The sequence below is a fragment of the Crassostrea angulata genome, chromosome 8 (assembly GCF_025612915.1).
Source record: "Crassostrea angulata isolate pt1a10 chromosome 8, ASM2561291v2, whole genome shotgun sequence".
Lineage (NCBI taxonomy): Eukaryota > Metazoa > Mollusca > Bivalvia > Ostreida > Ostreidae > Magallana > Magallana angulata.
Genome location: NC_069118.1, coordinates 36,429,359 through 36,997,374, shown reverse-complemented (window position 1 = coordinate 36,997,374; position 568,016 = coordinate 36,429,359). Strand labels below are relative to the sequence as shown.

General features: G+C 33.6%; 28 protein-coding genes and 3 long non-coding RNA genes across 38 annotated transcripts; 13 read left to right on the top strand and 18 right to left on the bottom strand.

Moving 5' to 3' along the window:
• Positions 1-20,586: 20,586 nt before the first annotated feature.
• Positions 20,587-23,732, bottom strand: LOC128160221 (patched domain-containing protein 3-like). Of its 2 annotated transcripts, XM_052823518.1 has the most exons (3): positions 22,658-23,732; positions 22,368-22,574; positions 20,587-22,273 (listed from the first exon to the last, which is right to left on the bottom strand). In XM_052823518.1, the coding sequence occupies exons 1-3, from the start codon at positions 23,322-23,324 to the stop codon at positions 20,730-20,732; spliced, it is 2,418 nt and encodes an 805-aa protein (XP_052679478.1). In that variant the 5' UTR covers positions 23,325-23,732; the 3' UTR covers positions 20,587-20,729. The 2 variants fall into 2 exon arrangements, with proteins under 2 accessions (XP_052679478.1, XP_052679480.1); XM_052823520.1 differs by having other exon boundaries at positions 22,368-23,731.
• Positions 23,733-24,380: 648 nt separating this feature from the next.
• On the bottom strand, positions 24,381-26,821 carry LOC128158705 (uncharacterized). The gene is made up of 3 exons (XR_008240030.1): positions 26,694-26,821; positions 26,387-26,462; positions 24,381-24,509 (listed from the first exon to the last, which is right to left on the bottom strand). It is a non-coding gene; the product is annotated as an uncharacterized LOC128158705 (long non-coding RNA).
• Positions 26,822-26,974: 153 nt separating this feature from the next.
• LOC128160924 (uncharacterized) lies at positions 26,975-29,460 on the top strand. Its single transcript, XM_052824213.1, has 7 exons — positions 26,975-27,110; positions 27,404-27,466; positions 27,633-27,674; positions 27,971-28,009; positions 28,424-28,483; positions 29,201-29,293; positions 29,407-29,460. Exons 1-7 carry the CDS (start codon positions 27,030-27,032, stop codon positions 29,458-29,460), a joined length of 432 nt encoding a protein of 143 aa, XP_052680173.1. The 5' UTR covers positions 26,975-27,029.
• Positions 29,461-34,561: 5,101 nt separating this feature from the next.
• Positions 34,562-39,002, bottom strand: LOC128160431 (cysteine and tyrosine-rich protein 1-like). Its single transcript, XM_052823748.1, has 4 exons — positions 38,795-39,002; positions 36,834-36,924; positions 35,365-35,564; positions 34,562-35,169 (listed from the first exon to the last, which is right to left on the bottom strand). Exons 1-4 carry the CDS (start codon positions 38,853-38,855, stop codon positions 34,982-34,984), a joined length of 540 nt encoding a protein of 179 aa, XP_052679708.1. The 5' UTR covers positions 38,856-39,002; the 3' UTR covers positions 34,562-34,981.
• A 173-nt stretch (positions 39,003-39,175) lies between these two features.
• LOC128160432 (uncharacterized) lies at positions 39,176-43,216 on the bottom strand. The gene is made up of 4 exons (XM_052823749.1): positions 43,060-43,216; positions 41,769-41,853; positions 40,168-40,334; positions 39,176-39,534 (listed from the first exon to the last, which is right to left on the bottom strand). The coding sequence occupies exons 1-4, from the start codon at positions 43,154-43,156 to the stop codon at positions 39,371-39,373; spliced, it is 513 nt and encodes a 170-aa protein (XP_052679709.1). The 5' UTR covers positions 43,157-43,216; the 3' UTR covers positions 39,176-39,370.
• A 597-nt stretch (positions 43,217-43,813) lies between these two features.
• Positions 43,814-49,669, bottom strand: LOC128160430 (proline-rich protein 2-like). The gene is made up of 4 exons (XM_052823747.1): positions 49,504-49,669; positions 48,518-48,596; positions 45,044-45,216; positions 43,814-44,162 (listed from the first exon to the last, which is right to left on the bottom strand). The coding sequence occupies exons 1-4, from the start codon at positions 49,556-49,558 to the stop codon at positions 44,002-44,004; spliced, it is 468 nt and encodes a 155-aa protein (XP_052679707.1). The 5' UTR covers positions 49,559-49,669; the 3' UTR covers positions 43,814-44,001.
• A 2,929-nt stretch (positions 49,670-52,598) lies between these two features.
• On the bottom strand, positions 52,599-60,504 carry LOC128159702 (uncharacterized). Of its 2 annotated transcripts, none has more exons than XM_052822882.1 (4): positions 60,364-60,504; positions 56,150-56,231; positions 53,249-53,421; positions 52,599-53,114 (listed from the first exon to the last, which is right to left on the bottom strand). In XM_052822882.1, the coding sequence occupies exons 1-4, from the start codon at positions 60,416-60,418 to the stop codon at positions 52,948-52,950; spliced, it is 477 nt and encodes a 158-aa protein (XP_052678842.1). In that variant the 5' UTR covers positions 60,419-60,504; the 3' UTR covers positions 52,599-52,947. The 2 variants fall into 2 exon arrangements, with proteins under 2 accessions (XP_052678842.1, XP_052678843.1); XM_052822883.1 differs by lacking the exon at positions 60,364-60,504 and adding an exon at positions 57,600-57,627.
• LOC128159703 (uncharacterized) lies at positions 56,565-60,060 on the top strand. The gene is made up of 7 exons (XM_052822884.1): positions 56,565-56,839; positions 57,153-57,215; positions 57,333-57,374; positions 57,677-57,715; positions 58,416-58,475; positions 59,360-59,452; positions 59,566-60,060. The coding sequence occupies exons 1-7, from the start codon at positions 56,759-56,761 to the stop codon at positions 59,617-59,619; spliced, it is 432 nt and encodes a 143-aa protein (XP_052678844.1). The 5' UTR covers positions 56,565-56,758; the 3' UTR covers positions 59,620-60,060.
• A 5,657-nt stretch (positions 60,505-66,161) lies between the features above and the next one.
• On the bottom strand, positions 66,162-71,398 carry LOC128159780 (uncharacterized). Its single transcript, XM_052822977.1, has 4 exons — positions 71,239-71,398; positions 67,459-67,546; positions 66,980-67,155; positions 66,162-66,809 (listed from the first exon to the last, which is right to left on the bottom strand). Exons 1-4 carry the CDS (start codon positions 71,288-71,290, stop codon positions 66,643-66,645), a joined length of 483 nt encoding a protein of 160 aa, XP_052678937.1. The 5' UTR covers positions 71,291-71,398; the 3' UTR covers positions 66,162-66,642.
• A 2,726-nt stretch (positions 71,399-74,124) lies between these two features.
• On the bottom strand, positions 74,125-78,515 carry LOC128157649 (uncharacterized). Its single transcript, XM_052820214.1, has 3 exons — positions 78,359-78,515; positions 74,688-74,927; positions 74,125-74,565 (listed from the first exon to the last, which is right to left on the bottom strand). The coding sequence occupies exons 1-3, from the start codon at positions 78,411-78,413 to the stop codon at positions 74,405-74,407; spliced, it is 456 nt and encodes a 151-aa protein (XP_052676174.1). The 5' UTR covers positions 78,414-78,515; the 3' UTR covers positions 74,125-74,404.
• A 3,635-nt stretch (positions 78,516-82,150) lies between these two features.
• On the bottom strand, positions 82,151-89,179 carry LOC128160072 (uncharacterized). The gene is given in 4 exon segments (XM_052823338.1): positions 82,151-83,420; positions 83,543-83,773; positions 89,108-89,135; positions 89,138-89,179. Coding segments are annotated over 4 exon segments (579 nt in total). The 5' UTR covers positions 89,165-89,179; the 3' UTR covers positions 82,151-83,127.
• Positions 89,180-89,484: 305 nt separating this feature from the next.
• Positions 89,485-91,546, top strand: LOC128158841 (uncharacterized). Its single transcript, XR_008240048.1, has 3 exons — positions 89,485-89,601; positions 90,825-91,105; positions 91,314-91,546. It is a non-coding gene; the product is annotated as an uncharacterized LOC128158841 (long non-coding RNA).
• A 112-nt stretch (positions 91,547-91,658) lies between these two features.
• Positions 91,659-125,740, bottom strand: LOC128158840 (trichohyalin-like). 2 transcript variants are annotated; one of them, XM_052821809.1, is made up of 51 exons: positions 125,617-125,740; positions 124,538-124,741; positions 123,790-123,942; positions 123,323-123,530; positions 123,046-123,113; positions 122,219-122,397; positions 115,781-116,056; positions 115,340-115,568; positions 114,632-114,821; positions 114,267-114,438; positions 114,002-114,153; positions 113,497-113,708; positions 113,087-113,207; positions 112,408-112,498; positions 112,032-112,284; positions 111,753-111,877; positions 110,720-110,923; positions 110,399-110,589; positions 109,738-109,863; positions 109,334-109,490; positions 108,943-109,056; positions 108,594-108,704; positions 108,210-108,363; positions 107,982-108,099; positions 107,660-107,834; positions 107,275-107,465; positions 106,416-106,619; positions 106,197-106,320; positions 105,891-106,004; positions 105,258-105,373; positions 104,893-105,065; positions 104,363-104,570; positions 103,880-104,035; positions 103,441-103,596; positions 102,744-102,929; positions 102,234-102,396; positions 101,794-101,954; positions 101,096-101,316; positions 100,703-100,860; positions 100,396-100,535; positions 99,928-100,120; positions 99,695-99,837; positions 99,380-99,581; positions 97,530-97,609; positions 97,235-97,420; positions 96,252-96,380; positions 95,353-95,502; positions 94,969-95,073; positions 94,429-94,524; positions 93,358-93,372; positions 91,659-92,117 (listed from the first exon to the last, which is right to left on the bottom strand). In XM_052821809.1, the coding sequence occupies exons 2-51, from the start codon at positions 124,714-124,716 to the stop codon at positions 92,088-92,090; spliced, it is 7,758 nt and encodes a 2,585-aa protein (XP_052677769.1). In that variant the 5' UTR covers positions 124,717-124,741; positions 125,617-125,740; the 3' UTR covers positions 91,659-92,087. The 2 variants fall into 2 exon arrangements, with proteins under 2 accessions (XP_052677769.1, XP_052677770.1); XM_052821810.1 differs by lacking the exon at positions 93,358-93,372.
• Positions 125,741-137,588: 11,848 nt separating this feature from the next.
• Positions 137,589-159,420, bottom strand: LOC128160062 (histamine H1 receptor-like). Its single transcript, XM_052823327.1, has 2 exons — positions 158,718-159,420; positions 137,589-139,478 (listed from the first exon to the last, which is right to left on the bottom strand). The coding sequence occupies exons 1-2, from the start codon at positions 158,952-158,954 to the stop codon at positions 137,958-137,960; spliced, it is 1,758 nt and encodes a 585-aa protein (XP_052679287.1). The 5' UTR covers positions 158,955-159,420; the 3' UTR covers positions 137,589-137,957.
• Positions 159,421-174,812: 15,392 nt separating this feature from the next.
• Positions 174,813-178,614, top strand: LOC128161698 (GTPase IMAP family member 7-like). The gene is made up of 3 exons (XM_052825063.1): positions 174,813-175,198; positions 176,896-177,108; positions 177,198-178,614. Exons 1-3 carry the CDS (start codon positions 174,976-174,978, stop codon positions 178,196-178,198), a joined length of 1,437 nt encoding a protein of 478 aa, XP_052681023.1. The 5' UTR covers positions 174,813-174,975; the 3' UTR covers positions 178,199-178,614.
• A 3,674-nt stretch (positions 178,615-182,288) lies between these two features.
• Positions 182,289-186,965, top strand: LOC128159709 (GTPase IMAP family member 9-like). The gene is made up of 4 exons (XM_052822890.1): positions 182,289-182,598; positions 183,867-184,019; positions 185,050-185,241; positions 185,404-186,965. Exons 1-4 carry the CDS (start codon positions 182,442-182,444, stop codon positions 186,408-186,410), a joined length of 1,509 nt encoding a protein of 502 aa, XP_052678850.1. The 5' UTR covers positions 182,289-182,441; the 3' UTR covers positions 186,411-186,965.
• A 5,019-nt stretch (positions 186,966-191,984) lies between these two features.
• On the bottom strand, positions 191,985-202,935 carry LOC128159670 (ADP-ribosylation factor-like protein 8A). Its single transcript, XM_052822840.1, has 6 exons — positions 202,733-202,935; positions 197,287-197,367; positions 196,820-196,893; positions 195,574-195,735; positions 194,738-194,808; positions 191,985-193,518 (listed from the first exon to the last, which is right to left on the bottom strand). Exons 1-6 carry the CDS (start codon positions 202,853-202,855, stop codon positions 193,472-193,474), a joined length of 558 nt encoding a protein of 185 aa, XP_052678800.1. The 5' UTR covers positions 202,856-202,935; the 3' UTR covers positions 191,985-193,471.
• Positions 202,936-203,162: 227 nt separating this feature from the next.
• On the top strand, positions 203,163-210,833 carry LOC128160425 (dipeptidyl peptidase 1-like). Its single transcript, XM_052823742.1, has 8 exons — positions 203,163-203,403; positions 204,147-204,238; positions 205,113-205,318; positions 205,534-205,692; positions 206,225-206,334; positions 208,228-208,359; positions 209,068-209,239; positions 209,676-210,833. Exons 1-8 carry the CDS (start codon positions 203,250-203,252, stop codon positions 209,998-210,000), a joined length of 1,350 nt encoding a protein of 449 aa, XP_052679702.1. The 5' UTR covers positions 203,163-203,249; the 3' UTR covers positions 210,001-210,833.
• A 3,933-nt stretch (positions 210,834-214,766) lies between these two features.
• On the top strand, positions 214,767-226,462 carry LOC128159848 (pleckstrin-like). Its single transcript, XM_052823057.1, has 10 exons — positions 214,767-214,911; positions 218,725-218,880; positions 219,132-219,257; positions 219,375-219,427; positions 219,563-219,654; positions 220,076-220,248; positions 220,391-220,537; positions 220,634-220,714; positions 221,203-221,278; positions 221,685-226,462. The coding sequence occupies exons 1-10, from the start codon at positions 214,867-214,869 to the stop codon at positions 221,846-221,848; spliced, it is 1,113 nt and encodes a 370-aa protein (XP_052679017.1). The 5' UTR covers positions 214,767-214,866; the 3' UTR covers positions 221,849-226,462.
• Positions 226,463-227,729: 1,267 nt separating this feature from the next.
• Positions 227,730-238,439, bottom strand: LOC128160923 (uncharacterized). Its single transcript, XM_052824212.1, has 7 exons — positions 238,323-238,439; positions 231,803-231,881; positions 231,640-231,705; positions 231,441-231,545; positions 230,243-230,410; positions 228,146-228,313; positions 227,730-228,052 (listed from the first exon to the last, which is right to left on the bottom strand). The coding sequence occupies exons 1-7, from the start codon at positions 238,437-238,439 to the stop codon at positions 228,015-228,017; spliced, it is 741 nt and encodes a 246-aa protein (XP_052680172.1). The 3' UTR covers positions 227,730-228,014.
• A 7,588-nt stretch (positions 238,440-246,027) lies between these two features.
• On the top strand, positions 246,028-272,243 carry LOC128158990 (uncharacterized). The gene is made up of 27 exons (XM_052822012.1): positions 246,028-246,128; positions 246,402-246,550; positions 246,754-246,864; positions 247,097-247,341; positions 247,515-247,678; positions 249,037-249,322; positions 251,287-251,990; positions 252,324-252,417; positions 252,505-252,540; positions 253,116-253,193; positions 254,279-254,305; positions 257,050-257,118; positions 257,391-257,471; positions 257,558-257,680; positions 257,830-258,066; positions 258,235-258,407; positions 262,228-262,400; positions 262,663-262,773; positions 262,955-263,199; positions 265,210-265,373; positions 265,629-265,914; positions 267,168-267,889; positions 267,985-268,084; positions 268,802-269,038; positions 270,619-270,738; positions 270,879-271,127; positions 271,290-272,243. Exons 1-27 carry the CDS (start codon positions 246,045-246,047, stop codon positions 271,502-271,504), a joined length of 5,283 nt encoding a protein of 1,760 aa, XP_052677972.1. The 5' UTR covers positions 246,028-246,044; the 3' UTR covers positions 271,505-272,243.
• Positions 254,372-256,006, bottom strand: LOC128158991 (uncharacterized). Its single transcript, XR_008240081.1, has 4 exons — positions 255,855-256,006; positions 255,491-255,587; positions 255,021-255,113; positions 254,372-254,859 (listed from the first exon to the last, which is right to left on the bottom strand). It is a non-coding gene; the product is annotated as an uncharacterized LOC128158991 (long non-coding RNA).
• Positions 272,244-272,574: 331 nt separating the features above from the next.
• LOC128158989 (uncharacterized) lies at positions 272,575-284,719 on the top strand. Its single transcript, XM_052822011.1, has 6 exons — positions 272,575-273,237; positions 274,435-274,467; positions 279,321-279,653; positions 281,106-281,342; positions 281,819-281,894; positions 282,965-284,719. The coding sequence occupies exons 1-6, from the start codon at positions 273,165-273,167 to the stop codon at positions 283,224-283,226; spliced, it is 1,014 nt and encodes a 337-aa protein (XP_052677971.1). The 5' UTR covers positions 272,575-273,164; the 3' UTR covers positions 283,227-284,719.
• A 1,728-nt stretch (positions 284,720-286,447) lies between these two features.
• Positions 286,448-308,021, bottom strand: LOC128159974 (nucleolar protein 8-like). 4 transcript variants are annotated; one of them, XM_052823209.1, is made up of 18 exons: positions 307,780-308,021; positions 307,336-307,463; positions 304,457-304,583; positions 301,662-301,724; positions 299,180-299,258; positions 298,884-299,031; positions 298,184-298,252; positions 296,532-297,563; positions 292,703-292,813; positions 292,204-292,323; positions 291,907-292,018; positions 291,581-291,695; positions 290,628-290,726; positions 290,271-290,491; positions 289,807-289,906; positions 289,042-289,121; positions 287,274-287,356; positions 286,448-287,109 (listed from the first exon to the last, which is right to left on the bottom strand). In XM_052823209.1, the coding sequence occupies exons 3-18, from the start codon at positions 304,578-304,580 to the stop codon at positions 287,038-287,040; spliced, it is 2,628 nt and encodes an 875-aa protein (XP_052679169.1). In that variant the 5' UTR covers positions 304,581-304,583; positions 307,336-307,463; positions 307,780-308,021; the 3' UTR covers positions 286,448-287,037. The 4 variants fall into 4 exon arrangements, with proteins under 4 accessions (XP_052679169.1, XP_052679166.1, XP_052679168.1 ...); XM_052823206.1 differs by lacking the exon at positions 307,336-307,463; XM_052823208.1 differs by lacking the exon at positions 307,336-307,463 and having other exon boundaries at positions 307,852-308,021.
• A 5,295-nt stretch (positions 308,022-313,316) lies between these two features.
• LOC128159385 (uncharacterized) lies at positions 313,317-317,180 on the bottom strand. The gene is made up of 3 exons (XM_052822451.1): positions 317,128-317,180; positions 313,867-315,187; positions 313,317-313,547 (listed from the first exon to the last, which is right to left on the bottom strand). The coding sequence occupies exons 2-3, from the start codon at positions 315,177-315,179 to the stop codon at positions 313,415-313,417; spliced, it is 1,446 nt and encodes a 481-aa protein (XP_052678411.1). The 5' UTR covers positions 315,180-315,187; positions 317,128-317,180; the 3' UTR covers positions 313,317-313,414.
• A 960-nt stretch (positions 317,181-318,140) lies between these two features.
• LOC128160287 (E3 ubiquitin-protein ligase HECTD3-like) lies at positions 318,141-321,287 on the top strand. The gene has a single exon (XM_052823577.1). The coding sequence runs from the start codon at positions 318,287-318,289 to the stop codon at positions 320,810-320,812; it is 2,526 nt and encodes an 841-aa protein (XP_052679537.1). The 5' UTR covers positions 318,141-318,286; the 3' UTR covers positions 320,813-321,287.
• A 1,640-nt stretch (positions 321,288-322,927) lies between these two features.
• Positions 322,928-345,572, top strand: LOC128159052 (serine/threonine-protein kinase pakF-like). The gene is made up of 14 exons (XM_052822091.1): positions 322,928-323,086; positions 325,542-325,727; positions 328,203-328,307; positions 330,867-331,084; positions 332,298-332,467; positions 333,520-333,733; positions 335,076-335,137; positions 336,104-336,218; positions 336,658-336,776; positions 337,758-337,974; positions 338,396-338,461; positions 340,963-341,121; positions 341,981-342,044; positions 342,136-345,572. Exons 1-14 carry the CDS (start codon positions 322,969-322,971, stop codon positions 343,530-343,532), a joined length of 3,210 nt encoding a protein of 1,069 aa, XP_052678051.1. The 5' UTR covers positions 322,928-322,968; the 3' UTR covers positions 343,533-345,572.
• A 2,045-nt stretch (positions 345,573-347,617) lies between these two features.
• On the bottom strand, positions 347,618-374,575 carry LOC128159442 (dihydrolipoyl dehydrogenase, mitochondrial-like). Its single transcript, XM_052822538.1, has 14 exons — positions 374,419-374,575; positions 371,546-371,609; positions 369,966-370,045; positions 367,096-367,234; positions 366,555-366,655; positions 364,084-364,227; positions 362,351-362,452; positions 359,112-359,333; positions 356,280-356,416; positions 355,118-355,179; positions 353,362-353,489; positions 352,292-352,429; positions 348,008-348,097; positions 347,618-347,921 (listed from the first exon to the last, which is right to left on the bottom strand). The coding sequence occupies exons 1-14, from the start codon at positions 374,446-374,448 to the stop codon at positions 347,856-347,858; spliced, it is 1,503 nt and encodes a 500-aa protein (XP_052678498.1). The 5' UTR covers positions 374,449-374,575; the 3' UTR covers positions 347,618-347,855.
• An 8,289-nt stretch (positions 374,576-382,864) lies between these two features.
• On the top strand, positions 382,865-515,527 carry LOC128159380 (early endosome antigen 1-like). 2 transcript variants are annotated; one of them, XM_052822442.1, is made up of 35 exons: positions 382,865-382,965; positions 387,257-387,298; positions 390,157-390,255; positions 392,507-392,613; positions 395,443-395,590; positions 397,232-397,295; positions 399,246-399,352; positions 402,200-402,286; positions 402,370-402,428; positions 404,025-404,165; positions 405,224-405,292; positions 406,042-406,147; positions 406,228-406,314; positions 412,256-412,338; positions 413,763-413,856; positions 425,930-425,983; positions 444,753-444,983; positions 449,869-450,003; positions 451,010-451,138; positions 451,239-451,361; positions 460,835-460,963; positions 470,634-470,756; positions 471,603-471,698; positions 471,892-471,981; positions 475,578-475,736; positions 476,708-476,797; positions 480,087-480,218; positions 481,959-482,054; positions 483,528-483,617; positions 487,559-487,742; positions 490,333-490,387; positions 494,456-494,576; positions 499,095-499,193; positions 510,284-510,413; positions 514,530-515,527. In XM_052822442.1, the coding sequence occupies exons 1-34, from the start codon at positions 382,930-382,932 to the stop codon at positions 510,410-510,412; spliced, it is 3,594 nt and encodes a 1,197-aa protein (XP_052678402.1). In that variant the 5' UTR covers positions 382,865-382,929; the 3' UTR covers position 510,413; positions 514,530-515,527. The 2 variants fall into 2 exon arrangements, with proteins under 2 accessions (XP_052678402.1, XP_052678400.1); XM_052822440.1 differs by having other exon boundaries at positions 511,137-515,527.
• Positions 456,056-459,117, bottom strand: LOC128159381 (uncharacterized). The gene is made up of 3 exons (XM_052822443.1): positions 457,903-459,117; positions 456,886-457,033; positions 456,056-456,584 (listed from the first exon to the last, which is right to left on the bottom strand). The coding sequence occupies exons 1-3, from the start codon at positions 458,180-458,182 to the stop codon at positions 456,362-456,364; spliced, it is 651 nt and encodes a 216-aa protein (XP_052678403.1). The 5' UTR covers positions 458,183-459,117; the 3' UTR covers positions 456,056-456,361.
• A 14,383-nt stretch (positions 515,528-529,910) lies between the features above and the next one.
• Positions 529,911-557,846, top strand: LOC128159578 (COMM domain-containing protein 7-like). Its single transcript, XM_052822706.1, has 9 exons — positions 529,911-530,062; positions 530,619-530,672; positions 537,606-537,708; positions 538,731-538,787; positions 540,206-540,243; positions 550,842-550,932; positions 553,670-553,719; positions 556,873-556,921; positions 557,674-557,846. The coding sequence occupies exons 1-9, from the start codon at positions 529,922-529,924 to the stop codon at positions 557,748-557,750; spliced, it is 660 nt and encodes a 219-aa protein (XP_052678666.1). The 5' UTR covers positions 529,911-529,921; the 3' UTR covers positions 557,751-557,846.
• Positions 557,847-568,016: the final 10,170 nt, after the last annotated feature.

The window sequence follows — 568,016 nt, the reverse complement described above, 5'->3', positions numbered from 1 at the left end:
GGTTGACAATGGTTTTCTCGCTTTGCGTCGGTTGACAATAGTTAAATTTTCTCGGGGTGTCAATTTCAACTCTTGCCCTCCTAAACAGACACTATTCATTTTATTATACTGCATGTCTTAATTTTAAAAAAACTTAAATGCTTTTTATATTTGAATGACGTGAATGCTATGGCGAACCGTACCTGTATATCTGTATATTATTTTTAAAAAACTTAAATGCTTTTTATATTTGAATGACGTGAATGCTATGGCGAACCGTACCTGTATATCTGTATATTATTTTTAATGAAATATGTTCGTTTTAAAGAATATTTGTATACATGGTTACACGTTAAACTATTCAATTCAGTAAAACTCCCTTTTTTAAAATCGCTAGAGAAGTGTACAAATAAATTATGTAATTTTGGTTTTATATTCACCCAGTAAATTGAAACTGATATTGTAATATGATCATCTATAATCAATTAAGTATTTCTATTAATATTTCATTGTGTATTTCATCAGACATGCAATTCTAGTTAAAATGCCTCGTATCATGTTCAGTTATTTATTGTTTACTTGTCAAAGACCTGTTATAGGCGTGATTTACCAAAATACTCATGTTTACATGTTCTGAGTTATCGTTCGTGTTTACTGGATATAATGAGGACTTATTTAGCATACCTAGTACAAATGGGGAGGGGGTGTGATTTTACAAGATAGAATTAGACTGCGTGTCGAGTTTAGCTGTCCGGATTGGCGCAAGTTTATGCATTTAATATTTATTAATTCAGTACAAGTTTTAAAACGGTGATAGCCCCGGGTTTCAGGTTGTATTGGTTGGAATGGTCAGCATCTTAGTATGTGTTGTGACATTGATATTTTGCCATCCTGAATAAAATGTTGTGTGTTAGAAAAACGGTGTTTTTCGTTTGTGGCAAGGACCGCTCAACTTGTTACAATATTGTTCATTGTAAATTTTCTGAAGGGGTGTAAATACAAAATTTAGAGTATGTCATATTTAGATTTTTGTGTTTGCACTCACTCAGTTTGTGAAAACTGTGACTATCTGAATTTTGTATTCGCACCCATCCAGCCAATAACAGTTTACAAAATGATGAAACGCTAACATGTACTCTTTCGTGAACAATGCTGTAGTAACTTTTATCTTGAAAGCCGATATTTTTTAGTGTTTCATTTGCTCCGTTAGGATAACTTCTCACATAGCTTAATTAATATCCTCAAATCGCTAATTTTTCCAGACATAAATAATTCTGCTCCATGGATTCTGTAGCAAGTTAGCAACCTAATTTTTGTACAAGATGACAATAAAATAATTTTGCCTTAATAGTTTCTAAATTGCTTTGATCAAAAAAAATTTAAAAAAATTTACTAACAGTAATTGTTTTCATCAATAAGGTAATTTGATTTTTTAAATAGAAATATGTATAGTAGAAGATCATAAAACAGCGTTGGAGAAGATGGTTGACCTTCCTATCACAGCCACCTACATTATTAATTTGATTGAAACATTTTTTATTGAACGAAATGTTGAAATTATTGAATGGATTGGATAATAGACATAGCTATAGGCCATGTTAACCCTTTTAAACATACAAAGTCAAGAAGAAATTACCTATGGTCATAAGAATATAGTATTACAAGTTTACAGAATATTATTGATATTATGTTTATAAGAAAGGGGATACTTGAATATGAAATAATGATCTGAACATTTACCGTATATGTTTGTAAGACATATTGTTGGTAGATATGTTCACTCACACCTACATTAACAAACCTATCACCTTCATTGATACAAACATAAGAATGAAATTTTCATGATCCAGTCCATTTGAAAAGAACAGTGAATAAAAGGGAACAATATAAATGTAATAAGTACTAAAACATGTTTAAACAGTGTAACTTAAGGCAATCAAAAGCGGTTGGGAGCTTTAATATAACTATAAACATGGGAAATAATTTTAAACTTTTATTTTTATGAAAAATCAGAACTACCATAAAAAAAATAGTTCATATCAAAAGGTACACTAATGTCAAAAATTATTTAAAAAGTTCGTCTCTTTGTTGCGTGTATCTTGGACAGCCAGCTAAAATAAAATAAAATCACATTTCCTTCAGATTCAGACCCACAATATAAACATCGACTCTTATCGATTATATTTACATTTTCCAGTGTCTTTGCCTGTAATAACACTAGGTATCCATTTTGTACTATATACCGTAACTACACAACTTCAAATTAGGTCAAATTGAGGCGCCAGCGGGGTTGGCTTATTTATATTTAAATATTTAATCGTACGATGGTTTAAAATTATATAAATATAAGTAATAAGGAATCATTCTTTGAATATTATGAGGTGATGCGTGACCAAATATATCATACAGCCCTTTGGGCTTTATTGGATTTGATCACGCCCCGACCGAAATTATCACCTCATAATACTCAAAGAATGATTCCTTATCCCTTATAAAAAATCCTTAAATAATTAAGCTTTATACTAACTTTATTCCGTAATTGACGTAAAATAATTTACATGTAGACGGAGAAAAGCTATTGTAATAAGTAGTCAGATATAGCGGTAGATAGTAAAACAGCTCATTCGACCTAAGATTATATGCATGTTCAGTTGGAAATTATGGTTGAATTAAATCTAACATATCTTGTGGTGCTAAACCATTTATAATCTTGTAGAATATACTGATTAGTTTATATTTATCTCTTCGAGATTGTAAGGTTTCCAAATTAAGCTCACGTTTTAAAAGAACTAACTCTGATCCCTGTCAATGTCCTGGTTGCTCTGCTTTGAATTTGTATTTCGTTTTATGGATAGTTGACAGTTTGTAATTGTCATTTATCCATTTCAATTTGTACATGTTTAAGCAATTCGGAGTTTTCCTTGATACAGCTGCTCCACACATCACCATATTCCAATCTAGATCTGATAAATGACGGATTTCAACAAGTGTTTATCTATTAATTGCATGTTCGAGTTTCAACTTTTTGCATGCCTTTTCATATATACCATTAATATAATTACCGGTAGATCAATCATCCCCCGACTGTATATTTAGATGCAAACCTACTTTTTTAAATTGTTAACATTTTTGCTATAGATAATATATGTTTTTAGTTTTGAGAAAATATATTACGCCAGTTGCCTATGTTTCTAATTTACAGGTAAATAACGGAATTGAAAACTCAAAATAATAGAAATGAATTGCATGTTTTAAAAAGAACTATTACTCTGCATATGCAGAAAATTGGATGGTGCTTCAATAAAGTTAATCTGGCAAGTTTATGAAAAAAATACTGTTAAAAAATTAAAAACATGTGTAAATATGTATATGCTGTATATATGTGTATACTATATTAAAAAAAGAATAAAAATATTACAACCACTTATTTATTACTGTGTCAGGGAAATATTCTAACTTCAAATTAAGCACAGGTACGTGACGTTATATATTTTTGTCTTATATATATACCCTTTTACAATAAAACAGTATAGAAGATACACATTTTCATTTATTAGAAAAATATACGTCATGTGCCTGTCGAATTGAGCTCTGTTGAATCGCCTAAAAAGTAACGATAACGGGCAAAATATTTGTTAAAAACATTTATCAGAGATTATGACAAGTTAAAACTTTAAATTCTGTCACACGAGGAACGAAAATCAATTCTGTGTCAAAAAGTATTCTACCCCGACTCGTCAGCTTCATTCCGAAGCAAACGGCCATTTTCTTAGCTTTATCTACATAGTATTGTAATAATAAATGGATATCATATTTACAGTCTTAAAATTAAATGATTAATCGGACATATCAACCTAAAAGAAATTAGCCCGTCTGCATATGTATCGGAAACTATTAACATTTTAAAACTGAAACTTTTGGATATGTGCATGATCGTACATTTAAACCGTGTAGAGTAAGTTCCAGTTCAGATCAAAACTCTGAGGTTGGGGTCAATTCTCAACAGGATAGAAAAATCTTTCTCATATCGTTGAAAAATGACCCCGGGTATAAATTTCACGATTTTGGTCTCAATTTTCAACGTTGAAAAATAACCCCTCGGTCAATATTCAACGTTGAAAAATGACCCCCGGGTCAATTTTTAACCCGGGTCAATATTCTTCGTTACACCGGCATATTTTTGCTACGGAAGTGAACAGAATAGCAAGGTTTTATAATTCTCTCTCTCTCTCTCTCTCTCTCTCTCTCTCTCTCTCTCTCTCTCTGTGACTTGTATGATTTATACTTTATCGTAAATAATGTTACAATGTATGTTTTCATTACAATATAAAACCGTTAAAGGTATACTTACCTGTGTAGATGCAAAAGATCTTAGTACTAACAGTTACAAAGGAGGATCTAATGATGAACGTTAGCACGCCTGTGACGAAGGTAGTTGTTATTGCTATCCTTTTAAACATGAATGGCCTACGTTCCACATTAATGAAAGATGAAATCGGATGTGCATCCAAGATTCTGGATAGATTTAACTTGTCGCAAAGAATGGGTGAAGTTAAGCCTACAAAAAAACCCTCATAAATCTACTACTCTTGAATTTATTGAATCAATGTGTCTATTGGGTTTAAAATAAGTATATATATATATATATATATATATATATATATATATATATATATATATATATATATATATATATATATATATATATATATATATATATATATATATATATATAGGGGTGTCAATTTCAACTGTTATCCTCCCAAACAGGCACTTTTTATTTTGTTATACTGAATGTCTTAATTTTCACACACACACACACACACACACACACGCACACACACACACACACACACACACACACACACACACACACACACACACACACACACACACACACACACACACACACACACACACACACACACACACACACACACATAAAATATAACAAAAAGCCGATTAAAAACTACCGATTTCATTGTAAAACCTCTCTCTCTCTCTCTCTCTCTCTCTCTCTCTCTCTCTCTCTCTCTCTCTCCGTGACTTGTATACTCTATCGTAAATAATACAGTCGTTTTACCGGTAACGAATATTTGCCAGTATCGAATAATAAAAGTTATTGGTGGAAGACGAAGTTAAGGTTTTAAAAACCTTAGCTGGGTAATTACGGTATAATACAAAAATAAATATTCTATCAGTGCGTGAAGTTGTTTGACATTTGCACGATTATTTACCGAATTGTTTGTATTATAAATTGTTGTATTTAGAAAAGGTGGAAGGTTAAAAAATGATTATTGTTGGAATTATAACAATGAATTTATTGATATTGTTGAAAACTTCAATTATCTTGGTATAACTTTGAATTTTAATGGCAGTTTTCATAAAACGCATAGCGTTTTAGCATCACAAAGTAGAAAAGCGATGTATTGTTTATTGTCCAAAATGAAGCCATTACAATTGAATGTTAATATATAAATAGTGCCTGTTTGGGAGGGTAACAGTTGAAATTGACACCCCGAGAAAACTATTGTCAACCGACGCGAAGCGAAGGTTGACAATGGTTTTCGAGGGGTGTCAATTTCAACTGTTATCCTCCCAAACAGGCACTATTTATTTTGTTATACTGAATGTCTTAATTTTTAAGAAAATTGTACTGCTTTTATAAAGGAATAACGTGAATTCTACAGCGAACCGTACGCGCATAATTTTCGCGCATGTAACAATTTGTAATGTTACCCGTTGCTAAGTGCGTTGCTAACGCTGAGGGTAATAGAACGGATTATGAACTGCGTCTTAACCAGTCAGATTTCAGTATTTAACATGAAAGTATAACAATACAAAATTGTCACCGTTTGATACATATACTGATAGCATAGTACATTATGGTTGTGAATTATGGGGACAGCACCCAGCAAGTGAATTAGAAATTATTCATTTAGATTTTTGTAAGAAATTATTATGTGTTAAGAAAAGTGTTACATCAATGATGGTATATTTTGAATTGGGGCGTAAACCACTGCAGTTTGATAGAAATTATAGAATGTTGAAATATTGGATAAAGTTAAAGATTAGTGATAATTGTATTTTAAGCAATATATATCAAGATATGGGAAATGAATGTGAAACACAGTTAGCCTGTAATTGTTGGCTCTCATACATAAAACAATTGATTAACAATTTAGGTTTTGGATATTTATGGAACTGTAAAGAACAATTTAATGAACATGTATTCCTACACGAAGTGAAGCAGAGGTTGACCGTCATGTTTATACAAGAAGGACATGGCTACTTTGAAAATTCTCCTAAATGTATAATGTATAAGCACTCATGTAATAATTTTGAAGTACAAGAATATTTAACAAAACCAATACCAACTGTATATGTTCAATTTATAAGTAAATACCGTTTATCCTCTCATCAACTTGAGATTGAGCGTGGCAGATTTTATAATATCCATAGAAATGATAGAGTTTGCAAACCATGTTCACTATCACAGATTGAAGATGAGTTTCATTTTATTTTAATCTGTCCATTTTATAAGGAAATAAGAAAGTTGTATGTAAAAAAAATATCATTATGAAAAGCCTTCTGTTTTAAAACTTATTCAATTACTTTCAACTAAGATAATCAAAGAGTTGTGCAATTTGGGAAAATACCTATATAAATGCTCAAACTTACGATAAAATTATAATTAGATTTTGTTTTGATAATATATTCTTCATTATCCTGTTTACTTCTGTCATGTACATTTTGCAGACTGCTATGTGCACATGCAGTCTAATACAAGATTGTGATGGTCTTTCTTTTTTGTTTTTTGTTTTTTAAAAATGTTTTCATATGTTTGTTCACTTATGTATATATGTTCAACCTATGAATCGTATGGTTCTTGGTAATAAACAATACAATACAATACAAATTAAAAAGGTGACCCAGATATGAACTGCTTGAAGTGCAAGGCGAAAGAACGAAAGTGTGAAAACAATTAAGCCTTAAACTATGAAAATTAGTTTGTTATTGACCCCTTTTTAGTGGATAATTAGTAATTATAAACCATTTAATAAGATTATGCATCATATTAAATAATAATGGAGCATTGAATAAAATTACTACTTCAAATAGAACCACGTGTAGTATTCCTAGTTACGGTTCACTGCGACAGAACTTATATTGATAGATATTCGAGCAAACAAAGGCAAATGGCAACTTCTTATCATCAATTACTATTATAAAGTATTTTCATGAAAATTCAATATTATAAAGTAACGCAAATGAAAACTGTCCAAGTCCAGTTTGAATTTGACGGGAAAACGGTATGATAAAAATAACGATCATATTATTTGTTTAAATGACATATTCCCACAATTGTTTTTCCATCTTCATTTGTAAGTCTATTAACATGTACCTGTAGTTTATTTTTGAAATTAATTCGCCTCAAAATATTCGGTCAGAAGTGATAGAGGGCGCTTGATCCGATACTGGAAAACGAAGTCGAAACTTGGAAAATGGAGGGGGTGTTGAAATTACTGTCTCTGTAATTCATCCTTTATATTTTCGGAAGTTTGATACTAAGTTTAGATGGACAAAGAAACGTGATTTAAACAAGAAATAAAAACTTTTGGAAATCCGATAATAGTTGTAGCATGCACGACGAAACCGCATACTGATTCGTTACTGATAAAACGACTGTATTACAATGTATATTTTCAGTACAATCTATAAACGTAAAAGTTAGCTTACATGACTGGATCCCATATATTATTGTGTGACCAATTACATTGGATAATTTATTGACGAACAGTGCCAGGCCTGTGAAGAAGGCAGTTGTTATTGCTATCCTTTTTAAGCTGAATGGCATCACCTCCTCATTTATGGAAGCTGAAAGTGCATCCACGATTCTGGATAGATTTATCATGTCGCCAAGAATGAAGGTAATTATGCCTATGAAAATGAACCCCAGACTGTGTAAGTCTATTACTCGCACTTATTGAATAAATAGGTTTATTGAAAAGGTGTAAATATTACACACACACACTTAACTTACACATTAAGGCTATCACCATGAAGTCAAATGTTGGTGAGTCAACCATGCACGCAAAGATATATCCAAGAGGAAAACAGAGTAAAAATAAAAAGATCGCTACCAAAACTAAATTCATTCTATGCAATCTGTTAATGCTGATGAAAGTCCCAAAGAACGCATGTCCGAATAATAGCAGTAATGTTACATTAAAATATAGGGTTGCATCGTGTCTGCTGACCATGTTGTCCGATAGGATATGTTCTCCCCTATAACTTAAAATTAACGGTTCTTCCTGCATGTATTGATGAACTGTCCACTGGAATGTAAAGTGTCTAGTTATAATATCAGAATTCGATGTTTTCATATCTAGTGCCAGTAAAAACAATTGATAAATTAATTATGCAACAGACAACTGCTTTCCTGTGTAAAAAAAAGTTACGGTAATAGAACTTGTTTATGTTCATATTTCGTTACACAACTTTTAAGCTTTACCATTGGTGGATACATCTCCAAACGCTGTCAAATAAAACCTAGTTTGTCTATGAAATGAAGACAAGAAATTAAATTCGATACACTAATACTTATGTTTTTTGGTATAGATAAGAAATTATCCGCTGACGGCAATTACTTACATCGTATACAGGCTCGTTGTTCTCCACACCTATCCTTATTTGATATTGTAACATTATGGTGCCCTGATTCCGTTTATTTTAATTCTGTGTGAATGCTTTCGATGTCTTAGTGTTTTGCCTGTGTCACCCCTGCGAATGTGTTCGGAATGTTTTCTTTATCGTTGCTAAGTATGTAATAAATCCAGAGGTGCTCGAATGAAAGTTCACGAGACTTCACCGAGTTTTGTTCAGTTCCTGTGGAATTTCGAGCGGAAGTATAAGTGTTCGGATAATATTCTCAAAATACGTAAGTACTGGTCGTTTTTATATCATATCCTACATGGATTTATGTCAAAACGTGAAAACCTTTTAAGATGTATGTCTTATTTCACCATCTAGCGCTTATTTACATTAAACGATAACATTCAGAACAGAGTTATCGTTCGTGTTCAGCCACGTGTAGAGTGGTTGACAATATAAACATCGGGTTGCTTAAAAAATCATAGCCATGCTTGATGCTTATGATGTGCAATACCATGTTTTTAGAAAAATAATGTTTTTCTGTTTTGCATAAAAACTTAGTATATCGAGCCATTTTCAAGGGACATTCTGCATAAAATAGTATAGTCTGTTTCACTATTGATGCTATTACTAGATCAGGCGCGGATCGAAAATTAATCCTCAGGGGGGATCTCTACAAGCATGTTAATTGTTGCAACATCAGACAAAAACTATTTTTTGTATTGTCGCATTTATTTCTAGAACACATTTTATCCAACATAATGAAGATAAAGTTTAAAATGAATAAACCTCTAGATTTTATATTTGCTTACAAGTACATGTACCTAGTTTCTATGAAATAGACTATAAACACGAGGCATGATTTTTACTGCGAAACTGAAAGGGTCAAATAAACTCAGGTGGTCTAAAATTTAAATGACAATAACATTCGCAGGGGTGTGTGTATCGGTATGATTCCGGTGACGAGTGTGACGTAGCACTTGACCTGTGTATTTTGCATTTGTAATTTAGGGCCTAAATATTATCATATAAATAAATAATCTTTCTTATTAGTACCTTTGCCCATCGGGAGTCATTTCCAGCTTAAAGTAGTTGGTAACTACCGGCAGTGCACTTCCTGTAGTTCTTTGTTTTTCTCACACATGCCTTGGTTGTTTACGTTGCCGCCATTTTTCTTATTCATCTTTCTCGGAATTACCCATAGTTCCGTATTCTATTTTTGTAACGAAGTACCTTTTGGCGGATAAATTTAATTTACTTGTTTATATCGATTATAAAATACTTGTAAGTTATTATTTTTGTGTTTAATAATTAACTTTAAATTGTTTTACTTATTTACTGTACTGTAATATTTTCACGTTAATTGATACGAGACCGAGATTCTCTTACGGGATGGGGATTAACTATGATTGGATAATCTTTTTAACGGGATGGGATTAACTTATCTTATTGGTTGTAATTTGTCGTCTGCTTTTAGCACTCTATAAATACCCGGGACACTGAGAAACGGGTGCTATCTCCTTTTTGTTGTGTGTCGGGAAGAACACACAAATTTTGCAGCATATTATAAGGTGCGTACTATTTCAGTATCTAAGTGACTGAAGTACATTTATAGTAATAGGGTTTAATTAATTATTATTACTAGTGATAGTGCTAGTTTAATTCATATTTACTAGTTCAGTACTAGTTATTTCGATTTATAGAGAGTTAGGGAATATTTTCGCTGTATACTAGTAGTTGTCACTAGTAGCGGAGATATTAATTCGTATTTTATCGAGAGCCTTTAAGTTTTATTTTGGTCGGGGGATTTTACGTATAGAATATAGTATTGTGTCGGTAATTGTACCGATTTTGCCATCGTCCCAAGGGTTGAGACTTGTCTGATTTTTCTTTTTGTACGGCGTTGTTACATGTATTTGTGTCATGTTATTTATGGTTGAATAAATTATAAACTTTACATCGTTTTGTTCTCAACACAAGGCAAGCGTTCCGAGCGTTACAATATAATGATACTCTTTTGAGTAGTACCGAAAAAGGAAGTTGGAATTTAGCCAAGCCGAAACTCAATTTTGGAGATTTAAATAGTTGTCTTTGCATACAGTCTTTTAAATGCGTCATGAAACCAAAACTAGTCTCTATAGTTTGTAAGACCGAAAAAAACTTCTATACGTTGAAGTCTTCATAAATTAATATAAATATAAAGTTAATTAAAAATTTCTAATCTTGTTTTCATAATTGAGTGGATTGTTCTTGGCGTTTTTTTATTCATATTGTGATCCTGACAAATAAAAAAAAAATGATTAAATCCGTGTGATCCGTCCAAAAGACAGTGCAAAAATGATATCTCGATTTATATAATAGTTGTTCATACATGTAGTGTAATTTGTAGTTTTAAGTGTATGTGAGGATGTGTGATTATGCATCCTGATGAACTTACATAAATCAACAGAACAAGTATGAAATTTTTAACAAAATATTTAATAACAAAATAAAATAAAATTAAACAGAAAATTCAACGAGAAAAACCAAACAAACAAAAATATACAAATTAAATAATGAAATGAAGGAAAAAGTCTTTATAGTCAGCCCGGTTCCGGTGCACGTGGTGTTTAAGAACCCTCAGGTGAACACGTGGTTACAGTCAGGTTTAGGTATATCGGCAACCACCAGAACTAAGTTGAAGTACATGTAGAAAGTTCACATGCTGCACGGGTCTATCGAGGCTTCATTAGACGAAAGTTTTCCTTGGAAATGTAAATAACCCATGGCCTCGTCCACGCTGATTGGAGGTTTCTTTCAATAAACTCAATAAACAGAATATAAGTTTTCAAATGACACAAATTATATAAATATCAAACTTTCACAATGTTAAGTTAAAGCACGTATCTGCATTGACGATTATAAATTGGTAAAACTGCGAGGATCACCCTCAGGTATAAATTCATAAGTAGTTTTAGAGATGTGTCGAAAGGGCCGCCGTAGTTCACTCACTCACTGTAGAACAGCGGTCTCTATAAATTATCCCATGAAAATGGAAACGGCTACTCATAAATACAGGAGCCGGAAATATTTCAGCACCCAAGAACCCTCCTTCCCTGACAGGTATTGACGTTCTGTAGGGACGGGGAAATTTACAGCAAAACAAGGCAGAAAAGACCCTAATAAAATAAACAAAAAGAAAAACATACTACCGAAAACCTATTCAAACACGTGTGGTTAAAACGTACAAAAATGGGTTGTTTAAATACCTGATGTTTTTCTAAAACAGGCCCCTGAGCACTAGACGGGATGACGACCACGTCTATCGGCTGATGTTCCCGGGTACTGCCCGTGCATACTTTTACCAACTATTTAAGGTATCAACGAGGGGCTCTCCACAGGATTGATATGTTACCACGGTAACCAAGGGTCAAAGTATTAAAACAAGGGGCTCTCCAAAGGATAAACCGAAAAGGTGAACCAAGGGGAATTATAATTATACAAAACGAATTTTAGTTTGTTACATACCTCCCTCTTATAAGACTAAACAACATTTAGTCCACCCAAACCAACAAACTAAAATTGAAAATAAACAAACGCAAACTATATACAAATGCATTATATAAATCCATATTTATCCAGACACAAAGCTATAGCATATAATTAGTCAATCGCATCATCCGAACACATTCTTGACAAAGAGTCTGCAACTGAATTCTGTGTACCACGAATATACCTAATCGAGAACACAAACTCCTGCAAAAGAAGACTCCATCGTAACAATCTTTGATTAGATAGCTTTGACCTCTGTAACCACTGCAATGGTGCATGATCAGTCTCGATTTCAAATGGTTTACCTTCTAAATACACCCTGAGACTCTGAACCGCCCACACAATAGCTAGGCACTCTTTTTCTACCACAGCATAATTTCTCTCAGCAGGACTGAACTTTTTGCTTAAAAAACAAATTGGATGCTTACCATCTTCAAACTCTTGCTCTAGTACTGCGCCTGCACCGTGTGCGCTTGCGTCTGTGCGCAAAATAAATGATCTGCTAAAGTCTGGACTTCGAAGAACTGGTTCTGATAGTAACTTACCTTTCAACTCTTTGAAGGAGTGATCAAGGTCGTCTGTCCATTTGATCTTGTTGGGCGTTCTCTTTCTCGTCAGGTCTGTAAGCGGAAGTGCTACTGTGGCAAAGTTTGGAATAAATTTCCGGTAGAACCCAATCATACCTAGAAAAGACTTTACCTTTTTCTTTGTAGTTGGAATCGGAAAGTTTTGTATGGCTTCTACTTTCGACATCATCGGTTTTATTTTCCCACTCCCTATGGTATGACCAAGAAAACAAAGTTCATTAAAACCAAACTCACATTTTGCCGGTCGAGCTGCTAAGTTTGCTTTTCTCAAGGCTTCGACCACTGTCCCCAGATGTTCAAAATGTTCTTCCCAGGTGTTGCTATAGATACCAATATCATCAATGAATGCCTCCGTGAAATCCTCCAGCCCTGTAAGAACTTTGCTTACCAGTCTAACAAAAGTAGCCGGTGCGTTCACCATTCCGAATGGCATAACTGTAAAACTGAAATGTCCAAATGGAGTTACAAATGCACTTTTACGCTTAGCGTCATCGTCTAATGGTACTTGCCAATAACCTTTTGTGAGGTCTAATTTGCTGATGAATTTAGCTTTGCTGATCTTATTCAAAATAGCATCTATTCTAGGCATTGGTCTAGGATCAAATACCGTAATCTTATTCAACTCCCGGAAGTCAACGCAGAATCTCAGCGAGTTGTCTTTCTTCTTGATGAGGACGACTGGTGCTGAATACGGACTGTCCGTTTCCTCAATGATACCAAGGTCCATCATTTGCTGTAACTCACGCTTCACTTTGTCTTGTAATGCATAGGGGATCGGATATGGTTTCATCTGAATTGGCACCTCCGTAGAAGTTTTCAATGAATGTTTCATCAAATGCGTTCTCTTGGGGACATCTGTAAAAATATCACCAAATTCTTCAACTAACCTCTGAATCTGATCCATTTGCTCTGCAGTCAGGTTTGTTGAATACTGTACGTCAGTTGCTGATTCTGTCTGTTGTAGGGTCGGAACTCTATCTGACACCACGTCGTCTGCTATCTGAACGTCGTCATTGGCTAAACTAGAAATAACATTCAAACATGCCATAATTTCAGACTTACTGTTTTCCTCCGGCTCTCTCTCGAACCATTCCTTCAGCATATTCACATGGTAAACAGTCTCTTTGCTTTTGGACAACCTCACTTTGAAATCAAGAGGACTTACTTTTTGTGTCACCTCATACGGACCTTTCCACTGCGCCAATATTTTCGAAGTGCTTGTAGGCAACAAAACTAAAACTTTTTGACCTACTTCAAAATTTCTGTTTCTGGCGTTTTTATCATAGTATCTTTTCTGATTCTTCTTTGCTAGAGATTCCATATCTGTAACCATTTTACGTACTGTCTCCATCCGTTCTCGGGTTTCCATCAGGTAACTTAAAACTGACGTTTGTTCCTCGGTTGGTTCTTCCCACTGCTCCTTTAATATGTCCAGGGGGCCTCTGACATGTCTGGCATAAAGAAGTTCAAATGGAGTAAAACCTGTTGTTTCGTTCGGGACCTCTCTATAGGCAAAAAGTACATATGGTAAATGAACATCCCATTTTAATGGCTCTACAACTGCATATGCTTTCAACATCTGTTTAAGAGTCCCATTAAATCTTTCTACTAGCCCGTTTGCTTGGGGATGATAAGGGGTAGTTGACAGCTTACGGACCTTGAGCATTTTGCAGAGTTCTGATATGAGAGATGACATAAAATTTGTCCCCTGATCTGATAAAATTTCTTTAGGAAAACCTACCCTTGAGAACATTTCTATCAGCGCATTTGCCACACTTTCTGCGTCTTGATTTTTCATCGGAAAAGCCTCTGGAAATCGAGTGGCATAATCCATACATACCAGAATATACCTGTTTTTCTTTTCTGTCATCGGTAATGGGCCCACAAAATCAATCGCTACTCTGGAAAATGGAACATCGATCTTTGGAATTGGCACCAATTTCGCTTTTGGCGTTCTCCCTCTTTGCGTCCCCTTTTGACAAATAGAGCATGACTTACAATACCGAGATATATCTATATACATACCTGGCCAAAAGAAGTTTCTCATAATTCTTTCTCTTGTTTTCTTGTTTCCAAGATGTCCAGCCAGTGGCGTGTCGTGAGCTAATGACATAATACTACTGCGCAGATTCTTTGGAGCAACAATCTGGAATACCTTTTCGCCAGAGTCTGAGTCAAAAACTCTATATAGTAAATCATTTTTCAGGATGAAATAAGACTTTCCTTCATGTGGACCATTTTGGGCCATCTCTAACACCGATTTCAAGCTGTCGTCAGTTTTCTGATGCTCGATCAATTTCTCTCTATTACACCACATACCTTCATTCTCTGTGTCCACTTCTTTCAAATCATCCAGCTTTGGTTTCTTTGCATCCTCCTGTTTCCTTGTCTCTGATCTAGTTTGAACAACTCCACATTCTTCTTCATCCACTGTTTCTGCAGTCTCAATCATGGTCAAAGGTGCTGCCTCTTTCGGTACTACAATGCTTACATTGTTGCCAATGATTACATCAGCAAAAGGTGAGTCAAGACATAGCGCGTGCACCTTACCTGAAATGTATGGCGTTTTCACACTTACTATCGCCTCACTGCAAGTTCTCCTTGTACCATCGGCCAAAGTAATTACTTTTGTTCTCCCCGTTTTTTCATTATCTGAAACCAACTTACTATTAACAAACACAGTGGAACATCCAGTGTCCCTCAAAACTGAGACAACTTTTTCACCAACTTCCCCACTTACCAAATCTAGACCCGATTCACAACATGTTTCAAGACTAGACTCATCAGTAGCTGATACGCCAGACAACTTAACAACCATCTTATTCTCATGAACACCATCACCCTGATCAGAAACTATCATATTTTCATCAAGACACAAACCAAACCGCTCTTTCGACTTTTGATTCCCTTGGTTTTGATTAAAAGGAGGTTTCGACTGATATGTACTACGCAAAGGACAATTTGGCGCAATATGTCCTACCCGGTTACACTTGTAACATGTTTTACTTTGCTCTGATGGCGAGACCTGCTTACCCCTTTGGAACTGACCTGAACCAAACTTATTTGGTCTGGGACCCGGCTTTTCCCCTGCGTTACCTCGTCCACCACCTGCATTACTGCCTTTATGTGCAACCTGAAATGACTCCGACAAAGTTATAACATCTTTGATAGACTTTGGAGTATGCTCACGAACCCACAATTGCAAATCATTTGAACAACTTCCTATCACCTGTTCTCTCAAAATCAAATCAAACAACAATTCAAAGTCTGACCCAATATCCTCCCTATCACACCAATGGTGAAAGAACCTTTCTGCACGAACAACAAAATCTTTAAATGACTCATCACTGAACTGTCTACACTTCCTAAACTTATCCCGATAAGCCTCTGAAGTCAATTCATACCTTTTCAGAATAGCAGTTTTGATAGCATCGTAATTATCACTCTCCTCATCTGACAATCTAGAATAGGCCTCAAGAGCTTTACCCGATAGCATGGGGACTAAACGAACCGCCCATTGAGATTTATCCCACTTTTGTAAGCCCGCTATTTTCTCAAATGATTTTAGAAAAACATCAGGGTCTTGACCTTCTTCAAATTTGGGCAACTTTACACTAGGAGTTTGAACACTCTGAGGGGAGGGACCAGTTTCTAACTCTCTTTCTTTAAGAGCTAACTCTTTCAACTTAATCTCTTTCTCAGCCTCCCACTTATCTCTGTCTCTCTTAGCTTGACGCTCCTCTCTTTCATGAGCTAACCTTACTTTCTCAAGTTCTCGCTCAGCTTCTTTCTCTGCCCTCACTGCCTCTCTTTCAGCCCTAGCAGACTCTCTCTCAGCTCTCATTGCCTCCTGCTCCTGACACCACACCTCTAAACAGTCCTTGACGCTTGACCCTTTCGCGATAAGCTCGGTCATCCATTTCGGCATATGTGACATTGTGAAAGTTTATGCACTGAAACATACAAAAATAAGAAATATCAAAGTCAAAATTTCTAACATGCAAAAACAAGAAAATCTTTTGATTTATGCAAGCTCAGATGCATCCCACCGCTGCCACCATTTGTGAGGATGTGTGATTATGCATCCTGATGAACTTACATAAATCAACAGAACAAGTATGAAATTTTTAACAAAATATTTAATAACAAAATAAAATAAAATTAAACAGAAAATTCAACGAGAAAAACCAAACAAACAAAAATATACAAATTAAATAATGAAATGAAGGAAAAAGTCTTTATAGTCAGCCCGGTTCCGGTGCACGTGGTGTTTAAGAACCCTCAGGTGAACACGTGGTTACAGTCAGGTTTAGGTATATCGGCAACCACCAGAACTAAGTTGAAGTACATGTAGAAAGTTCACATGCTGCACGGGTCTATCGAGGCTTCATTAGACGAAAGTTTTCCTTGGAAATGTAAATAACCCATGGCCTCGTCCACGCTGATTGGAGGTTTCTTTCAATAAACTCAATAAACAGAATATAAGTTTTCAAATGACACAAATTATATAAATATCAAACTTTCACAATGTTAAGTTAAAGCACGTATCTGCATTGACGATTATAAATTGGTAAAACTGCGAGGATCACCCTCAGGTATAAATTCATAAGTAGTTTTAGAGATGTGTCGAAAGGGCCGCCGTAGTTCACTCACTCACTGTAGAACAGCGGTCTCTATAAATTATCCCATGAAAATGGAAACGGCTACTCATAAATACAGGAGCCGGAAATATTTCAGCACCCAAGAACCCTCCTTCCCTGACAGGTATTGACGTTCTGTAGGGACGGGGAAATTTACAGCAAAACAAGGCAGAAAAGACCCTAATAAAATAAACAAAAAGAAAAACATACTACCGAAAACCTATTCAAACACGTGTGGTTAAAACGTACAAAAATGGGTTGTTTAAATACCTGATGTTTTTCTAAAACAGGCCCCTGAGCACTAGACGGGATGACGACCACGTCTATCGGCTGATGTTCCCGGGTACTGCCCGTGCATACTTTTACCAACTATTTAAGGTATCAACGAGGGGCTCCCCACAGGATTGATATGTTACCACGGTAACCAAGGGTCAAAGTATTAAAACAAGGGGCTCTCCAAAGGATAAACCGAAAAGGTGAACCAAGGGGAATTATAATTATACAAAACGAATTTTAGTTTGTTACAGTGTAGTTTGTGTCATTAACCGCACACAAAATTCACAAATTCCCTGATGTGTGTAGAATTTTGCATTTGCATCTTATCCAGTCAACTATTCAATAAACCACGCAGTATATCTGCAATCGAAACCAGAAGCTGACTGGTAAACCCCCACCACAACTGTAAAGGGTTGGACTTTCAGATTCCTACTGGCGCCAATTCTCTGAGTGCAATGACATTGTAAGATAAAGTACATGGCTATAAGTAATGTCTTTTACTAATCAACAATTTTAAATTGTCAATGAGTCCATGACTAATTAGTAAAAGACAGTAAGTTAACGTGGTCTTTCTGATGTTAATTTGTTTAGATTAAAAATAAAGAAAACGATTAATCGCTTTGTATGAATTTTTGAAGAAAAAAAACTCTAGTAAACTCGTACGTCTCTACATTCTTTTTCTCGTTTACAATGATTGCGAAAATAAAAAAAAGTATTTTTATTTTTTTTTTTCATATTCGTGAGTTGTAGGTGGGGGTCTGTTCGTTATGCTGTTGCATTGAGCCACTGGGGGTGGGGGCTGATAATCCAGGGGTGACTGGTAGGTGTACGCCGGGGGCATCCCGAAATATCTATGCTGTACTCTGTCAGGTTTTGACTCTGTCTTCTCTTTTAACTCCAAACTTTTATTTGTAAATTTTGTGTTGCATTTTATGAATTTACAAACCTGTGTAATCAATGTGTGTACTGTATCATGAGGAAATCCCCATGCAGATTGAAATAAATTATCTCAAACATACCAAACTGTTCCTAGTATACGAAGATTTTGACATGTCAACTATACACACAACACCAATTCAAAATCAGAAGCAGGAACCAAATTCATCCTGAAATATCATACATATTATACCTGGGAGACTGCCGACCGCGAAATGGCGAAACAATCTAAAATCTCCCGTGCTGCAAAATTAAATTCTCCATAACATCCCCCCACCAATGCTTACCGGTATTTCAACAACTACTGAGGGTTTCTGTGATTTCAACTTCACATGATGCAAAAAAAGGCTTTAAAAACAACACACAAGATTGCTATATTTCAATTATTTGTGAATTAGGTATATGCTGAATACGTATTTTGTATTAAAAAAACTAAGGCTGATAATGCTTCATTTAATTTCAAAATAATTACTAGTATAATATTAACATTTTTGGGATTGATATGGTTTTAAGTATGTTTTGTCAACAACCTTTTGTCAGTAGAAAAATGTCTATAAAAGCTAATGAAATAGCTTCTTAAAAAATGGAATCTTGTTAAAAATTGGCTTGCTATTGAATTACCTAGAGTTGTACTTTTAAAACAGATTTCCCTCTAATTTAATTTCTTGATTAACGTGCGACAGTATTTTATGCAAATGTCAAATGGTCCAACTTTGAATTAAAATACTGGTATTTATAGTGGCGGAATCAAGACGACATATTTTATAATCCGGGACATAGCTTGGCTATACATGTTCATACTATAAAAGGTACATGTATCAGTAGCTAAACATCAAATACAAAACATCAAATCAGAAGTATAATACTAGTAATGCTTGACTGACAAAGGACATTTCCACAATTTAAACAGATTGCATCTGATGTATATAATTTTGTTCTTGAACAATTATTGCTTTTCTGCGCATGTGTCTGTGGTTCACAGCGATAGCGATTATTGCAGCAAAAAAAAAGAGGAATAAATAACTTCCAAAGTAAAGTTCATTTCATTAGGCAAGGGCAATCTTAAATCTTGGATATTTTGGGGGCATGCTCAAAGCGAAATGACATGATTTTGTCAATATTTGAGTAAACATTTTCTAGGTATCAAACGCAAATGCTATATATATTTTTTTTAATGTAAAAGCAAACTTGAAAATGTTGGCATGCATGCTTTTGTACTTGAATCAACTTTATCTGGCGAGCGATTTGGTCCGTGAGCCTCTTGTTTAGATACACACTGCAAATCAAGGCACAAACATAGTATACGGAGGCTGGAGGATCTACAAATTAACGATTTGATCAGCCTAAAATTTTAATATACGATTTGTCTAGTTATAAACTATATTTAGTAAAGAAAAATCGATATACCGGGTAAATTTAGCTTTTAAATTTAGGTATTTTCCTATATTTTTATATAGGGTTCCTCCTTTAAAGGAGATCAAAAAATGACCACAACCATCAAGCCATCTTAATTAGGTCAACGTGACTAAACGGCAACTTGATAGAGAAATGAAAAAGAGTGATAATTCAATTTATATTACTTTATCATACTTATGTCAGTTACATCAAATAAATATTGCAAAAAAGATCATTTTATCGTATTATTAAAGGTTCTCAAACACTCAGCCTCAAAGTATATTTGTTCATCATAAACATTTTATTTGTCCTTCAAACTTTATAAATGAAATGAAATAAAAGGAAATTTATTATTGGTATCCATGCATTTTACAAAGTTATTGCAAATTTACCCACAATAGAATTCAAGTTGAAATATCAAATTTTAAAAAAAAGGTTAAACTGGTGCATCGGTGGCTCAAACCCCTTTTACACTGTACGCCTATTTAGTATATCTCCGTGGAACAACTAAGCCAAGCATTTAAATGAAACAGGGGTCTTAATATTAACACTAAAGGACATTTTTTGTTTAATATAAAAGACTGCTTTATTCCCTTTATTAAAAAAATCCGAATAATATAGAGTTACCGAACATGGCTAAGGATCGGAAATGGTTAAGCCACCGAAATAACAAACACAAAACACTTTAAAGGACACAAAACGATCAACAATCAAACTATTATTAATTATTTCATTGTTTCTCTTCATCCTGGTTTGGCGACACATGCTCATTGCCAGAAGATACAGATGAGCAGTCGAATTCCGACTCTTCAAAATCGTCAGAATAATTACCGGGGGTATTCAAAGATAGTTCACTTTTGAAAAGTCTTGGGTCATAAATCGTAAATGTTTCTAGATAATTCAATTCAACTCTAGCCTTTTCTGGTTCAACAGCATTTTTCTGATGAAGTAAACAAGGCATCAAAATGTATAGAAATAATGGTAAGAACAAGCATGCATGAAGTAAGCCCAGTCCTAAGACCAATAACATCACTTTACCAAAACACAAGAATGCGTAGCTGTCGGAAATTATCAAAATAACTACACCAAGCATGGAAGAGATGGCTGCGTTCAAGATGGGTCCACCCGTTGCGTCAATGGCTTCCTCCAAGACCTTGTCGCGATCATTGCTTTTGAGAGACAAGAAAGCATGGCAGATGTGAACACTGAAATCAACCGAAAACCCTACACTCATCACGAGGTGAATCATCGTCATGGAATTAAGAGAAAGGTCGAAATAGTACATGAAGCCAAATATTCCCACAATGATGCTCACAAGTGTCATCGCCACAACTACTCCTACCACGATATTGGGCATGAAAAAATATTTGACCAACAGAACAACCGCCAAAGTTATACCGACTGTCTGCAAGGTTGTTGACAAAATTTGAATATATTGTTCACAAAGTGTAAAGATGGGGCTAAAAATTATGCATTGTACAGGCGCATGTTTTTCAATCTCCCTAATACGTAACATTAAATCGCCTTGCTCTTCCTGTGTTTTCAAATTTACAGTTCTGAGATGAATTTTGGACGACACAATAGAGTTAGTTGTTTCATCCAATACTATGTCATTAGAAAACATTTGTCCTTGTGGAGATAGAAGAAATTCTCTCAAAGCTTTCACAAAGGCATTTTCTGATGTGCTGTTATAGAATGCGGAATCTTTGTAAACTGCCAACCAATTGATCGCAAAGTGATCGTCAATGTTGTCATCTTTCTTCACAGTAACGATGAGTGAACGTATCTGGTTTTGTACTTGAGGCGTATGGTACTGCTGAGTGTTTGTAATACATACTGTGACCATAGGGTCGGAGGTAAAATAGGTAGTGTCCCAGACACCATATGTGTAGTAGTAAGAATCTTTTGAGACTAGATTGTGAACATCAAGACCTTGTTTTAAATTCAACGCCCCATATATAGAACTAACAATGTATGCCAAAAATACTACAGCAACAATCAGTTTTCCTGGTTTATATCGGAGAATTAATGAGATTAGTCTCTTTGGGTACTTTTCCAGTGGACTTTCAACATCTTCTCGACTTTTCGGCTGATGACCAGCAAAGCACTGAATAAAACATCTCGATTTCGACTTTCTCTTGTAAATTTCTTTAGATTTTACTCTTTGAGTGCAGCAACAAAAATGTCTTTTCTGTTCGGTACGACACTCGTTGATAGCAATTGCAGGGCAAAGAATAAACAGCTGGTTTAGGTAACAGAAAAACACCGCTACAGCTATAAAACAAATATACGAAAAAATTAGAAATTTTCATAAAATTACTTACACATTTTGAAATAATTCGTGTAGTCTTTTATACAAATTAAATACCTGTGTATAAACAAAATATCTTAATGCTAACAAATACAGCAGAAGCTCCAATGATGAATGCGATCATGTCTGTCACTGACGTAATAGTAATGGCTACCCCACCCTTCTTCAACATGAAAGCCATTCGCTCCTCTACTGTCGATTTATAAAGGGGAGGGGCACCGGCCATTCCGGATAGCAGAATAAACATATCGTCTATTCCAATGCCTAGGAGACAGAATCAAACGATGTTATACTTTCTTAACTATTTAATCAGAAAATTCATTGAAAAATACAAGTGTTTGATTTACCTATTATAAGGAAAGGGATCACTCCTGCGACTGTCGTGAATTCCAACCCGCACGTTATGACTAACCCAAAAGAAGAAACTATAGATAATAAAGATGCAAAGATGCCAGCGAAGGCCAAATTCATCCGATTCGCCACGTTGTTGCAGTTGAAAGTCGCAGATGAGATTAACGCATAAACAACCATTATTAGTAATGTTATAATAAAATAAATTGTTGCACTTTCTTTAATGTTGTCCAATTCTTCACTTAAGGAATCAGAGTGAGAAAAAGCTACTTCAGTCAGATTTGTGTTAAAGGTTTTCATAGTTTTGATGAAAACTTTCGCCCAATGTTTGGAAAGTTTAGAGGCATTAGTCGTGTTCTGTCTTAGATAATAACGTAACCTAACACCGATCGTGTGTACCAAAACACCGCGGTTAGAAACCGGTTTTGCAAGCAGAGAAGTCATGGAGATTTTGTTATAAACTGGAAACGTCACATTTCCCGTCACAAAGTCGCTTTGAAATTTCGGGGATAGTAAGATACTTCCAACGACTTCACACCCACTCCGACCCAATGCACAAATATCTCTGTGTCTAAACTTGCGCACTTCTGAGTCTTCAACAAGGATTTTTTCTCTAATGAAAGCGTCTATTGAGTTGATTTCATTGATATATAATGGCCTCATTATGCTTGACTTATCTTTTGAAACGATAAGGACGTCCCCATACAGACCCTGTCTTGTTAACTGGTATGGCGCAAAGTTGGATCCAGTTGGATCCCCATATAATGCTTCTATACTGTTTCGGTCCTTTATTGATTTGCTGTCTTCAGGAATGTAAAGCGTCTCGACATCATATTGGAATTCTATGTTCAGTATACCCAGTGCCAGCAGTAAATTCACTATAATACAACATATCAGTGTTTTTGTGGGATGTTTTGATAAAAATGATCAAAGATTTTTTAAAAGTTTTTCTATTCTATCTTCATATATCGCTCTGTACAGATTTAGTTTTTCCTTTATTGCTCCCATCCCAAAAAACAATCCATATGATAACTGGAAAAAAAATAAATAAAGAAGTATATAAACTTGGATTATGCCAAAGAAATAATTAAAATAATTCATGAGTTGGTTTTGATTCTACCTTACCCAAAAGAAAAAAGAAGAAAATTTAATACTTACTATCGATATATTCTTGCACCAACTAAATTGATTTTCAATCTTTTCGTACATAAATATAAATTTTTTACCAGGAAGCTGGAATGTAGCCATTTCAAGTGATAAAATCTATTCTTTTAGAGATATTCGTAATTATAATTAATTTGTCTTAACTTCCTTCTTTAGACCACTTTAAAGCGCATTTTGACAATATCTAATTGTTTATATTCTGAAGATGCTATGCCATGCATGTCATATGATTGACATGCAGGTTTCGTTTCACAGAAGTATATGTTTAAAAACAAATCGATTGATCCATTTCTTAATTGTGTTAATTGTAATTTGAGCAAGACCCGCAAGAAATAAACCAATGAATTACACTTCCTGAAACCAAAGATGACAGATAATTACCGATAGCGGATATTTTGGCAGGTCTATGGAAGGGGTCACAAGGGTCAAAAGGGATAGGGATATGAGATTATCAAAATTTTTTGCGGGCAATATCTATTAGCGACTATCATTTTGATAATGATTCGCAACAAAGTAGGGAATCGTCGCAGAATTACTGAAGAATTGAAAATTTTATGCCTAAACAAATTGTTTTATTCTATATTTTTAATTTCAAACAAAGCAGTTAAGAAATCTTCATAGTCAACGTTAAAAATGCACTGAATGTTAAGATATTGAATTTTGATTTTCGACTGCAGATTTCCACTGCAAAAAAAAAAAAAGAAAAAAAAGATCCGAGGCATCGGTATTCAATTTGTCTGCACCGCTTGGTGTGTCATTAGACCGAGGACATTCAAAAAGAAGCATTCAATGCTTATGTATATATTTTTATACTGATGTATATTTATATGAAACATTGTGTATCGCCGCTATGAAACCATTATTTGCGCTCTTAGTCAAGGATATGACACATACATGGGACAGCCATATTAACATGTTATTTAGTTAGCTTCCGCGGCAACATACATGTATATAGTGAAAAACCATTGTGGTGAAAAATCTTTTTTATTAAGGAGTATGTATAAAAAATTATACTAATGATTGTTTTTCAAAAGTACATATCAAATTGGTTATGTAAAATTTAAAGTTTTATTCAATCTTACAAAAATAAATATACTCAAAACACGTGAAGACGAACTTATATTTGTGCTCATGGTGCATGAAATAGCAAAGTGAAATAGCAAAGTGAATTCATTTAAACAATAAAATGCTTTCTTTGGTGATTCATTTGGGATATGAAGATAGCGACGTTGCAGAAAAAATACATATAACCCGTTTTTGCGGGTAAATTAAAAATAATTCTAACAAATTACTTTGGCAGCTATTTCATTGGTTGCGAATAAGCCAATGATTTATAGCATAGCCGTTTCCATACAAATGAAATGCAGGCACGTAGCATCAGGGGGGCCTGCCCCCCCCCCCCCCCCCTCCCCCACTTTTTCTCACAGCAACTAATTTTTTAAAATTAACATATAAAAAATTGAATTATCATGGAGTTCCCCCCCCCCCACTTTTTTGGAGGATGTAAAAAATTGATATGAAAATAAGGAAATTAGGATTGAAATTGAAATTATATAATATGCAAGCCCCCCCCCCCCCCCCCCCCCCCGGATTAGGATTATAAAGATTTGCTTGTCAAGATTTTTTGGATGGGTCTGGCCCCCCACTTTCAAACACGACGCTACGTGCCTGAAATGAACATGTTGATACCAATGGTTCAACCCTAAAACCCATCCATTGAACCTACATGTATTGAACAACAGGTTAATGCATGCCACTTAGTTATTGGTATTTTCTGAACGTATACAGTTTGATTTTATCAATATTTTGTTTTTAACATCAGGTCAGAAACAGTCACAGGGCCCCTATATCTCTACTGTGGCTATAACAATTTGAATTCTTTAAGACTTAGTAAGACATTTAATGAATTCCAGAAGTAGTTGTTTAAACCCATTCCTTCACTTAGTCCTAAGACAGAGATTAAATTACGTATTTGGAATTCGTGCAATTACTTCTCGAATAAATTCTGCATCTATACTTGCGGTTTTTTTTTAAAATTTTATATTCTGCATGTTAGGTGACTATAATCTAAGACTAATATCAAATACAAGATGACCGCAAAAATGAGCTACTGCAGAACTGACACGACCATTTATGAATTAACGTTTGTGCTAAAGATATTATTATTCTCCTTTCTTTTATTTATCATTTTCTTTTTAATTTACAACCATTTTGGAACTGGTCAAACGAGGTCATATAGATCTATTCTACCTTTCAAATCTTAGTATTTTTCTTTATTTTTATACAGAACTCTTCTTCTCACTGAGATCAATAGAGTCTAAAAATGACAATATAACTGCTTTATGTACTCAAAAATACAGGAAAATTTAACAGCCATCTACATAGTTAATGTAATTACCCATTACAATTTAAGTTTATAATGCAAAATTAATGAGGAGGTTGAACCCGATATATTACTTGATGTTTTGCATCCAGCAAAGTTTAGGCTCAACAGACCTGTTGATGGATCTATTAAATTATGTCTTTGGAAATGAGAGACTGATATTTAGTAAAACACTTACTAGGAAGAGTAGTTGTAGTAGCAGTAATAGTAGGAGAAATAGTAGTAGCAGTAGGCCGCCTCTGTCACGTGGTGGCCTGAAATCAGATGACAAACGAATGTAGTGTACTTAGCTAAACAACGGAGAAATAAAAATAGCGTGTCCTGATACGGTCTCAGCAGAAATAACAAATAATATTGTAAATTGTTTATATTAGATTTTAGAGTGCATTGAAAATTGTAAAATCAAAATTTCATTACAAATTACAATTTCATTTCAAAATGTATATTTCAAGTTGCATTGCAAATAAAAAACCAAGTCAATTTACCTGCTGTGAAAAAGTGCTGTGAAAAAGTGCCATGCCTTTGTGCATTTCTGATTGAATGAAGTTTTGTCACTTAAAGTTTTAAAAAAGTGAAACTTGCCTCTTTATACATATATGTTTATAAGATTATCGTGACGCACGGGACGTATTTTGTCGAGTTTGATTATTTTACATGCGTTGTCCTTAATAAAATCGGGTTCATATGTTCATATATAGATAATACATCGGGATCGAAGTTTGTGACGTCACTGTAGCAACGTCACAGATATTCATACCTTGGAGACCTGTGATTGAGGTTTGTTGTATATTTACCATACACTCAGAATTTTTATAAAAATCATGTCAAAACAGAGACCGGACCCACGGTTGTCAGTGCCCTACGGTAGACCGATCACTCGGCATACGGAGGACCATTCACTAGTAAGTATCTACATCATGTCATTGTAAAATTACAATCCAAAGTTATGTTATACTTCAACTATTTTCTCACGAATATCATTTAAGCTTTCTATATAGATACAATGTATATTGCTGCGCACAGTGTTAATTATTCTATTACTAGTGTTATGCCTATCATGTATGAAGAAATAAATTTTATTTTAAATCTCTCTCTCTCTCTCTCTCTCTCTCTCTCAATCACACAAATATACACACCAATTAAAATTATAACTGCTTTTTAGGCCTATAGTACAACAATCTTTTTTAAATACAAGGTTGAACTTGACTGCAGTGAGCTGGATCCGACCAAAAAAATGACTAAAGCTGAGGTCGAGCTTGTAAGTTTACAACTAAGGCCTAACTTTTTGTTACTATATAACTCTCTCTCTCTCTCTCTCTCTCTCTCTCTCTCTCTCTCTCTCTCTCTCTCTCTCTCTCTCAAAATACAAAACTAATACATAATAAATCTTAATTAAATTATTTTTTTATCTTATCATTTTTCAGTTCTTGGTCCAGCCAAAAGCCATGTTCATTGACAGAGGACAGGTTTGTTGAAATGAACAATGTCATTTACTAATTGTTTTACAGTTCATTGTCATATATTTTTCTTACTATTGTAAAAATTCCATTCTTGTCTGTTTTAAGCTCTAAATTAAAAATAACTAATTGTAAAAGTAAATGTTCTATGGATATATTCATTATGAACATTGTTTTACTTGATGGCTTACATGATCCCTATAAGATATTTTAGATACAAATCTTAACTTGTTAATTTCATTCTGTTCTTTTGGGGAGGGGTGATTTCTGTATTGCATGTATTCAGTCATGTTTCGGTTTTTCAGCCCCTCAGACCCCCAGTTCCTGTCAATGAAGAAGCTTTGGTAAGTACAGATTTTGATACCTTACATAATGATATAGAAATAAGTTTATGGGGGGGGGGGGGGGTTATGTGGTATGGGTGTGTATGTGTGTGGGGTGGGGTAAGTATGTGTGTGGGGGGAGGGGGATGGGTAGGTATATTAAGTGTGTGGGGAGGGTGGTAAGATCTATCATGTTTTTCATAGGGTCTAGGCCCCCGTCACCCCCAAGGTTGTGTACATTGAGTTGTTTTGATTTGATTGAACATCCTACTCTCCATAAAAAACCCATTTTGAACCACTGAAATTCTCTTACTAAAGCCACAGACTCGAAATCAAAAACATGTTGAGTAGGAAGTTTGTATTCAAAATGTTAATTTATACACTCAAAGTTGACATCATTTTTATCAATTATGAATTTCTTGTTTTGTTTTCCAGAGAGAATTTATAAACGATATTATCGACGTCTCTATAGAGGAGCTAGTATATGGACCTGAGGTATGGCTGATAATTAATATAATTCAAATAAATGATTTCAGAAAATCTCTTTGGTACTAGAACCATTATAACGTCATAATTGTAGCTACGAAATTTTCCCGTACTTTACGGCTTGTATGTTCTTAATATGAAACAATCATTTGACATTATTTATCAAATCATGGGAAAAGTAATAATCCCAATATCTATATTCATTTTGACATCATTATAATTGGGAGGTCAAGAGCTTGTGTACTAGCTATCGTTTTTGGAGAGACTGCAAGAATTCTAGATATATCTTATTAGGCAAAAATGAACAAAACTTCGAGATTTTGGACTTAAATTAATACCATTATTTCATTAAAAAATTGACAGCCTAAAACTTGATTTTTCATTGTGGTTACTAAAAATATAAGCCCCGATACACTCGAACTCTATCAAACAAAGATATTGTTATGAAGCATTATAGAAAGAATTTATACCTTGAATCTTATAATTCTGTAGGCACTTTTTGATTTACTACATCTTGACTTTAAATGTTTGAAGTTGTTCTGATGTGATTGTTTTTGTCACTGCTCCATTAAATGGAGGGTACATACGATGTACTTAGTTCTCACTACATCCTTAAAAAAATTTTCATAAACAATTTTTACAATTCTCTCTCTCTCTCTCTCTCTCTCTCTCTCTCTCTCTCTCATACGTATGTATCAATGTACGTAATTCAATTTTCATTTCAAGGCAAACAGAATTGCTGATGCTGACATCAAATCAGCATTCTTCAATGCTACAAACATTGACTGGGGGAAGAAGGTACTGACGAAGAGAAAAAAAGTAAGGGCTATACGGAATACATGATGCAACAAATATAACACACTCTATCATTAAAATGTTTATATTTTTTTTCAAGTAATTATACTAATTATTGATTCCTCTTCTTGTTTCAGAAAAATGTTTTGAAGAGAGCTCTGCAATTCTGTTGTTGTTGCCTGGGAGTTTGATTTTTTAATTATTATAATAATATCATGGAACTTTTTAAAACTAGATTTATTAACACATTTATATTTTGATAAACAAAATTTATTTTTTTGAATGTAACATTTACACCAAGCTTTGATATATATTTCCTTGTTAATTTCCTTTTAAAACTATTATTACAAATACAATATCTAATACCTCTGTTTGTGGTGTTTCTTTTTTGTCCCCTTGAGTTACTCAAATACTTATTGTTTCAATGTTGGTGGGTTTTTTTTTTTTTGAGTAATATGTCTTTTGAAATTTAATGCAAAGTATATTTGTATGTGTGCTTGTGTATGTGCGCGCGCGCAGTAAGCAACCAATAGTTAACAACTGACAGCTGGTTGTTGTATGTAGAATAAAAAGTTGTAACTCTTAAATTTTCAAACCTGCACCAGAGTAACTGCTTACACCTTTGTTATTTCAACACGTGTGATATGATGTCCGTATTATTGGATTTTATTTGATAAGTTATTATTGTAAAATTGATTTAAAACTTACTTTAAGAACTTATTTAGAATATACAAAACAGTGAAAATTTGACAAATGTTGAATAAATAAAATAAAGCAATTCGTTTCTTAAATTTGATGAACAGAACTAAAGGATATAACACTCTCACCCCTGCGAATGTTATTGTCATTTAAATTTCAAATCACATGGTTTTATTTGACCCTTTCAGTTTCGCAGTAAAAATCGTGCCTCGTGTTTATAGTCTATTTTAGAGAATCTAGGTACTTGTAGTGAAATATAAATTCTAGAGGTTTATTGATTTTAAACTTTATCTTCATTAATTGGTGGGTAAAATGTGTCCTAATAATAAATGTGACAATACAAAAATTGTTTTTTCTGCTGTTGCGACAATTAACATGCTTAGTAGACATTCCCCTTAAGAATTAATTTTCGATCCGCGCCTGACCTAGTAATAACACTAATAGTGAAACAGACTGTACTATTTTATGCAGAATATTCCTTGAAAATGGCTCGATATACTAAGTTTTTATGCAAAACATTCACCCATTATTTTTTTTAAAAACATGGTATTGCACACCACAATCATCAAACATGGCTATGAATTTAATAAGCAACCCAATGTTTATATTATCAACCACTATACACGTGGTTGAACACGAATGATAGCTCTGTTTCGAGTATCATCGTTTAATTTAAAAAACCGCTAGGTGGTGAAATAAGACATACATCCTAAAAGATGTTGATGTTTTAACATAAATCAAAGTAGGATATGATATAAAAATCGACCAGTACTTACGTATTATGAGAATATTCTCCGAACACTTATACTTCCGCTCGAAATTTCACAGGAACTGAACAAATCTCGGTGAAGTCTCGTGAACTTTCATTCGAGCACCTCTGGATTTATTACATACTTAGCAACGATAAAGAAAACATTCCGGACACATTCGCAGGGGTGACTCTAGAATGGGGTAACCAAGAACGCGTCGCGGGTTGACAATAAATACACTGTATTTTACTAGAATGTGCAAAAACATGTGCAGTGGAAACTAAAGTCAACCTCTTTAAGTGTTGCAAATGGACTATGTGTGTAAGAGTGTAGTTTAAAATATTAACACTGGCACGAAGCATCATTTTTGAAAGTGGGGGGGGGGGGGGGCAGACTCATCCAAAAAATCTTGACAAGCAAAAAAAAAAAACTTCATGATAAATCTATTTTTTATATGTAAATTTTTAAAAATTAGTTGCTGCGAGAAAAAGTGGAGGGGGGGGGGGGGGGGCAGGCCCCCCCCGATGCTTACGTGCCTGCTGTAACAGAAGCGATAAAATAAATGTTTCTGTCCCGAATTCAATAGAATGATTTTATAAATCTTCAGGAACAGTATAAATTAAATTAAACCATCTATAAGTCTGATGACTTTCTAGCAAAATTATCAAAGGAATAAGGATAAATATAAAAGTTGTTTTTGAGAAATATTTTTTATAACTCCAGGGTCGCGACTAAAACAATATATTGTGGTAAGAAAAAGTGAGCAAGTTCATTTCCCTGGCGCCCCCCATTACTTGACTTTACTACACATTACCAGTGGCGGATCCAGCGCCGGCGCGCCGGGCGCGCGCCCCCCCCGTTTGATTTTTTTTTTTTTTTTTTTTTTTTTGTGGATGATTTTTTTCTGATCATATAAAGACATACTTTACTTTAATATTAAATTCAATTTGTAAAATGAAAAATACAAAGATTTATAATTTGTAGGCATATTCATGTAGAAGTGTTATTTCATTCGATATAGTTTAGTAATTAAAAAAAAATAGGAACGGCTCAACTTGTGTACGAGTGGACTTCTTGTGTAAGACTCGGTTTATGTAGTACATAATATTCACAGAATAATTACTCTTCTATTACTTATTCCTGTGTCGAGTGCTACTGTTGAACGAGGAAACTCAGCAATAAAACGTATTAAATCGTCCCAGAGAAGTACTATGGGACAGGACCGGTTAAACGCCCTTACTCTTCTCCAAATTCACAGAGATATTCCCCTAGACTACAAGAAAATTGTCGACATCTTCATTAACAAAAACCCAAGAAGAATGGTGTCTAACAATCCATTTAAATAAAACAGCTATAATTGTGTACGATATTTTGAAGTATTTCTTGTTTTTATTTATTTTAATTATTTACGACCGACAAACTCATTGGTGCAAATTTTCTCCTGGACAATTATGACAAATAACAATATTATTGAGTAAAATTGCAAAAGCCTACAAAATGAACAAAATTTAGTTAAAAGTCTTATCCCAGATACAATGAAATAAATACTTCTTATTTGTAAGAGCTCAATTGAAACTTTTTGCAGCTTTTGTTACTTCAAAATTAAATGTCTCATAACATTTTGGTAACATTTCTAGTGACTAAAATGACGGGAAAATAAGTAAAAATTGGCCCTCCAGACAACATGATTTTGCCTTTCAAAATATCTAGATTTCAGGAGCTTCCGGGGGCTTTGCCCCCTGGACCCCCACAAGGGCTTCGCCCTGGACCCACTGGGGGCCTCAAGGCGGCCCCCAGACCCCCTGCCTTTAACTGCGCCCCCCCCCCCCGTTTTCAAATTCCTGGATCCGCCACTGATTACGAATGGCATGGTATTGCATCATCGTATTTAGTACGCATAGCTCTCTCCAGATGGGTTTGAATCAATTAGAGAGTATATACATACTTCCCTACATGTAAAAACAATCAACCGGAACTACATGTATACCCTTGTGTAAGCACGCTTTGTTTGAGGACAAGAACTATTCACTCTGTGTTACTCGAGACATGTGCCACACAAAAAAAAATCATGCTGAGCAAAAACTGTTGCGTTTGATTTTCCAGAATATCAATAGGAAATGGCACAATTGTGAGAGAAGTATTGCAAAGTAGATGCATTCGTTCTTTGCAAATAACATGTGCATTGGTGATATTTTAAGTCAAAAATGCAGGAGGAAGGTTAATAGATTAGAAAAAAATGGGGGTGGGGTGGGTGAGTTTTTTGTCCACTTGCCATTCCGGCATCAGGTACGTCCCCCTATAAAGGATGCAACTGTTAATACCGAAAAAAGTTAAGTTGAATTTACACTGAATGATGATAGTGATCGAACGCCTCGTAAAAATCCTTCTACATCTACAAACTTCACTCTTCTTCTTATTTCTGTTGAGAAAACTAATGCGACGTGCATTATTTGTTGCAAAGAGTCAAAGGGTTGGCGACCTTTGAAATCGCGCCACGCGAGACTTTCGATAGTTGCTAATATGTCCTTGCTTTGCAAATAAACACAGATAAAGAACATGTATCGTATAATAGAATGTAAACAGAATACATAATTTTAAAAAAAAAGTTCATAACTTATACTGCTCGGACAATGACTGTGAAACTTTATTTTCAATCACTATACAATATGAGAACTAGAAGCTAAAAGTTACTGTGTATGGCCTAAAATCAAGAAGTGGAACGGAATTTAAATCGATGTGTTTTTTGTAAAGACAGAAATCAATACCGGTCAGTCAAGTCTATTGTTATACTAGTATATAAATGTTCCTTTGAAAATTCTGAAACGGAAAATAGTATTTTGATTAAAATTTACTTTTATCCACATTTATTTAATATCGACAAGTGCAGCTTTACACCTTAATAGAATTCCTGTTCTAATTTGATACATGTATATGTGTTTATTAAAAAACATTTTGAAATTACATTGCATGCATATACAAACACAGTCAAATAGGCAAATTTCCTCCTTCTCTTAGACCCTATTACATGCGAGGCGCCAATGAATATGAGGAGACTTATATACACAGCAGCTCCGCTACCGCTTTAATAACGGACAGCTTTTTGTTTAAAATTACCAGGGTAAGAGTTATCTTTCGTTCTTCTTCTTCCTTTTCTATTGGGCATTTTCACATAAATCAAATTAATGTTCATAAACAGATAAAGTAGTGAGTTATACCCGGTGAAGTTCTTTTTTTGAAAACAACAAACGGGGGTTTTAATTAACGAGTTGTTTGCCCTTAGTTGAAGTAACATCCGTTAGAAGCACCATAAAAGAGGGAAACAGTGACGTCGAAGGCCATGAAAGCAAATTGCAGCGCCTCCACGTAAAACAATATTTGAATATTTAAAAGCATATATCGGTATCCGTCTTTGAATATAATGTAATCTTATTTCTGAAAGTAATTGTAACCCGTCATAAATCAAGGTTATATGGGACACCTGTCGATATCAACGTAGATAAAAGAATACAATGAACAAAATACCTTGACCGTTTTAGAATATTCAAATTTCACAACATTTAACTAAAAAATAAGTTTTATAATAATTTTGAAATGGTAAAAATTACAAAAAACCCCAGCAGGATTCGAACTCATGACTTACAGATTCACGGTAAACGCTCATACTATATTGCACTACACTGTAAGGGAACAATTATGTGAAAGAAAAGATTTATAAAAGAAAATTCCATCTAATTGTTTATTTCGATCGGAAATACGTAACAATATGGAGGTGTCTCATGCCACCTTAAAATTTTGATGTAGTTTTCTAGCTTTATGGAAACAAAGAAGACCGAAAAGCAAGTGGCTCAGTAAGGAGTGTTTATTATAATAACAAAAACTCAACATTAGACATTCGTCGCAACTATAAAACAATATAAACATTCGGAATAAGTTTCATTCCATTGAGAGAGAGAGAGAGAGAGAGAGAGAGAGAGAGAGAGAGAGAAGGAGAGAGCAATTAAATATTTCATAACATTTTCACGCAGTATTTTTTTTGGCAAATTATAAAAAAAACATTGCATTGAGATGAACAATTTGGATTTATGGAAGACAACGTACAGTCGTAAATATGTATCAAATCTGAGAACACAACAATATTTGTATTTGTATATGCTATAGTACATTACAGTAAATAATTTTTCAAACATATCTTATTCATAATAATGTTATAAAAGACAATGTTTGCCAAAGGAAAAAAAACATCCAACAATTTCATAGCGTATTTTCATCTATACTCGTGAGTGGTAGGTGGGGGTCCGTTGGTTAAGTTCTGGTATTGAGGGGGAGGGTAGGCGGGGTCGTTGTACTGAGGCGCTGGGGGTGGGGGTTGGTATTCCGGGGGTGCCTGGTTGGTGTACGCCGGGGGCATTGGTCCCGTATTCATTGGTTGAGTTCCACCATAAGTAAACCCGCCTGTTGCAAAAGAAACATTTATATCATTGTATGCATTGAGTTTATCATTACATTGAATTACATAATTATTTCTTTAGATGATTTGATCAGTGTTTGATTACTATAATTATGAGTATATGATGAGTGGGATTGACAATTCAAACATATCCAAGAAGTATAATATTGCAAATACAAGACAGAAATCGAAACTCTTACTGTTGTAGGGTGGCGCTGATGGGGAATTTATATACGTGACATTATTGGACACGCCCACTCCGGGTTGAACGACTCGACCTCTGACCCCAGTCGTTTTACATTTACAGACAACAACACAGATGAACACGATGATTCCGATGACGACTGCCAATGCGAACAACCCCCCTATCACCGCCCCGGCGATCGTCCCCACAGAGCTACTGCAATAGACAAAAACACAACCACGTGTTATGGACAATAGTCGAATACAACTCCAAATGTTATAGTCTATATACATTAGTCAAATATCAGTACATATTCTCATACAGCAAAAACAGACAAAACCAGCACCACGTGTAAGGTTACAGACAAAAGCACCGCTGTACGGATTAAGCAATAGACGAAAACGCAACCACTTGTTATTTATTCTGGGAATTGATTGGGGTAGGGGTGAATTCAGCCTGACAAAATGTCTCAAAGACAACCATTTACATGAAATAAATATATACCAAATGTATTATAAAAGAACATATTTACATTTTTCAGTGTCTATGATAACAGAACGATTTTATAAAATGTAATTCAATACATTTCATCAAGGACCATTTTGATTATGGGAATCATTTTTTGAGTATTAATTTTGGTTAGCTGCAGGTCTGTAGTTCCCGGTCTGAAATAAATTCGGATGGACGTCGTCCATCGTCAGACCGGATGCTACAGAGCATAGTCAAATTCAAATTGATTCGTTGTGTCATCACAGACAGAGGCGCTGAAAATGTAAATATCTCTTTTAAATCATTAAAATGCTGAAAGTGTATACATATAAAAATGAATAATAAGAAATCATTCTTTAGATATTATGAGGTGATCAAATATAAAGTCGGGCGTGATCAAATCTATCATTAAGCCCTATCGTATTTGATTACCCCATAATTCTCAAAGAATGCGTATAATTCTTAGATATTCCTTTAAAATAAAAATCTTAAAAACAAATCAAACATGACCCCCTCTCTCTCTCCTCTTTCTCTCTCTCTCTCTCTTACACCCATATAATTTATATCAATTTAATGATTGTATTCATGAATAAATTTGAATTTACATGTGAAATGTATTTGATAACATTTTTTTTTATTGTTCACTATTCACTATTTTACTATTCATGTTTATATCACAGTGCAAAATAGACTGTTTTTACATTACATGGATTTTTCTTCATTTTTCCAATACCATTTTTTTCTTCGTAATAATTAATTTTTTATCAAAACATATTACCATTTTACAAGTTTGGTTTTTAAAGTAGTTTTATTTAGAAATTCCCATTTTGCTAAACTACTTTTCTTTTTTCATTTTTCAACATGTTAAAACTAACAGTTAAGGTGAAATTGGAAAACACATGAGAGGATCGTGCACGTTAGACGTGGTTTGTGACAATGTGTATAATAGGGGTTGTCTTGGGACTTATACTTACTCATAGTAATAGTAGTACTTACTCATAGTAATAGTAGTAGTAGTAGTAACATCTGTAGCTGTAGTAGTAGTAGGAGTAGTAACAGTAGGAGGCCGCTCTCACGGAGGCATTCACTGAAAAACCAAGTACGCCATATTTAAAGGAAGTTGTTAAAGACATGTCACTCTCGAAAATAACGGCCAAAAAAAAAATATGACGCAAACTGCCATGTTTACTCAGTCGTATTTTCCCTTTATTTCTAGTGTTTTGCCCTACTTCAATCCATCCCAGCAATAACGATCGATTTTAAAAAACTGTTCGCCTTACATGCCAAATAGGGACACTCAGGGCCTCTGCATGATAAACATTAAAGATGTTTCTGAAATCTAAGGACTTTTTTGCTTTTTGTTTTGCATAGAGGTTTATTTGCATAGAGGTGTACTTAACGAACTTATATAGTTATTTTGAAATGTATTTTCTTTTTACCCAGAAAAAATCATCCACAAATGACGAAGACATAATACATATATGTAAAACAATACATGAACATCTATCGAATATTTTTCTTGATGTCAGAAAATGATTAGATTATTTGCTAAAATAACTTGAATAGATGAAATATTATAAAATGCATTAGATGTTGCTACCTTTTCTGTATTGAATATGGAGAACGCTTATGTAGGTTTTGCCGATTACCCATTAGATGCATTAATATTATATGAATTCTTCAGTATGTGGGGCGGGTAAGATCCTCAGTTAATTACATTAAACAGAATTAAGATGGCTCGACACACCAATGCATTAAATAACAGATAGATAAAGAATCATTTAGAAAACTAATTACAAAAAATGACACCGATATCGGCTTTGAATTATTTTAATTGATTTTTTGGTACCTTTTTAATAGAAACCAGAAACATCGTTTTATAGTTTTATAATTCAGTAGTAAAATTTTTATGTCAATTCAATGCACAATACAATAATCTATATAAATACATACTAAAGACCAATAAAAAAGCCAAATAAACTTTATGACTTTTGAAAAAAAAAATTAAGAAAATAAAAATCAAGAATTTTAGATATTTTTTAAACCTATGCATAAAAACGACAAATTAACTGTCATTCGCATTAAACAATTGCTTTAAATTCATATTTCAACAAGAAATTGAAACGAAATTTTGAAATTAAAGAAAATTGGAAATCTATAACAATTTTAACTTTATTGCAAGTTTTGTTTGCTTATTCTTTGAACCAAATGTCTAATCAGATCTTGGATCATTAGCTATAACATAATAATAGTAATAATACAAATGGAAAATTTAGAATACAGACAGTATATTACATAGGTAAGGCATCCGAACACCTATCATTGTGAAATTCACTGAATGAAATTTGGCGTAATTAAAACAAAAGTAAGCCTTTGAAATCATTTAGAGACTTACTGGATATATTAGAGTATCAAATTACACGCTAAAGGTTTACTGAGGAACGCTAGACCCCATGACCCAACAACGAAAATGGCATTTCAAAATCTCTAGAAGGTGCTAGTTCAATACGAACTCAAGGAGGTATACTGTAATACCGTGTGCGCCTGAATGTTCTTACTACATGTATATACTATAAAATGAACAAGTATCAATAAAATGTATACTTTAAGATTGTATAAGTCAAAAATATAGCATGCACCTAAATGTTCTTAGATTTTACATCGTAGAAAAGTTGTATAAACATACTGTGTTGTAAGATAAACAAGCGTATATTAAATTATACGAGATAACCTAAATGACAAATATGAAACTGTGGGTTGTATTTTGTATTGATATTTCATAACAAGAGTATTCTTAAGCCAACCTATACGATACATAAAATTGCGTACCAAGTTCTCTGTATACTTTCACAAATTTGTCTATTTTTACCCCTAATTCGTCCCCATATTTATTGATCATATAATATCTTACTTTTGGAAGGGCACAAAGAAGAGAAATATCGGTTCGAAAGACTTACATGATAGAGCAGTGACAATGAACAGAAGGAAGTCCCGCGCCATGGCCGTCATACTCTCCATTTTGTTTCCCTCAGACTTGGTTGTTTTGTCGTTGTCTTGGTAGGAGACCACTGGGGTCAGAATTTTATTTACCCTTTGAAAACCATCATAATCCGATTTTACTTCGATCACGATTTCCTAATCATCCGTGACGGAAAGTAGAAAAGACATTTAAACTTCAGCGTGACGTCAAAAAGGAAACTCTATGTATATCAAAACATATATATATATATATAGGTGACTGTGAACAGTTATCAGGATTGAGAAATCTCTCTCTCTCTCTCTCTCTCTCTCTCTCTCTCTCTCTCTCTGAGAAATACACGTAATGATATGTCACAATAATAAGTAAATCATTTTATTTCATGTTTGCATAAAGATAAAGTAGTGATTGAAATTACAATCATAGAAACACAAGTTACATATGCAAGGTTAATTAAGGAGAAAAACACAGCACTGTCTGTCACTCGAGTTTAAAGTTCTTGTCAAAAGACGCACATACATGTAACTACACGTGTAGTTTATTTCACAGCAGGATGTTAGTATTTTGGAGGTGGAAAGTTCCCGCCCGGGGGTGGGTAACTTCCGCCCGGGGGTGGATAAGCTCCAGTTCCATAGGCAGGGGGTGGGGGAGGGTACTGGCCGGGTGGGTACGCTGGGTTACCTCCTCCAAAAGAGGGAGGCGGTGGTTGATTGAATCCTCCTGTAAATAGGAAACAATATATTGCTTCCTGATTAAACTAAAACTAGACATATATGTATGCTTATTTTGCAATTCTTCCGACGTATTTGAATGAAAAATATTTCTTTTTTTTCATTTAATAAAACGATTGTTACGATGTAACATAGAAAAATATAATAGAAGCTACACAGATGGGCTTTTAAGATAAATGTAGGATTCTGTGGGTGTTATAACAATTTTAATATACAGATTTGAATGAATTGAACACCTGGGAAAGTAAATTTTGTGTGATATAGAAGCGTACACTTTCAAGTTTTCATCACACATTTTAGAAACATTTTAACAAGAGCTTGGACTTTGGGTAGTCTTGTCAAACAGCAATGTGAGGTAAGCCTGTCTATTTCATTGCTGGCCACTCAGCCGTTGCTCTATGAAATCAACAAAATTTGTCTGGCTTTTGATCCAAGACTACGCAATCTATGAATAATTCACCTGAAACCAGCGTCATTTTAGCTTGTTTTGATGCAAGGAAAAGATAGTTACGTCCTACCGAAAGTCCAAGGTCTTGTTATAATGGTTCTTAACAAAAGGTACATTGGGAGATGCATGTAAGTATATTTTTACAATGTACATATGAATACTGTTTGGTGGTACCTTGGGGTGGTGGCGGTTGAATGGTGGTGACGGTGGTTGCCGGGGTAATGTTTGTCACACGCCCTCTAGTGACCACCTTCTTCTTACAGAAGATCGCGATCACCACAAATACGATGATGGCGAATATGATGACCCCCGCCACAGCGCCACCTATCACGTCCACGCTCCTGTCAATCAAACACAACAAAATAAACAATTATCAAATATTTCATCAATGTTTTTATATACATGAGTTTATTTTGAGATCTCGTAACTTCGCCAATTATGAATTCTAATCATAGGGGCTCGTCACGAAGTTTTTCAACCTTTTATATCTACCACCTCTATACAATAAAATATTTTATTGTATAGAGGTGGTAGATATAAAAGGTTGAAAAACTTCGTGACGAGCCCCTGTGATTCTAATGGGGCATGTTTTTTCAATGTTTGGTCAAATTTTTTTCTTCAGTTTTTGTTATTTACAATGCTTTAGGAATGCATTTCTAATGATCATATGATTTTTGAGAGTCAGTCGTAGATTTAGATACAGGGCTCACAATTCTTTGTCATGTAAACAAGGCTCGTGTCCTGTTTTTGTTTACATACAATGAATATACCAGTAAAAAAATCTTTTTCAAGCTGATTTGTCTATCTTCTTATTCATTTTAAGCCCGAATAAACAGTACCTAACGTTTACCACATTCATTTTAGGTCTAAAATTTCAATTTTCACTCTAACATTCAAAATGTAAACAAACGCTTTGTTTACATTGCAGAGAATTGTAAGCTTTGTAACTCGCTTATATCTCAATAAATGACACTCAAATTTTGGTTGCCTATTAAAAATGCCTTTCTTAAGCATTGTAAATATTAAAATCGGAAATATAATTTTTGACCAAAATCGTGACCATGCCCCTTTAATGCAAAAAGATAGAAATTTTGAACATATCTTATTGCATTATGTATTGCAATGGGATTGGGCACAAGCTATAAAAACTTAATTCGCCCTCTCCCTACATGTAAAAACAATAAATACAATATAATTGCAGATACGTCTCAGTTTTTACTTATACATTGTCAATTATCAGTACGCACGTAGATATTTGATAAACGTAGTAAGAAAGTTAATGTTATCTACTGTTAATGTTACATGTATGCAAGGAAGAACGAGATATATAAATAAAAATAAGCAAAATGTTATAAAAAATACTCAGATTTGTGATTATTCAAATCTGCCAGTACCTTAAATATAAATTTGAACAATAGAAAGAAGGTATTTATTTTCATCCACGCTGAGTGAGTCGTCTCCCCAAAGTAAGGAACGAGAGTCAAGAATACGAATTTTGTCAAATCTAAGAAATTTATTAAAAAATTCTTCCCTAACAGTTGCATACTTAGGACAAGAGAAAAAAAAAGCAATGTGCGTCTTCAAACTTCCCACATGAACAAAGAGGGCTTGATATAACATTACATCTATATAGATCTTTGATAGAAATGAAAGGTACACTGAAAATATTTCCTAAAGCTTTGAAATTCATAAGTTTAATTTACACTTTTTTTCCTGAAATAATTATCGAATGAATAACTACAATTAAAAATGAATGTGAAGCAGATTGTACTCACACATCGGAGGAGTAGGTATAGTTGCAGTAGTAGTAGGAGTAGGTGTACGAGTAGTAGCAGTAGACGCCGACCGTGCTCCGAATATCTGGTTAAACAAAAGAGAAATGCTCAAATACAAGTAATATTACTTTGTGTGTGCGTGTATTAAATGGGTTCAAAACATAGTTCATACTTGTATTAATGAATTTTTAAAAGCTTAATCAAGCTATATCAATTATTTCCTGATGACTTTTCCGTTATTTTGATACGTAATATCTACACTCCGTGTGTATTTTACTTGTGAATTGTCTTGGTTGCTTCTGCAGTGTTAGGGTATAGAAATATAATTACAGACAACGAGAGCATTATTTTTTAATCTATATGACATCACAAACCATAGACCTATAAATGATAATAAACCTTGCACCAAAAGCTAAAATTTGGTTGAGCGAAAATGTTTGGCTTGACTTATTAGCATTTAACCCTCAAGAAGCGATATTTTTTCAAAAGAAATGAATCGATTTTCGTAAATGATAATTACCTGCACTGAATTGTAATATGTTAACGTTCATTTTATCACGGACAGTTGATGGGACAAACAAAGCAGTGAATTATTTTTGTCAGCACAGTTGTAAAAGTTATGTTAGGGTGAACGTCAAAATATTATGATTTAACCCGTAAATAAGATATTGTTCTTATCAAATTCCAAAGGGATGTGTGGTTTATAAGGTTAATTTTTATGTACATTTAGCTTAACCATTTATGATAAATAATAATGGTTTCCTCCTAAATACGTTAAAAGTGAGAAGTATATTAACCCGAATATTTGTGTATCTGATTAAGTACTTTAAATAATGTTTCAAAATTGTTCATTTCCACCCGAGGTTAAACTTGATTGCAAAATAACCAAAGAAGGCGCTATTTACTTGAATTCCAATTTCTTTTTATAACACTTATTAATCATATTGAGAAGTTAGCAACTTCAACGAACAGTTAAAATTTCATGTTCAATCGTACCCCCCCCCCCCTTTCCATCTCGATCAGGTCACCATTACAGAAGAATCACGGCTTAATCAGTTTTTTAATGCCAGTGTCAAAATGATTGAAAAGTCAGTTCAAATTCTAACTTAATATGAAATGATCTTCAAAGGTTGATATTTTAATATATTTTACCAATGATATACTAATAATAGCTACGAAAATACAAGTTACTTTATCAAAGTTTACGAATTCTACGAATCTACGAATTTTCGCCACTCTCGAGAATTTCTTCTCGATCCATTAGACACACTATAATTTAAAACAGACTTACTTGCAAACAGTAAACACAGAAACATCCCAAGACTCGGGGCTGCTGGAATCGCCGTCATTTTGGTCAGTGACTTTAACACAATTGCAAACGGTGTCATTAAAACTCAGTCTATTTACATGGATATCTAAGCAATGAACTATTTCAAAATTCTCAAATCCTGCCAAGCCATTATGCAAACAGTTTTCTTCACTTTTAAACGACCATTTAAATTCCATATACATATATGTCTTTTAATAGCAAGTGACCCAAAGTTGCTTCAGGGGATATACTCGGACGAATTTTGATTGAAAAAAATCTGGCCACTACTACAGTCTGGCCAGTGTCACACAGTCGAGGAATAGAAAAAGGGCGGGGGTGGGAGGTTCTGTTGAATATAAGTTGTATTCCGTGGAAAGACTATGGTATGATTCTAATTAGCTTTGGGGCCACGGTATGAGAATAGTTCAATTCCAATGGATGTGACGTTTTTCTCAAATGTCCAATAAAATATACGAAGATTTTGGCGCGTCAAACGTTGAAATATTTTTTCTTATCCATTTGCACTTCATTGTATAAACATGGGATTTTTATAATTTATAATAGAATTTGATTGCTCCATTTCACAAGAAACTGTCAAATGAGATTTTATACCCTCTTTTCCACAAAAAATAAAATAAAAATAAAACCAACAAAAAGACAAAATACAAATTGAGATCTTTCCTTTATGAAATCATGAATCGTTCGTATATTTTTCAGTGTAATATTTTAAAATATCTTTATTTCAACAACATACATGTATGTTATAACGACAAACAGAGCCGTCCGTTATTTTTCATTAATAGTCATATTAACTGTTTTATATCGTGGTGACTTTAAAAGTTTGATATCACAGCGTTTTAGCTTGTTCAAAGCAAGAATTTCACGTACACCCAACACCAGTAACAACCAATTTTCGGACAACCTCTAATATTTGGGTGGCGGGTAGCTTCCTCCTGGGGGTGGATAGCTTCCTCCCGGGGGTGGGTAGCTGCCTCCCGGGGGTGGTGGGGGTGGGTAACTGCCGCCCGGTGGAGGGTAGGCGGGGTTCTGGTTGTACTGTGGGGCCATTCCGGGGCCACCATATCCTGCAAATAGTTAAACGATAATTACTACAACATGTATGTGATGCCTGTCAGTATACTTGATATTATAAACATTTTGTGTTTTAACTGATTTGAATGTTTGTAGTTTTATAATGATATATTCTTTTTTATAAATCTTTTATTTGATTTATAGAAGTAATATCTATACTTCTATAGATTACCAATTTGTTTTTATTTTTTCATCAGTCAAGCTTTGCTAATAAATAATCAACGAAAATTCCTATTAAAAAAATCCGGAAACCATCTGGATTTTTTGGATTTTACAATATTGTGCATGCATTATATTAACGCTAAATCACGGGAGGCTTTTTAGTTTATGTATTCACAAAATTACATTTTCATCATTTTCATTTATTCTGTACATCAAAGGAAATACGGGAGATAACTCTAACTCTAACTCTAACATTTAATATGAAATATCCTGAAAGTTCCGAATGTCAACATGGTGTGTAAATTCGAAGCGAGAAGAATACGTTGAATTCTTCATTATTATGAATTAAATTTTTAGATGAAAGGTATTTATATTTACAGCCTCAAAATGGATTGTTATGAATAAAAAAACTTATTTTTCAATGCAGCTTCATTAATTTTCTCCAAAATTGTTTCGGAACGGTTCTGCAAGTTCTATCTGTGGTGAAGGTCTGTTTCGAGACACAGTTAATTTATTCTAACTAGAGTGTAGCAAAATTAATAGCATCATTGTAGGCTTAAAGCTTAGTTGTGTAAATGTCAATAATACGTTGTGTCAATGTATCTATTTCGAAAATGTCCGATATCATATGCAATGTCAACCGTGCATGCACGGGTCAAAGTTTAGTGAGTATTCAAAATAGTAGAGAGAAGTGGCGTTATGTGGTGCTGACCTGGCTGCGGCTGTGGTGCGTGGACGGTGGTGACAGTGGTGGCGGTCTGTACGTTGTGGATTCGGCCAGTCCTACCCATCTGCTTCTTCTTGATGATGACTATGACCACTACGATAATTACTACCACAATGATGGCCCCAATGACAAACCCGGCAATCGACCCCTCGCTGGTGCTACAAGTAACATCACAGTTATGTAAAACGTTTGTCCAATAAATCATAGACACGCAATGTGACCGTCATCTGGTAATCTACAATTATTATAAGCCTAGTTGGGGAAAATGACAGAGAAGGACAATGAATGTTGTCGGAGTCCGTAAATCGAGAAGGGGGGGGGTAGGATCGCTGCTCACTAGCGCTATTTTTATTACACTTACAACATTATATTACTGTTAATACACAACATTTTATGGGCGAAAAAATTCGCTACAGTCTATAGATATGTCCCCTATCATGTAAAATTCTTCACTGTGGCGTCGGAAGATAATTGAAAATTGAGAAGCAAAAAAAATTCTTTTAAAAAAGTCTTTGGTTATGGTTCAGTATTACTATACAAAAAGTAAGTGTGTGTGTGTGTGTGTGTTTAATGGGGGGGGGGGTAGGCCCCCTAGTCCTCCCCCCCCCCCCCCCCCCCCCCCGCCCGGTTCCGACGCCTATGTTTATACATGTATTAGCAAGCAACATTCTGACCACGTAACACGAAATATCTTCGAACACATTAATGAAATCATGCCACACATAGACCTAGATATAACCACTGAGGACCAAAACCTACAGTTCCCCCATATATTATTATAGCTCTACATTTCACAAATAATATATGTATGTTATTGATCAAATTTTATTCAAATGCATGATTATAGATCGATATGTGTATTATCCTTTATACTTAATGAAAACTGATGTAACTTGATCTACTATGCAAGGAGAGGATATACGTTGGCTATGCATGTAGTCCAATCTTATTAAATTTAATCGATAAAATTTGTTTTAATTACAGTTCCTTAATCAGTAAACCTGAAATAATTGCCCTCTCTTATCCAATTTTGAACTACACTTTGACCGTGCTTGTATTGTATTGTATTGTTTATTACCAAGAACCATACGATTCATAGGTTTAACATATATACATAAGTGAACAAACATATGAAAACAATTTTTAAAAACAGAAACAAAAAAGAAAGACCATCACAATCTTGTATTAGACTGCGTGTGCACACAACAGTCTGCAAAATTTACATGACAGAAGTAAACAGGATAATGAAGAGTATATTATCAAAACAAAAACTAATTATAATTTATCGTAATTTTGAGCATTTATATAAGTATTTTCCCAAATTGCACAACTCTGAGATATTCTTTGTTGAAAGTAATTGAATAAGTTTAAAAACAGAAGGCTTTTCATAATAATATTTTTTTACATACAACTTTCTTATTTCCTTATAAAATGGACAGATTAAAATAAAATGAAACTCATCTTCAATCTGTGATAGTGAACATAGTTTACAAACTCTCTCATTTCTATGGATATTATAAAATCTGCCACGCTCAATCTCGAGTTGATGAGAGGATAAACGGTATTTACTTATAAATTGAACATATACAGTTGGTATTGGTTTTGTTAAATATTCTTGTACTTCAAAATTATAACATAAGTGCTTATACATTGTACATTTGGGAGAATTTTCAAAGTAGCCATGTCCTTCTTGTATAAACATGTCGGTCAACCTCTGCTTCACTTCATGTAGGGATACATGTTCATTAAATTGTTCTTTACAGTTCCATATATATCCAAAACCTAAATTGTTAATCAATTGTTTTATGTATGAGAGCCAACAATTAGAGGCTAACTGTGTTTCACATTCATTTAACATATCTTGGTATATATTGCTTAAAATACAATTATCACTATTCTTTAACTTTATCCAATATTTCAACATTCTATAATTTCTATCCAACTGCAGTGGTTTACGACCTAATTCAAAATACACCATCATTGATGTAACACTTTTCTTAACACATAATAACTTCTTACAAAAATCTAAATGTATACTTTCTAATTCACTTGCTGGGTGCTGTCCCCATAATTCACAACCATAATGTACTATGCTACCAATATATGTATCAAACAGTGACAATTTTGTATTAACATTCAATTGTAATGGCTTCATTTTGGACAATAAACAATACATCGCTTTTCTACTTTGTGATGCTAAAACGCTTTGCGTTTTATGAAAACTGCCATTAAATTTCAGAGTTATACCAAGATAATTGAAGTTTTCAACAATATCAATACATTCATTGTTATAATTCCAACAATAATTATTTTTTAACCTTCCACCTTTTCTAAATACAACAATTTTTGTTTTATCTACATTAACTTTTAACTTCCACTTGGATGTATATTGCTGTAAACAATCCAGCATATTTTGTAAACCTTGCTCTGTCTCTGAAAAAAGTACAGTGTCGTCTGCATACATAATTAAGAATAAAGCAATATCTCTAATTTCAACAGGTAGACACATCTCCTTTATGAATTCAATTTCAAAATCATTTACGTACAAGGAAAATAAGAAAGGAGACAGAGACTCAACCTGCATCAAACCCTCGAGACAATCAAAAAACTCGGATATATGATTTTGATATTTTACACATGACTTTATGTTACTATACATAGACTTTATAATGTTTAACATACGACAATCAATACCACTTCTTGCTAATTTAAAAAACATTAGATTTCTATCAATTTTGTCAAAAGCCTTTTGATAATCTACAAAACAGCAAAATAATGTGACCGGGATATAGATCATATACAAGATGATTACGTGACCCAACAATCGTCACGTGATCGATCAGTAACGATATGTAAAACTTATTCAAATTGAATTGAATCAAACAATTTGAAGAATTGCAATTGATTGAAGAAGTAGCATTGAAAGTAGGAAGAAATTAAAATATTGTGCAGCACAAATGAATAATCACTAGTCAGAGTAATTGTAGCAGTAGTATATATAGTTAAATCATCGAACGATAAAAAGTACTTACAATGTACAATTAAAGTCTGTCCCAAGATATTTTTGTCGCATATTTTCTTAAAATATTCGATATTTATAAATACCTCTTGGTTCAGACAATGTTCATTCCATAGTATGAAAAAATCCCAAGAATTTCCTTTTGAAACGTCCCCTGTTTCAATACGCGGCTAAAAAGTAAAAAGTCTACGGGGATTTTCTATTGCTTTCTTGGAAAATTTTCCTTTCATCAATTTCAATGGCACTTCTTTCAGAGGTATGTGTATTTTAATCAAAAATCGACAAAAAGTGCAGCATATACATCTTGGGACTGACTATAGGACAAAAAGTTAGAAAACAAATTTATATAAATGCCTATTCAGTGTAAACAATGAGAAAAAGTGTTAATGGTAATAAAGTTATATTAGAAATCCAATCATTGAACAGTACAAAACACTTACTAGTAAGAGTAGTAGTAGCAGTAATAGTAGGCATAGTAGTAGGAGTAGAAGCAGTAAGCCGCTTCTGTCACGTGGTGGCCTGAAATCAGATCATATACTTACTGACAGGCTTTATTGGCAAACAATACAGAAAAAGTATTGGTTCCAGGTTAATGAATAAAATCAGTGTCATTTCGAAATTAAAAAAAAAAATAAAAAACCGATCAACTATCAAACTTTGATCGTTTGTTGATGCATATCAACTTATGATATTGCGTTGTGATACACCGAAGCCAAAATAAAGACCATAATCACGTTATAGCGATATACGTAGTCACGTGTATACGTAAACCGTTTTATTATATGATTGGCTCATATCCTATTCCCCTGCACGTGACATAGGAGTTGATTTCCTCTACATTGGACTAAAAATAGATCGTCCAATGAAATATCGCGTTTCTCATTTATTTTTGGCTATGGCTTCAAATTACACTCAATTTGATGTCTGTATCAATACTATTCGTCGTTGAATCATATTCATGTAATAAAACAAGTTGTTGTTGTTGTTTTTTTCATCAATCAACAACAGCAATATTTTATACAATATAGCCCTCGGCTTAATGAGATTTTATCACATGACCGACTTTCATGTATATAAATAGCTACTCAACTTGTTAAGTGTATAATATAGAAATAACCACACCTCAATATAGGAACGACTTAAGACAAACAATATAAACTGTTTCATTGTAATTAACATCATTAAGAAATCAATAAATGAAACTATTACCGGCAGTATACCACTTCTGTGAACATGGTTCGATCTTTGATTTCTGTGCTCGTTTATAAGTTTGGTGAAGAAAATTAAGCAGAACTATCAATTCTAGACATTGAAATTTATAGTATAAAACTCGTATCGTGCCATAACCCACTGCAAGTAGCTGAAAAAATGTTCAAGTAAAATTGATAATACTGTACCTCATAAAAAAGTACAAAAGTTTACTTACCCAAATATTGAAATAAAGTGAGCAATCCCAAATATAAGGCTGAATTTGACAGCATTTTTACTGCAGCGAAGCTAAACAGAAAGTGATTCAACTCGTTTCCAATTCCAAACTTAATCTTTTTTAAAACACTTTAATCCCATTTTTATTGTAATTGTCTCGTAATCCCCATACGCCCCACTAACTAAGATTAATAAGTAAGTTCAATGCAATTGTGTCGTTTTAAATGTTAGATTGGACGTCTGCTTTCGTACAGAATTGTGAAAAAAAGGGTGAGTTCACAAGATAGTTTTAAGTTTGCAGGAGTCACCGACACATATGAATTGGAATTTTTAAATAGCCACAACGCCGCAATACACAGGCGATAACAACATTTGATCAGATGTACTTAAATATTGCAAGGTATTAATTTCTTGGATGTTGAAGTATATTATGCCCACTATTTAAAACGCACCACCTATCTTCAGCTGTGTAACCATTGTTTACTTGTAGACGTGCCAGAAGGCAGAAAGGTAATCACTTTTTAATTTGAAAATAAGACGGTCGAAATCTAATTAAAAACTGGCATACCATAGCTCAAAATGCAAAATCAATAAAATATTTTAAAAACACACACACAGATTATACATTTAAATAAAGTGATAGAATCACATGTCTATATAGCACCAACAGGATTCGAACCCAAAACAGGAATTTATCGTATCCACTGAGCCACTGGACACTTACTCTGTGTATGTGATATATACAATGTAAAGAAGTATTTAAAACCACATCGTCATATCTATGGAATTTGCTTGTTTTCCACCCAAAATATATTTAAAAAGTGCATATTTTATTACCTCTAGGTCATCACTCTATCTTTCTTTCTAAAGGCAGCATATTTTTGTTAAGTGTGTAATCTTTATGTATCTTTAAAATTCTTAGATGACACAGAAAAAACAAAATTATTTTAAAACAGTCGGACTTTTGGTATTCAGACCCATAAAACCAGCAAATCGTCATAATGTTACAGCATTTTATGCCCCATGTACATATTTTGTAAATATTTACTGTACTGTATTACCTTTATATATTTTGTATATATTCCTTTTATATGAAATATTATTGCATTCATATATGTTTTCAAAAACCCCCAGAAAAAAAACAGAAAGAAATGTGGCCATTAATGTTGCAACGAGATTTAAGATTTCAAATAAGTTCAATTCACATGCATGTTATATCAAATTTTTAAGTCTTTAATACCTTAATTTTTTTTATTCATAATGTTTCAAATTTATGTCAATTGTTAAGTAGGCCTCACAGGAAAGCTAAGTATTTTAATTACACAACTTTACATGTTTTGACCTGGCACCTGTGAGCGTTTTAAATACATAATTTGAACAATGGTCATTAACACTAATTATACTAATTGTTATTTGTTTATTTCAATTTATCCACGCCCCTAAGTTATTGAATAACCAATTATATTTCATATTTCGGGATTAATTTTATGAGCGTGATTTTGTAATATCAACGAAATAAAACCAAAAGCGCTACGCAAATTGTCACCTTTTTGACATTTGCTATCTAAATTAATAAACTTTATAATTTGGCTTGATTTAATATTTGGTTTTATTTCGAAGTCCCCGAACAGATCCTTAATTCCTCGGTACCTCAGCAAAGCGAGTACAGAGCAGAACCCGTTATAACAATAATAAAAAAAAGCACAAAAATCGACTCAATTTTCACTCTCCCTGTCCGTCCAGATTCCTTTCGAATCCATGCACTGCCCACACAAAATGTGCCCACTTCTTTACATAAAATCGATCAGCCTATATCCCTTTTCATCACAAAAAATATCTGTAAAGTACATGTAGATAAACCGAAACATAATTTTAAGTATCAATATGTGAATATGTGTCTTATGGATTTGAATTTGCATAATTTAAATTGTTAAAAAAAAAGATGTATAGATTTGACCCTGAGAAGAACAGCGGGTGAATGACTAGCTGCAGGTCTGTAGCTCCCGGTTCGAAAAAAATCGGATCGACGACCTGGGAGCTACAGTGCCACCCTTTGAAAAAACTACAATTTGTGTGAATTTGAAGAAAAACAAGTCACGTGATATGTAAATGAGTCCTGTTTTCTTATTACATTAACTTCTTCATATACATGTGTATATCGTCTACTGTACAAAGGTCTGCCCATTCTAAACATTTCTACGGTCACAAAATCAGAACGGAATTCACTGTTACATGGTTTATAAAATCGCCGATAATGCATTATGCTAATCTTTTGACTTAAAAACGACTCAAGCTGTTAACTGATCGGGATGTCTCATCTTAATCCACCCTTGTTAAAAAATTATCAAATTCGTGGTGAATTTCCTACATTTCACTGCATAAAATGGTGCATGCCATTTACATATGCTTAGGAATCCTTTATAAATACATGTATTAACATATGTTGAATATTCTTATTAATTGGTTTATTAATTGGCTTGCAGACTAAATAAAAAGTCTGATATTCCATGGCAAAGTGGAGCGAATTAACTAATGGTGTTAATGATGAAGCATATCCCTCCGGAAAGGAGCCCTTCATATCCACAATTGTTTTTGTCTGAATTCATGCAAAATATGTTCAATTTTATTAATAATCACCAATGCATAATCAAAACAGTACACCTAAGAAAAAGTTTTATTCCAAGTGCCAAGATCCTAATAAAAATATTTTAAATATAAAAGATATTATCTGGTTTAAACCTTTTATCAAATCTCTGATAAATTATTTAAGATAAACACATTAAACTTAGAGCTACATTGTAGCTGCAGGTCTGTAGTTGAATAAATTCAAATGGACGACCTGGAGCTACAGACCTGCAGCTAACTTAGAGCAAAACGTCATTCAATCATGTTCGTATAATGCTCTCAACAATTGTCTCTGATGCACGGGATACAGTAACATGTATGTTTTGAAAAAGGAAGTAACTTATTGTCTATATCAATTAGATTTTAATTATCAATTAAATAATTGAAGGAGAAAAATTCATAGGTTTGGAGTTTTACCAGTAGCAATGATCTTTAAATAAATGTATTATTATGTCATTCACAAGATTAAGATGGAAATTGAAATTACTTTAATATATCTACAAGGCGATAGCATCGTCACAGAACTTGCTACCAATGTTATTAATCATTTATTTGTACATTGTCTAACAATGCAAGCATATACCATTGTGATATATTATTTTTACAGCCGGAACTGCAACATTTTAACCATGCAGGTTAACCACCGTGACTTTTCACTCATAAAGTGATAGAATCACAAGATTTGACTATGACAAATTTTGTCGTATTCAGCGACATGGTACTTCATAATAAAGTGTTTAGGTACAAATCACAGCAACAAGAATTTCCACGGACACATGGTAACAATAACACCCGGTCTATCGGACCTATCGGACAACTTCTAATATTTGGGTGGCGGGTAACTCGGTGGCGGGAAGCTTCCTACTGGGGGTGGCGGGTAGCTGCCTCCCGGAGGTGGCGGGGGTGGGTAACTGCCGCCTGGGGGAGGATAGGCGGGATTCTGGTTGTATTGTGGGGCCATTCCGGGACCACCATATCCATATGCCCCTACAATAAAATGAATTATATTAAGAACTTGTTGTAATATTGTGTACAATACACAAATATATGCACTTAAGTACTTATATTTGTGAAACTTTAATCAGGATTCACGAAGAGAAGCGGCACTAGGTGGCGCTGACCTGGCTGCGGTTGAGGGGGCGGTGGTGCGTGGACGGTGGTGACGACGGTGCCGCCGTGGATCCTGTGGGCCCTTGCTGAGTGTTTCTTCTTTACAATGACTATAACCACCATTATAATAGCAATCACGATGATTACTCCAATTACAATCCCGGCGATCGACCCGCCCTCAAAGCTGTAAGTAGATATCACCGTTATGTAAAGAGTAACACAATCAGATAAACCATATATATGCCTTTCTTCCTAATCTTAGAGTTTTGGTTTCATATTGACACAGATGTAATAACTATAATTATTATGTAGTTTTTAAATGTTAAGAATTAAGTTTATTTGAAAAATAACACATATTTCCGTATATTGTTCATTTTATTCGTGTTGGTATACTACAAAACAATTAAATTATTTTGAAAACACTAGGTCATTTCACCAGTACGAAAGCCCATTCAGCTCATTTTCGCAGGTAAAATTTTTTTTTTCGCATAAACGCGAAACTTACGCGATATAACGCGTAACTTTCGCGATATAACGCGAAACCATTATATAAATATTGTCATTTCATACAAGAACCCTTATGAAGAAAAACGATTGAAAATAAACACATTTTAGTTTTCAATCATGAAATAATTATTATTCATTGTTATTAAAATATCCATGTTACTTTGATTTATGAAGACAAAATTATCTCTTTTACATATAGATATTAATAAATCTGATAAAACTTCATAACATTTTTAGATGTTATATGTTCCAAGTATATAATAAGTTAGAGCATCATTTTATCATTTTTCATTTGTTTGCCGATCCTGTGTTCGAACAGGCATTATTTAATTATCTTTTTCTTATACAATTAAGAGGACGAATTAACGCTTCTAGATTTGAACGATAGCTTAAAAATTTAAAGGGGAATGGTCACGATTTTGGTCAAAAATTATTTTTTCGATTTTAATGTTTACAATGCTTAAGTAAGGCATTTTCAATAGGCAACGAAAATTTGAGTGCCATTTGATGAGTTATAAGCGAGTTACAGAGCTTACAATTCTTCGCTATGTAAACAAAGCGTTTGTTTACATTTCGAATGTTGAAGTGAAAATTCCAGTTTTAGACCTAAAATAAATGTGTTAATCGTAAGGCACTTTTTATTTATGCTTTAGATGAATAAGATAGACAAATCAGCTTTAAAAAGATTTTTTACTGGTATATTGAACCTATGTAAACAAAAACAGGGCATGAGCCTTGTTTACATGACGAAGAATTGTGAACGCTGTATCTTGTTTAAAACTCAACGACTGGCACCAAAATTTCATTTGATCATTAGAAATGCATTTCTAAAGCATTGCAAATAATAATAACAGAAAAATGAAATTTGACCAAAATCGTGACCATGCCCCTTTAAAGTCAAAGTATATTCTTTCAATTCAGAAATGATACTTATATTAAAACTTTTCATTCCAAATAAAATTGTTAAAATTAAAATATGTTGATGTCTCATCTTCTATATACAGCGCCTATGAGAATGTGAGAAGCGCGATGCATTATATCCTTTGAAAATTAGTACTAAGATTTTAAAGATTTCCTACGTTTGAATTTATATCAATTTGTATAAAGTTTAATCTGATCCATTTACATCTGTATAAAATGAGATTATTTTGTTTTATTTAAAATCGATATGATTGTTTGTTCTCAGTCATTTTTCTTCATAGGGGTATGTATGAAATGACAATATTATTCGCGAAAGAAACGTGTTTATTCGCGAAAGTAACACGTTAATTTGCGAAAGTTTCGCGATTCTTCGCGAAAGTTTCGCATTTATTCGAGAATAAACGTGTTTATTAGCGAACATTACACGTTTATTCGCAAAAGTTTCGCGTTTCGAAAAAAATATCTTTTTAACCTACGAAAATGAGCTCAACGGCCTTTTGGACACTTTGGGATTTTTATTTTTTATCAAGCGTCAGTTATGATCCTAATGTAAGTAAAACTTGATTGAACAAAAAATATAGGTAAATGTAACAACCATCTACAAAGTAAAGAAGATGGGGGAACAAGATAGCGCAAATGCCCATTTGGTTTTATCGTGAAAAACAATTTCAAATTAATTTTTTTTCCAACCAAATGTACTAGATGATGTTATATTACAAGTTTACAAAAGCATAATTTCTAACCATATTCAGTTTTGAATATTTTAACAAACGATAAGAATAAAAAAAATAAATTTAAAGTTTTGGTGGTATCGAACCCACAACCTAAAAACCCTAGCTCTATAATGTTAGCTAATTCCTGGTGCTCTAACCACTGAGCCATTTCAGTCACAAAAACTTGAAATGCTAAATGCAACTTTATCAACGGATTTACTAGCTTGTGGTATCTCTCTAAAACGTAAAACTGTTGGGATACAAAATGACATTTTTAATGTAAAGTGGGTCATCTCTCCGCGTTTTTGTTGATTGAAATGATAATCGGTCTGATTTCCTCTAAACCTTATATAGACTACGGCAAAAATATGGAGCCCAGACACACTCTATAAAAGAAAAGACATTGAAGTTCTAAAAATGACACTTTTTGGAGGTTTTGACACGCATACCCAGTTTGACCTATTCTCAATATTTAACATATTTAAAGGTTATAAATCTATGTTATGGTAAATATTCATTGTTTTCAATAATTTAGAAAGAAATTATGAGATTTGTTTATATTTTAATTTTATAGTATCTTATCTATCCCCATAAGGGCAGTTTACACGCCTTATTCACCTATATTCTTTATAAACCTTTACAATTTAAGTTTATCAAGCAAAGTTAGAGAGTTAAATAATAAATAAATTACTTAATGTTTTGCATCCTGTTGATGTATATATTTAAGCATGTCTTTGGTAATGAGAGACTGATATTTAGTAAAACACTTACTAGTAGGAGTAGTAGTAGTAGCAGTAATAGTAGGCATAGTAGTAGGAGTAGTAGCAGTAGGCCGCCTCTGTCACATGATGGCCTGAAATCAGATGATAAACATGTACTTTGCAAAAAAACGGATAAAAAAAATCGCGTGTATACGGTATCAACAGATATTACAAAAAATCCAGTAAATAGTATATATTAGATTTCAGATTACATTGCAAATTGTGAAATTTAAACTTCATAACAAATTAAAATTTCATTTCAAAAATGTATATTTTATATTGCAAATTGAAAATTTTAAATTGCATTGCAAATTAAAAACCGATCTGAAAAGATGCCATGCATTTGCCACTTAATGTTTTAGGCAAGTGAAACGCCTTTTTTTTTTTTTACATATATGTTTATAAGAATTGGTGACATGCGGAGCGTTTCTGGTCGATTTGGATTATTTATTACATGCGTTGTCCTAGATAACATCGGGTTCATATGTTCATATAAATAATACATCGGGATCGAAGTTTGTGACGTCACTGTAGCAACGTCACAGATATTCCTACCTTGGAGACCTGCGATTGAGGTTTGTTGTATATTTACCATACACTCAGAATTTTTATCAAAATCATGCCAAAACAGAGACCGGATCCACAGTTGTCCGTACCATACGGTAGACCGATCACTCGGCATACGGAGGACCATTCGCTTGTAAGTACATCATGCCATTGTGAAATTACAATCCAAAGTTATGTTAATATACTTCTACTATTTTCTAACCAATATCATTTTACCTTTCTAGATACAATGTATACCAAAGTACAGTGTTAATTATCTTATTACTAGTGCTACAATGTATGAAGAAATACATTTTATTTTAATTCTCTCTGTCTGGATCTCGATCTCTCTCTCTCTCTCTCTCTCTCTCTCTCTCTCTCCACTTCAATCACACACATACATACGCCTGTAAAAAATATCACTGCTTTTTCAGGCCTATAGTACTACAATCTTTTTTAAATACCAGGTTGAACTTGACTGCAGTGAGCTGGACCCGACTAAAAAAATGACTAAAGCTGAGGTCGAGCTTGTAAGTTTACAACTAACTTTTTGTTACTATAGAACTCTCTCTCTCTCTCTCTCTCTCTCTCTCTCTCTCATATATAAAATTATACATAATAAATCTTTTGAAATTATTTTTTTTCAGTTCTTGGTCCAGCCAAAAGCCATGTTTATTGACAGAGGACAGGTTTGTTACATGATTATGAACACGGAATGAACAATGTCATTTACTAATTGTTATACATACAATTCATTGGCACATCTTTTTCTTACTATTGTAATAATTTCATTCTTGTCTGTTTTGAGCTCTTGATAAAAAATAACTAACTATAAAAGTAAATGTTCAGTATGAACATTGTTTTACTTAATGGCTTACATGATCCCTATAAGATATTTTAGATACAAATCTTACTTGTTAATTTCATTCTGTTCTTTTGGGGAGGGGTAATTTCTGTATTGCGTGTATTCAGTCATGTTTCGTTTTTTCAGCCCCTCAGACCCCCTGTCCCTGTCAACGAGGAAGCTTTGGTAAGTACAGATTTGCCATTCCTCTAGCTCATAAAACATGCAAATTGGTCTGAAACTTTTTTCTTAAAGAGATAGGTATGTGTGTGTGTGTGTGTGTGGTGGTGGTGGGGGGGGGGGGGGGGGTAGGTAGGGGTATGTGTGTGTGTGGGTGGGGTGGGGGGGTAGGTGTGGTTGTGTGTGTGTTGGGGGTGTGTGTGTGTGTGTGTGTGTGTGGTGGTGGTGGTGGTGGTGGTAGGGGGGTAGGTTTTGGTATGTGTGTGTGTGGGGGGGGGGGAGGGGTAGGTGTGGGTGTGTTGGGGGTAGGTATTGGTGTGTGTGTGTGGGGGGGGGGTGCGAGATCTTTAAAATTTTCCATTGGGTCTACGCCCTTTCACCCCTTAAAATCCATTCATTTTAAAGATGAATGAATCCACTGAATCAATGAATCAATCTGATGAATCCATTCATCTGGATATTGGTTTACTCTTAAGCCAAAGGTCATGCTTTAAACGGAACAACTTAGCCCAAGGTTGTGTACATTGAGTTATTTTGATTTAACTCTCTATAAAAAACATTTTGAACCACTGACATTCTCTTATTAAAGCTACTGACTCGAAATCAAAAACATGTTGAGAAGGAAGTTTGTATTCAAAATGTTAATCTATACACTCAATGTTGACATCATTTTTATCATTGATAAATTTCTTGCTTTGTTTTCCAGAGAGAATTTATTAATGATATCATTGAAGTCTCCATAGAGGAGCTATTATATGGACCTGAGGTATGGTTTGTAATATTGATGTAAGTATTGAAGGTAAATGATTTCAGAGAATCTTTTTGGTAATAGAACTATTATGACGTCATATTTGATTTCATAAAAAAAATTTTACATACTGTACTGCTTGTATGTAGTAAATGAAACAATTTCTGGACATTCTTTATCAAATCATTGAAAAAATGATAAACCAAATACCTATATTTAATTTGACATTATTTTAATGGGAAGGTCAAGAGCTTGTGTATTGCAATTTTGGAGAGACTGTAGGCATTCTAGATATATTTCACTATTCAAAAATGAATAAATTTCCGAGATAGATTTCATAAAAAATGACAGCTTAAAACATGATTTTTCAAAATTTTTCAAAATTAAACTCAGGTGCTTTCTATCAAACAAAGATATTATTATGAAGCATCATTGAAGGAATTTTATATCTGGAATCTCATTATTTTGTAGGCCTTTTTTGATTTACTACATCTTGACCTTTAAACATAACTTTTGAATGTTTGAAGTTGTTCTGATGTGATTTTTTTGTCACTGCTACATTTAATGAAGAGTACATGTGTGCTTAGTTCTCACTATTACCCACTGCCGTCTATGTTGACTTCCTTTTAAACAAAATTTATGAACAATTTTCTAAAAAAATTATGACCATTGGTTTGGTGAAAAAATTGCATATCACAGCTAGTTTCATTTTTAATTGATAAGTAAATAAAAGACCTAGCAAATATTGAGAAAAAAATATGAAACATCTCTCTCTCTCTCTCTCTCTCTCTCTCTCTCTCTCTCTCTCTCTCTCTCTCTCTCATATATTACATGCTGGGAAGATTTGTGATCTATTCATTCTTATCTTCTTTTCAATGTCAAAATTCATTTTTCATTTCAAGGCAAACAGAATTGCTGATGCTGACATCAAAACAGCATTCTTCAATGCTACAAACATTGACTGGGGGAAGAAGGTACTGACAAAGAGAAAAAAAGTAAGTACTCTACTGAATACATGATGCAACAAATATAACACACTTTATCATTAAGATGTTTATATTTTTTTTCAAATAAGTATACTAATTATTGATTCCTCTTCTTGTTTCAGAAAAATGTTTTTAAGAAAGCTCTGCAGTTCTGTTGTTGTTGCCTGGGAGTTTGATTTTTTAATTATTATAATAATATCACGGAACTTTTTAAAACTGGATTTATTAATACATTTTTATTTTGATAAACAGAATTTATTTTTTTGAATGTTACATTTACACCAAGCTTTGATATATTTCCTTGTTAATTTTATCTGATTTGTATATTTTTTTCTTTTAAAACTTATGTTATAACAAATACAATTTCTAATACCTTTGTTTGTGTTGTTTCTTTTTTGTTCCCTTGAGTGACTCAAACATATATTGTGTCAAATTTTAGCAATATGACTTTTGAAAATTAATGAAATGTATATACATATATGTTGGTGGGAGGGTGTTTATGTGTTTTTGTGTGCATGACTGCCTGAATTTCCAGGAATGGCGAAAAACGTTTGGAGTGAATATGATCAAATTTGGATTTTATTCTGGATAATACTTAATTCAAAATCTAGACCTCCGGGACTTTAACCCCCCCCCCTTTTTCCCATGAAATTATCAAATTAGAATATATTAAGAAAAAATATTCAAATTGAGCAAAACATCATTGCAACATTTAATGCTGTTACATGTGTATAGTACCGCCCTCTATTCTATCCTCGATGTGTTGAGATTTCCATGGAATATATTTCCTATATAGTAACACGTTCATTACAGATCTAGATTTACCCCAAACAATAGTTTTCAAAATGTATGATCAAACGGACTCATAGAAACTGATGCATTAGATTAAAATACTATCGTGTCTTTTGCGAATTTCTTACCTAAATATTGAAGTAGAAAATAAAATCCCAGATATAGGGCTGAATTCGACGCCATTTTATTGTGGCGAAGCTCAACAGAAAATGATTCAACTTGTTTCAAGTTCCAACTCTAATCCTTTTTCAAACACCTTAATCCGATTTTGTATACGTATGTAAATGTCCCATAATACTCAGTCGTCCACATACTTTTGAATAAACACTAATTTAAATGCAAAGGTCACATTTTTAAATGTTCGAATTAAAATTCTGCTTCCGACCAGAAAAATGAATAGAAAAAAGATTTGCCATTTTTCTGTATACTAAAAGTAACATATATTTCATTAGTATAATGCATAGAATGAATGTAAGTAAGTTATTAATGAGTTTCTTTTAGTCCAGACAATAACATAAGTTGCGCGGGGGAATAAAGGATTTCACAAAACTTTGTAGTTAATAAGAACACAATATTCTCGCCCCTTAATAAAATTTCAAGAAAATTTGTAGTTGATGAAGACAGAGACATAAATAGCATCTTATTTATGTGTCTGATGAAGGCAATAGTATGCTAGTATTGATATTTGCAGATTTTGATGTGATTATTTTTTACGGGAGTCGTCCCCCTTTATTTAATCATTGTGTGCATATTATGCATACATTACCATTCATTGCTACCATTGTCAAGTTATTATTTAAACGATAAAATGCTTATTTAATGATTCATTCGGAATATAAAGGTAGCGACATTGCAGAAAGAATACATAACCCGCGTTAGCGGATAATGTAAATGAACTTCACTTTCATAACTCGCATGGATCATTAAGGAAAGCATTTTATTATTTATATTAACATCTTACTTTTAACTAATTCATAAATTGATTATGAAAAGTAAGTTAAGTTCTAAATTACTTTTGATGTACATAAGTACGTTAGCTAAAATAAACAGCCAAATCATCTGTGAGACTTTGAGTCTGATATCACCGTGCAAAATTCACTGTTTAATTATAACTTTATTTTGGACTTTAATTTTAAAATTTAACATCTGTTTTTATTATACTTTCATGTTTAATACTGAAATCTGATTGGATGAGACGCAGTTGATAATTTGTTCTATTACCCTCAGCGTTAGCAACACATTTGGCAACGGGTAACACAACAAATTGTTACATGTGCGTAAGTTATGCGCGTACAGTTCGCCGTAGAATTCACGTCATTTCTATTCAAAAGCAGTAAAAATTTCTCTAAAATTGAGACATTCAGTATATTAAAATAATTAGCGCCTGTTTGGGAGGATAGCAGTTGAAATCAACACCCCTCAAAAACCATTGTCAACTTTCGCTTCGCGTCGGTTGACAATGGTTCTCTCGGGTGTCAATTTCAACTGTTACCCTCCCAAACAGGCACTTTTTATATAATACGGCGGCCAGCCTCGGCCACGTCCGACTCACCCAGAGTCTTGAGTCCGGAGGCCACTACTGGCCATATCCGACTTGTTTGTAACATGTCTGTCTGTTAAATTGTTATAATGTTGCCATCGTTGAGTCTCGTCCAATAAATGTGGAATCCTGCATCAATTGCCTGGTTGTTTCTCTGGAACTGTATACTGGTGGACCTTCGGGAATACGGCAAACCTACCCTTCGTTTTTACCTTACGGCCTACAACGCGCCACAACTTTATACCATAAATACCCTTTACGCTAACATTCCCTCATCCGGTTCGTACTGCACACGACCGATGCAGTTCTAGACAAATTCCAGTATATGATCTGATTTCAGGCCACCACGTGACAGAGGCGGCTTACTGCTTCTACTCCTACTACTATGCCTACTATTACTGCTACTACTACTCAAAATTAATGTCCCACTTGAATTCGGTCAAATTGTCGAATCCCCAAACTTTTGGCCTGAAGGCGTACGCTGTAGAAAGTGGATAAGCAATCGAGAATGGGAGCGAAAATGTGCAACACAGCGCGCTTCCGATCACTGGAGCACAGAATACGACGAAATATAAAATATCAAAATGAGCATGATAAAAACTACTATCTTTAGTTTACTGCTGCTAGCACTCTCATTTCGGTTAACAATAGCGATTCCAACAACATCCTCACTGCTCAAAATCGTAACGTGGAATGTTAGAGGCATCATCTCATCCACTTTACCGGTCTGTGCGTTACTGGATAAAACTCAATGTGACATTGCAATATTTTCCGAACACAAACTTAATAAATACTCGACAACCTATTTTGACAGTATTCATTCCCATTATTTCAGTGTTGTTAAACTTCACTCAGATTCGACCTACAACCGTCCATATCCAGAACTAATTCACGGTAAAGGAGGTGTCTCTCTTTTATTTAGAAAGAATCTTCGATTCTCCGTAAAAGAAATTGAAGGAATTCAAATGGACTTCATTGTGGGTGCTAAGATTATACTAAAAAAATAGCCCCCCTCTCTATCTATTCGGCGTATACCTTCCAGCTGATAGTGACATAACTTATTATCAATGTACCGTTGATATAATGCACAGTTTATATGACCACTACTCCCAGTATGGACAAGTTATCTTTGCTGGTGACTTCAACGCTAGTCTGCTTCGTAACCTACATACAAACCATATCAAGTCAGCCATCCTTTGCAAGTTTGTAGAGCGATGCAATTTTCTGACCCACCTTGTTGACCTTTCTGTTTCTGGTCAATCGTTCTCATTTATTCCCAAACAAACTATGTTAGACTACATATTGCTCAGCCAGGACACATGTATAGCTAAATGCCACTACGAAATTCCATTTGAAGGATCCATATCTTCAAAATCCGACCACCTACCAATCGTGTGCAATTTAGAAATACAAACAAAAAGAACGAACTTGCAAGATTCTTGTTCTGTACTTCCAGCATGGCACAAAGCGAGTAGTGAAACCATATTGGAATACAAATCACGCACGAACGCCGAGTTACAAAAGCTAATCGATGTCAACATTGCGTCAAAAGATGACATTAAAGTATACAATGAAACATTGATAGATATTCTATCTACTTCAGCTTCATCTTGTATTCCTTCATCGCGGACTAGCCCATATACAAAGCCTAGCTGGACAAAAGCTGTTAAAGAACTCCATGCAACAGAACGATCAATGCGTCGAAAATGGATGCAAGAAGGCAGACCAAGAGGCTTGCAACACGATACCTACCGTAATTACAAACGCGCCAAACGTGCTAAGGAATATGAAATCTTTATTCAGTCTGTCTGTTGCGAAATAGATGAAGCCGCTGGACTTGACCTGCGACTTTTTTGGAGACTCATTAAGCAAAGACGTCCAAGATCTTCTCGATTCTATCCTGAAATCTGTGATGCAGCCGGAGAAAGCCACACAGAACCAAATGAAATTGCTAATGCATTTGCAGACTTTTATGAAAACATTTACCGTTTTAGCGAAAACGACTCTTTTGATAACGACTTTAAACATGTAATTCATTCCATGTATGATCAAATCAAAATAAATTCTGTTGACAAAGATCACATATTTCAAATCTCAAGCGATGATGTCATCGCTGCCATATCCTCTTTAAAACAAAGGAAAGCGCCAGGAGCCGACAATATCACAAACGAACAGATCTTATATTCTGACAATCTCATTGTTGAAGGTTTATGCAAACTGTACAGTGCAATTATTAACATCGGCTACGTTCCACCTCAATGGAAACGAGGACTTATCGTTCCGATTCATAAAGGAGGCTCTAAGCCTAAAAACTCTTGTAACAGCTACCGTCCAGTAGCCTTACTACCAAGTATTTTCAAAATATTCGAAAAAGTGTTATCAGCCAGAATATCCTCTCAGTCCTTATGTAAACTGTTTCCAAACTTAAAACAACAAGGCTTTCAGAAAGAACTAGGTTGCCTCACTGCCTCATTTAACCTCCACGAAACACTGTATCACAACCTAGAAATGGGTAGTAACGTTTACATAAGCTTTCTATAAAGCATTTGAGAGGGTCTCATGTGTAAATCGCATAAGCTTAACATTAGAGGAAAGATATGGAACATCATTGATGACTGCCATCAGAACACCGAGAGTGCAGTTATAGTCAACCAAACTAAATCACGCTGGTTTCCAGTCCAACAAGGCGTCAGACAGGGAGGCGTGTTGTCTTCTTTCTTATACCTAGTATTCATCAATTACCTGCTAGACGAACTTCAATTAGTACATTCCAACCACCCAATAATATTTGACAGAAATTACCATTCACCAGCCCTTGCAGACGACATAGCCTGCATCGCATTATCTCCAAGCGCTCTACAATCTATGCTTGACACTGCCTCTACATATGCCTCCAAATCGCGATTTGAATACAACGCATCCAAATCATCCATTCTCTCCTTCCGCGCAAAAAAACAGAAACCACCTACAGAAGTAGACATTTACTTAGGACAATCCAAAATTTAATGCGGAATAGTTTATGAACATATAGGTATACCCATCAGTTCAAATACAAAATCGAAATCTCGAATTTCAAACGCATGCTCCAAAGGATGGAAATCCTTCTACGCTTTGTCCGACCTACATATTTCTCGTATTAACCCCGCGACGATGGCTCACCTCTACCGGTCAATAGTATTACCGTCTGTTCTCTATGGGTGTGAAACCTGGAACCACATTATTAAAGAAGACGTAAGACGTTTTAACACTCTCCAACACGGAATCTGCAAGCAGATCTTTAACCTTCCAAAACCTACCAGATCAGATATGGTCGAGCAATACATGAACATTCTACCAATCAAGGCAGAAATCGATACTAGAAAACTCCTCTTTTTAGGAAGACTCTGTCGGATGAACACTGAATTCCTTCCCAAAAGATCTTTACCTCACGCCTGTTCTCCTTCCTGTACCACCTATGTGAGACCCAGATGGGCTTTATTCCTGACGTCCTACAACTTCTCCAAACCTATCAACTTACAGATTACCTGAATACATGGCTTTCGGATGGATTATTCCCGTCAAAATCCGCCTGGAAATCGACTGTACGCTCATCTGTCTATACACACCAAACTCTACAACGAATCGAACGAACAGCATAAGATCCGGACTTCTTTCGCTTTAATGCTGTTTTCTGCACATCTAATCCAATTATTATGTGGCAATACATCAATTCATATAGTGAAATTCAAAACCTCAAATTTACTTTCAAACTCATAGCTTCCAAACCTCTACAGACTTCGATAGCTTGTGTGTTGTGTGGACATTTTGTTACTGACGTATTTTCGCACGCTACCATCTCATGTCCGGCATTAACAATGCAGCATTCCAATTGGTGGAACTCGTTGACAAGGTCTTTTACCGTACACCTGGAAGTGGAACTCAGCGGCCTTCCGGAAGACGACCTTTTCCTAATACTCCTAGGAAAACAAACACTGACAGTTCTTTCTCAGGAGGAAGTAGAGTTTAGGAAATTGAACTCAAGACATATTGTGACTTCTTGCGCGGTCTATAACAGACTCCTTGGGTAGCTCAATTCACAGAATCCCATCAACATATTTAAAACTTTCTTACATTCAAATTATATGTAAATAATCTAAACCCTACATGTAACTTCATTCCTTATCACTACTTATATGTACATACATATCTTCATTTTATAATTTTGACTCGTTGACTGTAATTTACTTGTTGTTTGTATTATTCTAATCTCCATAAGGGAGGAAATAAAAGATGAATGAATGAATGAAGCAGCACCTCCGGTGTGACAGGGGTTTATACAAGGCTCATGCCATGTTTTGTTTAAAAAATGACCATTAAACAAATGTACTTATAAAAGAAACTAATAAAGATTGGTATAAATATTTATCATAAAATAAATTTGAACATCAACAAGAAAACAATAAAACAATAGTAAAATCAAATAAAAAATATATATTAAAAATTAATATACTCTGACAAGCGACATGTCTTTAGCAGAGAAAATAATTCAAACAAAATTTTCAGTTACCAGATGGTTATAGAATCTTTGAAATTCCTCCTCCCAAAAACACTCTGATGTTTTAATGTTTAAATTATTTACTTTTAAAAAAAATATAAGCTGACTTACAAAATAAATATTGGGCATTAATGATAGAAAAGTTTAAATGATTACATTAATAATATGCAACATTAAAAAAACATTATGCGGTTTATTCACAAAAGAAATTGTTTACATACGTATTCGTAAAACTGAATACATATATAGTCAAGAAAAATGATATATTCAAGAAGATCTATGCATTTGATTGCGGTCAGAGTATTTATACGGTATTTACACGGAGTATAGTTGTCAATACTTAGTCGGGGGCGGAGCCTCGCTGAACGCTGAACCATATGCGCTTGTCCCAGGCATCGCCCCAGCCTGCGGGAGTGGATAGGCGGGATTGCTGTAGGTGGATGGAGGGTAACTCGGGCTGCTGTAGGTGGGAGGCGGGGGCGGGTAGTATCCATTGTTGGCTACAATAATGACCAATTATAAAGGTTGAAAAAAAATATATCAATATAAAAAGTCGTTCCCTACAATTTATAAAAGATTTGTTTGTTAACTTCATCGGAGAAATTAATGTTCATGTTTTAATTGAATTGCAAACTCTAATAACACATTTGATACAATCATTGGGTCTTACCCGGGGGTGGCGGTAAGCTATTGTTGGTGTTTGACACGGCGGTAACGGTAGTGCCGCCGGACTGGTGGACCAGGGTCCGCCCCCTGTTGGCATGTTTACAGATGATGATGGCGACGACAGTGACGATGACAGCAAATATGATGATCCCGGCAACCACCCCTCCAATCACGGCCCCCCTACAACAATATCAAGTTATTACCAAGCACTATTAAGACGTAAAATAACAACGAAGACCGGGTCCTAAAGTTTGAACAGACTGGTCAAACAAAAATAATATTGTTTTTAAATAGAAATTAAGAAATACATTTGATGTGTATGCGATGTTTTTGTGCATAGCTACAATGTAAGATTTGATTTAAATGGTTGACCTACTGAACTTATTATTTACATTTGTGTAAATGTGAAATCAACCATATAACGTTTGACTTCGGTGTTTTATGAGTTAATGTTATCTGGACCAGAGACGTGCCGGTACTTACGATGATGATGGGGAGTAGTAGTAGTATCTATAGTAGTAGTAGGATCTGTAGGAATAGTAGTAGTACGCTCCATCAACACACGGGCAAACTGTGAATGAAAATAGGCGGATCATAACTACTGCACCGCTGCTATTGGCCCACGAGGGTGTACATTATATTTGTACATTTCAAATAGGTCTTAATCTTAAATTATTGATAAAACTTTAGACTCCCGTACTAATAAAAAGATTGATTTGATTATTTGAGTGGCATAGTTTTAAGGAAATCAGTGGCGTCGGAAGCAAATTGAAAGGGGGGGGGGGGGGCTAGACTTCTTAAAACTTTGGTTATGGTTATGTATAACTTTGCTTACTATGCCTAGGATCGCGTCTTTGTTCCCGTTAACATGTAATGATGGACTTTGTTAAGTTGTGTTCTATAAGTGACATTGCCCTTCGAATGGATGATCGGTACCAGTGTATACCTGATTTAAATCATTAAATCCCCTACATGCTATACCATAATAAGCAAGTGCATTGTTAATTGTTCCAAGGGCTTGTGGTTCAATTACGGCGTCATCTGATCTGACGACCTTTTTCTGCAAATCTTTTGTTGATTTTGGTGTTTACTCGACAACTCATTCGATGTTGTGGAATTAATTACAGTTTGAATTTATATTTCCAAATAATTTATATTCTTTTGCGATGATAAAAATTCACTTATATATCATTGGTTTTTAGCTCACCTGAGCTGAAAGCTCAAGTGAGCTATTCTGATCACATTTTGTCCGTCGTCCGTCTGTCCGTCCGTCTGTCCGTCCGTCCGTCTGTCCGTCTGTAAACTTTTTACATTTTGAACTTCTTCTCTAAAACCGCTTATCCAATTTCAACCAAATTTGGCACAAAGCATCCTTATGGAAGGGCGAATATAAATTGCAGAAATAAAAGTCCGATCTGCATTCAAAGCGGAGAAAACCTTGAAACTGTAGAAAAAGGGGGTGCATTTTTAAAAATCTTCTTCTCAGGAACTACCGATGCAAATTCAACGCAGTTTAGCATAAATTATTCTTATGGGAAGGAAAATATAAATTGCAAAAATTAAGGTGTAATTCTGTTTCAAATTTGAGTTATTACGAAAATAATAATAAAGAAAAGGCGTGTTTCAATCAGTTTAATAGCTTCGGGTTCGGCATCCTGTAAAATGATTTCATACTTCTAAAACGAGGTTCTTTGTTTCAAGCAGCCATGACATTGTACGAAAAAGGGTCGATCGGACTATGATGAAATTGCTTGTTGTGCAACAGTTCGCGTATGAAGGGAAATTTTGAAACATGCAAAATATATTGGTGCCGATTTTGTGAAGTAAATTGAGGCTAAATATTTCAATGCGTTGACAGTTTTCACACATGACGTTGGTGTTAGCTTGTTCTGATTTTCGTTTCGTTTTCATTATTTATGCTTTGTAACCTGGAAACTATCGTCTGTATTTCGTGATTTTTACGTATCAAATCAAACAGAGACTTCGGTAAATCATACAGTTAACTGTTTTCCTGCGCAAATTAAGCAAAATCTGATGTAGGGGTACTGAAATACAATTCATTCTATCGGTAATTCGGCATTATCTTTTGCGTAATGGAAGATTAATGCAATAGGTTTTGTTGAGATGCTCGGCATTTTCTCGAGTTTATTCAGTTTAAATAGAGTTTGATATCGCTGACGGAAATATGTAGGTATATATATGTATCATATATATGATTCATTTCGAAAAAATAAATTGTGTTCTTTATTTGTTATACATGTAGTGCATGTTTCTTGTGTTTAATTGTTTACAATTTCTATTTACTAACCATATTTGAGTGTTAAACTTCGAATTATAAGCAAGATAAATAGATTTGCTCACAATTCTATGTTTGTACACAGATCTTAAAAACTAAAGATTAAAAAAGTAAAAAAAATGTCAATATTTATGAAGAAAATTTTCAAAGTCTGTTCTTCCAGAAACCAACTTCAACAACTTATTGTATTGTAAACTTAACACCTTTTTAGCTCACCTGAGGGTGGGCCACAATGAAGGATCGAAGTTTTACATAGGAATATATAGAGTAAATCTTTAAAAATCTTCTTCTCAGAAACTAATCGGCAAGGAAAGCTGACATTTGTGTGAAAGCATCCTCAGGTAGTCTAGATTCAAAGTTGTGAATATTATGACCACCGGGGGTAGGGTGGGGCCACAATGGGGGGTCGAAGTTTAACATGAATATATAAAGTAACTCTTAAAAAATCTTCTTCTCAGAAACTAATCGGCCAGGAAAGCTGACACTTGTGTGGAAGGATCGTCAGGTAGTGTAGATTCAAAGTTGTGAAAATCATTTCCCCTGGGGTACGACGGGGCCACAATGGTGGGTCGAAGTTTTACATAGGAATATATAGAGTAAATCTTTAAAAATCTGCTTCTCAGAAACTTATCAGCCAGGAAAGCTGACACTTGTGTGGATGCATTCTCAGGTAGTGTAAATTTAAAGTTGTGAAAATCATGACCCCCGGGGGTAGGGTGGGGCCACAATGGGGGATCGAAGTTTAACATAGGAATATATAGAGTAAATCTTTATAAATCTTCTTCTCAGAAACTAATCAGCCGGCAATGCTGAAACTTGTTCGGAAGCATCCTCAGGCAGTGTAGATTCAAAGTTGTTAAAATAATAACCCCTTGGGGTAGAATGGGGCCACAATGGGGGGGGGGTCAAAGTTTAACATATGATTATATAGAGTAAATCTTTAAAAATCTTCTTCTCAGAAACTAATCGGCAAGGAAAGCTGAAACTTGTGTGGAAGCATCCTCAGGTAGTGTAGATTCAAATTTGTGAAAATCATGACCCCCGGAGGTAGGGTGGGGCCACAATGGGAGGTCGATCTTTTACATAGGAATACACAGAGTAAATCCTAAAAAATCTTCTTCTCAGAAACTAATCAGCCAGGAAAGCTGACACTTGTGTGAAAGCATCCTCAGGTAGTGTAGATTCAAAGTTGTGAAAATCATGATTCCCAGGGGTAGGGTGGGGCCACAATGGGGGAGGGGTCAAAGTTTAACAAAGGAATATATAGGGTAAATCTTTAAAAAATCTTCTCAGAAACTAATCAGCCAGATGATTCTTCATAATTGTTAAGACTTTGGCCCCAGGACAATTCTTTGGCCTCCCGAGAAGGTTCAGAGTTTGATGTACGTTTATATCCCATATATAAATTATATTGTTAAGGATCTTTTTGAGAACTGCAATACTCAACATATGATATGACTATAAAATCATCCTGTTAGAAAAGGGACTAATGATTATAAACATAAGAATATTCAAAGGAAAAAAGGGTTTTTAATTATACAGGATCTACATGTATTATTGTACATTGTCCAGATAGTTTGTATAAGACTCCATTAAGCTGATTTTATCATACCTATTGTTCCTCAGGTGAGCGATGTGGCCCATGGGCCTCTTGTTATTTTAATTTTCGTTCTAAGAGGGACTCCCCCCTTCCCGAAAAAAATCGCAAGCAAAAAGAAAGTATCGCACCAGACCACAGCGATTAATATGAACTCTTAAACATATTTATCGCCAAAAAATGTATTTTTATATATCATCCATTGAGTCTTCAATTCAGAAAGCACAAGGATGACATCCCCCCTCAAAATTAATTTTTATAGAAATTACAACCTTTTTGTACTTATCTAACAACATAAAAACAGTAGTACGCGTACGATATTGATTGAAAATGTAAAAAAAAATAATATCATGATTAAACTTTAACTTACTCAAACTTGTTAGAATCAAAATGATTACTCCAGTGATATTTTCTGTAGACATCTTAGAAATTTTAATATGAAACTATTGTACAGAAGTAAAGCATAGCTTTAAATCCTTAAAAAAAATTGTCCAGGGCACGGCTGAATAAATTACTTTTAATGTCTACGTCATTCATTGGTTAGCGGGTGACGTAGAGTTGAAATTAAGGAAGTAAATACCAACACATGAACAGGCATGTATGTATGGGAATCTACTATGGAAAATTCCACACATTTCTACAGTTAATGATATAGAACGTTAACCTAACAATCAAGGGGCTTTTTTTAAAAAGTCTGTACGTTTCAATCTAATTAGATTTAACAAGTATTGAATTAAGAATGTGTTAATCCGGCACTAAGATTAGACCCCAGATGGGAAAAGAGGAAAGACTGATCAAGAACAACACGGAGGCGAACTGTTGAAAATTAAAGGAACTCCAATACGTGAGTTTGACCTGGGGAGAGGTGCAGAAGAAGGCCAAGAACGGAAATGAATGGAAATCCTTAGCCCCGTGTGCCTTTGGGTGCAACAGGGATTGGTAATATAAAAATAACAAGAGCCCAAACAGACAACATTTCAAAATAATTTATACCAATGTAATTGCCGCATTACTTGACACCGAGCTCGAGACTCTGATGGTGAGCCCTAACTGTTAGAGTTGGAGGAGGTTAAATTTTATAGAAAGCTTTAAGTTTTGGACCAGTTACCCGGTGAGGGCCATCTCTAAGTAACAACTAATTTTATCTTCACTAAACTTGGAAGGGCGAAACAACAAATAATAATTCTGTACCTGACAGAGATAACTCCTATACGGAGTCTGGTGTTTTAAGAAGCTAGAGCAGCCCAAAGTTGGGTACCGTCTCGAGGCTGGATACAAATTAAAGTTAAGAGTAGCCTTAGCCTATCAACCTTGTTGTCTTGCAATATGTAACATCATGTAACGATAGATATGTAGTTGTAACATAGAACTATCTATAGACACAAATCTTGGTCTCGACTGTCAGGATGCTAAAATATAATAGACAAGAAAAATAATAAAATAAAAACTGCACACCAATGACTGCATGCATGGCTGATGTTATTGGTGCAAGGTAAATAACTCTCTGACGGATACTTATGCCAATGCCAAGGTGGCGGTTTTGCACCCGTATCCGTCTAAGGTTAACGTTTACATTTCACTTTTTATGCGTATATGCTAAACGCTAAATGGCCATGTAACCAATACTATATTGAGTAGGGTGACAAATTATCTGTCTTAAACTTATATTATAATATATATTATAGTAATTGTTTTTTTAATGAAGCAAGCATTTACTGAGTTTTGATCCAGAGTTGGACAATGAAACGTGATATTTACCATAATGATTAACTGGGTCAGTAGTTAGGAAGGAGAATCATTTCAAGAAAAGGTAATTATGTAGAACATTGCATGCGTTGAACTAGAGGGATTCAAAGGGGGGGGGGGGGTCCGGACCCTCTGGGAAATTTAAACTTGTTAAATCTGCTTTGTTAAATAACCGAAAATATGCCTCGGACCCCACCTTTTTTTAAAGAATAAAATTATCCCTAGGACACTATATAAAGCTTTTGGTAGTTTCCAGTCATGTTTGGTATAATTATTCAAATAGCGCTGTTCTAAACATTATATGCAATTTATATAGGTCCAATGTATATAAATAATTCCCCAGATTTGGCAATTACAAGCCTGTGTTTGTAGCATAGATGTCCTCATATTCAATTTGGCAAATAACCCAGTAGGTATTTCATATCTACTAGATTTTAAAACACCCTTGTAGGAGTCAAAGCGAAGAGGGATTTTTTTTTTAAAACACATATTGCAACATGCCATGATTATACCCCATGACTTGGCTGAAAACTCGCTCAACGATGTTCATGTACATGTACAAATAGTATATGGCTAAACGTTGAATCATGATCAATCATCTCTATGATATTTTGCCAAGATTTTAATTTAGCAAAGAAATTAAAACAACCATATGTATTAGTATTTTTAAAATTTGAATAATTTCCTTTATTCCTTTATACATAGCTATTCGTCTCAATGAGATTGATACAGTCTATCTATGGATGGTCACGACATTCCAGTCAATGAGGATAACTTGTCTGTGTAATACATGTATATCTGTGTAATACATGTACATATCTGTGTAATATATGTATATCTGTGTAATACATGTATATCTGTGTAATATATGTATATCTGTGTAATACATGTATATCACATGGGAAAGAAACTAAAATTTTGTTTTTGTGATAAAAACTTTATTATTTTTCAAATAAACAGAACATTATCTTTTTATGTGCTTCAGCACGGTGATCTTGTGTGAAAACAAAATAATTAACACGACAGCAACATGGAAGTCCTACACGGGTGTTTTGTTAATTTACATATTTTCAGGATTTAAAAAAAAAATATGAGATTGCCTGGTGGCGCGTACCTCTTGCCTATAATCATTAAAACTATAAATTCAAAACACTGAGTAACTCTTATAGAGTAGAAATATTGCTTATTTATAGAAATTTTAGGTAAATATAAAAACAAGAGGCCCATGGGCCACATCGCTCACCTGAGTAACAATAGCCAAAATAAAAATCAGCTGAATACCAACAAATTTTTAATGCTTCCTAATTATCTCCCCTTGAAAGAGGGCGTGTCCCTTCATTTTAATAATCTTGAATCTCCCACACCCAATGATGCGTTGTGCCCAATTTCGTTCAAAATGTAAAAAAGTTTACGGATGGACAGACGGACAAACGATTGTCAGACAAATAGTAATCAGAAATTTAGAGTTCACTTGAGTTTTCAGCTTAGGTGAGCTAAAAGAAAAACCAGGTAACAAAATCATGACTTTATGTACACGTAACATGTTTTATCATTTTAAATTATTATGGCACGCATGAATAGAGTAAACAATTGATGACTCTTACATTGTACTAAGATATGTAAATTGCAATCCCAATTTGTCAATACGGCAATTGATTCAACAGTTTCACACAATTTAGTGTTCATTTTTCAGCATTTTGAAAAAATCATTCTTGAATATTTTTTGTCCATGATAATAACGTCAAAAAACATTCAACAATGGAACAATGTATCGAAATCTGTTTGACCCACTAGTATTGTGCGGGTGCGGGTGGTGGATAGGCAGGATTGCCCCCTGGCGGCGGGGGTTGTCCGTAAGGGTTGTATCCGGGCATCGGCTGTCCATATCCTTGCATCGGCTGTCCGTATCCTTGCATTGGCGGCTGTCCGTATCCTCCTTGCATGTGATGAGCTTTAAAGAAAGTAATGAATACAAGTAAATAGACTCAACCATTCAAATTACCGGACGATTGATACACTTTACCAATTCTGGAATCAAAATACGTTTTGGATTTGATCTGATTGATGACCTACTGGTTGTGACGGTGTTAATGCTGGCCACGTTTGTTCTCGGATGGATTACTACGCCAGTTCGGTGGTGTTTTTTAACGCAGACGACGATAACGACCACGACGATGATGATGGTGATAATCACACCGGCCACCGCGCCCCCGATCGTCCCACCATCGTCGTAGTAGTAGTAGTAGTAGCAGTAGTAGTAGGCATAGTAGGAAGAGTAGTAGCAGTAGTATTCCGCCGAGACCAGGAAATTACCTGTGAAACGAGAAAAAAAACCACAGTTAGTAGAGAGAGATAATCTCGATTTTCCCGTTAACAAATGTTTACAGTTTTTAAAGGGGCATGGTCACGAATTGGGTCAATTTTATTTTTCTGTTTTTATTATTTGCAATGCTTTAGGAATGCATTTCTAATGATCAAAGGAAATTTGGGTGCCAGTCGTTGAGTTTTAAGCAAGATACAGGGCTCACAATTCTTCGTCATGTAAACAAGGCTCGTGCCCTGTTTTAATTTACATAGGTTCAATATACCAGTTAAAAATCTTTTTAAAGCTGGTTTGTCCATCTTATTATTCATTTTAAGCATAATTAAACAGTTCCTAACGATTAAACAAGTCATTTTAGGTCTAAAAACTGGAATTTTCACTTCAACATTCAAAATGTAAACAAACGTTTTGTTTACATAGCGAAGATTTGTAAACTCTGTAACTCGCTTATGACTCATCAAATGACGCTCAAATTTTGGTTACCTATTAAAAATGCCTTACTGAAGCATTGTTAACATTAAAATCGAAAAAATAAATTTTGACCAAAATCGTGACCATGCCCCTTTAATTATCAAGTAAAACAATTTATGGTTTGAATGGATTTGATTTAAGAAAGCGGGCTTCAAGAAAAAATAAATGTAAACTAGACTCTTGTTGCAAAAGCAACAAAAAGGTCTTCCGTTTTGATATACATGAATCAATTTAACCGTAGACATTGCTTCTCTTACATAGAGAAAATAGTTAATATGATAAATATTGTAAATGATATATCCAGACGTTACTTCCATGTAAAACAACAAGATTGAAAAAAAAATCAGTTTTTGAAGTACTCTCTGTGACGACCGGAAGTAATGCCGAACTAAACAAAACAGGTTATAAAGTTTGGTTGTTAAAAATATGATTTATTTGAATCCTTCCGGTGAAAACTGGAAGTGGCAGTTGACAAAATAAAACCCGCTAAACATATCATCAACCAAATGTCTATCATTCATGAAAGCTTTGTGTTTCATTCACTTACAGTGACAAAAATTTTGCGGGCATCAAATTTGTAAAAGGGAAAGCTACACAGAGATATTTGAGATATCTCACCGGAAGGAACAGTTATTTGAAAATTTAACATTATAAAGATGACACATCTAAGATTGTGTACTGATATATTCATTCCATGTAAAAGAAATAAATAAAGAAAAAACATATTATTTGTAGTGCTTCCGGTGACAACCGGAAGTTACGCCGAACAAAATAAAAAAGTTAAAAAAAAATGTACATATATAGGTCTATCATCCCACAAAGTTTGATTGTTCAGGTCGACATCATTTATGAGATCTCGTCGAAATAAGGTTTTTTGTCTCGGGACAGGAAACGGACCAACGGAAGCGTTCAATGTAAATTGTATTAAATATTTCTTGTATACTTGTCTTTTGTACATTATTGTTCATCGAAGTCACTACAAATATCAATGAAAAACAGTTAAACTAATAAAAAGTTCGATTTGTTTGAACTCCTCTTGTGTGGACCGGAAGTGAAGGAAGACAAAATGAAACCGGTTAAACATATCTTCAATATAATGTCTATCATTCATGAACGTTTTGTGCTTTGATCACTTATAGTTTCTGAGAACTTGTTTGTACAAAATGAGTTTCAAAAAAGCTACCTGAGATATTTGAGATATCTCACCGGAGGTAGAATTTTTTTGTTGATATAACATTGCATTGTTAACCTATGTATAGATTTATACTTATATATCTATTCTATGGCAAAAGAATTTAAGTCGTAAAAATAGTTATTTTTGAAGAGCTTCCGGTGACGACCGGAAGTTACGCCGAACAAAACAGAATATTGTAAACACATGTACATACATACGTCTATCATCCCACAAAGTTTTATTGTTCAAGTTGTCACCGTTTTTGAGATCTCTAGGAATCAAGGTTTTTTGTTTCGGGACAGGAAACGGACAAACGGAAGTGCTTAATGTAAATTTTATTAGTTATTTTTTGTATACTTGCCCTTTTCATTTTATTGTTCATCGAGCACACTACAGATATCAAAGACAAAAAGTTTAACTGATAAACAGCTCGATTTGTTTGAACTCTTCCTGTGTGGACCGGAAGTGACGGAAGACAAAACGAAACCGGTTAAACACATCTTCCATCAAATGTCTATCATCCATGAAAGTTTCGGGCCTTGATCACTTATAGTTTCTGAGATCTCGCGGGTACAAAATGTGTTTTAAAACAGCTACCTGAGATGATTGAGATATCTCACCGGAAGTAGAATTTTTTTGTTGATTTAAAATTGCATAGATAACGTATGTGTAGATTTATACTTATATATTTAATTTGTGGAAAATAAATTTATTACGTGAAATGACTATTTTTGAAGTGCTTCCGGTGACGACCGGAAGTAACGACGAACAAAACAAAATAGTTTAAACACATCTACATACACAGGTCTATTATCGTACAAAGTTTCGTTGTTCAAGTCTTTACCATTCTTGAGATCTTGAGGTGACAAGCTTTTTTGTTGTGGGACAGGAAACGGACGACCGGAAATGATTTTTGAAAAAATGAAAAAAACGTCCCTAGTGTTTACCATTTCCTACTATTCCTGAAAATTTCAAGGAAATATATCCAGTCATCTCTGAGAAAATCGGGGAAAAAAATAAGAATAATAATAATAAAAAGAAACATTACAATCACTATAAGGTCTTCCGTTGGAAACGGAAGACCTTAATAAAGGGGGTGGTTATATTAAGAAGTCAATTCATTAATTGGTGGTTAGATTGGAGGTTCACTTAAGCGTGGCTTTGATTTTCTTATTAAGCTTATATTACAATCCTGCAAATTATGCACTAACTTCAATCTACTAGGTACATTTTAAGTGGAAGATAAACTAGAAAAGGACTTTGATATCTTAAAAACTACGCAATTTCAAAAGAAAAATGACATGCGCAGAGCTATTGACTAGATTGTTTTCATGGGTAAATCTTTTTGGCAAACGGCCCAGTGCGTATTTCATGGTTATTTCTAAATAACATTTTACAAATCATTTTAAAGACATTTTGAAATAAACAAATTAAAAAACACCACTAAAATACCGTTTAAATTGTCTAACTTCAATCAAAGGTAATACATGTTTAACCAATAATAATATAAATAGTTCATGAATTTAAGTGTAACATTAACTATATCGCGTAATTACCCGGTATTCAGTTCTAGACAACTCTTTTGTCATGGAAAGATGTAAACCTATCTTGTATTATTATATAATGGATTGTAAATTGAAAACAACACGTTCAATAATATGTAAGAAAGACTTTAAGACATTTCATACTCCGGATGACCGACTCATTCTTTCAACAGACAAAATCTCCGCAATTCATGAAAACGCCCCAAAACACACAATTGTCATAGTGACTTACTAATGCAATCACAAATGCTGAGTAAAAAAATCCAAAATCTAAGGGTGGATGCCATAGTCTCAGAGTGATGGACAGAAGCACTGGTGAACGGTGCGGTCCTTGTTTTTATGTCAAGACTACTACACTGTCATGTCTACCAAGTAACAGATGTTTAAAAAACGTCCCCCAAAAAGCAATCAAAGATCGGCTAAAACAATGGGAGACGGTACACAATGCATTGTCTATTCGTACCTATAGTGTATATACATGTATCTATTTAACATTGCCAAATTACTATGTAATTTCTCACCAAGTCTTGTGGAAGGTATTACTATATAAGTTGATTAAAAAAAAACCCCGGATCTTATATTAAAATTTTGAATTAATTCTTAGTTTCTAATTGCGTAAATCTTCCATAATAACATGAAACTTCTAGTCCTTGTAAGATAGAATCTAAAACGTTATTAATCGGTCATTATTTATGAAAAGTTCAAGTAAATTCCGATCGTGTTTGTTTCTTCCAAGTAAGCAGCGTTTATCCTTGTTACGATTAAGTGAATCTAGAGTTTTTCCAAATGATTCCAGTGATACAAATCAGTTTAAAAGGAAACGGCTAATGTTGGAATAAGTATCGAGTAGTGTGACAGATAGTTATGCTAGATCAGATGAGTGCTCATGTACTGATTTAGCACCCGTCCGCTGTACAGCTCTCTAAAATTCCAAAAAAATCATATACGAAATGGAATTTTCTAGAATATACATGTGTATTACCACTTTTGTTTTCGTTGAGCTTTATTTGACAGGTAAGGTGTTTCCAAAAGGTTACGAAACACAGGACACCAACGATTACAGAGCTCACTGAGAAAATGCATCAGCTTTATGAGATAACCTGCAGCATATACGTACATGTACATGTATGTAAAGAGTTAGAGGTTGGGATGATGACGTAACTATTGGGGGCTTCATAGGTTCTGACAACATAAGGATCCGTACAGAGGATATATATCATCGATATTTATATTATACAGGACTCTGTAGTATCAGGTCCTTATACAGGTGCTGACTCTATTTACAGCGAACATGCGCAGAACGAGATCCTTATAGAAGAATTAGGCTTATAATAGTACAGAGGTCTGTTATCATCGATATATTTAGAGAAAAAATCCTAATAGATGTGCTGACTGCGAGCATTATGTCTTTTTAAAAATGGTCATTTTATTATGGACTGCCAAAGCAAACAGTACAAATGGAAAATTATACAAACATGGACATTCAATGAAAGTTGTTGGTTTGACAATAAGAAAGCATTGTATAAAAGATTCTAAAGAAGTGACCTGAAGCAGTTACAATTTCGCCGACAGCTGGGAACTAAAGACATTTTATTTAAACGTAGAGCTATGCCCAAGTTAGCACCTGATATGAAACACAATGAATGCAAAACACTGTTCAAAGTTATTACTGAAAAAAGTTCAAGTTATCAATTATGATGTTTATACTTTGTTAGTTCCATACGAAAATAGAAAAAGTGAATGTATGAATTAATATGCCATCGAAATAGCACACTAACATACGAATTCAACAGATGGAAATGATTTTGTTATCTATATTAACTGGGAAAAATTTATTTAAAGGCAGCTGAACTTAGACGAGAAACAATGTGAAGGTAGAGAATTTTAAAAATGCTGATATCGCTCAACAGGATAGAAAACAAAATATTGTTTAACACGGTGAAAGTAAATATTGCATAACAAGGGTGAAATGATACATCAAAAATGATTTAATAAGACAATATGTTTGGGGATTTTATTTAGTATATGATATAATTTGAGAAGAAAAGTTATATTTCACAGTGTTAGGAATTTGTTTACGTTATGAAGGTTAGAAACCAAAAAATATACCGGAAATCTTAAGACGTGGAGATCCATGGAACACGGAGTAGAAGCAAGGAAAGATTGTTCACCGACTTAGACCGAAACAAAGACCAGGACTCTGTTGATAACGTCTATTAAAGGAACTGCATTTAGAAATGGACAGGTGTCCGAGTTTAAAAAAAAAAAGAAGACTAACATTCAGGCACGTAGCATCGTTTTTGAAAGTGTATGTCTGTGTGTGTGTGGGGGGGGGGGGGGGGGCAGACTCATCCAAAACCATAAAAAAAAATAATTAATATATAAATAAATGAAAACTTACTTTCCAAAATCCTGAAAACCCTAATCCGTGGGGGGGGGGGGGGGGGGGGGGAGGGAGGGGAGGCAAGTATTCCTTTAACTTGAATTTCATTGTTCATTTCCCTATTTTCAATTTTTTACATGGTCCCTATAAGTAGGGGGGGACACCATGTTCATTCAATTCTTTGATATTAAATTTAAGAAAAGTCTTGGCTGCGCAAAAAAGTGAGGGGGGGGGGGCTGACTCCCCCCCCCCCCCGATGTTACCTGCCTGACATCAAATTTTTAAGGGAAAGTGAGACGAAAAGTACCTTCGCTGAAAAAAGCATTTAAATTTTAGAAAATAGGTAACATTGCATGTTTACTCGAAATCAGTCTTACGCATTTTTGAGTAAGTTACAATCCATTATTGAAAACGTCAAAACTACTAGACTTAATACTCCTTACCGTCTCATAGTAGGAATAGAAAAACGAACAGAAAATTCGTTACAGGGCTTTTTTCAGAAAGAAACAAAAGGGATGGCGTGGTGTCAAAAAAAATAAAACTAGCATAGAAAAACAGAAAAAGCCTTTTAAATTTAAGTTGAATGATGAAGAGAGAATATCTCATTTGCGCCAAAGAAAATACGAAAAAAAAGGACGGGGGAAACTAAAGTTAGTCAGAGATACCGTAGTGAAGGTTAAACCGTCTATAGATTAAAAGACTTTGCTAAAGAACTTATAACGGGTACCTTTTTCTCTCAGGAACTTCAGAAAGTACACTAACTCTATCTGAAAAATGGATAAGATTCTAAAATAACAATCTAAGAAAAGAAACGGTAGAGATCCTGCTGTCTTGGCACCAATAGCCTGCTGAATTTTACTCTTGGATAAAAAAAAATTCGACATGCAAAATTTACAAATTGGAAATGTTGCTTTTTTGTATGTCGTTATCTCCAAAAAATAACATCAGACTTGTTCGAAGATCGTCTGATAGTCATATTTATTTCGGTAACACTCCACACGACTTTTTAGTTCATTTACCCAAACTATTATACCTACAGGGGGCACTGGACAGTTTCACTTTTGGATTTGGATTTGTCCACAATATTTACTCAACAAGAATTGTGCGTTTGGCGGCGCAGGAAAAAAAACGGGGAACTCTGAGTTAAATATATACATAAATGCATTGTCAGTGTTTACCGAACTCAGTAGATGAAAAGTACATTGCAATCCTCAAGAACTAAAATACAATGTACTGGTTTTCGACTTTGATATCTCTTCGCATTAAGATTTTTCACTTTTCATCCGCAAGTGACAGGAGTTTTGGCAATGCTAACCACACCATGGCTAATCGGTATTACTGCTCTATTGAAAGTGACAAAAATGAGGGTGTTTTAACGATGATTTAAGCTACTGGGTATTTCTTTTCTGAAACTTTTCAATTCAACATTTTTTTTGGCAAACTCAAAACTGGGCATTGTGGCGAGATGGCAGTGGTTCGTGTTTAATCAGAAGATTTATGCAGATGTTCTATCATGTGTATTGTAACTGATCCAGCTCTTGGAATCTGGATGCCCCTTACATTTTTATCAAGTTTTCCAGACTAACCAATCAGGAGACCACACCGGCAGGAGCTATAAGCAGTGACAGATGATTTGATTTATGTTTTTAATGTATTTCAAATAAATTGTAATCATTGACAAGATTACTTGATTGATGTTATAGATTCATTAATACATGTATACATAAACCCTGGCCAGCAGGGGACATAACTGTAGAAAAAAATCCATTGCACATTATAGTATTTTACATTATATATAGTATATCACATTATATATGGACGGAAACAGTGTACATCATTATCTAAATAATTATCTAAAAATCAATAAATACATATAAACTAACATAACATCATTAATTATGTATGTGTCCAGAGTATGTTATGCCTCTTTTGTAACAGGGTGTGCATTGCACTTCTCAAGAAGATCTTACTAACATATAAACTTACATCAAACTTTGAACCTCTTGAGGGGGCCCAAGAATTGTGCAGGGGCCACAGTGAAAACAATAATGTCAAGATACTTGTGTATAATTAATACTATATATCATAACATTATCATATTATAAAAAATGAACAGATTGTGTTCTACGTCCATATCAAAAATTAAATGTATGCATTTAACGGGGGGTACCAATTATTTTTACAAAACAGTCTTTTATCTGAAATTCTTATTTAGAACAGTGATAAAATCATATATGAAATTTGGAGATACCCAACCACTGCTTTGAAAAAAATATAGGCTACAAGTTATTTTTTTTTTTTACACAGCTGCAACAAAATAATTAAGACCACGTACATGTATACATGTAAGTCATCCATTTTAGTCTACAGATTTCATCCCTGTCCGCTCATCTAAATATCCAGCCATGCAGTTGGTTTTTTATTTTAAATCTAAGAATATGTTAAGATAGCAATTGAGAAAAATTATGTACAAAAATTATGGTTCTATATATAAAGCATTGTATCCTATTAATGTGTTGAGTGTTAATTCCCGCGCTTGCGCAAGATATCATCTAGTAACGCCAGATACACGCAACAATGGAAAACATTGAACAATGTATCAAAATCTTTTTGACCCACTAGTATTGTGCTGGTGCGGGTGGGGGTGGTGGATAGGCAGGACCCCCCCCCCCCCCCCCCGGTGCAAGTGGTGGTGGATAGGCAGGATTGCCCTTTGGTGCGAGTGGTGGATAGGCAGGATTGCCCCCTGGAGGCGGGGGTTGTCCGTAAGGGTTGTATCCTTGCATAGGCTGTCCATATGCTTGCATCGGCGGCTGTCCGTATCCTTGGATTGGCGGCTGTCCATATCCTTGCATTGGCTGTCCGTATCCTTGCATTGGCGGCTGTCCGTATCCTCCTTGCATGTGATGAGCTTTAAAGAAAGTAATGAATACAAGTAAATAGACTCAACCATTCAAATTACCGGACGATTGATACACTTTACCAATTCTGGAATCAAATAACATTTTGGAATTGCGCTGATTGATGACGTACTGTTTGTGACTGTGTTAACGCTGGCCCCGTTTGCTTTCGGTTTGACCACGAGTCGTTTTTTATTATAAACGCAGACGATGAAAAAGACCACAAGGAGAATTATCCCGATAATCACACCGGCCACCGCACCCCCGATCGTCAAAGCGTCCGAAGTGGAGGAATCGTAAGAGCAGTAGTAGTTGTCATAGAAGTTATCGAAGTAGCAGTATTCCGCCGAGACCAGGAAGTTACCTGTGAAACGAGAAAAAAAAACCCACAGTTAGTGTAGAGAGATAATCTCGGCTTTTCCGTAAACAAATGTCTACAGTTTTTAAATTATCAAGTAAAACAATTTATGTTTTGGGTAGGTTTTCATTTGAAGAAGGGGGCTTAAAGAAAGAATAAATGTAAGTAAACGGGGTGTTTATATTAAGAAGTCAATCCATTAATCAGTGGTTAGAATGAAGGTACAAATAAGTGTGGCTTTGATTGTCTTATTAAGCTTATCTTGCAGTCCTGTAAATTATGCACTAACTCCTATGGAGGGTAATCGTGTTCAAAAATCCAGACATGTAAACTTGTAAATCCGAATATGCAATCGTGTTGATGTGTGAGCCTGAGCATGAATATGTGTAATTCTGATCGTGTAACCTATAAAACTCGGGCATAAACACGTGTAAGATTTGACTCAGTTCCTTCACATGATGCACATTTTGCAACTTTATTGTTTACATTAGTTAATTAAACCTTCAACTTTGCACACTTTCAATCCGTAGTTTCTGCATTTGTAACTTCAGGCTCGGCAATAGCACATCTGACATGATACAAATTGACAAATGTAAAGTCTACAAGTTTGTCGAATTTTGACATGACCTTATATGGAAACAGTGACGTCACTGATAGAAAAAGGCTAGCTGCAGGTAAAGGCATGCCGTAATCGCCGGAATAGGGACGGAATAAATAAAATAAAAAATATTAGGTAAGCCTATAATCATATTATCTCTGGATAACAACATTTCATAGAGTATTATTTTTCGGAAAATTAAATTATGAGATTGGTGTACATTTAATCAAGAGAATGTATAAAAGATGCGAGTAAAGAATTCGATCGGCTTCAGATATCCTCTTAGAACTGAAAAAATTACGTTTAATGACTTTGTTTGAATACACGTGTATAAAGATATATACGCATTTTTATTCATAGGCGTCTGAACCGGGAGGGGGGGGGCTGGGGGGGGGGGACTTAGCCCCCCCTCCCCCCCCCCACTTTTTTGCCAAGTTAGAGCTAACCATTAGGAACATAGCAACAGGGAGGATTCAAACCCCCCCACCCTACTTTTTCCTCGCAACAAACAAAATTGTTCCTTAAATGACCTTAAAGAGAATGAATTATTAATAGTTTATTTAAAATTAGAGTCATAGTAGGTATACTAGCCCCCCCCCCCCCCCCCCCCCTCACCACCACCACGGATTAGGAATTTCATGATATGGGGGGGGGGGAATTGGACAGGTAAGATTGGAGTTATTGGTATACCCTCCCCCACGGATTAGAATTTTCATGATTATGGGAATTCTTGTCAATATTTTTCATGATTAGTTTAGCATCCCTCCCCCCCCCCTTCGATTTGCTTCCGATGCCACTGTTATTAGAGTACATGCAACAAATTGTTAAAGTATAGGCCTCGGCTGAATTTAGAAAATATCTCCAAATGCATCCTTTTCGCTACCAAAGAGTTGTGACAAGACCCCCCCCCACCCCCCCACCCCCACGCGAAAAATTACACGGGGTCCGTCAGCTGAGTTGCAAAGTTATCGTGAAATTAAAATGTGTATAAATTATTTTAAGAATTGTTTCTTTGCATTGTCGGCAATATATAGGAAAAAAAGCCTATCATGAAGGTAAAAATTGACATTTTTAAAAAATTATTTTAAGCAATTATTACGGGATTGAGTATGACGTCCTGAATGTCGGTTCAACACAGACTCACTTTGTGAAGTTGGCTGATAAAAATTTTCTGGAGAGCTAGTATAATACAGCTTTACAGCCACTTGTGAACTAGCTGCAGGTCTGTAGCTCCCTGTTTAAAAATACAGATGGGCGATCTTTGAGCTACAGTGCCTCCCATAGTAAAACTTCAATTTACGGCGCACAAAAATTATGCGCTAGTTTTTTTATTATTATTATTGAAGATTGTGTTATTATTTATCTTTTACTTACACAACAACAAAAAGTATAAATACACGTAAAGTAACATAAATTTTTCCGCGAAAAATTACCAAATCCTTGCAGGTCGTTTGTTCTAACTAATTCAGAAAAATAACAAGAGTAAAAATGGGGTACTCTATATGCAATGTTTTTGCCCAAAATGAATAAGTTCAACAGCTGATATTTTTATCGATAATCAGAAATCAAAATCCTAGCAATTTGCATACTTCTGATATATACGTATAAATGATCTGCAAAAGAACAACTTCCTATCTTAAAAACTGTTCGAGGAGTTATCAGTACAATAAGGGTACCTTTTTGACAGCCACTCGCCCGTCTGCAATTTTTACTATTTCAATAATCGGAAACCCGGTTAAAATTTCACTCTCGAAATTCTTAGAATTCAGAAGCAATGGAGTTACATGGGACCTCACGGCGGTCTTCGAACCCCATGCCGCTCAAAATATATTTACCCCCTTAGGAAATTTCTTGATCCGTCTCATTTCTAGAAAAGAGTACGCATTTACTTATATTCCAGTTTAAATTACATGTCAATTTTTTTTTAGAGATATAAAATATTAGGCATTTCCTTTTATAATACCATAAGAATTATATTACGGAAATTAGCGCATTTGTTACATCGGCAACGATTTTTTTTCTACATGAACCTCTTCCTGTTTGGTCCAGTTTCAATCATACCTCAATTTTTTTTCTAATAATAATACCGGTGTTTTCGGTAGAAAAGGTGTCGTTGATTAAAAGCTTATTGCAACAGTTTAGCTGAATATTATGTTTATTTTTCGTTCATTCCGGTCCGGCGGTTACGGCATGCCTTTTCCCGCAGCAAGGCAGTATCCATATAAGGTCATGTCAAAATTCGACAAACTTGTAGACTTTACGTTTGTCAATTTGTATCATGTCAGATGTGCTATTGCCGAGCCTGAAGTTACAAACGCAGAAACTACGGACTGAAAGTGTGCAAAGTTGAAGGTTTAATTAACTAATGTAAACAATAAAGTTGCATAATGTGCATCAAGCGAAGGAACTGAGTCAAATCTTACACGTGTTTATGCCCGAGTTTTATAGGTTACACGATCAGAATTACACATATTCATGCTCAGGCTCACACATCAACACGATTACATATTCGGATTAACAAGTTTACATGTCTGGATTTTTGAACACGATTACCCTCCATAAACTCCAACCCACGTTTAAAGTGAAAGGGACATTATACAGTCTGTCCCAAGAAATATTAAGCAGCATATTTGGCCGATTTTTAATAAAAATACCCACATCTGTGAAAGAAGTGCAATTAAAATCGATGAAAGGGAAACTTTCCAAGATATCTTTATTGACACGTTATAATTTTTTACTTAGAAAAATTTACAGGTACGGAAACAGATTTCTTACGGAGATTTATAATGGGGATTGTTTACATCTTCTCTCCATTCGGAAGTCACAGGGAATACCTAGCGCAATTTTTCAACGTTATCATCCGGGTCTGCTGCAATGCAAAATCCCCGTAGACATAACATTTTTAGCCTTGTACTGAAACCTGATAAGCTATAGGGGCATTTTAATGGAGAAATCTTGGAAATTTTTCATACTTTTGGATGAACATCATTTGAACCCTGTGGTATTTATGGTTATATCTGAATAACCTTTTACAAATCATATTTAAGAGATATTTAGAAACAAACAAATTGAAAAAAATCACTAAAAACCGTTTACTTCAAATCAATTAAGGTAATACATGTATAGTCAATATCAATATGAATAATTCATGAAACTTAAGTTTATCATTAACTATATCACGTAATAACCCGGTATTATAGACAACTCTTTTGTCATGAAAAGATGTAAATCCTATATTGTATTATTATGCAATGGATCATAAATTGAAAACAACAATGTCAATAATATGTAAGAAAGATTTCGAAACATTTCACACGCCTGGCCCCGGGGCCATAAAACTTAGACAAGCTCACTTTCGCTCTCAGTCTCACTTTTCTGCTATTATAATATATAATAATTTTGGCCCTGCCCTAGAGTCAAAACCCATACTCAAGGGGACATGAAAATAAAATTTCAGTCGAGGACTTCCTGGTAAACATAATTATAAGTCAGTTTTTTATACAGATGAGTGAGAATAGAGAAGAAAATTTGTAAACATTATATGCATTAACACTATATTGCCATATTGCCCCCACCCCCTCATGTCCTGAACCCTGGCCCAGGGGCCATGAATTTCACAGTTTAGGTAGATTAGTGAGTGGACATCATAACCATATATTCAGTTTTTTGCCCACATGTGTGTGAGTAGAGACGAAGATTTTTTAAGATTTAAAACATTTTACTATATGGCCATACTGGCCCCACCCTAGAGCCTGAACCCCTAACAAAGAGGTCATGAATTTCATAATTATTGTAGAGGGCTTCATGGACATTTTCATAGGACATTTAGTTTTTAATTATAAAAAATATATATGGGAGTAGAGAAGATTTCTAAGATTTAATATATTTTTACTACTAGTATATGGCCATATTGGCCCCACCCTAGAGCCTGAACCACTGACCCAGGATTCATGAATTTCACAATTTTGGTAGAGGGCCTCATGGACATCATATCCAGGCATTTTGTTTTTAAAAATGTAAATGGGAGTAGAGAAGAAGATTTTCTAAGATTTAATACATTTTTACTAAATGGACATATTATCCCAACCCTAGAGTCTGAACCCCTGACCCAGGGGTCATGAATTTCACAATTTTGGTAGAGGGCTTCATGGACATCATAATCATGCATTTAGTTTTTAAAAAAATTATGTGGGAGTAGAGAAGAAGATTTTCTAAGATTTAATACATTTTTACTATATGGCCATATTTGCCCCACCCTAGAGCCAGAATCCCTGATCCATGGGCCATTAATTTCACAATTTAGGTAGAGTGCTTCATGGACATCATAACTATGCAACCAATTTTTTCCTCACATGTGTGGGAGAAGAGAAGAAGAATTTTGAAAATTTGGCTATTTTTTATATATTTGGCCCCACATGTGGCGCCCCGGGGGTGGTAGAGCCATGAATTTCACAATTTAGATTCCTCTTACCATAGAAATGCCTCACACTAAAAATGGTAACAATTAGCCTTGTAGTTTTTAAGAAGAAGTTAAAAATGTAAAATTGTTAACGCACGACGACGGACGAAAACGGATAGCTATAGGTCACGTGAGTTTACTCAGGTGACCTAAAAAGTGAACTTGTCTAAGTTTTACGGCCCCGGGGCCTGATGACCGACTCATCTAAGAAGCAGACATATTAGGACTCTCCACAATTCATGAAAACGCCCAACCACACACAGCACTTGTTTTAGTGACTTACTAATGCAATCACAAATGCTGAGTAAAAAAAAATCCAAAATCTAAGGGTAGATGCCATAATCTCAGAGTGATGGATAGAAGCACTGGTGAACGGCGCGGTCCTTGTTTTTATGTCAAGACTACTGCACTGTCATGTCTACCCAGAAAAAGATTTTTTAAAAAACGTTCCACAAAAATCAATAAAAGATCGGGTCAAATGAGGACTGCGCTGTAATTGGAATATTCGGTTTAAAGATTTAAAAAAAGAGCTTGTTCATGAGAGACGGTACACAATGCATTATTTTTCGCATCGATATATCTATTAACATTGCGAAATACATAATATTAGTCTGCAATTTAGCAATATTCGCATCGATATATGTATTGTCATTGCGAAATACATAATATTAGTCTGCAATTTAGCAATATTCGCATCGATATATGTATTGTCATTGCGAAATACATAATATTAGTCTGCAATTTAGCAATATTCGGAATATGTCAAAATGCTTGCATGTAAGTAAAACCATATATTATAACATGTCAGTTTTTATGAAAAATGAAAATGTTTTCCTCTGTAAAATTGGATCCCCAATGTAACCCCACCCTACTCCTCAAGACGTTTGAATCTACATTATCTGAGGTTGTTTTCACTTAAGTTACAGCTTTTCTATGCTAATGGTTTTTTAAAGAAGATTTTAAACATAAATTCTCTAAACATTCCTATGTGAATTTTGCCCCCCCCCCCCCTCACCCCACGTTGTCACCCCATCCTACCCCCGGCCTTGAACAAACTTGAATCTACCCTACCTGAGGATACTTTCACTCAAGTTTCAGCTTTCCTGGCAAATTGTTTTCTGAGAAATGTCTCTCTATATACTCCTATGAAAAATTCGACCCCCCCCCCCCCCCATTGTAGCCCTACCCTTTCCCGTGGGGTAATGATTTTTACAACTTTGAATCTACACTACCTGAGGATGCTTCCATCCAAGTTTTAGCTTTCCTGGCTGATGAGTCTCTGGGAAGATTTTTAATGGTTTACTCATATGTAAAAATATCGCCCCACCCAACACCCGGGGGTCATGTTTTTCACAACTTTGAATCTATTCCACCTTACAATACTTCCATCAAAATTTCAGCTTTCCTGGCTGATGAGTTTCTGAGAAAATGCCAAGTTTAAAAAAAAGTTTGGTTCTTTTAAGGGGCCATCTCATAGATTTTCAACGGCGTAAAATTTGTACTTTTTCTTTTGTTATTTCTATTTCTTATAATACACTCCTACAAAGCTTCATTTTATCATAATGTCATAAAAGCACAATGGCAACGCTCACCTTCCGTACAACGGAAAAATCGTTTAAAAAATAAAATTTTCCTTAAAAAATCTAAATATTTTCATCCGTATTTTGTTTATTGTGTTCAATTTTATGAATGATATAGAAAAAAATTCATTAAAAGCATATATACACTGTGTTTTACTTGAATGCGCAAAAACGTGCTCAATGAAAACTCAAACTGGATTCTTAAAAAGTTTTATACTCTCTAAACAATGGACTATGACAATATATTTATAGATTTCTACGGGAAAATTCCTCAGATGTAAATATTAAATCTTTGCATGGGTATAAGTACATTGTAGCCATCTTGGCGTTATAATCGAGGTAATTGATACATGTATTGGTTAAAGCAATACAACAAGATTTTTTGACCAAGCTGCAGGTCTTCAGCTCTTTTTTTAATAGTATTACACCAGAAGCTCCCAGGTCGTCCATCCGATTTTGTTTATACCTGGAGCTACAGACCTGCAGCCATGCAAAGTCGAAATACGGAATGACTGCAGCAGCCTAGTGCAGGCTCCATTGATTAATATCCAAGTTGGTCGTGACTTGAGTGGCCAATGTGCGGCCATGACCCAGCACTGTGGTTCCAGACTATCTACACTCGTGTTGTGTCACCGTGGGTGGTGTCCTCAGACATGGACACTGTTTGGAGAGGACCAAGTTTCTTGCCGACCGAACTTTAGGTATTGGTTTAGTTTATTGGACTAAGCACAAAATCATACGATTTATCAAGTACATATAGAAATGCATTATCAATGTTTAACGAACTCAATACTGAGCTGAAAATCACATTGAAATTCTTAAGAACTTAAATACATGTATTATGAATTCGACTAAAAACTTTATCATCTGGACGCATCTGTAAAATTATAATGATTGTTCACTTTTCAGTCGAAAGTGACAAGAGTTTTGGCAAGTGTTAACCATGGTTAATCGGTACTGGTAATTGCAATCATGATGCTTTATTAAATTTGAGGGTGTTTTACAATGATTTAAGTCGATTACGGATACTTCTAATTCGGTACATTTTTTGAAATCAAGTGTATTTTGACTTGCTCGCCCAAAGCTGGGCATGGTGGCGGGACAGCGTACTTCGTGTTTAATCAGAAGATTTATGCAGATATTCTATCACATGTATTGTAACTGATCCAGCTCTTGGAATCTGGATCCCCCTTACATTTTTATCAAGTTTTCCAGACTAACCAACCAGGAGACAACACCAGCAGGAGCTATAAGTTCGATTAATGTTTTTAATGTATTTCAAATAAATGGTAATCATTGACAAGATTAATTGATTTGTGTTATTAATTAATAATTAATATACATAACCCCTGGCCAGCAGGGGGCATAACTGTATAAAAAATTTCATTGCACATTAGTATTTTACATTGTATAGTATATCACATTATATATGGACGGAAACATTGTACATTATTATCTAAATAATTATCTAAAAATCAATGAATATGAATAAAATATAGACCAACATTATAACTATGTCTGTATACAAATTATAGGTTCAAAGTAGGAAGGACTGGATTTCTAAGTCATCATTATTCATGTACATCAACTATCAAACACATGTAAAACGGTGTCCAGTGTTCATCCAAGTAAATTATTCTTTAGACTGCACAGCCATGGATTCAGAATTAACCAATGACATCGCTACTTCTTTATGGATGGTTTTAGCTCCGGCTATATAAAAAGACAACAAAGTTATTTAAATACAGATTAATAGATTTATGATTCTTGCCATTTGTAAGTCAATAAAAATCGAGAAAACAATTTTACAAAAGCAGGTGACTTTCACCAATTAATTTAGCTAAGAACAAATGTTTATTCAGTCCAATACTAGTTTTGCAGTGCACTATCCCATAATGTTTGCACATCAGCATGCTTTCCACCACAGACTGTGAATTGGCATGTGGCAGTTACATGTAAGTCAACAAAAGGTGCACACTTGATCAGTACATGTAAATTAATAATACCAAAAGAGGGGGCTAGGTACTGTTAGTGAAGTTGTCTTCATATAACTAATTAAAAACAAAATTTGACACATTCAATCCACCATAACATTAACCAAAAAAAAAAACAAAACCCAGCAAGGACATGCTCACATCTACCCACCTGACAACATCCATTAAGTTTACTGCTAACTAGCTTTTCTGCTCTGCTTGATCCCAGAAGTTTAGTTTGAATTTAAATTTAAACTTACATTTTTTAAAAGAAAAAAAAAAAGAAAACATTTAATATATTTTATCAGATCATCTCATTCACCATACCTTTCTTACCCCCAAGGATTTATATTAAGGTTTTTTTTTATATTATTAGTAACACATATCAGATACCTGCAATTTTAAAATCTGTAAACTTTTTATTCCTGTCTGATTGGTAATCACCCCTATCTTTACCCTGCTGCCTTCCTTGACCTCATGATTTGGAGCTAAGGTACAGGTATGAATTTAAAAAAAATATTTAATGGTTTCTTTCAAAATAATTTGTTTCAATTCATTAGTATGGTGATCTTAAAGCCACTATTTGTGTCCTAAGAAGGGGTATGTGGTTTGAACAAACTTAAATCTACCAGTTAAATAAGATGATGACATAAAAAGTTTTTGATATTACTGCAAAGTTATATGGTTATAGGGAAGACTTCACCTTATTTTCATTCCAAATTATATTTCCTTGGAAATGGCCTGACCCTTCATTTGAAAAAATGATAATAAAACAAGAGGCCTTAAAACCAAGTTTTGTTGATACTGGAGGTGGGGTTCTGGGGAAGATTCAGATATGGAACAAGTTGGTATGTAAATGGAAGGACAGACACACAGACAGACAGTCATTGAACAGAAAAAGCTAATTTAAAGCTTTGGATTAGTTGAACTTAAAACCCAAAAGTAACAAAACATCAACAGTAGTATAAAACACTAGCTACCTCTTCTTCATCCTCCTGATGCAGGTGCATTAAAAAATACAAGTTTATATTTTAATCATTCATTTAGAAAGAATGACATGAACCATACACTGAATTAAACATAACAGTGAATAAATACAGTGCCTGTTTGGGAGGGTAACTGTTGAAATTGACACCCCGAGAAAACTATTGTCAACCGACGCGAAGCGGAGGTTGACAATGGTTTTCGAGGGGTGTCAATTTCAACAGTTACCCTCCCGAACAGGCACTATTTATTTTATTATACTGAATGTCTTATTTAACTGCTTTTATATAGAAATGAAGTGAATTCTACGGCGAACCGTAAGCGCATAATTTAAGCGCATGTAACAATTTGTTGTGTTACCCGTTGCCAAGTGTGTTGCTAACGCTGAGGGTAATAGAACGGATTACCAACTGGGTCTAAACCAATCAGATTTCAGTTTTTAACATGGAAGTATAATAACATACGATGTATTTAAAGGGGCATGGTCACGATTTTGGTCAAATTTTATTTTTCTGTTTTTATTACTTACAATGCTTTAGGAATGCATTTCTAATGATCAAATGAAATTTGAGAGTCAGTCGTAGAGTTAAATGCAAGATACAGACCTCACAATTCTCTGCCATGTAAACAAGGCTCTGCCCTGTTTTTGTTTACATAGGTTCAATAAACCAGAAAAAACACCTTTTTCAATTTAAGCTGTATATTTGTCTATCTTCTATTCATTTTAAGCATAAAAACAGTTTCTTATGTTTAACACATTTATTTTAGGTCTAAAACTGAAAATTTTCACTTCAACATTTAAAATGTAAACAAATGCTTTGTTTTTATAGCAGAGAATTGCAAGCTCTGTAACTCACTTATAACTCAACGAATGATGCTATAATTTTCATTGGCTATTAAAAATGCCTAATGGAAGCATTGTTCACATCAAAATCGGAAAAATAGATTTTGACAAAAGTTGTGACCATGCCCCTTTAAATTATAAATCATTTTCACAATAATATACGAATAAAAGGAATTGTGTGATGCTACGACAGCTGTCCACTGACTGATGCCGCCCCACCCACCTCCTCTATGGCGTCCTGCTTCCTCTTGCCGGGGCTCTTAGATCGCTCTCTCTTGATTCGCTCCTTCATCCTCTCTAACTGCTTCTCCTTCTCATCCTATTAAATCAATAAGAAAGAAACCTTTTAAAAAATCGACACTTTTTAAAGTCCTGTCTTTAACCATGAATAATATTTACAAAGTACAATGAAATCACGTAGACAGTAACTGAATTGATGAAAATTTTTTTAATTAAATGTACATGTACTTAATGGTAAAATCCATGTATTAGTTTGATTTAAGTGAAACAAACAAATACATTAAAGTACTCTGATAATGATGTGTTCGTTATAATTATTGCAAAGAACTGCATAATCAAAATATTGCAATTAATAACTACAGCAGTTAAACTATAATGATGTAGCACTGTCAGCTGTAAGCCCATGATGTGAGCTGTAAGCCCATGATGTGAGCTGTAAGCCCAAGATGTGAGCTGTAAGCTCAAGAGATGAGCTGTAAGCCCATGATGTGAGCTGTAAGCCCTGTGACGATGTGAACTGAACCTGTTTTGCTGCCAGAAGGTTTGTCTTCTGTCGTTCACCCAGGCTCAGCAGGCTCTGAACCTCCGCCTGTTTCTTGCTCTGTCTCTCTGCAAGCCTCCTTTTGAGCTGTAAATGAACAATTAATTCTTACAAATCTTACATGAAAAAAATGTATAATAATCCACATTTACAAATAATGATACCTAATTATTAAAACATATTTATGGACTTGATGAATAAAATGTCTAAATGTTTAAAGCTACAATATGTGAAATTAACTTTAGTAAATAACAGTTTAAAGTTAAAATACTCATTAAATGTATGGTTGATTTGATGGGTGCTTTGTTAACCATCCAGTATAAAATAAGATCACGTTTGAATCACTGTTGGTAGGTTTTGACTGACCATTTCCTCCTGCTTGCGCTGACTCTCCTGTTTGTGCTGTAGGACGGCCGTCTGCTCTCTCATCAGTTTGGTGTACGTGTCCTGCTTCTCCTTGTCAGACACCGTCACATCTAGGGCCGTCTTCTCACGCTTCATTGACGCAAATGGATTCTGTGTACAAAGAACGATATAGTCTTAGCGACCTAATATCAAATAGATGGTCCGTAACGGTATATAAATGATGCACTCATGAGGATTTCACATAATTCAGAAAATTTCACATGAATTTAAAGTGCATATTATATGACTGTAAGATCTAGCACAGCTTTTTGTAAGAAATTCATGTGAAAATTTTTATACAAGAAATTTATGTTTGCGAGAAAATTTCATACGAAGTTCATGTGAATGCTTAATTTTCTCAGGTGAACTTTGACACATATTGACTGTGTATTGGAAATCAGCTTGTAGTATCTTGCAAATGCATGAAATGCAAATATTAGTTATTTATTTTCAAAGTCTAATGGGCAAATATTTAAATGAAACTGGACTTCCTACCTAAAATCAAAATTTGAAAGTGATCAACAACAATAGATCAACCAAATATTTGCTTTAATAAATTTTCATACCGGTATTATTTTTAAATATTTCAATTTAAAACCATAGTGAAAATATTCAAGAAACCTACAATGGTGTGATCACATGACAGAATGATGGAATGAGCGATCCAAAGATATACCATTATGCTGTATCTAAAGATTGATTTTCTTGGAACTTTATCTACTTCTCTGCTGTATCCCTTCATTCATGACATAGCTTAGCCAATGTAATTGTAAGTCTAGATTGACTTACACTTTCTTTAGCTAAATAATGTTTTGAGTGAGTTGCACAGTACTTAGTTAATAATGTCTACATTGACGTACACTATCCTTGGTACTAGGTCTGGAGAACCTCTCCTCATCTGTCAGTGACCTCTTGACCCCTTCATCCTCTTCCTCATCTTGGCTGGTTCTCTTCCGCGCTTGTCTTCTGGCTTCCAATCTCTTCTGAAGCTGCCAGTGGACATTTCATTTTTGTACAACTCTATCATAGTTAAATTGTTTACAAAAACTCATTTTTCATGTACTACATAGAAAAAATCAGGACTGAACAATGATGAGATGGTTTATGTTCTGTACTAGGTTACCTTTATGTTTATCAGAACAACTGAATTAAATCAAAATGTAAAATTTTTATCTGCATTTACCGGTACAATTAAGATTGAACAATACTATACTCTGTCCCAAGATATTCTGGATTCACATTTGGCTTAATTGCTTGATATTTATAAATACCTCAGGATTCAGACGATGTTCATTTAAAAGTATGAAACATTTCCAAGATTTCTCAGTCGAAACGCCCCTGTTAGCTTATCAGGTTTCAATATAATGCTAAAAAATGTGATGTCTACGGAGATTTTGTATTGCAGCAAGCCCGGATGATAACGTTGAAAATTTGCGCGATGTATTCCGAATGGAGAAAAGATGTAAACATTCCCCATTATAAATCTCCGTAAGGAATCTGTTTTCGTTCCTGTGAATTTTTTCAGAGTGAAAATGATGTGTCAATGAAATTATCTTGGAAAATATCCCTTCCAACTACTTCATTTGCACTTCTTTCACAGGTATGTGTATTTTTAATAAAAATCGTGCAAATGTGCTGCATAAATATCTTGGGACAGACTATAGAAGATGAGTTATGATAAGTAGTGTGGGTATAAATTCTGTGCTGGTTGCACTCTGTACAATATGCAAGTTTATTTCATTCATGTATCAAAAGAAAAAGACCTAAATAATTCTACTTTGTGGAATCCCTTTGTGACGATCATGCACAAATCATTCAGACACACCACTTGCTCTGCCCTTACCTCTGAGCTTTGATGACTTCGTTCCTTTTCCTGCGATTCTTTCTGTTTTTTCTGTCGACTCTCAGAGATCAGAACAAGCTGGGCCGCCCTGATCTCCTCGCTCTCTTTCTCCTCCATCTGACGTCTACGAGCCGACAATTTTTCCATCATTTTCTTCCTCTGTTGTTCTAGATCAGCTGCCATTGCCTAATATCACACAGCCACAAATCATGTTCATCATCATAGACAACAATCAGTCATGCATGAGATATGTTAGATACAGTATCAGAGAGGGACGATAGTCTGTTAAACTTACCTTCCTCTTGAGTTCCTGTTCATGCTCCAATTGTTTCAGGGCCGACTGTAATTCCTCCTCCGAAGCGTTCTCTGATTTAGCTTCAAAAACAGAGAATAAGCATGAGACTTCAGCCTACCTTTATTTATCAAAGCATTCAAATACCAAAAATTTTATGTCTTAAATTATATAATCATTACAAAGACTTTACTTTAGATTTTAATTTGCTTCACTATATTTTATTACTATGGTGGCTATACAGATAATTTAATTTTACATGAAGCAACAAATGGTAACATTGAAAAAAAAAAAGATATAATGAAAAATTCAGTGAGTGAAAAAAAATTTTCTTTTACATTTAAAGGGACTTAGACATGACATGCTCTCAAATTTTTCAAAATTTATTGTTTCATTTTTAATGTCTAGCATGGTCAATTTCTTATGCTTTGTCAAAATTTGAAAGTCAAATATTGAGGTACAAGCGAGTTAAAGAGGTTAGAATTCTTTGTATTGTAAACAAAGCTCGAGCCCTGTCATTGTTTTTAATTATATGTATTCTATTGGTATAAGTTTCAATCTAATGTTTTTTGTTGTTTATAAAAATTATTTATGAAGACATTCATTTGAATCAGTTTATCTTGTTTGCCTCAATTATTTTGTCAAAGAAATGGTAATTTCTTTACGTTACATAAATTCTAAAGAAATATAACATTCCAGCTTTGTTTACATGACACCAACTTCTTTCCTCTTTATCTCACTTGAAACTTGATTTCTAACATTGAAATTTTGGTAAATCTTTCGAAATACACAAGTAAACTATTTCTTACATAAAAATTAAAAATATTTTTTTTCATCTGAGATCATGTCCAAGTCCCTTTAATAAATGGTATTCACAAGCATTGCATATAGAGAATTATCTCATGCAGCTATATAAAAAATTAAAATAATACAAAAGCATTGGCTATACAAATTTTTTTATAACTTTTAAAACATAAAAACACTGGAAAATTCTTTTATGCTTGTACTATACAAGAGAAAATTGAATGATGTGTCAACAAATACATGTATACCAAGTGACAGTTAAAATGATGGTTCCTATTAGTATGACCATGTGCATATAGATAACAGAGACCACACACAACGTAATTTACCTCTTGATATTATATTAACATCAAATTTAAATTCATCATTCATTGCTAAAGTTTTAAAAAGATCTATTGCCAGGTAAATGATCAAAATCTTAGTATTTTTTATTTAAGGAAAAATGTTAAAATTGACTAAAGTTTAACATATAGTATTTCTTCAGAATAATTTTCACAAGAATACAACAGCAAAAGCTTGATGTGTAATCTTTAAGGTTTCAGCATATTTGACCATCTTATCTTAATTATTTGAAAAGTCCTTTTTCCATTTATGTTAATGCAATACATGTAGTTATCTCTGTTGAAGAAAGCCATTTCAGAAGCTGTTTTACATTACTTTGAAATAACCATAATAAGAACTCTTCAAGAAAAGGTGATTCAATGAATTCTAGTAAAACTACATTGTGTCTGTCCTTATAAGAGATGAAAAGGGAGTATGGGTCATCTTGTGTTCACATGTGTGCATGTCAATTGCAAAACTTACATTTCTTAACTGGAATACACCATGGACAAAAGAAAAAAACAAAATAAGCAAGAAACAATCGTGAGCTGACACCAAACCTTCACATTTTGTGTATGCAAAATCTTTACAAATAAGCTTACAACAATAACTTTAGCTTTGATTGAAATGACTGCACTCAAATCCCTGTGATACATGAATTTTTCTTGATATCTTTGATTTTGACTGAAAAAAGATTCCATGTCACACAAACGTTTAATCAGACTCACCTTCAGCAATCAGCATGGCCTTTTCCTTCTTCCAATCTTCCTCCATGTTAGCCATTGTCTTGTCCAGAATCTCCAGTCCCGCCTCCTCTCCCATGGGATCCGATCCGGATAACTGGAACAACATCCCAGTCAGGGCATCAAACCAGCCCTCACGCTTCGCAATACGCTGGACACGTTTCACTTCCTGCAACTCCGTCTCTTCCTGAATGAAAAATATATCTGAATCAAACATCATAAGAACATTTGCATCATCTTCTTTAGAAGTTTTATTAATAAAGAAATAAAAAATATTGACTGCACAGGAAAAATATTCACCATATCCTGCATCAGATTTTGAACTGTGGCACTTTCAGTTGCTTGCTTTTCTTGAAGGTCTGCCAACAACACCACACTTAGATCCTCCAAACTTTCTTCATCAGACATTTTTGGGTTTTGAGCCCTGTGTGACTGTTCCTCCACTACAAAAAACAATATTGTCATCATCATCATCATCATCATCATGGTCGATGTCATCATCGTCACCATCACCTATATAACTATGAACTTACACTGAAGTTTGTACACCATGGCCTCCGTCAGGATGGCCTGATGCTCACTGCGTCGTTGTGCTACTTCTTTAAACATCACATCTTTCTCTGACTTTGACAAGTTCCCTTCATCAGTATGGAGAGCAGCCTGCATGGAGACCTGCTTCCATGTTCTTTCATCTTTCTCCAGTTTAAGTAACTGAGTTTTCAAATCCTGAGTGAAATATGAAGATTCTTTTTTTGTTATGTAAGAATTTGATTGATACCAGAAATATTCATGTTAATAAATATACAGCTGAAATTTTTTTGAAAGTAGTTACTCTGAAGCTCTTAGTTTTATTTTACTTACCATTAAGCTGTGTTTTTTTAAATATCTATTGAGCTGCAAGTCTTTTCTAATGATTACTATTGAGCAGTATAGGATTTTCAATGCTTTCTGTTGAACTGTAAGCTTTTAGAAAATTACATGTATTTATCTATAAGCCGTACCTGAGCTGTCATTTGCTTTGCCTCCCTAATAATGGCGGCACTATTCCTGGCCGTCTGTATGATGTCCATCAATACATTCCTCTCTTCTGTCTGACGCTGATCAAGTGCTTCCAAAATGGCAGTTTGAACTGAGGACAAATCTGCAAAATAAAGTACACATACCATCTAAATCAAACAATCCATTAAAATTGAAGCCCACATGTACTGATGAACCACAGTATACTGTCCGATTGTATAAATCTCAAAACACAGGTATGTGACTTCATTGTAACAGAATTGAGGTACATACTAACAAATAACAACCCACCCTGTGTCTGTGCCATGTCCTCCAGCTGTTCCAGGTCATCCTCGCTCCTCAACCTCACCTCCTCACTGACTTCCTCTTTTTTCTGCTGTAACTTCCTCTTTCTTGCTTCAAGCCTCTCTTTGGCCAAAGCCTTCATTCTCTCTCTCTCTTCCTTAATACTGTTTGTAATAAATGTACATAATTATAAGAAACGCTCTAAACTTGTGAAGAAATTTAGATTGGTAATTAAGGTGTTGCAATATCAGAATTATGTTTTTAAAAAAAATATGACGTTTTAAAATATTTAATTGCATATGCAGCTACTGAGAAATATGACAGTAACTCAACAATACTACTGTTCTGTAAACATTTTTAAAATACATGTATGGGGGGGGGGGGTCTTAGAAGACTCACGTTCGTTTGACATTTTCTTCATTTTCTCTGGCTTGACTGACTATGATTGCAGCAGACTCAAACTTTTCCTCTCGGGCGAGTTTGCGTCGCTCGTGCTGTAGGCGGGCTATGGCTAGCTGACGTTCCCTCTCCTGGTCTATTCTGTTGTGCTGGTTTTTAAGAGCCTTCAGGAGTTTAGCTTTTTCATCTTCCAACATAAGGTTAAGGTTCTCCAACACATTCTGAATTGTTTAATCAACATTAAAACATTGTGATGCAGATGACTTGCTGATCTAACACTGAATTCATGAAGCAATTCATCCACAGTGTCAAACAATATATTTAAAATGATGATCTTACACTGAATTTATGGGTTAATTCATCAATAGGGACAAACAATATCTTTTATTTTTTAAGCATCAATCAAAACCAAGGTATAGATGTAACAGTTACATATGGTACATGTACTATATTACATGAACTCTATATCAAGTTATTATCATGACGGTCCATTTTTTGCTTTTTTTTTTTAATTAATTTTGCAAAAAAATGAAATATGCAGAAATAATGTTTGATATTGTACACTTTTAGAAACTTTTAAAACAAAAATTAAAATATATTACCGGAAAGCAAAATTTTTAATAAGAAAGGTATTACACAAATTTTGTGATGCACAAAAATTCCAGATCCCTCTATCAACTACAAATACTTGTACTCACAATCCTCCTCTGTTTACCCTGGGCCTTCCTCTGCTCCTCGAGGAGCCTGTTGACTGTCTCCTCATCGGTGGGCAGCCCCTGCTCCTCCCTCTCTCTGATCAGCTCCTCTCTCCTCTTGTCTGCATCCTTCTTGTCCTCAGGACCAAGAATTTGGTCCAACACTAGGAAGCAAATCCATTGAACATTCATTAATACAGTCATTAATACAAATACATGAAGGTGTGAGTGGTTTCAAAATGTGCAAGGATGTGGTTTTTTAATAAACATATTCTAAAACATTATAAGGTTGAGATGATAATATATTATTAGGATTTTTATATTATACATAGTATATGGTTAGATATTTGATGATAATTACAATATTTAATTCATAGAAACCTTATTGGATTTTTAAAAGGCGTTACAATTAAAGAATTTCAAATCATGAGCTAAAATCCTACATTCATCATTTTCCAAAACTTTCTCAAATATAGCGGCAGCCTCCTCTACATTCCCTTCCTGTCTAAGTTTTCTCTCCTTCATTTTTAATTCCACAATCTTTTGTTGTTTCTCAGCATCTGAGAGTTTGTTCCATTCATCTTCTCCCATCTCCTCTTTTAATGCCTTTAAGCAACACAATACCGGTATTACATCATGTGTAATTTATGTTAATCAAGTAGTGTAAAACAATTAACTTTTATTTGTGTGCAATAAATTTTCGCAAGATTTGTGAGAGCATTGTCGTTGTAAATATCTCTCGCCATGAAACAGTACAAGTCCTTTCAGTTAGAGCATTACATCAACATGGGTGTAAAGAAGGCTTGGTCGCAAAAGTTAGTGTCTGTGAACCAATTAATTCCTGATTAATGGCAAAATGAAGTCATCACACATAAAAGTTAGTTTACAGTAACTTGTACAGCAATAAGTTAATACACTGTAGATGGTTTCAGTGTTGTATGCCAGTCACTTACTGCTTCTATCAGTTTGTCCTTAAGGGCATCATATTTATCTTCAAGTGCCTGAATCAGTTCCTCCTCTCCCTCCTCCATATTGTCCCTTTTTGATTGGTCTAATAGAACATGTGACACGTTGTCATGGAATCCTTCATCTTCTACCATGGATTGCATTTTCACCATTTGCTGTAGTGTTCCTATATCCTGTATTATATATAAAGACTGCAAGTTTTAAAGAATATAGATTGCTTTGAATAAGTATTTAACTTAAGAAAATGTTTACCATTTTAAATGTCATAGTACATTAACAATTAGCCCTAAGCTTTTGAAATAAGCAAAAATAATCAAAACATCTCAGAAGTCATTGATACTAATTTTTGTATGTGTCTTATAAGTCAGGCATCAATTTAAACAATTTTTTAAAATTTATGGCCAAATCACCCACTATTTGCTAAAATTTCATGATATTAAAATGTTTTAGTGCAATGCCGGTTGAGAAATTGATAAAGATCCAAATGATCTGACATTTAATGGCTTTTATGTTAAGATCATTTAATCAGATACTTTGAGAATATGCATTTATAGTTTCTAATATATATATATTGGAATACCATTAAATAAAAGTAATATATTGCTCGTAATTTTCAGGCAATTTTTTTCTAAGTTTACGCTAGCTTCATGTTTTTACAGGAAAGCAGTCCCATCTTAACCTCACCTTGTTGTCTAGATCAGACAGTATCATTGATGCCTCAGCATCCTGCCACAGCTGGAGGTTAGACAGAATGTGAACTTTGACCTCTTCTTCAGTTTTTGTTTGTCCTTCTTCTTGGTATTTTTGTAAATTTGATTGAATTAGATAACAAGCTGCCTCCTGCAACAAAACAATGGGGAAATCTTTTACAATCATCACAGCTAGTTACAGAAGAATTTAAATAAGACGTAAAACTACTTCCATCAATTATATACATGTATGAATATATTTAGCCAATGAACTTTGCACCTAAAAATCTCTGGTACTGGTAGTTCAAACATGAGATACATTGGACTGTCCTTTTGTCAATGATGTAAATGCAAGAGGCATTCTGTAACCAGATTGTTCTTCAAAAGTGAAAAAGCTACCCTCCAAGATGGAATCAGTGAAGTTTGTGACAAACCTTAAGGATGTTGGTCAGCTGTGTCTGCTCCCGGCTCCCTGCCTGTCTCCAGTGTTTACGGAGTTCTCTTAGCTCGTACAGCTTGTCCTGTCTCTGTTCCTCTGTCATTGTTGCGGCTGCCTGTTTGATGTCACTCGTGGAGGCTTCGTCTAGCAGCTACAAATAAAGGACACGTTATCTACAACATAAACCATTATATGCAGGGTTCTTTCTAAAAATTAGGTATCTAAGAAATTATCTATAAAATTTGTTTCTCTACTTTTTTGGAATATGAAATACAACACATGTACCTATCTATAAATGCATGTACATATTCTTGCCAAAATAGGGTAAATTACAAATATGACATGTGCACATATCTACCATAGCATGACATCAAAGACAATTATCAATACATGTATTCCCTATAATGAAAAATTTTGCAAAAACCCAACAATTAAGCAAAATCTGTACCCCCCTCCCTGTGTTAGTGACTGACTCTACCTGTATGAGGAGATCTCTCTCGTGTCTGTGTCTTCTGTCTATGGCCATGTTGAGTGACTCCTGAAGCTCCATCCTATCATCTGTCTCATGGTTGATGGCTTCCTCTGGAGTTGTCTTTCCCTCCCTCCGTCTGCGCCGGGTCGCTTCGATTCTCTCCCTGGCCAGTCTCTCCTGCCTTTGTCTCTCCTCATCAGTCACCTCCTGTTGTCTAAATTCAATCACAACACATGAAATTATAACCTTGATTATAGGATTGTTTACATTTATTTTACAACAACATCTGTCAGATACAAATTTTATAAATATGGTACCTAAATGACAAAAATAATGAAAGTTTGTCTGTGAAAAATTACTTCGTTTGAAATTTTTAAATTACTGGTAAGCCAAAACATAAAGATTGAAATTCCAAGCCAATTCTCAATACTACCGTAGTTTACCAAATATACTGTACTTAAGAATGAAATAAATGCATCATAACATGATATTTAACACTACGGTAGTTTATGAACCAGATCAAGATTCAAACTTACTTTTTTTTGTGCTCCTCAGCCAGACCTAACACTAGAGCAGCTGAATCAAACTTGTCTTCATTGCGAGCCCTGCGCTCTGCTCGCTTGAGTTTCATCAGCTGTAGTTGCCGAGCCTTTTCTTTGCTCAGTCTGTCATCTCCTTCTCCAATCTGTCTCAGCAACTCTGCCTTTTCCTGCAACATAAACAGACCAGAGAAAGTCATAGCTAGTCCTCCTGTTATCTCAGAAAGGCTGGTTAATGGCTTAAAAAAACCTGGAATATATTGATTTTATTTTTCTGATGTCATTTGATATCACAGCCAATGTGCATCATGTGAGACACAATCGCCTGTGTAGGAATTAGATAGGATGCTCCAGCCCTCTACCTTCTCAAAGTGGTGCTCCAGCTCCAGCAGGATGTTCTTCCTGCCCTTCCTCTCTTCCTCCTCCTCTTCCTCTATCTCCTGTCTCTCCAGCTTATTACACTCAGCCTCAGACATTCCTAGGTGTAGCAATCACATACATATACAATTGTAGACCTTTAAAGCTAGGTGCATTTGCTGGACAGTATACATAAAACAAGATGCTTTTGTTGAAGACTTAATGTATTTGTTGGAGACTGTGTAGGCAAAGTTAAAAAGTAACCTTGACAGTTATGAATATTCTTGGAATTTACCAGAAATAAGTCATGTACAATATATCTTGCCTTCATATTTTAATTGAGGACAGAATAGATTAAGTTATATCTCCTCTTGGTCAAGTTTATAAACAATAAACAACTTTGATATAAATACAGTCTTGAGGGTAGCTAAATATGAAATTTATGATTGAATACTATAATTTCTATTTGACCTTAAATTTTATTTACATTGCCTGCAGAAATGGCCTTTCAGACTGTCAAGTACATGTAAGGTTTTCTATCATGTGTAGTCTGAACTGTAATGATATTTTTTTGAAATGACAACGATGATTCAATGCCTTTGAGATTATCTTAAAATATTATAAAGAGCTAAATGAACCTTGAGCCAGTCTCTTCTTCTTTCTCTCCAGCCTCTCTCTGAGCTTTCTCTGTTGTTCTTCTTTGTTTTCTCCCATAAGTCTCTTTAAAGTCTCTTGATTGTCCAGAGCATCCCCTTTTGAAAACAGACGGTTTATTCATTAACATTGTTTCGCTTTACTACGTAGTATTTCTTTTCATATATATTGTATATATCAAATGTTCTTGTTTTAAGGCTAACGGTATTTTAAGTTGATCAATGATAATAAATTGTAGCAGTAAAAATAGTACATGTAATTCAAAATTGATTCAAAACATAATGGAATACCTAGGATTTGAGAGATTTCATCAAACTTTCCCTCCCTTCTCAGCTGCCTCTCTTTGAGTTTCAGTTCCATCATTTTCTTTTGTCTCTCCAGTTCCGACATTCTCTGCCATTCTGATTCTCCAAGCTGTTTGTTCATAAAAATACATTCCGTTTAAATTTACATAATTACTGAAGTTGAACATAAAGTTACACTGCAAAAGACCAGTGAGTGGCCCTGACCTGCTTTATGAGGGCCTCTGCCAGGAGTTTATCCCTCAGAGCGTCATACTTCCCCTCTAGAGCCTCCATCAGGTCAGCCTCTGTATCCGTGCTCACATCTAGACACATCTCGGGGGAGAGAACCACATGTGCCAGATTGTCTCTGCTATTCAGCTTGCGGTCGTTGATTTGAACTATCTGCATCTTCTGCAATTCTTCAGCATCCTATGATTTGGAGAAAGTACAAGTTTCAAAAAGCTATTCTCAAATTCCTTATATTACGCGAGTACTTAATTCCACTGGATTGTATAAAATCGCGAATGTAGACATATTTTCTCTTTCTCTTATGGTTCTCAATTATCAGGAAATAATGGTGTGATTTTAAAATCCGCGGAGGGTGCTTCTCGTGATTTTACACGGATATTAATTCCTTGCGTTTCATTAGGAATCTAGTATACAGTATACATAGTTATACTTCAGAATTTGAAAGAAGAAATTGTTTCATAATTAATCAACAAAAGATATTGAAAGAACTATTCAAATAACCGCTGCCTCAATGGAACTTTGCATAGCAGACTATTGTTATGTGATGCTAACTAGAGCTATTCATGCTGGATTGATGACCTTGGCTGGGACTTTTATAAAATGACATATACTATATCAGAGATGACCTTGGTCAAATGACCTTTGGGCAGGGTCAAGATATATCCTAAGGTCAAAGCAACCTGTGTGCCAAGTATGACCTTCTGATGTATCTTCTATTTAATATGAATTCATGAACTGGACACAGAATAGGGATAAATTAACAGACAGACAAATAAATTTGTTTCCTGCATACTCCTCTTTAATACAGCGGTATCTGTTTGTCTTACTGACTGACCTTTGGCATTAACTTCTGTAGCAGTCTCTCGGCTTCCCTGTTCTGTGCCAGAATGAGTTCTGCCATCATGACTTCATGGATTTCCTTGTCTGTGGCCTCTGCTTTCTGGTCACTGCTCATCCTTTGGCGACAAAGCTCTCGCTTTATGACAAATCCCTCCTGTAGAATTATGTCATGTTCCTTTTGTTTTTCTGGTGAGAAATAAGACCATAACTAACCATATTTATTATGTAAATGAGATGTACATGTAACTTCTGATTGTTGATATTAAGTTTTTTAAAGGTTGTGATAACTGATATTCAGCTGGAACTTTCAAAATCATCATACAGAAATTATTACATGTATACATTTAAGATAAACAATGGTTAGACTTCCATGAATATACCTTTTGCTATGGACTCTCGCTTGGACAGGAGTCGAGACAGTTGGTCCTTCCTCTGCTGCTGTGACATCATCATCACTTCTTGTTGCATCTTGTTATCCGCTGACATCTCAACAAGAAGCTTGAATTGGTCTTGCTCACTAAGATGCTTGAACTCCAGCAGTTCCATTACAGCATTCTAAACAAAGACCAGAATTTTTAAGTGGAAATTGCATTTGTCATTGATTATCATATTTGTACAAGCATTAATAAATAAAATTGAAAATTATACTATACTAGTGACTTTATTTAAATTGTATTATTTAGAAAAATCATAGTTACATACCATCTGTGCCAGTAGACCAGGCTCTCTGCTGACTTGGTCTCTGTAGCTGGTCTTTTTAGCTGTAGATGACATTTTGTGTCTAGCGACTCTTTCATAGCGTGCCTTGTCACCAGTCATCCTACATATAGAGAGTTTTGCACAGCAACTTTTTTAAAGATTAATATACAATGTGGAAGAAAAAACCTTATAAATAAATAGTAAAAAGATGCAATGTTTTGACTTATCTACCTGGGTTTTCCCTCCTCCATTTGTCTCTCGGCTAGTCCTACTACAGTTGCCGAGACAAGAAACCTGCCACTGTTTTGGCTGAGTAGGGTCTCCCTGGTTAGACGTACGATACAAATCAGCTGATCCTGCTCACCCATGTACTCCTCATTTAGTCCTAAAACATCCAAAACTTGTTATCAGTTATGGTATCTCTACATTGACTTTTAGAATTAATTAACTACATTTGTGAATTAAAGCAACATATACTTCTGTGAATCAGCATCAAACAACAACAGATAAAATTAAGAGTAACTGTTGTGAATTACCATCAGAATACTGACTTTTGAAAAACAAAAAAAATATAATTCCAAGGATTCAAAGATCATTGATACTGTCTTGTCTAACCTTTCAGTTTCTGGAGGATACTCTTTTTCTCCGATTCGAACCTGAGCCACAGATTGAGCAGTGGGTTCTTCATGATCTGCTCCTCCTCTGTGGGTTCAGGGATCCAGTCCTCTGTGAGTAAACAATTGATCAACTCAGGTAAAGTTAGTACAATGTACGTTTTGGAAAAGTTTTTAGAGTTCAATCACTATTTACTAACTTACTATTACAATGATCACTATTTACTAACTCACTATTACAATCACTATTCTAACTATTTACTTATTTCAATAATGTGTTTAACATATGGTTTAACATCGTAAAAATTTTATAAAACCTTCCCCCAATAAGATTCATGAGATCAACATACCCTCTGTGTCCCTGACAAGTTCTAGGAAAAGAAATCGATGAACACCCATAATGCTGGAAAATGTCTTGTCCAAATGGAAACCTTCCAAGACCTCAATCAAGCCAACATTATTACCTGCAACAAAATAAACCAATACCATTGAATTGATTTCCATACATGTAACTTGTCCTCATTAATTTACACTTACTGTAATCTAAAAGAAGGAATTTCAATACAATTTTCTGTTTTTCAATGCAATTCTTTTGTACAAATTTTATATCCAAGTTGTAAAACATTTTGACTAACATTTTTATTTCATTAACTAAACTTCAGCTAACAGTTTGGATATTCAACGAAATAATGTCATTGCGTTTCACCAACTTATTGATAGTACTCGCTCCCTATTACCCACCCTCTCGCCGGAGGAGCTCCACCTCCTGTGTCAGGGCCCGTAACTGCTGCTGTTTCTCCTTGTCTGCCATCTTGTTCCAGGCGGCCTCACCATGTTTATGAATCAGAGTTTCCGTCAGTAGAGCTGCCTGCACACTCTCATATTTGTGTTGAAGTGCCTGTTACATGTAACAACGTTTGTATTTTTTTTATATTAAGCAGATTCTTCTTTCGACATGTAAATGTTTCCTACTTGCTGAAGTTCTATTTTGTTACCAAAAGCATACTGAATTTTTTAGTGTCATAAAATCTGATAAAAATCATGATCCATAATTGAGTGTAAATTGAAGCACACATTCCACTGTATATATGTGTATATTGACTAGTGAGTGCTCTAGGTTCTGAGTGTCGGGGATTGATTCTCACCGTGAGCAGCTCCTGTTGGTGAGTCTTACTCTCACTCTGAGTCAGCACAATCAGCACGTTAGGGACCGCCCTATTCTCTCGCTTCTCCCTCTCCTCCGTCCTCAGGTCCCTCAAATCTTCCTCACTCTTTAAAACAAAAAACCAGTCATTATTAATGATTATTACTTTAAAAATTATCTGACATGCTATGAAAAAAAATCAGAAAATTTATTTTTCACTATCAAAGAATCTATTCTATAAACTTTGAACTAATAATGACACACATCACTCTTAAAATATTCTATTTATGTAAGACAATGGAAAAAGTAATGCAGAGTTAGAAATAAAAAGGGGATATAACTATTTGAGATAGAAATATATAATTGGACAAAAATACACATTCTTTTACCAGTATATTAAAATATAAATTTGCCTGACTGTGAAATTATGAAATGTAATGTAAGAGGAATTCATTTAAAAAAAAAAAAAGAACAACTGAATTGAACTCTGAAACCCTAATTTTCATATCACAAGCTGACACTTAAACGAACTAGATAGGCTCTCTCACAAAAAAAATTTACGTAGACGATAAGAATAATTTTGTCACAAAACAAGGTTTCCTATTTATCATTAAATCTGTACCATCTTAAAAACAACAGATCTATTATAAAAGTTCTAGTACCAGGTTGAGTAGGTTTTCCAGTATGGCTGCGATCTCATTGTCTTGTTCCTCCTGCAGATCTTTGAGTATGCTAACGGTGACGTCGTCTTTAGTTGGCTCTCGTCTGGTCTCTTTTTGAATTTGTTGCTTCTTACAAACATATCTAATGGCCACAGCCTCCTCCAAAATGGAGGTGTATTCCTCTTGATCATCTGTCAAATATTGTTACGTATCTGTTTAGTTTTAAACTCTGATTTTATTTTTTTTTTGTTTTATTACATTTAAATATATGTGTATCTTCTAAACAATAAAAAAAAGGATATGTTTCCATCTCCAGTATACCTTGGTTGGATAGATCCAGCCTCCTGCGTTTGGTGTGGAGCTCGGCGAGGCGGGCCTTGGTTTCTGGTTCGGCCATCATGGCCGCCGCCTCCCTAAGGTCGTCCATGCTATCATCCTGTAGGAACTGTAACAGGTGCTCCCTCTCCCCCTCCTGACGCGACAGTACCTCCCGCAGGTAACACAGCTGCCAGCCCGTCGTGTCTCCTACACAAAAACCACACAGTCAGTCATCAGTTCAATACTTTGCTTCTATACTTAGTATCTATTCTTCTTGGTTATAGTTTTTCTTAATATAGATAACAAAATCTATCAATTGTTTGGGAAAAGTCTTCACTTGACATTGTCAAAGCCATAATTCTTCACTTAAAGCCTTTAACAGTTCATTTAAAATAAAATCCTTTTTTATTTTTCAAGAAACAACATCTGAAACTTTCCTCGTATGCTATTTTGAGTTACTTTCTGCAAAAAGATTACCAGTTTAGAGAGAAACACCCATAATCTATAAAATGTTGATTAGGCTTTATATAATACAATCTTGGGGTTCAGTTACCCTATGCCTGCATGATAGACCTATATTACATGTAGCTATGGGAACAGTTAGTGTACAGGTTATATACATGTACATGGGAACAGTTAGTGTACATGTAATATACATGTACAAGTAGTTATGGGAACAGTTAGTGTATATGAAATATACATAAAGCTATGGGAACAGTTAGTGTACATGTAATATACATGTACATGTAGCTATGGGAACAATTAGTGTACATGAAATATACATAAAGCTATGGGAACAGTTATTGTACATGTTGTAAATGATTACCAACCATTTTTATATGTAAGGTTATTATATGCAAATGTTGATTTATTATTATACAAGACAGAAAATGGGGTTGTTTGTTAAACCAGACTTTTTTAAAATCATTTAGTTGACAAATAATTGAATTCAGAAAAAAATATTAAAACACTATTAGATAGTCCTTCCATTCATTCATCGTTTTAAATTATATCTGGTTTAATATTCTGAGTGTACCATGGGTAGGGTCTGGAGCTGTAATCATCTGCTTCTCATACTCCTGATTCTGCTGCAAGCGCTGACTTCTGAGCTGAGTCCGTCTCTTGGCCAGGTCTCTCTGTCTCACATTGTCTGTGGCATGTCTGTTAATATAATTATACAAAAGTATTATACAATGCCAAGCATCACACAAATGAATACATTGCAATGATCTGGGAATCAGTAGAAAACATATATGATTCAACAAAAATAAAGGAAAATGATGAAAATGGATTTAAATCTCTTCATTAGATTTACCTTCCTAAAGGACTTGATAAAACCCTCTCCAACAGCCCAACAAACATGGCTGCCACCTCAAAATCTTCCTCCATCTCCGCTGCCAAGGCCTCCAGCTTAAGCTGTAGGATTTTGATTCTCTGCTGTTTGATGGATAGTGATTTGGTCTCTGGTTTGTTTAGCCACATAACAAGTACATCCAGCTCCTCGTCATAGCGTGGAATAAGATCAGCCAGGACATTGACCGGCTCATAGCTCCCCTTACTGCTCTCATCTAACACAAAACAACGCCTCATTTACTTCAGTTCCTCAAAAAGTTAATACAGATATTACATGTATAAATTGTGCCTGTATGAAAAAGTTCTGTGAATGAAATGTTGCCTTCTTTCCACTGTACCTAGAATTTGGCCTGAGGTCTTCTGTTTGGTGAACCGAGCTTCAAATTCTCCACGTTCCTCACCCATCAGCTTCCTCAGCGTGGGTAACATCTACAACATTGTTACATAAACACTCTGACCATATCTTGATTTACAGAAATCCTTGTCATACTCCAACTAAGTACAGGTACACATATTCTTTATTTTTTGTCGCAGAAAGGAGAGGGAAATATATAACCAATACTCAGTTTAAATAACGGATACTCAGTCTACGCGAAACTGACTGTGTAATAAACATAAAAACACACATACATGCTTTAGGAGAGGACCATTGAATTTATCATAAGACTTTAGGAAAGTGCCTCTGACCTTGGCCTTATGCTTAAGGAGAGTACCACCGACCCTGACATCATGCTTTAGGAGAGTACGACTGACCTTGGCCTTATTGCTTCAGGAGAATACCTCTGACTTTGGCCTTATGCTTTAGGAGAAAACCATTGACTTTGGCCTTATGCTATAGGAGAAAAGTACTGACCTTGGCCATATGCTTTAGAACAAAACCATTGACCTTGGCCTTAGGCTACAGGAGAGGATCATTGACCTTGGCCTTATGCTTCAAGAGAGGACCAATGACCCTGGCCTTAGGCTTTGGGAGAGGACCATTGATCAAGCTTTATGCTTTAGAAAAGTATAACTGACCTTGGCCTTATGCTTTAGTCCTATGAGGTCCCCCATCTCCTCTACATTCCCTGCTCCTCTCAATTTCTTTTCCTGCTTTCTTCTGTCCTTCAATTCCTTCCTCTTCTCTTTCTCTGTCATTCTGTAACATGTACAAGTATTAAACAATAAATAGTTCCTTGTATTTGGATTGTGTTTGGTGGTAGGTTTGAGTAAAAAAATACTAAAGAATAAACGACCAAATTGATTTGAATCAAAGCTAAAAAATAATCAAAGAACTTAATAGTTTTCATTACATGTACATGGGAATTGACAAACTAATGGCATAATGTATAGTTTAATGAATCAAATTTATACTGACTAATTTTCTACAACTATAGATGAGATTGATTGAACTGTACATAGTTATGTCCTTATGTTAACCAGCATACCGTTTCCATTCTCCCTTCATGTCGTCCTTGAGGCCCATGTACAGGACTCGGTCCCTGAGGGCGTCGTACTTCTCCTCCAGGGCCTTCACAAACTCCCTGTCCCCCTCACTGAGCTCCACCGTCCCCAGCACAACAAAGGCCACATTGTCCAGGTGCTCCTCCACCCGCTGCTTGTTATTGATACAGATCAGCTTCATCAGACCTTCCTTTGACTGCAATCAATTACAAATTTACTAACAAAAAAAAGACATTTGACTCTATTACTACTAAAACAAATTTACCCATAATATTTGTCTCTTATGTAATGCTGAAATGTTTTAAATAATTAAGCCAAAAGAATCAATTTCACACCTACAACATCATGTACTGAGACACAGCAACTAGACAATGCTTGATCAAAAATCAATTTTATCTAAAATATGAACCATAAATCAAAGTCCCCATTCTTACAAGTAAATGGCACATCTTTAGAATGATGTCGTTCAATGTAATGACAATGACCAACCTTGAGAGCAATGTCCTCTACAACAAGCTGGAACTCTCCCTCCTGCCTCTGCTGGAGGTCCGCTAGGACGGCTTCATTGGTGTCATCCTCCGAGACCTTGCTCTGGCTCTCCTGTAGATCTACTTTCCGGTTTTCATAGTACAGACCCATGCCTGTTTGTAAATCAATTAAAAGTAAAGTAATTAGTATCAGCAATCAGCCTGTAGGCTACTCATAGTAGTAACACAACCAACAGATATCCCCGGTGTGCAGTGTTTTTTCTTACCTTCCTGCAGAATAGTGTACAGGACCTGGCTATCCTCCGACCTGCTATTTTTCCAGTTGGTGTGTCTGTTACGCAGTGTCTTCAACAGTTTGTTCCTCTCTCCCTGAGTCATGGACTTGGCCACCACTTTACTATTCTCACTGTCCCTTCCTTGTAGCATGTAGATAGCCGCCTAGACATAGAACAAAATTACATACAGCATAGAACAAGATTACCAGTACATACAACAAAGAACAAGATTAAATACAGTGTAGAACAATATACATATACCACTGATCATCAGGTACAGGTCTATAATTGATTATTTCTATGACTCGTGCTCTTATACAATGCATTACAGTAGTTTTAAATCTACCAGTACGTACTTCTCTTTCATATTTGTGTTTTTCCACAAGCTCCACCACCAGCTTTTTCTGTAGATCCACCACTCCCATCTCTTCCATTTGGTCAGTATCTGCATACATATGGGGAGACTTGATCTGCTTTCTTCCCTTCTTGGCGAGCAGTCTCAGCTTGGCCAGACTCTCACAGCGAACCCTGTCCCAGTCCGTTAGCCTGCTCAATGAAATCAGAATACAATGTATAAATATTTACAGGTCAGTTTGTAACTCTGCCCTTGAGTACCAAGTATATACAGTCCCATTTTGTAACTTTTCTCAGTATGTAAGCATATTTATTAAATCAGTACATCATTATAAACAATTCCATTCTGATAAAAATATAAATTATTGAAATAAATATCAGATAAACTCATATAATTCTGACAAGCATAACTGCACTATTTAATAGACTCATCACAGTACAAGCTTGTGGCATCTTAACAACACAAAATCAGGAGAAATTTACTATTTATGTTGCAATTTAATTCCTGTCCCTCCATCTTCCAGCCAAGTTAGACAACAGAGAATAGCAGGTTTAATTTACAATCAATTAAAAGCAAATTAATTAGTTTGAAAAACATCTTGCACTTCCCTACCATGTACACCTCAAACTGAGACAGCTTAATGTGTGAGGAAACATGATGTCAAGTGTCTAAGCATTTTCAATTTCTGACTCCAACAAACAGACTTTACCTGCTTGTTTTGTAACCCTGAGGTCTTTCAGCCAGTCCCACAGCAAGTGCACAGGGATGGAAGTCAGCCTCTTCTGTTATCAGAAGGTGTTGCCGTGACAGTCTACTGGTTTCCATGGTGATGGTTCCTGTCTGTCCTCCTTTGTTTTTGATAACAGATAAGATAGCTTCTTTCTCCTCTTGATACCGAGAATTGATTGCCAGTAATGCACCTCCACATGTAGAGTCATCTGATATAAATATGTAAGTATTCAAATACTGCACTCAGTGTGGCAAGAGATAAATACCCAAGGCAATCCCATCTCAGTTTCAATGTTCATTAATGTATAACTACCATGGACAACTGCTAGCTTTTTACTCACAATTTCCAGCCTAGCTTTCAGTATAAATCAATGAAATTTATTTTTGTAAATTAAGTTCATTTTGTCTAGCAAATGCTTACCATCTAAAGCTTCTCTATATTCAGCCATGATGATTTTTCCAATCTCATCCTTAAAGTGACCTTGCATTTCCAAGTCCTTGATTCTTTTTTCTGCTTCCTCCTTCTGTTTCCTGTCCTTGGTTCTGACATTTCCCATCATTCCAAGCAGAGAGTAGGGCAACGACATCCTGGCCCCCGACAGACTGTTCACTTCTGTTCCAAGAGTCCCAGTCCGACGGAGTTGTCTTTCTTTCTTACAAAGCTCACGAAAGATTTCTGATTGATCCCCTTCTACGGCTGCTCATTATGCAAAGTACATAAAAGGTGCAAATCTGAGATTAAGCCATACAAATAATAGATATATCCTCAATAAGCACTTAAGGCAAGGGATGATTTAAAATGGCTGATTCAAAAGCATAAACAACATTTTATAAGAACAACACTCTGGGTTCCGGTCACGTGATGGTCTGCGACTGACCATATTTTTGAAGCTCCGCTGTTTTTTCTCTTTAAATACGTCTCTGTAATATTTAAAGTGCCCAAAATACTGGATAAAGGACTTAAAACTCAATTTGGTGAGTGCTATATAATTTTAGAAATTTACGCCTTGATATTGTTGTTAAGAAGCATTCTGAAAATATCGGACTGTGGTGAACTCCTTCTCACTAATAGTGACAATAGTAACAATGGCCGAAAAGTCAGGGGTACTTAAAAAAACACCAGAAAAAGAACAAACAAAAACAAAAAAACTTGTTCAGCTCGATTTAAAATCGGCACCAGTATCCGTAAGAAAATCCATTGTTTCTGAAAAGGCCGCAGTGAAAAAACCGAGAACTAGCAGCGGTGATCATACACCTGCTCACGACGGTAGTACATCTGACCAGCACGTTAATATCTCAGGTGACCTTCATCAAATTCAGCAAAGTTTGACAGAAATAAGAGAGTCCATGGTGAAAAAATCGGATGTCAAGGTCTTGGTTTCGGAAATATTGTTAGAATTGAAAAATGAAATAAAAAGTGAAATAAAACAAGAAATTGTCGATGAAATGAAAAAAGATTTCGAAGAAAGTATCAAAAACAAAGTCAAGAAAGAGTTTGAAGATAAAATCGACGAAAAGTGTAAAGAGTTCGAAACACAAACAAAAGAAATCTCCGAGGGTTTTAATCTTGATTTCGACACTCTGAGAGAAAAATTGAACTCCCAAGCCAGTGAACTGAGATCTCTCAACGACAAGCTCAAACAATGTGAATCTGCGGCACAATCTGCAATGACCCTCGCCAATCAAAATCAACAATACTCGCAGAAAGCCAATATTAAATTTCTAAACTGGGCCGAGGAGAAAAACGAAAACCTCAGGAGTAAATTGTGTACAATTCTCAAGGAGGCAGTGAAGATGGACCTGGACCCCTCGGATGTTCTTGCGATTCATCGGATTCCTGGGGGAGATGGGAAAGGGCCACGCCCTGTGATCGCCAAATTCCGTAACACGGAGGTCAAGATCGCGGTCATCAAAAATCGATCGAATGACAAACTCAAAAAATGTTTTACCATGCATGACCACCTAACATATTTCAACGCAAAACTTTTGCCCAATCTTAATGGTGACCCTCGAATCCAGTCTGCCTGGTACTACAACGGCAAGATTTTTGCGCTGGACGAACAAGGACGCCGCCACAGATTCGATATTCTGGACAATGTTTCTGAAAAACTAAAACGGCGCTAGTACACTTTTTTGATAGACAGCGGAGTGGAACCTGGATGCTTCGGGATCGGTCAACGGTTTTCAGATCGGGATCGGTATCTCAATTTCAGAACTGTTTACTTTCTGTTTAGACATGTGTGTATGTGTGAGTGTGCGTGTTTCTCCCTTTATAAGTGTTCTTAATGAACTGGTAGGATGCTTAGTTTCTTATGTGTGTGTAATATTTTTGGGTATGGTTGGATCAGAAAATTTGGTAATGGTAAGTGGTTATTTGCTTCTCGCATGTGTTATTTTTGAATACTTTCTTTGTCTTACATGTGTTGCTTTTGTTATTTTCTATTTAATACGTTAATATGATGTCGTCTGACAACATTTTAATAGCTACGGTGAACTGTCAGGGGCTCGCCACACCATCAAAACGTAAAGATGTTCTTAACTACTATAAACAAAAACATTATTCTATCATTTGCCTGCAAGATACTCATTTTATTTCTGAACATGAACAGTTTATAGAAACACAGTGGGGATATAAATGTGTGTTTAATTCATATTCATCTAACTCAAGAGGGGTCTGTATACTTTTCAATAACAACTTTGAGTTTAAAATTCATAGAGTGAAAAACGACTGTGAAGGTAATTTGTTAGCTTTGGACATGACAATTGAGGACCACAAGGTTACCCTCATTAATATATACGGTCCTAATATTGACAACCCTGAGTTTTATGAAAATGTAAGAAGTATCTTCCTTGAATTTGATAATGAATATTTTATTTTATGTGGGGACTTTAATCTTGCATTGAATCCCATGCAGGATACTTATAACTACTGTAGTGTTAACAATCCAAAGGCTCGAAGTAAAGTCCTGGAAATAATGGAGGACTTATGCCTCATAGATTACTATAGAGTCCTAAATCCTGAAAAAAAAGTATATACATGGCGGAAAAAAAATCCTCTAAAACAAGGTCGCCTTGATTATTTTCTCATTTCTGACAGCTTAACAAATCTTGTTGAAAACTGTACTATCAAACCTGGATACAGGTCTGATCATTCTATAGTTTTGCTCGAGCTTAAATTTAATCCCTTCCGGAGAGGGCGTGGTCTTTGGAAATTTAATAATTATTTACTTACAGATAAAGACTACGTTCAAAAGGTAAAAAATGTAATAAAGTGTGTTAGTAATCAATATTTAGAGAATGCAGAGAGTAAAAATTTCCAATGTAAAAATAACATGGATGAAAGTTTATTTCTTGAGGTACTACTGATGGAAATACGGGGAAATACTATCTCATATTCTTCATATATCAAAAAAGAAAAAGACCAAAAAGAAAAAACACTACTGCAAGAAATTGAGGATTTAGAATCAGATGCTTTCATTGATTTAAATAAATTAGATGAAAAAAAAAAGGAACTCGAGAGTATTAGAAAAGAAAAGTTACTAGGCCACATGATAAGGTCCCGAGCTCGCTGGATAGAAGAGGGTGAAAAACCATCAAAATATTTCTGTAATTTAGAATCTAGGAATTATTTAAATAAAACAATAAAAAAAATTGAATTAGAGGGTACTGGCACTATATATGAACAAACAGAAATTTTAGATGAAGTTAAGATATATTATGAAACTCTGTATAAAAGTGCAGATTCAAGTTTAGTTAATATAAATTTAGAAGAAATGTTCTTGAATTCTAATAATCCTAAAATGGATACAAATACGTCCAAAGGTCTGGAGAAAGACATTGAGGAAAGAGAAGTTCTTAACGTATTAAAGCACATGAAGAATAATAAGTCCCCTGGTAGTGATGGGTATACCGCAGAATTTTTCAAGTTTTTTTGGAGTGATATTAGAAATTATGTTGTTAGAGCTATTAACTGTATTTTTCTTAAAAAAGAGCTTCCTATCTCTCAAAGACTTGGAATAATTTCATGTTTGCCAAAAGGGGACAAACCAAGACAGTTTCTAAAGAACTGGCGACCAATAACCCTTTTAAATGTTCTCTACAAGATCATATCTGGTTGCCTAAGCTTTAGAATCAAACAAGTTTTGGACATTATTATTTCAAATACACAATCTGGTTTCATAAAAGGTAGATACATAGGGGAAAATACTCGCTTTGTTTATGATCTGATGTCGTACACAGAGATACATGAAATTCCAGGGCTTTTGGTCCTCATTGATTTCGAAAAAGCCTTTGACTCTATGTCATGGTCATTTATTTATAAAGTTTTAAGTTATTTTGGGTTTGGAGAATATATTATCCATTAAAAATTTTAAACACAAATTTCCGTGCCTGCATTTTACAAAGTGGGTTTTTATCAGAACAATTTGACATACAAAGGGGTTGTAGACAAGGAGATCCTGTTGCTCCATATTTATTCATTATATGTGCAGAAATCCTTTCAATTCTTATAAAGCAAAACAATGATATTAAGGGCATTTTTGTTCATAATAAAGAACATATAATATCACAGTATGCAGACGACACTTTGTTAGCCCTTGATGGTTCATCAAAATCCTTGTTCGAAGCATTAGAAACTATAGATTTTTACTCCAGCTTTTCAGGACTTAAAATTAATACATCTAAGACAAAAATTGTGTGGATTGGTTCAAAAAAATTCTCTGATCAAGTGTTTCATCATACCAGATGGAAATTAGACTGGGGATCTACATCTTTTAATTTATTAGGTTTCCAATTTTCCGTTGAACTTTCTGAAATTGTTGATATTAATTTTGGTAATCAGATTCCAAAAATCATTGCACTTATGGAACAATGGAAAAGAAGAATTCTTACTCCAATTGGTCGTGTCACTGTCATTAAGAGTTTGTTAATTCCAAAACTAAATCATTTATTTATATCGCTTCCTACTCCCAAAAAGGAGATTGTAGCATTTATATGCAAAGCCTTTTTTGAGTTTCTATGGAAATCCAAAACAGACAAAGTTAAAAGGTCTCTTATAACACAAGATTACTTGTCAGGTGGTATGAAAATGGTAGATGTTAGAAGTTTTATTACATCACTTAAATGTACATGGATTAAAAGGTTAACTTGCTCACATAAACCATGGATGGATATTTTCTATGCTCTCAATGGAGATGATATTTTACAGAAATTGTATGATTTTGGAGATAGTTTTGTGTTTGATTGTTTGTTAAAAGAAAATAACGCCTTTTGGAAAGATGTTTTGATTGCTTGGTCATGTTATATGAAATCTTTTACTTACTCTCCGCACTTTAAAAACAAATTTCATTATATTCCAGTGTGGTATAACTCTAATATAAAAGTTAACAACAAACCAGTTTTTTTTAAATCCTGGTATGAAAAGGGAATAAAGGTTGTGCAAGATTTTTTTGATGATGATTGTAATCTTTTAGACTTTGGAGTTCTTAAAAACACATACAATCTATCTGATAGTTGTGTGATGCAATACAATAGCATTGTTACAGCTATTTCAAAATATTTGAAATCATTGTTAATAGATAGGTCTTCTTTCAAAAGACTTCCTAATCCATATGTACCTTTATTTTTTGAACCTCTCATATCTTCTGAAAAATGCTCAAAAATCTTTTATAATTTCTTGAATAAAAATGAGGCTATTCCAACCTCAATCAGCAAGTGGGAGGCAGAGCTTAGGCCATATGGAGTAGACACAATATCAGTGCAAGATGTTTTTAAAATTTGTTATAAAACCACTAGTGATTCTTCTGCCCAGTGGTTACAATTTCGAATCTTACATAGAATTGTTCCTGTTGGAAAATACCTTAAGAAAATTAACATTAAAACTTCTGATTGTTGTGGTTTTTGTATGGAAAATGTTGAAACAATAATACATGTTTTCATTGCTTGTGATAAAGTACAAACACTCTGGAGTGATTTAAGTCTTCATATATACAGAAAAACCTCTGAAAGAGTTGGTTTCAATGTTTCGAATGTTATTCTCGGTGATCTACCATTGTCAAACAATAACAGGGTTATAAACTTCATAATTCTATATGTTAAACAATATATTTTTATATCCTTAATGCAAAACAAAATGCCAAATTTTCTTGGATTACTCAGTCATTTAAGAATAAAATACCATGTAGAAAGATATGCTGCTATCCAAAATCAAAAGCTGCGCAATTTTGAAAAATTGTGGCTTACATGGAAAAACATTTTAGATTAGTTTATGATATTATGATTATTACTATTCGTATTATTATTTGTTATTTATTTTTTGGTTTTTTATTTTTTTTTGGTTTTTTCTCTTTTTTTGGAAGCAAAGTAACCATTTACCACTAATATTGAAAAATGTATGTAATTATACTTGTGTGTGAGTGAGTATGCATGTGTATAAAATTTATAAAAACTGAATTTAATAATGTCAACATTAGTACTAGTATGTATGGAACAAAAACAATAAATTATAAAAAAAAAAAAAAAGAACAACACTCTGAATTGATATAAGATTGGGCCATCCTTAAAAAAATGTTTGTTTGGAATTGCCGCCTTGGGGTATCTAGACCTAGGAGGGAGGGAGGGAGGTTTAACTAATAAATAATTGGCAAAAAATAAAAAACTCCATATAAAAAAAGTTCTTTATTTTTTTCTAATAAAATTTTATCAGTGGGGGATATTTCAATTAGACGGCAGGCAATTCCAAACAACAATAATTTTATTTTGGCCTTGACGATAGCTGATAGTGATAGGCTTACAGTTTGACTCTGACAGACAAACTTACAAGATTTAATAAATATACCATGAATTAACTGTTGACACAAACCTGAGGAAAGGTTAGCCATCTCTAGCAGTAATTTTTCCCTCAATAAATCATATTTAGTTTCCAAAGCATCCATCAAATCACTAAGGGTCACATGATCTTTTGAGGCATCCAGGGATTCAAGATCTTCCACCTCCATTCCATCATCAAACAACATGGCTTCCAGTCCCTGTTTCTTCCACCTTGTAATGTATGGGAGCAATTTATATTTCTATTGAAATCTATACTGCCGGTATATACAGTGGCTACCTATTGTTGAGATATGTTTACTCACTAGTATATAAATAAACTGTATTCAAAAATATCAAATGATGTTGAAATTTGCAAATTAACAAATCAAAATCTCCCTTAGCAAAAAGAAAATTCTTGTCTCTTTTACCAGATATTTACCTAAGAAGTAGTTTTGTACCCAATACTCTCCAAAACAAGATCTGATATCAACATGCGAAAAACACTAGTAGCAACTTAAAGCAATATGAGCTGCAATTTTCATGTTGAAATTTTTTTTGAAGAAAATATTATTTTCTACTAAAATGACAAAAAATATCATGGTTTCAAAATTTCTGTTAGCTCTGTTTTGTGGGAAAAGCCATTAAGAAGTCTTAATTGGGGCAAAATTGAATTATTGTCGTCCTGTACAAAAATTGATCTGCTATATATTCCTTATAAGGGAAATCTCTCTCCTGACAAAAACTAATGATTTTTTCAAATCTTATTTATCATAAAAGTTTAAGTTACAAGCAGACTTATCATACTAGCAGGCTTTTGCAGCAAAATAAAATTCTAAAAAATACAGCTCATATTGCTTTAAGAATATGTCAATGACCTACTTATTCATCCTCCGTTTGATGTGATGTTGCATCTCATCCTGATACTCCTGGGTCTCATTTCCATCATCCTTACAGTTAAAATGGAAAGCTCAAAGTTTACAGTGTGATCATGTAAATGTTATCATTAAAACGTGTTTATAATCTAAAACTTATTATATATATTAAATATTAATACTTGTTTTATGTATCATTTACATGGAAGAGTACTTGTACCGGTATATATTTTCAAACCAAACCAGAGATTTTAAACCGATTTGAGACTGACTGGTGGTTTTACCTGCAGTACTTTGTAGGCGTTGTAGCCTTCCAGACCGTGCTGTCCCTGGATCCGCTCCAGACGAGCCTCTTCCTTGGTTATTTGTTCCAGACTAGCAGGCTCACCCTGGGGATAACCACACAACCAGAACCGGATCTCATCAAAGTAAACATCAGCACCAGGAAAGGCTCTTGATTCCAGAAATTTTTGCCAAGTAAACATGGAAAACCTGTCAAAAAGACAATTGAAAAGGTTCACTCCAAGTTGAAGCTTAATCAATAAAAATGTTCAACATTAACCCCCCCTCCCCAGCTTTTTACTAAATTTTACAGCTAGACAAGTATGACAGAAGATCAAATGCAGATCAAATAAAAATTCTGCTTGAATTTTGACTGAACTTTTACTTTTAATTGGTGCTATTATCATAATAAATCTGTATATCTAAATTTCTTAAATTAAACTCAAAACAATTGCTGCTTGCAAGATACCTTTCTTGGTGAAATTCTCTGAACAATAGGAAAGCATCCTTCAGACAGATCCTGTTTGTGCCGTTGTAATCCAGGGCCTGAAAGTCCCAGTATGATTGCTCATCTATTGACCGCCGCCGCTCTAGTTCTTCTAAAACATCAATGAAGTGGGATCTACAAATTAAAGTAAAAAAAAAAATGTCAGTGCATGTTGCAAGCTTTAAACATGAAGATTATAATTCTTTAAAAATTAATGTATATGTCTATTACATAATGTACCTAGGTTAAATCTGCAAAACGTAATATAACAGATTTCCTTTTAAACAACAATCTGTTGTAGAATCCTTATTTTATGTGAGTACTTAATTCCATGATTCCACTGTTGTGTATCAATTCGTAACAGCTTATAATTGTGAGCACCAAACTTACATTATAATTTCATATAGTTCACAACTGTCAGAAAAATAAAAGCAAGATTTTAAAAATCTGTGAGAAAAGGTTCTTGCTATTTTAAGGGGATATTAATTTCTCTTATTTAATTTGAAATCAACAGTAATCAAAATCATGAGCTCAGCGACTGTGATATTCAGCTGTATAGTGTTAAATAATTTAAATTTCTTTACAATTCAAGGTTTTATTTAACATTTTTTAAGCTGCATATAATATCACCATATCACATGTCACTTCAACTACTGTTGAGGTTCTATCAATCATCCTCTTGTGTTGCACTAACATACTTTGTTATCAAACAAAAGTGCAGCATGCTCACCTGGTCACAGTACCCAGAGTTCCACACACTGCCTGTATGGCCCCATCAACATGTTCTATGGCAAGAGGAGTTAAGTAAATTGACTGGTAAAATCCCACAATCTGCTCATTTGTTACAAAACCTTTGCAAGCTGTGTCCAAGTTGTTGAATAGAGCTGTCAGGTCCTGGATGCCCATCATTAATTTGCTCTCCAATACAATTCACCTACAAATATATCTAATTTAATTCCTGAATCCATCTAATGATGCTCTACTGTGCATTCATGGGTCAACACAAGAACAGAATAAAGTTCTTGGGACACTTTTCCTAATTTTCAACACTTTAAGGTTGTTTATGAATTTTTAAAGATACACAAACCTGTGTAATTGAATTGGAAACAAAATATACAGTAAAAAAATTCAAGATTTTTTCATTGTCATGTCAACTTTCCTTTTTAACCAGAGAAACTGAGAAAGATAAAACAGATCAATGCCTTACAGGAGTTTAATTGACATTTTTATGCAAACAGAATAAAGTTTTCGGAACACTTTGCCTAATTTTCAACAATTTAATGTGGATACTTTAAGGTTGGCTGCAATGCAAGTTCCACATAAAGTTTTTATTTTAATCTGACAAGTTGAAGGGGGGGGGGGGGTCTAAGGTGAAATCAAGGGATTTTTAATTCTAGTGAATGGAAAGATGCTTTTTTTTAATATGCTGCATAAACATTTTGGGTAAAAGTATAGTTCCAAAAGCAAAACAAATTTTAAAAACTTACAGAGGCAATATATGAGTTACTAAATATTCATAATAATTAGAGAAAATTTATAGGCAAAGTGACAGGTTTCAGCGACATTAACACATTATAAGTACATGTATATGGAATACGATTGGCTCATTGTGAAACAAAACACCTCTGGTCTTACACTTTAGTCAAGTAAATTTAGATAAGTATATTAAGAACGGAAAAAGCTAAAAAAAAAAATTGCACGGGTTTGCATCTGACTGACACTGCGTATAAACAGAACCAATGCTGGACAAAACATAACAATATTTTAATCGCAGTTTTAAACAATAATAATAAAATCTTAAAGTTTCACCTAGGTATTCGATCATAAGATTTTCCAAAATAAACATTTATGGCAACTCCAGTAACATTATTTCGTAGTCGAGAAAAGTTTTCTTCCTCCATATCCAATGGAGTCCATATTGTTTACAGGTGACCAGGAAAATCAACCAATCAGATCATTTGTTTCATAAGGGAATTTTGGCAACAGTTGTTCGTACTTCAACTATTTCGGATTTTAAATCATACTCCTTGTGGCAAAGAAAATGTACAACTTGTGAGACTTAATGATTAATTTTGTGGAAACTCAGGGGATTTCTCTACATAAAAGTGATAAGACTGATTTCAACTGTTAGTATGAAGATATCTCGTGCATGGTTCAATGGCGTAACGCATTTAAGTTAGAAAACCCATTTAGTCTCGCTCATCATGGTGTCAACTGTGATCAATTAACCACCTTTGAGTAATTTTAACTTTTCACCCTTCAAAATTTCTATAATCCAGAGTTTGCTTTCGAGGGCTTCGCCCCCTTAGCCTGACATCAGGGCTTTGTCATGGACCGACCCTCGGCTATATATGTACCGGTGCGTCGATTTACCCAAATGGACCCAAATGAACCCAAATGGACCCAAATGAACCCAAATGGACCCAAATGGCGACCCAAATGGACCCAAATGGCGACCCAAATGGCGATTAAAGTGAAAAAAAATTATATTAAAATCCTTATTACTAATATTATTACTTGTTTTAGTCATTTCATGGGACTGTTAGCCGTTATTAAGAAAAATAAAGACCCAAATGGCGACCCAAATGGCGATTCAAAAGGCGATTCAAGAAAAACATAAATTACAATAAAATCATTTTTACTAATCTTATTACTTGTTTCATGAGGTTGTTAGCCGTTAACTTATTCAGACGAATTAAAGATAAATCATGATGAATTAAATGAACGTAACTGTTGGGAACAATTTAATAACATTTTTATAAATAATTATGAATATTATAGCTCTCTTAAATAGCAGGATAAGAGATGAATAAAACAAATAGTATTAACACTGTTCAAACTTGATGTTAAAAGTGGCAGTGATTTCGTTGCAAAAACATTTAATGTGGTAATATAGGATTATAAAAGAGCAACATTGTAGGTATTTAAGACCAATCATATGAAAATTAAGGCGAGATACAGCACGATATAATATTTTTATTTGCTACCAAGCGAGTATATGGGACGAATTCTATCGTTAAACCGGGTCCGTAGGACATCTGTCATTTTAACGATAGAACATACTATCTAGGAGGAAATAAACAATAGGACATTTTGAACTAAATAGAAAGGAATAAAATGAAAAAATAAACAGTTAAAAAATTTACGTAGATATTGCATATAGTCAAACCATTAAATTTTAAAAGTGGGAAATTACACGGGCTCTCTCTCTCCCCTCTCTCTCTTTCTCTCTCTCTCTCTCTCTCTTGGGGTAGGGGGTTGCTCTGTATGTATCATAACCATTAAAATTAGTACCTTTGGCATACTTATTGAAAAAACATCGATGTTACGTTAAATATAGTTGCATTGTTTTTAATTATTTTTTTTTAATTTATCACATATTTTAATTTATTCCTCATATGGGCATTTTACACGACTTATTCACCCATTCGACATATTGTTTCACAATTATTCTTAGAGTTGCTATTTAGTAAGTACAGCTACTGTTAGATCTAAAACCTGTCTGTTCGTCCCGTAAAACTTTATGCACTGCATCTTTCATTTTGTTTACAATAACTCTACAGAGGATCTTACTAGTTTTCTCATTTCAATTACAAAGATATATTGAAATAATTTTAATTATTGTTTTGGACCTTCGGCTTTTATTTTTCCAAATTTCCCTAAATTATGGCTCTTTATTGGGGTGGCCTCCTCGTGGCAAGAGCTGGGAAACGTTATTAAATAGACAAGTTAATCATAGTTCATTTTTAACTTGTCTGAATAACGGCTAACAACCCCATGAAATGACTAAACAAGTAATAGAATTAGTATTGAGGATTTTATTATAATTATTTTCCGCTTAAATCGCCATTTGGGTCTTTATTTTTCTTAATAACGGCTAACAACCCCATGACATGACTAAAACAAGTAATAATATTCGTAATAAGGATTTATTATAATTTTTTTCCACTTTAATCGCCATTTGGGTCGCCATTTGGGTCCATTTGGGTCGCCATTTGGGTCCATTTGGGTTCATTTGGGTCCATTTGGGTTCATTTGGGTCCATTTGGGTAAATCGACGCACCCTATATGTACTATACACAGGGGCCAAGCCCGTTTTAAGTAACCATTAATAAAGTAGGTACACCGGGCTTGACCCCTGTTGATACTATGGCTACAGTAGTCTTCCTTGTGCATTATAACTGATACAACTGGCTTGTTAGTTATTTATTTTTTAATCTTCATTTACATCATTCCATTGAACGTTTTTTAATTGATTAATTCAGAGCCATTCTTCAAAGAAAGAACCACTGCAACTTGACTGTTTACTGCAGGTCTTTTAATCTTCAAACATTTTTTATCATTTCTTAATTATAATAACGAGAAGAAATACATGTATTTCAAAAGTCTAACTTTGAAGACTTCATTTTTACCATAAATAGTATCTAGAATCAATGCATGAGCTTCAGGGGTAAGCTAACGCACGTACGTTATAACCTGGTTATTTTTTTTTTCCGGGAGGGGGGGGCGCTTCTAAGACCCATGCCCACGCTTAGCCACTATATTTTTGTGGTTTATTTTGATATATAAAAATATCATCAAGATATGTTTACATCTACCAAGCATAATTTCCTCCATTTCATACGGAAACATAGCTCTATAGAAACAGCCAGAAATCTACACGCCCTATTTATCGATTGGTCGAAATCTACAGCGGCTGAAAGTGACAGGACTGAATGACACGCCCTGCTTATCGATTGGTCTGAACCTACAGCGACCTTAGTAAAATCCCGGACTGCACGAAATAATCATGATGATGCCAGACTCAAAGTCTTACAGGAGTTAATTTGGCTGTTTCTTTTAGCTAACGTACTTTTGTACGTTAACAGTAATTTAGTGAATTTTACTTTTCATAATCAGTTTATTAATTAGTTAAAGAAAGATGTCAATAAACAATAAAATGCTTTATTTGATGATTCATGCGGGTTATGAAGGTAGCGATCATTGCAGGAAAAATTAACATAACCCGCTAACGCGGGTTATGTATTCTTCCTGCAATGTCGCTACCTTCATATCCCGCATGAATCACCAAAGAAAGCATTTTATTGTTTAAATATACATGCAATCAAAATATTGTTCAGCATATGATCGTTATTCAAAACCATATGTACATGTATTAGGCTAAAACACAGCACCGAATTACACCAATACACTGATAAATCCGGAGCGAACATTAATTGCTAGCTAGAAGATAAAGGTTTCAAATACTCTCGCCCCCTCTTCTTCTTTCATCTCGGAAATTATATTGAACGTCAAATTCGACTCGGCGTGTCAGTTACAGGAAAGGGAGTAATTTGACGTCACAACTCTTGACGACTTCTTCCTGGGTGACCAACAGTAGTGGGTCCGTAGTTTGACAGGACCGGCAAAAAAAAAACGCGGGCTGATGGAGCGGGCACTTGCTTAGTTGTCTAATATACTGAGTGTCAGGACTCAGATATTGGGAGGCGTGCTAGATCTGGAGAAGTTGTTTGGCTGTTTGCAATACTGACGCTAACTTTCAAAGAGGAACTTTATGAAAAAGATCTAACTTGTGCCGGTGTAATGAAGAATAATGCCCCCAATATACTACTTATAAAGTAACAATAAGATATTTTGTTTTATTCAAAGAGGAACTTTCTTCCCTCCAAACAAAGTAACGGCATGACGACGTTAAATGGTGAGAGGACAGGATATCTGAAGACGAAGTTTTATGCAATGTAACTCACTATAGCTGACGTCGCAGCTAATTGCAACGATCAAATACTAGCATTAAAGGGCAAGATCTAGTAAATGAAAGATGAGAGAGAGAGAGAGAGAGAGAGAGAGAGAGAGAGAGAGAGAGAGAGAAGAAAGAAAGAGAGAGAGAGAGATTCCAATAACTAAGTTCTACAAAATATATTACGACATATACCGGAATAGTAATAATTCGTAGCTTATTCAGTTCTTGGGGGGAAACAGAGTATATTATTATGGGTCATGCCGCTCGCATGGGGACACTTTTCATGGGACTTTGTTGTCCACTGCCCATAAAGCATTTTTTCCCGGATCTTCTCATCTACATTGGAACAATTGTTACGACTCTTTCTTGGTAACCATGCAATACCTGTACATGTAGTTGTTTTACTGCCTATACTGGTATATGCTATCCACTTATCAAAACACTTCGACCGGATATTTATAACTTGTCGGGTAACCGGTTTTCTCTTTTGGGAATTGCTCGAGAGAAGTATTTGCCTGTTCACTTCTCAGAATAAAGTAGTCGGTAAATATTTCATCTTGTTATACTTTCATGTTAAATACTGAAATCTGATTGGTTAAGACGCAGTTAATAATCTTTTCTATTACTCTCAGCGTTAGCAACGCACTTAGCAACGGGTAACATTAAAAATGTTACATGCGCGAAAATTATGCGCGTACGGTTCGCTGTAGAATTCACGTTATTCCTATATAAAAGCAGTAAAATTTTCTTAAAAATTAAGACATTCAGTATAACAAAATAAATAGTGCCTGTTTGGGAGGATAAAAGTTGAAACTGACACCCCTCGAAAACCATTGTCAACCTCCGCTTCGCGTCGGTTGACAATGGTTTTCTCGGAGTGTCAATTTCAACTGTTACCCTCCCAAACAGGCACTATTTATATAATATGTGAGCGGCAAATTGTTCATCAGGTAACCGGGTAACCGTGGTAAATTTAGTAGGTCACGTGATGAACTATTTCAACCTTGCGCGTTATGTACATCTCTCTATTGAGAAATTGAAAACCGTTTGACAATGTAAGATCAATAAATGAATTTATATAGTAGATAACATACTTAAGTAAGACTTATGTAGGTCCTAATTATAAGATTCCGCCTAAGTCCTACTTATGACCCTACTTGAGTCAAAATCTTTATGTTTTATGTTACGAGCCCCTGCGTTTTAACCAGATTGACGTGAGAGGTGTACTTTTGACTTAATCTCGGCATTACACATATAGTTTCTGATTGATTTAACTAGAAGTAGTTTTAATAAATCTCATTGAAACAATGTCACGGAACATCATGGACCGATAAGGTTAAATACTCGATCATGATTTGTGATTCTGGGCTGATAATTGCTTATCTATAAGTCTTATAATTCCACGTCCGCTTCTTAGATGAATTCCATCACATACTTGAAATGACTTACTGCCTTACAGAGATTTTCCATCGTGAACAGAATTAATATGAATCTTTATAGTCATCCAGACTCTGGAGATGCTACGCAAAATTAGCTCAGAGGAAACAGAGAGTGATTAAACTTATAAACTTGCACGCCATGTCATTCTGATGATACCGTACGAGAGATAGTGAGCAGCTTAGCCGTAAATCATGCTTCTGATTGATGGTGTATCCCATGTTTGTGTGTATTACTGTATTAGCATCTATCTGTTGTTTGCATCTACTCTGCATGCAATCTACCACTCCGTCATTGTACTATATACATGTACATTGTAATAACAGAGCGTAAAATAAACAAAACATCAAGAGCTTGCACGGTCGCATACAGAATACTGAAATTATAGTAAGAAAACAGACAAAAACCCCTTTATACCAGTTTTTTTAAGAGAGAGAGAGAGAGAGAGAGAGAGAGAGAGAGAGAGAGAGATAGAGGCAAAACTACGTACAAAAGATGAATAGGGCCACAATAAAAAATATTGTAATCTCGTAATCTCGTAATTAGAGAAAAGATCTCATTATTACAAGTTCGCTATGCCGTTATTACGAGAAAAAATCTCGTTATATAACGAGTTGATTATCTCGTTATTACGGGAAAAGATCTCGTTGTAACGAGTTGATTACCTCGTTATTACGGGAAAAGATCTCGTCGTAACGAGTTAATGGTCTCGTTATTACGAGAAAAGATCTCGTTATATTACGAGAAAAGAAAAGATCTCTTAATTTCGAGAAAAGATCTTCTTAATTAAAACAAGTTAATTATCTTATTATTACGAGAATATATCTTGTTATAATATATTTCATTATGATAGTAGTTATAATTAGATTTTTTATTTTAAAAACATACATATACGAGGGTTGTCCCAAAATAATGTAGACAGGACACATAATTTATAATCTGTTCACTGCAATTTCATTAGACTTCTACGTTTTCTTCAATGACCCTTTCGCAAATAATGCTGAAAAATTCAAATCTGTACTTAAGGTATTCAATGTATAATGAAGGGATATTGAACAATTTTGAATCGTTTATAACCGGTTAAATATGTATTGCTAGATAACGAACTAAATTCACATGACTGACAACATGTAAGAAGCCGGTCATTTTGCACCTTAAATTTTTTTTAAAGAGTTATCTCCCCTTGTTGAAAAAAAATAAAATTTTAATTTCGTCAAAATATCTGCGGTTAATGATTCATTTTAATTCATATTTTAATAAAGAGAAAGTTTATGCATGTATTAACCGAGAGAATTTCACGAAATTTAAGTTACTTTTTAAAATATCTTATTAAATTATACGTTGCCCATAGACTTCAATACAAAATTCAAGGTGTAATTAGTTGGACGATAATTAATATTTTGAAAATTCCTTTGGTGGAGTATTTTTATTTGATAACACCTTCAAAATGATATCATGATTAAGAATATCTGACCATTCATTTATTAGGTAGAAAATGTGGTCGTTATACATCGAATACCTTAATTTATTTCTTGAGAAAATGAATAATTAGTAACAACAAGTTTTGTCAGGCGGCGCAATGTGCGACGTCGAAAATTTCCAGTTTTACGTTGTTGCTAAACTCTCCTCATCATTTACGATAACATTTACGTTTTATTTCCGAAATGTCTAAGAAAAATATTATCTTTGAACATGTACCCTGAGTGCACATTCAACATATATTTCTAGTTTGTTTTTTTATTTTTTTTTCTAAGTACAAACGACCTGTCGGCTCCAAACTTGCCATGTATTTACTTGTTGTAACGTCCGTCTTATCAAAATGTGTCGTTCAGCATTTTGACGTCCATTGATACAGTAGGGGTTTCTTTTTTCCACTTATTGCCATCATATTTGTTCAAATATTTTCAATGTTGTTTAACTACTCATTCACAAAACGCATTTCTAATCGATTTTGTTAATTTCATTTACTTCCAAAGCCGCTTAGGATTTATTTCATAGTCTTTACAAAATTGTATCAGTTAATGCTGCGCTGCCTTAAACGCTGACATCGTCATTTTATTACGAGTTAACTTTTTAACTTGTCACAAAACGCGCTATAAAATATTTGAAAGTTTTGTTATAGCCAAAACATTTTCTGAGTAAATAATAGAATTGTTATCAAATATCAATGTATGTTTTATTTGAATTTTTGCATTCGAACAGTACTTTTCCTCGCAATTTTCATTTCATTTTTTTGTTTTTGACATTGCGCCGCATGTCGAATTTCTGATCTAACATGCTTTTATTTCACTAATTTATTCTCAAACAATATTTGATTTAAAAACGTTATTTGAATGCAAATTTCTTGAACCCTTTGAGGCACAAAAATCTTCCTTTGTCTTCGACTAACTGAGTAACACCACTTGTCTACGCTATTTTGGGACAACCCTCGTACATGTATATTGAGTTCCTCGTTCATCAGATCTAGGTCTCCAATTAAAGTTGATTGGTTCACCTTTTCAGTTTATTTTATACTTTCAAGAAACGTAATTCAATTTTGATTATTTTCAAATTATAACGATCATTATTTATTGATTTTTATATGAAATGGTCGGATATGACATTTTTTCTCACATGAATAAGTTGAAAGAACTTCATATAATTTCATTTTACAATGTTTATTACAGTCCCACTATGAAATAGATACTAGGTAGTCCAAGTCATAAAAACACAATGCTATTATATATAGTTACAGATCACTATTTAGTTTCAATCATGGATATACGGGATTTACGTCGAATTATTTTTTATATACATGTAATAAAAACTATTCAAACACAGTCTACATGTATATTAAAAATATTTGTTTTTGTATATTAACATTTTGGATTCTGAAAACAAATTGAATTTATCCTTTAGATTATTAAATTGGTCAATAAATTTATTGATCAACCTGCTTTGCTCCTTCCTCTGAAATTTCTTTCACTAATTTAATAAATTTCCTAACAAAAAGAGAGTATATGTATAGCAATAAAACGCACTATTTTATATAGATCAATTCTCGTAATAACGAGAACTTTTCACGTAATTACGAGATAAAAATACTTTTTTGTGTCGCCCTATTCGTCTTTCGTAATTACGTGATTTTTTTCCTTTTAATTGGTTTATGTTCACATCTATCCAAATTCTGTCGTAAAGTATTCACCTAAAATGTGAGCTACTGTAAATCAAAGTACATGTAGTGTTGAAAAAATAAAAATCAATATTTATATGCAATGAATATTTTCTTCTTTTTTTAAAAAAAAATTGTTTTTTGTTCGTACTGCTTAATTTAACCAGTTTAAATTCGTTATTTTCTAATTGAATTGTTATCATATAAAGTAATAATTCGTCAAACAGAGAGTATTATATTATATGCCGCATCATACTGACAACATATTAATCCAGTTTCCAACATTGTAGGTTTGTAGGTTTTTCTGAAAGACAATCTATATACATCACTGAGGGTGTTTAAATTTCCTACATACAAGGGCGTGTGTTACTTTTGTTGGTCTAATATATAAATGGTATAAAAATTATTCACATTGATTAAATCAATGTGAATAATACTTGCATCATTTATGAATTCTGTCATCCACTGTCAATTTCACTTTACTTTAAGCAGATCATTTTTCCTCAAACCGGTCTGGAATAAGGTCTTTCCGATGTGTCGAGCGTCTCTCTCTCTCTAAGAGACATGACAATTACGTCCAATTCTCTGTGTTGCAATGTATCTTGAACAAAGCATTAATCCGATTGCGACATAGACAGATTGTGGACAAATCTGATTGTGGTCAGTAATGCGTCTGATGCTGTATTAAATTATTGAGGTCCCCCTGGATATGTATAATAGACACGTTTTCCCAAGGAAAGACAGCTTAAGCATTGATATCACTATCGATGTCTTTTTAGCTCATGATTTTAGTAATTCCTTTTTTTATGCTTGTCAAGATTTTTTTCGATGAGTCTGTCCCCCCCCCCCACACACACACACTTTCAAAACAGATGCTACTTGCCTGAATGATCGTGCTATATGTAAATCTGTTTGATATTAAATGTCAATATGCTTTATGTGTATATGGTTGGTGTATAAAATATCATTGTGCTACATGTGAGTCTTGTGATCGTGATATATGTGTATCTGTTTGTGATTCAAATGTCATGTACATGAGTGTCTATTTGACATACATGTCAATGTGCTTTGTATGTCCGTTTGACACATTAATGTCATTGTGGTTATTTAATGTCAATGTGCTATGTGTGTCGGTTTGACACATTAATGTCATTGTGCTTATTTAATGTCAATGTGCTATGTGTGTCGGTTTGACACATTAATGTCATTGCGCTACATGTACATGAGTGTCTATTTGACATACATGTATTAAATGTCAATGTGCTACATGTGTGTCTGATTGATAAGGTAAATGTCTATGTGTTTTTTATTTGTCATTACGGTTAATGTATGTGACTGTTTGACACATTTTAATGTGTTTCTGTTAAAAGTGTCTTTTTTGATAAGTTAACGTCATTATGTCATTATGTCATTATGCTACATGTAATTGTTTGGTGAGTGTGGTGTTACATGTTCTCTCAATGTCATTGTGCAATATGTGTGAATGTCTAAACTGACAGTTATAACAATATTTGTTAAATTATATTTTGTGGTGCTTTTGACGTAGAAAACCATATAAAAAGTGAATGAAATCTAAAAAAAAAACCCGATTGCCTTATCGTTTCTACGTAGTCTCTTTGAACATTGAACGCTTGTGTTTGATAGGAAATGACTGTATCCTTGAGCGAAAAGGGAGAAAGATTTAAACTCCTCAAATTACGCTACAGTCGGATATAATCATCTTCTGAATTACTTTTTTCCCCAAAACTCAACTAAAACACTATTTTCCCCGAAATATTTAGAGATAAACAATGTATAATGATTAGAGATGATACGGCCAGATGAAGGCCACAGCTAGGAGTGGACCTCCTGACACGATGATAAATCTGACATGGAAATGGCCGCTTACTGTTACAGCATATCTCACGGCACATCGGGCACTCATTGTGTGGATACTACAATCGCTTTCCCGATCTGAGCGATGTCTTTGATGTACTCACTATTGAAGTTTGAAGGTATGTGACATGACATATTAAATAGCTAAAAACGATGATTATGGACTAAATTTTATCAACAAACTGTTTGTAAATTGGTAGAAATTTAGAAGCACCAGCTGGGCATCCATTTTTAATGAGAAATTTTCTAAAAAAAAAAAAAAAATCAAATTTTTCTTTTTATAAGTCCAAGTTGGAGGGGGGGGGAATTAATATAAACAAGCATTCTGAGAGTATTGCATAAGCAATACACGCCCCCTACCGGTTTGGGTTTGTGGAAATTGTGAAAACAATGCACTGTTATGCAGAATATCGAACCCGAACATTTAAAAATTGGAAGATAAAAAAATTATTTTCTCGAAAATATGTCAACCAGACGCTACCAATGTATAAACTTAATCTGTAGTTTGACATTTTGAAGCTGTTCAGCAAATTTCATATTATTCCTCAAACGCATAAAGAAAAAAGTGTGGAAAACTGAAATGGGACAGACAGACGGACGGACGGACGGACGCAGAGGAAAGCTATAGTCCCCTCCGGCTATTGGTCTTCGTCCGCCGTAGTGCGTTGTGGTGCATCGTCCGTCTAGCGTCGCCCGTTACCAATTTTTCATATTTAAATTCTTCTTAAACACTACAAGGCCAATTGTTACTTTTTTTGGCTTAAAGCTTCTCTAGGATAACAGTAATCTCAACTGCAAAATTAATTACCTTATCACCCTCGGGGCCTTATGAACGGGCCAAATAAGAAAAAAGACCAAAACTTCTGCTCTACTACCTCACACGTGAAGCCCTCTACAATATTGTGAAATCCATAACCTCTGGTTCAGAGGTTCGGGCCTTAGTTTCGGCGGGGCCAAAATGGTCATATAGTGAAAATGTATATATAAAATCTTAAAAAATATTCTTCGCAACTTCCACAGTAGTGGGATGTAACATAAATGCTTGGTTATTATGACCATATAGCCCTCTACCTACCGTCAGTTGTAAAATTTATATAATTTATTTTGAAACCTTCAAATCTCCTAAAATTCAAATAATTCATTGAGCATTGTTTTCAGAGTTTATAACCATGCTTGATTTACCTGTGATTACCTGATTACATGCCCCTCTAAAATTTAACACAGATACATGTCATATCTGAATAACATAGCACCAAAACATGTTAGAAGTAAACTCTAAAAGCAATGCTTCATCAAATGAAATATTCGAATTTTTTTATACAAACAGCTTAAATGGGTACAAATTAAAATGCCACCTTGGCACTGGCATGATTATCCGGCACAAAGTTATAGTCCAGTATAGACAATTACTTCTGAAATATTGGTTGTACCTCAAAGTAATACGCGAAAAAACTAAGCTCATGTTTTTTTTTCTTTTTGCTGTTAGTTAATTTAATCTGTCGAAAATAAAACCCACGAAAAACACATGAACACGAAAAACTTCGTGTTCACAATAAAGTGTAAAGCTAAATTTGATCATTTTAACAGAAAATCACGACCATGTCCCGTTCAGAAAGTCAAAGAATGCAATATACATGACATACTGAATAAATTTTGTGCAAAGTCAACAACAAAATAACCCACCCCATTTAATTACGTCGATTTTGGAATAGATAGTACTAGGTAATAAGCTGCTGTCAGAGATAACGACAGAGGAAGCATCAATTATGACAATTGAATGGCATTCCTTGTCGTTTTAAACCAATGCCATCTCTTCATTCTGGATAACAGATACAGGTCAGCCTATCCATTTATGAGATACATTTATTTAATGGAACACAATTGTAGCAATGCAACAGTTGATAAAACATTAAATTAAACAACACCATTATTTTACGACATTAGACGTCAATCATATCTCATTGTAAGGCTATTCCTATCTACGGCATGTCGTGATCGGCGTTTAATATTGCCATCAATGTGCAACATTTTTCTAAATTTCCGCCGGAAGTTCATGTTACATAAAGGATACAAGAAAGGGTTTAATGTTGAGTTAAGGTAACCTATCCAGGTCATGGCTGTCATTAGCTCTGTATCCACACAACTGTCACAAAACGCTACCACTAGGAACAACGTGAAATAGGGTAAAAAGCATAAAGTGAAGGCTCCCATTATCACCCCAAGTTGACGGGCGGCCTTAATCTCTCTTGTCAATGATGAACTTTGGCGAAAATTTTTAATGCGGTGTTTTATGTTGAACATATTTGATATCCGACGGGAGGTCACATTAGCAAATAAACAGACACTTCCATCATTGTTACCAGCGTCGTTTTCATTTCCTCCATTGGCAGTCAGGGTGGTGTCCAAAATGGTCTCCGTTTGGCGGAGCTTTTCAATACCGTTCGTTAACCCGTATGTATTATTGCATTTTTGTAGTTTTCTGTTCGATTTTAAATTTACATTACTTTGATACCTTTCATCGCTGCTTGAATTTGATGGATTTGCTAAATAGTCATTACAGAAATTCGAATTGACATGGTCTATTGATCGAACAACCGAAAGTGGAATGTTTTCTTCGTAGTAGAATCGTTCTAACTTTTCCGTCTTTTGATCAAGCACATTTTCATCGTAGATATATTCGACCCTGCATCTCTGGGCCATTCTTGGTCGATCTGAACTACCGTTTGTTGTAAGTAAAATTTTATTTGATTTTAAAACAAGACAATTGCTGCTTTTCATCTTCACTTTCTTGTTTCTTTGACATGAGCCATTTTTCACAGATGTTAGAAGATTAGCATCTTCAATCCTGTTAGAATGTTGATCGGTGAAGGTATCGACCCGCGGTTCGCTATAACTACTGCTCCCTCCGAGGTGCGAGTCCCCCTCGTAATTATACGTCATCGGATTAGCCGTTGTCGGGTACTGCTGACCCAGCTCTAATGCCGACCTCTTCCTAATCTCATGAAAAACTTTACCGTAGAGACTGTACATTATTGCTAACGGAAGATAGAAATTAAAAAAAGCTGTCACTACTTTAAATACGGAGTCTTTAGCATACTCTGTATCACACACGTTGGATGGAACAGATCGGACACCGTCGTGGGCAAAATGGTGCCACCCCACAATAGGAATAATCCACAGAGAGGAAATCATCCACACCACGGAGATCATTATCAGCGCCCTTTTCTTTGTTCGTTTTCGCAGGTAACGTAATGGTGACGTCACAGACCAATACCTGTCCACACTGAGTATGAACAGATTAAGGATGGAGGCTGTGCTTGCCGTATAATCCACGGCGATCCAGATTTGACAAATAGCGACCCCGAATATCCAGTTCTTTGTGAAAATATACACAGTACTTATTGGCATCACAATGATTCCTACAATTAGGTCAGCCATGGCCAGACTCACGATGTACATGTTGCTGACCTATAAACGAAAAGAAAAAAAGGCCGATATTAAAACGAACGAAACATAATGTAAAGAATGAAAAGAAAGGACAGGGAACTTATCAGATCTAAAATGTAAAATATCTCTTAATCGATCTCTGTAATGACATTTTATTTAAAACTTTGCTAATATTTCAATCGTTCTACACGATTCAAACATATGTTATAATTCATAGTAAATGACCACTAATTTAAGTAAGTATTCTTGGATAATTTTAATGTTCAAATTTGATCAATAAAATAACAAAAAGAACTGCACATTAATCCATTACATCTTTCAAGTTTTTAATTTGTTTAAAAAAAAAGCAAGAGAGAAGAATTCAGATCAAGCAATCTTTAGCCGAATCAATAAGCCCTCCCTTATCTTGATCAACAGTCATACCTAATCAACACAAAAAACACCTCGTTTTTGCATTATTGATGATAACCCAGAAAGCTTGACATTTGAATCAATGGACAAGATGTACTTATAGTTATTAGTTTACCGTAAACAATGTGTCTCATGTATGGGTCCTGTAATAACGAGATCTAATGATGTTATTTCAGGGTACCAGTTAAGGGGAACCAACAAAAGACAGGTTTTGATAATAAAAAATCACTACCGTGCATATATAGGACTGACAGTGTCTGGTTTCATTAAAATATTCATGTTGCATACAGTCAATAAAGGAAAAACATTATTTATGCTTTTTAATCAAGATTAATTGTTATTCATGTATGAGTACCTCGAGAAACGTTTCAGAGGTCGTTCTGATTCCGAAGAGCAGTCAATCTACTATATCTATTATATGTACGTTGTATATTGAAAGACAACGGGTATTCACGGCAGTTTAAGAAGGATAGCCAGCAAGACTACTTCACCGGATTAAAACGTTTATGTACCGAAATAGGTATATCTATATACTAATATACATGTACATGTACTCTCTATATGCCATGAACCTGCTATGTCAGTGATCTTACGTGGAATACCAGTGTCGTTAGGTACAAATGCATTGGCTATCATTTAAAAAAATATTTTGAAGAAGAATTGGTTGTACTGTCAGAAAAAGTCTGTCTACGGCACTGAGTACACTACGGTATACGAGTATAATTTATCTATTCTATAAGTTCTGCGGCATACAGACATTTCGTGACAAAATTCAACCAAATGACTCTCAGATGGTTCGTCTACCGACAGAAAATATGATCAACTGAAGCCTAGCAGTGTGAAGTGAAGGGGATTCCCTTGAAAATTCACGTGTCTCTGCTGCAGCCAAATAATTTGGTATAAGGCTCCAACTCGTTCCCTACAGCTAGTATAGTGGTGTTTCCGGAAAACACCACCAGGGGACTTAACTCTGTGTTCTACCTCGTCGACCCCCCCCCCAAAAAAAAACAAAAACAACAAAATAATAAAAATTAAAAATCCGTAGGTTTTGTCGCTGTCACGTATTACTTACAATGAAAGACTGATGATGTGCTGAATGTCGCATGTATCTTATCCTTGTTACAAACACGATATAAATCCATTATTTACAAAAAAAAATCAATAAGAAAATCTTTTATTTGTATCAAAATTTATTTTGTACAAAAAAAAATCAATGAGAAAATCTTTTATTTGTATCCACATTTTATCGATTTCAAACGAAATTCACTAAGAGGTAAACATATTTCATTATTAAATCGACAATAAGTGATGGCAAAGAGAACGTGGGACAGAGTATGGTATTCTTATTTCCCAAAACAAGGGGGACCTTAGAAGGCCTTTCCCTATTATAACTGGTTATCTAGTTTGAACACTGAACTTGTTATAATCTAATTTGTGTGCGTCATGTACATTTAAGCATTCAATGCTTATAAATATTTGTATTTAAGTTGGTGTTTATTTGTATATAATACTTCTGTATCCCCGTAGACGTATAAGAGGCATTATATACGCTCATTGTAATGCATATGAATAATAGATCGAACAGCCATAAAACATACCTTTTACTGCGCTCCTGTGCTAAACAAATAGTGCCAGAAACTTTGACGGGAAAAATTATTTTTTAAGACAGGATAGATAAGATTAAACAAAGTACATATCAAAATTTTCATTAATTCTAACTAAACATATTCTAACTTTACATATTCAAACTCATATGCCGTGAGTTTGAGTTGGTCGCGCTTTTGAGCATTGAATGTCGTAAATTTTTGATCATGCAACCATAAGGGGAAATACTAGTATACAATGAATGTCAATATTGCAATATACATTTCGTAAACCGAAACTGTATGTCATTTTCCCTTACTACAAATATTTCTAAATTATCTTTGATTTAGTTGAATTTTCCTAGTTTGATTTCATAAAGCCTTAGGTTTTTTTATCCCTTCACTGGTGAGAATTTTGAAACAAACAATGCGACGTGATAAGCGAACTTGATGCATTGAATTTTTGTTGAACGTGAATTGTATCGGAACCCACCATTTTTAAGGGTGTCATATTTATTCATAAAAAAATATTGGGCCACAGACCAGGACGGACCTTGCTGCTTTATATACATGTGTAGTCTAAAATTCACTGATAGAACTGAATTTCTTAAGTTTGAACTGTTCGAACTGTTGACATCACTCAGAAGGTATCATTTCTTGTCACTCTCAGAATCATCACAATACTTTAAAGATTTATCGGAGAAAAACGGGTCGCTGACATTGATTAGGAGATATCATCCTTTTTTTTTTAAAATGAAAAACTGGTTCATAGATCGATAATCAAAGATGTGTAGTAGACAAGAAGTGATCGGTGTGCATATCAGCTGGTCTTGAATGGAATGACAACAAAACAATCGGTAATAGCATTTTTCTCAACGTTCATTTCTAATATTTGATTTTTGTAAAATATGTTTTTCTCATGGAATTTAATGCTGTAATGAGCAATAAATCAAAATTTTGAAAGTCGAGCAGGTGATCAGTCAATATTTCAAAATGATACCAAGATTATCTATTCATCAGGTATCAAATATATGGCCATTTCATATTTCATTTCATTTAATACCTTCCCAAAAATACTCGGTAACATTCATTTTCTGAAAAAGTTCTGATAGCATTGCGCAAAATAATTAATAAATGCCAGAGTTAATCTAAAATTGCTTCTGTCCTTTCAATTGCAAATGCAGATAAAATAATATCTCCAACAAAAATATAACTTTCCATGAATATCTGCAGGAAAGCTTTTTATTAAAATAAAAATAATGTATGTAAATCAAAGGAAGATAGCATTGCGTGTATGAGAATACTTCCAAATCAATATTGTAATTGACAGAAGATACCAAATTATTTTAAACTTATTTTATTAATTGTGATATATGATCATAAATCACATAGCTGATATTGATATTCGTTCACTATAGATCACTTTTTCATGATGAATAAGAAGAAATGTTATCGTCCATGCTTTATTGCATGCGGTTGAAAGGATCAACGTAGATAGTAGTTCATTGTGTTCACCATAAGACTTGGTAATAGATTGAATTTGGTCGAAATTAAAATCCTGGTTAGAGATTCTTGTAGATTCGAAATGCCATGGAAAGTTGTACATGTACCAATCGGCATGGACAGTTGTACATGTACCGAATGACATGGACAGTTGTACATGTACCGATTGACATGGACAGTTGTACATGTACCGAATGACATGGACAGTTGTACAAGTACCGAATGACATGGACAGTTGTACAAGTACCGAATGACATGGACAGTTGTACATGTACAGAATGACATGGACAGTTGTACATTAACCGAATGACATGGACAGTTGTACATTTACCGAATGACATGGACAGTTGTACAAGTACCGAATGACATGGACAGTTGTACATGTACCGAATGCCATGGACAGTTGTACATTTACCGAATGACATGGAAAGTTGTACATGTACAGAATGACATGGACAGTTGTACATTTACCGAATGCCATGGACAGTTGTACATTTACCGAATGACATGGAAAGTTGTACATGTACCGAATGACATGGAAAGTTGTACATGTACCGAATGCCATGGACAGTTGTACATTTACCGAATGACATGGAAAGTTGTACATGTACCGAATGACATGGAAAGTTGTACATGTACCGAATGACATGGAAAGTTGTACATTTACCGAATGACATGGACAGTTGTACATTTACCGAATGACATGGACAGTTGTACATGTACCGAATGCCACGGAAAGTTGTACATGTACCGAATGCCATGGACAGTTGTACATTTACCGAATGACATGGAGCGTTGTACATGTACCGAAAGCCATGGGTACATGTACCGAATGACTGATGCTGAGCTACATTTTTACATGTTACTGTGAAAGCATAACAAGAGCGGTCATTTACGATCGTTTAATGTATACATGTATGTATATTTATTTAGGTAACTCATAGATGTAATCAAATTTGAAAAAAAAATAGGTACGGTATAATTTTAAATACTAACTAGTATATCATCCTTTTACAGATAAGATCTGTTACACGAGTACTTGTACGCGAATTTCATTTTAGAAATAAGATATGTCATAATAACGAGTGAGTCAAATAAAATGATTGACAACAAATCGATAAAGGGGGTTCAAGTGAACCGACCAAAAATTGGTATCCATGATTGAATAAAAAAAACATTCGGTGAAAGACGACTCAATAGACTATTATATATCATGTCCATTTCTTTATTACAGTTTCATATCTTTATTGGTATCGCCAAGCCCATCAATCTCTGTCATTGAATGTAGGAACACAAAACATGGGAAACAAATGATGATAAATATAAGGTACCAAGACATAGGTCTTATCTCAATATCACTGAGGCGATAGTTCCGAGCTCCTTTCTATTAAAGTAATTAGGACCCAAATTGTGAAATATCTTAGAAAGCATCGAAAAGGAAAATCGAATCCGTGCGCGGAATTTGCTATATGAAACACTAAAGAAGCAGCCATAGGCTTGGGTGTAGTGATAGGTCAATATTTGGAGGAGTTCTTGCTGGCATTCTAATAAGCTGTTGCTGAACAACTCTTGTGTGAAATGAATCTATTACACTTGTATCAGCCTGTATGTCCACAAGATTGAATTTATTATCCTCGCTTCCTTCCTTCACTTGCGAACCTCTTTGATGGAAAAAAAAAATAAAATCGAAAAAAGTACACTTCTCTTATTTTCTTTGCTCTTTAGATACATCGTTCACTAGACCGTGAATTGAACTACACCATTGACATACTGGATGTGTGAGTTCCAATGCCCAATATTTGTATTACATCAGGATCTTTGAAGGTAGAATTAGATATTGGACAGAACTATATACCAGTCTTTTTTTGTTTGTTTTAAGGATCGTATCTGTATCTACAGACGCTATTTCAGGGTGCTGAGTTGTTGTAACTGATGGAATACTCCGGTCCTCGGGTAGTCTGAGGAGGAAGTAGACAAGAATAGGTTAAGTGTCCAGCCCCCCCCCCCCCTCGTTTGTTCGTTCGTCCGTCGTGCCATATACTTCCAAATTTGAGTTTCGCATAAATTGGCCTACTTTCAACAGTTAAAATACAAAAGGAGGATTGTTTTTTTTTTTGTTTTGGGTGGTTTTTGCACACTTTTGGAGGTCGAAATGACCGCGTAGAATTGTTGAATGCATTGCATAGACAGACTTCTGTGTCTGCAATTTATAAAGTTCTTTTCATCCTCATAATCAACTTGATGTATATGTATATGATAAGGGTTTACAAACAATTAAATTTAATCCATGATTTGTACCAAATACAAAATCGTCAACCAATTCATTTAGATATATGATTGACTTGTTACACATCTAATGTGAAGCATTCGTTTTAAACATTGTTTTATACATTTTATAAATATTTTTGAACTTTGAACTTGAATCTTGAACCCCTCTTGGTGCCCCAGTATTGGCCGAGGGGTCACGATTTGAATAATTTGGAATGTACATTATTTGGGGATGCTTGCATAGCTATTTCACAAATTGTAGGATTGAACATGTAGTTCTTGAGAAGACATGGTTTTAACATTTTTCTGTATATTTTGATTTTGATCTTTGAACCCTTCATGGATCCATAAGTATTAGCCCGTTGGTCAATTTTACATATTGTATTAATTTAGAAACTACACTATCTGAGGGTAATTGTCTAGTTATTTCAGAAATTATTACATTGTAGTTCTTTTAAAGGAGATTTTAAAACATTTTACTTATATGTTTCTATGTTGAACTTCGAATCCCTCTTGTGGCCTCAGGTTGGGTGTGAGGGTCATGATTTGAACAATTTAGAATTTACACTATCTCAGGATGCTTCAAAAGTAATCTCGCAAATTGTCACGTTGTACAAAATGTAGTTCTTGAGAAGAGGTTTTTAAACGTTTTCCCTTTATATTTGAATTATGAACTTCTCCTGGGGTCCAATTAATGGCTTGGAGATCACGCTTTTAAAACAGTTTAGAATCTACATTATTTTGAGGCGCTTGTTTAGCAATTGCCCAAAATTGTAGCTTTGTAGTTTATTCAAAGAAGATTTCCTTCCATGTTAAATTTAAGCCCATCTTTGAGCCCAGTATTGGTCATGGGGTCACGGTTTTAATAATTTAGAATATATATACAAGCTTTGGTGTAGATATTGGCATCCGGTGAGGGGGTTCTTGAGAGGAATTTTTAAAGACACAAACACACACGCACTTTTCAATATTTCGTGATTATCTCCCTTTTAACAAAGGGTCCCCCTCTATTTTAACAATTAAGAATTCCCTTCCCATCAGGATGCTTTGTACATGTACCAAGTTTGGTTAAATTTTTCCTATTGCTTATAAAAAAGGAGGAGCAATGTGAATTGTTTACAAGAAAGACTGATGGTCAGACGAACAGACGACCAACAGGTGATCAGAAAAAAAACCTAGGAACAAATTAGGTTTCATTAAAGTTGGCTAAAATACATAACCCCACGTTAATATTTTCAGTATATCTTTGAAAATTATCTAATATAAATAAAATAGAAAATACATTGGTTGTTAATTATTTTTGATCAGCGCTTTACATGGAAGAATCAACCATTTTGATATATTTGAAGGCCGTAATAGCGGCTTCTACAGCTACTTGGAAGTCTGAGGTCAGCGCCTGCAATCCTGGAGCTCGTGTTCCTGAAATAGCCGACGTTAACGTTTCCATAGATTACGAAAAAATCCACGCATTGTCAACATTGAAAAATAATTCACAATGTAAGCATGACTATATTTGTTAAAGATTTTAATGACAGTTGATATTTAACTAAACATTGCATTTAAAGTTATTTTAAAAGTAAAATTCATACGCGGACTCGTCATTGAACTGAAATCAGGATAGTGCCATCTCTATCTACGCGTGATTGGGCTTTCTACTGTACCGTCTGTGTCATTTATTCAATAATGAGCATATTACATAATGGTATCATATGGTCATTTTTATCCTATAAACAAATTCTACTTTAAGAAATTTATTCAACATTTTAACATTTTTCATGTTGATTTATTTCATAATAAGTGTCTCTTTCTTATTCTTGTCTTACATTCCATTACCTGTGTTTGTCTTTCACTTCATGTCATGAACATATCTGTTTATTTTCTCTAGGAGATGACATAAGTTAGCATAGTGAAAGATTGACATATATAGAATGATTGAATAAGGTCAGCTAGTCTTTGATGTCCTAGACATGAAAACAGATAATTGCACGATGATGTTTTGAACAGATTAGCCGTTCTTGAGACATAACCCTATGTCTCTTTGAAATCACACATAGAGTCCGAAAAGTGTCAATCACAAATTAAATAAGTAACTTTGTACGAAATAAACTATGAGAAAATATTACAAAACGGATGTTGAATTTTAAAAATAAAGTCCAAAATAAAGTTTTAATTGAGCAGTGAATTTTGCACGGTGATAATGGAATCAACAAGTTGAACATTTCTATTTTTGCAGCAAGAGAGAAACATCATCTTTACCGACGTACAGAAATAGGCCCAGTTTTACAAATGTCAGTCAATGATGGCGCGTGTCGATAATGGGTTCTAACATCATGTTAAACGAAGTCGAAAGGCACAAGCGGTTTGTGTGTAAAAGATACAGCCATCGTATTGTTTGTGTTTCGGTGTTAAACTTTAGCAAAGTTAAGTACTTTATACTATTTAAAAACCTCTTCAAAGGTTGCCAGCTATCTAATTTAACGTTACAAAATTCTTAAACTTTAATCTGAAGTATCTATAATGACATATGGCATGTATACATCTTCTAAGTTATTTCGATGCATAGCAAGTTACAACTGAAAATCTCATGACAGTTGCCACAATATAAATTCGTACACGTGTCGACGTTACTTTAAAAATTTGTTTACTTAGAAAATCTTTAAGATGTTAACTTGCTTTAAAAAAAACGAAATCACAGTCAACCCCGCATATTTCCAACTGGTTGAGATTTCTGTATAAAGTGGGCAACACAACGTCACAATGGGTGTACAGTGGCGAGTAATAATCCACAAGCAGATAACGAGCTATAATCCGCGTTAGCGGGTTTAACGTTTTGTTTGTTTGTTTTTTTTTTGTGGGTTTTTATTTTACAATGATTGCTACTGTCATAGTCCGTATAAACAATCAAAGTCAATATTTTATCGTTTATGTTTACATTCTTATATTTAAAAAATTATTAAATTAATCATAAAGAGTAAGTACAAGTAAATTAACGTTATAAATGCTAATCAGTACGTTATATAGAAGCAATTCCTCTTGTATAGGAACTTGAGTCTGACATCATTATGAAAATTTCGTGCAGTCTGCGATTTGTTTCCAATTACCTCAAAGGTTTCGAACAATCGATAGACTGATTAGAACTGGATCGTGTAGATTTCAGTCTTGTCAGAAAATGGATGCATATATTTAAAGTTAAAATTATAATGAATTTCACTCAGTATTTTTCTTTCAAAAACAATTTTATATTCATGATAAATGATAAAAATTATTTTTTTTCTAAATCATGAAATTATAAAAAGTTCTTGGATTTAACGAAGTTGTAGATAAGCATATTACACTGCTGATAAAAGACCACTTGAAGGATTTCATCATTAAAACCATTCTGGATGATAGAGAGATTCCATACATATGACATTGCCTTAAGGTTCCTCTAATACAAACAACGCAAAGGGTAGCTTTGTTCCCAGGGTATTTCTTTTCAATAAGGAGATTTGTTTATCTAAATAGAATTTTACTTATACTTCTATTTGATTTCCAGAGCTTTCTTAACATGCTGGAAACTTGTACGCGACTCTGCAATCAACGTATGTTGATCCGAATCATTTCATCTGTTATTAAGAGGCACGCGTCCCTTCAATTTCAGTGAGCGGCGGCCTCCTTGTGCCCGTCAGTCATATTTCACTTCTTCATAAAGCATTTTCCTGACATGCCAGAAAAGTGTTTGTTATTTAGGAAAGAAGCATGGAATAACTTCTCGCTTGCTTATTATATTGCTTCTCGGCGTTCCACGCCGCCCCAATGGCAAAAGGTTAACTACTTCATTCAAATAGCAGCTCGGAATCATTACATTGGAGCAGATTGATTTGATAAGTACTGGCCATATGAAAAAAGCAATATATAACACGTCAACGTTTTATTATGAAAAGAGACAGATGAAATTAAAGCCACTATAACAGAACGCATCGAAGCAACAGAGAAAGGATGTCCAGACAAACAAATCCAGTACCATTCCGGGGGCGCTATCTGTCTACAATTGTCAATTCTTATCCTCTGTACCTCAATGGATTCTCCGTTCTGGATATGTCGACCAATAATCGTTTTTCTGTTTTTACCAAATCGACATGATGAATCCTGTTGACCGACATATTTAAAAAACAATTACCAATTTTTTACATCCAGTTTGACATGTTCAAAACCAGGTCTTTTAACTGAAAGCTACATTTCCCATTTAATAATCGCATCGCTTATAATTCTTGGAAAAAAACCCATCAATTGTTCAATGTATATTATTTTCAAAATAGTTAAACTTTAAGGTATATTCTAAGTCTTTGATTTTGACTACTTATAATAATTCTTATTGAACAAAACAAATAACATACAAAAAAAGAACAACAAACAACCAAAAAGCATGTTTATAAAAAAAACTTACTTTCTGCATTTTAAATGAAACCTCTATTTCCTTTTATATGTTTTATGCCCATTGCAAAACCTTTCTTGGGAAATATTAAGAAGAAAAAAAATGTTTGTGTCCGTTCTGATCTCGGTTAAAGTTTTTTAAAGCATCTAATTATGGCTGAGGATGGCTAATTAACTGGTACACACTATGCTTAAACATTTTGTTTGTGATATAATTGGAGTACGCAGTGTGGTTTAACCTCTGGTGTCTAAATTATTATCGTTAAACAGGATGGCTGAACCTTTTGTTGCTATAATATCATCAGAATGCACTATGTTCAAACCTTTGATGGCTATTTAATTTTCAATAATTCTGGCGTTTTAAACTTTGAAAGATATAAAAATTAATGTACATTAATCGGTACGAATAAAGTGACTGTACTATTACAGTATTCAGTATGGTGACATTATAATTATTTTTGTCCTTAATGACTTTATTTATCTACACACATCATGATCACATCATTTAATTTTGCACTATGCAGCAGGCTCTCACCATCTCTGACTCTATAATCTCCAGTGTGCATTTGGTGTATCTATAATCATCATAATGCAATCGGTATCTATTTTAATATCGGTATGCATTTTTGGTATGTACGAGGGTTATCCCAAATTAGACAGTGCGCCAAACTTGAAATCCGTTTGTTGCAATTTCATTATTCAACAGTGTTTTGGTCCTTGTAAATTTGTCAAACAATACCGCCAAATATAAAAACCCTTCATAATTCATTTTTTGAGATAAAATAATTTCAAGTTTTGCTTGGCGGCGCAATATGCGACGTCGAAAATTCCCAGTCTTGACATCAATGCTAAACCCTTTTTATTTCCGAAAATGTCTTGGGCAATTTTTTTTTCTTTGGACATTTACCATATGCGTCCATATTCACTATGTAATTCTAGTTGTGTTTTTTAAACAATTCTTACAGGTATATGTGGCGTATTTGGAGTAAAATCCTTGACATGAGTTTGAGTAAAAATATACATCATGTTTCTTATAAGTTTCACAAACTTTAGGCCCGTAAAACATGTTCTTTCATCAGTTTTTTTTTTTTGTCTCTAAACTTTGTTACCATCTGATGAATATTAATGTGATCGGCCATTTGTAACACCACTGCGCATGTGTGCGGGAAAACCTAGTATTGAAAACACGAAGGAAGAACAGTTTGTTTACAAATTAGAATCCCGTTTTTCATGTCTTAAATTACATGTAGATAATTCTTATATTAGATGATACCCAAAGCATTATTATTCCGTTATTCATTAATGTAGAACGATATAAATTGCAAATTATGTGTAATAAAGATGAAACACGATTTTTTCATCAACGACACGGTAAATTGAGTGAATACCCTTCTCCATGAGGGATGCATGTACTGAGAGTGTTTATTTATTCTTTATTCAAAAATTCCTCTAAAAGAAAATCCACTTGTGGTTTATAAGTTATAAAGTAAAGACATGAAGCACGAACGAGCCTGACTAGCAAAACCCCTACAACTTCATGATCAAAACTTTAGTTTAATTCGACTTTAATTCCTATTCCATCAATCTACATAGTCTCTGATGACAATCTTCCCTTTGTTCCTATCCTTGTCAGTCTGTCTCTTTTTATTTTCTTGGCCAAATCTGTCAAACTTAACGGTATTACGGGTATACCTATCTTTCTCGCCGTCGCCATTGTTGTTGTTATAGACTGAGCGTGATATCACGTGACCGATGTAAGGCGGTGTTTATTCAAATACGCTATTTATTGTGGACTCCACAATAATTATAAAAATTATTTATTAACTTCTTTATCTTTTTAACCATATTGATATAAACTGCGTAATTTATTGTAAAGAACTATCTTTATATAACATATTTGAATAAATAAATCAATCAAATATTTCTTCGCATGAAAAAATACGCCACATATACATGTACCTTTAAGAATAAACGATTTGCCGACTCCAAACATTCCCTCTATTATTTTGTCTAAGGTCTGCCTTCCCGAAATGTGTCGTTCAGCACTTTGTCCTCCATTTCTATCGGTCGGGCTTTCTTTCTCCACTTGATATCATCATACTCGTCCAAATATTTTCGATGTTGCTAGACTACTAACTTACAAAATGCATTTCTAAGCAATTTTGGTAATTTTATTTACTTTCAAATCGGCTAAGGACTTAATTCAAGGTCTTTATAAAATTTTATTAGTTACCGGTTATGTCTTCATTTTACTACGAGTCCAAACTTCAGTTTGTCACAAACACGTAAATTAGCAAGACATGTCTCGCCATGAACAATGAATATTACACAATATTATTACCTGTACATGGTGATGTTGACTTCAGGATGAACGATCAAAAACACAGATCTTATTATCATTTCACGCATCAAAATCGATCAATTTTAACCGCAGAAGCAACCAGGTGAGTTCTACTTACAGGTAAGATAATCTGATATGTAGACCAGTCACACCCTCGGGAGATGGGCTTCAAATATTTGCCATGATTTCCATATATTGACCAAGGACATCACAGGAAGGCATCGAATAATGGACCTGAATAAGCTGACGCTGGGCTTTAATTTATCTCACATAATCTTTTTGGTCTCTAACAAAACAGAGATTTCAGTATCAAAATGGCCGACTATTACTGCGATTTGATCTTTAGACAGTGAATAACAATTTTCGATAATCTCACCATCTCTCTCTCTCTCTCTCTCTCTCTCTCTCTCTCTCTCTCTCAATTTTCCAAAATCCTTTTTTTTCTAAAATTCTCTGTTATTGCGCCATTCATTTTCAAATGTTAGAAAGACAGGACCACATGTAAAACATTAGGCGTATAAAGGCAAAATGACAAAAAGGTTAATACCAGTAGTCTATATATGTTGTTTATGCACAACATCACTGACAAACCACAGCAAGTTTTGCTTTGATTGTTGGTTCATTAATTCATGAGTAGCTAAGAAAATATTAGTAGGTGATGACATTATTTTGGTTGTTACCCGGGCGTTTTTAAAAAAAATAATTCCATGTGTGTCAATGTTCATACAGGTAATTTCAAAATGTTATTTGGACAAAGTCGTGATGTTTCATTGATAATAGAAGCTTCACCAATTCAATTGAGAGAGACGATAGACAGTCAACTGCTACAAACTCAAATTGGACACTTGAGTCCAATCTTTCAAAATGACAACGTATAATACCCTCCCCTAATACCTTCGTTATTTGCTCATTTTTCCCTAATATCCAGAGAAACAGCTGAGCCCCTTTAATGGGAGGCAAAAGTTACCTAATTAGAATCAAAGGAGGTACCTGACAATCTGTGTGTCGTATATTGTAGCCGAACAGAAACCAGAGCCACAATGATCTAGTCCTGTGGTAAAGATGGATATTTGCAGACCGATATTGTATAACTATTATGTATCATCACATCGGCCGGAAGGAACGAAAGCGCCCTGATGAGTAGAGATAACCACGTGTTGTAAAATTCGTACGGTAAAGAAGTATAGCGCACTTATTGTACGATTTTGCCTAAAATATATAATTTACAAACAACCGGCATCTTCGATATTATACACTGTTCAGTAAAAGTTTAAATTATTCCAACGGACCTTTCACAATTAACATTTTAAAAGAATGTCTTATCCGACATCATTAAAATCGGTAGGTTTGGATGGGATATATCGAAAAATAGTATGTAATAAAAGTTGGATATTTGAGTATTTGAACCACTTTAAACAAACAAAACAAAATAAATAAAAAAGTGACTAAAATTGTTTTCTACATGTATTGTAATACGTGTATATATTAAATCATTAAACTATTTTGGATTAATTTGGTCTTCGTATTGAACATTAGACAAATGTTTTAGTAAGTGAATTTTCTAATACTATCAGGTATTTAGCCATATATATTAAAAAGACATCCCATGAAAGTGTTGTAGGCGTGACCAAGTGGTAACGCTTGGGTCGTTTTGATTTTGCGGTCGCTGGATCGATTCCATTAAGTAGTCGATGTCTTTTTCTTTTCATGATAAGAATAGGGAGTTAAATTACCTGTACCTAATCTGCTGAATTTTCCTCCCAAAACGCTTGTTTATTTCTGAGTAAAAGCACAACCAATATGGAAAGACCTTCCTACTATACTACATGTACATACGTGTATGTTTATGTACTCTATTTACATTTACATTCATTGAGTTTTGCTGGAAGTTATCACAGTTCAGAATTTCAACTGTTTTCATACACAGAGTTCTACATGTATATATTCATTTCTCGATGCAGGTTTCATGAATTTATGACAAATCAGTGGTTACAGACACCATTATACAATCAGTAACTTGGTCCCGATATCATATTGCGACATATACCTGCGTCTATTTTTAGTAACATAGTTTCCGCTCAAATACAGTTGTAGACGAAATAATGGAAAAGACGCTCCTAGTATACCTAATTCTCATCTCTCGATTATAATAACCACGGCTAGAGGAACTCAATTTTGAATAACTGTTTACGCAGAAACTGTATTTTGAGTTTTATAAGTGATGTTAAGTTTACTTTACATGTTGTTGGTACACAGACCGCGAGAAGTTTAGGGATGAGTGTACCTTATTACACGCCAGTCCTGCCGAACGAAGACGAACGAAAAAAATGAACGCAGTTAGAAATTTTATTTCTGTAGTTTAGGTTTAAAGTAAATTGAAAAAAAAACCAATATTCAATAAAAGAAACCAAACCTTAAATTATATGTTATCGCAAAACAATACTTAGATTCTCAACGTACATGTATTGTCAGTACGGCAGTTTACTGAATCGTTTAATTTTTGAGCGAATGTAAGAATTCATTACCGTATTCCTTGGAAGATGGTAAGGGATTTGAAATAAACGGAGAACCTGGGTTTGGAGGGTTATTTAAGGGTTTGAATTGCTAGAAAATTTATTGCATTGTTTTGTGGATAGAGAAGTTCGCGTCCATTTCAATGATATATGACACTTTAGTATGGGCTGCGTTCAAAATCGTACCAGCTAGCCTAGCTGCAATAATGTAGCCCTCTCCCGATTTTTTTTTTTGGGGGGGGGGGGGGGGGAGAGGGCTACAACTCCATAGGATCTCCGTAATGGTGCAAGTGCGGGAGTGATTCACTCCCGCAACGATTTCGTCTCAAATCGTATATAAATGACGATAACATCTGCATTTCTTACCTGAACTCAAATATTGTAGATGTCTATGGCATAAATTAATCCAAAAATATCAGGTATAGTCCATATATCGGTTATTTTTCGTGAGTGTCAACAACGCAAGTTGAATTTGTCCGCCATGTTTACTGACCTTGACCGGTTTTATTTTGAGACAGCCAATGAGAATTTAGGAGCGGATCTTGAACTGAATATAGGAATTCCCCTATTTTAAACATATATACGCGGTAAATATGAATTTTTCATTACATACCAGTTCCTTAAATAATGTTTTAGTGATAGAACGAGGTTAGATAAATTATTTATTGTGACATTCACGTTATCAAGCCCATCAAAACTCCAAGCGTAAATCCCATAAAATCACGCGAGAACTGTCATGGCTGCTGAAAAAGACGACTGGTAAACATGCTGATGTGTTTTATCTGGTTTTGATTTATATACGGTTAGTTTGTTCAACCTGAATTAAAAAATCATTTTACCTAAAGGGAGTCAAATATAAAATCGATCTTTTCAGACCGAAGTCAGTCGCATTAAAAATTTAATTTTGCACCATTACGGAGATCCTATGGAATTGTAGCCCTCTCCAGTAAACATCAGATATAAAAAATCGGAGAGGGCTACATTATTGCAGCTACAGCTAGCCTAGCCGCTGGGTCGTAGATAAATAGGTCTATTCGACATTCGGCATATTCATGCGGGATATGAACGTGGTGACATTGCAAAAAAAATACATAACCCGCTAACACGGGTTATGTATTTTTTTCTGCAATGATCGCCACATTCATAACCCGCATTTAAAAGCATTTTATTGTTTATATTAACATCTTTTTTTTTAAACAAATTAATAAATTGATTGTAAAAATTAAGTTAAATGAACTAAATTATTGTTATTGTACATCATTAAGTTAGTTAAAAGAAACAGTCAAATCGTCTCCTGTGGTATTTTGAGTCTGACATCATCTAGATTATTTCGTGCAGTCCGTGATTTTTCTTAGGTCGCTGTAGGTTTCGACCAATCGATAATCAGGGCGTGTAAATATCACTCCTATTAGAGTCTATAGAGCTATGAATTAACGTAAGTGTCCATTAGAATCAATTGTTAGAATAAAGAGAATCATACATAAATACAATATTAAGACATAATCTGATATGCCAGGCTGAATTTGCAATTTACTCCTGTATTTAAACGATATCGAATGCTAGCGCTTAAACACACAAAAACATACGTATTGTCTGCTACACTTTATGATTATCGTTAGACACATGTCACTGTAGAATAGTTTTGGAATCACTGATATCTTTATCAAGAAGATATTTTTTATTCTATATAAGATGAAATTAAATAAAAGTTATGAGCCAAAGTTTATTAATGTTCGGTCAAGCGTAATGAAATAGAATCTTCCTATAACTTTCAGTTTGGTTGTATGCATATTAATCAGTTTGCTATTTCTACATTAAAGGCTTATACAGCAATACTTTGACTCTTATCTTGTCCAATGTTTCCCCGACTGTCACCAAGTATCGTGTTCTGAAATATCATCAAATGATCATGGCAATCGGTTGCATAAATGTATGATTGAAAAGTTTATTAAAATGTAGTTGTCACTGGTAAAAAAAATATAGAATCCCACAATTGCTTCTGTATCAATTTAAATACGTAAATACATTGTATAAAAATATCATATAATTTATAATCAATTTTGAAATAAAAAATAACAAGTGATTTTTTAAAGTCATTAATTCAGAATAGACTTGTACTCGTAAAGCCCCCTATTCGCTAGGATAAGTCTGGCTGACAAGAGGGACAGCACGTGATCTGTTTTGTAGGGCATTACTGCAGACAATTGCAAAGCTCTTGATTTTAATTGTATTGCAGAGAAGGTCTGATATGGCAGTGACACGTTCTATTCGTTAATTATAAAGGTTTCATTAATAATAACAGTCTGTGAGAAGACTCAGCATCAGTGCTATCTTTTACGTGAGAACCATTTCTGCTTCGTTCGAGAAAATCGTGCACAGAATTCGGAGGAAAGAATAGACATTTGATATATGTCGCAGGAAATCGGTCGTTTGTTTCAAGTCTGTAAAGTTGTTATTTATCTTTATCCATTTTATCTCCTAATTCTAAGATAATTCACACCACCGAACAAATACTAAAGATATACTATTTGTGACCTATGTAAATTGACAGTTGGTGTACTTTAGCGAATTAGATTATTTGTGGATAATATTAAGATACATGTAATAAATTATCTTTAAATTTTACATGCATATCTTTTGAGAATCATTGTGTGTGAGAGAGAGAGAGAGAGAGAGAGAGAGAGAGAGAGAGAGAGAGAGAGAGAGAGAGAGAGAGAGAGAACACACATAATTAAACTCTCGAGCGATAAAAGATTTTAACCCTCCATTTTTTTCAAAAAAATGACAAACATTAAAAACATCACCAAATGACAAAATCGGACATAACTTGTTTGAACAAGACAATTAAAAGATATTTTTTATGGAACAAAATTAAAAGTCTGACTTATTAATAAACTTAGGTAAAATTTAACTTTCCTGCAAGTAATAGATTTGAAGTCAGTCTTCGTACGATGATATAATGTCTCAGTTTATTAGTCCTCTACCGGTTAAAGCGGGGGGGGGGGGGGGGGGGGGGGCAATCGTCGACATCACGGTCTGTCAATCATTCTGTCCTAAATTCGTTTTTCATTTCCTATGGTTTGCGAATTTATTTTAAATGTCTAGTGCACTTCATAATAACGAACTACAGATAAGGTTTGGCTTTTGTTACTTTTAATCATCAGGTGTTAACGTAATTTTTTTTTAAAAAGTGAATCTTGTATTTTTTTCGTCTCGGATTAATTACTCCGCTTAGAATAGTTTGAATGATTCTATGTTTGATTTTTTCAAAAGCAATGAACACGACATATTGAAATATTCTGCATGATAGTTTATTGATTCAGCAAAAGCACCATAGGAGCCAATTGAGAAATAAGATTACTAGATAAACACGTGACATGATTGTAAAATGTATCTACTGGTATATGTTAGGTTTCTTCTCACGCTCATGCGCAGTACTTACTAGTGATTTTAAAAACATTAATCCTTATTCAGCTAAACGTATATGGCACAAATTCGAATCGGTAAATTAGTATGGCAGTTGGCGGGGTTTTTTTTGGTCCGAATTTGTTTAAAAATGTTATTTTGAAATGTAAATTATACACTCGATAAATGATTTATCTTTTTTCACAAGGGAGTAAGATTAAATGTCTCAATAATTTCCAAACAACCCCCGTTATTGCACACAAATTCACATAAAAATTTAAGCTCAATTTTATGTTGAATTAATTTTTCTGACAGTTTCAGTCAGATGCCAGATTTTACTATTATAAATCCTCCTAATTCATTTTTTCACACAGACCCTCTTTATACCCGGAGAAATGCACAGGAGCGGACATAAAATTTAGAACTTTTGCCATAATTTTGATGATTTCAGTTGTGATAAAATCGGGAACTTTAGACGGACAATAGTTTTTAAAATCATAATATTTCATAGTTTTTAATGTCGTTTTAAAGCTTTTTTAAATATAGTTTTATTAAATATTATAATATTGGACTTTTCTAAACTTGCTGAGTTTGGTCATCACTTTGTGTAGAACCTTAGATGGGGGGAATCAAGGATGTACTGTAGTACATGGCGTAGTAAAAGTCACTGAAGTTTAACGATCTACACACATTTTGTAGAAATTGTATTACAGTTACTTATGTACGTGTCTAATAGTAAAGGTAAGAATTTTACTGAAGCTTTGAGACTTACATACAGTAATAAATACTGTCTTTATTTCCCGATATATACATGTCCACTCACCGTTTGTAGCCGCCTCTCCGTACGTACGGCGTGTAACACCATGGCGTTGCCTATGAAGGTGAGCAGTGACAGCAGACTAAGCACCAGCCCCAGGGGGATGTCCCGCCAGACTCCGTGCTCACTCTCGGGCTCCAAGGAGAGGGAGCCATTGGTGTAATTTTCTATTAAGTACCAAGGAAATATAAAATCTGCGGTACTATTAGAGTACTCCATCACTGCATTTCCGTCTGGGTTCATTCACGGAGTACTATTTGTACTCTCAGATATGACATTGGAATACTATCCATCTCCTCACTAGTCCTATTAATGAGTAACTATTGCTCCACGTTGCTCGTCAGATATATCTCCCAGAAAATGGTTGGTGAAAAATCGTTTTTTTTCTGACCAGGAACATTAAACACTATCCCAGATAATTCAATACACAACACTAGCATCCTTCATTAACACCCTCTCCTGATGCAAATCCTTCCCATTGTCTCTGATCATATTAAGATTCACTACTTTATGAGAAAATATAACACAAGTACTGGGGAACATATATTGCAAATTTCTCTGAATTTTACTTTGTTTAACACAACACAACACTTCCATTATTGAGTAATTATGCAGTCATGTTATCAATAATGTTTCTTCTGTTTTACTGAAGTAAAAAAAAAGTGTCATTACAAACAGAGCGCCACTTCATTGAACAGTAAAAGCAGCAGGCATGCGCTCTCTTGAATCCTCCTGTAATCGCCTGAGCGCTAAGTTACAGGACTCCTACCACAAAAATCAATAGATGATCAGCGCAACCATTTTAACATCTTTTATTCAATTTCATTTTTATTTATATTTGTTAAAGAAAGCAAAACACATACAAACTCATAAAATTCCATCTACACATACATATCGAGATGAAAATTATTGAAAATATCCTATTAAAATCCTTAAATTCAAAAGACACGTTTTCTTGATTTCAGCGAAAGTGTGTTGAGTGTCGGATTCACTCTGGATACGTATGTACCTATGGAAGGTATTTGTGTCAAGCACCCTCGCCGCAGACTCGTTACCCTATATCGTGCCTCGTTCACTTAAAACGAGTAAAAAGCTAATAAAATTTGTTTATTACAGTGAGAAGGAATTTTTTTTTAGTTCATTCTTGATGAATATTTGTAGAATTTGATATGATGTTGGAAGACTTTGGTATTGGAGAAGCATGAATGAAAGTATAGATCGAACCGATCTCCTGATATAGTAGTACCCATATATGGTGTACAAGTAGTTGAAATTAATGAAGGGATGATTACTAGTGGTTCATTTAGGTATGACGTAAATTATGGGTTTTTTCTTTCAATGATCAAGATCTTCATACGCTGTGAAACCATCTTAGAAAGCAATTCAATATTTGTATTGACAAATCTCTTAAAACCTCTGAATCAGATTATTCACAGAGAGCAATGAAATATCAATACTTAAAAATGATGTTAAACACAGAAGAGCCATGCCAAAGGTCCCACGTCTGTCTTCGCTCACTTTCTTTCAATGTTGCTGCTATACTATATGTCACTAAACTTGGAAAGAATAAAACAAGGCATACTTTGACTATTAAAACATATCTACGAGAGGTTTTGAATATAAACAATGGACAATTAATAGCAAAATAAAGAGATCGTCCTGTAGCTACTAAATGCAATGTTTTTGGATCATTTTTGCTGTGCAGAAACTAATAGTGTTTCAGTTCTATATATTAGTGAGGGTCGTACTCTCAGTAGTGAGTACATCGCGATTGGCTAAGAAGGTACAATGAAGTGCATTGATTTGTGCTCTTTAATCAGCATGTAGTACACGTGTACAACATGCCTCGTGTTCACTAACAGTATCACTAATTTTTAGGTCATCGAATAACGCATATTCATGTATGATATCAGATCTAGTGTTTTTATCATGTGAAGAATTAAATTGATGAGTAGGGTATAACCAACCGAAGGATATACTGTAGCCAAAACATTTTGTGATCCACTTTCAGGGTGTCCTTAGCCTAGTGAGTAGTGTTCACCAATCAAGCGACCCTGGTTCCCGAAGTTTTTCGATGTGCCTGAACAATCAGAAGGCATCAGAACTAAGTTTGATCGGCCACTCTTTGCTCAGTGAGAAATGTTCACTAATTTTGGTGTCCCTAGCGTAGTAGGTAGTGTTCACCAATCAAGCGTACCAAATATTCCGAGGTCTTCCGATGTTCTTGCACAATCGGAAGGCACTTAGACCTTAGGTACATCACCGTCCCTAGCTCAGCGATTAGTCTACACCGACCAAGTCCACCTTTGTTTCCAAGGTCTCCGATGTGCTTGCACAATCGGAAACCATCTAGACCTTAGGTATATATCAGACGTCCCTAGCTGAGTGAGTAGTGTTCACCGAAGAAGCCTATCCTGGTTTTCGAGGTCTTCTGGGCTGCGTTCAAAATTGTAGCGGCTAGCCTAACCGCTAGGTCGTAGATATCTATGTCTATTGAACGGACCGCTAGGTTAGCCGCTAGGTCTCAGATTTGAAGTTAGAAATATTTAACTGAAGACTATATATATCAACATAATTTGTTAATTTCAAGCGGAAATATACATGTTAAAATTCATTATAACTAAAATGAACTAAATAAATACATTTCTTGTTTGTTACAAGGTGGTAACTAAGATGGCCATCTTGAATTTGATGCTAAGCATAAAATATTTAGGCTACGAATATCTACGTAGCGGCTAGGCTAGCTTATCGTTCAACTACGTAGCCTCTACGGTCTTGAACGCAGCCCAGATGTGCCTGCACAATCGGAAGGCATCTAGACCTTTAGTTTATCATCTTTATCTAGCTCGATGAGTAGCGATGACGGATCGGTGTGTCCCTTCCTAGGGTGAACACTACTCATTACGTTAGGTACTCCCCGATTAGTAAACATTACACACTGAGAACTAGGGATGACTGATCTATTGAAGTTCCTGATGCCTTCCGATTGTTCAAGCACATCAGAAGACTTCGGGAACCAGGGTCGCTTGATTGGTGAACTCTAAAGCTACTCACTAGGCTAGGGACACCCTTATCGGTGAACATTACCTACTGGGCTATGGACGCCCCGATCGAGGATCACAGCTAGAAGTGTTTTGGCTATACCCTATCGAATGGTGATGCACTACTCATCAATTTAATTCTTCAAATAATAAAAATACTAGATCTGATATATGCGTTATTCGATGACCGTAATTTAAATAATGATACTGTTAGTGAACACGAAGCATAATTGTACACGTATGTGTACATGTACTACTGATGAGTTTCGAAAGAGCACTAATCAATGCACTATATTGTACCTTCTTAGCCAATCGCGATGTACTCACTTCTGAGAGTATGATCAACAGTAATACATGCATAATATGGAATTGAGACAATGTTAATTCTTTACAACAAACAATGGCCCAAAAACATGAGTTGCATTTAGTAGGTCCAGAACAATCTCCTGATTTTACTACTGAGCTTGAATTTAGCTAAATAACTTAAATAATTGCGACTTCTCATGTTATAGTCATGCATTTGTCAAGAAAGCTATCCAAATAAAATCTAAGCTTTCGAACATTTTTAGGCAAAACAATTTCATTGTTTGAATAACTGTACCCCACCTTGTGTGCATTAAGGCATGGATAAGTATGATTTCTTCACAATATGCCGATTATTACCAATCAGGTACATCTTGTTACTGGAATTTAACATAATAGTTGCCAAATACTTATATCATTCTTTTACACGGAGACAATCTTTATTGTTCAGAAAAATAAACATACACTGTATTATATAAACTATGCAAACTGAAGGTTCTGAAGAAACTTTTATACTCATACATGTATATTTTCAATCATATCTTTGTTTACCGCTTGATGCTGTGTTATTTTCTTTTCTTTTATCATGTATTATGTGTTCAAAGTAGCATATAGGCCCGACGGGCCGGGTGTTTAATCTATGCTGACTGTTATTAATATTACACTTGGAAATGTATACACATGTCACTATAAAAAAATAAATTACTTACTTACTTACTAATAGTTACTGTGACTGTGTTGTCAAAACAATGTCGGAGGTCAAGCAGCGAGGTAGTAAGTACATATATGATTACACTGATGCTGATTCGCACAATGGTACATTTAAAAAGTATGGATTCTGTCATGCTAGCTTTGTGCTATTGAATGTGCTTAAGACATATTTTACGGGTCTTCGACATCCAGTGGTCTTCCCAAGATATTATTCCCAACAGAGTCGATTTCAAATGACAATCATATGGTATTCCATCTTCCCTAGTCAAGAGATTCTGATCCGGCCCGCTCTACTTAAAACCCTTGTCTTAGGAAGATGGTGCTATGCATATAATTACGATAAGAAATAAATTTATAGAAACACTTTTCAAATAGAGTGGCTTGCAGGTTACCTTTTGGTGAGGTGCCATTCATTTATTGTAACATTATTCTATAATTCTGAACTCAAATCATAAACTACTAATAGCTCAAAACAAAACAAAAGGCCTGACTTTTTTTTTGAGATGTTGCAACATATCGTTTATTTAAGCATAAGGTTGAAAAGGGAAAGAAAAAATAAAGATTTAGATTTTTTCTATCCCGTTTTGGAAAGAAATCTATTGAGGAGAGATTCTGTGTCACATGTACATTTATTTCTGTTCATACAATTTTACACAATTTACTGGTACTTAACAACAATCTTACAACAGTTTGGTAATATCAATTTTTTAAATGCATTTGCTAATTTTGAAAACATCCAGATAATAGAACACTTTTCAACATGGTTGCATGAAATGTACTCTGTTTCTATATAACTGGATGACGTTCTAATCTGCAATTAAAAGGGCCTGGTGATTGTGGCCATATATGTATTTAAACTTTTTTTGATTTCTTTAAGAAGAAGGGCTCCACATACAGACATAAAAAACCCAGTAAAATTGTAAATCTGAAGGATTCTTTTTCTATAACTAAATGTTAGTTTATGACCAAAAGATACAAGAGGCCCAGGGGCCACATCGCTCACCTGAGCAACAATTGCCTTAATTCTGATCAAATTAGCATTACAGTATCAAAATATCTTGACAACTGAGTACAGTAGATCTTGCTAAAAAAATTGAAAATCTGCCAATTTTTATCAACCTCTTATTTTTTGGTAAATACCAAGCCCCTTTTGTTGTTGTACCTGTAAAAAGATTTGTCTCTATTCCTATAACCCCCCCCCCCATTTCATGGCCTTATTTTTCTCTAGGGAATCATGGTTTCATCAGACTTAAATCTGCATAACCTTTGCTTTCACACTAAGTACTGAGTTTTGAACCGAACACTTTCCCAGAATAGTTTTAAAGTTTTTCTCTTCATATTCCTATGTAAATATTCAAACCGCCATCACGGTCCCGCCCTACCACTAGGGACTGTGATTTTGCAAACTTGAATTTACACTACCCGAGGATGCCTCTACACAAGTTTAAACCCTTTCTGGCCAAAAATTCTTTAAAAAGATTTGTAAAGATTTTCTCTATATATTCCTAAGTAAAAATTCATCCCCCATTGTGGCCTCACCCTACCCCTGGACTATTATTTAAACAAACTTGAATCTATATGATCTGGGGATGCTTCCACTCAAATTTGGGCTTTCCTGGCCTAATAATTTTGAGAAGAAGACTTTTAAAGATTTTCTCTATCTATAAAAATTCATCCCCCATTGAGACCCCGCCCTACCCCCAGGAACCATGATTTGAACAAACTTGAATCTACACTTCCTAAGGATGGTTACTTGCCAATTTGAGATTTCTTGGCAAAATATTTTTGAGAAGAAGATTTTTAAAAGATTTTCTCAATATATTCCTATGTAAAACTTGATCTCCCAATTGTGGCCCCACCCTACCCCCGGGGATCATGATTTGAACAAACTTGAATCTACACTACCTGAGGATGCTTCCATTTCCATTTGAGCTTTTCTGGCCTAATACTTTTTGAGAAGATTTTTAAAGATTTTCTCTATATATTCTTATGTAAAACATGATCCCCCTATTGTGGCCCCACCCTTCCCCCGGGGACCATGATTTGAACAAACTTGAATCTACACTATCTGAGGATGCTTCCACTCAAATTTGAGCTTTCCTGGCCTAATAGTTTTTGAGAAGACTTTGGCTCAGGTGAGCTAAAAAAGGTTAAGTTTACAATACAATAAGTTGATAAAGTTGGTTTCTGGAAGAAGAGACTTTGAAAATTTTCTTAATAAATATTGAAATTTTTTTTAGTTTTTTAATCTTTAGTTTTTAAGATCTGTGTACAAACATAGAATTGTGAGCAAATCTCTGTATCTTGCTTATAATTCGAAGCTTAACACTCAAATATGGTTAGTAAATAGAAATTGTAAACAATTAAAACACAAGAAACATGCACTATAACAAATAAAGAACACAATTTATTTTTTCGAAATGAATCATATATATACATGTACATGTATATACCTACATATTTCCGACAGCGATATCAAACTCTATTTAAACTGAATAAACTCGAGAAAATGCCGAGCATCTCAACAAAACCTATTGCATTAATATACCATTACGCAAAATATAATGCCGAATTACCGATAGAATGAATTGTATTTCAGTACTTTTTTGATACATCAGATTTTGCTTAATTTGCGCAAGTAAACAGTTAACTGTTTGATTTACCGAAGTCTCTGTTTGATTTGATACGTAAAAATCACGAAATACAGACGATAGTTCCCAGGTTACAAAGCATAAATAATGAAAACGAAACGAAAATCAGAACAAGCTAACACCAACGTCATGTGTGAAAACTGTCAACGCATTGAAATATTTAGCCTCAATTTACTTCACAAAATCGGCACCAATATATTTTGCATGTTTCAAAAATTTCCCTTCATTCGCGAACTGTTGCACAACAAGCAAATTCATCATAGTCAGATCGACCATTTTTCGTATAATGTCATGGCTGCTTTAAACAAAGAACCTCGTTTTAGATGTATGGAATACGAGTCTTGGTAAAATGGGTACGCAAACCCGGGCCGTGGCAAAATAAAAGCCGGGGCAGATCGGCAATCGTCAATTCCAAATACGCATTATTTTGCAGCAATATTTACAGCAAATACAAATATACTGGTCCATCAAATATCCTGACATTTTAATGAGATTGGCAGATTAATAACTGCCAATCTTTTGTTTTGCCCAGGCCAAGTCTTGTCTACCCATTTTACCGGATGCCGAATCCGAAGCTATTAAACTGATTGAAACACGCCTTTTCTTTATTATTATTTTCGTAATAGCTCAGATTTGAAACAGAATTAGACCTTAATTTTTGCAATTTATATTTTCCTTCCCATAAGGATAATTTATGCTAAACTACGTTGAATTGGAATCAGTAGTTCTTGAGAGGAAGATTTTTTAAAATGCACCCCCCTTTTTCTACAGTTTCAAGGTTTTCTCCGCTTTGAATACAGATCGGACTTTTATTTCTGCAATTTATATTCGCCCTCCCATAAGGATGCTTTGTGCCAAATTTGGTTGAAATTGGATAAGCGGTTTTAGAGAAGAAGTTCAAAATGTAAAAAGTTTACAGACGGACAGACAGACGGACAGACGGACGGACGGACGGACGGACGACGGACAAAAAGTGATCAGAATAGCTCACTTGAGCTTTCAGCTCAGGTGAGCTAATAATACCTAAAAAAAACTAAGAAAGCTCTGATGGATAATTTAGTCACTCATCCTTCTTTAACATTTTGTAAGTGTTAAATACATGTACAAATGAGGTTATTCAATAAGCATGTTTTTACATTTGCATTTCTGAAAAATATACATTTGTAATTTTGAATGGTAAAATGCTATGTGTATGTAAATGATAATGTATTCTGATGAAGTTAAGCACAAAAATAACCTAATCTGTGATCTAACATCCAATGGCGCAGTTTAGCACAAAGTGATGACATATACAAGTAAGACTCATTGGTAGTAATTATTATGTTTTATGCAATAAATCTTCCGAATAATTAGATTTAATATGCAGAACGTTACAGCGTTTATCCCGACATAATGGGTGTGAACACAGCGATTACCGCTGACAGACATGGCTGCCTTCTTTAAAGCAAACCTTTGTTTGCCCAAATACCGATATAAAACCCAAACAACCGGACGACTATCTAAAATTGATTACATTTAATGTCGGAAATCTGTCATTTTGTGGCATTAAAGAGGAAAAGGTAGAGTACAAGTCATTTTAAACTGCCGTGAATGAAAATTACTTAATATTGCTCGTTCTTTAGTATATAAGCATCTCACAACAGGAATCCACATTCTCTCTCTCTCTCTCTCTCTCTCTCTCTCTCTCTCTCTCCATGCAAAGACTCGATAAACGACAAAAGCTAGAGTGGTTTTGTCCAAAATATTTTAGTTTTATTTCGTTTGTTAAAAGTTGGTTTTCACAAAGAACTACATGTACTTGAATTAGCAATTTTTAAAACAACGATTAACCACCATTCTTACAAATTACTATTTGCAATGTAATTTTAGAATTCTAATTTTTATCAAGTGAATACATTTTATATTAAAATCAACATTTAAACAACAGAAAGTGTTTTTTTTGGTCCATGTGAAGGTATCAAACCTCACCAACAAAATACATATATTACCATACATATTATTCAAACAAGACTGTGCAGTAAATAACCTACTTTCTTCAAAGGAATTCGTTTTAACTCAATAATTCAGCAAAAATGGAAAGTTTCTTTTGTGTTTCATGCGTGTTTAGAGGAATGAAACGTTACACAGAGAAAATACGTAACCTGCGTTAACAGCTTGAATCACAAAAAAGTATTTTATTGATTTTTAAATCTTTCTTTGAATCTCTCTTAAATGATTCATATACAGTGGGTCAAAGTACATAAAACACCTTTTTTGTTTTACTTTTAGTAAGTCACATAAATGGAAGAAATAATTCTTCATCACATGGACAATTCTACAACCACATGTATCAGATGTCTTAAGTCAGAGCGTGCTAAAAGTTTCAATTGTAAACCTGTTATGTAATGGTTTTCAATTTTAACACATCGTTCAACCTAACAACGACACATGGCCATCAGTAAATTATTTCTAAATATTATACTAATATTTAGAAAACCAATCCAACTTCTACTGATTAATATTATTTTACTTGTTTTGTAGCATTCGTGGCGTTGGTCCCAGCGACCCCGGTATCACCCCCGGCGCCTGAGAAACTTTAAGTTTCCTCTTCCTATTTTCTTCAATTTTAATTCTTTATTCACTCAAGACCAGTTCACCGGTATATGAGGCTCAACATAAGTACATACAAGTGGACACAAAAAAGCCAGGGATCACAAGTACAGTAGAAATAATAAAAATAAAGATAAATTGAGTAGTAAATGTGGAACAATCAATCTTTAATGTTTACTGTATACGTGATTAGGAATTTGTCGCTAATGGTTATCGATGTAAATATATACATGCACATCTCATCTATTCAAAAATACAAATTGATATTTTTGAGAAAAGAATCTGAGTTTGAATAATATGCATCCATCCTGAACGACCTAATTGTCTGTAGATTTCCCAGCAGATGGTTACTGCTGGTGTTTACGTCACTATAGACAGAAAACAGAAAAATGCCATTGTTCAGATATCTTTTTAAGTTGTTTACCTATTTATTTGACCCCAATTTTACAAAACAAAGATCTTAAACAATTTGCTTCTTCTTTGAACAAATATCTTGATCAATATTGCAATTGGCAGTACGTCATGGCAACTAAAAAAATGCATTACACAAACAGAAAATGTGTGGAACTATTTCTATACAACATTCCTAAAAGTACACAAAACAGAAAAGAGACCAATTACATTGGAAATTAATTAGAAAACTTGCTTTTAACTTGCAATCAAAGTATTATTCTTTATTGACCAAAGGATCCATTTGGCTCATAAGTACATAATACAAACAGTAAACTGGAGAATGATGGAGGATTCTACATGATACATAACAGATGGGTTAACAATGTATATAGAATATATATATATATATATATATATATATATATATATATATATATATATATATATATATATATATATATATATATATATATATATATATATATATAGACATAAGCCAGAAGACATATCACAAGGAATTAACATCATAATCCTCTTTCAGCTTAAAAGCTTTCAATAAATGTTGACAAAGTCTCTGAATGAATTTGAAGTTATCGTAACTAAACAACTGTGTGAAAAGGAAGATTTTTTTCTAGCACTACTAGATGATATCGCAAGGATTAACACCTTACGCATAAATAAGATACAATGCTTAATATATTGAACCATTTTTGAGGTTCATTTTTGTATAATTACTGTGTATATTCTTTCTTAATTACTTTCTTCGTCTATTCGTTAAAATTGAATTAAAAAACCAAATACAAGGCCGGATTTTTTAAAGAGCGGACAGGTATAAAAAAATCTAAACCGAAATGGATGATATTTACATGCACGTGGCCTTAATTATTTTTGTAGCAGCTGAGTGGAAAAAAATAACAAACCTTTATATTTCATAGCAGTGAGTGGGTATTGTGAATGGCGAGTGCGTCGTATCTCTAAATTTTGTTCTTTGTATAAAATTTCACTATAATTCACGCCCCCGTTCAATTTCACCGTTTCATGCATACATCATTTAATCATTTAGACGTAGAGCACTGTTTACAAATCAATGTCCAAGATTTACCGGTATTACCAATCTGTTGTGGTATGAAAATGTATGAAATTAAAAAAACGCTAGTGTATGTATATTTATTTGCATATTTAAAACCAAAGTTGTTGGATCCAAAGTATCTGCCCGATGGTTAATACTACACGTACCGCTATGATGTTAGAGTAAACATTTTTTTTTAGTAATTAGCATCATACACATTGCAGTAACAGTGCATACTCCCACTGACTTGGATCCGCCAAAGCGTGTCCACAACCTTGCTTTCAGTTTTTGCTATTTCGGGCTAGTTTATCGAAAATAAAAGTACGTTTTAAATTGATTTAGCAAAAATGACTAATCAGGTAAAATTCAATTACAGCCTACGGACATCATATCACACGTGTTGAAATACCAAAGGTGTTAGCAATTACTCTGGTGCAGGTATTTATAGTTAAGGTGTAAAATCCCTCTGCTATTAATTTCACTATATGTTTTTTTTTTTAAATTTTTCATATTGATTTTCATCAAAGTCAATATCAATAGATTCAGATGAAACAAAGTTGATGTGATGAAGCGCTGCTAGATTTTTCAAAAATTGATAATATGTCAAATCATGATATGAAGAAAACTAGACATAGTGGTTAAAAAAAGCAAAATTTTACTATTGCAGCATAAAATAAAAGATATTAAATTTATATGAAAATAATATATGGTTTTGTTATACTTTCATGTTAAATACTGAAATCTGATTGGTTAAGACGCAGTTAATAATATTTACTATTACCCTCAGCGTTAGCAACGCACTTGGCAACGGGTAACATTAAAAAATGTTACATGCGCGAAAATTATGCGCGTACGGTTCGCTGTAGAATTCACGTTATTCCTATATAAAAGCAGTAAAATTTTCTTAAAAATTTTAAAAAAGACATTCAGTATAACAAAATAAATAGTGCCTGTTTGGGAGGATAACAGTTGAAATTGACACCCCTCGAAAACCATTGTCAACCTCCGCTTCGCGTCGGTTGACAATGGTTTTCTCGGGGTGTCAATTTCAACAGTTACCCTCCCAAACAGGCACTATTTATATAATATACAATGTCAATTCATATTACAAAACATAGTAAAGCGCTGCTTTTTAGATCAGAATAGCATTTTATTGTATAGGTTTGTAACAAAAATGGCTTCAAGCAGCTAGAGTTACCTTTCTTTATCATAGACTATTGAAGGTTTTACATACACATTTTACATACAGTACATGATAATTTGCCACAGGTTCTAATTTTTCAGAAAAGATTATCTGTTTTTAAGTTTGGATAACATAATAGTAAATGGATCCATATCATTATGTTTTAAAAATGCTAAAAATGTTAACCAAAGCATTTTGTTACAACACAAAAGGAGATCAAATGAATGGTCTTCCAGTAATTGGTATCATCTCAATATAGTGATATATTGTCTTGAATAAAATGTAAATTGGTTTTTAAATTTTGTTTTCCCATATCTGCTCTCTCAGAAAAGAAACCCCAATATTCAATTTTAAACATATGAAATGTTATAAGTTTCAAATGATGATATGTTAGTATGTCTAATGTTTGCATTTGTCTTGGTCACACTTTTCCCAATTATAATTCATTCACCTATGTGAACAAGCTATAAATAAAGAAATAAAACTTTTCCATCCAAAAATTCTCTGGCCTAAAACATCAAATATGTACTGTTCATGTACTGAACTAATAAAGAAAATTGAGTTATATTTTTAAATAAATTAATCCATTGTGGGGAGTAGGGATATACAATGTATATATTGCCTCATAAAGATATGATCAATATGATTCGCTTCTTGCAATGTTTTGTAGAAGCTTTCTTTACTTTTTTGCCCCCTGCTAAAGTTCGAGTACAGTTCGTTACGTTAAAACTTTTTTTCTTTATTTGAATTTAAATAAATATCGCATTTAAACATAAATTAGGGCCCAGCACCGCCTCATTTGTTGCTACATGCTTTAATAATTGTGAGTTAAGAGAAACAAAGTGAGATTTTTTTCTACAGGAGTTATCTCTCTTATCAGAGGGACATTACACCTTAACTGGTAAAATTTCTTAATTTATAAGTATTCATAAATATAGATAAGGTTTTTTGGGCAAACTATAAAAAATTAAAATTCGTCCCCTATCTCTTGAGAATTACACACTTACGGTCACTTCTAGGTTGGTTTTTTATACCTTCCGTTTTCTACGTTTAAGCAATGTGCTGATCTATTTTTTCATAATAAAGACTTTTATGAGACAACAGTTCAAAAGATATTTTGGTAAACAATCTCTAGTAGCTATTTCCTTGAACACTATATACACCCCGTATGTTTTAGTTTGCGTAATAATTAAAGATAGAATTGATTCCATCAAACTATGTATAAGTAATCGAAATATTCTAAAAATTGTTTTGATCCAAGCAATAATGAACTCTAGTCTCGTTCAGCCAGATGCTCGGCTCAGAATGTGTACATCAGGTCACGTGATAGCTTGATGACGCGACCTCTAAATATAGAATGACTCTCTGCTTGGAGGAGATTTACTGAGACAGCCGATGGTTGAACGAGACTGTATTGAACTCTGGCGTATAAACACATACGACTGCAAAAATATATAAATTGTTCGTACTATTTATCATCTGACTATTTTTAAGGTGTTCATCAATAAATTTCTTAAAACACAATGCTTCAAGATACATTAAATCGAATTTATGGATTATTTTCAAGAACTAAATCTTGTCAGCGGTGATGATTTGTGCATAGGTCCAAACACTGTTTCAGTTTCAGTTTGCCAGAGTGACTACATAGGAGAGTTGATTAAAAATCAACTCCCTAAAATAGGTTCAAATCTTGAACATCAGGAAAAACCTATCATTGTATATACCGGTGTATAAATTGTATTGTTTGAATTAATTTCAAGGTAGTAATACTAAAGAAAATCTACCACAGTCTCTACAAGTAAGAAATAAACAGCAATGTTAAAAAGTTCAGCGGGATATGAAGTTGGTTGGTCACGTGATCTAATCCTGTGAAGCCCAAAGGTCTTCTCAGTAAATTTGATCACGTACCAAACAACTTCATATCCCGCTGTACTTTTTAACATTGCTGTTTATTACTTATATTTATGTTTGAGAAAGACAAATCGTTCAGAACTGTTAAAATTACCGAGATTTTATGTTTATCCAAGCGACAAGCGAGTGCTATGATCATTGTGACGTCATGAAAAAGTTCATACTGAATTGAACGGTTTCGCTATTCTATAGGTCTATAAGGAAATGTATTTGCAAATGTAAATATATAGGTACAATGTATATATTTGTTTTCCCTTGGACTGAAATGTCACACTTTCATTGGTTTAAACATAGCACGCGATTGCCTCGTGTATCTCTATATTTGTTCGGTGAGAAATAATATTAGGCAATATGGTCGTCATTGACCGACGCTTCGCTTACTCATTTTGACATTTCATAGTATTTAATACATAAACCGCATATAAGGAAACATATCAAATTTTGCAAATTAAATATTTAATTTTGTTTTTGACTTCGAGTGATTACTCTCCAACACAAGTAAATGACTATCAATAGTGGTAATTAGATTTCAATTTAAAAGGTCTGTGAACAGTTCATTATATGCACACATATATATATAGAGTTGAAAATAATGTTCAAAAGTCATATCTCTAACTTATAAGCCCCTCCATAGTCTGAAAGTTTTTTCTGCAACACATCCGGTAATGTTACTAAATTTGAGGTGTTTTTCCGAGCTCTGCCGGAAAGGCCCGAGAGTGAATCGATCAGCGAAACGAGACTTGGTCCTTCACTGGATATCACGTCGGGTTTTCGCATAGGTATTCCGGATGTTTAAGGTGCCAAATATAGAATATGAATGATAAATTTGTTGCGTATAGTTCAATACTGTTCATCAGTGACGCAAATGGCGTATTGTGGGGCACAAGCTTAACTATGCGAGATGAAAACAATGTTAAAATGTCAATAATCATATAGTTACTGAAAAATAGATAGGCCTCGGACACCCTCCCCCTTTGACAAAGCACCCCCGACCCAAGAGCACGTAAGGTAGATATACATATATAGATAAATAAAGCCTTGATACAGCAAAAAATACTTAAATAAATAAGACAGAATGCGACAGTCCAAATTAAATTTATTTAATTTGGACTGTCGCATTCTGTTTTATTTATTTAAAAAAAAAAAAAAAATATATATATATATATATATATATATATATATATATATATATATATATATATATATATATATATACACACCGGTAAGTCAATTCAACTATGCCGTATCTTAGAATTCACAAAACATCCAAATAGATGTACATATTTAGTCTGTGTGCTTATTTATATCCCAGCACTTTGACATGGTGTTGGTATCAGTTTCCTATTCTTTTAATACATGTAAGTGGTGGTTCACTTTTGAGGACATCTGTTGTTAAGATGATTTTTAAGAGTCAGGACTCGTAAGTAAGAAGGTAGGACGGCTTCGAAATAGAAGACTAAGATGTTTCCTAAAATAAATATGAGACATATCTTAGTTTAAAGATAGCTTCGTGAATATGCCCATTGAATTTTATAAGATAAATGGTTGGAAAAAAACAGTAATCTTGTCTTATTGAAGAAGAATGGTAACTAGTATCCATACAAACAAATAGAACACTCCGAGACGTCGTGGGCTATAGTATGTTATATTATCATAAACCAGTTTATATTTATCATCTGTTCATGCGGAAGATATTAATTGAAGTGTTCTATATGTGAAGAACATGATTTTCTAATTCTGTCTAGAAATAATCACCCTTGAATATGTACGCTAAAAGACTTTAAATACTAAATTTATGTCACGTTTTAAATAATTGAATATAGCATCTTTTTAAATGCAAACTATTAATTGGTGCTCAGATATCACGTGATGAGGCCCGGAAAACGTCTTCTCTCTATGCCAGATCACATGAATTCCGTTCATGCAAATGTAGGCCTGGTTATGGAAGGGACATATTACAGAATAACTGATCTACGCAACCTTTTATACGACTTAAAAAAAAAACCTTACTGTTGCTTAATACATGATTTAAAGATAACAGAACGACTTATATTTCCTTTAGAAAAAAAAATATATTGAATTAACAACGACGATTTAACCATTTTAAAGAGAATACACAATATCATAACAGGAAATAATTTCGCTTAAAGTTATTTTCTAAACGCCCAGTATATTTTATATCATGCTTTGAGAGTTCTTCTCAACTTCCGTTATAAGAATTTCCGTAAAGTTTTCGTAACTTGACCAAACTTGTCAACAAGAGACGGGTAATCTCTTGAAAATTTCCATACGCATTTTGGTATATTTTAAAACAGGAACTAAATTAAATTTCCTTTCCGGATTAGATATCATTATTTAAAGCCTATTTGGAAACCTGTTGTCATCATAATTCATATTTGGGGATAGCCATCACATGATGGAGGAAGAAGACGTGCAATCTGAATGGCAGTGTGAGAAATGCACATACCGAAATAATGGGACTCACAATACATGTGAAATCTGCGGGTTTCTACAGAAAAGCACAGGATCAGATGGCTTCGTCAGACTATCATCTGAAATCAATGATGTAGAGGAGGATAGCTACAGAGGACCATCCAGTCTGGAATCATTTACCATTGCGCAACCTACAGAAGCAGGTACCTTTATATTTAGATTAATTTTTTTCTGTAGATCTAGAGTTTATTCATGATTTCCATTTATTAAAATATAAATGAAACAATTATTTTATTTCTAGAATATAATTTGTTTCATGCCATAGAATAAAATATTTCTTTAACTATAAAGAATTTAAAAAACGACAAATTTGCAAAGAAAGTGGGCGCCTAAGATGTAGATTCGGCAAACATCTGGGCGCACAAGGAGAGTAAAAATTTCAACGATTAATTTTGCCCATTTTTTTAAAATCAAAATGTATAACCGTTATTCGGTTTCTGTTGGATGTCGAATGGGTAGACAAAATGTTTAAAATGCAAAAGGTTTTATCATAACATGGGTCTAAATATAGCAACATGACGCAATTGATGCAAAATCCTCATTATATACAGCTGTTTACTTATATACAGCTGGGTTTTTTTAATGATTTTTTTATGTCTGGGTCTACTCTCCACGAATTTGAGACGTGTAAAGATGACATATTTCAACATTAAAAATGTCGCTAAATAAAAAAAAAAAAGATGGAGATATGACCATAAGATGACTATATATGAAAAATTTTTCTTAATATTTTTGGAGGATAAAAAACAAAGTCCAGAGATATAACAATGTTGTTACAAACAAAACTTTAAAAAACATATAATAAAGTCTGGCATGACTCACTGGTGTTGTCCTGGATTAGTCAATACGAACATGTAGTGTAATGGGGTTCAAATCCTCCCGGGGATTTCCACCCCCCCCCCCCATTTTTAAAACGTTTTTGTTTTTAAATGTATATTGATATAGCATTAATAGTTTACTAAATGGACATGCATTTTCTATTCTTATTGCTAGTTTATTTTGATTCACAATATAATTAATAAGATAACTGTATTAAAATATTTGTGCATTAACATTTTCAACTTATTATCGGTTATTGCTCTTTTTAGAAAGCTTGTGAGTTTTTTTGATAGCCGGGATAGACATGTACTTCAACTCTTAAGATAATATACAATGTAGTTTGAGTAATCAATTTTTGTTCGAACCCGTACATAGCATTTCGAGGTTATACACATATACCGGTATTTACATTTTCATCTGTCTTTGTCTGTGATAACATTACGAATCAATTTTGAAGCCTATAGCCCAACAATTTCATAAAAGATGAGCGACACAAAATGGGCGTGGCTTGAAGCATAACCGAAACACGTTATTGGCTGCGCCGTGTGGTAATACATAGCATGTGCTACATGAAAAAAATAGTCATTTTAAAATGTTATTTTAAACTATAGATACATGTATTGGAAATAATATAAATATAATTAATAAGAAATCATTCTTTTAATATTATGAGGTGATTATTTCGGTCGAGACGTGGTCAAGTCTATCATAAAGTCCATTTGGGCTTTATTGGATTTGATCACGCCCCGACCGAAATTATCACCTCATAAATTCTATCTCCTTAATTAAATCCCTATTGATTCGTGTTGGTGGTTCTGCAAAATTACAATCGTGTGCACCAAATTACTTTACAGCGTGAAAAAAGAAAGGAATTAAAAAGAAATGAAGTCTATCAAAAATAATTTTGCAGAATGCAACGAGCTACCGGTTTCGCGAGGATGTGTTCTTCGCTAATTTCACACTAACGTTTGTCTTATAAGGCTTTTCCAAAATTAACTTTCACATTGTTTATCATTTAAAGCTGAAAATGGTTACATGAGCAGTGAGCTAAGGATAATACTAGTCGGCAAGACGGGATCTGGTAAAAGTGCAACAGGAAACTCGATTTTGGGGAAGACGGTATTTACGTCTGATGTCTCAAACAGCAGTATCACCAAAAAATGCAAAAGGGGGTCCAGTGTACGATTCGGACAGGACGTTCTGGTGGTAGATACGCCCGGGCTTTTTGATACTGGTTGGTATTTTTGTTGTCAGTGATTATTATCACATAAAAACTTATAATGGAAATGTTAATCTGACTTGATGGCTTTTCTTCTATTTAAGGCATGACAAATGATGACATAACCACTGAGATATTAAAATGTGTGGGAATCAGTTCTCCGGGGCCACATGCTATACTGTTAGTAATAGGAATTGGTCGCTTCACCAAAGAGGAGAAAGAGACAGTCGAATTACTTCAGAGAGCGTTTGGTCCAAGCATGGTTAAATATCTTATCGTTGTTTTCACGAGGAAAGATGATCTTGACCGGGGTCACAAATCCATCCGCGATATACTAAGAAATGCCCCGCCGTCTTTGCAAGATGTGATTGCTAGTTGTGAGGACAGATTTATTGCCATCAACAATGCCGAAGACAGCAAAGATAGGTTGGAGCAACAAATTCAGGGTCTTTTGACTATGATCAAAACTATGGTAGAAAAGAATGGGAATAAGTATTACACAAGTAGTATTTTTAACCAAACTGAAATTGTAATCAGAGAAAGAGAAAAAGAGCTGAGACAAAAATATGAAGAAAAAACCAAGTTGGAAATGCATGAAATGAAGAGAATGCTTTCCTTCGAGTACGAAGACAAAAAGTCTGACTTCAGAGAAAGAGAAAAGGCGTTACTAGAGAAACTGGATAGACTCGAGAGTCAGCGCTCTTATGAAATGAAGTCCATGGCAACAAATTTGAGAACACTCCAGGCAGAAATGGACAATTTAACAATGGAAGCAGTGCCCGAAAGTTTTGACGAGGAAGAGAATTGTAGACTGGTCACCATTCAGCAGAAGATACTAGAAGTCAAGAGACGCCTGGAAGATGTCCGCCAGGAACAAGAGGACATGATGCTTTATGAGGATGTGCGGGAAGACGTGGGGCCTCCGTACAGGTACCACCGCGACATCGACAGGGTGGTCAGGGAAAACGTACGAGATGAAATAGAAAGCGGGGACAAAAATATTTTAAAGCGATTTTGGAGGAACGTGAAACATGCTGGATTTGGATTGATGACAAAATTTAGAGAAATATTTGAGCTGGTAAAAAAAAAATCGGGTTTTCTTTGAAATTTCTTCTTCTACAATCAGCTTTGTAACAATGATATCATTTGAAATAGATTGAAATTCATTCTGAAGAAAGTATCTGTTTTGCTGACATTTTATCAAAACATGTGTATTGGTTACTGGAATCGTAAACTTTTCATGGTACATTCGTACTGTGTAACAGTTACCATTTAAATTGATTTTTTTTTCTTACCATAATTTTTGTTGACATGTTATATAATTGTATATTTAACAAAATGGGAAAGATGATTATAACGTTTAGGAATAAATTTTTATTCCCGCCACACCCCCTGTGACAATTAAATATGTGTAAATCATCTTTTTAACTGTTGATCTGTATTTTTTTTATATGCAATGTAATGTAGATACATGTACAAATGATGTCCTATATATTTTGTAATAAATTATTTCAGTATTCATTTTCGTTACGAATAATTTTAAGTTGATGAGGTCGTTTAAAAGTTAAGGAGATTGATCAATAATAACGTATTATGTCTGTGGATCACAGGCTACTTCTTTCAATAATAAAATGAATTCAAAAATGAGGAGGGATATGATAGGGAAAACAAGTGTACGAGATAAAGCAAATGCAGGAGATATATATGCAATTCAAATACAACTGAATTAAAGTACAAAACAGCCGTAGAAAGAAAAACAAATAATGAAAATAATTGTGAAAAATCCCAATATCCATCAACAAGGACGACAAGTTCTGCTATCCGGGAAAATGCATCCGTCTGGGTTTCAGTAAAAAGGAAAGTACAGTCGTTTCTTCCTGTTCTCAAATCGATCTTGTTGTACCATGCATGTACACTGTATGAATGTCGTACTTCAAACGACATTGTCAGTATCTTGCCTGTGTCGTACTAAGATATGGGAAATTCCAAATTTGTTAATGACGAAATAGAGTGTTGACCTTAAAGATGAATAGGGTTTTTATCCCATGCTATAAGCACATATAACTAAAGTATCATTTTTTCTACCCCATATCAGATTGTCTGCATTATGTATGTACAAGGATTAAACATAATTTATTTAAATGACCTTTGTTCTTTGAACTTTGGCCTTAAAGGGGCATGTTCACGATCTTGGTCAAAATTATTTTTCCGATTTGAATGTTTACAACACCTTCTGTTATGCATTTCTAATAGGCAACTAAAATTTGAGTGTTATTCGTTGAGTTATAAGCGAGTTGCAGAGCTTACAATTCTTTGCTATGTAAACAAAACTTTTGTTTCAAGTTTAAATGTTGAAGTGAAAAATCCAGTTTTTAACCTAAAAAGAAAGTGTTAAACGCTAGGAAATGTTTATTTATGCTTTTTAAAAAATGAATTAGAAGACAGACAAATCAGTCTGAAAAAGATTTTAATGGTGTATTGAACCTATGTAAAACAGGACACGAGCCTTGTTTACATTACAAAGAACTGTGAGCCCTGCATCTTGCTTACCCGAAGACTGACTCTCAAATCTCATTTTATTATTAGAAGTGCATTTATAAAGCAGTGTAAAATGTACGTAATAAAAACAGAAAAATAGAATTGGTCCAAAATCCTGACCATGCCCTTTTAAAATTTAATAAGTGTGGGGCAGACTTACTCGAGTCTTTAAAAAAGAGATGGTAGGGGTGGTTAAAAGTAAATGAAAACTAGAGTAGATGTTGTACTCCCACCTTAAGTGATTATTTTTCTTTACGTCAAAGGGACATTCATTCAGGATACACGTACTGGTTCAGGACCAGGGATCGGCTAGGACCAGTTACCTGCTATATGACGAGTTCGGGTATTTGGGACACGTTAATCCTAGATACGGCATCTCAGTCGTCTGCTACGAGTAAAAACAAAAACTTTAATTTACAGCATAATATATAAGAATATGTGATTAATATTTAAGTAGACGCGATCATTTTACTTAATACATTTTACTTTCACTGACAGCGGTGGGGGAATACGGAAAAAGATTAAGAATATAAGAATTTGTAAGTTAGTAACCCATTTAAAATTTCCTATTTGCATTCAATTTGGCATAATGCCAAAAATATGAAGGAAATTAACCATGTTCTACAGGATGGGAGTTGTGATGCAGTTGAAACACAAAGTTTCTGGCATGTAGTACTAGTATATATAACTACATGTAGCTTGGTACCCGAGTAATTACAATACTAGTCAGAAACAGTACTATATATAGCTAGCAGTTTGTTTTATTATAATATATGTTTTTATTTATCAATGAATAAAAAAATAAATAAATTCATTGAATATTTGATTTATTTTACGTTATTATCACGAAGCCAATAATTGGTCCAATGATCGTCATATTTAAATCAGAAAACGGGTGTGTTCCAAGGAACACTTAAAATACCTGGTTGTTGTACATGTTTTATGCTTTATATATAAACAAAAAGATATGGGGTCAACCATTTACACTGTCAAATTATATGCAGAAATATTCAGATATGAATAAGATAGGATGAAAAAACTCCTTAAATCTTAGCCGATAACTGGTCAAATACCAGTATCAAGGATGAAATAAACGCAGAGTAACGATTAAATTAAATTCATTTTTCCTGACATATTTGACCAGCGTAGGGTAAAAGAATTATAATGTAGAACATTATTGGGGTTAAATTTAATGAGTGATATTAATAAAAATAAATTCTGCAGAATATGATTTTGATCGTGACCAGTTTAAAAAAGTTTGATGAAGAATTTTCTTTCTTGCTTTGGCGTTGAGTATACAGTCCGTGGATTGCCTACAGTGTACGACAAACTAAAACTAGGTTAGTTAATACCTTCAGTTGTATATTTTCGACATTAATTTGAAATTTTTAACTGGAATTGTTTGCAAAAGAATTATTTAAAAGATCATAATTACTGAAAGCTAATTCTTCTAGGGGAGTCAGAACCATGAAACGTGTTCTAATCTATACTACTATATTAAAATAATAGACTCTAATTTTTGGTCTTTAATACCGAGAAATCGGAAGAATACTGTCTTTTGTTTTATATATTTTAAACATCATTGATACTTGGAGATTACCAATTTGTTTTTATTTTTTCTCAGTTAAGCTTCGCTAATTAATAATCAACGAAAATTCCTAAAAAAAAAATACCGGAAATCACCTGAATTTTTTGGATTTTACAATCTTGCGCTTGCGCAATACATTCACTCTAACGGGATCTTTAGTTTATGTTTCCACAATATCACATCTCCATGAATAAACTCAGAAATGATAATACAGATACGGGTACATTTTCATTGGACTTTTACTGTATATTCTGTTCATATATATTATTGATGTCTTATGAGAGAAAGTATAAAATAACAAATATACATTTCAACTAAGTACTTACTTTTGTCATCGTGATGACAAAAAATAGTTGATTACATGCAAAAAAGTTACATTATATTCGTTAGGAGAGTGATGATAGAATACATTTTATCGTAAAAATGAATAATGTCCTACGCACCCAGTTTTACAAAGAAAATACGTATACGTTGGTGAAAAGGTGTTGAATTCTTCCATTCTATGGATTAACATTTTTAGTTGAAAGGTATTTGCAGTCTCAAAAAAGGTTTGTTGTGATGAATTTGACTGTTATTTTCAATGCAACTTCATTAACTTTCTCCAGAATCGTTCCGGAGCGATTACGGGTATAAGGGAGGCATTCTAACAGTGGTGAGGGCCTTTCCCGAGACACAGATTATTCAAACTAAGGAAACTTAAGTGTTGTGAAATTAATAGCATTATTGTAGGCTTATATAGCTTTGTTATGTAAATGTCAATAATAAGGTGTGTCGATGTACCTATTTCGTAAATGTCCGATATGCAATGTCAACCTGTGCACGCACGGGTCAAAGTCTAGTCTTTACAAAATATCCACAATTTCTATATTCATTACTACTTATGATAGCTAAATAGCTCAAGTGTTTTCATTTTAGGGGAAGATATTTTTGAAAAGAAACTGTACTTGAACATCTTGGAATATTTTCAGTGAGATTCCCAAAGCCATATCATTAGTACATGTATATATATGATTATCGTATATTTTAAGTACTGTATGTTTATTTTTGTTCATTAACTCTGATAATTTTTATAGTTGAACGGCTGAAGGAAATACACAGGAATGCAACGCGGAAATTAATTGAGACTGTAATTATCCTTCCGTGATTAACAAACACGATGAAACAATTTCAGTATTTATAGCAGTGCATTACTTAGAATATTGACGTTGTCGGAACAATTGAGATGGCGTCTTGGACTTGTGCATGTGGACACTCCAATGAAAAGAGTCAGTGTTGTCAGTCCTGCGGATCTCACGCGGATAGGATGAGTTTTGCTCTCAGCCTGAACCCACTGTCGGCGTTCAGCAATTACCAGCCGTCCTATTCTGTTCCTACAACAGGTCAGTGTAACACTGAGATTTTCATTGGTTCTGACACTTGGTCTGATTACTCTTTGCTGTTTTATATTCCCAAATATTACCAAGTGTTGAATAAACATGTACGTCTCACTACCTCTCTCTCCGTGGCTTACTGAACAGATTGTAACCTCTCACTCCTAAGCTTACTGCTCAGATTGTAATCTGTCATTCCTTGGCTTACTGTTCAGATTGTAACCTCTCACTCCTTGGCTTACTGTACAGATTGTAACCTCTCACTCCTAAGCTTACTGTCCAGATTGTAACCTGTCATTCCTTGGCTTACTGTTCAGATTGTAATCTCTCATTCCTTGGCTTACTGTACAGATTGTAACCTCTCACTCCTAAGCTTACTGTCCAGATTGTAACCTGTCATTCCTTGGCTTACTGTCCAGATTGTAATCTCTCATTCCTTGGCTTACTGTACAGATTGTAATCTCTCACTCCTTGGCTAACTGTACAGATAGTAATCTCTCACTCCTTGGCTTACTGTACAGATTGTAACCTCTCACTCCTTGGCTAACTGTACAGATTGTAACCACTTCATCCTTGGCTTACTGTACAGATTGTAACCACTTAATCCTTGGCTTACTGTACAGATTGTAACCTCTCAATCCTTGGCTTACTGTACAGATTGTAATCTCTCACTCCTTGGCTAACTGTACAGATTGTAACCACTTCATCCTTGGCTTACTGTACAGATTGTAACCTCTCAATCCTTGGCTTACTGTCCAGATTGTAACCTCTCAATCCTTGGCTTACTGTATAGATTGTGACCTCTCACGCTTGGCTTACTGTACAGATTGTAACCTCTTAATTCCTGGCTTATTGTACAGATTGTAACTTCTCAATCCTTGGCTTACTGTACAGATTGTAATCTCTCATTCCATGGCTTACTGTACAAATTGTAACCCAGAAAAGGATGTTTAGGGGAACAAGGTCCATACCTCCTTATCAAGTGTTTAGATTTAATAAAAAGACAAGGTCAGTAATCAAACGCATTGACATTTTAATGCAATCACTAGTATTGATAGATCCTGAATGGGTTAATATTGTTTCAAAAAGATTTCTACATATATCACTTTGACTCTTTTCAAGTTCAAATGAAGCAAAAATTTATATTCTCCAAGATTGATCACTTAAAAAAGATCATTTGAGTCTAGAGACTTCTAAAATACTAGTTTGATTGATCTATTGTGTGTCTTCTTTGAACTTGAACAGTGGATTATAATTTTACTGTTTGTTCCGAGCAGAAACTGATTGGCAGTGTTCGAAGTGTACTTACTTGAACAGCCCAGTGGTGACTTGCTGCGAGCTGTGTGGAGGTGACAACACCAAGGAGAAAGGCCAACAGAACGGCGCGCCTTCTCAGGAGACAAAGGCGCCTTCTGCTTCTAAAGACGTGGGTAAGTGTGATAGGTTGGTTGATTTAGTTGAAGGACAACATAGTTAAGCAACTGCTCAAAAGGGTCGGAAAAGAAGTGCTGTATATTGTATGTATATTGCATGTAAATTGATTTATATGAAGAATAGTAAATAGCTTACACCACTGTGGCACATATTTTGTCAAGAGACACCCTATTCCACCAAATTACTAGTTTCCAGTTAAGCTTAGAATAGGATATAGGTTTAAAAGATCAACTTCCTCTTAACATAATGACGATGTCACGAATTAACCCTTTTATATATTCTTATGTCTTTCAGGCCTTTCAGACCTTATCATTTTCAATTACCTTTTTCTTTTCTAATGCCTTATGCCATTATTTTTTTTTTAATAAAAAACAACAAATACATCAGCCACCTATTAATCATGTAGGATATTTCTATTTAAACTGACATGTGAACTCGGCCGCTTTATACGGAAGATCTCCTTTCGCACAGTTTCCCACCTTCCGCTTTTATTTGGAAATCTACGGATGTTCTGCAGAATTCCTTGTGTTTTTGAAGGCCATCGTGGTTAAAAAATCTTGCCTGTTTTAAATGATCTAGAATGTAGTTCACAAAATATCTTTTTGCGTACCGATTATGAATAAGATTTGGTGCACGTATTTTACAATAAATGGATAAAGCCTTTTTTTCGTAATGTAAATTAATCATTGTCATGTCGGTGTTCTCGCCAAGGAAAAAGCAAAATTTTATATGTAGCTATTACAATGACTGGTTGTTAGAGTTATTAGTGCATGTATCGTTTGCTTTAGTCAACTAATTGGTTCTTGGCAATTGGCAGTAGAATATTCCAACTGTAACTGTGGGAAATATAGTGTATCTTTCTTTTCTTTTCTTTTTTTGATTTTTACAACCAATTAAAGTAAACATCAAAAGAAATAGCTGTGATGGATATATATATATATATATATATATATATATATATATATATATATATATATATATATATATATATATATGCAATAAGATACATAATGATGTGAATTTCAGACGAAGTGAGAATCATACTAGTTGGTAGAACCGGAGCGGGCAAGAGCGCAACTGGAAACACTTTGTTGGGAAGAAAGGCGTTTCAATCTGAAGTTTCGAACTCTTCTATCACTAAAAAATGTAAACGAGGCTCCTCTGAACGCTTTGGTCATCGAATGCTGGTAGTAGATACACCGGGGCTTTTCGACACTGGTAAGAAATCTGGATGTTTAGATTTTCATTATTAGTATCAGATCCTGACCTCATAACAACAACATGAATCTGTAACAATTTTAAAGCAAATTATATATCCGTCTCATTCTGTATTGCTTTGTTCCCACATCAGATAAACTGACGGTGTGAATTTCCTTGTAGGAATGACCAATGAGGATATAACCGCAGAGATTCTGAAGTGTGTGGGGCTCTCGGCTCCCGGTCCTCACGCAATTCTTTTGGTTGTAGGAATCGGTCGCTTCACACAGGAAGAGAACGAAACGGTGACTCTTCTCCGTAAGATGTTTGGAGAAGACATGATGAAGTATCTAATTGTCGTGTTTACTCGAAAAGACGACCTAGACAGGGGGAGTAAGACGATCCATCAAATGGTAAGAGATGCTCCGAAGTGTCTGCAGGGTATCGTCAATGAATGTGACGACCGTTATTTTGCTTTTGATAACACTGGAGAAGATCCGCAAGACTCGGAACAGCAAGTTCAGGAGTTATTGGAAATGATTCAATCTATGACAAGGAGAAATGGGGGTGATTATTACACGAGTCCGATATTCGACGAAACAGAACTCGTCATCAGGCAAAGAGAACAAGAGTTAAAGAAACATTACGAGGAAGAATTCAAAAGACGTAATACAAAAATGCGTAAACGTCTTTCAGAGGCATACCAGGAGCAAAATAACAAATTTAAAAGAAGAGAGAAAGAATTGTTAGACAAGTTAGAAACTCTTGAAAGGCAACGCTTTAGCGAGACTGATGCCATTATTTCGAGACTAACACAATTACAAATGGAAATGGATAATTTGCAAATGGAGGCCGTGCCAGAAACATTCGAGTCCGCAGAAAATACACAAATGTTCACTATTCAACAAAAAATCCTTCAGGTTAAGAAAAAACTGGCACAGGTCCGAAAGGAACAGGACGATCTGTATTCTAAGACAGTATCGGCGATCCCCGAGGTTGATTCAACACCTGGATATAGTGAAAATGGAGGGTGGGAAACTGTTCGAGAGAGCGTTCGGGATGAGATTGAAAGAGGGGACAGGAACATCATGAAGAGGTTTTGGTCGAATATAAAGAATGCTGGACTTGGCCTGATTCAGAGTTTTAGAGATATGTTCGAAACATTAAAGCAAAAGACTGGTATATCGTAGCCCAGCTTCAACTCTACTTTTGGTGTTTGAAGACTTACTTCAAAATGTGAGAAACTCTTTCAACTTTGTGAATAAATATCATTAATGTCATTGTATACACCACATATCCCTATTCAAATGTTTAAACTAGCAATTAAATGATGAATTATAATGTACATGTAAGACATGACTTTCTGTTCCTTTTGAGTTTTATCATTTATAAAATGTATTCCTACATCATCTACTTGATATATTTAATGATATATTAAATGCTGGTATAACATAATATGAATCTGTTATTATATCGGTCCGATGGACAATTGTTTCATCTTTTAACAAGTTGCAATTGCCATTTCAGAAGAACCGACTCTACTTCAACCATTTGTTTAGTGTTTTGTTAATATAGATAAACTACTCTAGGTTCGGCTTTGGTTGATATCCAATATACCGAAGAAATGGTGTTTGCGTTGAAGTACAATGTAGTATAATTAGAGAAAAGATATAGACAAAATATACACTGAAATACATTACATGTAAGTGATATTCGTTGAGATATAAACAATTGAACAAAGTCAATCGTGTCTTGTTTGATTTACTATTTATTCATTTTTCGACCTATAAAGAGGGTTGGATGGTCGTCACCATTTTAAAACTTTGTGAATCTCCTTAAGAAGAGCTTTGCACATTGATGTAGAAAAACATTTAAACTTTAATTAATTGTAAAATTTATTGAATTTCTCTTTCCGGAATAATAGTTTTAGCTTAAAAGTATCATTTTTAATTGAAATTAAGGAAAGATCTGATGGTTAATTTTGTTGACCAACCAGCCGTCTTAAGGTAGCAAGGGACAGTTTCGGATAAATATTTTTTGTAAAATTGAGAATTGCTGTACTTGAAGGCTTATGAGTGTTGCTAAAATTCATGAAATGATTTTTAATGATTATCATTAGTTAGAGGAATGTCTCTTGTTGAAATTGATATGCAATATGTAGGCCCCATATGTTAGGTACGTGAGATTCAGAAGTAAAATGCGAAACCTGCGGCTATGAATGTTATTGAATATGAATGTGTTGACTTTACACAGTGAAAATGCAAGTTACAGACGGGAGGGTTAATAACTGATTAGCCTTATAAAGAGTGAATTAAAGGTATTTGTACTGAATGAGAACTGAGGAAATTCTAGTTACAGAGTTCCGAAGACACACGTCCCCCGGCTACAATGAAATGTATAAAAAACTGTCCCGTGCCACATAAGGTCAGATGACACGGTTCTTCGGCATGATAATTATTTTTCAAATTTTCAACGGCCTGATAATATACCGAATAAAATTATACATATATTGCATGAAAGCTTGTCAACGTAGTTGTAAATCAATAACAAATTCTAGGGGGAAAAAGTTATATAAAATTGAGGAACGTGTCGTCTAACCTTAACTTGATATTACATATTTCATTTTTCATTTCCTTCTCCATTTTATTGAGAACACTTACACATAAGGATTATGAAATTTTGAATGTGTTTTTCATATATTTTTGTTTTGTTTCATTGTATAAGACTTTTTATGGAGGTGTTTAGAGTAAATACTTCTCAAGTTTTGGTTTGAGCTCACCTGAGCAAAAGGCTCAAGTGATCATCTTTGGGGAGAGCGTTTTTAAGATTATTCAAATGAAGGGCCAGGTCCTCTTAATGAAATTTTTAAAAAAAATTGCTGATATATTTCAAAAACCATCCTAAAAATCTTTTGACCAGAGAAGATGCAATTTATGTGGAAACATTCCCAGGTATCGTAGATTCACGTTTGTTCAATGGATAGGGTGGGACCTATAAAATTGTTACATATGAATAAGAGAAGTCTTCAAAAATCTTCTTCTCAAAAAGCTGTAATTTGTGTGGAAGTATCCACAGGTAGGCTAGGTTCAAGTTTGTTCAAATCGTAATCCAATGAGGTAAGGTCGGACCACTATGGGGGGGGGGGGGGGGGGGTAAATTTCTATAAAGGAATAATTTTATAAAAATATAAAAGGAACAATCTCTTTAAAATCTTCCTCTAAAAACACATTTTTCCTAAAAATCTATTACGTGGAAGCATCCTCGGGCAGTGTAAACTCAGGTTTGTTCAAAACATGATCCGTGGGGGTAGGGTGGAGCCACAATTGGGGAGAGGGCATGAGTGGTATGAACATTTTGGAATGAGTAGAGAAAACTTTTAAAAATCTTCTTAAAACCGATACATCAAACTGAGATCGATATTTAACCTAGAAAATATGAAAAAAATTAAAATTCTTTATAAATAAGATAATTTACGAAGTTGTCTAGATATCCTGTATTTGATACTTTAAGGACAGTCTAAAACTTTTCTTATTATTTGTGGCTATTGCTGCTCAGGTGATCGATGTGGCCCCTGCGCCTATTGTAATTATTCTAGCTGACATTAGACGATTGGTATATTTTAATTTCGCAATTTTTATTGTTAGCGCTCTTGCAAGTACGTCAGTCTTTATTACTGGAATATGCATGCTCGACTTCATAGGCTTTCTGGGGGAAAAATAGTAGATAAACTGTACCATGTCATTTTCGTTTTATCATCTTATATGATCTGAAGTTTTGTGTTTTGTTATTCCTAAAATTATAATAAATAGCCATCTTTTCTAAATTTCCTTCCTGGGTATTTCCGTTTAAGCTTGGATCCATAAGTTTTCCGAGCTTGTCGGAAAGATCCGAGAAGACGCGATTGTACCGTTCTACAAAACAGTACCGTTGGTCATAACTATCTCTTATTTTTCACCTCGAAATAACAGCGAGTACAATATGATTACAGCACACTCAATCATGAGTTATAATGCCAGTGTCAATGTGAACCCTACTCTAAATTCACCGGTCTGAATTGAGAATCTCCACCTCTCCTCGACACAATTTCAGTGTACCACTGTTCCCTCCTATTAACTAATTTAATCGATTCAGAAAACTAAAACGATAGTTTAGAAGTCTACTTCTGCGTTTTATGATAGTTACAGCGCCTAGCACATCTATCTTTTTGAAAGATAAACTTATGTGTCGTTAAGTATGGTCCTCCTTTATTGTACATATTAGAATTTGAAAACAGACGAGAATAACTTGATTTACTTTAAGTGGACAAACTTTTCATTGTAAAAGTAATGTCTGCTGTAGGAAACCCCCTCTTAACGCGTAAAACATAATTTGGTGGTATTTATTTTTAGACGATCATCTTTGTAATCGTTGATTCGTCATGCGACCAGTTTATCGGAATTCCCAGATTTTGCTCATCTAAAATATGATAATGTTTTTTTTAAAGAACAGTGCGTGCTTATAGTCGAGTTATTGTAAGCATGAAAAAAAAATATGGAAAAAACAGAATTCGAAAAATTTCCGGTTAAATACTGAATTTTGTATTTTATAACAAAATTCAGAATTTTAAGAAGAGGGTTAAAAATCGTTTTACTTTTACAATTCACAATTTAAGCTGAAATTCTAAAAAAAATTGTTTTCCATTTTTTCCATGTTTGCAATACATTACTATATGATGTTTCTAACGCTAAACCAAAGTTTTAATGTCAACTGTTGAGATAAATAAGAGTGATACAGAGCACACAATTCTATTCTATAAAAACAAAGCTCGTGCCATATTGATGTTTACATTGGTAAAATATTTTGGTAAAATTTCTCAAGCAAATTATTCTTCTATTTGCTAGGTTGGTTTTTTTTTTTGTTTTTTTTGCGTTTGTCACGTTTCAGTTTTAATCTAAGAATTATTCTGCAGATATACTTTAGAATCATAATATTTTTATCAAAAATTATTTAAAGAAAAATCTCTGTATTAATTTACTAGACATAAAGAAGATGGGCGAATAAGAGAGCGCAAATGATACGTCTGGTTCAGTCGTAAAATACAACTTCAAATTGAAATATACTTGATAATGTTATGTTATAATACAAGTTTACAAAAAGACAATTTCTATCTATATTCAGTTTTGAACATTTTAACGCACGATACGAAAAAAAAATAAAGTTTCGGTGGTATAGAACCCACAACAACCTAAAAACCTTTGCTCTATAATGCTATATATACACATGTTTATGCTATAGTCTTGTGCTCTAACCACTGAGCCATTTCAGTCACAATAAACCCCATTGTTTAAATGCTATATGCGAATTCGACCACAAATTTACGGACTTTTATTAATTTTCAAAAACGTTCAACTGATGGGAAACAAAATGACATTTTAAAGTAAAGTAGGTCATCTCTCCATGTTTTTTTTTGTTGTTGTTGTTGTTTGTTTTTTTTTTTTGTTAATTGAAATCGGTTTAATTTCCTTTAAATCTTATATAAACTATGAGAAAAATATGGAGATCATACCCATTCTATAAAAGGCAAGGCTTTGAAGTTCTTAAAATGGTTTTGACACGCATAAACCTATTCCAAGTATTTAACATATTCAAGGGTTGCAAGTCGGTGATATGATAAGTATACATTTTCAATAATTTAGAATAAAATTATCAGATTGGTTGATATTTTTATTTTATAGTATCATATATATCCTTATGTAGGCATTTTACACGCCATATTCACCAATCCTCTTTGAATATTTTATTAAGCTCTCAAGGAGATTAAAATATACTATCCAAATACACATAACAAAGAAGTGTGAGCTCAGTGATCAGTGTATCGTTTGTAACTTGACAACTATCACTAAAACTTGGTTGACAATTGGGGAAAAACCCAATGACGCAAAATAAACAATGAAAACAAGAGATGTTTGTAAAACACTTATGCCCTCCTCCCTTGGAAACACCCGCGAAGAAAATGAACGCTTCGGGAAACTGCAAATAGTTGGAATATTTTTAAGTATACGTCCAAGGGGCATAACCTTTGTCAAAAATTGCTCGATCATACCCAAAATCTAAGTTGACGTAGAACGGAAACTGCAAATAATTGAATTTTTTTTTTATGTCCAAGGGGCATTACTATGTCGAAAATTCCTGGATTGTGCCCAAAGTCAAACTTGACCTTGATATTGCGATAAATCTGCACATCAAATTTCATTTCCGTAAATAATACCTCTGCGAAGAAAATGAACGGAAACTGCAAATAATTGGAATTTTTCTTCCTTCAAGTGGCATAATTCTGTCGAAAATTGCCCGATCGAATCCAAAATCAAACAAACTTGACCTAGGTATTAATGAAAAATCTGTATGCAAAATTTCATTTCAATTTGGCCAAATTTCATTTCAATATGTGCAATCTCTGCAGAGAAAATGAGCAGAAGCTGTTGGTGGACGGAGTGACCGACCGACAGAGAGACAAACGGACAGCAGCAAAGCAATATGATCTCCCTTCTTTCAAGGGGGGGGGGGTATAATAACATTGGAAAATCATGAACCTGTTTTCACTGTTCCAGATAATCATCAGACGGCTATAAATTACATGCGAAAATCGATAAAATTTTTCCAGGGTGGGGGGATCCGCGCATTGTAGATGCATATGTTGAAGAGTCAGTGGGTATTAGCAATAAGCTTTCCCACTAGTTAAGAGGACTGAGTAAACACAAAATAAAGAACATTGTACCAATCTGCAGTAATATACTGATAAGTTTTATTATTATTAAATAACATAGAAATATATCAATGTTTCACACATTAACAAAACAAAACATACGCTGATGAATCACTGCCAGTTTGTATGACGAGAGGGAAAAGTGACCGGGCACACTATTGTTCCCATCAGATACCATTTTGTATCACTGGTTACTTTGAAAATAGGATGACATTTAAACAGTTCCACAAATCATCTTGTTATAAACTCATGTCATCTGATAAATTATCTTTTAATATTTTAGAGTCAGGTTTCATTGATTTCAAAGTTCAAGGATTGATAATCATATAAAGACAATACATTAATGAATTTGATAAGCTTCATAAGAGTACAATAGCTAGTGCTTTGAAAATCTACTGCAAGTGTCAAAAGTTGTACAAATAAATATATAGAAAAGAGAGGAGAAAAATAAGAAGTTTTTGTTTTGTTTATCAGAGAAAATGTATATATAATTATGCTCTTCTTCAAAATATACAACCAATGTTTAAGTGGATGATTTGCATATCTCAATCAAATCTTTATAAAATTCTTCTCCATTAATACAGCATTCAAGTATTCATCCTGACAGAAAAGTTTGTAAGAATCATTCATGACTGACAAAGGCATACAATAAATACAATTTTAAAAACTTTAAAAAAAAAATGAAAAGTACTACATTCAGTAAACAAAATCTCCACATCTTTGTCAGCATCACTAACTACACATGTCAATGCCACTATCACTTTCTTCCTATTGCACATTTATATTTGAATGAGTTTCATCCTGAAACACCTACTAATGTGTCTAGTTTTAGCACATAACCTAGCCATGCATTTCTCAGTAGCAAAGAGCAGTTGTGTGAACTAAATGAATGTATCATTCTTTTTGTTATGAAAAATACATCTTACACCCAGACAAAATACACTGAGAATTAGAACAACACTGTTCCTTTGGAATGATACACTGGAAAATAAAGTACACTGTGCATTTCCCAGGGCCACATCAATAACTTGTAATGTTAATGCTCCAGACAGTAACAGACCTTGTACACATTTACCCACACTCTTCATACAATTAATTCTCTAAACAAACAACCATCATCCACTTACTATCTTTACAAAATGAAATCAAATGTCCTCACACACACACAGCTATGTTTTGCATTCAAATATGTATAAAGCAATTACAGTGTACATTTGTACAGGTTTATATTTTAAAGACATTTCTGAATATCATATGTATTCAGAGTAAAAATGCTTGTTCAGACAAATGTTTCAAATAATACACAACATCTATTTTTTTTTTCATATAATATATCTTAAACAGTGCTAAATACCCACAATAGAAATTATTACACATATCAACATAAAAGTTGAACTTGGGCAAAGGGATGTAACCCTGTTTTCTAACTGTAATAAGGTACGGTGAAACTGCTGTCCATAATGCATTGGTTCTATGGAAATAACTTAAGTCCTGTTTGAAAAATTCAGCTTATCGTCCAGATTTAGAATGTTGTATTAGCCACTGAAGAGTAATATCTGTACAAAGAGAAAAGAATGGTTACATATATCCAGTTATGATAAACACTCCACAAACTAAGATTTCATTGATAATATTAAATCTAAATATCAGTAATGATGAGGACTGGTAAGGGGACAAAGGTTATTCAAATTTTGAATCCCATCATTCCTTTAAAATCCAAAGAATAAATAAAAGAAATGAAATAAAAATAAAAACAGAGATAAAGTTTAAAAGAACACATCGCACAAGAAATTCATGGATTTTTTGAAAGAAAGATGCCATATTTTTGTTTCTCATATGAAAATACAGTAGACAACGAGGAAAAAACTATGATTGTAGAAAGAATCACGGTGGTCATTTTAGGAGACAACATGATATTGAATCTTTTACATTGGAGCTAACAAGGAATTAATAAAAGTTGATCAATACTTAATACAGTTTAGGTGAATGCTTGCATGTTAAGTACAGTTTGACGTCGCCGGTGGGTTTTGGTAACTCACGATGAATATTATTTTTTTCTATAAGGCTTAAAAACAAAATTTGGTTATATCTAGAAGACTAAAATAACAGAAAACCTTAAGACTGTTATTAGTTGATGTTTATTACTGCATATTGTGGTCAGGGTTAGCAGCTGATGGGTCAAGGCTAGTAAGAATTATTGAAGTAGTCAGACTTGTCTAGTGGCTGAACAAGTTAACATTGAACCCTATTTCACGAATTTTAATCATGCAGATTTTTGCAATTGATAAATATCTCAGGTAAAAGTGCATTTTCATTCTCTTTAACTGTCTATAATTTATATGCTGCAAATTCACTCATTATACTAAAACCAATTGGTATATTACATTGTTACAACCCCCCTACAGGCATGAGAAACAGTATCACACCATGAATGAAGTAATTACAATGTAACTTACTAAAGCTTTCAAACACAATGCCATAAGATTTCATAGATGTAATTTGTAAAACCTTATTTAATGTATTGATACAGTCAAGCTATATGATATTATAAGTATATACTGTTGATATACAACCAAATATCAATTACAAGTAGGTATACAGGATTTCCCTAGCTGCTGCATCCGCATATATACATATACACCAGTCCAGTACATTTTATTTTGTTTAATAATCATTTTGACTTTCTACATGTACATATTTTGTAAACTGTAAGCCTTCTGGACCCAGATTGGAACAAAATCATCTTATATCTTTATCATTGATTTATGTACTTACCAATATTTTCTTTTTCTTTACAAGATATAGAATAACAACATATTTCTCGGTCTTGAATGGCTGATAAATTCCTGTAATACAAAAATCATTGTTCAGTGACTTAATCATTATAAACAAAGGGTCCAGGCCTTAACATTAAAATTGCTCAATACACCTTGAAAAAGTTCTTCAAATCAGAAAGCAGAAAATTGTGTGATTGTCATAGATAGCATTATGCATAAGAAGTAATGTATACATGTAAAATAGGTGAAAAAGTATTAATTTTTGGATAAAAATTATGATTTTCAAATATTTATTTCAGTAAATATAAACAAAAGCTCCAGTTGGATTCAAACTCAGGATCTATGGTTCACGAGCCTGACACTTTAACTACTAAGCTATGATGATATTCAACTAAATCAATTGACTCAAACAATTCAACAAAACATTTAAATTGCCATCTTGTGACGTGGTGTCTTAAAAAAGTATGTCTTGGTGTAGTAAGGTACCTTTAGCTGAATATGATTTTTAAGATGATTTTCCACAGACTCAATTTAGAAGAAATCACCTGCCATCAGTGACCATATTGTTGGCAACATGCCTAAATGTTCCTTCATTATTCAACCAATTTCAATTAGGAAGCATTGTTTTTATGAGGATTTTTCATTTGTTATTGTGATATCGTTTGGATTTTCCACTCTTTATTTCTGCATATCACTTTTGAAGCTGCTCAAAGAGATTGTTCTTGACCTACAACATGGCCACCAATGGTAGGCAACTCCTGCAAAGCTGTGTCTATGGAGAACTCTATACTGTCTAGCACATGATTTCATTAAGTTCTGACAGCTTTAACTTACATCCTCTCTATTAATTCCTTTTCATCTAGAGCCCCTGGTAAATCTCTTTTATTGCCGAGCACTAGAACTGGAATACCCTGTAGCTGGGGTTTGTCCAAAAGATGATGAAGTTCATTCTTTGAGGGTTCTACTTTGTCATGGTCTGCAGCATCTACCATATAGCTACAAGATAAACACAAAGAAATCATGTGTATGGTATATACTTATGATCTAGGCTATTTAGGCTTTTTACATACCCTGGATAGGTTAGAAAGGTATTCATTCAAAAGATCACATACCAAATTTATTAAAAATTTTGTCTAACAAACACTGTGCACCCCCTTAAAATTGGTTTACTGAACCATATCTAGACTATCTATAAAATTACAAATAACTGAATGAGAAATTTAGAACAGAAAGACACAAGACATTTATAGAATCAGATGAAAATAACCAAAGAAACTGCAAGACAAGAAAACAGAAGCTAAATACCAATCTTTACTACAAAGTGTACACAATTATTTGCCATTACTTCTTCTGCTTATGTACAGTGGTATATTATGCCATGTCTCATTCAAATACCCAAATTACAAATGGTGTTTATAGTGAAACATAATGTCAAGGAGTTTATCCTGATTGAAAAATAGCCAAAAGTTTACAACTTTAACATACAGATACTCGATTTCGAAAAACAATTTGATAACCCTTCAGTGATATATACACCATTTCATAACTGTAAAATCAACACTACAAAAATACCCCTATATAGTGTAATCTTTCTTAATTTAAAGTCACCTACAGGATTCAACAAGAGCAAAAATTAATTTTCCTCGATGAATAAAAATATCAAACATCACCGAGTACCGGTATACATTAGGAAAACAATGATTTGCTGACCGGGGATTTCCAGTGTTGACAATACACATGTATCATCAACAGTTCATCCATTCACAGTAAACAGTTACCCTGATAATTGTTAAAATAGACTTGATAAATGCAACCGGCACACATCATAAAACAGCTGAAAAACTGATAGATAGGTACATGCATGATAAGATAGCCAGTGGCCATAAGATAGCATATGATAATTTTATGGAATACAATACACTTCATTATTTGTCAAAGTTAAATCTCTCTTATATAACTTTATAAATTAATTGTATATATGACTGTAGGAATGATGAGTGAAACCATCAGCTATCATCTAATTAGTTACATGTACTTGTACATGTATTTTAAACCAAAAATGAAAACACAAAAAACTTACACAATAGCATTGACCCCTCGGCAGTATCTCTCCCACATAGTCCTAAATCTCGGTTGTCCTCCAATATCCCACAGCTAATGGTGAAAGTAAATACATGTATTGATGGAAGTAACTTTGTATCAAAAAAAGAGTTAGCAATTAATTTAACACTATTGTAAATTGGAAAAGAGGATACTAATTTAGTTTCATAAACTGAACTTGAAACGTTATACTGTAGATTCCTTATTTATTTGCGAGTACTTAATTCCAGGATTCAGCTGTTCTCCATCAAATCACGATAACATAAAATTGTGAATGCTGAATTTTTATCACAGTTTCATGAAGGTTATATATGTCCAAAAAATAAAAGCAATATTTTAAAATTTGTGAGATATATGCTTCTTGCGATTTTACACTGATATTAATTCCTTGTGTTTAATTAGGAATCTACAGTACCATTTGCAATTAATAATATGTTTTAGCCTTACCTTTATTGTAACATTTCCTTTTGTAATCTTCCTCATGTTGAAACCTACAGTGGGAATCATGTCTTCACTGAATTGCCCTGACTATGAAAAAGAAAGAAAAATCAGTAATGATCGATTTTATGTATCACACATCACTCCCTGCATTATGTCAATGCATTAAAGCTGATACTGACAGCTCAATATCTATTGTACAAGTTGGTACAAATCTCCCAAATGGGTTACAATAATGAAACAATACCCTCCATAATTCACGTCAGCAACTTCCATCACTTGTAGCAGTTAACACCTAATTACAGTAAAATACGGTTATAACGAACACGCTTATAATGAATTGATGCTTAGAGCGAAATGATTTTCATTCCCCGTGACTTTATTACATATTGTAAACTTGAAGGATATAACGAATTACGCTTATAACGAAGTAAAATTGCCCGTCCCTGGGACTTCGTTATAGGCGTGTTTTACTGTATTCAGGTTCCTTGCCAGCTACAGTTTTGTGGATCAAATAATATTTAAATTACTTATCTAAATTTGATCTATCTTTCTTATGATTATGTAGTGATTTTCAAATGATAGTATAGTATATTTGCTTTCATTTTTTAAGACTTTATCTAGTTTTTTTTAATTATCATCCTCCAGATAAGTAACATGATGCAGATTTGCAGAAATGTTATTATAAGCTTTCAGAAGACTCTTAAAAAACTCCCTTATTATAGCAGGTTCAAAAAATGAAGGTTCAAATTAAATAAACACATCAGCTGGATATATAGCTAGAATAAACCAAAGTAATAAAATGAAATGCACTTCAATGGGAACAATTCATTTGAGGGATATTCAAGCTACGAAAGTTAACCATTATATACATGTAAGAAAGTTTCGCAAGGTTCGCAATAGCCTTATGATCATTGTGAATATTCTTCTCTTGAACCAGTCATTAAATGTCTGGTATTTTATTTTGCAGATAAATTGGTGTAGATGTTCAAGTAAATGATATAATTGGGACTAAGTTAAGGATCTGGAGATTCTGTGTTGTTTCTGTTAGCCAGGTCACGACCAGTTGCATGTTTTTCTATCTTGTGTTCTTTGTCAGTTTCATCATGTTTTTTTTTTTTATTGTTACCTTTATGTTTCAGTGAATTGAGTTGTTCCTTGAATACAAAAATCACTTTACAGTCATATCTTTGGAATAAAACAAGTTCTGCTGTTTTTATTAAAAATAGCTGATTGAAGTCCAATAACGGAGTCAAATGAAGTCAAACTTAAACCCACTCCTACCCAAACAGACTTATAATCAATTGGTCCAGGGAAAACAATAATACCGTATTTCACGGAATTTAGGTCGATACGGTTTATTGGGCGAAGGAGGCCGTTTTCAGCCATAAAATAAAAACATAGGTAATCACAGATTACAAAGCTCACCGAGACGAGGCATCAACTTTATGAGGCATCACCTTTAAAACCACCTTTATCATATGATATGAAAATCATAGTTAATGATCTTGGATATTCATGGATACTGTTTTGACACAATATCGTATATCATATGTAAAAAAATTGTATGATAATCCTATGTTCATTTCATACATTATTATAAGATACAATGTTTATCAATACAATAATATAAAATATGATATTGCATCCAATGATACTTACAATATATATCATTTAATACAATATAATACTGTAATAAATATTGATGCAATATGATTTTGTAACATATAATATGACATTGTATCGTGTTATACATTATTGTATTTAATCACATAATACAATATCATAATATCTAATATAAATACAATATAGCATTATTTGAAACTATATCATATCACATAATACATCACAATATTGTAACATATGATATTAAATTGTATAATATAGTATAATTTTGTATTGTATGATATTGTATCATATTTGATACACAATATTGTATCATATGATACAATATAATTTGATAAAACATTGTTTCATATCATATGATACAATATCATCTGATACAGTACGATATTATATAATACAATATCATTTTATACAATATCATATCATATGATACAATATCATATTATACAATATCATATTATATGATATCTTATAATATCATATAATACAATTTCATGTATTATATTACAATATATTATATAAACCAATATCATATTAAACAATATTGTATCATACGATATGCTATAATTATAATATACAATATTGTATCATATGATACAATATCATATATTGCAATATAATATGAAACAATATCATTAGATAAAATAATATATTATACAATATCATATTCTACAATATTGTATAATAATATACAATACTATACATAACAATATCATAATACAATATCATATAATAATGTACAAAAAAATTGATACAATATCATATCATATCATATAACTTTTTACAATATAATGTATGATATTACATTGTATCATATAAAACAATAGTGTATCATATCATAGAATACTATATCATAGGAATCATGTTAAATCATTTAACAACAAACACATATATCAAGCAGGTTTGAGTGAGGTAGGAGAATTTTTAGCATCCTTGATAATGGAGATCAGGCTCTGCATCTGAAGCTACCTCTGCAATTCATTTATATTATAGTTAAATCAATTATGCAAGCTATTATCTATAAAACATGTAACCTGTTCCAAAAAACTAAACCTCATCCAGCATCCGAAACCTATGGCTCAGATTCAGCATTCAAGCCTGTCAGATGCATCAGTATCATGAGATGCATCATCCCTGCAAGTTTGGTGATGTAAGGACCAGTAATAACTAAGATATAATCATCAGAGGGCACCTGCTCTAAAAACTTTAACCAGCTCTTAAAACCTTAACCTTATCCAGCATCCGAAACCTATGGCTCAGATTCAGCATTCATGCCTGTCAGGTGCATCAGTATCGTAAGACGCACCATCCTTGCAAGTTTGGTGAAGTTAGGACCAGAAATAACTAAGATATATTTTTTAGCATCCTTGATAATGGAGATCAGGCTCTGCATCTGAAGCTACCTCTGCCATTCATTTATATTATAGTTAGATCATATATGCAAGTTTGAAATAGTGCTATTACCTACATATATTAAACATGTGACCTGTTCCAAAAAAACTAAACCTCATCCAGCATCCGAAACCTATGGCTCAGATTCAGCATTCAAGCCTGTCAGGTGCATCAGTATCATAAGACACACCATCCATGTAAGTTTGGTAAAGTTAGGACCAGTAATAACTAAGATATGATCATCAGAGGGCACCTGCTCTAAAAACTTTAACCAGCTCTTAAAACCTTAACCTCATCCAGCATCCGAAACCTATGGCTCAGATTCAGCATTCAAGCCTGTCAGGTGCATCAGTATCATAAGACGCACCATCTATGCAAGTTTGGTGAAGTTGGGACCAGTAGTAACTTAGAAATGGCTATCAAAGGGCACCTGCAACAAAAACTTTAACCTGCTCGAAAAACCTAACTTCATCTAGCATCCGAAACCTTCGGCTCAGATTCAGCATTCAAGCCTGTCAGGTGCAAAAGTATCATAAGACACACCATCCATGCAAGTTTGGTGAAGTAAGGACCAGTAGTAAGTAAGATATAATCATCAGAGGGCACCTGCTCCAAAAACTTTAACCAGCTCTAAAAACCTTAACCTCATCCAGCATCCGAAACCTATGGCTCAGATTCAGCATTCAAGCCTGTCAGGTGCATCAGTATCATAAGACACACCATCTATGCAAGTTTGGTGAAGTTTGGACCAGTAGTAACTTTGAAATGGCTATCAAAGGGCACCTGCAACAAAAACTTTAACCTGCTCCAAACACCTTAACCTCCTCCAGCATCTGAAATTCATGGCCCAGATTCAGCATCCAAGTCTCTCAAGTCCATTAGTAGGTCCAGATGCATCATTCATGCAAGTTTGGTGAAGATAGGACAAGTAATAAGTTAGATACAGGACCTGCAACAAAAACTTTAACCAGGTCCGGACGCCGACGCCGACACCGAGGGTATAGCATAAGCTCCCCCCGACTTCGTCTCGGTGAGCTAAAAAAGTATAAATAGGTCGACTTCGAAGAATTGGTCGAAAAATTACGGCTAGTTCTAATGAATAAATGGTTTAAACCAATAACGTTATCATATAGTAGCCTTTAATCTTATTTCACAGTTTTAAACAAAAGGGAAATAAAATGTATTTCTTGAAAACATCGTAAGAAAATGTCTGAAATTGCGTCAAAATTTTCAAACCAAATAATTCAGTACGGCCGGTTTTAATTTAAGATCGTTTTTTATTACTTCCCTGCCATGTGTACAAACTGGTGTTAACTGGGGGATAGTTACCTAGCCTGGAGGCATGACTACGGTAGCACATGCCACCCTGTGTCTCTATGTGACTTTTTACTGTGCATATACACACGAGTCAACCTCTGATCTTATTGAATCCTGCAGGCATGAGTAGCACGTGCCGAGAGTTCAACTGTGTATAAATAAAGTCAGCGCTACCCAGACTGATTTCAGAGACACCTGGCTAAAATTTCATCGAAAGTTTTATGTTGAATATACAGAAAAAGACTTGTTCATGTATTCTATTATGAAAACAAATTGGTTTTTTTTTTATTTCTACCCGACGATATTTCCCCCCGTAATTACCCTTTGTACGGTTCTCATTTTACTTTTACCGCGCGAAATCGATTTCCTGTTTATCGTAAGCACACGATCAAAATGCATGACAGCATTTAATGATTCAGTCAGTGATCTAAGTAAGAAATGTAAGAAGAAATAAATCGATTTACATTTAATTTTGTTTAAATGATAAATTACTACAGTATATTGATTAAAATCCATACGATTTTTACACAGAAATTCAAGCAGTATTACAGTAAACACTCATGATTTTATTGGAGGGTTGCATAAACTTTTGCAAAATTCCAACCAAAAAAAAAAAAACATAAATTGGGCGAAGCGATGAATAGGGCGAGGTCCACATGTCAGGGGGAAAAAGTATCGACCTAAATTCCGTGAAATACGGTACTTGGATTGTAAACATAAAAGATAATCTGTTAAGGTTAGGTTTTGATATATTTACAATAATTAAGAAATTATGAGATAAATGAATGTGGATTTTTGATAATATACTGTCATCTCTTAAAAGTAACTATTTATAGTCAGATACCTAATCTGACACCAAGTAATGAAGTTATTATACTGATTACACTGGTATCAACAACAAGCATAGCATAACATGTTACAGTAGGTATTGTGTGAACCAGTTTCATAAATTTATCTTTCATTAATGTTTTCGTTTTACAATCTTCATAACAATAACGTAAAAAAACTTTCGACTTTTAAAAACAAATAATAGTGTGAAATATGCACGTAAAACACATACAACAGAAGATTGATAATTAAAATTCAGTACAAAGCAAAGGAGGCGGAGATAAACACTCACGGCTATAACGTTAACGAAAGTTGTTTTTCCTGAATACTGTAGACCAACCAACGTCAACTCCATTTCCTCTTTCCAAAATAAACTTTTGATCCAATCTAAAATTCTCTGAAAGAAGGCCAACATTTTGTCTGCAAGTCGATATTACCCAAAACCCAATAATTTTTCTTCCTTCGACACACAGACAGAATAATCACATGACAAAGGGCAAGGTCGGTGTACTGATTTTTACTAATAATAAAAAAGGGGCGAAACGAAAATATTTAACAATACAAATTCACCTTTTTTTAGACTCTAGCATAAATTTTAAGTTTTTTGCAATTTCAAATTTTTATTATAGATGTTGATTTTGAGTTTTCGAAAGGAATGATACATAACTGAGCGAAATGATGACTGCATATTTACATTCTTTCATCGTAAAAATTGTAGCATGTGATGTAAACTCTGCAGACGAAATTGCATGTGACAAGGGGTGACTGTTTACGGCACTTCAGACAAGAGAGGGGGCAAAAATAGCAAGATGTTGTTCATCGTCGGTGCACTCTCGCTTTTTAGTGTTGTTTTTGCAGATACACCCGCAAATTGTACATATGAAGACATCCAAGGACGGTGGCTGTTTCAAATAGGAGACAGGGGGCACGACAATACTGTTAATTGTGATTCGGTTGGAAAAGGTACATAACATTATATAAAATGTTTTTTATAGGTTTTTCGTTATCAGAATTAGTTTGATGTCTTTCGTCATTGGCGCTGTTCTTGTTGTCGTAGACTTTTCACATTTTCATCTCTTCAAAACCACTGAGATAACCATGATAACTCCCACTTAACTGTATAATGCATAATGATAGAGGGGTAACGTTAGGATAGGGCCATATTGGGGGAGGAGGGGGTTTACAAAGGAAAACATTTTATATCTTTAAGTGTTATAATATATGATATGGTATCACTTATATGCAAGCATCTTGAATGTAATAATCAGTTAAGCATTAGAAGTTGAATATGATTATCATAACGATTGTTTTAAAAGGTTCCAAATTTATTTATGTCCAAAAATCTTCATTCAGAAGTTTTAGTCCTTGCTATCCTTTATTGGCTTTAGGATGTTTCATTGCATTTAACATATTGCATCTATAGTCTAGCCAGAATGTATTAAGAGGGCATGCAAGAAAGTTTGTACCGGTATTATGGATAAATTTAGATTTTAGCTTTGCACTTTATTTTAATTAATAATTATGTACATTAATTTTGTTGTCATAAGAGTGGCTATATATATACAGATATGTGGTACATTTCTACTCACTGCTTTCACTGTAATGTAATAAAAAAAATACAAGTAATGATGTAGGAAGGAAAACTTTTTTTATCCACAATCAAATTTTTGTTTCTAACTTTGCCTATGTTAAAAATTCTTTCATAGTGGAAACAAATGTGTATTTGACACTGAAATTTCCTGACCTAGCAACAGATGATGAAGGCAACGAAGGGTTCTGGACATTGATTTATAATCAGGTACTGTAATTTAGGCTCTTTGTGCTGAACACCGGATAACATTTCAAAGTTGATTGCTACTTTTATTTATTTATGATGTTATTGGAAGGACAGATGAGTACAATCCCTAGCTGTCCAAGTTTTATAATTCATCTATTATAAGCTTATCTATTATTAGCTGTCCTCACCAAGCATATTTAAACTTCAAATGTACAAGTCTTTGAAGATGTGCATCTATGCATATTAAATAAAGTGCAACACTCTCCAATATACATGTACATTTATACTGACTTTTCTCCTGTGTTTCATCGCTAAGCCTTTATTTACACAATTTTAACATCATGAACCCCTATTATAAAGATGCCAGCTCTTTTGATTTTACAAGGTACGTGTGAACCTTATGTACATTTGGTCGTTGTCTGTAGGATTTTGAATATCTACCAAAATAACTCATAATAAATCAAGAAGAATAAATAAGAAAAAATTAGTCACATGTTTTGTTTTTTGAAATGACTATTTGAATGAATGAAATTTATAGTTTCACAATTATTAAGTGATCTAGAACTTTAAAAAAAACCCACAAATTTTGATCCATAATGTATCTGGACTCCATTATAATAGATCAATTATAAAACTGAATGAAAACTTCTTCGAATTAGAGTGCCTTTATTAATTACTTTTTGGAATGAAGTCTAGACCAATTCATACCTTATACGTGTATTTGCAATTTAGTATAGTAAAAGATCAAGAGCTTAATTTGGAATCCTATATCTGTTATATTTATAAAATCAAAATACGCATTTATTTGCATCATCAAATTTATACTTTTAACAATGTATACAAGCCAAAATAAAATAGTTTATTTTAACTAGTACATAACAAAATATGGTTGCAGGGATTTGAAGTCAGAATTGAAGGAAGGAAGTACTTTGCATTTTCTGCTTATGAGAAGAATGGAAAGAATGTAACAAGTCATTGTGGGAAAACAATGCCGGGCTGGACTCATGATGTTATGGACAGAAACTGGGCGTGTTTCCAGGGACAAAAAGTCACACCTGTCCCCCCAAAACACCATCAAATGCCAGAACAACATTCTGTGGAGTAAGTTTACTTAGTATTAAGGTTAAAAAAATACTATTAGATGGAATCTGCTGATTCCAGTTCTGTATTTTCTGCAATGCCTGCAATTGTTGTATCCTTTTAACTTTTAAGATCTTTAGACTACAAGTACATAATTATGTAGTATTGCATCTGTCAAATACAAATCCATGTGTCACATTTTAAAAGTAAATAAAATTACACTTTCTACCTTGTAGACTTCTTCAACAACTGAAGTTCAGAACTAATTATGACTTCATTGACCAAATAAATAAGAAGCAGAGTCTGTGGAAGGCCACAGCCTACAGGGATATGGAGGACATGACTCTGGAGGACCTGGTCAGGAGAGCAGGGGGCAGGAAATCCAAAATCATCGGGTCCGCTCTTATTCCTATACTCATTACACTTACCGTAGTTTACCTCACAAACTAGTTCGTAATACATTTTATGTTGATAATTTCTATATATAATCTTCAAACTCCTATTGTGGCTAATTATGCATTGTGGAATCTTGTGGCTAACCATTCATGGAAGTAGTCAGTTTACCCCTTGTTCATGAATTTTAATCTTTAACAAATGTCACAACTTTATCTAAGTTTATTATTATTTAAAAAAAGTAATTTCATTAAATGATGTGCCTTTGAACAGGTGTAACAAATTAGAAATACAAGAAATTGGCCACCACAAATTTGAATGATTTCACATACCATATTCCAAGCAAATACCGGCACATTTGTATATTAGCGGTATCATCTTAGCAACAGCTAAGTTTACAGATGATGTCACATACTGTCTCAGGGATTTGTGTTTTTGTTGAAATATCTAGTCACAAACTTGTGTGGATTGAAAATCAAATCCCACAGCTTTTGGCATTTTGTTAACATGTAGCACTGAACATTGTTATTGCAGGATTCCAAAACCTGCACCAGTTAGTGAAGAAGTAAAGAGAACAGCTGATAAACTTCCAGAAATCTTTGATTGGAGGACAACTGGGTTTGTCTCCCCCGTCAGAAATCAAGGTAGATAATCTCTTGTTAGACAGAAGAATGATCTGTAATTGTGTTCTAACTCACCTTAGCTAATGACAAACTTGAGGCAAAAGTAAGCTTTAATATCTGAATACAAATGTGTCAAATATCGTATGTCAAACATACATTTATATTTTGATTCTCTTTTTTCCAGAATTAAAAATAACAATCATATAAAGACGGATTTAATCACATGAATGAATGAATTATTAATGTACCAACATTTAGATATTGGATTTCCTGATAATTGTAGTGTAGGTTAAGATTTTTCCAATAGTGTGGGTATTTTTATGAGATGAAACAAGATGCACACTTTTCACATTTCATCTTCTTGATAGCAGATCTATTTCAGCCCAACTTTGCACACCACCTTCTTTGGTTAATGGTTGATAGACAAAGCCTCTTTCAATGAGAGATTACAGAAAAATGTAAGAAAAAGAAAATATTAATATAAGGATACGAGAACCATTTTGAGTATGACCTTGTCAGAAGATATTACCGATACATGAATAAAAAAAAAATTGATTCTCATCTTGATTTACATATGATTTTGGAACATGGTAGTTATACTTATTCCTGGTTTAAAAAAATTGATAACTGATTTTTGGAACTGGTTACCTTTGTTCCAACTGTTTAATTGGTTAAGTGCCTATAGACATTTCTTTCCCTATTAAATTAATGATTATTCAGTCAATTAGGAAAGAGCATTCTCATTATCATAGGGAGAATAGTGAAAAGGTTGCTGATTGTTGCTGCATAAGTAAAATGGTTTATGCAAACTTATTTTAACAAATGTAATTTTGAAAAGTTGCAATTTTTATGTATTGATCGACTGTTCCAGCTACTTAAAGAAAAATAATTTTTTTTTTTAAGTTTACATTTTCAAATCTCATACTGTGGTTTCATTAATATTCAAGGGTACAAAAATGTATCAATTTTCGTGGATAAAGTAAAAATCACAGTTTCAAGGATACGTAAATTCATGGCCAATGACCCTATCAATACAAAATATTAGTAGAAATTGCAGTTCAATGAATATTTAATTTCAAGGATAAACTTAACAACGAAATCAACGAAAATTAGTATTCAACAAATATTGTTGAAACTACAGTTTTATAATAGTTGAGAAAGCTAAGCTTAAGAAGTATAAAGTGCTTATTATAGTTACATGGAAATACAAGGTTACTGTTGTATGTATTGACACCACAGTATACTTAACACCTGTTTAGCACAAACAAGGAAATAGTGAAATCTTGGATATAGCAAAGCCCTTTTGAGTCCTTAGCAGAATTCTTACCTAATCTTTGCAAAATTTTACGGTTAAAACAAATTCCGATATGACAAATTTAATTTACGGATATAGCAAACTGACCCATAGAGGTGAATATTGATGAAATTTAATACATTTAATACGAATTTCTTTACAGTTTGTGACACCATTTAAATGTTTGGTCTCTTGAAGTACATGTAATCCTAAATAATGCATTTCCCCGCATCGTATTTCATTCCGCTTTGCGGTGCCCTTGTTTTCTCATATATTCTTCAATTTACAATCCAATTATTAAAGATATCAAAAGAATGTATTTTCATTCTAAGTCCTACTATAGCAAAAATTGTAATCTGGTGAAAGATAACATGTATATAGTAAATTCCCTGTTGTTATTTTTATGAATGTGTTATATAGATAAAATCATAACGCATTATGATTATAGCAAAGTAAATCCATTGGTTCCTTGGACTTTGCTATAACCGAGTTTTACATATATGGATTCCTTTATTTGCACCACGGTATCCCACGCTTGCCTTGGCTTGGTTTGCATTAAATGATACATATGTCATATACGGACACTATATCAGACTTTGCTTCTCTCTTTGTTTCTGTAGGTGGATGTGGTAGTTGCTATGCTTTTTCAGCCATGGGGATGAATGAAGCCCGCTGGAGGTTGCGAACTAACAATACAGAGCAGCCTGTATTTTCTCCACAGGACATTGTGGAATGTAGTGAATATTCTCAAGGTAACAGTATACCCCAACACTTTATCCCCCCCCCCCCCCAAAAAAAAAGACTGAAATTTTTAATTATTTTCAAAATTCATAATTGTACTGCTATACTTCTATTCTGGAAAATTGGCTAATTTGGTCATAAAAAGGACTGAACTATTTTAATGGTAATAATATTTAAAAAAAATGTAGATAAGAGAAAGAAATCAAGATATCATCTTAATATGGATGTTCTATAACAAAGACATTTATGAAAGGAGACTTAAACTAGTGAAAAATGAAGAAAATGATTTGCAGATAAAAACAGATTTTGGTGATGAGAATGAAACCTGTATACTGGGAAATATTTGACCCAGTTTCATTTATAGTTGTCTGCGAGCGAATTTAAGGCTGAATGGTTTTAAATGAGAGAGTTATCTCTTCTATAACGAATGTGTCTGAGTGAATTTAAGATGAGATGAAACTGTTTACAAGTTTCACACAAAGATTCCTTTTCACCCGACAGTGTGTCATGTTTAAAGTTTAGGGAGGATAGGATACGAAGTGAATAAAACCTTGTGTGTATAAAGCATTTACAAATATCAATTATTAGTACAGTATATCTCAATATGAATATTCAACAATTTTGTAAGAAAAATAATTTGCAAGCTAGAATGACAAGCACACATGGCCATGTTCCCTCTACATCATTTAATTATATTGAGTTGATATTATTTTTATCAGGCTGTGACGGGGGATTTCCGTACCTTATTGGAGGGAAGTATGCAGAGGACTTTGGAATTGTGGACGAGAAGTGTAACCCATACAAAGGAAAAGACGGAAAATGTTCTACAGACAAAAGCTGTCCTCGTCAGTATTCATACAATTACCAGTATATTGGAGGATTTTATGGAGGGTAAATTTTCTTTTCTTGTGACAAAATGTCTCTAAATGTACATGTATCAGTACCAAAAATATGTATGAGACCTTAATTATTACTGAAACCAGGGAACCTATATACATTTATTGAATAACGTTTTCCAAGTGTACATTCTGATAAAACAACATTTTCCAAACAATATGAGTGCCAGTGCATTTGAGACATAAATTGCTACATGTAATCCCAGAAAGCATTTTAGTGAAGTTTTCCCCCATATTATATTTGTTCTCTTAAAATGGATCTTTTTTTAAAGGAATAATCTATTCTATAAGAACTGGAGACACTTGATTTGTTTTGCTTGGGGCCAACCTGCTGAATTCAAAATTGAAAAAGAAATATGATATATTATCATAACATATGCATGTTCAAACAGTTCAATGTACAGTATTTTTTTAATTTTTGCTCCATCTAGATGCAATGAAGAACTGATGAAGATAAATTTGGTGAAGAACGGACCTTTGTCAGTTGCCTTTGAGGTGTACAGTGATTTCTTCCACTACAAGGGCGGCGTTTATGTGCACACGGGACTCCAGGAGAAGTTCAACCCCTTCGAGATCACGAACCATGCGGTGCTCTTGGTTGGTTATGGTGTGGATGCAGCCACTGGTGTCAAGTTCTGGACAGTGAAGAACTCATGGGGGACACAGTGGGGGGAGGACGGCTACTTCAGGATCAGGAGGGGTACCGATGAGTGCTCCATCGAAAGCATCGCAGTACAGTCATTCCCACTCTATTAAATACAGTCACTCAGAAAATAATTACCTATATTCAAAATAGTTATGAATTTTTAAAAATAATGTAGACCTTCTGTTCTAGTCAAGGACTGCTACTCAAAGATTTTTCTCATTTGATATGTACCAGAAAATATATTAGTATTTATAATGTATATTTTGCCCTCTTTTTAATGTGAAATTGATAAAAGATGTATATTCTCCTGGGTCAGGAACCCAGTTCTTGTAAACATTTAAAAAATCTTGCACTTCCAACCATTTTATAATTATTCAGGTGTTTTTTATACAAAATGCCTTGTGAATGAAGAGATACTCAGTAAAGGGATGTACTTGAGTTTCATTCTCAGTGTGATACATGTATAATCAATACTACTCCCAAAGTTGCAATTTGTAACCCTCTAAAAGGGTTGTATATGTTTGTATTATTTACATTTCATAACAACTGATTGATTCATGGAGGCTTTTTTTTTACAGTCATTTATATCTTATTACTGTTAAAATCAAAATATTCAATACTGTATTTTTTCGGTGTCTAACATTCCATTCCTTAGGTTTGTCTGTTGGATTGACCACTACCCATGCCAGTAGATGTAACATTGTGATTGAGAGCTCAGATGTTTCACGTTTTTTGTTTACATATACCGGTATTATCTGTATTTGATTTTCTAATGATTTGCTGTGATGACAAGATGCAATAACTATGATATTGATGGAATCAACTTTTATTTTGATTCAAGATTCAAGATTAGATAACCACGCATCTATTATTTTGTGATGACATTTTTCAGTTCATTCATAAATATATGTCTATTTTTTCCTCCATTAAAGAATAAATTGATCTTTGTTGTAATCTTTTTTTCTCCATTTTCTATGATGTACTTATAATGACTTCAACCAATAAGCAATGTGAGGGAACTAAACATAGAAGAGAAATAGAGGTTATAAAGGTACAACAATTAGTGTACTTGTATGCTCTAGTGAATATAGTGTAGTGGGGGCCAGAATTAAAATTACACTAAAAGCCTTAGTCACAACTGGGACGCAGGAGGCACGCAAGTGCATCTTACGATTTTGCAAGGACGTACGCTTCCCGTAAGCACGCACTGTGGCTGTTGGTCATGCACAACAATCACCATGGGTTCCTTGCGAGATCTGAAAACGTACGCTGCACTTGCGCTTCTCTCAAAGAACCCGTAAGATAATGGTACGATTCACAATTGACTTGCACAAATGACGTGAGGAAATCTCACTGGCCCCTTGCATTACACAGTCGTTGACTTGCAAGTCGCCTGTGCCCACATTTGAACGCACCGTAAACGTACCTCACTCTCGCGTGAAGCGTACACCAATTGCTCGTGGAGCGTGCGAATCGCCCATGAACAAGATTTTTATTTTAAAAAATGATTGTGAAATAAAAATCGCCATAAGAGAATCGACAATGAAGATCAAAGATTCTATAGAAACCCCCTTCTAAAAACTAAAATCAAACAAAAACGTTCTTTTTGACAAAAAGATGAAAGGCAAAGAAGAAAAAGAGGACAAGAAAGAACTAGATTTTGAAGTATATTGTAGAGAAACTGCAAAAGATTTCCCGATCACTGACTTGCAAGCGTGCTAGGATATAATAATATAAGGAGAAGAAAAATTATATTTACGCTAGGACGATATTTTTAACTAAAATCAACTACACAAAATACTCCTACAAATCCTATTAAAGAATGTTGTTATTTGCGTGAGTGGGATACATTTTCTTTGTAAACAGTGTACTTTCTGTAGACCACTTGACACCCCCCCCCCCCCGGCCACGTTTTTAGACCCGAGGGAGTCTAAATATTGTAAATGTAACCCATATTAATTATTGTTCTATACTGATGGGCTGTACTGCCCAAAAGTTTTAGCTTCCGAATAAACATCATTATAAAAATATTGATTATCATCTCATATGACCATTACAACTTTATAAAAAGGCTTTCATAAATGTATCAAAATCAGAATACAGGAACGAATTTGTGTAAATGGTGTCAATATTTTAACAATGATATTTGTAAAAGCAAACTTTTTTACTTTCAGTTGAAAGTTTCGTCAAAGCTTTTTCGAAAATATTGTAAAGTTTAACAAATGGTAAACAAAATTGGAAAATCGTTTAAATTTTTTACATTGGTCAGGAAAATTATCAGTTGATAATTAATTCGGTGAAATTAGATTTTTGCATGCGCAAACTTTCTTTTAGATTTAAGAAAAGTTTCCAATACTAATGGTGTTAGATTCGAAAGATAATTTTTTTCAAGATATTCTTTATTTGTAATGTCAAGTTTTTCTAGCTTGTTTGATAACCAAAACAGCAATAACAGAATAATAGTCTTCTTTTTCTATACGAGTTCTCTTGACGTTTAAATATATACTTGCTTATACTATAATTATATATTTCAGTACATATTCAAAGAAAAAAATGTGCTTTATTTAATGTGAAAACTAATAATTGTCCGTGCGGCTGTCCTGAGGCTCAGAAGACTTGCATGCAAGTGACTTACGAGTACGGACAGCTTAAGGTGGCTCGCAACACCCAGAAATAGTTTCTCAATTCAGCAAATAATTACTTGATTATGATAGAAAGCATGATTGGATTTTAAAAATTTATAAGTGATTCTTTAAAGGCGACCCGCTGTATAAGTCGAAAGGGTGAAAACATTGCAATTTTGGAGAATACATTGTCTTTTAGTTTAGTTTTCATTTATAGCTTAGTGAATATGAACAAACGCCCCTGTTGGATTCGAACTAATGATCAGAATTCAGAAGCCCAACATTCACCAGTATCCTAAGAACATTAATACGACCAACACGCTAGATTACCTGTAATGTTTTAAACATACAAAGAAGATAAGTTAACTAAAGATGAGACAGATAAAGAGACTAAAAGTTAATAATAAAAAAATAATACTCACATATCAAGCTAGTACATAGATCATTCTTCAGTAATGTACGACTTTGTATATTGAACATTATGTCAATTTTTAGGTCACATGAGTCACTGGGTTGACCTATTGTAATTGGTCTTCATCCGTCGTCTTCTGTTAACTATTTACTTTTTTAACTTCTTTAATTTTAACTTCCAACTCCTGTTTTGGGGGCTCATGGCCAATTTGGCCATTTAGTGAAAATGTAAAGCATGAATCCGATTTTGTGATGCCTTTGTTAATTTAAACCGGAAAGAGAGTGTTGCAGTTTCTATGCTAATTTTCCTTAAAGAAGTTGCAGATTCGTTCATTCATTCATACTTTATTTCCTCCTTAAGGAGATAACGATCGAAGAGACATACAAATTATAAATAAAAATAGGAAAATCAGAAAACTACAGAATTTGATGTTAATCTTTATTTTCTTTTTTTTTTTAGTGAGGACAGAGACATAAATATTAATTAAGTCTCTGGTGAGGATTGCGTAACTTCACAGTGTGCTTCATTTAAATAATCTTACAAGATGTGATACGTGCATGTATCACATGAATCTACTTACACTATCCCTCAAGCCAGAACAACATCTTATTTAAAAAGTTTCATACCATCTACAGTTAAGCTATGGAATGATCTTCCACTAGCTATTAGAAGTCTTTCAAAGTTGGCTTGCTATTCAAATGCTATTAAGAAACATTTTTTTAAGACTCCAACAAAACTTTTTAATTTAGGGAATCGGAGGGAAAACATTATACATTGTCAACTAAGAAATAATGCTAGCAGTTTAAATGCTGACTTATTTTGTGATTTTATTCGAGAAAATTCTGTTTGTGATTATTGTGGTTTTCATACTGAAAATGCAAATCATTTTTTCTTTGAGTGCCCAAAATATAATGATGAAAGAAATTGTCTCTTTCATCAAATATCTATGTTAAATCTCCAAAAACCAATTACCTTAGATCTATTACTGTATGGAGATAATGATGTTTCATATGATGAAAATGTTAAATTGTTCAAGCTTGTACATGAATACATTAAAAAATCCAGAAGATTTGTGTAAAGAAAATAATGTAATTAACACATATACTGAAAATGTAAACAAAATTATGCATATACCTATATTTATATATATATGCTGTAACCTTATTGACAAAACTTGATAATTCTGTTCTACTTTTGTTATAACCGGTTTTGTCAATTTTATCTTTTTTTTCCCCTCTTTTTTTTCTTTTGTTCACTTTGCTACACAAAAAAATCATGTATTCTTAATTGTATCATTTAACTCCACAATCCTTGTATTTTATACATATGACTACCTTGTACCTAGTGGAGAAGGCTTAAATAGGCTTTGCCTGCTGCCCAATCCTATTATGTAAATATTATTTTGCATAATAAAATATGTTCAAATCAAATCGATACGTGCATGTAAATGGCATTTATAAAAACCCATTTTATTAAACGATACATATCTATGATACTTGGATTGTAAATATATAAAATAAGGTTAGGTTTTGATATAATTACAAATAATTAAGAAATTATGAGATAATTGAATGCAGAATTTTTTTATAGTTTAATATGTCATCCCCTTTAAGTTTGCAAAAGAGTTCCCTATATCAACATTTGATAGACAATTTCTGTTTACATGGAATCTTATCTTTAAAAAACTGACTAATTATCATGCATTTTGACAAATTTAAAAATTCTTCTCACTCTTTGAAGGCAAGCATGATATATTGATATTATAACTGAAATCATTTTTTACTTGGATTTGGGAACGAGTCAGTTTGGTGACGAGTTGACTGTAATTCCTAAATTTGAAACAGATCCATGATCCACCTCAATACTAAAATTCAAGGATCGATAACTGCAATGTTGACGGATACCCGGAAGTTACGTAATCACACTCGCTGACTGAGAAGATGGAGGATGGGACAAGTTTAAAGACGGGCTTTCTTCTTCGCTACGTAAGTTACTTAACACTGAAAAGGAGATATAACATTTTTTTTTACACAAGTGATTTTTTAACGGAATCACAATTGGGTTATTTAAATAGGAGTTTATGCCTGTATAGTATAAGATTGATAATTGGATACTGACAGACTGTAGCTCTGCATCATGCAGGTTCGAGCAACAAGGACCTGTTGGTGGGAAACGCCATCACTATTTCTCAGGAGAGTCCATAATAACACTACTCAGGATAATTGTTCGACCCAAGCACTAGTCACCTGGTCACTTGTCGTTTTAGGTTGAGATTAAAGGCGTGTTTCCGTTTAATCTACTTGCATCTCGAGGTGTCTGGAGACCCTTGAATGTACAGTAGTCTGTAGGGACTAGGTAAGAGTCCTCTAGGAAAACCCCAAACCCGGTCTGGGTACTTTAAAAAAAGCCATACTCTGGTACAGAGAATTTAATCAAATGCAATAACACAAAGATGACTAACATGGCAATGATTTTTTTAATACATACTTCACTGTTATCATAACCTTTCAGTTAACCCTTTCACAGTAACTGCAGTACTGCTCTTTTGCAGGGCAAAATAACATGAAAAAGGATGTAACGTTAATTGTTTCATTTATGTCATTTAATTATCTACCTACCAATATTTCGGCAAAGTATATCAATTTGCCCTGCAAGAAAGCAGTACCGCAGTTATCGTGAAGGGGTCTATAGTTCGAGATCTCTAGCAGTCCTCAAACCGATGATTATTAGTTAAAGGAAAACACTGTTGTGTTAATATTACATTGTATTACTTATTAGGTTTGTTACTGACTGGTTAAAGAAATTTGTGGGGTCGGAAAAGTCCATAGAATTCGAGGCTCCGCCAACATGACTTTACCAATCCCACAAATTCCTGTAAACAGTCATTAACAAACCTAATAAGTGTTGTAATATATAAAAATTAAATGAATAGCTTAATTCTCTAATTATTTATTTCCTTGTCAGTCGTCTGTGCAAACCTGGATGCCATTGTTGGATCGTAATATTACGTCAAGGGCAAAGGGGGGTTATTATAAATATTCAGGGCTTATAAAAATAAAGGTATGGTTGAACGTTTGTGTCAAAAAATCAGCTTAAATAACGTAACGTACGCAATGTTGCGGTATAAATTTTGATGCTCACTGTGTAAAGAAGTTTATAAGGCAATCACGTGACGCGATCATCCAATGATGTCGAGACATTCTAGTCTGAGGCAAAACAATTTATTATGTACTATTTGTTACATTGTTTACATATGGCATCACATCAGCACTGCACTAGCTGTTTTATGCAGTGTACTTTGTCCCATGTTTTTTCTTCATTTACCACTATCTGAATCTTTTATACAATCCTCATTCTACTATACTATGCAAGACTTACTAATGTATATACAATTTCCATCTATAAGAAGAACAATCTTCTTTATTTATTAAGATTTAAATCAAAGTGAAATCTTGTAACAAATATCAACCTACATGTGGCTGTCATAAGCCTAACATTTTCAAGTATGGCTGACAGCTACTGTCATTTAAAAGATTAAAAAGACTAATGATGACTATATTAATATGTGGTATTACTGGTATATGAAATATATATGTCATAAAATTGATGCTCAACTTTGTTAAAATAAATGATTAACAATTAATGAAAGAAAATGAAATTCAAGCTATATATGTAGATTGAAACTACATATTTTTGTTGGCCTCAAATGTGATAGTTCTGTGGCAGTATCTTTCTGTGTAGATTTGACAATTTTACTGTAGTGACCAGGATGTTTTCAAATTCTTAGGTTAGATGACCTGTTAGTTGAGGGTACATTAAGTAGATGAGTTGCCTGTCTTATACACACTTATGCAACACATACCAAATAGATCCTGCTCAAGGCTGGTGTGTGTATGAAGTCATCAAAATGTCTGCTCAGATTTTTGTGTCATATGATGCATGTCTATTTTCCATCCATAAGAGTATGTAGCATTGGTTTGTGCACTGCATTAATTAGGGCCCCGCAAGGATTTGCGGGTGCCCTATAGTAATCACTCTGTCCGTCCGTCCTTCTGTTCGTCCGTCCGTCTGTCACTCTTCCGTCCACAAATTTTCTGTTTTTTTCTAATAACTTTTTTTATGGTTGCCCAATCAAGTTCAAATTTGGTATGGTAGTTCAGTAGGCAGAAATACATATTTTGATGCTAAGTTTGGTTCTCTATGTCTTCTGGTTTGGAGCTGGGGTGGTGGGGTAGATTCCTTAACTATGCATAAGAATGAATGGGCAAAGAGAGATAACTGCTGAGAATGTTACCATTGTATACTAGGAAGGCTGTGCAATATTTGTCCTTTGGGATTAATTAACCTTCCACAGGAAGAAAATCCTAAGCTTTATCTTTATCTGTCACATTGAGATTAATTACTGCACTGCCTGTGTCTGCAAATGAACTTTGTTTTGAAGTTAAGGTCAATTTTGAATGATGTGTAGTATTGTGTACATTCTTTGAAATATGGATTTAAAATATAATATTCATACTTTATTTTGGTTAAAATACCGTACGCAATGATTTATGATAATTTTATTGAATTCTAAAATCAAGATATATATTATGATATCCTTTTTCACTATTTCATTTTTTAATTATAATTTATTTTATTTTTTTCTGCCTAGCTTAATGCTGTTAATTTTAACAGGTAATCAGATAATAACCCCATTCTGTCATTTCTGAAAAAAACAAATCTTATTGTAAATTTAGAAGAAAAGGATGAGAGAGCAAAACAATTAACCCCCTGGGATTAATTTTCTTGCCTACTGCAGATATGAAGATTAATGAACACCTTTGTCTGCAACTGATGTTTGTTTTGAAGTTGAGGTCAACCCTGGGTGATACAATGTATTTGCATTCACTGAAGGCTTGCATTTTATAAAACACCTGTTTAAATCTTTTTTAAATACACATTTAATTTAGTTTTTTTTATAAGACATGAGGTTATCTCTGTTTTATGCAGATACAAGGTTACTATTTAGAGTTTTTGGACATTCAGGAATTATCTTGAAATTTTAAAAATACAGTTGTTACTTATTATTTTCATATTTTTTTTTTTAATGTAATCAAATTAAACTCTCATTCCATGAGCTGCACCCTTATATTTTTACCCCTCAGTTTAACACTTTAATTGTTGGATGAAAATCATATCCAACTACAAATCATGAGATCCTATATATTGCAGTTCTTTACATCTTATGCCGGGCATTTATTTTTCATCATTGTTAATATAAAGAGGATGGAATTCAAAGTTTTTTTCACTTCTGTATATTAATTGTCATAGCGGGGCCCTTCCTGACTGGTCAGTTTTCTAGTTTATATGGTATCCCCTTTATAATTTGTACAGTGATAGGTGTCAAGTATAGGATAAAGAGTCATGAATATATAGAATTTATTGATATGCTTGACGAAGTTAATGACTCACTTGTTATAATTATAGTTATCTTCATGATCAACATAACAATATTTAGTCTAAAATCTGCAGTCGATCCTGACAATAAGCCAGATTTTTCTAGGGTGTCTTGTTATTAAGGTATAGCACATTGATATACATGCACAGTAAACTTACGCAGATTTTTTCAAACCACATAATTGGCCTAAGATGATCAAAACGAGGCTACTTTACAAATTGATAGAAATATGTACTAGGAAGACTGAATATAAAATCTGAGATAATGATAATAAGAAGTCTGTAGATCCCTGTAGTAGAGCTAAAGATGTAAAACAGCAGTGCTGATTTCATAATGTCCATATGATTTTTGTATTTGGTAGGAGCCAAATAAGCGATGGAAGTTGCGATGGTTTGTTCTTCTAGAGGAACAGTTGGTGTGTACACATAAACTGCATCATTCCATGGTGGTGGACATTGTTCCCCTTCAGGGAGCCTCCGTAGTTTGTCCAATCACAGACCCTCAGCTCAACTCACCTGTAAGTCACAAAAATTAATAAACAATTCCCTAAGTAAGGAGTATAATCTGGTTTCGACATGTCAAAAGTAAATTTGATTAAAATTAAATGCTTTAATTTGATCATTTATAAAGGTTATAGAATTGTCAGTAGTTATAGAAGATTTAATATACATGTATAAGGCAAGTAAAGTCAATCCAATGAGATATTGATCATATCTCTATATTATCTATTATGTTTGGAGATTCTTTTAATCCTTTCCTTACAATTAGGGGACCTTTAAGATCACCACTCCGGCAGGAGACGAGCTCTTTTACCAGGCTGCCGGGAAACAGGACCGAGATGGCTGGGCTCACGCGGTTGGAGCCGTCATCAGATCGCTCAGTGGATCCAAACAGGTCGGTCACTCTACAGCAAGCTCTAACAGAATACAAGTTTTTTGGCCCCAAGTTTTCGTTCAGTTCTTAATATGTTTGTTGTTATTTTTTTTAATATTTCATTTCAAATTCTTTCAGGATTCAGAACAACCAATTCCATTTACAGCTTTCAGAGCCACAGCAAATGTCAGGTACATGTGTATATGATCTTTTATAGTTATGGCAAACTTTTTCTAAGAATTTATTCTATTGTCCAAATTTGCCCTGATCATGCGTGTTTTAATATGAGTACATGTATCTGTAATTTGAAAACATTCTTGTTGTAGTGAAATTTTGGGTGCTATGCAAGACCCTGATGCTGGGGTTAGCTTGGGGAGCCATGTCCGTAATGGTGCAGTTCACAAGAATTGTTTTACAGGTAACACTCAGTCATTCTTTATACTCATACAATATTGAATGTGTAATGTGATTTCTTGCACCATAGTAAGCTAACATTGACTTTAACATGAATTGTTCCATACCTTAATCATCAGTTAAGTCATCTAGTGTTTGTATTTACTGGTAATCTAATTGATGTCAACTCAAGTTAAGTTGACAGTTTTTCATCTTTTATGATTCGATCCAAAATAAAGGCATTTATTTGTATAAAAGATGTAGATCCTTTAACAAAATATAATACCAAGTAGTATATAAAAGTTTCGAATCATCATGCGTGTAGTGCTATGTATAGAATCCATTTTTCCTGTATGTTGATGCCACTAGTTTGACTTTTTCTTTATCAATTACCGTGTGTAGACACGTACTGTTGAGGTACATTTTCCCTGTACTTTGGTTTACAGGAAGTGCTGTAGTAGACTGGCTGGTACGCTGGTCAATCATCAGGAAACGTGAGGACGGGTCGGCCATGATTCAGACTCTGCTAAAACTAGGTCATGTCCAGGAAGTGGACATCAATGACGGAGCTCTGGGAGCCTCCAAAAAGTTCAGTGATGGAGACAAACTATACAGATTTGTGAGTTCATCTTTCAATAACCAAAATAAAGTTCTTTAAAACAAATCAAAGTGTATTAAAGATAAGGAATATTTTATTATTCAATGTGTACATCTATTTGTACATTAAAGCATTACATTCAAAGTTGGTGATTGATTTATAGTCCTCCCTTAACCTTGGTGCTAAGAGGAACAGTTACTATGACAGCACTGACAGTGACAGCAGCTCCTCGGAGGATGAAGAGGACGACACTCAGGAAAACAAACTCAAAAAAGGAAAAGTACTCAAAGCATCCTACCTGTCCAAAAAGGTTGGGTTATTCGCCACAAATTTACCACAAATTGCAATCATTAGTTATTATTTTTTTAGTTTTGAGAATTAAAATGTGATTTTTTTTTATCATTAGAAAAGTATACGTAAGGATTGGAGAATTGTCCGAGTTACATTACGAGAAAACCCACCTTCTCTGGAATATTCAAGAGTTTTGGTAAGAATGTAACAAGTCTTTGATACATTCAAATTCAATTTACGTTTTCTGACATGGAAGTTGGTACCTCACTACACCTAGGCTTTTATTTTTCGACACATTATATCACAAGATGGCAAATGTTTTGTTAATTTGTTTGTGTCAATCGATTAGGTTGAATATTGTCATGGCTCAGTGGTTAAAGTATCAAGCTTGTGAGCCACAGATCATGAGTTTAAACCCACCTGGGGCATTTGTTATATTTACTGAATCAAGTTTTTGAAAATATAATTTTTTAAAACCAAAATTGCACTTTTTTTGTGTATTTGACTTAATATACACTTTTTATTAATTATGCTATTTATTATAATCAAGTAATTTTCTGATGATTTGAAAAAAAACTATTTCAAGGTGTAGTGAGCCTCCTTAAGGTAAAGATTGAGGCAATAATTTTTTTAATCAACTTCTAATTTTGCACTATATATAAGACTATCCATTTTATTTTACAGCATGATCACTCCAAAAAAGGGAAGCTAATTGAAGTGGAGGACGTAAACACAGAGGAAGCTAAAAATGATTGTTTAGGTAGAATATCAAGTTAATTTTATTTTTTGCATCCTAACCACCATTCTGATTATATTTTTTTTGACCAACACGTAGAGCAATAAAACTTTTTATGAAGGAAGAATATATATTGTAATGAATTGTTTTTGCTCCCATTTTGGTGGGATGACATCTGAAAATACATGCTAGGGGTTAAAAAAATGTTTTTAAAAGCAGGGTATGAAATATAAAAAAAATTCTTAGAAATACAATAGGCAAGGCAAAGATTTTATGTATTAATTGAAAGTTAAAAATCAAAGACCTCCCATAAAGGGAGGCAATTGAAAACAGCATATTCAATACTCTCAGTTGGAGAAACCATATACATCAAACAATACCTTAGTTTGTAACACAAAAAATCACTAATTGAAGGATTTGTATTCATTAGTCTGTAGTCAAGATACAGCTGAGACAGCCAGACTCAGAAGAAGAATTGTTTTGAGAGACACAGGAGGCAAATGTTACATCTTTAAAACCAAGGATGAACAGGAGAAGTTAGAGTGGCTTCCCTTGCTGCAGAGCCTCAGCCGGAAGGCCGCCACATCGCAGTGACAGCAAACGTGCCTTCAGTTACCTGGTCTTCATATAAATTCACAGGAAAGATGCTTAATTATGACTAAGTAGTACGTGAACGTTTTCATTTGAAATGACAAGATATTTTCTGAGAACAAATCAGCACACATGAAGTAATGTTTGATGAACAATTGACATTTATGAACATACTAGTCTTTAAGTACTCTGTAATTATATGATGTGTCATATTCAAAAAATTTTAACGTTTAGCCTCTTTGCAATAAAAATAAAACTGAAAAAATTTGTAGAAATTAGATACTAAACAGCATATATTTAATAGGAAATTTGAGAGGAAAAAGGTCTTTAAATAAGATAGAAATAATTATACAGTCATTGATAGCCTGTGAAAGAATGAATAATGACAAATGTTACGTACATGTATGTTTCATGTATATATACGAGTAAACAAACAAACTCATATTATCAAATTTTATTCCATATAACTTGAATGTTGTCATGCATAGTATTTTAAACAGAAGATAAGAAAAAAAAATTGCGAGTTTATATACTCCTAACAGAGGAAGCATTAACTAAAAAAACACATAAAAAGTAGAATACTTGTACACATATCCAAGTCTTTCAGTCTGTCTTTCATTTTCTATTTGTGGTAATGAATTCTTTTTTTCATTGTAAACATTGGTAGATTGTTAAACAAATGTATAAGTAGCTTTTGTGAGATCACTATACATTTCATGCTTTTATTTTTGCCAAACAAATGAAAATCTCTTGCCAAGTGTTCATAATTATTTTTTTACATTTCTGGAACTGTATTTTATGAATGTTAAATGGTTGGCAATATTTATGCCTCACATGCAATAAAAGATACGTGAATGTTTAAAGGAGCTCAAGTCTGTTTCCTTGTCAAGTCTTCGATGCATTTTTTTATTTTGATTGAGTATTATTGTAATCAGTCTAAGTATTGCAGGCATTAACATGCAATATTATAAAGTAAATATTCCAATGTATTCCGACTAAGAACTGTCAAGTTTATTATAATTTTTATATTAATGTTAAGAATCTCATAGGCAGGAATAGATTTTTATTAAATCTATTAGCTTGTTACATTACTTAAAATCAATATCAGATGAAGTGTACATAGATTTTTGATGCTTGATGGTTTTTTAATGTGAAGTATACCTTTCTACATCTATATAATCTCATATCTTCTTATGTAGGCCTCTTATTTTACATCCAGTCTCATGCTTACACATGTAGGCTTCTTATTCAACATCCAATCTCATGCTTATACATGTAGGCCTCTTATTTTACATCCAATTTCATACCTACACATGAAGGCCTCTTATTTTACATCCAATCTCATGCGTACACATCTAGGCCTCTTATTTTACATCCATTCTCATGCTTACACATGTAGGCCTCTTATTTTTACATCCATTCTCATACCTACACTTGTAGGTCCCTTGTTCTACACCCAATTTCATACCTAGACAAGTAGGTCCCTTGTTCTACATCCAATTTCATACCTACACAAGTAGGTCCCTTGTTCTACATCCAATTTCATACCTAAACTTGTAGGTCCCTTGTTTTACATCCAATTTCATACCTACACAAGTAGGTCCCTTGTTCTACATCTTATTCCATACCTACACAAGTAGGTCTCTTGTTCTACATCCAATTTCATACCTAAACTTGTAGGTCCCTTGTTTTACATCCAATTTCATACCTACACAAGTAGGTCCCTTGTTCTACATCTTATTCCATACCTACACAAGTAGGTCTCTTGTTCTACATCCAATTTCATACCTACACAAGTAGGTCCCTTGTTCTACATCTAATTCCATACCTACACAGTCATGTAGGTCCCTTGTTCTACATCTAATTCCATACCTAAACATGTAGGTTCCTTGTTCTACATCCAATTTCATACCTACACAGTCATGTAGGTCCCTTGTTTAACATCCAATTTTACAATTACACAAGAAGGTTCCTTGTTCTACATCCAATTTCATACCTACTCTTGTAGGTCCCTTGTTATACATCCAATTTCATACCTACACAAGTAGGTCCCTTGTTCTACATCTAATTCCATACCTACACATGTAGTACTCTTGTTCTACATCCAATTTCATACCTACACATGTAAGTCTTTGTTCAACATTCAATTTCATACCTACACAGTCATGTAGGTCCCTTGTTCAACATCCAGTCTCACAACTACACATGTAGGTCTCTTGTTCTACATCTAATTCCATACCTACACGAGTAGGTCCCTTGTTCTACATCCAATTCCATACCTACACATGTAGGTCTCTTGTTCTACATCCAATTTCATACCTACACATGTAGGTCTCTTGTTCTACATCCAATTTCATACCTACACATGTAAGTCTTTGTTCAACATTCAATTTCATACCTACACAGTCATGTAGGTCCCTTGTTCAACATCCAGTCTCACAACTACACATGTAGGTCTCTTGTTCTACATCGTATTTCATATCCACACATATAGGTCTTTTGTTTTATATCCAATTTCATACTTACACTTGTAGGTCCTTGTTCTACATCCAATTTCATACCTACACATGTAAGTCTTTGTTCAACATTCAATTTCATACCTACACAGTCATGTAGGTCCCTTGTTCAACATCCAGTCTCACAACTACACATGTAGGTCTCTTGTTCTACATCTTATTTTATATCCACACATATAGGTCTTTTGTTTTATATCCAATTTCATACTTACACTTGTAGGTTCCTTGTTCTACATCCAATTTCATACCTACACAGTCATGTAGGTCCCTTGTTTAACATCCAATTTTACAATTCTACAAGAAGGTTCCTTGTTCTACATCCAATTTCATACCTACTCTTGTAGGTCCCTTGTTATACATCCAATTTCATAACTACACAAGAAGGTCTCTTGTTCTACATTCAATCTCATACGTACACACGTAAGCCTCTTATTTTACATCCAATTTCAAACCTAAACAAATAGGTCCCTTGGTACTCCTTAAACAACTACATTAGCTTTAATATTATGTTATGTATACCAGCCTGCCTTTGATCAATTTTTTCTAGATAATAATGTTAATATTTATGAGGGGAATTTACACTGAAAGTTATGCATGCATATGCATGTATATATTTATACTGTGTGGTAGTTCAACAATAGCTGCAGATGTACTTTTGTGTCAGGCCTGCACTATGACTCCAAACCATATTGTCACAGATGTATTTCTTTACTTGATCTACATGTTAGCTGCTCGCTACCCAGAGGAAAACTTCTTAATACTGCATGGTTACTTGTACATGCAACTACACAGAATCAAACATCTAGTCACATTTTTATTTTTACTGAATGTTAAGTTTTATGTGGTATAACCAGCCAACAAAATAGAGGAAAAGTAATTATTTTTCGTATAACTTGTACATGTAGCTACACTAAATAACCATTTAGTCAAGATTTGAATGTTAACTTATCTTTATATTATAACCAGCAACCCAGACAAAACCGAATTATTAAATGTATGTTAACATACATTTACTGCATGCAAATGTAGCTATTAACTGCCAGAAACCTTTAGTCTTTGCTACAGATGTGTTTAGTTCTTTTGTGAGATGAGAGCTAGAAATGAGTAACTGATATGCTGTACTGTTTCTTTCCTTTGAATTGTACTATGTATTTTATAATGCTTTATCAGGCGCTGGATCATTGATCCTAGTAGAAATGGATTTGTAAGTCCTTAACCAAATGCTATCCAACTTATACAGTCATTTTTAATGTAATTTATCTTTTTAAGAATTTACCACTCGAAAAACTGATAAATTAAAGAAGACACGGCTCCTCTATTTCTTTGTAACCGTTAAAAAATAAAATACAGGTACAATAATTATGATGATATTCTGGTGTGAGAGGACGGATGTGGTTGCGTGTGAAGGTTTGGCATTAGAGACTGGCTTTGTTAACCAGAGTAAGAAACGTGTCCCATTTACTGCTCCCTCGCTCCTAACTTACAACCGCCAATCTGTGCATACAATTCACGAAACTTAAGTTTAATCAGAAGGAAAATATTAAAACTTGAAAAGAATGCTTATTTTTTGTATCTTGGTACAAATCAATAAATTATCAGTAATTTATTTAAGCAAGACACAATGTTTTATTTATTGAACACTGCACAATAAACTAGTTTCCCGCCGTGATGCGCTTTCATGCATCATGGGATAGACAGCGAAGCAATTTGAAGTCTATAACGCTATGTTCATTAAATGTTTTGCAATTTTATTTTTTTTTATGAAAATACCCGATAGCATTAATCGATTACGAATGTTATGAAGCTGAATGTACATGGTTATATACTAGTAGTTTCATGCATCAAGTACGGGTATACGCATATTTTAAAATATTGAAAACGGGGCTTTTTTAAATATGTTATTTTTAATAACATTCTGAAAACAATATAAGCAAGTATGTATATGGCTGTACCACGGAATATTTCTGTGCTTTTTTTGTGCAAATGTTTTTGTTTTTACTGAGATTGGTGTAAACATTTATAAATGGACAAACAATTATTACTCAATGAAAGACCTGTAAAGGTGTATAGTTGAATGGAATAAACATTAATTTAAATGAAATGAAGGTGTCATTGGGTTTTTTGTGGAGAATGGAATATCCTATACATTGCAATTAAGTTTTATTTCAAAAAAAGCTAATGGATTTTCTAGAAAAAAGAAGTTTATAGTTTTGTAATTAATCTTCTGCACTGGGCTTTGTAGGTGCAAACAAATAACTGAATAAAACGTGGCCTGCACTTGTCAAGCAAGCAATGCTATGAGGTGAATTAATCAGACAGTGTTGGACTGTGACCGCGTGTCCTGGTACCTAGTCGGCGATTACTTACACTGAGGGTGAACCTGGTCACCGGTAAATGTCTGCAATCAATGCCCAGCAGTCTGTGTTATTACTCCAAGAAAGAACTTAAACAATTTTGTTACAATGTCCCTGGCTGAGTTAAAATCAATAATTTGGTGATAACCAAATATGCAATGCATGTACACAATACAATAATGAAAAATCTGAAGAAATATATATTTTTTTACTTCAAATTCCAGAATAAATCGACCATAGCAGAATCACTTTTTCTGGGTATCTTTGGGTGAGGGTGGGGTTGTATAATTTTCGTTTGGTAAGTGTACTGCACTGAGAGACACAAATCCATTAGCACGCAGTAGCGGATCCAGGATTTGTTAAGGGGGGGGGGGTCGAAAAGACCGGTGGTCAAGGGATCCTGTTTGTCCAAGGCAAAGCCCTGCCTGGCGGGGGCCCCTGAAGGTATCACACCGGTAATTGTTTTCACTATATAGCACTATAGAGGGGAAAAAATTCTTAAAAATCAGTTTGTATTCCTCATGACAAAACATTCGGAGGAAATGTTATTTGTTACCTATCTCATCAGCTAACACCATAAAATGGGCAAGCGATACTGCATTTTCTCATAATATCTAGCTCCAAACAGGTCTACCCTCAAAACCACGTGTTTTCCATTTGTATGTAAACAGACTGCACACTCCCCAGGAAGCTGCTGCATGTGCCCTGAAAGAAGTAGTCCCTGTGAAAAAAGATCATCACCTAACAAAATACATGAAATATCCTACTCAGTGGTACAAAAAATTTTAAAACTGAGTAAAGGAAAATGTAAAAATGCAGTCAAGGAAAAAAATAATTCTGAAGTATATATGGAACTACAATTGACTAAGTTCATTTTGATTGGCCGATTACCGGTGTGATACCTGAAAGCTCCCAGGTTCTGGGTTGTTTAAAACACTTTTTTGAGCTTTTCTGGCTGTACCTGACCTATCATAAAATCAATGATGAACAACAAAAAAAACTGATTTTCTGTAGTTTTATTTTTTTTAAATTATGATCACAAAAGGGGACGCCCCTAATTCCGCCTATTACATTTAACAAAATAGTCATCACCATTATTCCCCTTACAACAGAACTGCATAAAATTATTCGTTCATTGCACTGTTGTGTGACTCCTTCTATATAGATGACCTTCTCTGTTACGTGTTACCAAATATGATGCTTTCTGGTACCGCTATGGAATCCAGGTACAGACAACTGTAGCCGCCTCAAAACATCACTTGTAAACGGTCCAGAACAGTCTTATACACTGTACAACAATTACACTTTATGTATGTCACTGGGTGTTATGCGAAATTCTGGGGAAAAAAAGAATTGATCTACTTTAGCTTTTATGATCCCAATTGAGATCTAACATTTAACACTATTTAAGAATCGTTTACAAAACTCACCGTGTAATTTGTTGTGTTTTATCAAGCTCTCCAGATTTTCAAAGATGTAAAACCCCGTTTCCTTTGTTATTCGATTTCTTTTGGGAATGATAAGGGAAATGTCCTTGGCATTGGGTGCAAGAGGAGGCAGACTTTTAGGACGAAGAATCCGTGCCATCAAAATGTGATCTAAATCCAGAAATTGGTTACCATGGTTACCAAATAACGAAAATGCGAAGAAAGAAATATGTTTTCCTTAAAACAGGCACGTAGCAACAGCCCCCAAACTTTTTATCGCAGCAATTTTTTTTTTTTTTTTTATAAATTTTACATTTAAAAAATCGATTTTTCATGGAGTTGGCCCCTCTACTTCTTTTTGGAGCACGTAAAAAAATGAAATAAACAATTAACAGATACATTGAAGTTGTAAGTATTCTACGACGTCATGGCTTAAGATTTTCATGATTTTGGGGGGAAAAAATTAAATTTTTTGGATGAATCACCCCCTCCCCTTCAAAAACGATGCTACGTGCCTGCTTATTTAAAAAGAAGTGTGCACATTCACCTTTACATATTTTTTGCCACGGTATAACAGAACATATACGAAGATTGTTCAATATGTATTGTGTATTGTATGATACACGCATCTCAAAAGCTTTCGACTAAATATTATATCCCTTTTAATTTTTCTCAGCGGTTTGAAATAACTATTTATTTCAATCTCTGAATCCAGTTGTTTTGAAATGCGTCACTGTACGCTGATTTAGGTAATCCTCTGAGGCAGTGACTGATGGCTGAGCCAAGACAAGGGCTTGTCGGGACTTGTAAGGACGAACAAATAAGAACCTTTTAAGTTTGGAAAAAGAAAAAGGGGCTAGATCTGTGGATCCGGAGTATGGTGGTTGTGGCAAGACAACCACCTTCTCCGATTTCAAAATTCGCTGCACAAGCTCGAATATATGTGATAGAGCTTCATCATGCCTAAATCCTGACAGAGGGCGTCACTTATGTTAATATTTCTTGAGCCTTTCTAGTATAAATATATCGGTAATTACTTATCAATCTGCAAAACGTTTTTCCCTTTGTCACTGAATTCGGACGGCTATACCATCAGATGAGAAGAATAGGCAATAAAGAACCTTCTTTGTGCTAATGTTTCTATTGGCAACAACAGGCCCTCTACCGTGTTTAGTAACCCATTTTGTCTCCAATTTGTCTTACTGGTTCGAGAGAGGGAATCCATGTTTCGTCACCAGTAACAATATTTGAAAATTTTTGACTGAATACCGGAAACATATTTAGCAATTGCTTAGCGGTTTGTACTCGCGTTTGGTCATATGGTGATCTGTCCGTATAAACGCGGACAACATAGTCATCTGGCTGAAATCGTTCGTACTTTGAAAATACGCTTCAAAATGAAATGCATCCGCGTTAGCAAGATGCCAGCAGCTTGGACAATATCACGAACCGTGTATCTGCCATCACGTTTAACGATTGAAACATTTGCCTTGCCTGTTAACGTCAAAGGTCGGCCAGATTTAAATGCATCTTTGAACTATGTGCCCGTCGAAAAATTGTTTTATTCACCAACGAACTTTCTTATAAGATATCCTAACAGACCCATAAACTTTCCCAAATGGGGTTAAAACATGCGAACTTTTATATAAGCTATAATTTTTTCAAAATTCTCAACCCGTTTCCCAAACATTTTTACAACAGTGGTCAACGACTGGCATGACTCTACTGAAATGATATAAGTTGTCACCGTGTTTACACCGTTTGGTATTGAATAGAGCTTTTCAAGAGTATCATCCACGAAAGCGTGCAAAGCGTTATCGCACTGTTCTTCAATACACATAACACATGAAACAGCTATTGTGTAGTAACCCCCTGTCTAAAATCAGACTATTCTTGCTGTGATAAAATAGCTTTAAATCCACTGATACTCTGTACACATGAAAGTCAGACATGGATTCAGAAATTTCTAAAGGAAATTAATGGCGCATTTTCGGTAACTTTACTGTGTAAGTCTAATTGGTTTTTTTTTTTACCCCTTTCCGTTTCCTTGACATATACATGAAGATACTATATGACACTGACGCCAAAAATGGCATTTACCTGGTACTATATCCATACGCGGCCCATCGTCGGTGTTGTGGGGCGATACTGGCGTATGCTTCTTTGATTTCAGTTCCGCCTTTGTTGGACTCGAGAGCAGAAGATCGGAACCTTTATGTTTATTATGGAACAACCGGAATTGGTTTTTCAACTTTCTTCTTCTGTCATCTACCATTGGTAAAACATGGACAAACATGGTAACTGATATGTACATGTATAAAAGAAATATTAAACACAGACCAACAAATAGTTATTACATATACAAATGTTCATGTGTATGCAAACAAACATATAGAAGTTATAACATAAACCACTTACTAACCAACAAATAATACAGACAACTCAAAAATTAACAGGTAATAGTAATTACAGAATAGTAATTACAGAGACACATAAATCAACAAATAACACTTATTACATAGACCACACACAGACCAACAAATAACGCTGATTACATAGACCACACACAGATCAACAAATAACACTGATTACATAGACCACATACAGATCAACAAATAACACTGATTACATAGACCACACACAGATCAACAAATAACACTGATTACATAGACCACACACAGATCAACAAATAACACTGATTACATAGACCACACACAGATCAACAAATAACACTGATTACATAAACCCCACACAGATCAACAAATAACACTGATTACACAGACCACACACAGATCAGCAAATAACACTGATTACATCGACCACACACAGATCAACAAATAACACTGATTACATAGACCACACACAGATCAACAAATAACACTGATTACATAGACCACACACAGATCAACAAATAACACTGATTACATCGACCACACACAGATCAACAAATAACACTGATTACAAAGACCATATACAGATCAACAAATAACACTGATTACATAGACTACACACAGATCAACAAATAACACTGATTACATAGACCACATACAGATCAACAAATAACACTGATTACATAGACCACACACAGATCAACAAATAACACTGATTACATAGACCACACACAGATCAACAAATAACACTGATTACATAGACCACACATAGATCAACAAATAATCGGGTATTTTTACATTAAAACAGTAATTACTTTGGAAAATATACACAGACCAACAAATTACGGTATTTTCTACACAATCATATGAACACATGGTCAAAGGATTAGAAAGTTACAGTCGTTAACCTTTTTTCGTGTCTTTCTCCGTCGAGGTTTTTGAGGTTTCTACGCGACTGGAGACGGAAGATAGGCCGTTAGGTCCTTCAGAAAGCCAGCGGTACTGAGGCGCCGCTGTAAGTCAACAGAAAAAGCCGTGGACATTCCTGATAACAATTACTATATAGTATTACAATATCAGTGATATCACCAATCTAAAGAGTCTGACCTTTGTTCTTATGAATCGAATATCTAAATGCTTCGGACAGCTTTCGGACGATGGACATCGTGTTTGCTGTCGATTGAAATCAAATGTCAATGTGATGTTGAGTCATATACCGTTCAGTGATCTTAGTTAAAATTACAGAAGTAGTCACGTGACCGATCGTTACCTTTCAGCACTGAGGAGGACTTGGTGGGGCCATCCACGCGGGCTGGTCCCGGGCCTGCTTGGGACGTTTCATTTTTATTCTGGAGCAAAAGAAAGGTTCAACATTTGATATATTCGTTTAAAATTGTTAGTAGATAATTTCTTTCTTTCCGTATGAATTAGCCATCAATACATGTAAGAGGTGACCAAGCTGGTTGGGAATATATCCTGTAAGAACTGTAAAAATCGAATCAGACAGATCGGCATTAACTTTCTTTATCATTGAAACTCGAAATACTAGGAACGGAAATTACATGTAGACTAGAATTTAAAAGTCCCTGAAAAGCATGTTGTAAACACGTATACCTCACGTAAGTACAACAGGAGCACGCAACTGTTTCTTTCATTCAAAGTCAAAGAAAACAGCCGGCTCTTTCTGGTGTAATTGCCGTGATGATTGCTAAAGCAGTAAAAATTCTTAAAACAACTTACATTCGTTTGCCGTTTTTACCCCCACTTAATGTGAAGATGATGTTAATAAAATGATACACTCTCTTTACATTTCGTTATAAGTTATCGCGCAACCTGGGATGTATTCTTGGGCTAATATTATTTATAAGAAATTTATAACCATCCACTTCTAGATTGTTTCTGACCAAAGAAAACCCAGAAAGAACAGCGACAGATATATCCAAATATCCAACGGTCCCATTACCCACAAAAGGGGGGGGGGTGGCAAGAAGGAGATCCAAACTTTCGAAGATATATCATGATGTTAATCTTTAACGCCCTTCCCTGGCTTATAAAGAGGTGTAACAAGATGATCCTAAAGAAGCATCAGTAGGAATACATGAACATCGATAAGGTTAGCCTCGTTGGCGCGTTTCCTACTAACCCCAGCCACTAAACCGTAATCTATGTCAGCACAGCCGTCTGGGGTCTTAAGCTCTGTATTACATGTAATACATCTTCAATATTCAGAAAATCGAATTTTTTACTAATGGTCTTACCAAAACAACATCCTCTGAATCACCATAAACGCAAGAAAATAATCCCACCATCACCAAAACATTGCAGCATATTTTCAACATGTTGTAATTCTCATAAATTTCTAATATCTCTTCTTATATAAGTCAAAATAATGCGAATAGAAAAATCAGTAATGAAATGAATTATGATTCGCATTATCACGAACTAGTCATTTTAAATTACAAAGTCACTCATGAATATCACCTTAAATAATCAAACGATAATAATTATGTTTGTTATCTAAATTGCATATGTCGAACTTTTAAATGACTATAGATTTGGTTTGTCAGTACATATTCTGTATAAATGAATCTGAATCTTTGTAAATCATTTAGTCCTGATTAAGTTAACAATTATACCTTGAATTAGAATGTGTATGAATCATATATTCTACACTTCAACCATTATATTTTAAAACCTTTTCCTTATTTTAAGTATTAGATACTCGTAAGCTTTGTGGCAACGCACTTTGTAAAAATTAAGAACTTTCAAAACTTTTTTCAAAGTGCATTTATTTAATTTAATTTTCCAAGTGCGTTAAAAAGACCAATTTAACGCACTTTGAACATTTTTTTCAAACTGCGTTTTGAACGTAAATCAATATTTTTTATTATCGAGACACTTAACGCACTTTGAAAATATATATATATACAGATGTACACACACAGTAAAACTCGTTTATTACGAACACGGGTTCTCAGATATAGCGAAATTGTTTTGAGTCCCCGGTAAATCTATCAAATATTTGCAAAATTTTACGGTTATAACGAATTCGGATCTGACAAATTTACGGATATAGCGAATTGATTTTGAGTCCTGTAGAGATGAATAATAACGAAATTTAACACCTTTATTACGAATTTCTTTACAGTTTAAAAATGTTTGCACTACCATTTAACAAAATAGTTTGAATGAATTTATTTTCATTGTTTTTTTTTCAATTCACAATCCGATTTTTCAGGTATCAAAGTAATGAATTTTAAGTTTAAGCATCAATAAGCAAAAATTATACATGTAGTCTGGTGAAAGAAAATTTGTATATAGTGAATTCGCTATAGATGTAATTACGAGTTCGTTTTACGAATATAACGAATTACGGATATTACGAAGTAATTCCATTGGTCCCTAGTACTTCGCTATAACCGAGTTTTATTGTATATAAAACACAATTTCTAGAATTGGATTTCTGATCTGTTGATAGTATGATGATTCGTTAGCACTAGTGAATCTCATTTACAATCTTGGATAACGAGGGATGGGTGTATGTTAACCAATGATACAGGTCAATTACCAGTGCATTATTTATCTAATTACAGGAAAAGGGTCTCCTCATCTTCCCTTATAAAACATATGGTATTCAGCAACTTGGATAAAAAATATAAGAAATGAAAAACAAATAAGTTTTGCTATAAATTAAGTAAAGTGATATTGAAAAAACGAGCTAGCCAAACAATGATTTCTCCAATAGTATGTCAAAGAATATGGAAGTGTTTCAACATAAACAGTCTTTTCAATTTCCAATTAAATAAATCATTGCATTATTTAAAAAAAGTTACAGAGACAACCATAAATTTATCATAAACCAAACAATCAGCATTAGGATGTAGGGATTTGTTTATCTCGCACTGATCTTCTAAAAGATCATATTGTTTTTGATAAACATAACTAACGTATCCTTTTTCACATCATGTGTGTTTGTAAGCACATGCAATTGAAGTCAATTGAGATATGTTATGCACTGATCTAAAAAAATCACATATATAAATCATTTTCGTTTCTGACATAGACCAAATGTACCAAATAAGAAGGAAATTTGCTGCATTTTGGCAACGCACTTTGAAAAATTAACGCACTTTGAAAATTATGTTCAAAGTGCGTTGTAACACTGGTGTCCACTCCCTTGATGTACTTATTTGTAGGAGTATAAAATATTAAATCAGAATTAACATCGTTGGTAAACGCGGAATTATCACAGTTCATATTAAAATGCGTTACAGCTGTACATGTATTTGATAACAGTTCAATATTCCTATTATAATAACTATAATTTGTTTGTGTGAAAAAAATACAGAGTTTGTGAATCCTGATTTTGGTAGAACATATAATCAAATCGCTTATTTCACATTTGAATCAGACAATATATTAGATAGAAATAGTTTGTCTAATGTTATGGTTATAGGGATTATATGGGTTTTTTTTCCTGATAATATCAGGAATAGAGTTATTGGACGTGTTTCTGGTTCCATATAGAATAACATTTGTCTCTCTTGGCTTGAATTCTCTGGGTTGTAAAATTGTGCCCCCCCCCCTTCACCTAATAAAAAACCAGACAAACTTTCTTGAACAAAATTGAAAATCCACAATTTGATACGGCGAGGTAATCATAAATATTACTAAGTAATTTTAAAACTCGTTGAATAAAGACATAGAATTGTTGTCTACGTAAAATAAGTGTACTTCGTATGCTTGTGTGTATTTTTGTGCAAATTTTATGTACTGTTTGATCTACTTATTTAAATATTTTTTTTCCGTGTCTGTTACGTGACTGTATGTTTCTGATCATCTCAAATTTAATGAGCCATGCTGTATACATATGAGATCACTGACCATGCACTGTGCTCCAATTACATTTTTATTATTTATGATTTACACAACTCTGTGCAGGTGTACCATATCAGGAGTCAGGATCATCATAGACCCTTATCATCTGATGTTTCCAGAAATAAAAGTTGATAAAAATACGATTCATGTACTTTCCTGTAATATTATTCTTTACAATTCATAATAATTCATTGTTAATGACTTTAATACGTCTGACAACTGTACAAATAACCATTGAAAGTGAATAATCAATGAAAATGACAAAGAAAATAAAATAAAACCCTGCACAGACTTTACATACCCTGGTATAGGTATAGCATAATTATAGTAAACTCAAGAAAGCTTGTCTGATGAAAACTTGTCGTCCACTGCATTATATTTCTTTACGCTTTATTTTATTTTAAAGTTTTGAATCAGTTTCAGCTAAACTATGCAGGAAATTCATTAGTTCTAAATTTGATATACATGATAAGTTTTTCACTTTGGTCTCCCACTTTTTTGAAACGGACATTTTTCTTTAATTCATACCTTATCCACCTGACGTTAAAATATTGCTTTTTTAGTAAGATAATTTCCTTTACAAGAACAAGGTTCAAATCGGTTGCCTCTTGATTTTTTTTGTTACCACGCCCCCCCCCCCCCTCCCACACCATGTAACGAAAATGGATTTGTTTCCTTTTTCCGTGTATCAAGATGTGTGGATAGATTCGTCTTTCAGAAACGATGCTACATGTCTGAGTTGTTATAAAAGAATAAGAAGAGCATTCTTGGGTGACCATTATCGTCGGGACGTGATCAAATTCAATAAAACCCCAAGGGCTTTATGATGAATTTAACATGTAAAAATTGTTTTGAGAATAAGGAAATAAAAGTGGTAGGTATACTTCTAACAGCGCCCCCCCCCCCCCACGCCCCCGAACACTTACACACACCCACGCCCTCACACACACACACACACACACACACACACATGGATTAAGATTTTCACACGTCTTTTGGGGGTTTTGTTTACGTTATCAAGATTTTTTGACCTCATCCCCCCCCCCCCTTCAAAATCGATTCTACATTCCTGAAAAATCTCAAAACTTAACCTTTAAAATTTAATCAGTTTCCAATATCATAATATAGAGTAGCCTTATAATTGCCTCGACCGTCCATCATTTTAAACCTTCACCAGCACTCTATGTGATCTAGGTGAGAACGGACTTCACACTAACTCTCTGACTACACACACAGAACTATAAAGGAAGACTAACTCTCTGACTGCACACACAGTCGGCGTAGTATATTACTTCAATTTCCGTAATTTTCATATATTTTTTTACATACTCCCAAAAAAGTGGGGGGGGGGGGTGGCAACTCCATGATAATTCAATTTTTTATATGTAAATTTTAAAAAATTTGTTGCTGCGAGAAAAAGTGGGTGGGGGGGGGGCGCTGCCCCCCCCTGCTCCCCCCCTTTATGCTACGTGCCTGAAGAGGCCATTGTCAGGTTTGGCTGATAACCAATGAAGAGGTACATGAAGGGGTTTGTTCCCGTTTTGCACACATTTGAAAATTAGGTATCGAAAAAATGTGTGCGAAACGGGAATTTGACCAGGTGAGATAATTGCTTAACTCCTATAGTCTATATCACAGTTCCTGTAAGGGCAATTGACAATGAAATAAATAAATCATATCTACTCGCAATTGATATTTACATTTATTTTATGTTACAATATAACTTGCATAGAGGCACATTTACATAATAATTGACATCCATGTTCTGAAATTTAATTTAAACATCGATTTGGTCATCAACAATTTCATTAATTTCTTTAAACAAAAAAGATTATTGCAAAAATGTTGTGTATGTAGTGCTTTTGTTTAACTTCCTGCCTTTAGGAAGTACATTTACACGCTACACGTTTGAAGAGAAAATATCATAGATTAGTATTTATTTATTGCTTTTGCTTACATAAATGGAGGAAATGTGTCTAGTGAAAACGCTGCTAATTATTTTTCATTTATGCTGTGGCTTGAATAATCGAAGAGATTTGAACATATTTTATTGTGTAAGTAACACAAAAGGATCGGAAACAAGTTCTTGCAACTTACAAGTTCCTCTCCTAATGATAATACATACAATATATACAATTGTCATAGTACATATAATATTACATGTTACTTATAGTTATTGACTTTATAATAATTAAATTCATAGACATACATTTACAAAGTAATTGCAAATATATAGTAGATAACGTTAATGTACAGTATAGAAAGCAAAAGCAAAAAGGAATTTAATTATTAAATCTTCCAGACTCATTAATAAACTTTTGAACTGCTGAAAAAATAAAGCAGTTTGTATTGTAAGACAAATTGTCACTACCCCAAAGAAGCAAATGTGAGTTAATTAAAATTGTTTCATCAAGCCTATTAAAAAGTAATTCAAAAAGATTGTTTCTTGCATTTACATAATTCTTGCATACAAAGAAAAAGTGATAAACATCCTCCTTTTGACCACAAATACAATTGGGTGATTCAATAATGTTTCTTCTATACAGATCATAATTCAAAATACAGTTGTGTCTCAACTTGGTATGTAAAATATTAATAGTGCGTTTACCAAATGAAAAATATTTTGGAGGTTGAGGAATACTTTCAGTAATGTTTTTCTTGAATATGTTGAGAGACGTTGCTTCCCTAACTTCTAATTTGAGAGAATTCCATTTCCGAATGGTGTCAGGTACAAAAGATTTTTTGTAAAGTTCTAATCTGCTGATTGGAACACTATAATTTTCGCTATTTCTTGTGTGATATATTGAGACATTTTTTGTTACGGGAGGAATAATATTGCTCAAGTACTCAGGTACTTGATTTGTATGAATTTTAAACATGGTTATTAATTTAGCCTTATTTCGTCGACTGACCAGAGATTCCCAGCCAGTTTCTGTGTAGAGAGAATCTGTAGATGCTAAAATGGGTAAACCAGTAACAATCCTTGCAGCACTTAATTGAACTTTTTCTAATCTCTCCATGTCAAACATATTGCAACCGTCCCATACTACAGAAGCATATTCAAGAACTGGTCTAATAAACGTGATATACATTTTTGATAAATTAGTTCTACCTAGAGTAAACTTAAGTTTTTTCAAAAGTCCTAATTTTTTGTATGCACTGTTTACTATATTATTAATATATTGAGACCAACTTAAATCATTAGAAAAAAGTAAACCAAGATGTCTGTGGGTTGAAACATAGTCCAGTTGACACCCTTGAAAAAATAACTTAGGAAATTCTTCTACATGTTTCTTAGTGAAAAAAACAGCTTTTGTTTTAGACGGATTAAATTTCAATAACCACTTGTCAGACCAATCGCTGAGAATTTTCAGATCATGGTTCAATACAATTTCAATGTTTTTAGTATATAAATCACAATGCTGTAATGAATTATCATCAGCATAAAGTCTACAAAATGATAACATATTCGTTGCTACATCATTAATGTAAATAAGAAATAAAAGTGGTCCTAATACTGACCCTTGAGGAACACCAGCATTGATACATAACGTTGATGATAACTTGTTTTTGTACATTACCCTTTGTGTTCTATCACTTAAGTAACTTTTAAACCATTGTAAAAGATGCCCACTTATACCATAAGTTTGAAGTTTAAAAATTAGGGCTTCGTGCCACACCCTGTCAAAAGCTTTAGACAAATCACAAAAAATCATACAACACATTTTCCCATCTTCTATACTTTTGACAATGCTATGATATGTTTCTAATAGTTGGAATACCGTGGAATGGCCAGGCAAAAAACCTGCCTGGTATTTATAGAATAAATTATTTTCGTGAAAGAAATTATAAACGTGCTTAAAAACTATCCTTTCCATAATTTTGCTGACACAGCTTAGCAGGGATACCGGTCTGTAGTTACTTGCAACAGATGGATCATCTTTCTTAAAGAGCGGTAGAACATGAGCTATTTTCCAATAATTTGGAAATGAATTTTCAACAAGTGATTTGTTAAAAAGCATACATAAAGGTTTTGAAATGGAAAATTTTGTATATTTCAACATTCTATGACTAATATTATCAGGGCCAATAGCCTTATTAACGGGCAAGATTGATATAATGTCAAAAACTTCTTGAACCTCTATGTGAATATCTGAAAAAAAATCATTACACATATAGTATAAATTTGGTAATGAACGATTCGCAGATTCAATATTTGAAATTGATGAAAAATATCTGTTCAAAGTTTCTGTTTTTTCAATATCTGAAAAGGCTAATGTAGGTTGTCCATTTTCAAAGAATTGCAATGGGGGTATTTCAGTTGTTGAAGAGAATCGAAGAGAATACTATTAGACAAATTAATGTATGACGATATGATGATAAATAGGCAATTTTATATGCTTCAAAAACTGAAAATATTTTTTTCACAAAACCTATTAAATGTAGACCTAATTCATACATTTTCAACCTTCTTCAGTTTGAGGTATATCGAATCAATATTTAAATTATTATTTTTGTCGGAATTTATTGAGCTGCTGATTTGAAAATCCAGAAAAGTGACCCGCAATATACTAAAGCGGTGATGTCGATCATAAGATCTACTGTCAATACCGCTACTCCGAAGATTGAAATATTTTGTGATAAAGGTCTGTTTCTTTTCATAATAATCTTTCTGTTGATACCTAACAACCAATTATAAACATGCGATTTACATATTTTGCATCTACAATGTAAGTTGTAAAAAGAGACACGGACTACCCCATATGATCATGGCTGTCCGTGTAGTTTTCCCCTTTATCATATAATTATACACTGAATCAGCTTCCAATTGGCCCGGGACCAGCAATTTTTCCTCAATTCATCGAGTTTTATATTTAAAGTAAATGGGCAAAAATGTAAAAGTCAAATCATCTAATCCTTATTTTTCTTATCAGTGAGCGGAAATTTAAGACTAAAAATATTAATTTGATCTTTATTTTATCAAATGAAAAAAAATTGTGATAGTTATTAGTTATAAGACTAAAACACAACAAAATATCTATAGTCTTCTTGTTTCATGGCGCTGATGAATGAATGATAAAACACAAGTAAAAATCCAGGTAAAATCTTTGACTGAAAGCAGACTGTAATTGCTATCACAACACAATTCACACCTATTGTTCTATACCCAATTATCAAATGTGTGCAAAACGGGAACACACCCATGAAGGTCTGCTACTCTAATGAACGAACCCCATGCATGAATTCCCACTTTAGGTACATGTATTGAATAACCATGGTCTTATCAACTAACTCACGCTTTATCAAAATCAATCAAATTTTGATCAGGAACATTAGCAGATATTTTTTATAAAAAAAATATGCACCTGATTTTAGTTCAACTAAGTATACAGAAACTACGTCATGGGAGAAAACAGCCTAACACTAACAGCTAAGACCAGGAGAGGCTGAATTGATTTTTTAATAAAATATTTGCCATGAAGGATAACTAGGGACTGAAAAGTGTTTTGACAGAAGATCTTTGAAATGGACTCCACCAAGAAAGAGGAAGCCTGGAAGACAAAAGCATACATGGAGAAGGACCCTAGAAACAGAGACGAAGGCGGCAGGCTATGACTGGAATAGCATCACCAGAATTGTGAACAAAGTGAAAAGTTATCTTTCAGAAAATGCTGATGGACTACATTTTTTCTGAAGTTAAATGATGCCAGGTCAAAGGAAGAAGAAACGGCCAAGCTTCGGGAGAAAATGAGGTCAACCCTGTCATTATCAATCGTCTTAGATTTGAAAAATAAAAATTATTAAATCTCTCTCTCTCTCTCTCTCTCTCTCTCTCTCTCTCTCTCTCTCTCTCTCTCTCTCTCTCTCTCTCTCTCTCTCTCTCTCTCTCTCTCTCTCTCCCATGTGTCTTTTTCACGAATCTGCTGTGAAGTGTCATTCTATTCGTGCAGATTTTAGAAGGATGGATTATTTGTATGTAAAGAATGACAAATCGCCGCCGTGCGTAATTTATACGTGTTTAATGCAAGGCGAGTGATGAATTAACATATGAATGAATACAAAGCTTGTTAAAAGTATTTGTTGTCTATTAAACAAGTACATCCCAACCTGACTTTTGCAAACATCCATTGTCTGAACTGTATAAATATCAGAAATAAGACTCAGCTGAATGAGAATGTCGCTTTATAGATTGTAGGACTTTTATAGTTTTGTATTCAGGCTTTTAGATGATTACTTCCTTTGTTATTTTATATCTCTTTTGCTTTTCTCTCTCTAATTTTTTTTATTTACAAATTAAATGTCTTAATGAGATCCTGGGACTCTAATTAACTACAAGTGCTTGTAATTTATAAAACAATTAAAGCAGATAATCTATATTTAAATTGAAGTAGATATTCGAAAGAATGCAATTTAATGCAATGTTCTAGATTAAAATAAAATAAAATAACTTTTAGAGATGGTAATTTTGATAGATCTACATATATTTATATACGAGAATGACATTGTTTTCTGATAAACACGAATATATACTTTAATCCTCTTTGTTTTATGTGTTTTGACAAACATATATTTTTTTAAAATTTAATTCGTCAGAAATTAATACAAAGAAAAGAAATTGTACGATGTTATAATTAGACAGTTTGAGGCGCAATACATCCACAAATGCTTTCTTCTTGTGTATTTAGTGAATATTGCCACAGACACAGACATTCCTGACTTTATATATATAATATATATCAATCATATATACATTTGTAAACAGACGACAACAGTAGTGATATTTTCTATCCTAGTGCATTTACTTCTTTGGTGAATGTAAATCCAGTTTATCTGTATTACCACCCTCTGAAATGTGGTGGATGGGGGTATAGTCTGTTTAGAAAGAATACGTCAAATTTTTCCTTAAAAGATTGAAGATTAAGTGAAATTATTAATATTTTGAAAGCAGGCATATAAACATTTCAAGTCTGTTTAAACCAGAGTCTGTGGTTGATAGAGAGTGGTCACAATATGGATGGGTGTCTGATGTCTGTAAGTACGTCTACATATTAACCGAGGCATCACAAAGGCAACCTGAGACATATGGGATGTACTTGTAGGTTTAAATTACACTCGATTTATATTACATTTGAACTAGATTCACTTGTTTTTCATGATAATAACTACTGAGGATATCAATTCAGATTCTAATAGTATGGAAAGGTTTTTGCATTTAGTCATTTTTAATTTTGTTTTAAAATTTCTAAAAATCAAATAATATACCTGTAGTGCGTCACGCCACTTCTATCACAGAATTATAAACAATCACCGCAATGACGGTCAGGTACACGCAATACGCAGGTAAAACTGGTCCGGTTTTAGGAAAGGTAGTCCGCACTTTTTTTCCTTCCTAGTTCCCATTCCTAAGATTTATGATGTATTTGTAGCTTTAAGCTAATGAACTTAATAGCAAAAATTTCAATATTATAAAAAAGATAGACTAAATAAAACAATGGCTTTAAAAAGTCTTGAATTTTAGCAGGCAGATTGTAAAATGTAGAACCTATTTAACCAGTATTTTAAAGTAAATTTTACTGTTCACTCCGATCTTAACTGTCATAAACAACAGCAAGTCAAGGAATTATTATGATGGGCTGTTGTCATAAATCAAAATGAATCCAAACCAACGAAAACATTTTACAACAAAGGTGTTCTTTTTAGAAACCCGATGGAAAGAGAACTTTTATAACTATTTCGGAAAAAGAAAAAGAAAACCCTAAACTTACGTATGAACAAACAAACGAAACATAATAACACATTTCTTCTAAATAAAATCTCGATTTTTGTTGTAAAATTAAAATAACCGAAGGTAGACTTACAGGGAACTGAAATATTTTTGTAACATTTTGATGTTATCGAAATACTTTTCAAGTCATTGATTGAACTGTATTGAACTATACGTCACAAAATGTGATTTGCAGTCTTTCCACAGATGAAGACCCTAGAAAATGTAAATATAAAAAACAACAGTGATAAGAATGTTATCTAAGTTTATATAATTCATGTCGGCGAGCGTCATACAAAAATTCAATCACTTTAATTTTACGTCAACCAGCGTCTGGCTAATGGCGCCTATTCATGGTCTGTTCTGTTAACGTAATGTTGAAGCCGCCAATAAATCAGGGATCAGGGACTTCAAAACTTTTTAAAATCCATTTTTAGCAACAACAACAAAAAGATTTTAGAAAACATTCTCAGCAGATGGGCAGATAAAAACAAAAATGTACATTTATTCATTTAATTATACAGCATTGTCCCAACTTTGTAACATGTTTAAGAGACACACGTTTGTGAGTATGATAAGGTAAACTGTAGGTGTAATGAGGGAAATCGGTACATAATACTAAGTATTCCTGAAAATGAACCAATATCAAATAAAATGATAAAAACCAACAAGAGTAAACGGTAAATAAAGTACATGTACTCTGATTTCAATATTGATGATTTTAAAACAAAGATTGAAAAATACAACTTTGATTTCAATTGTGGTGATTTTTTTATTTAAAAAAATTAATGATACAGCATTAATATACTTTGATTTTATATTTAATGATTTAAAAAAACAATTTAAACAATATAGCATAATAAAACTGCTTTAATATCAACTGTAATGGTTTATTTTAAACAAATTTTTGTCAATATAAAACAACAAAATGATTAACTCCTGGAATTGTTGTCATCGATGATAAAGGTTTGAAGTGATACATTTATACTGGATACATGTTATCTTCTCACCATTATTAGCGTATAATGATATTATATTATAAATCGACCTGTCTATAACGCCATGATCAACTGGTCTCACTTTAATCATTAATCATTTAACTCGTGGTTTAAAGTGCGTAAAATTTAATTCAATCCAAGGATCAAACGATCAAAATTTAAATATCAATTCACACTAGTTCCCAATTAGCGATATCAACATTAAAGATGAATATCCAAAGATAAAGAGATAGCACAGTTTTCACTCCGATTTATGAATTTCCTATAAAATTGTTAAGACTATGGAAATGGCTCCATCACTTATTTTAAAAGAAGAAATATAATTCGCTATTGTGAAGATAGTCATTTATACGTACGGATCTTTATTTACATCACAAACCAAGCAATTAATCAAATGGACGTGAGCAGATTTACGGTAAATACCTGAAAATGCAAAAAATCAAAAAATACATTTACAGTACTTTCTAAAAACAGGAACGTGAGACTTGTGTCTAGAGTTTAGGAACGTGAGACTTGTAGCTAGAGTTTAGGAACGTTAGACTTGTAGATAGAGTTTAGGAACGGGAGACTTGTAGCTAGAGTTTAGGAACGTTAGACTTGTAGCTAGAGTTTAGGAACGTTAGACTTGTAGATAGAGTTTAGGAACGTTAGACTTGTAGATAGAGTTTAGGAACGGGAGACTTGTAGCTAGAGTTTAGGATCGTGAGACTTGTAGCTAGAGTTTAGGAACGTGAGACTTGTGGATAGAGCTTAGGAACGTGAGACTTGTATCTAGAGTTTAGGAACGGGAGACTTGTAGCTAGAGTTTAGGAACGGGAGACTTGTAGCTAGAGTTTAGGAACGGGAGACTTGTAGCTAGAGTTTAGGAACTTGAGACCTGTAGCTAGAGTTTAGGAACGTGAGACCTGTAGCTAGAGTTTGGGGACGTGAGACTTGTAGCTAGAGTTTAGGAACGGGAGACTTGTGGATAGAGTTTAGGAACGGGAGACTTGTGGATAGAGTTTAGTTACGTGAAACTTGTAGCTAGAGTTTAGGAACGGGAGACTTGTAGTTAGAGTTTAGGAACGGGAGACTTATGTCTAGAGTTTAGGAACGTGAGACTTGTAGCTAGAGTTTAGGAACGGGAGACTTGTAGCTAGAGTTTAGGAACGTGAGACTTGTAGCAAGAGTTTAAGAACGTGAGACTTGTAGCTAGAGTTGTTTAGTAACGTGAGACTTGTAGCTAGAGTTTAGGAACGTGAGACTTGTAGCAAGAGTTTAAGAACGTGAGACTTGTAGCTAGAGTTGTTTAGTAACGTGAGACTTGTAGCTAGAGTTTAGGAACGCATGCACCTCGTTGACTGCTGGTTGATGACCGCTCAAAATGACGATAAAAGCGGCCAGCATCGCCCTGGGTACTACTCCCTGATGATGATCCATGAGGCCACGCCTGTCAGCCATCACCGAGGCCTGATGAATAGGGATGGCAACAGTTGTGTTTTAAAAGTATACAAAAGATTGATGTTTACGTCATCATTACCTATCTGATTATATAGGCCTCAGTTAACTGAACTATTGCTCTAAAAATATGAATTACCTTCATAAACATATATTAGTTTGACCTACAGCTATGATGAAGTTTACTCATGTCATAATTCATCATTGTGTAAATCATGCAAACAAAATAAGATTAAAGTTTTTTTGCGTATGCAAAATTATGATAATTCAACAGGAGCGTTTTTTGATGCATTATAGCTTTGAGGTATCTTAAATATTTATGTTCGCGACAAAGTATTGGGTCATTTTAACAAACACATTTGAACCAATGAAAAAGAATTTCACAACTTTTGTTCCTATATAAAGTATATTCGACTGTGTTATGTAATGTCAAAATGAGATTCAAAGGAGAAATGTGGTCATCATTCGTTGTCTTTTCATTATTTTGGATTTCAATATGTGGACAGTACCTACCAAAGGTTCGTTGTTTGTTATCTTGCTTTGGATACTCCTTTTGTTGTTTATTAATTCTGTCAATCGCCACAGCCACTACATTGTACTATATCATAAGACCAATTTGCAATTTGTTTTGGAGAATAATCAAGTTTACATGTAAGGCTAGTATATACTATATAAACATAATAAAAGAACCTCATGAAAATGCAATGATTTTATAAATCAAAGAATGTAATTTTTGTGTTAAGAATTCATACTACTGTATATAAAAGGTTACCCTATATTGACAATTTCAGATAACGTACCTACACGTGGTGTCGGAGATTGACTACCGCTTCTCTAAGACAATAGTGACCAGTAAGATGGTCAACCAGAAGCCGTTTGCGACGGAAGCTAAATTTGATATCGATTTACCAAATGAAGCCTTTATAACTGCTTTCAAACTGTAAGGGTTATAATTTATTTCACAAAAATAATTTTTTTTAAAATAACATTTGCTTTACACATACTTTAACCCTTTTTTTGTTAAATTGTTACTGATTTGTATTTTTCATCAACCTGCATATATAAATACATATCACTTAACCAAAATACATATTTTCTTAAAAGACTTAATTGAACATTTTCTTGACCGATTTTGTAATTAAGAACAGTGAATGGAAGGGACTACCACGGGGATGTTAAAGAAAGAGAGATTGCACGACGACAATTCGAGGCCGCCAAGGCTCGTGGTGAAACCGCCGGACACATCATCTCCAGGTAAATGTCCCATAAATGAAGATGTCATGTACATTTTCAAATCTAAATGTCACACAGTGTCTGAAACACTGCTTTGGTCCAATATTTTCTTGTGGTTCTTATTTTTGTAAGTCGAGGTTCTTAGTTCAAATCTTATATATAAGGGTAAAACGAGGATTCTAAAGAGCTCTCTTTTTTTTAAACTGTGGACACTCTTAAGTAAGTCGGTGAAATATCACATCCTTATGTACAGGCCACGGAATACAAATAGCTTCCAAGTCCAAGTGAATGTAGAAGCGCTGGGGGAAGTGAAGTTTGAATTAGTGTACCGAGAGCTTCTAAAAAGAACCAAAGGCTACTACAATCATATCATCTACCTGAACCCTGGGCAGCTGGTGGAGGATTTCCTGATCACTGTGATGATCACCGAGTCCCGTACAGTCACTTATGTCAAGATCCCACCGCTACAGAAGGGACTGCTGGCAGAGGGACCACTAGGCAAGTGAAATGACGAGTGGAGTACAAATCGTTCTGAACCCAGAATAACGAGAAAATTAGACTTGACCTACACATTTTCGTTTTCTGTTCAACAATTGCTTTTCATTTTATCTCTTTCTAAACTACAATAATGACTTTGAAAATAATTCAATGCAATGAAAAATATATTTCAGGTGATAACGAATTAGCGCAGGTTGAATTCCTTTCTAAAACGCAAGTTTTGGTGACGTATCAGCCGACGCTACAACAGCAGGCCGCTCTGTCAGACGGGGGCGTGTCAGGCCAGTTCATCGTCCAGTATGACGTAGAGAGGTTCAATGACGCTGGTGAAATATTGGTGAGTAAGAGAGAGAGAGAGAGAGAGAGAGAGAGAGAGTACACGCAAATATCCTAAATAAAAAGAGACATATTTATTTTTTACTTTAATGGACAAAAAACAATAACTTTATTAAGTAGCACCAGAAAACTTATTTATATTTCAAATACATGTGCTAACTGTACTATCAATTATAAATCCAGTTTGATTTGGATAATAAAAAAATAACTTCATCACAGAAAAACCGACATTTTTTTTGTCATGTTTTCCCTAACAAGGAATCTGTTACATTAAAAAAATATAAAAGGCCCGATAACATTGTTTTTTGTAACAATTTTTAAAGGGACTTGAAAGCAATATTAGATAAAGAATTAAACGTATTTACTATAACTTGTATAACATGGTTTGTGCCAAGTGCGTTGTAACAATGGTTTCCTTATATATTTTGAATGATTCACCAATTGAATGTTAAAAGTCGAGGAACAAGCGAGGTAATGAGGGAAAAAAGTGTTTGTTATGTAAACAAAGCTCCAATATTATATTTGTTTACAAATAATGTAAAGTATGGAATAACCGTTTCTTTGACAAAATTGCTCGTGGCAAACAATTGTAAGGTGAACTGATTTAATGTGTTCATCAATAAAATTATCCACAGAAGAAAGAAACATATGATTGAAATTTATACCAATGAAATACAAATGAAAACAATTAGCAAGACTCGAAAATATTTCAAACCCTGTATCCTGCTTGTAAATCGTTTTTTGACTTTCAAATTTTGGAGAAGCATGAACAATGCCAATATTGAAAAATACATAGGCTAGGGAAAACAACAACAAAACAAAACAAAAGATTCCAAACCCTATATCTTGCATATAACTCAACATTTAACTTTCAAATCTTGACAAAGCAACAAAAAATTCCCGTATTTATCATTCTAAATATTAAAAATGGAAAACAAAATCTAAAATGTTGAGTGAGTTCAACTCCCTTTTCATTAATATATTATTCAGGCAGTGATTCTATTAGTTTATTATGCATCATTTCAGTGGATGGGCGAAGGCCAATCTTTCGAACAAGAAAATATAACTCCCTGCAAGCCATATTCTACGTCTTAAATAAAATCAAATAAAAAAAAACGTTTATAAAAATTTATATCTGCGGTCGATAAAAGAGGTTTTCTTTAGATAGGCATTGTAAACACCTCATTTTCGGAGGTCCAGCTGTCAAATCTGGTCGAAAAAAGCGACGTGATGGGTAAATCTTTCAATATCTGAGTATACTTTAATAGTTCATAAGGTTTACAGCATATGCATAATTAATGCAACACTTGCAAATGGATGCAATGTGTACGTGAATTCATTCCGCTAGTTTTATTTTAGGTCATGGACGGATGGATAGTGCACTATTTTGCCCCCGAGGGGTTACCTCCCATTCCCATGGATATCATCTTGGTCTTTGACAAGAGTGGCTCAATGTTAGGTCGCAAAATGAGCCAACTGCAGGCTGCTTTGATCAAAATTTTGGACGACACAAAAGATATCGACAGAATTATGTTGCTTTCATTTTCCCATACTGTCCACTCGTGGAATAGAGGCTTGGTGGCAGCTGACCGCAACAATAAAGAGGCAGCAAAGCAGTACATCAGAGAACAGATGGCATTTGGAGGTAAGTATTAGTAACGTGTACCGCTTTCATTTAATGGATGTCAATGGCCAAGGCAGTGGATATATTTGATGCTTATTAAGGCAAACATCTCTTGATATATCCTAGCTGCAGATCTGTAGATCTCGGTATGAAAAATCCATGCGCGTTAAAAAGTTGCAGTTTATGGCGCACAAAAATTGAGCTAGTTTTAATTAATCTTATTTCGACACAAATTGTGTGGAAAAAATAGTACCGCTAAATTCTTCAGTCTAATATTGTCAAATTACCTATCCGAGACTTTCTGTTAAAAACACTATTTGATCTGAAGGAATAAAATATGTTAAACATTCACGTGAGGATCGCAGTTTTTAATCTAGCATTGCATGATTTACATGTATTTTGGACCTCATCGTGTCAATAACAGCGGTCAAGTGAGCGGACAAATTGGAATAATGCGCGTTCGTGCCGAATGATTTGTCCGGTCCTCCGACGGTAGTTAGTGACACGACGACGTCAAAATACACCGGTAAATCATTATATGCTTATTTTTACATTTCCTTACTGAAAAAATTCATTATTTCATTAAATAAATCGGTAAAAATTGCAGACCATGGGGGGGGGGGGGGGGGGTTAAATTAATAAGAGCAAGAACAGCTGTTTAGTAAAACTAGTTTAAACTAGATCTCTCATACACCGTTTAGATGACCCCTGAGTCCTGAAAAAATATAATCCATGAAAAATAACTCGTAAAATTTTGGTTGAAACAATAGAGTCAATTTTATTGTTTAATAATTGTTAATCATGGTGTTTAAACAACATGTATGAAACGTATTTTTAAACCGATAACATAAAAATCAGGTTTGAAATCTTCTTATGTAAATTACATGTAAATTCATAGTCAGTAATTAGGCTGTTGCATTTAAAGGCATTAAAAGATGTAAAAACATAATTTAAGGGTAAACAAAGTAAAATGTAAATACATGTATAATTATGCAAACAAACTGCACCATGTACTTCACTTTAGAATATCAGAGGCAATTAAAGTGAAGTTAAAAGAAGTAAAATGTCCGAGGATTTCTTGGAATGAAATCTTTGTACAGAGGTTGTTAGGAAAAAGATTGACCAGTCCAAAACTAGTGCAATTTTCTGTGCGCCGAAAATTGCAACTTTTTAACACGTACGCAACTGGTTTTAGTCCACTAATGCATTTTCCATAGGCGGTAATGTTAACGTTATGGTTCATAGCTCCGGCCCTAATTTTCGTTCAGCAACGAGGGGCCTCTTGAATGAAAGCTCATCAAATTGTCTCTTTCCTGTTAAAATTTCGTGGTTTGAAGTCAGATTCGTTTTCCGGTAAAATGCGTCTGTATTGAAAAACTCTGAAAATGAAAGTAAAAGTAGGGAATTTCTCAGTTTTGGAAAGGGTGTACATCAAACAATTTCAATTCTTTTCTTCAAATGATAATTCAATTTTGACACTTGTTTTAAAAATTGCAAATCCTCTTTTCTGACATGTGTCAAGCATTCGGATTTAAAATGTCCCAATAAATGTATATACACTCTGCAAGTATAGGGACTATTTTGCTTAAAGGCACCCCTACCGATTCTAAAAATAGTTAGAGGGATATACCCAACTGTAGCTGCATGGTCTTCCATCCGATTTTTTTTCAGACCGGGAGCTACAAACTATCCAAATTATGTACTCAAATAATATAAAAACTTTTGAAAATAATATACACTTTAAGCTCTGATCACGAAGTGAATATTTCTAATACAAATTGAAGTTAACTTCTAGAAGTAAGAAAAAAATCACGTTAAAAATGAAATTATAATCTTTGTGGCTTGTAAACTTTCAATGTGATTCTTTAATTAAGGATGTATTAGTCTTTAGAGTGGGTTTTTTCTTTCTACGTGAGTAGTACATTGTTTATTCTGAAACTTATTATGTTTTTTAGTAAATAATATGATAAATAATATTCTTTAAGGAACGAACATCAACCTTGGCATCACAGAAGGACTGCGTGAACTTAAAACCTATAACCACGGCGACCGACCCGCCCTCATGATTTTCCTCACTGACGGCAAAGCAACATCAGGGGTAACAGACACGGACAGAATTCTGCAAAATATCATAAATGCTAACACTTATAATATCCCCATATTTGCTCTTGCTTTTGGAAGAGAGGCAGATTACACAATTTCTAAAAAGATCGCGGCAAAGAATTTTGGTTTTGCGCGCAAAATTTTCGAAGATGCCGATGCAACACTGCAGATTACAGGATTTTATGACGAGATATCCAGTTTACTCCTGGAAGATGTCAACTTTAAATACCTGGATGGAGCGCTCTATGACAGTACCGTCACCGACAGGCGCTTCAACAACTACTTCAAGGGCTCGGAACTCGTCGTCGCTGGAAGAGCAGACGATATCAACAGGCTGCAACAAGGAATGAAAATCTCGGCAACGGGATACGGTCACCGCAACATTTCTCTAAATTATCCCCCAAATCAATGCACCATTCTCCCTTACAAAGACCAAGGATTGCCCCCAGGGGAAAGACATCCTGGAATGATGGAGAAACTCTGGGCTTATTTAACTATTAAACAGTTGCTGAAGAAGATGGATGCCACCGACATTTATCAAGAAATAAAACAGATAGAAACTGAGATTCTACGTATTTCATTGAAGGTATAGCATTTCACCACAATCAATAAGTTACAACAGATGAAATATTACACTTTTAATAAGTAACTTATTGAAGATATACACACACACACATATATATATATATATATATATATATATATATATATATATATATATATATATATATATATATATATATATATAATTACAAATAGTCAATTAGTGAGTGTCACGTATTTGTTCTATACAGATAAAGATGGCCTTCTCGGGTTCTAAGATCAGTTTAAGATTATTAAAGCTTAATATTTAATTTTGATTGATATGTTATAATGATTGTAAAACATCATTGTAAAGCTTTTAAATTTATGATTGTAGTATCAATTTGTAACCCCATTAACATCTATGGTTGTAACATTGCCTAACCAACAAAAAGTAGAGCCATGCTCGTGCGGGGCGATACCAAGAGCTGGTAGGTTTAACGCTCATCAATTTTGTTTAGATAATAACCGATATCATGAAAGTCTTTTACTCCTCTTTAAATTTATTTTTTATTTAGGTCAAGGTTTAACAAATGGTCCCCTACCTTTGCCAGGTGAGTACAAGAAAAAAATACTTTTGTACATTTTATTATTTTTCTAATGTATAATTTTAAAAGATCTAAAACGCTTGAATATTGCTTTTACATCGTGGTTTACTTAGTATTCGTATTCTTTTTAATGATATACCGTTTTCACCAATTACTCAATGATTACAGAGAACTGTATACAAAATTTTATTTGCGACGATTTTTTGGCGATTGACAAGTGCTAAATTGTTTCGCAAGGAATATATTTTGCGAAACTTGCCTTATTACATGGACAACAATAAACGTTTTGAAGCCTGGTTTGCCAGAAGATATGCGTCTGCAATATTAATGCTCTTGATTCTTGCAAAATTCACCCACCAGCAAAAAGGCTGGTACATATAAACAGTTAATGTATTCTGTCGATTAAAGAATGACCGTGACAATACTTTAAGGACCCGATTCCTGGTGACCTAATATGTTTAACCGTCATTAAAGACAGAACAAGAGGTGAAGACTCAGTCTGTAGTCCACTCAACTGTAAACATTGATAGCAATTTTTTTTAAACTTTGTAAAGTAAATCAATACTTCTTGTAACGTGCAGGTGCAGGTGACCCTTTCCGTCCTGGTCAGTCCAACCCGCCCTTTGATCATTCCGATATTGACAAACACCTCGGTTCCTGTAAGTAACGGCTGGGTTTTTTTTTAAGTGTTTACACACATTCATTTGCAGTCATTGATCACTACATGTTTCCATGTTCTAAGTTTTTGACAACATCAGAACTGCGTGTACTAGATAATCTGTAGCGTTCAGAAGTAAATAATTTGACATCCAATTCAACATCTGTATCAATATTAAATCTTTAGATTTATTGTCAACGTATATTCATAAGAGAATTCGTATCTACATGTACCACATATTCCTCTATACATAAAATTATCTAATATCCTCTCATCAATGATCAATCATCTAGTCCTACTTACATAAAAATAATCTGATATCTTACTATTATTAACCGCATTCTAGTACATGACTTGTTCTTTTTATTATAGTTACTTGATAGATTACTATAATTTATAATTCATCTTGTAGTTTATTATTATATTATCTGAGATTTTATTTTTTAATTGTCAACCTTCTAGTGCTCAAACAAGCCTCTATATAGTTATCTACTTTGTAACCCTTTATATACATGTAATTATCTTTCATCTTACGTGTACAGTGCTATTAACTATCCGCCTACTTATCCTTTATAAACTTCATAAATCTGATATCTTACTATTAGTATTTGTTATCCACCCCCTAGTCTTCTGTATAATTGTCTGATATCTTACTGTTAATTATCCAACTTCTTGTCCTTTATACAATTATCTGATATTTTACTGTTAATTATCCAACTTCTTGTCCTTTATACAATTATCTGATATTTTACTGTTAATTATCCAACTTCTTGTCCTCTATATAATTATCTGATATTTTACTGTTAATTATCCAACTTCTTGTCCTCTATATAATCTGATATATTACAATTTAAAATCCACCGTCTAGTCCTCTTTTCAAAAAATTAAGCGGAGAAAATTATTCACACATGAGGGTCATGCCTCGACAAATTTCAACACTACACATTGGGCCTACAGAAATTTTTTTACCAAATGCTAAATGAATGTATTCTACTTCTATTCACAGTGGTTTTCTTTTTCAAACTTCTGTAATAACTAAGTAACAAGTTCAATCTGATGTAATTTTATACACTTTCCATATTTCAGTGCCAATAGGTGGAATACCTGGGTTAGGTAAAGTAGACATGGATACATACTATTTTGTTAGTAAAGACGGATGACTGAAATAATATACAGCAAAATGTGCCACATACGTTTCACATACGTTAAACATGTGTGATACGTATGTGACCTCACGTACGTTTAACGTGATTTAAGTACCACGTGTGTTTAACGTACGTTAATGAACATATGTGAAACGTATGTTACACGTGTGTTAGACATACGTGATACATTCCATATGTTTTACGTATGTGGATCAAACGTACGTTTTTCACATGAATTACATACATATCGCATGTAAATTGCTTAAAATTAAATTACTTGAATATTTTTAATTTTTCAGTTCATTCTTGATATACTTCATCTTGCTGCTTGAATCATTTCAATTAATTACTCAGTAACTTCAGTGGATCTTTGGAAACATTCATTTTGTATTTCCAGCTACTTGTTAATCTAAAATTAGAGTTACAGAAAAAAGACAGTTTCGAGATTAAAAATGAATTTAATTCCTTGAATGATTACATTTAGAATTATATTGTTGTCATTCTTCTGTGCTTTAATAGTTTCTGGAAAAAAACCAAAGAATTTTACATTAAATTTCATTTTATGATAAAGTAAATTTACAAATGCCTCGGTTGGGTTATTTATTTAACAATATTGTTAAAGAATAACAAGGGCAAAATAGAAGGTCAATCACAAGTATTAATTTGAAAAAATAATTTTTTACCTCCAGTACATGTATATTCATCCTGATTTTTGTCCACCACCAACTTCTTCCTTTTTAATGTTTTCCCATGACACTGCTTGTTTGAACTTCTTTCTAAAATATTAATACAAACTTAAGTACATACACGATAAGAGTTTTTAAATACACGATAAAAAATATAATTTATACATGTAAGCAAAAAACAACGTATACAGGTAAATATTTTTTATGCAAATAAGCTTGAATCATTTGGGTGAAATGATATTCTAAAGTACACTTACACATAGTTTCACATAGCCCCCAGAAAAGTGGGTGTATGTGTGCATGCATTTGGGGGGGGGGGGGGGGGCAACTCCTTGATAATTCACTTTTTATATGAAAATTTAAGTAAAATCTTTGCTGCAACAAAAAAAAAAAATAGGGGGGTATTGGGTTGGGGGTGACTGGATACATGTCTGTATTAATCCTTATCCTTATCTAAATTGAATTACCTTAATCTGTCACTAAATTAAGCAACCACATTGCAACTGTCTTTGAACTCCGCGAAGAACTTTTGGATCCTGGATCATTCATTACAAAATCTTCAGGCTACATCAAAACAGATCTTTGAAACTTCAGTATTATATCCATTTGCTACAAAATAAGTATTGGTTCTTCTGTATTAAACTAAATTAAATAGCTGCTTAGTTGTAGCTCTCTGGGGAAACATCATTTTTATCGTCATTAATTCAACCCGAATTTTCCCGGAGAACACAGTTACAGCTCCGTGCTACATGTTTACTCTTTTGACATCGGTAATTGTACGATATAATTTTCAAATGCAAGTAAATAAAACAAATACTTGACAATCATTACCTCTGCTAAATCCATCCTGCAGTTCGATCTTCTGCCTCCGTGACGTAAAAATGTGACGTATATTTTGTCATCGACAAAACTAAAACCGATTTCGTATTAATTCCGGATTCGTTATCGAATTAATTTTAAGAAGACACGTGGCTTCTGTTAATGAAACAACTTTTTTTTTACATAGTTTAAACCAATGAACACGCACAGTAGCAAGGCTTTTCTTCACACATGTTCACATGCATTCATTTCAAAGACATGAGTGATAAAGCAGCATCAGACATGTACATGCAGATCATGCGCGGATCCAGAATTTTTTTTTTCCCGGGGGGGGGGTCCGAAGGATAATTGTGTTTGCCCGGGGGGGGGGGGGGGGGTCCGAGGCATATTTGCGATAATTTTAAATTTCATTAACTTTCATTTTCCGGTGGGGGGGGGGGGGAGTTGGGATCCCTCCGACCCCCCCCCCCCCCCGCCCCTTAGATCCGCGCATGCAGATAAAGTTATTCAAATGCATGCCTTCAGTTCACACATATGTAAAACATACATATTATTAACGCACCTGTAACATGGTTTTTTGAACTCATGTTAACCATGTGTTTATTAACATATGTGTAACATGTGGTTGAGATCTACATATGTAAAACATGTGATTCACATAATTATGTTTAACTTGTGTAAAATTTAACGTATGTTAAACATATGTGATGTTGAACATATGTTACCACACGTATGTTAACCATGTGTTTCTCAACATATGTTTAACGTACGGTTTGACTTCACATGTGTGTAACGTATGTTTAACGTATGTTGTACGTGTGTTATGTTCAAACATATGTGAAACGTATGTGGCACAATTAGCTGTGTATACATGTTGCAAAGAAGTAAAGATCATGTTATATAAGACAAGATACATGTATACGATGTAACGAGTTTCCATTCAGTCTTCAGTAGTTCGTAATATATTTGGGAAATGGTTATGAATTGCGAATTCTTTTATTATTTTTTTTTTCGAAATGGATACGAATCCGGTTGATATGACTTGTCACTGGTATACATGTATGTCTACAAACTATTCATTGTACAGGAATTTAAGCTTTTAATAATGCCTTACAGTTCTCATTTCATCTAAAATTAATCTATTAATCTGTCTCGCCTTTAACGGCATGCACATGGACTAATCGTTATTATTATTATTAATCAACAGGATTACCAAAAGGATTATTTGCAAAAACAGTAGGAAAAACTGTGGTATCAGACTCACCAAACACAGGAGGTAAAATCACCCCCCCCCCCAAAAAAAAACCACAAAAAACCCCCACAAAATTGTTGAAAAGGCGTAACATTTTATATGAATCTACTTAGAAAAAGAGCCGTTTTGTTATCAAAATTTATTTTATTCTAGTTTTATGTGGAAACTCTATAGAAAAAAATAAAGTAACTTCGTAAATGACTTTCAGGATTGTGTGCATTATCAAAATTCTGATTCTCTTATCTCAGACTTTTTTTTCCACCCACACGTATTTTTTTTGTTTGACTGTTCTGTAGCTAATGGAGGTAATGTAGCTAGTGATGTCAATGCTCCAGTCGCACCCCCAGTCGCACCCCCCGTCAGCCCTTCTCTGTCAGGTATCTTTTATTTCATCTCTTGCATCTTTTCATGTGTTTTCTCTACATCATGAAAATTGATCTCATCTGTGTGTATTCTATCACAGCCACCTCAACCACCCCTCAGTTTGTGATCACGGTGACCGGGCTGAGTGATCCTTTGTGCTTCAATTTGCCACTAACCTCTGGAAAAGAGTACAAGTTATTAGATGCTGCAAGGGGTTCCTCTGGTGAGAAAACAAAGGTTTTTTTATTTATTTAATCAAACGTTTTCATATATTTATAATGTATTGTTTATATATGTAGCTAATGTGCAAATCGAACACATCTACTTCTTACACTTAAAACTTGCATTTTAACCAGGTGTTTATTTCGCTAGGTTATGTATTGGATGCAACCATTGGCAAAAGTTTAATTGAAAAACTGTCGGTTATCCGAAAGATAAGGCGTTTTTCGGTGCCTTCAACTGTGACCAAATCAAATGTCGAAGATACAGAAGTATACTCATACAATGAGATGGTCAGCGGGATGATTATTAAGGTGATCAGCAAAGCAGACGGACTGATGATTGTCATTGAAGTGAAGAATAACAGAGGAAACCCATCTGGAATACTTGGTATCTCTCTCTATCTGTCTCTGTCTCACTCTGTCTCTATCGCTCTTTCTCTCTCTCTCTTTGTGTGTCTTTCTCTCTTTCTCTCTCTCCCCCTCTCTCTCTCTCTGTGACGATAAGTAATTTCAATATATTTCTGTTTACATACTACAGTTTGTTTTATTTTTACAGGAATACTGAGAGATTTGCAAGCAACAGTTACAGCTAAATCTGGAAACCGATCTAGGCTATCGATCACCAGTGGCTCTCAGCAGATTGCGGCCACAGCAACCGAGGCCACATATACCGCCAACAACAAGTGCTTGTTTATAAAAGAGACAGATATTGCTAATCTTCAAATCGACGTTAACAGTTTTCTTAAACCTTGAATACAAAGTTATATTATTCCTGTAGATTTATGCTATGCAATTAAAATTCATTTGAAATATATGTATTAAAATTTAGAATGTACTATTGTTAATAGTACATACAATTGTTAATAGTACATGTTTTATTATGAAAAAATGACATTAACAAACCGTGTCTAATTAAGTAAATACTTATCTAGCGCTCTCAAAATGAGAGCGCAGCATTGTAATGACACTCCATTTTAAGCCACTTAGCATACATATATGCCAATTTATATTTTATGCATGTCTACATCGTTAATCATACAGACGAAATCTAAACTTAAACCATTTGTTATTATAGTAATTACTTTTTTTAAAGAAAATAATTATAGTATTATCAATACTACTTATGGGAGCTGTTCGGAAACTATTGAGACGTTTACTCCATTCAATTCAATTTATTGTGCTTTAGCTTAACAATTCATTGGAATGCAAAGTATAATAGATATAAAATTATATTACAAACTTGCAATGTCCAGTAGAAGAGTTGGCATATTAAGAGAATAACATGCACATAACATGCATAAAATATAAATTGGTATATATGTATGCTAAGTGGCTTAAAATTGCGTATCATTACAATGCTGTGCTCTCATTTGGGAGCGCTAGACAAATATTTACTTTTTAGATTGATTGAGTTCCTTTGTATTAGTTTAACTAACTTAAATCACTGGGCTTTTTGTAATAACAATTCTTTCTATGTTTTTTCGTAATTCAGCGTAAAAATGACACACGAGATAAAGTGGAACTCATCTTCTAAATCTTTTTCATAACAAAGATTGCAAAATATTTTATTTCTTGGCACCTTGTTGTGTCGACCTTTTTCAATTTTTAAAGAGTGTGAAAAATATTTTATAATTTATTTTTTTGGAAATGTAATTAATTGGTTTCCTGAGATAAGATTGCAGTCAAAAAATATCTACAAGATGTTGATATAACATTCTCTTTGCAGAGGTTGAAAAAGATGACATCTAAATCTTTTTTATGACAAAGATGGCAAAATATCTGATTTCTTGGCACCTTGTTGTGTCGACCTCTTTCAATATTTAAAGAGTGTGATGAAGTTTGAAAAATATTTACAATTTAAAAAAAATATATAATTAATTGATTTCCTGAGATAAAATTGTCTACAAGATGTTGATATAACATACTCTTCGCAGAGGTTGAAAAAGATGACCTCAAACTTTATTTATAGATATCTAATATTCTACACTCAAACATCCTGTTGGTTTTACATTGATTTCACCAAGGGCAATAAATGTCTGATTTCTGAAGCATCAACTCGTGTCAGTACTTTCAGTATTTGATTAAAAATAGCAATTAAATAGATCCACTTTCATTTTTTAAAAATGTCTTTAAAATGCGATTCAAAATTATAGAATTACACATATTTACAGTCCCGTACAAACCGGAGGTACATGTATATGTAAGCTCTCCCCTCCCCCAATTATACTCACAATTTCGAATTCATAACAATAGTATGTTGAATCACTTTTAAAAATATATACATGTCATGTAAGGTTAAGCAAGTTTATAATTATGGGCCTAAGAACACTAATCAGTTGAAAAAAATATCACTTTAACTGTTACATCTACCAAGTATCATTCCCTCTATTTCTTACAGAAGCTTATAGTTAATTCATAGCTCTATAGAAACAACAATACCGAAATCTACACGCGCCGTTTATATATTTATTGATCGAAATCTACAGCGGATGGAACTGACAAGAAACTGACAGGACTGAAATTGACACGGCCTGTAAAGCGATTGGTCGAAACTCGAAACCTACAGCGACCTAAGACTGCACGGAATAATCATGATGATGTCAGACTCAAAGTCTGAAAGGAGACGATTTTGCTGTTTCTTTCAGCAAACTTTTTTTCGTGAATGTTATCTCTAAATTAGGCTTAGTGGAACAGGTTAAGAAATTTTGTAGTTGTACTTGAATAGCAAAAGATCTAGCCAGAACACATGAAATTTTCATATAAATAATTTTTTAATCACTTTTACTTTATGCATTGAAACATTTCATAGATTCGTCTAAATTGTCTAAATGTTATTTGCAATTTCTCAAAATCACTCCATCGCTAAAGTAAAGAGGAAAATGCTAACGTTCCTATATATTTCATTAGAAAAGCGTCAAAACAGAAATCTAAACAATACTAAGTTTGCTCAGGCGTTATTGCATAAAAATAGCGCGGGCAAAGTTAGTAAAAATAACACATGATGAACTGTAAATCCTAGGAAACGATTGAACAAATTTCCAGGTTATGTTTTCTCGTGAGATTTTTTTTGGGTGTAAACCCGTGACCAACCCTAAGCCATTGGAATAATAAAGAAAAAAATATTCTATATGCTAATAATAATGCTAATTCAATCGTTAAGTACTTTGATGATGATTTATCACAGCAAATCTTATTGAAATAAATTTTAAAAGGCTAGGTGTGTTTTTCAGTAAAAACCAAGACCTAAGAATGATGGGTTTTGGGTATCCATGGTAAAAGAGTTGCTACGCAACCAAATATTGGTGTTTTTTTTGATAGGTATATGATAATATGCATTATATTAAAATTTGAAGAAAAAAAATCGGTGACTATGCGTGGCGATACTCGTATACAAGTGTTTAATTGTTTACAGAGAAGGCTCTTGAATTTTCATAAGCTGAGCAATTCATATTGCATAATTATGTTCGAGTTAGAATTTATTAAGTTCAAAATAATTTGTATTGTTCAAGGTTATGCATCATTTTTTTAATTCTTTTAAAGCACTTAGAATTACAAATATTCTAACTACTAGTATTATGATTATAAAATGGATACTTCAGATGATGTCACAGTTTATAATTAAGATATTTTTACATGTGCTTTAGTCAAATATTACTTCTAATCTTTTGATCTCAATTAATTAATGTTCAATTAAGAAAAAAGAACATTTTAAAACAAAAATAAAGAACCATTATGTATAATTTGCCATAGAGAATTTTGGTTTTTATGTCATAAGTCCTTTAAAGAACAAAATATGTCACCATAAAATTAACCATCCTACTCCTGGCAACAACAGGAGCAAAGTATATGTCACCATAAAATTAACACTACTCCTGGTAATAACGATAAAACAAAGCGGGGTATGATGTTGAATTTCTTGTTCGTAAATGCTGATAGACAGTTTCTACTGAAGGTATTTGTTATAAAAATGTTCTTCCTATCTTTGTTAAATGCTTCGCTGAAGTGTCCGTGACTGGTTTGTACTGCAGAGAGAAATATTAAAAGAGGAGGAGGGAGAGAGAGATCTTAAAATTTCGGGATTTCCCCTACTTTTTCATTTCTGGATGAGATTAAGATTTCTGACGTCTGACCAATCCAAGGTTTTTCCCCCTCGCAGCATCAACAACTTTGTTTATCAACATTTGCGCACGGTCGTCTGCCACCGGTGTATATATAAACAAGCAAAGCGATGAAGGAAACATATTCATGAGCACAATATTTGATGATGGATGTGCTGTGTAGACTTACTCTCTTTATAGCACTCTCTGTTTCTTTGAGCCTGTGTAAAGAATCAGCGGAAGATGTAAGTTTTACTTCATGTTATAACTCAATAATGAAATATTTTTTGAAATCATTTGATGTACATACGCAAAAGTTAACATTATTTTTTGTGTTAATCGTTTATTGGATTATTTTATTATAAATTACTTTATTAATTAATTTATTTTTTTTATTTTTGTTATTGTTGTTGATCGTTTCATGAAATCATTAACTGGTTGTTCGTTTCCAGGGCGTTACAAAGACTCCGACGATTTATTTTTTGCATGTGAATTCCGAGATAAAGTATCGCTTCTCAAAGACAGTGATAACAAGTAAAGTAGTGAACCCCTCCAGCGAGGCGTCCTCCGAGGCTCTGTTTGACGTCACGCTGCCAGACGAAGCCTTTCTCTCAGCCTTCAAACTGTAAGAGATCTGAAATTTAATGCATCGACCGATTTTATATAAATCTGTATTATTGTTACAACATGCGCGGATCCAGATTTTTTCCCGGGGGTAGTGGAGCGGAAGGGGATATGTATGTTTGCTAACTAGAGGGCCCAAGGCCTATTTGCATAGTAATTTTACTATGTAAATCTATCATCCAAATTTTCAGAGGATCTAGCCCCCCTCTCCCATACCCCCCCCCCTTTAAGATCCACCCATGGTAACAGTCGTTCAATTTCAGAATAATAAATGGAACCGAATACAATGGCGAAGTCAAGGAAAAAGAGCAAGCAAAGAAGGAATATGACGTGGCAAAATCGCGCGGCCAAAGCGCAGGGCACATTGTGTCAAAGTATGTTTTTTTCATTTATTAACAAAAAGGACTTAATAAATAACAAAACTTGTTTTCATGTCGAAGTTGTTGTACATCAAAAATAGAGACAAACGTGAATGAGTTTCATAACAGATCACACAATATAATGTATTTGTGTCCTAGTAACACGGAATGTGATTTAATTTGTCTTTTCTTCTAGGCCAAGGGACTCGAATAAATTTCAAATCCAGGTGAATGTTGCAGCCACCGAAAAAGTGACATTTGAGTTGACTTACCGGGAACTGTTACGGCGACGGATCGGAAACTACGAGCAGATAATCTTCATCAATCCTCGACAAATAGTGAACGATTTCAGGGTAGATGTCTCCATCGAGGAATATAGAAATATCACAACTGTCAATGTACCGCCATTACGTAACGATATTCTGACAGAAAACAGGGAAGGTAAGTGTTGTATATAGAGGTACACATATAAAATGATATGAAATACATGTAGACATTAATAATTTCCATTTCTAGAAGCCACTTGTGTGTTGGCTTATATTTTTTTAATGCATCACAATAAATATTAACATTAAACGTGAAGGAACATGCAACTAATACGGACAGTTTTGGCATATAATAAATAGAAAATTCAGGACTTTAATCAAACATTCATGATATGCTTTAGGAAATTATTTTTTGGGAAAATCAATATCTGATCTCTACTATAAGTTTTGTAGTATATGTTGACGTTTAAGACTGCTTCAGTTGTTAACAACTTAACACAAAGTTATTATTAATATGTTTTACGGTGCGACCGTTGGGGCGAGCACAGCATGTGATCAAACAATGAATTATAATAAATTAATAAAATAAAATTAACAACGTGAAATATGAATGCCAAAAAATAAAACATACCTATTTTTCAGTAAATTTTCAATATTCATAGTTTATAAGATTTGTTATAATTTATTTATTTATATGTAGAACAATAGTTTAATCTCAGATACAATGTTGTTAAATAATAAAGATTTTAATATATAAATATTCATTGCACTGCATCTCCTCTTTTAAAGTGATTGTGATTATGATTGATTGATTGATTTCCCCCTTTTTTTTTGCAGTAGACATTTTTTCTTAAACTTACATATAAAACTTGACTCATCATAGAGCTACCCCCATGTTAAAATTTTTTTCATTTTTGTCAATTTATACATAGAAAATCGACTTACCATGGATTTGCCCCTCCACTTAAAAAAAAAAATTAATGTTTAATTTTATTTTTAATTTACGCTTAAAAATATTTGCTTACAATGTTAAAAGAACATGATGTTGTCCCCCCCCCCCCCCCCCCCCCCCGCATGTAATAAATGGAAGTGAAAATAAAGAAACCATTGAACTGCTAAAGAGCTGAAGGATTAGAATTTTCATGATTTATTTTTCTTTTTGCTTGCAAAGATTTTTTGGGTGAGGCTGCCATCCACCCACCCACCCCCTTTAAAAAAAGGCGCTGCTACGTATAACGTTACGTTTCAGGAAATTACCGTAATTATAGTGAATAAAATATTTGTGAGCATTCATCCAAATTAGTGCAATTTACAACTGTTTCCTGTATCTGAAGAAATGTCCTTATTCGTCAGCTGTTCTTTATCTTAGCCTTTGCAAGATTTTAAGAGGATTTTGGTCATTTCAGCAGATTTACAATAACTTCAATTAGAGTAATTTCCCCTTACAAGTGCTTATTGTGACGTCAAAGCTGACGTTGGTTAAGTGTCGTCTTACTCTTTAAAACTCCCCTGAGAAATAAAAGTATGCGAAGTATACTGTTTTATTTAATTAAAAAGCATGATGTTCTTAAAATTACACATCTTATAAGCTTTTCAAAGGTTTTACTTTGATTCTCGGGAGAACGTGATGTTGGAACGTGAGGTTGGAAACCATTGGTACTATGAATTGTGGGTCAAAATTTACTGACTCCGAAAAAATATATCGGATCAATGTAAACGTTTGTGACGTCACACGATTATTTTTGATTGAAAGTGTACTGAGGTGAACTTTAGAGGTAACATTGACTGTATGTCGCTTACATCGTTATTGTTTTTACTGTCTAAATTTGTCTTGCTGATTCTCGTGAGAGTGTGAAGTGATAAAAATTGCCATGATTACAGGGAACTACTGGGACAATTAAAACGATGCATTACTGGTCCGATTTACTGACGCCAAAAAAATCCGTTGAATGAATGTGCAACTAGTCCGAATTTTCTATTCACACACGCCTTGCCGGTAGAGCTCGCTTCGCGCCGGCGCTGCGCGCCGGCGAGCTGCGCTCGCTATAACCCTTTCCAATAGATTTGACTTCTTTTACCTTGTAAAGCGTTAAGAGCTCATAATTAATGTTTTGCCTACAATTTCTAATACCTTTGTACTTATTTATATGACTCTTGACCAAGTTATGATTGTTTTGGTATGCAGGAGAAAACAGAGACGCCGATATTGTTCGCCTCTCAGAGACCGAAGTGAGCGTTTCCTACTCTCTCACAGCCTCTCAACAGCGGGCTCTATCTGAACAAGGCGTTTCCGGCCAGTTCGTCGTACAGTACGACATCGAGAGAGAGAAAGATTCCGGGGAAGTTTTGGTATTAACCGATTTATATTCCAGAAATGTTCAAGGCTAAACCACTTTCCTTCGAGAAATAAAATTAGTTTTTGGCAATGGTGTGTATGTATATATACATTCAGGCAAAGATCCATGTGTTAAGAATAAAACCGGTTGTAAACTATCTCCTAAAAAAAGTCACATTTATTTAAATATTATTTTATTGATAAAATTTCATTTCTATTTTAAATCGAAATTCTGTCAGATGCATCACAATACATACTGGATTCTTTAGGTGATGGACGGTTATTTTGTCCATTTTCTGGCACCAGAAGGTTTGGATCCGATGCCAATGGACATAGTCTTTGTTTTAGACCGAAGTGGATCTATGAGTGGAAACAAGATGAAACAGCTCCACGAATCCATGCTAAAGATATTAGATGAAATCAGCGAACAAGATCGGTTCATGTTAATTTCTTTTGATAACCAACTGAATTTCTGGCGTAACGAACTTGTTCAAGCAACAAGTAGTGCCATTGCAGACGCCAGGCGATTCATTACCAGTATTTCTGCCCGCGGAAGTAAGTGCATATCAAAATCAATCTTAAAAATGCTATATTTTAGCTTTCAGCTCAGGTGAGCTTTTCTGATCACATTTTGTCTGTCGTTCGTCTGTCCGCCCGTCTGTCCGTAAACATTTCACATTTTCAACATCTTCTCAAGAAATATTGGGCCAATTTAAACCAAACTTGGCACAAATCACCCTTAGGCAAGGGAATTTAAAGTTGTGAAAAAAGGACCACGCCCTTTTTCAAAGGGAGATACGGTAATAAGAAATTATTAAATTTCTTCTAGAAATTTAAATCTTCTTCTTAAGAACCATTAGGCCAGGAAAGCTGAAACTTGTGTGGAAGCATTCTCAGGTAGTGTAGATTATAAAGTTATAAAATTCATGACCCCCGGGGAAGGGGGGGGGGCCACAATGGAGGGGGGGGGGTCGAAGTGTTACATAGGAATATATAGAGTTAATCTTTTAAAAACTTCTTCTTATAAACATATCAGCTAGGAAAGCTGAAACTTGTGTGGAAGCGTCCTCAGGTAGTGTAGATTCAAAATTGTGAATATAATGACACCCCGGGAAGTAGGGTTGGGCCTCAATGGGGGGGGGGGTCAAAGTTTTACATAGGAATATGTAGAGTAAATCTTTAAAAATCTTCTTCTCAGAAACTAATCAGCCAGATAATTCTTTAAAATAGTTAAGACTTTGGCCCCAGGACAATTCCTAGGCCTCACAAGAGGTTCAGAGTTTGCTGTAGGTTTATATCCCGTATATAAACAATTGTTAAGGATCTTTTTGAGAACTGCAGTACTCAAAATGTGATATGACCATAAATGCATCCTGTTAAAAAAGGGAATAATGATTATTAAAATTAGAATAGCCAGGGGAAAATGGATTTTATTTATGGAGATGCAGGATCTACATGTATAATTGTATATTGTCCAGATAGTTTGTATTATGACATCATTAAGCTGATTTTATCATACCTATTGTTACTCAGGTGAGCGATGTAGCCCATGGGTCTCTTGAATATCCAAACTACAAAAAATATATAGTCAATGACTCTTCCAAAATTCTTCCGATGTGATTTTTAATCTCTATTGTAGTGTAGAGTAGTTTAGTGGGGTTTTTTGCATTTTTTTAAAATAAAAGAATCATAGACATCATATGTTAAATACTAGAAGAAGTGATTGTAAACAAGAAATTTATCTTCGATTTTTGATTTTGTAAATAATGAAATAACGTTCTTTAAATCATATATCTTTTATTTTGAAGGTACTGATATCAATTCAGCAATGACGGAGGGGTTGAAAGTATTGGCCAGTGAGAGAAACAATTCACGGGCACCTATTTTAGTTTTCCTCACGGACGGACAACCCACTTCAGGGGTCACAAACACTGTCAAAATTCTAGAGAACATTAAACTATTCAACGAAGTTCAGATTCCTATTTTCAGTCTGGCCTTTGGAAAAGGGGCCGATTACGACTTCACTAAAAAAGTCGCAGCTCAAAACAATGGACTTGGCAAAAGGATCTACGAGGATTCCGACGCGGCGCTACAAATAGCTGGGTTCTACCAGGAAATCTCCACGGTCCTCATGAGGAATATATCTTTTAAATACGTCGACGGTTCTCTTAATAAGACGACCCTTACTCGGAATAATTTCAATACGTACTTCAAAGGATCAGAGCTTATTGTTGCTGGACAAATACAAGACATAGAAAGATTACAAGATGGAGTACAAGTATTTGCAAAAGGATATGAAAACGTTGATATTGGACTTAAGAGACCATGGATTTGCGTTTTACCGCCTCCCATTACACTTCCACCAGTTCCAGCAATTCATTCAGAGCCATCCAAATCAGTGAAGCCAACGATGATGGAAAACTTGTGGGCATACCTTACAATCAAACAACTATTGCGTAAAAAGGATGGCATTGATGACAAGGAAGAAATAGAAAACATTAACAAGAAAATATTGGCGATGTCTCTAAAGGTTAGAAAATCAACTGGATCAATTTCAAGACATCTTAAAATATTTTCATATGTACGCTGATGATAAAACATCACATATTTTTTGTTATATTGCAGTACCAATTTGTTACCCCGTTGACGTCAATGGTTGTGACCCTCCCCGACAATTCAAAAGCTGGTCTAAGCAGTGATACGGTAGAAAAGCCAATAGCAGCAGGTAATTGATTGTGGTTTCAATTTGATGGATTCATGTTGTTAGGAATTTTGATGATGTAGGATAAAGCTACACTACAGAGAAGCAGCTGTTGCAAAACAGCGTTGTAGTGTTAAGAAAATACCGGTAATCAAAAGAATGAAAATAAGAAGAAAAGTATAAAGTACAAATGAATGTTTGTTAATGTACAGATAATGCAGTTCTATTTTATACATGTGCTTTAATCATAGTTTTCATACTATCAACAAAGTAGAAATTCAATTCTAGACTTTGTGATTTATACATAATTTTTCAAAGTGCGTTAAGATTTTCAATACTAAAAATTGTTGATGTACCTTCATAACGCGCTTAAAATAATTTTTTTCAAAGTGGGTTAACTTGGTTTAAAATTTTTCAAAGCGCGCAATTCTTTCAAAGTGTGTTGCCACACACCTTCAAATGTAAGATTCCTGTAAAGACGTTTAAATATCGTAGGTGCGGGGGATTGGACAGACATTGTACGCTCTTCTCCCGTATGGTTTTGTTCCTGTCATTTGTTTTTAGTATAAAATGAGGGAGACATTTCAATGCAGAAATTGTCTCCTATATTTGTATTTCTCCGCTGAAAGGTATAATCATTATGGATACAGTTTCTGTTAATCACGGAAAAGTGAAAGGAAAGTCAACCAAGGACATAGTGAAGTTTGCATATTGAAAACATTTCATTTTATATATTTACAGATTCCATGGGTGTGTTCTTTGCGAATAAACAGAAGATGAATATAAATTCGAATACCTTCGCTTACCAAGGAATGCATGCATATGGTATGCCCCAATTATTTCATAGTGGTCATGCCAGTATTCCATTCATGAAACGCATTGGGGTGTCTTTATTGCCGAAAAAGAAATCTAGAGGCAAAGTTAGAAGAAAATCTCGAAGAAAGAGCTCTAAAAAACCCAAATCTCCAAACATTCAAGGTAATGTGACCGCGTAGATCCGATCATTGTTAGGGAATTCTTCTGGAACTTGCAGTTGCACTGCAGTAGGTGTAGACCTGTATGTTTAAGTGTGCCGTATTCCCAAAGGTCCACCAAAATACAATTCCAGAGAAATAAAAGCCAATTTATGCAGGATTCCGAATTTATTATACAAATTTCAACGCTGGCAACATTAAAACGATTCAACTGACGGACATGTTACAAACGAGACGGATATTGCCGGTATTGGCCTCCGACCTCAGGCTCCTGTATGAGTCAGACGACTGGCCGCGAGGCTGGCCGCCGTATTCCAGACTTCAGATTGACAATTGTACATTATTTAAATAGTGCCTGTTTCGGAGGGTAACAGTTGAAATTGACACCCCGAGAAAACCATTGTCAACCGACGCGAAGCGGATGTTGACAATGGTTTTCGAGGGGTGTCAATTTCAACTGTTATCCTCCCAAACAGGCACTATTTATTTTGTTATACTGAATGTCTTAATTTTAAAGAAAACATCACTGCTTTTAGATAGGAATAACGTGAATTCTAAGGCGAACCGTACGCGCAGGATTTTCGCGCATGTAACAATTCGTAATGTTACCCGTTGCTAAGTGCGTTGCTAACGCTGAGGGTAATAGAACAGATTATGAACTGCGTCTAAACCAATCAGATTTCAGTATTTAACATGAAAGTATAACAATATATAAATAGTGTCTGTTTGGGAGGGTAACAGTTGAAATTGACACCCCGAGAAAACCATTGTCAACCGACGCGAAGCGGAGTTTGACAATTGTTTTCGAGGGGTGTCAATTTCAACTGTTATCCTCCCAAACAGGCACTATTTATTTTATTATACTAAATGTTTAAATTTTAGAGAAATTTTTACTGCTTTTGAAAAGAAATGACGTGAATTCTACGGCGAACCGTACGCGCATGTAACAATTCGTTGTGTTAACCGTTGCCAAGTGTGTTGCTAACGTTGAGGGTTATAGAACGGATTATCAACTGCGTCTAAACCAATCAGATTTCAGTATTTAACATGAAAGTATAATAAAACTTTATATACGAATCTTAACTATCAGTAAAATTTGACAGGTGATGACATTAAGTAAGCTGAGTGGGGGGTTCACAGATATAAAATAAGTAAATAAACCCAATGGGTCTTTGATGTCCTGGACATAAAAAAAGGAAATTGCACAATGTTGTTTTAACAGATTATCAGTTCTTGAGATATAACAGTCATGTCTCTTTAATATCACACTCATAGATTCCGAAAAGTGTCAATCACTAATTGAATAAATAACTTTGATAGAATTAAATTGTGAGGAAATATTACAACACAGGTGTTTAATTTAAAAAGTAACGGCCAAAATAAAGATAATAATGAACAGTGAATTGTGCACTGTGATAGTAAGATCCATCAAATGAATATTTTGATAGCGCAAATAAATAGGTTATATATCTTTTCAACTGTCACTGATGTCCATGTAATGTCTACAAATTCTCCTGGTTTGTATCCTTGTTGTGCGCCCGGGAGGTCCATTATTTAAAATTGTTTTATTGATTTACATTTTAGGGACTCGGCAGCACCTCCCTGCATTTTTTGTTAATGTATCCTCAGTAAACATGTGTTTCGACTTACCATTGATAGAGTCGAAGAGGTATAGCATTATAAACATGGTGCAGCAAAAAAATGGTAAGTGAATAATTGGAATGTTGAGAATCTTCTTAGATTATTTAAATCTGATAAAAATCTATATAGATATTGAAACATGAAAAAAAATAAAAGGAAAAGCAATTCCATTTTTTAATACGCGCGAAAAATATTATTAACAGGTTGCTCTGTGTCCGCGGAACCATTAGGCCTACAGACCTGGACGCCAAAGATTACCATTCCTAGCCTTAGAGTAAACAAATTTAGAGGGAGTAAACTGCAGGAAACAGTCGTCATCAGTTCAAATCAAACCGTTCCACAGGTCGACTGCCTCGCGGACGGAATCCGCCTCGGCATCTTATCCGATCAAGGTGTCCGTGTGACGGCTGATATATCCGGTCGTCAGAGGAAACAGTATACTGGAATTCTGAGTAAGTTTATACATTAGGGCTTAGAAACTTTGTAATTGTGTTTTTTAAATAAGAATTTTGCATTTAATATGATCATGTTTATAATCATAATCACGCATTTGTTTCACGTTTAAAAAGTACATATTTGTTTCCACGCCATAACACAAAATGTCTGATCTACAGGTCGCTTTGTCAACATGAAGTGCAAGGTTGTCAGAAGAACACCAAGAAATGGAAAACAAGTTGTAAAAATCAAGTGCCGACAGCGAAATAAGCCAACCTTAAAGCTGAAGGCCATTGAAAGAACGGCTTCATCTGGAGAATCCTGCTTATTTCTGAACAAAAAAATGACGAATCTTCTGAACTTAATCCCATCAAATTACGAAATCATTCCGTGACGTCACAAGAAAGTCATCTACATTGACCTTTAAGGGGGCAGTGAAGAATTCCGATTTCAAATGTACATATATTTCGTTTGAACAAATTAAACATTTTGTAAATAGCATCAATGTTAATATTTTACAGTCATATAATTGATGATATGATTTTTTTAATTTACTTTTTCTTCTCAATTTGTTGAATGATTAGCGAATAACATATGTTTTAAGAGAGATGGATCTTACAAAAAATTGTTCCTTTATAATTTCACGGTCATTGAGCAGTTCAAGCTATATTTTGGACTTTTAATACATTTCTATTTTAAAGATGTGACAAAAATGGGGAAACATGAAATCATTAAGAAAGTAATTGTTTCCTACATAACGGGGGATCACTAATACATCAACTTTGATGTATTAGTCTTTCAAATATAAGTCTTTCAAACAGATTAAAAAGAAAGGCAGCGAAATATATTTTTTCTTTTCATAAGATTACATGAATAAGAACATATGTAAGATTTTTTTTTAACTGGAAGGATTTCAAATCATTAATATTTATGAGATACAATGTCACATATTTTTTTTCCATTTAAAAAAAAATTGTTCTCACAGTAAACATTTACAATATTTTGTCATGTTTATTCTTTATGCTATAATAGAATTTCAAAAACTGTGACACTCTTGCATATAACTAAATGTTTAAAATACGCTATAAATAAAACCAAAAGATTTCCTGAATAAAAAAAAAGATTAGCCTGTGTCTTGTAGGTGTCATTCGCTTAACTGTGACCATCAAACGTACACAACGACAATATCAGACAAGTTGGTATAAACGTCTGGCATAAAATTCAAGATAATAATACTTTCATTATTGATTTAATGCATTATAAGATTAAAGAAAAGAGTTTTTCATCATTAGAAATCAAATCAAAATATCTTCCCGAATAGCCTACATGTATAATCCTACCGCAATTGCTTTTCGTTTTCCTGTCTGGAAAACGAAAAGCAATTGCGATAGGTAGACACTACGAGAGAGAGAGAGAGAGAGAGAGAGAGAGAGAGAGAGAGAGAGAGAGAGAGAGAGAGAGAGAGAGAGAGAGAGAGAGAGAGCAATGCACCACGCGGGCGGGAAAATATGACACTGAATTACAACCTTAGAATAAAATGTAATTATATTGTATTTTGTCTTGTTTCTCAGATGTTGAATTTCAACTAAACAACAATCCGAATCTAGGCGACGGGTTTTCGAATTTCTCCTATGTAACGTCCATTCCTCATTCACGTATATTCCCGTGTTGCGTTGTTTTTTTTACCACTTTAATTTGTCATATCGTTTCATATGAAATAATTATTAACCATACTTAATTACATATAACACAGTTTAGGTCACATTAGTCTCTTTGGAATTCAAGTACAGATAAAAAGCCATTTTGTTTTATGATCTCAACTCTCTAGAATCAATATTTTTGAATCAGATACATAGGCGTTGTCATAGTAACATTTTCTACCTGAACTCAGTTATAAGAGTGATAAAGAAGCACGTCGAATCTGGGGTTGTTTGGTGGTGTTTATTTTCATACGGCCGTATATACCTGCGAAGATCGATAAGATCGACAGAAACAAAGCCACAAAAAGTAAACGTAGACCTACAAATACATGTACGGATGTGTCAAGCTGGCTTATGGATATAATTGTGTCAATGTTGTTAGTTTTGCCAGCCATCTTTATTTTGCTTGGAATAGCTTCATCTGAAGGTTAGTAGCCCATTTTATATTAAACAGCAGAAAAAATTATAATAAATGAATTAATCATTCCCATGATAAAAAGAAAATATTAAACGAAAGAGATGGCACACAAAAGAAGAATTTTCGACTTGTGAATATTTCGAAAAACCCTACAACATAAATCTGTCAAGAGAATTAATTCTTTAAGCAGTCTTTAAGCAATCTTATGTCTGCAACTCTTACAAATGTATCACTGTAAATGCCGGAAAAAAAATTCGTTGTCCAGAAAGTTATAACGCTAAGATCTAGTAGTGTTTGAAATGTTAAACTGTTTCTTTTTCTTTTTGTTTTGGAACGTTTAGGGAGGCCATTAATCCATTTGTAAAACCAACTTTAGTATATTTGCAAAGTTTCAAGAAAATCTACCATCTTGTTCACATTAACTGTAGGAATATTGAGGAAATTGTCATTTTCCGCACTTCGAGGCAGATTAAAAAACATACTTCAATATCGATTTTTCCCAAATTGTGATAGGCCTACGTGATAAGTAATATCATTTTCCACATAATATGTAAAAAAAAAATTTAAAAAAATACTAAATTCTGGTGTCTGGTTTTAATGGGGGTCATATCATAATATCAAAATGCACCAAATTTTGGAATTCATTAAAAAATAAAAGAAAATTACACAGAGGATAGCATTTTTCTTTGTGTATTTTTAAAAACTTTTATGTTATTTCTTATAACCTGCTCCTACACAGCTTCATTTGATCATAACGTCGTAAACCCTCACTGACCGAACAACCAGCAAATCGTAAAAAAAAATAAAATTGAAACGCCACTGTGCCACTGTGTACTGTGGAATCATTAGAATTCGTGGTGGCTCAATTGTCGTGGTATTTGTGGGTAGCCCTCCTCCACGAATTTAAATCATCAACAAAAACAATTTTAGAAACAGTTATCTTTGTTGCTGAAACAATAGGCTACGCATCCACGAAATTACATCCCCACGAATCAGCAAAAAAGTCATAATCCACGAAAATTGGCCTCCACGAATTTAAATGATTCCACAGTATTTTAAAAAAACTCTCAAGCTTTTGTTTACTAACTTGTCTCTATTATCATACTAAGTTAGAAAATGACATTTACCCGCAAAATTCGCCTATCATCTTTTGTAAGTTTTTATTGAGTAATTAGTATACACAATGGTATACCTTCTTCTTTTCAGTGATGCCAGCATGTCCCAGAAACGGACTTCCAGGTAAATATTTGTTTGTCATTTTAAGCTTTGTTCATGTAACTAACGTTGGGGTAGAGAAGGAGGTCCGCCCATTTCCTTTATGTTGATATTGCGGCTTTATTTTTGAAAAAGTGAGGTTTTATATTCTAATATTCCTAAATTTAAAATATATTTCATACAAATTAGATAGTGATACATGCTCATCAAAAAATAGACTTTATGGGTTCTTCACGCACTGAGAAAGTTTCACAAACGAGTATAAACTGGTTACAGTAATATTATTATATAGGTTTATATTTAGATAGAATGTTCTATCGCATCTGGTTTTACCTGAGCGTAGCCTGGTCACAGTAAGATCATTCTTTCTAGTTTATATTCTACAAAATGTAAGATTAATTAAAATAATCAGAATTTCTTGATTAGGAAAACATAATAATCAGAAATAATTGTAATACGCAAGTAAACAATAGTCGTTGACTTATTTAAACGATCAGTAATCTGATGCCAAATCTACTGAGCACGATGTTAAAGAAGCAACTGTGTCGACATAAACAATACTTCAATGCATTAAAATCTTCATGTTGTGACAAACAGTCACAAAAGTAAAAGTTACTTGGTGTAGAGGAACATTAAGTACTTATATCATTAACAGGTTGACAAAAAGATAATATTACAAAATATACATGCAACTATCTTAAAAAATAATTAGTATGGGCCGCTCCTCGAGTGACGTCAGAACTGGTTGTTCTTTGTTCAATGCTTTGAAAATATGCAATCATCATTATTGGAGAATCACAGAGTTTTTAGAAAGTTATCGGTAAATGACATTGCATGAGTAGCAGAACAAAGTGTATATATACAAGCATCTTCATTTCTGAAGGGTTTGAAATTTGAATACTTTACGCACTTACTTAATATAATATCAAGAGAGAAAAAAAAACCACTGCTGCTAAGTAGGTACCCATCTTACTGAATGCGCAAAAACGCCCATTCAAAAGGTTATCGGTCTTCGATACAGTAAAGGGAAAGTTAGGTTATTTTAATGAATTCAAACAATCGATATGAGATACTATTTCTATACCCTCTTTCAATCTAAACCAACAATATATCTATGTATTTACATATTCCAGTGTCTTCGTCTGCGATTACATGTACTATACAGTCCAATAAATTCATTTGACGTATTGTCCTTTCTGACATATATTATTTTTCAAATAATATCTGCAATATGACTACTTTAAAGTAGTCATATTGCAGATATTATTTGAAAAATAATATATGTCAGAAAGGACAGTATTGTTGGAGCGCAAGCGGGGTTTGCATACCTAATATTCTAACTTCAATCGTACAACTGTTGAAAATTATATAAATATAAGTAATAAGGAATCATTCTTTGTATATTATGAAGTGATAATGTCGGTAGGGGCGATAAAGCTCTTCGGGCTTTATTGGTTTGATCACACCCCGACCAAAATTATCACCTCATAATATACGAAAAATGGTTCCTTACATATAAATCGCCCCTGCTTTACAAGGACTAAGATTTATGCTTCTGTAGTAAAAGGGATATGGTCTACATATATCATCAATTTACACATCAGAGAGTGACCATGTTATGTTTCGCACGAGTTCTCCCTCTGATAATTATTAAATACCAATAATTTAAAAACTGTATGAAGTAAACATGTAAGTGCACGATGTGCTTAGTGGTACATCATTGGTGTATTATATGTCATAATACTTTCATGTTAAATACTGAAATCTGATTGATCAAGACGCAGTTTATAATCCATTCTATTACCCTCAGCCAGCGTTAGCAACCACAGGGCGAAAAACCATCTTTAAGCAAGTCCTTAAAGGTGGCTTAAAGGTGACTTAAAGGAGCTTAAAGGCTATACAACCTTTAAGCCGCCTTTAAGTCACCTTTAAGCAAGTGCTTATAGGTCCTTAATGTCCAAACTTCTTTAAGCTACCTTTAAGCCACCTTTAAGCATCTTTAAGTGGCATTTACGCTCTCTTTACACTGCCTTTACACTGTCTTTAAGTGGCCTTTAAGTCAATATTGATCAAGCTGAACAATAAAAACATATATTAAATGCAAAAGCTCTTTTATAGAGATGGGAGGGGGTCATCCGAGTGATAATATAATTTCCAAGGCAGGGGGGGGGGGGTGTTCCAGGCGGTTTTAATCGTCGCTCCATTAAACACAGATCGCTATCATCAGCACCGCTCCGATGGACACATATTGCCGTTATAAAATTCTTTATAATTTTTGGGGGGTTTCAAAATTATTGTAGGGATAAGCGCACTCTCTGTATCTTAATATGTGCATAAAACTAAATAAAGTATGTTTGTTTCCTATTATAAATTAATCGGTGAAAAAATCTCTCTCTCTCTCTCTCTCTCTCTCTCTCTCTCTCTCTCTCTCTCTCTCTCTCTCTCTCTCTCTCTCTCTCTCAGTTCATCCGGTTATTAAACAAAATAAAGATAATGAACCAAAAATGCATGATTTAATTTGTTAATCGGTTTAAGGTTTGTATTTTTTTTTCAATTTTCATTATTTCTAACTCTAGATCTGCTAGATACATGTTAAAGATGAAAAGACTCTCAACTGCCTTTGTTATATCGGGCAGGATATTACTGCTTTGTTTGTCTAGACATAGTTTTGTTCATTTGTGTATATCTAATTAGAGTCTATTGTTTGTCCAACTTAAGAAAACCCCTGGAACTAACACAGAATATACAAGATATACACAACAGTTGTGTCGTGTGCCCAGGTGCATGTTTGTGTATATCTAATTAAAGTCTATTGTTTGTCCAACTTAAGAAAACCCCTGGAACTAACACAGAATATACAAGATATACACAACAGGTGTGTCGTGTGCCCAGGTGCACGTCAGGGTTTCTAAAGGCGTTGAATCTTAGTATGTACGAGTATACGATAAGTCTAGTGAATAAAAGTTAATTTACATTTGTAATTCATTTTCAAAGTATTATTTCCTAGCTCTGGGTTTCAAAGATGTTACGTCTACAAATTAACGATACATGTATGTAAGAGTAAAATCTTGAGGCTAATTAATTAATGTACCGGTGATCATAAATAAGGGTTGATTATTTAAATATATGTATAAGGGTAAATATGTCAAATCTACCCGGCCTGGCACATCATACAATTGTATGTACAAGTCATTTGCAATTGCCACATGCAGTTAATACGTCACCGGTAATTGGTAATTTTGTTTGTTATAGAATTGATAGTTTTAAAATCATGTACATTCAATTACATGTAAATATTTAAACATATTGGAACGGCGCCGAGATCATGAAAACCGGGAAATTGCGGGAAATTGAACAAATACCCTAATAGTATCAATGCATTTAATAAAAGAAATGATTTCATTTTCTTTCTTACATTTTTATAGCTATAAATTAGATGAACGTATATCTACTCGGTTTAAATTCATTAACTAAGAAAGCCTACTATAGTGAACCTAACGGTTTCCATTTAGGTATAATATATTTTTGTTCACTGAAGACCAAGTTCCGTATTTCATTCTAAATACATGCATGCATGTAATTTATAAATTAGATATAATTGATTGTTACAAACTGAATGGTTTGTCAAAATCAAGTAAACACATTCAATACAGTGATTCAATATCCACTGATATATAGGATATAAAATGCTCATAGATATGTAAGTTGCCGTGGCGCAGAGGATGTGTGGTGATGCTAGAAAACTAAGGGTCCCGGGTTCAATTCTCGCCGCGGCCGGTTTTTTTTGGTGTTTTTTTTTTCATTTTTCTTTCTAGAACAAAAACCGTTTTAATACCTTTTCTTTCATAAAGTTAATACATTTTGTTGGAAATTAAGCACAATATTGAATTAAATTTTTTTTAATGGCTTAAAGGTGGCTTAAAGGTGGCTTAAAGGTGGCTTAAAGAAGTTTGGACATTAAGGACCTATAAGTTGTCCTTAAAGGTGGCTTAAAGGTGGCTTAAAGATAGTCTTTAAGCTGCCTTTAAGCCATCTTTACGCTTTCTTTAAGCCACCTTTAAGCAATACATATAGCTTAAAGGTAGCTTAAAGGTGGCTTAAAGATCGTCTTTAAGCTACCTTTAAACACCTTTAAGCTATCTTTAAGGAGGACTTAAAGATGGTCATTCATCCTGTGAACACACTTGCCAACAAGTAACACTTTACAATTACTGCTGTTTTTGAGGTCAATACGATGATTTCGCTACCCGAGAAGTACAATATTCACTGAGCCGGATGCGAGGTGAATATTGTACTTCGAGGGTAGCTAAATCATCGTATTGATCGAAATATCAACAATAATTAATTTATCAATTTTATCAGCGGCGAATTGATACAGACACATCAACTGAGTGCTATCAAGCAAAGATTTTGATGCCATAACCGAACAAATTGAAAAACGCAATATTTCATTAGATGATCTATTTTCAGTCCAATGTAGAGAAAATCAAATGTTATATTGACCTCCTAGGTCACGTGGAGGTAACGTTCTGTGTTTTTTTCCGAGATAGTTAGATATGAGCTAATTAGAGAGCTAGGTCAGTAGGAATTAATCAATTATATAATAAAACGAATCGTTACATGCGCGTAAATTATGCGCGTACGGTTTGCCGTAGAATTCATGTCATTTATATATAAAAGCAGTAAAGTTTTCTTTAAAATTAAGACTCTCAGTATGATAAAATAAATAGTGCCTGTTTTGGACATTGAAATTGACAGTGGTTTTCTCGCGGGTGTCAATTTCAATTGCTACCCTCCCAAACAGGCACTATTCATATTTGATGTCGTAAATCTGTGTTCAAAAGTTAACCACCATTATAAGATTGACCATTTTGCAGTTATCAACGCGTGTGAGAGCGGCTCCATTGTGAAGTCGAGTCTATTGATCGATTTCTCCCTGGCCCAACACCCCTCAGTGGTCACATGTCATTGTGAGGTACTCGTTATTCAAGGGAAGCAATTCCACTTCAGTCAAGTTATTGCCCCTGGCTATGTTGGATGTGGCACGGAAATCCACGTTCAAAAGTCTGACAAGCCACATTCCGGGGACATCATCCCGTGCTATGGCGGGACAACGGTTTCCGGGCTGAGGGAGGGAAATACCCTGGGAATTACCGTGATGAAACACAACTCACCATTTGACGTACAGTATTGTTACAGACTGGATATAAGTAAATGCCTATGTTAAAAATCCTCGTTTATATATAAAAGCTGTCAATATAATATCATTTAAAGAAAACGATGATATGATCTCATAATGCTGTTGTAAAATTGTTGTGGTTTTTTTTTCAATACGATCGCTTACAATTTACAAAGCCCTTGTTGTTTACGTATATAAAACCACAGTTATCAAAAAATGTAAGTATCTATCCATAGAGCTAATTGATTCAAGGCGAGGGGGGGGGGGGGTAGGGATGGGAGGTCCTTTTTTAAAGCGCTAAGCATAGCTCAGCGCTTTATTGTCGTTAGACTTCTATTTCCGGTGCAAGGAATAACTGCCCTCTATGAGCAGAAATATACATCATTTAAACTGGTAAGAGGTATAGGGAACCAGTTATCTGGGTGACGGAAATGGCCGAGTAGATACGATTGGTTTGCGGGGCTTACATACATCAGAACGGGATGCTACGCAGTGATGAAAAAATATAGTGCGTATTCAGAAGCTAAAATATAGAAAAATAAAATCGATTCTTTGCAGGAAAATGTCAAACACTGTGATAAATTACTGTTCAAAAGGTATAATTTGTGATTTTAACATATCTTTTTTTCAGGCAAGTATCCATATACAAGTCGTGTTCAGCTTTAATTCACATCATCTTTAGAAAGTAACATATATTTAAAGAAATCTGGCCTTCGATACTTTAAATTGATATTCATTAAACATAAACCAAAATTTCAATAAGGCTTATTTCCGCCTACGCTTGCACACAGTAAATTTTCTTAGAACCAAGCTAGGTTAGCGCTTTTCAGTACTTTCAGTACTTTGATTATATAAAGCTTGCGAGCTTCACAGGTTTTCATCACATGGCCATTAAAGTTTATTTCCCAGTCACATTGCTATTCAAATTTCGCTATAATTTGAATCATTAATTGCATGTTAAAAGGTAGCTACTTTTTTACCGCCACACAAGTTATATTCAATAGTATATGGTTGGTCAAAAAGTAAGAATACAGTTCCTTTCATGTTTCTGCTTGCTATTTAACAAAAGGAATTTTTGTCACGCAAACCTTATAGATTTATTTGGTATCATGTCATCATACAAATAAACATAATATTGTACAAAGTATGCTTTAATATTAAATGGTTATAACTTCAAAGACACCGTGTTTGAAAGACATAATAAATATGATACCAGGATAACCCATGAGAGCTCGCAATCAGAGGCTTATTTCCAAATGGGATCTTATTAATAATATAATATATGAAACATAACTTTTTTAGTTTTTAAAGCAATACTGAATATATGTTTGCAAAAAAGGCTTTGGCACTGTGTTAATATACGATACATGATATGTTAAATTAATTATTCTATGGTTTGATAGAAATAAAACAGACAACAATTTAGTAAAATCTAAAACATTATAAAATGTAAGGTGCTATTTCTACATAGTCTTTTTTTCAGCTGGACACCCTCAAGCCGCCATGTCAGTTACTTGTTACGATGAAACAACCGAGACAACGCACACACATCCCTCCACGTCAGAACAAGCAGAAACTACCCCACTCATCACAACAATCTCAACACAAACTGATGACGTCACCACACAGCTTAGAAACTCTTCTCTTGTGGGCGACAAGAACTTAAGTTTGGCGCCTTATATAAGCAATGATCGCTGCAGTGAATCCACGTTATTTACGGGTCTGTGCTTAAAATAATTAGCTTTATCACTCTGTTACTGTTCAGCTGTGAAATTCAAGATTCTCTGACGCATCTTTCAGATTTCCCAAGTCCCAAGTTTTTCTTTAATAGAAATTAAGTTTTTACGTACTTATAGTTTTATTTTTAAAAATATTTATACAAGAGGCTTATTGATCGCATAACTCTTTCAAAGTACAATTCTTAAGCGAGTTCTATTACCTGAATTTTTTTAAACAATTTTGAATCATCATTCATCAAGATGCCCGCACCTCTTTTTTATAGATTGCTCCCTATGTGTCCGACACCAGTACTTGTTCGAAGGTCACAGTTTGAACAGTTAAAAACATGAAACAAATTTTATATATATATATATATATATATATATATATATATATATATATATATATATATATATATATATATATATATATATATATATATATATATATATAAATTCTTCCCCGATTCAATTTCAGTAATTGCGCTTTTGCTGGTTCTTCTTACCACCGTTGCCTGTTATGCTGCTATCATCACATTCAAATACTTCACAAGGTTTGTAGACAGGGCTGTTTTTTTAGGACTAAACTTTGGACAGGGGCGTACAAGACATTATATTTCCCCCACTTTGACCAATAAAGAACAAGTTCAAATGTTAATAAAAATATGTATTGTTGGCATGTATACACTGTTTATAACATAAATTTCACGATGCATCTTAATAGCGTGTTTTCATTCTGTAAACACAAGAGATTTAGGTTTCCAAATTAAGCAACACGTTTTGTACCTAAATCTTCACCATTTACTGTGCAAAATTTCATTTCTTTGATGTGAATGGGTCTAGTCTCCATCCAAAAAGTCCTTTTATTAAAAGGATAAGTTTCAATTCTTGATTATTAATGATTTATTAAAGTGGAGTCTAACCCATTATGGGTCAAAATTCGTGGTTTTCACAAAAACTTCAAAAATTTATTTATAATTGTCGAATTATAAGCTATTCTCTCACATCGACATATGTCAACGTAGCTCAGTGTGATAAGCGGAGGACGGTAGACAGTACCTTTCGGCTGAGAGGGTGTTCGATTCATAGTGGACCTTTCTCTTTAAATTTGCGCTTTTGCCTTCCTTTTAAGTAAAATATTGATTTTCAAAATGTTTTATGCAATAGATCTAGAATAATTTGGAAAACATATAAAACTCTTCAGATAACAACAAAAAGTAAATAATGATCTTGCCCATTCCAAATAACGATTTATAAACAATAGCGCTAGCACAATCAGAGATTGTTTGAGATCACGTTGTAAAGAAAATAAACATAGAAATAAAAATAAGAAGAAAAGTATAAATGTATGTTTGTTAATGCCCAGGGAATGGAGTTCTATAATATACATGTACTGCTGCAAACCTTCAATGTAAGCTTCTTTTATATGAGATTTACACAAGTTGTTACATGTCCTAGGTGTGGGGGACTCGACAGGCATTGTACGCTCTTCTCCTTTGACATTTTAAACATTACGGTACACCAATGCTTGTTAATTTGCATAAATACTCGTTATTAAATATCAATTTTCATCATATTTCATTGTCACTCATTTTGGACTACACCGATTATTTGGTTTAACTAGACATGACAAATCACAAAAGATGCAACAAAGCAGTGATATCTACGAAGAGATTCCAGCTAGAGCCTATCTGAGCTCACATCCGGTATACGAGAGGGACTTACAGCCACAGCGATGTAGTGGTTGTCAAAATGGCGGTAGAACAACGCAAACTCAGGATCAAGGTCACTGGAATTGGACGTATGATGAGCACAGAGCCCAACCCTCCAAACCAGAAAAACCATTTGACCCTCATATATATGACTATGAAGTGGCCAAATTTTAAAACTGTTACAAAATTGTTTGAAACATTTTTTTATATCCTGTGGTTTAATTAATGTTCGTGGGCATTAATGTTCGTGGATTTGATAAAAAAAATTCTCTGTTTCGAAGATACGCTTATTCACGGACATTTGTAATTTCGTAATATACCGATACGCTCTTCATGGGCAACAATGACCATATGCATTGAAATTGTTTATCGAGGAATGGATCAAATAAAAATTTTATTGTCAACATATAAAGTATTGTGAACGGTTTGCCTTACGTATATATAAGTAATAAACAGTAATTTTAAAAAGTTCACCAGGATAAGAACTTGGTTGGTATGTAATCAAATCTACTGAAGATCCCTTTGGGCTCACAGGATTTGATCACGTGACCAACCACGTTCATATCCTGGTGAACTTTGTAACTTGCTGTTTACTTCTTCACAAAACCAGGGAGGGGAAAAGGTTACACAAATCTCTTTCGGTGGGATTTAACTATCTATAATTGCTCATCAAATCAAGCTGTTTAATTAATATTGACATTTCTTCAGAATTATATTCATTATTATTCTGTCGAAATTGTAAAGTTGGTTTTTTTTCAAAGGTCTGCTATATTGTGTGAATTTTAACGCTATTTAAACATACAACCCTGGATGAGGTCGGGCAATGGTCATTACGTTCCATGTATTCATGAACAGATTGCGTCTTCATAAAATCGGACAGGTATAACACGGTCTGTTCTGTTAATTAATGTTAATTAAAAAGGCTTGACATAACGACTTGACCCAAGGTCCATGAATACCCGTAACCCATCCAAGTTTGGTCGAGATAGAACTGGTAATAACATGGCAACTGCTACAAAAACTCACCTCCAACAATCTAAACCTATAACTCACATTCAGCATCCAAGACTATAAAATCCCAAGCATCCCTATATACACATAAAATTACTTGTAGTTTAGATAAAAACTCTGCTTGAACAAGAGGCACATTGGCCACTTCGCTCACATGAGTAATAGCAAACATAAGGCTACTTCAACACAAGATGCAGCTTCATTTTTGAGAAAAATAGACTTTTCTGTTCTCCACTTATTTTCAATTTCATCCTCAGGCCCCATCCTACCTCCGCGAATCGTGATTGGAACAAAGGATGAATGCACTTAACCACGGGTTTGGGGTCTTTTTCGGTCGCTTCTGCTTCGTTTGTTTCTTTTAACCTAATATCACCTTTATTCATTTTATTAAAGAGTCTCGTCAATTTCCAACATCAATTAAGATTTAAGACTGTGATACAATAAGTTCATTCTGTGTTTTTCTCCTTACAACTTTGGAAAAAAAGAGAGAATTTTCGCTTATCTGCCCTTGGTCGGACATAAGACTGATATCAATATGCATGAGAGGTGGTGCTGGCATTATCAGAATGTGGTACTAAAATTAGACTATACTCTGTCCCAAGATATTTTGGATTCACGTTTGGCTTAAGTGCTTGATATTTATAGATACCTCAGGATTCAAACAGTATGAAAAATTTCCAAGAGTTCTCTGTCAAAACGCCCCTGTTTGCTTATCTGGTTTCAATACAATGCTAAAAAATGTGATGTCTACGGAGATTTTGCATTGCAGCAAGCCCGGATGATAACGTTGAAATATTGCGCGATGTATTCCGAGTGTATTCCGAATGGAGAAAAGATGTAAACAATCCCCATTATAAATCTCCGTAAGGAATCTGTTTTCGTTCCTGTGAATTTTTCCGAGTGAAAGATGATAATGTGTCAATGAAATTATCTTGGAAAATATCCCTTTCAACTATTTCAACTGCACTTCTTTCACAGGTAAGTGTATTTCTATAAAAAATCGTCCAAATGTGCATCATAAATATCTTGGGACAGACTTTTTTTTATAACATGAATAACATGATGACCCCTGCCTATGAAAACAAATTCGTACTTGGTAACAACATACTTTTATATAACGCAATTACGAAAAGTTGCAGTTTGGATGTTGACCATATCTGTAATTGAAAGAAAGATGCTTGTTTTAAAAGTTTACTTCTCGCAAATATCACACTATCTAAGGATGCCTCCACACAAGTTTCAACTTTTCTGGTTGAATGGTCTCTGAGAAAAATTTTTTAAAAAGATTTTTCTGCATACTACATGTAGTACATTTCTATGTAAAATTCAACCCCCAATAAAAACAAGAGACCCATGGGCCACATCGCTCACCTTAGCAACAATACACATAATAAAACCAGCTTTATGGAGTCATATACAAAATATCTGAACACTGTTGTATAATAAATCCTGTATTTAAAAAAATTACCCCTGCATATTCTTATATATGTTTATCGTGCCGTTTAGTAACAGGAGGATTTTAGTCATTTCACATATTGAGCCTTGCATTGCACGAGAAGATGATGCTTCCACACAATATACAGCTTTTCTGTCTAATTGGTTTCTGAGAAGATTTTTAAAGATTTATTTCTATATATTACTATGTAAAAATTCGCCCCCCCCCCCCCCATTGTGGCCCCATCCTACCCCTGAGGATCAAAATTTAAACAAACTTGAATTTACGCTACCTGAGAATGCTTCCACACAAGTTTCAGATTTTCTGGCCAAATGGTTTTTGAGAAGATTTTTGAAAAATAACAAATATTCAATGATTTTTAATTATCTCCCCTTGAAAGAGTGTGTGACCCTTAATTTTACCAAACTTCAATCCCCTTTACCTAAGAATGCTTTGTGCCAAGTTTGTTTGAAATCGGCCCTGTGGTTCTGGAGAAGAAGTCAAAAATATAAAAAGGTTACAGACAGACAGACGGATGCAAAAAAGTGATTAGAAAAGCTCACTTGAGCTTTCAGCTCAGGTGAGCTTAAAACTTGAATCTACATTAATTTTTAGGCCAATTGTTTTTAAGAAGGTTTTCAAAATATTCAAATAATTTTTCTGGAGAAGAAGTAAAAAATGTAAAAAAGTTTCCAGACAGACAAACAGCAGACTGATACTGGACAAAAAGTGATCAGCAAGGCTTACTAGCAGATCTACAGCTTTTAGCTCAAGTAAGCTCAAAACTTGAACAAAGCAATGATGAAAATAACCCTTTTGTCTTAATAAGCTTAAAAATCTACTACTTTTTACCTTGTATACAATAACATTCAAGTTGCCTTGATGTGCAATATATATACCATTAGTATGCTTTTAGTTGAAATTGGGAAGTGAAAATTAAAACAGTGTCAAAGCTTCTATAATTTAATAATTCCTGTTCAAGTGAAAAGGGTTTCCATGGTAATTGTTTAAACATTGTGATGGAGTTCTTCATTAGGAAGGAGCCTTATCAGGTTTTCAACTTGTGCGAAAACATTTCTAAAATTTGATTTTTTTTCTTACTAAATGGTCAATACATTAGCTTTTCTGTCAACTTATATCTTTACATAGTCTTCATAGTATGTACAAGTGAAAAGCTGCCAATGTGACAGCAAACCAGGTTCTCTTTTATGTGAACTGTATCCATAATCCATGTCAACCCTGAATTGATAAACACTACCTACTGTATCCAGTGAAATGGAGTACCCTATATTCTACTTTAAGTTGAGGAAAAGGGTATTGACCTTTACCTGACCTTGATGCAAAAACAAGATGGTCAAATTTGATTATACTGAAACAATCATTTGGAAATATGGTCTGTTTTACTGTGTGAAAATTTTATGAATTTCTCAATATAAGAAGTTTTTCCGATAACCAGAAGACTCCTTCCTTGAGTAATATGATTTTAACTTTCATATTTTTGTTAATTTTAAAGAATCCTCTTTGAAACTAGAAATTTATTCATTTTCTTCTCTTCCTTTTCTCTTCCATCTTTTTTCTTCTTGACAAACTCTTGTGTTTTGTCCTGTATGCCTATTTTTGAATAAACAGAAATAAAATATCCCAATAATTTTACAACTGGACTATATGAACAGTTCAATGGACAATAGGATGGGTGATAAACAACAGTTGCAATATGCATTTTAAGGCATAAAAATTAGTTAACAACTGTTCAATTAACAAAGAGTCAAACTTACATTGACTAAACTTTGTCTGTTTTGGAGCCATTCTTTTCTGATTTCATCAAAATCTTCCTTTCTGTAGAATGCACTTATTCCTTCTGTAAAAATGAAATCTGACTGATGTATATGAAAACCATCGTTATTAAATGATGACTTATCAATTGCTCATATTTTTGTGGATTGCCAGAAAGGTAATCTAATTACTGTTTATCTTTTTGCATTTTGTGTGGCATATATCATGAGTGTGGCATTGCACACAAAAAAAAACTTTGATCAAAAACTAGCAATCCTTGTTTTTTCAATCAATGCAATTTATAAACAGTTAGAACATCTCTTAAGATAACGATGTCCTAAGATAAAGCAGATGCATCTTTTATGAATACTTGTATAGAGATCTGCATGTCCAATAGAATCTAGACAAGCCATTTACCAAAAGGAAATATTAACATGAATGCATTTCTGCCAAATTGTTACTATAATTATACTATAAATAAAAGCATTAAAGTTTTCTTTAAAATTGAGCCATTCAGTATAATAAATAAATAGTGCCTGTGTGGGAGGGCAACAGTTAAACTTGACAACCCTCGAAATTCACTGTCAATCTCCTCATCACGTCAGTTCACAGTGGGGTTTTTTCGGGGTGTCAATTTCAACTGTTATCCTCCCAAACAGGCACTATTTATTTTGTTATACTGAATGTCTTAATTTTTAAGAAAATTTCACTTCTTTTATATAGGAATAACGTGAATTCTACAGCAAACCGTACGTGCATAATCATTTATTTTGTTATACTGAATGTCTTAATTTTTAAGAAAATTTCACTTCTTTTATATAGGAATAACGTGAATTCTACAGCGAACCGTACGTGCATAATTTTCGCGCATGTAATAATTTTTAATTTTACCCGTTGCGAAGTGCGTTGCTAACCCTGAGGGTAATAGAAAGAATTATGAACTGCATCTTAACCAATCAGATTTCAGTATTTAACATGAAAGTATAACAATATATAATGTAATACATTTACAAATTTCTGATCCAATAATATTTTTTTTTCATTTGTTGTAGAAAAAAACCTCCACAAAATGACAAAAACTCCTCTCTTTGAAGTATCGGTATATGAAAAAATAGCCATCAAAGCTTCCTTATGAATAAAATCTTATATATGTTTCTTGCATTTTGCTAACTTGGATTAACTCGCAAAACAGTATCATAATTTGCATATTTCCATTATTTACATGTAAATGTAAAAAGAGAATATAATGTAAAACAACTTTAAAATTGCCAAAACACTACAATCATATCAATGATTTTGAATTTCATTTACATTAATGCCTTTTAGGGTCACTTCATCAATTTAGTTTACTACTGCCAATTCAAAAAGACTGTAAGTAAATTGACCTGCAAAACAACTTCCTATCTTGAAAACAGTAGGAAGAGTTATCTGTACAATAGGGGTACCCTATATGCAATATTATGCAAAAAATGACCATGTTCAAGAGCAGGTATTTTTTTTCAATAAATTATCAAAAATCAAAATCCAAGTAATATGCACATCTCTTATATATGTACGATAGATCTGCAAAACAATAACTTCCCATTTTGAAAATTGTAGGAGGAGTTATCCTTACAATAGGGGTACCATTTTGGCAACCATCCACTCAGCATTTTCACCATTTCAATATAAACCAGATTTTTTAATGGAAAAAATGGTTGATAAAATGGAATTATTTTGTAGTGACATATACACTCAGCATGTAAACTAAAACATTGTTGAAATACTGACCTTTTACTCTCTCGTCATTTTCTGAAGAAAAGAAGAAAGTTTGGTTGCTGGTGCATAATCTCACTGGATTATATAATTCTCTGCAAGTAAAATGGAAATAAATGTACAGTAACTGTGATTTCTGTTTTATAAGCCGCTGCTATCTGTGGTGACTGCTGACTATCACTATCCTTATCTGTCTCTAGAATGTTGAATCAATGAATCAAATACACAAAATAAATTGATAAAGAGCATAACTTGCAAAAAAATCATCAGCTAAAAACTTCCTGCAAGTATGCACATCTATTCCTTTGTCTTCAACAACTAAAAAATTCAAAGTTCAAAAGGGACTAAATTCGCAGAAAAATAATGGAACCCAAATTTCCTGGTATTATGCACATCTACACATTGTGTCCTAAATACCTAGTAGTACAAATTTCACTAAATTCCAAGTGGTGATTTAGAGGGAGTTGAGCTTATAAAATATTCATTAGTATATGCAACATTGAACCAAAATTTTTAGTTCAAAAAGGCCTAAATTTACAAAAAAAAATGATGGAATCAGAATTTTCTGGTATTATGCACATCGAGTCCTAAAAGCCTGCAAAGTTTCTCTAAACTCCATTCAGCTGTTTAAGAAGAGTTGCACTTACAAAAAACAGGACTGACTGACTTCGTTGCAAGGGGTATTATGACTGACAGATAGATGAACAACAGTGATAAAAATTATTGTCTCCAACAGTTTCACTAGTAGGGGACTTACATTACACAATAATTAATGCATACCCATCTTCATGATCTGAAGACATAACACAATCATTCCTATCAGCACCATCAGGGTTCCATAGAGTCTGTTCAAGTTTCTTATAGTCAGGCACTTTACTATCTACAACAAAAAAATATAAATTTGAAGGAAGAATGATTATTTCACAACTTACCAGAGAAAACCTGTTTGGCAGTGACTGGTATGTGGCGAGATACATTCACGACGAGGCTCCTGCAAACTTCCTGAGACTATCGTGAAAATTACTCCGATGCGAATAAAAGTTGATTTACAATACACCAGTATTCATGTTTGAAAGGTTACTCTTAAATTTTTGCAATTCTGTTACAGATCTAATCTTTATTTGATTGTTCACACATCAAAAGGACTGGGCAAATATTCCATGCAAAATAACTACAACGAATTTGTGTTGAGATGATGTAATAGTACACAGTATCAGGAGGATATTCATCTAAAAAAACCTTACCAAACATGTCCTGATCGTTGGTGTCACTATCCTGTTTTCCTTCAAAAGTAGACATAAGAGAGAATGGTTTGCTTGCCAAGTCTGGTCCTTTGTCTGAAAATACGTCCTTGAAGGAATCGGACATCACTTCATAGAACCTTTCTTTGGTCACTTCAGGAAGTTCTTCATTTTCTTTTTCAGCATTCTGAGTTTCTTCATCATCTGAAGAATCCATAATATCTCTGAAACAATAAAAGAATACATGTATGTTAAAAAATAAACAGGTCTATATGTTGATCACAATATTGCACTGAATTTAGATTATACAAAATTTTTATTACAGATATTTGATTACATGAACACATTTATTTCACCAACTTGTTTGTTTTCACTACTTTCTCTTTTTTCTTATTGGGTTCCATTTCAAACTGTTTGTGGTCCTCCTTTGTTGGGTCAAAATGAATGGCTGACACATCCCTACAAAGAAATGTTCATACAGGTACATGGATAATCTTATACCAAAAATAACAACTTATATTCCACAATTCATCATTTTTTAGTCATTTTTTCTTTTCATAATGGTAATTTTTAATTATGTCTGAGAAGCAAAATTTTGGAATCTCGAACAGTTTTGAAGGACACGTTAATTAAAGATGAGAACCGCTTGTAAATAGGCATTGTCCGTCATATTTCTCTTTCACCACCATTATCCCTACAACCAATATATAAGCTGCAGACCTCTTAACAGTTTTAAGTATTTCACTGTAGAGGTCTCAAATGTGTGGATGTACAACTTGCCTCACCGTGTTACTTGGTTGTGATGAAATTATCAAGTTTACGCACTTTTTTCAAGCCAATAGAATGCTAACATCAAATAAACTGGTCAAAATATAATTCACAAACAGAATAACGTATCACATAAAAATAAGAATTAAATGCACAAAATCCAAAGACCATGTAAGAAATACTACTCGTCGGCTAAGATTTTCAGGTGTGCAATCTGGTGTAACAAAATCAAAGGGTGTGTGATGGTGCCTATTTACGAGGGTGTTCAGCTTTAAAGTCATATTGCCTGCAAATGGTAGATTATAGTAAAAATTCAAAATGTGGCAGATTTTAATTTTTAATAAATTTGATTGGTTTTGCACTTCTATTGGGGCCCTCTTATTGGTGAGTGGGTATGTTTAAAAAAAAATCTGTTTTTTTTTTTTTACATGATGCATTTCTGCAAGTATAAATGGTAACTCTTTAGAAATTCCAGATGCCACACAAATAGTGATCAGATAGGGTTACTTCAGGTTTCAGCTCAGAAAGATCTCTCTGAGTACTACCTAAACATTGCTTTTTTTCTCTCTACTTTTGCTACTGTTGTAGTTCCTAGGACTTCTCCCAATATCTTGTAGGCTCGTGATTTTTCATCACTGGTTTCTTTTTGGCTGTTGTTACCTGCATAAAATAACGTAGAATATTGTTGCAATATTGTTGATTGTTAATTATTTCTCTTCAATACAATAATTCAATTGTAATGAAAAAACTTTTCAATTAAAAGTAGTTGATATTCCTTGGGTAATTTTATACAAAGATCTTTTCCCCCAAACATTTAGAAATAAATTTTAATGAATGATGTCATGTAAACAATTTAGAAATGTAAAATAACCATGTTTTTCCTCTTCTTCAGAGTCCACCTCTGATGAATCAGGTTCATCAATGAACTTTTCATCCATCCTAAATCTCTCATCATTCTGAAATCTGGCCTGCAGTTTCATCAGCTACAAAAGATTGTTACTCTGCTAAAGTGTGCCTATTTCATCAAAATTAATTAAGGCAACAAAATTGTGTAATACATGTATTGTCAAACTTTAAGACACCAGAATTGGCCAGAAATGAAGTTACCATATTAAACAGAAAATATAATTGACCTCAGAGTCACTTTTAAAACATGAATGAGTGTAACCTGTTTGCCTGCTTTCCCTTCATATTCTGGTCTAATTCTAAATCGCTCCTCATCTATTTCTTCATCATCTTCATTCTCTGAGGAAGAGTCAAACAGAGCTGGTTTCTTTTGCGGCCCTTCCTGGTAAACATATTAACAGAAAAAATAATGACAAGAGATTCAAGAGCTTAAATTGTGACCTGTATAGGGAACAACTCTGTGATAGATTCACAGAATGGATATTCTTCATTTTAGCAACAAATTATTTAGCATGATGATTAAGATTAATTTACTCAATGAAGGTGAATACCAACATTTATAATACATGTATCAAGTTGTGCAATTGTAAGGAAGAAAAAACAATGTAATGAAAATAGTTTTAATTTATTAGCACAATATAAAGAAATTTGAGTGAATTAGGTGATCTAATTAAAGATAATAAAAGAAAATAATAAATTCCATGAATATAAATATTTTCACAGTACCATTATTAAAGAACTGAACCAGTGTTTGATCTTACATTAAAATTGTCATGTCCAAGTTGAATTTCATCCTCTTCATGATCTTCACTGACATCACTGCTCTCTGAATCAAAAATAATTTTTTTGTTTGGTTTTTCTCCAGCACTGTCCTGAAAGAGAAAATTTTTTATGTAAATAAAAATATCTACAAAGCAGGTGTGTGTGCTTATCTCTAAATAAAATTATAAAAACTTTACATTGAATAAATAATTTTATACATGTATGTACTTTCTAAGTGTAAATTTATACATGTATTGTAAAAGTAAACATGACTTGTACGATAACTTGATAAATAAATGTAAATTAATTGTAATTTATATAAAATTGGAACTATAAGTATTGATATCCAATGCGTATGGGTTTTTTTTACTATTGATTACTTGAAAGCTGTTTAAAGGAAGTTGAAAGGTTAAGTAACTTTTGTTCAGTTGAGCTACAGTTATCTTTAATGTTTTCTCTGGCTTCAATAAACAGCCATTATGGCTGATGATAACAAATGTACATAGATCACACAATAGATTCTTGGTAGCTCAAATTCCAGGAGGTCAGGTTCACATGACAACAACTGAAAACCTATTAATATGCTTCTGTAGTATGGATATGTTTGACATGGAGAGATTAGAAAAAGTTCAATTAAGTGCTGCAAGGATTGTTACTGGTTTACCCATTTTAGCATCTACAGAATCTCTCTACACAGAAACTGGCTGGGAATCTTTGGTCAGTTGACGAAATAAGGCTAAATTAATAACCATGTTTAAAATTCATACAAATCAAGTACGGTACCTGAGTACTTGAGCAACATTATTCCTCCCGTAACAAAAAATGTCTCAATATATCACACAAGAAATAGCGAAAATTATACTGTTCCAATCAGCAGATTAGAACTTTACAAAAAATCTTTTGTACCTGACACCATTCGAAAATGGAATTCTCTCAAATTAGAAGTTAGGGAAGCAACGTCTCTCAACATATTCAAGAAAAACATTACTGAAAGTATTCCTCAACCTCCAAAATATTTTTCATTTGGTAAACGCACTATTAATATTTTACATACCAAGTTGAGACACAAATGTATTTTGAATTATGATCTATATAGAAGAAACATTATTGAATCACCCAATTGTATTTGTGGTCAAAAGGAAGATGTTTATCACTTTTTCTTTGTATGCAAGAATTATGTAAATGCAAGAAACAATCTTTTTGAATTACTTTTTAATAGGCTTGATGAAACAATTTTAATTAACTCACATTTGCTTCTTTGGGGTAGTGACAATTTGTCTTACAATACAAACTGCTTTATTTTTTCAGCAGTTCAAAAGTTCATTAAAGAGTCTGGAAGATTTAATAATTAAATTCCTTTTTACTTTTGCTTTCTTTACTGTATATTAACGTTATCTACTATATATTTGCAATTACTTTGTAAATGTATGTCTATGAATTTAATTATTATAAAGTCAATAACTATAAGTAACATGTAATATTACATGTACTATAATGACAATTGTATATATTGTATGTATTATCATTAGGAGAGGAACTTGTAAGTTGCAAGAACTTGTTTCCAATCCTTTTGTGTTATTTACACAATAAAATATGTTCAAATCACATGCCTTGGAAAAATAATGTATTACAGGCCACTATAGAGGTATAATAAATGTTCTTATTGATTATAACTTTTTGTTAAACATAAATATTTACATTTGCAAATATTCTTGCGTGTGTATGAACCTATAGAATAGCAAAAACGTTCAATTCTGTATGAACTTTTTCATGACTCACAATGATCATAGCACGCGCTTATAGCTTGTCGCTTGGATTATTGTAAATATAAAATCTCAGTAATTTGTACAGTTCTGAACGATTTGTCTTTCTCAAACGTAAATATAAGTAATAAACAGCAATGTTAAAAAGTTTACCGGGATATGAAGTTGGTTGGTATGTGATCAAATCTATTGAGAAGACCTTTGGGCTTCACAGGATTTGATCACATGACTATGCAACTTCATATCCTAGTGAACATTTTAGTTTGATGATTATTTTTAAACAATACATAGATGACAATTTACATCAGAACATGATTTAAGAAAAATTCCAGGGTTTAATCAGTATGGTAGAATAGAAACAAAGAGGTGAATAGCGAGTAAAATCACTCTAAACGCGTTGCTACATACAAACTGACAGCCACACACTTCTGTACCTAAAGTGAAGTCAATTTAAAATTGAAAAGGGGGTCAAAACTTTGTATTTTTATGTTTTATCTACTGAATGCATTAAAGACAATAGTACATCCTCCAGACATCAAAGGTCATCTTAACTAGGCTATGTGGGATACAAGTTGCTGTCCTTTAAAAAAGGACTACAATACGTGGACCATTTGAATGTGTTTCCAACGAAAACGTGAAAGCCTTAAGATTATCAGAGATTCCACCAACTCTAGCCCTCTTCTTTTAACCGCTAAATTTGTACGTTGTATTACGTATAAAGCCCCGACTTTTTATCTCAGAATTTAAAGGGTTCTTACTTCTAAAATAATTATGATCTATCTATGAATGAAGTTTGCGTGTATAGTATCAGGCATTCGGTGAATTCTACTATTTGCGCACACATTACGATTCGCACTACTTTGTTAGCTATGCAGTGACAGCTTTGTGTAAATTAAAAATTTCATATTTTGATGCATTTTTCTTGAGATTTAAACTTGTATACAGTGACAATTTTTCAATCATACTTAATTGCTTAAAAAATTTAATTGGGAAGAACTCTAGCCTCGCCTATTATAAAAGTAAAGTGAAGTTACATGTGTATTCGGAAAACAACAAAACATTGCAAATTATGCTATTTGATGCATGTTGTAGTTTCGGCATAACATTAACTTATTTCATAATACTGATAGTTCATATCACATGCCAATCATTTCTTTAAAAGGAATACTTTGTTTCTGTACTGTTTACTGACAACTTTACAATTACAGCGCCTTTGAACTTATGTGTATATGGCACGGAATCCCGATCCCGATTCAGATAAACGTGTGCTAGCCTGGTTCCCTGATCTACCCATTACGCACGGGAACCAGGCTAGCTCATGCGCAGGCTGCATTTTCCCCATAGCATCCGGTTTAACCTCGCTTATATATTTTCTGCGTGGACCTCAGGGTCCACGCAATGACGATATTGTTGGCAATTCTAACTGTTTAGACAACGGGTTATCAGAGGGATTAAATCATAACTTTAAGCTCACCTGAACATTAACACAAATCATGAATTTGGTAATTAATGTGACATTTTAATATTGCTGATTACTCTATCACAATGTTTAAACCATACAATTTTGATATGAAGTAGCCTCCAAATAGCTGAAATAGATTCCTATTATGTCTTAAGATATTAATGCTGCACGTTTTCTTAAATTATTCGTGATTCATAAATACGTCTGGGTTCATACAATGTTTATTCAATAGAATGAAAAAATCCAAAGATTTCTTCTTTGAAACATCTCCTCTAGCTTGTCAGGTTTATACAGCTTTAAAGTTGCATTGCAACACTCATGGAATAGCTGGATGATAACAATGAAAAATTGTGCAAGGTATTCTGAGTGACTTCCCAAAAGAGAAAAGAAGTCAACATTTCCAATAAAAAATCTCCATAATAAATCTGTATCCATTCATTAGAATTTTTCCCTTACTTTAATTTCAATAATTATTGTACTTCTTTCACAGGTATGTGGGTTTTTTTATTTTATTAAACATCGCCCAAATTAGCTGCATAAAAACTTTGGACAGACTATAACTGACGATACATAATAAGAAAAGCATTCTCATTTTCCACTTACCAATGCAAGAGCTTGATGAATGGCTTTCTTTTTCCTTTCTGTTTCTTTACTTCTTTCCATCATTGACTCTAATCTCTTTAGCTCTGATTCTCTGCTTTTCTGTCTCTCTTTTTCTATTGAATCTGTAACCCTGTCATTCTTTAACACTTTTAAATTTTTCCCCATTGAAATCAAACCACAAATGTCACCTTTATCCCCCTGCTTGTGCTGTTCTGTTGTAGAACTGCTGGGTTCCGTCCTGTTTGAAGCAGTTTGACTAGACACTACAGTGACTGTGGTTGTACTAGGAAGGTCCCCAAAGGAAGCTCTATCTTCTGTACTTCTTTCTTGCACCTTACTATCCCTAGATCCATATAAACTAGAGGTTCCTTTAAATGGAGGTAGGGCAATGTTCGATATTGTTTTGTTTGATTCACTTCTAAATGCTGATAATTCCTCATTACCTATTGTTGTCATTTCTTTGAGTGAAGTATTTTCAAAGTGACTTTTAGTTTCATCATCAGTGCTGTTGTCCTCCCAATGCATTGAATAATTATCCAAATTAGGGCTATTTTTGGAGGCAAGTAATTCTGTGGATGTTGAGCTATCCCCACAATCAGAGTTTACATCTACAGTCTGTGAGACATTAAGTTCTTGGTTATCTGAAGACAAGTTCGGTTCCTGAAAACCACAGCTTTTCCGATGATTCCTTTGGGATTGCTTTGCAATGATGATATCTGTATCAGCTGATGAAACGGAATCTTCGTCTGAACTTGTGTATCCACCAACAGATGACACTTCATCCGAATCAAAATTTACACAATTATCATCTTTATATACATTTGAAGAAGATTTCACTTCCTTTCTTTTTATGATTGAACATTTTTTTATTGCAAAATCTGGATCTTTTTTGTAAGGCTTTTTGTTCTTAAAATGCACAGGATTTTCTTCTCTCAAATGCCAAGTCAAAGCATCAATATTACTGCTATCATCCCTGTCATCTTTCATCCTTTTTAAATTATGACAAAACTTTGAAGGGTCCACAGTCATGATCTGGTATGTATTAAGGATGAAATATGTATTCCAGAGTACAAAACTATGAATGATTGTAACTTGATTAGATCATTTCATTTGATTGGCTGTCAACCATTATTATTATTATATGATTATTGAACATATCGAGATGTTTCCGTTGATGTATGCCCACTAGACATGAAGTAATAATTAATCAAGAAATCTAGTGTACACTATATGAGAATGCTTGCATAGTAATATCATAAACTTTTGCATTGTACTTCTTGAGGAAATGAGTTTCAATTATTTTCTCCCACATATTTCTATGCTGAACTTTGAACCCTTCTTCAGCCCGAGGTCATTGTTTCAGCAATTCAAAATCTAGTGGTTCTTGAGAAGGAGAATTTTTAAGACAAACACCCCATTTTCACAGTTTCATGAATGTTATCTTTGACACTTATTTTAACAATCTAGAACTCTCTTCCCATAAAAATGTTTTGTGCCAAGTTTGGTTATTAAACAAACAAATGGTGTTAAGAAAAGCATGCTTGATTCTTTGGTTCAGGTGAGCTAAAATACCCGGTAGATATTAAATAAGTACATGTATAAAACAATAAAACTCACAAAGATGAAAGCAATTTTACTTTTAAAAAGGATACTTTCTTGCCATGTCTGCTGGGAATGTGAACAATTGGTAACACTCTACCATATTTTCCAACCACCCAATCCTACAAAAAAACCAATTTACATAGTTAAACTCATATATACACATACATGTACATATACGGTATATTATGATTTAGAATGTACATGTATGTACCTATGTATCAAAGGTGATTACTCAAAACTCCTTTAGATAACTATGAAACCAGAAGAGTTTTGAATTGGCTTTCAGTTATTCAAGATCTAGTCAGAGGAATCTTCTATATCCTAGCTCCACGGAACAAATATAATAATTGTAAAATTTAAGCACAGAGACCTGCAGGCTTTTAATGGCAATATTTTTTTTTTTAATTCACAGTTTCATTTTAAATGCATACAACATGCATGCAGCTTTTTGCTACAAGCATTCAATACACAAGAAATTTAAATTAGATTTCTTTAAAACATATTAAGACAAATTTAATCTAATTTTGCCGAGTGACAATTTACCATGTTGTTTTCAAGATTAAGTTAACTGTAGAGGTGAAGTATGTTAGGAGCTTGATAATATTTATGGATATCACAAGAAAATGAAAATAAAACTGATCATTTGTAAATGGATTTAATTAAAATTAAAAAAAAAAATCAATAGTAAACAACTGCTGAAGAAAACAAATCTCCTCTGTGTATAAACATGTAATATCTGAATCACTTTACCTTTCCCCCCTCTATCAAGGTTCCTGGCACTGCCCCTTGCATTACAAAATCCTGAATTTTTGGATTTTTCAGTGGCTCCTGATGCTTTCCCTTGGGCTTTTTAATTTTTGGTTTCACAGCAAAACCATTCTCACGCTCCTTAATCAATCTGAAAGAAACTCTAAGGAATCACTTTATTTTATTTGAAAGTTACCTTAAACTCTGATTTGATAATACTGAGAGCGGCTAGTGAGATGTAATAGAAATTCAACAATCCATTGGAAAGAAAGTGTTCTTTAACTAAACAGTGCTCAAACCTTTTCAAAAAGTCCTCTTTTGCAAGCTGTATCCTCAATGAGAGACCTTTCCACTTTGTTTTATTGTACAGACTGAAACCTGTTGATAATAAAAAATCTCCACCTCAAAAATGTGCATGAATACTGATAATAAATAAAAATAAATTGATTTAACCTTCTGCGTGCAACTTATGCCCCAGTACTGATGTTTAAGAACATGACAGGACATTTTTACATTCATTTAAGGTCAGACGACACCTTCCTCAAAAATCTTTTTTGTATCTCCTCGTAATAAAGAGTTCCAATAAAAAATATTTATTTTACAAATACTTTAAAAATGATCAAAATTTACTTGGATTTGGTTATATGTCTAGATGGTTGAGTGGTGAGAACCGTGGCCGCTCACTGCCAAAAGCGTATAGGTTCTAGAGGTTGTGAGTTCAAAGCCCCGCCCCGGCGGAGATATTTTTCTAATATAGTGAATTTCGCTGTGCTGTAGATGTATTTATTTGTATATCAGCAATTCAAGTGTATTTTCAAGAAGATTATTTAGGATATTGCATACTCAAGTATTTTGCAGAAATGCCTGATAAGGTACTCTAGTTTTTTGCAAGAAAGCTTGTCAAAGTAGTAGTAAACTATTAACAAATTCCTGGAAAAAGTTATCTAAAATTGAGGAACGTGTCGTCTGACCTTAAGGAATAAGAAATCATTTTTTTGAGTATTATGATTTGATAATTTTGGTCAGGTGTGATCAAATTCAATAAAGCCCGAAGGGCTTTATGATAGATTTGATCACGCCCGACCGAAATTATCATCTCATAATATTCAAAGAATGATTCCTTATTACTTATATTCATACAATTTTAAGCCATTGTACGATTTAATATTTAAATATAAATAAGCAAACCCCGCTGGTAACCCAATTATACATCATATGAAGTTATGGGTTATATAGTACAAAATGGATATGTAGTGCTATCACAGGCAAAGACACTGAAAAATGTAAATATATTTAAATCATATTTTCTCTTGATCATGCATATATGTTGAAATGACACATTTTCATTGGTTTAAACATGACACATGACTGCCAGATATATTTCTATGTCTGACTGGTGGGATTAACATTTGGCAATGTGGCGGAAAACTAATACAATTTTTATGCATTGTAAATTGCAACTTTTTAACACGTATGGAACTGCATGTGGCTCCCAGGTCATCTATCCAAATTTTTTCAGACTGGGAGCTACAGACCCGCATATATATTTAGGTTTGTTAATGTCTAACTACAGATATTTATCAGGTTGATCAATCTTGATATAATTCTGTAGTCAGTTAGTAACAAACCTATAACAAGTTATATTGACCACTGACCTAGTAACTTTATGCAAGGTCACCACCAACTTAACTCAGACAAAGTGTTAGTGAAGAGTTAGCCAGATTGGGACAGGGGGAGAGAGTATATAGTCAGGACAAGGATTTACAGATATGTCTTTTATTACCTTAACAACTTGGTTTAAAAATGTTGCACACCCTTCACCCTATTGGCACTCTGTGGATAGAGTATAAGCCAGATTCGACCATTGGAACAGGGAAGAGAAAATATGTACCTGCAGACAAGTTATGTTGAGTGGACAGTACATATTTTACCTCCAATTAAAATGAAAGAAATGTTTGATGTATTATCATCTGTTGTTTACCCATCACCAAAGCTTAGGGCTAGAAAACCCAACTGTTGTGTCAACAAATTCTTGTACCAAATCCTCAGAAAGTCAGCTCTTAAATTCAAATAACTGTTAATGTGGTACTGTCAGTACCAAACAATTGCTATCTGAAGTACTAAATAATGAAAATGGTTCAAATTTGTCTGCAAATGTTCAAGATGAAAACGAGAATGTAAAAGTTAACCAAACGCCTCAAAACTCTCATGGCCAATTATTAAAAAATGCCAGTCAAGTGCACATTCACTATTACATGGGAAAAGAATAACAACAGTAAAGAAGATACTGTAAAGTTCTTTATTAGATTCTACAAATGATTCTAAGATGTGCTTTTTGACTTTTTAATTGAACATTCAAAGTTAATCTTTCTAAAACTGATATATTTAGAATATGCATTATTCTGCTGAAATAAAATGTTATTTATGTGTTAAAAACTACTGTTATTATTGTCGGTATAATAAAAAAATTGATCACCATTCATGAGGTCAACATGGTGAAATGATGCCCTTTGACCTGACCCACCTGATGATCTCGGTCAGGTCAGGTCACCTCTTGGGTCATGTCTTAGATCATCATTTCACCATGTTGACCTCATGAAGGGTGATTAATTGTATAATACTGACCCTCCTAAAAAAAAAAAACTCTTTTCTGGAGTAAAAAAAATTAAAACAGAAACATGGGGAAAAAATTAGAACCAATTTGCTAAAAAAGAACTCTGAAAAAAAAATCTGAGCTTTTAAATTTAGCACATTGAAATTAATACATGCTCATATACTTACATTTAGACAAGTTTTCATCTGTGATGTTAAGATCAATGTAAGCAAATGTGTTGCCTAAAGAAGCTGCAAAAAATAAAGTAAAACAAATGAGTCATACAGCCTTAAGGCCCAAGTATAATATCACCCTGCAAAAGCTAATATCTAAATTAACAAAATCATACAAAATCATTGAATAGAATTGTTTTGTACACTTTTATTGTTGCAAAACAATGCAATTTTTTAAAATTCAAACATTCATATGAGATGATCAAAATACATCTTAGCATACTGAATTAAATACAAGTATCAGAGCATCAAAATTTCTTTTCATATTAAAAGGGTAAAATGCAGCCTCATCTAACAATGACTATGACAACCTGACTACAAAAGTTAACACTCATACAACAGGGATTATGACATCCTGACTACAAAAGTTAACACCCATACAACAGGAACTATGACAACCTAACTACAAAAGTAAACACTCATACAACAGGAACTATGGCAACCTGACTACAAAAGTTAACACTCATACAACAGGAACTATGGCAACCTGACTACAAAAATTAACACTCATACAACAGGGACTATGGCAACCTGACTACAAAAGTAAACACCCATACAACAGGGACTATGACATCCTGACTACAAAAGTTAACACTCATACACCAGGAACTATGGCAAACTGACTACAAAAGTAAACACCCATACAACAGGGACAATGAAAACCTGACTACAAGAGTTAACACCCATATAACAGGAACTATGACATCCTGACTACAAAAGTTAACACTCATACAACAGGAACTATGGCAACCTGACTACAAAAGTAAACATCCATACAACAGGAACTATGGCAACCTGACTACAAAAGTAAACATCCATACAACAGGGACAATGACATCCTGACTACAAAAGTTAACACCCATACAACAGGGACTATGACATCCTGATTACAAAAGTTAACACTCATACAACAGGAAATATGGCAACCTGACTACAAAAGTAAACACCCATACAACAGGGACTATGACATCCTGACTACAAAAGTTAACACTCATACAACAGGAACTTTGGCAACCTGACTACAAAAGTAAACATCCATACAACAGGGACAATGACAACCTGACTACAAAAGTTTTCACCGACAAAACAGGGACTATGACATCCTAACTACAAAAGTTAACACCCATACAACAGGGACTATGGCATCCTGACTACAAAAGTTAACACCGATAGAACAGGGACTATGACAACCTGACTACAAAAGTTAACAACCATACAACAGGGACTATGACATCCTAACTACAAAAGTTAACACTCATACAACAGGGATATTACATTCTGACTACAAGAGTTAACACCCATACAATGTACAACAGGGACTATGACATTCTGACTACAAAAGTTAACACCCATTCAACAGGGACTATGACAACCTGACTACAAAAGTTAACACCCATACAACAGGGACTATGACAACCTGACTACAAAAGTTAACAACCATACAACAGGGACTATGACATTCTGACTACAAAAGTTAACACCCATACAACATAGAAAGACATCTTGATAACAAAAGTTAACACTCATAAAACAAGGACTGTGACATTCTGACTACTAAAGTTAATATCCATACAAGGACCTTGACAACCAGACTACAAATGTTAACACCCACACAACAAGAACCTTGACATCCTGGTTACAAAAGTTAACACCCATAAAACAAGGACCTTGACAACCTTACAGTCTTTGTAGAGTGTAACTTGATTTTCAAACATTTTCAAATTTTTCTTATACATATTCTTAAGTCAAACATTTAACTCTTTTTTTCAGTTTTTGAGAATGGGATTTTTAGATATTTTATCTCTATTTTTTCCTACCTAAAATCCACCCCATCTTGCCCCAGGGATCATGACTTGAAAACCCTTGAATCTACACTACCTATGGATACTTCCACACAAGTTACAGCTTTTTGGCCAATTGATTTTTGAGAAAAGGATTTTTAAAAAACTTTTTCCTATGTATTTCCACGCCACATGTAAAAATTTGACACCCCCCCCCCCCCAAGTTGCGGCTTCACCCTACCCTTAGAGATAATGATTCAAACAAACTTGTATCCATATACCTAAGAACAAATCAACCCAACTTACAGTTTTTATGGCAACTGCTTTTCGAGAAGATTTCTAGAAGTGTTTTTTTTCCATTATATACTCCTATGAAATAATTTGACACCATAATTTGACCATGATTTGAACAACCTGGAGTCTACACTGTCTGAAGATGCTTCTACACAAGCTAAAATTTTTCTGACCTAAATAGTTTTTGAGAAGAAGATTTTTAAAGATTCTTCCTATGTAAAAATTTGACCCCCCTCCCCACCTTGTAGCCCCACCCTACATTCAGGGATCATGGTCATGGATTGAACAAACTTGAATCTACACTATGTGTGGATGCTTCCACACAAGGTTAAGCTTTTCTGGCCCAATGATTATTGAGAAGAAAATACCAACACATTTTTAAGAAATCAAAATTATTTCCCCTTTAAAGAGAGCTTGGTCCTTCATTGAACAAATTTGAATCCTCTTCACCCTACAATGCTTTGTGTCAAGTTTTGTTGAAATTGACACAGCAGTTTTGAAGAAAAAGATGAAAATGTATAAAGTTTACAATGACAACAGCAATGACAACGATAGATAATCGAAAGATTTTGATCAGAAAAGCTTTGCTGAGTCTTCAGCTCAGATGAGCTAAAATGATATTTAAAATTATTTAGCCAAACTGTAACGATGCACTATGTCACATAATATCAATACCAGTATCAGTTGTTTTCTTCTTCTTTATTTCAACACCTGTTATTTCTCCAAAACGTTTAAATCTCTCAATAATATCGTCTTCTGTGACCCCAGGAAAGAGGCCCCCGACAAATAATCGCTTCATTCTCTGTTTATAAAAAAAAACATTCAATATAAAACAAAGATTTTCGCTACAATGAATTCTTAAGTTCATATTTATATCAGGGCATTTCAACAAGCAGCACATCAGGCTCTACCCACAGACTCTCATAAGTAGAGACCCAGCATCTTTGCTAGCCAAGGGTTTTTAGTCCAACTGGCTCCCCATAAACCCTTGGCAGATCTCATGATGAAAACTCAGTGATGTCTTGGCACTATCTAGCAAAGGACTATATATGATAAGGGCCTAAAATGGCCCCCTAATATGAACATCGTCATTTTACTATCATTCTTTGTTTTCTTTGTACAGATATGCATGTGATGTGTTTCCATGATATTCATTTTGGTTCAAGTGCCCACAATTTAGAAATATGACATTGTAAAGACAACCTTTTCCCACCATTTTTGCATTTTTAGCGTAAAACAGCTTGTTTTCAAGCAGTTTTTCCTTCCGAAAACATAGAGCGCATTCTTGAACAATTAAAATATTTTAATCAGAGATGTATCTAGCCAAGACTAATAAGTGACAAAAACATTTTCCTTGTTCAAGCATGCGCTCTATATTTCCCATTTGTAAATAGATAAGAAAATGTCAATTTTTGGCTGATTTTGATTGAATTATAGAAATGGCGTCACTTCTGACGTCATGTACTGCCAGTGAGTGCAAATAAATCAAATAAATAGATGAAAAATATATTTAATATCAACTCTTCTAAAAAAATTAGTTAACATTTTTATTAATAATAAATAAATAATAATAATAATAAGTTTTATTGTACCCGAAACACTTGAAAAATGGCGAATTATGGGGGCCAAATTTAACTCTTATCATATATAGTTCTTTCAAGAGTTGCACCCCTTGCAACTTCATATTTTTATCCAATGAAATAACAGGTAATATACACGATATGGCAGAATAACAAAGTATAAACATGTCAGCCGATAAATCTCAGAAAACAGACACAGTCTACTTTAAAAGTTTAATTAAAATATAATCTAAAGAGAGCAAAATATGTTTCATTTATTTTTATAATACTCTCATGTTAAATACTGAAAATCTAGGTGGTTTAGACGCAGTTTATTATGTTCTATTACCCTCAGCTTTAGCAACACACTTGACAACAATAACACTTTATAATTGGGAGGGTAAAAGTTGAAATTGACACACTCTTGAAAACTATTGTTAATGGTCAATTGACAATGGTTTTTGAGGGGTGTTAATTTCAACTCTTGCCCTCCCAAATGCGCACTATTTATTACATTATACTAAATGTCGTAATTTTTAAGAAAACTTTACTGCTTTTAAATTTATATAAAAATCGATCAACAAATAAACTTGAATTCTACGACAAACCATATGTGCATAATTTACTTGCATGTAACAATGTTAAATACTGAAATCTGATTGGTTAAGACACATTGACAATCCACTCTATTACCCTCAGCGTTAGCAACACACTTAGCAATGGGTAACACAACGAATTGTTACATGCTCATAAATTATGCGCGTACGATTCGCCATGGAATTCACGTCACTTCTATATCACGTCATTTCTATATAAAATCAGTAAAAAAAAATCTCTAAAATTAAGACATTCAGTATAATAAAATAAATAGTGCCTGCTTGGGAGGACAACAGTTGAAATTGACACCCCTCGAAAACCATTGACAACCTCCGCTTCGCGTCGGTTGACAATAGTTTTCTCGGGGTGTCAATTTCAACTGTTACCCTCCCAAACAGGCATTATTTATATAGTGTTACCCCATTGTGTTGCTAAAGTTGAGGGTAATAGAATGGATCATAAACTGCATCTAAACCAACAAGATTTCAGTATTTAACATGAAAGTATAATAAAAAGAATTGTTAAATGCACATTTGTTTTGCCGTAGAATTCACGTCATTCCTAAAGAAGTCAGTTAAATGAAATATATACATTTTATAATTCTATATCTTCAGAAAGACGTAAGTGGTCTAATTGTTAGTATTAAATGCCGTAAATTATAGATATAAACTATCTTGACGTCTTTTTTAATGATTTGCGTAGTGTTTTCAACAATTAAAGAAATTAAGACATTAATCAGTTAATTGGTCCATATTAAAGGTAAGCAGGGGATGAGCAGCTAATGCCAGCTATTCTTTCTTTAAAGAATTATATACCCGAGTACAACACAATCCTTTGATCCTTAAATGAGATATATACGTAGATGGAACATTTAACTTTATCAAACTACTGTTAACCATAATTAAATAATTAATTCGCCCTGACAATAAGTCATTGTATTATTTTGAGGTCAGTCCATTTGTTATCGTTATGTAAAGGTGCTACAATAGTGTTGTTTTCTGACCATTTTAAAAATTATTAAGAGATATATAATTACACAAATATGAAAATATACAACTACATTAATCTTGTATTAAAAGAAGGCGCCGGACCTTGGGCGAATGGAATCAACAGCGAATGGACCTAAGGCGAACAGAAACTAGGGTGAACGGCATCAAGGGTGAATGCAATTAAGGGCGAATGAACATACATTCTATAGTCTCTCCCAAGTTATTGCTTTCATAACTTTTTGATGATTTTTAATGAAAATACACATACCTGTGAAAGAAATACAGTTGAAATCGATAAAAGGGAATCTGTCCAAGATATCTTCATTGAACAATCATCATTTTTCACTCATAAAAGTTCAAAGGAACAAAAACAAATTTCTAACAGAGATTTATAATGGGAAATATTTACATCTTTAGTCCATTCAGAAGCACTTGGGATACTTCACGCAATTTTTCAACGTCATCATCTGGGTTTATTAATGGCTGATGCAATGCAAAATCCCTGTAGACTTTCTATTTTGGGATGTGTATTGAAACCTGAAGCGATAGAGGGGGCATTTCAAAACAGATAATCTGGACATTTTTCATATAAGTGGATGAACGTAGTTTGAGCACAAACTTAAGGTATTTATGATTATCGAAATATCCAGCAAAAAGTGGTGGAAGCAAAAACTAGAGACAGAGTATAGAATTTATATCTTGGGACAAACATAGTGCTTTTTTTTGTGTACAACCAAACTCAAATAGTTACAAATTCAATTCCATCAGATTTTTTTTTAACAAGTCTTCATTTAACACCGATTAACAATTAATCATAAGCTTACTATCTTAACTCAAAGATTGTATTACTTACATGTATTTTGACTTTATATCGTGTTTGCTGATAACACTTGTCGACTCCTGTGTAGGTGAATAAAGGCCTTACCATACAGTGACAACTTGTTAAATATTTAACTTGTTAAATATCCTTTCCAATCAAGGTCTTAGTAACAGAACTGAGATTAGTCACTCATCATGCTAACAGAACAATGGATTGTCGGATTTCGATTAACTTTGAACATTCATCTGAGAACATGCCTTGTTGTTATCTACCGGAAATGCATATACGCACAAAATTACAAACTATACGACGTACAGAAAACTTTCTTCCGGTAATGAGACGTTACGCTCCTCTGCATGGACGTTTCGCACTGAGGCGTTTCGTTCATGGAGACCTTTCGCGCTGAGACGTTTCACGCCTAAATTATTTATTTTGTATCATTATATATATTGAGATGTTTATGAGTTTTTAAATAAATATTTATCAATATATAAATGCGTGTACTGATCAATATTGACTTTATTGAAAACATATAGATCTATATACAAATGACCATCCTTATTGTGGCACATTCACTGATAACTTTAATTAAACAATAAAATGCTTGCTTTGGGCATTCATTCGGGATATGAAGGTAGCGACATTGCAGAAAAAATACATGTACATAACCCGCGTTAGCATTTTTTCTGCAATAATCGCTACCTCCATAACCCGCTAAAAAAAAACAGCCAAATCGTCTCCTGTGAGACTTTGAGCCTGACATCGTCATGATTATTTTGTGCAGTCCGTGATTTTTTTTTAGGTTGCTGGTGGCTTCAACCAATCGATAAACAGGGTGTGTCCACAGAGGCGGATTCAGCAATTTGGAAAAAGGGGGGGGGTTCCAATTGATGAAAATCAATACGTGCAAAATCCATTACTTGTCAATAAACAATGACTTTTTGAAATTTTTCCGTGCGTAAATTTAATAAACATTTATCTAGTCACTATCTATATCACATCTATTTCAACAGCAGAGTGCACTGCATTATTGAGCGTTTTGCTGTTTTGGTTTAGGTAAAGAAGATTCAGGCACGTAGCATCAGGGGGGGGGGCCAGGGGGGGCCTGGCCCCCCCACTTTTTCTCGCAGCAGCAAATTTTTTAAAATTTACATATAAAAAAATGAATTATAATGGAGTTGGCCCCCCCACTTTTTTGGAAGTTAGTAAAAAATTGGTATGAAAATTAGGAAATGAGTAGTGAAATTGAAGTTACCGCCCCCCCCCCCCCCCCCGGATTAGGAATTTCATGATTTGGAGGAAAAAAAAATTTTGGTAGGGAAGAATTTTTTTTTTAGCTGAGTCTACCCCCCCCCCCCCCCCCACGGATTAGGATTTTGAAGATTTTTGGAAAACTTTAAATTTCCCTTTTTTTGCTTTGGATGGGTCTGGCCCCCCCACTTTCAAAAACGATGCTACGTGCCTGAGATTTGCATATAATTTCTAGCCTTAAAAAAAACCAAGTATCCAGCAATAAGAACGTGCGTCTTTGCTTAATAGAAAAGAAACACTGAAAAACAAAAAATAATTCGGACTAATTACGACAAGTTATTATAAAAATGGATTTTGTTGGTAATTTTTTATGTCTTTGATGTTTAAATTCTGAACTATTTATCGATTTTGATTTCTATCGATTGCCTTCTTAAATAAAGGTCTAAATGATCCGATATGACAAAAGAATGGGGATAATTTATCTGCTGAATATATGGTACATGTGTAATACAATGGTACAAGCAATTGTTGTCCCAGGGTACTTCTGTAATGGGTGTGCTACATGATCCAGTAGTAGTACAGATGCGATCATACATGTATTTAGTATGGTGTTCCGATGGGGCCACTTCGACCTTCGCACTTTCGCCTTTAGGTCGAAGATGCGAGAGTGCGAAGTTGCGAAGGCGAAAGTGCGAGAGTGCGACGGCGAAGGAGCGAAAGTGCGAAGATGCGACGGCGAAGCGCGAAGGTGCGACGGCGAAAGTGCGAAGGTGCGACGGCGAAGGAGCGATACTACTATCGCTCCTTCGCCGTCGCAACTTCGCACTCTCGCCTTCGCATCTTCGCACTTTCGCCTTCGCCTTTTTGATAGCATTCAGAAAGTCTCGGTCGATTACATAAAATTTGATGCAGGCACCGTACTCGCCAAGGTTTTCCGATTAATCCATGATATCATTGGTACGCATGCGCTAGGCCATTGTGCTTACTATGAATGTTTATAACTATTTTAATGTGTATATGTGACATGTATATATATGTGTTTACCAGTGCTGGCTATGCCTAATCATTATATACATGTACTCAATAAAAAATGTAATGTCCGCCATAATGCATACATATGCACTTCCAGACTCCTGTCACTTACCAGCTGTCTGTTTACCGTGGATCAAACACAGTAACATTTTAATTTCATTATGCGACACTGCTTGCTGATGTATGGATCTAAAGGGGGAGAGGGGGTCCCCCCCCCCGGAGAATTCAATATAAATAACTTCACACATGCAGTAAAGGGGGAGAGGGTCCGGATTTCATTCCCCCGGAAAATTTAATTTTATTAATTATATATAATAAAATCTCCAAAATATGTCTCGGAACATAATTATCCACCCCCCCCCCCCCCCTAGAAAAAGTTATGGATCTGCGCAGGCTGTTGAAAATAAATTCTAAAAAGTTAATCGTCTGCCTTAGATGTCCTTTTATACAGCTAAAATTGTCTTTAAACGATAGAGAGCTCCACAAATATAAAAAGGCGAAGGCGAAAGTGCGAAGATGCGAAGGCGAGAGTGCGAAGTTGCGATGGCGAAGGTACGATAGTAGTATCGCTTCTTCGCCTTCGCAACTTCGCACTTTCGCCGTCGCATCTTCGCACTTTCGCTCCTTCGCCGTCGCACCTTCGCACTGTCGCCGTCGCAACTTCGCACTCTCGCACCTCGACCTAAAGGCGAAAGTGCGAAGGTCGAAGTGGCCCCATCGGAACACCATAATTTAGGAAAGTTTTGAAAAGTTCTGCACTTTCGTAATGGTTTACATATAACCCTTTAACACGGTAGTTTTGTAACAGAATTTCCGATTGTTGGAAACAAAAAAACAAAAAAAAAGGCTTTTGTTTGGTCTCATGTGGGTATGAGGGTAGCTAGCATTCCAGAAAAATAGCATAACCCACGTGTTTATTCGGTGTAGTAAACACCGGATGCTGAAGGAGAGTATTTAATCAAAAAAATTCGATAGGGTTTTTTTCATATAGGAACAAAATTACGGTACACTGTACGAAATTCTTTAAATAAGCAATTATATAAGCATTTATTTGAGATTTTTAGAGTATTTATATTATAAATCGGGAAATTGTCTTTAAATAGACATTAAAAGTTTTTTAAAAAATTCATTTGTCCCAGAGAAAGGGGGGGTTCCGACCCCCGAAACCCCCCCCCCCCCCCTCTGGATCCGCCAATGGTCCATATTTTATTCCTGTCAGTATCTTGTCAGTTTCAGCCGTTGTAGATTTCGACCAAACGGGGCGTGAAGATTTCAGTTTGGCTGTTTCTATAGAGCTATGAATTAACTATATGTTTCCGTAAGAAATAAAGGAAATAATACTTTGTAGATGTAAATATTAATGTATAAAACGAATATCCACGTGCAGATATAATCATGTTTGTTTAGCAATCATTATTGAGTGTCTGAATCGGTTTTCTAATTAAGGTTCTATGATAAGCCCCATTTCAAGCTAAAGAAAGAAATTAATTATGAGATGGGTGTTATAAGTAAGTAAATAATTTATTATACATAGGCGTCGGAACCGGGGGGGGCTAAGGGGGGGGGGGGGGCTTAGCCTCCCCCCCACTTTTTTTGCAAAGTTATACCTAACATAGCATGATAGAGGGTTCAGCCCCCCCCCCCCCCCCCCCCCCCCACACACACTTTTTCTCGTAGGAAAGATTATTGTTCCTAAATTTACCTTGAAAGATTGAGAAGTTGGATTCAGAAACATAATTTGGGTAAGTAAGTTTTTTTTCTTTTGGAAGTATAGGTATACTGCCCCCCCCCCCCCCAACGGATTAGGATTTCCATGATTTTGGGAATTACTTTTTTCTCAATATTTCCGAGGATTAGTCTAGCCCCCCCCCCCCCCCACTTTCAATTTGCTTCCGACGCCAGTGTTATAGTGACATGTGTATATAGCATAATTATAAAATTCCATTTGTTTACAAATATAACATCAATACACCCGGCCCAACGGAGCTATAAGTCACTTTCAAACTGTTAAAATGTGAATAAATTTTACATGTTTTGGGAGCAAGATGGCTTTGTCAAGTGTTTCTGTTTTAAATTGTATAATTCATTAATAAAATAAGCGATTTGGCGGGGGTAGTTACATATTAGGTCAACGAACAGAGTACTATCATTTGTATTATTTTGACTTACAGTTAAATCATATCCGATTTTATAAAATAAATGACTTCTCTGGTTATTAAAGAATGGACAACGTAATAAAAAGTGCTTTTCAGTTTCGATTTCGTTAAGATCACATAAGTTACATATTCTGTCCTCCACCGGTTCTCCTCTGTGGCGACCTGTTTCGATCCTCAGGGGGGAGTACATCACATCTAAACATAGCCAATTTTAATCTGATGGGTTTTGGGAGATCTAGCGTAACGTATTTTAATTTCGACTATATAGCTGGATTTAACTGTTTAAAAAAGATAAATGTACTAAGTTTTGGTATACTTTGGATATCGTTGTGCCATTCGGGGGGGGGGGGGGCACTTTTCGGCGCAGCAAAGATTTTTCTTAAATTTACATACAAAAGATGAAATATCAGTGAGTTTACACCCCCCCCCCCCCCCCCCACACACACACACACTTTTAGGGACCATGTGAAAAATAAGAAAATGAACAGTGGCATTGATTGAAGCTGTACAGTGTACGTAAATTCACGCTATCCCCACCCCCACAAACACACTCACGGATTATAATTTTCAAGATTTTGTAAAACTTTTTTTTTTGCTCGTCAAGATTTTTTGGATGAGGTCGCCCCCCCCCCCCCTCCAATTTTAAAATCGATGCTACGTGCCTGAATCCTAGAGATAAGAAAAAAGTTTTCTATACTTGGTAGTTGAGGACCTAAATTAATATTTTTTCGGTACCAGCATATTGTCAATGCATATTGACAAAGCAAGGTTTAGAGAACGTTTATTTAGTTTTAATGAGATGTGATAGCTGCTTCGTCAGCCTTCTTTGATGATTCATGCGGGTTGGTTTGAACATATTTTATTGCATTAACTTGATATATACAAATGGTTCGAACACAAGTTCTAGCAACTTACGAGGTTCTTCCCATGCGGGTTATGAAGGCAGCGATCATTGCAGAAAAAAATTTAGGTGGTTAATATGTATATTTTTTCTGCAATATCGCTACCTTCATATCCCGCATGAATCACCAAAGATAGCTTTTTATTGTTTAAATATACATGAGGTCTATTTCGGGTATTCTATTTGTAAATACCGGTACTTGTTATTATAACATGTTGATACATTTGACGTTGGTTTTTATATATTTTATTATTGAATTGATACACTTTCTGCAATGTGTTGTTTTAAAATTAATGTCTAATTTTACAACAACTCAAAATACAAAGCCCTATTCACTTTCTTTTGGCGTTTCTTTTGTGCCTTCTTCTAAATCTGGTAAGACTGTCTTGTTTAGCGTGATCTCTTTCCTGGTAGAACCACATTCAACAGTGCCCTCCATCTTAAAGAAATCTATCATCAATCTACAAAAAAAAAGAATCATCGACAATGATTATGAGCACAAAAATATTTTTTAAAATAAGTTACATGTACTAGTTCTTAGTTGCTTAAGCAAAATTTATTAAATCAGTTTCAACTCATTTTATTATTTTAACAACATGCTTAATTAAGCACAAATGCTAATTATTTCATTTCTATGTTTAACAAATATAATTGAATGTATAGTAACTATGTACTAAAATAAATCTTAGTGAAAATTCATGACATCAACGTTTTTTAGCACTATAGTTCATTTAAAAAAATGGGATGCAAAGTAGTAAAGAAAATATTTTTATTACTCACTGTTTATTTCCAAAAGAAAAAGAAAATTCTTTGCATTTCAAAAAGTTTTCATATGCTGCTTTATATTTCTTGAAATTTTGTTGAATTATCTCATCTTCCTCTTTTGTAAACTCATTCCAGTTTTCTGGAGTTATACCATCATCTTTGGACCTCCAAGAAAATATTGGAAGGTTTGCTTTAGGTAGATCTATACATCTAGGGTGTTCTGAAACTTCAGTTGTTGTATCTTTTCTCACTTTGGTCGGGTTTGAATGCTGAGTATCCACAAAAGATGAACGCAAAAGCAAATCAAAAACTTCTTCCTTCCTGACTTGGCTCATATTGATGCCATACTTCTGCAATATCATTCTTGGCTGCCTGTCTAACAAGTTGTGTGAAAATTTACAAAATGGATAGTATCTGCAGGTCTCAGCTACTTGCAGGCATACATGTAGATATGGACATGCTTCAGCATTTCTACATCCTACAATTTTATTGTAAAATCTGCATATACCAGGGACAGTTACTCCTCGTCTGTTTGACATGGCCCTCAGCAGGGAATTCACTTGAGCAGGTTGCAAATACTGCATTAAGTGTGCTGTCAATACTCTCTGGTTATGAGGAGAATCATAACCATGGCCAAATTTACAATTCCAGATTTCACATGCACTTAAAGCATAAAATTTGCAGACATGGAGATCATTACAGTTTCCCTCACATTGACCACTAGTATAAGGTAGACAAATGCCCACATTTTCTACTAGCAGAACATCCTCAGATTTTGTTGGGTTTTGTGATTCCTGTACATTAAATATACGATCAAAGCTTTTTAAAAACTTAATAAAATTCTCTTTGTCCTCAAACCCAAGAGAAATAGGTGGAATGTTCACATTCCTTTTCAAATCGTCCACATTCATTCTAGAGCTATTATCTGCTAGTTCATGAACAATCATAGCTGCCTTATGCAAATCATCTGGTGATGCATTTTTCTGTAATTCCTTCTCAATTTCTGTAGAAAAAACAGCACCTGACAGTGATTGTGTTCCACTTAAGTCACTGGCTAACTTGTGGCTGGTCTCTTGGGTATTCGCCTCTTCCAAATAATTCCTTGGATCTAAATTTCCAACATTAGATGCCATACTAGAACCATCACCTCTCACAAAACTGGAATATTGTTTCAGTTTTTTCAAGCGTGCTTTTTCTTTTTCTTTTTTACGTCTTTTCGGATTTAGTCTTTTCTGTGCTATTTTCGGCACCTTGTTTTCTTCATATCTGAAATTGGTGGTGAATCCAATGTCAGACCTATAGGTGGGATAAGATCTGTTTGACTGCATTGTTATGTCTGTCAACAAAAAATAAATATTATTTAACTATATATGTCCTGGTAGTACTGTAATTATTAAGGTATACTAAAGTAACAACAAATGGTGGAGCAGAGACCAACATCAAACAGAGACTATCCAAAGCAAGAGCAGCATTTAACAGCCTACAAACCATTTGGAGTCAGTAAACCAACAAAACTAATACTATACAGTCAAATGATGCACTCTACAATGTACCTATCCTTTTGACTTTTGTATGGATCGAAGTGTTGGTGAATGACACACAGTTTTATTTACAGTGGGCTTTTAATATGATCTGGCTGCATGTTGCTGTTTGTCAGTCTGTATTTCTCCTGTGTTTGAGTTGTTGTGTTGAATTTTTCTCTGTCATTGCAGAGTCTTGATGAATTCAACATTAAATCTATGTATCTATGTAAATTCAGCAGAATTTATAGCGGTTTCGTCAACTGATAAATTGGTGTTATCTTATTGTTTAAAATGAATGACGCTTTCGCCAACTAATAAATTGGTGTTACTGTATAAAATGAATGAATCTGTTAATAACCAGATCTGAATCTTTGAATTTATCAATTTTTGAATTAATTAATAATTAGAATAAAAAGAAATGACAAGGAATGCCAACTATCTGCTTATAGCAATTAAGCTGATTAAGGACTGCATGTTGTTGCTAATTTTAATCAGCTAATTATTGTTATTTCTTTCACACTTATTTATTTACATTTTCCTATGTCTTTGCTTGTACTACGTATCGATTTGTACAATATAACTCATAAAGCCAAATTGAGGCACCAGTGGGGTTTGCTTATTTATATTTAATTTATATTTAAATATTTAATAGTAAGATAGTTTAAAATTATATAAATATAAGTAATAAGGAATCATTCTTTGAATATTATGAGATGATAATTTCGGTCGGGGCTTGATCAAATCTATCATAAAGCCCTTTGGGCTTTATTGGATTTGATCACGCCCCGACCAAAATTATCACCTCATAATACTCAGAGAATGATTCCTTATTCCTTATATATATCACATGTTGGAATGTCCACTATGTGGCAGTTTGAAACATCAATCAGATCGAAAATGTACTTATACACATGTAACAGGATGCGAGAAATAAAGATCAATGCACCAGATCGGGGTTCGAACCTGATCCCCCTGAATCCCTATAGAGTCAGGTGCTCTACCAACTGAGCTATATCTGGCGCCCGTATTTAAACTCATCTGACCTTCACATTCCTCCCCCTTAAATGGTCTTTGCCCTCAAAGATCACCTCAGGCTCTTTCCCTGGCAGGAGTTAACCTGCCAGTTCCAGGGGTTGGCATGGCACCAAAGGTAACAGGATGGGAGAAAAAGTGACAGTCAGACCGGTTCGAATACTGGTGCCAGATAACTCAGCTGGTATAGAGCACCTGACTAGAGATTCAGGGAGCCCGGGCTTGAATCCTGGTCTGGTCCGTTATTTTTTCTTTCATAGGCTATATTCTGTATGGTTTGAATTAAAGTAACAACCCAAAATCTGACAAGTCGACATAACTATCTGACAAGTGGTGGCAGACTTATGCCACCATAGCTTATAACTCAACGGATGACACTTAAATTTTAGATGCCTATTAAAAATGCCTTACTGTAGCATGACATGCTATGATGAATGTTTATCATTTAGATTCAAAGAATTTGCTTATTTATTTTTAACACACTCACGTTTGGATGTCTACAAACGTAACGTTTTCTATCATGGCCTACAGGCCTTAGCCTATATAAAACAGTACAGTCTAAGGCCAAACGCTATAATATAAGTTATAATAGTAACATTCAAAATCTTGTCCCCACTGATCGGTTGCGTGTTACTCCTTGTTTAGATACAATCCTAGAACCTTACAATAGCATTTTAGATCAAGAAACAAAATTGTCAATATACACACAGATAATACTGACCTCAGACTACAAGACCGTCAACCATCAGGTTCCTACAGTGTTGAGCCCACTGCTAAATCGTCCCCTGTATAAGGGCCCTGAACATAACGTTACATGTACATAATTATTGCATATTATGTAATAACATTCGTACTTCATGATGCACCTGTTAACTGTTATATTTATCATCGATCAAAGTGGACATGCTGTAAAGTAATTAATCTTTGAGAATTTAAAGGAACATGGTCACGATTTCGGTCAAAAATTATTTTCCCGATTTTAATGTTTACAATGCTACAGTAAGGCATTTTTAATAGGCAACTAAAATTTAAGTGTCATTCTTTGAGTTATAAGCTATGGTGGCATAGGTCTGCCACCACTTGTCAGATAGTTATGTCGACTTGTCAGATCTTGATGTCGACTTGTCAGATAATTATGTGGACTTGTCAGTTCTTAAAGTCGACTTGTCACTTACCCACGTGTTTAAAAATTTAACACTATAACCTTTCCACGCCCAATTTGTGCCATCAAGTTGAAATAATATTTTCTGACAAATCGACATAAGGATCTGACAAGTCGACTTAATTATTTGACAAGTCGACATAATTATTTGACAAGACGACATAACATCTGACAAGTCAACATCATGAATGATAAATTTCTTTAAACTAGTGGCCTCTCTGATATCTTGGTAAAATGGGTACGCAAACCCGGGCCGGGGCAAAATTACTGAAAAGCAGGGGCAGATCGAGATTTTTTGATTCGGTATATTTGTATTCGCTGTAAATATTGCTGCACCACAACAATGTTTATTTTGGAATATAAAAATAATGATTTCTTTAATGGAAATCTTAATGATTAAGTCTCACTTTCATAAAGAAATAAGTAGTGGAAAAGTGAGCTTGAAATCAAAAGTAAGCTCATTTTAGTATATATGACCCCGGACCAGGTGAGCTAATAAACTAAAAAAAAAAATGTACTTTCGTTTTGAACATAAATATTAATCGGGTTCGGTATACAAACTTTAGATTTCCCCTAGCTTAGATACTAAGTCTAAGAAAGGAGGATATGATGTGAAGAGTTATTAGAGTGATAAGTGAATTTTCTGTGTATTGAAATAGTATTTTTTTTTACTAAAACTTGCAATCTGTCTTGAATTTGGCAGTATTTACTGTTTAGAATGTCACAAACGAAGAATTTAGCAGAATCACACAACGGTCTCGGCCCGCCCCGACGGCGCCTGGCGAGGATTCGATGTCTGCTGGAGTGTGTGAAGTGTCTCTACGAGAAGACAGCACTGCCTGAGTCGTTCTGCTATGTTGCTTCAGAGGTGGAGTACAGAAGTCAGTGTAAGACGACGATCAGACTCTTCTCCGAACCTAAGAAAACCAAGAAACTGACGGGGTTACAGCCCAAGGAACTTCAGCTGACCTCGGAGTCCCGCCTAGTAGCCACGGGAGAGGAGTTCTGTGACAGTCAGGGGAAGTGGCTCAAACTTAGAAAGTACAAAATAACTGCTTCAGATGAATATCAGAACTTTGATAAAGATGTTTGGACTCTGCAGTACAGCAATAGATCGGCCTCAGATGATTCTCCAGCCATCGTTCCTGTAGAAAAAGACCCTAAAAGAATCGTTATTAACAGCTGGGAAGATGTAATAGAGCAAAAGTTTTCAGTACAGCTTGTACCGGGTCGACACAAGATAATCCAACCTGAGAATGACTGTGTGGCACTATTGAGGGAAATCCCCCCAAACTGGACGCTGGACCATGATGAATCTCTGGTACACCTTATGTCTCAACACCTACCCCCAGAAAACAACCACCTTGGCAGCATCAAAAACTTTGTGGAGTCTGTTAATGTCTCTACTTTTGGTGATGACATGTCTGGACCCTCCTGTCTTACTGATGGTTTGCTAGACACATACTGGGAGAGTGACGGGAGTCAAGGCAACCACTGGATCCGGCTCAAAATGAAGAAGGGAACGGTCGTACTAAAACTACAACTTACAATTGATGGTAGTGATGATAATTATGTGCCCTCAAAGATTGTGGTGCAAGGAGGCGAGCAAGACAATCAGAAGATACTCAATACCATAGAAATAGACAGGGAGGTGTCAGAGGTGGAGGACATAACAATCCTAGAGAACATGTCAGAACATTTCCCAGTCATCACCATCAATATCAAGGAATGCAAAGGTGGAGGAATTGATACTCGAGTGAGAGGGCTGAAAATCCAGTCATCTGAAGGTCGATATCTGGGATTTGATCGGGATTTCTTCAAGGGGGAGAACTTAACAAGGTATCCCAAATTGGATTCTTACTCCCCCGACCAGCTGTACCGGCGCTCTCAGATACTGCAGAGATTTGTGGTGATACTAGACAGCGTGCTTCAGTTTATTGCCCCGGCCTGGGAGTACTCAGTGGGATCCTACAGCTCACTGGAGCAAGTACGGCAGCTGCTGCCTCTGTCCAAGAAAAGACTGATCCTAATTGAGATGTTCCTCAAAGAATCCTGTCTAGAGAGGCCATCAGAGATGCCCAAGCTTTTCATCAATCGTCGCGCAGCCATGGAACATAGATGTGACCCAAGTCTGGACCCCGAGTACAAACACAGCATATTTTATCAGATTTATGAAGGTCTTAAGCCAAAGGATCGAAACTCAGAACTCTTAAACTACAGGTGGTCCTCCAGGTATGATCAGTGGTGGGAGTGTAAGTTTATGTTTGAGGGGGTCATAGACCAGGGTGGAGGCTTCAGGGACAGTCTGTCTGACATTGCAGAGGAGCTGTGTCCAACCTCAGGTGACTCACCTATCCCCCTGCCATTTTTCATCCGTTCACCTAATCAGCTGTGTGATGATATTAATGTGAACAGAGACACCTATATTCCTAACCCAGCATGTAAAGAGTTCCTCAAGTATGAGTGGATCGGTCAGCTGATGGGGGCGTGTATGCGTGGAAAAGAAAACCTGATTCTATCACTGCCTTCCTTTGTGTGGAAGAAGTTGTTGGCAGAAAAGACAACCTGGTCCAGGGACTATGCATCAGTGGATGCAGCAGAGGTTCACCTAATTGACAATTTGTTACAAATGAAGGAGGAGGATTTTAAAGCCCTGGGAAGAACTTGGAGCATGACACAGGCAGATGGAACCCTTGTCACCCTCAAAATGGATGAGGACGGGAATCCCTTGGAGCTGAAGTTCGAGGACTGTGAGGATTATTGTGTGGCCGTGAAAGAGATCAGGCTGAACGAGTTCAACTCTCAGATCAAGGCCATAAGAAAGGGTTTACTGAAGGTGGTGCCACAGGCTGTTCTTGATCTGTTGACATGGCAGGAAGTGGAGCATCGCGTCAGTGGTGACCCAGAGATCACCATTGATGCCCTCAAGAGATCCATTCATTACGATGACCTGGATGAAAATGATACTCGAGTCAAATACATGTGGTCTGCACTCGCTAATTTTACCAATGAGGATCGGAGTCGATTTTTACGCTTCATTACTGGACGCCGTAGGCTACCAGCGCCTGTGTACATAGCTTCGGGCAAATGTGATGCCATTGATTGCCTGCCTGAGTCCTCCACCTGTGCCAACATGCTGTATCTGCCAGACTTCACTAGCGCCCAGGTTTGTGAGGAGAAGCTGCACTATGCTGCCTATAACTGTGTTGACATGGATACAGATGTCAATTACATGGACGACTAATCCAGCAGCAGTACAACCATCCAGTGACATGTGAAAAAATTTAACACCTTTTGAGAATTTACGGGAATCTAATCATGTTGAAAACATTTATATTTATGTTTTAGTAGAAGGATTGTATTTATACAGGGTGTGCCAGAATAGCTAGTACCATCTAAAATATGTATACATGAAACAATATTTGGCCAAAAATTCTAAATTGTGGCTCAAATGAATAGTAAAATTGTTTTATTTTGCCCCACAAAGAAGTTTGAGGTAAAAAAGCATGCTTTTAACTACAATGTCACAAAATTTTAATCATATATTTTCTTTCTTTTATTGAGTTTTCTGAGGAATCTGACAACAGAACATTTTATGTTTTAAAACTGTATTATTAATTAAAGACTCCAGTTATGATTGTGAACTAATTATGAAAATTATGAATTATGAAAAAAGGTAACCAACTCAACAAGCAATAGATTCTTGGAATATTGAGAAGGTAGCTGTTGTGAGTCATCAACTTAATTAACATTATCCTTGATAAGAAAGGACATCATTTGGAGCACTCTTTTTAAATTTGTTGTGTTATTATATTAAACAATGCTCAATTTGCCAGAAACTAATGAATATTTGTAAAATTTGTTGAGTAAAATTAATGCCTTATACAATTATGAAAGTGCATTGATGTTTTTGTTAAATAAAGGTATCATTTATTTTGGCACACCCTGCATATTTTGTGTATGCATGTATAAATTAAATAAAAAATATTAAATGAAATTTTTTTTAAATGTAGAAACATGTGAAAATAAAATTCTATCTATGGGGTATCAGGCCTATTCTTTTTCACCATTCTACAAGAGTTTAAATTGTGATGCGCTACAGCAACGGCATAAAATCATGCAGAGGCGTTTTTTTGTTATTTATTCAAAATTCTTTTATTTAATTTATTGATAAATATTTTCTCCAGTTTAGACTAAATTTAAGGATTTCTTTGAAATATCTATTCTTTATATCTAATTTACATAGATTGATCCATATTACTTTATAAATACATATTGTCACCTGAGAATTAGAGTGTTGTACATGTATCTGATTATGTGAAATTTTGGGAAATAATGTTGATTTAAAGAATTGATAAAAATAAATAATGTTCTTTCCTTCAAGTTCTATGGCCAATCATTACTCATTTCACCACTAAGAAACAGTTTGATTGGTCAAGTGGGAGACACTCTTTTATTAAAGAATTTGTATTAAATGGAGAAAGAACAAAATATTACAGTGTCACATGTAATATTTTCTTTATTAATGAAACATTTTAATATATGGTGTCATGGATATAATAGATAGATCTCATTTAGCCAATTCTAACAATATGTGCATATACCGTAATCCATTTAGAACATATAATTTTCAGGTGACAATATAGTTTTATAAGTAACTTTGTTGTACTGTAAATTTCATTTAGAATTTACTGGGTGAGTGTAACGTAACTACAATATTTACATTGGGTGCGCGTTCATAGTTCTGCCGTTGGTAGACAAAAGTTGCTGTTGGTAAAATTAACTACCATTAACTAACAATGGTACCAATAATTTTTTTGCCAATGGTATATTTTTCTGCAGATGATCGATCTAGAGTGTGGGAAGTATCGGTAAGTGACATCACAACTCATTATAGTGTAACGGGATGGGAGAAATAATGACGGACCAGACTGGGTTTCGAACCCGGGCCCCCTGAATCTCTAGTCAAGTGGTCTAGCTACCAACTGAGCTATCTGGCGCCGGTATTCGAACCTGTCTGACCGTCACAATAGACATGGAGATGAAAATTAAAACATTAGATACCGATTTTGGGAAAGCAATTTTTTAATTATCACAATTGGTGTGCAATGTATAATGAAAGTTGGTACCACTGGTAAACTATGAACGCACCCCATATGACAATGTAAATTGTGTATTAATTTACACAAACCAAGTTAATCCATTTACATTATGAGTTTATCATGATTGTTACTGTGCCAAAAATGGCCCACATTTCATAAAATAAAAAATTAGGAAACCCAAACCCCAAAATATCAAAGGGGGATGAATTAGAGGAGGTGCGAACTGAGGGTTTACAAATTCGTGATTAACCAATCAACGTCGCACTTTACTTCCTCTTCCAACCTTTAAGATGTAAACATGGCGTCACCGAAACGACAACACAGAAGGGAAAATCATTTTATCTATGACCTGCCGTATAGTATAACCAGGCAGATTTGTTGTAATCTAGATGTGGATAGAGCATGGGAAAAATTAGGTGTGTTTCAAAACTTTTCTTAAAAGTCAGGCATGAGTTTAAGCAGGGAAGTATATAACGTTACGTCCCTGGTTTAAGATATTTGGTATCTGATTATTATAGGGTAAATGAATTTATATCCTTCATTTATTTATAAGACTAATATGTGATGTAAAGAGTCGTCTTTTTTTTTTACTTTAGGAATTTCTCAATGATATTAGCTTAATTTTCAGATATCGTTTTTTTGCGATAGTATCTGTTTTGCATAAACAACATGCAACAATATGTTAACCAACAATTTATGACCCCCTCTGATAGTTTCTATATACGTTTAATTTCCTTTGACCGTTATAGATTCTGTAAATTTTTCTTTGTGATCAACCGATTTCAAATGAGTAAGACAGAAATCCAAACAATATTACATAATACATTACAACTTAAAGGGACATGGTCACGATTTTGGTCAAATTCTATTTTGAAATTCATGTTTTTATTATTTACAATACTTTAGAAATGCATCTCTAATAATCAAATAAAATTTGAGAGTCATTTGTAGAGTTATAAGCAAGGTACAGGGCTAAAGATTCTTTGTAATGTAAACAAGGCTCATGCCCTGTTTTTGTTTACATAGGTTCAAAATACCAGTAAAAAATCTTTTTCCAGCTTTCTTGTCTATCTTTTTATTTATTTTAAGCATAGATAAACAATTCTTAACGTTTTTCACATTTGTTTTAAGTTTAAAACTGAAATTTTTACTTCAACGTTCAAAATGTAAACAAACGCCTTGTTTACATAGCTAAGAATTTCAAGCTCTGTAACTCGCATATAACTCAACAAATGACACTCAAATTTCAATTGCTTATTAAAAATGCCTTTCTAAAGCATTGTAAATATTAAAATCGAAAAAAATAATTTTTGACCAAAATCGTGACCATGCCCCTTTAAAGGAGGCATTAACAAATGTATTTTTTCATATAACATTTAACAAATAAACAGTGTGTCTTAAACGGTACCCTGTCTTAAACTGCCAAGCGTGATAGGTTAAAATTGGTTTAATAATGAAAGAGTGTTGGCAGGCTGACCCTTGTGTCAGTCTGGACCATACATAGTGTATATTCTCTTTCTTTGGCCTTAGAATCATACTTTACACAGACAGTCCTATGGGTAAAGGAACCAAGTTTCTTATCTATAGGTCAAAGGTGAAGGTCAAAGTCCATTTCTTTAAGATGCAGTCTATGCTTTTTACTCCCATTTATTTGGTGGCTGTTGAATTCATTCCTCAGTTATGGTTCTCTGTTAGGAGCCATCAATTTTTGTTATCGGCAAATCCTCATGGAAACAAGGTTGGCCCACCCTTTGCAAGTTATCTAGAAATAACTGTAATTGAAATCCACAGATAACTCACTAAAGCGAAGCTAGAGGTCTGTTTACATTGCTTAGTACATCTGTTACTTTTCTTCTTTTGAATAATTTCTGTGTTTAAGACATTTCTTGATGCATTTTTAAAAGCTCAACTGAGCCAAAGGCTTGAGCTTTTCTGATCAACATTTGTCCGTTGTCTGTTGTCATCATAGTTGTTGTCATAATCTTTTAACATTTCCGTCTTCTTTTTCAGATTCAATGGGCTAATTTTAATCAAACTTAGCACAAAGTATAATTTGGGAAAGGGCTTTCAAGTTAATTGTACAAATGAATGGCCAGGTGCACTCTAAAGAGGAGATAATATAGAATAATTGAAAATTTGCTAGATCGAATTAAGAAAAAAAAATCTTCTCAAAATCCCTTTTAGTTAGAAAAGCTGAAACTTGTGTTGAAACTCAGGTTGTGTAGATTCAAATTTGTTCAAATCTTGATACCTGGGGTTAGGGTGTGGCCACAATATTTGGGGTGAAATTTTTAAATAGGAATATATGGAGAAAACTCTTTTTATCAAAAACCATTTAGCTAGAAAATCTGTAATTTGTGTGGAAGCATCCTCAGTTGATGTAGATTCAAGTTTGTTCCCATCTTGATACCAGGGATAGGGTGGGGCCACATTATTACGAATGAATGTTTTTCATACATCAAATAATAAAAGTGGGGTAACAGTCAGAGGAGTCTCAGGTTAGGGTTTAGACCTCAGAGTAAAGCTAACATGAGATATCTGACATGTCAATCTAAGGGCTATGGTACTCGGGTGACCACCAAGGCCTGTGGCCCTCTTGTTATACTGTAAATAAATATTTATGTTGGTGATAACAATTTAACTTGGTCCTAATATTTTTATCTTGACCTGTCCTAATATACATAAAATACATATCTTAAGACATACATGTGTTGTTATAGTAATTGTATGGTTCATTATCCCAGAAATAAGGAGAGTTTCTCTGTATGATGAAGTACATGTGTAACTATTAGGTGACACATTCATGTTCTATAGACATAGCTTACTTTTTAATTGTTGAATATGCATTTAAATCAGGTTTCTTCTTTTTAGCATCAGAAATAGGTTACACGATTCAGGAGGTGAGGGTTTTTGAGATGGCATTCCAGCATCACAGTGGAAGTCCATGTAAAGATGTTTTAAGTGACTGGGGTTCAAAGAATGCCACAGCAAAAGACCTGTACCTGATATTACAGCGTATAGGAAGACGAAGAGAGATGCAACTTCTGGAGTCATACTGTTAGTTTACTTCATGTAATTTAAAGTGTAATTAAACTACATGTACTTCTTTTATATGCTTATCAACAAATAACTATGTGTAAGTACACAAGGATAAAACAGAGAAAATCAATTAAATGATAGTCAATGTATCCAGTCAACATTTTCTAAATCTAAAACTTAAGCATTTTGGTAAGTGTATACCATTGGGTTTTTTTATTAAAGTCCTTTTGTCAAGGTTTCAATATCATATCATATTATGAAAGGTGAAAAAAAGAAGTAACGTATGATACAATATCCAATTGCATGGTAAGATAAGATATCAAAGGTAGCTTAATCATTGCATTGATAGAAAAATACCCAGCAAGAATTGTTTTATTATATGATTCATCAACAAATTGAAACAGACTGACATATCAAGTTGAGTGTTATCAAGAAAAGAAAACTTCATCACCTTTAAGTTTGAAGCCATTGCAGAACAAATTTAAAAACACAATAATTCATTTGGAAACATGAATAATGATAACCAACTTTAGCATTTTGGAAATTCCTGATCTTTTTTTGGTCCAATGTAGAAAAAATCAGATGTTATATTGACATTCTAGGTCATGTACGGTACAAGTGAAAAAAACGTTTTATTTTTTAGCCAGGTTTTGCAAATTGCATCTGTTTCTATAAATAGCAAAACTGCAAAGACTATGCATTTTGGGCACATATACAATGGACATGCAATTCTGTAAGATACTTTACAAAGGATTGGAATTTGAATTGATATATCATATAATAAAATATTATACTTTGTACTGTATAACATTATATTCTACCGTATATTGATACTAAACAATACTTTATAAGTATCGCGTGATTTGATAAGATCATATTGTATCATATCATACTTATTGCTGTTTTTGAGGTCAATATGATGATTTAACCACCAAGAAGTACAATATTCACCAAACCAAAGGCGATATTTCATTGGATGACATAAATTAATTATGATAACCAATTGTAACATTTTGGAAATTCCTGATCTATTTTTAGTCCAGTTTAGATGACCTGGAAGGTGGTGAATATTGTATAATTAGTGCCTGTTTGTGCTAAATAATGTAATGATAATGCACCGATGTGGCAGTGATGTACTACCCGATTTTATTACATTGACATCTAAATGTATTTCAAAGGATACTACTAAGTTTTTGATCTGATTCAAATCAGTTATTTAATCTCATGATCTTTAATAAAACAGTTGAAACAGTATGCTAAATTGCCCATATGCTTCCTTAACACCCCCACGCTCCGAGAATACCATTGTCAACCGACGCAAAGCGGAGGTTGACAATTGTTTTCAATTGTTGCCCTCCCAAACAGGCATTATTTATTTCATTATACTGAATATCTTTATATTAAAGAAAACTTTCCTGCTGAGTGCTGACGTGAATTCTACAGCGAACCGTAAGGGCATAATTTACACACTTGTAACAATTCGTTGTGTTATCCATTGCCAAGTGTGTTGTGATCGCTGAGGGTAATAGAACAGATTATAAACTGCGTCCAATCCAATCAGATTTCAGTATTTAACATGAAAGTATAAAAAAACATTTCGTTTTTTCTAGATTGTTGGATATCAGCCAATCAGAGAACTAGGAATTAGTCAGTCAAAATAAAATATTGTATTATTTATAGGTCATGAACTATGATTTTTATATAACATGATGATGGTCATCTTGTAAGAGAGTTGAGCTCTGTAATCATTGGTTAACTATGCTTCTACTCCAAAACAGAAGCTACATTTGTAGCTAGAGATATATCCTCTACATGTGTAATGAGTTAAAAATTCTGATTTGGTGGGGAGTGCTAGCATACAGAGAAAGAAGGCTTTTCTGTTTTTGATCTCATGAACTTAAGCTATTTAGATACTTGAGAGTTCGACACGAGTTATGTGGCTCATGTATACCATATCTTATTTCCATATGTTCTCATCATGTAAAACTTTATAACTTACTTTCGTAATAGCCAGGGATGGACATTAATGGTTGTCCGATTGCATGGTCCAACTTAAATCTCATTTTGGGCAAGTGAAACTATAAACTTCTTTGTCCGATTGGGCAAGTGAAAATTTGGATAGAAATATTTAAAGTAAAAAATAATTTGTAAACATAGCTTTCACTTGCTTTATACGGTAGTCAGAAAACTTCTGTACAGTACTGATTATAGATTAGTCATTCCATGTTAACTTTTATGCAATTATCAATTTAAATTCTGATGTAGCCTTGCTAATTGAAATTACCGGTAATTACACCCACAATCTCCTTTGACAATCTCATTGTTACATTATATTTTTTTGATAAAATTATTGAATGTGGTATGTCTTTTTACTAATTTTGGGGCTACCAGTTTTTCACTTGGGCAAGTCATAATTTGAAGTTATGTTTATCTCTGATAGCAGATATAAAATGGATATCAAAGCTTGCAACATGTTACAATTTTCCATTACAGTCAACTGTGACTCCAAACAAAACAAAATTGCCTTCCAAACTGATCAGATGTCCTGTCATGGAATGGAGACACCCTCCATGATTCTTCGGGCTTTGGACAACAGCAGTAAGTAAAAGCACCTTCCTTACTCAAGGTTACCCCTTTGGTCACCTGAGTCATTGGAACTGCTGGGTATCAGCTGTCATCCAGTGTCCACCATTACTTAAACATTATTTACTTTTTAGCTCACCTGAGGCATAGGCTCAAGTGAGATTTTCTGATTAAAATTTCTCCATTGTCTGCTGTTGGCATTGTTCTTGCAGTTGTCATAAACTTTTTGCATTTCATCATCTTCAATTTCAACGAAACTTGGCAAAAAGCATCCCTGGGCCAAAGAAATTTAAGTTTTTTAATAAGAATGCCCTATGTAAAGGAAATTAGGAAATGATGAACATTTATAAGGAAAAGGAAGCTTCCACAGGTAAAGAGGATGCAAGTTTGTTCAGATCATGATACCCGGGTATAGGTTGGGGCTTTTACATTGGAATTTATAGTGAAAATCATTAAAAAAACCTCTTCTGGAAAACAATTTGGCCAGATAAGTTTTAACTTATGTAGAAGCATCCTCAGGTAGGGTAGATTCAAGTTTGTTATACCCCCACTATGAAGAAGAGACGGTATACTGTTTTACCTTGTTTGTCTGTCCATAATTTCTGTCACATTTTTCTCAGCAATTATGAAGAGCAAATGCTCAAAATTTTGAGATATACTCTTGTTTAAGTATGTGATATGGTTGGATTCATTTTTGTACCAATCAGACATCAACTTCCAGTTAAATGCCAACTTTGTTTATTTTGAGTCTGAATTTCTAACAAATTTTCAGCAACCACATATTGAAGATGATTGAAATTTTAACACACTCTTTGATTAGGAATGCCATGTGGTGGAATTTATTCTTTTATTAATTAGACATCAGCTTCCTGTTAAATGCCAACTTTGTTTATTTTTAGTCACAATTTTCAAACAAATTTCCGTCAAAAATTTCTCAACAACTATAAATTGAAGATGCTTGAAATTTGAACACACTATTTGTTTAGTTGGAGTCATTTTTTATATATTCACAACAAAAGTGAGCATTGGCAAACATATATCTTGTTCAAATCATGACCTATGGAGGTAGGGTGGGCCACAATTGGTGGGGGGTGGGGGTTCAAATTGATCCCAGGGGTAAGACGAGGCCACAATTGGGGATGGGGGCAAATTTTAACAGAGGAATATATAGGGGATAATCTTTAAAAATCTTCTTATAAAGATAGTGTAGTATCAAGTTTGTTCAAACCATTATCCCTGGAGGTAAGGTGGACGGCAATACTACAATTTTTTACATAGGAATATATTAAGGAAAGTTGTTCAAAACAGTCATTTTTATTAGGGACTGAATGCTAGAAAATATGCTAAAAAATTTAAAATCTGCAAAATTTTACAGATATTTTCATGTTTGATTTATTTAAGCTGTTTGATTAGAGTTATATCAGTTTGGTATTGTTGATCAGATGAGCAGTGTTGCGCCTTGGCCTCTTGTTCTCAATTGCTACATACCCAATTTGGATACTGGTAAATTATATAAGTAGCATATAGAAGTAAAAGGAATCTAATTATTATTATCATAAAAAAAAAATATAATTAACTTAACTAATGCATTAAAGGGGCATTGTCACAATTTTGCTCTAATTCTATTTTTCTGTTTTTAAGCATAAACAGCTCCTAACGTTTATCACATTCATTTTCGGTCTGAAAATGGAGTTTTCACTTCAACATTCAAAATGTAAACAAAAGCTTTGTTTACATAGTAAAGAAATGTTATCTTATAACTCAACAAATGACACTAAAATTTTGGTTGCCTATTAATGCCTTAGTGAAGCATTGTAAACATTAAAATTGGAACAATAATTTTTGACCAAAATCATGACCATGCCCTTTAAAACATTTTCAATTTAAAGAGCATATTATTCTAACTTGTAAGTACTTCCTCTCTACAATTCCTATCAAAATGAGGGCCTTGCACATAGAAACAAAAAAAACCAGTTATTTTTATTTTAACATCTCCATAATTGCTGAACATTAAAAAACGAAGGCTTAGAGTAAATTACAGCATCTTCAGGACACAAAAATGCCAAGCATCTAGAGTTCTTTATTAAAGTTTACAACCAGCAAATCTCTGTGACTTACTTTCAGCAAACTTGCTGCCTTCTTCTTTGATTTGTTAAGCTTAATTTTCTTTTTCTTTTTTACGTGCCCTGGAGCTACGTTTCTTACTTATTTGCAATTTATGGTGCACCTATGCAAATTAAGGATTAAATTATATAGTTTTCCAACATATTTTACAACTTGACACATGTAAAACTTCACCACTACGAGAGTGGTTTGGGTGTTTAAAAGAATTTCAGAGGCAAGATTAAAAACCAAATCTGTAGTAAAATGATTTTTGTGGTACAAAGCATATTTCACAGATTGTTTTTCAAATTACATGTATGTTAATCAGTCTGATATATAAGTTACAAGTTTTTGTTAATTAACAAAAGTAAAATGTATACATGTGCATACTGATATTACATGGTTATAGTAAAGACCTGTTGGCTTTCATTTTGTATTATGGATAGCAGAGTGATGTAAATGTTATTACAGGTCTGCCACCTCCTCCAAGTAAGAGTTCCACAAAAGCTAGTGTTGGGGCATGGAGTACATCATCCATGAATGGTTCCACATCTATGTCAGACAAAAATGTCAACCTAAATATGCCAGAGAACCCTAAAGGGAAAGCAACCAAAAAACATGCAGAATACAAGGCTATTCCATCCTTGACTGATGAACAGTTTTATCCCCAAAAGAAACATGACTATTTGGTAAATGCTAGGCAGAGCACCATGCTGTAAACCAACTTTTATTCCAGTGCAAGAAATTTTCGTAAGATTTACGAGAGCTTAGTGGTAATGAATATTTCTCGCCACGAAAACATCATCATTATTGTCTTTTTAAACCTATTTTTCAGATAAGAAAGTTCGTTCTGTTTGTAAAATAAAAAATATAAATTGATAAAAGCAATATTTCTGTTAAAACTATAGAAATTTCTCTCAACATATTAGCAGTTATCCTTCCCAATGTGCACTCTCTGGTGGTGTCATATATAGAGGGATGTAAACATTTACATATACTGGTAAATGCAGATATCATGTAGATAAAATTCTTCAAAAAGAATTTAAACCTGCACTGAATCGACAAAAACACTGGCAGGATTGATGAACGAATGTTGAGTCAATATCCAATGTTCAAGATGGTGCCTCTCCTCACACTGCCCTGGTAACACAGAATTGGTGTAAATATAATTTACCTAACTTCATTTTGAAAGAAGAATAGCCTGGCAATTCCCAAGATCTATATCTGTATTGTAGACAGTGAGGCCTTCAAGGATCTGTGCCTGATACCCATGGACCAATTATGCTCTCATCTTCACCAAGCAGGGAGGGAGATACCTCACAAACATGTTATCTCTTTAATTCATTCTGATCAGTGCCAAACAAAATTAAAAATTCACTGAAAAACAAATGTAGATTGTCGGCTTATTAAAAATTAAAATTCATGCAATAAGTTGTTTATTATTGAGTCTAAGCTAAAGTAAATCACAGAACAAACTTTCTTAACAACCTTTACATCTTGATTGCAAGGCAGTTTATCTCTGGTAAATACGAATGAAGTCGTCACGACTAAAAGTTGGTTTACAGCCATTATTTATTTATTTTATTTTATAATCATACTTGTGTATTTCAGGAATTATTCAATAGCTACCCAATTTATTAAGTATAAACTATGTTGGGACAGTTTACATTTTATAATCTGTGAATCATTCAGTGTATAAAACTCTGTAAATTAGTAAATTAGTGTACTGGTTTAAAGTTGGAACAAAATACCGATATCTCTTCAGACCTGGAGAATTCTAGGTTGAGCCCAATGGATAATTGCACTTAACACAAGAATGAATGCTATCATTAGTGATGAATGATGTATTCAGTACCTTGAAAGTAAGGCTTTTACATAATATTGGATAAAATTGGCTTTCAGGGAATCATGAAGGAGACATCAGGATTGTCAAGCACCTCAACTTCTAGTTTTGACTCCAAGTCCTCCATGTCAGGTGTAAAGGTTAACCAGTGTGAAATGGATGGTCCAGCTCAAGAGAAGGGGGATATGGATGAAAAACCTCTGGACTCAAGCTTAATGGAGACTCTCAAGTATGTAGACGGGGCTACATAGCACTCTTTGGTACAGAAACCAGGGTCTCAGTTGGGGAAAATCATTCACAATTTTTGTCAGATTGAAAAACTTGATACTAAAATGATATTTAATATTTGTGTTACTTTTAAAAAGATCAAATAATCATTTGTGTATATCTTTTGACCAACTTAATTCAGTGTATTGGTCCTCAGGTCAAATTCTGCTGAAATGATTATTCCCTATTGCAAAGGGATATAAGATTTGCAAAGGGAATAACTCAATTTTCAGTTGAAATTAATGATTGCAAAAATTGAGTTACATAAATTTTCATATTTTAACTGAATATTGATCGAACTTCTTTTGCCTACTTGCCAACTGACCCGATTTCGTCGGGTCACACCCGATTTTTCAACCCTTCACCCGATTATTTTTTATGACCCGGCGGGTCATGCTTTTCACCCGATTTTTGTCGAACAACCCGAAAATCTCCCGATTTCCGGATTTGGTTCGTAAATTACGTTGCGCGTTTGACTTCCAGTTATGAATCCAAGCTGAGCTTGGATTTACCATTGACATATAACGTTATATCTTTCAAGTCACTTACAACTTTCATGCCATCATTTACAGAGTTCAAAAGCAGGGTAAATGTAGCAGAAACTCTTTTTGCATTTTTTTTTTTTAGCTGAACACAACCTACCATTTTCTGTGTCAGATCACTTTACAAAATTCAAAATCAGCAACTGTTAGTTAAAATGCTTCTTTGCAATAAAGTATTACACATAAGTTTTAACACATACATGTATTTCTATTGTATATACCTATGAAATGCAAGATAAATATGTCGTGAATGTCGTTACGCGCTATGACCAGATTTTTTACTTTCCAAATCTGGTCATGACCAGATTTTCACATGTTGGAGGTTGGCAAGTATGCTTTTGCAAATCTTGCAATATTGAATAAAAATGAATTAATTGCCTGCCAAATTCCATTTCAAAATGTTTTGCCTTAAAATCAAAAGGTTGTGATATTTTTGCCTTTAAAGCTCAAATGCTATGGAAATTGTTTACAGAAATAAAGATGGCTATTCCTCACTAGCTAAAGAGGGAGGGTGTGACATTGATGTTGCAGTTGCCTTAGTGGGAACTCAGAGCTTCACAACCAAGGAACTCAACCATGCTACAAACGGTTTTAGTGAGGAATACAAGATTGGGGAAGGAGCATTTGGCGAGGTTTTCAAAGGATTCCTGAAGCGCACACACTGTGCCATAAAAAAACTGTTCTCAGTTAGTATTTTCAATGACTTAGTTATTAACATGGAGAGTTGTGGTAGACATTCTGCTATTGAAAGGCTTTTCTCAGATAGCTTTTGCAATGCTGCAGACTAGTTGCAAGTACATGTATTAAATGTTGACAGCTCAGTGAGATGTTCTGATCCCATTTTGTCTGGTGCTCAGCTCTCCATCTGTTCATTTGTCAATAAATTTTCTACTTTCTCAACTTCTTCTCCAGAACCACTGTAGTGTATAATAAGCATCCTTTCCTCAACAAAAAAAATATTCTTGAAACAAGGTTTGTATTGTATTTGGCATCCTAACACTGACACGTTTTAAATTGTTTCCATCGACTTACATGTAGTATGGTCAGAAATGTTTGTTTGATCACAATGCCAATATGCAACTTCAAAGCTTTGATATATGATTTTTTTTCCAAACATAACATAATGCATAAAGTATAATTCAGCAAAAGTGCCAATTGATCCACCAATAGAAAAATGTTCATTTAGATGTCTCCTCCCTCTGATTTAAATAGACACAATTCAAATAGGTTTGGTATGATTTTTCCGGATTTAGATTGTCTATAGGCATTTAAAAATCTTCAGTTGTTTAAAATGTTATGCCAATGTTGGTGAAGTGTGTACGAAATCAGAAGCATCCATCAATGCTTAAATAATACAGAAAAAAAATTGTTGATGTTTAAAAAAAAAACAACAACAAAAAACAGGGGGGGGGGGGGGGGGGGGACCTCTCTCTAGCTTAAGTGCACTTGTTCTTTAGGAATTTTCAAATCGACTTTAATCTTTAATGCCAGCTATCTGCTTGAAATTTCTTCAATAGGAAAATCTATCTCTTTCCGCCTGAAATAATTCAAGAAAATATGTATTCTAATTAAAAAGGTGATTTGTTTAAAAAAGCTTGTGGGCAAGATTGAAAGTAACCTTCGTTATGTAGAATCATCAAAATTTGCACACTGCGATAAGTCAAGTCTGATGCATTCATGTCCAAATTAAGTTATGGATGAATAATACCTCTGAATAGCTGATACTCTTGAGTAAATACAACTGTAATTTTATGTTCAGGTTAACAAAATTATAGCAATAATACTATTGAGTAAATACAACTGTAATTTTATGTTCAGGTTAACAAAATTATGGCAATGATACTCTTGAGTAAATACAACAGTACTGTAATTTTATGTGCTGGGGGTACAGGTAAATAAAAATTTGGCTATAACGCACAAAATTGTGGCCATAACGCATTGTTGACAAGGTGTTTTTAGTATGTGATATGGAAATTTTACACTATATTCTTTATTGTTATTGCACATTTATTCTTTTGAATTTTGTAGAGACAAGAAGAAGGAATAAGTCATCAAGATCATTTGACATCAGAACTTAAATCACTGATCAAGTAAGCTATGACATATCATTAACAATGCATTTATTGACATTTCCACCTGTCTGTGATAATTTAGCTGTAGTTGATCTCTTGATATTTACATTTTCTAGAGTCTTTGCCTGTGATAAAACTACCTATCGATTTTGTACTATATAACCAATAATTTCAAATGACGTATAATTTGGGCGCCAGTTGGGTTTGCTTATTTATATATGAATATTTAATCATACAATGGCTTAAAATTATATAAATATAAGTAATAAGGACTCATTCTTTGAATATTATGAGGCGATAATTCCAGTCGGGTGGAATAGATGTACATATTTGCAGGAAGTGTTTAGCTGATGATTTTTTTGCAAGTTATGCCCTTTATCAAATTATTTTGTGTATTAAATGCATACCTTGCCATTCATTATATGTAACATTGTCAAGTAATGGGAGAACTTGGGATATTTGAGCTAGCTCACTTTTACTTTTATTATTTCTAACCCAAATATATTTTGTTTAAATTTCTTGAAGCAAGACTGAGGGTCTTAAATTTAAATCTCCAATTTAACTTGATTAGAAAGTGGTCTCAAAAAGACAAAAAATAAAGTTTATGTTGAAATTGCGTTAAAATCAACATTATTTTTTTCGACTAACCGATTGAGTAATTGATTAAGCGTTTAGAGATTGCCATCTCTAATTTTTTTTTTTACCAGCCCAATTTCCTAGGGGGTTGTCTCAAAAGCTATCAATTATTACTATTGAACCAAAATTTTTGGAGATTGTTAGAAATGTGCCAAGTTCTATATATTGTGCTTTTCTGCCATAGGAATTTCCATTTTTTTCTTCAAAAATAAGAAAACTTATTCCATTTTTTTCTTCCAATATATGAAAACTTGACACCCACCTCATAGTAAAGTAGACTATATAACATAGTAAAACAAACCATTTCAAAATTTAGATCTTTAGAAAATATTTGCAAATGTTTTTTAGATACAGGCATGAAAATATTGTTCCGCTGTATGGGTACACATTTGAAGAAGGAGAAACCTGTTTAGTATACCAGTTCATGCAGAATGGATCACTGGAAGACAGACTTAGGTGTACAGTAAGTCAGACTTTCCTCTGTTTCTTGCTTGGTTTATTAGCTGTTATTCCTGGATGTCATCTGGCAAGTGACCAATGTCAACTATGAAAAGCAAAACTGCAAAAGTTGTCAATAAACCTGATGGCTTCAAAGTAGAAGCTTCCAATATAATAAAAATGTATGCAATAAATAGTTTTGTCTATTATTGATATGATATTTTAAAGAATTAAAAGAAAGAATGGTAGGTATAAATTATGATAAATCGCCTTGCGTTGATATAGTATTGTGGTAAATAGGAATTTATATGATAGCGATAAAGCATTAATTTGCCTTGTAGTAAGGTAAGTGTGCAAGGATTGGATATTATTCACGTGGGCGCAAACAATCATGAGCCTCTTGTTTTTAAGTCTACAAAATAAATATCAAAATCAACGCAGATTTTTTCCTTGTTTATTAACAGAATAACACACGGCCATTAGATTGGCATCAAAGATTAGAAATCATGAAAGGAGCAGCTTGTGGTTTACAGTATCTTCATACACTGGATCAAAAACCCCTGATTCACGGGGACATCAAAAGGTAATTAAAATTAATCCATACAGTTTTTCACAGTCATGAATGGGGGTTACCTGTATACGGTAGCATTCTACTTGCAAGATTCACTCAATTTACCAAATATTTTAAATTCATAGAACAAGTGAAGGTTCTGAATATTTATTTAACACTTTAACCGCAATTTTGCAATAAGGGCTTGTGTAGTTTGATATACATTTTTGTCTTGATATTAAACAAACCCTTAACATTTGAACTTAATGCTGCACCAATAATAAGTTACACTCTATGATACCCGATGAATCTGTCGTAACCTGGCTATGGGAAACAGCTAGCACCTGTATGATGGAGGCTGTAAATGCACGTTAGTTTGCTTTAGAGTTTTAACATTAACATGCATCTTCTTGGTATGAGCAAGAATACTTCAACTGAAGTTGTGATACGTGAGGTGGTGTAAGAAGTATCACTTCAAAATGGCATGGATAAATAATGGAGTTAAGGCCAAATAAAATTAATATTTAGATTCTCATCCTGATTTGCAAAAAATATGGGGTAGGTTGGAAGATTTTATTTTTTATTCACTTATTTTTTAAAAAACACCTTTTTCACTGTTCATGTTCTAAACATAACAAAAGCTCTATTCTTTTAAATTATTAATGCTAATATGAATTAACAAACCAACTTTTAATCTTTCAATTCCATTTTATTTCAACTTAACTGTTAATGCAAGAAGACATTTGTATCCTTATGATAACACACATGACTGGAATCAAACGGTAATCCACATGTTTAGGGTGCCATTTAAATGTTTTAATTTCTCATACACCGAGCCCGATTTTTTGTTGCCGAATTCTTTCTTCAACACAACTTTTTTTTCAAAATAAAATGTATTGGGGCGGGCCATTTTCAGAGGGGCAGGCGAGTATGAGAATCTAAAAATTAATTTTATGTGGCCTAACAATTTGAAGATTTGAATGAAAAGCTCTTAGGCGTTTAATTTACTTTTAGTTCCAATATTTTACTGGATAAGCACTTGGAGGCAAAAATAGCAGATTTGGGATTGGCCAGGCATGCAACTGGTGGATCTAGCCAGTCAGGAAGATTAACACACATCACCAAGAAACAGACATTCACAAAACAGTATCAAACTAAAGCCTATCTTCCACCAGAGGTTATTAGAGGGAATGCTATGTCAATCAAAGGAGATACATATTCATTTGGTGTGGTAAGTTTTATTTGCTATTTTTTATCAAAAGCTCCATGTACATAAACTTTGACACCCTCAAACCTCAAACAGGTTTTTGTTAAATTTAACAATTCCTAGTGTCAGGTTTACTGATCTTTGGAAGGTTCTATTCTCATTTCATAACAACTGGATGTTATATTTTTAAAATGATGTAGAAATTGATTGAGTAAACACTGAAAACTATTGAGCAAAAAGGACTATACGTGGTATTATGCATTTTTCGCCCCCAAAATTAAACTTTTTATAAAGAAAGGTCTTGGAACTCTCCCCCTCCCTCCAAAAGGATATCTTTCTGAATCTGTACATAATGTTTAATTGATTTGGATTTTTATGTGTTTATGATAAGATGTAGACTTGGTTTAGATATTTTGAAATTTTCACTATTTGTTTATTTTTAAAGGTAATGTTAGAGGTTTTTACTGGAGAGTCGGCATATGATGAAAACCGGGAAGGGGGACAATTTCTGGTAAGATCACTTTTCTTTTTCTGTCTGTCTGTCTCTCTCTCTCTCTGCATTTATAAAACATTTTTCAGTTCGTGTTATTGAGATTCACCTGTATAGATCAATCTTTAAAAATCTTCTTCTTAGAAACTGATCAGCCAGAAAAACTATTACATGTACTCATGTGGAATCATCATCAAGTAAAAAGATTCAAGTTTGTTCAAATCATGACCTAGTGGTAGGGGTGGGGCCACATTGGGGGCTCATATTTTTACATAGGAATATATTAGGGATAGCAATTGATTGCAGAATTGCTAATTGGTGAATTGCAATTTGTTCCAACCGATTAACTGGTTACTCATTTCAAAATATGCAGGTTTTTTAAATTTATATTTTTATTAATTAAATGGTTAAAATAACACAGAAAACATGATAGGAATATTTTGTTTATGTGTTAATCAAAATATAATATTAAAATTATGTCTCTTTATAAATACAGTTGCACCTGTTTTAGGCGGCCACTTGTGGGACAATGACAAACTGGCAGCTTAAGACTGGTGGCCTCTTATTCCAGGTTTCAAATTAATGAAGAAAAAAGCCACCAAGTTTATTCATTTTAGCTCTATAGCACAGATTTAGAAATATCATCTGTAATGGCGGCGTACACGTAGATGGTGAATGCACAGCTCGGATTGCTGAATAAACAGTTTTAAGTTTAAATGGCCGTTTTAATTTAATTTATCTATCAAGGGGTTAAGAGCAAAACATTTTCTGCTAAATACGCCCAAACAATATTTTTAAATTGATTAAATGCTGTAATCAATCAGAAGTAGCGTTTCCGTACAAAGGCTATGTACTGAACTATGATAGCCAATGTTTAACCTCTAAAAAAAGTGTCAAAATTCCATTGGGGTGTATAATAACCACACCTTTATTTCTCTCAGAAGAATTTTCTAGAAAAAAAATGTGCATATTATCGGCAAATTGCTGTACATGTTAAGTGCAAGACTGGCCATTTAATAACTTTATAATGAAGTACATGTCAATATATAAACAACACAAAACAGGTGTTATAATCAATTATCTCATTAAATCTCGGCAGACTTCAAATTACAGACACAATTATTTGTCATTTACTCACTATCAGCGGTCAAAGTTTTGCTTCTTTCGATACGGGGTCACATGTCAGAGTCAGAAGTCATATGACAAAACAGTCAAAATGGTCGTTGAGAACAGGCACGTTGAAACCACGGGACCTAAAAACACTGGCCGCTGGCTGCGTTAGACAGGTGGTCACTTAAAGCAGTTAAGATATAGTGAAAAACTAAAAGGGCGGAATTGAAACTGGCCGCTCATGGCGAGTGGCTGCTGATTAAAGGTGGCCGTAACAGCAGGTGCGACTGAACATGCATTCAAAAAGAAATCCCAGACAACGAGCAAACATATAGTTTCACTGATCACATGTCCCAGTCAGTACAACTTCTGAAAACAAAGCCTGCCCATGATAAGTTATAGATCTCCATTGAAGTGATTATCCTTTTGGATCGTAGTAAGGCGTATACATGAACTGGCTATTGCCTTTTCTATTTAATAAATTGATGTGATTTTAAAAGAAACAAGCAAAATAAACACATTGAACATTGTGTACAAAAATGAGTATTGTAACGGTACACTCAATAGGGATATTATCATCTTTAATTTATTTGATAATTTATGAAAGGCTGAACAGACAGAGAGATTGCTTTCCCTAGAATATATAGAGAAAAATCTTTAAAAAATTATCTTCTGAAACACCATCCTAGAAAAGCTGTAACTATAGTCAGTTCAGATTGTTTGAATTAAAATTTGTCCAAATTATAATTTTCAGGAGAAGGGTTGGCCCACATTGAGAGGGGAGGGGGTTCCAATTTTACAACATCACAAAGTTCCATAATCACAAAGCCTTGATGTTGTGAAGATGATTTTACAAAGAAAAGCATTTAAATTATTCACAAAAACTTAAATGTTATTATATATATGGTTTTACATATGCATTTTGACATGTTGTTGATTCCTAATTCTCGAGCCTCACAATGGGTGGAAAATTTGATTTTGGTCTAAAATCCATATATTATAAACAGTTTTTAAGATCTTCTCAGGAACTGCAATGCTCAATATGTGATATGACTGTAAAATTATCCTGTTACAAAGGGGTTCAATGATAAACATAAAAATATGCAGGGGAATTATTTTTACTGGATCTATTATATGACATTGTTCAGATATTTTGTATATGACTCCAGAAAGCTGATTTTATTATGTCTTTTGTTGTTCAGGTGAGTGATGTGGCCCATGGGCCTCTTGTTACTTTGACTGTGCCATTTAATTTCTAGTGGTAAAGCTGATTGCCTAAAAATGAAAAACACAAAAAATAAATATACAGTAGCTTTTTATTTTAATGAGCTATATTTAGTGCTGGAAAATAATAATTCAATTGCTCATATTTGTTATATGCTAATGTACAGTAATGTACTCTTTTTTTCCAGAAGGACTATGTGAAAGACTTCAGTGATACCGAGGAGAAATGGTTAAATCTATTTGAAAAAGGCCTTCAATTTACAAGTAAAGATGTGATTAAACAGTTTTTCAAACTGGCTTTACAGTGCATATCACAACTTAAAAAGAGCAGACCTGATATGGTGGAGGTAATGTAAAGCATACCCAATTTACTGGTTCTTACTTGATCAAAATATGTTCAAATATATTTTTGGTATCTTTTTTTTTTATCTCCCTATACAGTGAAATTTAAAAGAGATATAGCGAAATCTCAGATAAAGCAAAGTTTACCCAGAAAAATTCTAACAAATCCAAAAAATTTATGGAGATGATGAGCTCGGTCATGACAAACTTATGGATATAGCAAACTAATTTTGAGGCTCCTAGAGGTGAAAAAAATAACAAAATTTACAATTTTGATAACAAATGGCTTAAAATTGTAAAACGTTAACAATAATTTATATTGGTAACATTTGACAGTTTGACATAGTTGTTAAAGTGAATTAATTTTCACATACGTTTTTCAAGTCACAATCTTTCAGGTTTCCTGAAAATGTATTTTCATTTAATGCCTAAATAAATACAAATGATGGACATGTTGGAGGAACCAATAACGACTTTGTTATGCCAATTATTATGATTTTTTTATATGGTTATAAAGAATTACAGATATGTCAAAGTAAATCCAATTACTTCTAGGAACTTCCTTTAATAATCAATCTTTTACAGTGACTTTTTATAATGTTTAAGACAGATAAAATTTTACCTCCTTATTTACACTGATTCATTATAATATATAAATTATGTTATGATAATGTGTGTGATATCCTGTTTTGAGATTGGGAAAATTGACATGGGGCAAGTTGACTACAAATGTCAAAACTGGTACAAGATTGGCTCATTTTCAAGTTGTCCAAATATGTTCACTTCTTGCAAAGTTGACTTAATTTTTTTTTTAATTGTTTAACACAACTTCATAGCTAAGATATTTAACTTATTCCTGAACAGGTTCACACAAATTTGAGTAACTTGGAGGCATCCATCAATAAAGAATTTCCCACCACATGTTCAGGTATGTAAAGAGTACACTGTTACTTGTGTGAAAGTTAAATCAGAAGGATGAAGGGCATAAAGTTCTTAATTTCAACAATATTTTTCAACAGGAATTGATGAAATTCATATTGAGCACCTTCCATCTGAGGCAATGTCTGATTTAGGCACACCACAAGAATCGCCATTTACCAGCAATGAGAATCAACCAGAACATATTCCCCATCAAATACCAACTTATCCAGTGATTAAGATGGGTCAACCTATTACAGAAGCTATGAAATTACAATTGGAATATGACTCTGGATTAAAGCAAGGTGAATTTGGAATCTTAAAGACACAAACTGCATACGAATCGGATCCGCTTCAAATGGAAGAAAAAGACATGCAATGCTCATCTGAATTTCAAAATCATGAGAACATGTATACTGAAAATAAAGGGACAGATTTAACAAAGAAGGATTTTGTGTGCTCCCATGATGTTCCAACAAACAGTAGTGTTTACCCAACAGACATCAACAAGCTGGAAGATATTAAAAAGATTGGAGAAAATTTAGACATTTCAAGTACCCAACAAGATGAGCCTCACTCTGATGAGCAACAAAATGAGGGAACTGAATCAGGTTTTATGACATCAAATGAAACTGAGACAACAGTATCTGATTTAAAGAATATGGCACTAACTGATACCATTTCTCATGACTACCAAACATCTACTGTTACTTCTCAATCAGAATTTTCTTTTTATGATACCAACCCTGAAATTACTGCAAAAGCGAATCTTCCAGGAGGAAATCAAGAAAGACTTGCACAAGAAATTGCAGCAGTTGGTGAGAAATCAGGATTTGGTTCTTTGTCTCTCTTTGAAAAATACAAGGAGGCCTTAGATATGGAGCATGAAGAGGACTATGACACTGGAGAATCAGTGGAGTATGATGGGGATTACAACATCATTACAGGAGTAAGTGAAAATGATGACAGTGCTTACTACTGGGATCCAGAAGAGGAGGAGCAGAGTCAAGAGGATACTTTTACTACTCAAACTGCTGAACAAGATGATGATCAAATTGAGACCCTTCAAGATGCAGAAGTTCAACGTCAAGGACCCGTCAACATTCATTTCTGCCCATCCAGTCCGGCGGAGGCCACTGAGGAGGAGGACTACGGGGACAATGATTCCAGGCTCTTCTCATCCCAAGTCAGTGAAGAGCCACAAACTAATATTGTTACAGACAAGTATCAAAAAGATTTGACACCACACTTGGGATTTAATGAGGTTTTTTGTGAAGAAGATACAATGGATCAAATGTTATTTGAAAACCCCAAAAACAGTGCAAGCCAGTTCACGAGTACTATACCTTCAGTAAGCACAGAAAACATGAGAACTTTCTCACCAGTTGCAGCTAATGGTTGTGAATCAGAAAAAGATGTAAAACTGTTGAAAGTCAATTCCAACACACACTGGCAACATCAGAGGCTTGAACCCAGTGAGGGAGAATGCTTTGTGTGACAAAGTTATTAGCATTGCGTGATTAATTAAAGAGTTTGATCTGGAACCTTCATAATGATTGAAAGGACTATATATGATATTGTGCATTTTTTTTATCTGAAAATTCAAGTTCTTAATAGAGCTTTTAAAATAAGGTTAAAATATTTTAAATTATGTTGAACATAAGTATATAAGAATTAATTATCCTAATGACATCATAATGTCATAAATCATTGGGTTGTCCCAAAATAGCATAGACAATTGGCGTATTCAGCTAATTGAAGACACAGGAAGATGAAACTTTTGACACAAAGGATGCAAGTAATTGCAATAAATTAACGCTTTGATATCAATTATTGTATGAGATTAGTGATATGAAAGCATAGTTACTCGTTTAAAAATTTGACATGCGGTGCAATGTCAGAAATGAAAAGTTAAAATCAAAACAAAAGAAATAAAAATCGTGAGAATGAGTACTTTTAGAATAAAAAAAATATCAAATAATAAATGCGCATAATTTTGTTTATTATTCTATTATTTACACAATAAATAATTAGTTATAATGACATTTTCAAATGGCGTGTTTTGTCAAGTCGAAAGGGGGACCAGTAGTGAAATGATGACGTCAGCATTTTAGGCGGTGCACTGATAATTAAAAAAATTCTGTAAAGACCTTAAAACAAATCATAAGCTAATTTTAAAGGAAATGAAAATGACCAAAATTGCATAGAAATGAATTTTGGGAATAAGTTGTCTAGCAACATCGAAAATATTCGGATGAATATGATGACATCATTTGAAATGGAAGACAAAATGTGGAATGACACATTTCGGGAAGACAGACGTAGGCAACAAGTAATGCAGGTTCTTAAAGTTTTAAAAACAGAACTAGAAATGCATGGTACATGTTAAAAAAATGAATTTCCAAGACATTTCGGGAAATAGAATGTGCATGTTATCATGAATGATGTGAAGGGTTTAACAGCGACGAAAAGGCTTGCTATTTTCAACACCACGCATTGCGCCGCCTGACAAAACCCACTGATATGAATAATTGCTGTATATTTTTCAAAGAATATATTAAGCACACATGGTCAATGATCAAAATACAGTTGTCTGACGAAATTACAGTGTACAGAATTTAAGTATTGCTCCCATTTCACGCAATTTTGGGACAACCCTTGTAATGGATATTTCCCGACTGTTTTTCAACTAGGAAACATTTTGCACATGCTTGCTATATTACCATATTTTTATGAACAAAAACATTGAAAGTAGTACTTGAGCAGACATGCTCTTAATGTTTCTGGAAGCAAAATATGAAACAATAAGGCCTTTTTTCCATTATTTGCTTAATTATGGGGGAAAGCGCATTTTACTGGTGTCTTAGTGGAATAACTATTGGAGAATGACCACTGAAAAATACTATTATGATTGACATTTAATGTTTAATGAAGATATGATTTTGATTTTGATGTAATACTGTGTAAAAGTTGGAAAAAATGGGGGCAGATATCTGACTTGATAAAATAACGTTCTTGGCATCGTGCAAAATATTTTAAGGTGGTATGGGACACTTCCAATTTTTACCTCTCCAAATATTTTTAAAAGCTAACCTTTGGTTAAATATTGTAAAATTTGAAAATTCTAAACCGGTGAAAGTATTTTAATTATATTGTACTATAATCCACATTAATATTGACAGGTTTCCCATACCACCTTAAAAGAATTTGTATGTTTTTTAGTTAACATTTATTAACATGTATTTTGGTTACTGATTAAAATCCATTAGCACTTTCAGGTTACTATAGAATTCTTTTTGTAGATTGTCAATGATATTTAAAGGTTCATGGAGTTGTGATTTTTTTTAAAGATTTTTTTGTACGTTTATAAAATTATGAAAATAATTTCATAACATGTTTAGGGACATAAATTATGGTGAGTTCTACAAAACATTTAGCCACCAAAAATTTAAATGATTTCACAGACAGTGTCTTTTTTATGCTTGTTGTGTGCCATTGATATATGTTTATTTGAATAAAATGACATATAAATGTAAAATGAGTGTCCCTGAGAGTTTGTATAGTTTTCCTCCATCTATCCAAGATAAAAATCTTTTTAAAAATTCCTAAATTAATTTTGTGCAGTATTATATCAGTGATTGGATATTTTTAGCCTACATGTATTTGACCAATTTTAACCAGACTTTGCACAAAGCATCTTGTGAAAGACTTTTAAAGGACAAGAGCGTACAAGGCCTGACAAAATCCCCCAGTAACCAGGATTTTGAAATGGCATATGAACATATGAAAAAAAACCTTTACATTTGAAAGTGTACATTAGGACATGTACATGTATAGTAAAGAACTGCAATTTCTGACAAATAAATATTATACATTTATACATGTACATACACTAGGTACTTACATTTGTATTTCCTTTGGTTTATTTGTCTGCTTTCTAAACATTACAGCATGATCTCTTATCTGTGTTAGTGCTATTTTAATCCGACATTGTGTGTAAAATGAACATTACGTAAATTTTTGTCTTTATATAAATGGTATAAGATATTTTTTCATAATAATCCAATAAAAAAGCAAATAATGTTTACTTATAAGCAAATGAATTAAAAATAGAACGCCGTCTTTACGATTCGAATACCCTCTCAATCGAGAAGAATGGAATATGAGCCGCCGCCTATCCAAGTGAGCTACGTTGACACATTATGGTATAGGTGAATAAATTTAACTGTTTGATAATAATTAATAAAGTTAAACGTTTTTGGTTAAAACCACGAATTTGACCCATTATGGATCTAGACTCCATTTTAATAAATCAATGATAAAAATCAATTAAAAGAACTTATTCTTTAAATAAAAGTACTTTTAGGATGGAGTCGGGACCCATTCATACCTAAATTTTGCAATTTAGAGCAGTAAATGATCCAAGATTTGGCATAAAACGATGTGCAGCTTAATTTGGAAACCTATAACTGTCGTGTTTACAGAATGAAAGCACAATATTGACTTCCATCGTGAAATTTATACTAAAAACAATGCATACATGCCAGTTATTAATATTCTAATTCAAAGTGAAATTCTTTCGTCTTCATTGCTCCAAGAGGAAAATATATACAACGGAATAAAAAAGGGTGGGTATTACAATTAACAGTATTTCAAGAATTAAGCTTTTACCCTAGCTATCCATTGTATGACTGATTTAAAATTTTAACATTCATAACCAGGGGTCAACAAGTTTCACAAAACCCTTGTGTCATAATTCCAATACGTTACCTTGGAGGTGGCATAAAATTATTTCTTGGGTTATCATAAAAAAGTGGTTGTGTTCACTGGGTTTGATGGCAGCTGCTTCAAACTTTGTGTAGACAGTTATGTACCAAAGGTGTAAGCAGTTACTCTGGTGCAGGCGTTTTGTAGTTTATTTGCAAAATGCCTGAATTTATAAGTATAGATTTTACTGTCTATTATACGATACATGTTCTTTATATGCGTTTATTAACAACCAAGGACATATATTAGCAACTATCGAAAGTCTTGCATGACGCAATTTCATAGGTCAATGCATGTCGCCATAGTTTTTCCAACAGAAATAACAGGAAAATGATGTTTGTAAATGTAGAAGGATTTTTACCAGCGTTCGAACACTATCATCATTCACTGTACATTCAACTGAACTCTTTCCGTATTAACAGCTGCATCCTTTGTACAAGGGAACGTACCTAACGTCAGGAAGGCAAGGGGACGGAAAACTCTAACTGACCCACCCAATTTTATTCTAATCAATAAACCTTCCTCCTGCATTTTTGGCTTAACCCCCCCCCCCCCACCCCCAGAAATATACCATTTTACTGAGAAAATGCTGTTTTAGCCAACTTTGAAAATATATGATAAGTTCAAAATGCACATTCGAAAAATTTAGAAATATTTACAATAGAAAATAGCAAAAAAACCTTTGATTTTCAAAAGAGATCTTTCCCGGGGAAATCCATCTCCCCTACAGGTCAATTCTTTTGTTATTTGCAATAGTAGTTATTAGTACCTTTGTCAGAATGTGGTTCACCATTTTTGATAAGACATAACAATACAATTATGAGATTCATTTTATTTCTTTTACCTGTCTAATCAAAATATTTTCCCCTTTAATAATTCAGACAGCATCATACAATTTTACACACACTGTTATCACCAATATTCAAATGTTCCGATAAACAAAACTAAAACAAGGATTCCAAAATTGCTGTTTTAGGACTAAAAAAATCGGGAAAAGTTTTATAAAATCCACATTTCTATATTATCACCAACACTTTATAGCAAATGCTACACATTAACAGTTAATAGCTTTCCCTGCATAGGCTGCCAAGTTAGCTTCTCGAAGTGCCTCCGAAACAGTCTAAAAAAACAATAATACACGTATAAGTATAAATTGCATTAATTAAACCTACAAGTTTCATATTCTAAGAAAAAGATATAACTTACTGGATGTGCATGACAAACACGAGCTATGTCTTCACAGGAAGCTCCATATTCCATTGCCAATACAGCTTCATTAATGAGTTCTCCTGCCACCTGCATAAAAATAATATTAATAGCATTATACAATATTATCACATCATTACTATGATTGAAGACCTGCTCACAAGGAGAAGACACATTTATGATTTACTTAATAAGGTTTTTCCACCTTAGCTGGTATAAAAGAATAAATATTCTTTAAAAAAATAATGGAATAAGAATTTTCAGTTAGTAATGTACAAATCTACAAAATATATATAAATATATATAAATTACATATTTTTCATGAAATTTTGTTCAATTGTTTAGAGATGCATGGTCACAATTTGTGATGGAAAGTTTCAAATTTTCTTCTTAAAAATAAAAATGGTTTATTTTAGATAAATGCAGATTTTTTTCAATTTGTGAGCTTGTTATGAACACAAATTGTTTGTCACATTTGCATTTTTTGTTTTAAACCATGTATTTTCTAATAAGATCTCATTGACAACATGTAAACAAAAACATGGCCTGAGGTTTGTTAACAAAGATTTTTGAGTTACTGGCACACATATTTTGATTGACCTTTGAAAACACCCCCCCCCCCCACCCCCCCCCCCCCAAAAAAAAAAGCATTGTAATTTGTAGGCATTAAAATTGTAAAGATAAAATAAAAATATCTATATTAGCTAAAATTGTTACTATGCCTTTATAAGAGAATTTTGTGAAGATCATTGTTTTCTTTGAATACATTAAATATTGGTCAAATTTTAAAGTTCAAAATAGCAGTTTATGAATTAATATTTATACTACCTAATAATTTTCCTCCCCAAAAATAAGTGTAGTCACATATTCATTATTTTTTTTCATGATTATCAAAAAATCACAGTTTGATGCTTATATCTGGTGCATGGTATCTATACAACTGAAGTGCAAATAATTTTTAATAAATCTTGAAAACTTCAGAAAGAGTTATCTGGACAAATGATGTACCCTGTGTGCAATATTATAAAACAAATACTAAGTTTAATAGTTAACATTTATTTAATAATTCACAAAAACAAAATACAAGAAATTAATGTACACATCTTGTAAATACATGCATGTACAATAAACTGCAAAACTAACAAGAGGCCCATGGGCCACATTGCTCACCCGAACAATAAGTCTTGTATCAATCTATTTCAAAATGTTCAATAGGTTTATAAACAAGAGGCCCATGGGCCACATCGCTCACCTGAGGAACAATAGGTATGATAAAGTCAGCTTAATGGAGTCATAATACAAACAATCTGGACAATGTACAATAATACATGTAGATCCTGTATAAATAAAATCCATTTTTCCCCCTTGGAACTCGGATAGCCCTGATTGCTGCCATTATTTACAAGAGCAGACTTTAATCACTGCTCCTGCACATATATAGGGACTCAACGTTACGCAGGCAGGGATGACCGCACACCTACGCAACTGAACAGGTACCACGTTAACGCAAGCAGGGATAACGCAAGCAGGGATGACCACACACTTGCGCCAACAGCTCAACCTAACGCAAGCAGGGAGTACCGCACACTTGCGCTAGAAAGGCCAGAACACCAGCAGGGATGACCATACACTATTGCTCCGCCGCAACCACCACCAATACAAGCAGGTATGACCGCACACTTGTATTAATGCGATACAGGGCAAGAATGACCGCACACTCTGTATCATAGGTTAGAAAACACGATGATTAGATAGAGCAGGGATGTCCACACACTCAATCTATCCATACCTGTTCAAGGTTAAACCCAATCGGTCGCTCATCGAAATGCAATAGACATTGTCCCTATATATGTGCAGGCCTAAAATAGTTCATAGTATCTAAAAATTGGAAATCAAAGATAAACAAACTTATCTGGCCTAACCCAAAACTACTTATGCAGAACAACTTATATACATTGAATATTTATTATTGTATAAAAATATTCATCACAATAATTGGTTAACAGTGGATGCATTAATTAAAAATAATCAAGAATCAATAAATCAAGGGCAATAACTCAATACAGTAATACAAAAAGATTCTAATGAAAAAATAGCTGCCTGCTTCAATTTTATAGTCATATCACATGTTGAGTATTGCAGTTCTCAAAAAGATCCTTTACAAATGTTTATATATGGGATATTTAGCTACATCAAACTCTGAGTCTTCTTGTGAGGCCGAAGAATTGTCCTGGAGCCAAAGACTTAACAATTATAAAGAATCATCTTGCTGATTAGTTTCTGAGAAGAAGATTTTTAAAGATTTACTCTATATATTCCTATGTAAAACTTTAACCCCCCCCCAATGTGGCCTCACCCTACCCCCAGGGATCATGATTTTCACAACTTTGAATCTACACTACCTGAGGATGCTTCCACACAAGTTTCAGCTTTCCTGGCTGATTAGTTTCTGAGAAGTAGATTTTTAAAGATTAACTCTATATTTTCCTATGTAAAACTTTGACCCCCCATTGTGGCCCCACCCTACCCCCAGGGGTCATGATTTTCACAACTTTGAATCTACACTACCTGAGGATGCTTCCACACAAGTTTTAGCTTTCCTGGCTGTTTAGTTTCTGAGAAGAAGATTTTTAAAGATTTACTCTATATATTCCTATGTAAAACTTCGACCCCCAATTGTGGCCCCACCCTACCCCTGGGGGGTCATGATTTTCACAATTTTGAATCTACACTACCTGAGGATGCTTCCACACAAGTTTCAGCTTCCCTGGCTGTTTAGTTTCTGAGAAAAAGATTTTTAAAGATTTACTCTATATATTCCTATGTAAAACTTCGACCCCCGATTGTGCCCTACCCTACCCCCAGGGAACATGATTTTCACAACTTTGAATCTACACTGCCTGAGGATGCTTCCACACAAGTTTCAGTTTTCCTGGCTGATTAGTTTCTGAGAAGAAGATTTTTAAAGATTTACTCTATATTTTCCTATGTAAAACTTCGACCCCCCATTGTGGCCCCACCCTACCCCCGGGGGTCATGATTTTCACAACTTTGAATCTACACTATCTGAGGATGCTTCCACACAAGTTTCAGCTTTCCTGGCTGTTTAGTTTCTGAGAAGAAGATTTTTAAAGATTTACTATATATATTCCTATGTTAAACTTCGACCCCCCCATTGTGGCCCCACCCTACCCCCAGGGGTCATGAATTTCACAACTTTGAATCTACACTACCTGAGGATGCTTCCACACAAGTTTCAGCTCTCCTGGCTGTTTAGTTTCTGAGAAGAAGATTTTTAAAGATTTACTCTATATATTCCTATGTAAAACTTCGACCCCCCATTGTGGCCCCAACCTACCCCTGGGGGTCATGAATTTCACAACTTTGAATCTACACTACCTGAGGATGCTTCCACACAAGTTTCAGCTTTCCTGGCTTTCTGGTTCTTGAGAAGAAGATTTTTGAAAATTTCTCGAAATTTTTCATTAATTTCTAATTATCTCCCCTTGAAAACGGGTGTGGCCCTTAATTTTCACAACTTTGAATCCCCTTTGCCTAAGGATGATTTGTGCCAAGTTTGGTTGAAATTGGCCCAGTAGTTCTTTAGAAGATGTTGAAAATGTGAAAAGTTTACGGACGGACCGACGGACAGACGGATGACAGACAAAATGTGATCAGAATAGCTCACTTGAGCTTTCAGCTCAGGTGAGCTAAAAATTATAAACTCTCATATTCCTACATTTGACAATACATTAAACAATGTCTAAAATGAAGCCTATTTATTTGTACATCATATCCTAAGATCTAAGAGGCATCAACTGACCAATCTTAATTCTAGGCCTCAACTTAATAAAGACAACAAAATTCTAAAATGAACCATTAAGAAATAATAATAAAAATTGAAAGAAGGTCACTGTTACTTTGATATGAGGATATGAGCTTTCCTGGCTGAACAATATCAGAGAAGAAGATTTTTAAAGATTTACTTGATATATGTTCCTATTTAAAAATTAAAAATGTAAAAAGTTTACAGACAGACAGATAGATAGACAGACAGGTGGACAGACAGATGGATGCCAGACAAAAGGTGATCAGAAAGATAAAAAAAACTAACAAATGTTGAAAAACTTCTTACAGTTTCAGAAGTATAATCTACTAGTTTTCATTTTTTTTTTAAAGTAATTTGATAAAATTACTTATAATCAGTTTACTTTACTTTCAACACTACAAACTCTGAATTTACACTTTGCTTTGTTACATTTGAGTTCATTGAAATATACTTACTGATCCAATAAAGTGACATCCTAACAATTTGTCTGTTTCTTTATCTGCCAAGACTTTGACAAAACCATCCGTATCATCATTGGTTTTGGCACGACTATTAGCCACCAAGGGAAACTTCCCAATTTTGTATACTACCCCCTGCAATACAATGAATCAACTTCAAAAATCAAATCAAATATTCTCATATGAATTTTTAACATAAATAGGTAAAGCATCGGCCATATTGCATAAATTCTCACCAGCTGCACATAAATATAGTAATTTGTCTTATATAATATGCAATTGTGTATAATGTGCAACCCCCCACCCAACACTTTGGGCCTGAAAACTCATGAAAAAACGCAGTTCGGGTGTTTTGACCAAAATGTCATGGTAATATTCAGGGAAAACAGCAAATTTTCATCTTCAATGTAACGTTTCTGATGCACACGTATTGTATCGTATGAAAAACGTACTGTATCATATGAGAAACATGGCAGGATGATTTTATTTCCACTATTGCTTTGGCTGGGTATTACCGGGGTATTTGTCTATGAGGCCAAATTTTAGATTGTCAATGACGATATATTTATTTAAACTTCTGGTAATCTTAACTAATTAAATACTTTGAAACTAATGTGAATAAGATGTTCTAAAAAAGTAAATAATCATCAATTGTTAGAAATTAAACTCATATTGTATAGCGTACAAACCGTATGGAAGGCATATAGAAAAAGTACCAAATGATCGTACAAGAAATGTATTTTATCGTACAAAAAGCGTATCGTATCGACTGAAAAACGTACCGTATCATGTGAGAAACATATTGTATCGTACAAGAAGCATACCATACTGTGCGAGAAACGTATCGTACAAATATTATAGCGTGTGAGAAGCGTGCGAGAAATGTACAGCTGGTGTAGTAGTGTGTTTCAGGGTCTGTATGTGTATGTGTTTTGAAACTGTCCCAAAATAACCAGACAATAGATTTATTAATGTAATTTTGTAATGAATGACCATCAATAGGTTATATGAAGGCTTCAGTCCTAAATTTAAGCTGAGCCAAATCTCAGCAAAGATTAAAAGTTTACCTCTTCTTGAAGTTGCTCTTCCGTTTTGCCAACCCATGCCACTTCTGGATGTGTGTAAATGACCGATGGGACACAATTATAATCAATATGGACAGCACCTCCATTCATTCCTTCAACACAGATTATACCTGGAAAAGAAAGCCAATCTATGGGTCTGATCCTTGCAGATAGCCAAGAATAAAAAATACATTTTCATACCATTTTCGTGTGTGTGTGCCTGATATATCATTAACTTTAATTTTACTCTTAATTTCCTTATTTTCCTTTCAATTTTTTAAATACTCCTAAAAAGTAGGGGGGGGAGCCAACTCCACAATAATTAAATTCTTTATATGAAATTAAAATCAAAATGTTTCCTGATACTACATGCCTGCATCGAGATGAGGCATCACCTTTATGAGACCTTATATTTTCATTATATTATATGAAAATCATATTTCATAATCTTTATTTGAATATCATATAGTGCAGCGTGGTATGACACAATTTCATATTATACAAATATTGACTTGGGTTGAGGGCAACATTGATTATATTAGCCCCCGAGGGACGAAATATTGCCCGACGCTTAGCAACATTTTCGTCCCAAGGGGGCTGATATTATCGATGTTGCCCGAAAACACAGTCAACATTTGTTTTGTTATATGAAGGAACAAACCAAAATTTAAGAAAGTAATTGAAAACAGATCGCCGTAATTTTCTCAGCTCAACAAATAATTCACGAATTCAATTTTGTGCAATGTTCACTTCCCAATGTGGCCTCAATCCTTCCCCAAGGATTGTGATTTGAATATACTTGAATCTACACAACCTAATGACGCTTCCACACAGTGGTTGTGGAAAAGAAGTCCAAAATGTACAATGTTTACAGTCAGATGAACAGAGGGACAGATAAACACTAAACAAAAAGTGATCAGAAAATCTCACTTCAGCTCAAGTGAGCCAAAAACTGAAGATCTATTATGTATATATTTCTTGAAACTACTTTGAAACAATTATCCATACACATGTAATATCTCTTTTATCCCTATCCCCAAGCTCTTTGGTGTATACAAGTATATTTGGAGGGAGGTGGTGTAACATTTACATGGTTGTACCGTTTCCATTTTCCTAACAGAAAAACAGCCCATATTTTCAAAGTTTACTTATTTAGCTAAACTTAGTGACATACAATTAACGATTTGCGTAGGTAAATTTATATTTCATATAAATGAAACGTAGCTAAAGATCTAGTGATCGGTACTGTAGTGGTCAGGTGGTTGTCTGATTTGATAGAAATTGGAATGAATTTAATCTCCTGCCTGATTTAATTTTTAACATTGGACATTCTTCTATCTCTCCATTTCTAGAAAATGTTTGTTTCTTGCCTCTACAAGGTCTAAATCACAAAAATATCACGTTGTTAATTTAAACTGTTTAAATTCACTTTATTTCTACAGAAGTGAAAACTGGAGGTCAATGTTGTCATGTTGTACACAGAATTAATGTTAAAATGTTGTTATTAAAACAATATTTTAATAAATATTCAACAAATTTATTCGAAAATCAATAAGGTTTCTCCTTTTACCCTGTCAAAGAAGTGTATAAAGTTTGATTAACATTTGTGTGAGGGTGTTCTTTGAATCTTGCCCAACAGCTGAATAAAGTACATACATGCATACGCACAGCAGTGATGCTATATCCTCTTCGCAACAAGTTAAGCGAGAAAATAATAACTGGCAACACTCATTGCAAATATATTATCTGAATGCATTACCTTCATCTTCTGCTTTATGTGCCAACATTGGTCCTTGTATACAATCACCTATGGCATAAACACTGCAAGAGGAACAAGTTTATTCATTAGAATGTAAAAACCATGCTAACAGTGCAAATAAATATAAAATTACATAATTTTTCCATTTTTATTTCTCGGCTTTTGCACTTAAATTTAGAACTACATTGACAAGTATCATGAAGCACATGACTAAGTGGTAATAGATGTTATGTAAGTAATGCAGGTGTCTTGATGTTTTACACTTATGGTACCCCCGTATATTGATACATGTACTATGTATAATCTATGTATTGAGAGCGAATTCAAAATTAATTTCATATCCAAAATACTGGGTATATCTTCAACAACATAGGTAATCACATATTACAAAGCTTACAGAGACGGGGCAACACCTTTATCATATCATATGAAAATCATAGTTTACGATCTTGGATATTCATCGATACTATAGTGTGGTTTTACACAACATTGTATATGATATGTTAAAATATTGTTTGAAAATCATATTACATCAATTTCATATGGGATTGTAAGATACAAGATTAATCAATACAGTAAAATAAAACGATATTACATCCTATGATACTATACAATATTGTGTCATATGAATTATCAGAAGAGTGTATTGTATCATACAATACTGTATTTTTGAAAACATGCTTAGCATATATTCTTTACCAACAAATTTAAACAAAATTGAGTATTTGGTAGGGGATGTTTTTAGCATCCTTCCTAATGGAGATCAAACCCCGTATCTGAAGCTACATCTGCGATCCGTTTATATTAAGTTAAATCAACCATGCAAGTTTTTAATATTACTATTATTTATTAAACATGTGACCTGTTCCAAAAAACTAAACCCCCTCCAGCATCTGAAACCCTTGGCTCTGATTCAGCATCCTTGCGTGTAAGGTGCACCAGAATCACAAGATGCATCATCTAATCAAATTTGATAAAGACTGAACCAATAATAACTAAGATTTATCTATCAAAGAGCAAATGCTACAAAAACTTTAACCAGTTAAAAAACCTTAACCTCATCCAGCATCCTAAACCTAGTATGTCTCAGTCTCAGCATTCAAGCTTGAATGCTGAGACTGAGACATAGGTTTAGGGTGATGGTATTCAGTGGTTAAAAGACCTTGGAACAATGGTTTGGAATCTTGAATTGACTTCTATTCTTCCTCTGTTGTCCTTTGGGATTCCTAATTCTTCTAAACCAATGTTACTTGTGAAAGGTCTTCGGCCAATGCAAACCAGTAAAACATCACATTCCAACTGAAAAATCATACCAAAAAAGTCAATGTACCAGTAGTTGAAGAAAACAAAAAGTGTATATAAATCCTATGCAAAGTTTAAAAAACTCTATAAGCTTGACACTATTTGTTAACCTGTTAACCAGTAGTCCAGAACATCATAAAACTTCTATCTTCAAAAATATTTAGGAGTCTATAGCTATCAGATTATGTCTATCAAATAAAAATGGGAGTCAATCACCTTGAGACTGAATCTTTTTTCTATACTTTTCACTAAAGAATGAATAGCAAATCTTTTAAAAGATTCACCAATGCCTGCATTTTAACACCCAAGAAACCAGATTCCCTTTGTGCAAGCTCAGCAATGACATGGATAGATTCGATGGTTGTAAACATAAAATAATGGGTAATAAGTCTTATTGCAAAGACAACTGCATTTAAGTCGTCGGCTGTAATGCTTGCATAAACCATTACATATTGGAATAGAGGACTTCTGCAAGAAAAAAAAATTAACATCCATCCTTTTTACTATAACTATCTTAGTTTAAAAAGGATGTCTTGTCAACCTTGTGTTCGTTTGATTTTTAGTCTCCATTTTTTTTACATCAAGTTTGTATTTAATTCAGTTCAGACTTTTCTGATAATCGATGTAGATAGTTCTTTACCGAGGTACTCTTGGACCAGAATTTTATATACCTAAGGTCAGAGGGTCTTTGTGTAAAATTTAAAAAACATTTATTATGATTAATTTGGTTATTCCTGAACATTGACATATAGTAAATTCATCTCTTGTTGCACTACTATACTTGTATTTTATCCTCATAGAATACCATTTTTTATGCAAGATAAAATGATCACGTGAAAAGTAAAATCACTTTAAATATATGTATGAAAAGAGTAGAGTGTACACTGTTTATGCACAGTTTCAGTAGACTTTAAGCTCAGTCCCACATTTAAAAGTCTTATTCAGACTTCATTAAGTGAAAAGGACAAAAATATATTACTTCACTGCACTTACATGCAATTTCTTCAAAAAGATGTAAAACTCAAGTTACTGTAGAATCATTTAATTTTGTGGGGGCCAAATTTCGTAGATTGTTGGATTTTTGCTTAATATTCTAAAGACATGTAATTTTGTATATGTGTTGGTTTTCAATTTCAGTATAAGTAAACCAAATCTTTCAAAATTTGTTTTCAAGGAGGATGTAAATTCGAGGGAGAGGTCTACCTACAAATACCATGAAAATTGAGCCACTAGAATTCTAATGATTTCACAACAGTCTTTCCCATAGATTATAAACAGATATTGTTTATAGCTAATATGAAGTGCCTTTACCTTTCAAAATGTTTCTTGTGGTGCGATATACTGTATATAATCCAGTTCGAAGTGACTGAATGTGCCATTGTCCTTCATGGATGCAAATTTGTAGCTTAATAAATTATTTTCAATGATATTACAGTGTATATCTCATAGCCAATCCTTTTTGTGTCTTTGTGTCTTTTGTGATCTGTCTGTTTTTCACATATACATACTGTCTATACTGAGGTCCTCCTAAGGTTCTGTTCATATTTAATCATTAATAGCAAAGAGTTACAAACTAGAACAGAACTGTCTGTTATTGGGCCAAAGGAATCATCAGTATCAAATTAGTCAATTATTGCAGCAATTAATAAGATCAAAGCTATTGCCATTTATAAGATTCTATTACTTTATTCCCTCAGACTCTCGCTTTGAAAGTATCAAAATAATGGTTGTTGTTTTTATCAAAATTCACCTAAGAAAAAAATAGGGGACTGCTGTTATGTTATAAGATCTCATTTCTTTCTGCAAAAATTTCGCATTTATTTACATGTATATCTATACTACTATATTAAAATAATAGACTCGAATTTTTGGTCTTTAATACTGAGAAATCGGAAGAATACTGTCTTTTGTTTTATATATTTTAAACATCATTGGTACTTGAAGATTACCAATTTGTTTTTATTTTTTCTAAGTTAAGCTTCGCTAATTAATAATCAACGAAAATTCCTCAAAAAATCCCGGAAATCACCTGGATTTTTTGGATTTTACAATCTTGCGCTTGCGCAACACATTCACGCTAACGGGATCTTTAGTTTATGTTTCCACACATCTGCATAAATAAACACAGAAATGATAATACAAATACGGGTAAATTTTCATTGGACTTTTGCTATATATTCTGTTCATATATATTAATGATTTCTTATATGAGAGAAAGTATAAAATAAATATACATTTCAACCAAGTACTTACTTTTGTCTTCGTGATGACAAAAAATATTTTATTACATGCAAAAAAGTTACATTCTATGGATTAAAATTTTTAGTTGAATGGTATTTGCAGTCTCAAAAAGGTTTGTTGTGATGAATTTGACTGTTATTTTTAAGACAACTTCATTAACTTTCCCCAAAATCGTTCCGGAGCGATTCTGCAATTTTCTGCTACATTACGGGTATAAGGGAGGCATTCTAACTGTGGTGAGGACCTTTCCCGAGACACAGTTGGATTATTCAAACTAAGGAAAGTGTAGTGATATTAATAGCATTATTGTAGGCTTATAGCTTTGTTAAGGTGTGTCGATGTACCTATTCCGTAAATATGCGGTATGCAATGTCAACCCGTGCAAGCACGGGTCAAAGTCTAGTCATAAAATAAACATGTTTATCAGTTATCTAAACTTTTCCAACATTACCTCATCTTGTTTTTGATTTTTAACACTTTCAATGGCCACTTTGATTTTGTCCCCAACTCTTGTTGCATTGGTAACCTTGGTGTCCAATTTGAATTTCAGTCCTTGTTTCTGAAGGATTCGTTGGAAGTTTTTAGCAACATCCAAGTCAATTCCCATGCCTCCTATGTTTGATAAAAACTCAACACAGGTAACATCTGATCCATATCTTTGCCACACTGATCCCTAAATAAAAGAATTGATACCACATATGAGAAGAATCTCAAACGAGAGACCCACAGGCACTGACAGTCACCTGAGTACCATAGCCCTTAGATGGACTTCTCAGGGAGCCTCATGTTTGCATTTTAAGCTTTTGGAGTCTAAACCCTAATTTAAGATTTCTCTGAATGTTACACCCACTTTTATTATTTGATGTCTGCAAACATTAAGGTGGTATGGGACACTTCCAAGTTGTGATGTATTGTTTATAGAAAAAAAACAATAAAACCAAGTGTGCGTTGAAGTGTAACTAGTGCCCTGTAAAGAGTTACTATGTACACAAGAGGGGTGTCAAACAATGAAACAAAGGAATATACAGGTGTAAGAGGGTGGGAAATCATTATTACATGGTCACAATCCTATCAGATTAACCGATTTTTCTATCAGATTATCAGGGGAAAAATAAAGGAATATATTAGAAATGGTTCAGTGTTTTGGTATTATATCAGATTAACCGAATTATTCAATTAACTGCTATCAGATTAAGTAGAACCCTCTGTATAAGTAGTTTCTTTTCCAACATGGTTACCTAACAGCATAACGCAGTGGGTTAGACTGTTTACTACGAATCTGTAGGTAATGAGATCAATTCCTGTTGGGAGGTTTACAACTTTTACCTCTTCAAATATTTTTAAAAGCTATTTTTTGGTTAAATATTGTAAAATTTAAAAATTCTAAAACTGGTGAAAGTTATTATACATTTATGTATTATTATGTATTTAATAATTTTAATGATAATGTAATTAAAATTTTAATCCACATTAATATCCACAGATGTCCCATACCACCTTAAATCATTCATATGGGGGTGGGGTTTTTGAGATATTTCAAAAGACTTTTGGCTAGTCCCTAAATCTTGAAGTCTTTGAGCAGGTTTCGGTATTTGCAATACTTTTTGATCTGAAGTTATAACAAAATATTTCTTAGTTGTTAGATATTGTATGAGACAATCAGTTTTGAAGGCCAAGCATGTTACTCCCTAATGGGAGTCACTATGACAGTTTTGAAGATAGCATGTTGTTAAGAATCAAAATTCTAAATGACTTTTTTTCTACAACATTTAGCAAAATATTTTTCATTGAAAAGTTATATAACGTTTCAAAATTTTTGCCTCTAAATATCCCTATTACATAACAGATTCTCATTTTAAAGCTAGAATCAAAGTTGTAAATGTAAAGAAAAAAAGTTTTGCTTCAATTATTCCAAAGTAAACTTCAATCATTTTAATGATATTTAGAAAACACTTCTGGCCCCTTGTAGATCCCTAATATAAGGGGCTGGCCCCTAAATCTTGATATCATTAAACAGGTTTTGGTGTTTGTGACACTATTTCTTCTAAAAGTAAAAACATAATGTTTCTGAGTCATTAGATAAATGGGTCAACTATTTTAAAGAGACAGTATGATGCATCTTATTAAAAAACCGACTTGAAAAAAGTTTCTGATTTGGTATATATAGGTTCAATATACCAGTAAAAAAATGTTCAAACTGATTTGTCTATCTTCTTATTCATTCTAAGCATAAATAAACAGTTTCCAACACATTTATTTTAGGTATAAAACTGGAATTTTCACTTCAACATTCAAATTGTAAACAAAAGCTTTGTTTACAGAGCAAAGAATTGTAAGCTCTGTAACTCACTTATAACTCATCGAACGATACTCAATTTTTGTTGCCTATTAAAAATGTCTTACTGAAGCATTGTAAGCATTAAAATCGAATAAATAATTTTCGACCAAAAACATGACCACGCCCCTTTAAATCAATTTCAATAATTTCATTAAAATAAATAATTATTAATGGTCCATAGATATATACTGTACATCACAACTTGTTACAGGGTTCCGCCTCCTATAATATTACACATGCATATTTACAATAAACAAAACACATGCAGGGCTCACGAAGATTCTCCTGGATAGGTTTGTTGATAGAATGTCTTTTCTACTTCTCCCAGGCAATAATTGTTCAAAGTTTTTAAAATAACCAGAATTATCATTTTGTAAGTATGAATTTTGCATTATCTTTTAAAAATTTTATCACTGGAGTTGCTAAAAACTCAATTCATTCTGTAAGTGTGGCCCCTTGAGGGTTATTTGACATATTTATGTCTTTTCATGTTAAAATGAACTGAAATTCATAAGCCATTTATAATTTATAGAGGAAGTGATGATACGTTCCATTTTACCTTGTCAACCATGATGACGGAAGTCGTGAGAAAATCTTGTAGTATTCAGCACGTCAATTACGTGTCAATCAAAATCCATGTGGTACAAATAAATGATATAAGATTAATCGGTTTGTACTACCCTTCAATTTCAAAGTATATTTTATCCTGGTGTACTTTCAGGATAATATTTAAGGGTTAAACTATTTTTTCAAAGGAATAAGAGTAAATGTCTCAATAATTTCCCAACAACCCTCATATACATAGTGTTAATGGTAAGTTGATGAACTGAATTCAACAATGTGAAAGTTTGAAGAAATTGATCTTTAATTCAATGTACACTTGATTTTAAATAATATGATATGTCCTATCCTAAAAAAAAATGTGATTGGAAATTGTCTTATTGTAGGCCTATATATACAATTTACAATATTTACAACACATTTTGTTTTTGTAGTGAATATTTATATGTAAAAAAAAAATCTACAAACATTTCTGTCTACTCTGAATTGATTTTGTTTTGTTTCAATGTTTTGTATCTTTTGAATTGCCGGTTTTATTTGATTTAATTTCATTTTTTTTCCTTTTAATTTTATTTCGCACTTTACAGGTACCCAAAAGAGGTAGCATACATATAAATACAGTTTCTTTTGACCATTAATTAAGCATATCAACATTATTAACATGCAAAGAAATAGATATGCTTTGTATCTAAGTGTCTTGTAGTTGCTTTTGATCAATCAACACAAACATGCTAAAACATTTACTACTGCAACAAATGAATTGATGGAAAGAACTACAATTATATACTCACAAGTTCTACTCCAATAACACCTGCACCAATGACCACCATTTTCTCTGGAACTTTTTCCAAGGAAAGGGCACCAGTTGATGACACTATTGTTTTCTCATCTATCTTTTGACATAAAAAAATTTTAATAGGATCAATATATGTATTATATGAGTCATTTGTAAGTGTAAATAAAAACTAATTATTATCATATTATGGAGTTTATAAAATTATTAAGGAATCTACAGTAAAAAATGATAAGATATATACACCAAATTTTATAGCTATTATAATTCCTAAATCCACGGCCTGGCCTTTCATTTTTAAAACGAGATCCACAGGCCTTGGCAGTAACCTGAGTGAAGATTTTCTAAGGTTTAATAATTTTCACAAAATGACTTTATTGGCCCTGCCGCCAGCAATTTTACAAGAGGGCTTCAATGGACATCATAACCTGTGGAAGCAGAGAAGAAGATTTTTGAAAATCTGACCAACCATATTTTGTAAATTTGCTTCAACCATGAAACCTCAATGATGGTAAGGTCATAAATTTCACAATTTAGATTCCTCTTATCCTAGCTTCAAACCAAAAATCGTAATAATTGGCTTGTAGTTTTCACAGGTAATCAAAATACAGAGCCAAACAAGATAAGGTACACCTTTATTATATTAAATGAAAAGCATAGGAATTGGTCTTTATTAAAAAATATTGTAAATGTGTGGTCTGACACAATATTGTATATTATTTAAAATATGCTTGCTGTAAGTTTGTCGCTATATATTCAATACCCATCTATTTTCGCATAGTATTCAATGGGTTTATATAGCGTAAGCATACTATGCTGAAATAGAGCACGGCAAATGTTTACAACGAAAACTTTGCTAGCGCCGACAGCGGGTTTTAAACTCTTGCCACTAAAAGCATTACGTCTTGAAGCCCAATGCGTTACCGTTACACTAAAGCAGCCGATGATGTATCTGACAGTATTAATATATATAATACGTAGAAACATACGATTGACAACAAGCAGTTAAAATTATTAATCTTTCTAAAAACACCTCATTATTGACGGTAATTTAATAAGTTAAAGTTTTGATAAACTTTTGAACAAATTGATTAAACAATTTCGAAAGAAATTCTACACGTGAATCACAAAAATGCTTTTTTAAATGACGCTTGATAAAGAATGTACAAGAACAAAATTCAATGAGACTTTGCTAGACATTTCGAGTTTTCTCTGTAAGGTGAAACGTCTCTCATTTCTTGAAAAGAACATAATATAAAGCGTTATTGTCAAAATGTTAATCACAATTGGCAGCAATATCGGAGACATCCTGTGCATCATACACAGATAAAGTTACTTGCAGTTTGATATGCCATTTTGAAGCGATAAGATCGACATATTGTTGGAATTTATCAAATTTTGGGCTAAAAATGAGCAATTCGACTAGTCGTCCGCATCGACGATTCGTCCGAATAAATAAGGTAATCAAGGTCCCTCAAATTTTTAGTTTTATTAAGAGTCACCTATATCTATTTTCAAGTAAAATTTCCAATCAAAAGAAAAGAGGTAGCATTCCTTATCAAAATCTTAATGTTCCTAAGGAATACAGCAATGTTTTTACCACTTTAAAGGCATTGTTGGAACCCACAGGTTTTCTATCCATTACACTACAGATAGAAAACCCATGGGTTCCGACGATGCTGATAAGGTGACAAAATATATTCAGCAAAATTGATAAACACATTTTACTACCTCTATACCAGGAAATGGAGTAACTTCAGATCCAGTAGCAATTAAGATATTTTTGGTGGAAATTTTTTCCTGACTTCCATCTGCCTTTGAAACTGTCACTTCATTTGGGCCTGTAATTTTTCCAAATCCATCTATCCTTGTGACCTGTGAAAGAGAGAATATTTTTATTTTTGCTTTCATTAAGTTTTTATCATATTCATAACAAACAATTTTTGAAATTTTTTTTTCTTCTGATTTTTAATGATTTTTAAAATTTGCCTTTGAATTACAGATACATCAGAGTAAAAACTCTGAATATCGGATAAAACTGCTACCAGCTTGAATAGCTCTGAATTTTGTGATTTCGATGTAAACAAACACATTAGAAATAAGGCTATGTAGCAACCTCTAATGATAGAGTGTCCACTAATAATATAACGTTGCATTAGTAGTCAGACATCTTACCGTTAATGATATAATTTTATCATAAACGAACTCCCAACCGTCCACTAATGATACAATTTCAAAATTATATCATTAAGGTTCAGAATTCACATCCACGAATGATAATATGTTTTACGGTGCGACCGTTGGGGCGAGCGCAGCATGTAATCAAATAATGAATTATGATAAATCAATAAAAATAAAAATATCAACGTAACTGAATTTGAATGCAAAATAAAATATAAACATGCCTTTTTTTTCTAGTAAATTTTCATTATTCAGAATTTATAAGATTGTTTATTTATTTAAATATAATTTATCTCAGATACAATGTTGTTGAATAATAAAGATTTTAACATAATGTTTATTGCAGTTTATTTCCTCTTTTCTTGTAGCAGACATTTTTCTTAAACTTATTACATATAAAAAATTGACTTATCATAGAGTCCCCCCCCCCCCCCCCCGTTTAAAAAAAATGTAATTTACGTATAAAAAAAATTGCTGATCATATAAGAAAAACGGTTTTGGACCCCCCCCCCCCCCGGGGAGGATGTAATAAATGTGAAAACAAAGATACCGTTGAGCAGTTAAAGAGATAAATGCATACTACGCACTCACCATTCCTTACCCGGATTAGAATTTCCCTGATTTTGAGAATTTCTTTTTCATTTTGCTTGTAAATATTTTTTGAATGATGCTGCCGCGCCCCCTTTTAAAAAACGTTCCTGGAAATTACTGTAATTATATAGTGAATAAAATAAATGTGAGCATTCATCCAAATGAGAGCAAGTTACAACTGTTTTATTTCCTATCTAAAAAAAAAATGTCCCCATTCGTTAGCTTTGCAAGATTTTGAGAAGATTTTGGTATTTATATTTCAGCAGATTTACAATAACTACTTAGAGTAATTTCCCCTTATTGTGACGTCAAAGTTCACGTCGGTCAAGTGTCGTCTGTCTCTTTGAAAAAACCCTGAAAAAAAAACTAAGTGAAATATACTGTTTTGTTTACTTAAAAAGCATGATATTCTTGAAATTACACAATTTATCTGTTTCTCAAAAGTTTAACTTTGATTCTCGCGAGAAGGAATCAAGTCTAGTGAGATCGTCCGACATTGATAAATTGCATTGTGGGTCGAAATTTACTGACTCCGAAAAATTCTGTGGGATCAATGTGCAAGAAATCCATTGTGACGTCACTCGAAGGAACGACAACTCTGTTAGTCTTACGTAATGGAATTATTTTATTTACAATGCATTATGTACATAGTCTTTTATCTTGTTCTCGTGAGAGTGTGAAATAGGAAACCATATTTATAGGGAACTACTGGGACGATTAAAACAAGGCATTACTGGTCCGATTTACTGACGCCAAAAAAATCCGTTGAATGAATGTGCAACTAGTCCGAATTTTCTATTCACACACGCCTTGCCGGTAGAGCTCGCTTCGCGCCGGCGCGCTCACTATAAGAAAAAAATGCAAAATACGTACATCGTTGACTTTTATTTATTTAATTCTTATTGCATTAGAGGACAAACATCCACCGCCAATGACACAATTAAGTATAAAATAGTACTATCTTAAATTTTGCATTTTGTATGTACACCTGTCTATTTCTCTGTTGACTAACAGGAGTCAGACAGATTATTTAGATTCTACTTTGCTTTGAATTCCTGGTTCTTTGAATTTGATAATATTTAATCTTTATGTCTCAGGGTAATTTATTCATTGATCCAATATTTACTTTAATATATTGATATACATGTATAATGACAGATCACTGGAATTTATTACTTTTCCACACACATTCATATTCATGGTGTTTTACATTCATTGGTTGAGTTTGGAGTGTGAAGGGTAAAAGGTGTTGGGGTCATGTAAGAGTTGTATGATTGGTTGTTATTTTAGAAATAGTAGTCAATGAGTGGTTTTACAAGTTTTACACTAAAGTGCGCATGCTTTGCGCCTAACCCTAAAATTAGCGTGTACTAGATATTGTTTCAGTGAATTCTATCCTGATATACTTATATTCAATAGAAATTACTCACTTTGTTTTGTTTGAATAGATGTGCAATGCCTCCTGTTAGTCCTTTCACAGCTTTTTCTTTTGTTGCCATTGATTTTTGGAGATTAAGACGAATGCCATCAACTGAAATCATCAAAATAATTATGTTTATTAAAGCTGCTTGGTCAAATTTTTTTGCTATAACAGTATCAAATAATTTTCCATACAAACCAATTATCTTAGAAAGTTATATGCTTTCACCTACTTACACCATCATCTACTCCTTTCAAAGATAGAAATATCAAAGTATAAAATGAAATAATTTATTTACTGAAACACACAAAAAAAAGCAAATGCATCATGTGCATATTTAGAAAATGGAACCGTTTGGTTTAGTCCCCTGATTGGTCGTTTGTGCCAAGTTTGGTTGGAATTTGCCAATTGGTTCTGGAGAAGATGTTGAAAAATGTAAAAAGTTAAGAACAAACGGATGGACAGACAGACAGATGAAAGACAAAATGTGATCAGAAAAGCTCACTTGAGCTTTCAGCTCAGAAGAGATAAAAAAAAAAATGAGCACTTACACTCAATGCCTCTGTTTTTAAGGTCATTTGAAGTAGCTAGGTGGTAAAAATGAGAATTGTTTAGCAGAGCTTTGGAAGGGATGCAGCCTACATTAAGACAAGTGCCTCCAAGGGTTGGATTTTTCTCCACACAAACTGTCTACAAAATTAAAATTAATAATGCAAGTTATTAAAAGAGGCCTACAGGCCTCAACAGTCACTTGAGTACTTTAGCACATTAAAAGATGTGTTAGGGAGTCTCATATTTGCTTTAAAGCCTTATTCTGAAGTGCAAATCTTTCTGATCTTTCTGAATATATGCATTGAATTCCCATTAAATAAAAAAATAAGGAAACATGAGATTTAAAATTTTTACAGCCCTTCTTCACCCCCACCCCAATACATAAACAATGCATTTCACAATTTAAGAAGAATGCTTTATAGACATGACATCATTACCAAGTATACAAGTTGATACATGGACATCATATTAAGAATAAGATATTTTTGACAAAATAAGTGAAGTGTATACCCACACAACTTGCACAACATGCAATATTGGCAGTCATACTTCCCTGGTATCCAGTTATAATTTTGTTCTTTTGTATAAATTGCAACCCATTCTCCACTTTTGATCAAATTTTGGCTTAGCTGCAGGTCTGTAGCTCCCGGTCTGAAAAAATTCAGATGGACGACCTGGGAGCTACAGGGCCTCCCTTAGTAAAAAACTGCAATTTACGGCGCACAAAAAATTGCACTAGTTTTGGACTGATTAACCTTATTTTCAAACATATTCTGTACAAATATTTGTTTCCAAAATATTCTCGGACATTTTACTACAGATATCATCACTTCACTTGCCTCTGGTATTCTTTTAAACACCATTACCAGTCCTTTAAAGTGAAGTTTTGTTGTTTGTTTAAACGTGAAAATGGCGACTCTCGATCTCGAAGTAAATTCATATACTTCGTTTTCCGAGGTCGGTTAGCATGTTTAAGAGAAAGTCTGAGGCAAGTAAAGGAACAATATCAGTAGTAAATTGTCTGAAGAATTAAATGGTACCTATTGTTTTCACAGAATTTGTGTGCAAATAAGGTTAATCAGTCCAAATCTAGCGCAATTGTTTGTGCGCCGTAAATTGCAGATTTTTAGTATGGGAGGCACTGTAGCTCCCAGGTCGTCAATCCGAATTTTTTCAGACCGGGAGCTACAGACCTGCAGCTAATTTTGGCTAAACAAGAGACCCATGGGCCACATCACTCACCTGAGCAACAACAGACATTATAAAATCATTACAAAAAATTGTGAAATCCTTGACAGTAATTCTGGTTATTGAGCGAGGCTTTATTGGTCATATAGTGAACCTCTATTAATCTTCTTTTCCACTTGTAATGTAGTAGGCAAACTAAGTGCATGGTGGGTTAATCAATGATGGAACCTATTACTAAACCCCTTTTATTGTTTTAGATTTTTCTCTATTCCTTTGAAAAAAGGAATAAAGAAAAATCTAAAACAATAAAAGGGGTTTGGTAATATTTGTCACCCCACCGTACCCCTGGGGACCATAATTTGAACTTAATTGTTTTTGAAAGATACCAACAAATTTTTAATAATTTTAAATCAAGTCCCTTTTAAAAAGGGTGTGACTCTTCATTTGAACAAACTTGAATCCCCTTTACCCTGTAATGTTTTGTGTCAAAGGACGAGTGCACTTATGGGCCCCGGTGAAAAGTGAAAATATGAAGAATCAAATTAAGCATATTTTTTCCCCTAACATTATCTATTGATATCTATTCCATAAGAATTAACAAGTTTTAGCGCTGAATTTATTGTATATAAAATGCACGAAGCTTTAAAACATAGTAGGGGTCAGCAGACATTCGTGATTTTGTATAGTAAATCGAGGACAGGCATTCATTTTAAAGCCTTTGTTTACTGTCAGCCTAACCGAGTACAAACTTGTGGAAAAGACAAAATACGCATTATACATTTAGTAAACTCCCGTGAAAGTAAGAAGTTTGTACTCGGTTAGGCTGGTACCTAAAAAATGAAAAACGTATGAAAATTTCAAGGTTTTTCCTATAGCAAGCGAAAGCTATTACCTGCATGACCCATGTTTGAACTCATGCATGGAATAAATTATTTCAAACAATCACGTGGTTTCTATACAGGTAAACGTTTGTCAAATGTGCTCACTGTAAAACATTGACACGTTTTAGATCGCTTTCCATCATCTTTGTATGGTCAGGAATGTTTGTTTGTCACTATGGTAATATGCAACTTCAAAGCTTCATTCGATTTTTTTCAGGAGTAAAATAATGCATAAAGTATAATTCAGCAAACGCGCCAATCGATCCACCAACAGAGCAATGTTGATTTAAATGTCTCCTCCCTCTGATTTAAATAGACACAATTCAAGTAGGTTCGGTTCGATTTTTCCGGATTTAGATTATTTATAGGCATTTAAAAATCCTCAGTTTTTCAAATTGTATTCTAATTTTGGTAAATTTAAGCGTGCATATAAATCAGAAGTATCTATGAGTGTTTAACTATTACGAGAAAAAAGCAATTTGTTGATATTTTCTACATATAAACGGCACTGAAAAAGGGCCCATTCTCTATAGCTTAAGTGCACTTGTTCTTTGGTTGAAATCGGCCCAATGGTTCTGGAGAAGATGAAAATCTGAAAAGTTTACAACCACTGCAGACAACAAACAAATCTTTAATCAGAAAAGCTTACTTGAGCCTTCGGCTCAGGTGAACTAAAAAGACATTGAAATCTCTTCAAGTATCCATTGCATTTAGTATTTCTCTGTTGATAATAATAGATATTGACTGTACTTTTTTCTTGGTAAGTGAAAATGAATAATAGATTAAAATTTTATTTTTACCTTCATTCCTAGTTGAGCAGCTTTGATGGCAGCTACATATCCTCCTGGACCAGACCCAATAACCACAAGATCATTGTCACCTAACATGTAAAAATACGGAGAAATGCCTTTTTAAACTGCTCAATTCTGTCAAGAAATGCATTAAGTCAAGCTCATATTTCACTGTGGGTTGATCGGTTTTGAACTTGATTTGGGTGTCAGGCTTCGGGATCAAGAAAGATCTTAGGCTTAATTCAAAATTATAATCATTCACCAAAAACTTATTAACCATAGTTATTTTACTTGAAGTGTGTAGGTAGGAAAAAGATAGGGAAACAATCCTAAAACATGTTTCAAATTTTGTTTGTATGTTATTATTAAACTGTGATGGTCCTGTGATGTCATAGATGACATTTAATCAATATTTGTTCAATACAGTAATTGTGATAAATAATCCATAATTATGTTCAGTCAACAGGAATGTCTTTTGCAATACTCTCCTATCAAATCAAGTTTCAGGTTCATTCTTAATCAATAGCTGTACAATTTTTCAATGTTTTTAAGATTGAAAAAAGGTAAATCTTTAAAAAAACAATTTAATACATGTATATATATATATGTATGCACAAGTCCTAAATGTTACACTTGCAGTTCATACTGATCTTGTAAAAACACCAAATGAATACAGTTGTATAAACTGATCCCACTTAGACATGAAACATTTTTGTATGAATTAATCCTTACACAATATTTTGATATGGATTAAATGCAATGTCTTTCAAAATTGTTCAACAAAGTTAAACTGGCATATCATAAAATGTGCAATCGATTTCACCTTGACAAGAAAGAGCTGATGTGATTGAATATTACTATAGTCTGTCCCAAGATATTTATGCAGCACATTGGGTGGATTTTTAATAAATGTATGCATACATGTATCTGTGAAAAGGGTGCAATATTAAAATCAATGAAAGGGATAATATTCCTGGTATCTTCATTAACACATGATTATTTGCACTCACAAAAATTCATAGGAATGAAAACAGAATTCTTACAGAATTTTATAATGGCAAATGTTTACATCTTTTCTTCATAAGGAAGTCACTCGGAATACCTTGCACAATTTTTCAACGTTATCATCCGGGTACCTTCGTCTCATTTGCAATGCAAAATCCCCATTGACTTTTTATTTTTAGCCATGTAGTGAAACCTGACAAGCTAGAGGGGGACATTTCAAAGGAAAAATCTTGGTATTTTTCATACTATTGAATGAACATCATTGAAACCTAGAGGTGTTTATAAAATTTAATATAGAATAATTCAAGAATTGTGTGGCAAAAGTAACTTGGGACAGAGCACCATCTTGCAACATGTGCAAAAAAAACCAATTTGGTCTAATAGGAAACTGTTTGGTTTGACAAGATCTTTCATAATCTCAGAGGAAATGCAGAACATTTCTCAAAAAATCATAAACTACTCAGGATTTATTAGTGTACTTATCTGCAAAATATGTTCTATAAGAAACAAAAGCATTTTCTTAAAAATTCAAATTATATACAGTAGCTAACCCAGCACAAAGAATCAGTGTATTAACGAAATACCTTCATTTGAGTAGTTCCTGTGTTGTGTGACAAGACATCTCATTAATCCGCCATTGTGTCCTGTCTGTCAAAAGAAATCTAAATCTAAATGATTACAAATTATATTCAGTCTTTTTCAATATATATTGTAAGTCTGCCAACACATGCAGAACTTTTCAAGATGATTTCTTGTAGACGAATGCAGGAATGTTAACATTATGCATTCTGACATTAAAATTTTATTTATCCACATATTTCTGTCATAAACGTAAATTGAAAGATAATGTGGGATAAAAATTAAGGAAAACATGTATGACATAAATACATGTATTGGTCACTTTAAAACGTTAACATTATGATTAATCATCATTTTCAAAAATACTATTCTCTTTTGTGGATGTAGGCTATGCCTGTCTTCTTCTCAAAAGAGAATACATATATACAGTACGATGCAATAAGTATTCGTACAAAATGGCAGCATGTTTACATTACTCTTCGCATCATTACATTGCAAGGGGGATAAAATGGGTTATATTTATAGCATCGATGACGTTTTAATATGTCACAAGATTTTTTTTCGTCTGCATTTGTAAACAAATCTCAGATATCAAAAGTAAAATGGGTCGCAAAGGAAAAGAACTAAGCAATTATGTAAAAGAAATCGCTCAGAAATTATTTGAAGTAGGTAAAACCATCGATTATGTGTCAAATACGTTGCATATACCAAGATCTACTGTTGGGAGCTTAAAAAAGCATATTGAACATCGGGGCTCGATAGAAAACATCCCCTGAAGAGAAAGGACCTCCTCGGTGACAGCAAGGGACTATAGAAAGTAAGAGCGGTTAGTAAAAGTTAACATAAGAGAAAATTTACAAGACATTACATCAAAATTCAATGAGAATAGGGAAAGACCAATCTCAAAACGTACTTTGCAGTTTCATTTACATAAAAATGGGTAGGTTTACAGAAGATCGGTTTCAAAGAAGAAAGTGTAGTTGTTAAAGATGTGAATCGTCGGAAACGTGTATCTTGGTGCCGTGAAAAGCGAAAACTGACTGTAGAGAATTACTGGAGGAAGGTGATCATACGAATCCAAGATAGTGGTAGGGCAAGATTCTCGTGTAATGAATACATGTATGTGTGGAGAAAGAGAGGCGAGGGCTGGAAACCCGATTTGGTGAGGGCACGGAAAACCAAGCCGTGTTACGAAGTGAAGGTCTGGCGGTGTCTCACATGGCATGGAGTCGGCATTATTTCTGCAGTAGATGGTAACAATAAAGCATATAAATATCAGCAGATACTAGACGACAATTTGTGGCCTGTCATTTTCTGACTGGAAACTGTTTTTCAAGACGAAAAATGCCCCAGTGCATTGTGCGCTTTCTACCCAAGATTATTTACACAGAAATGGCATAAGAACAATGAGCTGGCCAGCACATAACCCCAACATCAACATCATTGAAAATATTTGGCTTTTGATTAAAAGAAAACTTCAGGGAAGAGTTGGGAGAATACAAAACAAAGAAAACATGTTCCATGAAATCTAGAAAGAATAATCTTACCGTGACCAGGCTACGCTCAGGTCACAGTAAGAATTCGTCCCATATACTTGCAATGTAGCAGCAGCGAAGCGGATTAGCTCTGCGTCAATTTTAAGTCTGTTATAAATAATCTGCAGGGGAAAAACACATTTTTATACATTTCAATCCTTTTTGAACATGCATATGTAGTTTAGTCCACAAAATATCCATTTAATGAGTCGTACCAAGGCATTTTGTTAAAATACCCGTTTGAATTTGCCTGACCTTTTGTCGGAAATCGCACTCGGAATGTCTCGGATTTTAACGTTAACATGGTGACCATAAACAGCGAATTTTCAAACATGATGTTAAAAGTGGCAGTCGTTTCGTTGCAAAAACAGTTAATGTGGTAATATGGAATTAAAGAGCAACATTGTAGGTATTCGCGACCAATCATATGAATATTTAGGCAAGATATGGCGCGACATAATTTTTTTATTTGCTACGAAGCGAGTAAATGGGACGAATTCTATCGTTAAACCGGGTCCGTAGGACATCTGTCATTTTAACTATAGAACATTATATCTACATGAAATCCAGCGCATCTGGACTGAGATAACGCCTGAATATATAAAAAGCCTATATCAGACAATTCCTCGGCAACTAGAAAGTGTTATTCGACTGAAAGGTCATCTTAGAAAGTATTAGGTAAGCTTTAGCTATTAAAAATATTTTTAAACATGAAAACTGAAGTTTGAAGAGTGACCTAATTCCGTCTCAAATGTAAACATGCCGCCATTTTGTACGAATTCTTATTGCATCATACTGTACATGTATAGTCACTGCATGTCAAACTTTACAGGGGATGAAACAAAACATTACCTATAAAACATAAGAAACATGCTCAGCGGTCGTGCGAATAACCGATGAGAAAGTAAATACACAACAGTTTTGCAAAAAGGAAATAAATGAGAGTAAATAGAAAACGGTCTTGCGAATAGCTGACGAGAGTGAATACACGACGGTCGTGCGAATAGCTGCTGAGTGATTTACATACAAGACGGTCGTGCGTATAAACAATACCCGATTTAATGCTTAAATAAGTTTTATGTTGATTGTTAAATCATTTATTAAGACCGTCAAAATAAAAATAATAAGTGTTAACCAGAGACATAAATAACATTGTTATTTGTGTCTCTGGTGTTATCCAAATAATCAGCTGATAATGCTGATGCCGATGTAAATATTGTTGAGGAAATTTTGCTCGATTGAAAGGCATGTGGTTTTGTAGTTCATATTTCTTCGCTATCTTCGGTCTTTCGGTAGCATGTGGAAATTCGCGTTGGTTAAATGAAATAAAGTTGTATAATTACCCAAAATTTCTTTACTGTTGATGCCAACATGATATTGTCTCCTTGAAAAAATAATATTTATACACTATACGTCGTAATCACTTAAACGCTTGGTACGACTACTAGAGGGAAAACACAGAAAACAGCATGATTTGTGTAAACAATGGTAAATGTCGGAATAAGTCGTCTATTTATATTTTTAAAAAATATAGAAATATGTCTACGGCATTTTTAAAGGCTACATATGCATTTAATTCAGAGAAAAACAAAACACAATGGCCTCAAAGCACGGGTCACCTTGTTGAGGTGCTAATCATTTCGCACCAACACCATATAATCGCCCTATGCACAAGTGCCCCAGACTTGTCAGTGCATGGTGTTTGGTACGCAATTGGCTGCTTTAGCAGATATTTTCTCGTTTTGTGGTCAAGAAAATAAATTCGTGGCCGCAAAATAAAATTCGTTTCTATTGTTCCCAGAATATTTTCGTTCCCATGAATTTTATTTGTTTTAAGGGTTTACACAAGGTAACACATACTAGCCTATGTAAAACAAGAGGACCGTAGGCCAACATTGCTCACCTGAGCTACACTAGCAATAATAAAATTAGCTTTATGGAACCATATACAAAATATCTGCACAATGAAGTAGAAGAGATCTTGTATAAACAGATAAAAAGATTTTCAAAATGTTCTCATTATATTCTTATGTTAAGCATTGAGCCACTTTTTTAAACGGGTGATTTCATAGCCATATCACACATTAAGTATCGCAGTTCTTAAGAAGACCTCAAAGTTCAAACAATTGCTCACATATCTATAAACCTATATCAGACTTTGAAACCTTGTGGGGCCCAGTAATTGTCATGGGGCCACAGTCTTAATAGCTGAGAATCAACAATATGTCAAGAAGCTTGCATATAAGTTATACCATATACATGTATTATTACACTTGAGTTTTTGAGAATAATTTTTTATAATTTGACCCCGCCATTGTGGCCCCCCCCCCCCCGCCCGGGGATCATATATAATATCAATCGAATATCTGCACCATCTGAGGATGCTTCCACGCAAGCCACAGCTTTTCTGACCAAAGGGTTTTTGAAAGGATTTTTAAAAAATTCCTATGTTAAAATTCGACACCCCCCCCCCCCCATTTTGTGGCCACACTCTACTCCCAGGGATTATGATTTGAACAAACTTGAAAATACTTAACCTGAGTCCACAGAAATTTAAAGCTATTTTGGCCAACTAGTTTTTCAGAAGATTTAAAATAAACAACAACACACCAACAAATTTTCAAAAGGTCTTAATTATCTCCTTTTGAAAGAGGACATGACCCTTAATTTTAACAAACTTGAATCCCATATCCCCAATAATCTTTTGCGACAACTTTTGGTACATTTCCTCGCTACATTTGTTAAAAAAGAGAAACATTTGTAATTAAGTATACTAGTATCAAAAATATAAAATAAATTACTACAGCCATCCTTAAAATTTTAATTGGAAGTTTATTTCTAAATTAATTTTATCATTTTTCAGTGCAATACTGGTATTACGTATATCTGACTTCTCTGGTTTTGTTCTGACTTCTCTGGTTTTGTTCTGACTTCTCTGGTTTTGTCTGGTTTCTGGTTTGGGTTTTGTTTATGTCACAGGGATACAATTGAATATAGTTTAGTATATAGTAAATCATTTATCTACTCATTCATCCATACATTTCAATATTAAATCATTTCCATTCATGGTGTATTCGTGTTTGACTGGTATTCGTACGTGTTCTGTCACGTGATTGTGTAATTTTGGGTTGTGATTCACCAAACACGGTAATAGCTACAATTTGTCTGTATTGGGAAGTGGTAAAACAGGTTTTTATGGGTGTGTATGGTCAGTGCGCAAGTGTTAGTAATAGCACTTATAGTCTGTCCCATGATATTTATGCAGTACATTTGGACGATTTTTGATAAAAATACACATACCTGTGTGAAAGAAGTGCAATTGAAATAGTTGAAAGGGCTAAACTGATCCTCAGAATTATTAAGAGAAAAAAACCTAATTCACAAAATCATGAAAATCCTAATCCGTGGGGGGGGGGGGGGGGGGGGGGGGGAGGAAATCTATACTTCCAAAAAAATCCTAATCCGTGGGGTGGGGGGGGGGGGGGTTTTATACCTATAGTTACAATAAAAAAATAATCTTACCTAACAAAATTTTCCTTTTTTCAAAAATAACAAAATTCCTAATCCGTTGGGGGGGGGGGGGGGGGGCTGGGGGGGGGGGGGGGGGGGGGGGGGGGGCTAGTATGCCTTTGACTCCAACTTCACAATCTTTCAAACGTACATTACGGAACAATAATGTTTCCTGCAGAAAAAAGTGGGGGGGGGGGGGGGGCTTAACCCTCTATTCTGCTATATGCCTAATGGTTAGGTCTAACTTAGCGAAAAAAGTGGGGGGGGGGGGGGGGGGGCTAACCCCCCCCCCCCCTTTAGCCCCCCGGTTTCGACGTCTATGCATTATCATCTTTCACTCGGAAAAATTCACAGGAACAAAAACAGATTCCTTACGGAGATTTATAATGGGGAATGTTTACATCTTTTCTCCATTCGGAATACACTCGGAATACATTTTTCAACGTTATCATCCGTGCCTACTGCAATACAAAATTCCCGTATACATTAAATTTTTATTGAAACCTGATAAGCTAACAGGGGTGTTTCAACTGAAAATTTTTGGAAATTTTTCATACTTTTGAATGAACATCGTTTGGACCCTAAGGTATTTATAAATATCAAGCAATTAAGCAAAATCTGTATTCAGGATAGCTTGGGACAGACTATAATTCATAATGTTTTGCACTTTGATTTTAGAACATATATAATTCGTTTGCCATTAAACAGCGACAGTTTGACGACTTGTCTGTTTAAATAGTCTGAAACTGTCCATAGTTTTAGTCTATTACGTATATTACAACGCACTTCGAAAAATTACGCACTTTGAAAACAAAATGTTCAAAGTGCGTTAATTTTGGGACCAAGTCAACGCACTTTGAAATTTTTTTTTCTCAAAGTGCGTTGATATCGTTGATATTAATGCACTTTGAAAAAAAAATGTTCAGGGTCTAGTCGAGATAATATAGATACAATAAACAATTGTTTTAATATAACTTTGTGTAGTTTTTAGAGAGAACCCACTGCATTATCAGCTAACTTGATTAACAGTTTTTCGATTAGAATTGTTTTCCTTTTCTTATAAGCTTACGTTGTTTGACAATTTACATAAAGAACAACTCAGGAATTTGAATTACCCCTGAATTGCTTTCCTTTTTTGTGTATACAGCAAACTTGTTAAATCATCTGGTACATTGTGCTGTGCCAGAAACGAAAATTATTTAATTGATAATGGAGATAATGTATACATAACATATTTCAACTGTCTTCAATTGCATATGTTTATAAACAAACATGATGTGAAAAAAAGATACGTTAGTTATGGTTATTAAAAACAATACGATCTTTTAGAGAGAAAATACTCACACCCTAATGCTTATTTTTAAGTTTATAATAATTTCATGTTAGTCAATGTACATGTATAAGAGGGCCTATGTTGAAACTCTTATAGATTCTTAAACATACCATTGGAGAAATTATTGTTTGGCCAGCTGGTTTTTTTTTTCAATATCACTGTACTTAATTATAGAACAAAGCGTATCGCGGTTTATAAAGCCCCAAACCATTTTATATCGTATAAAACAATTAAATATTGAATTCATTCCTTATAATTTAATTTCTTTACTCTTCATTGTAGATAAAAACGGTCATTTGACCTTTAAAACGTCGTAAAATTGTACAAAATTCAAACGTAACGTCAGGCGTATTGATACGTTTTTGACGTTAGTCTTACTATGACGTAGGCAACATTCTTTATACGATATGAAATAATTTTTTAGCCAATCAGAAAGCGCGTTACAACCAGAATTAAATTATATACATTTGGAAGGAAAAAGAGGGGTAGGGGACCTTCTTTCTGTAATCAATGAAAAGAAGTTCTGGTAATTGACATGTGCCATAAGTTAACCCCCACCCTTACCCCTATCCCGTTTTTAAAGATGGTAAATTAGATTCATAAGTATTAACAAATCATCATACTATCAACAAATTAAGAATTAAATTCCAGAATTTGTGATTTTTACATCTGTTTTTCAAAGTGTGTTAAGTGTCTTGATACTAAAAAATGTTGATGTACCTTCGTAACGCACTTTGAACAATTTTTTTTCAAAGTGCGTTGCCACATACGTATCTACTGAAGGCGAACTTGGTGAGAAATTCTTTCTTTATTTATTTAATCTTAAAATTTAAAATGTCGAAGCATTATAAAAATTTGTGCGTCAATTGTATGAATGTTTTCATTTCAGTTCACCTTCTCATCATTATCATTGACATTCATCATAATAAAATGACGTTCGAAAACTGAACCATGCATCCTTTTATTTATTTTGTACGAGGAGTGACGACCCCGTGACATTTATGTAGGTTTGTTTCGTCTAGTTCGTTTCTCAGTTTATAGTTACCCCTGTGAATGTGCTGATCGTTTTACCCAATCAAATACACTGGACCAACGATATTGGAAATTAATCAACTAATTTCATACATGTAACCATTGTTCTTACGTTCGATAGAAAACGTTACTAAATCATTTTCATGTACATGTATTTGATTTTTTAAAATTGACCTTACCTATATCTAAAAATTGTTTACGTTGATCTCCCTATGCTAAACCTTTCTTTTCAAATACGAAAAATGCTTATTTTTGTAGTTTCTTCGGAAGTGTTTAAGTAAGCTGATAGCATAGTGAATTAAGTAATGAATAAAGGATTGATGTAGCGAAGACAATAATTAAATCACATATTATTTGTTAATATGTGAGAAACATGGACCGCGGGGTGATTTGGACTGTACTATACATGAGGTAAACTAGTGCCTGATATTTCCGATCACAACTCAACTCTACAAGAGAAACAATGTGAAGAACAGAAATCAGTGGATTGTGAAGATCATGCATAGCATGGTGTACATCCATCAGGATAGTTTTATTGAAATGTATATAGCAACTGTTCTCAAGTAATGTAATAAGTTGGTAATAAAATGCATGTATCAATAGAGTTTGGTGTCTACTACATTCTTTGGATGATATTTTCACTTCATTTTTCGGACTTTTGTAGCATCCTTTTTTTATTATACTCATAAATTTGCTAATAATTCCAAATATATTTTTAATCAACGCTTTGTACTCTTAAAGAAACAGAAGTGGATTTATAACATGTGACAGGCTAAATAGGTTGAACCCATAATTATCATATTAATCAATTCTAGCTTTATCCTACTAGGTTTTTGCTCATCAATATCACCTACTTTAAAATATGCCACTGTTTCTGTGGTATTTCACTAAAGTGTTTATAAAATCATTTCGCAGTTAAACGCAAACCACTCAAATCCAGTTAACTATCTATGAAATAAACAGAAAGTTAAAAAGTTCACCGGGACATGAACTTGGCTGGTCATGATCACGTGATAAAAACCGGTGAACTTTTCAACATCGCTGTTTATTACTTATATTTACATCTGAAAATTGCAAATTGTTCAGAATTGTTCAAATTACCGAGATTTTATGTTTAAGATAATCCAAGTGACAAGCGATAAGCGCGTGCTATGATCATTGAGATATCATGCAAAAGTTCAAACAAATTTGATCGGTACTCTAAAGGTTCATATAAGGAAACATATTTGAAATATGTAATTAAACTAGTATAAATGGAGTATCTCTTGATTTAATTTTTTAACCAATCCTTCAGGCGTATATATCCTAATGCTGATCATGGACACATAATTCAGACTGATGAACCAGTAGATGCCGATCATGCATTCTTCAGGTTAAAGAAAATACTGGCGCTGATCCTGAACAAACACCTAAACCTGCAGAGCCTGTTGACAATGGTTCTTGTATTCATACTTCAACCTGACGAACCCGTTAATGTTGATCATGAACACATGTGTCGTGATCACTGTTTATGCTAATCTTGAACCTATTTTTCAGGCTGAAGAACCTGCCGATTTTCACCAATTTGAGATATCTAACTTGTATCAACAGATGTTGTAAGAGTTGGTCACAGGTTTACGTTTGTTGGTAATTCCCAGCAGTTGGCATTTGCTGGGATGGAACTCCATCTGCCAGTCTGTTTCCCACTGGAATATACTATTGAGGTCTTCTTGTAGTTGAACTGTGTCTGTGTTGGTACAGATTTTACGATTAAGTAAACAATCGCAGCAAAAAGTCGTACATTGGAGTAATGGACATATTCCGGGAGGTCATTAATGAAGAGAGGGAACATCTGCGGTCTAAGAACGCTACCTTGACGGACTCCTGGCTGGACGGGGGCATTGTTGGAGCTCTTCCCATCTACCAATACACGCTGGTTCCTTCCACTGAGGAAGTCCCTGATCCGTTGTAGTGTGGACTGTATGTGTAAACCACGTAATGTCATTGGTCAGTGCGTTTCTGGGTTCTGTGCTTGATATGCAAATTAGTATTAACTTCAATGAAATCGAACAACCAATCGATGAGTAATATGATAATCAGCGTACAAAATTTAAGCACGGCCCAACAAGCAAACTAGCACGCTCTTAGTAAAACGATAATAGGTCCAAACACTGTTTCACTTTCAGTTTGCCAGAGTAACTGCATAGGAGAGTTGATTATAATCAACTCCCAAAAATTGATTCTGTATCATTTTCGTTGTCCGGGTTTACTTCTTCACCGATGTAGTCGGACCTGACAGCAACCAGCACATCTCCGTAACCATCCCTCCTGTATTTTATGTAGACATTGAATCCATCTAGGAAGATCTCAGAACTGCATATGTCTTTTCGCAGCCAGGTTTTGGTGCCAATAATGATATTTGGGTTTGATGAATCAATTAGATAACCAATTTCAGCTTTTTTATTCTTTACACTCTGAAAGTTGATAAGGGTTTTAGTGTTCTTTGTTTTTCATATTTTGCTCAGAAATGGTTCTTTGTCATTTGATTTGAGCGGTGAAGATGTAGCAGCTGGAGGCCCGGGATTCAAGGAAATGTTGAAATCTTTTAGGTGCTCAAAGATATTAGATAAAGAGTGCAGTGGGGGTGGTGGGTGGTGACGTAATAAGTTTAAAATAGAATATAGCCCAACTCAAGTTTGTGATACATTACCATACCCCTTCTCTGATTTGACATATAATATCACTACATATAACATGTAGAAACAAAAGAAATTCACTAAATTCATAGCGCAATTACATGTAATACCTGATTGAACAATAGTCTACGATATTTTGCATTACCAAATGATAACAAACGAATAATTTTATGACTTTTGTCTATGTACATGTCTCATAACCCCTAAGATCTTTCTTCTGACCACATAAGGGACTTAATTCAAATTACTTAATTATTCAATCATGCTTAAATGCTTAAAAAATTTAATCGGGATGTATACTTTAGCCTCGCCTACTATAAAGTAAAGTTAAGTTACATTTGTATTCGGAAAACAACCAAACATTGCAAATTATGCTATTTGATGTTGTAGTTTCGACATAACATTAACTTATTTCATAATACTGACAGTTTATATCACATGCCGATCATTTCTTTAAAAGAAATACTTTGTTTCTGTATTATACCGTTTACCGATAACTTTCCAATCATAGCGCCTTTGAACTTTGTTTCTGTACTGTTTACCGATAACTTTCCAATCATAGCGCCTTTGAACTTATGGAATCATTATAGTATATACATTTGTTTTGCCTCGGACTGGAATGGATGAATATAGCGTCACGTGATTGCCTTATAAATTCCTTTACACGGCAAGCGTCAAAATTTATCTGTACACAGTCAGTAACAAGCCTAATAAGTAATAGTATAGGTCCCTGTTAATCAACCTGTTCAGTGGCGTTGGAAGCAAATTGAAAGTGAGGGGGCTAGACTAATCATCAGAAATCTTGACAATAGTAATAAAAAAAAATTCCCAAAAATCATGAAAATCCTAATCCGGGGGGGGGGGGGGGGGGCTAGTATACCTATAACTCCAGTTTTCAGATATTTCAATCTTTTTAAGGTAACTTTAGGGTAACAATTTTTTTGCTGCGAGAAAAAGTTGGGGGGGGGGGGGGCTGAACCCTCCCTGATGCTATGTTCCTAATGGTTAGGTCAAACTTTGCAAAAAAAGTGGGCACTAGCCCCCGCGGTTCCGACGCCTTTGCTGTTAATATGTAATTTATATGAGAATTTAACTTAAATTTTTACTTAGACGTTCATTCTTTTTTTTTTACAGAAAAAAATCGTGTTTCATTCAATTCCGAACATTCTGTACAGTCAGAGACTATGTCTCTGGTACATTGTCTATTTAACAACTACCCTGGGTTCCTAATTTGAATAGGATCAATTACTGTAGCTACCTCATTGATCGCATTTCCGGAGAAAGTAAAAGTAGGTGTTACCAGAATGTTTAAGAGGTTGCTGAACAGAAAAGATGAAAAGGTAATCTACATAACCTTTAGTTTAACTTTGACACAAACTATATGCTGAAAAATTCATTTACGACTGTGAACGTTACAAAGGACGCATATGAGGGCGTCCTGGAGCGATGGGCCAATTTACCCAAATGGCGATCCAAGTGGAAAGTATTGTTATATAGTAATACTGTTTTGTTCTTGTAATATGAATTAAAATAGTTATTTAAAATGAAAAAATGATTTTTTTATTAAATTAGTTTTGTTGACAGGTATCGTAGTTTAAATCGAGATTCCTCTGACTCTTGCCATATATGCCACCGTTTGCAAATGAAGTCATATGTGTCGCTGTAGACTTATAGAGCACATTTGGACAATTTTTAATAAAAATACACATATCCGTGAAAGAAGTGAAATTCAAATAGATGAGGGAAAAATATATGGCAAACCAAATTCTAAAAAATGAGCAAATCATGGTTTCACAGTCAACTAGGTTTAAACAGTTAAGGTTGTAAACTATAGTTTATGAACAGAAAACTACTGGCATGCAACCAGTTCTCGCCGAGTACCATTTCTCGCAAATACATTGTGATGTCATTTTATCAACACATAAAATTATAGACGAAAAATGATGTCACAATGTACTGGCTAGAAATGGTGCTTGGCGAGAACTGGTCGCACGCCAGTATAGTTAACACCGTCAATCTATATTTCACATCTGTAAACCATAGTTAATGCAATCATCTATGTTTCAGAAGTGTAAAACTATAATTAACCCTTGCTCTGCTATATTGTTATTCAATTTAAAGAGCACCTGTGCTCAATTGTTTTGGAAATCACATTTTGATGACATCAATACTTCATCAATGCATAAAATCTTTATTTACAAAGATATATATATGAAATTTTCCAAAGTTGTAGAGCACAGTTGTTTTGTTTTTTTGAGAAAGTTTGCATTCATTTCATAAAGAATTGTTGCCATGGCAACTAGCGATGTTCCAATCATCGATTATAATCGAAAATCGATCAATTGTTATCGCATTGTAAGCGCTTGATCATAAAAGAATTCATTACGATTAATCGGTTGAGGTTTTTTTCCCTTTCAACGAGCGCATATATATCATAAACAGAATATTCTAGGCGTGAACTCTCTAAACCCTAAAAAGGGTCTGAAAATGGCTGACATGTCAGATGAGCTCCATATTCTCACTCGGGAAATATAGCACATTCCCGAATTTGGACGCATCTTGGTTTCAAGAAAATTTATGTTGGACTGCCTATACTAAAGAAAATCTTTTGAATATAATTTTTTTATAGCTAGAAATACTAAGTATATAAAATTACAAAAGCCTATAGTCTGTCCCAAGTTATTGCTTCCATCAATTTTCGATGATTTTTAATAAAAATACACATACCTGTGAAAGAAATACAATTGAAATTGATGAAAGGGAATATATCCAAGATATCTTCATTGAACAATTATCCCTTTTCACTCATAAAATTTCACAGGAAAGAAAATAATTTTCTTACGGGGATATATAATGGGAAATGTTTACATCTTTTCTCCATTCGTAAGTACTCGGGATACCTTGCGCGATTTTTTAATGTTATTATCCGGGCTTATTAATGGCTGATGCAATGCAAAATCTCCGCAGACATTCAATTTTGGGATGTGTATTGAAACCCAAAGTGGTAGAGGGGGCGTTTCAAAACAGATAATCTGGACATTTTTCATATTAGTGGATGAACGTAGTTTGAGCTCAAAGGTATTTACTATTATTGAAATATCAAGCAAAAAGTGGTGGAAGCAAAAACTCGGGACAGAGTATAGTAATAGGTCTGTTCATTGTAACTTGTTTATTTACATTTATTTAGCACTACACTATAAAATATAAAAAATCTCCGATTATAATCGATAATTAGTTAGTTGTGGGAAACCGATTATCGATTATGAAAATCTCACCGATTCCCATCACTAAAGGTAACTATTTTATTTACTAATTGCAGAAAAAACGTTAATATTCTTTTTAAATTAGCATCAATTTTATTCAAGGCAGTGAACCAAAGGACAATTGATTTAAAAATGATACAAAAATAACAAAATAATACAAAATTAATTCATAGTCTTAAAATTTTTATTCAATGAACTAATATCACCTTGTGATTTGACACAATTTCAATTGGAAATTAAAGTATCATTAATTGAATTTTTATCATATCACTGTAAAAAATTTGGACCAATCATTCTTCAGGTGGCATTTTTTCTAGGTTTTACAAAAAGATATTTCCCAAGGTCATATTCAAAGAGGTCAAGGTCACCACAGCAAGTTAAAACCCAAAACCACATTTTAAACATTAACAATGCGTTATTTATGTTGACTACTTTTAAGAAATAAACAGCAATTTAAAAAGTTCATCGGGATATGAAAATTGTTGGTCACGTGATCAAATCCTGTGAAGCCCGAAGGGATTCTCGGTAGATTTGATCCAGTACCGTATTTGGAAATATCCATTTGACAATGTGTAATGATGCCCATTGCTATAACAACGGCAAAGAACTTCTTCATCTCTAAAGCTGTTGTATCCTTCCATTTTTTAAAGCGAGAATTTTCCTTTAATTGTTTGTTTGCAAGAAATTGATCAGCGTATTTGTTTCTGTCATCAGAGATATTCTGGTAATCAAAGTCATCCGTAAATATAGTTTAACTGTCGATAAACCTAGTTTATCATCTGTGAAACGTTATTTAACGCCGTTAATTTTTATTTTACATCTGTAAACCATAGTTAACGATTATCTATGTTTCAGAAGTGTAAAACATTAATTTACACTAAAAACAAAAATACTTTGCGATTGCAAAACATAAACTATCTGATGAATATAGCTTCATGATTGTGAAACTATGTTTAACAACTCTTAAATATAGTTAACGAAAGTAAATTATAGTTTTCAGATGTGAATCTATATTTATCAGCAAAATCTATTGTTAACGTTATTTGCAGACATGTAAACTTCGATAACCATTTGTTAACTATAGTTTACAACCGTTAAATATAGTTTTACAGATGAAAACTATAGTTAACAAATCATTAACTATACTTTGCGATTTGTAAACTATTGTCACCAGTCAATAAACCTAACTTTTCAAATGTGAAACTATATTTAGCTTACTTTTTTGAATTTGGCATGCCATAAAAATAACCAAGATAAATTCATTCACACATTATCATTGTTCACTCAGAAAAATTAATAGGAACGAAAAAAAGATTCTTTACTGAGATTTATAATAGTAGGGTGATTCACCATGCATCGTACACCCTTGGATTTTTGTCTTTGATCATGCATCAACTATATTCCAGATATAATACAACTTAATGTTTGAAATAGTACAGGTTTTCCCCTTGCTTAATTATTAGAGAAAAAATACCGGTAGCGAAATTGTTAAAAACACAGAAATAAAGTAAATTAATGAAGTTAATGAAGAATGAAGAACTATTTCACCATGGATTGGACAATATTTTACAAATTTCAAACAGCTATACAGTAGATATTAAAAATAACAAAATTTACTGGTTTCAATGGTAAAATACCCAGGTTAGGCTACATAAAATTAATTTTTAGATTCTAATCCCCGCCTGCTCCTCAGAAAATGGCCCGCCCTGATGCATTTTATTTTATCCTGAAAAAAAATTGTGTGAAAAAAAAATTCGGGAAAGAAAATCCGGCTTTGTATACAAAAAATTCAAAACATTTTAATGGCTGCCAAAACATGGGGAATACTGTTTGGGAAAAAGAGTACCAATTCATTTCCCATAGGGCTAAATGTTAAAGCTATACACGCTATAATTTCCATCAAATTTGAATGACAATGAAAACCCATGTGTTTGTCTACTAATAAAAGTCGCCTTTATTCTGTAAATTACAATGGTGAACTCCATCTCGTTGTAAAAATACAGATTTGTAATTGTTTATTTCGCAAGTTGTCAAGAAATTGGAGTCTAAATAAATTTCAATGTCTATAATAAAAATACAATGTAAAAAGAAACATTAACTGACGAAACATTAAAGAGAAAATATGTCACATATGTATTCTTACTGTTTATTATCTTTCAATAATATCATAATCTTCAGAAGATATTTATGTAATGAATAAAAATATGAATTGAGTTTAGGTAACTTTAAATAAAAAATAAACCAATTTAAGTATTTTTAATTGAAATTAAACCTGAGTTGATCTAGCTCTAGCTATCACAGTGATGAATATTTTCCATTTTTCCAGTGCTTTTTTCACTTTGATTCTTTTCTTTAAATTTTGCTACAGGCTTCATCTCAAGGGGTCTCCAGCCAAATTGATGAGGCACAGGTAAGTAAATTTCATAATTTTTATGCATAAAAATGCTGTTGAATAAAATTTTATACCATTATTCATCACCCAGTTTGAAGCAACTCTACTGGTACTCATAATAATTATTATCATTAACTGATCAAGAATTTTATGTGCTTTCTGATTGATCTGGAAGATCTTAAGACTTCAGGTGTAGTATTGTGGTCAGGAGATTTGGCCCCATTTGTCGCTGACTTTAGGGGAAGAGTTATATATAGGAGATGTGGCGCCTTTTGTTGCTGACTTAAGGGGTAGTGATAAGGTCAAGAGTTTGGCACTCTTTGTTGCTGAATTCATGTTTTAAAAAGTTAGGGAGATCTGGCATATTTTATTATTGAGTTTAGAAATAAAGTAAAGTACAGGAGATTTGGTGCCTAGTAAGTACAGTAGATTTGTAATTATTTGTCTTTATTTCATACTTAAGAGTTAGAGCGTATGTTACATGTACTATTGGGAATAAACAAGATAGTTTGCTTCATATCTCTTATCTTCTTTCATGAAAGATTAACCAACATCTGGAGATCACACGCATATTTTAAAGTTTCACTTCAAAATCTGCACATTCATTTGTATTTAATAGCAGTTTGTAAATATTAGAATCAGATTTCTATTTCCCAAGTGAATAGGTATGAGATTTATTTTCAAGAATACTTTATTTCATCAGGAAATTAGTGTAACCTGCTTTCTTTTCAACTGTCCTGTTTATATTAATATATTTACACTCAGTGTGTTTGCATTGAGAATATGTGAAGTTCAGTTTTCAATAACGCGTCAAACCTGATCATGGCGTATGCATGAGCACAAATAAACGTTGTCATGTGATTTAAATAGATTTGTTATTGAATGCCGCATGTTAGCACGGTATGATAATTTGTCTGCACAGATTGGTGTGTTATAGGACCAACTATATACAAAAATAAGCATTCAATGCTTATATTATTAGTTGTATGAAATATTTTTATACCCCCTTCAAAGAATGAAGGGCATATTGCTTTGCTGCTTGTCCATCTCTCTGTCGCTCGGTCAGTCCACCAATAGTTTCAGTTCATATTCTTCGCAGAGATTGCACGTATTTAGATAAAATTTGGTATACAGATTTATTATAATGTCTAGGTCAAGATTGATTTTGAATACGATCAAGCAATTTTTGACAGAGTTATGCCCCTGGGACTTAGAAGAAAAATTTCAATTATTTGCAGTTTCAATTAATTTTCTTCGTGGATGTTTCCATGGGAGGGGGTGCGCGCATAAGTGTTTACAAACATCTCTTGTTGTATCATTGCTTTAAAGCCATATTATATATACGCTCTTTGTCAGGGTTATGAATAATTGATGGAACATCCATAGAATATTTTATTTAGTGCTCTTTTGCCGCTAAAAATATAGTGCCAGAAACTTTGCTGAGAAAACTCTTTTTTGAGATAATAAAGATCTGATTTAATTAACTATTATTTTTCAAAATTTCATTTCAAAATAAATAATATGTAAGTTTCATTTAATCTTACAATAATAAATCAATTCAAATGCATGAAGAGGTTCACTTGTGCTCACATGCTCATACGCCATGTGTGTTATTGAAAATTGAACATCACAGATTTCCAATGGTAACAAAGGGGAAATAAATACCATGTGGCCCTTTGACCTCTTTTGAGTTCACCTGAGCTGAAAGTGAGCTTTTCTGATAACTTTTTGTCCTGCATCCGCCTGTTTGTCCGTCCCTCTGTCTGTAAACTTTTTACATTTTTGACTTCTTCACCAGAACCACTGGGCCAATTTCAACCAAACGTGGCATTAGGCATCATTAGGTGAAGGGGGTTCATGTTTCTCAACATGAAGGGCCAAGCGGGCTTTCAAGGGGAGATAAATAGGATTTATTGAAATTTTTTTTAGATATTTTTCAAAAATCTTCTATAAAACCATTTGGGCAGAAAAGCTGTAACTTGTGTGAAGTTCCTCAGGTAGGGTAGATTCAAGTTTGTTCAAACCCCAGGGGTAGTGTAGGGGCACAATGGGGAGGGAATATATTTTTACATAGGAATATATAGAGAAAATCTTTTTCTAAAAAAGAAAATCATTTTCTTAGAAAAGGCGCAACGTTAGTGAAAGCAACCTTAGATAGTGTATATTCAAAATTTTTTTTTCTCAAATCTTCTTCTCAGAACACAATTGGCCAGAAAAGCTGTAACTTGTGTAAAGTATCTTCAGGTAGGGTAGATTCAAGATTGTTCAAATCATGATCCCCAAGGATAGGGTGGGGGCACAATGGGGAGGGGATATATTTTTACATAGAAATATATAGAGAAAAATCTTATTCGAAGAAAAAATTTCTTAGAAAAGGCACAACTTTAGTGACAGCAACCTTAGATAGTGTAGATTCAGATTTGTCAAAATCATATTTTTCAGGAGTAGGCTGGGGCCACATCTAGGGGTCCAATTTTACAAAGGAAAACACTTTAATTTCACCAAAACTTAAATATATGGTTTTACTTATATGCAAGCATTTTGACATGTTGCTGATTCTTTAAAATTGTTTAGATTTTGGTCCGTGGACAATTCTTGGGCTTCACAAGTTTGACGAAGGTGTATATCCCATTTAATTTAGATCTTCTTGAGAACTGTTATACTCAATATGTGAAATGACTGTAAAATCATCATGTGACAAAAAGGGCTCAATGATAAAAAGAATATCCAGGGGAAAAATATTTTTTGAGTACAGGATCTGTTATACTACATTGTCCAGATATTTTGTATATGACTCTGTAAAGCTGATTTTATGATGTCTATTGTTGCTCAGGTGAGCAATGTGACCCATGGGCCTCTTGTTTTTTCTTTTGCAGGGGTTTGTATGTCCTATTTGTATGATATCTCTTCAATCTGCTGAGGGATTGCAGCAACACTTTGAAGATGCTCATGATGAAAATAAACAACACCAAGGGGTATTGAAAGATTAATTTGTTCTTCATCTAAGCACATTAACTTTTCTGACCAAATTTTGTGTATAGGGGCCTATAACCTTTCAATTGCAATAGTTCACTCCATTTCGACTACTTTTCTTATCTTTTCTTCGGAAAAAATTTAACAAAACTTAGCACAAAGCCACAATGCACCCCTATTTAAAATGATTTTCACCTTCAGCGTAAGGCCAAAAAAAATATTCCTATATCCTGTCACCTGACCAAGAAAATTAGGGTAGGTAGGTAGGAAAAAAAAATTTTTTTTTAAATATTTATTTTTTAAAACTTGGAGCATATGTGTCAGTGTGTAATAATGAGAAAGAAGTATATTCACAGTGTACAGTATGTTAATCATGATTTAAAATTTCCAAAGGTCTTTGTATTATTGATGCATGTGATGTATAGAAAACAACAGGCAAAAAATAGATTAATTCTTTATTTAAAAATAAAAACTAATATTATTTGCAAAATTTAGTCTACATGTGTATGAATGTATTTATCCTTTTCTGGATAAATTTTTCTGTATTGTATTAGCTTAATGTCAATATTAATTAAATCAGTCTCTGTACTCTTTGATCCACTTACTACCGTACATTATGTAGAGGATCTGTTAAATTCTCAAGAAAATTTAGAAAGCAGTTTTATGATAATTTTAGCATTTATTGCATTAATTAACTACTATCAGGTTATTAACTAATTGCAATATCAGGATTTAAAGTAATAAACATTGTTTTTGTAATTTCCAATGCACAGTATGTTGTTGCATCACCCGTATTAATATAACCCCTGAAGATAAGATAGTCACAAGTTTATATTAACCACAAGGTTAATTTATGCAGTAAAAATGTCTGTAGATTAGATTTTTATCATTCTTTTGCCAGTGAGGTTAATTTACACGATTTTGAACTCAGAAGATAAGCACCTTCACTTCTCTTTCTGAGGAAATTCTGAAGTTACCGATCACCACCATGATCACCAAAAAAACTTAGATTCAGTCAGGCAACAGGAAATGGGAATAATATTTTTTTGGCCTAATGACCTATTAATAGGGTATACCTAGCTAGCATAAGATATGAATGTGAAGCATCAAAGCCATTCGTTTTTAACAATTATTAAAACATAAAAATTCAATAAACCAAATTATGTTACACTGTTCTAAAGATATGGAAAATCATTTTATTCTCCTGCAACTCTAATTTCAATTCAGTTATCATGTTTGACCATGGTAGCAAGCCACTGTATTGATCAAGTCTAAAAGTTCCCTCAAATAGATAGAGAGAACTAATATGAATCTCCTCGTTTGGGCTACTGACGATGATATTTCATAAGACTACCGGTATTACTGACACACACGCACACATATCGGTTAAGTTCATGTAATAAAAATGATATACTCCAAAAGTCCTTATTCCAATTTGCTTCTATTCATACCCAAGCTTTGAAGGATAGGGGGTATACTGTTTTATATTTGTGTGTCTGTGTGTGTGTGTCTTTCTGTCTGTCTGTAACAAATTTCTGTCGCATTTTGCCATAATTATGGTGGTGTTCCTTTTTGAACAAAGGACTATATATGGTTTGAGCCTAAAATGGCCCTCTAAAATGAACATTGTCATTTTACTGTAATTCTTTGTTTTATTTGTACAAATATACATTTGAAGTTTTTTCATAATTTTCATTTTGATTTTAGTCCCCACAATTTAAAAATATGAGTTCATAAAGTTTACCTTTTCCCGCCATTTTCTCATTTTTAGCATAAAATGGCTTGTTTTGAGGCAGTTTTTCTTTAAGGAAACATTGAGCGACTGTTTGAACAAACAAAATATTTTCACCAAAGATGTATCTCTCCAATACTTATAAGTGACAAAAAGTTCGTTCTTGTTCAAAGAGTCGCTCTATATTTCCCATTCGAAAAAAGATAAGAAAAATGTCAATTTTTGATTGATTTTGATTGAATTATAAAAATAGCGTCACTTCTGACGTCATATACAGCCAGTAAGTGCATATAAATCAAATAAATAGGTGAAAAAGATATTTCATGTCAACTCTTTTATAAAATAACACAACAAAGTAATGTACCTGAATCATTTTGAAAATAGCGAATTTTGGGGGCCAAATTTGACTAATATCATATATAGTTCTTTGAAGTGAGCATTGACTCACATATATACTGTATCTTGTTTTTTCCCCCTATATTTTGGATGTCTTGAACACTTTGAATTTATTATGTTTGTAGGAAGGTTTTTTGTGTCCCATATGCAAGATATCACTGTCATCCCCAGAAGAACTTCAGGCTCATTTTGACTCCAAACATGATGATAAGTCTGTTGCAACTGAAAACAGGTAATCTATTTAAAAGTTTCATGCACCAGTAGGGTGTAGTACCTCTATAGAAAAAATAACTTTTTAAAGCTCAGTACTCTGCATAAATTAGTGTGAGAATAAAAATACTATCAAATGCTCACATGCTTACACATGCAATCACACACACAGACATGCATATTTTTATTGGGGGATATATTCTAATAAATGCTGCCCTTAATGCTGGACTATAGAATTAATTCATATTAATAATCATTATCAAATAATCGACAGATTTAAAGCTTTGCTTGAAGTAAAAGACTAATTATAATTAGTGGTTCGGAGACTCTCCCTGCTACGTGTATACAACTGAATGAAGAAATTTTAATGCATGTAAAAAACAGCTTGGCGCAGGTGAATGATCAATACAATTTAAGAATATTTTACTTTAAATTGGTAGAGAATATATATCATGCTTGGGAAACCAACAGATTTATCCCAATTTTAAGTAAATTGCTTTCAGTTAGTAAAAATGTGCTTTATTTTGATGATTTAGCGATGTGTTTTTTCAGTATGTTTGATAAACGAAATATTTATTTCAAGCCCATGCAAGCAAAAATTTCAAAGTATATGACAGAACAAAGGATTCTTCTTAAAAATATGTATGATTTAATGTCATTAATCACTTGCGCCGATGCGATTTAAGTAGATAATTTGCAATGTTAGGATATGCATATTACGTGACAACAAAGTACATATGACGTCACAAAAATGCATCGAAAATAATGTTTAACATTTATGTCAATATATGTTATTAAGCTTTTAAGAAATACTCCTGGTCAAAGTATTTATTTGTTGATTCAGAAAATATTGTTTTTCAGCCGTATTTTAGCTCCAGGACACCTTAACATTGCTGCATCCCCTTTTGTACAGTACAGCAGATAGATATTTCTGCTGAATTCATAGGAATATGTTGCTCTTGAATTTAATGTTCAGTAACTTCAAGATCTAAAAAACGAGTAGTCTTGAATATTGTATTATCTCTACATAAAATGATTACACTAGTATATGGATTTTCATGTAATGTTTTCATAAAAAAAAAATACTTATCATAAAAGTTATTTTTAGTGAAATCTTTAGAATAATGTTCAGCAGTATTTAATCATTTCACCGCTTCTTGAAAATCGACGTTATTCATGCCATATGATGATGTCTGTTGAGACTTTGATGTAACAATTGACAAAAAAAAAACATTGTGTATTTTTATTTCAGGGTCAATTATAAAAATTAAAAATAAAATTTGCATAATAAAAACATGTGCACAATCTTTTTATGTTCTGTGTGAGTTGAAATTGGGTATAATTTATCTGTTTCAAATAAAATTAAATTTGATTCGTAAACATCGCTTTCTTCTATAATAATTCTATATGTAAAATGGCTGGTACAACATGTTTATAGGACCAAATTTTGAGGGCTCAGATAGCATAAAAACTATCCTGTCAATTTTGTTTTAATTTGGCAAAAAGTTAACTTATTTGTTATCCTTCCATCGCTGAAAATTAAGAAAAAATCATATGTTTGTAATTTTCTACATATGAAATTGATAAACGAAAACCCCCTTTTTCCTATATAATTTTATATAAAATGTCGGGGATGATTCGGACATATGACCAAATTATTGGAGTGGCAAATAGATAAACTATCTGGTCAATTTATTTGAGACTTTGCACATAGTTTACTCAGCTGAACTGAAAGCTCAAATGAGCCATTTTTATCACATTTTGTATGTTGACCGTCTGTCTGTCTGGCCATCCGTCTGTGCAAAATTCGTGTCCGGTCCATATCTTTCTTATGGAGAAACATTGGAAGTTCATACTTCACACAAAGATTGCTATTGACTTGAGGGTGAGTCATGACCCTGACCCAAGGTCAATTGGACAAGGTCAAGGTCACTGGCAGGAAAAGTGCAAAATTCGTGTCCAGTCTGTATCTTTTTAATGGATAAACATTGGAAGTTCTTACTTCACACAAAGATTGCTTATGATCTGAGAATGTGTCTTGACATTGACCCAAGGTAATTTGGGCAACTTCAAGGTCATTGTTCAGGGTTGTCTCTAAAAATTGAAGTAGAAGGGAGAAATAAAAAAGTAGAAGGGGATCTGAAGGTCTAGCTTATAGCTAGATTGTGTTTGAAATGCAATAATAGCCGGGTAATTACGTCACTTTAGGCGGGGGAATTCCCCGCTTCACGGGTCTTAGAGACAACCCTGATTGTTTATAAAAAAGCTTTTATCATCCCCATCCTTCTGAATATGGTCTGCTCCGATGCATTTTATCTTCTTTTTTTTGAAATTGTGTGGAATTTTTTTTTCCAAAAAAGTGGGCTCAGTATACCAAAAATTCAAAATATAATGGCTGTTTGACATGTGATTCATGTTTGATTCCATTCATGTTTGTTATCATAAGGATGCAAATGTCTTTGTCCATTAACAGTTAAGTTGAAATAAATTGAATTTAAAGAATAGAAATTGGTTCAGGTACTCATGTTAGCATTAACAATTAAAAAAAAAAAGAGAGCAGTTGTTATTGATAGAACGTGAGGGTTAAATAGATAGCATCCATCATTTTCTCTTTTAGAATATATTTGAGTCATGATGTTTTTCATAGCAGGGAGTATCATTTGTGAGCTTCTTCACAGTACCTCTAGTTAACCGTGGTGGGCTGCGATTGATAAAATGTATCCCGGGTGCCTTGTGTAGAACTCTGAACAATTAAATTTTTTGTTTGGATTGAGGTATCGGATAAATCGCTCAATTTTCAAGGAGCTGTTCAGAATAATTGATATTTGATATTTGCTTTTGATATTTGTAGAGATGGGGATGTTCTTGCAATGAGACAAGAAATTGATGATTTGAAAACATCATTAAAGGAAGAGAGATGGTACACAGGAGAATTGAAAAAAGAACTTGAAAAGATTCCGAGCGAAGGAGGCACTAAAGCTATTCCCTTGTCAATACAGGTGTGTTGTTGAGAGATATAAATTTATTACATGAGTATCTCTAAACATGAAAATAAAGCTATTTTAATGCATTAACTTTCTAGGTCACCCAAATGACCCAGGTGACCTAAAGTGACCTATTGGTATCCATCCATCACTGTCCGTCATCATGCATTGATATAATGTACTACATTTGTTAACAAATAAAGATTTTTAACTTCTTCTTGAAAACTGCATAGCCAATTCTTTTCAAATTTATTACAGTACCCGCTGCGTTATTCTTTACAATCCTATACTATCGTATCGTGTATCAATTCTATCACATCGTGTGTGTATACTGTTCTATCATGCGTTAATCCTATCCTATTGTGCGTTAATCCTATCAGGTTTATCATTTGATTTTAACAGTTTTTCCGTTTATCCTATCATGTTAATTGTTTCATGTCTTTTCATTAGCAATTACAATCATTTCAAGTAGTTCAGTGCGCCGTATATGAAAATTTATCGAACAAGAAATGTAAAACCCTATCCAGCATTTTATCATAATACTAAATTCTGAATTCTTAATACAGAGGATTCCACTTAATCTGATAGTGGTTAATCGAATAATTCGATTAATCTGATATACAGTTGTGCCTCAGATATCTGGACGCCAGATAACCGGACGCTTCAGTTTACGGACAATTTTATATGGGAACAGATTTTTTTATACGTTATTTTGTCTCATTTATCTGGAATTCCGTGTTCTGGATCTGGACGGTTTGTTTTTACCACAAAACACTGATTTACTACTAATCTTGCTTCCTTTAACCGGACGGTAAAAATTGATGATATCCTACTCAGTACAAAAGATTACTCCTGTCAATTAAGTTTCACACCTTTTTACGTGCTAGACCCTCATGAGTAGCTTGTATAAACACACTGACTTCCCAAATCACTTTCAAAATTTGGAAAATTGTGAACAACAGTGTATCACACACATATCACACTTGGACACAAAGAATTTAGTTAGATTCGGTTATCATTATTGTCCAGTTAATGACAAAATAATAAAATAAAGCAGAGTTCTTTATATCTAAAAACGTTCATATCAACAGACAACTCTAGTATGTGTTGCTATATGGTATGAAAGGCAAAAAAACCTATTATCAACACTGGGAGCCATTGTATACAAATACATTATCATTCATGACAACTGCTTACAATAGACACATTTCAGATATCCGGACGCTTCACCTATCCGGACGATTGGACTTGGGAACGAAAGCCTCCGGATAACTGAGGCTCCACTGTAATATAACCCTTTATATTTTTTCCTGAAAATCCAATAGGAAAAAACTATTTTCGGTTAATCTGAAAGGATTGTGACCATGTAATAATTATTTCCCACCCTCTTACATTGTATATTCCTTTGTTTCATTGTTTGACACCCCTCTTGTGTACACAGTTACTCTTTACTGGGCATTAGTTACACTTAAATGCACACGGGTGGCTCCCTTCTTCGTAAGATGAAAGCTACCGTCATCAATAGCTGTTCCGGATGACCGCACACAGGACTGACCTTTCCTGTGTACACATTTTATTGTTTGTTTATTTACCTATTGCATGTGTTAATTTCATGCTGTTGGTATTTAGTTGGTAATGGAATGCTTATCATTGCAGGAGAGATCAGAGTTAGAGATGATGAGGCTACAACTAAAAGGTTCAGAAGAAAGTCGCACACTGTGTAAGTCTAAGATTGATGGAAGAATTGGTATAAGTTATTATTGAAATACTAAACACTTAAACATCAAGAATGAGTGATGAGGATTTTATTATTCAAAAAAGAAAGCATTCCTTAATTAATCTAGAAAAACCAGACTTTTTTTGAATTGCAAATACACTTATTTCCCCCCCCCCTCCCCCCCAAAAAAACCCAAAACAAAACAAAAAAACAAACAATCTAAACATTGAACTCTATTTCAAATTATTTATGTCTTTGTTTTAAAGATAAAAATCATTGTCTTCACCCAAATCTTTATTTGAAATTGAATAAATGACAAACAAAATATTATGACCAAACATTAATTAACTCAGATAAGAAACTGTTGAAATTTGTTGTGCTTAGAAGAAATATAGAAGAGTTTCTTAATTTAAGTGCAATGTGAATTTTAGATAAATCTCTCGTTAGCTTTGTGATTTGACAGTTAGAAGAATTAAGTGTTTGTTTTAAAAAAAAAACAGCATGAGAAACCAATGAAAGCAAAATGAGAATTATCTCAGACAATAAAACAGTAATCTATACCAATTTAAGTATAATTAAGGAGATCAGTGATAATAACATTTCAGATATACAATTTACATGTATCAGCAGGAAAATAATTTGTTCTAAATCGACGTTATCCACATCAGAGTCAAGGTCTTACAATGATGTCAGTTGACACTTTGACATAACAATTGACAAAAATAAACATCATGCATTTTTTTAATGCAGGATCAATAATTAAAATTAAAAAAATAAATTGCTAAACAGCATATGAGTGCGAACAATTGTTGTTCTGTGTGAGTGGAAAGGTATTTTCTATCCATTACAAATAAAATTTAATTTGATTCTTAAACATCCTTTTATTTTATACAATTCTGTATATAAAATGGCTGGCTTAACATGTTTATAGGACCGAACTATGAGGGCGGATAGCATAAAAACTATTTGGTCACTTTTGTTGTAATTTGGCAAAAAGTTTACTTATATGGTTAGGACACACGAGACGTTCCTCAATTTTATATAATTTTCATTGATATTTTATTCCTTATTTATTAACATTTAAAACCTGTTAATTCTCAAAATTTCAAGGTACATTACCAGGCTCTTTTCGGAGCTAGAATATTTCGAATATTTTGTTAAAAAGCATGCAAAATGCATTTGAATGCTTATAAATAAAGCAATACTATACATTTCAATTAAACACTTTTTATCTAAATAAAAAAAGAATCATATAACATGAAAATATAATTATAAAATTACTAAGTGGAAATCTTCACTTTGTGGAGATAGGAAAAAATAGGAAAATGGAAGAGAGGTCGCGTCTGACTTTAACCTTCCATCACTGAAAATTAAAAGAAAATCGTATGTTTGTAATTTTTTACATGTAAAATTGCCTATTGTTAACAAATTGTTCCTTGTCTATATTTTATATTTGATAAACTTACCTGCAATTTTTTTGCTAGCTGTTTATATAGCATGTTGACATCAACGTAACTATTTGACGTCATACTCGAAAATCGGAGTTGAACGAGGCTTACCAAACTCTACGTCATAATAGCCAATGATTAATGGAAAGGGATGTGATAAAATTATATCACACGGATAGGCAAATTTCCTGTTTATATCGCACAGGGAAAAAAAGGGTATATTTTCTATAAGTATATGATATACTGTAGATTCCTTATATTACGCGAGTACTTAATTCCGCGATTCAACGGTTTTCCATCAAATCGCGAGAACTTAAAATTGCGAATGCTGAAATTTTATCATAGTTTATATGTCTGAAAATTAAAAGTGAGATTTTAAAATTCGCGTGACGGGCTTCTCGCGATTTTATGCAGATATTAATTCCTCGCATTTAATTAGGAATTTACAGTACTCGTATAATGCCTATTGTGATGATAATATTTTTTCATAATTTTATGACTTCAGTGAGTGCTGAAGTTCATCATCTTCAATCCAAAATATCAGAGATAAGCAGTAAGCTGGAAAATGAAACAATGGAAAAAGAAAAGCTGCTGAATAATTTTGAGAAATTGGTAAGTAAGTGTACATTACAATTTAAGTCACCTGAGTCACTAACCTATTGCAATTGGTTTTTTATTTATTGTCATGTGTTGTCTATCATGCCTTTTACATTTTCTTCTGAATGGTTATGATTCCCATGAATCCCTCTACCAAATTTGTGAAATTCATGGCCCCTGGGTTCAGGCCCGTGGGATGGGCTAATATGGCCACATATTGAATTTAACATGTAATTTGAAATATTACAATATTTTCCTCTGTTCTTGGAGTTGTTGGAGATGAAGTAAATGCTTTGTTATTATGTCCAATGCATAATGTCCTCTTCTTAACAATCTCTGATCCTCAGCAATGATTGATAACTCAAAGTTATCTGGAATATTTTGATTGGTACCATAAATCTGCCTTTTATATAGAACATTTATTAATGATTAGTCTTGAAGTGTTATTATTATGCAAAGCCATGTAATAAACTGCTTGGCTTAGAGGCTCCTTGGAGACCTACTACTTAGAGGTAAGGGGGTTTGAGCCTTCGATGCATGGGCACAACCATTTTTAGCTCATTAGAAATGAGTAAATTCACAAAGATATATAGCTACCCGAAATTGCAGATTAGATGATTTCTATAAGAGATGGGAAACTTGGCTTTTTCTTCTTAATAGACTTGACTGAACAATTATAGCAGACTCTGACTGTATAGAGATGATATAAAACTATAAATCAATTTCTAACTCATGTTCAACAACCAGTCCTCTCTCTCTCTCTCTCTCTCTCTCTCTCTCTTCCAAGGAATAATTTTGTTTTGAAGTAAATTTTCTCAAAGCTGTTATAATCACTTTATTGTATACAAATGTATTTGAAAAAAAAATCAAAAAATCACAAATATAAAAAAAGAGTATGAATAGAGCTGTCAATCAAAGTTAAGAGATTTTGAAAGCATTTGGAAAGAGTTCAAGAGAGGGGGGGGGGGGATAAAAGTTAATGGAGTTATCTCCCTTTGCTGGTTCATATTTAGTAATTTATCATTGAATACAATGTAATTATAAAGAAGTTATATAATCAAAAGAGTTATGCAAGTCTTTTTATCATTTGAAACAAAAACAATGTTTTAACTTTCTAGATAAACAAATAGATTTGTCAATAAAAAAGTAATTATTGGCTAACTAAAATCACTGATACATGTAAAATGATTTTGGTATATAAATGCCAGATGGTGATTAATCTTCAATGAAGGTTAATATTCAAAAGCTGGAACAGGAGAAGTGAGTAACTCATGATGCCTTTAAAGCTGTTTATTTGTTTTTTGTCTAAATGCCCACAGGGAGAGTTTCTGTCTGCTTCTGGGGATGTGGGATGGGAGGTTGTTTTAGATAAAACATGTATACTAGCCACATTGTTTTAGATTATCCATGAAAACATATATATATAAAACCTATCCTGAAAGTTAACAGATATGGGAAAAATTATTTTTGATTATAATCTTTAAGTTTTTTGCTAAAATTATAGGTTTCATAGTCCTGAAAGATTTCAGGCAGGGAAGGTGGTCGTCATTACAAATTTATAATTTTTCTACTCCAGAATAAAACTTAATTAAATGCATATATGATACTCCTCGACAAGTTTGTGTATGGGTTAAATGCTTCTCAGGTGACCGTTAAGGCCTATTGGCCTCGTGTTATTTTTTTTTCATTTATAAAGTTTGGAGGATAAATAACATTTTTTGATGAATAAAGTACTTTGAGGCTGAGGATGGTAGAGCTTTCAGCTCAGGTGAGCTTTTCTGATCTTTTTTCGGCTGTTGTTTTGAATTTGGAATGTCCACTTTATCGGTGTTACATAGATTAATGATTTAGAAATATAAATCATTGAAACCAAGATTTAATTATCATGTCTCCAATGTTTATTATTTTGACTGTTTATAGACCAAGTGTTATCTATTCTATACATTTATTGCACTATGGTGATAGAGATATGAAGGTTTATTCCCCCAAGAACCCCCCCCCCCCCCCCCCCCCACCCCACCCCACCCCCAGATTTCCTTTGGGCATTGACAAATGGATTATTGATTTTTGTTGAGGAATAAATCTGAAGTGAAATTAATAATAGAAATTTGTCCAGTCTGCATAAATGACTGTTTTTACCAATGCAAAAAATATTGGCATTCAAATTATGCAATTAGTAAGTTGCTTATTACTGCATCTTTTTTAATGTTGACATTCCAAGATTAGGACAATTTTAAGTTTACTGAGTGTTATTATTTTGTACATCTGCAATTTTTTTAAGCAAAGCATTTCTCATTTACAGGGGCATGGTCACAATTTTGGTCAAAAATTACTTTTCTGATCTTAATATTTACGATGCTTTAGAAAGGCATTTTTAATAGGCAACCAAAATTTGATTATCATTTGTTGATCGAGTTAAAAGCAAGTTACAAAGCTTGAAATTCTTTGCTATGTAAACAAAGCGTTTGTTTACATTTTGAACGTTGAAGTAAAAATTTCAGTTTTAAACCTAAAACAAATGTTTTAAACGTTAGGAATAATATATCTATGCTTAAAATAAATAAAAAAGATACACAAATAAGCTGGAAAAAGATTTTTTACTGGTATATTGAACCTATGTAAACAAAAACAGGGCACAAGCCTTGTTTACATGACAAAGAATTGTGAGCCCTGTATCTTGCTTATAACTCTACAAATGACTCTCAAATTTTATTTGATCATTACAAATGCATTTCTAAAGCATTTTGAATAACCAAAACATAAAAATTGAATTTGACCAAAATCGTGACCATGCCCCTTTAATACATGTATTGATTTATATTCTCTGTGATTGTAAAAGTTAATAATTATCATATCTATTAGAATTCTGAGTGGATTGCAATAAAAGCCAGGTCCAATGAATTAGAGGGACAGAGAGGAGCACATGAAGATCACATTTTGACCTTGAAGGTTAGCAAATGTCATACTTGTAAATTTATAATGAAGAAGAAATAAAACATCTCCTATAAATTATTGATTAATTTAATTTTCAGCAACAAGTAGAACAGAAGGATGATAAGATAAAGAGTTTGGAAATCCAGTTAAATCAAAGGTATTTTTTGTAAATTCATTTATGAACAAAAATTTGTTTCAAATTTAGTTTGAAAGGATCAACATTTTTTAAGCTCACTAAGCTAATTCAGTGTTTGTGTCCACGAGCAGTTAAAAATTTTATACTCTCATTAAGAAGTTCTTAAAGGGGGAAAAAATACATACACCATCAATGATAACCTTACATTCATCTGTAAAAATTACTTTTTTCCAGTAGTTATCCACAGTTCTCTTCTTTGCTTCTTTCACTTCGTGCACATGCATTTTCTTCTTTTCATGTCTCCTTCTGTCTCCATCTCAATTTAAAATTCTCGTCATGGTGCTTTCTGTGACAGTTCCAGGACCAATTTCATTTGTTACATTTGTTAATGCCATTAAATTTGTCTGCAATTTATTTTAACCATCTGAAAAATTTGTGTGCACTGCTCTTTTTGGGTCACCCACTTCTTGGTTTGTTTTCAGCATCTTCAGTTGTTCCATGATGCTTCAAAAACATGTACACTGTTGATAATGGCCTTCTGATAGTATCCGATGTTTCTTAATTGTAGTGTCAAACTTGCTTTACTGTGAGATAAAATGGAATGTTTCTCCTATAAACATAATTCCTTCCCCTTTCTACCAATTGTTGTTTACAGTCCAAAAGTAACTAATGCAGACGACAAAATATGTCATCAAACAATGACCTGATACATGTTTGTCCTAGTGCAGTTAGATATAGAGTAACAGAGATAACTCTACTTTCTTTTCTGAAAATGATGTCTGAACAAACTTGTCACCGATTTCAACCTGAGTAACACCATGTTTTACGAATACTTTTGACATGAGACTGTACTTGTAGTTTATTGTAATTTTTTTCTGATTACCACTGGAACCCATTGTAAGAATTACCTTGAGGTTCTTGAAATGAATCGCTGATCTTGCGTTCACATAGCGTTCACCGTGCAATTTGCACTAACATTTGCACTCCATGTTCGCTCATTATTCACCATACATACAATGTAAGCACAGCATGCATTCACAATTCACTCACCATTCAATTGGGAAAGTAAATGTAGAGTGTTTCAGGGACTGTAGTATGAATGACATTAAACATTTCAACAAATAGTCAGTTCAATCAGGTGTACAATTTTAATGGAGTACATGTAGTGTCACTGTTTAATGAATAACCCTGGTATATTAGAGGTGCTCATCTCAGAATTTTACCGGAGAATTTGAAAATAAAATCCAAAGAATATATGCATGTAATTTAAACTTTCTGTTCTTATGGTATTATGCTTTAAGTGAAAATAAAATATAAATATTTAATACTTGGTGGAAGTGATCAAGAGATCAAAAAATCAAAAAAATATCTGCATTATCTCTAGGCTATACATACGGCACATTTATAGAAATGTCTTTTCAATATATGTGGCAATATACATAAATGAATAAGAAAAATCACTAATTGAAATATTTGTCTAATTTTCAGTCCAAAGACCACATTGACCAGTGACCACAAATTGAATTGTGTTCTTGTCAGTGTTAGAAGGTTTTTTAAATAATTTGTACTGTATTGTTGTAGTTGAACAAATAAACAATATTTGGTTGTTTTTTTTAGACCCGGAACTGAGGATGTTCTTGTTTTGAAGCAGGAGCTGATTTCTGTGCAAAAGCTGATGGACAACATGACCCTAGAAAAAGAAAATGAAATGAGAGAATTGGAAAGAAAAATGACTGACTTAGAAGATAAACACAAAAAGTAAGATCATAAATGAGGTTATAATTATTGATTATAAAATGGACAAACAGGCCAGGAAATGCTATGTTATACTGATGTGGGTGTTGGTAACTTCTTCTGTGTCCATATGTCTGAATGAACAATATTCAGGTAGGGATTGTTTGAAAAGAATTATTCAATAATTGAGCCTTTACAAATTTAAATGAGTTTTGCATTATTAAGAATATTTGCATTATAATTAATTTTATAATGGTTTTTAAATTATACACATACAAATCCCAAATACCTTCTATTTTTTTTCATAAGTCAGTTTAAGCTCACCTGAACCAAAGGAGCCTTTCTGATCACCTGTTACCTGTCGGTCATCTGCCTGTAAGTCTGGCCGTCCATTAATAAAATGTTCGTTACCTCGAAGGTTCAAGTGAGCTTTTCTGATCACCTATTGTCCATCTATCCATCCATCTATCGGTCTGTCTATCTGTAAACTTTTTACATTTTTGACTTCTCCTCTAGAACCACTGAGCCACATTTAACTAAACTTGGTACAAAGCATACTTATGCAGAGGGGATTCACAATTATTTGAACGAAGCATAGGCATCTGACGTTACATATTTTTCTCAAAATAAAATGTATAGCTTCAACCTATTAATACACAAGGTACACATTGCTCCCATCTTGAATTTATTTAAGACTTTCACATCAGCTGGAATTCTTGCTTGAAATTCATCAATTAAATTCTCCGTCTTCTGATTGGTCCTTCAAAACCTAAGCTTACAGACGATTCAAATAAAATAAAGCATAATGCCTGTCATTAATAAAAATCAACCCTCAATTGGTATTTACTGCCCCAGAGATATGCGATGAAGGGCTAAAGGGAGGACAGAAGTTGACATCATTGTATAATACTTTGGGTTATCCCTTACAAATTTAACACTGATAGCTTTTTACAGAATAGATCCAGCTACAAGCAGGGTGCTTAATTAAGTTTGTATTATAATCCTATTATTACATTGAAGCAATTTGATTTTAACAAAAAACAATTTGTAACTACTGATCATTAAAAATTTTTTGTTGACAGAGAACTAAAAAAAATCAGAGAGTTAGAATATCAGCTTGAAGGAGCACCCAATTTGGAGGAAATTCTATCGTAAGTAGAGGCTCTATTATTCAACATTTTTAGCTCACCACACCTGATGAAAAATCAGTCTGAAAGTAATTTTGCCCCCCACTCTACTTTTTATGTTTGAAAAACTAGAGAACAATTTACAAATTCTTATATGAAATAAAAAATGAAATTAATAAAATTCAAATTACATGTACATTGAAATGTGGTCAATTCCAAGCAGATGAAACAAACTAATCTTTGGCTCACTGGGTTGTAAGTGCAAAACCTTCAATAGTCTATGATAAAGAAAGATAACTTTTGCCGATTGAAGCAATTTTTGTTATAAACCTATACAACATAGTGCTATTATGAACTAAAAAGCAGCACTTTATTATGTTTTATTGACAATGTATGTTACTTTAAATTATTGTATGTTACTTTAAATTATTGTCATACACAGTTAATATTTTTGATTTTATGCTGCGGTGGTAAAATTTTGCTTTTTCTCATCACTATGTCTAGTTTTATTCTTAACATGATTAGATACATATCAATTTTTGAAAATTCAAACAGCGCTTCATCACTTCAACTTTGTTTCATTTGAATCTATTGATATTGTCCTTGATAAAAATCAATATGAAATTAAAACAAAAAATATATGGTAAAATTAATAGCAGAGGGATATTACACCTTAATTAACATAGGGGCAATGGAAGCATCATTGGTTAACTCAAAATTCATTTTAATTATCAATAAGGTATTCCTAACAATAAATAATTTCTTATTTTCAGATTAAAGACTACAGTTTCTGAGAAATCAAAACACATAGAAAAACTTCTTGCTGAAATCAAAGAAAAAGACACAAAAATAAGTTGCATGGTACAAGAAAACATAAAGGTATCAATTATACTATGGCTCAAATCTTTACAACAACTTGGAGTGTTAAGACTGTCTCTGTGAAGTTACATATTTTGTAGATGCAGTCTGCCATGGAAACCCAAAACTCACAGATAGCAGATCTTGAACTGCAACTGAGTACAGTGACAAATCACTACCAAACTGAGGTATGCATGTTATGTGAAACTCGATTTGGGTGTGATTGAGCAATTTCTGACAGAGTTATGTCCCTTTTGAAAAGTTCCAATATTTGGCAGTATCTGTTCATTTTCTTCAAGGAGATTAAAGAAACTAAAAGGATATTTGGTGTATAGATTATTCATAGGAATTTCTAGGTCAATTGTGATTTTGAGTGTGATCAAGCAATTTCTGACAGAGTTATGCCCCTTGGACTTAGAAAAATTCCAATTTGGCAGTTTCTGTTCATTTTCTGTGCAGAGGTTGCACAAACTGAAATGAAATTTGGTGTACAGATTTATTATGAGGATATCTAGGTCAAGTGAAATTTTGAATGTAATCAAGCAATTTCTGACAGAGTTATGCCCCTTGGGCATACAAAAATTCCAATTTTAGCTCACCTGAGCTAAAAGCTGAAATGAGCTTTTCTGATCACATTTTGTCTGTCAGTAAACTTTTGATATTGGCGCAACTGGGGGGGGGGGGGGGGGTTACATTTTTACATAGGAATATATGAACAAATCATCAAAAACCTTGCTCTCGGAAACCAATCAGCCAGGAAAGCTGAAACATATGTGGTAGCATCCTCAGGTAGTGACCCGAAGGGGGGAGGGGGGCACAACTGGGCATGGAATTTTTACATAGGAATATATGAACAAATCATCAAAAACCTTCCTCTCAGAAACCAATCAGTCAGGAAAGCTGAAACTTATGTGGAAGCATCCTCAGGTAGTGACCGTGGGGATGGGCCACAACTGGGGGTTGATGAATTTTTACATAGGAATATATAGAACAAATCTTCAAAAACCTTCTTCTCAGAAACCAATCAGCCAGGAAGCATCCTCAAGTAGTGACGGGGGGGGGGGGGGGGGGGGGGGGTGGGGGGGGGGTAGGTAAAAATCTTTCCCTCAGAAACCAATCACCAATCAGCCAAGAAAGATAAAACTTATGTGGAAGTATCTTCAGGTAATGTACAATCAAGTTGTGAAAATCATGACCCCTGAGGGTAAGGTGGGGCCACAACTGGGGGTTGAATTTTTACATAGGAATATATAGAGTAAATCTGGGGGGGGGGGGGGGTAGATAAAAATTTTCACCTCAGAAACCAATCAGCCAAGGAAAGTTAAACTTATTTGGAAGCATCCTCAGGTAGTATAGAATCAAAGTTGTGAAAATTATGACCCCTGGGGTTTGGATGGGGCCACATCTAGGGGTTGGATTCTTACAAAAGAATATATAGAGTCGATCTTTAAAAATCTTCTTCTCAGAAAGCAATCAGCCAGGAAAGCTTAAACTTATGTTGAAGCATCCTCAGGTTGTTAAAATCAAAATCTTGGGGAGTCGGGTTGACCATATTGGGAATCCAATTGTTCAAAGGAACACATTTTAATTATTCACAAAAACTGAAATGTTATCACATATGGTTGAACTTATATGCAAGCATTTTGACATATTGCCGATTCTTTAAAATTGTTTAGACTCTCACACCTGGATGATTCTTGGGTCTCACAAGGGGTTCAGCATTTGATGTAGGATTATATCCCATATATAAACAATTGTTTAGGATCTTGTTGAGAACTACTATGCTCAACATGTGATTTTCTGTTAATAGAAAAAAGACTTTATTACAAACATAAGAACATCCAAGGGGAAAAGGATTTTCATTTTTACAGGCTCTACATATATTTTACTACATTGTCCAGATATTTTGTATTATGACTCCATTAAAGGGTACCTGCAGCCCAGCCGATGTGAAACATATGTTAAAGAGTTTATTTACCAAAATTTAATGCAAAAAACCGCATCGAAATCGGGGCAAAAATAACGGAGTTATGCCTCTTCAAAGTGGCTATTTTTACCTGCTTTGGGAAATCTAATCAGGAGAAAACAGAATTAGGCGATAACGAGGCTTCAGCGGAAGTGACGTCACGAGGTCAACATGAGGGAAATTTCCTTACAAAGCTATACAAATTAAATTCGATTTTTCAGCCAAAATGATTGATATAGGTCTGATGTTTTGATGTATCTTGTTATTTTAAGTATTGTAGATCTAGAAATTTGTATCCGTTATTATTTTATTACAATCAGATTTCTTTTTAAAGGATTTTAAAATTTGTTATTCTCGTCGCCTTTTTACCGATGAATACGATGTCTTAAAACGCTTACATGGGCAAATTTATGTTCATTATTCATTTTTTGATTACATAATATCCTTTCACACACGAGTGATCCGAGATAATGACACAGGTAAACAGGTAAACTAACGAAGCCACTGCTCCAGACACACGTGTATCTGGGGTATGTATACACAAGGTACACGAGTCTGGTGAACAAAGAGGGGGTTTCACACCTCTGGATTGGTAAATTGATTTGTGTATAATTAGCTACTCAATTGTTAAAAGATAAAACAGAAAAATAAATTAAACTGTGTAAAATCAAGCATTCGTCAGCTAAAACATGTGTATAGTCCGTCAATCAGTGATTAAAGAATCATGCATGATACTATTAAATAGTAAAACTAATGTTCGAAGTAAATGCCTTTATTGTTACTTATCTAATCACTTAAATAATGACCAAATTTACAATTCAGCAATTGAAACCTTTTTTATGTGATCAAGTAATTATTTCGGAAGTAATTACGTTGGTCTTTATAATTTCTTATTTAATAAAGTGCAACTTTCTTTCGAGCGCAATGGTGAGAAATTAAACGCTTTATAACTCTGTATAGCTTTTAAAAATTGTTATACTGACAGCGAATCATTATGAAATCTAAATAAACTGGAACATTTTGACATAGGATGTAAATAAATGTAAAATTAAATTCCATTATCGTATTTTTAAAAGAATACGAGACAGACTTAATCATGCAGCCGTCTTGGACTTTCGCCTTGATCCGTTTATAATCCCGTGTTTGTTTGTTAAAGAATGCATACTATTTTGATTGTTATTGGTCCGATATCAATATTATTGAATAGTCGGGCAACATCATTTGTAATTTTATGCCTTATACGAGGAATAGACCCCGAGTTACCTTTCACGAAATATCATTATGTATTATCAATATTATTAATCAGTTAATTATGTCACTGAGAAATCATTCGAAAAAATGACAATATTAACAACATATGTTTCTTATAACAATAATGCTTTGATTAATTGTCATTTTGCTACATATGGTGTGCATTTATATGTAAAATGTGTTACACATTTGACGAAATTCATGAAGTAAACAATTGTCCGAATTCGGCATTTTTGTTCGATAAAATACGGGTTAAACTCAAACAACAGTATAATTAGTCATCCAGGGTTGATAAGGAAATTAAACAACAGAAAAAAATGTTCATATATCGATAAAACAATGCAAGAAAACGAACAGTTTTCATACGATATTCCTGTTTCTCATACAGCGGCATTGACCCCGTGACGTCACAGTTCATCTCGCGCCAAATCGGCTTGATTCAAAACTCGTTCAGGTGTGAAATCGGGTTTTCCCCAAATATACCGAAAACTACTTATGCGATCGCTGTAAAATTTTCAGGATGATGTTTTTACACATAGATCTCCATTATATCAAAAATTGACCGGCACTGCAGGTACCCTTTAAGTTGATTTTATCATGCCTATTGTTCCTCAGGTGAGCAATGTGGCCCAAGGGGCTCTTGTTTGTAGTTTCCTTTCATTTTCTTCCTGTTGTTGCATAGTGTTGATTAAGCTATTGTGTATTTTCCTTTAATTTTTTAGAAATTCAGATATTCTGCATATTTTTCAGAAACGGTTTTAAGGTTTTTATCCTTCATAAGGTTAGATAATATGCAATTGCCTATTGCTTTAATCATATTAATACTCCTGTGGAAAAGACTTTTTGCTAGCTCACCTGAGCTCAGTTATGGGTGCAAATGTTCTTTAATCAAAACTAATGTAAAATAATTGATAAAGAGTTTTGAAAACATGCTTAAAATACTTAATCATTTTATGTGAAATTATAAAAATATATCAGACATGATCAGTAAAGTATGAGGATGAGCCATATTGAAATGAACGCAACACAAAATCACTATAACGTTAATTCACTTGAAAAAGTCTTTACACGTAGAGGCCTTTTAGGAAATAAACCAAACGTGCAAAAAGTAAGGGGTGCTAATTATGGGAAGCCCTAATGTTTAATCACTTTGATATGTCACAAATTCTTGATCATCATAGTTGATACACATGAACTTCCACATCATTAATAGCAAATGTATATAGGCATATCAAGTATGCTAAGAAAACACAAGTAACCTGCTAATAAATAATTTTACAGACAATTAAAACCAATAGGTGATAATTTATTTTTAATGACCATTTAAATTTATGAATCATTATTAGATAATGATTTGCATATATTTTATTTGCAATTGCTACACAACTATTACTAGTAAATTAAATACTTTAATAATTAATAGCTTTGAAATCAAACAAAATATTTAAAAAGGTTTCGAATATTTCGATTATGACCTCTGTCCAAGTCTGGTTTAATATTGTTATAAACATACAATTCATTTAAATTGTCAATTGGGGAGATAACTCCCACTTGTATATGATGCTTTTACAGTGGTGGGGACACGTACATGACGAGTTTACTGTGATTGGAAGGCAGTATACCTGTCTCACCTAGCCGATTACCTTTTTGTGTTTATAATGCGTCGAGGCATGGAAAATAATGTGACAAAGATAGTGTCTGACTGTATTTATTCTCCTGAATTATTAGCTAAGAATGGTTCCTTAAATTACTGTATATCCTGTAATTTTTTTAATAATCACTTTTCATTGCAAAATTTTAATGCGCCAAAATTTTATCCGGTATCGTTTGCTATCAGAAACTTTTTGAATCACAAATATGACTGATGCAAATCCAAAAAGATGCACATTTTACCCATTTTCGCAAATTTTGTAACAAATGCGAAAAAAAACCCTCTGTATATACATGACAAACAAGATAACTGACTTTCTCCAGTTCGTGCTTTGAAAATGTATATTAGGCATCAAAGAACTGACAAGCTGGGTCAAATAGATTTATATGTTATATGAAAAACCAGCATAATCCAGCTTCTAAGGATTCTATATGCAAATAGAATGTCAAAACTATTAAGATGGTATATAAAGAAAAAAGTTTTGAGGAAGTTAAAGCACATGGTGTAGAAAGTTTCTCATCATCTTGGGTACTGTTTCAAGAGGCATCCATCCAAGACATTATGGAAGCTGCATCTTGGAAATCAGAGAACATGTTTACATTCTTCTACATGAGAGAAATGTGCAGAAAAGCTTCCTTTTGGAGGAGCTGTGAGGGCATCTGCTAGCTGCAGGTGTGTGGCTCCAGTTCTGAAAAAGTTTGAATGGATGACCTAGAAGCTACAGTGCCACCCATTGAAAAAATTGTATATTTATTGCACACAAAAACGTTTGCTAGTTTTTGACTGATTAACTTTATTTTCACGCAAATTCCGTGAATAATTTAAACTATTAATGATTACTGTGTTACTTTCTTGAGATATTTGATTCACAAGGTGGTAGCTCTTCCCATTTAAAACTACTGTGCAATCATCATTGTTCGTGGGGAACCAATGTTCGTTGCTTTTGTGGATAACCCTTGCCCACAAATTTACATACCAACGAATGTATATACAAGCTGTATATACAAGCATTTGTTTAATACTTATTTGAATAATCCCAAACTTCTACCTACGAAGTTATGTCCCCACAAACCAGGAAAATTTTGGCGGCCCAAGAACATTGACCCCCATGAATAAAAATGATTCCAAAGTATACTCTGATATTATCTTAAAAACAGGTATAATGTTATTTTCTCACCCAAAATTGTTGATACAAATATTATAAAATATGAGAAGTTGTGAATAAATTATAAATCATATCCTATCTTTCCATGACATACAGTGTACAACCTCCGATGAATTAAAGACAAATCTTCGAGAGAAAATCCAGCTACTAGAAGAAGAAGCAAGAAGAGCTTCTGTTAAGTATGTTAAATGTTAAATATGTTAAATGTTAAATATGTCTTATGTTAAATATGTCTTATGTTAAATGTTAAGATGTTTAATATGTCATCTAGACTACTGTAAACATATTATATTTGGCATGTATGATATTTGGCAGAAATAATTAGTTTGTGAACAAGTTGGCCTGGATTTGATTTAGCATATTCCACTACTCTTTATATACAGTCAAAACTGCCGAAGTGGCCACCCCTATTAAGCAGTCACCTGTTGTATGCGTTCATTTTATTTCCTCCCGATGAAAAATCCTATATAATTGCCCTCTAAAGAGCGGTCACCTGTCTAACGCTGTCAGCGGTCATCGTACTTTGATCCGAAACTGTACAGTCGACATGCATTAGGCGGCCATTTTGGCCGGTCACATGATTTACACCCGGGGATTTTAAACATGGCTTCCGAATGTTGGGTAGTAAATGTAAACAATAATTATATGCTCGAGGCGAGAGAAACAAAATTAATCAATGTATTTATAAAACATAATTGGCAGATCAGATACGAATGGGAATCAAGTGAATTGTTTAAACATGTATTAACAATGTTTGTTTTATAAACATGAATGAAATAGGTGTCAAAAATGTCTGCGGCGAGGCAAGAGAAAATTGCTTGATTTAATAATATGAGTTCAGATACGGAGGGTTAAAAACTTGAAAATTGTTGATTTGTATTAAAAGTGTTTGTTTTCTATATATACGGTACTCATGAAAATAGTTAGTGTTATAATTGTGAAAATGTCAGCGACAAGGTTTTACCACGTAATGACTTTATCTAAAATTGCACATTTTTTCGCCTATTTGACACATATATTTCTTATCCATCATGCTATCTATCATAATCAAGTAATTTTCTGCTGATTTGAGAAACTATTTCAAGGTATAGTGGGGCACCTTAAGCGAGTAGGTATTTATTTCCGTGATTCATACGTTTTTCCATCAAATCGTGAGAAGATAAAATTGCAAATGCCGAATTTTTATCATAGTTTCATTTAATTTACATATGTCTGAAAAATAAAAGGGAAATTCTTAAAATCACAAGATGTGCTTCTCGCAAATATACATCGATATGTATTCCTTGTGTTTAATAAGGAACCTACACAATATAGAGACAGATTTTTAAAAATCCTCTGCTCAAAATAAAAGGAGAACCAAACAAACAGGTTTACATTCGAAACTCAGATTGGTTTTTCCAAATAACGTGGCCTGTTTAATAGATCTCTGTCTATTGACCAGCAGTCCAATAGATAACAGTCTATTGACAGGCAGTTCAAAAGAACCGTTTCAATTAATAAAAGATTAATTTAAAAAAACATACATATTTACCGGTTATCTGTAATATAAAATCAAAACCACTTTGATTTAGTAACAACACTCTAGTTACAACATTCATTGTAGAGAGCAGAGATTAACAGAAATGGAATCCAGACAACATTTACTAGTTGCCGAAATTGACAGACTAGGAATGGAAAGAACTGATCTTATTGCCAAGGTAAAATTCTTAAAACAATAGTACTCTACAGCTAACTTAATTTTGTCAATGACAACAATTCACAGGATGAATGACCATCTTTAAGTCCTCCTTAAAGATAGCTTAAAGGTGTTTAAAGGTAGCTTAAAGACGATCTTTAAGCCACCTTTAAGCTACCTTTAAGCTAAATGTATTGCTTAAAGGTGGCTTAAAGAAAGCGTAAAGATGGCTTAAAGGCAGCTTAAAGACTATCTTTAGGCCACCTTTAAGGACAACTTATAGGTCCTTAATGTCCAAACTTCTTTAAGCCACCTTTAAGCCACCTTTAAGCTACCTTTAAGCCACCTTTAAGCCATTAAAAAAAATTTAATTCAATATTGTGCTTAATTTCCAACAAAATATATTAACTTTATGAAAGAAAAGGTATTAAAACGGTTTTTGTTCTAGAAAGAAAAATGAAAAAAAAAAACACCAAAAAAAAACGGCCGCGGTGAGAATCGAACTTAGTTTACTAGCATCACCACACATCCTCTGCGCCACGGCAACTTACATATTTATAAGCGTTTTTATATCCTATATATCAGTGGATATTGAATCACTGTATTGAATGTGTTTACTTGAAAAGATTTTGACAAACCATTCAGTTTGTAACAATCAATTATATCTAATTTATAAATTACATGCATGCATGTATTTAGAATGAAATACGGAACTTGGTCTTCAGTGAACAAAAATATATAATACCTAAATGGAAACCGTTAGGTTCACTATAGTAGGCTTTCTTAGTTAATAAATCTAAACCGAGTAGATATACGTAATTCATCTAATTTATAGCTATAAAAATGTAAGAAAGAAAATGAAATCATTTCTTTTATTAAATGCATTGATACTATTAGAGTATTTGTTCAATTTCCCGCAATTTCCCGGTTTTCATGATCGCGGCGCCGTTCCAATATGTTTAAATATTTACATGTAATTGTATGTACATGATTTATAAACTATCAATTCTATAACAAACAAAATTACCAATTACCGGTGACGTATTTACTGCATGTGGCAATTGCAAATGACTTGTACATACAATTGTATGATGTGCCAGGCCGGGTATATTTGACATATTTACCCTTATACATATATTTAAATAATCAACCCCTATTTATGATCACCGGTACATTAATTAATTAGCCTCAAGATTTTACTCTTACATACATGTATCGTTAATTTGTAGACGTAACATATTTGAAACCCAGAGTTAGGAAATAATACTTTGAAAATGAATTACAAATGTAAATTAACTTTTATTCACTAGACTTATCGTATACTCGTACACACTAAGATTCAACGCCTTTAGAAACCCTGACGTGCACCTGGGCACACGACACACCTGTTGTGTATATCTTGTATATTCTGTGTTAGTTCCAGGGGTTTTCTTAAGTTGGACAAACAATAAACTTTAATTAGATATACACAAACATGCACCTGGGCACACGACACAACTGTTGTGTATATCTTGTATATTCTGTGTTAGTTCCAGGGGTTTTCTTAAGTTGGACAAACAATAGACTCTAATTAGATATACACAAACGAACAAAACTATGTCTAGACAAACAAAGCAGTAATATCCTGCCCGATATAACAAAGGCAGTTGAGATTCTTTTCATCTTTAACATGTATCTAGCAGATCTAGAGTTAGAAATAATGAAAATTGAAAAAAAAATACAAACCTTAAACCGATTAACAAATTAAATCATGCATTTTTGGTTCATTATCTTTATTTTGTTTAATAACCAGATGAACTGAGAGAGAGAGAGAGAGAGAGAGAGAGAGAGAGAGAGAAAGAGAGAGAGAGAGATATTTTTTCACCGATTAATTTATAATAGGAAACAAACATACTTTAATTAGTTTTATGCACATATTAAGATACAGAGACTGCGCTCATCCCTACAATAATTTTGAAACCCCCAAAAAATTATAAAGAATTTTATAATGGCAATCTGTGTCCATCGGAACGGTGCTGATGATAGCGATCTGTGTTTAATGGAGCGACGATTAAAACCGCCTGGAACCCCCCCCCCCTTCCTTGGAAATTATATTATCACTCGGATGACCCCCTCCCATCTCTATAAAAGAGCTTTTGCATTTAATATTATACAAATATTGACTGGGGTTGAGGGCAACATTGATTATATTAGCCCCCGAGGGACGAAATATTGCCCGACGCGAAGCGGAGGGCAATATTTTCGTCCCAAGGGGGCTAATATAATCAATGTTGCCCGAAAACACAGTCAACATTTGTTTTGTTATATGAAGAAACAAACCAAAATTTAAGAAATTAATTGAAAACAGATCGCCGTAATTTTCTCAGCTCAACAAAGAATTCACGAATTCAATTTTGTGCAAAGTTCATTTCCAAAATATCCTCAGCATCAAACGGTCACTTGTGATATTCCGCCGACCGTAAGAATTATCAGACATGTGTTCTACCTGATTTTACTTCACAGTAATTCGCAAATCCTTATATCCGTTATGATAGCAAACCGTTGCATTGCGCGTTCGTTGTTTACTTGCCTTGACTGACTGTCTATTATGACGTCACCTTGTTTTGGAGTCGCGAAGAATTATTTACGTCACCGTTTACGAATCAACAAATCAGAGGCGATTATTTGAAATAGAGGGAATGTTCTCTAGATATTATTCCTAGCCGGTCAATATCTAAAAAATATTGACCGGTCAATATTTTTCGGACGAGCTGATATTACAATTATTGACTATTCGTCTATATAGAGTTATATAGTGAGAATATACTACTGAATATAACAAATGTTTTTATTGTTCAGCTTGATCAGTATTGACTTAAAGGCTACTTAAAGACAGTGTAAAGAGAGCGTAAATGCCACTTAAAGATGCTTAAAGGTGGCTTAAAGGTAGCTTAAAGAAGTTTGGACATTAAGGACCTATAAGCACTTGCTTAAAGGTGACTTAAAGGCGGCTTAAAGGTTGTATAGCCTTTAAGCTCCTTTAAGTCACCTTTAAGCCACCTTTAAGGACTTGCTTAAAGATGGTTTTTCGCCCTGTGATTTATGCCAGCCATTTTATATTCTCCTGCTTGTATAATCAATTAAGGGGCATGGTGTTACTCTTTAATATGTTAAAACCTTTCATCGAGTAAGGGAACTACCTCATCTAGGGTTTATTATAGTGGTTGTCCAATATATCCTGAATCCAATGATTGAAAGTATCCTAAAATCAATCTGGGATATTGTTCCAACTTACCATAGTAGTTATCACTGTCTCAAAGTAGCTCATCTTGCCTATAATCATGCAAATTCTATGATAATTATATCATGCAGTAACACAGTTGTACTACACTATTTATTGCACCAACCATTGAGGTTCACAAAGTGTGTAATAATTTTAACCGGGTTCTATGTCGGAAAATCAAAGTTATTGAAATGATGAAAATGGTGGTCAGGAGGGTGGGTAGGGGCTGCCAAAAGGGTATCTCTTTGTTAGGATAACTCCTACAGTTTTTGTCCCCCGCCGCAACGCAGTGCGGGGACATAGAAATGCCGGGCGTCCGTCTGTGCGTCCGTGTGTCCGTGCGTCCCTGTGTCCGTCCGTCACACTTTTTTGTAAGCGCTCTCATGCCTACAAATTTTGACGGATTTTCATTAAATTTATACCAAATGTATATACCACTATTACCTTGGTCAAGTTCGAAAATCAGCATTGGTCGATACTTTTTGTTGGAGTTATGAGACTTTGACCACAATAATGACTCTGTTTTATCCAAAAATTGACCTTGTAAGCGCTCTCATGCCTACAAATTTTGACGGATTTTCATTAAATTTATACCAAATGTTTATACCACTATTACCTTGGTCAAGTTCGAAAATCAGCATTGGTCGATATGTTTTGTTGGAGTTATGAGACTTTGACCGCAATAATGACTCTGTTTTATCCAAAAATTGACCTTGTAAGCGCTCTCATGCCTACAAATTTTGACGGATTTTCATTAAATTTATACCAAATGTTTATACCACTATTACCTTGGTCAAGTTCGAAAATCAGCATTGGTCGATATGTTTTGTTGGAGTTATGAGACTTTGACCGCAATAATGACTCTGTTTTATCCAAAAATTGACCTTGTAAGCGCTCTCATGCCTACAAATTTTGACGGATTTTCATTAAATTTATACCAAATGTTTATACCACTATTACCTTGATCAAGTTCGAAAATCAGCATTGGTCGATATGTTTTGTTGGAGTTATGGGACTTTGGCCGCAATAATGACTCCGTTTTATCCAAAAATTGACCTTGTAAGCGCTCTCATGCCTACAAATTTTGACGGATTTTCATTAAATTTATACCAAATGTTTATACCACTATTACCTTGGTCAAGTTCGAAAATCAGCATTGATTGATACTTTTTGTTGGAGTTATGAGACTTTGACCGCAATAATGACTCTGTTTTATCCAAAAATTGGCCTTGTAAGTGCTCTCATGCCTACAAATTTTAATAGATTTTCATTAAATTTATACGAAATGTTTATACCACTAATACTTTGGTCAAGTTCGAAAATCAGCATTGGTCGATACTTTTTGTTGGAGTTATTGGACTTTGACCGCAATAATGACTCCGTTTTATCCAAAAATTGGCCTTGTAAGCGCTCTCATGCCTACAAATTTTGACGGATTTTCATTAGATTTATACCAAATGTTTATATCAATAATACTTTGGTCAAGTTCGAAAATCAGCATTGGTCGATCCTTTTTGTTGGAGTTATGGGACTTTGACCACAATAATGACTCCAGTTTATCCGAAAATTGGCCTTGTAAGCGCTCTCATGCCTACAAATTTTGACGGATTTTCATTAAATTTATACCAAATGTTTATACCACTATTACCTTGGCCAAGTTCCTAAATCAGCCTTGGTCGATGGACTCGATACTAGACAGCTTGACCGGCGGGGGACCCAGGAATTCTATTCTTGTCAAGATATGGAGGTTTGGTTTGGAGATCAATTGTGAATATGAGATGTGCATATTACTTAGATCTTGATTTTTTGATAATTTATGTATGCAAAAAATACCAGCTTTTGAACTTTGCATAATACATATAGGGTACCCCTATTGTGCAGATAATTTTTCCTACAGTTTTCAAGGTAGAAAGTTTTTGTTTTGTCAATCAATCAATAAGTATATCAGCGATGTGCATGTTATATGGATTCATTTTTAATAGTAAAGTTTTACAAAAATACAAGCTGTTGATCTTACTTATTTTTTTCCGTAATATTGCATATAGGGCACCCTTATAAGTATGGAAAACTCAAGCTACAGATTTCAGAATAGGATATTTTTAGCTCACCTGAGTCAAAGCATCCTTGAGGGAAGGGGTTTCAAGTTTTTTCAAATAAAGGGCCATGTTTTCTTTAAAAGGGAGATAATTTAGAATTATTAGAATTATTGAAAATTTGATGCATTTTTCAAAATCTTCTTCTCAAAAACCATATGGCCAGAAAAACTGTCACTTATGTGGAAACATCCTCAGGTAGTGTAGATTCAAGTTTGTTTCAAACATGATCCCTGGGGGTAGGGTGGGGCCATAATCAGGACCACATTAGGGGTCAAAATTTTGCATATGAATTAAAAGAAAAAATCTGTAAAAGCTGTAACTTGAAGCATCCTTTGGCTGTCAAAAGTTAATTCTAAGCTTAAAGTAACCCAAGCTCATAGGTTTAGGAAAAATTTGTTTTAAAAAGACAAACAAAACCCCATTTTTAGCTCACTTGAGCTGAAAGCTCAAATGAGCTATTCTGATCACATTTTGTCCGTTGTCCATCTGTCCGTCCATCTGTCTGACCATCTGTCTGTCCGTCTGTAAACTTTCAACATTTTGAACTTCTTCTCTTAAACTGCTTTGCCAATTTCAACCAAATTAAGCACAAATCTTCCTTATGGGAAGGCAAATATGAAAGGTCGATCTTTAATCAAAGCGTAGAAAACCTCGAAAATGTAGAAAAAGGGGGGTGCATTTTTAAAAATCTTCTTCTCAAGAACTTCTGAATCATTTTCATTGTAATTTAGCATAAATAATCTTTATGGAAAGGAAAATATAAATTGCAAAAATCATGAGCTAATTCTTACTCAGATCTGAGTTATTGCGAAAAAAATAATCAAGGAAATGCGTGTTTTGATCAGATTATAACTTTGGGTTCGGTATTCCATACTTCTAAAACGCGACGGTTCTTTGTTTAAAGCAGCCATGTTGAATGATAAACAGGTCGATCTCACAAATGTTGTCCAACAGTTCGCGTGCAAAGGAAATCTTTGAAACATGCCAGATACATTGGTGCCGATTTTGTGAAGTAAATTGAGGTTAAATATTTCAATGCTTTGACAGTTTTCACATTCGACAGTTGTGTTTTCATAATATTTATGCTATGTAACCTGGGGAACTATCGCCTGTATTCTGCAATTTTTACGTATCAAATCACACATAAATCAGACAGTTGACTGTTTACCTGTGCAAATTTAGAAAAATCTGATGTATTAACAAAGTACTAGAATACAATTCATTCTATTGGTAATTCATACATATGATCTTTTGCGTAATGGATTAATGCAATGTGTTTTGTTGAGATGCTCAGAATTTTCTCGAGTTTACTCAGTTTAAACAGAGTTTAATATTGCTGACGGAAATATGTTCTGTGTAATTGTATGCAATTTTTATTTACTAACCATATTTGAGTGTTAAGCTTCAAATATAAGCAAAATACAGTGCTGTGTACACAGATATGAGGCCATCATTTGTTTACATTTTAATGCTGAATAGGAAATACTTATAATTCTTCGATTGCACTGAAATTATGGTTGATCATTAGAAATGTCTGGCTAAAATTTAAATACTTGTACAAAATTTTTTAAAGATGATATTCTGTAACTACTTTCTAGGGCCCCCTCTTTATACGATGAATTATATGAATTCCACATTAATTTTAATAGTTTTTCAGTCACGAGTAAATAAAAACCGACACCGTTAAATCAGTTTCCATAGTTCTGACACATTTTGTTACGGGGGTAAAGGCATTATCGCTATTTCTAAGAAAATATCACAGCGTAAAATCATCCTGGTTCGTAGCCATTTGTTGTTTTGAATAAAGATGAAAAAATGGGTGGGTCTTAGTAAAACACAGTGATATGCCTGTCAATACATTGACTATAATAACTCTTTTACATGTCACGTTACAACACTTTTCATTCAAAGGTATTCATCAATCAAGTGAGTAAGGTTAAAAAGTCAGGGGAGTTTACGCCAGGTAAACAACATTCGTTTATGATGGGGAAGACCAATTAAATTATTGAATGTTTTGAATTGAGCGCATTGAGGCACAATTTTATTCTTCATATCTATAGGAATTTTTTTAATTGAATCTTCTTTCCATATAGTTCATTCCACCAATTGGTGTAATATCGAACAATAAATATTATAATAAACTAGACTTTGACCCATGCGTGCATTGTATATGATATCGGACATTTACGAAAAATATTAAAATGCCTCCCATATACCCGTCATGAAGCAAAAAACTGTAGAATTGCTCAGAAACGATTTTTGAGAAAATTAATGAAGCTGCATTGAAAACAACAGTTAAATTATTCATATCAAATCAATATCTTTCATCTAAAAATTTAATTTATATTAATGGAGAATTCAACACTTTTTCACCAACGTTTTCCACTCGTTTCGAATAGGCCCTTTCACGATAACTGCAGTACTACTCTCTTGCAGGGCAAATTGATATACTTTGTTGAAGTTTTAATTGGTAGATAATTAAATGACATAATTGAAACAATTGACGTTACGTCATCTTTCACAAAAGCAGTCTGGATTGGCTCAAAAATTAATTCAAATACAATTTGCAGTGATACTGGTTTACAATGGACGACAGAACCTTTTACAATTCTCGGAGTAACATATACTGCTAACCTAAAAAACATGGAACAACTGAATTTTGATAATAAACTAAAACTAGTTCAGAAAGAAATTAACCACTGGTTAAAAAGAAATATTTCAACATTGGGAAAAATTACAGTTGTTAAAAGTTTACTTTTATCAAAATTCACACATTTGTTTACCTCTCTTCCAAAACCAAGTAGTCAATGGATACGGCAATTTGAAAAAAACACTGTATAATTTTATTTGGGAAAATAAAATAGACAAAATATCTCGAAAAACATTGCAATTAAATTATGAAAAAGGGGGATGCAGAATGACAAATGTTGAAATATTTTTTAAGTCTCTTAAACTAACATGGATTAGGAGACTTTTAACAACTAACTCAAGCTGGATAAGTATTTTTTCTGAAATAACTGGGTGTCATACTTATAAACTATGTCAGTTTGGACCTGAATATTGTAGACAGAGGACACAAGCCACTCGTAATAATTTTTGGAAAGAAACCTTATTTTATTTATGTGATTTTTTGGAAACTATAGAGACAGATAATATCAATATCATGCTTGAGCCACTATGGTACAATAATAAAGTAAAGATTCAAAATAGATATGTATTTTGTAAGGCTCTTTATGAGAAAGGGTTTCATATTGTTCATGATTTATTTGATACTCAAGGTGAATTCATTAGTTATGAGAGAATCACTAATGAATATCCAGTTAAGATTCCATTTACTACTTATGAAGGTTTGAAACGTGCAATTATTTGTGCTTGGCCAAATGTTAAGCAGTTTTCACATCAAGTAATAATCAAACCATACCAACCTGAATCTATCAAAATACTTTGCTTGTGTAAAAAAGGAGCACGGAATATCTATGATCACTTGATGGTAAAATCTAATCATAAACCTATTTGTGAAAACAAATGGGCCTTCAATTTAAATTTACCTCTAGATTTTAACTGGAAACAGGCTTATTCAAACCCTAGATCTGCCACAAAAGATTCAGGACTGATATGGTTTAACTGTAGAATTATCCACAGAATATTAGGTACTAACAAAATACTACACATGTGTAAAATTAAAAATTCCCCACTATGTTCAATATGTTTTTTAGAACCAGAAACAATTACACATCTCTTCTTTTACTGTCCATCTATTTTTCGGATATGGTTATTAATGTCTGATTGGATTTTTAGAAAGTCTGGTGAAAGAATTGTATTTGATGCCAAAACTGTTATTTTTGGTGTTCCAGAAAAGAAATACTTAGCTATAAACCTAATTATCATGTTAGTTAAGAGACATATCTTTAGTCAATCCAGAAAATCTGCTAATATTGCATTTGAGAATATTGTGAAATATTTACAAAATTACTATTCTTTAGAGAAACTAATGTTGGAAAATAGATTTTACCAAAAGAAATGGTCATGATGGGTATGCCTCTTTGACGTGGCATAATGTGTAGTAAGACCCTATCATTATTGTATTATTATTTTTATATTTACTTTCCCAATCTGTGTGGGAGTGGTGTGGTGTGAATGATGGTATAGATGTATTTGTATTGAAAATGAATAAAAAAAAAAAAAAAAAAAAAAAAAAAAATCTTTCACAAAACTATGTCATTTTACCTGCAGAAGATCAATACCGCAGTTACCGTGAAGGGGTCTATTTACACACCATGTTGACATTCGAAACTCTCGGGATTTTTCATATTAAATGCACTGAGTTGGAGTTATCTCCCGTATTTCCTTTGATGAACAGAATATATGAAAAATTTTCAATGAAAATTTACATATATTTGTAATATTGTTTTTGACTTTATCCATGCAAATGTGATATTGTGGAAACAAATACTAAAGAGCCTCCCATGATTTAGTGTGAATGTAATGCGCATTCGCAAGATTGTAAAATCCAAATAATCCAGATGATTTCCGGATTTTTGAAGGAATTTTTGTTGATTTTTATTTAGCGAAGTTTGATTGAGAAAAAATAAAAACAAATTGGTAATCTGCAAGTACCAATGATGTTTAAAATGTATACAACAAGAGACAGTACTCTTTTGATTTCTCGGTATTAAAGCTAGTAAAAAATTTGAGTATTATTTTAATATAGTAGTATAGATATTTAAACAATTGTATAAGATCTTCTTTAGACTGCAATGATGAATATGTAACTGACTAATTACCCTGTAACTAAAGATGAGAGAGAGAGAATAAACATTAGAATATTCAGGTGAAAAAATTTGAACTTTTTTTATACAGATTATAATAAACTACAATGTCCAGTTATTTTGTGTATGACTCCATAAAGGCCCTTTCACAATTGGCGCACAAGCACTTTACAACACCTTGCGAATGGAATTTTTTAGATTCGCACGAGATCTCTCATACATAGCAGGAGCTCTCGCATACCTTGCATGAGGTTTCGCATTTGTTGCATGCGTTTTAGTGCTCGCATATAGTCTCCTCAAAATAGTGAACATGCACACTAATCAGACGCTACCGAATGTGATCCAAATCATTGCAATGCAGCGCACAAACAATAGTAGGAACATTTTACAACATTTTGTGTACTCGCAAGAGTGATGCATGATTTTTAAAGGTTGTAAAATGAATCACTGCTATATATGCGTGTGTTTTGCGACCATGAGACTTTTGCTCAAAATGTCTCATGTAATCATGCAACGTTTACAATCATTGCACGACTTATCAGCCTCAATATACCATGCTTTGCCACTAGTATATACCCTGTATAAGCATCTCTGTTTCAGATCACAATTGACTACATACATTTATTGCATGATGGCAGGCACGTAGCATCAGGGGGGGCCAGGGGGGGGGGCCTGGCCCCCCCACTTTTTCTTGCAGCAACAAATTTTTTAAAATTTACATATAAAAAATTGAATTATCATGGTGTTGGCCCCCCCACTTTTTCGGGTGTATGTAAAAAATTGATATGAAAATAAGGAAATGAGGAGTGAAATTGAAGTTATATTACTACGCCAGCCCCCCCCCCCCCCCCCCCCCCGGATTAGGATTTTTTGGAAAAGTTTAAATTTCCCTTTTTTTTTTTTTCTTTTTTTTTTGCTTGTCAAGATTTTTTGGATGAGTCTGGCCCCCCCACTTTCAAAAACGATGCTACGTGCCTGGATGGTGAGGGAAATATGAAGATTACTGCAGGAAAAATCATACTTCGCCATATGAACATAAATGCAATAAACATTTTATTATATCGAACAACATATGATAAAATAAAATATGTTGATTTCTAAAAATTGTCTGACTTTGCAATAGCAATAACGTCGTGATTGTTTGATTTCCTATGTAACTGTCTCACTTTTCTTTTTTAATTTCGAATCATAGATAGTTGAGTTGCTTTTGTGATATAGAGAGAATCATAGTGATTGAATATTTTTGATTTAATCATATTTCTTTACGTCGTATGCTATTCTCGGCTTTTTCATTCCTATGAAATCGCCCTGTCATGTGACTTTCTAGACCAATCAGATATATTAGAATAATCATATTGAAGTATATAATAAATGCTGCTACATCTCTGTATCTTCTTGGGTGGCATGTTCTCTCGCTTTTCACTATGTCTACTGAAGAGCATTGGAAATGGGCGGTATTAATTATACCCCCTCTGAAACGCACGAGTATTCGTACCATGGAATGCATGTCCAATTGCATTAATCATCCGATCACCTGGTTTCTCCCACGATCGTATCGCATTATCTTTCAACAGTCGCTTTCATTGTACAACAGTCGCATATAGACGCAAGATATATCGCAAGATTTAATGCGTTTACATCGCACCACGCTCGCTTAGATCGTGCAAATTTCATACGAATACTCTTTCAAATGCGATTATTTCAGCAACAGTTAACGATTCATATCTAATTTTTTGGTCACACAATCGACGTAAATATTTTGTCGCTTCTGATTGTGCACCAATTGTGAAAGGGGCTTTAAGCTTATTTTATAATGGCGATTGTTGCTCAGTGAGCGATGTGGCCCATGGGCCTCTTGTTTAGTTGGGACACCCGAATGATCTGTTTCTTTTTACCATAATTATTTGTAGAATGTTGAATTCATCATTCCAATTTATCTTAAAGTTTGATTTCATGATTTACTTTTAGATTGACGCTGGAGAAGGAACAGAAACAGTAATTAACCAGTTAAAGCATGAAAAGGTAAAACCTTTACAAATGCTCTTTTCTTTTATTGACAAATCCAGAAAAATACTGAGAAGTAAAATATGCCTGTATTTTGCCTGTATCATGTAGCTTAATGAGTGACTTATGCACTGATTAAGGTGACCAGGCCTAATTTGTTCTGCCCAAGATTTATTTAATGAAAATTTATTACATTATTGTCCCCCGCCGCAACACAGAGCGGGGACATAGAAATGTCGGGCAATTTATACCAAATGTTTATACCACTATTACCTTGGTCAAGTTCGAAAATCAGCATTGGTCGATACTTTTTGTTGGAGTTTTGGGACTTTGACCACAATAATGACTCCGTTTTATCCAAAAATTGACCTTGTAAGCGCTCTCATGCCTACAAATTTTGACGGATTTTCATTAAATTTATACCAAATGTTTATACCACTAATACTTTGGTCAAGTTCGAAAACCAGCATTGGTAGATACTTTTTAGCTCACCTGAGCTGAAAGCTCAAGTGAGCTATTCTGATCACTTTTTGTCCGTCGTCCGTCCGTCCGTCCGTCTGTCCGTCCGTCCGTCTGTCCGTCCGTCCGTCTGTCCGTCTGTCTGTCCGTCTGTAAACTTTTCACATTTTGAACTTCTTCTCTAAAACCACTGCGCCAAATTGAACCAATTTTGGCTCAAAGCATTCTTATGGAAAGATGAATATAAATTGCAGAAATGAAAGAAAAATATTCATTGAGAGCGGAGAAAACCTCGAAACTGTAAAAAAGGGGGGGTGCATTTTAAAAAATCTTCTTCTCAAGAACTACTGATTGAAATTCAATGTAATTTAGCATGAATCATCCTTATGGGAAGAAAAATTTAAATTGCAAAAATGAAATGGTAATTCGGTTCCAAATTTGAGTTATAAACGAAAACGATAACGAAAAAACATACAGGGGGTTTAATCGGTTTGTTAGTTCGGGTTCGTTATTCCAGATTCACATTCCATCTCGAAAACGAGGTTCTTTGTTCCAAGCGGCCATTTTCGACGCATTCTGGCAAAAGTTTGAAAAGATTGATTTGTTTGTTGTGGAAAAGTTCACGCGCAAAGGTAATGTTTGAAACTTGCAAGGTATATTGGTGCCGATCATTGTGTGAAGTAAATTGAGGTTGAATATTTAAATGCGTTGACATTTTCATTCGTGAGGCGACGGTGGTTTTTAGTTTGTTTATTTTCATTGTGCTTTTGAACTTGGGAAACCATCGCATGTATTTTGGAATTTTTTCCTATTAAAACAAACATAAACTTCGGTAATTCAGGCAGCTGATTGTTTACCTGCGTAAAATGAGCAAAATCTGTTATATCAACAACATGTGAAAAGACGATTCATGCAATTGGTAAATCGGTATAATATCTGGGCAGTGGTGGATATATGCAATGTGTTACGTGAATATGCTAAGCATTTTCTAAAGTCTATTCAGTCTAAGCAGACATCGTTTTCGGTGAAGGGATATACGTTATTATATAGGTGTATGTATGATTTAAAAAATAAATTGTGCTCCGTCTTTGTTATTGTGCATTTTCTCTGTTTTTATTGTTTACAATTTTCTATTTACTATCAATAATTGAATCTCAAGTCTCAAGTTATTAGCAAGATATAGAGCTTTGCTCATAATTCTTTGATTGTACATAGAGCTTAGGCCATGTTTTTGTTTGTTTACATTTTAAATACTGAATAGTAAAAACTAAGTTTAAAAATCTTAAGTTGAATTCATTAAACTCATGTAAACTAAAAACATGACTCAAACCACAGGCACCTGACGTTATACATTTTTCTCATAATAAAAATAAATACTCTTTATCTAATAATGTGCAAGGTAGACCGTACCCATCGCCACCATTTTTATTTCAAACTGTCATATCAGCTGGAAGTTCGGCTTGACTCATCTGGATAATAATTTTGCAATCTTCTTCGTCTCCCGATCGGTCATCCAACATCTAAGCTTACAACTAATTTAACCAAAACGGTGCGTTACAGCTGTCATTAATAACAATCACCCCTCAATCTGCATCTACTGCCTCGTATATACGATAAATGTCTAAAGGGTGGGCGGAAGTTGACAACTGTATGTAAATGAGATTTCCCTCCACTGTGTTTTGTTTCAATATTTCAAAATATAACTTGTATGTTGATGGAATTTCAAAATTAACGCCTTTTGAAAATTCACTAGATGTATCGATGCTATATTTGAAAGGGATCACCAAAAAGATGCTGCCATTTTGTCAACTTCCGTCCACTGTTTAGCCTTTTGTCACAAATCTAAGGCAGTAGATGCAGATTGAAGGGCGATTTTTATTAATGACAGGTGTAATATAACGTCAGGTGCCTGTAACTCAAACCTATCAAAATTGTGGGCTCTGTATTATAAACAGGGTTTTCCAACGGAAAAATTCGGTTATTAAAATGGTGAAGCGGGCAGGTGGGCAAGCGGCTGCCAAAAGGGTACCCTCATTGTACGGATAACTCCTCCTACAGTTGTCAAGATAGGAAGTTGTTCTTTTGCAGATCAATTGTACATATATTAGAGGTGTGCATATTGCTAGGATTTTGATTACTGATAATTTATCAAAAAAATAACAGCTTTTGAACTTAGTCATTTTTTGGCAAAATATTGCATTTAGGGTACCCTCATTGTACGGATAAGTCCTCCAACAGTTTTTAAGATAGGAAGTTGTTCTTTTGCAGATCAATTGTACATATATCAGAGGTGTGCATATTGGTAGGATTCTGATTTCTGATTATTTATATGAAAAAAAATACCAGCTTTTGAACTTAGTCTTTTTTGGCAAAATATTGCATATAGGGTACTCCATTTCACTGGAACGGGTTGACATGGATTATGGATACAGTTCACATAAAAGAAAACCTGGTTTGCTGTCACACGACATTGACAGCTTTTCACTTGTTCTTATGATTCTATGACTGATGGTGAAATTTTGGTTGATCATTAGAAATGTCTTGCCAAGCATTAAATACTTGTAATGTGCAGAAAAATAACACAGATGATATGTTACAGATAAATACTGTTTAGGGCCCTTCTAACCCAAAGAATTATCTGAAATCTACAACAATTTTGACAGTAATTTCTGATTTTCAGTTTTGAATTAACCGTTCGCCCAACCACCTGAGAATGAGATGCATAACTTTTGGCACGGGCGAACAAATTTGTTAGTACGAGCACCCGACTGGACGTGGATATTTTTTGAGCCATTTGTTTATAATACCGGGATCGGGGTTTAAAATTTTTTAAACTAATTCTTGTCACTCTATCGCTTTCCTTTTATGGTCAATTAACAAATAAACAGTCAATAAAAGCATTTAATTCACGTACACAATGCATGACTTGTAATCATGATGGCGAAGTAGAGTCCCCATTTATGCTCGGAATAATATAGGGTAATCTCGTCGAGGCTGAAACATTTTGATGCTGGTACGTCTCTTCCGAATCACAGACTAGTGCGACATAGTGGTTTTGTAAAATTTGCCCCAACTTTGGCTGGTTGTTACGAAAGAAATACGCTGAATTACATCGACCGCCTGCTTCAACTTTTTACTTCGAACATTGTTCAATTCCCTATCAACATAAAATGTTGGTTTAATGGTTCAAATCTTATTTTAAGTTTTGTTCCTATAGAAATTCAGCTGCACATGTGGTTTTTCCATTATGAAGTGTTTCATATTAATGCGATAATTGTTTATTGTTATATGTTACAATGCTAAATGAGACTTCATTAAAACATGCCTGAAATGGCCAGTATTTGAGCAGCGGCACACATAAAAATAAAGAAGACTTGAAATTATGAAAACTGTTCTATTTTAGGAACTTGCATATTCATATCTATCTTTCAGTAAAATATCGTCCATTTTTGGCAATTAATGTACCTAGTTCTTTCACAACATTTAGTTTTAAAAAAATATGTTTGAATTTTTGGAAAGCTATATGATATGAACTTGTTTATTTTTCAATTCATATCCACATGCATTACACCTTCAAAAATGCTTTAGAGTTCCAGTTAAGGTCATATATACTCTTATAGATTCTGAACAGATGTATTTCAAAAATTTCGCTGAGATTAGAGGAGGAAAACAGAACGACAAGTTTATGATGGAACAAAATCTGAGCAGATTTTTGAATGGTTTACATGCAAATAAAAAAAAAAACAAATGTCAATTTTTTTCTCCAAGCTGGTTAAAATTTAACAGAGTTGACAACTTGTACTAGCTGTCAGCCCCGAGTGTCTAGTTAATTTTTTGACGAGTTTGAAACACTGGTAATTTGCAAAAAAAATATAAACGATGTCTTTTGAACAGTTTCTTTAGTTCTGACACATTTTAATTATGATATCTAAAGTATCATTGTTCTTAAGAAAATATTGCAATGGAAAATCATCTTAGTTTGTAGCCATTTGTTTTTTGTTTTTTTAATAAAGATGAAAATAATTGGTGGTCCTAAGTACATTAGAGTAATTACTAACATGCTTGTCAATACATTATAGAGCTCTTTAACATATCATGTGACAATATTTTTCCCACTCCAGTGTATTTATCGATCAAGTGAGTTAGGTTACAAAAAGTCACAGAAGTTCATGCCAGGTAAACAACAATCATTTATATTGGTTGGGACCATTTGAATTATTGGCAATATGTGAGGTTGATTAGATCTTAACTTTGGGGTCATCCCCACCCCCAAGAAATAAGAAATGACCAAATATCTTGAAAATGGTTGAGGTCCTTACCCCTAAACTTTATATTTTCTTGTTTTTTGCGTCAAGAGGCATCAAATGGCATGCAAGTCATGGGCCCCGGGATAGTCCTGACCCCCCTCAAACAGGAAGTGCCCAAATATCTTGAAAATAGTTGAGATCACCTATCCTAAACCACATGTATTCTTGATCCTTATGTTTATTGGCAGCAAATGGTATGCAGGTCATGGGCCGCGGGGTAGGTCCTGACTTATCCTTTAAAAGGAAGTGCTCCAGTATCTTAAAAACTGTTAAGATCCCCACCCCTGAATCATATATATATTCTTGTTCCTTGTGTTATGGGGCAACAAATGTTATGTAGGTCATTGGCCTTGGGGGTGGTCATGACTCTCTTTGAACAGGAAGTGCCCAAATATCTTTAAAACTGTAAAGATCCCTACCCCTAAACCAAATATATTCTTGATCCTTGTGTTAAGGGGCATTAAATAGTATGTAGGTCATGGGCCAGGGGTTAGTCCTGACCCCCCTGGAACAGGAAGTTCCCAAATATTTTTAAAATGATTGAGATTCCCACCCCTAAACCATATATATTCTTGATCCTTGTGTTAAGGGGCATCAAATGGTCTATGTAGGTCATGGGCCAGGGGCAGTCCAGACCCCCCCTCAAACAGTATGTGTCCAAATATGTTGAAAAGGGTTGAGAACCCCAACCCTTAACCATGTATATTCTTGTTCCTTAGGTCATGTCGGTTCACCTGATAAACAGTAAATGACCCCTCATGAACCTCATAAATTTTCACAAAAAGAAATATTCAAGTATTAACTCTTTTTGTCTCTAAAGTTTGACCCATGTTGGTCATCCCTACCCCCAATAATAGCCTTGTTCGTTTAGGAGACTTTATAACCCCTCAAATTATAATTACATCTGGTATAATTTATTTTCACAGTCAAACCCTTTACTATAAAATGGTCTTTGCATGACATTTCATGATCTTTATATATAAGGGTATTTTTTGTAGATGCCACGGCGGAAGTATTGGAGGATGAACAGGAAAGAGTTACAGACTGACATGACTGAGGAGACTGGCTTGTTAAAAACAGTAAAACAATTTCTGACCTGGACTTGACTGAGGAGACTGGCCTCGTTAAAAACAGTAAAACAATTTCTGACATTAAAATGACTGAGGAGACTGGCCTCGTGAAAAACAGTAAAACCAATGTTGACCCTGAGGAGCCTGGCCTCAGGTTAAAAAAAAAACAGGAAAATAAAAAAAACTTGTCAAATGAATTTGGACACTGAACTGGAAATGAATTTGCACAATGAACTTGAAATGAATTTGCACAATGAACTTGAAATGAATTTGCTCAATGAACTTTGTGAAATTAATTTGTGTCAAAAGTCTGCTGAAATGAATTTGCAAAACAATGTGCAAAAAAATCTTACAAACAATGACTCTCTGACTAAAACTATTCAAAATCATTTGCAACCTCGTGAAGATAACCTGGTTTATCAAAGGAAATTAGTTTTTGGGTCATTTCATCAAGGAGATACAAGATTTTCATCATTTTCAAGGGGCAGTCAATGTACTTGCAATGCACTTACTATGTTGATCAAATGTTATGAAGGATTCTCATTCACAACTGAATTTTTAGATAGCACTTTAATAGCAGGAGACCAGGTGTATACAACAGTGGTCAAAAGTTTAATGCAAAAACAAATCTTTCATAACAAACTTCTCAACTTTGATGAATTACCAAGTAACTTAACTTTGGGAGAAAATCATCATGTCATTCACAAATTTGATACCATTTGGGGATTAGTTGTCTCAGGAGATCAAAATAGCCCTGTGAAATCATTGCATCAAGCATTAGATGAGGCATTCCAGATTTCTAGATATTTGCTAATTATGATAGGAGCAATTTGTTCGGGTGTATACAAAATGTCAAACACTGAATATTATTTCTTCGATTCTCATTCACATGACAATGACGGCATGTCTGCATGTGAGGGCAAATCTGTGTTGGTAATGAACAAGGGTCTTGATGATTTGGTGACATATTTGTACAACATGTACAACAGCATGCATATTGATTTTTCTATGCAGTTTGAAATCTTACCAATCTCAATTAGCACTTTGCATCACAGTTTTCCAGAGAGAGACCCATTGCAGAAAAAATTCTACAAAATGGATGATACCCCATCTATTACAAATGGTGAGAAGCAATGCAGAAAACGCTATATGAGAGAATACATGTCAAGAAAGAGAAAGAATGCACAATTTAAAACTGAAGAAAGATGCAAAGATGCTCTTGCCAAAAAATTGAAACGACAAAATCCTGAAGTGTTAGAGAATGAAAGGAAAAAGAACAAAACTGGAAGAAAATTGAAACGGCAATGTATTAATGTTCAGGTGAAGGAAAGAGAGATGGACAAAATTGCAAGAAAATTGAAAAGACAATGTATTGATATTAAAGAAAAGGAAAGAGAGATGGACAAAATTGCAAGAAAAGTTAAAAGACAAAATCCTGAAGCGTTAGAGAAAGAAAGAACACAAAATACAGCTGGAAGAAAATTGAAGCGACAATGTATTGATGTTCAAGACAAGGAAAGAGAGATGGACAAAATTGCAAGGAAACTGAAAAGACAAAATCCTCAAGTGTTAAAAAAGGAAAGAACACAAAATACAGCTGGAAGAAAATTGAAACGACAGTGTATCGATGTTAAAGAAAAGGAAAGAACACTAAATACAGCTGGAAGAAAATTTAAAAGACAATGTATCGATGTTAAAGAAAAGGAAAGAATACAAAATACAGCTGGAAGAAAATTGAAACGACAGTGTATTGATGTTCAAGACGAGGAAAGAGAGATGGACAAAATTGCAAGGAAACTGAAAAGACAAAATCCTCAAGTGTTAAAAAAGGAAAGAACACAAAATACAGCTGGAAGAAAATTGAAACGACAGTGTATCGATGTTAAAGAAAAGGAAAGAACACAAAATACAGCTGTAAGAAAATTGAAACGACAGTGTATCAATGTTAAAGAAAAGGAAAGAACACAAAATACAACTGGAAGAAAATTGAAACGACAAAACATTAATGTAAGAAATAAGGAGAATGAACGAGAGACAAAAGCCAGAAAATTGAAGAGAAAGAACCCAATTGTCCTTGAGCAAGAAAGATTGAAAAAGCAAGCTAAACGAAGTATCATTTCATATCATGAAAATGAAAAATTTCATAATAGGGAACAGAAACAGAAAAAGAGAACAGATGTTGAATACTGTAACAAAGTAAATGAACGTCAAAGACAGCTTAGGTTTGGAGCAGGTATAGATGACTGTATCAAAAATTTTCATGAACAGATTAGGCATGGTCCCATTTTTGTATGTTCTTGTTGTCAGCAAACGTGGTTTAAAGATAGTGTATTAAAAGTGGAGAACACAAAACTGGATGAAAGAATTAAAAACAAATACTTGACTAGTACTCTTTCTGTTCAAGATAAGGAGTGGATTTGCAATACTTGCTATTCATCGTTAAAAGAAAACAAAACTCCAAAGTTGTCTGTTTTTAATGGTATGACATGGCCACAAAAACCAATGGAATTAGATTTGTTCCCTTTAGAGGAAAGGCTTGTGTCTTTGAGAATTCCTTTCATGCAAATTAGAGAGTTACCAAGAGGTGGACAATATTCTGCCAGAGGAAATGTTGTGAATGTCCCAGTTGATATTCAGCCTACAATAAATAGCTTACCTAGAAAATTAGATGAAAATGTCACAATTCCCGTAAAATTGAAGAAAAAATTATCGTATCAAAAATGCGATTATCATGAAAATGTACGACCAGCAAAAGTACTGATAGCACTGCATTGGCTTATGAACCATAGTGAATTCTACAAGAACGCAAATATCAATGTTGATGACAACTGGTTTCAAGAAGTCACAACCTCGGCAAACGAAATTGTGCAAGAATTGGTTCAGACACAGTCAAGAAGGGACCAAAATACTGATTGTCTGGAGTCTGATAACGATGAATTTTGTGAAGTAGATGGAATTGGTAGAGATGGAAATTGTGATACGTTGCTAGATGATGCATCACGAGACATGAATCAGGTTTACACATTTGCCCCTGGTGAAGGACAACGTCCACTAAGCTTATATCAAGATCAGGCTGCTGAATATTTATCATTTCCTACAATCTTTTGTGGAAGGAAAAGATTAAATGATGAAGAAAGAGAACTGCGTGTTTCATATGCAGACATAGCTAAGTGGGAATTGAGAAGTTTTGATAGACGTGCAGCACAGTCTGTTCCAAACTTGTTTTTTAAGTTGAAAAAAATACAAATGAAGCAAGTTACTGACAAATGCAATTTAGCTTTGAGGAAATGTAAAACTAAGGGGAAAACATTCACAGCAACCGATGTGCAAAATCCTACACATGTCGATAGTCTTGTTAGACACAATGAGGGTTATTTTATCTTTAGACAGTTACGAAATTCACCTGCATATCTTGAAACTCGGAAAAAAGATGTATTTGCCATGATCAGACAGTTAGGTTTACCAACATGGTTCATGTCTCTGTCTGCTGCTGATACAAGATGGACTGATCTAATCAGAGCACTGGGCATTTTAAACAATGTAAAAGAATATACAGATGAAGAAATTGACAATATGTCATGGTTTCAAAAATCAAAAATGGTACAGAAAGATCCAATTACATGCACCAGATATTTTGACCATAGGTTTCGGGTGTTCCTGAATTCTGTTTTGAAAAGTGACCATCATCCAATCGGCAAAGTGAAAGACTATTTTTATAGAATTGAATTTCAACAGAGAGGATCACCCCATGTCCATATGGTTGTCTGGATTGAAAATGCCCCAAAATATCAAGAAAATGAAGAAAAAGAGATTTTGGATTTTGTAGATAATTACTTGAAATGTGAAAAGAATGAAGGTGATGACTTGACAGAATTACAAGTACATAAACATTCTCAAACATGCAAAAAGGGAGGAAAAGATGTATGCAGATTTGGCTTTCCACTACCTCCTTTAGAAGATTCTATGATTCTAGAACCTTTAGACGCTGATGTTGACAAGTACAGGAAAATGTACGATAAAATTCAGAAAAAGTTGAATGATATGTCGAAAAATGACTGTGATTTATCATACAAGGAACTCCTAGATTCAGTCTTAGAAATATCTGAGGAAGATTACATCAAATGCATTAGGAGTTCATTGAGAGGTCCAAAGGTTTTTCTAAAAAGAAAGCCATGCGATATGAGAGTAAATTCTTACAACATTGTTGTTCTAGATGCTTGGAAAGCAAACATTGACATGCAATTTATCTTGGATCCATATGCCTGTGCAATGTATATTGTTTCATATATTAGTAAATCTCAAAGAGGAATGAGTGATTTACTGAACAGAGCTGCAAAAGAAGCTAGAGATGGAAATCTTGACATAAAAAGACAAGTGCGTCATATTGGAAACCATTTCCTCAATAGCGTGGAAGTTGGAGCACAAGAAGCTGCATATTTAGTGTTGCAAATGCCTCTAACAAAAGCATCAAGAGATGTTGTTTTCATCAACACAAGTCCCTCTGATGATAGAGTAATTCTCATCAAAACAGATGCTGAACTGGAAAAGTTGACACCAAATTCTACAGATGTTGAATGCAGTAATGTCATTAAAAGATACGCAAAACGACCTAAACAACTTGAAAACTGGTGTTTAGCTGACTATGTATCTCAACTTGAGGTAGTGTTTCCAAAAGAAAGTGAAGAAACATTCGATCAAACAGAAATAAATGATGATGAAAATGATGAGTCAGATGATGACTTTAATGAGAGTGATACACTTGTTACTCTAAAGAATGGCATTATCATCAGACGTCGCAAAGTACCTAGAGTGATTAGATATGTCCGGTTCAATCTAAAAACAGACCCTGAAAATTACTATAGAGAAAGGTTAATGTTGTTTTTGCCCTGGAGAGATGAATCAGTTGATCTGTTGTCTGGAACTGACACTTTTGAAAATTCATTTAGTCTTAGAAAGTCTTTTTTGGCTCATAAAATCAAGCAATATGAGTTTAATGCTGAAATGCTAGATGCAGCATTACAGATAGCAAATGATGAATTAACAGATGCTTTTGATGAATTAGCACCTAATACTCAGCAAACAGAGGCAGAAGATGAAGCTGAAGGATCTTTTGAATCAGAAAAGTATGTCCAGTTTAACCCTGAGAGACCAGTTGAACAAAGAATATATGATATTGGAGCAGATGTTGGTATCCCATCAAGACAAATTACAGAGGAAAGTTCTGTGAGACTGCCAGAGGATCAATATTTGAAATTGGTGGAAAGTTTAAATGTGAAGCAAAGGGAATTTTTCAATCATGTCATGCAATGGGTCAAAATGGAAAAAGAGCCAATGATTTCTTTTTTATCTGGAGGTGCTGGTGTTGGCAAATCTGTTTTGATAAGAGCACTTTATCAAGCTTTGCACCGATATCTATGTTCAACTGAAGGTGAAAACCCAGATGATGTTAGAATACTTCTTTGTGCGTACACAGGAAAAGCAGCATATAACATTGGAGGGTCAACCATAGCGTCCGCTTTTCATCAAAAAATTAATCAAAGCAAACAAAGTTTACACTGCGATGAATTGAATACTTTTCGTACCAAATACAGAAACCTGAAAATAATCATAATTGATGAAATATCAATGGTAGGCAATAGGTCTTTGGCTCTGATTGACAGTCGTTTGCAACTTCTTACAGGCATCAAAAAGCCATTTGGTGGTATTAGTATCTTAGCAGTTGGTGATTTTTTTCAACTCAAACCTGTGATGGACAGCTGGATCTTTCAGGATTTAAAATGTAATGCCCAAGCTCTTGCAAGCAATCTGTGGAGGGAACACTTTTGTGTATTTGAATTGGATGAAATAATGAGACAAAAAGATGATATTGAATTTGCCCAACTGCTTAATCGCCTTCGTTATAATGAATTAACACCAGAAGACAAGAATGTAATTCAGAGATGCATGATAACAGAAACAAATGAAAATTATCCAAACCATGCTCCACATCTCTTTACTCAGAACTCTAAAGTAGATGCATACAACAATCAGTTGATTGAGAGACTTGAAGGAGAAAAGGTCATGGTGAAATCAGTTGATACTGTTATCAAAGATTACTCAAAGGAAGTGAAACAAAAGCTTCTCAGGTCTTTAGTAAATGAGGATGATGTTAGCAAAACTGCCAATTTAATGCAAATATTGATTCTTGCTGTGGGGATGATTTACGATATCTCGGTCAATGTTGATGTCTCTGATGGGCTTACTAATGGGTCATCATGTAAAGTTCAACTGATTGAAAGCAAAATGGAAGGCATATCAAGACCAAGCATAGTTTGGGTCAATTTTTTTGATTCTGCTGTTGGAAAGTCAAATCGCAAAAAATACAAGCATTTGTTTCATGATGGAATAAATGATGACTGGACACCTATTTTTGAAGTTCAGCGGTCTTTTGTAATGAATCATAATACTTTTCAGAGAATTCAGTTTCCATTGCGACCAGCTGCAGGAAAGACAGTTCATAAAGCTCAAGGGTGCACTGTTGATGAAATTGTAATTGACTTGTCTCAAACTAAAATTAGGAAAACTCCACACATTCACTATGTTGCTCTAAGTCGAGTACGGTCAGTAGATAATCTACACATCCTTAACTTCAATGAGCAGGCATTAGCTATGGATGAAAAAGTGCTTGAGGAAATGGAAAGAATGAAAACTGAGGTGCCATTGCATCTTTGTTATGTTCCAATGTATCAAATCAATTCTAATTGTTTTAAAGTTGCTTTCAACAATTGTAGATCACTTCATAAGCACTTTTCACAAGTAAAAAGGAAGCCAAATATTCTAGCATCAGATGTAGTTGGTTTCTCCGAGACAAGACTATGCAGTGCAGATGAAGACAATTTTCAACTACACGGCTACACAGCAATATTTAATCATGAGGTTTCATGTCACTTGAATAGACGTCCACATCATGGAACAGCACTGTATGTTAAAAATGACTACAAGATAACGTATATCTCAAAGTTTAACAATGGTTCCTTGGAGTTCATCACTGCAAATGTACATTTAAGCCAAAGTAGAGATGTACAAGTTATCGTACTTTATAAATACCCATCATGTTCTTTGGAAAATTTCAAGCAACATGTAAACACACATCTTAAGCCTTTGACTGAACACCAGAAGGACTTGGTACTTTTAGGGGATTTCAATTTCGATTTGCTTGCTGGGCATATTGACTTTTTAACATTTTTTGAAAAATGCTTTAAATGTAAACAAATTGTAACAAAGGCTACACATAATACCGGTTCTCAGCTGGACCTGATTTTTACAAACATAGCCCCATGTGCAACAGATGTGATTGAAGCATACTGGTCTGATCATAAAATGATATACTGCGCTTTTGAATGAAATAATTGTGTTTTAAAGAGAATGGGGCACCAAAGTAAAAACTCATCAGAGGGAGCTGTGAAAATAATGCCCCCTCCCTCATCCCATTTGTCACCTTTAAAAGGTGACAAATGGTCTTTTAATTAATATATAGGTATTGTAAGACACCAACTATTTGCTTTTGGCAGTGTCATAGATTCAGTGGTTCAAGGGGGATGGGGATTAAAATCATTAATTGAGCATTTGATTTGTAACAATTCCACTGTTTTCTGAATGTAGAGAATTTGTTAAATCTGTTCTCAATTTTTAATTTCTAGCCCAAATTTACACAGATATCATCTACTTCACTGATGTTGTTTTCATCAATTCTACTCCTCCTCCCACCTAAAACATGACTATGCCAATATTTTTAAATTCATACATTATATTGTATTATGTCTATATATTATACATATATTGAACCAAAAAATGCCTATGTCTTATATTCAAAGCTACTGTACAGTGAACATGTGTAAATTTGTGTATTTCTTCAATATTCTAAGATAATATTAATTTGCAGACTTGCATCAATAAGAGGAAAGACACTGATTGAAAATAGTTAAATTTAATCCTTCTCAAAGCCATGAAGGTGCATAAAACCGGTGCTTATACTCACTTTCCAAGGTGCTAAGCAGATTACAGTCACCGACTCCCCATGGATAGAACACCAGTCTATCACAGCTTAATTCCCAGCTTACTGCTCGTACCCAATTTCAGCTGGGTGGACTGAGACAAAGATCGATAAAGTACCCTGTGTAAGGGACAACAAAACATCAAGTGACCACAGCTGATTTTAACCAGCAACCTTTGGGTTACTGGCCTAACGCCAATGACCACTGGCCATGTGCTCCATAAATGAACTACATGCGAGTTAATTGTGAATTGCAGTTCTGGAAGTCATGTAAACAACTTCAATACTGTGCACAAGCCACATTAAAAATTGAATCTTTCCTTCATATTAAAGCAAAACAGAATGTGGCAATATCTGAAGAAGAGAAGAGAAGAGAGTAAATAAAAAAAACTGATTAATCATGCACCTGCACTTATTTGTTCCTAAAAAGAATTGTATACTGATGCTTTATTTATATATTTTTTGTTGTATTTTCATAATAACTTGATAGAAGTTTAATTGTACTCATATATTTATACAGTCTATACTAGATTATATATGTCACATCAAAATTGTTTGCATCTCATATGAATAATTACACCCTATATTCTAGAAAAACTATTTTTCAAATATGTCTTTGAATTTAATATTATTTCATTATTATCTTTGTAGCTGTTATCAATGACTTCATTCAATAATATCGTATTATATCAAGCAAAAGTTGGTGTCTTACAATACAATAAATGTATGTGAATCTGTATTCATTTTTTAAAATTCTTTAATATTTATTTATACGGACAATACACACACAATATGTACGAATCCTTCATGTGAGTGCATGTTATATGTATATTAAATCATGTTAATACATGTACGATGTTAGTCGAAAATATTGGAGCAAAAAAAGAAGACATCTTTTCTGTAATGACAACTTCCTTCTCTTTTTTGATTTGAACTGGTCCTTTATGGATTTCTTATATTACTTAAGGCCAAATCATTTTTATGTAAACTATATAACTACCCAGGTAATATGATTTTTATAATGAAAATTATATATATTTTACTAATGCAATGTTATTAATTTACTTGAATGCATGTATTTCTCTTATAAATACAAAAGCACCTGTATTTAAAGAAACTTGGCTCCAATCGTTCAAAAATGACAGGTAAGTATAAAGAAAGGAGGTCACTGGCCAGCCTGTAGCGGGCGGTAAACCTGCCTTTTCTAATAAATTCATATCTATGGACAGAGTTATAAACAATATGGCATACATGTATAAAGAAAAAACAAAAGAAATATTGCATACTGGTAGCTTATTTGATGCAGTGTACTCTTAATGTACACTTTATAGAAAATCTCATTTAAAGAAATTAAAAAATGAGAAATACATGTACATTGCATTAAAAGTGAATTTAATTTCAAACAAATATTCATCTAAGTTTTATTTAATTTTTCAAAATCATTCACACACACTCAACGCTTATATACTCAACTATAGTATTATTTCATATGGTTGTGCATGCATTTATATGCAAATATATAATATGATTGAAACATTATTTGTATCATATAGAACAGAAAAGATGTCTTCATCTTGTATGGTTATATTGAACTTGTCATAAATGTGTCATAAATTTTATTGTTTTTGATAATGCTCATTTTAAAGTATAAAGTGCATTAAATTATTTTTTACAATTGCTTGAACAATCACACTCAAATGACAAAATTATCATAAAACTCGTATTTTCAAATCATTCTTTATCTTATCATTTTCTGTTTCATTACAGTTAAGTAAATGACACAAGAATAATTATGTTACTAGTTTTTGTATAAAATTCTATCGACAAATAATTTTCATTTAATTACCGTATGTCTTGTGAATCAATACTGTTCATAACCTTTCTATTTTCGCTTTTTCGAAGAAAGGTTATGAAAAAACAGTGAAACTTCTAAATTAATTTATTTAAACTTTGTGTATATATATGACTAACTTAATTATATATTCATGTATATATTTGGTTTTAAAGTATGATTTATGGTATTTTCTCATCATTATATTCATTTAATTTAATGTACAATATGCATAACTATATAACACTTAGAAACTACATGTTTACATTTACAGTATATTTGTAAAATTTGATATAGATAATGTATTACCAGTAACTAGGTTTTTTTTAATGTGTGTGCATAAAAATTATTCCCGAGGTTCTTTTAATATTACCAGAAATGTTTGTTTCTAAATAAAATTGCTTTCTAAAATGAAATATGTCTCATGTTGATATATTATACCAGTAATTGTATTCATTGTAGATATGTTAAATCATGCCATTGTGATTGAAACATATTTCAACAGGTTTCTTATTTTTAAGGGTTCACATCAAAGAGAATGTTGCCAATTTTAAAATCCAATTTAGCCAAAATGCATATGAAAGCTTCTCTGTTCATTTCAAATTCTGGGATATATCAAGTCGGCGTATAAATGAAGCTAGATTTTTAACAGACACAATTTAGATTACAGATTATCTAATAGGATTTTGCACGTACTTCTTGTCATAACTTAATCTTGGAAATAAAGAAAGGTTGCATGAAATAACATGTACTATCATATGACGTGATGAAGGGCCTGGAGCCTTAATGGTTCTTGTACGTTTAAATGGTTAACCACTTTTTATATATAAAACTGGATATGTATTGCATGATCTCTTATATGAAAATCAATGAACTGGAATATTGGCATCCTCTAATTGTGTAGATTCAACTTGTTCAAATTATGACTACAGGTGATAAGGTCGGCCCACAATAAGTGCTAAATTTCAAACTAATATACATTTTAGCAGTTGCATGAAAATTTTATCTTTAAAGAACCATGCATTACTCTTCAAATGTGTGCAAAAAAACCTGCTGGAATTAACATACCAGTAATGCATTTTAATTTAAATGACACAATTTATTTTCATCCCCACCCCTCTATAAAGAATATTTAATCTTACATAAGAAAATTATGGTACTAAACTATGCTAAAAATTAAATTTCTCTATTATTTCAAGTGTTTTAAGTCAAAATAGTTATCAATGTTTGCTCAGGTGAGCGATGTGGCCCATGGGCCTCTTGTTGTTGGAGTTATGGGACTTTGACCACAATAATGATCCGTTTTATCCAAAAATTGACCTTGTAAGCGCTCTCATGCCTACAAATTTTGACGGATTTTCATTAAATTTATACCAAATGTTAATACCACTAATACCGTACCTTGGTCAAGTTCCTAAATCAGCCTTGGTCGATAGACTCGATACTAGTATACTGCTTGACCGGCGGGGGACCCAGGAATTCTATTCTTGTTTTCTTTTGGATATAGTTATTTTTTTAAAATAAAGTTTTACATAGGAACATATAGAGTAAATCTTCAAAAATCTTCATCTCAGAAACTAATCAGCCAGGAAAGCTGAAACTTGTGTGGAAGCATCCTCAGGTATATAGATTCAAAGTTGTGAAAATCATGATCTGTGGGGATTGGGTGAGGCCACATTGGGGGGATGTTAAAGTTTTACATAGGAACATATAAAGTTATGAAAATCATGATCCCTGGGGGTTGGATGGGGCTACATTGAGGGGGGGGGGGGGGTTAAGGTTTTACATAGGAACATATGGAGTAAATCTTCAAAAATCTTCTTCTCAAAAACTAATCAGCCAGGAAAGCTGAAACTTTTGTGGAAGCATCCTCAGGTAGTGTAAATTCAAAGATGTGAAAATAATGACACCCCCAGGAGTAGGGTGGGTCCACAATGGATGGAGGGGGGGGGGGGCAGTCAAAGTTTTACATAGGAATATGTAGAGTAAATCTTTAAAAATCTTCTTCTCAGAAACTAATCAGCCAGATGATTCTTTATAGAGTAAAACTCGTTTAGTACAAACACGGTTATAGCAAATTCTCGGATGTAGCGAATTTTTTTTTGAGTCCCCGGTCAAATTCTTAACAAATCTTTTCCAATTTTTTTGGATATAACGAATTCGGATATAATGAATTTATGGATATTGCGAACTGATTTTGAGTCCTGCAGAGGTAAATATTAACGAAATTTAACAATTTTATAACGAATTTCTTTACAGTTAAAAAAGTTTGCACTACCATTTAGCATAGTAGTTTGAATGAATTTCTTTTTATATAAATTTTTCGACTCATAATCCAATTATTAAAGGTATCAATGAAGTGTACTTTTTATTTTAAGCCGTAATCAGCAAAAGTTATTGTCTGGTGAAAGAAAACATTATTCATTATACGAATATAAAGAATTATGGATATAACGAAGTAAATTCATCGGTCCCTAGGACTTTGCTATAACCGAGTTTTACTGTAATTGTTAAGACTTTGGCCCCAGGACAATTCTTCGGCCTCACAAGAAGGTTCAGTGTTTGATGTAGGTTTATATTCCATATATAAACAATTGTTAAGGATCTTTTTGAGAACTACATTACTCAACATGTGATATGACTATAAAATCATCTTGTTATTAAAGGGACTAATGAATATAAACATAAGAATATCCAGGGGGAAAATGGATTTTATTTATACAGGATCACATGTATTATTGTACATTGTCCAGATAGTTTGTAATATGACTCCATTAAGCTGATTTTATCATACCTATTGTTCCTCAGATGAGCGATGTGGCCCATGGGCCTCTTGTTTAAAGAATCTAGAGTCCTTTTCATTTTAAAAATAAGCTTCTTCTGTTTAATAGCTTTTAAAGCTAAGATGACCTCTAGTTCTTTTAGTGTGGTACTAATTACAGTTTTTTTTATCTAATTTTTGAAATAAAGTTTTGTTGAGCTTGATATTTGTTGATATTTATCTTCATTTTGGTGTTGTCTTTAATTAATTTAAAGATGTGTCAATAAATTAAAATAGTGTGTCATGCATTGAAATACCTTTTTTCAGACCTTACTACAAAACAAAATATCACAACTTGAGCATTCATTAGATGAACAGAAATCAGACAGTGAACACAAAATCGAAAATCTTCATAGAGAATTAAATGAAGTGAAAGGGGAGTTACAAACAACAGGAGATTTATTACACAAACAGAAATCTGCCTTTGAAGAAAAGGCTGAAAAACTGCACACTGTACGGCTGAAACTTCATCAGCTAGAGATTGAATCTCAGTCAAAGGTAAATTCATCTGATTTAAAGTCCAGGAAATTTAACAACCTTTTGTGTTTGTAGGCTGTAAATGTACTCTTATATGGCTATATTAAATTACACATTTTTGTCACATTGTGCTCATCAAAGCTAACATGAGCAATTCTTACATTTGAGTAAGTGTTGTTGTCATTGATGTCTTTTAATATCCATATGTTAAAGGGTACCTGCAGTGCCGGTCAGTTTTTGATATAATGGAGATCTATGTGTAAAAACATCATCCTGAAAATTTTACAGCGATCGCATAAGTAGTTTTCGAGATATTTGGGGAAAACCCGATTTCACACCTGAACGAGTTTTGAATCAAGCCGATTTGGCGCGAGATGAACTGTGACGTCACGGGGTCAACGCCGCTGTATGAGAAACAGGGATATCGTATGAAAACTGTTCGTTTTCTTGCATTGTTTTATTGATATATGAACATTTTTTCTGTTGTTTTATTTCCTTATCAACCCTGGAAGACTAATTATACTGTTGTTTGAGCTTAACCCGTATTTTATCGAACAAAAATGCCGAATTCAGACAATTGTTTGCTTCATGAATTTCGTCAAATGTGTAACACATTTTACATATAAATGCACACCATATGTAGCAAAATGACAATTAATCAAAGCATTATTGTTATAAGAAACATATTTTGTTAATATTGTCATTCTTTCGAATGATTTCTCAGTGACATTATTAACTGATTAATAATATTGATAATACATAATGATATTTCGTAAAAGGTAACTCGGGGTCTATTCCTCGTATAAGGCATAAAATTACAAATGATGTCGCCCGATTATTCAATGATATTGATATCGGACCAATAACAATCAAAACAGTATGCATTCTTTAACAAACAAACACGGGATTATAAACGGATCAAGGCGAAAGTCCAAGATGGCTGCATGATTAAGTCTGTCTCGTATTCTTTTAAAAGTACAATAATGGAATTTAATTTTACATTTATTTACATCCTTTGTCAAAATGTTCCAGTTTATTCAGATTTCATAATGATTCGTTGTCAGTATTACAATTTAAGCTATACGGAGTTATAAAGCGTTTAATTACGACCATAGCGCTCGAAAGAACGTTGCACTTTATTAAATAAGAAATTATAAAGAACAACGTAATTACTTCCGAAATAATTACTTGATCACATAAAAAAGGTTTCAATTGCTGAATTATAAATTTAGTCATTATGAAGTGATTAGATAAGTAACAATAAAGGCATTTACTTCGAACATTAGATTTACTATTTAATAGTATCATGCATGATTCTTTGATCACTGATTGACGGACTATACACATGTTTTAGCTGACGAATGCTTGATTTTACACAGTCTAATTTATTTCTCTGTTTTATCTTTTAACAATTGAGTAGCTTATTATACACAAATCAATTTACCCGCCTAGAGGTGTGAAACCCTCTCTTCGTTCACCAGACTTGTGTACCTTGTGTATACATACCCCAGATACACGTGTGTCTGGAGCAGTGGCTTCGTTAGTTTACCTGTTTACCTGTGTCATTGTCTCGGATCACTCGTGTGTGAAAGGATATTATGTAATCAAAAAATGAATAATGAACATGAATTTGCCTATGTAAGCGTTTTAAGATATCGTATTCATCGGTAAAAAGGCGACGAGAATAATAAATTTTAAAATCCTTTTAAAAGAAATCCGATTGTAATAAAATAATAACGGATACAAATTTCTAGATCTACAATACTTAAAATAACAAGATAAGTCAAAACATCAGACCTACATCAATCATTTTGGCTGAAAAATCGAATTTAATTTGTATAGCTTTGAAAGGAAATTTCCCTCTTGTTGACCTCGTGACGTCACTTCCGCTGAAGCCTCGTTATCGCCTAATTCTGTTTTCTCTTGATTAGATTTCCCAAAGCAGGTAAAAATAGCCACTTTGAAGAGGCGTAACTCCGTTATTTTTGCACCGATTTCGATGCGGTTTTTTGCATTAGATTTTGGTAAATAAACTCTTTAACATATGTTTCACATCGGCTGGGCTGCAGGTACCCTTTAAAATTAGGAATTTTTAACATTTTTTAACCAAAGTATCGTAACAATCTAGTCAGAATTTACGAATATAGCGAACTGATTTATGGTGAATAATAACGAATTTTACACTTTTATAATGATTTTTTTACAGTTTAAAACGTTTGCACAAATATCTAACATAATAGTTCGAATAAATTTATTTTCATATAAATTTTTCAATTTACAATCCGATTATTATAGGTAACACAAGAATCTATTTTTATTTTAAGCCTCAATTAGCAAAAATTATAGTCTGGTGAAAGAAAACATGTATAAAATGAATTGGCTTTAGTTATTATTACAAATTCCTTATACGGATTACAGATGTTACAAAGTAAATCCCTTGTGCCCTAAGACTTCGCTATAAACGAGTTTTACTGAAGAAGTTTATTTCCATCTAAAAAAGTTATTTATCTCCAAAGATGGATGTTTGGACGAATGTACATAAAAAGTGATATTTTTGTGTTTTTCATGGAATTTTATGGTAACCATTATTAAAATGTAAATTGCATTAAGTTTTACTTTTTATCTAACTGAGAAGAAGTTTGAGGGAGCTTATGCTATACCCCTGGTGTCTGCGTTGGCCTCTAAACCTGATTAAAGTTTTTGTTCCAAGTCCTGTATCTAAGTTACTCCTTGTCCTATCTTCACCAAACTTGCATGGATGCTGAATCTTGACCATGAATTTCAGATGCTGGAAGAGGTTAAGGTTTTTGGAGCAGGTGCCCTTTGATAGCCATTTCTAAGTTACTACTGGTTCTAACTTCACCAAACTTGAATGGATGGTGCATCTTATGATACTGATGCACCTGACAGGCTTGAATGCTGTATCTGAGCCATAGGTTTTGGATGCATGAGGTTTTTAGAGATGGTTAAAGTTTTCAGAGCAGGTGCTCTCTGATGATAATATTTTGGTTAATACTGGTCCTAACTTCACCAAACTTGCATGGATGATGCGTCTTATGATACTGATGCACCAGGCAGGCTTTAATGCTGAATCTGAGCCATAGCTTTTGGATGCTGGACGAGGTGTCTGGACGAGGTTTAGGTTTTTGGAACAGGTCTCATGTGTTAAAGATAATAGCTTGTATAGTTGATTTAACTATAATATAAATGAATGGCAGAGGTAGCTTCAGATGCAGAGCCTGATCTCCATTATGATGAATTAATCAAGGATGCTAAAAAAAGTGCTACCTCCTGCAAACTTGTTTGGTAGATGTGTTTGTTGTGAAATGTGGTCTCATAAAGGTGATGCTTCATAAAGGTAATGCCTTGTCTCGCTGAGCTTTGTAATCTGTCATTACCTATGTTTTGTATTGTATTGAAATATAAAATCACCAGACATACAAATTGATAAGAGTGTAAATGAAAAGAGCTTCAATCACTAACAAAAATTGACTGTTCTAGCAATGATTGAAAACGTCTTATTTGTTTTGAATAAATAGAATTGATCATACTTGCTAACCTCCAACATGTGAAAATCTGGTCTTGACCAGATTTGGAAATTAAAAAATCTGGTCAGAGCGCGTAACGACATTCACGACATATTTACCATGCATTTCATAGGTATATACAATAGAAATATGTGTTAAAACTTATGTGTAATACTTTATTGCAAAGAAGCATTTTAACTAACAGTTGCTGATTTTGAATTTTGTAAAGTGATCTGACACAGAAAATGGTAGGTTGTGTTCAGCTAAAAAAAAAAATGCAAAAAGAGTTTCTGCTACATTAACCTTGCTTTTGAACTCTGTAAACGATGGCATGAAAGTTGTAAGTGACTTGGAAGACTTTTGTGTATTAAAAAGCATTTTATACATGACTTAGCATTTTTGAATGTTTAGTCAGATCATTTTGGGCACAAAATCCAATATTGTGTTATGTAGAACACAAGAAGCCTCGTTTTGTACTTGATTACTTTGTTTTACCCAAAAGAATTCATTTTCCCAGATATATTGATAGGTACAAAAATATTGTTTCTTTTTGTTGGTTTTTTACGTTGACTAAACTCTGGGTTTACTTTCGGGGTTTACTCTGGGTCTGCTCAAGTAAACCCAAGCGGGGGTGTTAAGGAAGCATATGGGCAATTTAGCATCTTATATGAATATTTTTCAGAATGTTTAGTTGTGGACGATCAAAGTTATGGGTAAATTTTTTAATTTAAAAATTATCTTGCGTAATACATGTACAGGTAAATATTTTTAAACCTATGACATAAATATGACAATTAAATGTTAAAAAATGTTTTTTAAACTTTAAAATGAATTTGGTGGGTTTTATTTTTGGCCAGTTTATGAGATTTTATCCGAACTAAGGGACATTACTCACACATTGTTTATATTAGAAATGCCATTTACTGCAATACATGATGGAGCAAAAGACTCTGTTTTCAGAGTTAACTCTGTTTTCAGAGTCCTGACAGAGTCACATAAGTAGTATATTCAATTATATTTCAACCATGGTCATTTTTTAATGGTCATGAATGAACTGCAATAAATAGTAAATCAATGAGAAATTATGAAGGAAAATGTTAACATATTATATAGGTATATGATTTGTGTTATCTAATTTACATGACGTATCTTGAATTTCTACTTCAAGAAAAAGACCACAGTTGGGATTCCATTAAATATGTTTTAACTAAACAGATTAAGAGAAAAAAATTCTTAATGAATGAATTAATGTAAAAAATTATTATGTAAATTTACATGGAAAGAAATTTGTTCAAACTATTATTCATGGCTTACATGTTTACTGCTATACAGTTTACATTGCTCGGTTCCTTTAAACAAAAAGACATTTGGTTTTATAGATTGAGCAGCTTACAACAGCTGAAGAAGCTGTGATATGCGAGAGAAATGAAATACAGAATCAATTCAAAAATATTGAAAAAAGTTTAGGAGAGAAATCAACAGAGCTCAGAAAATTGCAGAAACAGTTGGAACAGGTAATTTTTTTTTATAGAATTAAGAAACTGTTCTCTGCTTATGTATATACTGAAATGAGAGAGAGAGAGAGAGAGAGAGAGAGAGAGTAATTAATTTAAGACACAGATGGGATCAACTATGTTATTGAATAACATGAACCATTTTGTCACACATATCATTTATTAGAATGACATTGACAACATTATTAAATTCAGGAAAATGACAATTACTTATTTAAATCTATGTGTCAGAATTCTCTACCTATAAATAATGAAGATATTTTCACTATAAAGGTTTTACAAATGCAGACCTTTTACTAGTATTTTGTTGCATGGTCCAAAAATGTATTAACTAATGTAAAAACTTATACTAAATGAACACATACATGATGTGTCAGTGGATTGATGTTATGTTATTTATGTAACCTTTGAAAAAGGAAAACAAGAAGGAAACAATAACTAATACCTGTATTGTGTATTTAGGAAAATTCACAATTCATTGTTTTTCGTGATTTGAATCAAAATTGCATAACAAAGTAAATGCATGCATGTATTTAAATCTGTACAAGAATACAAGAGCAAGATTAATTTATAGTAAGTCAGTGAATTTTCTTTTTAAACTTATAGATAAATCACCCAATTTCTACCCCTCCCTCACCCCCTCGCCCCCAATATATACCCCCCAAAAATAACAACTTTCTTGACAATACTAAAATTATATTGGTGATAATGTACATTTGTGTATATACATCTGTATAATCATATTATATCAGAGAAATGTATTAACAAAATTTATTATACCAGTAAGTGTTATATGTATTATATCACTTGTATCTGCTCTTTCTTTTGTGAAAGTTGTATTTAAATAAAAAAAAAAAACCCAACAAAAAAAACAAAGTAAACTGATCAACTTAATCTTACTTCATCTAAAATTCTTGGTTTAATAGCACAATTTCCCGGATTATTTGTGAATTTTTATTGCATGCTGAGGTATACTATTTTGGTTTAAATTGCTCACAATGAACAGAAAAATAGAGAAGCTGCCATTGAAAGAGAAAAAAATGCCACACTGGAAAAAGAGACAAGAAAACAGCAAGAAAAAGAAGCATCATCTCAAGAGCGATTTAAAGCTCTTGAACAAAAACTCAAGGAAAAGGTATTTTGGAATGATTTAAATTGGTACATGTATGATTTTCTCTGACACACACACAGAAACAATATTAAGTTTAAAGAGACTTTCATGGTACTTATTTTAGATTTTGGATTTTGAAAATATAACTGCACAAGTAAAAGATTTAGAGATACAGATCCTCAGTGAAAAAAGACACAGCACAGAAGTGAAGGAAAGAATGGCTGACTTGGAGCAGGAAAAGAATTCTGTAAGATGTTTTCATTATTACATATTTACAAGTTATAGCTTTCCAAAATTCTTGCCTGACTAAACAATATTATTCAATGGAAGTATGCATGTATCAATTAGGCTTTCTTATAAGAAATGAATTTTAATTTTCGCTGCTGATCATAAATTCAGAAACGGAGTGTGCAGATTTAAGAAGAAATTTCAGTCCTTTCTTAAATCAGTGCATGTACATGTATTTGATATAGTCAAAACTGGAAGTACAGAAAGAAAACAAAATGAAAGCATGTCAACCCATTGGAAGCACATTGGTGGATCTTGCAATTTTCCCAGCTCGTAAAAATTAACTTTACCTGTTTTTTAAGCAGTAAAAGTAAAATTTTAGAAAAAATCATCAATTATTGTGGAAATTACACTGTCTAGAAATAGATATACAGTGAAACTTCTCAAAACCGGCACCCCTGAAAACCAGCACCCCCTCAATATCGGCCGATTTAAAAAGTCCCGGCCAGCTCTCTCTTTATTTCTTATATATAAACCCTTAGAAAACCGGCACCCCCTGAATACCGGACACCGGCCGTTTTTTATCGGCCGGTCTTTAACAAACGTGTGAAATATACCCTCACAAAACCGGCATATAGCCTTTTTTGGTGTGTGTTTATTTTGTGATTATTATTGTTTTATTTTTAATTCATCGATTTGATTCGTATTTAGTTATTGTATTTTATTTTATACTACACTGAGTAAAGATTAGAGCTCGGCAATAAATCGAACGTCAATGATACAAGCGGCATAAAGTTCTGTTTCTTGATTCTTGATTTGACCCTATTAAATGTTTAATCTACTTGATTTTATTTTACATTCACTCACACACACAAATAAAATTTCAGATGCTTCCAAAACTAAAATATTTTATCAGAGTTTCAATGTAAGCGCAATTTGATATAAGCGGCCTTTCAGAGAAAATTTGACATGAGTTTGTACACACGTAAATGTACAACGTTGGTGTTCTATCTTTGTGATCACTTTGAAATCATTCTTATCATGTTTAGTTCATTTTCACAATTTTTTTTTTTTAAATCAAAACTTATTACTGACTATAAGCTACAAAAAGCATTATACATGTACATCTATACATGTATTATATTTATATAAATAGCTTAAACAGATACATAATTTCCTTAACAATGGCTAGTTTTAACTGAACCTCAGTAAACCAGCACCCCCTGTAAACTGGCTCTTTTGTCCGGTCCGGTAGCCTGCCGGTTTAGAGAAGTTTCATTGTAGTAATAATTTTGAAGAAAATAGCTATTTCACAGTTAGTCTTTTAAATTGTGTTTCATGATATTACACTGTAACCATTTAACTTCTATAGTGGTTTGGGTATTTGTATTGAGAGAGTTTGCTGGTGATATTGTGACTGCTCATAGAGCTTCCCTTAAGCCAAAACTTGACTACTAGTTTTGCCAAATGATACATGTAAATCATCTACTAAAGTTTTTAGTTCACCTGAGCTGAAGGCTCAAGTTGGCTTTTCTGATCACATTTTGTCTGTCATCTGTCTGTAAACTTTTCACAAACTTTTCACATTTTCAACATCTTCTCTGGAACTACTGTGCCAATTCCAACCAAATTTGGCATAAAGCATCCTTAGGCAAAGGGAATTCAAAGTTGTGAAAATAAAGACCAGGCCCTTTTTCAAGGGGAGATAATTAGGAATTGTCAGAAATCTTCTTAAAAACCATTTGGCCAGAAAAGCTGAAACTTAATAATTCTATTGAATCATCCTCAGGTGCTGTAGATTCAAAGTTGTGAAAATTATTACCCCTGTGCCCAGGGGGTAGGAATGGGGTCACAATGGGGGTTTGAATTTTTACATAGGAATATATTGAGTAAGTAAATCTTTAAAAATCTTCTCAGAAACTGCCAGGAAAGCTGAAACTTGGATTGATGCATTCTAAGGTAGTGTAGATTCAAAGTTGTGATAATCATGATACATTTGGGTATGGTGGGGTCACACTGGGGGATAAAATCTTTAGGATTATAGGTTATTACGGAGAGAAATTTTTAAAATTAATTTTCCCCAAAATCCATTTGGCAAGAAATTCTGTTACTTGTTTGGAAGCATCCTTGGGTTGTGTAAATTCAAGTTTGTTAAAATCATTATCCCTGGGAGTAGGGTGGGGGCACAATAGGGGGGGGGGGCAGTTTTTTTTAATAGGAATATTAAGAATGAAAGTCTGAGAGAATCTCAATAAATTCCTTTTTGCCAAAAAAAGGTAGTTGACTGAAAGCTTCCTCTGGAAAGGTATATTCAAATTTGTAAAAATCATCTTCCCATGCGATAGGCCTTGGGGACACAACAGGGTGTCAAATTTTTAAATAGGATTATATTTAAAAAAAAATATCTTAAAATCTTCTCCAAAAATTAATTAGCCCATAAAGCTGTAGATCCAAGTTTGTCAAAATCAGGGCTGGGATTCATAAAGATACTTAAACAGTACTTAAGTGTAAGAAAATACTTAAACTCATAAAAAATACTTAAGTCACGCTAAGAATTTGTTTTAAACTTAAGTTTTATTCATAAAACAACTTATGCCTAAGAAAAATCTTAAGCAATACTTAAATCTAAGAGTCCTCTTGAGGTGTCTTAAAGTTCTAAGAAAAACTTAAGTTCAAAATCAAAATGGCTGCCATCGGAGCACACAGAAGATGTTTTCGCAAAAGAAAAGACTGTTTGGTAGAGTACAGTGATGCTGAACTTGTTGAGAGGTACAGATTTGATTCAGCCGGTATCCGTTTTCTAGAGGGGTTGATTGGTAACGAACTTATGAGTGGTTCACGCAGAAACTGTGCACTTTCTCCACTGCAGAAAATTTTATTAACACTTAGATTTTTAGCTACCGGTAAAATGCAGTTGTGCAATGGAGACGACATGGGTGTCTCGCAGCCTACTGTTTCTAGGTCAATTACTGCAACTCTAAGATGTCTCTCTTCTCCACGAATTTGTGCTCAGTTTATTAAATTTCCACTAAATCTTCAGGAAATTCGCAAAAACCAAGAAGAGTTTTTCAAAATCGCTGGGTTTCCTGGAATTGTTGGGGCCATCGATGGCACACATGTACAAATTATCGCTCCTTCTCAATACGAAAACGAATATGTCAACAGACATCATTACCACAGCATCAACACACAGGTCGTCTTTGATCCATTCCACAAGATAATTGATGTCGTAGCGAAATGGCCAGGCTCAACACATGACGCTAGGATCTTGAATGAGAGTGGACTCAAGTCATTGTTTGACCAAAACAAAATCCCTGTGCATACGCATTTGCTAGGAGACAGCGGGTATCCTTCAAAGAGATGGCTCCTAACTCCATTTTTGCGACCAAACCAAGGTTGTCAAACAAACTATAACAGGTACGTTTCCCATTTCACATAATTCTCTGTCAGGTAAAAGCTAAGTAATGTCTAATATATACATCCACCCTGTCCATACATGATACAACCAACACGAAAAAAGCAGCGAAAAAATGGCCATGACCGTTCTACTTTCGTTTTCCTGATAAGCGCCCTCTGGAGACAGCAGTGCTAAATATATACATAACATGGGGCGGATCAATGAATTTCATTCCACCAAAATTTTATTTCATTCAAAACTGTCACTGTACAGAATATAACGGGATGATATGGCATTTTGCTGCTAGTTCTACATTACTGTTTAAACTATCTCTCTCTATCAATTTAGGAAATTTCCCATTTATATTTTTTTTAATGGGGGGGGGGGGGGGGAGTAATATCATTTGGTTAATTTGATTTTTGAACCATTAAGAATTATTTTCCCTAGTATATCATTTCAATATCTAAAAATATCCACACATATACATGTAATTATATGCCTATATAAGTAGTCATATACTTATATCATAATTATAAATTGAAAAGCAACATATGTACATGGTAATTATAATCTTTGCGGGGGAATATTTTACAGAAGTATTATTTTAAATTTGACAATTTCATAAAAGAATCATTTAATCTGTGTGAGACCATTCACTTCATCTGTCAAGGGTTCATATTAATTATATAGTTCCAAATCTTTTATATGCTGAGATTTATCAGAAATAAAGTGCATCAACATGTTCTGAATTTAAAATGCACCTTGCTGCTGATGCTATAGCTTTTACTGGACATGTGTATAGAAGTAAGCAGAAAGAAGCTTACAGTAATTCTTAGGCATTTATCTGCCAAGTAGTATCATTGAGCTGCTTAATAGGGATCTGTTAATTAGTGTTCTTATCTATGGAATTTGATAATTTTTATGATTAAAAAATATGCATAATTTTTTATTTTAAATTTCAAAGATATGTGAAAGAATTGATTTATTAAGGGTATTTTATAGGGCTCATAAAAAGACAAGAAGTATTGTGGAGAGAGGCATAGGACAGCTTAAGAGAAGATTCCACGTTCTGCATGGAGAGGTTAGATTATCCCCAGACAAGACTTGCCAAGTAATTGTTGCTTGTTGCATCTTACACAATATCTGCAAAGACAGACAGATACCATGCCCCCTGGATGGTGACCTGGATGACAATCAGCAGAATGATGGGCTGAATGTACAGAATGGTCAACAGAATGATGGAATTCGTTACAGACAGCTGTTCGCTGAAACTCACTTTTGACTGGTAGGCATTTGAGTGAAAACAAACATACATGTTTTAAAATATTCAGGTTTTTTTTTAAATAACATTAACAGCAACAACAACAACAACATTTGTAATAAAATAAATTTCATAAAATATCACATAAAAATCACTAGTTGTACATGTAGATGATCATCATAGGTGCACATATTTCAAGTCTTTCTTACTAAATTCATTGATTTAACTACTGAATCTCTAAAATTTGTCATAAATACTATTTCTTTTAAGTTTAACTTTACATTTCTATTGACATTTTACTTCATTATTTATATAAATTAATTTCTGTTTTACTAATGGATTGAATGGACATAGTTTTTTTTCATTCCTCTTTCTTCAGCTTTTTGATTTTCAACTCTAGATACTGAACTTCTAATTCTAGCTTCTTCAAAGTCAGTTCCTCAATTTTCCTTTTAGGATTAGAGCAGTTGGTGCGACCTCTGCTTAATGGCAGCATCCATGAAGATGGAGATGGCGGCGGAGGTGATTCTGGGTCCAGAATGTGGGGAACTGTATCTGGTGGTCCCTCAATGATATTGATCCCACTGCAAAAAATGTGAAGATTAAAATTTTGTTTGTCTGTAGATGTTACCATATTTGGAGTTTTATGATTTTATGATCTTTGCAAAAACATTTTTTTATAAATATTTTATTTCATACTTGGAATGATTGATATCAATGAAAAGTCATGAAATATGCCTATCTCAATAAATTTCATCAGTTTTGTTCATATAGCTCAAGTTACTTATTTTTCTTTATATATACCTTTTTCTATGAATTCTTGATACCAGTAATTTTAAATGAGATTGTTTAGTCACACACGCATACTAGTGTATATATTCTTACACTGGCTCTTCTCCAATAAGTCCGCCCAACTGAATGATAGAGGTGTCCAAACCTCCGGGAATACCAGACAGGCAAGTGTTGTTTTCCCCCACCACATTTGAAACAGCCATGGCGATTGTGCTGAGTGTCTTTTGGGGAGGACCACCACCTTCAATCATCAATTAATCAATTGAGAATAGTACACAGCAACATAATTTGATATGCAAAATAACAGTAAAAGATTATACAAAAATTCAAAATATATTGCGATTCCATCTAATTGTGATCATAATTTCTTTATTACATTTATACATGTGGTATTTATAATCATAATTGAAATCCAAGTATTATATTTTCATGTGTGCATGCGCAGATCTAAATAGGGTCTGTGGAAGCCCCCCCCCCCCCCCCCCCCCCCCGCGGCAGAAAATTCATATTAATTTTATTAAATTCCTAATGTCCATATTTTTCCATGGAAGGAGGGTTTTCCAAGGTTTGACATTGTGAGGGGATCCAAGGCATAGTTACAACTTGATTTTAAATAAATTTCCCGGGGTTGGGGGTCAAAACGCCAATGACCCCCCCCCCCCCCTTAGGTCGGTGCATGTATTTTTTCCAGTGTTAATTGTTTACAATTTAATTTCCATTGCTTTTGCATTAAAAAAACAACATTGTTTAACACAAGGCCTCATACAACTTCTCATTTGTGGTTTAGCTGAACATGATAATGAATAACACACCGAAAATGTGAATTGTTCAAATTTGGCGATCCACATTTCCTCGGTTATAGCAAATGAATTCGATCGGAGTTTATACAAATCCTTTCGCGGCAAATTTTGTATTGTACAGGTAATATTAAATTGATTAGTCTTTTTTATTATACAGTGAATCAAATTATATATAAGTATAGGCCTACATTGTATACGTATCCTTCAATTGTCATTACTGAAACGAAATAAATGTGTATCATTGTATCATGCAATTTGTATGCGAACTTAAATTTTGAAAACAAGCTCAATTTTGTGCGTAATAACAAACCTGTTCCAGTCGTAGCTCTTCTGTGATCAGATATCTCTGATTTAGATTTAGAGAAAATGTTGTGCCATTTCTTCTCAGCCTCTGCAGCGGTTCTACCGGGCCCAACACCCATGGCAGTCAATGAAACTGCAATGTTTCGCCACATCCGGCTTTTCATTTCTGAAGTCAGCGATGGTCCTAATTTCCCCCTCAATATCTGCTTATTTTCATCGACTAGGTTTGTTAGTGCTAGCGTTTCATCGGCGTTCCAATTGGGTTTTCTTTTCGTCTGCGAATCCATTGTTTTGACTTTTTCCCGTCTGCTAATTCACGTCACAGTCTTAACTTTTTTACCTCTTTCACAAAAGAGCGCGTTTGTAGGCAAGGAAAATTCCGGGAATTTGTAAGTGTTGTCATGGAGCTTTGACTTAAGTACATGAATTTCTTAAGTTTATACTCAGTTAAGAATTATGTTTAGTATTTTTATGAATTTGTTCTTAAGTTTTTTTCTTAACTAAGAATTTATTTAACACTTAAGTGCATTTTCTAAGAAAAATCTTAGAATCTTTATGAATCCCGGCCCAGGACCACATTTGGGGTTCTAATTTGCATAGGAAAATTTTTAAAAATTATTTTGCAACATCTTGTGCCCAATGGGTTCGAAGTTTGCTGAAGGTTTATATATGTGATAAGATTTTCTTGAGAACTACTCAATATCTTAAATGTGATGTGATTATTGTATCATCCTGTTACAAAAGGGGCTTAAATTTTAAAATGAGAATATCCAAAAAAAAAATTAAAATCTGTTTATACAGGATTTATTCTACAACATTGTCCAGATATTTCGTATGACTTCATAAAGCTGATTTTATTATGGATATCATGTCACTGAGCGATGAGGCCGTTGGGATTCTTGTTTTAATTATACCCCTGCAAATGTTGGGGGGGGGGGAATTTGGTTTAACCCTGTCCATTTGTCCATCTGTCTGGCTGTGTGTGGTGGAAATTTCAACCCTCCTATAGAATTTTCTACCACTTCATGGAACAATCTGAAAATTTGTACATAATTATGTTGAACACCATTTGAAGATGTTCATCTGCATTTTTTTTAAGATTAGATATTATGAGGATTTTAAGACAGTTTTCATTGTACTAATTCTATATATTGTACACTAATGTTGAAAAGTAAAGAAGGTAATTTTTATTTGTTAAATACATTAATTTTATATAAATACATCAAAGTGGAGGTTTTTTGTCTTTATTTTTCTAACTAAGGGACAATGTGCAGTTCTTTTGCATTTTTTGCCCCCAAAATTTTAGTTTGTAAAGAGCTTTAAAAATAAGGTGGCAGATAGTTGAAATCATATTGAAAATAAGTGTGTAAAAGGTTATTACCACAGTGACCTCATAATGTGGAAATGACATCATGAAAATTATCTTATTTTGATAAATTGATGTTTTGTAGCAAAATATGGTTGTTTTCTGATGGTTTTTTGATGAGAAAATATCGAGTGCAGGCTTTAATTCTCAAGTACCCTTTTTAAGGCGTCTAGCTAATGCTCTGCAGCCTTTTAGCGATCATCTTGATTGGCAATCGTCCAAAAATTCATGCTTTGCACCGCCTTTTAAATGCGCATAAGAAATAAGTTCCTTAAAGTATTAAACCTATTACAAAATTTTAATTCCATTTATTCAACTAAATTGTGTAAAAAAACACCCCAATTTGCCTCTCTGGTTATTGACAGCTCATTGCATAAGTATAAATTTGCTTAATTAAGGAATGGCAGATGAATACAATAAGGTGTAAACATTAACTAAATATTATTTTAGTTTATCGCTTACATTTTAATTGGAGACCGTGCCGGTCTCCAAAATAAATGTAAGCGATAAACGTATCTAGTAATTTGGTTGCAATAAATAATCACAATTATAATGCAGTTGGTTTGGTCGAGCATTTTAGATAGCATGTGTTGTGGATTTGTTTGTGATCAGTCTGTCCATCTGTCTGTCTATTTGAGATAGCTTGTCTGAAGCATAGCTTCTCTCCCCTCGACCCAATATGGCTCATAACCTCACCCAAAGAGTGCCTTTGGGTAAAGGGTGGGCAATGACCCTGAGCCATGTTTCAAGGTCTAAGGTTAAGGTCATAACAGAATAATATATAAAATCCTTGTCTGGGAAATATTCTCTTCCCTTGATCAAATATAGCTCATACTTCCCTCACAGAGTTTCTAATGTAAAAGAGTGTGCCATGACCTTGAATGAGATTTGTAGGTAAAGGGTCAAGGTCATATCAGACCATGCAAAAATCCTTTTCTCAGAGCAATTATACTTTTTCACTGAGCCCTATTTGGCTCATACCTTACACCAGCAGAGCTTTTGAGTTAAGGGTGTGTAGTGACCTTGAACCCATTTTCAAGGTCAACTGTGAAGGTCGTAGCAGAATTATATGAAAAATCCTTGTCTGGAGTATATTTTCTCTCCCTTTGCTCCAATGTGGCTCATACTTGACCCACATGGTGCCTGTGATCAAATAATATGCAGTGATTTTGAATGATGTTTGTAGTCCAAGTGTCAGGTCATATCAGATCACACAAAAATCTTATATACATACTCTCCACTTAACCCTATTTGGCTAATACTTGCAATTCAGTGACCTTAAAGCAAGTCAAAGTGAAGGTCCTAGCAGATCTCTTTATAATCAGTCGATAATCAAACCTTAATAGGTTTTTTTTTAGATCGTGTTTTGTTTTCGAAAATCCCAGTCAGTCTTTTATTTTGCGATCTAAAAACCGAACAGAACACCTTAATGAGATCATGTACTTAAGTTAGATCGCGTTTAGGTAGTTAAGTGATTGTTTTCCTTTTGTTCTTTTTATGTACTGTTTTTTTTCTGACTTTGTGCATGTGATTTCTCGTTACATTTATACTAATAATAAACTTTTTTGGATAGAAATATGAAGAAGCAATCTTGGTAAAAGAAAGAAACCATGCCTTGGAAAAAGCTATTGAAGAACAAAGGGAGAAAGGAACTATGATGACGCAGCACATAGAGCTTCTGGAACATCAACTCAAGCAAAAGGTACTTTAAGTAAAGACCATATATCTTCACGCCTTTTATTTTTAGTATGGATGTCACATTATTTGGAGAGAATAATAATTGATTGCTCTACTCAATCGATTGTCGAGTACATGTTGATTTTGATTTTTTTTTTTAAAAACAATCTGTCTTTTTCAAATGAAATTATTCTCTCGTATATACATTGTGTTATTAAATCAAAATCTAATAAATATATGTAATAAATGAAGTAATTTGATTTAAAATGAATTGAAAATTTTTAAATCTTGATATGGTCAGCAAAAGTCCCAACTTTTCCTTTTTATACGGGGTCACGTGACGCTATCTGAGCCAGAGCCTTAAGCAGCGCATAGAACACATCAACTGAATCTATGCTAAAGAAAGGAGTGCAGAAAGTTGTCATGTATTTCTGTAAATGTGCAGAAAGTTGTCATGTATTTCCGTAAATATAAGTTCTCAAAACACATCTTTTAAATCTTTCTACGTCCTCAATGTATAATTCCAGTTCTCAATCAGAAAATAAACAAATCGATTTATTGGTTTAAATACTCATGCTTAGGTTTATAAGCATTCTTTCACCAGAGGTCGTGCTTTGCAAGATTCTGGAAGCATGCATAACCCAACCTCTGGTGAGAGTTTGGTTCATTAGTTGCAGTGATTTGTGGAATGAGTTGCATAACCGAATGCAAACATTATTGTAGATTTAACATTTGGGGTGATCAATACATCAAACAATTTACAGTCATATAGTTAAAAGAATCAAATTATATTTTAAGGGATATTTTGATCACAAATATCTCAAAAAGGAGAAAAGCAAAAATGTTCATCGTCCAGTTATTTATTTATACATGATAAAAGTTTTCTCATATGAATATGTTCTGTAAATAGGGGTTTTAAGGGGCTGGAAGTCCAAATCTTAACACTTGTTGAACAAAGTGTGTTTAGAATTATGAAAGCTTTCATTTGATATCAAGATTTAGGGGCTGGCCCCACAAATTATGGGCCAAGAGGTGTCTTAATGTTTCCAACCAAAGCTCTTACACCTAAAACAAAATAGTTTCTGGCCCTTAGAATAAAGATCTATTTCTTCCTTTTCCAAATCATGTTTAGCTGTTAAATAGCAAAATCAAGGTCATACATGTATATCAACTTCTAAAATCGAACGGAAGACCTCCTCCTTGCTCGCAACAAAATTGTGTCTTGTTAAGATTTTCCATTTCCAACGGATAAGATTATTTTTGTTAGGTTTCTATTGTCCTATTGTTTTGCTTCTTTGTTTTCTTACACAAAATTTTTCAAAACCAAATATCTCAAAAACGGTTTCTTTCGCATATGACATACTTCCCTTTATCAACTTTTTCCTCATTTTGTCCAGCAATTATTTAGAGAATGGTTAAAGACAGAAACTTGAAATTTTCAGCGATGATAGATCTACCTTTAGAAGGGTGCGCATAAGTTAAATGATTCACGTCTGCCACATCGGGTTCTCCAAAAAGGAAGTTTAAGATTTTTTTTAAAATCTTAATATTCAAAATTTTACAATTTTGATTTTTTGAAATATTTGTTGTATTGCGTCCTGAATGTTCATAAACAATTAAAAAAAAAGTTTTCTCAAGTGTTATATCATTAGTGGTTTTTAGGTGGATAGAAGACTAAAACTTTGATCGTTTTAATCTCTAAAAGGACCAATATTATTAAAAGTAATATAGACGATATAGATGCTTTAGAATGATCTTCTAAATAGTATTCAACCATCAGAATTTTGCTAAAATGTCCTGATAAGGAGATAGAGGGTTGGCCCCTAAAACGTTTTTTAAAGATAGTTCAAGAATGGTAATACATTTCTAAACACTTCTTGAACAAATTGTGTTAAGTATCATTTCATAAGAAGAGAAAGAAAATGGCCCCTCAAATTAGAAGCCAAAAGTCTCTCTTCCATTACTTTGAGTTTGAAATATAGTTTTAGTCAAAAATAGTTTGATATGTTATAGAAGCAAACATGTTTATCTTACAGTTATTCAACAATACTGTAACATTATAAAAAATTTTTTCATGTTTTGTCATTAGGGATTTTAAATTTTCTTGAACAAAATGTGTTTAGTATCAAAAAACTTTAAATTTCATTTGATATCAGGAGAAAGGGAATTGCGCCTCAAATTAGGGGCCATTTTGGCTATTTAGTCTTTCCTCAATATATATATATATATATGTTAGATATTTAGAATAGGTTGATTTAAACTGGCGTATGCGTGTCAAAACCTCCAAATAGTGTCATTTTTAGAACTCCAATGCCTTTTCTTGAGTGGGTCTGGGTTCCATATTTTTGTCAGTCTATATGTGGTTTAAAGGAAATCTAACCGATTTCAATCAATAAAAACATGTAGAGATGACCCACTATACTTTAAAAATGTCATTCTTTTCATCCAGCCTTCGGCATATCGGAGTATCAAGTAGCATTATTTCCTGGCTATTATGCTCGGGATCGCCCTTCAAAAAAAGCTAAAAACCTACCTGGAAGTGACATCACATACCGTATAAATAGTGCTTCCATTGTGATAAACACTCATATTTTTTCTGGCGACATCGGGACATGAGCCCTTGTCGGTTATATGGTTATTGCGGTGTTAATAAATTTTCTAAGACGTGGTCTTAGTTGCAAGGTTTGTAAAGCCTTTGAAAACGAATTAAATCTACCAATGACGAAGTCTTGGTTTGAAAGGATTGATAATCCGTGCATTTCGTTTTACACATGGTTCATGTGGTTTTACAACTCAAGTTGTACAATACACGTTGTGTATTTGTTGAATGCACGATAAGAACACGCTGTGTTCAGAATTTTGTCGTGAATATATTTTACCGCAAGTTTTACAGTACACGTTGTGTATTGGTTGATAGTAAGTTTATAAAACACGTTGTGTTCAGAACTTGGACTATATAAAAGATTTTACACCGCAAGTTGAATAATATACACGCTGTGTATATATTAAATAGTACAGTACAATTAGAACACGCTGTGTTCAGATTTTTCTTATGGTTTTATTGATCTCAATATCAGGGATATAAATGAGACAAGAGATGGAATTTCTCTTAACTGCTGACTGATACTGGAGATAATTGGTTTACGACCCACAATTTACAAAATGTAATGCTCATAGTAAAATGACCAAAGGTCTGAAGTTTGAACAAAATAACAGTCAAGTTAATAATACAACTGTACTAAATCATGTAGGTGAAAGAAGATGTCAATTTAGAACATCGGAACAGGCTGATGCAATACATTACATGAAATTAATGTTGGTTTATTGATCATGATAAAAAAGAAGTATTTAATGCATCAGTTTGCACATGGTTGAAATAAGTACAGATGATGATATCAGTAATATTATTTGGTGTCATAGAAGACCAAACAAGAAATTTCACTAATGAACAGGAATTTATTTTGCTTCTCATTACGATACACTAGCTAGCACCATGTTTACAATGTTCATATTGAGAAAAAGCAAAGAACAAACTGATTTTCATACATTTATTATATACTTACCATATATGTATTAGTTGATGCATTGGAATGGTTTCCAGTATATGTGAATAATTATTGATTATCTCTTCAGAACTTATCATCAGAACTGAAGTCTTCATGAAAAGACAAATGTTGCATGTATTTACTTGCTAATGGTGTTTAGTATATATGATACTACAAATTTAAAACAGATTTTAGAACGTTTCTGGTACATATTATTCAGAATTTGAATCAGAATAGATTAGAAAATATTAACTTTACAGATATATGTGTTAAGACATTGTGTGAACACAAGGCTATGTAGTAGCTGCAACAGAAAATTAAAATGATGGGAAAAACTTTTTAATATTAAAGATGATTGAATTTCTTTTGCAAAAGATTGAGAAAGTTCTTTTTCTGTATTTTCTAATTGTGTCATATTGATTGAATATATGAATTAACAGGATTTATACTTTCGCTTATTTCATTTAATATGAAATTTGATTATAATAAGTTATTTCAAGATAGTGATTGTGTTTAATCATATCACTCGATCATATGGACAAAGATATTATAGTACAATATTTAATATTGAAGAAATGTTTACTCATATTTAGCTGCTGGCATATATGTAAATAATGTTACCATAGATATAACATATCTGATCATTCATAAATTCCAAGAACGATTACAGGGAACACATTTGTTCCTGTTTTATTTTTTGTCTCTTTGCCAGTGGGTGTATTGATGAAGACTAGGCGAATTACAATCCCCTACCTTGTCTCTCTATAAACAAAGCTTTGTCTGGGCAGGTTTTAATTGGGACAAAAATGTTTACAATCTAAGAAAATAACATGGGGCAAAAATAGTCCTGTTTACAGTTCTCAATTGTTGGTCTTATTGTGATTACATAAATATAGATATATTGACGACCAAAAAATGACATTACAAAGAACTTAATATTAGATTTCATATCTTGTCATAAATTGTTAATACACAAAAAATTAATGTCATACAATGTTCCCACTTTATAGGGAAAAGTTATATATACTCCATGAATATACATGTATATGTAAATAATAGATTGTTTATAATGATACATATATTAGATTTATGGAAAATGAAATATGAATTCCATATTCTTTAAGAGAAAACAGTACCTAGCTAGAGGTTAAAATCTTAACATAGGTCATTTATATTAACCTATTTCAAATTGAAGATATAATTATCAAATTTAGAAAAGATAGCAAGTTTTGAAATTAGTTTTCTTAAAACTAATTAATTCATGCAGAGTTTGGTTGTACAGTGTATTAATATATCAAAATGGATGTGTTATGAAAGATTAGCATTTTGATTTTTGAATAAATACCACATACCAGGAAAGTCATAGATATTGATTTAAGAATTTTCAATTAAGGTTGAAAGACATCAGACAAGATTATACCTGACATCCTTCTGTACACAAGTGAATACTATTGCTTTTACTGATAATATCTAAGTTTCAAAGAAAACTTAACTGATCCTAATATATAGCTATACAAGCTAGACAAAATAGGATATACATGTATATATAAATATGATTTTAGTTTATAAAAGAATGATTGACATATAAGTAATAATGAAGAGTAAATATTTTTCTGATCAGAGGGTCATTGTACCTTAGTTATGTTGCAAAACTTAATCATGCATGAATATAATACCGGTACTTTATATTCAAGGAAGAAAACATTTGTTTTCTACATTACATTGGAAGCTAGAAGATCATACATTTAATTACATTATAGCTGTATTATATGTGTATTATAATGTACCCTATATATCAGACAGTAAAATCTGACATTTCAATGAATGCAATTCATTCTTCTTTCTATTAACATCTTACAGACAGAAAATTAGATAGTTTGGATTTTACAAACAATGTATTTTATTACGGTATATCACAGAGAAATGAAGCAGAATGGTTTTAAAACATTATTTTCTGAGAAAACATTAATCATGCAGCCACAATATGGACAATTATTATAGAAATTGGTGAGGAAAATAATGGGTACATTTGATGTGTTTTGTGGCTAAGATGATAAAGCAATTTTGTGTTTCCACATGATGAAACCAAAGTTGAATTATTAAAATGTAGTGATGTTTATTTAAATCATTGATTGAGAATCTTCTCTACTTGGAAGGATTTTTATTTATTGTCAAATACTTTGAAGATGCTACTTGATACTCCGATATGCCGAAGGCTGGATGAAAAGAATGTCCCCCTCATCCAAGCATTCCCCCGGATGTGATGGATGAGGGGCATTCTTGGAAGACAGCCTGAGGCTGAGGAGTATCAAGGTTCCCTCCCTGTATGGGTTTTGAGAATTGTTTATCCCACCTCAAATAAAAATACATATTTGACAATAAATCTGCTTTAAAATTATGAGTGTTTATCACAATGGAAGCACTATTTATACGGTATGTGATGTCACTTCCAGGTAGGTTTTTAGCTTTTTTTGAAGGGCGATCCCGAGCATAATAGCCAGGAAATAATGCTACTTGATACTCCGATATGCCGAAGGCTGGATTCCAAGAATGCCCCTCATCCATCACATCCGGGGGAATGCTTGGATGAGGGGGACATTTTGTATCCCAACAATTGAAGGTTTTAGAGAAATTTTACAAGTCCGTCAATTCGTGGTTGAAGTTGCATTTAGCATTTAACAATGATGGTTGTTGTGACTGAAATTGCTCAGTGGTTAGAGCACCAGACATGAGGTAACATTATAGAGCTAGGGTTTTTAGGTTGTGAGTTCGATACCACCAAGTTTTTTTTTTTATTTTTTGTTTGGTTTTTTTATCGCTTGTTAAAATATTCAAAACTGAATATAGTTAGAAATCGAGCTTTTTTAAACTTGTAATATAACATTATCTAGTATATTTGGTTGGAAGAAAATTAATTTGAAATTGTTTTTTACGACAAAACCAAATGGGCATTTGCTCTATCTTGTTCCCTCATCTTCTTTTTCTGTGTTACATCATTAGGGGTTTTAAGGGGCTAGAAGTCCAAAACTCTCATCACTTATATCTCATAATGGACAAATATTTTGTGACGGAACATAGAAAAGAATATGCTTAGATGATAGTCTTAGCAATACTCAACCATGAAATACCGGGTAATCGTTAAATGGCCCCAGTAAGAAGAAAATGGGTCAGCCCCTAAAACATTCTTTTTTAGATAGCTCAAGAATGGTAACCATTTGGTAAACACTTGTTGATCAAAATGTGTTTAATATCTGATTACTTTTCATTTGATATGAAGAAAATTGGGATCACCCCTCAGGCTACAGCTTGAAGGGTTCTATTGTCTCTCCTCATAGCGTTTTATTAGCTCACCTGAGCTGAAAGCTCAAGTGAGCTATTCTGATCACATTTTGTCTGTCGTCCGTCTGTCTGTCTGTCCGTCCGTCTGTCCGCCTGTCCGTCTGTCTGTAAACTTTTCACATTTTCAACATCTTCTCAAGAACCACTGGGCCAATTTCAACCACACTTTGCACAAAGCATCCTTAGCCTAAGGGGAATTAAATTTGTGAAAATTAAGGATCACGCCCTTTTGCAAAGGGAGATAATTAGGAATTTATGAAAATTTTCGAGAAATTTTCAAAAATCTTCTTCTCATGAACCATAAGACCAGGAAAGCTGAAACTTGTGTGGAAGCATCATCAGGTAGTGTAGATTCTAATTTGTAAAAATCATGACCCCCGGGGGTAGGGTGGGGCCACAATGGGGTGTCGACGTTTTACATAGGAATATACAGAGTAAATCTTTGAAAATCTTCTTCTCATGAACCATAAGACCAGGAAAGCTGAAACTTGTGTGGAAGCATCATCAGGTAGTGTAGATTCTAATTTGTGAAAATCATGACCCCCGGGGGTAGGGTGGGGCCACAATGGGGTGTCGACGTTTTACATAGGAATATACAGAGTAAATCTTTGAAAATCTTCTTCTCATGAACCATAAGACCAGGAAAGCTGAAACTTGTGTGGAAGCATCCTCAGTTAGTGTAAATTCATAGTTGTGAAAATCATGATCCCCGGGGGTAGGGTGGGACCACAATGGGGTGTCGAAGTTTAACATAGGAATAAATAAAGTAAATCTTTAAAAATCTTCTTCTCAGAAACTAATCAGCCAGGAAAGCTGAAACTTGTGTGGAAGCATCCTCAGTTAGTGTAAATTCATAGTTGTGAAAATCATGATCCCCGGGGGTAGGGTGGGGCCACAATGGGGGGGTCAAAGTTTAACAAAGGAATATATATGGTAAATCTTTAAAAATCTTCTTCTCAGAAACTAATCAGCCAGATGATTCTTTATAATTGTTAAGACTTTGGCTCCAGGACAATACTAGGCCTCACAAGAAGGTTCAGAGTTTATGTACGTTTATATCCTATATATAAACAATTGTTAAGGATCTTTTTGAGAACTGCAATACTCAACATATGATATGACTATAAAATCATCCTGTTAGAAAAGGGACTAATGATTATAAACATAAGAATATCCAGGGGGAAAATGGATTTAATTTATACAGGATCAACATGTATTATTGTACATTGTCCAGATAGTTTGTATTATGACTCCATTAAGCTGATTTTATCATACCTATTGTTCCTCAGGTGAGCGATGTGGCCCATGGGCCTCTTGTTAAGATATATTTTGTGATATGTAAAAGTAGCAATATGTTAATCTTACTTATTTATCCATATATAATAAAAAATATTCTCATGCGTTGTGTAATTTAAGAGGCTAGAAATTCCTCAAATTAGAGGCAAAGAGGAGTTTTTCAATATCTTTATTTTGATATATACTGATATTTCATCTTTCATACATGTATCACTTTACATGTCATTGAGCAAAAAAATGCAGTAATTTTTAACCCACGATTTTTCATAAGATTTTCAATCGACTTGCTTAGGTAAGTTGATTGGAATCAATTGTTGAGGTGGTCACACAATATGATTTAAAAATCAATTTTCTATTAATAAAAGCTATTCAATATATTTGTTGTACGGGAAAAAGTCACTATGACACAATAAATGGCACTGTAGCTCCCAGGTCATCCTTCAAAATTTTTTCAGACTGGGAGCTACAGACCTGTAGCTAATATAGAGATGGAAGAAAATAGTCTTTTAAAATCAAAGAATTTTTCATTGCATATCAAGAAAAGTGGCTGGTTCCATACATTAGGGACCAAGAGGGTTCTAAAATCTTTGATTCATAAATCTTTGCAAAGGAATATTTTGTTATAAGTTGAACATGTGGAAGGAAAAATTGTTAATCTTGCAGTTATTTACCTATAAACCTAAAAGTTTTCTCAATTGTTACATTATCAGGGATTTTAAGGGGCTAGAATCTCAAAGTTTAATATATTTTTTTGTCTCTCAGAAATGAAATTTATTTTGAAAAGCATTATATACATGTAGAAGGGCATTATGATTCTGTATCAATTTCAATATCATGTGTCGTTGACAAATATCAAAGTTAAGGTCGTGTTCCCTTCTAAAATTTCGATAATTTATGGTATATTAATTCAGGCCCCTGGGGTCACCCACATCCCTCAGGAATTAGAAATGACCAAGGATGGGATCCTGACCCCTTAAACATATATATTATTGTTTTTGTATGATGGCATATCAAATAGTATGTAGGTCATAAGTTCCTAAGTTCCATGTCGGGGGGGGGGGGTCCAACCTTAAAAAGAAGATTTTCTAAAAGGGTTGAGACCCCTAAACCATATATATTCTTGTTCCTTGTGTCAAGGGGCATTAAATGATAAGTAGATAATGAGCCCCGAGGAGGATTCTGACCCTCTTTAAACAGGAAGTGCCCAAATACCTTGAAAACAGTTGACATCGCCACCTTAAACCATATATATTTCTTTTCCCTGGTCATGCAGGTTCACTTAATATATATTAAATTACCCATGGGGGAACATTTTGAATTTCCAGAAAAAAGAAATCAAGCATTAATTTTTCTTAATATGTAAAGTATGACCCATTTTGGTCATTCCATCCCCCAATCATTGCCTTGCTTCATTTGGGAGACTTTATAATTGCCCTGATTATAATTACATCTTGTTCAAAATCATATTTCATTAGTCATGATACATGTATAACAGTGTGAGTTATTTGTTTTCAGGCATTGGAATTTGAGAAAATATCTACTGAAGCAAAGGACTTATGGGAACAGGTTACTAATCTAAAAAAGTATAACAGCGAGATGAAGCAAAAAACAGCTGAACAGGAATTACAACTCAATTCTGTAAGAAATTATTTTTAGATGGCTCATTACATCAGCAGTTTTTAGCTCACTGAGACGAAATCAGGGGGAGCTTATGCTATACCGTTGGCGTCATGTCCGGACCTGGTTAAAGTTTTTGTTGCAGGTCCTGTATCTAAGTTATTACTTGTCCTATCTTCACTAAACTTGCATGGATGATGCATCTGGACCTACTTATGGACTTGGAAGATTTGGATGCTGAATCAGAATCCTAAATTTCAGACGCTGGAGGAGGTTAAGGTTTTTGGAGCAGGTTAAAGATTTTGTTGCAGGTGTCTTTTGATAGCAATATCTAAGTTACTACTGGTCTTAACTTCACCAAACTTGCATGGATGGTGTGTCTCATGATACCGATGCACCACACAGGCTTAAATGCTGAATCTGAGCCATAGGTTTCGGATGCTGGAGGAAGTTAAGGTTTTTAGAGCTGGTTAAAGTTTTTGGAGCAGGTGCCCTCTGATGAATATATCTTATAATAAGGTTAAGCTCAAGTTTTTTTGGAACAGGTCACATGTTTAATAGATAATAGTACTATTTTAAATTTGCATAGTTGATTAAACTATAATATAAATGAATCATAGAGGTAGCTTCAGATGCAAAGCCTAATCTCCATTATCAAGGATGGTTAAAAAATAGATCTTAGAATATAGAGGGAAAAAATTGGCAAAATCTTTTGATACAGGATCTATTATGCTACATTGTCCAGATATTTCGTATATGACTCCATTAAGTGGATTTTATTACCTGTATGTCTATGGTTGCTCAGGTGAGCGATGGGCCCATGGGCCTTTTGTTTGATTTACAGTTGCAATTTCTTTTTCTTTTAAGCTGTCAAGTTTGGTTACAACTAAAAAGGAACTGGAAAACGTCATTGAAAAAACTAAATGTGAACTTACAGTTGTGAGAGAAAATTTAGCACAACAGGTAATAATTTCTATTAAAGACAATTTCTTCATTATATTTTTTTTTTATTATCAAACAATTCTATACTGTATACTCTAGAGATAGTGTGATTCATCTACTTATTAGAACATTCATGTTTGTACTTACTAGTTTGAATTATTCTTTGTGTCATGGTTTTTAAAAGAGCATCTTTTTTGTTTAATTGTTCATTAAGGAGGAGATAAACGAGCTGAAGACCAAGGAGTTGCAGTCATTGATTCAGGAAAAAGTACTTGAGTCGGAAAAGCTGCTAAAGGCAAAACTGGTAATAGACTCATGTCTTGTTGACTGCTGTAATCTACTTCCATTTACATCATATCAATTATAATTTTGATTTTTAGCCGGGCTCTGATGAAACCAGAGTCCTGGCTATAGGCAGACAAATCGCCAATGTTACTATAAATAGCACAAATAAACAAAAAACCAAACAGCGTCAAGGTAAAGCTTCCGCTATACCAAATAGTTACACAAAGAGCCACGTTTTGTCAAAAGTGTTGGCATTTTATTTCTTTTTTTTTTTAAATTTCGAATGAATTTTTGTCTATCTTTTTTAGTTTTCTTATTAATAACGTGTTTTTAAAACATTACTCTGCATTTTGGACACATACAATGCGCATGAATTTCCATGAACTACTTTGCTGCTCGATGAAGAAACGGGGATTGAATATATAATGCTTGTTGCAAAATTCAAGGCAGCAACTGTTGAACTTCTTAACTTCTACTAGACAGACATATTTTTTGTTTATAGCCGCTTACAAAATTTGGTCGTTCTCTGATGCTTTGCCAACATTAAAAGCATGAGAGAGAGAGAGAGAGAGAGAGAGAGAGAGAGAGAGAGATATTTTCAGTCTTTACTACACAATATGCATAAAGACACACCAAAAGAGCCCGGCTTTCAGTACTTCAGTACTTTGATTAAAACAGTTGTTAGGAATTTTGCAAAAGGTATACACTAAGAGGGTATTGAATTAATGAATAATAGATAACTTTTTAATAATTATAGTATCTTAAATTTTGTTATAGAAATTTTATTTTACCTTATTATCCCTAATAAGCATTTTTATAATTTTTTATAAGCACCCATATAATGAATAAAAACATTCAGACAATTCGCCAATGTTACTATAAATAGCACAGTTAACAAAAAACCAAACAGCGTCAAAGTAAAAGCTTCCGCTATTCTAAATAGTTACACAGAGAGCCAAGTTTTGTCAAAAGTGTTGGCATTTTGTTTTATTTTTTATTATTTTCGAGAGAATTGTCTATCTTTTTTAGTTTTCTTATCAATAACGTGCTTTAAAAATAAAACTATGCATTTTGGACACATACAATGCGCATGAATTTCCAAAAACTACTTTACTGCGCGTTGAAGAAATGGGTATTAAATATATAACGCTTCTTGCAAAATTCAAAGCAGCAACTGTTAATTTTTTTTTCTACTAGAGACATATTTTTGTTTATAGCCGCTTACAACATTTGGTCACTCTTTGACGCTTTGCCGACATTAAAAGCATGAGAGAGAGAGAGAGAGAGAGAGAGAGAGAGAGAGAGAGAGAGAGAGAGAGAGAGAGATTTTCAGTCTTTACTACACAATATGCATAATGACACCGAGAGAGCCCGGCCTTCAGTACTTTGATTTCCTTAAGAACCACTAGGCAGATTTCAACCAAACTTGGCACAAAACATCACTAGGTAAAGGGGATTCAAGTTTGTTCAATGAAGGGCCACATCCTCTTTCAAGGGGAGATAATTCTTGAAAATTTGTTGGTATTTTTAAAAAATCTTCTCAAAAACTATAAGGCCAGAAAATCTGTAACTTGTATGGAAGCATCCTCAGATAGTGTAGATTCAAGTTTGTTCAAATCATGGTCCCTGGGGGTAGGGTGAGGCCACAATGGGGGGATGGATTTTTACATAAGAATGTATTGAGAAAATCTTTAAAAATCTTTTTCTCAAAAACTTTAAGACCAGAAAAGCTTAAATTGGAGTGGAAGCAACCTCAGATAGTATTCATTCAAGGTTGTTCAAAACATGGTCCCCGGGGGTAGGGTGGGGCCACAGTCGGGGGATGAATTTTTACTAAGGAATATTTAGGGAAAATATTTATAAATCTTCTTCTCTAAAACTATTAGACCAGAAAAGCTCAAATTGGATTAGAAGCATTCTCAGATAGTGTAGATTCAAGTTTGTTCAAAACATGGTCCCCAGGGTTAGGGTGGGGCCACAATGGGGTGATGGATTTTTGCATAGGAATATATAGGAAAAATCTTTAAAAATATTCTGGGAAAGTTTTAAATCCAAAAAGCAATAACTTGTGAGAAAGAACAGGTTGTGCAGATTTAACAGTTTATTTATGTTCTTAAGGTTCCTCGACACACCAAAATTTTATTTTATGGATCGATAGAGAATCTTTGTTGAAACATGATTCCACAAAACAGAGATCAATATCGGCTTTCAGTTATTTTATACGAATTTTTTTGTATTTTTTCAGTGAAATAGGAAAAACTGTTTTGCAGACAAACAGAATATATTAGAGCTTAAAACTTGTTGTCAATTAATGTGTAATATAATTATAAATAAATTCATGCCAAAGATCGTTTGGTCAAGTGTTTAATTTTTTAATTAAAAAAATATTTCTGAAAATCAAAATTGTAATTCTTTAATATCTTTTTAATCTATGGATAAAATTTTAAAAATAACATATAGTCACATAAACTATTTACTAAACAATGACATTTTACAAAGAAATTGAAATGAAAATGAGAAATTTTGGAAAAATTGCTATTTATCAAATTGAACCGATCCCGATTGAAAAAAAACTGATCCCGATCAGAATTATTTTAAAATTGAAATTTTACAAATAAACTGCAGTTTTTTTCTAAGTAATTGATATAAATTATAAAGTTAGTAAATGACGAAACCATTTTACAGCTAAACAACCTGAAATTTTTGCAAAATTCTGATTCATTCTAACTTTATGTGATTTCGTTCGGGATCTGTTTAATTACAATCGGGATCGGTTCGATTTTAAAATTTTCCATTTATACTTTAATTTCACTATTTGGTTTCAATTTTTTGTTGAAATATGATTGTACAGCAATTGTTAAATGCGAGTAACAGTTTATCTGCAGTTTTTATCCATAGATTTAAAAAATATCTACAATCCTTTTTTTTTCATTTTCATAAATATTTTTTTTACAAAAATATTTAAAAGTTTATCTGGCCGTTTTTGATATGTATTTATAGATAATTGTATTGTGCATTAATTGATAACAATTTTTTAGCTCTAATATATCTTGTTCGCAGCTAAAACGATGTTTCCGGTTTCTATAAAAAAAATACAAAAAAAATTCATATAAAATAATCAGAGGCCGATATAGGTGTCATTTTTGAATAATCATTTCTCAAAGAGAATTCTTCATCGATCCATCAAATAATGCATTGGTGTGTCGAGCCACCTTAACAAATAATCAGATAGGAAAATCAGCTTAAAAACAAAAGTTTGACCAGTATATTAAACCGATGTAAACAAAATCATGGCACAAGTCTTCTTTACATAATGAAGAGTTGTGAATAATTAGAAATACTTTACTAAGACATTGTAAGCTATATAAATAGAAAAATAAAATTTGACCAAAATCATGCCATTTTCAAGGGTTCAAAGGAAAACATCTGTAAATCCAAGTATATTTTGAAAACAAAAACAGTAGTTTAAAGACGTAACAGATCTAGTTACATGTAAAACATCCTGGGTGTGGGACCATAATAGCTAATGTTCGTTTTGTAATTGTTTATCAGATTATTTAATTTTTCGGGTTACGGTGTAATATTTTGATTTACTCTAATTGTTTATTTTATTAGGAGCTTCAAGAAAAGTTTGATGCTACTCTATTGGAAGTGGATGGTCTACGTTCTGAGAAAGCAGAACTTATCATCAAGAATGAAGAAATGCAGAGGACTTTAGCTAACTCTAAAGAGAAAGAAACAGAGCTCAACCGGTCTTTTGATGAACTTAGAGAGGTACTGATTTGATTTATTGTCCTAGAATATTGCTTTGAAAAAGTTCATCAAAACATCTTGGCAGCAAAGTTTATTTTGTGAGAACTTTAGAAATCAATGTTACACTTCTTTGAAATGTATGGTTGAAAATGATAATAGTATATTTAATAGGCGTAGAGCATTTGAATTTCCTTATAATATATTGTAAAATTTGGTCATAAATTTGATCCCTTGAAATCAGGATATCTTGTGGTCTAGTTTCTTCAAATTTACACCCTTTTAATATCAATGCATCATTGCAACTTTGACTCTTTATTCAGATGACTCTGTTATCTGACACATCCATATCCAGAATCATAATTTTGAATTATCAAATTTGGAGTGGAATGCCTAAAGGAGGAGGGGAAACAAATTTGATTATGACTCTATCCTACTAGAGGAGCCTAAAATTTTGGATCAAGCTGTAAAGATTGATGCAATTTTCAAAAAATATTCTAAAATACTATGTCGGTTGAATATTAATACTACAGACAAACAGAGTACATGTTTATGATGAGCAAGGAAACCTCTGCCAAATTCGAAAATTGAATACGGCTTCAGGGCCAGGGGAATGGTTTAGGGCCAGTCTGTTTTGGTTAAATTGTGAAAATGGATTACTTCTCTAATAATGTTCTCTTCTACTGGTCTACAGATTAACTAAGCATATGGAGAATAACACTCCTGCATACAAAATATGATCCTTGCTCCCACCACATTTTGCATACTTTTCTCGTAGACATGCTCTTTATATAAATGAATTCTGCTTTTGAATTATGCTGTAATATCAGGTTATGTCTTGCCAGTTCTCTATGTTTTAGGGTTTATCATATGATCATTTTTTTTTTGTAACATGTAATAGCCTACTTTGAGTTTTGCATTTTATTATGCTGGTTGTCTAATATTTTTTCTCAACCATTATTTTTAAGATACATGTTTATGATTTTGAATTACAGATTCGAAATGAGATGAACACCCAAATGATTCAGCTAGACAAGGATATGAGTGAATACAAAGAAAAATCTGAAAAATATCAGAAAGAGAAGGTATCATGTGAAATTTGTTTAAATATTGTATGCTTAATAATTTTGATTTTAACATAACCTTTTTAGCTCACCTGAGCTCAAAGCTTAAGTGAGCTATTTTATCACATTCTGTCCAGCATCCGTCTGTCTGTATGTCTGCCTGTGTCCATTCATCTGTCTGTCTGTCTGCCTGTGTCCATCCTTCTGTCCGTAAACTTTCTTCTCCAGAACCACTGTGCCAATTTCAACCAAGTTTTGCTTTAAGCATTACTGGTGAAGGGAATTCAAGTTTGATGAAGTGAAGGGCTACACCTTCTTTCAGAGGGAGATACAAAGAATTATTGAACATTTGTTGGTATTTTTCAAAAATCTTTTCCTACAAAACTGTTTGTCCAAAAAAGCTGAAACTGATATGCAAGCATTATCAGGTAGTGAAGATTCAATTTTGAAAAAAAAAATCAATGTAAAATTGGATCGTGATTTGAACAAATCTGAATCTATACTACCCGAGGATGCTTCCACACAGGTATGTATTCAAAGAATCCCAATTAGAATCATAGCATTTCATACTTATTCAGTAGCTCTAAGAATTTTGACTTGGGGTAAAAAATTACATGGAAATCATTTTTTCAAAAATGAACATGGTAATAAAACAGATGTGTTGATTATGATTTTTGAGTCGGCTCGCGAAGCGAGCGAGTCCTTGTTATCATAGCCGCTTTTGCGAAAATTTTGCACTAAATTATTTATGTGCTGAAGAAAATAGAGCATGCATTAACAGCTTTTGTTTGTGTAATTGCTAATTTGAAAGGGTTAAACAATCTCATTTTTATTTACTTATGCATTTTTAAAATTTTTCTTGAAAAAATAAAACGAATCAAAGTAATTTTTATGAAATCGCTGCCCATGAATTTGACAACACCTACACGGCGCAAACTTTGTTCTGTTCTAATGAACGTCACTATCTGAGAAGTTCCGAATGGAGATGTGCATGAAATATTTAAGAAAAACCCAGTTTGTTTACAATAGCCTTATTTTTATATATTGAGTTCGAGAAGCGAGAAGACCTTTGCTGAGTGTCATCGGCACTCGCGGAGTGGGTTTTGAGCACACACGTGAAATAATAACGTGCGATATAGTTCTGATTTCTTCGTCATTGAAATAGACTGGACCTCTGTCTATCGTACATTGTAAGAAATGTATCACTCGCGCATATCAGCAGGCATTGCCAGTCTATCATTAAAATATCAACAGAACGTGTAAAAAAATTACTGCTTTTTTATTCTTTGTCTATGAAAACATAACTAAGAGAAAACATCTAATTTACCCCTCAGGTAACCTTTTTTTTAAAATGTGCAAATAATATAACATATTTATAACATATTTGAGTTTCAAGTTCCAGTATAAAGTTATATATAAAAGTTCCGTCTTACTCCACGTGATTGCCATGTGACTTAGAGTTTTAAAATAGCGTGTGTTCACAGAAGATTTTGCAGCGCAGAAAGGAATAATAAAACATAATTGTAATTACTTTGTAATTACCTTATGTACATTATTGTAATAATAGAAGGTTCTCGTTTCTAATTTTTTTCTGCTATTGCAACAATTAACATGCTTAGCAACGGTTCCCCTTTTAGGATTAATGTTTGATCCGCGCCTGAACTAGTAATAGCATCAATTGTAAAACAGACTATAATATTTTATGCAGAATATTCCTTGAACATAGCTCGATATACTAAGTTTTTATGCAAACCAGACACCCATTCTTTTTTTTAAAAAGCATGGTATTGCACGCCAAAAGCATCAAACATGGCTATCATTTTATTAGGCAACCAATGTTCATACTTTCAACCACGTGTAGAGTGGTTGAACACGAACGATAACTCTGTTCTAAATATTATAGTTTAGTTTAAATAACCTCTAAAGGATGAAATAAAACATATATCTTAACAGATTTTCATGTTTTAACATAAATCAAAGTAGGATATGATATGAAAAATGACCAGAACTTACGTATTTTGAGAATATTATCCGAACACTTATACTTCCGCTCAGAATTTCACAGGAACTGAACAAATCTCGGTGAAGTCTCGTGAACTTTCATTCGAGCACCTCTGGATTTATTACATACTTAGCAACGATAAAGAAAACATTCCGAACACATTCGCAGGGGTGTATAAGAACCAGGTAATGTAAATAAATAATGTAAATAAATTGGAGTAAATGTCTCGTAAAATTCAGATTTGTAATCAACACAAAATTGAAATGGGAAACAGGGAAATGTTCAGTCAGAAGTTTAAGTTAAGAAAGATCAAGCATGAGGAAGTGTCATAGGAATTTAAGATTAAAAGACTTTTAAATAGACGTAAAATTTGTGAATTTTTCATTTGTTTATCAGTGAAAAACCATTGTAGTATTTATCTAAAACAGACATTGATCCGAAATATATCGTGTTATATATTTCGATTGTTTTGGAAATTTGTGCATGCCATACGTTGGAATAGTTTTTTTTGTACAAATCTGACGTTAACTACCTGTTAAATGACGACTTTGCTTGTTTTGCATATACAGATCAGAGCGGGGGTATTTCTATTGAGCATTGGGTCACAGATATGTTGTTTACATTGAAGGTTTCAGTTATTTTAATGTACTATATTTACATCTACTGAGTATGATTCCCTCTTTTTCTCAGAAACATATAATTAATTCATAGATTTATAGAAACAGCCAGACTGAAATCTACACGCCCCATATATCAACTGGTCGATGTCTACAGCGAATAAAACTGACGGGAGACTGACAGAACTGAAATATACATTCCCCGTTATTGGTCAAAACCTACAGCGAATGTACTAAATTATTAAATGTGCATCATTAGTAATTTAGTCAATTTTGCTTACTTTTAACAATCAGTTTATTAATTTGCTTCGAGAGAGATGTAAATATAAAAAAATGCTTTCTATGATGATTCATGCGGGTTGCGAAGGTAGCGATCACTGCAGAAAAAAAATTATCTAGCCCACTAATGCGGGTTAAGTATTTTTTCTGCAATGTGGCCTGGCCTTCATATCCGACATGAATCACCAAAGAAAGCATTTTATTGTTTAAATGTCTTTTCAGCGATGATTTTCCATTTATGATTTTATTTATTTATTTTATTTTGATTTATGGTAGGACTTATGACATTAAAACCATAATATTATACCCACTGACCTGGTCTATTTTCTAGAACACAAAAGTCAAGGAATCATAATTTTGATTAGGCTGTCATGAACCTTTAGTTTTGATGCGTTCGTTTTTTTAATTGCAGGAATGTTTGGAAATTGAAGTTGAAGTGCTGAGAAAAAAAATTGAAGAAGATAAATCCACAAAAGATTCATACGAAAAAGAAGTAGAAAATCTTAATGCTACTCTTCTCAAAGAAAGATTAGAAAGAGAACAAGTAAATATTAGCACAGTTATGGTAGTACATGTAATTTATTGTAATATTTCATCATTCTATCTAAATGTTGTTGTAAGTATATAGATCTTTGATGTTTACTTAGACCAAGTAAGAAAAAAAACTATCACCCCCCCCCCACACACACACACACAGAGTTATTTTTTTTTAAAGATAATAGGATAGGTCTAACGCACGATAGAAAAGTATACACGCACGATACAATAGGATTGATACATGGAAGGAAAAAAAAAAGCAATGTTTATTTATAAACGTATAATTGCGTTAAACGATCATTACGATTAATCTGATAATGGCAGAATTTGAGAATGAACACGTCAGAATCAAAATATACGCGGAATTTCTTGTTATTACAAAGTCCGAGTTGTAAATTATTGTTGCATCATTTATAGACTGTATAAAAATGACCAGTAAAAATTTATTTATATATACATTTCTTTCTGTTTAAAAAATGTTGCATTAATAACGAATTATATTACATATAAAGGAAGTAAATGTCTACACAGATATATACTTTCCACTTACGATTTGTTAAGCAAACATAATTTTCATTACCGCACACACTAACTGATCGCCGAGAACATTTTAGCCCGAGATCAAATCATACATACAAAAAATAGCCGGTTAAATTAAAATACAACTATTTTTCTAAATAAATACATTATAATTACTTTTCTCTCTGAAAAAAAAATGATGCATTAAAACTGAATTATATTACATACCAGTTATTTTATACGCAGATACACACAATGTTTATGGTCTTATATATTCAATATACAGGTAAAAAAATGACTTTGTTCCTAAGAATTTTGAAAGTGTTATTAATATTATCATTTTAACTGCTTACAAATATGATTTACATGTATTGTTCTTAAAAATTTATATAAATAATTAAGAAATAAGTATCATGATAGAATGCGTGATAGAATTTAACATTTTTTGTTCAATGAATTATCGTATATGGCGCGCTGATCGACTTTTAATATTGAAAAAAATGAATTGCTTATGAAAAGGCAAGAAACAACGATAGGATAAACGGGAAAAATTGTAAAAATTGAACGATACTCTTGATAGGATTAGCGCACGATAGGATAGGATTAACGCATTTTAGAGAAGTATGAAAGCACGATACGATAAGACAGGATTGTAAAAAAGAACTTTTTGGGATATATATATATATATATATATATATATATATATATATATATATATATATATATATATGTGTGTGTGTGTGTGTGTGTGTGTGTGTGTGTGTGTGTGTGTGTGTGTGTGAAAGGTGATGGCTAACCAAAAAAAGCTTTTTCATTGTTGGCATTTTCTGGATTTAAATACAGTCAAGCCTCATTTTCTCGAACCAAATTGGATTGGTTATAAAACTTCGAGATATTTAAGTATTCGAGATATTATGGTTTCACTTAAAGTATATATAGTTGGGACTTACAAATCACACCGACATATCCATTGTTTTCGAGATATCGGTGCTCAAGATACTGTAATTCAGTTGTCTTCATTTTAATAATACATTGTTTACATTAAAAGACTTTATGTCAAACGCTTGCGCTAATTGGTTTATATGATTTGATATTTAACACTGTAATAGCCAAAACATTGATCGAAGCGGCTGTAAGATACATAACAATTAACAAGATTAAAACCCTTAACAAAAGATGATAATATAAGCAATGTGACCCTTTGGCTTCTTGTTTATTATGCTTGCAGGAATTTCAAAGCCTTGAAGAAGCAAAAGAACTTTTAATTAACCAAAAGATAAAATTAGCCAGCCAGCTGGAGGAATTAAACGTACAATTTCAACAGGTAAATAGTGTAATTATTACTTATAAAGTCTTAAATTTTAATTTTATAAAGCTTGATGCGTTGTAAAGTACCGTTTAGCTGGGGGTTTTTTTTGCCAGGGATATAATCTTGGCCAATTTTTGCGATTTTTGAAATTTTACCAAAACTGAGTTCACCAAATTTTATTACTTTCTATCTTGATTTTATTGACAAAGATGTTTTTTGGTTTTGGAAATTATTTTCTTCGTAATTTTTATATCTTTTAAAGTTTTTGGGCATGATAAAAAGGATAATTGTAACGTGCACACCATGTTACAAATACTAATGTACATTTACTCAAAAGTACAAAACTAATATAAAGAAATAAAAGGCCAACATAACGTTTCATCAAAACTTTTAATTATTAAATCACCAGGTCACTTTTCCCTGTTCAGGTGTGTAATTAGCCCCAGTGATAGGGTTGTTATCTTGAGAGTGTGTTGTTTTAGGAGACATGTAATCTATTATCGAATAAAGTGCAGATTAACAGTTTTTTTCACTAACAATGAACAATGAACAACAAGAAATAAAATTTGATTTTAGATAGATTTACTTTTTTTATGCCTTTAATAAATACTAATTAATTAGTATTTATTAGTACTAAATAAGAATATTGAAGTGTTTGGAGCCAGGTCGGGCATCAAATTTTGTCACCTTGTAATGGTGAAAAAAAATTCTATTTTGTGTCTCGCCTAAAACACTGGCTAAACGGTACTGTATTGCATTTCATAAGACCTTTAAGTATCATATTTTTTTTTATCATCCTGTTTTTTTCATAAAGCTAGCTGCGTTGTTTTATCGTATAAGGGAGCAGCAATTGTAGCGCACACACTGCCACCTGGTATCTTAATGCATACAACTAGTTCATACAACTTGTAATCGTCCTTATTAAACATGCTTTTGCAATTGGCTGCATGTTTTAATTCACGGTTGTAGCAAAGATAGATGTAAGAATTTACACAAATAAAAAGAGAATATTGCAACATAGAATTAAGCAAACCATAAAGAAAAAAAATCAAAAATGAAATTGGATAAGCATGAATATGAAAACAACAAATGGCATACAAGAAGAGTAAAGAAGTAAGCAAAAATAAGAATGAAAGCAAGATACATAGACTTTTGGCAGTAATTCCCTTCCATGCACAGGCACTGAAACAAATCTTTTCATACACTGTGTAGAATGATTAAATGCATGTAAGATTATTACGATACTCTTAATTGCCAAGGTATGGGCTATAGTCTCATGTGAACCTTTAGGACCAGTGGGCCTTTTGTTATAAATGATAAAGAATGTGTATAAGAACTTGTCATAAGAAGAAGACATTTGATGACATTTGATGACAATTGAAGATGTCATAAGATTATCATAAGATAAGGACATATATTAAAGATATCATTGTTTAGCTTAATGTACATAATTCATGATGTATAAAACTTTGTACATTTGATTTACAGGTAAAGCAGGAAAATTCAGAGGATACAAAGGCTTTGAAGAGTTTGCAGCAATCTTTAAAGGAGGAAAATTCAAAGTTACAGACAAAATTGGTATGACACATCTTAAGGTAGTCCTATACTCGGCACTAAATGGGCTCAATCATTTAAAGCTTAGCTTTAAATGATAGATATATATTCTAGCAATACATATACATAAGAAAATAGATATGTTTACATGCTAGTTATTTTGTTATCACCTCTCAAACAGGTGTACCCCCTTGCAAAAATGATTGACAATGATGACATTTGCCTGACGTCCATTTTACCTAAAAATAGTTACCAATTTTAGGAAATTAGAATTGGATACTAGTATACAAAATAAAGTTAAAACATTTGCTAAACCATATTCAATTTTTGCACAAATTGTTCTAAGTAAGTACGCTTTATGAGCCTGATGTATCAAAATAGAATACAAAAAATGTGATGCTTGTATCGTGTTTGGTCATTTGTTAAAATTGTATGGACTCAAACCTAAATTCATGGTGTTTATTCTATAGAATGACACCTTTAAAAAAGATTTGGTAAAATAAATCATATGTATACGGATTACTTTTCACGCTATAAGCTCTCAACCAAGTAGACCCCTAAGAAAAATTCTGTAAAATCACAATATGCTACAGTTTTCTGCTTAGGTCTGCAAACAAATTGTTAGACATCATTTGAACATTAATTATTCTACGATTATTTAATTATGAAATAGTTTCTGTCTCTAAATTTTAAATGATTTTAGTAGAAGAAAAAAGAAAAATTCGGGACGGGGGACCAATCAACACAAAGAAGATATAAGCATACTTGAGATCCTGGTTACCCATTTTCTTTTTAAAAAAATGAGTTTCTCAGCATTAATCATTTCTTTATTTCATACAATAATTACATTACCGTTTTAATTGCTGGTTATTGCCAATGTTTACAACAGCGATGTAGAGCAAAATCAATACCGGATATCTTAAACGCAATGTAAAAGTCCAACTATGATTGTAAAATCCGTATTATGACTTAATGAGATACTCAGACTATTTCAAACCAATTAAGGACAATCAGTTTTTGGATTGACTAAAGTTTTCGTTTGATTAAAGTAATTGGAGAATAAATGCTGGGAAGGTAATATGATTAATTTTGAGTTATTGTTACTCTTATCTAAATCTATTATCAATTGTAAACAAAAAATAATGAGTAATAATATTTTCTGGTTTCATAAAGTTGACACCGATGTTAACTAGTAGAGTGTATATTGATAGCTCTCCTGAGCTGAAAGATCAAGTGAGCTATTCTGATCACACTTTGTCCTTCGTCCGTCTGTCTGTCCGTCTGTAAACTTTTCACATTTTGAACTTCTTCTCTAAAACCACTTAACCAAATTCAACCAAATTTGGCTCAAAACATTCTTATGGAAAGATGAATATAAATTGCAGAAATGAAAGTAAAATTTTCATTGAAAGCGGAGAAAGTTTTTAAAAAATTTCTTCTCAAGAACTACTGAGGCAAATTCAACGTGATTTAAAATGAATAATCCTTATGGGAAGGAAAATATAAATTGCAAAAATTATGGGCTAATTCTGTTTCAAATCTGAGTAACTACGAAAATTGTGCGTAATTGGAATTGACGATTGCCGATCTGCCCCGGCTTTTATTTTGCCCCGGCCCGGGTTTGCTTACCCATTTTACCAAGACTCGTATTCCATAATTCTAAAATGAGGTTCTTTGTTTAAAGCAGCCATGACACTATATGATAAACGGGTCGATCTGACAATGATGAATTTGTTTGTTGTGCAACAGTTCGTGTACGAAGGGAATCTTTGAAACATGCCAAATACATTGGTGCCGATTTAGTGAAGTAAATTGAGGCTAAATATTTCAATGCGTTGACAGTTTTTACATATGACGGTGGTGTTAGCTTGTTGTGATTTTCGTTTCGTTTTCATTTATGCTTTGCGTTAAACTGGGAACTGTCGCTTGTATTTCCTGATTTTTACGTATCAAATCAAACAGAGACTTCGGTAAATCAAACAGTTTACTGTTTACCTGCGCAAATTAAGCAACATCTGATGTATTAAGAAAGAACTAAAATGCAATTCAACCAGGCTATCGGTAATTCGGTATCATCTTTTGCGTAATGGTAGAATAATGATATATGTTTTGTTGAGATGAGATGCTCGGCATTTTCTCGAGGTTATTCAGTTTAAATAGAGTTTAACTAGACTTTGACCCGTGCGTGCACGGGTTGACATTGCATATCGGACATTTACGAAATGGGTACATCGACACACCTTATTATTGACATTTACATAACAAAGATATAAGCCTACAATAATACTATTAATTTCACTACACTTTCCTTAGTTTGAATAACCTAACTGTGTCTCGGGAAAGGCCCTCCTTTGTACCTGTAAAGTAGCAGAAAATTGCAGAATTGCTCCGGAACGATTTTGGAGAAAGTTAATGAATGATATCGATGTTGCCTTGAAAATAACAGTCAAATACATCACAACAAACCTTTTTGAGACTGCAAATACCTTTCAACTAAAATTTTTATCCATAGAATGGAAGAATTCAACACCTTTTCACCAACATAGACATATAATCTTTGTTAAACTGGGTCTGTAGGACATTATTCATTTTTAAGATAAAACATACTCTATCTTAACTCTCCTAACAAATATAATGTAACTTTTTTGCATGTAATCAAATATTTTTTGTCATCACGAAGATGAAAGTAAATACTTAGTTGAAATGTATATTTGTTATTTTATACTTTCTCTCATAAGAAATCATTAATTTATATAACCAGAATATATAGCAAAAGTCCAATGAAAATTTACCCGTATTTATATCATTTCTGAGTTTAATCATGCAGATGTGATATAGTGGAAACATAAACTAAAGATCCCGTTAGCGTGAATCTGCGCAAGCGCAAGATTGGAAAATCCCAAAAATCCAGGTTATTTCCGGATTTTTTGGAGAAATTTTCGTTGATTATTAATTAGCGAAGCTTTATTGAGAAAAAATAAAAACAAATTGGTAATTTTCAAGTACCAATGATGTTTAGAATATATAAAATAAAAGACAGTATTCTTCCGATTTCTCGGTATTAAAGACTAAAAATTCGAGTCTATTATTTTAATAAAGTAGTATAGATATCGCTGACGGAAATATGTAGATATATACATGTATATGATTCATTTTGAAAAATAAATTGTGTACATTCTTGGCTATTGTTGATTCTAAATTGTAAAAACCATGACCCCGGTTTTATACCATGGCACCAATAGAGAGGTTCAAAGATTAACATAGAATTATAAATTAGTCATGTTTAAAAATTGTCTACTAGAACTACATTGCTAAAGTTTCTTAGATTACTACTGTACACTATCTGCTTTTTACCTCAACTATTTACCTCAAATACTGTAGATTCTAAATAAAGCCAACCTTCGAACCAATACTGGGGCCCCAGAAAGGGGTTCTATTTAAAATAGAAATAGCACATGCTGTGAAATACAATTTACAAGGAACTGTTGTCCAGGTGAGCGATGTTGCCCATTGGCCTCTTGTTTTGGGGTTCTGAGATTTCACGGTAATTTCTCAGTGATGCAATGGTATAACAATCTTACTACATGTATTTTAACATTCATTTATAGCAAGCTTTATATTTATGAAGGAAAATCATATTGTTAAAATTCGCTTCATATGACCTTTAAGTGCTGTTTTCTTCATTGGTGTAAACGTTACCTTTTAAGAAGTTTTTTTTAAAGTTTGATGGTTGTTTTCTGTTGTAAATAAGATTACATGTACATTGTGTGTTTTATCATACATTTTTCTCCTAAATTTTTCTCATAAGTGCAAGGGTTTTTATTTAAGATATCAAAAGTTGCTATTATTTTCTGTAGTTTTTGTTAATTCGTTAGCTACAGGGTGAGGAGTGTTGTTTATTTATATTACTTTTATTAACTGCATCTTTTGCATTTATATTAATAATTAGATTTGTGTGTTAATAGATGAGCACAAACGAGGAATTGGAAAATTTGAAAAGACAAACAGATGAAGAAAAAGCAAAGTTTGAAGTAGAGTTGTCAGTTCTCAATGAGAACTTAACCACTATAAGAGGAGATCTTGTTTCAAATCTTGCAGCTTTGGAGGAGGCTAACAAACTCAACGACCAATTAATGGGGGGAAAACTTGGTGATTATTTAATATTTACTCAAAATGTAATGGTTTCAAATTGAATAATATTGATGTTGTTTACCAGGTTATCGTTTCAATTATTTTTTGTATAAATAAACATAACCGTCAGTAAAAGCAATTGAAATTGAATATTTTTAAGATTTTTTTCCCCGAAGTTTCCTCTTTATAACAGGAGTATTCACAGGAACGATTTTTTTTTTGAGAAAATCTTACGTATTTGATTTATTTAGAAATTCTTGGGACTCCTTACACAATTTGTTTTCAACATTTTCATCCGGGTCCTTTTTAGCTGTAGGTCTGTAACTCCTGGTCTGAAAAAATTGGGATAAACGACCTGGTCTTAAGTTGCCTCTGATAGTCTTTTAAACAATATCGCCAGCCCGGTTAAGTGAAGTGGTGATGCAGTTTGTTTACATGTCGAAATGGCGACTCTCGATCTCGATGTAAATTTAACATACTTGATTTTCCGAGTTCAGTATTTCGCAGCCATAATATTTTGAACTCCCTCTTTAATGGGATCGGATTTGAAAAAAGGAGAGTAGTTCAGTTTTTCACGGCCATAGAATTTTGAACTTCTTCTCCAATGGGATTTAAAATAAAACGTTTTTAGCCGGGCTCTGCTGAAAGCAGAGTCCTGGCTATAGGCAGGCCAATCGCCAATGTTACTATAAATAGCACAAATAAACAAAAAACCAAACAGCGTCAAGGTAAAGCTTCCGCTATACCAAATAGTTACACAAAGAGCCACGTTTTGTCAAAAGTGTTGTCATTTTGTTTCTCTTTTTAAATTTCGAATGAATTGTCTATCTTTTTAGTTTTCTTATTAATAACGTGTTTTTAAAACATTACTATGCATTTTGGACACATACAATGCGCATGAATTTCCATGAACTACTTTGCTGCACGATGAAGAAACGGGGATTGAATATATAATGCTTGTTGCAAAATTCAAGGCAGCAACTGTTGAACTTTTTAACTTCTACTAGACAGACTTATTTCTTGTTTATAGCCGCATACAAAATTTGGTCGCTCTCTGATGCTTTGCCGACATTAAAAGCATGAGAGAGAGAGAGAGAGAGAAAGAGAGAGAGATTCAGTCTTTACTACACAATATGCATAAAGACACACCAAAAGAGCCCGGCTCTCAGTACTTCAGTACTTTGAATTTCGTCGTAGTCATAATCTTTTCAATAGATTTTAAGAAAAAGGAGGTGGGGTCAATATTTAAACCCCCTCTCCATTGGGATTTGAAATGGAAGTAAGTTCAATATGATGCGACCATAATATTTTGAACCAGTTTTCCAATGCCATAATATTTAGAACCCCCTTTCCAATAGCAAATTAAAAGAATGGAGGGGGTGGGTCAATATATCGCGGTCATAATACATGTATATTCAACCTGCATGGGGTTCAGTATCGTATGTGGGGGTTCAATATTTCAAAGTGATATATTGAACCCAGGTTCAGAATATCACATTATATAAAGAACCTGGGTTCGATATTTTAGCGGTATCAAAGTATAATGTGACACGGGTGTGGCTGGAGATACACCGTGAGTCCAAGAGGGTAAACTAAAAACTACACCCTTTCACATACAACCACTGCCGATCATGAGGATTGAACTATGGTCTCCGCGGTAAGAAAAAATGGCATGGCAGTGTCGACTATACACCCCTGCGAATGTTATTGTTATTTAAATTTTAGACCACGTGGTTTTATTTGACCCTTTCAGTTTCGCAATAAAAATCTTGCCTCGTATTTATAGTCTATTTCATAGAATCTAGGTACTTGTATTCAAATATAAAATCTAGAGGTTAATTGATTTTAAACTTTATCTGTATTAATTGGTGGATAAAATGTGTTCTAGAAATAAATGAGACAGTACAAAAAATAGTTTTGTCTGCTGTTGCAACAATTAACATGCTTAGTAGAGATTCCCCCTGAGGATTAATTTTCGATCTGCGCCTGACCTAGTAATAGTATCAATAGTGAAACAGACTATACTATTTTATGCAGAATGTTCCTCGAAAATTGCTTGATATACTAAGTTTTTATGCAAAACAGACACCCATTATTATTTTTTTTAAACATGGTATTGCACACCACACGCATCAAACACGGCTATGATTTTAGTAAGCCACCCAATGTTTATATTTTCAACCACTCTACACGTGGTTGAACACGAACGATAACTCTGTTCTGAAAATTATCGTTTATTATAAATAACCGCTATATGCTGAAATACGACATACATCTTAAAAGATTGTCATGTTTTAACATAAATCAAAGTAGGATATGATATGAAAAAAAAACCCCGACCAGTACTTACTTATTTTGAGAATATTATCCGAACACTTATACTTCCGCTCGAAATTTCACAGGAACTGAGCAAATCTCGGTGAAGTCTCGTGAACTTTCATTCGAGCACCTCTGGATTTATTACATACTTAGCAACGATAAAGAAAACATTCCGAACACATTTGCAGGGGTGCTATAGTAACTAAACACAAAGGGCCCTTTGAAATGATCACCATCCCAACGGTTTCTCATTTTTTAAATTTATAACTTTTCCTTTTTCCCGAAACAGAAATGGAGGCTAAATTGGAAAACAACAACGATGAAAGGAGAATATTACTTGAAAGGTAAGTCATTATGCATATAAATGTGTTTATATTTTCTGTATCATGCATTGAATCAAAACTTTAGTGGTTGATGATTCTGAATTCGATAAAAAAAAAAAACTAGGGATGATAATCGATTGCAGAATAGCTAACAAGTAAATTGGTTAATCGCAGTTTGTTTCAACTGAAATATTGATTGCTCCTATTAATAGACAAAATGTTATAATTGTGTTTTTAGCTCACCTGAGCTGAAAGCTCAAGTGAGCTTTTCTGATCACCCGTTGTCCGTCGTCCGTCTGTCTGTCCGTCTGTCTGTCCGTCTGTCTGTCCGTCTGTAAACTTTTTACATTTTGATCTTCTTCTCTAAAACCACTTGGCCAAATTTAACCAAATTTGGCACAAATCATCCTTATAAGAAGGTGAATATAAATTGCAAAAATGAAAGTCCGATCTGTATTCAAAGCGGAGAAAACCTCGAAACTGTAAAAAAGGGGGGTGCATTTTAAAAAATCTTCTTCTCAAGAACTACTGAGTTAATCTTAACGTAATTTAGCATAAATCATCCTTAGGGAAAGGAAAATATAAATTGCAAAAATTATACGCGAATTCTGTTCCAAATTTGAGATAATTGCGAAAATACTAATAAAGAATGGCTCGTTATACCATATATCGTAGACTGGCAATTCAATGCGATAAACTGGTCTTATGACAGGCATCGCCAGTCTACTGCATCTCGAAAACGAGGTTCTTTGTTTGAAGCTGGCAGTTTGTTGTGCAACAGTTCACGTGCGAATATAATCTATGAAACATGGAAATAACATTGGTGCCGATTATTGTGAAGTAAATTGAGGTTAAATATTTCAACGCGTTGTCATTTTCACTTGTGAGGGTGGTTTTAGCTTGTTTTGAATTTTTCGTTTCATTTTGCTTTTTAACTTGGGAAACAATCGCCATGTATTTGAAACATAAACTTCGGTAAATAGGCAGTTGATTGTTTACCTGCAAAAATGATAAAATCTGATGCATTAACAACGTACTAAAGTGCATTTCCCTCTGTTTTTATTGTTTATTAATTTCTAATTGTGTCAACAAGGATCAAACAAGGGAGCGACTTTGATTGAAATAATCGATTTTTGATCGGTAACTTCGCCGGAATTTCCTTTGAAAGAGAATTTGAAGTAGCCATGTATTCCGAGTTCATAATCGTGTAAATTAAATCCAAAGACAATAAAAAGATGTTTATGAATTTGAAAAGACGTTTTCACAGCCTCAGTTAAACCCTGTTGTGATTAATCACCCGCGACTGTCTTATCTTTAGAGGTTATAAATACGGGTGATGCAAACACATATACCGTGCATTGAAAATTACAATCGATAATCATTACATTTCTTGCTGATACTACAATATATAAGAAGGTAAGTTGTAATTATTTAATAACTCTGCCAAATTAATGCAAAACCGTTTGTTTACAGTTATCTTTAAAACTAAAAACTGTTGTAATTGGGTCATAGGGTAGGACTAATTTCTCCAAAATACACAGTGCATTAACTGATTTTGTGTCACCTGGCTAACTCAATTACAAAACATTTTATCTATATAATGTATGAATGCATTAAATAAAATGAAATTTAACAAATTGGATAAGTTTTTAAAAGTTGCCTATCATTCTACGACTGACGCTGAAATGTTTGTTGATCATTGGAATTGTCTTGCTAAACATTATATACTTGTGTACAGAAAAATCAAAAGGATGATGTGCTATAACTACTTTCTGGGGTCCTTTCTCATTTGATAAATTATTTTACATCTGCAACAATTTTGGTATTTTTCAAACGAGTAAATAAAAACTTCTTTTTAACAGTTCTGACACATTATAATTATGAGGATATCCGTGCATTATCATTATTTTAAAGAAAATATTGCAGCAGAAAATCATCTTGGTTTGTAGCCATTTGTTGTTTTTGAGGGAATATGAAATAATTAATGGGCCTTAGTACAGAACTAATACCTGTATGCCTGACAATACATTAAATTATATAGCTTTTTAACACATCATGTGACAGCATTTTCCAGTCAAATGTTTTCATCGATCAAGTGAGTAAGGATATTAAATGTCACACAAGTTTACATCATGTAAACAATTATTTAAGAGAAGACCAATTAAGTTTTTTAATGTAGTCTTAGCAACTTTTGCCACAGAGTTCAAACGCTGCGTACTGCTTTCCAGACTAGCTGGCGATTCTCTGTCCCTCAATCTTTGTTAACTTTCACATATGAGATATCAGCTGTGAAAATGAAATGTATCTCATCTGCATGGTATATTCATAGATCTTGGCATCTTAAATAAACACACAAAATATATTCACTTAGATGTGGAAAATGAAAATTACACTAATTTAAGTTCGATATTTTTTTTCATAAATATCAATAAACCAAACAAGAAATATTGCAGATAAATGGTAACTACCTTTTCCAGTATTTTCATCATATAAAATAAATATGCATTGCATAGCCTCTAAGACAACATATTAATGAAATAAAATGTTGGCATCCTTTAATTGTGTAGATTCAAAATGTTCAAATTATGATTACACACAATAAGCTAGGCCCACAATGGGTGCTGATTTTTTAACTGATGTGTATACGTACGTCTTAGGAAATGTATGATTTTTTTTATCTTAAATGAGCTAATACTGTTCACATATGTGCAAAAACTGTAGGAAATAATATACCGGTGTTATATAATTAATATATCACAATATATTTTACACCCCTACGCCTTTATAAAATATTGAGTTTTAGGTCAGAAAATTATCATGGTACTTAACTTTGCTAAATATTAAATTTTACTGTTCATAATTATTTAAGGACACACGAGACGTTCCTCAATTTTATATAAATTTCCTTGATAAATTATTCCTTATTTATTAACATTTAAACCTGTTAATTCCAAAAAATTCAAGGTTTATTACCAGGCTATTTTTAGAGCTATAATATTTAGAATTTTCCTTAAAATAGCATGCAACATGCATTTGAATGCTTATAAATAAAGTAATAATATATATTTTCAATTGAACACTTTATATCTAAATAAATAAAGTATCATATAACAGGAAAATATAATTATGGAATAACTTGGTGGAAATCTTCACATTGTGGAGATAGGAAAAAATAGAAAATAATGGAAGATAGGTCGCGTCTGACCGTAAAGTGTGTTAAGTCAATGTAGTTCGCCATTGTTGCTCAGGTGAGCGATGTGGCCCATGGGCCTCTTGTTAAAATAACTGTCATAAATACCACAACAACCCTGATAAAGAAATTCTGTTTAAAGTATTATTCAATCAAAAATATTTAATGAAATGTATATTTTTTTTAAAAAATTTCATTTTTTTATTAAAATAGTCAAAATGAACAAACATACATGCATATGTCACAATTTCGTAGCTTGTTCAACTGACCTAATTTAAGTTCATAAAATATACATAATTAATTTACAAAATTTGTAATGAAATTGCATGAAATATAAAACTTTTTTATTAGGTCACCTGAGTCACTCAGGTGATGTGTTGCAATTGTGCACCGTGCGTTGTACTTTAATAATTTAACATTTTAAACTTCTTCTTGAAAACTAAAAATCCAGTATTCTTACCGATTTTGGTGGGAAGCATCTCAATGGTAAGAGGAATCTAAATTGGGAAAATCACCACAGGCTCTACCACCCAAATGTTTCACAGTCGTGGACATATATACATAAAAAGAACAAATTCCATACACGCACACACACACACACATATATCACGAGTTTGATATAGGATAATATCCGATTTGACTTAGATCTCCTTGAGAACTGTAATGCTCAATATGTTAAATGACTATAAAATGATCCTGTGACAAAAAGGACTCAATATCCAGGGGGGAATATAATATTTTTGAATACAGGAACTGTTATACAAAATGTACATTGTCCAGATATTTTGTATATAACTCCGTAAAGCTGATTTTATTGTCTATTATGATCAGGTGAGTAATGTGGCCCATGGGCTTCTTGTGTTAAATGTATAATTATTTGATGTTTCTTTCATTGTTAGGTGCTTAACAAGTGAGGAAAAATGTGAGAACCTAAGACAAGAATCAATAGACTTAAGAAGAAAGTTGGACGATACACAGGCAGCTTTACAAGAGTTGGGAAGGGAGAACCAGTCATTACAGGTACATTAACATTTAATCTAAAACACATCAACATATATAGAATTCTAATTCGTTTTCTTTTTCTATCAAATTGCCTTTTTGTTAAACACGCAATTAATTTACACAATTTGACGTAGAAAAGGTGTTCACAATCTAGGTAATGACTAAGTATAATAATAACACATGTATATTTGCTAAATACCGCCAAGAAGACACAGTGTATTTCTGTAATAACCAAAAACTTCTTTTTAACAATTAACCTTTTTTCTAGCTTTAAAAATAGTAATATTTAAGTTTCTTTTCAGCAATTTTTTAACCAAGGAGGAACCTCCTGATTCAATCAGAAAACAGTCTTTTGCTTGCAACAGCAATCATTATCATTTTTCGGTATTTTTGTAATGTGTATCGTACGTTTATCATACTGAAACGTGAGATAAAACAAACAGAAATTTATGCCAAATTATGTTAGCATACAAATAAAATCTTAAGTTTTAATATTTTAGAACTGCAAAAGATATTTCTGTGAAAAACAAAATCTGAAAAATTTAGTCCAGATTTCCTCTGTTTTGCTAGAAGCCTAATTTAGTTTGAGTCTAATTTCATTATATAGTTTAGATATCGAATGTTATCTCAATAATAATTCGTTTCGTTAATATTTTTTGTGTTTAGAACAAGGTTTACTCATTACATTAAACTTTATAACAATCCGAATTTGAGAAGTCAAACCCTGAGTAAAATTAAATACTGAATTACTGACGGGGGTTGATTTTATCGATTATTATTTATTTTAAAAGCAACGATATGGTACTTTGCATGCATGGCAAGTAAATTCCTATTAGTAATTGAATTACGCACATTTTTTATAATATGAATTCTCCTACTGGAAATTCGTAAAAAATCCAATATCAATCATGTTGTGTAATATTCCAAGAATTAGTCCATCAAACTGCATACTGCATATCAGTTATCGAAATTGTTATGAGAAATTGTATGGATCCAAGCAAAATTGAACTGTAGTCTCGTTCAACCAGACTCTCAGCTGTATTCGTTAATCTTCGACAAGCAAGGGAGACTCTCTGCTTGTTGGAGATTTACGGAGACAGCCGAGCGTCTGGTTGAGTGAGACTATATATATTGAACTCTGGCGTAGGAATACATAAAATGTACGACTTCAAAAAATATCTAAATTGTTCTTATCATTTAAAATCTGACTATTTACAAGGTATCTATAAATTAGTTTCCTTGAAAAACAATGCTTAAGAACTCATTACATCGATTAGAACTATTGATTAGAACTAAATGTTGTCAGCGGTGTTGATTTGTGCTTAGGTCCAAACACTGTTTCACTTTCGGTTTGCCTGAGTAACTGCATAGGAGAGTTGATTAAAATCAACTTCAAAAAACCCTTACCAAAATGTACGGCATCTGGCCAACATTTGCCACAAATTTGCAGGAAGTTCAGAATTCGTAAGCAAATTAGTTTCTGGCAAACTGTTTGGGGCAAATTAGAATTTGTTTGCAAATTAGCTTTTGTTGAACTGTTTGCGGCAAAGTTGCACTTAAGGATAATTACAACAAAAGGAAATCAATTAATACACACTGATCTTTTCTTTAATTTTACTTGATAAAATTTCCGCAAATAAATAATATATAACAGAAATCGGTCATCCTTGTCTTATACCTTTATTCATTGCGCATGTTTTATATATCCACCCATTTTTTTTATCGGAAAATGGGATTTTTATAAAGTATTTTTATCTATTTTATAAATATGGTCCAAAATTAATATTTTTTCAAAGTTTTAAAAAGAAAATTCCATTCAACTGAGTCGAAAGCTTTTTCAAAGTATAGAACTAGTAATATACCGGTTTGATTATTATTTTCAATATATTCGAAAATGTCAGGTATAAGCCTTTCGTTGCTTCCAATATATCTCTCTTTCATATATGCCGCTTGCTCATTTCCTCTATAGTTATCAATAACTTTTTGAAGACGGTGAGCAAATATAAAGGCAACTAGATATGATTTCGTTACAAGTAACGAGTAGGTCTTCCGTTCAATTTCTAAACGATACAATTAAAAACTCCATGAAATTTCAGAATTTCCCCTTAACCCCTTCCTTTCAAATAATTTATACGATTGTCAATATCCTTTAAAATGCTTAACAAAGTGTTTGCTTTTTCATATACAGCACATTAAATATTTAAGATTTTAGTCCCCTAAAATTCCTCATTACGTCATCAATGGGTGTTGCAATGAGTTTTACAAACTGATATTGTTACGATCAACAACTCTGTTTCTATAATGCATTACAAAATCTTGAACGTTTTTAATGTATGTGTAAAAGACTGTACGAGTATCTTGGCCCCTAACTTAAGGGGTCAGTCCCTTTTTCTTGAGTTCATTCAAAAGGTCTCACGAATACTAACATTTTTTGTTCTTACACGTATCTAAAATTGTTGTTTATTTTTGAGATACAAATGATTGAATATTTTAGGGGCCAGGCCACTAGATTCTTAATGGGTCAGACATTGGTGTTTTGATTTATGAAATCGATCATAATCAATAATGCAAATATTTTCTCTTCTACATTGCCTAACAAAATATGTCTCCTTCTTAGGATTTATTGCGTCAAAGTTTAAGTACTTTGGCACCTAAAAATCCCTAATTACGCAATAAAGTGGCGTAGCAATGAGTTTACCTGATAGATATTGCTACGATCAACAACTTTACTTCTATAATGCATTACAAAATCTTTATCATGTTCAAGTTATTCGTAATAGAGTTTACGAGTGCCTTGGTCCCTAAATAAAGGGCCCAGCCCCTTTTTCTTGGTTTTATTGGAAAGAACTTTTGATTCTCTACCGCTTTTGTTATATATGTTGTAACAAAATATCAACTATTAAAAAGATACAGATCAAAACGAAAGAAAATTTTGAATGAAAATTCGTACCCAATTTTCATGCCCAGGCAAGCTCCAAGAAATGGCGCCACTGGCGTAAAACAACATAATAGTGCACAACTTCGAACTATAGACTACCTATCCTGAAAATTTCGTATTCATATTTCTAATAGTTTCTGAGATCAGCTCTGCACAAAATAGGTCGTAAAAATAGAAAATCGGCCGTAACTCGGTACCGGAAGTGACGATTTCAATATTTCAAAAAAGTCTAGAATTATGAGCTCTAGCAATGATCTGTAAAAACAATGGTCAAAATCGGCCGAATAGTTTCTGAGAAATCGCGTGCACAAAATTTGTGGAAAAAAATTAGAAGAAGAAACAGTACGAAAACAATAAGGTCTTCCGTTGGAAACGGAAGACCTTAATAATAATAATACATGTAAGAAACAGTACGAAAACAATAAGGTCTTTCGTGGGAAACGGAAGACCTTAATTAATTTGTAATCAGTATTAGTGAAACTAATTGGTCTATAGTTTGTAAGCAGTGACCGATCTCCTTTTTTGTGAATTAAAGATAATACGGCAAGTTGTTGTGAAAATGTCATTTCGTCTTAACTGAATATTTTGTTAAGCATATTATGAAAGGGTATAGATATTTTATCCCAGAAACATTGATAGAATTATACTGGTAATCAGTCTAAACCTGGTGATTTATTTTGTTTCATGTTCATTGCGATATCTCTGCACTCTTCTAAGCTTGGAAATTGATCACGAAGTATTTACATTTTCAGATAAACCCATGATATTACTATTTTGTAAATAGTTTTCAATATCAGAATTACTTATAGTTTTACTGCGATAGAGTTTTCCATAAAAAGCTACACGTTTCACCTAATATGTCATCATCAGTAGTAAGGGTTTCATTATTTTTTTTAGTTCATAAATAGTATTCTGTCTTTGGTGTTTTTCTCCTCTTCATTTATCCATTTTGCGCGAGATCTAATTTGAGCGCGTTTTGCTCTTCTATCGTTTAATTCGCTTAGTTGTCTCTCAAGAGTTCGCTTTTTATTCATATTAATTTCTAAATAAGGTAACGATTCTATCACGATTATTTTTGATTCTATGTTTTTAATCGGATCTTTGTAACTCTTTTGACTTTTTATTGAATAATGAATAGAAAATCGTTTAACCTCCTGTTTTTAGGTTTTTCCATTTTGGCATGAAAGGTACGCGTAATATGCTGATATTTTGAATAAATATCATATAATTTTTTCCTTATACTCAAATTTTCAAATAGAGATGTATTAAGTTTCAATTAGCCTGTTCCTCTTTCATTTTCCTGTAATTTAACGTTAAGTCGTATAGCCTTATGATTTGACACTATCGTTCCGTTTGTATGTGTACTGGGTATTTTACGAACTAAGGTATTTTTAGCTTTTAAGTATAAATACTTGCTTAGAAAAATGAAATCAATTCTACTTTTTGGTGTGTAAGTAGCATCGCACCATATGCATGTAAAACCGTCTGTATCATTATGCTTATCCTTCCATATATCAACGACATTTAATTAATTTTCAATATATAACTATAAGCAGTTAGCTTAAGAAACACACTATCTACATCTTTTGTTGTTACAGATCACCACTACTAAGGTGAGCAGTAGAAAATGGGCAGATGATAACGAAGTCAAAGAGTGCATGGGCTGCAACAAAAGTTTCTCTGTAACGGTTAGAAAAGTAAGTAAACACTTATATGGTACTTTGTCAACGTTTTTAAAAAATCCTGTCTTTTAAAGCTAGTTAAAACAAAAAAATTTCCATTTACAGAATTGTGTGTAGTACGTGATAAATGTTACCGTAGAAATATTGAGGAAGGTGGTGTTTCACTGATGCAAAACTTAAAATAACAGTGCATAGAGTTTTGTCATGTAAACAAAAAGTATCAGGTTCCTTGTGTAGATATTTGATGATATCTTTTATAACATGATAATACACTACTAGCACGATATTCTGATGTATTAACATTACAACTTTATAGTTCTTCATCAAATAGTTGTACTTTGTATTTATGTACTGATGATTTGTTTATTATATGGTGTTATTTAATATTGCAATGTGTGATGTCACTTCAGTGTTCAGTGATTTAAAGAACAAGGAATCATCCTTTGAGATTTGAGGTGATAACGATCTATTACTTCAGTAGGCAGTAATGAAAGGAATAAGGAATCATTCTTTGAGTAATATGAGGTGATAATTTCGTTTAGGACGTGGTCAAATCTAATAAAGTCTGAAGGGCTTTATGATAGATTTTACCATGCTCCGACCGACATTATCGCCTCATAATATTCAAAGAATGATTCTTTATTATATATTTTTATATAATTTTCAGCAATTCCGCAATTAAATATAAGAGTATTGACATATTTATGTGACTTTCATTTCTTTTAACTATGCAAACCCCACTTGCGCCCAAACAATAGGTCATTTGAATTTATTGGACGGTACATTAAAAAAAATGAATTATAGTTTTATAATTGTCACAGACAAATATTATTAAATTAAGAATGCATGATGAGCAATTTGGCCAGTTTTCTTAAAAACGCACCATGTTAAGAAATATCTGGAGTTCGAACCCCCCCCCCCCCCCCCTATCTCTCTTCTTGCAAACTTTACAGTACAGGCAACGCGGATCCCGTATTGGCCCGCGTTACCGTCACGGTATTTTTATCGTTCCCGCGATACACCATCGCGGTTTTTGATCGCGGTATGGATTGCGACCGTGATGACACCGCGACGGTGTGATTTACCGTTATTCCTGCTGGTGCTTGTTGTTGTTACTTTACCTGTACTGTACATTACAGGCAATGCAGGTCGCGTAAATCCACGTCAAATATGCGACTTCAGATTTAAGCATAACAGCTGCATTGTAAATAAAGTTTGCAAAATAGAAAATATTCAAAGTTCGATTGAAAAAATAATTAATAATACATTAATTTAACATGTATATATGCGGGCATCTTATGTAATTTTATGCATTATTTAAATCATTTTATAATCCATCATATCATATAATGCATTATATTTTAGGTACTCAGCAGCTTATGGCAGTAGAGGCAGCATTCACGGACCATTTCTTTGCTATAGTCTTTCAGAATACTGGTTCCCAAAAAAGCGCTAACGAATTCTTGAGATACTCATCATTAAGTTCTCCAAATTAGATCGCAATCAAAGCCATTTATTTAACGGTTTTATTGATAATGGATTAATTGCCGACTAATTAAACTGCTCAGGCGATGTTCGAGCAAGTGTATAAAATTATTGTCTAATTAAACTAAATTACTTTCTAAAACATTTAATTTACATATTTTAAAACAGAAGCAACAAGCAGTGTGTATTGTAGTGGTTATTAATACAATCCGGGCGAATCCACTCGGGGCGATCATGTATTCGGAGCGAAACCACTCAGCGCGAACAAGCGATCGGAGCGAAACCACCCGGATTCGAGAGAGGGAGACGTTTAGGCGTAATTTAACGTACACTTATATGAAATATACTAATATCAAATACTAAATATTCATAAAATTAGTATTCATAAAAGAATATGGTACACTGTGATTGAATCCATCATGCAATTTCAGATTTGAGTCCACGTGCTGCACCAGTCAATCAAATCAACCCGCTAGCTCTACCACGTGTTTCCTCCATGATAAAGTTTCGTTCTATTAGTTTTATTTTTAATAAAGAAAAAAAAAAGAAGTATGTTTAACAGTTAAGTTTTTTTTTACAATGTTCGTGATGCATGATATACTGTGTTTGGAAAGTTTAATTCGTTGTGTTTTTTCTCTATCTCTCGTTTAATTTATAATGGAGGGTTTTTGCGGGAAGGAACATCTTCAACACGTTTAGCGGTTAAAGAACGCAGTAAAATAAATCAATTAATTGATATAACTATTAGTAAAATTGTTTGATATGCATGTAGAATTCTTCTTGGTCAATCGTTACACAGATTATCTACCTGCCTCATTCTCGTGTATTCTGTGCATTCAAGCGTAGAGTGATTTCCTGTCAGTGCGACGGTTTCACACCTTTGTGTAAAACAATTGGGACTGAAGTCAAATAATGTTAACTTCGACAGTCTTAAAGCGGTTGGGGGGGGGGGGGGAGGATAAGGTTACGATAACGGGATACGGGTTTACATATTTGTAGTAGGACTAGCTTTATATTCAATAAGATTACATGTACATGCCCACATAAAATGATATCAATACATTTACTGAAATGTTTAAATGTTTTTTTATCGGCATGAAATGCAAAACTTTCAAAACATGTTCTTAATTTCTTTGAAATGTGTAAGAACATAAGAACAGTTTAACAACGTTTCCTTCTCAAAATTTTTTATCTAGTTATTCTGTTAAGAGAGAGAGGGGGGGGGGGCTCGGTCGCGAGCGACGCTAACCTCCGTCACGGCGGGTAGCTGGTACACCATCACGACACCATGACATGGGATGCCCACAATATCTTTCGATTACATAATTTTATGCAACTCTGGGTATCTCTAAGGCTCCTTACTCTCTCAGTCAGACTGACTCTATAAGAACACACGGCTTCGCACTTAAAGATTGTCGTCGCAAACGTAACGCACTTGAAAGTGGGAATCCTCGCGCAGTGACAAACGACGAGCCATACATGTACCTAAAGTAACGCAACACAAATTCAATAAAACGTGAATTCACAAAAAATGTTCTTTACACGTAAAAGACCTTGTAAGAAATGAACGGAACATGCTAAAAAAAGCGGGTTGGTAATTTTATAGGAAATCACTTGCTCATCATTAGTTGACACGCATGGACTTCAAAACAAACAATACAAATGTAGGCGGACCAATTAATTGTTAAGAAAACACAATCACACTGCGTACATATTTATAATTTTATTGGCAATTAAAATCATTTCATGATAATTTTTAATTTAACGACCTTCTTAAAATATGATAATGGATTCGAAAATATTTTATATGCAATTGCTGCACAAGTATTAAATTAAATACTTTTATAATTTATTTAATAGCTATGAAATAAAAAAAAATAGTAAAAAAGACTCCAAGTATTTCGATTATAATCTCTGTCAAAATCGGGTTAAATATCGTCATTAAATATAAAGAAACATTCAATTTATTTGTCATTCGGGGAGATAACTCCCGCTTGTATACGATACTTTTCCATCGATAATTTTACCGTGGCGGGGACAGGTAGATGATGAGTTTACCGTGATGGGAACGCGGTATACCTGTCTCACCTGGCCGATCACCTCGATGTGTTTATACCGTGACGGGGCGCGGGAAACACGGGATCCGCGTTGCCTGTACTGTATATTACTTAAATGATTTTATTAATATTATGGAATATTGACATTGGTACCCTCAACAAACAAATGATTGATAAGGTTCCCCTTTCATGATCCGCAGGAGAATAGTCAAGTGAACTATTGCAATAAGTATATAACATTTGCGTGCGTTGTGCTTAAAGGCTGAATTCATAAAAGTATTTGGTTGCCATATTAATTTTGATCGCTACTCAACTGCCACTGGGGTATATATATACCGGCCAAGAAAGTTACGGTCGTTTGCTTTGTGATTTAGGGATTCAGATTGCACGGGCCTCTAAATATATGAATTACAAATTGTAGTAATATGTTTGTAAAATGGAATAAAGGTAACAACGATAAATAAAAACATACAAGATGGTTTATTTTTTAAAAGATTGTCTATTGTGTCTGCATCGCTGACACCTTAAGGTTTAGTTTGTGGGAGCGCCGACCAGAAGTACAGGAAATGTTAACTATGACATCATACAAAATTCCGATTGCTTCGGGTACGAACAAATTGAACAACATCAAAATTTACCTATGCGTGCAACTTTTTAGTCACATAAGTCCAACAACGATAAATATAAACAACTGACTGATCGCGGTGAACTTGTCGATGTGACGTCTTACTGTAAATTTGGACGCATATTATGTGTAGAGAGAGGCGTATAAATCAATTTTTTTAACATGGAAAAATGCATTTGCTAAATGAGCGTAGCATAATCTTATTATACTATTAAATCCTTTCTATTATGCTTGTTTTGATTCAGCATGTTATTATTTCTAGAAGCGTTTATAAAATCAGTAAAATGAATTAATTGAATACGTTAAATATTAAGCGAACGTCAGATAAATTCTATCCGGGGCTCATTTCTTTGATATTTATTCTAATAAAAGATAAAGTGAGAAATTGAGGAAAATTTTGGAACGACAGATTGCATCTGTCAAGACTCAGATTAGAAACATATTCAAGATTTTGTCCACAAAAGAGCTTTAAATAAATATTTTCATTAACTACAAAGGTAGGGGTTCTTGTCACATGGTTTTCTTCTATATATAACAATTGAACAAATACCATCAGACATAAAAAATTGTAAATGTATTACATAAAGTATGTATTTACAGTGAAGTGCTGACATTTTCTTTTTTTAACTAAAAGAAATTGTTACTTTTCTTGAATATTTATCTTTATTCATATGTCACAAACGTTTTTGATTCAATTATATATTCTTGTTTCTTTAGTTAAATTCATGTTTGTCCCATGGAAGATAAAAGTCTCATTAGGACTATTCTAGATATAATTGCAAGGACAGCTGATGGCTTGTTGGTGCCGTTTCTGAGATATATGGTCATGGCAATTTTTAGACGGTATTGGTCTCTTTTAAAACGAGTCAGAGCTCTATTTAAAGATATTTTCATTTTCAACTGTCTTTGTCTGTGATAAAATTACGAATAAATGTTGAACCCTAAAACCCAGTAACTTCATAAAACATGAGTGACACAAAAAGGGCGTGTCTTATAGCATAACTGGAAAACGGTATTGTCTGCGCTGCGTAGTAATACATGTGCTACATAGAAAATAGTGGTTTTAAAATAATGTTTTTTTAAAATGTACATATTGGAAATAATATGAATATAATTGATAAGGTATCATTCTTTGAATATTATGTGGTGATAATATCGGTCAGAGCATGGTCAAATCTATCATAAGGCCTTTTTCATTTTTTTAATAATTTCATTTAAAAAATGAAAAAAAAACCTTTATAATTTCTGTTTTTCATAATTTGTATAAATTAAGATATCTAGCTAAGATTCATGTAGTTTATAATTTTTTGAAGAAAAAAAATGTTAAAAGAAGATGAAAAAGATTTCATTTCTATTTACAGCAAAACTCGTTTTAGCAAATTTTAGTGACCATAGACACAACTTTGTTATCACCGTAATTAATAAATAAATACTAGTAAGTTTATAACAAATTCGTAAGAAATCTTATAGCGAAAAAATCAGCTGAGAGTACTTCAAACTATGATAGGTCAATAACACCACCATTTACAAAATATATTATTAAAATCTTTTACTTTTTTTGTTTTTTAACTGTATTATATTTCAATTCATGTATTTCATAGATGCTTCTCAAAATGCCGTGTATCTTCAATGAAATTTGTTTTGGAAAATATTCGTGATTATGTTAAAATGTTGCCAGCAAGGGTCTTATAATTAGTTCGTTATACCCGTAAATTTGTTATAGCCCTGTTCGTTCTATACAGAATAAGAATATAAGAATTTATATAATAATAAGAACAAGAAATCATATTGACGCAAGCGTCAAATGGGCCGCAAAATATATAATTGTTGTATGAGTCATTGGTTATTTACAGAAAAACACACCACATAGAGGAAAATAAGAATTGGTTGTACTAATTTTTATGGTAAATTTTAATGTACTTTCTGCAACTTGTTTTGAAGTTTAACATTTTACTATTATCACAAAGAATCGATTTCGTTACTGTAAGCATTTCTAACGGAAATTGTATGATCATTGCCATAGTATGAAGTAGTGGAGAACACAATGATTTGTACATTACTCTAAAACAAAGTTCAACTCATCATTTAAAATTTCTCTTGGAGATTATGTATTTCAAACCATTTTGGGTTTTTTGTTGTTGCATTGTATTGAATGAAAACTTAATGCATTAGCTAAATATATGATTTCAAGGGACCTCATAATAAAATAAAAATGGATAAGTTCAAATTTTCCAGTGAATTCAAATTTTCATTTATGTCATATTCTTGCGTAAATAATTAATATAATGTAATTTCATGATATTTTCTACCACATTTTACATGGAAATACAATATATACAAAAGTCATTTTATTTGACACGACACATAGAAATTAAAATATATCATTTATATAAAATTTAATGACATTCAGGTCTTTAGTATTTCAGGTCTTTAGTATGTCCCGCATACCGTTTTGAAAAGAATGAAAAACTCCGAAATTTTCCGAATAGATTATAGTCTCGATAAAAACGCGCCAAATACGACAATCTACTAAGTATGACCTACTTTTCATTTACGAGTAAGACAAAAAATATGTGATATTTTCTAAAAGGCATAAAACATATTTCTACATACAAATTTACTTTTAATTCATAAAAATAAGCATAGTATTAATTCTACTAAAAATGAACTATCCCGCAGAAACGCAGTAACAATATTTAAATGTGTATCAAATAACGGACCGCCTTCCGGCGGCCCGTAATAATATATAAGAATGTTGCTGTAACATGAATAAAAGTTTCTATATAACTGTTCGTTATATTCGAGTTTTGTTGAACTATTTTTAAGGTGGTGTGGGACACCTCCATATTGTGACATACTTCCTATCGAAATGAACAATTAAATCGAGAATAATTTTATAAAGGTTTTCTTTGACCTAACAGGGTAGCTCAGTGGGTTTAGAACATTAACTACAAATCTTTTCTAAATATTTTTAAAACAACTTAATGCCAAATACTGTAAAATTTGCAAAATTGAAATTTGGTTATAATGTACATTTATCTGCATTAGAATCGAAAAGTGTTCCTCATCACCTTAGTTCAGAATTGCACGAGGTACAGTTACATTGCACAAATTTGTAAATTTTAGCACTCTGGGTACTTTCTTGTCATTTGCAATGCCAAATACATGTACCCTTAGAATTATTTTAGTCGTGTATTGAAACCAGCTACGCAAGAGGGCGTTCAAACAGAAAAAAATATTGGCATTTTTCATGCTATTAAATGAGCATCGTTTGAAACCTGAGGTGCTCATGAATATCAAATAATTTAAGAAAATGCGCTGCATAGAATCTTGGGACAGAGTATAAAAAAAATTGAAAGTAGTGATGTCAATAACTTAATTTTTCAGAAATGTTACCTTTTTAGTTACAAAGAATTTATCATACCTTTTTACCTTACCTTCATATCTTCTTAATTATAAAGAATTAATTATCCACTTCTGGTTTGAGGTTTATTTTTATTGCTTTCAGCATCATTGCAGGAACTGTGGAAACATATATTGTAATGACTGTTCAGCTAAAGAAGCAAAACTGGTGTCATCTAAAAAGCCTGTTCGTGTTTGTGATGGTTGTTTTATTGAAATTGGCAAGATGTAACAGCGTGTTTTTATTTGCTTTGTAGGTCTTCAATATTGAATATGAACATATATTTTTGTCAATCTATTATTTATATGGTGAAATATGTAGATGAATTCTATGTTATTCTAATCTACTGGTTGTAATTAGAATATGATTGACGGAATATAAAATGTTGGCAATGTAAGAGTTGTTATTAACCTGAACCGAAGATTCAAGTAAGCTTTTTTGATCAGCTGTTGTCCATCGTCTGTCCGATAAAACAGAGAAAAAAGGGAGTGTGCCTTAAAAAATGACCATCTTTTTCTCGAGAACCACTGGTGTAGAAATGCTAATGTTTAAACAAAAGCTTTTCTATGTAGAGAAGATTTGCAGACATGGTAACCCCGAACCAAATTGAATGCTTTGGCACAAAGAGGGGTTCTCAGCTCAACATTAAAATGTAAATGTTTTTTTTTTAAATATTCTAAGAAATACAATGCTATTGTTTGTGATATTACTTTGTAAGCATCTTAAGACATAACATAAAAAATGGCAAATAAAAAGGGGTGGAAATTTCAACTAGATGTAAACAAAAAATGTTTAGATTCATTTTTTCAAGAATTAAACTGTTAGATTTTTAGGTCACCTGAGTCACTCAGGTGACCTATTGCAATTGGTCTTCGTCCGTCGTCGTACGTTAACAATTTTACATTTTTAACTTCTTCTTGAAAACTACCAGGCCAATCATTACCATTTTTGGTGTGAAGCATCTCTATGGTAAGAAGAATCTAAAATTGTGAAATTCGTGGCTCTACCACCCCTGGGGTGCCACGGGCGGAGCCAAATATGCAAAAAAAGCCCAATTTTCAAAAATCTTCTTCTGTACTTACACACCTGTGAGGAAAAAAATGAATGCATGGTTATGATGTGCATGAAGCCTTCTACCAAAATTGTGAAATTCATGGCCTCTGGTTCAGAGGTTCAGGCGCTAGGGTGTGGCCAATATAGTCATATAGTTAAAATATATTAAATCTTAGAAAATCTCTCCTTTATTCTCATTTATATTTGTTAAAAACTAAATGCATGATTATGATTTCCATGAGGCCCTCTACCATAATTGTGAAATTCATGGCCTCTTGTTCAGGGGTTCAGGCGCTAGGGTGGGGCCAATATGGCCATATAGTAAAAATATATTAAATCTTAGAAAATCTTCTTCTCTACTCCCATTTATATTTGTTAAAAACTAAATGCATGATTATGATGTCCATGAAGCCCTCTACTAAAATTGTGAAATTCATGACCCCTGGGTCATGGGTTCAGGCTCTAGGGTGGGGCCAATATGGCCATATAGTAAAAATGTATTAAATCTTAAAAAATGTTCTTCTCTTCTCCCACACATGTAGGCAAAAAACTGAATAAATGGTTATGATGTCCACTAACTCCTCTACCTAAATTGTGAAATTCATGGCCTCTGGGTCAGGGGTTCAGGACATGAGGTGGGGGGGGGGGGGGGGCAATATGGCAATATAGTGTTAATGCATATAATGTTTAAAAATTTTCTTCTCTATTCTCACACATCTGTATTAAAAACTGACTTATAATTATGTTTACCAGGAAGTCCTCTACTGAAATTGTAATTTTCATTTCCCCTGGAGTATTGGTTTTGACTCTAGGGCAGGGCCAAAATGGATGTATAGGTGTTAATGCATATAATGTTTTAAAAAAAATTAACATTATATGCATGTCCAGATAGTTTGTATTGTGACTCCATTAAGCTGATTTTATCATACCTACTGTTCCTCAGGTGAGCGATGTGGCCCATGGGCCTCTTGTAATCTTTAAGTTAACATTTCTATAATCTAATAAGGCTATGGTTATTAAACCTTGTTAGTTGGTTTGTTATGCAAGCTTATAACATCTGTATTGAAAATCACAGTAATCTACTTTTTATAACTATTCCATTTTCAATATATGTACTGTTATCTTTGATATGCAGAAGCGATTGACAATAGGATTGGTCAATTGAAATATCAAATTATAAAGGCATTTTGAAGAGTTTCATTTTTTTTAAATTTTGAAAGAGATTTAAGAGCCGTTGATCAGGTGAACGATTTGGCCCCTGGCCCTTTTGTTTCATAATCAGTTAAATGAAGTTATTCGCTATATTGCATGTTAAATTCAATTCAATCAATAACCAGAACTGTATCCACAAAAGTAACTAATAGTTATAACCCCACTTCCAATTTTCATCTTAAAACTTCACATAAACATTAATATGTTTAGTTTACTTTTAATAGTTTTTTGATACAATGCATAATTCTTATATTTTAAATAATTGCCAAACATTCGTTTTTCTTGTTTATCAGCTGGCAATGAAAGCGCTGTATCTGTCATGAATAACGTTTTCTGTTAGAATACAGACTTACAAATACCAGTTCTTTAAACAGATAATTGATCAGACTGTTGCTTTATTAATCGCCGAATTTGTTTATCATGAAATATATTTACCTTTAGTGTTCAAGGTACTTTTACCAGTGTTTTGTTTTGCCGAATAAATCCTTACAACGACTTTGCTTTTTAAACTTTTAGAAATTATTTTTTTCCCTAGGTCATTCAGATGACTTATTACAAATGATTTTCCTCATTCGTCGTACGTTGACAATTTTACGTTTTAAACTTTTTTAAAACTACAATACCGATCGTTATTATTTTTTATTTAAATCATCTCTAAGATAAGAAAAATATAAAACGCGAAGTTAATGGCATTCGCACCCTTGTTGCCTCATGGGCGGGGCCATATATGCCAAAAAAAAAGCCAAATATTCAAAAATCTCTGTCGGAACAGATGTCGGGAAAAAAACTAAATTCTATTTGAGAAAAACTAAATGCATTTTTATGATGTCCTTGAATGCCTTCTACCTATATTTTCTAATTCATGGCCATTTAATTAGGGGTTTAGGTCTTAAGGTGGGTCAAATCTTCAACAATTTCGGCTTCCATATATGTTTGAGTAAAACTAAGTACAAGGGGTGACATATTTTGATAAATTTACAATTAGTGGCCCATGGAATAAGAGTTCAAGCTTTAAATTAAAGCTTAAAATGTAACATGTGGCTGTCCATCATCCAGCATCGGTACTCAATTGACTGTCAAGAGGCATGTAAGCCTCTTGTATATTTAGATTCACGGAACTTGTTCTGCAAGTTTCATTTCCATTTAACTAATTTTTTATAATCAACTTAGATTTATAAGTTATTTTTAAAAATATTTGTTCTAGTTGTGTTTATTTTTTGATGGAAAATTAAATAATTTGTGTATTTCTTGTATTCTTGTATTTCTTTAGCACCACTGTAGAAACTGTGGCAATATTTTCTGCAATGACTGTTCATCAAAAGAAGCCAGATTGGCTTTAGCTAAGAAGCCAGTCAGAGTATGTGATAACTGTTTAAGGGACATCACTCGAAAAAAATAAGGTTTGATAATCCATTGTCCCCCTTTTACACGTTAATTGTTATATTTTTATGCGCAACTACCCAACCTACTGTCTGAAAAATATCGCTTGTTTAAAAGGTGACCGTCATATGTGTTTTAAATATTTATGAAATTAGATGCTGCATGAAATTGTACTATATTTATATATTTAAATAAAAATCGTTTTAGTAATTGACGATCTGATTTAGAGGTTATGTCAGAGAAGAGTATAGCTACATTTTATATATATATATATATATATATATATATATATATATATATATATATATATATATATATATATATATATATATATATATATAATTATCTTCTGTATTATACTTTTTAATTGTTATAATTTTTTTGCCCGTGAGAATATGTAATTTTAAAAAGAAAAACATCATTATTATAATTTTGTTTTAAAATCTGAGTCAGCTTTCGAACATCAAAGATATATTTCGAAATGTGAGATTTGTAATAGTTTTACTAACTTAAGTCCATTCAATTGCACTTTGAGCACAGGTATATAAGATGTAGAAATATATGAACCTACAACCGATGCCTTACTATTGCTTGAAATATCCTTCAACGTATATCAAATATTATGCTTGTTCACTTAATGCTACGGTCACTATGCTCTTCATACTCTATATTTAGAAATTGGTTTAGCAAATGTTATTTTTTATCATTCAACTTACAAGAATAACTTTTTAATATATATATAGGCAAAGCTATTCGGATTATGACTGACAAACCATCATTTGCTGTTATTCATCATATATTATTCGATATTGAACCTGAAATCACCAAATATTATGCCTAAGACAAGAACGGACTCCTACTTAATGATGGATTACTATTTAATGAATGTATTATTCGATAACATAATTGTTGATTGTTTTCTTCAAACCACTATGTTTACATATTATAAGGATCTACAAATGGTCGCATAAAATCTTTCATTTGTATGAACACAGGTGCATTGTTAAAAATACATGCTAAATATATGTTGAATTCTTATTTAAAACTTTTTGTTATTTAGATTTTAACTTGGTGCTCTCTGAATTCTTAATTTATATGGAACATCATATTATGTTGCGTAGTTATAGTGAACACAGAGTAAATCTTTTAAGATGTTCTTCTTAAAAAGTAATCTGTCAGGAAATTAAAGCTGAAACTTAGTGGAAACGTCCTCAAGTAGTGTAGATTCACAGTTGTGAAAATCATGACCCCTGGGGATAGGGTAGGGTCATAATAGGGAGTCGATTTTTTTTTACATAGGAATATATAGAGTAAAGCGTTAAAAATCTTCTCAGAAATAATTAGCCACGAAAGCTGAAAGTTACGTGGATGAATTCTCAGCTAGCAAGTGTAGATTCAAAGTAATGGAAATCATGACTCCCGGGAGTAGGGTTGGGCATCTCTGGGGGTTGAACTTTTACTTAGGAATATAAAGTTGTTTTTTTTTAATCTTCTCAAATATTAATCACCCAGGAAAGCTGAAACATGTGTGAAAGCATCATCGGGTAAGGTCGAATTAAGTTTGTTCAAATTATTATTCCCGGAGGAGGATTGGGCCACAATGGCAGGAATGGGGTAGTTGAATCAAAGTACTGAAATACTGGCGGGAGTTGATTTTATTGATTATTATTAATTTTAGAATTTATAGCGATATGTTTTTTTGCATGGCAAGTATAGTTTTTCATTTGTATTTGAATCACGCACGTTTTTATATGAATTCTCGAACTTTTCCGACAAGAATTTTGAGAAAACCCATATGAATCATGTTGTGTAATATTGAAAGATAGAATTAATTCCGTCAAACTATGTATCAGTAATCGAAATATGTCTAAAAAATTGTACACATGTCTGGATCCAAGCAATATTGAACTCTAGTCTCGTACAACCAGCAGCAGATGCTCAACTGGCTCCGTTAGTCTCCGACTACTAAGAGAAACTCTCTGCTTGTCGGAGATCTACGGACTCAGCCGAGCTTCTGGTTGAACGAGACATATTTTGAACTCTGACGTAGATATACATATGACCACAAAAAATAGATCAAAATTGTTCGTGAAAACATGACGATCTATTTTAAAGGTATGTAAATCAATGGTTCAGCATACATTTAACAGAATTTATCTATTAATTTCAAGATTTAAGTCTTCTCAGCGGTGATGATTTGTGCTTAGGTCAAAACACTGTTTCTCTTAACAAATAAGGTTTTGGATATATATGGAAATGTAAAGAACAATTTAATGCACATGTATTCCTACTCGAAGTGAGGCAGAGGTTGACCGACATGTCTATACAACAAGGTCATGGCTACTTTGAAAATTCCCCCAAATGTATAATTTATAAGCACTTATGTAATAATTTTGAAGTACAAGAATATTTAACAAAACCAATACTAACTGTATATGTAAAATCTATAAGTAAATACCGTTTATCCTCTCATCAACTCAAGATTGAGCGTGGCAGATTTTATAATATCCATAGAAATGAGAGAGTTTGTAAACTATGTTCACTATCACAGATTGAAGATGAGTTTCATTTTATTCTGTCCATTTTATAAAGAAATAAGAAAGTTGTATGTAAAAAAATATTATTATGAAAAGCCTTCTGTCTATAAACTTGTCTATAAACTTATTCAATTACTTTCAACAAAGAATATCAAAGAGTTGAGCAATTTGGAAAAATACCTATATAAATGTTCAAAATGACGATAAAATTATAAATACTGTTTTTGTTTTGAGAATATACTCTTCATAATCCTTTTTGGGAGTTGATTTTAATCAACTCTCCTATGCAGTTACTCTGGCAAACCGAAACTGAAACAGTGTTTGGGCCTAAGCACAAATCAACACCGCTGACAAGAGTTAGTTCTTGAAAATAATCGATAAATTCGATGTAATGTACGTTGAAGCATTTTTTTAAAAGGAAACCTATTTATAAAGAAATAGTTGGATTTTAAATAGTACGAACAATTTAGAAGTTTTTTGCAGTCGTATGTATTCCTACGCCAGAGCTCAAATATAGTCTCGTTCGACCAGACGCTCGGCTGTCTCCGTACATCTCCGGCAAGCAGAGTAAGTCTATATTTAGAGATCGCATCATCAAGCTATCACGTGACCTGGTATCTCTTACTTGTCGGATATTAACGGAGACAGCCGAACATCTGGTTGAACGAGACTAGAGTTCATTATTGGTTGGATCCATACACTTTTTGAAATATTTTGAATACTGATACATAGATTGATGAAATCAATTCTATTTTTAAATATTACACAACATGATTTATAAGAGATTTTCTCGAAATTCTTGTCGGAAAAGTCAGAGAATCCATACTATAAAAATGTGCGTAATTCAAATAGAGATTATAAACTACTTGCCAAGCAAAATAACATATCGTTGATTTTAAGATAAATAATAATCGATAAAATCAACTCCAGTCAGTACTTCAGTACTTTGATTACTTTTGTCACGTACATTTCGCAGATTGCTATGCGCACACGAAGTATAATACAAGATTATGATGGTCTTTCTTTTTTTTTTTTCTTTTTTTTTTTTTTAATGTTTACATATGTTTGTTCACTTTACTTATGTATATATGTCATACCTATGAATCGTATGGTTCTTGGTAATAAACAGTACAATCTTCCGGTGTGCTAGAGTAACTGCATAGGATAGTTTATCAAAATCAAGTCTCAAAAAAAGTATTTGTAATTGAGTGTAATTAATTCCATTTTTCAAAGTAATTGGAAGTAATTTGTAATTGACTTTGATTTGACACCCCCAATTTAAAGTAATTAAATGTTTTTAAATACACTCCAAAAATGTTCATGTATTTCAATTAGGTGTGTTCCCGTTTTGCACACATTTGATAATTAGGTATAGAACAATAGGTGTGATTTGTGTTGTGATAGCAATTATAGTCTGCTTTCGATCCTTGATTTACCTGGACTTTTACCCGTGTTTTGTTGTGTTTGGGGTCTAATAACTATCACCATTTTTTTATTTGATAAAATAAAGATAATGATATTTTCTGCTCACTGATAAGAAACATTTGACTTTCACATTCCATTTCCCATGAAACTAAATTGATTGAGGAAAAATTGCAGGTCCGAAGCCAATTGGAAGCTGATTCAATGGATAATTATATGATGAAGGGGAAAACTACATGTACAGTTATATGATGTAAAACGCATGTTTATATTTGGTTGTTTGGTATAAATAGAAAGAATATTATGAAAGGAAACCGATCTTTATCACAACATTTTTCAATCTTTGAAGTAGCGACTTTGACAATAGTTCTAATGACATCACCGCTTTAATACATTGCAGGTCACTTTCTGGTTTTTTTTCTAATTATTAGCTAAATACATGAAGCATAAAAAATTCTGACAAAAATAATAATTTTAATATTGATTCGATATACCTCAAACAGAAGAAGGTTAAAAATGCATGAATAAGGTCTACATTTGATAGGTTTAGTGAACAAATCTTTACAGTTTTTTAAGCATACATTATAAAATTGCCGATTTATCTTCATATCATCATACAGTTTGTCTATTTTCTTTGATTATTCAAGCCACAGTTTAATGAAAAATGTTTCTCTTCAAACTTGTATTATGTACATGTACTTCATATAGACAGTAAGTTTAACAAAAGCACTACATATACAACATTTTTGCAATAATCTTTCTTGTTTAAAGAAATTAATGAAGTTGGTTATGACCATATTGATGTTTGAAATTAGATTCAAGAACATGGATGTCAATTATTATGTAAATGTGATTTTATGCAAGTTATATTGTAACATGAAATAAATGTAAATATCCATTGTGAGTATAATATGAAAACCCGAATATTATAAAATTTAACGAGCTCATGAATACTTTGAATGTAGAAAAACTAAATAACTTGTCAAGATTTATTAAGAAAATTTTCAAAGTCTATTCTTCCAGAAACCAACATCAACAACCATTTTTATCATTATTACTCCTAATGTACATGTGATCCTTGACAGTTTTTGTGTACATATGTATATACTGATTTTGAACCTCAAATACCAGTGAACTGGTCTTGAGTGAATAAAGAATTGAAAAATTGAATAGAATGATCTCTATGTTCATTTATTTTATTGCCAATTGCCCTCACAGGAACTGTGATATAGACTATAGCAATTAAGCAATTATCTCACCAGGTCAAATTCCCGTTTCACACACATTTTTTTCGATAGCTAATTTTCCAATGTGTGCAAAACGGGAGTGTAGCGATGAGCAGAACAATAGAAATCGACAACTAATATGGCGGTAGTTGGAGATAAAAGGGAAATAATGCGTATTTATGAATTCATGTCAGCTTTAAACAGGTCGGGGAAACTATCTTACATGGATATTGTTGACATTGCGCAGAGAGATGTGTACTGCGAACAACTGTCCAACCAGCGAATAAAAAGCAGTACATGTGATTTACTACATGTTTACGTTTTAACAAAAAACACGTTGGTTTAGACTAATTTACGACTTGATTTTAAATGACTGCGGTGACGTCAATTTTTATTAAAAATTTTCAATTTAAAAAAAAAATCCATGCAAAGATTAGGAACTAACTAAGATTTTTCATGCTCACATTAATAAACATTGCCGATTTTCCATGTGAAATAGTACGTTTAAATACCTCTCATAGAGTCTTCACAAGTCATTATATATTCCAGTATTTGATTTTCGTGTCCATTGTATGTTGTGTTTTTCGCTGTTGTAGTGCTATTTGTTGACTTAGGGAATTAATTCAATATTTATTTGTTTTATACGATATAAAATGTTTTGGGGCAGTTTACGGTTTATAAACCGCGAAGCTAAAATTAAAAAAAAATATAAGAATTTAAAACTGAATTCATTTTCATACTTGTTTAATGTTGTATGACATTCATATAACACAATAGTTATAATCAATACGCATTTACATTGATCATTGTACAAATGTACATGCATATATAAGTAGTATGTGTCATTTTGTATACACTCGCTCTAATGGAATGCCATAAGTCTGAGTAGATGCATACACTTACTGTAAGTACTGTCTAAAAGAATACATGGATTAATATCAAGAGTACGCACCAAACATGCATCTCGTAACCATTAACACTTAGGATAACCACATGAGGTTTTGAATGCCTGACAATGTACGAACACCTCCGAGTCGAATGCTTTGGACCATGAAATCACGCAAATTCTGTCCTGACTAAAAAATCAGCGCTGGCAGCAAGGCTTTTGTCAACAAATAGACTTATACAAATGAATGCAGTTGATGAACCCAAATTTTTACCATTGTAAAATGATTGTTTGTGAATGTGAGCATGGAAATAGTAGATGATGATGTAAATTTTGTTTTAAGTGTACAAAATACTTGAAAAAATTAAATATGCCTTTCCAAAAGCAATTAGAAAAAGTAGCTTTTTTTAAACGTAGTATTTTTTGTAGTAACCCATGATGCATTTCAACCAAGGAATGTCATTCAGCTGATTGGTCAGTTTGTTGATTATACCCGCACTTTCTAAAGAAAGTTCGGGTATATTGTTGTTACCCTGTTCCGTCCGTCCGTCCGTCCGTCCGTCTGTCACGTTTTACTTTCTCAAACTGCTCTTACATCTTATAAACCAGCAAACTGAACTCTTGGAGTTTGATTTGGGGTATCATGTTGTTTTGTAAAAAGGTTTCAAAAATTCTCTGTTAGTCCTGGGGGTCAAATAATTGGTAAAAAATGACGTTTTTTCACAAAAAACCTTCTTCCTCGAACTCCTCCTACATTTTCAAAAGTAGACAAATCATCTTTTGGAATATGTTTTAGGGTATCCTATAGATGCGCAATAAGGTTTCGGAATTTTCAATTTTGTCCTGGGGGTCATTTAATGACTAAAAAATGACGTTTTTTTTACAAAAAAACTGGTTTAAAAAACGTCATTTTTTTTAAGCAGTAGCCAAATGATCTTCTAGAATATGATTGGGGGTGTCATATTGAGGTATGATCAGGTTCCAGAATTTTTTTTTTAATTAAGGGGATCAGTGGGCAACAAAAAATGACGTTTTTTGGCAAAAAAAATATGGTTCCCAGAACTCCTCTTACAACTTTTGGAGTAGCTACGTCATCTCTTGGGATATAATTGGGGCTGTCCTATAGATGTGCAATAAGGTTTTAAAAATTTAAATTCATCCTGGGAGTCAAATAGTAGCAGAAAATTGACGTTTATCACTAAAAAAACAAACATTGATCCAAGAGCTCCTCTTATGATTTAATGGATAGACAATCATATCTTGGGATATGATAGGGACTGTTCTGTAGATGTGCAGTAAGGTTTTCAAAATTTAAATTTCATCCAGGGAGTCAAAATGTAGCAGAAAATTGACGTTTATCACTTTAAAAAAAACAGAGATCCTAGAACTCCTTTTATGATTTAATGGATAGACACATCATATCTTGGGATATGAAAGGAACTGTTCCATAGATGTGCATTACGGTTTTGAAAAATTAAATTTAACCCTGAGGCCCATTACCTACCGGTACATACCTTTTGATGCCCTTTAAGGATCAAGAATATTTATGGTTAAGGGGTGGGGATCTCAACCGTTTTCGAGATATTCGTGCACTTCCTGTTCAAGGGGGGTCATGACCACCCCCGGGGCCCATGACCTACATACCGTTTGATGCCCCTTGACACAAGGAACAAGAATATATATGGTTTAAGGGTGGGGATCTCAACTGTTTGGAAGATATTAAGGGACTTGCTATTTGAGGGCGTCAGGACCACCGACAGGGCCCATGACCTACATAACATTTGATGCCCCTTGACATCAGAAACATGAATATATATGTTTTAGGGGTCATGATTATAACAGTTTCTGAGATATATGGTAATTTCAAATTCCTGGGGGGTGGGGATGACCCCAGGGGTCAAATCTAATAAACCCTATATATTGCCAGTAACAGCCAATATATGATTATGAAAACCCTATATTATTATCTGTCCATTTTCAAGTTACCATTTACAATAGAGTCTATGATTCTTCCTACAAGGTTCAATGTTAGACCCCACACCCTTTTGACACCCCCATCCCCCGAAAAGTGGTTGTCTAACCCAAAATGAGAAAAATCACACGAGGGTGCACAACTAGATTTGCAGGCCTATCATATCCTAGAGTTTTGTACAATTATGTTCAGCCATCTCTGAGAAACAAGTTCAGAGCGGGAAAGAAGAAAAAGAAGATGAAGAATATATACATGTATTAAAAACCGTACAAAAACAATAAGTCTCCAAACTTCATTCAGGAGACTTAATAATTAATAAAGATTAAATAGAGATAGGATCATCAAACATCAATAATTTAAAGATAATTGACAATTTCTGATTCTAAGGGGGTCAGGATGACCCCTTAGGGTCATGACTTACATGCCATAATGATCTGATGCGCCTGCATGACCTAAGGAGGAATAATATCTTTGGATTAAGGTGGGGATCTCAATGGTTTTTATGATATTTGATAATTTCAGGAAGAGCACTTGGGATCATGACCTACATACCATCTTAAATGCCTTGAACAAAGAAACAATAATATAATATGTACATGATATATGATTCAATTTAAGAACCCAGATATAGATCAATCATCTGTTTTGTAATACTTCCTATGTATATATACATGTACATGTATTAGTTTGTGTTTTGTTCTATACTATTCATGTTCATGGCTGTAGTATGGCTTAGTCTTATTTTAAATTACATTAAAAACTTGTCAAATATATGACTTGGAACCCCCACTCCCAAACAAACTCAAATATAAACTGTTCTCTCTCTCCCCCCCCCCCCCCCCCCCCTTCCTTGTCGAATAATCTATTAAAATCAAAATATAATTTGGGTGTCTAAAAACTTTTATAAACTGGTAAAAAATGTTATTCTTAAAAAAAATTACATTACACCTTGCATAATTGACAAATGATCTATTGAGATACGATCAGAGGTCATATTTCTACCTTGGGATCAATAAGTAGTATTCATATTGACAAGTTAAAATTAATTAATAACAATAAATGATTCAAATTATAAATGTTTATACTCCACATTCATCCCCCCCCCCCAATCTAACCTGCTTATAAAGATTTAGTCTTATACATTCTTACATGTGTACAGTAGCAAATTTTAAATCATTTCTTGATTGCTTTTTCTCTCATGATTCACATTAACATTTTGGAAATTGCTTAATTCAATTCTTAAGATTTATAAACAAAATGTTATATGCAGCTGCCATGTGTATTCACCTATTTGGGGCAATTGTAAAGTCTCCTAAACAAAGCAGTGACATCATTAGGCTAGGAATTACCCACATATGGATCAAACACTACTGTATAACATATGAATAAGATAAAATACATTCTTATTTCTAGTTCTAAAACGTCAGGGTGTCTCCAAGAGGGCATAATCTTACAATACAATTTTACGCGCAATGACACAAAGAGCAAAAATAAATTAAACGGTTTAGGGATGAGGATCTCAGATCTCAGAAGAATTAACAAAATATACAGTGTATCATATCATTTCCTATTTCATAAAGACGGGGGGGGATGGGGGGGGGGGGGGTTTAAAGACAACACCTGGGGGTCATTAATGTACTTTACACCAGTTGATGCATCATAATGACTTTAGAAGATATTTTGTATTTTCCTGTTTCGTGGGGTCAGAACAGTCCCATAAGGTCATGACCTACATTGTATTTGATGCATTATAATACATTAAGAAAGAAAAACTCCTTCCTTCCTATTATTACTCATATAAAAAATATAAGTGTCTACACTTACTTACATATGTAATACACAAATTTAATAAGAAATTGTTTATACAGGGTCAATATGGGGTCAACTCAACAGTGCATGCAGTCTGACAAATGAAAAAAATAACTTTTGCAACTAAAATGACAGAAACTTTACAAATGCGATAGGATAGGTAATGATGATAAGCTTGTTTAAATATTAAAAGATGATGATACAGTATGCTGTCAAAGGGAGATTACATTTAGAAAGTGAAAGTAGAACTTATATACATGTGTATGTATGCTGGCAGGAATCCCATGCTGGCATCTTATTATATTGTGCTACTGCTACTACATGTATTATGCTTACCTAAATTGGTCAACATCATAATGATAATCCAATTAAAACACAATAATGAATTCCTTTAGCTGATCTTAACTACCGTAATCCTTTTCTGCATACGGAAAACACAGACATGTATGTATGGGTGTTGCTAAAACGCGGAACGGAAAACGGAACGGAATGGAAAATATCATCACGTTTATCGCTTAAAAAGGGTATAGACTGGCCAGAAACGATTTACTTTGTATCTTTTATTTATATCTCATGAATGATTATCAACATGTTGCTATCTTATTAATATTCATATGAATGTTTATCAATTATAGCATTGTATTCATTCGGCTTTAGTTGAGTACGAAACGGAAAAATCAAATGTATACGAATTGTGAAACATTAACATGATTAAACGAGCACATTACATGTAGCTATAACTTTTTACTTATTTCTCTTATATGGTATTGCTGGCATATCAGCGTAACGTACGCAGTTAGTGAAAGCGTTTTATGCGTGTTTTGAGTATTTTTATATTATTTTCAAATATGATGTACATGTATATACTTACATCAAAATTGAATTTTCGGTGTTCTAGACGATCTTTTATCATACAGACGATACAGTATCATTGAGATGGAAGAAAAAAACTGTAGGACTGACGACATTAAAAAATTAAAATACAGTAAACATTAAAATACCCGGTAATTTGTGAAACTAGTAATTTGTGAAACTAGTATTTTTAGCAATGCAATTTTGTTTACGTTTGCATTACAAAGCATGCAGTTGTTTATTCCAGCAGCTATATACATATGATCCGAATAGAGAGCTCTAGACGTTGCCTGGTTTGATTTTCCGATTATATATTGGGACTATAGTCTGTCGATCCCAAAATATTCATGCAGCACATTTGGACGATTTATAATGGAAAATGTTGACATCTTTTCTCCATTTGGAAGTCACTCAGAAGACCTTGCACAATTTTTCAACACTATCATCCGGGTCTGTTAAAATGCAAAACCCCGTAGACTTCTTTATTTTTAGCTGTGTATTTATACCAGCTGATAAGCTAGAGAGGACGTTTTAAAGAAAGAATAATGAGAATGTTTAATGCTTCTAAAAGAGAATCGCTTGAACCCTGAGGTATATATAAATATACAGCAAAAAGTGAATCGAGGATATTTTGGGACAGAATATAGTGGTCAATGCATGTACTGTTAATTTTGAGGAAATAAATATTCTTGAATAAATAATCTAATATTGCTAATCTTCCAAAAAAATTAAAAAGGTACTTAAAGTATATCGTTTTAGCATACTTAAGAAATCTATGAGGTAAATAACATTAGATAAGATTTTCCGTTTTCCTTCCGTTCCGTTTTCCGTTCCGCGTTTTAGCAACACCCATGTATGTATACACGTGAACCCATCTAATCGAAGAGCTAGGTAAAACTAGTATCCGCTAATGAGACATGCAAACCTGTGTTGTGTACGTAACTTCAGACAAAGATAAGTCATTTGTAACATGCATGTATTTTTATGACCTATTCTTCAAATCCACTTGCACTATTTTATTAGGTAAATAACAGCTTTAAGGTGATGCAGGACACCTGCATAGTGTGATGTACATGTATACTTCCTATTGAGATAAACAATAAAGTATGTTGAATATTGATTAAATATTTACCCCCCAAATAATGTTACCTAACATTGAAGCGCAATGGGTTAGAGCGTTTACATGTCTGTAAGAGCATTGGGGTCCAAGGTGTATTTTTGGTAATTTACAAATTTTCATGGGGAGGGGGGGTCTGGACCCCTCACTCCCACCCCTTCTCTAAATCTGTGCACACGATGATGTTCATGTAGGCACACAGAAGCAAATCTAAAACCGGCAACCGCCACGGGGAGGGGGCATAATTTAATTTTTAATTTTGTTTGTAATAATTACGGTATATAGACCATTATACTTCCTATGACATAAAATGTTAAGATTATTGATTAACTGAAAATTCACTGCAAACAGTTCTACCCCAAATTGCACATAAAGTGCTGCTCATGTCACGATGTGTATTATCATATGGGCAGGGATCTCATCCTTCAGTTATGAAAATTATAATTTTTAAATGTATTACCGGAGTTTGCATGTAGCCTTCATTTTTAATTAAACGGGTACAAAACTGTGTTATTTAGGGGCAAACACATGGTGCGGGTATTACTGTCTAATGACAGCATCTAGTTACATCTGTGCCTCATTTAGTATGAAAAAAAATTTTCGGCGTCACAGAAAATAGTTTTCCCGACCTGTTAAAGAAATAACGATCGAAGTCTGGATTCGTGCTTATATTTGCTTTTGTATGATATAAGAAAGAAACATAGAAAACACATTCACAACACAACACACACACACGTTGATCAAAGACAATTACATGAACTACATATTTAACTAAATTACAAACACAGTGGTGTTCCCAAATTAATTAAAATACCGGTGATTTACCTACAGTATCACTGAATATGATGTTACAATAATATGTGTAACAGTGATCTTACCAGGTATCCAGGGGTCGTATGCATAAAAATTCTTAAGTGCTTAAGCATATTCTTAAGTAAATCATATAAGAAAGAAACATAGAAAACACATTCACAACACAACACACACACACGTTGATCAAAGACAATTACATGAACTACATATTTAACTAAATTACAAACACAGTGGTGTTCCCAAATTAATTAAAATACCGGTGATTTACCTACAGTATCACTGAATATGATGTTACAATAATATGTGTAACAGTGATCTTACCAGGTATCCAGGGGTCGTATGCATAAAAATTCTTAAGTGCTTAAGCATATTCTTAAGTAAATCCAAAATGGATGAAAGAAGGAAGAGAACATTTAAGCCATGAGTTAAGATCCATGTCGACCACAGAATTAAAGGCAAGATTCAGGTTTAATCAAGAGGGTATTGACTTTATAACAAATTTAATTTGTGATTTCATTGAGCCTCTGACAAACAGAAATTATAGTATTCCAGCACATGTACAAGTTATGGTAACGTTGAGGTACTTTGCAACTAGACGAATGCAGCTGTGCAGTGGGGACAGTTTTGGTATTCATCAATCCACTGTATCGAGAATAATTCACACAGTGACTACTGCTGTCGTACAGCCTCATATTGTTAGAAGGTTCATATCCTTTCCTGTACAACCAGACATTATCAGGGAGCACCAGTCTGATTGTTTTGGCATCGCACAATTTCCGGAGGTTATTGGGGCCATTGACGGCACACATGTTCGCATTCTGGCTCCATCTGAACATGAACCAGAGTATGTAAATCGCAAAAACTTCCACAGTATCAATGTCCAGCTTGTTTGTGATGCAAGCCATAGAGTTCTTTACTTGGTTTCAACTTGGCCTGGAGCGACATATAATGCAAGAATCTTTCGGGAAAGTGGACTTTTCCAACTATTTGAAAAACGCCTATTGCCTTTCAAGTGTCATCTCCTTGGGGACAGTGGATACCCTGCAAAAGACTGGCTGTTGACTCCATTTTTAAATCCAGCTAATGGACCACAGTCTCGTTACAACAGGTCTGAAAATATGTAGAAGTAGATACATTCTAATATGTTTGCACTACAATTATAGATAAAATGTTACTGTTCAAAACATTACAGTAGCTATAGACATTGTGGGTTTAACTGTACAGAGAGAGAGCCCGGTCCCTGTTTGTAGGTGTGTAATTTCCCACTTTTAAATTTAATGGTTTGACTATATGCAATATCTACACAAATTTTTTAACTGATTATTTTTCATTTTATTCCTTTTTATTTAGTTCAAAATGTCCTATTGTTTATTTCCTCCCTACTCATATACTCACCTGCCTACTGTACATGCATGCACAATTAGCTTAAAAATGGATCGATATGACACTAAAGTATGGCTCTTGCTAGTATATATCCATATAATTTCTATATAAAAAATTAAAAACAAATCATATGTCAATGAGGCAGGTATCGCAGTCTATACTGAAATAGCTAGTACACTCATTACAGATGTTTGATCCACCTCTAAATTTATCGCGGGAAATATAGCGCGAGGGCACTGTGACGTCATCAATGACTTTGTTCGTATTTGTTTACTCGATACGAAGGTATGGAAGCATGTAACAAATCTTTTGAGTCTCTCCAAAGCATATGCGGTACTCAAAACGTGTCTTCAAACTTTAAGACACCGTAAATTACGAGTTAAAAGTCGGCCATTTTTGGCATAGCACCACGGGTGAAAACATTAGAGAGCATTATGGGACGTAGACAAAAAATTTTGTTTGATGAACTGTAGGTTTAGCTCGTTCTTTTTCCCGCGCACACTGGTTCTTAGAGCTCACTTCGCACGCCGGCGAGCTGCGCTCGCGATTATTGTCCCAATTTTTCTCAAAACTCTCCAATAATCCCCATTACAAATAAAAAGATGAATATATTTATTTGAAATAACGATCCCAACAAATTAAATTGCAAGTGTATGGTATTAATATGTAAACGGTGTGACCGTTGGACCGAGCGCAGATTTAACACTGTTCAGTTTGATTTTTGTAGAACAAATTAAATTTATTTAAACGCACACAGTAGGATCCGCCTGGTTGCCTACTCAAATCATTAGCCAAAGTTTAACTAAACGTCGCGTGCTCAGTCTACATTATGACGTCATGTTTCAGACGTAAACCGTACACGTTTTGTCTTCGAACAGAGTTACGTTTATCCGAACTTTTTTTTATTTCTTCTTTCATTGTTTATCAATTTGATTCATATAAATGCCGCGGTAATAAAACTGAATACTTTATTCAGTATCTAAAAGATCAGTTCCTTGATGTTAATGTTTTTATTTTCCATCTGATAATTTGATAACTAAAGGCAAACATAGAACTATAGTCGTGTTTTTTTATTTATAGTTTGTCCCAAGATATTTTTGCCGCATATTTTCTTAAATTGTTCAATATTTATAAATACCTCTTGGTTCAGACGATGTTCATTCGATAGTATGAAAAAATCCCAAGATTTCCCCTTTGAAACGCCCCCTCTAGCTTGTCGGGAATCAGCACACGGCTAAAAATAAAAAGTCTACGAGGTTTTTCCATTGCTAAGGAGATGAAGACGCCCGGATGATAACGTTGAAAAATTGCGCGAGGTGTCCCGAGTATTTCCGAATGGAGAAAAGATATCAACATTCCCCATTATAAATCTCCGTAGGAAATCTGTTTTGGTTCCTGTGAATTTTTACGAGGGAAAAATGATAATGTGTGAATGAAGTTATCTTGGGAATTTTCCCTTTCATCGATTTTAATTGCACTTCAGTCACAGGTATGTGTATTTTTATTAAAAATCATTCAAATATGCAGCATAAATATCTTGGGACAGACTATAAACACTATTGAAACTTATCTGGCGCCCTTTTTTATTTCTTTTAATTCAAATTGACTTCTATGGAAACACTGGAACTTATTTTAATCGAGTTTAGGGGTAATAAACATGGATAAGTACCAGTCAATCGATGATCGAACTAACTTTTTAAAAACAAAATGGCTGCCAATATGGCGGCGCCCAGGGCTGGAAGAAATTTTTTTTGGCCTTAGTATCCCCGATTCAACTTTCATTTTTCACTGATTTTCTTATATATACGTGTTACCATTAATCCTTGCTTCGCGAGGCGGGCTTCGCCCGCCTCTCGCTGCGCTCGGTAATATGTAAACGGTGGGACCGTTGGACCGAGCGCAGATTTAACACAGTGTAGTTTGATTTATGTATGATAAAATCTATTTAAAACGCACACAGTAGGATCCGCCTGCATGGTTAAACTTTCCTGGCAATTAAATATCAAAATCGTGAAAAAAGCCAGAAAAACGTCAGATATTTCGGACTACATGGTTGCCTACTCATACCATTCGTCAAAGTTAAACTAAACGTCGCGTGCTCAGTCTACATTATGACGTCATATTTCAGACGTAAAACATTCAAGTTTTGTCTTCGGAAATAACAGAAGACAGTTACGTGATTCCGAATTTTTTAATTTCTTCTATTATTGTTCATCAATTTAATTCATATGAATGCCGCTGTAATAAAATTGCATACTTTGTTCAGTATCTAAAAGATCAGTTCCTTGACGTTAATGTTTTTATAGTCCATCTGATAATTTGATAAGACATACATGGAACAAGTCGTGTTTCTTGATTGAAGCACTATTGAAACTTATCTGTTTTCCTTTTTAATTTCTTTTTTTAATTCAAATTAACTTCTATTGAAACACTGGAACTTATTAAAGCGAGTTTAGGGGCAATAAACATCGAAAAGTACCAGTCAATCAATGCCGATCGAACTAACTTTTTAAAAACAAAATGGCTGCCAATATGGCGGCGCCCAGGGCTGGAAGAATTTTTTTTTTGGCCTTAGTACCCCTGATTCAACATTCACTTTTCAATGATTTTCTCATATATACGTGTTACCATTAATCCTCGCTGCGCTCGGTATTAACGGATCTGCCACCCGGGTTCGATTTTCTTTCTTGGACAGAAAGAGAGTTCCGGCGTATCCCCCTCCCTTAGCACAGATTCAGTAAAGAGCTTCCACAATATCAGAATAGCAAAGATACCGAAATAGGTATCGAACCCCCCCCCCCCCCCCCCCCCCCCGGAAAACATAACAATCACCCCCCCCCACACACACACACACACACACCCCTCGGGAAAAATTCTTATGTTTTTATTATTTAATGCATCAGATATAACGTACAAGCCATTTAACCTCTCTTTCATGATATTGAATAAATTAATTAAGGTCGCACAAATGCACTAAAACAATTGTGGAAAGAACCATCGGGCAACTGAAGAGACGATTTCACATACTCCATGTTGAAAATCGACAGAGCCCTGACCGAGTCAGCCAAATCATCACAGCATGTGGAATTCTTCACAATATTGCGAAGATGTTTAACATCCCCCTACCACATGAGCGCGGAGATGAAGACGACATTGACGATGGACCTGACGACAATGACAATGCAGACCACTTAGTTGGAGACTTCCAAACTGCTGATGGTTGCGCATTCAGAAACCATATTGTCGCAACCCATTTCACTTGAATGACAAATGAGGTATGTATATGTAAATAATTTTTAATATTTTTCTTTCATATTAAATATTTGCAGTCTCCTCTGTTTATTAAGAAAACCGATTTTAATTCATGGCTCCACTGAAACTGACAAGACTGGAATATTTATACATTTTCAAATGAAAACGTGTTATTGTTTAATCATATTCTTCGTAACTTAAAGTTGCATTTCTATAACAATAGTTATTGCAGGACCGAATCAATCTGAAGGCACATGTCTATTGTCTCCAAAGGTGTATGATAATACATTATACTAAATTCATCATTATTTCTGAAATGCTCCCCGCCAGAAAAAAAGAAGCAAAACCATGCATCAAAAACACAAACTTCGTAAGTTTCAAAAACTCCATATCTTAAATGCAGACAGAGTGTACCAGATTAAGGTCATATATATATATATATATATATATATATATATATATATATATATATATATATATATATATATATATATATATATATATATATATATATATATATATATATTTATTTACATTCACTTTCTTTCCCCCTATTAAATTGCATTTATAGATTTGAGTGATATTTACGCATAACACAGAAGACCCAATCACCAAATCTGGTGCGTATTAATACATTCAGTCTTCCTTCAGAACATGACTTAATCTCCTCCCGACTTCAAACCGTATCACGACCTGATATTATATTTGGGCTGATTAATATTTCATGGATGTAAATATCTTTTTAAGATTTATATGAATTCAATTGATTAATTTCTTAGTATACCAAAAATAGATTCATCAAATTACAGAATGAAAAATAAAATTGTGTTATTAGAATTTAAAACGCTGTGCACTATTTTTGTCAGCATAATTCGGCTGTTCCAAAGGCTCTTTCGTTAATTGCGCATTACAAGTTGAATAAGGCCGAGATTTTTTAAAATAAATCATATTTGCGGAAAGAGAACAAATGTTAAAAAATGTAAATATAAGCATTGAATCATTATTTTTTGAAAGATGTGGTCTCATAACTGCAACGGTGTGTGCAAACAAATTTTCATAACGCGCTAGCGCGCGTTATTCAATTTGTATGCACGCACCGTTGCAGTTATGAGACCACATCTTTCAAAAAATAATGATTCAATGCTTAAATATTTCCCGCCATATGTCAGCTAGAGAAGTGACGTAACTTTTAAAAATAAATTTAATTGTGGCAATATAAGAGTGCATTTTTGTGTGTGTTTGCTACGGATATGAAAAACTATATACAGCGATTTATTTACCAGTTCGGTTTTTAAAGTTATAACTTCAAAATCAGTTGAACAACGTGAAAATTCAAGTTATTTCAAAGTCGTATCTTGGATACGGCGTAACCAATTTCTGCACTGGCGTCGGAAGCAAATTGAAAGTGGGGGGGGGGGGACCTAATTCCCAAACTTATGAAAATCCTAATCTGTGGGGGGGGGGGGGGGATACCTATGGCTCCAATACAAAAAAGTGGGGGGGCTGAACCCTCTATTCTGCTATGTGCATAATGGTTAGGTCTTACTTTGCCAAAAAAGTGCCCCCCCCCCCCCCGGTCCCGACGCCTATGTTCTGTTCTTGTTTACAGGGGGGGGGGGGCATTTTTCTACGGGGGGTAATTTTTCTTCATGTTAAACATGAAACCCTGGGTCTTTTTTCGTTAGAAAAATCCAATTTTTCTTCAGCTTGGGGGGGGGGGGGGAGGCGGGGGTCATTATTCTACGTCGAAAAATGACCCCCGGTCATTATTCTACGGGGGCCATTATTATTCATTACACCGGAAAGGCCCGAGAAGATACAATTGCTACAAAACAGTACCAATGGTTCCTGAAAAAGTTCACCTCGAAATTGAAATTGCAGTAGATCAGTACGTAATGATTAAGGCACAGCCAATTAGCTACATGTATGCCATTGCCGATCTGTAGCCCACTTTAGATTAACAATATTAAATTGAGACCCCACTCCAGCACAATTCCAGGACACCACTGTGCCTTCCTGTCAATCTGATTAAAATCCGATCTTTGTAACGCTCCGAAATTCTGATAGTCGCTGAACAGCAACATCAGAATTTGTCGGAGCGGATCAAAGATCTGATTTTAATCAGATTGCCTTCCTATTGTTAATTAATCGATTCAAAAATTTAACCCAATGTTTTAGAAATCTGCTTCTGTGTTTTATGATTGCTACAGCGCTAGCTCACCAATCTTTTTAAAAGATACATATAAGCTTGTTGGATCTATGAGATTACAATTAACATCGGGATCGAAGTACCAAAGAAGAGATAAAAAAATAATGGCGAGCAACTTTCAATTTAGTAAGGGTACACCCCCCGAAATAATGTTTTCAGATTTTCAGGCGTTGAATAAATTTCAGAGCAAAGTAAGTCATTTTTGAACTGTATTTTAAGGCTTTACCCCTTCGAGTGCAAAGCCAATCACGACGCTAGAATTTTTCTTACTAGTATCAGTTGCATGATCATCATCTGAACTATTCTCTTTTGAGAAGTGGACAGGCATAGCCTACATCTACTTCGTGGATGTAGGCTATGCCTGTCCACTTCTCAAAAGAGAATACATCTGAACTGTATTTTGTTGAAAACATATTATTACGCTACTAATACATGTATGTATACAGTGTTCGTTCAAATTAAATCTACTCATTTAACAAATTTTTCAAAAGAGCGGTCCCCATACCATTTGCCTCAGTTTAAATCAACCGGAATTACATGTTTCCAGATTTACTTTTTTGCGTTCTACATCATCAAAAAGTGGTGTATAGAGCTACCTTACAATTCTAAAGTCAATTATTTAAGTGGGGGCCTTTGAGATGGTCACTATCTCAATGATGTCTAGTTTAGTTTAGAACCAGTTTAATTTTGTTTTAAGCATTAGATGTTTTATATTATTATGTCTTAATAATACTTATTTCATTTTAGGAATTCAAACAACTTGTCGGGTATGCTTTGGAGTTTTTAGTTGATCCAGGAAAGGTATATGACGTTTAGGCTCATGATATTTGAACAAATGAATATTTTTTTTAAAGCAATATGCACTATAATTTGCGTCAATTTTGAATGACGGTGAAAAGGCATATCCGTTGGTTATATGCTTAACAGTTGTAAATTTGAAATACAATCATTTATTTTAATTATTTATGAGTGTAATATGTTTGTCATTACGATACTCTTGACGATGCATATTTTAAATAGGAGAATCATTCACACAATCTTAAAATAGCCCTAAGAGGAAAATTAACACACACACTGTTATATGTCGTAGTTCCAAGTAAATGTGGAAATGTAAGTCCCCGATTGCTCACAAACTTGTGTTTTGTTTCATTTTGTTCATGCATATATAGGCACAACTAATGCTTTACTGAAAAAGTTAAATGTATACCCTTTCACTCTTCAAACAAGAAAGGTGTTGACCCTACAGCCATTTCTGTATTATAGTCTATTAGACTACCAAGAAGTTCAAAATACTTTGAAAAATTTTAATATTTCGAGAATTTTGGTGTCCCGCCAGCCGGTACAAGGAGAATGCAGTGGTTGAAGAAACGGTATATTTTGCTTACAACCGGTACATATCACATGTATGGTCTTAAATTAGCTGACAATATCATGTGATAGAATAAGATTAATATTCAGAAAGAGGCATTACTTTTCTGGCAAGAAAATATATATTTTTTTATTATTTAAAATTTGATTTGTGTTATGTGATTGAATTCAGCACTGTAATTTACAGCATAAAGGTAACTTTAATAGGTTAACACAAAAATGCAGTTTTACAGTCATTCAAAATTGATTCAAATTATAGCATGTATAGCTTTTATAAAAAAAGAAAGATTTTTTTAACTGAATTGGTTTATTTTGGCTTACCACATATTTTATAGGTCACCGGAGTCACTCAGATGACCTAATGCTATCGATCTTTGTTTGTTGTCCTGTGTTATGCATCTGTGTATTGTGTGTTATCAATTTTACATTTTTAGCTCACCTGAGCTGAAAGCTCAAGTAAGCTTTTCTGATCACATTTTGTCCAACTTTTAATTATCCATCAGTCCATTTTAGAACCCAAATGACTGTAAAAGTTCCTTGTATAACAATAAGTCATACTTTGTGAGAGTCATTTTTATTCATATAACTTTTGAACATCGGATAAACAATTAATAGGTAAAAATTACTGAAAAATAAAGAAATACATCAAACATCAATGTTTTTTTAAATGTTGTTCTGGTTCACATTCTCGGACTGCACACATCTCTCTGTATATATGGTGATCAATGAAACAAGACTTTCCATAAACATATCATTAAAAAATAATTTAGAAACGATAAAGGTTCATAATCCTCCATTTTAGCTTTTATTTTTTTCTCTCTGGTGAATGGGATATTCAATGGCAGTGGATCAACACGTGACTAGCCTACCTCGAGATCGGCATCAAATTCTTGATCATTTCTTGGCACAAAGTCCATCAAAGACACATAAATCAATAAATTAACATCTCCTACATTATTTAATGTTACCGTAGGATCACCGTGAAAAAAGTTCAAAACTTTTGTCTCGTCGCTTCATTCTACGTTTTCCATTTGGCTACAAATTCAAAACATTTCTCGGAAGTTTACCGCTCTATAGCCTTTATTTTAAACTGTGAAAATTCTAGAAACCTTCCGAAAACATCAATTGACCAATCATATACCAAATGACAATAGTCGCGCATAGCAGTGGCGGACCTGAAATTTCGGCGCAACTATTGTCACGTTTAGCAGCCTAAGGGTTAACAAATATTTATTTTTTGTTAAAGTTAATTTAACTTTGAACTTTATACTATTTTTTTAACCAAGAGCGCGGAATAAAAATTTCTGGAAAAATCAATTTAAAAACCTCAAAATCTTTGCAATTCATCGCTAAATTTTAAAACAGATTTTAGATTTGAATTCGGCATGCTATTTTTCAGGTCAATAACAATGAGAAGAACATTTTTGCTTTTGTAATTGAAATCAAATTTTTGCTAAGTAAATAGTTATAATAAAAAGACTTTAGAGCCTTGCTGGCCCCTAATTGAATGGGCCAGACCTTTTTTCTCAGTATCAAATGAAAGGTCTTGGAAATATAAACATATTTTGTTCAACAAGTGTTCAAGAATTGTTAACCGTTCTATAGATATCTGAGCAAATGTGTATTAGTTACTGACCCTTAAACTCCTTACTGGGGCCATGAACAAAAAAAAAAATTAAGGTAGCATATTGATGAGAACATTATTCTAAGCAACTTTTGTTCTACATTTCTATTAAAAATATTTGAGTTTCTCATTTTTCAGATGTTAATGCTCAAAGTTTTGGACCTCTAGACCCTTAAAACCCCTAATTACGTAATACATGATTTTTCTATGGAATTTTATAGATGAAAAGCTGTACAATGAATATGTTTGCTTCTTAATTATTATCAAATAATTGCTAAGTAAAGAGTTTGAATTAAAAGACTTTAGAGCCCTCTTGACCTCTAATTTAAAGAGCCAGCCATTTTTCTTGATATCAAATGAAATATGAACATATTTTGCTCAATAAGTATTCAGGAATTGTTCATTGTTTTAAAAATATCTGAACAACTGTGTATTAGGGGACGACCCTAAAGTACTGGGTTGTGTAATGTATAGATAAACAACTGTACAAATAAACATTTTTGTTTCTATAGTAATTGCAAATTATTTTTAAATAAAAAGTTATATTCAAGGAATTTAGATCGAGCCCTATTGGCCCATTATCGAAGGGGTCAGCCCCTTTTGATTAATATTGAATGAAAGCTTGTGTAAAATTAAGCAACTTTTGCTTTCCATGTTAAAAGATATTTTACAAAACATGTTAAAATTTTGCCAAAGATTTTAGTGCTTATTTTTTACCTTGGGCGAGCTTCAGCGCCTTGTGCATTTTCCACTGTGTCAAATACAGAGGATCATCTACAGACATCAGTCTACTATCCCTGAAAGTTTCATGTTTCTATTACCATTATTTTCGGAGGAATTACGTGGACAAAATGGTCCTTAAAAATTCACAAAATCTTCAAAATCTCAATCCGGAAGTGACGTCGAAATCAGCTCAAAATTTTATAATTGTAAGTACATTAATGTTCTATCAGTCCTGTAAATTTGGTGAAAATTGACTGAATAGTTTTTGAGTTATAGCGCTTGAAAAGGTCAGAGGAAAATTATAAAAACATAGAACTAGATGCAATCTCGTTGCGAGCAAAGAATGGGTCTTCCGTCCAATTTTTCATCAGATGTGATGAAATGAGATTTTGACTGAAATTGAAATCTGTCTGATGTCATGTTAACTCGATTTTAATGAGTTTTAAATTTCGAAAATCCTTAAATTTATCTAATTTATGATTTTGAAAAAAATGTCAATCTTGATGCAGAAATACAATAGCATCATAAAAATCATGTCATCTCTTGGGATATGATAAGGGTTTTCCTTTACATGTAGATATGCAATAAGGTTTTAAAAATTTCATCCAGGGAACCAAATAATAGCAGAAAACTGACGTTTATCATTCAAACACCCCCACTCCCTAAATCCCAGAACTCCTCTTATGATTTAATGAATAGACACATCATATCTTAGGATATGATAGGGGCTGTCCTATAATGTGCAATAAGGTTTAAACAATTTTAATTTCATTCAGGGAGTCAAATAATAGCAAAAAATTGACATTTATCACTCCAAAAAAAACCCCAACCAAACCTAAATCCCAGAACTCCTCTTATGATAAATGAATAGACACATCATATCCCAAGTTATGATAGAGACTCTCCTATAGATGTGCAGTTTTACATAGGAATATATAGAGTAAATCTTTAAAATCTTCTTCTCAGAAATTAATCGACCAGAAAAGCTGAAACTTGTGTGGAAGCATCCTCAAGGTAATGTAGGTTCAAAGTTGTGAATATCATGACCTCCAGGGATAGGGAGGGGCCACAATGGGGGTGTAATTTTTACAAAGGAATAATAGAGTTAATCTTTAAAAATCTCCTGCTAAGAAACTAATTGGCTGGAAAAGCTGAAACTTGTGTGGGAGCATCCTCAGGTTGTGTAGATTCTGAGTTGTGAAAATCATGATCCTTGGGGTAGGGTGGGACCACAATGGGGATGGAATTTTTACATAGGAATTTATAGAGAAAAGTCTTTAAAAATCTTCTATTCAAAAACTAATCGGCCAGAAAAGCTCAAACTGGCGTGAGAGCATCCTCAGGTAGGGTAAATTCAAGTGCGTTCAAATCATGATCCATGGGGGTGAATGGGGTCTTCATCTCCTTCTAAAAAAACATTTGCTTAGAAAAGCTGTAAATTTAGTGAAAGCAACTTAAAATAGTGTAGATTCAAATTTGTTAAAATCAAAATCTTGAGGAGTAGGGTGTGGTCACATTGGGGATCCAATTGGGCAAAAGAAAACATTTCAATTACTCACAAAAAAATATGTTATCATATATGTGTTTACTTACTGTATATTCCTTATATTACGCGAGTACCACGATCTCGCCGGTTTCAACTTTGTATTAAATTGTGAGAATGTAAAATCGTGAAGGTGAAACTTTTCTCCTTCTTTCTTATAGTTCTTAACTCTCAGAAAATAATGGCAAGATTTTAAAATTCGCAAAAGGTGCTTCTTACAATTTTACGTGGATATTAATTCCTTGCATTTAATTAGGAATCTACAGTGTATGCAAGCATTTTAACATATTGCTGATTCTTTGAAATTGTCTAGATTCTGGCCCCTAGATGATTCTTAGGCCTCACAAGGGGTTCAGAGGGGTTGATGTTATATCCCATATATTAAAAATTGTTTAGGATCTTATTGGGAGCTGCAATGCTCAACATGTGATATGACTTTAAAATCATCCTGTAAGAAAAGGGACTTGATTACAAACATAAGAATATCCAGGGGAAAAATGGATTTTTATTTATACAATATCTACATGTAATATACCACATTTTCCAGATATTTTGTATTTTGACTCCATTAAATAATTTTATCATGCCTATTGTTGCTCAGGTGAGCAATATGGCCCATGGGCCTCTTGTTTGCTTTGAGGTGATTAAGAAATGGGTGTTTTAAGAATTGTCAATCTACTGAAAAGAGAAAGAAAAAAATGCCTATTCTGTTGAATACATTACTAGTATATACATAATACAGGTGTTACAAGCCAAACTTGTTGCAAAGTTTTGAAGGTTTAATAGATATAGGTTCTAATTAAGCAAATAGCAGCAATTCACTTTCTTTTGTGAATTATTAGGGACTCAATCTGTGAATGTCCTTTGAAAAATGTCTGTCTCTTTGTCTGTTCATTAGTCAAGCCAAACATCACATTGTTAAGAGTTTAGGCTGTTTAAAATTAATTCTACGTTTAACGTCACATGAAAATTTAAAACCTACAAGGGAGGGAGGAAAAAAAATAAACAAACAGAAATTTCAAACAAGTGTGTATTTATTGAAAGTCACCCATCCAGTTATCAATACATCAACATTGTCATATCATACATATGGTAGGATTCAGTCCATGTTAATTTTTGCATTTTCCAAGCAAATACTTTTGTGTAATTTATGTTTTATTCTTTCTGTTGGTACATCATGTATACTGGACGAGAAGTGGAATGACTTGCAAGCACATCAAGTGGTACATCCAATGAATTTACATCAACACAAACATATTGCAGCAACCGAAGGGAAAACTTTTTGTTTTCAGGAAAAATGTTGCGCAACACATGTGATTCACAGATTATCTACAATCAAAATAATGACATTATTTCATACATTTTCATAATGACACATTTAAAAAAATAACATATCAGAGTTGTGTTGTAAGATTCACTGTACCTACTTCTAAGAACTCAAGACAGGGTTCTTAAAATAACTGCCACTCCACTTCTTTCCGTTCTTCCACTTTAGCTGGGCCACCTGTTAGTTTCTAACTATTATATATCATGAATGAATTATTATTCCTGAACATGTTACCACTTAAATAACTATATACAACAAACCCCGTTTTTGCCTTTTTGGGCGGAAGTTGGTTCAGCATGGTTCAGGCTCTGTGACTTGACAAACAACATTAAACAATCTTGAAATAAGATTTTTACTGCTAACTTCGATCATGTGTTTGTCCGATCCATTATTGTTCGTTCTTAAATGTTTTTTTCTTTTACTTCGATAGTGGCGTATACTCTCATTTTCTACATATTGTGAAAACTGAATACCTCAATGCTGTCTTTGAGCATATTTTTCTCTCATACAGGATATAGAATTCAGTCGCTAAATGAAAACCCAAACTGGAATGACTTTTTCAAATCCGGATTTGTTTGTTTTTTCAAAATGACAATTTCGCCGAAGCCTACGCTCGCGGGCTACGTTAAATGTTGAATTAATTTTGAACAGCCTTATAATTTATATGAAATCTAAATATTACATGTACAGTTGTAGAATTTACACCATGACTTTTATAGAAAAATTTTGTGAATTATTTTATCCTACATTAGTTTGATGTTACTTTACATGCATGTATGGATCTGTGTGGCATGTCAACAAGACTTTAAGTTGGAATTCATCAAAAAATTGAAATGCGGACCATATCTCAAGAACTCCTAGTCTAAGTTTTGTCAAATTTGTAATTGAACATCCTTTACACTAGATTAAGGGATGTGGCTGGAGACTTAAACAAAGAAAGATATTTAGGGTAAACATAATCAATAAACATGATGTATTTTGCAGACTTGTTTCTGTTTACCATTAAGACATATCAAAATGAAACAAGCCTTAATTTAAAGATATAATTAATCTTACGTTTTGTTTGGTCATATAAGCCAAGCCAATCAAATAGATATTTACTTTATGGATGAAGGGGATACAAAACTAATTATTTTATTATCTTTTTAGTCATTTAGGTTAATGGAACAGCTAGATGGATTTGCAGAAGGAAATGACGTCAGTGCTGCAGCTCTTAAGAATATTTTTAAGAGCTTTCTGACACTATGTAATGGTATGTAAAGAACAAAAAAGCAGGCATGGCAATTTTCGAACATGTTTACCAGGTTTGAACAAATTGTATAATATTTAACTTTGTAACCGTTGGGACATTTATGTCAAATGAAGTTCAATTGGAGACATTTAAGGCCACAGTAATAAGATGGTCGTAACAGGGATGTAAGGATAAGAACTATACATACATGTATGCAGTATTTTAAACAAGCTGTCCTTGTTCATAAGTAGTGATTGAATTAATTATTTTTTTTCCTAATTATGCAATTTATACTGTTACTTCCAAAAAATGGTTAATTTAAGTTACTGTACCTTAAAACAAATCTGCTATAAATGCAAAATCCCCCATTCAGATGTGAAAAATGATATGAAATTGGAAAATGTTTGTATCTACACAATGGTTAAGACTTAGATTTGAAGGTTTTCTTCAAAGTTATTTTCACAGGTAAATAATTTATTTCTAATAAAAAAAAGAATCATATAACATACATGTATGTCAACTGTTTCTTATTACATGTAATTCTTAGTAAAAAAAAAAATGGGACTACACATGTTTTGATATTTAACATGTTGTTATGAATCATTTCCAAAAGAAAAATCCATTTATTGAAATGTGAAAATGGCGGGCAGGCGGCTACCAAAAGAGTACCCTTATTTTACGGATAACTATTTTATGAAAAAATACCAGCTGATAAACTTAGTCTTCTTTGGCAAAATATCACATATAGGATACCCCAATTGTATGGATATCTCCTACAGTTTTTTTTCAAGATGGGAAGTTAATCTTTAGCAGAACAATTGGACATATATCAGAGGTGTGCATATTCTAGGATTTCGATATCTGATGATTTATTTTAAAAAATACACCTGTAATACAGAGTATTGCATATAGGGTACCCCATTTCTCTGGATAGGTAGTGTTTATCAATTCAGGGTTGACAAATGGATTATAGATATTGTTTACACAAAAGAAAACCTGATTTGCTGTCACATTGACAGCTTTTCTCTTGTTTTTTCTTTCAGGGGCTTTAAAAAAGTCAATGACTTCATTGCAACTTAAAGAAGATGCAATTAATCTTGGCAAGTATCAAACTTTAATAAGTACATGTATTTCAGAAACATAATGTTTCTTGTAATCAGGAAAAGTTCATAAATAATTTATTTTTTTGTCATTTACATGTAATGATTAGCAGTCGCTGTTGTTTCGAGGTATCAACAATTTGTTGTCTCTTCCAAGTTATTGATATCTTTAATACCAATCGTGGATTTTTTGTTGCAATTTCATAAATGTAGATATTCATAACTAAAAGAAAGCAACATTATATATATATATATATATATATATATATATATATATATATATATATATATATATATATATATATATATATATATAAAATTCACGAAATTTACTCATTATATTTTGCTTACCTGAGCTAAAAAAATGTTCCATTTATTAATTATTACTTATTTATTATGTTAAATTAGTGCTGCCCCTGGGATAGGGTGGGGCCACAATAGAGGGTTGGGGGGGGGGTCGAATTTTTACATCGGAATATATAGAGAAAATTTTTTAAAATCATCTTCTTAAAAACTGTTTGGCCAGAAGAGTTCAAACTTGTGTGGAAACATCCTCAGATAGTGTAGATTCAAATTTGTTTCAATCATGGTCCCTGGGGTTAGAGCGGGGCCAGAAATGTGGGACAAATTTTTACATTGGAATATATAAAGAAAATCTTTAAAAATCTTCTTAAAAAACTATTTGGCCAAAAAAGCTCAAATTTGGATGGAAGCATCCTCAGATAGTGTATATATTGAAGTTTGTTTAAATCATGCTTACCGATGGGTTAGGTGGGGCCACAATGAGGGGTAGAATTTTTACAAAGAAATATATAGAGAAAATCTTTAAAAAATCTTCTTCTCAAAAACCATATGGCCAGAAAAATTTAAACTTGTGTAGAAGCATCCTCAGACAGTGTACATTCAAGTTTCTTCAAATCATGATCCCGGGGGTAGGTTGAGGCCACGGGGGGGGGGGGGGGGGTTCAAAAATCTTTAAAATCTTCTTGAAAAGTATTCAGTCCCAAAAGCAAAAGCAGTAACTTGTGTGAAAGCAAGGCTGTACAGATTAAAGTTTGATCAATTAACCATGATTCCCTAGAAAAAGGTGGGCCCACAAAGTGTGTGTGTGTGGGGGGGGGGGGGGGGGGAGGTTATATAGGAAAAGAGAAAATTCATCTTACATATAAACAGATAAAACAACAAAAGGGGCTTGATATTTACCATAAAAATATGTAAATAAAAATTAGCAGATTATTTTGACTTTTTTAGCAAGATCTACTGAACTAATTGCCAAGATATCTTAATTTAGATACTGTTATGTTGATTTGATCAGAGTTAAGACTAGTGTTGCTGAGGTGAGCGTCAGGCATAAGTCAAAGATTTTATGCTTCACTTGATTTGAATTTATGAAAAATTTTCTTTTTCTTGTATGGTAGGTTTAAATGATGACAAAGCAGAATACTTTTCCAATCAAGTAAGTATTGCTCATCTGAATTATTAATTTTATTAATATTCATGAATTAACTTACTATGTGCTGGGTCATTGAATTATGGTTAAAATTTGCATTATCCTAAAGAAAGACTCAACAGTCATTTTGAAATCTGAAACAACCTTAGACGTTGTGATTTTGCAAAGTATAATAATTATTATTGTTTTGCATTATTTTGGGCATTACTATATCAAATATTTATATATAATGACATCTGAACCGGGAATAATATGATTATAAACGATCTCATTATGAGTAATGAGTAAGTCTTCTGTTTGATTATTTCAACGATAGAATGCAATACAGATCAAAATACAGACACGTACACCCTACCGCCAACTTTCAGATAATAAATAGGATCATTAATATCTTTTCCAATGCACATCAAAAAGTTTTCATTTTTAGGTCACCCGAGTCACTCAGGTGACTTAATGCAATTGGTCTTCGTCCGTCGTTGTGCGATAAATTTTTTTACATTTTTAACTTCTTCTTGAAAACTACAAGGCCAAGCTTTACCATTTATATAGTAAGAAAAATCTAAATTGTGAAATTCATGGCTCTACCACCCCCAGGGCACCAAGGGCGGGGCCAAATATGCAAAAAAAAAGCCAAATTTTCAAAAATCTTCTTCTTTACTCCCATACATGTGAGGAAAAAAATGAATGCATGGTTATGATGTCCATGAAGCCCTCTACCAAATTGTGAAATTCATGACCCCTGGGTCAGGGTTTCAGGATCTAGGGTGGGGCCACAAATTTAAAAATGTATTAGATCTTAAAAAATCTTCTTCTCTACTCTCATATATATTAGTTAAAAACTAAATGCATGGTTTTTAAAGTCAATGAAGTCTTCTACCTACCGTATATACTCGCCTATAAGTATTGTTCGCCTATAAGTCGGTTGCCATTTTTCAAGTTTATTTTCAAGATTTTGCCATTGACCCTCTTATAAGTCGGGTAATTTTTTCTGGATAATCAGTCTACAGATTGCCAATCAAATAAGCACATTTTATCAAGCATGACTATATTCTAGATAAAAAATATTGGTGTTTGACCCCTCTGTTATCATTTCTAGATGCAATGCATTTTAAAAGTGTTGTGTTCAGTTAAGACATCTATCCTGGATGAATAACTTTCGATTTTGGACGCCATTTTTTTAATTGATACACTGATGAAAACTTGGTGTAAGCTATAAAATTATTTAAAATACTATTGAAAATAAAATGATAGTGATTTTGATCCCCTGTTGACTGATTAAGATGGTATAGCCCCTTTTAAAAGCGGTGTGTTAGCTTGTGTTGTTTTAGGTGACATGCCACCTACAGCCACCAATATAGCTATTATCACCTCATGTGTAATTTATTATGAATAAATATAAAACGATCTTTATTTTTCTTTAACAGACCAGCAATTATTCTTGTGTTTAATTCTTTAAGTATAAAACAGAAATTGCTGTTTTGTAATCCCACTAGATCGCTTTTAGACGCCATGTTTTTTAATAGTTTTCTGTAAACAGAGTTATCTTTCTTGAAGTTTGTAACTTACGATTTTGGACACCATTATATTTTTTAAACACTCATTACAACTAGATTATAGCTCAAAAACTATTTTAAATGCTACTGGAAATAAAATGACAGTGATTTTATCCCCTATTGACTGATTAGGGTTGGTAATTAGCCTCCTAAACTCAGTGTTGGCTTGTGTTGTTTTAAGTACAGTTATACCTACAGCTATTATCACCTCAGGCGTAAATAATTGCCTGTTAAAAAAAAAATACTATTATATACACCTTGTTCATATTTTAAGAAATACAGTTGAAACTTTCAATGTATTTATTAAGTGTTTATCTTTTTAGTAATTAAACAATAAAAATGTCAAGTATAGGGATCGCAAGTCGAAAGTTGGAAGCAAAATGGCACCCAAAAACGAAGTTTTACTCAGTGGAAAAATTATCTGATTGTATGTCACGCCTATAAGTCGGACCCCTACTTTTTATTCAAATTTCTACTCCCAAAATACCGACTTATAAGCGAGTATGTACGGTAAATTGTGAAATTTATTACCCCATGGACAGGGGTTAAGGCCTTAGGGCGGGGTCAGTGTAACCGTATGATGAAAATGTATTTGACATTAGAAAATCTTCTTCTTTACTCCTACACATGTGGGGAAAAAACTGAATGCATGGTTATGATGTCCACAAACTCCTCTACTTAAATTGTGAAATTCATGATCCCTAGGTCAGGGGTTCAGGCTGTGTGGGGGGGGGGGCAATATGGCCGTAAAGTGTTAATGCATATAGTGTTTAAATCTGTAAGAAAGACTGACTTCATAATTTTGTTAACCAGGAAGTCCTCTACTGCAATTGTAAATTTTATGTCCCATAGACAATGAGTGGTGACTATAGGGCGGGCCAAAATGGATGTACAAAAAAATGTATAGCCTTAATGCATATAATGTTTAAAAATTATCTCTCTTCTCCCACACACCTGTATGGAAAACTGAATTCATAATTTTCTAGATCAGGAATTTATCTACCAAAATTTTTTTACTTCATGTCCACGAGGTAGGGGTTCTGAATCTAGGGCGGGGCCAAGACACTCATATAGTGTATAGGGTTGGGATTCTTAATGCAGGGTGTGGCTAAAAGCATGGTTATTTAGTGTTAATAATCATTAAATATAATGTAGTTAAGAAGAGCTTAAAGCTCAAGTGAGCTTTTCTAATCAAAATTTGTCCGTTGTCTGTGGTTGTTGGCGTTGACGTTGTTGTTGTTGTAAACTATTCACATTTTCATCTTCTTCTCCAAAACCACTGGGCAGATTTCAACCAAACTTGGCACAAAGCATCACTGGGTGAAGTGGATTCAAGTAAATTCATACTAGATGCTGTCATTAGACAGTAATACCCGCACCAAGTATTTGCCCCTAAATTATACACTGTTTTGTACCAGTTTAATTCAAAATGAAGGCCACATGCAAGTTTGGGTAATACATTTAAAAATGATAATTTTCATAACTGAAGGATGAGATCCCTTCCCATATGATAATACACATGACCAGCACTTTAGTGCAATTTGGGGTTGAACTGTTTGCATTGCATGTGAATTTTAAGTTAATCAATTATCTTAACATTTCAAGTCATAGAAAGTGTAATGGTCTATATAATTATTACAAACAAAATTAAATTTATATATATGCCCCCTCTCTGCGGTGGTTGCCAGCTTTAGATTTGCTTCTTTGTGCCTACATGTACATAATCGTGTGCATGGATTTAGAGAAGGGGTGAGAGTGAGGGAGCCAGACCCCCCCATCCCCCCCCCCCCCATAGGTAAGCATAATACATGTATAGTGAGTATTATAGCAGCACAATATTATGCGACACTGGTATGTACATAAGTATTACTTTCACTTTCTAAATAAGTGATCTGCCTTTTCTAGCATACTGTATCATCATCTTTTAATATTTAAATAAGCTTATCATCGTTACCTATCCTATCGCATTTATAAAGTTTCTGTCATTTTAATTGTAAAAGTTATTTTTTCATTTGTCAGACTCACTTGTCACACTATTGAGTTGACCCCATATTGATCCTGTAACAATTTCGTATTAAATGTGTGTATTACATGTATAAGTAAGTGTAGAGACTTATCATTTTTAGCTCACCTGAGCTGAAAGCTCAAGTGAGCTATTCTGATTACATTTTGTCTGTCGTCCGTCTGTCTGTCTGTCCGTCCGTCCGTCTGTCTGTAAACTTTTCACATTTTCAACATCTTCTCAAGAACCACTGGGCCAATTTCAACCAAACTTGGTACAAAGCATCCCTAGCCTAAGGGGATTCAAAGTTGTGAAAATTAGGGACCACGCTCTTTTGCAAAGGGAGATAATTAGGAATTTATTAAAATTTTCGAGAAATTTTCAAAAATCTTCTTCTCATGAACCATAAGTGTAGTGTAAATTCAATTTTGTGAAAATCATAACCCCTGGAGTAGGGTGGGGCTACAATGGGGGGTTGAAGTTTTACATAGGTATATATAGAGTAAATCTTAAAAAATCTTCTTCTCGGAAACTAATCAGCCAGGAAAGCTGAAACTTGTGTGGAAGCATCCTCAGGTAGTGTAGATACAAAGTTGTGAAAATTATGACCCCCGGGGGTAGGGTGGGGCCACAATGGGGGGTTGAAGTTTAACATAGGAATATATAGAGTAAATCTTTAAAAATCTTCTTCTCAGAATTTAATCAGCCAGGAAAGCTGAAACTTGTGTGGAAGCATCCTCAGGTAGTGTAGATACAAAGTTGTGAAAATCATGACCCAGGGGGTAGGTTTGGGCCACAATGGGGGGGGGGGGGGGTCAAAGTTTAACACATGAATATATAGAGTAAATCTTTAAAAGTATTCTTCTCAGAAACTAATCAGCCAGGAAAGCTGAAACTTGTGTGGAAGCATCCTCAGGTTGTGTAGATTCAAAGTTGTGAAAATCATGATCCTAAGGGGTAGGATGGGGCCACGATGGGGGGGGGGGGTCAAAGTTTAACAAAGGAATATATAGAGTAAATCTTTAAAAATTTTCTTCTCAGAAACTAATCAGCCAGATGATTCTTTAAAATTGTTAAGACTTTTGCCCCAGGAGAATTCTTTGGCTTCACAAGAAGGTTCAGAGTTTGATGTAGGTTTATTCCATATATAAACTATTGTTAAGGATCTTTTTGATAACTGCAATACTCAACATATGATATGACTATAAAATCATCCTGTTAGAAAAGGGACTACCGTACATACTCGCTTATAAGTCGGTATTTTGGGAGTAGAAATTTGAATAAAAAGTAGGGGTCCGACTTATAGGCGTGACATACAATCAGATAATTTTTCCACTGAGTAAAACTTCGTTTTTGGGTGCCATTTTGCTTCCAACTTTCGACTTGCGATCCCTATACTTGACATTTTTATTGTTTAATTACTAAAAAGATAAACACTTAATAAATACATTGAAAGTTTCAACTGTATTTCTTAAAATATGAACAAGGTGTATATAATAGTATTTTTTTTTTAACAGGCAATTATTTACGCCTGAGGTGATAATAGCTGTAGGTATAACTGTACTTAAAACAACACAAGCCAACACTGAGTTTAGGAGGCTAATTACCAACCCTAATCAGTCAATAGGGGATAAAATCACTGTCATTTTATTTCCAGTAGCATTTAAAATAGTTTTTGAGCTATAATCTAGTTGTAATGAGTGTTTAAAAAATATAATGGTGTCCAAAATCGTAAGTTACAAACTTCAAGAAAGATAACTCTGTTTACAGAAAACTATTAAAAAACATGGCGTCTAAAAGCGATCTAGTGGGATTACAAAACAGCAATTTCTGTTTTATACTTAAAGAATTAAACACAAGAATAATTGCTGGTCTGTTAAAGAAAAATAAAGATCGTTTTATATTTATTCATAATAAATTACACATGAGGTGATAATAGCTATATTGGTGGCTGTAGGTGGCATGTCACCTAAAACAACACAAGCTAACACACCGCTTTTAAAAGGGGCTATACCATCTTAATCAGTCAACAGGGGATCAAAATCACTATCATTTTATTTTCAATAGTATTTTAAATAATTTTATAGCTTACACCAAGTTTTCATCAGTGTATCAATTAAAAAAATGGCGTCCAAAATCGAAAGTTATTCATCCAGGATAGATGTCTTAACTGAACACAACACTTTTAAAATGCATTGCATCTAGAAATGATAACAGAGGGGTCAAACACCAATATTTTTTATCTAGAATATAGTCATGCTTGATAAAATGTGCTTATTTGATTGGCAATCTGTAGACTGATTATCCAGAAAAAATTACCCGACTTATAAGAGGGTCAATGGCAAAATCTTGAAAATAAACTTGAAAAATGGCAACCGACTTATAGGCGAACAATACTTATAGGCGAGTATATACGGTAATGATTATAAACATAAGAATATCCAGGGGAAAAATGGATTTTATTTATACAGGATCTACATGTATTATTGTACATTGTCCAGATAGTTTGTATTATGACTCCATTTTATCATACCTATTGTTCCTCAGGTGAGCGGTGTGGCCCATGGGCCTCTTGTTATGATTTTTTACTGGGTTTTCCAACGGAAAAATCTGGTTATTAAAATGGTGAAAATGGCGGGTGGGTAGGCGGGCGGCTGCCAATAGGGTACCCTCATTGTACAGATAACTCCTCCCTCAGTTTTCAAGATAAGAAGTTGTTCTTTTGCAGATTAATTGTACATATATCAGAGGTGTGCATATTTCTAGGATTTTGATTTCCAATAATTTATGAAAAAAATACCAGCTTTTGAACTTGGTCATTTTTTGGCAAAATATTGCATATAGGGTACCCTCATTGTACGGATAACTCCTCCTACAGTTCTCAAGAAAAGAAGTTGTTCTTTTGCAGATCAATTGTACATACTGTGGAATCATTAGATTTCATGGTGGCTCAATTTTCGTGGAATTCGTGGCTACCCCTCACCCACGAAATAACATCCTCCACAAATAAATAAATTAGGACTGTAAAGTCATATTTCCTTTTGTAAGTATCCGAGAATAGTTGATTTAACTATAATATTAATGAACCGCAGAGGTAGCTTCAGATGCAGATCTCCATTATCAAGGATGCTAAAAAAATTCTCCTATCTCAAACCTGCTTGATAGATGTGTTCGTTGTTAAATGATATAATATGATTCCTATGATATAGTATTCGCGGGGGTGTTAAGGAAGCATATGGATTCTGAGTTACATGTAATTTCGTGATATCACAAATCTTAGTTATTATGTACATATTCAATTATCTAAGCAACGAAACGTAGACCAAAAGCAAATAAAAATACTGAAGTCAATTTTTATTCAGAAATTAGTTTGTATTACCTAGATTTATACATTGATGACGTCATGACTAAAAGTTGAATGTCGTGTGAATTTGATCGGAAAGCATTGTAAACATATTCAAAACATAACTAATCTAAGAACTCTAATAAAATAGTGTGGTGTGATTTATTGAGAATGGGACATAAGAATACTAGGATAGATGTTAGTTTCATCAATCATTCGCTAAAAGGTATGTAAATTTGCTTTTATTTCTCGGCCAGGCTTTCCTCTGTCGTTGTTTACAATATAAAAATCAGACTAGAACAACACTACCCCGCATATATTGAACTTTGAATTTTATATGTATCGTTAGTTTGATCAATGCTTAAAATGAAAAATGCTGCTAGAATCCCATGCTGTGTGTTGTTTTGATGCAACTTGCCCTTTTCCGTGCAAACTTTATAAAAGTTGGGAAGGTTTTACGAGAACTGGATGAATAACTATTGAATTAAGAAAAACATTGGATTCTAGCAGCAGTTTTGATTAAACTGAGATGTTTTGCCTTCACTTGGTTTATTTATTTTATTTTGTAAACCACGGGGTAGTGTTGTTCTATCTCATTTTATGTTAAGGAATATACGTAAGCTATTTATAGTTGTCACGTGATAATGCACCAATGTGGCAGTAATGTACTACCCGATTTTTTTGCACTTACATCTATTTCAAAGGATAATACTTAGTTTTTGATCGTATTCAAAATAGTTATTTAATTTCACGATTTTGAATATAACAGTCAAATTAAGACGCTAAATTGCCCATATGCTTCCTTAACAACCCCGCGTTGTATGATATGAAACACTATTGTTTTATATGATACAATATTAAATCATATATTTATATTGTAAAAAGTTATATGATATGATATCATATTGTATGAATTTTTTTGTACATTGTGATATGATATTGTATCATGATATTGTTATGTATAGTATTGTTTATAATGATACAATATTGTATAATATGATATTGTATAATATACTATTTTATCACATGCTATTTCATATGATATTGCAACATATAATATTGTATCATATGATACGATATTGTATAATATGATATTGGTTTATATAATATATTATTATATCATATGAAAATGTATTATATGATATTGTATAATGTGATATTGTATTATATAATACAATATAGTATAATATGATATTGTATGATAAAATATAGTACTGTATCACATGATATTGTGTCAATTGATATGATACAATGTTGTATCTAATTTTATTGTATCATATGATAGAATATCCTATTATGTATCAAATATGATACAATATCATACTATTACTTTTTAGGTTAGTTACTGACTCACTACAGAAATATATTGGGTTGATCAATCTCATAGATGGCGAGGCGAATAAGTGTTTTGTTTTCTCGAGGACTTCCAAGCGACATATTTATTCACAAATAGCGATGATCTACGCAAAGCCATGTACAAGATGCCTTACATCTCGTCCAATTTAACTCATTTAAACTATTCAAAATTTTCAATCTCACCTTTCAAATACTCTTTCAAAATCTTTGCTTCACCCATGTTTACTTACAATGTTTTGTTGCTATTCAATTTTAAATGTTTTCTCCCTTTCCTCTGCAGAGATCTGAGCAAATTTCGACGTTGCCATTTTGTTTTGCTCCAGACAAAACAATGTGACGTCAATATTCTAAGAGCAACTACTCTAATTTTAAAGAATTTCAAAGGGCAACTACTCCAAATACTTTAAGAACTTGCGGCATGCAGTTTTTGTATAAAATACTATGAAATGTCAAAATGAGTAAGCGAAGCGTCGACCAATGACGGCCATATTGCCTAATATTATTTCTCACAGAACAAATATAGAGATATATGAGGCAATCACGTGCTATGTTTAAACCAATGAAAATGTAACATTTCAGTCCAAGGGAAAACAAAATACAATATCATACTATAATTTTATACAATATTATATCATATGTTACAATATTGTGATGTATTATGTGATATGATATTGTATCATATATTATTATATTGTATCATATAATATCAATATCATAATATATTATGATATTGTATTATATGATCAATTACAATAATGTATAACAAGATACAATGTCATATCATATGTTACAAAATCATATTTATAATTATTTATTACAGTATTTTATTGTTATATATGATATATATTATAGGTATCATAGGATGCAATATCGTATTTTATATTTTTGTATTGATAAACATTGTATCATATAATACCCTATGAAATGAACATATGATTATAATATTATACAATTTTTTAACATACGATATTGTTATACGATATTGTGTCAAAACAGTATCCATGTTTATCAAAGATCATTATTAACTATGAATTTCAAATGATATGATAAAGGTGGTCTCATAAAGGTGATTCCTCATAAAGGTGATGCCTCGTCTCAGTGAGCTTTGTAATCTGTGATTACCTATGTTTTATAACATAGCACGAAGTATCTTATTCCAAAATTTCTTAGTTTATAATAAAAAATAAAAATAAAATAGATACAAGGGTTCTTTTAATTTTTTGTATTTTGCATGTGTAAACCGGAAGTCCAAAAAGTGACATACAGGAGAACTAAGAGATTGCTTCTATAATTAAACATAAGATTTATACTTCTTCCTACGGTTTTCAAAAATCGCTGACGAAACTTTGTCGAGAATAATAATAATAATAAAACAGAACGAAAACAATAGGTCTTTTCAACCGAAAGTCAAAAAGTCCTAACAAAAATATATAATATAAAGTGAAATAAATATATGCTTTAGGTTATCAAAACTGAAATAGGAGTCAATTCACATGGTTCTCATTTTACTCTTTTTGAGAACTGCAATTTGTGTAGGCATGACATATCGTGGGAAATATTTTGTACCAATTGGTTGTCAACTTTCTGTTTAATGACGACTTTGGTTATTTTTATAGCAAAAAATTTTCAAACAAAATTCCGTCAAAGATTTCTCAGCAAGTATATCGCAGATGCTTGAAATTTTAACACAGTTTGTTTAGGCATGCCAAATCGTTTGATATATTTTTGTACTAATTGGACGCCAACTTTCTGTTAAATGAGGACTTTGTTTATTTTTAGCCAACATTTTCAAAAAAAAATTCATCCAAATTTTCTCAGCAACTATTTATTGCAGATGCTTGAAATTTTAACACCCTTTTTGTTTAGGCATGCCATATTGGGGAATATTATTTGTTCACATGTATCGAATGCCAACTTTGTGTTAAATGTTGATTTTGCTTATTTTGCTTATTCACATCAGAGCGGGGGTATCACTAGTGAGCATTGGCTCACAGATATCTTGTAATTTATACAAGTTTCACATGTATTATACTACATTGTGCAGATTGTTTGTATTATGACTCCATTAAGCTGATTTTATTGTACCAATTGTTCCACAGATGAGCTATGTGGCCCATGGGCCTCTTGTTTGTGCATATGACATTTAATCAAACAATAATTAGATCTTACATTTGCTTGTGCCACATCTTGTATCGTTTATTTGACTGGCTATCTTTTTATGTAAAGTAAATATTTTACTAGCAAATCTAATTTTGAATGACAGCAATATGCTTATGTAATGAAAAAAGTTAAGGAAATCAATATAAACATGTATTCTTATATCAAGATTTGACTGTTGATTTTTTTGTAGTGGACTTATAAGTTTGTTGCTTTGTCAAGAAGTGCTCTTGGACAAATTCTTATGGTAAACCAGTTGATTGACATGGAATGGAAATTTGGAGGTAAGAAAATCCAGTTGTGCATAGTTATGTATATTACCGTCTCTAAGCAACAGTTCTACACACACACACACACACACACACACACACACACTGAAGGAAAAAGAAAAGAAAACAACAGTAAAGCAAAGCTTGTTATCCCCTCACGCAACTTGTTGCGAAGGGGATATAGCATCGCTGCAGTGCGTGTGTGTGTACGTAGGTGTGTCTTCTTCAGCTTGAAAGCAATTGATTTAAAGAAAACCCTTGGATATTTATCAAACTCCGTAGACGTATTTGGCATGGTAAAAGGACAAACCCTATTCATTTTCAAGTCTGTTAGTTGAATTCTTTTTAAAATATTGTTAAAATAATTCTAAACAGAAATTTTATGTACGACATGACAATAACTACTTCCGCTTCACTACTGTGAAACTAAAGTGAAAGTTAGCAGTTCAAATCAACAACTTGATATTTTTACTATTTAGATCTAGTACAGGTAATAAAAAACTTTTTGTTGTAATGGAGGCTTAATTAGTACAATTCAGGCTTGGGGTAATGCTAAATGTAATGGTAATGCATTGCAATGCATTACATGTTTTCAAAGTAATGCTAGTAATGTGTAATGCCACAAAATTAGCATTACAAGTAATGGTAATGTAATTCATTACTTTCCAAAATTTAGTGTAATGCTGGCATTACATGGCATTACTTTGCATTACTATGCTTATTTATGCATGTTCACTTTAAAAAATGTGATGAATAAACAACACAGTTTCATAGCATGTTTATGTGTGTTGTTTTTAAGAGTTTTAAATCATTTAAACAATTTAAACAATTAGTTTGCACTTTAATAGAGATGTGTCAACAACACACTATGCCTCCAGGATAACCTAAGTATTAAAACAATCTATTGTTATAAGAAGTGCTAAACACCCCAATCACCTTCCCTACGCCATGTCCCAATAGAATAGAGGACAGACATGCATCTTTAAGGGCAAAATGAATGCACTGTCCATCCATCAAAATAACTTCCAATATTATAACCCATTTGAAAATAATTTTACTCTCGCTTTCTCTCTCTCTCTCTCTCTCTCTCTCTCTCTCTCTCTCTCTCTCTCTCTCTCTCTCTCTCTCTCTCTCTCTCTCTGTTTTACAGTTGTACATGTATATTAAGTACATTAGTTTGGACTGATAGAAAATACAAGATTCATGTATTTTTTCTATTTTTTCACTTAATATATCCTAAGATAAAGATTGTCAAACAATCTTTCAGTCCAAGCTTCCACTGCACCTGTACACCGTTTATTTAGTATAGCTGGGAAGATTTTCAAACTAATAGGAAGCAGTTAAAAGATTAAACCTTTGAAACTTTGATCATTAAGTGCAACAGCAATCTATTGTCTTGAAGTGTCCTTAGCATAAAAAAATCCGATTAAAATATATTAAGAAATATAACTGGGAAAAACCCTCTGTCTATAAATTAATACAACTAAGTGTCCAAAATTATAAAGATTTGTGTAATCTGGGGAAATATCTCTATTTAGCTTTTTAATAACCACAACATTATTCCATAAATTGTTTTCTATTATGCACGAATTCTGTGTCTCTATATCATATCTGACATTGTATCCCTCTCTTTTAAAAAAAAATGTGTACCGCACTGTGCAATAAGCGTACAACTTCCATATACGGCTTAACTGACCATTGTTGTTTAATGTAACGGACGGAGAATATGGCTTACCAGAAAAGTTCAATATTTTGCTAGAATTCTTTTTAAATGGGGGATTAAATAATGTATATTTACATTTTGCGGTGTTATTTTAATTTATAAAACCATTTCAAAAAGTCGTTTAATTTATTTCCTTGTTTAGACCTTCATCTGTTGTGTGGTTATCTATAGAACTTTCATGGCTGATTTCTTAAAACTAGTAAAATATAAATGTTCACACTATGCGTGGTAATACTATTTTAATTTTATTATAGAGTGTTTAAACACTGTGCACATATTGGACTTTACATAACATTAACTTATTTTCAGAGAGAGAGAGAGAGAGAGAGAGAGAGAGAGATCCTGTGTGTGAATTATAATGCTTAAATTAATGTTTTATCACTGAACTTAATTGTTTCGCTTTAACTGCGTTTCTATTGTCGGTCATTTGATAGGGATTTTATTTCAGGACTCCACAAGCTACGCCTGTAAGTCAGTTTAAGTAAAACATATCTTGCGCTGCATGCTTCTTAGCTCCTCCTACATTGTACAAAGTTATCGAATGAAAAAAAGTTTCAATTTTATGTTTTCTGAAATCCTTATTGAAGAGAGTGTTTCCATTTGAATTTATTAAACAATTATTTCCATCAAATTCGTGATTTTAATGTTAACTCATGTACTGGCGATCAGTGCCCCGTTTTCTCTGTCGTGTTTTCTGTTAGATAAATGTTTAATATATTTATCACTTTTAACATTGTTGATAACCTGGTATTTTTCCGTTTCCTGTTTACAACAAGCAAACCGTACCGTGCAAGAAGTGAACAGTACTGTGCAAGAAACGAACTATGCATAAAGCGAACCCGGCGTAACAGTACCGTTCAAAAAGTACATGTATAGCAGCATGTTTAAGGGTTTCTCTCTCTCTCTCTATATATATATATATACACACACACATGTGTTCTAATTTAGTTATCTTAGTTTAATGAAGATATTAAATCTTCACTCTTACTCTGAATATTATTTGCTGACCAATGTTATTTGTTATTTTAGTAACTGCTGCAAGCAGTGAAGTGGACAAAGTGGGAAACACATTTTTACAAGTAGGTTGATTGTTACATTTTTCAGCAATAAATGACTGATATCAACTTCTTCATTTGTTAAAACCACGTAAGTTTTAAAATGTACTTCTCATATAAATATTTGAAAATGTTTAGGTAAAATTATGAAATATTTTTGCTGAGAATCCATATTTTGTTACAGTATAGAAATAGGGAAAAAAAGTGATTTGTTGTGAATTATAGTATAGATATACAGTCCATGAATTTTTGTTATTTCATTTTTTGGGGTGTGTTGACCATGCGTTCAGCGTGCGCTCACAAACGTAGGTTCGTTATCTCATCAGTAATGCAGCATTTGCTCACTGTTGAAAGGTTTTATTTGTCATTAAGAACAATTAACAGCAGTATAAACGTAAAGCCCTGGTCACACTCGCAGTTTAGAGCTACGAGCTATTATGAGTGCTGGTAAATTATAACTCAATAACTATAATCCTCATGTAGTGTAGATTTAATGTTGTAAAATTATGACCTAATGGGATGGGATTAGGCCACCATGGGGGTAGATTTTTTTTTCATAGGAAAATATGGGAAAAATCTTTTAAAATATTCATCTACAAACCATTTACCGGTACCTTGAAAAGCTGTTACTTTATTGAGAGTGATCTCAGATAATGTAGATTTTTATTTTTGTTCAAATCAAAATTTTGATGAGAGGGTGGGGCCACATTGTGGATCCAATTTTACAAACTTAAGGAAAGCATTTTAATTATTCACAAAGCTGAAATGTTGTGAGACATAGTTTTACTTAAATGCTTACATCCGGTTAGAAAATTGGAGTAATAATAATAGACATAAGAATATCCAGGGGGAAAACTGATTTTTATTTATACAGAATCTGCATGTATTTTACTACATTGTCCAAATAGCTTGTACATGTATCATGAATCCTCTAAGATTTTATCATACAGTATCTATTGTTCCTCAAATAAGCGATGTTGCCCATGGGCCTTTTCGGGGATTGTCTAAAACTAATTGTATCGATTGATTTTGATTGCAAGACTATCTTGTAAACTCTTTAACGATGCATGCATTGAAATGTGATTTATGTGTTCATCGTATTGAATGTGTAAAAATATCGTATCATTTCGATTCAATTTCTAAAGCAGCATCACTTATTAGATCTAACACACGTGTTTTTTTCCTATTATGATGATTTAGTACAGAGTTCTGACATAATTTTTCAAACTTCTGGAACCCCCCCCCCCCCCATAGTGTTTTTCGAACAATGTTCTACTTTTGTGCATCACTGCCCAGACGATTGATGAAAAGGACATGCCTACTTATTGAACTGTACTACATAAGCAAATAGAGATCTTTAAAAGTTGTTTATAGTTTGATTCTCCTCATGTTGTTTGTTTGCTTATGCACTTTATTTTGAGAAACTTATTTAATCATCATAATTGTCTAATTATATACAGACTGAATGTGCATAAGCCCGGCATACACATGCTTGTATTGAAGTTTCAACATTGCTAGTAATTAAGGAAATTTTACAAAATACTGTTAATATATTCTTATTATGATAAAAGTAAAATTATGAATTTACAACGATGACAATTATCGAAAAGACAATATTGCAGGCCTGGTGTACATATAGGATGAATGTGTAGTTTGTTTTGAAGGTTTATTTTTTATAAATATATGATTTGGGATCAATTTTGTTTCTTACTTTGTTTTGTTTATTGAAAGTTAGGATAAAGAAAATGAGTAATTTTGGAATTGAAGTCAAGTACATTTTCTTATTATCATAGAGCAAAAGCACATTAGAAAAAAAAATATTGTATCAAGCAGTTCTTATGCGCAGATCATGCATTTCTTTATGATTTTTACAATTATTAGTTACTACAGGTTAATTTATCAATCCATCCATGTATAGTTATTGATAAACATTGAATAGCGGTTTTTTTTTTAACCCAAATCTCTTCCACGGAGGATAGCAAGTCATTCATAAATTACAGTTTATTGATAACCTCTTTTAAATTTTTTATGTACTGAATAATTTCTAAATAGCTGATGAAGGCTGATTCATATTTATATTCCCGCTTCGAAGAAAAAGGGGGTATACTGTTTTACCCGTGTATGTCTGTCTGTCTGTCTGTCTGTCTGTTCTTTTGTCTGTCTGTCCGTCCGTAACAAAAATTTCTGTCGCATTTTTCTCACCAACATAAACTATTTATTGCAGAAGCTGAAATTTTAACACACTATTTGTTTAGGTACGCCATATCGTGGGATATACATGTATTTTTGTATCAATTGGATGTCATATTCCTGTTAAATGGCGACGTTGTTTATTTTTAGCCTAAATTTTCAAAAAAAATTTCGTCAAAGAAACTCCTGAAGATTATAATGAAACCGGTAGAGCTTTGAATCGGCTTTCTGTTATTTTTTATTATTTAATAATTGTGTGGATTAACTTTACTCATTTTGGATTATATATATATATATATATATATATATATATATATATATATATATATATATATATTTTATATAAATAAATATATATATATATATATATATATATATATATATATATATATATATATATATATATATATATATATATATATTCTCGAGGACTACAAAGCTAAAAAAATTATTGAGATTACTATACAAGTACCTTAAGATAGTGTAGATTTTAAATCGATTTTAAATCGTGAAAACTGTGACACCCCATCTTTCATTTAAAATGGGTATTAAATTTAAAGCTTAAAATTCAGTCTCATTTGATGTGTAGATTAATTATGAATACAAACAAAGATATGACTTTTCTGCCTTTTTATGTTATTATTTAATATATGGCAAAATCTTGAAATATATGAGAGTTTTGCAATATTTTTTTCAGAGTTCTTTTCATAATAAACCCTTTCGAAATAAAATAATACAAGAACTGTTGTTGTGAATCAGGTAAGCGATATGTGGCCTATGGGCCTCTTGTTGAAAATTTGGCTTCAAAACAGCTTCGCTTACTAAAAATTACTAATAAAGGTTAATATACCTTATTTTTTCTCCATTTTTGTAGTAAATTACAACTTCATTATCGAAATTTCCGACATGAAAATTGCATGTCATATTCCTTTAATATTGAACCTATGCAGTTTGCCGTATTACTTATGGCTTGCTTTATCGTTACAGGTAAAATTAGTTATCAACACAGGAAATGGGATAACAAATACATACATGGGTAAGTGTATAAAAGGAGCTGACAACAAAAGAAAATAAAATAAACATCAACATGTAGACTGTTGATTTCCATAGTTGTATGTATATGTTAAGGACATTTTTGATGAATGATTAAAAATGTAATAGTTTATCCTAGACATACATGTTTATGTATATATTGATTTTTCTGATGTTGCCAGCAACGTTCTGATAATTAAGATCTTTTGTCAGATTCTTTATAAAATATGAATAAAAAGCAAACCATCTATTTTTCCCATTAATAATCATTTTTCTGTGATATTTTATGAAGGGTTGTCAACATTTCATATAAACCTTTTATGGTTAGTTTTTGCTTTAACAATATGTACTTGTATTTGTATTGGAAATTGTTCCGTTAAGTCTTATAGGGGTCTAAAGTTTGTTATGTACATTCCAAATAATAAACACAAGGATTTTGTATATAGATACAGCTTAATTTACAATACCTATATCTGTCTCCAGGGCAGATACGGATCCTGAAGGAACGTTATTGATTTGCACACTCCTTGCAGAATGCCTGTGATATTTTTGTGCCTCAGAATATGAGGTTTTAGTTGATCAAATGAATTGTTATAGTTTAAGATCTCTGTATTCCCTCAGACCGAAATGTCACAATCTCATTGATTTAAACATTAGAGAGAGAGAGAGAGAGAGAGAGAGAGAGAGAGAGAGAGAGAGAGATAGAGAGAGAGAGAGAGATTTTAAGCTACAAACAGGCTATTTTTATTTTTACAGAACTGACATTGCCGCAATTCTATTCTTTCCTACATGAAATGGAGAAAGCCAAAGCCAGCCTTGAATACCTCAACTAAAGGACATATTGTACTACTTGTATTTAAAAGTGATGAAATCAGTATATGCAACATTGTTGAATTTAAAAAACCTTCAAAGATATTACATATATTGTCTGATTTGGTTTTTAGTTGACTGAAGTCGAAGACTTTTATGGACTTAAAAATCATAAGGCTGAGAGCTGTAGCCCGTTTCACTAGATGGAGTAACACGACAAAACATAAGATAAGCCTCGGGATGTACGCTAATATTTAGTCTGGCGTAAGTCGTGTTTCATTATAAGAAGCGTATGGCTGGCCGTAAATACTACCATCGGACTAAGTTAAGGCCATACTTACATCATTGATAACAAGCCATTTCATATGCGCACATACACATAAAGAAGATAGATAGATAGATAGATAGATCACATTTTATCCGTTGTCCATCTGTAAACTTTTACATTTTGAACTTTTTCTCTAAAACCACCTCGACAATTTCAATTATATTTAACACAAAGTATATTTACGTTAAGATAAATATAAATTGCAGAAATGAAAGACCAAACTTTATCCAAAGCAGAGAAAACCTCGAAATTGTAGAACAAGGGGGGGGGGGGGTGCATTTTTAAAATCTTCTTCTCAAGAGGTCAACGAAATTTCGCACAAATAATATGAATGGGGTTCAATCAGTTTTTAACTGCTGGTTCGGTAATTCGTATAATGAAAACCAGGTTTTTTGTCTGAATTTGCTTGTTGGGCAACAGTTTACATGCGAAGGGAATATTTGAAACATGCAAAATATAAATGTGCCGATTTTTATACCCCCCGCAAACGAAGTATGTCGGGGGTATATAGGAATCACCTTGTTCGTCCGTCCGTCTGTCTGTGCAAAATTTGTGTCCGGTCCAAAGGTCATTTGGGCAAGGTCAAGGTCACTGGCAGAAAAAGTGCAAAATTCGTGTCCGGTCCATATCTTTCTTATGGAGAAACATTGGAGAAACATTGGAATTTCTTACTTCACACAAAGCGTGATTGCTTATGACTTAAGGGTGTGCCATGACCTTAAACAAAGGTCATTCGGGCAAGGTCAAGGTCACTGGCAGAAAAAGTGCAAAATTCGTGTCCGGTCCATATCTTTCTTAAATGCTTAATTCCTGTTTGTGTCATGTCCTGTATTAATGGAAATAATTAGAAGCTAAAATTTGACATAAAATTATTTTTTTAGATTATAATCCCCGTCTCTCTGAAAATGGCCTGCCCTGATGTATTTCTTTTCTTTTTTGGAAAAAAAATGTGTGGGAAAAAAATTTCGGGAAAAAAATCGGGCTCATTATACCAAAATGTGGCTGCTTGACATGGGGATTTTCGTTTGATTCGAGTCATGTTTGTTAACATAAGGATGCTAATCTCCTCATGCATTAACAGTTAACTTGAAATAAAATGGAATTTAAAGAATAGAAATTGGTTCTTGTACTCATATTTGCATTAACAGTTTTAAAAAAGTTATTTTAAGAAAATGGACGGTGAAAAAGATTCATCCAATATTTTCTATAATAGAAAAAAATACATTAGTTATGATTTTTCTTAGCGGGGGGTATCAATTGTGAGCTTGCTCACAGTACCTCTAATTTTAAAATTAAATTGAGAATAAATATTTCAATGCGTTGACAGTTTCACTTTGACGGTGGTTTTAGGTTGTTTTGATTTTCGTTTCATGTTCGTTAATTATGCCCTTAACTTGAGGGGAACTGTCGCCTGTATTTTGGATTTTTAGCTCACCGAGACGAAGTCAGGGGGAGCATTATGCTATACCCTCGGCGTCGGCGTCGGTGTCGGCGTCGGCGTCCGGACCTGGTTAAAGTTTTTGTTGCAGGTCCTGTATCTAAGCTATTACTTGTCCTATCTTCACCAAACTTGCATGGATGATGCATCTGGACCTACTTAATGACTTGAAATACTTGGATGCTGAATCTGAGTCCTAAATTTCAGATGCTGGAGGAGGTTAAGGTTGTTAGACCAGGTTAAAGTTTTTGTTGCAGGTGCCCTGTGATAGCAATATCTAAGTTACTGCAGGTCCGTACTTCACCAAACTTGCATGGATGGTGTGTCTTATGATACTGATGCACCAGACAGGCTTGAGTGCTGAATCTGAGCTATAGGTTTCGGATGCTGGAGGAGGTTAAGGTTTTTGGAGCTAGTTAAAGTTTTTGTTGCAGGTGCTCTTTGATAGCAATATCTAAGTTACTGCTGGTCCGTACGTCACCAAACTTGCATGGATGATGTGTCTTATGATACTGATGCACCAGGCAGGCTTGGGTGCTGAATCTGAGCGATAGGTTTCGGATGCTGGAGGAGATTAAGGTTTTTAGAGCTGGCTCAAGTTTTTGTTGCAGGTGCCCTCTGATGATTATATCTTAGTTACTACTTGTCCTAACTTCAACAGACTTCCATGGATGGTGCATCTTATGATACTGATGCACCAGACAGGCTTGAATGCTGAATCTGAGCCATAGGTTTCGGATGCTGGAGGAGGTTAAGGTTTTTAGAGCTGGTTAAAGTTTTTGAAACAGGTGCCCTCTGATTAATATTTTGAGTTATTACTTGTCCTAACTTCACCAGACTTCCATGGATGGTGCATCTTATGATACTGATGCACCTGACAGGTTTGAATGCTGAGGCTGAGCCATAGGTTTCAGATGCTGGATATGGTTAAGTTTTTTGGAACAGGTCACATGTTTAATAGATAATAGTACTTTTTCAAACTTGCATAGTTGATTAAACTGTAGTATGAATGAATCACAGAGGAAGCTTCGGATGCAGAGCTTGATCTCCATTATCAAGGATGCTAAAAAATATATCTTAGTTATTATAGGTCCTAACTTCACCAAACTTGAATGGATGGTGTGTCTTATGATACAGATGCACCTGACAGGCATGGATGTTGAATCTGAGCCATAGGTTGCGGATGCTGGAGGAGGTTAAGGTTTTAATTGCTAGTGCCCTCTGATGATGATATCTTAGTTATTACTGGTCTGAACTTCACCAAACTTGCATGGAGATGCGTCTTATGTATACTGATGCACCTGACAGGCTTGAATGCTGAATCTGAGCCATAGGTTTCGGATGCTGGATGAGGTTTAGTTTTTTTGGAACAGGTCACATGTTTTATAGATGATAGCTTGCATAGTTGATTTAACTATATCATAAATGAAACGCAGAGGTTGCTTCAGATGCAGAGCCTGAACTCCATTATCAAGGATGCTAAAGAAATCTCCTACCTCACTCCAACCTGCTAGATAGATAGATGTGTTTGTTGATAAATGATATAACATGATTCCTATGATAAAGTATTGTATGGTATGAAACAATATTGTTTAATATGATACAATATAATATCATATGTAATATTATAAAAAGTTATATGATACGATATGATATTGTATTAATTTTTTGATATTTTATGTTATGATATTGTATCATGATATCGTTATGTATAGTGTTGTATATTATGATACAATATTGTATAATATTATATTGTATTATTAATTTATTATTTAATTACATGATACTATTACATTAGATATTGCAAAATATAATATTGTATCCTATGATACTATATTGTATATTCTATAATATTGTATCATACAATTTTGTATAATATGATATTAGTTTCTGTAATATAGAATTATATCACATGAAATTGTATAATATGAGACTGTTATTTTATATAATATCGTATCATACGATATTGTATAATATGATATTAGTTTATAATATGATATATTATCACATCACATGAAATTGTATTGTATGATATTGTAAAATATATTATTGTATCATATGATACAATATGTATCATATAATATTGAATTATATAATATTTTACTTGATCACATAATATTGTATCATTTGATATGATACAATGTTGTATCAAATAATATTGTATCATATGATACAATATCATATTATGTATCAAAAATGATACAGTATCATACAATATCATACTATATTATACAATATAATATCATATGTTTCAATGTTATGATGTATTATGTAATATGATATTGTAATATAATACTATATTGTTTTATATATTATGATATTGTATTATTTGATCAAATACAATAATGTATAACACAATACAATGTCATATCATACATTACAATATCATATCTCATCATTGTTTATTATGGTATTTTATTGTATTATATGATATATGTTGTAAATATGATAGGATGCAATATTTAATTTTATTGTATTGATTAACATATGAACATATGATTATCATATACTTTTTGAACAGATGATATACGATATTGTGTCAAAACAGAATCCATGAATATCCAAGATCATAAAGTATGATTTTCATTTAATATGATAAACGTGGTCTCATAAAGGTGATGTCTCATAAGGGTGATGTCTCGTCTCGGTGAGCTTTGTAATCTGTGATTACCTATGTTTTTTTATCAAATCAAACATAGACTTCGTTACTCAGACAGCCTTTGTTTACTGTCAGCCTAACCGAGTACAAACTTGTGGAAAAGATAAAATACGCATTATACATTTAGTAAACTCTTGTGAAAATAAGAAGTTTGTACTACATTAGGCTGGTACCTAAAAATTGAAAAACATGAAAATTTCAAGGTTTTTCCTTTAGCAAGCGAATGCTACATGATTGTATTAGTTGCGTGACCCATGTATGACCCACGCATGGAGTAAATTACTTCAAACAATCACGTGGGTTCTATCCAGGTAGACGTTTGTCAAATGTGCTCACTGTAAAACATTGACACGTTTTAAATCGCTTTCCATCAACTTTGTATGGTCAGGAATGTTTGTTTGATCAGTATGGTAATATGCAACTTCAAAGCTTTATTCGATTTTTTTTTCAGACGTAAAATAATGCATAAAGTATAATTTAGCAAACGCGCCAATCGATCCACCAAAAGAACAATGTTGATTTAAATGTCCCCTCCCTCTGATTTAAAAAGACACAATTCAAGTAGGTTCGGTTTGATTTTTCCGGATTGAGATAAATTATTAATAGGCATTTAAAAATCCTCAATTTTTTAAAGTGTATGCTAATTTTGGTAAATTTAAGCGTGCATATAAATCAAAAGTATCCATCAGTGCTTAGCTATAACGAGAAAAAAGCAACTTGTTGATATTTTCTACATAAAAAACGGCACTGAAAAAGGGTCCATTCTGTATAGCTTAATCGCACTTGTTCTTTGTTGATTACTGAGTTCCAAAAAACCCATTTATCAGTTCTATTATAAGAACATGTTTAACTTTCAAAAAGAAAACTGGAAAAGCATATATATACAATAATAAAATTAATAACATATATGATAAGAACATATATGAATTTATTTACAACATATTGAATGATATATTAAGTTGCAACTTATTTTTACATCAATGTAAGTTTAAACCAAGCAAATATTGTGATTATTGCCAAGACACAACAGAAAACGTTGAACATCTTATTTTTCATGAATGTGACAATGTCAAAGAAATATGGTCAAAACTGTGTACGATTATGCAATATGATATTATGTGGAAACATCTAATCATAGGTTTCTATTATGAAAAAAACCTCAAGGTACAATTTTTGAATAATATTATCTCTTATGTTGATTCAGAATTTACAAATTTAAGATGTTATGTAGATGTGAAGAAGAAAATGAAACCTCTCAAAGTCTGAACGAATATGTTAAGAATTATTTAATAAGAGATATCAATTACATTACAATGTACTTAAAATCATCGAAATATTCATCAAAACTTAAAACATTAATAAATATATTGTGATTACTATTTTATACCCTAGACACATAGGGTCTGCCTATGTGTATATTTGCTACACCCGGGGACCATGTGATGGCCTGTATGTAGATGTGTTTGTCCTCCGGGTTAGCCGGGGTATTACATGTACATTGACTTACTATATTTCTACCTTGTACTAAGATAGCTTACTTTCTTCCAGTATTTTCCTATTTTTATCCACAATTTTTTTGTGTGTGTACAAATGTATATTAGACGCAAATATTGTGAGTCCTAGTTATGCATTTCTCTCTACATACATATTACATAACAAATAAGGAATTATCTACCAAAATTAAACACATTATATATATATATATATATATATATATATATATATATATATATATATATATATATATATATATATATATGTTTTAAGAGAGCCAGTTAGATACTTTTAAATGTCTTCTCAATGAAAACATGTACATTTATACGTATCATTGCTTTTCCTTTGTTGGAGACCAGATGTTACTAGTGTTTTTGAAATCTCACTTAATCAATATCTGTTTCAAGACGCGTTGAAAGAATGTTTTAAAAATAATGGATGTACAAAAACCAAAAAGCCCAGAAAATTTCAGAATCAATACAGGGACTTAAGAAACGAATACAGGAAGATTCCTTACGTGCATCGTTTATGGGTGAATTCCCTTCTGATGCAAGGTCTGATTCTTCTTCGTCGAGTTCATATTTTGAGTTTACCAAAGTATCTATTGTGAATGTGCTAAAAAAGACCATTTCTTTAATAAAAGATGGGTATGAACTACAACGCCAAAAAGAGTCAGAAGCTATGGTATTCTTATGGTGTGATCTCGATAGAAATTGTAGTAAAGATCAAATGAGATGGGCACCCGTTGGATGGTTTCCAAAAGGTTATAGCCTTGCAACAGAAGTAGTCCGCAATATTGTAGAAAAGATACACGATGAAGGCCAAGCTTACTGTGTTCATGTGCCATGTGAATCATTTAATGGACATTGGCATAACATCGTTAGATCTCTGGATCATCGACCATTTACAATTCTTAAACTTCATAACGATGTATGGCATGAAACGGAGAAGCTGTAAAAATCTCAGATTTTGAAAAAGTAGACATCAATAGGAACTATTCTTGTAGCAAAGTTGACCATGTGATTTTTAGACGGGGTCACGTGACCCCGTCTATTGGTTTACTGTCAGCCGAATTCTCAAACCGGAAGGCACGCGTAGAACACATGAATTAAGTCTACGCGTAAGAAAATAGTGCAGAAAGTTTTCATGCATTTCAGTAAATATGCATCATAAAAACACATTAAATCGTTTTAAGTTCTCTGTGTATAAACAAAGTTCTATTTAGAAAATAAACAAATAGTTTCATTGATCAAAATATTTTTGCTCGGGTTCAAATGTGGAATGAGTTACGTAACTGAATACACGGCGCCGTTGACGTTTCAGTTGGTGTACGAGCTCATTAATCAATAGAAGAGGTTGATGGTGGAATCGAAATTAAAGTTCCCTAACGCAATGTGCCAATTTTGAAAAATTGTACTATGTGAATTTTATTTTGACAATTTTTCACCTGAATACTACCAACTTCGATTCATGCGTAATCCTAAGCTAAAATCGGGACGGGTTATACACAGATGTTGTACAAATTAAATAGGTGTTTCATTGACTTCCAGTCTACTTGCGGTATGACTGCTGTTCGTCTCTAAAGGAATTATGTACTAAGAAAATAAAAACAAGTCTGAATTTGCCTTCTCGTTCGTTGGCTCTTTAGTTGATTAAACTGAATTTAAATTTTAAACAATGCATTGTAAGCATAATCTATAATAGGTTATACATTTTGGAAGACTTATACATCATATAATATATACAATATTATCGATTGAAGAACCAAGTTAAATGTTAATGTTCATGTTTTCCGGCTTAGTTGGAATCAGGCTTGGGGTAAATTACATTGTAAAATAATGCATTACATTACCATTACTTCATGAATTAGGACATTAAATTACCATTACCATTACATAATTTTCTTGAAGTAATGCATTACATTACCATTACATGAGTAAAGTAATGCATTATCATTACTTAATGAAAAGTCAATAAGTTTTAAAAAAGTATTTTAAAAAATAAATAAAAGAGATTTTGCAAATATTTCATAAATAAAACATGCTTAAAATATTTACAGGTGCATGTTCACTATCAGGTTCAAATTTAATGACATACAAGATTGCTGTTGCACTTGTAGTTCTCAAAGTAAGGTTTGTCCCGTAACATTATTTTACACGCTAATGGCGGGGTTGACAATCTCTGTTATTTATGTCTCTGATTTTCAGAGTATGATTTTTAATGAAAGGAACGGTTGTATCGTAATTCGTGTAGGTGATGCACGAGTTTACACAAAAAAGAAGCGAGCGGATTTATTTTTACCTATTAATTTTGCATGAATCGCAAATGAAGAAAATCCTGTCAGATAAGTCGGTCTTAAAAATCAAAATGGCGACCGTGACAAATCTTTTTATTGTCAAAGTTCTTGGAATCTTATTGTAAAAAAATATTTCTAACGTCAGGTGCCTGCGTTTGTTATCGGTATACAAATGTTCACTTTGTTAATTCAGCAGTTTTAGAGTTTTTGTGGTTTTTATAAAACTTTTATTACGGATACCGTCCGACTTGTGGATTTTCCCTCGGAACACAAAATTGAATAAATCTAACGATTAAAATTATCTACTTTGATATAGTTGTTTGATTTTCCCGGTTAGTAGTAATTTTTAAAATTTTTCCTTGTGGTCTTATTTTACATAATATACCGTTGTGTCAATTTTCTACAATTATGAAGACCGGGATTGAGTACAATTTAGACAAAGTATCAGACAATTGCAAAAAAGCCGAATTAACATAAATTGTAACAACTAATTCAAACTCATAAATTTTAGAGGCATGTTTGAGGAAATCCAGACAATTACAAATTCAAACTTTGAAGACCCCGTCTTTCAGTACTCTCAGTACTTTGATTGTAATAAATGGTGGTAAGCATCTCCCTGTTCTTCGTAAAAAGTCAACAGAAAGAAGTCAGAAGACAAAGTAGAGTGTGATGAAAATGAGAGCGTCGTAGTCCATGTCCCAGATGAAATACTAGAGAAAACATCTTCTGAAGAAATCGGTATTGCAGGGGTCAACACAGCTGTAATGAAGTATGTAATGATAGATGAGGACTCAAAATCTGTAATGCAGTCTTGCAATGCCTCGAAAAACAAGTGGGTGGAAATATATACAGATCACTCTGAAGATTCTTCTCCAGATCAGAACGTCGACAACGAAGATGAAATCATAGACATTAGCGTTTTAGAAAAAATTAGTACTTTACAACCTGATGAGTTGAACATTTTAGAAGAAACTACTACAGATAAGCAAGACTCTGAAGAAACTGCTAGAGATGAGCAAGAGAAAATTGAGCTAGTTTTTTCTTATGAAGAGTTACAGTCAATTCTACTACTGTTGAGGATTCTGGTAACACAAATTACTGTGGAATCATTAGATTTTGTGGTGGCTCAATTTTTGTGGAATTCATGGGTACCCCTTATCCACGAATTAACATCATCCACGAATTAATAAAATAAAGGAATAAGGCATGTTTCCTTTTGTGATGTAAGAGAATACACGAAATTACGTTCCCACGAACCTGTAAAATTTAAGCAATCCACGAAATTGGCCCCCACGAAATTTAATGAAAATAAAAAGGTTTACAGTAAGAAATTAAAGACATGCTGTAAAAGGTCTTTTGGATCAGCTCGTGTATCTCTAATTCGCAGCAAACGATAGCTTTCTGTGAGAGAAAACAATCGGTTCAACTCATGCAATATTCCATATACATTATGGTACATTGTGAACGGTAATGTAAGACATTCGAATTCGAATGTAGCAAATGTTAACTGTTTGTTGTTCGTAATAAATATCTTTAAGCAAGATTATTTTTTCCGTATGCTAATTATCACTTACGTTATTGCATACCCCGCTATGCATACTTACATTTATTATAAGCAAAAAATCTTTTTCCAATTATTTCAGATCTTAACAGTGATAAGTATATGTAAAGTTGTCGTTATTCCGTTCAGTCTTTATTAATTTGCACCCGCAGAGAGCGTCGCTAACTTCGATCGACATCGATCTCAGCAAGGGGGACACGAGGTTAACGGTTAAAGGACTGAACTGATGATTGAGATATACTGAAGCTGAGTTTATAAATCGGTAATAAATGCATAAATAGAGGGGCGATTACTACTTGTTTTAATATAATGTGCCTTCTTCGACACATCCGCCATTATCGGATGTTGGGGATTTTCCAAGATCTAAAAATAGCACAATGTTCCCTCGATGGAGTTACAATGTACCTTGGTTGTATGGAACGCCAAATTAACATATATTCAAATATTTGTACCTATCTTCAAATAATTGTACCTATCTTCAATTCAATTGTACCTATCTTCAATTCAATTGTA

Excerpts from the sequence above, each read along its gene's own strand:
- LOC128159380 (XM_052822442.1), top strand. The coding sequence starts at position 382,930 with ATGTTTAAGAGGTTGCTGAACAGAAAAGATGAAAAG. Across the intron at positions 399,353-402,199 it reads TGAATAATTTTGAGAAATTG|AATTCTGAGTGGATTGCAAT; the intron begins GTAAGTAAGTGT and ends CATATCTATTAG. Across the intron at positions 451,139-451,238 it reads AACAAAAACTCAAGGAAAAG|ATTTTGGATTTTGAAAATAT; the intron begins GTATTTTGGAAT and ends TACTTATTTTAG.
- LOC128158989 (XM_052822011.1), top strand. The coding sequence starts at position 273,165 with ATGGATATAATTGTGTCAATGTTGTTAGTTTTGCCAGCCATCTTTATT. Across the intron at positions 273,238-274,434 it reads TGGAATAGCTTCATCTGAAG|TGATGCCAGCATGTCCCAGA; the intron begins GTTAGTAGCCCA and ends TCTTCTTTTCAG. Across the intron at positions 281,895-282,964 it reads ACATTCAAATACTTCACAAG|ACATGACAAATCACAAAAGA; the intron begins GTTTGTAGACAG and ends TGGTTTAACTAG.
- LOC128159442 (XM_052822538.1), bottom strand. The coding sequence starts at position 374,448 with ATGTTGGCATCAACAGTAAAGAAATTTTGG. Across the intron at positions 370,046-371,545 it reads CAGGAACTACTCAAATGAAG|GTGACAATGATCTTGTGGTT; the intron begins GTATTTCGTTAA and ends TTTACATGTTAG. Across the intron at positions 367,235-369,965 it reads CTGCTCAACTAGGAATGAAG|ACAGTTTGTGTGGAGAAAAA; the intron begins GTAAAAATAAAA and ends TTAATTTTGTAG.
- LOC128159848 (XM_052823057.1), top strand. The coding sequence starts at position 214,867 with ATGGAGGATGGGACAAGTTTAAAGACGGGCTTTCTTCTTCGCTAC. Across the intron at positions 219,258-219,374 it reads CGCTCAGTGGATCCAAACAG|GATTCAGAACAACCAATTCC; the intron begins GTCGGTCACTCT and ends AAATTCTTTCAG. Across the intron at positions 221,279-221,684 it reads AGCTAAAAATGATTGTTTAG|TCTGTAGTCAAGATACAGCT; the intron begins GTAGAATATCAA and ends TGTATTCATTAG.
- LOC128159578 (XM_052822706.1), top strand. The coding sequence starts at position 529,922 with ATGAGATTACAATTAACATCGGGATCGAAGTACCAAAGAAGAGATAAA. Across the intron at positions 550,933-553,669 it reads CATGGAATGGAAATTTGGAG|TAACTGCTGCAAGCAGTGAA; the intron begins GTAAGAAAATCC and ends TTGTTATTTTAG. Across the intron at positions 553,720-556,872 it reads TGGGAAACACATTTTTACAA|GTAAAATTAGTTATCAACAC; the intron begins GTAGGTTGATTG and ends TTATCGTTACAG.
- LOC128160431 (XM_052823748.1), bottom strand. The coding sequence starts at position 38,855 with ATGGAGAGTATGACGGCCATGGCGCGGGACTTCCTTCTGTTCATTGTC. Across the intron at positions 36,925-38,794 it reads CATTGTCACTGCTCTATCAT|TGAATGCCTCCGTGAGAGCG; the intron begins GTAAGTCTTTCG and ends TTGGTTTTTCAG. Across the intron at positions 35,565-36,833 it reads TACTACTACTATTACTATGA|TAGCTCTGTGGGGACGATCG; the intron begins GTAAGTACTACT and ends TGTCTATTGCAG.
- LOC128159052 (XM_052822091.1), top strand. The coding sequence starts at position 322,969 with ATGGCGTCACCGAAACGACAACACAGAAGGGAAAATCATTTTATCTAT. Across the intron at positions 328,308-330,866 it reads TCGGGCTTTGGACAACAGCA|GTCTGCCACCTCCTCCAAGT; the intron begins GTAAGTAAAAGC and ends ATGTTATTACAG. Across the intron at positions 332,468-333,519 it reads AGCTTAATGGAGACTCTCAA|AAATAAAGATGGCTATTCCT; the intron begins GTATGTAGACGG and ends AATTGTTTACAG.
- LOC128159385 (XM_052822451.1), bottom strand. The coding sequence starts at position 315,179 with ATGCAGTCAAACAGATCTTATCCCACCTATAGGTCTGACATTGGATTC. Across the intron at positions 313,548-313,866 it reads TTTTCTTTTGGAAATAAACA|ATTGATGATAGATTTCTTTA; the intron begins GTGAGTAATAAA and ends TTTTTTTTGTAG.
- LOC128159670 (XM_052822840.1), bottom strand. The coding sequence starts at position 202,855 with ATGTTGGCCTTCTTTCAGAGAATTTTAGATTGGATCAAAAGTTTATTT. Across the intron at positions 194,809-195,573 it reads AAGGAATTAATAGAGAGGAT|GAATTTATCAGCCATTCAAG; the intron begins GTAAGTTAAAGC and ends TTTGTATTACAG. Across the intron at positions 193,519-194,737 it reads TAAAGAAAAAGAAAATATTG|ATATTACTCTTCAGTGGCTA; the intron begins GTAAGTACATAA and ends CTCTTTGTACAG.
- LOC128160425 (XM_052823742.1), top strand. The coding sequence starts at position 203,250 with ATGTTGTTCATCGTCGGTGCACTCTCGCTTTTTAGTGTTGTTTTTGCA. Across the intron at positions 208,360-209,067 it reads ATGTAGTGAATATTCTCAAG|GCTGTGACGGGGGATTTCCG; the intron begins GTAACAGTATAC and ends TATTTTTATCAG. Across the intron at positions 209,240-209,675 it reads ATTGGAGGATTTTATGGAGG|ATGCAATGAAGAACTGATGA; the intron begins GTAAATTTTCTT and ends TGCTCCATCTAG.
- LOC128157649 (XM_052820214.1), bottom strand. The coding sequence starts at position 78,413 with ATGGCATCCACCCTTAGATTTTGGATTTTTTTACTCAGCATTTGTGAT. Across the intron at positions 74,928-78,358 it reads CAGCATTTGTGATTGCATTA|GTAATTTCCTGGTCTCGGCG; the intron begins GTAAGTCACTAT and ends CTCGTTTCACAG. Across the intron at positions 74,566-74,687 it reads CATTAACACCGTCACAACCA|CTCATCACATGCAAGGAGGA; the intron begins GTAGGTCATCAA and ends CTTTCTTTAAAG.
- LOC128160430 (XM_052823747.1), bottom strand. The coding sequence starts at position 49,558 with ATGCTGTCAAATTCAGCCTTATATTTGGGATTGCTCACTTTATTTCAA. Across the intron at positions 48,597-49,503 it reads CACTTTATTTCAATATTTGG|GCCACCACGTGACAGAAGCG; the intron begins GTAAGTAAACTT and ends ATCTGATTTCAG. Across the intron at positions 44,163-45,043 it reads CGCACCACAGCCGCAGCCAG|GATATGGTGGCCCCGGAATG; the intron begins GTCAGCACCACA and ends AACTATTTGCAG.
- LOC128159703 (XM_052822884.1), top strand. The coding sequence starts at position 56,759 with ATGCCAAAACAGAGACCGGATCCACAGTTGTCCGTACCATACGGTAGA. Across the intron at positions 56,840-57,152 it reads ATACGGAGGACCATTCGCTT|GTTGAACTTGACTGCAGTGA; the intron begins GTAAGTACATCA and ends TTTAAATACCAG. Across the intron at positions 57,216-57,332 it reads CTAAAGCTGAGGTCGAGCTT|TTCTTGGTCCAGCCAAAAGC; the intron begins GTAAGTTTACAA and ends ATTTTTTTTCAG.
- LOC128160287 (XM_052823577.1), top strand. The coding sequence starts at position 318,287 with ATGTCACAAACGAAGAATTTAGCAGAATCACACAACGGTCTCGGCCCG.
- LOC128159974 (XM_052823206.1), bottom strand. The coding sequence starts at position 307,854 with ATGGTAAGGCCTTTATTCACCTACACAGGAGTCGACAAGTGTTATCAG. Across the intron at positions 301,725-304,456 it reads GAAGAAAACAACTGATACTG|CTTCTTTAGGCAACACATTT; the intron begins GTATTGATATTA and ends TATTTTTTGCAG. Across the intron at positions 297,564-298,183 it reads CCAGCAGACATGGCAAGAAA|ATCATGACTGTGGACCCTTC; the intron begins GTATCCTTTTTA and ends AATACATACCAG.
- LOC128158990 (XM_052822012.1), top strand. The coding sequence starts at position 246,045 with ATGAGATTCAAAGGAGAAATGTGGTCATCATTCGTTGTCTTTTCATTA. Across the intron at positions 257,472-257,557 it reads CGTCAGCCCTTCTCTGTCAG|CCACCTCAACCACCCCTCAG; the intron begins GTATCTTTTATT and ends ATTCTATCACAG. Across the intron at positions 269,039-270,618 it reads CAAATCTCCAAACATTCAAG|GGACTCGGCAGCACCTCCCT; the intron begins GTAATGTGACCG and ends TTTACATTTTAG.
- LOC128159702 (XM_052822882.1), bottom strand. The coding sequence starts at position 60,418 with ATGGCGTCGAATTCAGCCCTATATCTGGGATTTTATTTTCTACTTCAA. Across the intron at positions 56,232-60,363 it reads TTTTCTACTTCAATATTTAG|GCCATCATGTGACAGAGGCG; the intron begins GTAAGAAATTCG and ends ATCTGATTTCAG. Across the intron at positions 53,422-56,149 it reads TACTACTACTACTCCTACTA|CTTTGAGGGCGGGTCGATCG; the intron begins GTAAGTGTTTTA and ends ATCTACTTACAG.
- LOC128160924 (XM_052824213.1), top strand. The coding sequence starts at position 27,030 with ATGTCAAAACAGAGACCGGACCCACGGTTGTCAGTGCCCTACGGTAGA. Across the intron at positions 27,467-27,632 it reads CTAAAGCTGAGGTCGAGCTT|TTCTTGGTCCAGCCAAAAGC; the intron begins GTAAGTTTACAA and ends ATCATTTTTCAG. Across the intron at positions 27,675-27,970 it reads TGTTCATTGACAGAGGACAG|CCCCTCAGACCCCCAGTTCC; the intron begins GTTTGTTGAAAT and ends TCGGTTTTTCAG.
- LOC128158840 (XM_052821809.1), bottom strand. The coding sequence starts at position 124,716 with ATGATGGGCATCCAGGACCTGACAGCTCTATTCAACAACTTGGACACA. Across the intron at positions 108,705-108,942 it reads ACTTGTCAGGGACACAGAGG|AGGACTGGATCCCTGAACCC; the intron begins GTATGTTGATCT and ends GTTTACTCACAG. Across the intron at positions 106,620-107,274 it reads TACAGAAGTTAATGCCAAAG|GATGCTGAAGAATTGCAGAA; the intron begins GTCAGTCAGTAA and ends TCCAAATCATAG.
- LOC128160432 (XM_052823749.1), bottom strand. The coding sequence starts at position 43,156 with ATGACACCGTTTGCAATTGTGTTAAAGTCACTGACCAAAATGACGGCG. Across the intron at positions 40,335-41,768 it reads TATACCTACTCCTCCGATGT|GAGCGTGGACGTGATAGGTG; the intron begins GTGAGTACAATC and ends TTTGATTGACAG. Across the intron at positions 39,535-40,167 it reads TCAACCGCCACCACCCCAAG|GAGGATTCAATCAACCACCG; the intron begins GTACCACCAAAC and ends TCCTATTTACAG.
- LOC128159381 (XM_052822443.1), bottom strand. The coding sequence starts at position 458,182 with ATGGATTCGCAGACGAAAAGAAAACCCAATTGGAACGCCGATGAAACG. Across the intron at positions 457,034-457,902 it reads AAGAGCTACGACTGGAACAG|GTGGTGGTCCTCCCCAAAAG; the intron begins GTTTGTTATTAC and ends TGATGATTGAAG. Across the intron at positions 456,585-456,885 it reads CTTATTGGAGAAGAGCCAGT|TGGGATCAATATCATTGAGG; the intron begins GTAAGAATATAT and ends CATTTTTTGCAG.
- LOC128160923 (XM_052824212.1), bottom strand. The coding sequence starts at position 238,439 with ATGTTTGACATGGAGAGATTAGAAAAAGTTCAATTAAGTGCTGCAAGG. Across the intron at positions 231,546-231,639 it reads TTCGATTCATAAGAACAAAG|CGGCGCCTCAGTACCGCTGG; the intron begins GTCAGACTCTTT and ends GTTGACTTACAG. Across the intron at positions 228,053-228,145 it reads AAAACACAACAAATTACACG|AATTTCGCATAACACCCAGT; the intron begins GTGAGTTTTGTA and ends TTTTTTCCCCAG.
- LOC128161698 (XM_052825063.1), top strand. The coding sequence starts at position 174,976 with ATGATGGAGGAAGAAGACGTGCAATCTGAATGGCAGTGTGAGAAATGC. Across the intron at positions 175,199-176,895 it reads TGCGCAACCTACAGAAGCAG|CTGAAAATGGTTACATGAGC; the intron begins GTACCTTTATAT and ends TATCATTTAAAG. Across the intron at positions 177,109-177,197 it reads GCCCGGGCTTTTTGATACTG|GCATGACAAATGATGACATA; the intron begins GTTGGTATTTTT and ends CTTCTATTTAAG.
- LOC128160062 (XM_052823327.1), bottom strand. The coding sequence starts at position 158,954 with ATGAACCCAGACGGAAATGCAGTGATGGAGTACTCTAATAGTACCGCA. Across the intron at positions 139,479-158,717 it reads CGGAGAGGCGGCTACAAACG|GTCAGCAACATGTACATCGT; the intron begins GTGAGTGGACAT and ends TTTCGTTTATAG.
- LOC128160221 (XM_052823518.1), bottom strand. The coding sequence starts at position 23,324 with ATGAGGCCATTATATATCAATGAAATCAACTCAATAGACGCTTTCATT. Across the intron at positions 22,575-22,657 it reads GATCCCTTTCCTTATAATAG|GCATTGGAATAGACGATATG; the intron begins GTAAATCAAACA and ends TCTGTCTCCTAG. Across the intron at positions 22,274-22,367 it reads GATATTTTGTTTATACACAG|CTGTAGCGGTGTTTTTCTGT; the intron begins GTATTTAATTTG and ends TTTGTTTTATAG.
- LOC128159780 (XM_052822977.1), bottom strand. The coding sequence starts at position 71,290 with ATGTCTACAGAAAATATCACTGGAGTAATCATTTTGATTCTAACAAGT. Across the intron at positions 67,156-67,458 it reads TACTACTCCCCATCATCATC|GGGGGCCGTGATTGGAGGGG; the intron begins GTAAGTACCGGC and ends ATATTGTTGTAG. Across the intron at positions 66,810-66,979 it reads TAGCTTACCGCCACCCCCGG|CCAACAATGGATACTACCCG; the intron begins GTAAGACCCAAT and ends TCATTATTGTAG.
- LOC128159709 (XM_052822890.1), top strand. The coding sequence starts at position 182,442 with ATGGCGTCTTGGACTTGTGCATGTGGACACTCCAATGAAAAGAGTCAG. Across the intron at positions 182,599-183,866 it reads CTATTCTGTTCCTACAACAG|AAACTGATTGGCAGTGTTCG; the intron begins GTCAGTGTAACA and ends TGTTCCGAGCAG. Across the intron at positions 184,020-185,049 it reads TTCTGCTTCTAAAGACGTGG|ACGAAGTGAGAATCATACTA; the intron begins GTAAGTGTGATA and ends TGTGAATTTCAG.